The sequence below is a fragment of the Podospora anserina genome, chromosome 4 (assembly GCF_000226545.1).
Source record: "Podospora anserina S mat+ genomic DNA chromosome 4, supercontig 4".
Classification (NCBI taxonomy): domain Eukaryota; kingdom Fungi; phylum Ascomycota; class Sordariomycetes; order Sordariales; family Podosporaceae; genus Podospora; species Podospora anserina.
Window position 1 is genome coordinate 1,924,565 of NW_001914850.1, and position 457,690 is coordinate 2,382,254.

The 457,690-nt window shown below is 52.6% G+C and overlaps 148 protein-coding genes across 148 annotated transcripts, besides 14 other annotated features; 65 read left to right on the top strand and 83 right to left on the bottom strand.

Moving 5' to 3' along the window:
* Nucleotides 1-10,722: 10,722 nt before the first annotated feature.
* Nucleotides 10,723-11,982, bottom strand: PODANS_4_5670 (uncharacterized protein; the record flags this gene model as incomplete). The annotated part of the gene is made up of 1 exon (XM_001906249.1): nucleotides 10,723-11,982. The coding sequence occupies one exon, from the start codon at nucleotides 11,980-11,982 to the stop codon at nucleotides 10,723-10,725; it is 1,260 nt and encodes a 419-aa protein (XP_001906284.1).
* Nucleotides 11,983-13,421: 1,439 nt separating this feature from the next.
* Nucleotides 13,422-13,524, bottom strand: a tRNA (tRNA-Met).
* Nucleotides 13,525-13,768: 244 nt separating this feature from the next.
* PODANS_4_5660 (uncharacterized protein) lies at nucleotides 13,769-14,818 on the bottom strand (the record flags this gene model as incomplete). Its single annotated transcript, XM_001906250.1, has 1 exon — nucleotides 13,769-14,818. One exon carries the CDS (start codon nucleotides 14,816-14,818, stop codon nucleotides 13,769-13,771), a length of 1,050 nt encoding a protein of 349 aa, XP_001906285.1.
* Nucleotides 14,819-15,179: 361 nt separating this feature from the next.
* Nucleotides 15,180-16,139, bottom strand: PODANS_4_5650 (uncharacterized protein; the record flags this gene model as incomplete). The annotated part of the gene is made up of 1 exon (XM_001906251.1): nucleotides 15,180-16,139. One exon carries the CDS (start codon nucleotides 16,137-16,139, stop codon nucleotides 15,180-15,182), a length of 960 nt encoding a protein of 319 aa, XP_001906286.1.
* Nucleotides 16,140-17,102: 963 nt separating this feature from the next.
* Nucleotides 17,103-17,972, top strand: PODANS_4_5640 (uncharacterized protein; the record flags this gene model as incomplete). The annotated part of the gene is made up of 1 exon (XM_001906252.1): nucleotides 17,103-17,972. The coding sequence occupies one exon, from the start codon at nucleotides 17,103-17,105 to the stop codon at nucleotides 17,970-17,972; it is 870 nt and encodes a 289-aa protein (XP_001906287.1).
* Nucleotides 17,973-18,518: 546 nt separating this feature from the next.
* On the top strand, nucleotides 18,519-19,364 carry PODANS_4_5630 (uncharacterized protein; the record flags this gene model as incomplete). Its single annotated transcript, XM_001906253.1, has 1 exon — nucleotides 18,519-19,364. The coding sequence occupies one exon, from the start codon at nucleotides 18,519-18,521 to the stop codon at nucleotides 19,362-19,364; it is 846 nt and encodes a 281-aa protein (XP_001906288.1).
* A 393-nt stretch (nucleotides 19,365-19,757) lies between these two features.
* Nucleotides 19,758-19,846, bottom strand: a tRNA (tRNA-Tyr).
* Nucleotides 19,847-21,252: 1,406 nt separating this feature from the next.
* On the top strand, nucleotides 21,253-23,032 carry PODANS_4_5620 (uncharacterized protein; the record flags this gene model as incomplete). Its single annotated transcript, XM_001906254.1, has 3 exons — nucleotides 21,253-21,977; nucleotides 22,028-22,152; nucleotides 22,206-23,032. Coding segments are annotated over 3 exons (1,677 nt in total), but the record flags the coding sequence as incomplete, so codon positions are not given.
* A 4,075-nt stretch (nucleotides 23,033-27,107) lies between these two features.
* Nucleotides 27,108-28,216, top strand: PODANS_4_5610 (uncharacterized protein; the record flags this gene model as incomplete). The annotated part of the gene is made up of 3 exons (XM_001906255.1): nucleotides 27,108-27,396; nucleotides 27,500-27,777; nucleotides 27,869-28,216. Coding segments are annotated over 3 exons (915 nt in total), but the record flags the coding sequence as incomplete, so codon positions are not given.
* A 1,639-nt stretch (nucleotides 28,217-29,855) lies between these two features.
* Nucleotides 29,856-31,573, bottom strand: PODANS_4_5604 (uncharacterized protein; the record flags this gene model as incomplete). Its single annotated transcript, XM_001906256.1, has 2 exons — nucleotides 29,856-30,258; nucleotides 30,381-31,573. 2 exons carry the CDS (start codon nucleotides 31,571-31,573, stop codon nucleotides 29,856-29,858), a joined length of 1,596 nt encoding a protein of 531 aa, XP_001906291.1.
* A 250-nt stretch (nucleotides 31,574-31,823) lies between these two features.
* PODANS_4_5602 (uncharacterized protein) lies at nucleotides 31,824-32,654 on the bottom strand (the record flags this gene model as incomplete). The annotated part of the gene is made up of 2 exons (XM_001906257.1): nucleotides 31,824-32,466; nucleotides 32,530-32,654. 2 exons carry the CDS (start codon nucleotides 32,652-32,654, stop codon nucleotides 31,824-31,826), a joined length of 768 nt encoding a protein of 255 aa, XP_001906292.1.
* A 464-nt stretch (nucleotides 32,655-33,118) lies between these two features.
* On the bottom strand, nucleotides 33,119-33,612 carry PODANS_4_5600 (uncharacterized protein; the record flags this gene model as incomplete). The annotated part of the gene is made up of 2 exons (XM_001906258.1): nucleotides 33,119-33,488; nucleotides 33,554-33,612. 2 exons carry the CDS (start codon nucleotides 33,610-33,612, stop codon nucleotides 33,119-33,121), a joined length of 429 nt encoding a protein of 142 aa, XP_001906293.1.
* Nucleotides 33,613-35,624: 2,012 nt separating this feature from the next.
* PODANS_4_5590 (uncharacterized protein) lies at nucleotides 35,625-36,681 on the bottom strand (the record flags this gene model as incomplete). Its single annotated transcript, XM_001906259.1, has 2 exons — nucleotides 35,625-35,811; nucleotides 35,891-36,681. 2 exons carry the CDS (start codon nucleotides 36,679-36,681, stop codon nucleotides 35,625-35,627), a joined length of 978 nt encoding a protein of 325 aa, XP_001906294.1.
* A 395-nt stretch (nucleotides 36,682-37,076) lies between these two features.
* On the bottom strand, nucleotides 37,077-37,472 carry PODANS_4_5580 (uncharacterized protein; the record flags this gene model as incomplete). Its single annotated transcript, XM_001906260.1, has 1 exon — nucleotides 37,077-37,472. The coding sequence occupies one exon, from the start codon at nucleotides 37,470-37,472 to the stop codon at nucleotides 37,077-37,079; it is 396 nt and encodes a 131-aa protein (XP_001906295.1).
* Nucleotides 37,473-38,068: 596 nt separating this feature from the next.
* On the bottom strand, nucleotides 38,069-39,164 carry PODANS_4_5570 (uncharacterized protein; the record flags this gene model as incomplete). Its single annotated transcript, XM_001906261.1, has 2 exons — nucleotides 38,069-38,381; nucleotides 38,443-39,164. 2 exons carry the CDS (start codon nucleotides 39,162-39,164, stop codon nucleotides 38,069-38,071), a joined length of 1,035 nt encoding a protein of 344 aa, XP_001906296.1.
* A 1,012-nt stretch (nucleotides 39,165-40,176) lies between these two features.
* Nucleotides 40,177-40,248, bottom strand: a tRNA (tRNA-Met).
* Nucleotides 40,249-40,473: 225 nt separating this feature from the next.
* On the bottom strand, nucleotides 40,474-44,686 carry PODANS_4_5560 (uncharacterized protein; the record flags this gene model as incomplete). Its single annotated transcript, XM_001906262.1, has 3 exons — nucleotides 40,474-43,026; nucleotides 43,093-43,413; nucleotides 43,469-44,686. The coding sequence occupies 3 exons, from the start codon at nucleotides 44,684-44,686 to the stop codon at nucleotides 40,474-40,476; spliced, it is 4,092 nt and encodes a 1,363-aa protein (XP_001906297.1).
* A 1,142-nt stretch (nucleotides 44,687-45,828) lies between these two features.
* PODANS_4_5550 (uncharacterized protein) lies at nucleotides 45,829-46,722 on the top strand (the record flags this gene model as incomplete). Its single annotated transcript, XM_001906263.1, has 1 exon — nucleotides 45,829-46,722. The coding sequence occupies one exon, from the start codon at nucleotides 45,829-45,831 to the stop codon at nucleotides 46,720-46,722; it is 894 nt and encodes a 297-aa protein (XP_001906298.1).
* Nucleotides 46,723-46,981: 259 nt separating this feature from the next.
* On the bottom strand, nucleotides 46,982-47,716 carry PODANS_4_5540 (uncharacterized protein; the record flags this gene model as incomplete). The annotated part of the gene is made up of 1 exon (XM_001906264.1): nucleotides 46,982-47,716. The coding sequence occupies one exon, from the start codon at nucleotides 47,714-47,716 to the stop codon at nucleotides 46,982-46,984; it is 735 nt and encodes a 244-aa protein (XP_001906299.1).
* Nucleotides 47,717-48,727: 1,011 nt separating this feature from the next.
* Nucleotides 48,728-49,486, top strand: PODANS_4_5530 (uncharacterized protein; the record flags this gene model as incomplete). The annotated part of the gene is made up of 1 exon (XM_001906265.1): nucleotides 48,728-49,486. One exon carries the CDS (start codon nucleotides 48,728-48,730, stop codon nucleotides 49,484-49,486), a length of 759 nt encoding a protein of 252 aa, XP_001906300.1.
* A 1,810-nt stretch (nucleotides 49,487-51,296) lies between these two features.
* On the top strand, nucleotides 51,297-52,732 carry PODANS_4_5520 (uncharacterized protein; the record flags this gene model as incomplete). The annotated part of the gene is made up of 2 exons (XM_001906266.1): nucleotides 51,297-51,524; nucleotides 51,587-52,732. 2 exons carry the CDS (start codon nucleotides 51,297-51,299, stop codon nucleotides 52,730-52,732), a joined length of 1,374 nt encoding a protein of 457 aa, XP_001906301.1.
* A 1,693-nt stretch (nucleotides 52,733-54,425) lies between these two features.
* PODANS_4_5510 (uncharacterized protein) lies at nucleotides 54,426-54,579 on the top strand (the record flags this gene model as incomplete). Its single annotated transcript, XM_001906267.1, has 2 exons — nucleotides 54,426-54,457; nucleotides 54,516-54,579. The coding sequence occupies 2 exons, from the start codon at nucleotides 54,426-54,428 to the stop codon at nucleotides 54,577-54,579; spliced, it is 96 nt and encodes a 31-aa protein (XP_001906302.1).
* A 1,327-nt stretch (nucleotides 54,580-55,906) lies between these two features.
* Nucleotides 55,907-57,271, top strand: PODANS_4_5506 (uncharacterized protein; the record flags this gene model as incomplete). The annotated part of the gene is made up of 1 exon (XM_001906268.1): nucleotides 55,907-57,271. One exon carries the CDS (start codon nucleotides 55,907-55,909, stop codon nucleotides 57,269-57,271), a length of 1,365 nt encoding a protein of 454 aa, XP_001906303.1.
* Nucleotides 57,272-58,678: 1,407 nt separating this feature from the next.
* PODANS_4_5503 (uncharacterized protein) lies at nucleotides 58,679-59,131 on the top strand (the record flags this gene model as incomplete). Its single annotated transcript, XM_001906269.1, has 2 exons — nucleotides 58,679-58,809; nucleotides 58,873-59,131. 2 exons carry the CDS (start codon nucleotides 58,679-58,681, stop codon nucleotides 59,129-59,131), a joined length of 390 nt encoding a protein of 129 aa, XP_001906304.1.
* A 118-nt stretch (nucleotides 59,132-59,249) lies between these two features.
* PODANS_4_5500 (uncharacterized protein) lies at nucleotides 59,250-61,056 on the bottom strand (the record flags this gene model as incomplete). Its single annotated transcript, XM_001906270.1, has 4 exons — nucleotides 59,250-59,872; nucleotides 59,944-60,303; nucleotides 60,361-60,777; nucleotides 60,855-61,056. The coding sequence occupies 4 exons, from the start codon at nucleotides 61,054-61,056 to the stop codon at nucleotides 59,250-59,252; spliced, it is 1,602 nt and encodes a 533-aa protein (XP_001906305.1).
* Nucleotides 61,057-63,591: 2,535 nt separating this feature from the next.
* Nucleotides 63,592-65,059, top strand: PODANS_4_5490 (uncharacterized protein; the record flags this gene model as incomplete). Its single annotated transcript, XM_001906271.1, has 4 exons — nucleotides 63,592-63,741; nucleotides 63,802-64,171; nucleotides 64,236-64,353; nucleotides 64,414-65,059. 4 exons carry the CDS (start codon nucleotides 63,592-63,594, stop codon nucleotides 65,057-65,059), a joined length of 1,284 nt encoding a protein of 427 aa, XP_001906306.1.
* Nucleotides 65,060-68,871: 3,812 nt separating this feature from the next.
* PODANS_4_5480 (uncharacterized protein) lies at nucleotides 68,872-70,301 on the bottom strand (the record flags this gene model as incomplete). The annotated part of the gene is made up of 3 exons (XM_001906272.1): nucleotides 68,872-69,404; nucleotides 69,466-69,816; nucleotides 69,872-70,301. The coding sequence occupies 3 exons, from the start codon at nucleotides 70,299-70,301 to the stop codon at nucleotides 68,872-68,874; spliced, it is 1,314 nt and encodes a 437-aa protein (XP_001906307.1).
* Nucleotides 70,302-73,651: 3,350 nt separating this feature from the next.
* PODANS_4_5470 (uncharacterized protein) lies at nucleotides 73,652-74,745 on the top strand (the record flags this gene model as incomplete). The annotated part of the gene is made up of 3 exons (XM_001906273.1): nucleotides 73,652-73,795; nucleotides 73,848-74,139; nucleotides 74,210-74,745. The coding sequence occupies 3 exons, from the start codon at nucleotides 73,652-73,654 to the stop codon at nucleotides 74,743-74,745; spliced, it is 972 nt and encodes a 323-aa protein (XP_001906308.1).
* Nucleotides 74,746-79,643: 4,898 nt separating this feature from the next.
* Nucleotides 79,644-79,922, top strand: PODANS_4_5460 (uncharacterized protein; the record flags this gene model as incomplete). Its single annotated transcript, XM_001906274.1, has 2 exons — nucleotides 79,644-79,742; nucleotides 79,791-79,922. 2 exons carry the CDS (start codon nucleotides 79,644-79,646, stop codon nucleotides 79,920-79,922), a joined length of 231 nt encoding a protein of 76 aa, XP_001906309.1.
* Nucleotides 79,923-81,664: 1,742 nt separating this feature from the next.
* PODANS_4_5450 (uncharacterized protein) lies at nucleotides 81,665-82,972 on the bottom strand (the record flags this gene model as incomplete). Its single annotated transcript, XM_001906275.1, has 1 exon — nucleotides 81,665-82,972. The coding sequence occupies one exon, from the start codon at nucleotides 82,970-82,972 to the stop codon at nucleotides 81,665-81,667; it is 1,308 nt and encodes a 435-aa protein (XP_001906310.1).
* Nucleotides 82,973-84,018: 1,046 nt separating this feature from the next.
* Nucleotides 84,019-84,100, bottom strand: a tRNA (tRNA-Asp).
* A 339-nt stretch (nucleotides 84,101-84,439) lies between these two features.
* PODANS_4_5440 (uncharacterized protein) lies at nucleotides 84,440-84,970 on the bottom strand (the record flags this gene model as incomplete). Its single annotated transcript, XM_001906276.1, has 1 exon — nucleotides 84,440-84,970. One exon carries the CDS (start codon nucleotides 84,968-84,970, stop codon nucleotides 84,440-84,442), a length of 531 nt encoding a protein of 176 aa, XP_001906311.1.
* A 529-nt stretch (nucleotides 84,971-85,499) lies between these two features.
* On the bottom strand, nucleotides 85,500-86,691 carry PODANS_4_5430 (uncharacterized protein; the record flags this gene model as incomplete). The annotated part of the gene is made up of 4 exons (XM_001906277.1): nucleotides 85,500-85,698; nucleotides 85,755-85,970; nucleotides 86,032-86,222; nucleotides 86,278-86,691. 4 exons carry the CDS (start codon nucleotides 86,689-86,691, stop codon nucleotides 85,500-85,502), a joined length of 1,020 nt encoding a protein of 339 aa, XP_001906312.1.
* Nucleotides 86,692-87,510: 819 nt separating this feature from the next.
* Nucleotides 87,511-89,486, bottom strand: PODANS_4_5420 (uncharacterized protein; the record flags this gene model as incomplete). Its single annotated transcript, XM_001906278.1, has 9 exons — nucleotides 87,511-87,583; nucleotides 87,649-87,739; nucleotides 87,797-87,912; nucleotides 87,966-88,176; nucleotides 88,233-88,615; nucleotides 88,664-88,805; nucleotides 88,859-89,082; nucleotides 89,147-89,230; nucleotides 89,353-89,486. 9 exons carry the CDS (start codon nucleotides 89,484-89,486, stop codon nucleotides 87,511-87,513), a joined length of 1,458 nt encoding a protein of 485 aa, XP_001906313.1.
* A 449-nt stretch (nucleotides 89,487-89,935) lies between these two features.
* PODANS_4_5410 (uncharacterized protein) lies at nucleotides 89,936-91,467 on the bottom strand (the record flags this gene model as incomplete). The annotated part of the gene is made up of 2 exons (XM_001906279.1): nucleotides 89,936-91,189; nucleotides 91,249-91,467. The coding sequence occupies 2 exons, from the start codon at nucleotides 91,465-91,467 to the stop codon at nucleotides 89,936-89,938; spliced, it is 1,473 nt and encodes a 490-aa protein (XP_001906314.1).
* Nucleotides 91,468-92,103: 636 nt separating this feature from the next.
* On the bottom strand, nucleotides 92,104-93,726 carry PODANS_4_5400 (uncharacterized protein; the record flags this gene model as incomplete). Its single annotated transcript, XM_001906280.1, has 3 exons — nucleotides 92,104-92,503; nucleotides 92,564-93,106; nucleotides 93,245-93,726. Coding segments are annotated over 3 exons (1,425 nt in total), but the record flags the coding sequence as incomplete, so codon positions are not given.
* A 1,007-nt stretch (nucleotides 93,727-94,733) lies between these two features.
* On the top strand, nucleotides 94,734-95,405 carry PODANS_4_5390 (uncharacterized protein; the record flags this gene model as incomplete). The annotated part of the gene is made up of 4 exons (XM_001906281.1): nucleotides 94,734-95,025; nucleotides 95,080-95,120; nucleotides 95,179-95,226; nucleotides 95,283-95,405. The coding sequence occupies 4 exons, from the start codon at nucleotides 94,734-94,736 to the stop codon at nucleotides 95,403-95,405; spliced, it is 504 nt and encodes a 167-aa protein (XP_001906316.1).
* Nucleotides 95,406-96,896: 1,491 nt separating this feature from the next.
* PODANS_4_5380 (uncharacterized protein) lies at nucleotides 96,897-99,302 on the bottom strand (the record flags this gene model as incomplete). The annotated part of the gene is made up of 1 exon (XM_001906282.1): nucleotides 96,897-99,302. The coding sequence occupies one exon, from the start codon at nucleotides 99,300-99,302 to the stop codon at nucleotides 96,897-96,899; it is 2,406 nt and encodes an 801-aa protein (XP_001906317.1).
* Nucleotides 99,303-99,511: 209 nt separating this feature from the next.
* On the bottom strand, nucleotides 99,512-100,627 carry PODANS_4_5370 (uncharacterized protein; the record flags this gene model as incomplete). The annotated part of the gene is made up of 1 exon (XM_001906283.1): nucleotides 99,512-100,627. The coding sequence occupies one exon, from the start codon at nucleotides 100,625-100,627 to the stop codon at nucleotides 99,512-99,514; it is 1,116 nt and encodes a 371-aa protein (XP_001906318.1).
* A 970-nt stretch (nucleotides 100,628-101,597) lies between these two features.
* PODANS_4_5360 (uncharacterized protein) lies at nucleotides 101,598-102,320 on the bottom strand (the record flags this gene model as incomplete). The annotated part of the gene is made up of 2 exons (XM_001906284.1): nucleotides 101,598-102,065; nucleotides 102,129-102,320. 2 exons carry the CDS (start codon nucleotides 102,318-102,320, stop codon nucleotides 101,598-101,600), a joined length of 660 nt encoding a protein of 219 aa, XP_001906319.1.
* A 2,230-nt stretch (nucleotides 102,321-104,550) lies between these two features.
* PODANS_4_5350 (uncharacterized protein) lies at nucleotides 104,551-105,829 on the bottom strand (the record flags this gene model as incomplete). Its single annotated transcript, XM_001906285.1, has 3 exons — nucleotides 104,551-105,079; nucleotides 105,131-105,459; nucleotides 105,518-105,829. Coding segments are annotated over 3 exons (1,170 nt in total), but the record flags the coding sequence as incomplete, so codon positions are not given.
* Nucleotides 105,830-107,586: 1,757 nt separating this feature from the next.
* Nucleotides 107,587-107,808, top strand: PODANS_4_5340 (uncharacterized protein; the record flags this gene model as incomplete). The annotated part of the gene is made up of 1 exon (XM_001906286.1): nucleotides 107,587-107,808. The coding sequence occupies one exon, from the start codon at nucleotides 107,587-107,589 to the stop codon at nucleotides 107,806-107,808; it is 222 nt and encodes a 73-aa protein (XP_001906321.1).
* A 210-nt stretch (nucleotides 107,809-108,018) lies between these two features.
* PODANS_4_5330 (uncharacterized protein) lies at nucleotides 108,019-109,074 on the bottom strand (the record flags this gene model as incomplete). The annotated part of the gene is made up of 1 exon (XM_001906287.1): nucleotides 108,019-109,074. A coding segment is annotated over one exon (1,056 nt), but the record flags the coding sequence as incomplete, so codon positions are not given.
* Nucleotides 109,075-109,762: 688 nt separating this feature from the next.
* On the top strand, nucleotides 109,763-110,245 carry PODANS_4_5325 (uncharacterized protein; the record flags this gene model as incomplete). The annotated part of the gene is made up of 1 exon (XM_001906288.1): nucleotides 109,763-110,245. The coding sequence occupies one exon, from the start codon at nucleotides 109,763-109,765 to the stop codon at nucleotides 110,243-110,245; it is 483 nt and encodes a 160-aa protein (XP_001906323.1).
* Nucleotides 110,246-110,686: 441 nt separating this feature from the next.
* PODANS_4_5320 (uncharacterized protein) lies at nucleotides 110,687-111,358 on the bottom strand (the record flags this gene model as incomplete). Its single annotated transcript, XM_001906289.1, has 1 exon — nucleotides 110,687-111,358. One exon carries the CDS (start codon nucleotides 111,356-111,358, stop codon nucleotides 110,687-110,689), a length of 672 nt encoding a protein of 223 aa, XP_001906324.1.
* A 902-nt stretch (nucleotides 111,359-112,260) lies between these two features.
* PODANS_4_5310 (uncharacterized protein) lies at nucleotides 112,261-114,091 on the bottom strand (the record flags this gene model as incomplete). The annotated part of the gene is made up of 3 exons (XM_001906290.1): nucleotides 112,261-112,737; nucleotides 112,913-113,649; nucleotides 113,707-114,091. 3 exons carry the CDS (start codon nucleotides 114,089-114,091, stop codon nucleotides 112,261-112,263), a joined length of 1,599 nt encoding a protein of 532 aa, XP_001906325.1.
* Nucleotides 114,092-115,752: 1,661 nt separating this feature from the next.
* PODANS_4_5300 (uncharacterized protein) lies at nucleotides 115,753-117,348 on the top strand (the record flags this gene model as incomplete). Its single annotated transcript, XM_001906291.1, has 3 exons — nucleotides 115,753-115,924; nucleotides 115,984-116,542; nucleotides 116,598-117,348. The coding sequence occupies 3 exons, from the start codon at nucleotides 115,753-115,755 to the stop codon at nucleotides 117,346-117,348; spliced, it is 1,482 nt and encodes a 493-aa protein (XP_001906326.1).
* A 1,206-nt stretch (nucleotides 117,349-118,554) lies between these two features.
* On the bottom strand, nucleotides 118,555-119,499 carry PODANS_4_5290 (uncharacterized protein; the record flags this gene model as incomplete). The annotated part of the gene is made up of 2 exons (XM_001906292.1): nucleotides 118,555-119,081; nucleotides 119,139-119,499. 2 exons carry the CDS (start codon nucleotides 119,497-119,499, stop codon nucleotides 118,555-118,557), a joined length of 888 nt encoding a protein of 295 aa, XP_001906327.1.
* A 771-nt stretch (nucleotides 119,500-120,270) lies between these two features.
* On the bottom strand, nucleotides 120,271-122,319 carry PODANS_4_5280 (uncharacterized protein; the record flags this gene model as incomplete). The annotated part of the gene is made up of 3 exons (XM_001906293.1): nucleotides 120,271-120,863; nucleotides 120,951-121,195; nucleotides 121,232-122,319. The coding sequence occupies 3 exons, from the start codon at nucleotides 122,317-122,319 to the stop codon at nucleotides 120,271-120,273; spliced, it is 1,926 nt and encodes a 641-aa protein (XP_001906328.1).
* Nucleotides 122,320-126,736: 4,417 nt separating this feature from the next.
* On the bottom strand, nucleotides 126,737-128,079 carry PODANS_4_5270 (uncharacterized protein; the record flags this gene model as incomplete). The annotated part of the gene is made up of 2 exons (XM_001906294.1): nucleotides 126,737-126,763; nucleotides 126,832-128,079. Coding segments are annotated over 2 exons (1,275 nt in total), but the record flags the coding sequence as incomplete, so codon positions are not given.
* A 1,778-nt stretch (nucleotides 128,080-129,857) lies between these two features.
* Nucleotides 129,858-132,449, top strand: PODANS_4_5260 (uncharacterized protein; the record flags this gene model as incomplete). The annotated part of the gene is made up of 1 exon (XM_001906295.1): nucleotides 129,858-132,449. One exon carries the CDS (start codon nucleotides 129,858-129,860, stop codon nucleotides 132,447-132,449), a length of 2,592 nt encoding a protein of 863 aa, XP_001906330.1.
* Nucleotides 132,450-132,781: 332 nt separating this feature from the next.
* Nucleotides 132,782-133,343, bottom strand: PODANS_4_5250 (uncharacterized protein; the record flags this gene model as incomplete). The annotated part of the gene is made up of 2 exons (XM_001906296.1): nucleotides 132,782-133,206; nucleotides 133,286-133,343. The coding sequence occupies 2 exons, from the start codon at nucleotides 133,341-133,343 to the stop codon at nucleotides 132,782-132,784; spliced, it is 483 nt and encodes a 160-aa protein (XP_001906331.1).
* Nucleotides 133,344-135,837: 2,494 nt separating this feature from the next.
* Nucleotides 135,838-139,022, top strand: PODANS_4_5240 (uncharacterized protein; the record flags this gene model as incomplete). Its single annotated transcript, XM_001906297.1, has 2 exons — nucleotides 135,838-136,173; nucleotides 136,233-139,022. The coding sequence occupies 2 exons, from the start codon at nucleotides 135,838-135,840 to the stop codon at nucleotides 139,020-139,022; spliced, it is 3,126 nt and encodes a 1,041-aa protein (XP_001906332.1).
* A 2,565-nt stretch (nucleotides 139,023-141,587) lies between these two features.
* PODANS_4_5230 (uncharacterized protein) lies at nucleotides 141,588-142,627 on the top strand (the record flags this gene model as incomplete). Its single annotated transcript, XM_001906298.1, has 3 exons — nucleotides 141,588-141,643; nucleotides 141,731-141,834; nucleotides 141,900-142,627. Coding segments are annotated over 3 exons (888 nt in total), but the record flags the coding sequence as incomplete, so codon positions are not given.
* Nucleotides 142,628-142,970: 343 nt separating this feature from the next.
* On the bottom strand, nucleotides 142,971-143,955 carry PODANS_4_5220 (uncharacterized protein; the record flags this gene model as incomplete). Its single annotated transcript, XM_001906299.1, has 4 exons — nucleotides 142,971-143,095; nucleotides 143,147-143,565; nucleotides 143,634-143,818; nucleotides 143,932-143,955. The coding sequence occupies 4 exons, from the start codon at nucleotides 143,953-143,955 to the stop codon at nucleotides 142,971-142,973; spliced, it is 753 nt and encodes a 250-aa protein (XP_001906334.1).
* A 1,139-nt stretch (nucleotides 143,956-145,094) lies between these two features.
* PODANS_4_5210 (uncharacterized protein) lies at nucleotides 145,095-148,214 on the top strand (the record flags this gene model as incomplete). Its single annotated transcript, XM_001906300.1, has 2 exons — nucleotides 145,095-145,868; nucleotides 145,941-148,214. The coding sequence occupies 2 exons, from the start codon at nucleotides 145,095-145,097 to the stop codon at nucleotides 148,212-148,214; spliced, it is 3,048 nt and encodes a 1,015-aa protein (XP_001906335.1).
* Nucleotides 148,215-148,872: 658 nt separating this feature from the next.
* PODANS_4_5200 (uncharacterized protein) lies at nucleotides 148,873-149,685 on the bottom strand (the record flags this gene model as incomplete). The annotated part of the gene is made up of 1 exon (XM_001906301.1): nucleotides 148,873-149,685. The coding sequence occupies one exon, from the start codon at nucleotides 149,683-149,685 to the stop codon at nucleotides 148,873-148,875; it is 813 nt and encodes a 270-aa protein (XP_001906336.1).
* Nucleotides 149,686-150,219: 534 nt separating this feature from the next.
* Nucleotides 150,220-151,311, top strand: PODANS_4_5190 (uncharacterized protein; the record flags this gene model as incomplete). Its single annotated transcript, XM_001906302.1, has 1 exon — nucleotides 150,220-151,311. The coding sequence occupies one exon, from the start codon at nucleotides 150,220-150,222 to the stop codon at nucleotides 151,309-151,311; it is 1,092 nt and encodes a 363-aa protein (XP_001906337.1).
* Nucleotides 151,312-151,677: 366 nt separating this feature from the next.
* On the bottom strand, nucleotides 151,678-152,193 carry PODANS_4_5180 (uncharacterized protein; the record flags this gene model as incomplete). Its single annotated transcript, XM_001906303.1, has 1 exon — nucleotides 151,678-152,193. A coding segment is annotated over one exon (516 nt), but the record flags the coding sequence as incomplete, so codon positions are not given.
* Nucleotides 152,194-158,692: 6,499 nt separating this feature from the next.
* Nucleotides 158,693-159,022, top strand: PODANS_4_5170 (uncharacterized protein; the record flags this gene model as incomplete). The annotated part of the gene is made up of 1 exon (XM_001906304.1): nucleotides 158,693-159,022. One exon carries the CDS (start codon nucleotides 158,693-158,695, stop codon nucleotides 159,020-159,022), a length of 330 nt encoding a protein of 109 aa, XP_001906339.1.
* A 4,159-nt stretch (nucleotides 159,023-163,181) lies between these two features.
* PODANS_4_5160 (uncharacterized protein) lies at nucleotides 163,182-163,813 on the bottom strand (the record flags this gene model as incomplete). The annotated part of the gene is made up of 3 exons (XM_001906305.1): nucleotides 163,182-163,494; nucleotides 163,551-163,696; nucleotides 163,760-163,813. 3 exons carry the CDS (start codon nucleotides 163,811-163,813, stop codon nucleotides 163,182-163,184), a joined length of 513 nt encoding a protein of 170 aa, XP_001906340.1.
* An 874-nt stretch (nucleotides 163,814-164,687) lies between these two features.
* On the top strand, nucleotides 164,688-165,883 carry PODANS_4_5150 (uncharacterized protein; the record flags this gene model as incomplete). Its single annotated transcript, XM_001906306.1, has 2 exons — nucleotides 164,688-164,994; nucleotides 165,060-165,883. The coding sequence occupies 2 exons, from the start codon at nucleotides 164,688-164,690 to the stop codon at nucleotides 165,881-165,883; spliced, it is 1,131 nt and encodes a 376-aa protein (XP_001906341.1).
* Nucleotides 165,884-166,283: 400 nt separating this feature from the next.
* Nucleotides 166,284-167,301, top strand: PODANS_4_5148 (uncharacterized protein; the record flags this gene model as incomplete). Its single annotated transcript, XM_001906307.1, has 2 exons — nucleotides 166,284-166,402; nucleotides 166,443-167,301. The coding sequence occupies 2 exons, from the start codon at nucleotides 166,284-166,286 to the stop codon at nucleotides 167,299-167,301; spliced, it is 978 nt and encodes a 325-aa protein (XP_001906342.1).
* A 743-nt stretch (nucleotides 167,302-168,044) lies between these two features.
* On the top strand, nucleotides 168,045-168,861 carry PODANS_4_5145 (uncharacterized protein; the record flags this gene model as incomplete). Its single annotated transcript, XM_001906308.1, has 2 exons — nucleotides 168,045-168,300; nucleotides 168,368-168,861. 2 exons carry the CDS (start codon nucleotides 168,045-168,047, stop codon nucleotides 168,859-168,861), a joined length of 750 nt encoding a protein of 249 aa, XP_001906343.1.
* An 898-nt stretch (nucleotides 168,862-169,759) lies between these two features.
* PODANS_4_5140 (uncharacterized protein) lies at nucleotides 169,760-171,289 on the top strand (the record flags this gene model as incomplete). Its single annotated transcript, XM_001906309.1, has 2 exons — nucleotides 169,760-170,395; nucleotides 170,474-171,289. The coding sequence occupies 2 exons, from the start codon at nucleotides 169,760-169,762 to the stop codon at nucleotides 171,287-171,289; spliced, it is 1,452 nt and encodes a 483-aa protein (XP_001906344.1).
* Nucleotides 171,290-171,932: 643 nt separating this feature from the next.
* Nucleotides 171,933-174,029, top strand: PODANS_4_5130 (uncharacterized protein; the record flags this gene model as incomplete). The annotated part of the gene is made up of 3 exons (XM_001906310.1): nucleotides 171,933-172,152; nucleotides 172,218-173,072; nucleotides 173,140-174,029. The coding sequence occupies 3 exons, from the start codon at nucleotides 171,933-171,935 to the stop codon at nucleotides 174,027-174,029; spliced, it is 1,965 nt and encodes a 654-aa protein (XP_001906345.1).
* A 180-nt stretch (nucleotides 174,030-174,209) lies between these two features.
* On the bottom strand, nucleotides 174,210-175,377 carry PODANS_4_5120 (uncharacterized protein; the record flags this gene model as incomplete). The annotated part of the gene is made up of 2 exons (XM_001906311.1): nucleotides 174,210-174,382; nucleotides 174,453-175,377. 2 exons carry the CDS (start codon nucleotides 175,375-175,377, stop codon nucleotides 174,210-174,212), a joined length of 1,098 nt encoding a protein of 365 aa, XP_001906346.1.
* A 613-nt stretch (nucleotides 175,378-175,990) lies between these two features.
* Nucleotides 175,991-176,072, bottom strand: a tRNA (tRNA-Ser).
* Nucleotides 176,073-176,485: 413 nt separating this feature from the next.
* On the bottom strand, nucleotides 176,486-179,230 carry PODANS_4_5110 (uncharacterized protein; the record flags this gene model as incomplete). Its single annotated transcript, XM_001906312.1, has 1 exon — nucleotides 176,486-179,230. The coding sequence occupies one exon, from the start codon at nucleotides 179,228-179,230 to the stop codon at nucleotides 176,486-176,488; it is 2,745 nt and encodes a 914-aa protein (XP_001906347.1).
* A 1,125-nt stretch (nucleotides 179,231-180,355) lies between these two features.
* PODANS_4_5100 (uncharacterized protein) lies at nucleotides 180,356-181,474 on the top strand (the record flags this gene model as incomplete). The annotated part of the gene is made up of 1 exon (XM_001906313.1): nucleotides 180,356-181,474. One exon carries the CDS (start codon nucleotides 180,356-180,358, stop codon nucleotides 181,472-181,474), a length of 1,119 nt encoding a protein of 372 aa, XP_001906348.1.
* A 1,243-nt stretch (nucleotides 181,475-182,717) lies between these two features.
* Nucleotides 182,718-186,080, bottom strand: PODANS_4_5090 (uncharacterized protein; the record flags this gene model as incomplete). Its single annotated transcript, XM_001906314.1, has 1 exon — nucleotides 182,718-186,080. The coding sequence occupies one exon, from the start codon at nucleotides 186,078-186,080 to the stop codon at nucleotides 182,718-182,720; it is 3,363 nt and encodes a 1,120-aa protein (XP_001906349.1).
* Nucleotides 186,081-186,727: 647 nt separating this feature from the next.
* PODANS_4_5080 (uncharacterized protein) lies at nucleotides 186,728-188,095 on the bottom strand (the record flags this gene model as incomplete). Its single annotated transcript, XM_001906315.1, has 3 exons — nucleotides 186,728-187,295; nucleotides 187,363-187,841; nucleotides 187,898-188,095. The coding sequence occupies 3 exons, from the start codon at nucleotides 188,093-188,095 to the stop codon at nucleotides 186,728-186,730; spliced, it is 1,245 nt and encodes a 414-aa protein (XP_001906350.1).
* A 1,857-nt stretch (nucleotides 188,096-189,952) lies between these two features.
* PODANS_4_5070 (uncharacterized protein) lies at nucleotides 189,953-190,732 on the bottom strand (the record flags this gene model as incomplete). The annotated part of the gene is made up of 1 exon (XM_001906316.1): nucleotides 189,953-190,732. One exon carries the CDS (start codon nucleotides 190,730-190,732, stop codon nucleotides 189,953-189,955), a length of 780 nt encoding a protein of 259 aa, XP_001906351.1.
* A 1,106-nt stretch (nucleotides 190,733-191,838) lies between these two features.
* On the bottom strand, nucleotides 191,839-193,827 carry PODANS_4_5060 (uncharacterized protein; the record flags this gene model as incomplete). The annotated part of the gene is made up of 2 exons (XM_001906317.1): nucleotides 191,839-192,928; nucleotides 193,094-193,827. The coding sequence occupies 2 exons, from the start codon at nucleotides 193,825-193,827 to the stop codon at nucleotides 191,839-191,841; spliced, it is 1,824 nt and encodes a 607-aa protein (XP_001906352.1).
* Nucleotides 193,828-197,477: 3,650 nt separating this feature from the next.
* On the top strand, nucleotides 197,478-198,195 carry PODANS_4_5050 (uncharacterized protein; the record flags this gene model as incomplete). The annotated part of the gene is made up of 2 exons (XM_001906318.1): nucleotides 197,478-197,616; nucleotides 197,675-198,195. The coding sequence occupies 2 exons, from the start codon at nucleotides 197,478-197,480 to the stop codon at nucleotides 198,193-198,195; spliced, it is 660 nt and encodes a 219-aa protein (XP_001906353.1).
* Nucleotides 198,196-199,145: 950 nt separating this feature from the next.
* Nucleotides 199,146-202,359, top strand: PODANS_4_5040 (uncharacterized protein; the record flags this gene model as incomplete). Its single annotated transcript, XM_001906319.1, has 2 exons — nucleotides 199,146-201,235; nucleotides 201,423-202,359. 2 exons carry the CDS (start codon nucleotides 199,146-199,148, stop codon nucleotides 202,357-202,359), a joined length of 3,027 nt encoding a protein of 1,008 aa, XP_001906354.1.
* Nucleotides 202,360-202,814: 455 nt separating this feature from the next.
* Nucleotides 202,815-202,899, bottom strand: a tRNA (tRNA-Ala).
* Nucleotides 202,900-203,246: 347 nt separating this feature from the next.
* Nucleotides 203,247-206,448, bottom strand: PODANS_4_5030 (uncharacterized protein; the record flags this gene model as incomplete). Its single annotated transcript, XM_001906320.1, has 2 exons — nucleotides 203,247-203,764; nucleotides 203,826-206,448. 2 exons carry the CDS (start codon nucleotides 206,446-206,448, stop codon nucleotides 203,247-203,249), a joined length of 3,141 nt encoding a protein of 1,046 aa, XP_001906355.1.
* A 410-nt stretch (nucleotides 206,449-206,858) lies between these two features.
* PODANS_4_5020 (uncharacterized protein) lies at nucleotides 206,859-208,907 on the bottom strand (the record flags this gene model as incomplete). Its single annotated transcript, XM_001906321.1, has 1 exon — nucleotides 206,859-208,907. The coding sequence occupies one exon, from the start codon at nucleotides 208,905-208,907 to the stop codon at nucleotides 206,859-206,861; it is 2,049 nt and encodes a 682-aa protein (XP_001906356.1).
* Nucleotides 208,908-209,632: 725 nt separating this feature from the next.
* On the bottom strand, nucleotides 209,633-210,172 carry PODANS_4_5015 (uncharacterized protein; the record flags this gene model as incomplete). The annotated part of the gene is made up of 1 exon (XM_001906322.1): nucleotides 209,633-210,172. One exon carries the CDS (start codon nucleotides 210,170-210,172, stop codon nucleotides 209,633-209,635), a length of 540 nt encoding a protein of 179 aa, XP_001906357.1.
* A 912-nt stretch (nucleotides 210,173-211,084) lies between these two features.
* PODANS_4_5010 (uncharacterized protein) lies at nucleotides 211,085-212,197 on the bottom strand (the record flags this gene model as incomplete). The annotated part of the gene is made up of 1 exon (XM_001906323.1): nucleotides 211,085-212,197. The coding sequence occupies one exon, from the start codon at nucleotides 212,195-212,197 to the stop codon at nucleotides 211,085-211,087; it is 1,113 nt and encodes a 370-aa protein (XP_001906358.1).
* An 815-nt stretch (nucleotides 212,198-213,012) lies between these two features.
* On the bottom strand, nucleotides 213,013-213,650 carry PODANS_4_5000 (uncharacterized protein; the record flags this gene model as incomplete). Its single annotated transcript, XM_001906324.1, has 2 exons — nucleotides 213,013-213,172; nucleotides 213,232-213,650. 2 exons carry the CDS (start codon nucleotides 213,648-213,650, stop codon nucleotides 213,013-213,015), a joined length of 579 nt encoding a protein of 192 aa, XP_001906359.1.
* A 484-nt stretch (nucleotides 213,651-214,134) lies between these two features.
* Nucleotides 214,135-214,662, bottom strand: PODANS_4_4990 (uncharacterized protein; the record flags this gene model as incomplete). The annotated part of the gene is made up of 2 exons (XM_001906325.1): nucleotides 214,135-214,260; nucleotides 214,357-214,662. The coding sequence occupies 2 exons, from the start codon at nucleotides 214,660-214,662 to the stop codon at nucleotides 214,135-214,137; spliced, it is 432 nt and encodes a 143-aa protein (XP_001906360.1).
* Nucleotides 214,663-215,124: 462 nt separating this feature from the next.
* Nucleotides 215,125-216,407, bottom strand: PODANS_4_4980 (uncharacterized protein; the record flags this gene model as incomplete). Its single annotated transcript, XM_001906326.1, has 2 exons — nucleotides 215,125-216,147; nucleotides 216,312-216,407. The coding sequence occupies 2 exons, from the start codon at nucleotides 216,405-216,407 to the stop codon at nucleotides 215,125-215,127; spliced, it is 1,119 nt and encodes a 372-aa protein (XP_001906361.1).
* Nucleotides 216,408-216,933: 526 nt separating this feature from the next.
* On the bottom strand, nucleotides 216,934-219,246 carry PODANS_4_4970 (uncharacterized protein; the record flags this gene model as incomplete). The annotated part of the gene is made up of 1 exon (XM_001906327.1): nucleotides 216,934-219,246. One exon carries the CDS (start codon nucleotides 219,244-219,246, stop codon nucleotides 216,934-216,936), a length of 2,313 nt encoding a protein of 770 aa, XP_001906362.1.
* A 400-nt stretch (nucleotides 219,247-219,646) lies between these two features.
* Nucleotides 219,647-224,256, bottom strand: PODANS_4_4960 (uncharacterized protein; the record flags this gene model as incomplete). The annotated part of the gene is made up of 4 exons (XM_001906328.1): nucleotides 219,647-221,812; nucleotides 221,877-223,511; nucleotides 223,878-223,957; nucleotides 223,992-224,256. The coding sequence occupies 4 exons, from the start codon at nucleotides 224,254-224,256 to the stop codon at nucleotides 219,647-219,649; spliced, it is 4,146 nt and encodes a 1,381-aa protein (XP_001906363.1).
* A 582-nt stretch (nucleotides 224,257-224,838) lies between these two features.
* PODANS_4_4950 (uncharacterized protein) lies at nucleotides 224,839-226,562 on the bottom strand (the record flags this gene model as incomplete). The annotated part of the gene is made up of 5 exons (XM_001906329.1): nucleotides 224,839-225,105; nucleotides 225,168-225,884; nucleotides 225,966-226,274; nucleotides 226,365-226,394; nucleotides 226,485-226,562. The coding sequence occupies 5 exons, from the start codon at nucleotides 226,560-226,562 to the stop codon at nucleotides 224,839-224,841; spliced, it is 1,401 nt and encodes a 466-aa protein (XP_001906364.1).
* A 1,260-nt stretch (nucleotides 226,563-227,822) lies between these two features.
* Nucleotides 227,823-227,845: a sequence feature (Short protein (PODANS_4_4940, CAP67031.1) was converted to a misc_feature.).
* A 57-nt stretch (nucleotides 227,846-227,902) lies between these two features.
* Nucleotides 227,903-227,930: a sequence feature (Short protein (PODANS_4_4940, CAP67031.1) was converted to a misc_feature.).
* Nucleotides 227,931-228,524: 594 nt separating this feature from the next.
* On the bottom strand, nucleotides 228,525-228,758 carry PODANS_4_4930 (uncharacterized protein; the record flags this gene model as incomplete). Its single annotated transcript, XM_001906331.1, has 2 exons — nucleotides 228,525-228,638; nucleotides 228,702-228,758. The coding sequence occupies 2 exons, from the start codon at nucleotides 228,756-228,758 to the stop codon at nucleotides 228,525-228,527; spliced, it is 171 nt and encodes a 56-aa protein (XP_001906366.1).
* A 365-nt stretch (nucleotides 228,759-229,123) lies between these two features.
* PODANS_4_4920 (uncharacterized protein) lies at nucleotides 229,124-229,915 on the bottom strand (the record flags this gene model as incomplete). Its single annotated transcript, XM_001906332.1, has 2 exons — nucleotides 229,124-229,565; nucleotides 229,647-229,915. 2 exons carry the CDS (start codon nucleotides 229,913-229,915, stop codon nucleotides 229,124-229,126), a joined length of 711 nt encoding a protein of 236 aa, XP_001906367.1.
* An 815-nt stretch (nucleotides 229,916-230,730) lies between these two features.
* PODANS_4_4910 (uncharacterized protein) lies at nucleotides 230,731-231,843 on the bottom strand (the record flags this gene model as incomplete). Its single annotated transcript, XM_001906333.1, has 1 exon — nucleotides 230,731-231,843. One exon carries the CDS (start codon nucleotides 231,841-231,843, stop codon nucleotides 230,731-230,733), a length of 1,113 nt encoding a protein of 370 aa, XP_001906368.1.
* Nucleotides 231,844-232,227: 384 nt separating this feature from the next.
* Nucleotides 232,228-236,987, bottom strand: PODANS_4_4900 (uncharacterized protein; the record flags this gene model as incomplete). Its single annotated transcript, XM_001906334.1, has 3 exons — nucleotides 232,228-235,585; nucleotides 235,658-236,295; nucleotides 236,358-236,987. The coding sequence occupies 3 exons, from the start codon at nucleotides 236,985-236,987 to the stop codon at nucleotides 232,228-232,230; spliced, it is 4,626 nt and encodes a 1,541-aa protein (XP_001906369.1).
* Nucleotides 236,988-238,291: 1,304 nt separating this feature from the next.
* On the bottom strand, nucleotides 238,292-239,874 carry PODANS_4_4890 (uncharacterized protein; the record flags this gene model as incomplete). The annotated part of the gene is made up of 2 exons (XM_001906335.1): nucleotides 238,292-239,314; nucleotides 239,449-239,874. 2 exons carry the CDS (start codon nucleotides 239,872-239,874, stop codon nucleotides 238,292-238,294), a joined length of 1,449 nt encoding a protein of 482 aa, XP_001906370.1.
* Nucleotides 239,875-241,500: 1,626 nt separating this feature from the next.
* Nucleotides 241,501-243,987, top strand: PODANS_4_4880 (uncharacterized protein; the record flags this gene model as incomplete). Its single annotated transcript, XM_001906336.1, has 1 exon — nucleotides 241,501-243,987. One exon carries the CDS (start codon nucleotides 241,501-241,503, stop codon nucleotides 243,985-243,987), a length of 2,487 nt encoding a protein of 828 aa, XP_001906371.1.
* Nucleotides 243,988-246,932: 2,945 nt separating this feature from the next.
* On the top strand, nucleotides 246,933-247,575 carry PODANS_4_4870 (uncharacterized protein; the record flags this gene model as incomplete). Its single annotated transcript, XM_001906337.1, has 3 exons — nucleotides 246,933-247,166; nucleotides 247,230-247,409; nucleotides 247,489-247,575. 3 exons carry the CDS (start codon nucleotides 246,933-246,935, stop codon nucleotides 247,573-247,575), a joined length of 501 nt encoding a protein of 166 aa, XP_001906372.1.
* A 504-nt stretch (nucleotides 247,576-248,079) lies between these two features.
* On the top strand, nucleotides 248,080-249,049 carry PODANS_4_4860 (uncharacterized protein; the record flags this gene model as incomplete). The annotated part of the gene is made up of 2 exons (XM_001906338.1): nucleotides 248,080-248,420; nucleotides 248,479-249,049. 2 exons carry the CDS (start codon nucleotides 248,080-248,082, stop codon nucleotides 249,047-249,049), a joined length of 912 nt encoding a protein of 303 aa, XP_001906373.1.
* A 380-nt stretch (nucleotides 249,050-249,429) lies between these two features.
* Nucleotides 249,430-251,015, bottom strand: PODANS_4_4850 (uncharacterized protein; the record flags this gene model as incomplete). Its single annotated transcript, XM_001906339.1, has 3 exons — nucleotides 249,430-249,810; nucleotides 249,865-250,662; nucleotides 250,722-251,015. The coding sequence occupies 3 exons, from the start codon at nucleotides 251,013-251,015 to the stop codon at nucleotides 249,430-249,432; spliced, it is 1,473 nt and encodes a 490-aa protein (XP_001906374.1).
* An 848-nt stretch (nucleotides 251,016-251,863) lies between these two features.
* Nucleotides 251,864-252,376, top strand: PODANS_4_4840 (uncharacterized protein; the record flags this gene model as incomplete). Its single annotated transcript, XM_001906340.1, has 1 exon — nucleotides 251,864-252,376. The coding sequence occupies one exon, from the start codon at nucleotides 251,864-251,866 to the stop codon at nucleotides 252,374-252,376; it is 513 nt and encodes a 170-aa protein (XP_001906375.1).
* A 1,135-nt stretch (nucleotides 252,377-253,511) lies between these two features.
* On the bottom strand, nucleotides 253,512-256,265 carry PODANS_4_4830 (uncharacterized protein; the record flags this gene model as incomplete). The annotated part of the gene is made up of 1 exon (XM_001906341.1): nucleotides 253,512-256,265. The coding sequence occupies one exon, from the start codon at nucleotides 256,263-256,265 to the stop codon at nucleotides 253,512-253,514; it is 2,754 nt and encodes a 917-aa protein (XP_001906376.1).
* Nucleotides 256,266-259,565: 3,300 nt separating this feature from the next.
* On the top strand, nucleotides 259,566-261,555 carry PODANS_4_4820 (uncharacterized protein; the record flags this gene model as incomplete). Its single annotated transcript, XM_001906342.1, has 3 exons — nucleotides 259,566-260,244; nucleotides 260,309-261,153; nucleotides 261,220-261,555. 3 exons carry the CDS (start codon nucleotides 259,566-259,568, stop codon nucleotides 261,553-261,555), a joined length of 1,860 nt encoding a protein of 619 aa, XP_001906377.1.
* An 86-nt stretch (nucleotides 261,556-261,641) lies between these two features.
* PODANS_4_4815 (uncharacterized protein) lies at nucleotides 261,642-262,634 on the bottom strand (the record flags this gene model as incomplete). Its single annotated transcript, XM_001906343.1, has 2 exons — nucleotides 261,642-262,099; nucleotides 262,169-262,634. The coding sequence occupies 2 exons, from the start codon at nucleotides 262,632-262,634 to the stop codon at nucleotides 261,642-261,644; spliced, it is 924 nt and encodes a 307-aa protein (XP_001906378.1).
* Nucleotides 262,635-263,637: 1,003 nt separating this feature from the next.
* Nucleotides 263,638-264,919, top strand: PODANS_4_4810 (uncharacterized protein; the record flags this gene model as incomplete). Its single annotated transcript, XM_001906344.1, has 3 exons — nucleotides 263,638-263,683; nucleotides 263,841-264,344; nucleotides 264,411-264,919. 3 exons carry the CDS (start codon nucleotides 263,638-263,640, stop codon nucleotides 264,917-264,919), a joined length of 1,059 nt encoding a protein of 352 aa, XP_001906379.1.
* A 1,186-nt stretch (nucleotides 264,920-266,105) lies between these two features.
* PODANS_4_4800 (uncharacterized protein) lies at nucleotides 266,106-266,879 on the bottom strand (the record flags this gene model as incomplete). The annotated part of the gene is made up of 1 exon (XM_001906345.1): nucleotides 266,106-266,879. The coding sequence occupies one exon, from the start codon at nucleotides 266,877-266,879 to the stop codon at nucleotides 266,106-266,108; it is 774 nt and encodes a 257-aa protein (XP_001906380.1).
* Nucleotides 266,880-267,869: 990 nt separating this feature from the next.
* Nucleotides 267,870-269,087: a sequence feature (pseudogene).
* Nucleotides 269,088-269,569: 482 nt separating this feature from the next.
* Nucleotides 269,570-271,120, top strand: PODANS_4_4790 (uncharacterized protein; the record flags this gene model as incomplete). Its single annotated transcript, XM_001906346.1, has 1 exon — nucleotides 269,570-271,120. The coding sequence occupies one exon, from the start codon at nucleotides 269,570-269,572 to the stop codon at nucleotides 271,118-271,120; it is 1,551 nt and encodes a 516-aa protein (XP_001906381.1).
* A 223-nt stretch (nucleotides 271,121-271,343) lies between these two features.
* Nucleotides 271,344-272,501, bottom strand: PODANS_4_4780 (uncharacterized protein; the record flags this gene model as incomplete). Its single annotated transcript, XM_001906347.1, has 1 exon — nucleotides 271,344-272,501. One exon carries the CDS (start codon nucleotides 272,499-272,501, stop codon nucleotides 271,344-271,346), a length of 1,158 nt encoding a protein of 385 aa, XP_001906382.1.
* Nucleotides 272,502-275,581: 3,080 nt separating this feature from the next.
* PODANS_4_4770 (uncharacterized protein) lies at nucleotides 275,582-276,214 on the bottom strand (the record flags this gene model as incomplete). The annotated part of the gene is made up of 2 exons (XM_001906348.1): nucleotides 275,582-275,711; nucleotides 275,778-276,214. 2 exons carry the CDS (start codon nucleotides 276,212-276,214, stop codon nucleotides 275,582-275,584), a joined length of 567 nt encoding a protein of 188 aa, XP_001906383.1.
* A 1,307-nt stretch (nucleotides 276,215-277,521) lies between these two features.
* PODANS_4_4760 (uncharacterized protein) lies at nucleotides 277,522-278,661 on the top strand (the record flags this gene model as incomplete). Its single annotated transcript, XM_001906349.1, has 1 exon — nucleotides 277,522-278,661. One exon carries the CDS (start codon nucleotides 277,522-277,524, stop codon nucleotides 278,659-278,661), a length of 1,140 nt encoding a protein of 379 aa, XP_001906384.1.
* A 329-nt stretch (nucleotides 278,662-278,990) lies between these two features.
* PODANS_4_4750 (uncharacterized protein) lies at nucleotides 278,991-280,956 on the bottom strand (the record flags this gene model as incomplete). Its single annotated transcript, XM_001906350.1, has 3 exons — nucleotides 278,991-280,072; nucleotides 280,125-280,525; nucleotides 280,586-280,956. The coding sequence occupies 3 exons, from the start codon at nucleotides 280,954-280,956 to the stop codon at nucleotides 278,991-278,993; spliced, it is 1,854 nt and encodes a 617-aa protein (XP_001906385.1).
* Nucleotides 280,957-281,525: 569 nt separating this feature from the next.
* On the top strand, nucleotides 281,526-282,368 carry PODANS_4_4740 (uncharacterized protein; the record flags this gene model as incomplete). The annotated part of the gene is made up of 1 exon (XM_001906351.1): nucleotides 281,526-282,368. The coding sequence occupies one exon, from the start codon at nucleotides 281,526-281,528 to the stop codon at nucleotides 282,366-282,368; it is 843 nt and encodes a 280-aa protein (XP_001906386.1).
* Nucleotides 282,369-283,363: 995 nt separating this feature from the next.
* Nucleotides 283,364-284,848, top strand: PODANS_4_4730 (uncharacterized protein; the record flags this gene model as incomplete). The annotated part of the gene is made up of 1 exon (XM_001906352.1): nucleotides 283,364-284,848. One exon carries the CDS (start codon nucleotides 283,364-283,366, stop codon nucleotides 284,846-284,848), a length of 1,485 nt encoding a protein of 494 aa, XP_001906387.1.
* A 3,150-nt stretch (nucleotides 284,849-287,998) lies between these two features.
* PODANS_4_4720 (uncharacterized protein) lies at nucleotides 287,999-288,493 on the top strand (the record flags this gene model as incomplete). Its single annotated transcript, XM_001906353.1, has 1 exon — nucleotides 287,999-288,493. The coding sequence occupies one exon, from the start codon at nucleotides 287,999-288,001 to the stop codon at nucleotides 288,491-288,493; it is 495 nt and encodes a 164-aa protein (XP_001906388.1).
* A 355-nt stretch (nucleotides 288,494-288,848) lies between these two features.
* Nucleotides 288,849-291,493, top strand: PODANS_4_4710 (uncharacterized protein; the record flags this gene model as incomplete). The annotated part of the gene is made up of 3 exons (XM_001906354.1): nucleotides 288,849-289,104; nucleotides 289,163-289,255; nucleotides 289,311-291,493. 3 exons carry the CDS (start codon nucleotides 288,849-288,851, stop codon nucleotides 291,491-291,493), a joined length of 2,532 nt encoding a protein of 843 aa, XP_001906389.1.
* A 254-nt stretch (nucleotides 291,494-291,747) lies between these two features.
* PODANS_4_4700 (uncharacterized protein) lies at nucleotides 291,748-293,318 on the bottom strand (the record flags this gene model as incomplete). The annotated part of the gene is made up of 2 exons (XM_001906355.1): nucleotides 291,748-292,772; nucleotides 292,847-293,318. 2 exons carry the CDS (start codon nucleotides 293,316-293,318, stop codon nucleotides 291,748-291,750), a joined length of 1,497 nt encoding a protein of 498 aa, XP_001906390.1.
* Nucleotides 293,319-297,008: 3,690 nt separating this feature from the next.
* Nucleotides 297,009-298,175, top strand: PODANS_4_4690 (uncharacterized protein; the record flags this gene model as incomplete). Its single annotated transcript, XM_001906356.1, has 2 exons — nucleotides 297,009-297,748; nucleotides 297,803-298,175. 2 exons carry the CDS (start codon nucleotides 297,009-297,011, stop codon nucleotides 298,173-298,175), a joined length of 1,113 nt encoding a protein of 370 aa, XP_001906391.1.
* A 2,111-nt stretch (nucleotides 298,176-300,286) lies between these two features.
* On the top strand, nucleotides 300,287-303,426 carry PODANS_4_4680 (uncharacterized protein; the record flags this gene model as incomplete). The annotated part of the gene is made up of 2 exons (XM_001906357.1): nucleotides 300,287-301,451; nucleotides 301,643-303,426. The coding sequence occupies 2 exons, from the start codon at nucleotides 300,287-300,289 to the stop codon at nucleotides 303,424-303,426; spliced, it is 2,949 nt and encodes a 982-aa protein (XP_001906392.1).
* Nucleotides 303,427-303,534: 108 nt separating this feature from the next.
* PODANS_4_4670 (uncharacterized protein) lies at nucleotides 303,535-304,742 on the bottom strand (the record flags this gene model as incomplete). Its single annotated transcript, XM_001906358.1, has 2 exons — nucleotides 303,535-304,088; nucleotides 304,148-304,742. 2 exons carry the CDS (start codon nucleotides 304,740-304,742, stop codon nucleotides 303,535-303,537), a joined length of 1,149 nt encoding a protein of 382 aa, XP_001906393.1.
* A 750-nt stretch (nucleotides 304,743-305,492) lies between these two features.
* Nucleotides 305,493-306,209, bottom strand: PODANS_4_4660 (uncharacterized protein; the record flags this gene model as incomplete). The annotated part of the gene is made up of 1 exon (XM_001906359.1): nucleotides 305,493-306,209. The coding sequence occupies one exon, from the start codon at nucleotides 306,207-306,209 to the stop codon at nucleotides 305,493-305,495; it is 717 nt and encodes a 238-aa protein (XP_001906394.1).
* A 2,184-nt stretch (nucleotides 306,210-308,393) lies between these two features.
* PODANS_4_4650 (uncharacterized protein) lies at nucleotides 308,394-308,888 on the top strand (the record flags this gene model as incomplete). Its single annotated transcript, XM_001906360.1, has 1 exon — nucleotides 308,394-308,888. The coding sequence occupies one exon, from the start codon at nucleotides 308,394-308,396 to the stop codon at nucleotides 308,886-308,888; it is 495 nt and encodes a 164-aa protein (XP_001906395.1).
* Nucleotides 308,889-309,565: 677 nt separating this feature from the next.
* On the bottom strand, nucleotides 309,566-334,424 carry PODANS_4_4640 (uncharacterized protein; the record flags this gene model as incomplete). The annotated part of the gene is made up of 7 exons (XM_001906361.1): nucleotides 309,566-312,085; nucleotides 312,153-314,459; nucleotides 314,528-324,607; nucleotides 324,690-332,723; nucleotides 332,811-333,125; nucleotides 333,199-333,645; nucleotides 333,918-334,424. The coding sequence occupies 7 exons, from the start codon at nucleotides 334,422-334,424 to the stop codon at nucleotides 309,566-309,568; spliced, it is 24,210 nt and encodes an 8,069-aa protein (XP_001906396.1).
* A 2,198-nt stretch (nucleotides 334,425-336,622) lies between these two features.
* On the top strand, nucleotides 336,623-337,589 carry PODANS_4_4620 (uncharacterized protein; the record flags this gene model as incomplete). The annotated part of the gene is made up of 2 exons (XM_001906362.1): nucleotides 336,623-336,859; nucleotides 336,939-337,589. 2 exons carry the CDS (start codon nucleotides 336,623-336,625, stop codon nucleotides 337,587-337,589), a joined length of 888 nt encoding a protein of 295 aa, XP_001906397.1.
* Nucleotides 337,590-338,264: 675 nt separating this feature from the next.
* On the top strand, nucleotides 338,265-341,645 carry PODANS_4_4610 (uncharacterized protein; the record flags this gene model as incomplete). The annotated part of the gene is made up of 5 exons (XM_001906363.1): nucleotides 338,265-338,472; nucleotides 338,528-339,889; nucleotides 339,950-340,073; nucleotides 340,126-340,597; nucleotides 340,740-341,645. The coding sequence occupies 5 exons, from the start codon at nucleotides 338,265-338,267 to the stop codon at nucleotides 341,643-341,645; spliced, it is 3,072 nt and encodes a 1,023-aa protein (XP_001906398.1).
* A 453-nt stretch (nucleotides 341,646-342,098) lies between these two features.
* On the top strand, nucleotides 342,099-342,985 carry PODANS_4_4600 (uncharacterized protein; the record flags this gene model as incomplete). The annotated part of the gene is made up of 3 exons (XM_001906364.1): nucleotides 342,099-342,148; nucleotides 342,211-342,598; nucleotides 342,665-342,985. The coding sequence occupies 3 exons, from the start codon at nucleotides 342,099-342,101 to the stop codon at nucleotides 342,983-342,985; spliced, it is 759 nt and encodes a 252-aa protein (XP_001906399.1).
* A 3,483-nt stretch (nucleotides 342,986-346,468) lies between these two features.
* On the bottom strand, nucleotides 346,469-347,935 carry PODANS_4_4590 (uncharacterized protein; the record flags this gene model as incomplete). The annotated part of the gene is made up of 7 exons (XM_001906365.1): nucleotides 346,469-346,499; nucleotides 346,560-347,146; nucleotides 347,215-347,275; nucleotides 347,331-347,435; nucleotides 347,512-347,649; nucleotides 347,722-347,774; nucleotides 347,831-347,935. The coding sequence occupies 7 exons, from the start codon at nucleotides 347,933-347,935 to the stop codon at nucleotides 346,469-346,471; spliced, it is 1,080 nt and encodes a 359-aa protein (XP_001906400.1).
* A 1,052-nt stretch (nucleotides 347,936-348,987) lies between these two features.
* PODANS_4_4580 (uncharacterized protein) lies at nucleotides 348,988-350,582 on the bottom strand (the record flags this gene model as incomplete). The annotated part of the gene is made up of 3 exons (XM_001906366.1): nucleotides 348,988-349,156; nucleotides 349,218-349,399; nucleotides 349,467-350,582. The coding sequence occupies 3 exons, from the start codon at nucleotides 350,580-350,582 to the stop codon at nucleotides 348,988-348,990; spliced, it is 1,467 nt and encodes a 488-aa protein (XP_001906401.1).
* Nucleotides 350,583-352,193: 1,611 nt separating this feature from the next.
* PODANS_4_4570 (uncharacterized protein) lies at nucleotides 352,194-354,085 on the top strand (the record flags this gene model as incomplete). Its single annotated transcript, XM_001906367.1, has 3 exons — nucleotides 352,194-352,483; nucleotides 352,542-353,005; nucleotides 353,058-354,085. 3 exons carry the CDS (start codon nucleotides 352,194-352,196, stop codon nucleotides 354,083-354,085), a joined length of 1,782 nt encoding a protein of 593 aa, XP_001906402.1.
* A 1,081-nt stretch (nucleotides 354,086-355,166) lies between these two features.
* On the top strand, nucleotides 355,167-356,541 carry PODANS_4_4560 (uncharacterized protein; the record flags this gene model as incomplete). Its single annotated transcript, XM_001906368.1, has 2 exons — nucleotides 355,167-356,233; nucleotides 356,289-356,541. 2 exons carry the CDS (start codon nucleotides 355,167-355,169, stop codon nucleotides 356,539-356,541), a joined length of 1,320 nt encoding a protein of 439 aa, XP_001906403.1.
* Nucleotides 356,542-356,749: 208 nt separating this feature from the next.
* PODANS_4_4550 (uncharacterized protein) lies at nucleotides 356,750-358,293 on the bottom strand (the record flags this gene model as incomplete). The annotated part of the gene is made up of 3 exons (XM_001906369.1): nucleotides 356,750-358,092; nucleotides 358,152-358,221; nucleotides 358,276-358,293. The coding sequence occupies 3 exons, from the start codon at nucleotides 358,291-358,293 to the stop codon at nucleotides 356,750-356,752; spliced, it is 1,431 nt and encodes a 476-aa protein (XP_001906404.1).
* A 1,290-nt stretch (nucleotides 358,294-359,583) lies between these two features.
* On the top strand, nucleotides 359,584-360,856 carry PODANS_4_4540 (uncharacterized protein; the record flags this gene model as incomplete). Its single annotated transcript, XM_001906370.1, has 2 exons — nucleotides 359,584-360,479; nucleotides 360,535-360,856. 2 exons carry the CDS (start codon nucleotides 359,584-359,586, stop codon nucleotides 360,854-360,856), a joined length of 1,218 nt encoding a protein of 405 aa, XP_001906405.1.
* A 2,777-nt stretch (nucleotides 360,857-363,633) lies between these two features.
* Nucleotides 363,634-364,890, top strand: PODANS_4_4530 (uncharacterized protein; the record flags this gene model as incomplete). The annotated part of the gene is made up of 4 exons (XM_001906371.1): nucleotides 363,634-363,961; nucleotides 364,023-364,169; nucleotides 364,233-364,657; nucleotides 364,711-364,890. The coding sequence occupies 4 exons, from the start codon at nucleotides 363,634-363,636 to the stop codon at nucleotides 364,888-364,890; spliced, it is 1,080 nt and encodes a 359-aa protein (XP_001906406.1).
* Nucleotides 364,891-367,169: 2,279 nt separating this feature from the next.
* Nucleotides 367,170-367,652, top strand: PODANS_4_4520 (uncharacterized protein; the record flags this gene model as incomplete). Its single annotated transcript, XM_001906372.1, has 1 exon — nucleotides 367,170-367,652. The coding sequence occupies one exon, from the start codon at nucleotides 367,170-367,172 to the stop codon at nucleotides 367,650-367,652; it is 483 nt and encodes a 160-aa protein (XP_001906407.1).
* A 3,500-nt stretch (nucleotides 367,653-371,152) lies between these two features.
* Nucleotides 371,153-372,509, bottom strand: PODANS_4_4510 (uncharacterized protein; the record flags this gene model as incomplete). Its single annotated transcript, XM_001906373.1, has 2 exons — nucleotides 371,153-371,596; nucleotides 371,655-372,509. The coding sequence occupies 2 exons, from the start codon at nucleotides 372,507-372,509 to the stop codon at nucleotides 371,153-371,155; spliced, it is 1,299 nt and encodes a 432-aa protein (XP_001906408.1).
* A 602-nt stretch (nucleotides 372,510-373,111) lies between these two features.
* On the bottom strand, nucleotides 373,112-373,489 carry PODANS_4_4500 (uncharacterized protein; the record flags this gene model as incomplete). Its single annotated transcript, XM_001906374.1, has 2 exons — nucleotides 373,112-373,350; nucleotides 373,423-373,489. The coding sequence occupies 2 exons, from the start codon at nucleotides 373,487-373,489 to the stop codon at nucleotides 373,112-373,114; spliced, it is 306 nt and encodes a 101-aa protein (XP_001906409.1).
* A 6,109-nt stretch (nucleotides 373,490-379,598) lies between these two features.
* On the top strand, nucleotides 379,599-381,086 carry PODANS_4_4490 (uncharacterized protein; the record flags this gene model as incomplete). The annotated part of the gene is made up of 4 exons (XM_001906375.1): nucleotides 379,599-379,958; nucleotides 380,037-380,247; nucleotides 380,369-380,722; nucleotides 380,773-381,086. The coding sequence occupies 4 exons, from the start codon at nucleotides 379,599-379,601 to the stop codon at nucleotides 381,084-381,086; spliced, it is 1,239 nt and encodes a 412-aa protein (XP_001906410.1).
* A 66-nt stretch (nucleotides 381,087-381,152) lies between these two features.
* PODANS_4_4480 (uncharacterized protein) lies at nucleotides 381,153-381,863 on the bottom strand (the record flags this gene model as incomplete). The annotated part of the gene is made up of 1 exon (XM_001906376.1): nucleotides 381,153-381,863. The coding sequence occupies one exon, from the start codon at nucleotides 381,861-381,863 to the stop codon at nucleotides 381,153-381,155; it is 711 nt and encodes a 236-aa protein (XP_001906411.1).
* A 925-nt stretch (nucleotides 381,864-382,788) lies between these two features.
* PODANS_4_4470 (uncharacterized protein) lies at nucleotides 382,789-384,844 on the top strand (the record flags this gene model as incomplete). The annotated part of the gene is made up of 2 exons (XM_001906377.1): nucleotides 382,789-383,797; nucleotides 383,853-384,844. The coding sequence occupies 2 exons, from the start codon at nucleotides 382,789-382,791 to the stop codon at nucleotides 384,842-384,844; spliced, it is 2,001 nt and encodes a 666-aa protein (XP_001906412.1).
* Nucleotides 384,845-386,504: 1,660 nt separating this feature from the next.
* On the top strand, nucleotides 386,505-388,791 carry PODANS_4_4460 (uncharacterized protein; the record flags this gene model as incomplete). Its single annotated transcript, XM_001906378.1, has 2 exons — nucleotides 386,505-386,561; nucleotides 386,704-388,791. The coding sequence occupies 2 exons, from the start codon at nucleotides 386,505-386,507 to the stop codon at nucleotides 388,789-388,791; spliced, it is 2,145 nt and encodes a 714-aa protein (XP_001906413.1).
* A 2,301-nt stretch (nucleotides 388,792-391,092) lies between these two features.
* PODANS_4_4450 (uncharacterized protein) lies at nucleotides 391,093-393,069 on the bottom strand (the record flags this gene model as incomplete). The annotated part of the gene is made up of 1 exon (XM_001906379.1): nucleotides 391,093-393,069. The coding sequence occupies one exon, from the start codon at nucleotides 393,067-393,069 to the stop codon at nucleotides 391,093-391,095; it is 1,977 nt and encodes a 658-aa protein (XP_001906414.1).
* Nucleotides 393,070-393,455: 386 nt separating this feature from the next.
* On the bottom strand, nucleotides 393,456-408,713 carry PODANS_4_4440 (uncharacterized protein; the record flags this gene model as incomplete). Its single annotated transcript, XM_001906380.1, has 3 exons — nucleotides 393,456-402,282; nucleotides 402,350-402,420; nucleotides 402,474-408,713. The coding sequence occupies 3 exons, from the start codon at nucleotides 408,711-408,713 to the stop codon at nucleotides 393,456-393,458; spliced, it is 15,138 nt and encodes a 5,045-aa protein (XP_001906415.1).
* Nucleotides 408,714-410,393: 1,680 nt separating this feature from the next.
* Nucleotides 410,394-412,056, bottom strand: PODANS_4_4430 (uncharacterized protein; the record flags this gene model as incomplete). The annotated part of the gene is made up of 3 exons (XM_001906381.1): nucleotides 410,394-410,471; nucleotides 410,563-411,169; nucleotides 411,233-412,056. 3 exons carry the CDS (start codon nucleotides 412,054-412,056, stop codon nucleotides 410,394-410,396), a joined length of 1,509 nt encoding a protein of 502 aa, XP_001906416.1.
* A 3,463-nt stretch (nucleotides 412,057-415,519) lies between these two features.
* PODANS_4_4420 (uncharacterized protein) lies at nucleotides 415,520-416,005 on the top strand (the record flags this gene model as incomplete). Its single annotated transcript, XM_001906382.1, has 2 exons — nucleotides 415,520-415,577; nucleotides 415,647-416,005. The coding sequence occupies 2 exons, from the start codon at nucleotides 415,520-415,522 to the stop codon at nucleotides 416,003-416,005; spliced, it is 417 nt and encodes a 138-aa protein (XP_001906417.1).
* Nucleotides 416,006-416,608: 603 nt separating this feature from the next.
* PODANS_4_4415 (uncharacterized protein) lies at nucleotides 416,609-418,090 on the bottom strand (the record flags this gene model as incomplete). Its single annotated transcript, XM_001906383.1, has 3 exons — nucleotides 416,609-417,519; nucleotides 417,609-417,890; nucleotides 417,955-418,090. 3 exons carry the CDS (start codon nucleotides 418,088-418,090, stop codon nucleotides 416,609-416,611), a joined length of 1,329 nt encoding a protein of 442 aa, XP_001906418.1.
* A 715-nt stretch (nucleotides 418,091-418,805) lies between these two features.
* Nucleotides 418,806-420,488, top strand: PODANS_4_4410 (uncharacterized protein; the record flags this gene model as incomplete). The annotated part of the gene is made up of 1 exon (XM_001906384.1): nucleotides 418,806-420,488. The coding sequence occupies one exon, from the start codon at nucleotides 418,806-418,808 to the stop codon at nucleotides 420,486-420,488; it is 1,683 nt and encodes a 560-aa protein (XP_001906419.1).
* Nucleotides 420,489-420,568: 80 nt separating this feature from the next.
* PODANS_4_4400 (uncharacterized protein) lies at nucleotides 420,569-423,644 on the bottom strand (the record flags this gene model as incomplete). Its single annotated transcript, XM_001906385.1, has 2 exons — nucleotides 420,569-421,309; nucleotides 421,377-423,644. The coding sequence occupies 2 exons, from the start codon at nucleotides 423,642-423,644 to the stop codon at nucleotides 420,569-420,571; spliced, it is 3,009 nt and encodes a 1,002-aa protein (XP_001906420.1).
* A 1,179-nt stretch (nucleotides 423,645-424,823) lies between these two features.
* Nucleotides 424,824-425,903, top strand: PODANS_4_4390 (uncharacterized protein; the record flags this gene model as incomplete). Its single annotated transcript, XM_001906386.1, has 2 exons — nucleotides 424,824-425,440; nucleotides 425,525-425,903. The coding sequence occupies 2 exons, from the start codon at nucleotides 424,824-424,826 to the stop codon at nucleotides 425,901-425,903; spliced, it is 996 nt and encodes a 331-aa protein (XP_001906421.1).
* A 321-nt stretch (nucleotides 425,904-426,224) lies between these two features.
* Nucleotides 426,225-426,935, top strand: PODANS_4_4380 (uncharacterized protein; the record flags this gene model as incomplete). Its single annotated transcript, XM_001906387.1, has 2 exons — nucleotides 426,225-426,502; nucleotides 426,575-426,935. The coding sequence occupies 2 exons, from the start codon at nucleotides 426,225-426,227 to the stop codon at nucleotides 426,933-426,935; spliced, it is 639 nt and encodes a 212-aa protein (XP_001906422.1).
* A 107-nt stretch (nucleotides 426,936-427,042) lies between these two features.
* On the bottom strand, nucleotides 427,043-427,340 carry PODANS_4_4370 (uncharacterized protein; the record flags this gene model as incomplete). The annotated part of the gene is made up of 2 exons (XM_001906388.1): nucleotides 427,043-427,045; nucleotides 427,098-427,340. The coding sequence occupies 2 exons, from the start codon at nucleotides 427,338-427,340 to the stop codon at nucleotides 427,043-427,045; spliced, it is 246 nt and encodes an 81-aa protein (XP_001906423.1).
* Nucleotides 427,341-427,616: 276 nt separating this feature from the next.
* PODANS_4_4360 (uncharacterized protein) lies at nucleotides 427,617-427,999 on the bottom strand (the record flags this gene model as incomplete). Its single annotated transcript, XM_001906389.1, has 2 exons — nucleotides 427,617-427,818; nucleotides 427,893-427,999. 2 exons carry the CDS (start codon nucleotides 427,997-427,999, stop codon nucleotides 427,617-427,619), a joined length of 309 nt encoding a protein of 102 aa, XP_001906424.1.
* Nucleotides 428,000-428,614: 615 nt separating this feature from the next.
* Nucleotides 428,615-429,162, top strand: PODANS_4_4350 (uncharacterized protein; the record flags this gene model as incomplete). The annotated part of the gene is made up of 2 exons (XM_001906390.1): nucleotides 428,615-428,889; nucleotides 428,967-429,162. 2 exons carry the CDS (start codon nucleotides 428,615-428,617, stop codon nucleotides 429,160-429,162), a joined length of 471 nt encoding a protein of 156 aa, XP_001906425.1.
* A 989-nt stretch (nucleotides 429,163-430,151) lies between these two features.
* Nucleotides 430,152-430,469, bottom strand: PODANS_4_4340 (uncharacterized protein; the record flags this gene model as incomplete). Its single annotated transcript, XM_001906391.1, has 2 exons — nucleotides 430,152-430,253; nucleotides 430,305-430,469. 2 exons carry the CDS (start codon nucleotides 430,467-430,469, stop codon nucleotides 430,152-430,154), a joined length of 267 nt encoding a protein of 88 aa, XP_001906426.1.
* A 149-nt stretch (nucleotides 430,470-430,618) lies between these two features.
* On the bottom strand, nucleotides 430,619-431,119 carry PODANS_4_4330 (uncharacterized protein; the record flags this gene model as incomplete). Its single annotated transcript, XM_001906392.1, has 1 exon — nucleotides 430,619-431,119. The coding sequence occupies one exon, from the start codon at nucleotides 431,117-431,119 to the stop codon at nucleotides 430,619-430,621; it is 501 nt and encodes a 166-aa protein (XP_001906427.1).
* A 1,421-nt stretch (nucleotides 431,120-432,540) lies between these two features.
* On the top strand, nucleotides 432,541-437,025 carry PODANS_4_4320 (uncharacterized protein; the record flags this gene model as incomplete). The annotated part of the gene is made up of 5 exons (XM_001906393.1): nucleotides 432,541-433,015; nucleotides 433,080-434,604; nucleotides 434,675-434,864; nucleotides 434,924-435,903; nucleotides 435,960-437,025. 5 exons carry the CDS (start codon nucleotides 432,541-432,543, stop codon nucleotides 437,023-437,025), a joined length of 4,236 nt encoding a protein of 1,411 aa, XP_001906428.1.
* Nucleotides 437,026-437,417: 392 nt separating this feature from the next.
* On the bottom strand, nucleotides 437,418-438,306 carry PODANS_4_4315 (uncharacterized protein; the record flags this gene model as incomplete). The annotated part of the gene is made up of 2 exons (XM_001906394.1): nucleotides 437,418-438,017; nucleotides 438,082-438,306. 2 exons carry the CDS (start codon nucleotides 438,304-438,306, stop codon nucleotides 437,418-437,420), a joined length of 825 nt encoding a protein of 274 aa, XP_001906429.1.
* Nucleotides 438,307-439,619: 1,313 nt separating this feature from the next.
* PODANS_4_4310 (uncharacterized protein) lies at nucleotides 439,620-440,873 on the bottom strand (the record flags this gene model as incomplete). Its single annotated transcript, XM_001906395.1, has 2 exons — nucleotides 439,620-440,688; nucleotides 440,770-440,873. The coding sequence occupies 2 exons, from the start codon at nucleotides 440,871-440,873 to the stop codon at nucleotides 439,620-439,622; spliced, it is 1,173 nt and encodes a 390-aa protein (XP_001906430.1).
* Nucleotides 440,874-442,480: 1,607 nt separating this feature from the next.
* On the top strand, nucleotides 442,481-444,376 carry PODANS_4_4300 (uncharacterized protein; the record flags this gene model as incomplete). Its single annotated transcript, XM_001906396.1, has 4 exons — nucleotides 442,481-443,090; nucleotides 443,173-443,337; nucleotides 443,409-443,744; nucleotides 443,853-444,376. 4 exons carry the CDS (start codon nucleotides 442,481-442,483, stop codon nucleotides 444,374-444,376), a joined length of 1,635 nt encoding a protein of 544 aa, XP_001906431.1.
* Nucleotides 444,377-444,901: 525 nt separating this feature from the next.
* Nucleotides 444,902-447,930, top strand: PODANS_4_4290 (uncharacterized protein; the record flags this gene model as incomplete). The annotated part of the gene is made up of 5 exons (XM_001906397.1): nucleotides 444,902-445,032; nucleotides 445,124-446,623; nucleotides 446,686-446,763; nucleotides 446,819-447,131; nucleotides 447,184-447,930. The coding sequence occupies 5 exons, from the start codon at nucleotides 444,902-444,904 to the stop codon at nucleotides 447,928-447,930; spliced, it is 2,769 nt and encodes a 922-aa protein (XP_001906432.1).
* A 373-nt stretch (nucleotides 447,931-448,303) lies between these two features.
* Nucleotides 448,304-448,441: a sequence feature (pseudogene).
* A 166-nt stretch (nucleotides 448,442-448,607) lies between these two features.
* Nucleotides 448,608-448,812: a sequence feature (pseudogene).
* A 38-nt stretch (nucleotides 448,813-448,850) lies between these two features.
* Nucleotides 448,851-448,963: a sequence feature (pseudogene).
* An 88-nt stretch (nucleotides 448,964-449,051) lies between these two features.
* Nucleotides 449,052-449,095: a sequence feature (pseudogene).
* Nucleotides 449,096-449,218: 123 nt separating this feature from the next.
* Nucleotides 449,219-449,588: a sequence feature (pseudogene).
* Nucleotides 449,589-457,690: the final 8,102 nt, after the last annotated feature.

Sequence of the window (457,690 nt, forward strand, 5' to 3'; positions counted from 1 at the left end):
AGGAAATATAAGTCCCGTATAGCCGTCTTTTTTTTTATTATTAAAGTAATAGGATCCTTATATATATATACCTTTACGCTCTTTACGGCACTAATTTTATCGATCGTCGATACGGATTACTATTACGATATACTTATCGATAGTCTCCGGTCGCTCTATTTAATATAGTTTATTTTTAACTTTTTTCTTAAGTTTATTATAAAATAACTATATTAACCCTTTATCGTTAATTATATTATAAAGTATATTTATTTTAAATACTATAGCGTAATCAGTAGTAAATCGAGTCTACCTAAAGTTAGTTAGTTACTCCTAGATACGCCTACCCTCGTCGTACTTTCTAAATACCTCTTTAATTTTCTCTTTAAAGCTTTTATACGACTTAAAGTACTTTTTCGTAATATCTTCCCTTTTATTATACTTATTATTAAAGTAGTCTTCTAAAATCGGCTCGAACTAAGTAAATGTTTTATCTTTAAGCCGGGACGTAATATATATAACTTTAGATTCCTCGTTTAGGAAACGAAAAGGGTAATACCGAAAGTAAGCCTTAAGTTAAATTAAGAACCCTCCTAGCTTTCCCTTTACGCCTCTATAGCGATCGGGTACTTCGAGCTTAGTACGCTCTCCCTCCCTACGTAAGGTACTAATCTCCTAGTAAAGTATAGCGTTCTCTTACGTAAGGGTATCGTAGGAAAGGCGTAACTTATCCTTAAGCTCTTAAATACGAGCGAGAAGCTAATCGATAGTAAATTAGGTCGAAATCCCTTAAGTATTAACGTTTCTAACTATAGTATTATTTTAATACCTTTAATTTATCCGTAATAAAATTAAAGTAAGTATATAACGTATAACAAACCTCTATTTAAAACTTTTAAAATGGATACTAGTTAAAGGTAATTTCTAAATAATCTTAGTTCGGTATAGCTAAATAGTGTATAATAAAATATCTTAATATAAATATAAAATACCGTAAATATAAATTTAAATTATATATTACGGAACTATTTATTTATACTAGTTAGTTCCTTTATATATATAGACCGGTTTATTATTATTATTATTAATAATAATATCGATTATTACTCGTCGTTCATCGAAGGCTAGTAATAATCGTGATTATTACTTTTAGCACTAGTGATAATCCGACTTCCTTACTTTTCCGTTCCAGTGGTTGGACGGTCGCGCCCCGCGCTCCTTACTTATATTAGGTCCGTAATACTTATGTTACAACCCTAGTATAGGACGGTTATGGGGCTACGGGAATAAAGGGCTAATCGGGAAAACGTATAGGGGAGCTAATTACAGTGAAGGCAGAGTGATTAGTGTGATTAGGGCACTAAGCAAACTAAGTAGAGTGATCAGTGTGATCAGGGCACTGAGCAGACTAAGTAGAAGTAATTAGTGTAATTAGGGTACTAAGCAGATTAAGCCGAGGTAATTAGTGGCTTTAAGAGACTAATTACGGCTTAGCATAAGGACTATATATACGGAGGAACTGGTTAGTGTAGATAGATAGTTCCGCAGTATATAATTTAAGCTTATATTTACGGTATTTTATATTTACATCGAGATATCTTATTATATACTATTTAGCTGCACCAAACTAATTATTAAAAGTTACTTTTAACCCGTATCCCTTTTAATAGTTCTATATAGGGGTTCGTCACACGTTATATACTCACTTTAACTCTATTATAGATAAGTTAAAGGTATTAAAATAACGCTATAGCCGGAAACGTTAGTATTTAAGGAGGCTCGATCCAGCTTACTATCGATTAGCTTCTCGCTCGTATTTAAAAGCTTAAAAATAAGTTACGTCTTTCCTATAATACCTTTATATAAAAAAACGTTATACTCTACTAAAAGATTAATACTTTACGTAAGGAGGGAGAGTATATTAAGCTCGAGGTACCCGATCGCTATAGAGGTATAAAAGGTGTTAATGTGTAGGTACTACTAAGTGCCCTACTTATTGCCCTACAGATTGATATTACAGTGGGCAGTATTGCTATAAGCAGTAATGGAACTTCCCGGCTTGGATCCCTTTAGAATGTTCTTTATAAGGGACCCTTGAAGGCTTACAGGGCTACTGTGGCCTAAGGCTTAGTCAACAGGATACTGGAACTTTCTAAAGTAGTTACAGGCTTACGTAGTAAGTCGCTACAATGGCATAATTTATAGGGCACCTCTGCTGCCGAAGGTTCTATGGATTTCCGTGAGTCTACACTAGACCCACCTAAGCCCACTAAATACCCTAAGTAGTATAGGGGCTTCCAGGGCCTACAGGACCCACAGTAGGCCTACGAAGGCCTATATATAGACCTCTCCTCTCTCCTGTAGAATAGTTCCTTTCTTTCTTTCCTTAAGGGCAAAAGCTTAAGGCTAAGGCCAAAAGCCAAGGCCAAGGGTAATAAAGGTAATTCTTATTCCTTATACCTTACTGTATTATAGTGCTTTACTTTCTTTCGGTACTGCCGTCGTATCCTCTAGCTTCCGCTTGCGCACTGCTGTATTTTATAGTAACCCTGTATAGGTTCTATATTATAGGCTTATTAGGGCTTACCAGCTAACAATAGTGCTTTACCTTCTTTTAGCACTGCCGTCGTATCCTCCCGCTTCCGCTTGCGCACTGCTGTATTTTACAGCAACCCTGTATAGGTTCTATATTATAGGCCTATTAGGGCTTACCACCTAATAGTTAATACGGATTATTATTATGATATATTCGTTAATAGTTTTCGGTTGTTTTATTTAATATAGTTTATTTTTAATTTTTTCTTTAAGCCCGTTATAAAATAATTATATTAACCTTTTATTATTGATTATATTATAAAATATATTTATTTTAAATATTATAGTGTAGTCGGTAGTAAATTGAGTTTATTTAAGGTTAGTTAGTTGCTTTTAGGTACGCCTATCCTCGTCGTACTCTCTAAATACCTCCTTAATTTTCTTTTTAAAATTTTTATATAATTTAAAATACTTCTTTATAATATCCTTCCTTTCGTCGTATTTATTATCGAAATAGTTTTTTAAAATTAATTTAAATTAGGTAAGTACTTTATTTTTAAGCCGGGACGTAGTATATATAACCTTAAATTCCTCGTCTGGGAAATAAGAAAGGTAGTATCGAAAGTAAGCTTTAAGTTGGATTAGGAACCTTTTTAGTTTTCCTTTTGTTAGCTGGTAGGCCCTAATAGGCCTATAATATAGAACCTATACAGGGTTGCTGTAAAATACAGTAGTGCGTAAGCTGAGAAGCGGGAGGATACGACGGCAGTGCCGAAGGAAGGTAAAGCACTGTAATATAGTAAGGTATAAAAAATAAGAATTGCCTTTATTACCCTTGGCCTTGGCCTTTGGCTTTAGCCTTAAGCTTTTGCCCTTTAAGGAAAGAAAGAAAACTATTTTATAGGAGAGAGGAGAGGTCTATATATAGGCCTTCGTAAGCCTACTGTGGGTCCTGTAGGCCCTGGAAGCCCCTATACCACTTTGGGGTATTTGGTGGGCTTAGGTGGGTCTAGTGTAGACTCACGGAAATCTATAGAACCTTCGGCAGTAGAGGTGCCCTGTAAATCACACTATTGTAGCAACTTACTACGTAAGCCTGTAGCCACTTTGGAAGGTTCTAGTATCTATTGATTAAGCCTTAGGCCACAGTAGCCCTGTAAGCCTTTAAGGGTCCCTTATAAAGAATATTCTAAAGGGATCCAAGCCGGGAAGTTCCATTACTACTTATAGCAGTACTGCCCACTGTAATATTAATCTGTAGGGCAGTAAGTAAGGCACTTAGTAGTACCCATATATTAATAGAAGTTAAGCGGGTATAATTAAAAAACTTTATATTATTAAATAATTTAGAGTAAAAGAATGCTTTTAAACGATATAATTGTTTAGGAAACGACTTACGGTCCTTTGTGACGAACCCCTATATAGAACCTTTAAAAGGGATATTGGTTAAAGGTAACTTCTGACAATTAGTTCGGTGTAGCTAAATAGTGCACAATAAAATATTTTAATATAAATACTAGATACCGTAAATATAAGCTGAATTGCATACTACGGAACTATCTATTTATACTAGCTAGTTCCTCTATATATATAGACCGGTTTATTACTATTATCACTAGTAATAATGTCGATTATTACTCGTCGTTCATTAAAGGCTAATAATAATCGTAATTATTACCCTTGGCACTAGTGATAATCCGACTTCCCTACTTTTCCGTTCTAGTAGTTGGACCGTCGCGCCCCGCGCTCCCCACTTATGTTAGGTCCGTAATATAATTAAATTATTAATATAATAATTTTAAATTAAATTAAGTATTTCGATTATTATTTAGCATCCTATATAAAGGGTAAATACCGATTATTAATCCTCGACGGTTATAAAAATTATTATTCGACCAAATTTAAATATTATTTTTAATAAAATAATATTATTATACTTTATAAATTTTTATATTCTTTTTACTTCCTTTAATTATTTAATATTAATTACTTTAAATTATTAAAATAAATATATAATTATTAAATTAAAGATTTAATATATATATATATTAATTATATAAGTAAGCTCGAGTTCCTTTATACTTTCCGTAAAGCTTTTTTCGCTTTTATAATAGAAAAAAATATATTAAGTAGCTTTATAGGTACTAGCTTTATACCGTACGATTTAAAAAAGGTACTTTCTAAATTAAATATTAAGTTTTATACGCTAATACCTTTATACTTACGGCCCAATATTATATAACTTTAAGTCTCTTAAATATTATATAACCCTCGAAAAATTAATTTTTAATTAATGTTTATTAAAATTCGTATTATTAATTATTAAAATAATTTTCCGACTTTAATATTAATTACTATAAATTAATTTATTAAAAGTATAATAATTATAATATATTAAATAACTCTCTTTCGTATAAAAAATACTATACTCCGTAAAGCTAACGAGGTACTAAATAAGCGCCGGAGAGCTAAAAGAATACGTGTGCGGCTTAGAGGGTCACTTACTATACAAGAGGCACAGGATCTACTGGATTAAAAGGCTGTAAGTAAGCAGGTAATCCAGGAAGATCGATAAAGTAGTGGTGGTACAAGGGAGTCTCGTCCGAAGATTTAGTGCTGTGGCGTGTGCGGTAAGCCAGGCCATAATGCACGCACCTGCAAGGAGGCTGCAGAATCATTTGATTCATCTGTTTCTAGTTCAATTATTGTGGTTTCCTAGTATTGTGGTTGTGTAATTGAAGATAGTTGTAGTGGGGTGGTGGAAAGTGTTCGGCTCGCTTGTCTGTTCGGCTCGCTTGTCTGTTCGGCTCGCTTATCATGCACGTTAGCTGTACAACATCCACAGTTTGTTTGATAGGCTATCTGGCTGCAGTGCGAACGAAGCTCTGCCTTTACCCGTGAAAATCTCTACCAAAGGTGCGAGCATTGTCCAGCTCGGTGAAAACACTACGAGTGACAGGAAATCTCCCCAAAAGTTCTCTACTTCCCCCGACAACATGTTTGTCACAGGGCAGACAAGTACAACCATTCGAGGTGGCAATGATGACACTACTAGCAAGGTCAGAGTTGACTGGTCGACAGCTCATCCGCCCACTGACCACGGTTTACACCCCATCACACAATTGCAGATTTGGCTTTGTCGAATCTGGGAATAGCGATGCATCGACCACCACTCTTGACACCATCGGCTATGCCTATGGAAGCGATTGTCTCGGCATCAGGTCATGTCTGCCGAGCATGCCAACAGCAGTCCGGCGAGACTTCTACTCGCCCGGTCTCTACTGTCCGATGGGATGGGAAAGGGCGACAAAGATCACCCATGGGATGACCGACAGTGTTCGAGCAATCAACATCCTTCGAGCTCTTTCCACAGACGAAACAGCTGCGTTCTGCTGTCCATCGTGAGTCTCACGGTCCAGAAACTCCGCCAGCCGGGGTTCACCCGCTAACCATGATGACTCGAAATAGCGGATTTACCTTTAGCTACACCGTCTGGTCCTCAACCGACGCCCTCCCTTACTGCGCGTCAACCATGATACAGGGGACCTTTACCTATTGGACCTGCAACCCTCGAGGCTACAGTCTTGAACAAAGGTTACGAGTGGGCGGGACAGTTACCCTGTCGGCAATCACCTCCGAGCGCCCTGCCGTACAAGCAACTATCACGATGGAATCTCTTCCCAATGTCTGTGGGAGACAAAACATGGATGCGATCAACCCTAGCACTCAGGCTCCAACCTTGGTGGTTTCGTCAGCTATCACCCGCGCGCCTGCCATCCAGCTCGTCTGGCGCTCTATCGACCTCCCCGCGGCAGCAAATAACGGAACACCAAACGGCAATTCTCCCTCGGTCAACACCGCCGGGGTAGTGGTGGGCGCTACTCTTGGTGCTGTGGTTGCGATATCCCTCATTGTGTTTGTAATCTGGCTCTGGTGCAGGAAAAAGAAAGAAAAGTCTGGCACTGTGTACGAAATTACGGAGAACACTGGAAACGTCGATGAGAGCAAAGCTCAATCAGAATTGGCAACTGGAAGTGCTGTCGTAGAGCTGTCCACAGCTGGCAGTCCCGAATTACCTGCCAGTCCAATAACACTGCGCAATGCTGATGCTTCTGATGGTTTGTTTAGGGTGGTGGTGCCAACCGGTAGAGCGGGGACTGATAGCAGACCGTCAGTAGCGTATGAGCTGGACTCTGAGCTCGACCGGCGCGATGTCGGCGCCAAGTCTATGTCTGAAGGACATAATGTTCCAACCACGGGCAGACTAGAATAACTACACCCTTCATCTACAGAGAACTACACAACGTAGGTATATTTTCTTTCCACGTGAGTCTCTCTTGTGAATAGCCTATGACTGGTATTAAACGAAGGTAATATAATGTCTGACTATCTGCGGTACGAGATTCCAATTTGAACCATCATCTACACGTCTCTGAGCCTTGCTGGCTACACACAGTAAAGGTAGTCCTTGATGACCTTGCCTTTTTGAATTTTGCCCACCTGGAGCCACTTGTGTCTAAGGTACCTATGTAGCACTGCTTTGTTAAGGTCGTGAAGTGCTAATATCTGTGAGGGAACAGTAACATCAACGCCATTGCATGCGCCATACCTACCTATGTACCTGCTATTGTTACCTGGTGCGTTACGTTGTACCTGTGCAGCCAGCCAAAGTCAAGAGGCCGATGCTGCGGATAAAGATACCAACCTATTAACCCCCGCCACCGCCATCCCAGAAAAGCCCACCAATTTAATACAACAACGCACACTGCCTGTCTGCTCTGATAATTCTCTCCCTCCCATAGCTCCGCAGGCTATACGAGCTATTTGCCCGGACGAATCAATTGTTAGTAATCATCCTGCCGCTTCTGATCTAGTAATATCTAACCCCAAATATAAATATATATTTTGTTGTTTTTCTAGGGTCTTTCCTTACGGTACTTCTGGTCCATCTGGGCGTTTTTGTTTATAGAAATTCGATCGGGCTTTCTAAATATAAGATAAGCGAGCCTATGAAGACTCTTAAGGAGGTAAAGGCTATTAAGGAACCGTTTACGAATAAAGGAATCGCGAGTATAATCAACCTTGAAGACGTCGTTTAAGAACGTTTTGATAGAGAATTTTATAGAAAACGCTTTAATAAGTGGATCTATCTAAAGCAGGATATTATCCAGATAGTGTTAGAACTACTTCGTTCTGTGCGGGTAGAAGAGAAGTAATATATCGGTCTCTGGATCCCCGCTGTTATTCCGCTAGATTTATCCCTTTATAGTGATATTATAGTCGGAGGGAGGTTCGTCTTTTAGTAGAGCCCCGCCACAGTTAGACCAGAAAATCACTTCGATATACTACGGTTAATCACAATAGCGCTCCCTGTCGAGTACTATTTACCGCGCTATATATAGTAATCGCAGCCACTCGATATTACATGATTATACTCCTCATAGCTAACGGTCTTAGTATAGTAGTATATATTCCTTACCTAAAACAGCTTATATATTACTATGACGCTTGCCGGGCCCGCATACGTAAAATCTATCTTATATAGCTATAAAAACTCTCGGTATATTTAAAATATGTTTTAAAGAAATTGTTGCTTGTAGGAATAGATTTAGCGTTTATTTTTGAATATATATTTAATGAGGGATTGGTCTAGGATAGGTTAAACGACGGTCGTATAAGTTGGCTAGCGTAACCACGGACTAGTAGGTTAACGTAATTTAGATGCTTAATATCTTGATATATACCGAATCCGGTATAATAAACTCGATCCCGTTCGGTCGTCATGCTATCCTATTTAGTAGCCTCCTAAATATAGAAGGCATCTTAAGAGCGAGAGAGCTGGTGACAGTATGAAAAGAGTGTAAGAAGAAGTGGGTAAGAGAGAGGACATGTTGTCACAGTTAACCCAACGGCAGGTCGCGCCACATGTGGGGCGCAGGTCGCCCCTAGCCAATCATTCAGGAAGTCAGGGAACAAGCCGATCAGGGCTAGGCAAAAGTGCTATGGCGCCAAGGCTCACGAGCAGTCTGCAGGATGCAAGATGCTAGGGATGATCAGAGGCATAGCACGACGAGCACAATGCAGATGCAATGTGCTAGGAGTGATCGGGCCCATAGCAGGGCGAGCACCTCACGGCCCCAAGGTCTATATATACGGAGGAACTGGCTGGTGTAGATAGACAGTTCCGCAGTATGCAATTCAAGCTTGTATTCACGGTAGCTAGTGTTTACATTGAGACATCTTGTTGTGCACTGTTTAGCTGCACCGAACCAATTGTCAGAAGTTACCTTCAACCAGTATCCCTTTCAGAGGTTCTGTACAGGGGTTCGTCACATATGTTGATTTTAAGTAGGAACGAGCCCTGTACTTTAAATTACCGACATGTTAACTATATTTAGTTTTGGGAACAAAAGGTGTGAGGGATCAGCTACGCAATATTGCCGGACGTTATGTGTATGACAAAGTTGCCTTGGTTGAACTCGGATACCAGCCGGATTGATGTATATCGAGGGCTATATTCGTTATATTTATGGATAGTTTCAGTCTCTTAAGTTCGTCAATCTAATCAAAGACTTACTCACTAGTTTTAACGTTATCCCTATCTAATTTATAACGATTAAGCTTTGGGCCAAATGTTGATACGTTGACGGAACCACACGTGGAATAAAACGCAAACATCGCCAAAAGCGCGGCCGGTGCCATCACTATCCATGACCAATACCTTGTTGCTTTGCAGACCGTTTCATTGGGCTTAAATGCCGCTCAAATGGCGGTTCACACATTGTAGGCGTAGAAGGGAGCGGCCCCAAGCCTGGCAAAGTCAAATTTAATTCCTTGGGAAATTTGCCAGCATCCGACACTGACGAGAACAGCCTCACTCATTATCACTAAACAAAAGAATACCATCCCCCATTTTGGGCTCGTGAGTGTAAAATGTAGTTCGGTAATCCGCAGCCCTGTCATAAGCTACTGATAGGGTTTCACTGGCGGGTGGCTGAAAAATGGGTCAAAATGTGAAGCGGCTTGCAAGCAGCTTTACCTTATCATCGTAATAAAATAATATAAGTCTTTTTTTAAAAGAAAATCTTAGGGTTTTTTAACTATTCTAATTTTTTAAACTACATCAAGAAAATTGTATTAGGGATATTATTAGTAATATTAAAATATCGATTTTACAAGAAAGAAGTAAATCATGAAAAGAAAACTCAAGTATATTTCTTATAAAGCACAAAATCGTTTATTTAATTACATTTCTAATTTTAGCTTTAGGCAAGTTTAACCGTAGTAGCGGAATGGGCCCGAAACATCGCTACGATTAACACATCCCCGGCATAGGGTAGCACACCCCTGCACAGGCCAAAGCCGGTGCAGCACCGGTTCACTTACGAAGAAGGTGATTCTTAAAGTCGACATTCGGAACAGGAACTTATCTGTTATTTCAGCTCGTCTGGCGACAGGCTCATATTGATGGGCACGTGGCTAATACGGTGGATGACTCGGTCCTAAAGCTTCCAGCTGGAGCAATCGCGGGTCTTATCGTGAGATTACTGATCCTCTATTGCGTCAGTCATTGTGGGCTTGTGGTTATATATCAGCAAGCGGAGGGGGTTTCGACAACATGCTGTCCCCGCACCAGCTTTGGAGATACATGACGGAAGCCTGGACGTTACGACAGCATGCAACCAAGCAACGGACCAAGAGACCGTTACCCCTGATAGCAAACCCGAGCTTGACGCAATCACCACTGCTCGAGTCAGCGGACCCATCAGAACTCCCAGCTACGCCATTGGTGGCGCAAACTTCTGTCGAGCTCATGTCCAGTGATAGTCTTGTCATTAGACATGAACTTGATACGCAATTCGTACATGAGCCTGTTCATGATGCAACAACCTCTGAAAATGGCGGTACAATAGGTCAGATTGCATCGGTTGTGGACTTGATCAGCTCGCAGATGGTTTCGCCTCTTTCTACGATGAGCTCCGCACATCTCACTCCCACCTCTCCCAATCTCCAGCGCTCGTGTTGGATCTATGGAAGACCCTGAGCAGGAGAACAAAAGTAAGCCTGAGGAGCACTGATGGTATACGACGTAGACAGAATGAGCGAATATTGCGAATATGGGGTGATTCCAACTGGTGCAGTAATATGATTTAACTTTACAATACCTAAGCATCATTAACAGACATAATACCGCATACAACACCACCCTCACACATCAACCTTGACACCCTCTCCATCACTACTAAAAATCTTCTTCATATGACTCGTCGCATAAGGGTTACTCATCGGTATACTCACCCCCTGTTCCTCCCCCACATCCACCCCTCCCCTCCTCACCTCCCAAATCTCCCTTCTCCCACTCCTATACTCCCCCAACGGCCCCTCCAGCTCCCCCCAAGCCTTAACCGCATGCGCCTCCACAACAGGCGTCCAAACCCCCCTATCCACCATCGAACCCCTAAACCCCTCATAATCCCCCACCCCCCTATCCCCCAACATCTCCACCATAAACCGAAAGAAAAACTCCTCGCTCTCCGGATTCTGACTACTAGCAATCAACAGCACGAACCCCACCCACGTCTCAATCCCTATCCTCTTCAAGTTCGGTGACAGCTCAGCATCAGTAAAATGATGCCTCAAACGTGGCATGATCCCCGGTAGAGGAGAGCAAGCGGCGTGAGCACCGTTGCCAACGAAGAAGGTGAAGACAAAGAGGCATATAGCAATGACGTTTTCTGTCGCGGAGAGGGCTGTTTCCGCGCGGAGGATGAAGTGGATCAGCTCCCCTAAACCGATGGACATCAGGTTCTGGATGTCGAGGGCGTCCCATTGGCTTGTTGGGCGGGATATGTACCATGCTAATGCGTCACGGAGGAGACAGTCGAGGGTGGTGATGTGGTTGATTAGATCGCGTGATACCCCGAGAGTGGCGCATGCGGTTGCCATTGCTGAGCCAGCTTGGTAGAATGGGGAGGAATGTGGGTAGTTGTAGAGCTTTTTGAGGAGGCCGTGAGGTAAGAGGTGGGAGGCGGCGAAAGTGTGGTCGGAGAGATGGGCAGCAGAGAGCTCGTTTCTGTTTGTGGGTTGGTAGAGGTATTGGCCTGGATGGGATGGAGGAGGCAGGCTGAAGACGAGGCGGCAGGCTAGGGAGGTGCACACCCATCTGATGATGAAGGCCTGGAGACCCTTCATTCCGTCAAGACGGGCTATGCCTCCGCGCAAGAACAGCATTCTCTTCAGCCCCGCCAGATGGGCCTGGCGCTGGGAGACGTCTGGTTGGAGGTGCTTCCATGCTGGGTGGTCTCTCAGTGAGTCGCCAGCGTAGAGAAACAGGTTCTCCTCGATGCAGAGCATCTGGAAGACTGTGGCAATGTTCTCGTCGCTCAAGGCCCGCGATGGGTCAGCCAGGGCAGCCTGAATGTGGGAGATGGCTTGGATGCGGTGGTGCATGAACTGCTCCAGTAACATTGGGGACTTGTGAGGCTGGGCCACAGCCAGCTGCAGGGCTGAAAGGCACAAGATTCCATGCAGAAAGCCAGAGTTCCCAAAGGAGACTGTCACCCAGTACTTTTCCGCCTCGGGGGACTGGTCACCCGTCAAAGGTGTGAGAGTCTTGATGATCACCGTGTTGACTACAGGAAAGTCATAATGTCAGCTAGAGGTCGTCGCTAAAGTTTGAAGTCCGTCCCGACCCACACGCGCTGGCAGTCTGTTGGGCTCAAGACGACGCTAAGCACAGCAAGGTACCTCGACGCATGTATGAGCACGGGGTTACTTACAATACGCCAGCAAATCAGTATCCCGTTGGCCCATTCTTACTGACACAGTGCCAAAAGGATCCAACCGACCACTCAGTGTTTGTGCTTGGGACACCAGGGTGGCCCCAGCTTGACAGATGCATAGGCCAACGGTGTATCCGCAATGAACACACTCTACATGATCGGAAACGTTATTGGCATGGTGTTCTTGGAATTTCCCACCAAATCTGCCATTCGAACTCGTTGGTTTGGACTGCCCTGGCTTCACACCAGCAGTCGGACGTTGTCTTTTCGAGACACCACCCTTGCCTCGCTTCGGCTTCGGATTCCCGTCGTCCTGAATCCGCTGGGGAGCAACAGCTACGGGCACCTCCTCTGCGATCCCCGCACTGTGCTTACCATCAAACAGTGTGTTGGTAGCTGGAGCACCATCTGGGCTGTCAGAACCGCTACTGTTACTGCTGGCAGTCGCGTTTGGGGAGTCGTCAGAGCCGAAGGGAGCACGTTTTCGGCCGGCCTTGCTCTTGGTCGACCATGGCTGAGCAGCTCTAGCCTTCCTGATAACAAAGGCACGACCTGTGGTAGAGATCTTGTGTCCGGCACTGGACTTGTTGCCAGAATTGACGAACAAGAACTCCTTAACAACGGCCATGTTGTCGCTGTAGTGCTTTGGTGACTGTTTCTTCTCCCCCGTTACAGTTTGAGTACCGAAACGCAAATACAACGGGGTAAACCGCTTCCCGAAAAAGGCAAATGATAACGGTGTTTTTGAAGATATCGGAGATTGAGAGGCCGTGGTGGTTTTGGGGATGGACAAAGTTTCAGTTGTGGGTTCTAATGAGATGGAAAGGCTAGCGGTGAGATGCCAAGCATGCTCAGTCATGTCCATAATTATCATTCTCCTCTTTAGGCATGGTGTTGCTGGGCATAAGCTGTTGTGTAACAGCGGCTGATGGGGGCGTGATGCTGTGGGATAACCCTTACCCAGTTTTCTGTAAAGCACAGAACCCAGACCACCCTCTGCACCACGAACCCAGATTATTCAAGATCGGAACACCCAACACATCTGGATCAAAAAAGGACGATGTCCCGACTGGCTTGAAAAGAGCTCGGGTCATTAGACAGTGAGGTGAAAAAGGCAAAAGGTAATGGGAACTGTGAGGCTCGAACTCACGACCTCAGGATTACTCTGATGTTAAACCAGATCATACAGTGTATGAGACCTGCGCTCTTCCAACTGAGCCAAGCTCCCTGTCAACTTCTGCTTCACCGCGGCAGAATTACCTCCTAACACAAACCCAGCCAGACAAAGAAAAAATCTCCGCATATCGATGTTGGTAAGGCTGTTGATCAAGAGAGGTTCCTTTGTAAGTTTACACAAGCAATAGACCCTAGTGATGTTGTAGACGGTGAAAAAACTTTGTCATGGTGATGGGGAAAGACTTCATTACTGGTGTATTACTTCGTTCTGGGAATGTTGTCAAAGTGCGCCTAACCTATATCGCTTTGGACTGTATGCGCTGTTCCACTGTGGAGTCCTTATTCTGTAAAGCAGCTCCCCTCGTAGCGATGTTGACCCCCTCTTCCTCTTCGTCCAACCATACCAAATGAGCCCCGCCGCCGTTGTCATCTTCGTCCTCCGACTCAAGATCATGGGTGTCACTTTCACCATAAGCTCCTAGAGGTTGCTCAGTAGCTTGTGCCTTGACCGCCTCCTGGGTTTCTTCTGGGTCCTGAAGCGAGGGATCTGTGCTCGCCTTTCGGTTTGGTTCTTTCTCTGATGGAGGGTGCCCAGTGATAGCCACAAAACGCTCGTTGACTGGCGAGGCGCCTTTTTGACCGTCGTGGCTCATGGGAAAGCTGTTTTCGGCGGAGACCATTCGGAACTCGCTGGCGAGAGGATTGAGCGTAGACGTGCTACTGATGCTCAAGACACGGTGATGCTGTTCTTTGGGGGCTACAAAGTCCATTGTCGGACTGACCAAAACGGGTGACTCCGGTGGCGTAACTGGTTCCGGTGTCATGATGTCCCAGTCCAAATGTCCCAGACGTTGAAGCCGTTGTTGGTTTTGTTTTGCTTCTTCGTGCTGCTTCATCGCTACGTTGAATAGCACGTACAAGATTCGAAATACAAATATGAGTTGCTGTTCTTTGGAAAATGTGAGAAACGGATGAGGGTGATAAGAGTGTTGGTTTCGTGGTCTTTCTGTTGTGTAGTTGTCATTATTTCCGCTATGTGATTCGACTGGAGACAGAGGGATTGCTCCCGGTGGTGGTGTTCCCGGTGATGCTGTGGGCGATAGTGGTTCAGCGGGCCCGATTGTGGCAGCTGGAGGTTTGCGGGGCGCACTTGATGCGTCGCGCCTCGTAGAACCGGGTGGTGGATGGTCGCCAAAAACATGCCGCATCAACTTGTTGCGCGAATCGAAAGCTTGAGCGCAGCGGCGACACTTGTGGCGCGTCGGTGATCCATTTTTGTCCTGGGCTTGACCGTCGGTGGTTGATCTGGAGGCGGTGGACATGGATGCCCAACGCTTCGACTCCATTCTGGATTCTGGTGGAGCAGAGAAAGCAAAAATGGTCGGCGACTGGCCTAGTCAAAGGGTCGTCGATTGAGGGCGCGACTGTGCTCAAATCTGGAGAGCGGCCCCGTTCTTTGCAAGGCTGTGCCCAGAGGTCGAGAGCAGGAGAGGGGAAACTGTGGGTGAGTGAGTGGGTGAGTGGTGAGTTGATGTCGAGGCGAGAGTGGAAATTTGAGGTTGACGAACGAAAATTGTGGGGCTTGACACGCGGTGTTGCTTGAGTGGCAGAGTGGAACGGTGTGGGGCTTCCACAGCCCCCGCTTCAATGCAGCTTCATGTAAGTTGATTGGTTCTGTCTTTTCGTCCTCTCTCAAATAATATCATCTTACAGATACTTCTTGACCACTTCCTCAACCTCCTCCCGACTCAGCTCTTTGATCCCCAGCAACTCATTATCATTCTTCTCAAACAGACTGCCATATCCCTCTCCCGCGATCGCAGAAGTTATGAACTTGACAGCAAACTTCTCAGGGTCGGGGTTTTCCTTGTTGATCTCAGCCCATGCCGAAGTCAGCAAGTCATCCACCATCACCACCTCGTCAGTCCACTTCTCTCCTGGGGTAAGCTTCTTGGCAATCTCATACACGTCCTTGAAGCTCTGAACAGTGCTCTGGATAAACACCATCTTGTTTTTGGTTTCCTCAGCATGTCTAAAAACCCCCACAACAGCCTTTCCAACATCGGACAACAGCGAGAAACTGATCTTCCTGTCGCCGCCATCATAGAGGATTGCGTGTTTATCTTTGGCGTTGACCAGCCAGTTGATCTTGAGACCCCAGTCAAAGAACGCGCCATTGACAACAAGGGTGTATGTCAATGTGCCTTCTTTTGCTTTTTTCTCGAGAAGGTCCTGGGCGTCAAACTTGGTTTGAAAGATGGGAAGCTGTCGGACCTTGGCGTTACGAGTGTGGGAGCCGAACTCGGTGGGCAGGAATCGTTTGACACCTGCCTTGGCGGCAGCTTCAATAAGAAGGAGTTGCTTTTCGGGGGCGCTAATTGGGAGGGTGGAAACCACAGCGTCTTGACCAGACAATGCCGATGTCAACGAGTCGATGGAGTCGTAGTTGACCGTGACGGTTTTGACACCGGGGGGAAAAGTACGAGGTGACTCCTTGCGGACGAGGACGGTGACCGTAAAGTCACCGGCGAGCAGGAGCTGCTCAAGAATTGAGGGGCCCAAGTTACCGGTTGCCTGAAAGAATGTTAGTCTTCGAATGAGTTTGGGCAATGAGAAAAGATCACCACCTACACCGGCGAGTACAACGTTGGTAATAAAAGCGGACATGTTGATCAGGGAGGCAGATGTGATATGACTGAAAGCACAATTGATGAGATGTTTGAGGTAGGTGTCGAAGGCTTGAAACAGATGGGTACTTTGTAGGTAAGGTCAAGTCGATCGAGCTGGGAGAAAGGACTTGAACAGCAGGATACTGCGCCCTTTTATAGAAAGATTGCAATGGGCAGCTTTCAGCAAAGTGGTATCATCCCTCCGTCCCATACGCTCATCCAGATGAATTATGGCTTATTCAGCCCCAGCTAATTAGTTGAGGTAGGTACCTAGGATACCAATCCCGTAGGCTCGGTTGTTTTACAAGAAGAAACATACCGGCGATTACGTGACAGTGAGGAATTAACGGACCAACAGAATTTTGTATCCCACATGGCCGAGATAAAAAGGATCCCAGCGCAAGGTACCACTGAAGGAGCGCATCTTTGCAGCTGCGTCTGGTTTATTGATGCAGGCAAAAGCATAAGCGAAAACATCCCCCTGAAAGAAGAAGGCCGTCGAATCCCTCCGGGCTGTTGAGATTGTAATCGCGTGTGGATTCTGATAGTTGTAAGGGTAGCAAGGAACTTAAAGGCACAGCTAACCCTAACTCCAAGGACTCTCAATAGGCCATTTGACTATCTTTCAAGGCCTAGTAAATATTTTTTCGAGGCCTGGTTCAGTGTTCTAGAGTGACAGTCATTTGCATAACGTGGCTAGGTACCTAGCTAGTGCACTGTTATCATCAATCTGGCATGGAAACGCGAGTACGAATCCTTTTTAACGGAATCCCCACATTCCACATGCCACATGCCACATAGCCGGCATTCCGCTGCGGCTTTGTCATCACTGCATTGACCACATCTTAGATGAGGAAAGCTTCATTCAACTTTACTTGTCCTTCTCCTCCGTAGTGTTTTAAACTATCCCACCCGACTTGAAACTATCCCACCTTTCCGTTACTACAATCCATCACTGATCATGACCAACCAGGCGTCGGAGGCCCAGCCACCGGCATCACCGTTATCCAAAGCCACTCGGTTTGCCTGCAACGCCCCGGGATGCCGCAAGAGCTTTACCCGGAAAGAACATCTGACCCGACATGCGAAGTCACACAGCTCACAATTGCATTATCAGTGTCATATTTGCGGCCGGAGATATGCCAGGAGCGATGTCTTCAAACGTCATGTGGAATTTCACCCCAAAAACACCATCCCAAGCACCAAGATCGTCGCCTGCAATGAATGCCATGACAAAAAGCTCAAGTGTGACGATGGAACACCTTGCCGTCAATGCGACCGACATGGGCTGGAATGTGTACGCAAAGGGCGACCATCTCTCGAGCCGAGGACACCACCAGAACAATCATCACCAGCCCATGCCATTGACAACACTTCGTCCAATGGAACGTTCAATTACGGGAGTAATAATGTTGACGAACAATGGCATGACATGCATCTCGAGACGCCGGGCCTAAATGAAGCTGTGCATCAACCAGAGCACTCATCCTCGGCTCCTCTCACGCCCCCTACATCACTCTCAAGCGATGCTTCACAGTTCAACAGCACACCACTCCGGGTACTGCTCCAAAATATTGATGAAGCAACTACTTATTTTCTCCTAGAGGTCTTCTTCACCGAAGTACATCAATATTGGCCCATTCTTCATGTATCCACCTTCAACATTGGCACCGTGTCTGATCTGCTGTTAGGATCCATCCTAACCCTTGGCAGCTGGATTACTGGGAGAGAGGAACACAAGACTTTGATTCCGGCCGTCTATGAAGAGGCTCTGACAGCTACCCGGGTGGTATGGTCTCCCCATTTTAGTGTCTCCCTTGGGTTGAGCTAACAGCTATTCAAAGAACGTCACCCCTTCTTTACACACGCTTCAAGGACTGGTGTTGTTGGTGGTATATAGCATTTACAACATTGTATGTTCAGCTGCCGAGCATTTTCAGGTTTTGTTGCTGACTTGTGATAGAATAACGAAATCGGCAAGGCTGGTGGCCTTACTTCCCTTCTCATTCGAAGTTGTCGCTGCATTGGGATTTTCAATGGCAGCCATTCACTTCCCGAAAGGCTTCAAGATGATCCGTTTACCTTTTGGTTGGCCAAAGAGCAGCTTCATCGGTAACCAGTCTCGTCCTCAAAGTCCCTGTTATGTTCTGACAATGATTCCAGGCTGGCATTCACGGTGTTCCGTCTCGACACATACCAATCCGTCCTTCTAAACATTCCCCCCACAGTTCGCTACCAAGAGCTCTACATCCCCTTCCTCGCCTCCCCCTTCATATGGGAAGCCACAGACAATGACGACCTCGAGTATCGCCTCCAGCAACAGCCAAAACCCGGTGTCAAATCACCACCGCTGCTGAGCGGCTTCCACCGTGAGTTCATGTACTCGCCAACATCCTACACACCCAGCATCCCCCTCTCCCCAATGGACCACCACCTCACCCTCTGCGCCCTCCGAAATCCAATATGGGAAGCCTCGGCCTTCGCAACAGACATGGAGATATCCCTCCTCAGCATCCCCAACTCCCCCGTCTTTGCCGCACGCACGCATCTCGACCGGTGGCGTGCCCGGCTTGAAGCTCAAACCCAACAAGTCTTCCAATACGATGTCATCGAAGAAATCACCTGGACGTTATTCCACATGTCAAAGATCACCATGCACGCCCCCTTACCCCTTTTGAGAATCCACTCTGCCGCCCCCTCAGGCAAACATCGTGATGTCGACACGGAGAAGGTTGCCACTAAGCTGGGGATCTGGAGGGGGAGTCCCTGTCCGAGGATGGGTGTTATCTCCTGCGCGGAAGTATGCCAGTTGCTGAGCCGGAACCCTTTTGGGTTTGATTCCAATGCCAGGAGGGATAAGCTTAACCCGCTGGCTACGCCGGCCTTGCTGATGGCTGCCATTGCGGTGTGCTCGTATGCTGCGGGTGTTGGGCAGAAGCAGGGGGGTGGTTGTCCGGCGTGTTTACCTGGGCTGGAGCATGAGCAGGGCGGGTGCGTGGATATTTTCGCAGGGAAATGTCCTCAGTCTCAGGAAAGGGTCAAGGAGTGGGAAGCGACGGGGAGGGGGTGGCCGGTTTGGGGATCCTCGGGGATTGTGTTATGTCGATGCGGTCTTGATAGGCTTGGGGAGTGGTTCCAGCAGGAGGCGGTACTGGGGAGGGACGAGACTGCGAGGAGGGAGCTTGTGGCTTTTGTGGAGGGGTTGAAGTGCGGTTTTGAGTGATGGTTTGGTGTCAAGTGAATTACCTACTCGCCTATGGCGAGGGATGCGAGACGCTATACATGGCGAGATACATGAATGAACCGTTCAGCTTCGAGAATAGAGAATAGACGTAACAATTCCTGCTCTCTTTGTCCATAGCCACAGTTAGTAGCGTCGAGGTCGCTGCCATGCTGCATGATGCAAGTGTCTTTTTTTAAACCCCACCATCATCATCAAATTTGCAGCACAATTCTCGAATATCTAATTGGCCTTTAACATTTGTGCCGTGCATACAATTTTCACAAATCTGATTCTAGCACAATTGTGCACGGTGCGCGGCTTACCATCCAAATGTCGTTAAAACTGATGGAAAAAAGAAGACTGACCTTCCCAGGTATAAAGCAAAAGGATGTGTCCCCTCGACCGGAATCGAGCCGGTGACCTTTCGGTATCAATAAACAACATTTACAGCCGAACGTGATAGCCAACTACACCACAAGGGGTTTTCTTTTTGGTGTGCAGGCGCTGTGCGATTAGGGCTTGTCAACGGTACCCGGGCTGGGTTCGTTGTCCGGCATCGGATGTGGGCCTGAGCAGCCAGAACTTCGGAACTGTTCCTTGTGGCTGGGACGGACATCTCTCGCTTGGCGCGCTCCCTTCCCCGGTTCCAGTTGACAACTCAGACAATTGAGGAACAGAGAGACAGCCGCGATAGCCCTCACCGCTGAACCAATCGAAATATTCTTCCAACCTTTTCTTATTAATGGCCCACTGACCAGACTTATCGGTTTGCTGCCCAAGCTAAAAGTGTGGCAGCACAGGCTCCAGCAGACACTCCAGCAACGTCCACGGGGTCCAAAAACACCAAGATGCATATCTCGGAACAAAAAATCACAAGGCTTGATCTCGAATAGATTTTACCACTACCACAAGCCTCCCGCGCCCCCCCAAGCTGGGCCCTGTGCCGCTACCCCGCTCAACAGCTCAAGTTTAGGGGTGCCACTTGGTGCTTGTTGGAGTGTTTGACAACCTGCGCCCTGCAGATATTTCGACCACTCTAAATCCTCATTGGCTGCTCCCTTGGGTCAAGCTCCCTCTGTCTGCATGCAGAGTTGATCCCTTACCAAGCCAATCCCATTTTTGAAACCTTGCTGTGCCAGATGGTCCGCCACCAGAAGGCCGTGAGGAGCCATGAGGGAGGGGCGGAGTTGGTCCAAAGAGCCAATCGATTTTCTCATGGCAAACTGGCATCCAAGTTTGGCATCAAAAGACACCACTTTCTGCTGGATTACCTTATGCATTCCGCGCCGCTAGACACACAGACATGCCCAAGAAGGCTCTGGACCGCTTCAACATGGCCGCCATGTCTCGTCGGTAAACCATCTATAACCCGGCCCCTGGGACTTTGACACGCGATCCACAGGCTTTGCTCTTCAACTCTCACAAGTTGACGACACCACTGTGCCATGCAAATTCGTGACCATGGGCGCATATGTCTCTACCGGATCCTGCATTGCCCATTATGGCATCCAGCCCAACTGCACCTTCAATGTCACAGGCACGAACGATGCTTTCCACCACCTGGGAGGGAGCATGAAAGGCGAGATTGAGGGTGACCCTGACATTGCCGGAATTGGCGTAAGGCCTCTCTAACCCATTCAAGAAATCATGAAGCTCAACTGACATTGTCACAGGTACTTGGGGCCTTCCTCGCTGTGACAACGATATCCGTAGGCCTAGCCTCAGCGAGTACGTTCTGGTGGTTTTCCAAGAATGTTCTCCATTGGAAGTCACGAACAGCCAGAGAGTCAGTCAATCCACCTTGGCTCACACTCGCCAATAGGGTTATTGAGGAACCAGAAGCTGACAGTTTCGCAGAGAGAAATCACTCCGTAAACGCAAAGCCAGTATATCGCAAATCCTCGAAGCGCTCGTCATTAGCTGTAGCGATCAACAGATCTTTACTGGCGGAGCATATGCCATCACCCTCCGATATGCCAAGGCCTGCACCGTCTCAGCATACCACTACAATGTCGTCTCCAACATCCTCCTCGTCACCTGCGCCACCCATCTGATGGCTGTCACCGTGTCCAGCAACTACTGGGAACATCGCTTTGTTGGAGGACTCCGACTCATCGTCACCTCGCTCGTCTATGTCATCACTGGAATTCTTTTGTCCAACCGCGGTGAGCCCGACCTGGGCTTCCCAACCCAAGTTCCAGCAAACAATGAGACCCACAGCTTCATGCTCCTACCGGCCGCTTGCTTCCAGACAGATGGTATCAGGCTCGGCACAGAGCTTGACAAGTCCTTCAAGGTTAGCTCCGCGAACGAATTCTTCAACGGCCAGGTTCATGGATGGACGCAGTTCATCATCCTGTTCTTGTTCTACTTCCTGGCTGCCATGGTGAGCGTGGGCAGACTTGTACGTCGTGGGCAGGATCACAATGGCAGGAGAACAAGGTTTATTGCCTGGTTCAAGCTCAACCTCAGGCCCCTTTTCCGATGGAAGAGGTTCTTCTACATTCTCTTCGGCTTGTATCTGATTGCAGGTATTGCCGTTTCTTCCTGGACGGTTGTGACATCGGCTCTCTATGTGTTTGCTCTTCGCCGTTGGGTTCACGGCTCTGGCTGGTACGTTCATTACTCCTCCTTCGATCACTTTCTAGCTAACGCAAGTTCAGGATGGAACCCATCGATGAGGAGATTCCAGACCGGATTGCTGAGAACGATCCTTCCACCTTTGGCCAGCTTGTTCCTGTCCTTCTGATATCCTTGACTCTGTTCACCTTCATGCAAGTCATTAGCGGTAAGTTTGGTAACACCACTTCCGGCGCGGCCCTGGCTGACTGGTATCCTCAGATCGCGTCACGCTTCGGCGTCAACTGTCCAACCGGCGCAAGAAGAATATTGAAAAGCACAACACACCCACTGTGGTTCAGTACGATGGTGGTGGGTCTGACTACCCCGAAAACGGGCATGGATTCAAGCTTGAGAAGTCCGTCGTGGTAGGAGTGGCAATCAGTGAACCAGACTTGGACCCCCCAAAACCAATCGATATCGAAGCTGCCGGCGGAAGACGCAGCCAAAGCCGCAGCAGGGATGGAAGCAGCACCGGCACCACCACTCAGTCTATTCACCGACCTTCTCAACCGCAAGTCCACTCCCCTTCCCACACCCGCACCCACTCTCGCCAAAACAGATCATTCTCCAGTCCTCGTCCTCCTCAAGGCTTTGGAACACCTGAGCCTGGCCATCAGTCTCCCATGCCCGGGTTTCAAAGTCCCGCCTTTCAGCAGTCGCAGAGTCCTACACCTCCTATAAGCCAAGGTCCACTGTCGCAGCCAACGTCGGGTTATGTAGATCAACCTGACTTTCAGCTGCCAGCATTCGACTTCGGACCGGGTGTTAACCCCAATGGTTCGGCGCAAAGCTTGCCATTGAAAGGGGAGGTCCACTCTCACCAGCGAGGCCCCTCGGACGTCTCAAGTCTTTCACAAGCAAGCTACACACCTTCTCACAGCTCCCACCAAGTGTCCCAGCTGTCTCAAGGATCAGTCGCACCGCCTGTGCCGAAGAAGTCTAGGTCGAGAGAGCTGAGAGAGCAACAAGCGCAGCAGCAGGATCGACGGCCTGGCCCACAGGGGGAGTTTGGCCTCGGGGGAAGGGACGCTTCTCGCACGTTTTGAGACCTTTTTGTCGTGATGTAATGATGTGATTTATTGTTATGATACCACTTTCGTTTGGGAATACACAGCTTCGGTTAGTTTGTAGTAGTACACAATGATCTTTGGGCATGATTTCCTTGTCAGGCATTTGGCCCGGGCGGTATAAATGAACGGACAGATGGCCATGTTTATGATTGAGCTCTAGTATCATTTAATGAAGAAACATTCGTTGCCCTGTCGGACTCCGGTTAGGTATTGTCGGATATGGCCAAACAAAACCGAGGTTATTCCCCACTATTCAGAGATTGGGACTCCTTCCTCATTGTCACTGCCCATCACCCCTTCATGCCCACCAACACGTTCTTCATCCTGCCCAATGGAAAACGGCAAGCGTATCCGCCCAGTCCTCAGATCCTTCTTGGCTTCCCAAACAGCCAACATGGCCAGCAGCAACGAGCATACCCTGTTATTCGACTTGTCAGCCATTCCTCTTCAACCAAGAGCCAAATCCTTACATTGTTATCAGCCCCGTAGTAACCGCACTCTGCGTAACGATGCAGCTGTTGATCTCAGGGGGATAATGAGAACTGAACCGTGTGACCCCTGTCCCGTTACAAAATGGCCATGTTTGTCGCACTGTCGAAATGGAGGTGAGAATCCCTAATCCGATGGCGAGAATCATGACGCTCATCCAGGTAGAGCACAGCTGAGTGAAGACATCCGGCCTCTTTCCATTGGATAGGGTGAGAAGGGATGAGGAAGTGGTGTAGATCCATTCTAGGGCAATCAGGACGCACTGGTATCATGCCGGGTTAGGTACTGAAGTGAGAGGGGTGGGTAGTGGGACGCGTACAGATACGACATAGATGACTTCACCCAAAGGAACTGACGCCGCTTCCTGACCGGGGTCGCTGCATGACCAGTAGGCGCAGAAGTGGTGGCTGTGCATCCAGATGAGGTAGCAAACACTGAAGCATGATATGCTGAGGCTTGAGAACTGGGTGAGACGTAGGAGGTAGCAGGCTGCTGCGGTGAGTGCCTCGGCGGACGGTAGGTGTAGTGTCGTGGTTGCAGTAGGCATCTTCGCGGAAAGATTCAAATGGGGATTTTCTTTGGAAGAGAAAGAGACGTGGTGCAAAATTGCCGGTAAATTTCCAGGTTGCTGGCTTTTGAAGCTGTTGAGGGATGGGGGCTGCTTCGGATTCCGAATCAGCCGCAAGTCACACTAATGAGGGCGCCCAAGTTGATTTTCCGTGACAAACCTCTCATGTTGGGCGGTTGGCTCCGCCCATTGAGGATCACGTATGTAGATTCATGCTTTTCGCAAAGGCTCGGGAATACAAGGTGTAAAAGTCTTGGGATTTGTGGAGGGAACTTATCACAGCACCTACATAGGGATCTATACTCAGGCCAGTCTTTGTTTTCTCGCCATGTGTCGCCTCCGCTGGACCACCACATTGGTGCGCTTCGCTGGACTGTCCGTCTTCAACGAAGCTACCGCCTCGTCCCCAAGATCCCGAGTAGCCCGCTGGGAGTCAAATACATGGGACGGGGCCACAACCCGAACTTTTTCGGAGCCAAGAACCTTGACAGCCTCCACCAAAAAATTTGTTGTTGCGATTTTGTCTCGATCCATGACATGTTCCATAACGTCTGAGTCGACGACGATGTAAGCTGTGGGAAACCCCTGGAGAACTCGCTTCAGGAGAAGCAGCCACTCTTGCTGAGTAGATGCCTCTTTCAGCTGCGCGATAGTGATGGGATACTGTGTGCTCATGGCAGAGCTGTTGATCTCAAGAGCCTGGTAAAGTAACATCCGGATTACGTCGATGGAAGTGATGGTGGATTGTTGTAGATCTGGGTATCGAAGCACCCACAACACAGGGAACCCGCCCCGGCGGAGGGATTCGACTGATTGGAAGAGGATATCCTTGGCTTCAGCTCGGGTGCTCTTCTGGATCACCATGAAGTTCGAGCTGTTCTTACTCTGGATGGTTTGTAGAATATTGTCACTTCGTCCGGGTGGATGTGAGCCTTGTCTTTGGAGCCAGAAAGAGCGGGAATAGGCAAGACATTGCCCGCTGTTGGGTAGGCGCTCCATAAAAGACAAACTCAAAATTTGGCCCAGTTGGATATGGGAGATCATATGTTTTTCACCATCTCTTCGTGATTTAAGACTGACTGCCTTCGTGTAAGAACCTCTCCGAACGACGTGGAATCAGAAGAGAAAGGCTTACGACAAAAAGAAACTTGAATGCCCCCCGTACCAGAGAGACATACTCGAGATTGTGCTGCAAAAGGACGTCTGGCACAGTGCTGTAGTAAGCCACCCTGCCGGAAAGCCGCTCAAGCCAAACGTAGGCCTTGCTGTTTTTGCGAGACTCAGACTGACTGCGGGCGTGAGAGAGTCGAGACAAAGTCTTGCATTGAAATGAATGGGCCTTTAATACCGACTGCTGTTCTTGGGCTGTCAGTTCATCAGTAAGGTAAGATTTGGCAGTTCCGGTCGAAGTGCTAGGCAAGAGTTGCAAATCAAGCAGAGCCAGATTGGGTCTTCGACGGTCGAAGATATCCCAAAACGACACCTCAGGGAGTTCAGGAAAAGTCCGGGATACTGTACGAAATCACGACCGACCTACCTACTCAGGGAACAATGGAATGGATTCATTAGATTGCTAACATGATTCTGACCAGGCTGTTTCTACCCAACAGGAACATGAACCGTATAATGAAGAGCGCCGTTCACCCTTTAGCACTCAACAGAGCGACAAAGACAGTTACTATACCCCCCTTGATACCCCGAGTCGCAAAAGCTCTAAACTTCAGTCACCAGATGATCGAGGATATTGTGTTCTTTACCGCGTTGTGTGTTCTGATCGACACGATCGCTGTCATCGCCGAATCTACGTGGATGAACCCCGCCGGGTCTTGGCGAGCAGTACATATCATCTGCAAGGCGACGAGGTCATCTCTGACCTGGACGATTTTCTGAGAGATCTTCCAGAGACAGCCTTCGTGGTATACCGCGATTACTTTGCCAAAAGGGTAGCAGATCCTCGCTCGTTGGAGATTTTTCAAAACCGAGGAGCAAACTGTTCCGTGAGATAATTTCCGTCGTGTCTCCAGAACTGCAATCTATACTCCAACAGAACTCCATGTTTGCACCGGACCTTGAGGGCTATAAAGTCACACAATTCGAATACATGATGAAATACTACGAATCGTCCCCCGCTCTTTCCCGGCCCCTTCAGAATATTCCAACAGATTTCTTTTCTATCACCGGACGGTATTACGCGCAAGTGTGGTCGGTGCGGCCGAAGGAAGCTAAATCAAGACACTCGTATATGACATGGATACTCATCCCGACGCCATGTACAAGAAATGCGACGAGTTGTTTTCTCGCGAATGGCCACTCAGGAAACCTTGCCGTGGCTTTTCCGCCCAAACGACATTGTCATCACATCGGAGAGACCTGTGCCCAATGCTTATGTCTTGAGACGCGTTCCAATTGAGGGCTCAACTATCCGCTTGGAATGTTGGAGCTGGGGTTATGATGGCCAGAGTCTTCTCCGCAGAGACAAGCTCTTGACATTGGATATGGCATCCTATGATGAGATCAGAATCGAGAAGCTGGCAGTGTACCCGAGTCGCTTTGCATCCCAAACAACCCTGGATCAGATTTCAGCTATCGGAAAGAAGTTTTAGGATCTCCGACAGCCGGTACTCGTTTCGTATGAAGGGCCCAACTTTCAAGAAAGAACGAGTCTTTGTAAGATAACTCTCGTTGTGGTACTCGTGTACTATTGACTAACAAACACAGCCTCATGATTCGAGGTTCATGGTTGACTATCAAGTCTATTCGAAATTTCATGTGAATGCTGACGCCTTCCCGTTTTCAGATAAAGACATCGCCAACTTCGACAAGTGGCCTAAAACACAGTCCCACACAGAATCGCTATTGGATGAGAACATGATTTCTCTTCCCCAGAATATACATGGCTTTTACCTCAAGGAGAAGAAATGGAGTAAGCCTTAAACACACTGCGCAGGTACCTGGTATTCATGCGATGACCTTAGCTTATTATCCCCGTATTTAGTTCACCTATTTGTCGACAAAACCCAGCCGGTCAGCTGGAATAAGGCTGCTTTTGAGCAGCTCGTTCTTCCCAAACGAACGAAGAACATCATCAAGGCCTTGGTCATGGTCAGGAGACAGTCTTTCAAAGACTCAGGCTCAGGTGTTCAAATCGGGCTAAAAGGAGGACACGACGACATCATTGCAGGGAAAGGCAGTGGGCTTATCATGCTTCTACATGGTGGTCCTGGCACTGGAAAGACTCTAACAGCCGATGAGATCCTAAGGAACAAACCTCATGACATGAATGGTAACGCTAACCCCGGTCAATAGAGAGGTATTTATCGAATGATTTACCAACATTAAATTGCGTATTCTGACGTCGACTACCTCAAGGGTTGCCGAGTTGGCAGAGATGCCCCTTTACAGCGTTACTTGCGGCGACATTGGAACAAACCCAGATGCCGTCGAGAAGTACCTCAACTCCGTTTTACACCTTGGGAAGATATGGAACTGCGGTCAGTTGACTCCGCCTTTCTCTTCCTGGAGACTAGCAATCCACTCACACAGCACATACACAGTTCTCCTTCTCGACGAGGCCGATATCTTTTTAGAAGAGCGTACACTCCAGGATCTGCAGCGCAATAGTCTTGTATCGGGTGCGTCTAACAACTTGGAGTGGTATCCCGCAGTCCTAACACAACGCAGTCTTTCTCCGAACACTGGAATACTACGACGGAGTCCCCATTCTAACATCCAACCGCGTCGGCACCTTTGACGAGGCCTTCAAGTCCCGTATCCAGCTCGCCCTCCGCTACCTGCCTCTTGACGCCCCTAGTCGGCGCAAAATCTGGCTCAACTTTATCAACATGCTTGATGGCAACGACGAGAGAATCGATGTTGGCGACATGAAAGCCCACAAGGATCAACTGGCTGGGTATGAGCTAAACGGTCGTCAGATTCGCAACGCTCTCACCACCGCTCGTCAACTCGCAATCTTCGAACAGGAGATACTGGATTGGGACAGGGTCAAAAATACGATTGAGGTGTCGGCTGATTTCACGAGGTACATCAAGGAGGTTCATGGTCATACGGATGAGGAGTGGAGCCGGGATAACAATATTCGCTGAGAGCTTCTTTACCGACCAAAATGTTGGTCATGCTGTCATTTCTTCTCCAATTTCTGTGTCGAATTTCCACAACGCAAACGAATTCTGATCCAGGTATGCATACTCCAGCCCATGAATATGAAAAATCATTCAGCCAAGCACAAGAACCACACTGTTAAGACTGTTAATTATCCCCCCCCAAATCAATTCTACACAATTGTACAGGGAAAGAACCGTCCCATCCCTTAAAGTCTCACCCCTGAATCCTATCCTCCCAGTCCATCTCACCCCATCCAAGCCCAACGTTAAACCAACATCAACAAATACCCCTCTCAACCATTCCTTCCTCATTTCATACCCAGTCCGTTATCCACCACATAACAATCACGCGCTCATAACTTCTCTTTTCATCCCAAGACTAAAACTTTTCACCTAAAGATATTCCCACAACCACCTCCTGTCCCTCATCTGACCACCTCACCAAAACACCTCCTCAAAACTCCATCCCAACAATAACCGGCCACATCGTCCCCGGCTCACTCTCAGCGTGATTCCTTATCCACATGTTTTCGACCAACGACTTCTACGCACAAAACGTGAAGTTATTCACCATCACCCGCCCTTTTTCTTTGCACGCGTGCAAAAACTCCGCTAGCTTCCTACTATCTTCTTAATTCCCCGCCTGTGAGACACCCAGTTTCACATGCCGGGTGCTCAGCGCGGCGGAAGGGATCCGCCACCAAGCCTGGGTATCGAACCGGAAATAGGCTTTTCAAGAGTTGTTGTTCGCAGCCGTAAGAACAGGTGCGGGCGCGGGGGGGTTGCCGCCTTGAGGCGAAATAGCCTGCTGGAGCTGGGATGGTGGGTGTTGGTGCTGGGCGCCATTGTTGGGTTGGAAACCGTTGCTGGCTTGGGTCATGCCAACTCGAGAAGGGGTATGATTGCCCTGTGCAGGTTGGACGTTGGGGTTGAGGGCTGGATAAGAGGAGTCCGCTTTGGTTGCTGGGCTGTGACTCTGTAGCTGGGAATGCATTTGGTTTTGCACTTGACCGTGTCCCCGGGTCTGACTGTATCCCTGAGTCTGACTGTATCCCTGAGGTTGATGGTGACCGTAGCCTTGGGCTCGATTGTGGCCGTAGCCTTGAGGTTGAGTTTGACCGTAGCCTTGAGCTTTTACTGTTGCCGGAGCCCTGAGGTTGCGTATAGCCGTAGCCTGCTTACCGGAAAAAAGGGGGTCCAGGGAGCCGTTCGGCGTACGGCCTATATAAGATAAGGAAGGAAACTTTGGTTGGAAAAAGGCATTGGTTTATAGAGCCAGCCGCGCACGGCCAGGTCTGCGGTTTATTTTAACGAGCCGTTCATTCTACAACGAACAGCCCACAACCGGCTCGCAGGTGCCCAATCAGGGGGTAACTTCCAAATATCACCCGGCCGTCTTCTATAGATTATTTTACCAGCACGTATATCAATCAAACGGCCAACCATAGAGGCGTACAAGCAGGTCCAATCGACAGGAAATTAGCCATTTACAATATATCAGACCTTCAGTATGGCCAACGCTACCTATGGTGGCTCTCTTCGAGGGCCTTGATACCCTCTGTGTACCACCCCGTATGAGCCGCTCGTCAAAAAATGAGCCTTTGAAGTGGATCTTAGCCACTTAAATCCTTCGAGTGGCTTGAAGTTTCCATCCCGGAAAGTTTAGTCGGATGGTTTTAAACGGCTCCCTAGACCGGCCTTCCTCCGGGAAGTGAAGCTTGAGTTTGACCGCAGCCTTGAGCTTGACTCTGACCGTATCACTGAGGTTGACTATGGCCGTAGCCTCGAGTTTGATTGTGGCCGTAGCGTTGAGTTTGAGTATGGCTCTAGCCTTGAGCTTGAGGCTGTCCGTATACCCGAAGTTGAGTATGGCCGTAACCCTCCGGCTGAGACTGAGCGTGTCTCCAAAGCTGAGCTTGAACATAACTCTGAGGCTGAGCTTGACCATAAATCTGAGCGTGGCAAGAGCCTTGAACCTGACCGTATTCATAACGCTGGGTGTATCCCCGTGTCTGGCCATGTCCCTGCGCCGGCCCATATCCTTGAGCATGGGTATAGCCGTCAATGCTGGTTCGGACATATGTTCGGGCTGGTGTCATTATTGAAGGACGGGCCGGGCTGCTGATGCGCCTGGCTATCTGTAGACAGACGAGGTTCATTTGGAGCTTGTATCAGGCTGTTTCCTTGAGGCATCGCCTGCCTAACTGTCATTCTAGATTCGACAGGTTGCATCTGGCCGCGCTGGGTCTGTGCTCCGTTCTGAACAAATGCCTGCATCTGAGCATATGTTGCTGATCGCCTCGCTGGGCTCTGAACCTTGCCTTGTTGCCGACGGGTGGAGGCTGTGTTGTTGACATCCTGAAGAGTGGGCAATGCGGCGCCTAACTCGGTGAGGGTCTGTAGTCCAACTGAAGAGCCACGAGATGACATCCGAGGCATAGCCTGGGCCTGAGGTGGTGCAACTGCTGACGGTTGTGAGCCCGATCCAATGGGGTTATTGACCGACGCAGAAGAGGCGGGAGATGACATCAGAGTCGCTGCTCGCATCTGAGATTCTGCAACTGTGGACGATTGCGACATAGTAGCTCCAGAAGACTGGGCGCTTGGTCCGGAAATAGGAAATGGAAGGTCGTACTGCCAAGCTTTAAATTTCTTCATGGCCTGTGAATGCGTCTTGTGCATCTGAGTTGAGATCTTGCCGATTTCATGGACATTGTGTGGAGCGTTCAATGGTCCACGCTGCAAAAGAAGTGTCAACATGGTCCCTTGGACCCGGGCTTCACGCAAAGCGAGATCCATGAGGGATTGGATTGAACCCCAGGTAAACGCCCTCTCTTCGTTATCTAGATGCTGCTGGTTATCGAAGTTGGACACAACATGTTCGACGAGCTGTTGAGAGTATAACTCAACCGACTCCCTGTTGAAGTCCATCCCAGGCATGAGGGGCTGTCCAAACGCTGTATGTCGGCTAAGAGCTTCGTCGAGGACCAGCTTAGCGGCAACCTGGCCTCCGGCAACCTCCATTCCTCTGAAAGATGAATGAGGACCATCCTGTCGACTTCGCTTTGCGGGCTCGTTTTCAGGTAACGGACTCGGAGCTTTTCCGTTGGCGGATCGGGGTCTGGCATCGGCGTTGGCTCGGTTGGTCGATCCTCCAATGCGGGGTTTCGGAGCCTGTCCCTCGGCGCCGGCGTCGGTTTCCGCCTCATTACTTCGGTGTGGTAACCTTTGATGGCCCTGTTGAGAATCCAGGTTGCCCTGCCTCGCCGCATTCTGTTGCTGTCGCTCCTTCGGCGTTTGAAGAGCCACCCTATGGGGCCTCATTGATACCAACGTCATCTGCCGTCTCGTGGTTTGATGAGCTTTGATGAACCACTTGAGAATAATAGGTGGCCTGTCTCTCCCTTTGACGTTGCTGTTCCTCCTGTTGCGCTTGGAGGGCTACTTTCCTGCTCTCCTCGACGTTTCTTTGTCGGTCTTCGTCAGCTCGTATAGCTTCTTGCCGTCTTCTCTCAGTGTCCGCTGCCTCCTCCTCAGCGGCTTTCTGGTGTTTAGCAGCCGTCTCACGTTCTTTCGCGATGATGGCAGCTTAATTTCGCTTCCTTTGTGCCTCGGCAGCCAACTGCTGTTGTCTCATAGCCTCCTCTCGCTTCCTCTGGGCCCCAACAGCCTCATCCCGCTGCCTTTGGGCCTCAAGCGCCTCCTGTTGTTGCCTTTGGGCCTCAGCAGCCGCCTGATTCTGTCTCATAGCCTCCTCAGTCTCCCCTCGCTCTCTCTCGGCATCAAACATCTCCATAAATTTTCTCTCCGCTTCTGCAACCTCCTCCCTCCAAATAAGTTCCCTTGCGGCCTGGATCCTCTTATTCTCCAAAGCTTGGCGCTCCCGCTCCAACTCATCCCCCCTCTGACGCCTGTTGGGCTCATCCTCCTCATCACAAATGTTGTTGAGCTCCAGCGTTGACTTGATCCGATGACTCCAAAGCTCCTTCTGGTAGTCCAAGGCCCAACCTTGCGACCGGGTCTGCCACTCGTAGCATTTGAGCTTTTCCGCAATCTTGTCCATGAGAGAGGCCTCCGTCGCAATGGCCTGAGACAGCACATGGTGTGATTTGGGGAGCTCTCTCGCCTTCATTTGCCGCGTTTCCCAAGTGGTCGCGCAGCGCTCGTAAGCGAGCTTTCGCTCTTGCAAGACGGCCACGTCCACCCCTCCCAAGTCGTACAATGATTTCCAGCTGCTATGGGCAGACCGGAGCTGCTTGTAGTCTTCCAGTTCGTCTTGTCGGTTTTTCTAGAACCGATCTAGTGTCGCTTGGTAGGCTTCTGAACGTCGTGGCATGGTCGGCAGTGGAAGCTGCCGTAGACCGTCGATCCACCAGCCCTCCTTGTTCTTCTCAATGAGATGGGCGCCGAGCTGTACCATGTCGCTATCCGACAAACAGTGAAGGCTAGGGCATTCTGGGAGGCTGGCCTGGTGGCTGCTTGCGATGGTGCGGAGGAGAGAGAGAAGCAGACGCAAAAGTTTGCAGTGGGAAAATTATATAGCTTGGGAGAGAGAAGGGCAGCGTCGTCCGAGTGAACCTGAAAATTCTGGCAACGAGTGAATGCTCCAAGGGCTCTTGACCTTGATCTTGCCCAGTTAAATTGAGATGCTATTACTCTTATCTGGATTTCAATTGATTCCTTATCTCAATTCAATCCAATCTAGGTATTCTGTTGGTTGTTCCGGCACTCCTACACTTGGACGCAATACGCATACCCCAACCACACATTTCCGCAGTCACTACCCACTGTGTCGATTCCCAATGTTAGCTTCATAACCCCTTCGTCGCTTTACAAAAGATCTGTCCAAAATGCATCTCGCAGATACATTTGGCAGCCGTTGTCCTAGCAACGGCTAACCCTGCTAATGGAAGTAGACACAGAAAATAAGGGAGAGTCTAAATCGTTCCTGATTGGAGTCGGGTAGTCAGAGTATGTGCTGATATCTCCCACGGCAGCTACACAGTAGGCAATATCCAGAAGCAGATTAGTGCATTTGGTATTGAGCTTCGGATTAAGGTAGTAAAAGTCCTCCAGGGTTATGCCATTCGCCAGAGCCACCTTGCCACACTCGTCACCTGGGGAGATGCTGTGCCATTTCCCACACGGCTTAGACCCAGGTATGGCATTGGTAGGGACAGGAACAGGTGTCGTGTGTGAAGCGCCTGGGTCTAGGGTGGCTGTGGTGTTTGTCTCAAAGCTTCCGCCGGGGTCGCTGCCGTGAACAGATCAGCTCAGATCAGAAACAGATCATGAAAGAAAGAACGGAACTCCCCTTACCTGAAACAGATTTCATAGCCTACAAACCTTGCAGTATCCTTGCAAAATGGACTGAACATAGGATTCCATGCCAGACACTAGGTAATGGTGATGCCTGGCCGGTTGATTAGAAAACTCTCACAAGAGTCTTCACCTCTCCAGGCATATGTCTGGCACTTTGGGGGGACACAAATTGTGACATTGGCAGAAGACAATGCCCTGAAGTTCTGACAGTAAAGATCGATACCGTTCGCAACGATAGGGTCGTACATCGATACGCTCAACCTCTTCGCAACTGAATGACAGACAAAGTCCGTGGACTTGAGCGAGTACTTTGATGCACAGGTGGGTTTGGGGCTGGAGGGCGTGGTAGTTGTCGAGCCTGTGCCAACATTTGTTGCTGCTGAAGGGACGCTGAAGCTGTACTTGCCCTAGGCGCTGCAGCTCGATGTCAACGACTGGAACTGGTTCGCCAGTCCTTCGTCATAACCCAAGGCGTTGTTCAACTGGAGTGCCTGCCCGTATCAACTCTACCACATCACCAGGCGCATTGCACCCGGCGACAATCTTTTCCCGGGCATTATTGAGTGGGTCAGACAGCTCGATACACAAAGGGCCTTGACGGCCTCCGTGTCTAGAATACTGTTGCTGTTGAAATGCTCAACCTTTGAGGATGGCAATCACAGGATCTGGGAAGGACTGGGGTGCCTCAACGCCCGTCTGGCAAGAAACAGCGGGCAGGTCACGATGGTGTTCAAACCTGCTTACACCTTTGCGTCAGGCCTGGGTATTCGATGTTCATATTAAGTTCCGTTCAACTGCTGAGCCCATGCTACCATATGTAAGAGCATGGAACCAGGAGGATGAGAGTGGCCATGGCGTCTAGTCGTTTGCACCAGCTTGAAGTTTGACATTGACTCAAGCGGGCAAGAGGCTGCCAAATGTATTGTCATTTGAGGGGCCAATGATTCTCAATGGATATTCTAAGAAGTAGGTCAGCATATCAAGCGTCACGTCCCTTGCATACAGTGAATCTGCGCGCGTTTCCTGACCGAGTGTGTCACAGCAGCAAGGTCAAGCGTGGCACACTTTTTTGCAGAAGATCAGGGGAAGGATGGACGCGCACCGGTAGATTAGACATTGGTTGACAAAGTTGTCAGCCCTGTCTCACGCTGACCACCACGCTCGGACCACAATCATGGCTAAAGGTGCAGCGGGTTGAAATGAAGGACATTACAGTGTCATGTTCGAATTCAAGCGAGGCTTGCTGTATGTGAATCAGGTCTGTCCATCCATACGAGACATTCTAGCCGATAACCGGGCTGCTTGTGGCCAGATGGGACGACTACCTAACAAGTACAAGCACTGCATGGACGTCTCCGGGGTTGACATGGTGCGATTAGGAAAACGACAGGACAGACATGACACATTTGTTGTCAGGATTCCTCTCGAATACTTCGTCATAGGGGCCAAACACTGGGCCATCCTCATCGTCATCACTGCGTGCTGCATCTTATCTTACGGGACCACCTTCTACTCAATCCTCTTCCAGTCCGGCAATGACTCAAGTCTGCTGATTTGGAGGTCAGCCACCAAATACGTTGGATGTTGGCACAAACAAAACTTCGAGCTTAGGACGGCGGCAAACATGACTACACCTGCGGGCCTGGTCGCTGTTGGGAGAAATCGCAGCGGACCCTGCTAAGCGTCGAATGTTTGCAAACAATGTCATTCACTTCATGAAATACTACGGTGAGTCGATCCATTACCATCATTAATATCCCACGATGCTCACGGTCTGGCTGGATACGATGGCTTAGTCGTAGATTGGGAATATCCCGGTGCCCCCGGCGTCCTTGGGTTGTCGATTCATGAAAAGGTAAGTAGAATGGCGCACCATAATGGATAATAAACGGGCCTATTGTACCTAAGTAGGTACCCTTGCTTTGTTGGTTGTATTTGTGAAAGTCTTGTGGGCAGATACCTATGTGAGAAGGTGTAGGCGGCACACGACTCTGCGCACCATTGGTAAAGCCACACCAACTACAAGTTCAATCCCGATCTCTCCTCCACAAGGGGTAAATGCCCATCCTCACTCCCCCGAAGGCCCAAGCAACCTGGTCCCTGTCCTCTCTGCTCTTCCCAGATCAGGCGTCCCATCCGCCCTCCACTCAACCCTCTTCGCAGCCGTATACCGATTCCCATCACAATTCCCCGTCCTCACCGTCGTAGCATGGTAAACATTCCAGGTTTCCCTCCCATCCGGACTCGTAAAAAACCTGTCACCTGATCATGAGCACCCATTCCATCCCCAACCCAACCCGAATAACTCGCAAAAGGGCAAGGTAAGACACTCACGCATTATGCCCAGTTCCCCAATTCCCCTCACTTGAACTAAAAACTGGCTCCCTCCCCTTCTCCCAATTCCCCTTCTCCGTCGGGTCCCCCGTCCCCTTATACCTCAACAACCCCAGTTGGTAACTATCCGTCCAGCAATAGCTCCCACTGTAACCCACCCACACCCTCGTCCCGTTATACAACGCCGTAGCCCCCTCATTCACCGGACTACCCACCCTCTCCCACGCCAGCTCCGGCTCGGACAAGAGCTTCCACCCTGCCGGAATCTTAGTAGGCGACGTCATAGCCGCGATACATAAACTCTGCCATCGCGGGCGGGGTAGACACGACCAGATGAAATAATTTTTCCCTCCAATCGTCAACACCGTCCCGTCGATCCCCCAGTCAGGAGTGACCTGTCCAGCATAGGAATACTGACCATCCCACGGATGTGCACCCCCTCTCACAACATGAGACCGCTGCCCGTCGAGATTCTGCCGATTGCCAGCCGTGTAGTAGATATACCACACCCCATCAACCCTGTGCAGCTCCGGCGCCCAGACGTTGCAGCACCGTGCCGCGTTGGTGTCGGTCCAGACGACTTTTGTCTCTCCCGTCTTGAGGCCTTCGAGAGTTTTGGCGCGAGTGAGGCGGAGGTCAGTCCACGTTGTCGTCATGAGGTAGTAGAAGCCGTCATGGTGGACGATATGGGGGTCGGAACCGTCGCGGGCACGGAGCGGGTTGGTGAAAATTGCTGCGGAGGTTATCTGCAACAGGCTCAAGGCTGTGAGGAGAAGGCGGAGGAGGTGCATGGTTGCGGATGGGAGGTTGATGCCTTGAGTCCGACATGATGTCTTCGAGGCGGGTGGTATAAGGCTTCATTGCCATGGCCGAGCCAGCAATAGCCAGGTCACGGTAAATACACCGGACGGAGAAATTACGTCCGGATACCACACGTCAAAAAGCAGACGTTGAATGCTCTTCACATTTCCAACCACCAAGTTATGCCCTCCCATTGGCGCGGCTGTAACCTCCAAGTAGTATTGTATCCGGATGCTAGTATTGTGGACCGGCCGGCCTGTTGGAAACGCAATCTGCACCCCCTCGTTCCCCAAAAACACCAATCGTAAGCTATGATGTCTCCAAGAATTCTCCGAATTATTCCAGCTAAGATGCATACATGTGATTAGACCCACCTCGAACCTCCTCAAGACCCCCTGACGTAACTGAAATGCCTCTCTCTCAACACTCTCTGCTTAAAGCTCTGTGGAGAGTGCTCGGTATTACCACCCTCCGAAGCACAATCTTTCACTCTGTCGATTGGCGTGACTCGCCCTCCATCACTGCCACCTTTAGCTTGTACATCTGTTCCATCCAAGGCTTCCTTGCCTAGTGGCCAATAGTCTTGTTCCCGCTCTGGCTCTCGATTCTGCAAGTCTTTGGCCAGACCATTTATATGTCCAGTTCGGCGCAATGCCCTGACAGGTTGTCGCTTGACCTGTTGCTGTAGTTCCTGTCCTTCCTGTTCTTGTAATTCCTTCATCTTCCAATATCCAACACGGTCTTCTTCAAATCGAGTTGGTGAGGCATTGATACAAGACATGATGACCTCTCGGCAGCGGCAAGGATCTTGGTTGCAGAGATCACAGCAGGTGACACTCATCCCGATGGCAGAGTCCAGGCTCTCTCTCGAAGTTGGGTCGCGTGTGGTGGTGCCAAAGCTCTCCGTCATGGGGGTTACCTTGCTATCAACAACTCGGCCTTTCTCATCGGTACTAGCAAATGTCTTCCATGTCTTGATCCGAGCGGTGCTGCTCAGAGACTTGGGTGACAAAAGACTCAAACCCGCCGAGCGCCGTTTCGAGCTTCTTCTAGCACTGGAATAAGAACTCCCATCTGTCTCCGTGCTGGTTGTAGTGCAATCAGACGACGATGACGAAAGTGGTGGCGCTGCTGACTGTGAGGTCGAGCCACAATGCTCTAGACACTGTCTCATGACACTTGCTCTGTGTACTTGGAACACAAGATCGAGCTGGCCTGATAAAAAACCGCAGTATTGGTCGTCGATGCCAGCTTGTGGTAACAAAAGACGAAGTGTGTCGCGGAGATTCTTCTTCAGAGTTTGTTCTTCGGCGTCAAAAGCATGATCGATTTCAAAAAGCTCGACTATGGGATGAAAGTCTACCAGTTGTCAGCATTTCACGCAGGCAAACAGTGGTGAGGAAACAAACCTGAGTCAGGAATCTCGGTGTCACACGGGAATAACAGATTCCATATTGACTCCCACGTCCACGAATCACTGCTCTGTTTTGGGTCATGCAGCGCCTTCTCAACGTCTGGAGAGATGCCATCTTCCTGGTCATAGAGATTTTTGGATGAGTCGACATCACATATCCGGTCTTTGGGAAGCATGAGGTGCTCCAGCAAAGCCATGTCACTGTCAAATTGCACCTTGCAGCGATGGCATTGGCGAGGCCTAAATGTTTGCTTGTGGTGAGAAGCGAGGTGGTGTCTGCCCAGATGTCAGCACATGACAGAATCTAGGTAAAGAGTAAGTTTGCTTGAGTGCTGACCTTAATTCGGTGAACGAGAAGGGAGCCTTGGCACAACTCTCGTGCTCCCGGATGTTGAACCTCACTGGATTCCGCTTCCTAAATGGGCAGGGGTATCTGTGTCCGGCTGTGTCTTCAGCTGGCTCTGAAAGGTCTTGGTGTTCAGAGAGTAGGTCCCGAACGCTGGGTCTCGCCGGTGATGAGGGAGAGTGAAGTTCTGTAGGTACCTCACCATCCATGCCCTTGGTCGGGTCACACGTCAAGTGCCTTGTACTCGCATCCAGCGAAGATGATATCTCGTCTAGACACTTGATGACAGCATCCCATATCCTCATGGCGCGTGACGCTCTTTCGGGGTCCATGTTATGCTTTTCCTCCAGGATAGTAGCAAGCACATCCACGTCGAAGGACTGGTATCCTGCGTGCTGCGGTCGAATAGTCCAACTTGAGGTGTCCTGGCCGGGAAGCCTCCTTGGGGCGGCCGTATATCTTTGGGGGTGTTCCACGGTGAGGGCCCAGAACCCATCGGCAGTAGTCCTGCCAGGCGCTAGTTTGTGGGCAAGGCTCTCCCTCCTCGCTGCCCGGATGAGGAGTACGTCTTCTTCTCGCCTGGCTTCTTGTGCCCTTTCGAGCACAGATAGTCTGGGGCTTTTTGTACAGATACGGCCGTCCATGGTGGACGATGGCCGGGGTGATGTGGTGATGTATGACCTTGATGTCATGGCCGTGGACGGCCGAGTCATTCTAGATCCGGGCCGGCTCAGTTCCCACGACCGGCTGAGACCTGCTCTCGAAAGTACTTGCGGCTCTTCTTGGGGCGTCTGGCGGCCATACGTGCGATTGAATGATGTCGATGGCGTACTCGAGGTGCTATGACGTGAAAGAGGGGAAGAATGAAGCGGTGGCGTACGACTGAGCAAAAGTGTGTTTCTTAAGCTGCCGGGGGTGCTCCGCTGCGAAGGCGTGGCCGATCTCGAGTCGGGCAGAGGCATCAAAGGGCTTCAGAGCAAGCAAACACAAGAAAGGAAAATGAGGTCGGTCGTCAATCAGGACGCGGGGGTTTCCGTGTTATGGGGCTGGATTGGTACATCAGCAGGGTAGGTACCGTGGTGATGATGGGCCGCGGCCAAGGAGGGCAGAAGAACAGGAATTGAATGGAAGACTTGGAAGAAGCGCAGGAGGAAACGGTGATTGCTCACAACAAAACCACGCGGAATTCCCGGGCGTGATGCGCCACCCGTCCCATAGGCCAGCCACGGGCGAAGTTAAAGTGAGGTGTCGAGGCCACATCCCGAGCAACTGGATCACTGAAAAGAAAAAAACAATGGCCCTGTGTGTATCACCAGTGGTCCGATTGGGTTTGGTGAACGGTTCGGCCAAGAACGGACTGGGGGGGTCGAGAATTAAAGCCCCTGCTCAAGTGGTCGATCGGCCCTCTGATTGGCTGCCATCTGATTTCACGCCTGACCCATCAGCGTCTGCGCTCTCCAATCCGTGCGATGATTCGATGTTTATTGTCCTCAGCCCAATCTCTGGGGTGTCGCCAATTTGAGAACGATTTGCTGATAGGAACATTCTTTCTTCATGAGACGTAATTATGAGACGGCCCAGGCTGGGATCGAGCCCTCCCCGCGGTGGCTTGGAAGAATCTTGAAGTTGATGTCATTTGTTGACATTGGTGTTTGGTGGGGGAAATATAATAGCGGTCAACCACGGCAGAAAAGAAATAGAAAAATAACAAAAAAGAAAATGATCTAGCTGCGACTCGTTTCGATCGAGTGACCTCCGGGTTATGAGCCCGGCGCGCTTCCGCTGCGCCACGCAGCTTGTTTCTGTGGGTGGTTGGTTTGTGGCTTGGATTGTGTCTTCACATTTGCAGGACATCTGGCAGTCGTTGAGACAGTTGTGGTGTGTAATTGTCGCTTTTATTTATTTACAGTGTCTTCTCTTTCAGTTGTTCATACATAGGTAGGTAAGATGCACAGCGATGGCATCCATCCAACTCATTCACCCCCTTTTCTCACTCTCCCGCCAACTCACAGCTTTCCTCTCTCACAGAGCACACATGCCACCCCGAAGATTGCCAATTGTGTCAAGCTTGGGCTTGATGTTACCAAGGCTGTTGTACTCCGTCGAGCTCATCCCCCGCCTCGTGTTGGCCGCACCCCGAAAGCCGCCGCGGCTGAAGCCCATGCCCAACAGCGTGCCGACGACAGTGGTAAATGCGTTGTCCGGGTCCTTGACGACGCTGTACACAGCCACGCCGACTTCGCCGGCAACGCCAATGAGCGTCAGCAGCCCACGCACGCTCGTCGCAATGAGACCGCCTCCGGTAGGTCCGATGAAGGGAATGAAGAATAGGAAACCCATGATCATGTTCAGGATGAATTCTTCCCGCCTCCTCTTCTCGATCTCCTTGGCCTCTTCGACAATCTTGTCCATTTGCGCAACAGCCTCTTCCACGGCAAAGGCCGGCAGCGAGCCAGCGTCGGTAAGGTCAGACATTTCAATGTCGTGCTCAAACTCGGCAAACACCTTCATGTCGCGGTAGCGGTTGAGCAGGTCCTGCGCCCCGGGAAGGGCCTCGGTAATGACGTCCTTGGGGTTGCTGAGCTTCACTTTGCCGCTGTCCATGGTGGGGAAGTCGTGGAAATGTATACTGTTCCAGTTGATGCAGTCCCTGACCTTGTCCGCGTCCGAGAACTGGCACCCGTTGGCGAGCGACATCTGGCGTTTGGCAAACCTGATCCAGTCCTTCTCAATGCCCCATGTGTCAAAGATATCCTTGAAGAAGCCGTCCCGGTCCGTCAGCGTGAAAGTGGTGTTGGGGTGTTTACTGTTGAAGCCCGGCTCAGGATCAAATTCGACCCTGGGGCATTTGTCCCTGGGTACCATTTGCTTTCCATTCTTACACCCAGCAAATCTTTCACACGCGGCTCCACACCACGCATTGGTACATGTGTCACAGCAGGTAACTGTCTTCATCTCGCCGCACTTGAAGTACTTATCGACCTTGTCGGTGGCCATGAAATTCTTGATCTGCCCGGGGATCTGCTCCTTGACATAGCCCTCCCAAACCGAGAACTTCTTGTCGTAGCCATCATTGATGAGCTTCTGGTACTTCTTGAGCGCGCCGTCGAAAATGGCAACCTGGACATCGACGATGTATTGTTCCAGGCAGTGCGACGGAATAGACCCCTTACGGTCCTCGAGCTGCTTGAGTGTGGTGTACTGCCCTGTGCAAGCAGGGAGCTCCTCGTAGATCAGTTTGTCCTCGGTGTCGTCCGTGATGCTGCCAGACCCATCCATCCACTCTTGAAGGTCTACGGCCCAATCTGTCGTGCCCAAAAAGTTGTGCGAGTGGTAGAACTCTGTTCTCTTCGCCTTCATCTCGTCGTCCATCCAGGCCACCCATTCTGTGTCGTCGTACACCATGATGTTGGAGCCTTCTTTTGTGTATCGCTTGTTGACCCTGCCGGAAGCAATGATCTCGTCGAGTTCGGCATTGGCAATGTAGCCGGAAAATGCTGTGCACCGGCCTTTGGCGGCCTGGGAATTGCGGTTATCGCCCGTGAACAGACAGTTCTCACTATCACAGCCGGCCTGGGCCATCTTGAAAGACCGCCCATAGCTCGTCACACCGACCAAGATCTTGTTGGAGGGGGCACCAGCCTTGGTGATCATGGAAAGTGCGTCCTTGGTCTCGGTCTCGTTGACATGGGACCGCAGGCAGCTGCCACTCGGGCAACCGGGAGATGTCCACTTGTTACCAGCATCCCACTGGCCGTGCAAGTCATATGTCATGAAGACGATGTAATCCAGGGCTTCCGCCATTTGCTTGATGGGGAAGGCACGGAGGTACCAGAAGGACGCCGGGGCTGCGAACGAGACCGTCTTGGACGTGCCTACCTCCTGCTTGATGCTGGCCAGGAGTCGGTAGTAGTTGAGACCATTGACCGGATCGTCAGCGGGGATGTCAGGGATGTCAGGGGCTCCTGGGTATTCCCAGTCGAGATCGATGCCATCTAGATTGTGCTCGTTTATAAAGGAGATGATGTTCCGCTTGAACACGTCGCGATTGCGTGGTTGGGCAGCTTCGCGTAGAATATCGAACGTGCCGGGCAAAGCAGAGAAATCCCATCCGCCAAGCGATACAATCTTCTTGACACCCTGGAGCTGCTTGAAGGCCTCAAACTGCTCCTTCACCAGGGGGTCCGTGATCTCAATGCGAAAGTCGCCACGCGTGACGTTGGGGAAGGCAAAGTGAATGTGGGTGTATGTGTCGGTGTCGATCTGGCTGGCATCCATGGTCAAGCACTCGCGGTTGAAGTTCCAGCCCTCAAAGTAGCCAAGCTTGAACCTGGCCGGTGGCGTGGAACCCTTGATGATGTCTCTGCCGCAGTTGCTGACGCACCCTGATTTTCCCGGCGCCGAAGTACCCGGAGCACCCGTCTCCGACTTGGAAATGACACAAAAGTCATCCGTCATGCCGCACTGTCCCCAGATATTACAGCACACGTTGAGGGGACACGGGTTTAACGTGCTGATGTTGGTCCCTGCAGGGGGCCGGACGGTGCCGTTCATGGTCGGTCCGCACATTGCATTCTGAAGCAAAGAATATCAGTATCTGGAGTGGAGTGAGTGAGGGCTTTCCGGTCTGTGGGCACTTACGGGAACAATAGCAGGCATGGGGGCAGCTCCGTCGCTGACACACATTTTGAAATCGGGGTATAGCAGCTTGCAGCCGTTCCAGCCCCACGTGTTCTTGTTGAAGTTCTCGAGCTCAGTCACGGTGAGCATGTTGCTCGCTGCGATTTTGGCACAGTTGTCGTCCCTTTTGGTTTGGTACACAGCGCAGTAGCCGTCGGCGCCCTTCTTGGGCCTCAAGTCGGGCAACTTCCCCTGACTACAACACACATGTTGACCCTCGGCAAGGGTGGAGCATAGGCTGCTCTGAGGATTGGCCTTGGTAAAGTCATCTCCAGAGATTCCCTACAAGGTCGTTTCATTAGTCTTCGTTTGGCGGTCACAGAGGAAGTGGACTTACACATTTGTTGGCCAGTGAACCACAGTCGTCGCCCAACACAACCTGGCGCGTCTTGCACGTGCCGTCCGAGTTTCCGGGAGGAAGGGTACTGGGCAAAGTGCCGCTGCTGCAACAGACTCGCTCGCCTAAAATGAGCGATTGGCAAAGATCTTTTCGGTTGTAGGATACTAGCTGGGTCTGTGAAATCCCGCATCGTCCTGCCACAGCAAAGCAGCCCTCGCCTGCTTGCACAGTGGTGAACCTGCAGTCGGCCCGCGGGCTGAGTCTCGCAGAGCGGCCGACGAGATCACGAGGACTCGACTGGTGAGAGGTGCTGGTTCCGTTCGAAATGGTGCCGTTCCTGGACAGTTCCTCTACGGGACTCGGAACGCGTAGAGTGACCGTCATCCAGTCCACACCCACGCCCGCCTGGGAGACACATTTGCCGTCGGCCCATGTCTTGACCACCTCCTGGACAAGTTCGAGATTCTTGGCGCTGCTGGCCACGATGCCGATGCTGTAGTCGGCACCTCGGTTCTTGGCTCCACACAGCTGCACCACAGTAGTTCCCGAGATGGACTTGTCTTGGGCATGCTTGAGGAAAGCATCAAGCACATCTGATGTCACACCGTGCTGGTGCACCTCGGCGCCGGCGAAAAGACCGATGAGTGACGTTTGCGAGTAGCCAAAGGCAATGGCATTGTTGGTGCATGACGGCTTTTGGGACGCGAGGTAGCTCTTCACCTGGCGACCAGCGGATAACAGGTGGTTCACCGAGAAGTCGCCAGCCTTGCCGGGGTGGTGAATGTGGACAGAGGTTACTTCCAAGACCTTGTTGGCGGTTGTGCACAAAGACGCCCGGGTCTCGTCCGGCATGAAGGCAGCCTTCACAGAGCCTGAAGTGTCGTAGTCTGCTGTGCATGCCCTGATGACGGTGGGCGTCTCCTTGTCCTCGGCCATTTGGACGACCATGTTTAGCAGCATGGTCTCGTTGCAAGATGTCAGTTGAGACACATCTGGAAACAGATACCACGGGTCCTCGCCCGCCTTACGGCAGGAAATAGGACATGATTGCAGTGCCTCGATAGGCTGCGCTTGTACTGCGGAGAGCCACTTGTCGAGCTCATCCTCCACTCCCCGGCCGTTGACAACGGGATGGGAGAGAGCAGAGGAGGATACGTCGTTTGCCAAGGCCCCGGCTGCCCCTGTGGCTACGAGGGCGCATAGAAACGCCTTCATGATGATAGGCGAGACTGGAAACCGATGGGGAGGAGTGTCCCGCACCACCTAGAAGACGATGATGATGCAAGACAGGGTGATGAGTGTAATTGGAGTAGAAGAAGAGGGCAATATGGAGATGTTGAGAGATGCCGTGGAGGACAGACAGACAGGTCCAAGGTCTTGAGCAGCAGATAATGAAATATGAAGACAAGTGCAACGGTGAGTGACAACCTGGAAGCTGACCGCAGTCAACAACTTCGAGCTAGTAACAGCCCCGAGTTTGTGGACACTCGAGAAGTGCCCCAGTCCCATGTCAAGGAGGGTTGCGAGAACTCACACGAGCGATGGGTCGACTGTATCATTCCGATAACATCGCCACATTTACCCCAGCTCTTTAGGCATCGCTTGTTAAGTTGTTTCCCACGTTCGGTATGTACGTAGGTTGGACTTAGGATGCCAGTTGCTCGTAGGTACACACATGTAACTGTCCCACGTTTCATTCCTGGTGGATTTCGGCAAGGCGCAACTCGTTAAATGTCATATCCACCGATCATTTCATGCACCTGTGAAAAAGAAGCTATCAGCGCCAAGACGCGGCTATGCAGCAAGGTACTGGGTAAGGTCGCATTATGGGGACCCTTCGACTGTGTTGGTCTTTGTGTTGGTGCGCTGACCGTTACATTTCCGTGCTGTAGGGACAGATTCACCGATGGATATGCCTTCACGTATGTTGGCAAACCGTCTGTTGGTTGTTTTAATGACATACTGCAACATGAGGCGGGAAAGCCCAGGTTCATGATAGAGGGTGGGGTGCCTGGCTTAGGCTTTTTCCAGATGTGAGAGAACAACACCTGGACAGGGATGGAATCCAAGATGTCAAAGTTCGATGAGTATGGTACCTAGGTACGGTGTACTTCCAGATATTCAACCCGGTCAAAATTCCTGGTCATTCAGAGCTCGGCAAGGCAAGCCAGCCGTGAAGGGACCTGCGTACCTGGGTATCTATTAGAACCTGTCTCTGTCTGTCCCTGATCAAAACCTCGCGCACTTGCCCCTGAGGTTTTTCTTCGCCTTCCGGCTCTTGAGACCGTGCCAAAGTATCTCCATTTCGTCTTCTTCTATTCCCCCTTTCAACAACACCACCACGACAAGCCTACATCATGAAGATCCCTTTTGCCCTTACTCTTGCCTTCTTCATCACATCTGTGTGGGCAGGGGGGTACCAAAACTGCCTCGAGAGGGTTTGGCTGTTTCAGGCCTATCTCATCGATCAACAGAATCCCGAGGCAGACCGCCAGATTGGTTATCAGTGCAGCAACTGGAACAACTACCAATCCAAATGTATAGGCAATTGGGTGCCTTGCCGGGGGAGACAGGGACGCCGCCAGTGCAACTTTGACGATTTCCAGCTCTTTTTGGGCAACCTGCGGCCGGGAATGGCCGGCGTGACACAGGCTGTTACCAGGGCGGACGGCTCTCTGGACGTTGAGAGGACTGCGACCAACTGTCTCTGGACTTGGAGAGACCATGGGCGGCCCCCTTACAACTTCAGGGGATACAAGGCGGTCAAGCATGGACGCAATAATCACAACGACTTCATCTACCGGATCGGCCAGATCACCAACGACAACTACAACAAGCCGGCCGTGAGAGCGGCCGCCGGTGCGCAAGCCTTCCGCAACGTTGACGACACGCTGTCCAAGATCACCACAGCTCGTGTTGCAGACCACGGCCGTCACTTGATCCCCGCTGCCCGCAACGCTCTCCCCGGTGTTACGATCTGGGAAAAGAACTTTGGCCCGAGTCCGTACTATCGCGACGGTTATGTACCACCCGCCGGCGTCGATCCAGACGAGAGGCAGTGGAAGACGGTCGACTGGGAGGGTACCATCAACAGCCCCAATAACCCTTCTGACACCCGCACTCGCGTCCGGAACTGGCTTAATACTTATTATCGGGGTGATGCTGCCAATAATAATGCCCGAGACCACTGGCAAGTACTCAGATCGTACAAGAATATCAGCGACCGGACAAACCGTTGCCGAAGGCGTTAGGTGCTTTACCACTTCTTCAAGTCCATTCACCTGGTCCTATCATCGTTTTTATGGCAGGAGTTGGATTTGATACGGGGAAAAGATTTGGATGGGAGTCTTCTTCAAGACAGTTTGCTTTCGCTTCTCATTAGCATATGCATGTAAATAAAAACATCAGGTACTGATGGCCTAGAAGGGGATTCTTCGTCTCAAACTGTTGCCGTTTCATCAGTCAGGTATAACTCGTCATTTTACGTCTCATCTACATGGAACTCTCCCCTCACTCCGTCCTGTCAAATTCCTCGCACTCTCCGTCCATCATGGCATCCAAATCAACGCTGTTCATCACCTTGCCCCCCATCTCTTCAGGATCGACAAAGTATACATTCTCAGGCCCGCAAGGAAAGTAAATGTCATTCGTAACCCCATAACCCGCCAGCACACCGTCCAGACAGACCAGATGAACCTCGGCGAGGTTGCCAAACTTCCTGAACAATTTCGACTCGGTGTAGGAGAAATACTCGTTAGAGAGCTCCCTCTCCAGTCGCAGCCGTCGGACCTGGTGAGCAACAGCACGAAAGTCGTGGAGATCCGTCGCCCCAACCGACATCACGTCGATGCCAAAGTTGAACCAGACATAGCGGTTCCGCTCGCCCTGCGGGTCGTCCTCGGGCACGGGGTCGAACCCGTCGGTAGCCGTGGTCATGATCTCGGAGAAGGCTTTTTGGTATCCACCGTTGGGGTACTTGCTCAGGTGCTCACGGGCTGCACTGCAAGCGTGCAGCTGGGCCGGCGCCGGGGTGTGGGAACGAAGGTGGCGCACTGGTGGCAGACGTTTCTTCATCCATGCGTCCGTCCACGAGTCTGGATCGGTGACCTTGACGGGGCTCGGGTCATGGCGGACCACACGCACCTCGACGATGCGGGGTTCGACGCTCAGCTCCCAGATACGAGCCCGGAGCTCGGATGGCAGACGGGGGAAGGGGTGGAACGTCGCAGCGGTGGCGGTGGTCATGGTTGTGGTCGTCCAGTGTGTGGCAGCCGACGACATGGATTCCGTCGGTAAGCGTTGGGCTAGACCTCGAGCTGACTTAAATTAAATGACGGGAACAGGGGCCGACGGAGGAAGCGAACGAAAGTTGGTTGGAACTACTAAGTGAGAAAATAGGCCTGTTCTGTTGGTGATATCAGACTGAAGTCGACCGAGGAAGAAATCTATGTGCCTAGAACATCAACCACCTACCTGTCGGGGAAGGGCTACCTAGCTTGACAGTCAATGCCAAGCATGTAGACCCATGCGCCAATACAACGCAACGTGATGATGGAGGCTCTTGAGGATGCATTGGGGGAGTGTGGTCGTACTTGGTAGGCAGATTTAGCATCAAGCAGTTGGACAGAAAAGTCCTCAGTGTCGATGCAAAAGTCACCTTCCTAAATTGTGTCTCATTGGATCCATCAGACGAAAATCCAAGCCCTGCCCTTTTATACAAGGGACTGGAACTTTTTAGACTTAAATTTTTTCTTAGCTTGTTGGTTGTCCTGATGTTACATACCGTAGGGTTGCGCCCCTGCCAAGACCGCCCCTCCATTCGGTTGGTACCGGCTCGCTACCTCGCTAGAGTGGCAAGGCTCGGGGCTGTCTTTTTTCTTCCATTGCCTACTAGATGCTATGGATTCCTGGCTGAGACTATCGTTCCATTTGACAGTAAGGTAAGTGGTATCAGCGAGCCTGTTGGTAGCTTCACTGGGATACTTCGTCGTGACAATGATGCTGGCCCCGACTCGGTACCTGTGTGTACCTTAGGTTACCTAGTTCGGGAGCCGAGGCTAAGCTGGAGACATCAACAACCTACCAGCCCTCCACTCAATAGAGAGGTCTGCGTTCACATTGAACGTTGCTCAAGTTGTTTTAGACCGGCTCAGCTCTCCCTCCTGCCGTCAGGTTCTGGTGTTCTTGCGCCTGCACCACTCCATCTATCTTTTCGGTCAACTTCACTTCGTCATCTTCGTCATCTTCGTCAACATCATGAAGGCCTCTTGGTTGTTGTCTTTCGTTGGGCTGTCGCTTCTCGCACGCAGAGTGAGATGCACCGACTACCCTCTACTTCCATACGACCCAGAAACCACCTCTGACTGTGCCGACTGGTTCAACAATGACGATGGCCGGTCTTGCAAGTGGGTGCGCGACTACTTCGAGGCTACTCCAGAGGAGTTCAGTCGTTGGAATCCATCTGTCGGCCTCAACTGCGAGCCGTGGTACGAATGGAATTCGTACTGCGTCATCACATGGACCAAGATCAACAGCACCCTGCCGGCTACGAGCAAAACCACAACTACGAGCAGCTCGACCACCACCGCGCCCATTCTAGGGCCCTCGCCGACAGCCTGGACTGACATGGGCTGCTATGTCGAGGACCCAGAGCTTCCCATTCTTGACGTCAACTTCAACCCCAACGGAGACTCGTCTCTGAGCGTTCCCAAGTGCTGGCAGACGTGCTATCGCCGTTTTTACGATTATGCCGGCGTTCAAAACGGTAACCAGTGCTGGTGCGGCTCCTATGTCGGCGGTGAGTGGGCTGCCAACCAAACCAGCTGCAACTCGCCCTGCACAGGCAATCCCAGTACCTTTTGCGGCGGCCCTGGATTCATTCGGATCTACAAGGCCGAGCAAAACGTGCCTCCTGTCACCACAACTTCAACCGCCGGCACTGTCAGTTCGACGAGCACATCTACTTCTGGCGCGAAGCGTAACTTAGATGCTATCAAAAACATGGGTATATTCTAGACGCGAGGTACTCAGTTGATTGATATGGCTTCACGACGGATAATGGCAAAATGTTGAGGTTAGGGGTGATTTGTCCAGGTACTCTGCTACCATGTACCTTAGGTTTAGATATCTTAGCTAGCTCTTTTCTTGGGTACATAGCAATTCGAAGACCAAGATTGATATTACCAGGCATCATTTGTGAATCTGCCGCTTTGTGTCATGTTCGCCAGGTTGCTGGAAGACACTCATGGACCGACACAGGGAAAAGTCTCCACCCCTTGCCATTGATGTCTCCGGTTTGCGCGCCTATTGTGTCCCTTCACCGTTCTTCCCAACAGCACCTAATGGGACACCGAACATGTCTTGGCACCCGACAGGCTCCAACATAGGAAGTCTTTTGGTTATCCTGAACCTCGGTCGTCCGAGCCCTCCATAGACATAGTGTGGCACAGCCGATGGAATATAGCACTATACCTTTCCCCCGCCAGTGGAATGTAACATTAGACGTGATGCATTAGGCGGTGCGCTGCGCCACCTGAACATGCGGGACTCGTTTGGTAATCTCGGCCCGCAACAAGCAAGTATACACTTCCAAGTTCCAGCCATGTGATTGTAACTTCGGCCGGTATGTTGCCTACCGCTACCCTGGCTATAATTTTCGCCTTGATGGTTGTTGGGTCAGCGCAACACTGAGGACTAAGCCTCGCCTTCACATACCTTACACTTTATTGATGAGACTCGCTTCGAAGATTGCTACCTTATAGGCCCAAACCTCCTTGGCACCCTCTTCACAGAATAGTTGGCACCGCAAATAAAGAACCCCATCTTAAACGGTGAACTATGCCTCAAGGTCGAGTGCAAACTCTATTGCGGAGCACAACAGTGGTATTATAGAAGGCCAGTGCTATAAATACAGAAGGTCACCCACTATTACTCTGTTATACAGCGCTGTAAAGCGCTGGAGCCTATGCAGACCCAGAAGTGAGGTACAAGCACCGTGTCACGAGTTTCCGCTGCACCGTGAGCACCAAAGTGCATTACTACTACAAGGCCTTGAGGCTTGTATATGGGACCTTAACCTTTCAATATAAATTAAGTAAGGTAATTAACCAAATGATCGAGGATAAAAGATTAATAGAAATTTGAAAAATATTAAATAAATTAATTTTAAAAAAATGTAAATAACAATTTAAATGACTATCAAAATAATATTTAAAGTTAATCAACAATTATATAATATAGATTCAACCCTTTTTTGAGTGCCAATTATTTTGTGGTGAGAGTGCTTAGGTCCCTACATCGTGTAAGCTCGACAGCAGAGACGCAAGTCTCATGAATTAATAGCTAGCCAAGAAGCTAGGGTCATCGAATACTTTGTGAACGGCCGAGAAAAGCTACGAGGGTGGTACTGTTACTTCACTACAAAGTATCGTACCTATCTACCAGTGTTCCGTCCTGATACAACGATGCTGGCCCCATGTGAACCTGCATGGGTCTTGTGTCCAACTGCCCAACCTAAATGCAATGCAGGTACGGCTTCGCAAGGATCACACATCCACTGCTACGGTAAACAGATGTTGGCTTTTGGCGAGGCTCGAGGCCCAGGCAACCACCACGAATATTTTCACGTTCTTGTTGAGTTAACGTTGCAGCGGTCAGGCTGAGCAGGCTTACGCTGTAGTTAGTCTCTCGCCAATACAACCATTCCTGTTCCGCCAGCCTATATAGCAAGTCAGATCCCTCTGCAATCTGGACCCGAAGAGTGGTTCACCAGGCTTACGCTTTAATCCGAGTCCCTCCGGCCGCCATCCATCCATTGCAGATCACCATGTTGTCCTCGACATCCACCCTTGTCCTCCTTGGCGGTCTTTTCTCGGCTGTGGCCGCTGGAAAACCTGCCTCTGTGGTAAAGGCTCGCGACGGCCTCACGCCGTCGCTTCCCTATGACCCAAACACGACAAGCCAGTGTTTTTGGTGGGCTGATATCACCTCAGCCACCACCTGCGACACCATTGTCAGGGACAACTACATCACCCTGGAAGAACTGAGGCGCTGGGTAAGAAATCTGCAGTGCTAGCTAGACCAAATCTGACCGGAGTCACTTACCATATCCTTTAGAACCCATCGCTTGCTAGCACATCAGGCTGTACCTTGCAGGTCGGAAGGTCGTACTGCGTTGAGGCCATTGATGACTCGGAGCCTTCGCCAGGACCCTCGTCGACCTCAACCTCGAGCACGAGCGTGTCTTCTGCCTTAAGTTCCAGTTCCAGCACTGTCGTTGTGACCACCTCCACTTCCTCTTCATCTACTGTCGCTCCCCCAGTAACAACCACGAAGCCCGGAAATGGTATCACCACGCCTACCCCCACGCAGGCCACCATTGTTGACAACTGTGACGCTTTCCACTTTGTCACGGCCGGCCAGACCTGCGAGGTGGTTGCTTCGCTCTACCGGATCTCTCAGGATCAGTTCAAAGCGTGGAACCCCAGCGTGGGTGCTTCTTGCACCGGACTGTGGGCTAATGCTTACGCTTGTGTATCCATCATCGGCCATGAGCCGTCGCCCACCACACCCGGCAACGGCATCACCACCCCTACCCCAACTCAGGCCACCATTGCCAACAACTGCGATGAGTTCTATTTCGTCGCGAGCGGTGACACTTGCGAGAGTGTAGCAGCAAAGCACGGCATCACCCAGGCTCAGTTCCTCAGCTGGAACCCAAGCGTAGGCTCAACCTGCACTGGACTCTGGGCCAATGCCTACGCCTGCGTCTCCATCATCGGCCACACCCCTACCAAGCCTACCACCACCACTAGCGCCGGCAATGGCATCGCCACCCCTACCCCTATCCAACCCAACATGGTCAAGAACTGCGATCTTTTCTACAAGGTCAAGTCGGGAGACACCTGTGCCGCTATCGCCGCGTCAAAGGGAATCACCGTGGCCCAGTTTACCTCTTGGAATCCCTATGTTGGGTCTGGCTGCACTCTCTTGTGGTTGGATTATTATGTTTGCATCTCCATTGTTGGACACACCCCCACGCCTGTCAACCCGGGCAATGGTATTCAGACGCCTACCCCGTATCAGGATGGAATGACTAGCTCGTGCAAGACCTTCCACTTTGTCCAGTCTGGCCAGACTTGCCAGACCATCACTCAGCGCTACGGGATTACTCAGGCAAACTTTGTGAGGTGGAATCCGGCTGTTAGGAACGACTGCACTGGCATGTGGGCCAATGCCTATGTCTGTGTTGCTGTTTTGTAGATAGGGGGTCGACGTGTAGATGTGTTAGGGATAGGGTCTGGCTCAATCTGGGGAATAGATCTCTTGTAACGCAGTTAGGTAGATATCCAAAGGTCCTCATGTAATTAGTTTTGAACAATCGAACTGTGAAAGACAAGGGTCCAAAAGGAGCCAGCCAACGGCCATAATACTGAGAAGCACTGTGGTCAACGATGTGATTTGAGACCTGTTTGTGAGATATCTAGGACTTACATGAGGAGGGTGATGGCTGAATATATACAGGATGCCCCTGAATACCTCAGAGACACAGTATGACCTGGGGGCAACGACCCTGCTTTCAAATACACGCAAGCTTTCGGTACAGACTACTCCTACTATTTAGTATCGACTCCACCCTGTTTCGTTGCCTGCGACAGCCGTCTTTCAAATGACCTGCACGCTTTCCGAGCTGCATAAGACCCGTGTGACCCTCCCGGCCTTGCCCTTGTTAGCTGCTCTGATTCGACCGACGGAATAGTTGAGTTGTCATTGCGTGCAGTACTCTGCACTCCGCCACAGCAGGCAGCCCAGAGTCAGTGGCACTGGGAACCCCCGCTCTTTTCTTCCCGACAACCCCGTTAGATTCGAAGACTGTCTTCTGCATCTATCATCCCGCATCGACTCTTGCTAAAGATTTTCAAGCTACCCACTTTACCTTGCATCATCGCGCACTTTCTTTGGCATCATGGCCGACGCTGGCCGTTAGTGGCCTGGCCGCTAGTATTATTTCACTCGGTATTCAGGTTGGTGGCGGCATTATCAAGTATCTCGATGCGATTTAAAGCACGGGATGAAAATATCGGTACGCGAATTTTATGGACGCCATGGTTGATCGAAACATGAATTTCTAACCCAATTTGTTAGCCTGTATTCGGCGGCTTGTTGACAGTCTTACGGAGAACTTGCGAATTCTCGAAGGGTGCTCGACATCCCTTGAACCAAGCTACCCGGTTCCAACAACGGCCTTGATGCGTAATCTCACGAATGTTGCGGCAGAGCTGAAATCTTCAGAGGAGCTTCTTGCCCATTTCACTACGCATGGCCAATCATCGAAGCGACAGGACACGATCGAGCGTTCTATGACCTATCCTTTGGAGCGCTCAAAGCTCACGCAGCTGCTGGATCGTCTGCTTCCAGTCAGCCAAGCCTTGAATCTCGCGGCACAGACCTTGGGGCTGTAAGTAATCGACCGCTCATTCCTTAGTGCTTAGTATTTGAGGCACTGACATCAATTGTAATAGGCAAGTCTCCGGCTTCATTTCGAGCAAGCTGGCGGATGTCGAGTCCAACACCCATGCCAATTCCTCCAAACAAGATGCAATTCAATCTCAAGTTCTGGCTCTCAACGTTTCCATCAATGATGGGAAGGCTGCACTGAGCTCGGCGGTTTCATCGATTCGTGACAGCAACCATGATCTTGGCAATCGTATTCAGGATTCCCATTGTCAACAGGCCGCGAATCACCTCCAAGTCACAGACCAACTGCTTGCCATTCAGAATTCGCAACACGTTTATGCCGACACCTTCGATGCCCTCAAGTCTCAAGCGACATCGCATCACATCGAGCTCATCGAGAAGCGTCAAGCCACAGCGCAGAGGCAAATCGAACTCGGGATTCAACTTCTTAATGAAGTCAGTCAACTGAGAGAGATCACTCGGAATTTCATCAAGGACCATGACAGCGGTAGTGTTAAGAAGGGCAAGAATGTATAGTGATCTGCCTTGCATGCGTGACAGGGTGGAGAAAACTGACCTCAACACCTAGACTACACTCCATCTTGCAGCCGACACTACCATCCACCGACTTCTCTCGAAACCCAACGCCTTGAGAACCATCTGTGATTCGAGTTTGCCTTCTAGAAAAACACACAATCAAGTCTCAGACGGTGTGACTTCGCATGGATCAACGTCAAACAGCCCAGGGTTTGAAGAACTCGTAAGCTCACTGTTAGCCGCAAGCTTGCAGTGCCAGTGTCGCCCGCGTACGTGGCGCATGCGAAAGGACTGGCAGTTTAGCCACTTTGGCTCTTTGTTCAAAATCATCGACGTTGAAGAGTCGCACTTTCGAGGTTGTTCCTTTAACAAATCATCACGTCTTACAACACGGGAACGGCAAGTAGGTATCAGATTCACAGGCTTGAGACGACTTTGCCAAAAGGCCATACAGATGTCAGTTTCCTTGGCCTATGGAGCTGGTGGCTACAGTATGGGGAAGGCAGCCTCGACTTGGTTCCCCATGGTGGACGCCAGGATTGCACCAGCTTGGAGGATAGTGGGAGTATTGGCGTCTTTGGCAGCGCATTTGCTCGAACCTCGGATGTGGTCTGAAACAACTTTAATGCGGTGGAAAGATTTTGCCGCATTAGCATTCGCTAAGATATTGTGGTTGTTTCGCACAAACGCAGCATCACCTTTGGACGTGAATGAGAATAACCAGTCATTGATTTGTGAACTCCTCGATAGCGTAAGTTTATATTTTCTTTACGTACGTGCGGGCCACAATGCAGACACTTTGCAATACGGTGTTAGCTCACATTCGCTTTTGTTTACCTAGATCGCTTGGGAATTCGGAAGTGATTGGAATTCTCAAAAAGAAGGCGTCAATCTTGAAGTTGCCCCCTCTTTAATTTGCTTCATCAAATCGTTACTCGACTCTGGAATCCTCCTAACAATGTACCTATATTCACCAACTCTCAAAACCATAGGACCATCGATCAATCGCGTTTTGACTAACATACACCCAAAAAGGTCGCCGCTGGGTTCTTTCATCAACCATTTCAATTCTTCCTACACTCTTATATTCTCAGACATCATGGACCTGGTTATTTCCCAAATTCGGCCGAGGTAGTCACCAGTGATCAAATCGATGAATTTCCTTCCAAGCTGGTCGGTTTCCCGATCCGTGGCTCGGTGTTTAGAGCTGCCGTGGTGCTCACCCCATATGGGAGAAGGTGGGTACCTTATTTCCGTACCTCCGTGAGCAGACTAGGTGTCTTTGAGAAAATCTAAGCAAAAGAAGTGTTCAAGCAGCAGAAGAAATTTGATATGCCTAGGTACTGACTGACTGTTGTAGTCTTGGGTTGCAACGCACTGAGCGAAGCCATCATCACCGATAACGTACACCAGGTTGAACTTTTTGCGACCCAGTACCTTTATATGCTAAGGGAATATAACGTCTTGGGCCAAACTCCATTTCATCTCGCTGTTGGCAATCCGGAATGTTTACGTTTACTACTCGCTGCAACAAAAGAAACGTCGCTTTTCGATGAGATAGACAACCACGGTCAGACGCCACTAGCATGTGCCCTTTACCTTAGCGGTAGAAAGTGCAAAAATCGCACTGCACCATCTCAATGTACCGATTGCATTTGTTCCCAATCAGTACTTCTTCTCCTGGAAGCCGGGGCATCGCTTCATCTTTTCCGGGACGGTGGCACAAGCCGACTAGGCCAAACATATTATTTGCAAGGCTTCCTATCACAGACCTCTGAGCGAGGAAAATGGACTTATGCAGAATATGTCAAGCGGCAGAGAGAAGTCCTGAAGACTTTTGCGCTTCAGTCTCTTCCGCGCAGCAAGTGGGATGTTTTGGGCCTCACCAATCCTAATGTCCTGGACGTCAAGATTCCAGCTGTGGTCCAAGCCCTTAACGAACAGGGCACCGAGATACCTGATTTCGCGGAAAACTTCAAAACTGGCACCTACGAAGACCCGGGATACTACTTATCGTTGTATATGCTGCTAGGCAATCCTCACGACGCCGATATTTTCTGGGATCTCGGCTTTAGGGATACATGCTTGCCATTGTTTCCAGGCTACGGGCATGACGGCTACAATTCACTCGACTATCTGTGCTGGCTTCATAACCACGGGGTAAATTTTCATTCACCTATTATTGGTCCCTCTCTCGATGGCAGGATTTCTTTCCGTGCACATTTGGTGCTCTATGAGCTTGGATACTCACTCTCGTTTGACGATTCGCGGGTCGGATTTGGTAATAAGCACTGGTTTCACCACATTCTCACCAACGTACCATCTGAGTCGACTCTTTCCAGAGACAATTGCCAATGTCGCTGTACCCGCCAAGGCTGCACATCTCTGACCTTTCTGTTAAAGGGTTTTCACGCTCGTACGATCCGTCCACTTCCCGTTGGCTCCCCTCCCATCACTTTCCTGCGACATTCGGAAGGAATTTTTGAGAGGGCTCAGCACCAGGAGGTTCTCCGGTTTGTGACCTTCCAGGCCTTTCAACTACCACACACTTGCTGTTATCCACGCCATGATTGCCTTTGCCATGTACCATACCCATTAAACTCAAGCCCTTCGAGTTCTTGTCAGGACGGCAGATGCAAGTGGAAGCCACAATGCTCAGAAGAGTTATCTGAAATTGAAGCCGAACATCGTTTTGAATTCGCTTGCTTCGAGAAACTTCTTGGTGAGCTCGAAACGGAACTTGAAATGATACTTGAGAATCCCAAAAAGAGCAATGAGGATATCCTTAATTTTTGGCAAATGGTCTAAGAACCCAGAATTATCAACGCCTTGGAGCAGCTCAACGGGAATAACTTGACAGATGATGAAATCTCAAGGGGGGAAAGTCTTGGTGTAGTGTGGGGTCCAGAACCTAACACAGAGATGTATGGCTGGGACCGAGACACCAATCCTTACGAGCATGATCAGTTTTCTGAGACTATGGATTATTGGTTCTACAATCTAGATCGTTTAGTTCCAGAGGTTCCCTGGACAGGATATAGTCGGTCGCCTCAACATGATATTGAAGAGTGGAACAAGGATAGAAAGGCCAAGGAAGGGTTGAAGTAACTGTTGTTGTTGACGCGCAGAGTTAAAACATGTATCCAGCAAGAGCTAAAATTTTCAGGGTCATAACCTTGGGTATCACGAGAGACGCAAAACAGAATGTTAGAGCTTTCTATCTACTCACTTGACCAACGACGATCTACTGTGAATATGTGAGGCATGAAGAAGGTTACCAGTCCTCGCCGGGTTCGCAAAGCCCATGTTCAAGGGCCTCCGGATACCAAGAGGTACCTAAGTAGGTAACTCAGTGTAATACGCGGTAACTTTCCCGAACATTCCGCAGTACGTAATAGAGACTCTTCTAGTTTGTCTTGGGTTGTTTCCCTAGCATTCGCTTCCCAAAGATCCTGCAGCAGGCATTCCATTCTATGCAACATGACAGATCTTGGCCTTGAGAATTCTGCCCCACGCTCTGCCTCGAGCTCGAAACTAAACGTAACAAGTGCAAAAAACTCGCGATGATAGCCACGTGTAGAAAGCAATACTACAATACCCTCTAGCTTTAACCACAGTTCCGGTATACACTCCCAAAAATTCCTGGGTTGGCACTCGCGAACAATTCTCGAGCAATGCTAACAAGGCAAACTTGGAAATAATGATCGATGCTGCTCTGTGGCTTAATTCATGTATTTACTTGTCTTAAACAGTTTTGTGACCGGTTGGGTCACCCACCCGGCAACAACAATCAATGACTAGGAAACAACAGTCAAAAACTTGGATGTAACCCTAAGGTACCTTTGCCTTACCCTCTGTATGTATATATTCGGCTCTGGTACATTTTGGACACCATAAATGTATTCTTGGCTATCCATCTATACCTGACAGCCACCCGCCATGTAACTTGAGGAATTCGATAGCCTCACTTCCAGCTGTACACATGATGCCATCTTCTCTTTGGCCTCCTTGGCTTGTTACACAGCCAACTTCAACACCACATTATGTCTGGTTACGGGCATCTGAATTGTCCGGCTCAATACCGACTTCGGAGAAAGAACCAAGCGAAGATAAATACCTGGCAAATAGCCATCACCTTCAGCTGCCAAGTCATCCCTCAGTATCCTTCATCATCTCTCTCCATCCTGTCCCAAAAGGCAACCTTCAGCCACAACCATGAAGCTCACCACCCTCGTCCTCCTCGCTACCGGCGCTCTCGCCCTTCCCAACCCTATCCCTGCCCCTGAGGCCGCTTTTGAGGTCGTCAACATCACCGAGCGCGACATCGAGCCCCGCGCTGCATACTGGTAAGCGCCTTTTCCTATCCTCTCCTCTTTTCCACCCCAATCAACTAACCATACATCTTCAAGGACTTGGACCCCCTACAACGGCGCGTCCTCCTGCACCGGCACCCCCACAGCAGGCGGCGTGGTGGGCTACTCCAGCTCCCCCTGCCGCAACCAATACGGTGCCATCTCCCGCGTCAAGATCACGTCCGACTTCTGCACCGTCACCGCCTACAACAGCCCCAACTGCCCCAGCCGCGAGTTCGGTACCACCTACGGCTATGGCACCAACATTTGCGCTGGCGGAGTGGCATATCAGAGCTTCAAGGTCAACTGCGTTTGAGAGATAGACATATGGCAAACCATAATGATAGCACATGATAGATGGAACGTTCATATCCAACTCAAATACCCAACTATTTACCATTCGTATATGTATTGCTCGTGCCAACCTCCTCCCCTTAATCACTCCTAGGCCTCAACCTACAATTAACCCCCTTCGTCCTGTAAAACCACCGACTGCTATACCACCAAACCTCATTCGGGTCCTCCAGCTCAATGTCAAACGTCGACAGCAACGTAGGCACAAGCTTGTACACCTCCATCATACTCAAGTTCCTCCCAAGGCAGATCCTAGACCCACCACCAAATTGAAGCATGGCTTGATTCCACAGCTGCATCCTTTCCTTGTACTGCTCGTCATTCTCCCCATCCCGCTGCAGCCACCGGTCAGGGTAAAAGTCATCGGCGTTCTCACCAAAGACCTTCTTGTTACGACCGACAATGTAAGGGTTCATACCGACCATTTGGCCACCTGGGACGACAGAGCCATCAGGGAGGACGAGGCCACCTTCGGGGACGATGCGCTCCATGATCATGGAAACAGCAGGGTGGTAACGGAGTGTTTCGTTGACAACGGCATCCAAGTAGGGGAGGGCACGGGCTTTGCTGTGGGCCGCGGGTTCGAAGGCCTTGAAGACAGAGCGGACTTCGGATTCGAGCTTTTTCCACACACGCTGGTCCTTGAGGGTGTAGTAGAAGAGGGCGCGCAGCGTGATGGCTGTGGTGTCGGCACCGGCGATCACTGTGGGGTAGATCGTGTTAGCATCGAATTTCAAGGCAAGGTACATGACATGGGAGCGAGTGGAGACATACAGTTCAAAAGAAGATAACCAATAATCTTGCCCTCGTCAACGATCTCCGGGTGGGTCGACTTGGACTCGATAAAGTACTGCAGGAAATCGGGCTTCTCGGGGTTGAACACCTTGTCTTCGCCCTTGAGACGGGCCGTCATCTTCTGGATGGCAATGTTGGTCACGTTGGAGATGTTGGGTGGGCCGAGAGGGTAGATGGGGTTCTTGTCGAGGATGTAGTCGGTCCAGGGCATTTGGCCGCAGAGAGCCAGATAGTCGATGGACTGGTCGGCAACAGCGAGGGTGCCATCAAAGTCGTAGCCCTTTTCCATGTAGCCGAACTTGGTGCTGAAGGTGACGATACCGAGGAAATCCCAGGCATCTGAGCGTGTTAGAGTATGTTCATAGCCAGAAAGGCGATGGCGGGGTCCAGACTCACAGTATCCTAGCCAGTCGCCAAAGTTGCAGACCTTCCTGGGCTCAACAAAACGTTTCTTGAGGTGTTGGAGCAAGTCGGCCACCACCTTGTCCATGTGTGCCTCCATAGCCAGCACGGCCGGGACCGAGTAGTGGCGCACAACAGGTCTCTTCAGTCTGGCATGCTCGACATTGTTGGTCTCGCTAAACATGTGGTAGGTGATCTTGCCATCGATGATGGAGCTGCTGTTTTTGTAGAAGTCGGACTTGACCCATTTGCCATCGGTGTTGTAGATGGTGCGAGAAAGCTCAGGGAAGTCAAGGTCCAGGAGATTTGGTCCTATCCTGACAATGGGGCCGTATTTCTCATGTAACTTCTTCATTGTCTGGGCATACTCGGCCCCGTAGACCTTGGATAACCGCCACAGATTTGTCCATCCTGGTCAAGACATGTCAGCTGTCATTCTGACGGGAACAATGACGTGCATTTGCTTGTGCTTGAGGGAGCCGACAAACCTGCTAAAAATGGCCCGGGATACTTCTTCAACGGTGAGGTCTGGTAGGCGACAAAGAACCACAAAAAGCAAGCGATGGAAGGGGCAACCACCAGAAGGGTCAGCTTGCTGCTTTGAGCAGCGGTGAGGACAGTGTTCCAATCCCAGTCCAGCGTTGCGCCGGTTGGCACGGGGCCGCTGGCTGATGACGAAGCTGAAGCCATGGTTCCTCCCTGTTCGAAAATGTCTCGAGAGAAAAGGGTGAGGGAGAGACGGGGAGGCCGGTAGCGAGTTTTGTGACCGGGCAGCCGTGTGGGCTCGGGGATGTTATGAAGGTTCATCAGGGAGACAGCATTCGGATGCGGGGGTCCCAACAGGAACTGGCCATCTTCTTGGCCTGCCCCCAATTTGTGCTCTAGTGTATTAAAGTATTGGATGGGTGGATGGATGGATGGTGTTGCAATGCAGCCCGACTCCAGTTTGGAAAGGTCGACCTGGTGGAATCATTGATCGTCGTCGGGAAGTGTGGCCGCGGTGGATGGATATCATTTGCAGTTGGACGCACTGTGTGGCGTTGTGCAACCCTGCCCCGGTTAGTTGTTGATTTAAACTGTCAGCGGCTGCTAACCAACGGCCCCACAAGCCGACCGACGGCGGGATCCAATTCCCGGGCCTTGGTGGATAATAAACTTTCTTTTCCCAGCTGTGCCAGTATAATTCGGGCAAGGCTCCCCTCTCGCCGAGCCATGGGGGTGGCGGAAGCGAAAAGACCAGCCCAAAAGAGACTCCCCTTTCAGGGCTTAGTGTTCGATAGCGGATTGGCACTGTGGCCTGTATGGATAGCCATCTCATTATCTCGTGTTTCTGATGTGTCGAGGAAAATGCCGATCCGATGGTGCTTTTGTGTACAGATACCTCGTGAAGAAATGGAGACGATATGGCCCATATGTTATGATGAGATACTGTGAAACAGAAGGCCATAACATGACATTCATCATCCCACGTGGAAAGAACGTCAGAACCATAGATCCGGGTACTGCGGGGGAGATAACTTAAACAGCACACAGCAAATTGGGAACATGTGCTTCCCCTCGGAAATCCATTGGCCAAATCTGAAATGTCCCGGCCGGTTGTCGGAAAGAGGAAAGGGGCCCAAGAGGCTGGGAGAGGGTTTCAGTCTCGCTTTCATCTCCCAGCCGTGCCACCGGTTTTTTTTTCCGGCACGGCATTTTCACTCACCACCCATGTGCTGCGCCGCCTGACTGCTGCGGTACCGTAGCATCTGTCTCTTGCAGGTCGGCACTGTGCTTTATGCGTCCATATCTTCACCACCTATTGTCTCTGATGCGGGCTGGATCATGGATGTCATGTCGTTTGAGTCCCTCCCTCCGCCATCCGGTCTGGACCTCACAATCTCACTAGTCTCGTAATGTCTGTGGTCATCGTGCCAATAAAAACAGAGCAGATACGGAGTACTGCGCTATCAGCTCGGGGTGCACGGGTGGCTTTCGTGGGAGCTTACCGTTGGCCCGGACGATCCGTTCCTGGACCCAGCCGGGTGCTCTGCCGGGATGGGGCCTGTCGTGCAACCTGTCATGACAATGGAACGTCGTTGTCTGAGCGCAATCCCCAGACGGAAGAGGACGAGCAAGTCAGTATGAAATTGGAGACGATCAATGCACCGCTATTCACATGAAGATGCTCAGGTTTAGGTTTTTCATCGGGCATACAGGATCGATAGGTCTATTCGCAGGAAGGAGCATGAATTTCACTCACCGACATTTGATGGTTCTTCAGTGGCGGTTGGAGAAATGTCCGACATCCTGGCCTGCAGAAACGTAAACCAATGATTTAGTCAGTCACCATTCGTGCTTCTGCAACACCTTTCTTTTTCACCTGCACCAGAATAATGCCAGAAGACTCCAGGGGGTCAAGCCACGTACTGGTCACTCGTGGGGGGTCTGACTGGCCGCTGACAGTCTCTTCAAGCCACAGGCCAGCTTGGCGACCTCATGCGTTTGGCAGCATACAGAGAGCACCACGTTGACCTTCAGGCACGGGATTGATGGTCTGGACCCTGAAAATGGCGCCATCTTCAAAGGCTCAGCACCCTCTCCACTAGTTCCACTATGCCTGGGGCTGGTTGTCTTTGCGAGGTCGTCGACAGTAGGTACAGATGATGCTGAAGGTCGATTCTTCTACGGATATGATGAAGGCCGTAGTGGACCACAGCACTCTCCCCAGAACGACCAGGCGTCCCGCAAGTCAAGACAGGTTCGCTCGGAACCCAACCCCGGTGCCAAACCCTTGGTATTCGCATTTCACGCCCCCCTGCCAGTGCAACACGCCCAAGTTGATCGACACCGAATTCGAGAGCAAAAGCAACACAAGCAAGCCGGAGAAGACACGGCCTGCATGTTTCGAAACTCGCAAAGAGTTCCTCCGCCGCCCGCCTGCTTCTTGAACCTCTCTTCTGTGAGGCTGATCCCCCCCTTTCTGGCCGTTGAGCCATATGTAAACCCAACCTAATCTTCAGACATTGCGTGCCTGGGTTTGGGGGTCCAATGGTGGCGTTCGGTGTCTTATTTCTTTACCTTCGCATGCGACACTCGTGGGCGCTTGGATGAGGCTCTATTAACCCGGGCACTCCTCCCGCGTTTTGTCACAATTGGTCTCGACTCGTTAGAGACTTGTTACTCGTCTTTGTTCAGTTTCCTCGCTCCTTGAATCTGACATTGTCTCCCATTCCATTAGTTGCGATGACGCTCAAAGGTGACGCCGTGTGGGCGTTGGGGGTGATGTGGTTTTTGTGTACCCTGGTGTTCTTGCTGATGTGCCTCCGACTATACACCCGCATCGTCTGCTTGTCGTCTTATGGACTTGACGACCACATCTACATTGTGGCCTTTGTAAGTGGACTTTCTGATCGTGTGGAATGATAGACATAGACTAACGATTCCACTACTTAGATCTTTCTCCTCATCTTCACCATCTTTATCCACCTCTCGGGAACCGTGGGCTTTGGGCAGACGATGGAGGAAATCGGCGACATGGAACTAGTAGTGAAAGCCACTTTGTACGAGTGTATCGGTCAAGGCTTTGCCATCGTCGGTATGGCCATCGCCAAGGCGTCTCTGGGTACTTTCTTGCTCCGTCTCGTCACTGTGAGGTGGCACAGAATCGCCATTTGGTCAGCCCTGGGGCTCGTGAGCGGCGCCTCCATTGCCCAAGTTCTGTGCTTCTGGCTTTCATGCGTTCCCGTCAACTACGTCTACGACCGCCGCATCGAGGGGGGCTACTGCCCCATCGACACAAGGCCGACTTCTTATCTTCTCTGCAGTATGTCTTGACCACTTGAACTGATGTAGTGCAGAAAAATGTTGACCTGTGCACCTACCTTTAGCTTCCACCATCGTCGTCGACTTCTTTTTCGCTCTCTTTCCCTGGTTAATCGTTATGCCCTTACAAATGCCCAAACGCGAAAAGTTCACCATCGCCGGTAGCATGAGTCTCGGCTTGATGTAAGTTCACCCCTCACCCAGGGCACCTGGCTCGGAGTCCTCTGACCTTTCTGTTCTCAGTGCTGCCGCAGCTGGCATCGTTCGCACCTTCGAAGTCGAAGGCCTCTACACAGCCTCGTACCTCAAGGACTCCGTCGGTCTCATCGTCTGGTCCTCCGCCGAGATGGCCATCACCCTCATCTGCATCGGCATTCCCGTCTGTCGTCCCCTCTACAAGCGCGCCTTCCGACGTCTCCTCGGCGAGAGCACCAGCGGCTACCACAAGCAATCCGGCGGCAAGGACGGTCAAGGGTCCTCTCACGCTCTGCAAACCATCGGCGGTGGCGTTCTGGGCTCCGACGGCAAACCGATCTCAAAGAAGCTTGCGCAATCGCAGCAGGTATCTGCCAATAAGGATGGTCGCACCACGGTTACAGGGCAGAATGAGAGCACAGATGATATCAGCTTTACGGATGTCAAGTTGGGCGTTGATGGGCCCTTTACACGGACAACGGTGGGGAGGGGGCGCGACGGGAGTGCAGGCAACGGGAACAGCTCTGATGAGGAGATCCTCAATGAGTACAGGCGGAGTCAGATGGACGACCACAATGGGCGCGTGGTGAGGGTGGATGTTGAGAATGGAAGGGTGCAACATGGGGAGCACAGTCAGGCGCACAATCACAACGGTATCATGATTACAGAAACCTACCGAGTGGAAAGGTCCTGACTGGAGATGAAAATGTCAGGGGAGAGAGAAGCACGGTCGTGGGTTGACGTGTGAGGCAGTCCGTCAACCTGCAGTGGGATGGCACAGGGAAAAAGGGCATGGGATATTCGGTCGTTACTTGAGGCATTATAGAGAGTTTGGAGTTTGCTAATATCGGGCACATGATACATACCTCACCTGCATGGCTCTGGGGTTGTATGATTTAAACACACACGTAAACAGTACATATGGGAGACGCACCATTCCTCTCGTTGTCTCTTCCGTCTTCCTGATGCTTGTGGAAGGGCCCTCCAACACCGCATTCGTCGTAGCCCGTAGGTACGAGAATGGGGCGGTCGTGCCTGCATTTGACTTGCTCCAAAATCCTCAAGTGAACAAGAACGCTCCTTTTTGGAGTCAATAATTCAATTTCTCGATTCACCTGGACTTCCAACATTACAAAAAGCACGCCGTCCCTTTCTAGTCCATCCTCACGGGCGTCACGAACCAGAAAACCGCCCACACTCATCCTCATGTCAATCCCATCACACGAGCAACCATCACGACTCAAGACACAAGTTGAACCCCACCCTCAACACTCACTTTACCATTGTTTACTCGACAACATGGCGATACTTGACCTCATTTACCTCTTGGTATTCTACGCATCTTTTGTATGGGTCATCGTCTACATTCTCCGCCAAGCCATGAAGTCCGAAGTAGCTCACGATCGGGGAACCGAAGAGATTCGGAAGGGTTACGCCGAATGGGCTGCCAAACGTGAGCAAAGAATTCACGCATAACTGCCTGGTTGAGCCATGTCCTAACGTGAGCGCAGAAAAAAAAATATTCGAGGGATCGATGGAGTGACTGGATGGTCGCAGAGGTATTCATGGACCGATGAGGAGAACGGAGAGATCCTCACATAACAATTTCGTGGGATGATGAGTGCTAAGGATCCGCAGCAAGCTCGTTGGGTGATCGGGCACCTTTTTCTTGACAAACGGAAGACAGCAAATACCAAGGACAGCCTTTGTGAGACATAAGCCTATCGTCAGCAGACAAAATCGGGTACGAGTGGCCTTCATTTCGACATGATCCCCCTTGTCACACTTGCACCCCTCGGATGGTTGACTGCCGTTGCCATCGAGTACTCTTTTTCGGACCTTCCGTAAGGTTCATTAGCAAGAGAGACGGGTTAACTGCATGGCCCAAGCATCTGAAGTAAGAGGTGAGTGCGCTACAGAGTACGTAGAGCCTGAAGTAACCATCGTAGAGTTGGACTTTTTGTAGGTGGAATGATTGATGCTCGGGGCAGCACGGATAAAGTCTCCTTGTATGATCAAACACTTTCTGATTTGAATCAAGAAACAAGTCATGCTGTATAGGTACTTTCTTGGTGCATATCTGTGAGGTTGTGCATAGTTGTGAAGCTATGCATATCTATGAGCTTATGCGCATCTTGTGTATGGTGTGCACTACTATGTGGTGACATAAATAGATGCTGTCGAATTACATACTGTCATAGCTTTGTGTATACGCTGCTGCATAATACTTATGAATATCATCCACCACCTTTTCTTTTGCCCAACCATTCTCTCTTGTCCTTGCGTGAGGCTAACCCGTCTCTCATTCGATTGTAATGCGCTCATACCCTTGACCTCGAGATCTCTCTCGTGAGTTACCAGTCTCGACGGGAGCAGCACCCTTCCCCCGTCTCAGAAACCTCAGTACGCGAGATGCTTCTTCATCAGTCCTTGGGTCGGTCCACATGCGGCGTTTGCGACTCTTGCTTCTGCCGGTGGGTATTTCCTGCATAACCCCGGAAATCTCATCCGCAGCGATTGTCTTTCCATTTACCTTGCTTTTCTTTTCCGTAGTTTTTGAGGCACCGACCACTGTGTCCTGGTCAGAGTCATACTCCGGCCGGCCGCTGTTGTCAAACATATCTTCTAGGTTCTTCCCGCTAGGTTTATGTCGAGATGGCAGCGGTGTCGGCATCGACTCTTCAGCCATGGCTTCGAGGTCACTGGCAGGCATCACGCGCGGCTGGTCTTGTCTCTCAGCACCCCCACCAACCCGGAGCGCAGACACCGTTTGAACCATCTTATCCACCAAATTCTTCAAGTTCATCGCCCCCAGCGTCTTCCCCTCCCCCTCCCCAGCCACCCCCCCTTTTTCCACCCCCATATCCCTCCCCTTCACCGTCCTCGTCGACCCCACAGATGAACTCCTCCCCCTCCCCGTAGAGTCAAAGCTCCTCACACTCCCCGCCGGACTCACCCCCCTCCCCGGTCTACTTCTGCTCCTCCTCTTCCCCTCCCTCTCCTCCTCCCTACTCCTCCACCCATATCGACTCCTCCTCACAGTCTTGACCCCCGCAAACTCCATATTCTCCTCACATTTCCCGCTGATACAAGCATCACACAGCCGTGAGGAAATAAACGCCTCCCTTTCATACGTCACTTGGTGGCCAGCAGGACACAGCCCGCCCATGTCGAACACATCGCCGGGGTTGAAGCTTCGGAGTGGAGGTAGTCGTCGCAGAACTTGTAGGCGGCGCAGTGCTGGCTGTAGACGATGCTGTGGGAGCTTTTGGACAGGTGGGCTTTCAGAGGGTTGGTGGTGGGGCGGCGGGTGAAGGTGTAGTTGAAGTCGGGGGGGTGGATGTCGAATTGGAGGTAGAAGGAGGTTGAAGGGGCGTGGAAGATGCAGGGGCACCTGGGGAGGAAGTCAGCGGGCGATGGGGAGGAGAAGGAGAGTAAGTGGGGTGGGTGGCATCCATACCAAAAGTCGTAGATGGTTCCTTGACACATTTTGAGGGTAGTTGTGATGAATGGGTGATGGACGTCTCTAAGGAAATGGGAGTCGCTCGTGATGTGAATGGAAGGGTCGAAAAGGGTCGAGGATGCCGGCCACAACGTGAAGAGGTCGAGTGCAACTCGATTGTTGAAGGTCTAGAAGGTAAAGTGCCTAATTTTTGCGGCTCGTAAAGCATCAACGTTGGGACTGAGGATGTTGTTGAAGCTGTGAGATCCATCTGAGCGGCTTCAGGATGTGCGTAGAAGAAAAAAAGTCGCGGAAAGTCGCCATTCAAGTAAGATGTTGAGATTGTTGGTCGAAAGTTGCTGTTGACCAGAAGTACGAGTGGTAGGCTTTTCGCGTCGTTCGATTCCAGTCGCCAAAGCATCTGCGACGAAGGCACTCGACACTCTGCAGCTCAATGCCTGACGCGAAGGATAACTTGAGCAACTGATTCCAGTGTCGCTAGGCCAAGTGACGCGGGGTCTCTCCTGCGTAGGTCATCAGGGCAGCGCGCGCGTCACAGGTGAATTCACTGTTTTCGCCAGGTTCTGACGAATAAGGCAGCAATGGGATTAATTGCGGCTTTGCAATGCGACTTGAGTACTGCTTGTCCAAGAAGTGAAAACTCTGTCTTGATTTCTCTTGGATGCGGGTCTGTGATATCTGAGTTTGATGGTATGCTTTCAAATTGCGTTTGAGTTAACAGCCCTATGGGGATATGGCTGGCATGGGAGGCGTGGGAGGCTTTTGTAGAACGCCATGTGGCCGAGCCCTCGTAATCTTTTCCTGGACTCTAGTACGGTGTTCATGGTTTGATCAATACCTATCCACAAACCTCAGCAACGCAGTGAGTCACACGATGATTCACCTGCTGTTCAAACAAGATGCGGACAGTCTTGGTTATACACACACACAATACGCTTTCACGATAGCAGTACGGAGCTGGAAACTTTACTTCATCATATCATTATTGATTGTCTGATAAAAGCTAAGCGAAATGCAGTACCCATGTGCCCAAACTCAACCCTCTATTTCCTAAGAGCCTCCCTCCTGCTAGTGCTCTGAGGGTCGTAGTAAGGCTTCTCACCCAGACTGACAGCTCTGCTCCCCTTGCGCTCGCCCAGCCCGTCCTCAAAAACATAATCGGGGGTGGCCGCGTGGTAAACACTCCTGTTGTCCCAAATGGCAACATCATTCACATCCTTCCACTTGAAGCGGACTTGCAAATCATGGTTTTCGACGATGAGCTGGACGAACCAGTCAAGGAAGTGCTTGCTCTCCTCATCAGAGAGGCCATGGATGCGCTTGACGTGGTGTCCGACAGCAAACACTGACTTCCAGCCGGTGACTGGGTTGGTGCGGATCACGGGGTGGATGGCCTCGAGGACATCGCCGACATTCTCGGGGGCGCCACGCTCGCCGGAGTAGATGCTGAAGCCGTTTCGCTTGGCGGCATCGGTGAAGAGTGGCTGGGCATAGTAGGCTGTGAGGGTATCGAGGAAGCCGCGGAGCTTGGGGGAGATTCTGTCGTAGAGCTCATAGCCAGAGGCCCAGAGGGTGTCTGTATTCATCCAGTCAGCGACATCTTTTGTGGCATCTATGCAGTCCAGAGGTTTGCTTACCACCTCCGGTCTTGGGCAGCTGTGTCAGCTTGAGAAGAGCATAATCGCTGGGAATAGGCTCGAAGGTGATATCAGAGTGCCACTGGCCCTTTCCGGACTGACGATGTCTGCCACCGTTCCATGCGCTGGCGAAGCGATCGGCGTAGAGCTTCTTGGCTTGCTCTGAGGAGATGACGCTGATCTCGTCGTCCTTGCCACCATGCTCACGGGCGGCGTTGCTGATGGGATGGATGTGAAGACCGGAAGTCTCTGGCTTTCCAGAAAGCTGGCCGAGACGCTGGACCAACTCCTTTTGAAGATCGTCAGTCAAGCCCTCCTGTTTCCGAAAGAAGACAACACCACGTTGAGAGACTAATCTGGGTCAGCAACATGTTTCTCATCGGAGTCTCATGGATACGATACTCACTGGTAATGGCAAGATCACGAAGCAGCTCATCCGAGTTTGGAGCACGGAGGAGCTTGACGAGGTCGACGTTGGAATATTCCCTTCCGATCACAGGGGTAACATCGAAGGAGTCAAAGACCTCAAGCGCGCCACTGAGCTTCAAAGGCTCCTTGTGGTTCGTGTAGAGCTCTGGGAGTTCTTCCTCTTGAACTTGGACACCCTTGTCCTCGACAACCTCTGGCACTTGCTCCTTATTCTGGACTGGAATGACCTTCTCCTTGATCTCGTCCACAGTTTGTTGGACTGTATCGACTGCCGAGGGAGACATGATGAAGTGCGAGGTGCGTGGAGATTGATCAAGTTGAAACTTTGTGATGTGAAGCTTTGGGTTTGTTGGTGGATGGCAATCAGACGGATTAACTGCTGTCTTTATAGACGGACAGCATCCCATGGCCTCGAATACATCATAATGGCGTCAAAGAGACTCCTCTTCACGAGCCATCTTTATCTCCGAGATGGCACACTCGCAGAGCACGCCAGCCTGCGATATCACTCTGAAGATGTGCCTCTATCTGACACGGACCAATCGCATGTTGAGAAGGGCCTCGCCCACTACTTCCTGACTGTATTCCTGGCTCTTAGTGGTCGAGCTCCCCAAAAATGCATGGTGTAAGACGCTTGCTCTCTGACGTGCGGCGGAGTATGCTGGCACGGCGGCGACATGGTAATCGTGTGCGAATTTCCGTGCTGCTGGGACCGTACTGCGTATACTCCGTAGCATCAAGGCGTGCTTCCCCCCCCGTCCGTCTACCTTATATCGGCAGCATTGTTAGGGTTTGCCGAGGTGCCAATTGGCTGAACGTTGACTTTGGAGGTGTTGCGCAATGCTTGGAAATGATGGCGTCGTCCGGGCATGCTGCCAAGGCTGTTAACTCCGTCGCCTTCCCCAACTGCCGGAGTCGTTTTGTTGAACAAAGATGGCAACAGGCGGGCCGTGGTCGGTCCCGACTATGCGGGCGGCATGTTTTCGGTACTCGGCGGGCGGGTCTGGTCGATTACGGCAACGACGACGGGGCGCAGAGGCTCGAATCTGCCGCTCGGCAATAAGGGCTTTCGAGACGGCATCGAAAGACTTTGTTGCCAGCCATGTTCACCGTCTTGTAAGAGAGCGAGATAGGTCGAGGGTCTGGCGGATGGGAATGCTTGAAAGTCCAATGCTGGACCATAATCTCAGCGTCAGTCCATTAGAGTGGAAAGTCGGTGGTCTGCAGCTTGAGACTTACCAGCAATCATCAAGACTTCACAGAAACATAAAGTTGGCAAAGTTGGCCCTTCACCTCTCGGGATTGAGAAAACAGCTTGCCGGAATTGCTGCCTGGCTCTTGTCAACTGAGGAAAGAACACCCCACCTATTCTGCCTTTTCATCAGCCTGACAGCCATTCAGCCCGACACTCTCTGATCTAGGTAGGTATTTCCAATGTCCCCAAGACGGATGGATCGGCAGTATGCACTCGATAAATGAATTGATCTCTGACAGCTGCGCCATCCCCCACAGCTGCATCTTCCCCACCGAGCCCCCCTCGAACACTGCTAGCTCGTCCCGCTCCACCACCACGCAGTGATGCCAAGGATCATCACACAAACAACGCGGCATCAGTCCTCGCCAACCGATAAGTACCGTCATGGTCATTCTCCCACGTAAGATTTACAAACCTTAAAAGACCACCTGGTTCTTCTAGATTGGTTTACCCCAGACTGGCAACAGACCGTGTAGATCAGAAACCACCATATTTTTAGCACAGACATCTGATCTTCATCAACAACCACCCGCGCTGCAAAGCGTCGTGTAACTTACAGAAACGGGCCACGAGAGGCAACTGCTCACGCGAGACATTCCTCGTCCAAGCCCGCGGCGCAACGAGGTCTCGAGTCTCTTGACCGTCAAGACCACCAACTACCCCGTTTCAACGACATTGATATGTACACTGCAGCGATCCTAGACCAAGTGTCGAAGTTGCAGCAAATGTCACGCTCCTTTGCCGGCGGCACCTTAGATCCACTTGCCATGTCCCTTTTCTGACCGTCTCGTCGCAGTGAAACAAAGCACGGAGCCTCATCACCGCTCCCGTGGACGCGTACAAGACGGGCCTGGAAAACGGTTTGGGGTTTGTCGGTAATAAAACGGCCACACTCCGCTTCGACTTGCCTCGTCGGCTCCAGCTCCCCCTCGCTATATGCGCCGCAATTGGCGGGCTCGGGCCGCCAACGTCAACCTCTGGTGGATTCCAGGAACAAGCCGAAAGCAACTCTCCTGTTGGCGCTGCCTCTTTTTGGCTGGTGTTATCAGAAGTGCTGGACGCTAAACAGTCGGCTGGCACCTCCTCAAACACCCAGATCTTCACCAAAGTCACCGGCCAATATTCCACACTGCTCCTATTCATCTCTTGCTCCTTTTCCCAAGAGGCGACCGATTGCCAGCAGATTTGATTTGTTGATGGTTGGTGTCGGTGACAGACTGGGAACCCATGATGGTTGGCCCACGGACATTTGCTGCCGGCAACCAACCCCTGGTCAATTCTGCAACCTCACGGGGATTTTCTGTTTCACATTACAAAATGCCCCCCACGAACAAGCAATTCTGCCGAGGAAAATCCAGATACGTTTTGAGCTTGATGCTGTTTGGCAGTCGCGGCAGTCTTGGACTCTCCAATTTGCCCGTCACCAGAGGACTGTCTTGGCGCGTCATCCCACGACCTCCCGCCGTAAGGTCTGACAGCCCCGAGCAGATGTCGGATGAACAGGCAACGATTTGAGATGAACAGGTCTAGCCACGGCCAAGTTTCTCAAGTTTTTGGCCCCGAAATGAGTGGTGGCTGGCCAGTTATTCAGGCCTGTTGTTGATCGTAGTTGATGAGGCTCGTCGGCGCGGCAAGACGCCTCATCCCTTGGCCAGTGAGGTTCCCCAGACTTGGCCTGAGCGCCAAGGGGCCAGAACCCCAAACACGCTGGCAGGGTTCTTCGTCACTGCACCTCGACCCCTTTTCTTGGCGCAAAAGGTTGTCATCCGAACGCCCCCCACATGGGTTCCGTGAGGCCCCTTCTCCCTGTCGGTTGGTAAAACAATCATGATACTTCTTTGTCCATCGACAACCGGCGATAAACGAGGCAGCAGCAACAGACGCTACCCTGTGATCCAGCTCTGCTCCATCTGCCGCCCTGGCCCTGCTCCACCGACGGAGGAGCACCCGGACCGACTGCCACCACCTTTAAGACAAGGGTCTTATCATTTTTCACATCGGGGCCAAGGCTCAAACACTGGAGGTTGCGACTGCAGAATGATCGGCCCCTTTAACCGCATATAACGCCAACCACTTGGCAGCTACCTCGACAGAGGCAGTGAGGAAACAGAATGACACAGCAGGTTGTCTGCCCAGAGTTGGCGTTATATGCGGTTAAAGGGTCTACTACCCGCCGAGACCCCGTAACCTGGTCCCAAGAGCGAAAACTACAAAGATCCACCCGCCTCCCGCCTGGAAGCGTGGCTTGTCATCGTACGATCTACTATTCCCTTCTCTTGTCTTGTACATTTCCTGTTTTTTTTGGGTTTTTTTCTGGTTCCGCTATCGAGGTCTGCGACCCTGTTTTCTTCTCTTCACTTCTGTTGTGTAATACCTTTATACATTGTTATCCACTTTGTGTGTACCTTCTCTAGTCTTATATTCCCTTTCTGTCCTCCTCGACCTGTCTCTTCTCTCTTCACTTTTTCCTGTGTATCTCTCTGCCCTCACATATAATCCAACATGGGCAAGCTTTCTCAAATCCTCTTCCTTACGGCCTCGGCGGGGCGGGTCTTCGCCTCTTGCGCCTATGGAACACACCTGATGCCCAGAGCGGAGGAGGGTGAAGCTGTTCCAGTGGCTACCTTTGGGTATACTGGCATCACCGTAAGACACTCACATTTTGGAGGCGAGCAATCCGAGCTGACACACATATCAGGGCCCTCACAACTGGGCTGCCCTTGACAGCCCCGCGAACAATGTCTGTGCCACGGGCACCACACAATCGCCTATCGACATGGTGGACAGCGTCTTTGAGTTGATCGATGCCTCAGCCCTCTCAATAGAAGTCAACGACATGCCAGAGGGTGCCGACTTTGAGAACCTCGGGTCTACAGTCGAGGTCATCACCCAGGGTGGCACACTCTCTTTCGACAACAAGACCTTTGAGCTGCAGCAATTCCACTTCCATCTTCCCAGCGAGCATCTGGACAACGGCACAAGTCAAGCCAGTAGGTTTTTTTTTTTCCCTTCTTTGTACCGCGCAACACCCATGTAACCGTTGCTGACATGACGCGATAGTGGAAATGCACATGGTCTGGCAATCCGCCGAGGGAGAGATCGCCGTCGTTGGCGCCTACATCAACATCGCTACCGGGGCGGTCGCCTCGGCCTCGGTCAAGCGGGGCCTCAACACCCGCAGCCGCCTCTTCCAGAGACAAGCCGAAGCCAACGAGACTGCCCCCGTCGCCGGCACCGATGCCCCTACCGTCCTCCTCGAGACCATCTTCAGCGTCGTCGACCAGATCTCCACCCCCGGCACCAAGGTCAAGACTCCCCCTCTCGTCATGTCCGAGGTGGTTGACCTCCTCAAGGCCGGCCAGTTCCAGGCTTACAGCGGATCCCTCACCACCCCTCCGTGCAGCGAGGGCGTCAACTGGAGGGTGTCCACCTCCAAGCTGAGCATCTCGCCTTCCTCCTTCATCAAGGCTCGGGACGTCATCGGGTTCAACTCGCGCTTCCCTCAGAACACGCCCGGCCAGCCGAACATCCTCATGATCTCTGCTTTGGGGGCCGCCGCCGCCGCGGTCTCGGCTGTCGGTGCGGGTGCTGCTTAACGTTCATGACGGGTCACGATTTTGTTTTGGGTACAGGTTTTTGGGCGGTTTGGAGCGGCTATTGTTTTGCATCAAAGATGGGAGCACAGGGGTAGAGTGGAAAGGGTCGAAAATAGATGAGACGGTGTTATTTTTGGGAGTTTTTTTTTTTATCATGCCGTCCCAAATGTGTTTTGGTGAAATGTGATGCTGTGTAACCTATCCTGTGTCAATCTTCCAGGAGAGTTCACTCCGTGCGGATAATGTGTCAAAATCTCCGACACATGACACACGAACTACTTACCCGGCAGACAGCTTCTAGACCGACAGCGGTTGTTAAACGGTCGTCAAGAGAGAAGCAGTCACATGTCGAACTTCCCCATTCGATTACATGATGGCGCGCATGGCCCGCAATGCATGATTGTAACGTTTGGCAGCAGCAGCATGTGCACAAGACATTTTCGTTCTGCCGTGCCCATCTACTGGGAGAGCCATGTCATGACAAGCTGTCAGGGTGGCAGTTGGACGCCACCACGAGAACCATGTGACAAGGGTTGGCAGGCACACCCGGCTCGGCGGGCTGGGCACCGAGCACTGCCGAATGGTGGGGCGCCGTTGCCCCGAGCCAAGATCTTGTGTCCGATATTGCTTCAAGCCACCCTCGACCAGCGCCCCGGATGGCAGCAAAGAAGTCTGGACCTGCTGGGAAGGTGACGCCGAGGACGAGAAATAAGTTGATAGGTAAGTATAACAAGACTCCCGTCAACGGTATATGCAATATACTGAAAACACGATATTAATTTGGGCGCATGAAGATATATCACGCAAGCAAGCAGCGTTGCTGCCCAAAAGTTGGCTCGCTTGCCAGCACAATATGTACTCTTTCCTCACTGCGCGCCGTCCACCAGCCCCCTTCTTTCTCTGGTGGACCGGTCCTGCCTGTCGCATTCTCTACGAAATCCCCCCATCTCTACGTGTCAATCATCCATTCCCCTGACTTTTTCCTCTTCCCAAAATCCCATGTCCGCCGCCCCCCTTCCCCCTTCCCCCGCAACCCCGCCGACCAAAAGCGGAGCACGGAGGGCGGAACTTGCGGGGAGCCGCACTGCCGGACCCCACTAGGCGCTCCGCTTTCCACCGTCATCACCGCAACCGCCACGCCTGAAAAAGCCACGATCATCGCTGTTATCCTTTTCAACGCCTTTACTTTTTTTCTTTTCCGTCTGATGAAACGACCATGACCACGTATACCATGTCAAACTGTGGATAATATGCACATAACCAAGAGAGCAAACGATGGGAGTCGACGCAGTGGAACTGTGATCCGAACACGTAAAAAAAATCCGAACCGTAAAAATCCCAACCCGTAAAAAATCCGAACTCGAATTTTTCGGGAAGGTTTGTGGATGTCTGCATGGGTTATCGCTGGTTGATTCAACTCCTTCGGTAAGTACATATCGCGGAGGCGGATGTCTCTTCCGTTGCGATGGGTTGACCCCGCTCGGCTGGTTGGCAAGGATGAAGGGCGGCCGTGAGATCGGGCTGGGATTTGTGACGATTGTCGAGGAGCATGAGACTGGATTTTCTTTGGGTCGGCTCCGGGAATGTTGGGATCGGGATGTGGGAAAGTGAAGTTTGTATCAAAGGAAAGCCGAGCCGATGAGGGTTGGCCGGTGGTCGGGCCGGCCGTCGAACTCGGTGTGGTGGCTGGCGGGCCGCCGGTGCTGGCGGTGCGGCGTGGAAGAGGAAGAATCCTGACGCTGGGAAACTGGAACCGAAGATGGAAGAGGAAGCAAGAATCGTACGATGAAGGATTGGGATATGTGTGGTGGGTGGTTGCGGCCCGGACAGGCGTGAGTGTGGCGTAGACGGTCTCGAGTCACGCTCATCGAGTTTGAGAGAGAGACGTTCTACAAAGACAATTTTGAAGTATAAAGTTACCTCAGTGAATAGATGAAAGTAGAAGAATTGTTTTTGAGGATTTGTTGAACAAGAGATGTTTCTATTTGCTGAAGGAAAGTGCGGGACCTGACTTCCCTGAGGTAGCTGACCCATCACGACATCTAGAAGAAGTGCTACCCTAGAGCCCCTGAAGAATTTCCTTTCACCTTTTCACCTAACTCATTACTTGCTGGGGTAATATGATATCCTTAAAAGTACCGCTAACAAGAAACGTGCTTGCTTATTTATCTCTTATGTCACGGTAAATACCTAGGTCGGTTTCTTGTTTGTGGTTTCATGTTTGTATATTTTACATTCAAGTTCTTTCCTTTGTGCCATCGTACCTAACTGTTATCGATATCTTGAACTGTTTCTAAGAATCAGATAGGAGTTCCTGATAACTCTTGGGTCACGAACCAGCCATGCCTTATGCACTCAAGCAGCCTGCCGCTGCCGCTATAATCGGGGCCACTAAACTTTGGTTCTCAAACTCCTGTCCACAGACGCCAAGCAGTTTTGAGTTCTTTGTCAAGCCAAGAATGAGGAGTAAGGTTGCATCAGAGTTCCTAGGTCTCTATTTCTAGCATCCGAAGGATCGAGTTTCAATGGAAGAGGTCCGGAAATGCACAGAAACTGGGGAAGCAACGCCTCGGGCTTTGCCAAGAAGCCATTCCCAGAACAAGTATCCCGAGGCTCTCCGCCCAGGGACTAGACAAAGCCGTGGATGAGACATAGAGCTTTTTGAACAATGTGCTCCGGGCCCTTAGCCGAGACAGGTCCCAAGAGAAGCGCCAAGGGCGCCACACTTCTGACAGGTGTCACTGAACGGTAGTGGGTGCAGATCCAAGTATTTCATGATGTATGGGTGAAGAGGCACTTTGTCTTATATGTATGGGGAATGGAAATCCTGCCGAACATGGTGATAAGCCTGACTCACAACGACTTGACCCCGTGAGGCGGAAGCTCAGCTTTTCCATCATTCACAGTCTCGGATGTCTGTACCATCGTCCATCGTCTAGGGCGCTTGCCTACATGATGTAAGGGTAAAAAGGGCGTAGAGATAGTTACATGAACCGATCTAGCCGACCACAACTCTTGGGAGCCTCCCGCCACACTCTATATCATTGTTCCATGGCCGATGTTACCTCATTGCTGAACATGACATCACAGTGGTCGACATTCGAGGAGAATTCCCCGTCGGTTGGACCCGAGGTGTCCGTTTGCGCTTGGAGCCTCCTCAGGGGTACTAGAATAGACGCGTGCAGCAAAAGTGAAGCGATTCGTAGGGTAGTACGAGGTGGCTCCGAAGGATTGCCAAGTCAACGACGTGCGTTGATCTATCGATATATCAAGTCGGTGTAAAGATTGTGGTCAGTTATGATGGTGAAGTTTGGTACAGGCACAAGGGTAACCGCGGAACCTCGAAGTTGCCTGCCACGGCAATAATGTTTGGGCATCAAGACGTCGCCTGATGCTTTTCTTGGCGGCTAAGATGCCGTGTCTACACGCAGCGAAGCCCGGATGCCAGACCGGATATGATGCTCCATTGGGTATTGGCACACGTGGGATGAGACAGTTTTCTCAATGGTCTTGATCTGGAAAACGTTAGTAGCCAAATTTCAAGCTGTGGAGGGCGTCTACAGCCGCGAGAAGCGTCGAAAAGGCCTGCCCACAGACCGGATAAGTAATGTAGGTACCCTTGGCCAGCTTTTCTGTGGAAGCCCAACATATCACGATTTCTCATAAAACCGGTCTGTCTTGCTTGTCAAGTCGATCAGAAGCCCGGTCTGGGTTCAAGACGTCTCGGCAATGTCGGAAGGCAGCCTGTCACTAGCGGCACAGGTCACACCATGTCTGAGTCAATTTCTGGATGGTAGGCAATCTGTCTGACCACTGGCAGCTAGCTAGTTAATGAGCCCAATGCAAGCCATCGCGCGGCGGCCCGGCTCACTCCCGAAACCCTAGAAAGGCCTAAGGATCAGGGCCCGCATGGTGATAGCAGGCGCAGGGTTGGATCGCTTGTTGACGGTCTTGGCAGTCAAGTCTGCGATGCTGTATGGTGGGATGATGACGAACGGGAGGGGAAGAGAAGAGGGGCCCAGAGGGGTCTGGACGGTGTGTGAAAGGGCGGGAGTTGTGACGGGAAGTGGTGGAGGTGCCAAAAATGCCAAAAAATTGCCAGCCCTGACCTGGACAGACCCAAGTACCGGCGGCCCAATCGACCAGAGAAGAGCTGTGATGCTGCAGCACACTACCTACGTGCTGCGTGGCATCTCACCAGATGGGCAACCCGGACGCAACTCATTGGAGTCTACCATCTTCCACCCCCACCGGCCACCTCACGCTTTTCCTTTCTTTCTCATCGAGATGCAAGCTTTTCACACCGGTGCGGGACTGATGTGACTCTCTCGACGCACCTGGTCATTTATTACCGCAACAGGTCAAGAAACATCGTCAACCATCTTTAAGTTTTGGTGTGAGGATATGTCTTATCTCACACACTGCCGATGGCACAGACCTCATCCAGGCACGCAAGATGGCTTTGTCTAACCATGCCATGGCCCTGACTGGAGCTTGGCTGCTAGTCCTCGGTCTTGTCCACACACCCACAAAGCCCAACCCTCCAATGACAGACCCGGAGCTCCTTGAGCCCAACCAACAGAGATCTCACGATGGCTCTCGACTGACCCTGGGCTCCATGACTCGGTTGTCTCAACTTCTGGCAGTTTTGGAATACCCTTTCTTCTCTCGGGCCAAAGGCAGAGGAGAAAATCAGAAGCAGTGACCTGCCTGATCTTTCAGATGTCTATAAAAATGCACACAGAGCCCATCTCGACAAGTGCACATTTTGCTGTTCTTGTGTAACAAACACCAAACACTTGTTCCCACCACACGATCACCTACCACCTGCTTTCTCACGTCAGATCCCAAATCTCAAGCCAACCATTCACCAGCTACCAACAACTCCTTGGCTCATCATGTTGCCCCTCCAGTTCTCGCCTCTTCTCTCTGACCAAGACTTTGTGTTTGGTCCTGGCCCCCTCAGCTCCCAAGGGGAAGGCATCAGAACTTTACCGGTAAGTCTGGCAACGAAGGAACAACATCTAAAACTAACGCGACATCAGATTCCAGGAGTTCTTTGTCCAACATGCGCCGCCAACGGCAGCGAGGTCTGGGTCATCCCGGGGCGGCAGTGCGGCTACTGCCGCACCCCTGCCCCTGATGAAGATTCCTGCGATGGTGACCACGACCATTGATTAGCTCTCGAAACCTACGACAATATCGATACCCTTTTTTCAACATGGCGAAGAGGAGTTGGCGGTTCTTTATGCGTTTTCAGTTGGGGGTTTTACACACTCGTTGGGCTCGTCACGTTTTCACCTATTTCAATGACCATCGAATTTTCTCGCTCACTTTGGTTTATGTTCGGCTCGGATGCTCTTTACTGCAGGGCAACGTGGGGCTTTGTGAGGTGTCATACTCGACCGCCGTCTTCACCTTCCTTGTAGGCGAGCATCTCCTCGGCGGTACCTCAATAGACTGCAAAGTGCGGTTTTGTCTTGAGCACGAGTGCTGCCAACCATCGTTCCTGTTTCTGTAGCTCGGAGCTGCCGGTTGGTCCGGAACAGGGCCCCGCAGAAATGCATGCCACCGCATCTCTGCGGCACTGGCATGTCATCAATATCACGGGCTTCGTCCAAGTATTCCAAGTGCAGGGGGACTCGCTGCGGTGCTGCTGCTATTATTACCTAACCCTTCGGTGAACTACCTGTATGCTGTGAGACCACCATGTTATTCCTCTCACTTGTGAGCCAAATCCGATCAACATCACACCTTCGCAGACCTAGCTATCAGCATTCTACCCGGTAGGTACTCATACTTGATAGACAAATCACGAGTTTCCTATAACGATGTATCACAAAACCAACAGCTTTTCATCTTGGAAAAACGCTACAATACGTCAGAATGAGAGCACTTGGCCCAACAACACCATGAAACCGGGCTGAACGCCATGAGCTCCGATTTGATGTACCAAACAATCGAACGTTTACTCTGGCTTCTCTCTCTCCGGTCTCTGTCACAAGTAGCGGTCAGCATACCAGATTGCTTACCTCATGACGATTGGGATGACACTGCAACAAATCGACGGCCGCATTGTCCCCTGCATCGTAGCATTGGTGCTGCCGGCCGCGAGAACGTGGCGGGGATGATCGGAAGTTGAGCTCCGGCGCCGAGCCGCTCTTGATGCAGGGCTCATGTTCCATGACCTCTGGGACGGATCGGACTGTCTGGCTTTTACCTATACCACCAAAGTTCACACAAGCTAGGTTTCTTTCTGGAAACTCTTTCGACTTTCGCAAGATCTTTATACTGTCCCACCTAAGCACTTGACCACCCATCTCCTTCAAACACTCTCGCATACCATATATTGGCTTACTACCTCAGGGTAAAATACCTAGGTACAGTGTTGTTGTTTGCTGGAAACCTACTCACCAGCCCACAACTGCCCGCATGCTGCAAGTCAGCAGCATGCTTCCAAGCACGCGAGATTTCACCAGTTGAATGTGAACCGGATACAGCAACAAACGAATCTGAATTCTGACAAGAAGAATAAAGTAGGTATCATGATGTTCCACCCTGCTGTTCAAATGTCCCCCAAAACGCCCGAATATGCCTGTGGAGATCAAGCCTGATATGACAGCCCCAATGAAAAGTATTAGCCAAGTTTGTCTACCACAACCGTAAGATCAGCATGCAAAGCCAACCCCTTCTCAGTTCGGTGTGACCACAACCACCTCAACCCCCTTCTTCCCCCCCTCCTCAACCACCGCCGTCTCCCCGCTCAGCCCCGAAGACAACGAATTCCTCTCCGACCTTTCCCCATCACCAGCCAAACACACCTCCACCATAGCCCCAAACACCGGTCCCCACCCCCACTCCCCATCCAACCTCTCCAGCCGTTCTCTCACCCCCCTGCCTACCCCCCTCCCCCCCTCCCTCAAACCCGCCTGCCTAAGCACGCCCCAACTACAGCTACATGCCCCCTCCTCCCATGCCCGTTCTCCAAGTGTTTCACCACCCTCCCCAGCACATCCCCCACCACCTCCGCCTTCTCCCCCTCCTTCATATACCCCATCAGCAACTCCATCAAGCCAACATCATACCCGTACTCGGCCGCCCAATGAAGCGGCGTCTTGCCTTGCCGATCCCTCGCCAGCGGATCAGCGCCATACTCGAGCAACACAGTCGCGCAGGCGGTGTCAGTGTGGGCAGCCCAGTGTAGCGGGCTGACTGACGGACCGTTCTTGCCCGTCGACAAAGGGTTGGGATTTGCGTTGCCGTAGCCCAGCAGAAATGACAGGGCAGTTGGGTTGGAGCACAATGTGGCGATGTGAAGAGCTGTCTGTCTGGTTGTTTTCCCGGTGGATGTCCCCCCTAGGGGTGATGGGATGGGTAGGTCAGCGGCTGCTCCCTTGTCGAGGAGGAGCTTGAGGATGGCCTCGGTTTGCTCAGGTGATAGGGAGTTGAGAGAGCAAGCTACGCTTAGCGGGGTGGAGGGATCTGACGGCCCGGTGGAGGGGAGGTTAGGGTTGGCGCCGCTTTCGAGGAGGAACTTGACAAAGGCTAGGTGGGCTTTTGGCCGGGTCTTTGCTAATGGGGAGCGGAGGGCGCAGATCAGGGGGGTGAAGCCGAGGTGGTTGGGGCTGTTGATGGGGATTTTGTGGCCGTGGAGGTAGGTGAACACCCTGGGAGCGTCGAGCTCGGAGCAGCCGTTGCAGAGGTCGGCGAGGTGTTGGACGGAGATGATGTTGGGATGGTGGGCCTGTTTCCCACCGAGGTTGGATGGAGTTAGAGAGGAGAGGAGGCGGGTGAGAAGAATGGATGACCGGGAACGCTTGTGGGATGGCTTCTTGGCCTTGGTTGAGACCGTGGAGATGGATACCTCTGCTTCAAGCTTGAGACGAGCCCGATACGTGGTCGAGAGTGTGGTGATGGTGTTGGCGAGGGCCTCATCCTGACGCTCGCGCTCGACCTCGTCTTGGGTGCAACGGCAACGGGGGGTGTGCACCCATATTGATGGGGTCGCAAGTTTGTTGCTCCGACTTGGTTTGATGATCTCACGACAGTTATATTGACGAGGAACTCTGGTCTTTGGTTGCCATCCCATTCTCACAAATGGTTCTGGGATGGGCTTGGAGGTGTAGTAGTGGAGCCCCGTGGGGGACTGGGTCCTTGGTGAAGACCAAGGGGACTCGTCCCATGGCTGCTGTTGTTGCCTGACGGTGAGTGCTGATGGTTCTGGCATGGTTTTGTTCTGGTACCTTATCTGGCCTGTCCTTTCCGAACAGACACTGCCCTGGAAGAGGAGGGCAATCTCTCAGGTATATACCCCTCGATCAGCATCGTGCATCCCTTCCTTCTTGCCGGAGTATTAAATTCCGCCATTGTTCGACATGTCCAAAGCCACACACTACCCGCCAATAATTAGACTTGGCGCACAGCTACCAAAGCGCTGGGACACGTCGTTCGGCGGTTGGTTTTGGGCACCGATCACGCTCGCCGAGCCATTAACATGGCTCAGCTCTACCCTGCTGTAACACTCTCTCAGGCCCCAGCTGAGAGGCAGCCAGCCCTCCACTCCCCAAAAGAGGAAATGGCTGCGAAACCTGGCCGCCACATGTCGCTTTTGCACACCTGAGAACTTTTGAGAAGACAATAATTGCCCTTCTATTCCAGTGACAACTCATCTTACACCAAACTCAGCCTGAGCCAGCCCTTCTCTGAATGGCAATGTTGAACTGGCCGCAGTTGATGATTTTTCCTCAGGGTTCCCTTCATGCCTGCTAGCGCCCTGGGTAAGGGTTAAACTAACCACTTCCCACCCCCTCCATTCCTCCCGTCTCTCTGCCTCCCGCCCATGCCCAGCAACACAAGGAAAAAAAACTTTATCTTGATCGCTACCGCACAGTCCCGTAGTCCCTTGCCTCTCTCTGTCTCAACAGACACGCAAACTCTTTTCTTCTCCTTGCCAGCCCCGCGAGGCCATACCGCTCTTCTCCGAAACCCTTTGCGTGACGGAAATTGTGGTCGGGGTGACGCGGGACATCCGATGACGCACGCACTCCCGCAACAGCAACAGTGATCAAAGTCAGCTGAGCTGAGAGCAAGTCGGACGAAAAAAGAGATGTTGTGGTAAAGTCTCGGACCGGGCCGTCAGTGATCAACGACGTTTTCTTCTGCTTTTCGGTGAAACATTACCCAACGTTTAGCGCACACCGACGGCACCGACGGCACGCACCACACCGCTGCCAGCAAAAAGTCACTGTGCACCAAAAGTGATGCAAAAGTGTACTCTCCCGCCGGGAATTGAACCCGGGTCTCGAGCGTTGTTAGTAATGACAAGCTCACATACTGACCACTATACTACGGAAGATTTGCAGGTGTGGGCACCTGTCGTAGGCTGTGGATTGGTTGGAAGCAGCTGCGGGAAAACTCCTCATATGGGTGGCTTGAATGGGAAACGCAGCGGAGTTTATGATATCTTCGCTGTTTCCTTGTTAACGGCCTCTTGGCCCAGCAAGTGGAGTCCTCACCGTCGAAAAGGAGAATGGCAACACCCGCCCCTGAATCACCCGCCGCATGGGGGAAAACAGCATATGACGAACTGACGCTCCTCAATGACGACGCGCCCCATCACAAACACCTCTACAAACATCCACCGAGACAAGCCTCCAGCTGTTAACCCGAACACCCGAATCCAAAACCCGCAGGCTCAACTCCCACCCAACTCCCTCACCCTCCCAAATGCCTCCAGTATCCCCCTCGCCAACTCCCCATAAGCAAACTCAATCCCCCCCTCCCTCACCTCCTCCTCAGTTGCCCACCTCCAATCCCTATGCTCCCTCTCCTCCAGCCTCACCACCGGCAGCCCCTCTTCCCCCCCGACGATCCTCACCAAAAACACCACCTTCCTCCACCACAACCCCGTCTTTGGCTCCTCCCACTCCGTGAAACCACCCCCCACAGTCCCCAGGATGTCCTTTTCGGGATCAACATCAAGCCCGGTCTCTTCTTTTACTTCCCTCGCCGCAGCTGACAGGATCGACGCGTCAAAGTCTTCTATGCCGCCTCCGGGCGTCTCCCATTTGAGGGGGAAGCCATCTTTCAGCGCGCGCTGGATGATGAGTGTACGGGCGACGTTTGTGGGAGAGGTGTGGATGATGACTGCCGAGACGACGAGGCCGCCGGTGATGGAGGGGTGTTTGGGAAGGTAGGTTGAAAGGGGCTGGTGGTATTCTTCCATGGTGTTGCAGGTGTTGGCGGGTTGGGTTTCGAGCTATAAATTGGTAGCTGAGTTGACTTCACGTGGCGCTGATGGGTGCTTGACTTCTACGGCGAAATCTCGTATTATTTGTCCCCTCCTTTTGAGGCTCTTTGAGACCAAACCGATGAAAATGCCGCGTCATCAAAAGTGACGTAAGGTTGTACGTACTGAGGTTAGGCAGACGTCGCGGGGATGGGTAAACTGACAAGCCACCTTCATCGCTGCCTGGAGATGCCAAATAAGCGCGGAGGAATACAGTAACCCAACACGACGCAAGCTGGCTCAAAATTGGAAAAATAGTGATATTGACAAGCTCTGTGAGTAGATCTTCAGTCTTTAGATCTTTGCATCCTTCGTCGTCAGACAGCATCCACAAATGAACAGCCAGTCTCGCAACTCCTTCCCCTCCACAAACCACCCGTCCAAGGTTTACCTTACTTGTAAGTGACGGGCATGCCACCGGGAAGCTCCGAAAGCCCTAAGAAAAGACACGTCAGTACCCATGCTATTAACCCCTAGCAAGGTTAAACTTACAGCCCTCGGTCTCTTCCGCAATCGTCTGCTGCTTCAAGCAAGCAACGGCTTGCTCGGCACTCTGAGTCTTGAGCTGACTGCACCTATCGCCGCTGCACCTGGCATCAAGCGCACGTTGCAAGGAATCGCCCTTCCAGCCAAAGACGTAGTCACCGTGCTGGCCATAACCGGTACTGGAGTTTTTATTAGCTGGATGTGTGACACAGGAGACAGGAAAGGGGATGCCTACCCGTCACCCATCGAGTACACAAGAGGTTGCCCCTTCTCAGGCCAGATGCTCTTATCGTTGAATGGTCTGGTATCCCACATAACCTCGTACATCAACTGCGGTAAGCGGACAGGATGGCTAGCGGGGCATGGTCCGGTCGACTCGAAAGAACCCGTCTGGGGATAAGAGACGTGGGACTTGTGGTCCGGGCTGTCAACATTCTTGCCATCCCAGCAGCTATTTCCGCCTGTTAGCAAAGCTGCTCCCATAAAGAGATGTAACCAAGACCATCACTCACGTGGGGAATGTGATGGTAGTCCTGATACCGCCAGGGCAAATCTTGTTGGGGAAGGAGGCGGTGTCTTCGCCCGTGCAGGGCGCGCCACCGAAGGGGTTCTGCTCAATGTTGTGTTCGCAGCGGTGGCAGATCTGCTTTTGCATGCCGCGCTGGTTGCGGAGGCTGGGGTCACCGACAAGCATGCGGAAGCCCTGGCATGAACATTAGCACCGATCCACATATCCAGCAACCAAATAAAACACCTACTGGCTTGAAGGCTGTGACCTTCGTCTTGCCATCGTACGGTGGGATGTAGTAGACTGTCACGCCACCCTTGCCCCTGAGCCCCAGGTTGACCATCTGTGGCACACGCTTGAAGCTACCGTTCTTGGCCTTGAAGTATACGTTGGCCGTCCAGTAGTTGGAAAAGTCCTCCGAGAAGGAGCAGGTCGTGCATGTTGACTGCGTGGAAGGATCGTACTCTCCTGGAGGCATGCTGGCGTTGAACGAGTTACCTCCCACGATCTGGTGCAGATGAGGAGACTGCAACGCGCCAGGATTGACGAGAGGATCGAGACGCTCAATGACCAGTTGACTGCACTGGAAGCGCATCATGGCGGCCTGGCCGGAGACATGGCGCACCCAGAGGGCAGCCGCCGTAGCGAGAAGGGAGGACTTCATCCTGGTTCGAGATGGCGGTACTCGTCTCTGGCTGGAAAGAAAAAGCAGAACTTTGCAGACGTAAACCGAAGAGGGGTGTTATATGCCAAGTTGGCCGCGGCTGGCTGTTGACTTATATCTCATTTCACACACTCCCATCCATTCACATACCGTTGCCGAACTCCGTGAGAGATAGACTGAAGTACCGCCCCGGACCAAACTGCCGTATATTGGAGCCAATCTTGACTGGATATATCCCGTGTGGGTAAACTGCCTTTGTTGTCAATCTGCCGCGTCTCGCCGACTTTGCTGGCCGTGCCGCACCTATTGGAGAAGCAGGATGAGGAGCAATATAAACCCAAATGAACATTTGCGCGGACCCCACTTTCGACTTCATCTTTTTGACAGGACCATAACCAGCGATTGGTGCCTGTCAATGATCGTTCACTCTTTTCAGACAGCTTGGTGGCATTGCCACATGGACCTGGGTCCCTGTCTGGTATTTCCAAACCCTGAAGGCGAATTCACAGGACCTGGTAGTCCCACTCTCGGCAAGCCTCCCGGATGCTGGTGGCGTCTGTTGGTTCACGGTAGTTGGCGTGTCATCGCACAAGCAAAGAGCTTATCTCAACCTCAAGTTACAGCAGATGACACCGATTTGCTATTAATAAGTCGAGCATGGATATCTCGGCAGTCTTGTCATCTCGTGTGAATGCTGCCTCGTTCTGGGCGGGTTCGGATCGTGGGTTCGCTTCTGCATCTTGTATGCAGTTGTGTCTGAGAGGGGAAAGATCATCGGGTTTTCAAAGTCTGCGCTATCGCCGGGCTTGCGGCGTCATACTAGCTTTCTGGGATGTCCCTATAAGTGGCTGAGGTATCGTCCTCGCCGAGCAAAGCAGAATTGGCTCTTGGTCTGCAGCGAGCCTATTAATAAACGCTCATCGGCGAGTTCTTCTGATGCCTAGCTGGTGAGCTTACCTCTTGAGTTTCCTTTCCGCAATCCGCAAAGCAATACACATGACAATGACCAACAACCAAAAGACGATCGAGAGCTGCCAGGCATATGCATCTACGCCATTGCTGTTAGCACTGGGCTTGAGGTACCTAAGTCGGGGATCAACCATACAATACGGCGCCTGCGAAGCCGGCCAGATGAGAACCTGGGACCATGACAGCACAGCATAAACACCAGCAATCGAATACCCAATAATCAGTGTGCGAGCTTCGGAGTCCTGAGGAAGCCTGTTTGCTAGTCAGCACGTGACCCAGTCTCTTCCCAATTAGACAACACCAACAGCTCAGACAGCCAGGACATGACCAACGGTGCAGTTCCTAGACTTAGATAGGTCATCAGGTAACTAGCATAGGCTGATGATAATGGTGTTGTATCCGGATGTGAGGTCCACACACTCATAATCGTGCAAGGGATTAGTCCGATGATAGCTTGGGCGACGACAAGAGTCCATCTTGTTTGAAATACATCGGACAGGATTGCCCATATCCAGACTGATTAAAGTCAGCATGACGATGACAGCCCCGCACACAAGAATCGAGAGACTCACCGCACACGATATTGATAGCTCCTCCGGCGATGGGAATTGCATTTACCTCCTCTGTGGTCCATGTCGGTGTCCCGTCAGGGTTTTTCAAGCTCTTGAGAAACAGGTTGAAGTAGTTGTATCCGTACGGAGCCAAAACAGTGGCGATGTAAAGGGCAGGAATGAAGTAGGCAATCCACATAGAGAAGGTCCGTTTGGCACTGTCCCAGGTGATGCGCTTGGTGTCAGACCGGCCATGCCGATCGAGGCGCACAGTGGCCATGGCAGCATGGTCAGCGCTGAGCCAGAATGCTCCGGGGTTTGGCAGCTTTGGGTAGTCAGGGATCATGAAGAAGCCGGCGAGACCAATGGCCAAAGTCATGATGCCGTTGATAATAAAGAGCCAGCTGTTGTTGGTTAGTACGCGACATCTGTGAGAAAATAGTCAGACATACCGCCATCCCCGAAGGCCCCAGGTCCCCTCTAGTGTCTCGAGAATTGCTACCTGGAGGGCTCCAGACATCATCGATCCAAGGGCTTGGCATGAGTGGTAGAACCCCATGCGTTTTGCAAGCTCCATCGGTGTGTACCAGTACACTGCAGACGTGTTAGTAAAGCGCCCCATGGGGTAAGACTGAGTGCTCACGCACTGAAGAGGGTCATCATCCCCGGCCACGCACTGCTCTCAAAGAGACCAAGCAAGACTCTCAGTGCATAAACTTGACGGGCATTTTGAGTGAAGGCGATGAAGGCGGTGACAAAGCCCCAGCCAATTTCCAGTCCCGGCAACCAGTAACTTGGACGTACGTAGGTAATGATGACTTGGGATGGGATAAGCATGAGGCAATATGAGATGCTGAAGAAGGTGGTGAAGCTGTGGGCGGCCAGGACATTAGTTTTCCATCTTCCTGGACCGGAGATGGTGGAGCATGACGTACTAGTTGAGTTCATCACCATACAGCTCGAGATCTTCCTTCATGCCGGAGACATATGCCGAGCTGATGTTTGTTTGGTCAAGATATCTGTGTGATTGTCAACTTGAATCCTTGCATTGGTCATATTTCGGTTACCCCATTGCTCACTTTATTACTTGACGAAAGCCGGTCAGAACGATGCGGTATAGCTCTCATGGCATGGCACTCACCCTGAGATATGCACCCAAATGTCATCAAAAAGATATCCAGCCGCCGAACCAAGTCTTGCTCCAGTGGGGAGCTCTTGACGCTGGTCGTCGGTGGCGGCCAAAAAGCGACCCTCTGTGTAGCTTTTCCCAGCCATGACAGTTGCCCATTGCCGCCGACAGTCTCGCTGCTCTCGTTCAAGGAGACAGTGTCGTTGTGGTCACTGTCGTGGTGGGGGTCTTGTGGCGCATCGCGAGCTGATAAGGCGCGATAGCGCGCGGCTGATGATGACATATTCGGCAATCCAAAACAATAAGAGATACTCACTGAACAAGTATCATCTCGTAAGCGAAGTGAAATCACAGCTTTACTCCTTCCAACACAGAGTTAGTTGTTGAAACGACAAATTCGCGTTGTTTGATGGAATGAATGTCTTGAACTTATCGCTAGTCAGATGACAGATGATAGCGCCCCACCACCGCCAGCTGCGAGCGGCTATCCGCGGCTGGCAGCGCACGCCAAAAGCCCCTGAACGAATCCCTAAACGATTCACTTCCTCCATTTTTTATCTACCATCGGCACGACTAGGTAGATAATCCCCCCGTCTCACCCCCTCAAATCCCCCACCAACCTCTCCAGCACCGTATCAGTAAAAATCCACAAACTCGTACTCAAATGCACCCCCAAACTCGCCCCCGTATACCACGTCCCCCTCCTCCCCTGCAGCCCATTCAACCGTTGGATGAACCCGCCCTCCAGCTTCTCCTTCGTGACATACGCACTCACCAACCCATGCGGCTCAAACATGTGGAACGTCAACCTCTGCGCAGGACTCGTCTGGTTCACCACCCCGCCCTCCACCAGCTTGTCAAACGAGTCCTCAATCACCTTCTTGGCCTGGGCAGCAGTGAACGTCTGGTCGCCCACAGCAATGAGCCGGAAGTAGGACGAGTCGGCGTAGTTCTCGAAGCGGGTGTTGTAGGGGTAATCGGGAATCGCCTCGGGCCAGTTGGCTGGCTGGGCCGAGGCGGGAATATTGACGAGGGATTTGTTGAGGGGTAAAGAAGGGTGAGAGACAACTCCGACGTAGCTGGCGCTGTAGTTAAACTCGCCGAGCGTGGACCTTTCCTCACGGTCGAGGTCAAGAGGCGAGGTGTTTGCCTCGCTGGGGATGGCTGTGTAGAGCAGTCTTTTGGCGACGATCCTCGTCTTGACACCAGTGGCAGAGTTTCTCACGATCAAAGTCACGCCCTTGCGGGAGGAGCGCTCCTCGGTGGATATCACCGTGGTGGATGTCAAGGCGTCAGCGCCGAGGGAGGTGAGGATACGGTCGTAGAGGTCTTGGTTCTTGCGGGAGACGGGTACGATGCTGGTTTCGATGCCCAACAGGACCCGGACGAGGTTGACGTTGAAGGAGCGCATGAACCAGACCGTCAAGTGACCCATCATGTCATGGATACCAAAGCCGGTCGTGGCGTGGAACATGGGTACAGCAGCCGTCAGGTTGTATTTGGCAACAAAGTCGCGGAATGGCAGCAGCAGATCGGCTGGGATGTCTTGTGGCAGGGGGAATGTCCACCATCCAGGCTCCAATACTGGGAGGAAGGACTCGGCGACTTCGAGATACCTCTGCAGCGCAGCGGTTCTATCAGCTGCAGACGGCGGGCTGTAATTGGTCAACTTCTCGCCGTTGGTGAAGTCGATAGACACTGTCTCGGCTGTCGATCGAACATTGGGCTGCATTTCGACTCCGAATCTTTCAAAGAAAGCTCGTGCTCCACCAATCTCGATCCAGTTTTGGACTCCGCAATCAAAGCCACGCCCTGTTACAGGATCAATGAATGTGTTGACATGTCCTCCCTAAGGTATGGTAAACTTCTCGTCAGCGCCGTCAGTGAGTCGAGGACGATGAAACTTACAAGATTGGAGTTCTTCTCAATAACAACCACACTGACGTTGTAATCTTCCCTCAGCCTAACAGCTGAGTAAGAGCCTGAAGCACCACCCCCGATGATAGCAACATCTTTGTAGATGGTCCGGATACGATCATTGCCCTTGCCCTTGCCTTTGCCTTTCCCATCGGCCAAAGTGAGCACGAAACCACTCAAGGCCACAGTAGCAAGAACCGTGCTCCGCATTTTGACGACGAGATGACAGGAAACAATAAAAAGTCCCAGTCCCAGTCGGAGATTCATCAAGTACCTATTTATCCTGCAGAAACATGGGACTCCCCGCAGCGGGAGAATCCCACCACCCGACCACGTAACTCTCCAATGCAAGGGCCATCTTACTTTTCTCGGGCACCTGTCGTGTAACCATAAAGTAGAGTGAGCTACCACACCTGCTGGACAGCTCTGTCAAATTTGCTGACCAACATGCGATGAGTTTGTTGGTTCTGCCTTGGTGTAAGGTACCAAGCGTGCGAATGAGGGTCGGCAATCCAGTGCCCTAATGTAAGCCAAGGCGGTAACGAGGCAGACGTGGCGTGCAATAATGCAGTGCAAGCAGATTGTTGTTTTGACTCCAAGCTAAAGAGGCGGCTTTTCCACAACCATCGACAATGAGAGTGGAAAAAGGATGATCGATTAGATTGTAGGGAAAACAATATCTCAACTACGCTAATCAGTACGTCTGCAACCTCAATTGGCAATCCCCTCATCAAACTCAAGAGAAACAAGGAAGGACAACCGTGGACCAAGAATCCTGGTCACTGATTATGTCCTTTAGAGCCCTTGCAAAACTCGCCGTAACCGTCGCCTCTTCACAGTTTCCCTTCACATCATGGATTGTAGCCATCTCTCATGAGTCCTCTGGCCAACACTCTTAAGCCAGCCTGCTGTTTTTACGGCAGACAAAGCGGCCAAGGTGAGGTACTCCTCGCGGTCCGTCATCAGCTTTTCCAAAGCCTCCTCCCAAGGTCCAATATCTTGATCTGGAATGATGTAGTCCCCATTCTCATCTCGCTGATGACCGGTGACAGGGTTGATGGGAATGATGGGAGGGACGTTGACCTTGGCCTCAGGGAGCCCGCCAGAATTGGAAGCAATGACAGGTATACCACGAAGCTGCGCCTCCGTGACAATAAGCCCCCAGGCTTCGTGCCAGATAGATGGGGCGAGAAGAATCTTGATGCGGTCCCAAATGTCGTCGGTGTTCGGGGTAGTCGCCTCGATGCTGTCATCCATGGGTTAGTGTCATGCACTCCACCGCACAGTAGCTAAAGAAAAAACACACCGGATATTGGGATAAGCCTTTATTCTCTCAATGTGTCGAGGTTTGGACCCCCAGCTAGTCCATGTGACAAACTTCATGTGTGGGAACTTGGCAGCTAGGCCAAGCACAATATCCAAGCCTTTGATGGGGGCCGGGTTGACCATACCAATCTCCTCCTTGTCGACATTGTTTCGAATAGCCGGCATCCTACCAGTGTCAACATCGAGAAAAGTCCAAGGTGTGTGCGCCAGAAACTTGGTCTGAAGCCTGCCATGCTCCCATGCGTAACGTTGAATGGCCTTGGACACGGACCAGACCCCGTCCAACTTGCGCAGCATTTCATTTTCCACCTTGGCGGAGATACAGTGGCCCTCTACACCTGCACAGTAGGGACCAAAAGGAACTTGTTCCGCCGAGTGCACAATACACACCCGTTTGAACGTCTCCCGAAGAGCATGACCAGCTGTGAGCTTCATGGTGAGGGAATCGTTGAAAAGAACGTGGGTAGGTCTGAAGTCGGTTATAGCTCTGGAGTATACTCCAGTAAGGCCCTTGATGCGGCTGCTGAGATCATCGTTCTACAGTTGAGCACAAAGGGCAGTTAGCTTCAGGGTAGCAACAAGAGACAGTGAGAGGAGCCCTACTTCCAAATACGCCCGCGATTCCACCTAGAACTCGCCGGCTGGATAGGCAGCTTTGAACTCATGACGCGCAATGGTGGTGTTGAGTATCCCCCACTCGTCGGTAAACTCGTTGATATGGAGCTTGTGCTCCTGGTTCTTGCCATCGGTGACAATGACAGGTTCCAAGCCTATCACGCCAGGATAGACTCCCTTGGCCTTGGCTCTCCTAGCATATTTATCGAGCTCCTCGGGGAAGGCATAGCAGACCTGGGCAGTGGCATGGCCCAGCCTGCTCAGGTTGCGTAGGAGACAGACATTCGCCTTGTAGCCGCCCGAAGAAGGAGTCAGGCCATGAGCCGTCTGGACAAGCAGCAAGCGCATTCTCGGACCGCCCCCGGGGGTATATCCTTCAAGTTGAAGCTGAGGATAATGCATCTGGGCTGATGGGTGTCGTTGAGAATGCGTGGTATAGAAGGTATAAGACGAAACTGCCGCAAAGCGATGAGGTCGAAGACAGGGTTGTCGATCGAGAGAAGAGTTGATATCCAATGCTGAAATAGGTCAAAGACGGTCTTTTATATAGGAAAAGAGAAGAGGCGGGCTACATGACGTTCTGGTCACCGGTTGAGCGAGTTATTTTCCAAGAACTCGAATCCAGATGCTGGTGACCAGAAGGGAGCAAGACAGGGCTGCACGAGATCGTCGTGCAATGTCCTCGTTTGTCCGTTTTACGTGGAGTTTGATTTCGTGACACTTTTGGTAAATTGAATAACGATAACTAGTGCCAAGAAAAGCGCGCAAAAGGAAATTGAAGGACGATACCGTGATGCCGTCGTCAAAGCCGTCGGGGATTTGGTTGGGTGGTGGGTTGTATTTGGGTCAGGTGGGCAAGAAACTGATGGGGTCTGCAAACAGACAGCTTGACCCTCTGCCTTCCCCCTGTGCAAGAGGAAGGAACGAATGATGACCTCTCCGGGGACTCGGTCAGTGGAAACCGGAAATCATAAAGTTCCTGCTCCGATTCGCAAGCCGCCAGATAAGCCGTACCTTCCTCTGATTCAAGGTAGATCACGAGCCCATGTGAAACATGCGAGTATTTTATTTAAACACCACATAATGTAGAGATACCCTTTAATACGCCCAATGGTGTTTCATTTGAACCCGGGTTTCTCTCAAGGACGCAACAGACCCCACCGTAGATTTGGTAGAGTGCCACCTGCCATCCACTATGCAAACAAACTGGGCACGACATAATTCATCTCAAATACCTATTATCGTCCATGCTTTTCAATGGCATTTTGGCTCATCGGCCTTCATGAGGGCAGTTGAAACTGACAATCACTGCTGCAACAACACCGGAGAAACATTCACACCCGAAACTATTGGAGGGCCTGGCAGGTTCAGGGGCATGAACCTCTCGTATTAATGACGAACACCACCCTCGGACCCTCCCGCCGTCAATAGCCAGTGCACACCAACACCCATGACGTTGATTCTGTGGCTTGTGACCCTTCTCTGTGTGTTTTGTCCAACACGGACACATCTGTGCGCCCACCCATCCCCGGATCATGATGACATACCGGCCTCTGCAAACAAAACCACTGCCCTTTCCGCTCTTCCGCTCTCAACCTCTCATTTCCTTGCAACCTTACCTTACACTTTTGGTTTTTGACAACTTTCCCATGTCCTATACAGCATCAGCCAAGCAAATCGGCGACAAAGTAAACATGTCCTACGCCGGAAACTCCAAGGTTGGGTTCCCTAACATCTATGAGGACTCCAACCAGAAGAACATCAAGAAATCCGAGATTGACGAGATGACGAGGCACTCGGGGGAGAATGTCAAGGGTTTCATGCCAAGTATTCCCAACATTTCCGTCTTCTCCGCCATGCACACTGACATATATGCTCCAGAGGATCAACCTGGCGAGGTGAACAGATTGTACGAGGAGAAGGTATGACACGATCCATTGTTGCCCAGCCAGAGTTATACTGACAAGGTCTGCTCCACAGTTCAAGAGAGAGAGGGCCGACGCCCTAAAGAATGACCCAACCTTAGCGGTACCTTGACTTGCCCCTTATCACTCGACGCGGATTGGACTGACAACAGTTGCCAGGCGACCCTCAACAACAACAAGCCTTCGAAAGGTGCGATAATTGACAAGGAGATTGAGGAAGAAGAGCGGGCGATGCTTGAGAAGAAGAAGGGCAAGGGCATGACAGGGGAGAGCCACTACTAGCAAGCATCCCGACTCCAATCTAGAATAGCCATCTATCTAGTCGCCATCCAGCTCCCACAATTCATCCATGCTCTCTGACAGCTTCTCGGGGTTATTGTAGTCAAAGAACCAATCATTCATGATGTGCTCCCAGTCGAGGATCTCACTTCTTGGTGAGTCGTGTAAAATAGCCTCAAGTCGATGGTGGGGTAGCCGGTGGCCATCTCTGCAAATGGCCGCGGAATCTCTGCGACGGTTGACGGGGAATTCATTGCGCGTGGTGTAATTATCATCAAATGACCACTGATCGATCATCTGGGCCACCTGTATATTTCTTTGGTAAGTCTGATGTGGCCACTTCCTCCTGTTGCTGCCCAAGTTCTTGATCCTCCTTTTCTTCGAACTCGCACAACTCATCAGGTTGGTAACCCCGTTCCACCGCCCCCTGATAACCCTTGTCCTCCATCCATTCCTTGATCTTCTTCACTGGACCAACAAAAGGTAGCAGAAAGGCGCCCAGTAGATCATAATCGGACCAACTCTGCTTTTTAGCTGTGATCCCTGGTGGGTTGGTGGTAAGAAAGTGCGTGCATCCAACTCGCGCACATTGACACCGAGTCTGGCCCAAACCAGCCACCCCCGACGACAACATTCCCATCGTCATCAAAATGACTATGCCAATTTCCGTCACAAAGAGAATACTCCCAATCGTGTTCCCACCTGGCGTGCTCGAGTTCGTTGTAGACGTTGACAAATGTGCCGCCTCGGTAGGCACGATAGTCCCAACTTCCACCCGCGAACCCGTTCTTCAACACGACCGTTCTGTCCTCCCTCGACGACGCAACCGCCCATTGTTCCACCTTGAAAATAATCTTCTCCCTCCACTCCTGGATGGCAATTCCATGCTGCCTCCAGGAAGGATGTAAATACCTCCCATAATTATCCCGCGGAAAGAACAACACCGGCTGAATCTCCACAACCTTCTCCTCTGCAGTTCTCAGTCGTCTCAACGTCAAAACACCACCCAGATCCTCCCCGCTCAACCCCGCCCTGGTGAACTGCCCCCTCAACCCAGCCGCCACCCCCTCCCAGAACCCTTCAGAAGAAGATCATGACGGGGGATGAAGGTTTGGCTCGATGAGGTCAGGGGCAGGTCAAGTGTGTGTTAGATGGTCACAACATGTCTTTCGCGTGGAGAAGTGGCAATGAGCCCAGTGAATTGGTGGGTTGGACGTCGCAAGGCAAGCACTGGAACAGGCAGATAGCGGACCAAACATTATTCTCCTTCGACCGGTGACTCGGGCAAAATAAAGAGAACAGGTGAAGCTTGCAGTAACTGTGCCTTGTACAAAGCTCGCCTCAGACAAACCACATCCTGAGCAACATTGACTGGATTCTACACACAAACCTGACACTGACCGAAACCTACCTTGCCTAGCCAAACCTAAAACAAAAGAAACAAACCAAACACCAACCCTACGCATTTTAGCCCTCAGACGCAAACCACCTACCTCAATCCTCATCGTCATCACCATCCCGAATGTAGCACCTACCTACACACTGGACAGCCAGCTTCGGTGCTCGATCATAGTACATGCCGTCCCTGGAGAAAAGCTGCGCCCTTATCGCACTCGTCATGTTGTTGCGTGCAAGGTTGCGCAGCACCTGATCCGCATATTCATCGACGTTGGTCCTGATGAGCTCCGCCCAACCATTCAAATCTGGCGAGTTCCTACTAAAGGGGTTGAGCAACGAGAGCGTCTCATGTTCATAGAATATATTGGCAGCCCTAAGGTTGGCAATGTACGCGCTGTTCGATGGTGCATGTCGTGGCAGGGTCAAAAGCAGTGGAACCTGGGGCGTACAATACTCTTCATCACCACCATCGGCCGCAGCAGCAAAGCGCCTCAACTCGTTGACTCGTCTCGTCAGGCTGCTACCCCGTCGCGGATTCTGGCGGGAAGCGCGCCAATGTCCACTGCCGGACGAAGAAAGCCCGAGACATCTGCAAAAGAACATCTTGGCCCGTAGAGATTCGTATCCAGGAGGCCCAAACATGTCCCTCCGGCGAGCGCCTCGTTCTAGCAGAAGCCTTACCAGCCCGATATTTGCATTCTTGACAGCTAGTGCAATAGGTGCCCAGCCACCGATGGTCTGGGCGTGGATATCCGCACCGTTGTCGAGAAGAAGGCGTGCTGCCCTGACTTGCTCGTCGAGCTGGGTGGACAGACCAAAGAAACAGGCAAAGTGAAGCGGGGTCCAACCTACCACGTCACGGGCGTCGATTGCCAGGCCAGAAATCTCTGGACCGCCGAGAAACTCCACCAAAGGACGGACCCTGTCCCCCGAGGCAAACATGGACGCGAAGTGAAGTGGTGTCATGCCTTCCGAGTCTCTTCTGTCCATGTCTGCTCCCATTGCAAGCAGAGAAGTGACGAGGGTGGAAGAACCAAGGAAGCCAAACGGCAGACAGACCCAGCGGAGCGCGGTCAAATCACTGGTCCACCAGGTCGAATTGTAGTTGTTGGATAAGTCTCGGGTGTCAACGGCGGCGGAGGATCTGCCGAACAGAGTCTCGCCGTCCGTCTCGCATGCTTCGCCCATGCGTCTTAGCAGGCCAGAGGTGATTTGAAGGAAGTCTGTAGCCGTGTGACCAAGCCCGTAGACAGTGGAGCAGTGTGTTATCCAGCGGTCGGTCAACTGAGTAACAGCCAGAAAAGGAGAAATCTCGCGTTGGGCGAAACTCACCATATCTAAGCCATGCGGCTGGGACAAGCTTAGGGCGAATATCCGGAAGACCTCGGGGGTTCTATTCATGTTATACCATGGGCACTCCTGATCGCTCGCGAGCATAGCAACTATACGTTGAGCATCACGACCAGCCCCATACTGCAACAGCAACCGCACCTTTTCTTCGTCAAAAGACCAAGTGTCCCCGCCACTGGACGCTAGATATGCCATCAGGGGAGTAAGTTCACCATGCAGCCCGCTCGGATATGCATCCCTTGTTATGCCGGTCGTGATCACCGGGGCGGATACATCAGGGCGCGAGTTCAAGTGGAAAATCCTCTGGCACGTACCGTACTGTCCTTTGAGTAGCGGATCAGCCCCGTGTTGCAGGAGGAGTTGGACTGTTTCTGCCGGTACGGACGACTGCATTGCAAGTCCCAAAGGGAGCTCGTGCCGTGCGTTGTACGGGTACCGGCCATAAAAGCGCCAGGACCAGCCAGTGTACAGATTGGGGTCGGCGCCGGCCTCCAAAAGGGCCTGAACAATACGGGGGTTTCCGCGCTGAAGGCTGGGTGTGTCATCCATGGTGCGGTGGAGAGGGTATGAAGCTTTCAGTCGGTAGGCGTAGCAGTTGACCGAATAGCTGTCAGGAGAGTTGACGTCGGCGCCTCTCTGGCAAAGTGATCGCACCAGTAAGGCGTCGTCTATGCAGATGGCGAGCTTTAGTGGGGTGTTGAACATGCACTCGTGAAAATCGGGATCGCGGATGACCCAGGTACAGTCTACCGCGGTGCCGTGGTCGAATCGGTGGTTGACCGACGCGCCATGGGAAAGGGCCCGGTCGAGCGTTTCTAGGAAGCTGAAGGTGCAGGCCCATCGGAGGGAGAGGCAGTCGAACTCGGCAACGTCGCGGGAGTACAAGGCGGGAATGGCAAGGTCGGCCAAGTAGCGGCAAGTGAGGGCGAGGTGGAAGAGGTCGGCCTGGTACAGATAGCAGAATATGAGGAGGTGCAGTTCGTGGGGGAGGCGGTTGAGCATGGACTTTGCCGGAGGCCAATGCGGGGGAGGCAAGTCGTAAGGTTGGGCACCGTTGCACCATCGATCGTACAATGTTGTGTATTCCTGCTTTCTAAGCTCGAGATACTCGGCAAGCATCGGGTTGGGACGGCCCTCGCGGAAGACTCTCATGGTCGCAGTCTCGGAAAAGGAGGAGAAGGTGCCAGGTCTGAGGTTGTGTACCTGTAGAGGGGCCGTTGCCTTTTGAACCGAAGCTGTCACGCTGTGCAACCAAGTCGCCAAGACAGAGGATCGCCAAGAATGAGGACGGATGGGCGTCCTCACAGCGGGACCATTGGGTGGGTATCATTGATTCTTAGACATTCTACGTACCCATGGCCTTACTTTTGCCGTATGTTTTTAGGCTTGCGCTTTTTGAAAACAACCGCTGCAACAGCCGGCTCTTCGTTGCCGAGCTCCTGTTTGACCATGGCTGGAGGCGCCTCATCTTGGACAGCTTGGATGGCTTCCAGAGCAGGCCCGTCCTGGCTTTCCTCCTTCTTAACGACTGGAGCCTCGGGCACACCCTCCTCCCCCTTGACTTCGCCCTTAACCTCGGTGTCCTTCTCTTTCTTGGTCTTGACAATCGTCCCACTCAGCAGCTCCTCCAACTCTTTATCCTCTTCTTCTGGCATGCTTTTCGATCCAACCCCCCACCTCTTCCGTTTCTTGAACAGCCCATTCAGAGCCTCCTCTTGTTCCTTTTCTTCTTCTGTCCTTTCTCTTTCCCTCTTGACTCCCACCGCTCTGCCCTCATCTTTGGTATCATCAGCAGTCTTATTGCCAGAATCTCCATCGTCAACGACCCTCGTAGAAGTGACGCTCCACTCCCCCACCATAGCCATATCCTTCCTCAGTTCGGTCGGGATATTCACCCCCAACTCGGCCAGCTGCTCCAGTTGTCTCTGTCGTTCAGCCTGTGATAGCTGCCCTGTTGGCGCTGCTGGTGGTGGCGCGCTGCTAGTGCTGCTGCCATGTTTCTTCGCCCCGGCGCCTCCACTCCCACTCCCTGACGCGGAAACAACTCCATTCAGCCTTTCCACCTCCCTCTTGGCCCTGTCCTTCTCTCGTTGTTCTTGCTCGGCGGATCTGTGGAGGTCGCGAAGGGAGCGCTTGATGGCGCCCTGATGTTTGCCCGTAGACTCGTGGTTGGCGCGCTCGAGCTTGGTGTCGCGGACGTAGACGGAGCAGTGTTTGCACCAGTACTTGGGGGTTGATTTCCAGTATTCCGACATTGTGGGCGGTGTGTAGGCGTCAGATGTGTTGATGAGGATGGTCGTCGCAGAATGTTTGATGATGGCTGACAGCCAAGCAAATGGATAATGGATGCGGCAGGCCGGAAAAGTCCCGGAGTATGGGAGTCTTGGCAGCGAGCAAACAGTGCACGAACCATATGGCAGCCCCACCACACCACTGCAGGATCCCGTATGATTACCCAACACGACAGACGCCATCATCATCGCGACATGTCCGCGTCGACTTCATTCCACACCTCAGCTCTCATCGGTTTCATGTTTGACTCATCACTCAGACCGCCGATGGTGATGTCCTCGGAGTGGTGGGGTGAGATCATGTCATGCCCTACCACACGACAGTGCGCCCAGAGTTATCGAGATATCTTTCTCCCATTGTATAAAGCTTGCCCTCCTCTCTCGAGAGCCCATCTACTTACAAAAAAGACGAAGCGTCGAAAAAGAAGATCGCCGCAGTAATAGAGAGTTATGTAATTATCACCTCCCCCTGATTACGTCCCATGTATCTTGTCCCCCCATGTCATCATGAACTGCAAAAGAAATCCCGAGAACAAAGCTGGAAAGAAGAAAACGACCTCAAATTGCCACCCACCTCAAAAGTAAACACAAGTGAAATCTTCGTGTTAGCTTGCCTCCCCTAGCTTTCATCATTATCGTGCCCATGATTCCCCTTTCCCCCAGATCCCCCCGCTTTTTGATGACCCATTAAAAGGCGAGAAAACAACGCGCCTTGCCCGAAGAAAAGAAAAAGAATTAACAATGTAAAGGCGGTCAGGGTTCGTGAAAAAGATGGTCTGGTAGAGATGAGTTGCCGGTTAGGCTGGCGGTGGAAGGCGGTTAGAGAAGGCAGAAGATGCCGACGACTCCGACCAAAAGGGCGGAGGCCACTTGCAATCTGCCGGCAGAGTTGACGCCCGGAGCTCTAGTGGGGACGACGGCTGGCTCTGTGGGAACAACGCCGGGGGTTTGGAGGGTATCGTTGCTCGTTGGCGGGAGAGGGCCACCAGCCGCAGAAGGCGTGGGAGCGGGCTTCTGCGTAACTTGGATCTGTCCATCCGAGAACTGAGAGACAGGTGGGATGTTGACAGATGCGGCCGAAGAGGGAGGAACCGTCAGTGCCGCGCAGGGCGTGGTATGGCCCTGAATCTGGCCTGTTTGATGGGATTAGTGTTTGTCAACAGAGCAAAGAGTGGCGGAGCAACTTACCATCGCCGATTTGGCAAATCGGGATTGGCACAGTGGTCGTGACAACCTGAGGCTGCCCATCCGCCAAGGGGATCACCACGGTGGTGGTGGCCATCTCGGTGCCGACTGTGCGCTGGCCATTGTCGACAGCGCCGGCACCACCGCAGGGCAAAACCAGAATCTCAACTGGAGAGCATTGCTCGGCCCAGTAACGATCGTACAGGTTGTAAAAGTTGCCAGAGCGGCACTGGTACCAAACAGCGGAGTCACCCAAAGCCAAGGAGCCGTTGGGACAGTGGGAGAAACCAGCCGTGTAGATGGCACCTGCCTGGGGGGGGTCGTCAAACTGAAACTGATAGTTGCTGGCGATGTAGCCAGTGCGACCGGCGGAATCGGTAATGACTCCATCGTTGAGTTCGGCAAGCAGGACACCGTTGCCAGTGCAAGCGGTGCGCTTCTATTACAACGCAACAAGTAGGTTAGTTCTGTCACCCATTCATATGCCGACCCGACAACTAACCTTGTGCTCGATAAAGTCGCGCTTCTGGACACTACCCGCATCCACGACGGCGATCTCGAATTTACCATCGATGGTGGGCTCACAGCCAGCGGCACCAGTGGCGGTCGGCGCAATCTTCTCGGTAACGCCTTGGGCCGCCACCACGGCCGGACCCAAGATGGCTGCGAGCAGGGTGATCACGTGGAACTTCATCCTTGCGATGATTCGAGTTGGGACCAGGCGAATAGAATGATCAGAAAGATGCGTCGCCTCGTTGTAGAGATTTCCTGAATTTTGAAGTGGTGGTTTGACACTCGGCCCTTGCGGTGGTGGTGGTGGTGGAAACGAAGGTTGGCGGTTTGGGTGTGTGTGAGGGAGGGGAAAAAGTTTGTGGGATCGAGGGAGAGGCGGAACCCAGAAAGAAATACCTCCCAAGTGGAATGGACCTCTCGATATATTGTGCTAGGTATGCTCGGCGTCATCCCATGCCCCCGTACACCCCTCCGTACACCCCCGTACGTACCGTACCTCCCGGGGGGCCTCAGGTGAGGTACATTACCAGAGCTCTGTGTTGCCCTGGGATCAAAGCTGCGATGCGGGTCCTTCTGGTACCCGCATACACACAATCTGCAGCGCACATGGATGGCCGTCATGTTCCCGCCACTGGATCCCTACCGGGGTTCAGTCTGTGTCTCTACTGTGTGGCATCTGAAGAGCGGCTTGGGAACAGGTTGAGATACGAGGTTGGGACGCGTTCCGCTCATCGCTTGTCAAAGATGGCAGGGCGGGCAGGGCGGTGATGTCAGAGACATATCTGAACGGTCTCCCTAGCCGGCATTCTTAGGTCCGGGTGTCTTGGGCCACCTCCAAGCAGTGTCAGGCCCCCTTATCAGCGTGATTCGTGTGTGTTCTTGTTTTCGTTCATCATTGACCAGGAGATCAATCATCTTTTTTCTTCCGGCAAACATCCATTGATGGTGGAGACATGGAAGCCGGGTCCCTGCCGTGGAACCTTTTGTGCTGACTGGGAGTCAGGCACCTGCAGCTGCTCCGGGAAGCTGCCCAATCTCCGGATCGGACGCCCGCCCCGTTTCAGGGAGAGCCAGGCGAACTGCCCGCCCATTGATGGTTCATACCCTTTAAGGCCGGAGATATCTCCATCCATCCATCCCAGCTTGTCACTCTACACAAAGGTATCCAACGTTGCGTCTGAGAGAGGAGCGTCACATGCCCCCCGCCGGGTGTCCTCCGAACAGCCATCGCGTGAGCCTCCTCGTGGAATGTTTCCGTGGGCCGAGTGGCCGACTCTGGTTTAGAATGTCTCTGTCATTCTCTGACAGCAGGCGAGCAGCAGTTTGGCTGTGCAGTGGACCACCCCGCGGCAGTTGCGTCGATCATACCCCCACCATTCTCCACTTCTTAACGGCACTTGGAAAAATAAGCATTTCGGCAGTGGTGCAGTGGATTTGAGTGGTGGGGAATGGAAGCCTCTCAGTCTCGTTTTAGTCCGTCGCACATGACTTTGGCGCAGCTGCATATAGATTGCCCCGGGGATTAGCAGGGACATCTGTCTCCAAAGCATACGCATACGTCAAAACGCCATGCGGCCCGAGATAATTAGTTCGCCTGTCACGCCAGCAACCTTCTCGATCTTCTTCAGGCTCAGTCCTCAGATCTCGGAGCACATGGCCCAAGTCCATGAATGGAAACTGGTACCGCCGTTATGCCAAACTCGCAAGTAACGGTTACTCGGCAGCAGGAACCAGCTACGACGTTTCACCAAATCTTGCTGATCTCGGCTTTTTGAAAGGGTGGCTGCCGACGCCTGTTGGACATCCCTCGCACCGCAGCTTTCAAAACACAGCTCAATCTTGGGACCTTACACCATGGGGCACAGGGGTCCTCTTCTCAAGAAAAGCAAGAACAGCACGTCCATTTCCCCTGCTTTTGTCCTCTCACTACAGTGTTGACAGAGTGAGGAAGCAGTTCGAAGCCGAACTTTGACAGAGGCATTATCAAACCCATCGACCATGCCATATGATATAGGTGCGCAACACACTCTCAGCAACAGCCGCACCTTCGACATGATACTCTGCAATCGACCCCTGTTCCTGACTTCCATTTCTCACGGCCGAACCGGGCCTCGGCTGCCTGCTACTCTCCCAAAAGACGACAACCGGCTTCCAGCAACTGTCTCACGCCGGGAACACAGGTGTTTTGGTTCAATTTTGGTTCGCTTCCTATTCTTCCATTTCAGCCTGGACAGACATGGGATGCTTCGTGGAAATTTTGGAGGTGTCATTCAAATGTGATCTCTACCATGGACGCCCATAATTACAATAACGACCACCCCAAACGACGTATCACCCAACGTGTACCCAATATATATACCACATTACCCTCGCGTCTATTCATTCAACCATGGCAGTCCTCTTCACCATGTCTACTGCTGCGGTGGGTAATACGAATGTCCAGGAGCCTCCGCGGCCTGAGGGAACGAATGTCCAGGAGCCTCCGCGGCCTGAGGGTACGGATGTGGCTGCTGCTGCTGCTGCTGTTGCTGAGGATAGGCATAAGGCTGGGGGGTGCCCGTCGGCTGGGGCGTTTGATATTGCTGTTGATACGGGCTTGGGGTACCTACAGGGCTCGGTTGGAAGGGAGCCTGCGGTTGTTGATATTGCTGAGATGGCTGGGCAGTATATTGCTGTTGCTGCTGTGGTTGTTGCTGTGGTTGTTGTTGTTGTTGTTGTTGTTGCTGTTGCTGGGGGGGATACTGCTGGGGAAACTGGGTCTGGGGCTGGTACTGCTGCTGGGAGTTGTAGACTGGTCCAGGAGCAGGGGCGGCCTGTTGCTGTGTGGCAAGCATCGGGGCTCCTTGGGCATTCAGCTCGGCGTCAGCAGGCTTCTTGTTCGCCTGGTGCCAAAGCCGGAATGTATGGCCATGGTACACAAGCGTGGCGATAAAGAGGAGCCTTCTTGGGCGTTAATTGAGTATCATCAAGGAACTGGAGAGGGTTACTCACCACATGAGCGCGCTCAGACCTGCGGCGCCGCTTGTCAAGCCGAGCCCCGTCTGGGTCAAGACGGCAGCGCGTTTCTCGAGGGCTCGCTTCACCGGATATACATCGCAAGTCTTGCTGGAGACAGCGGAACCGTCATCGCGGCAATTTGCAGTACTGACAGGCACGACGAATCGTGCCCGTCTGGCAGCAATGGAACCCAAGGCGGCGAGCCACAAAACCGCCATCAAGAAATCAAGCGACAGCACAGCCCAAATATTATACGCTTCACGCGCCCCTGACACCTTCTCGGTGATGAGAACGTAACCGATAACAATCCACGTAAAGACAACCTAGGTAGCACAGGTCAGCGCATGTCGGCCAAGGCAAGCGGCTGGGTCGAGCACTCACGCAAGCGATCCCAAAGGCGAGCTCCTCAATCATCACGTCATGGATGACAGCGCCAGCCATGCCCAAGATTATGAGAGAAAAGAAAACCTGGGCGCCCCTGGTCACCACGATCCACACAGGCGTGTGCTGGACATAATGCTCCTGGCTTCCGGAGGGTGCAGCAACTGGCGCCGAAGCGTACTGAACTGGGGGCTTGACTTCGGACATGTTGAAGACGGGCGGGTGTCTTGAGCGATACCCAATGTGGTGTCGTTTGGACGTGGTCCAGTTGGAGATGAAGGACCCAACAGGTGTGAAATCAAGAAAGGTCAATCAACAGACAAGAAGGAAGGGGGCCAGAAGGCTCTCGGTGGGGGGCCGTGGCTTTAAGGCAGAGGGTTACCCTGAACATCTGATAGCAGAGCCGCCCCAGTGCCAACTGGAGCCAGACGAGTTCCCTTCGCGCTCCGCATTGTGCCCAAGCGCGTTCGGAAGCGTTTGCAAGGCAGACTCGAAATCAGACCAGGGTCTTTCACCGTGGGAAAGCTCCAGGCCCATGGTCGTGAGGCCCAATGGGGTAAGTTTCTGGCCGCTTTTCGTTCAGCCGCACTTTCTTCGGCGTGACACCTCCGATGGACACTTTGGTTCAGCTCCCTGCCCGGCTTGGTTGCCCACGACCAAGGGCAAGATGGGGGGAGTCCAGACCCTGCTATTGAAGACCATCCCGGGTTTTCAGGTTCAAGAAAAAAAACACAACAGTAACAAAACGACATTTCCATTTACTCGATGCTTTCCAGACCAGTCTCAGCGTCCCAAAAAGCTTTGGGCATCACTCTTGTGAGCGAGCTGGCGAGCGAGGGAAGCAATATTGGTCTTGGCGACAGGGGTCGCTGCAGACACCACATTAACCGCTATGCCGCATACGAGACCGCTCCTCGTGCCACGCTTGGCTATCTAATTGGTGGCAACCACTCACGAAGCTGTCGATAGGTTGGGTTGTTCTGCGGGAGTGGCTTTGAGATCCAGAAGTTGGACCCGAAGAAATCATCACCTGTATGGAAGATGGAATATCCATCTGCGTTTAGAGCACCCGTCTAGAAAGCAATTCACCACTAAAACTACAACCGAGCTTTTCCCCAGCCGCTAGCATCCCAAAAAAGCAAATTCGTCTTTCAATTGGAAGTCCGCCAAGCTTAGAGCCTCGTCTGGTCAGCCGCTCGGAGACATCCGATCTCAGGATGCGGGGAAGTCTTTTCTTTCTTTCCCGCGCTGTGGCCGCTGCGGTCCCGAAATATCCCATCTTGTACCACCGAACAAAAAGATCAAATTGGGTCGTCTCTGCGAATGGGGAATTTTTATGCAGCCTGTTGCTAGTCCACCAGGACCACCATTTCGCTTCAGGCTTCTTATCGTAGATTTCCACCCACGTTTGTGAGGTTTGTGAGGTGTGGTAGCGAGAAGTTTGAAGGGGATAAAGATCGGAGCTGCAGCTCCTATTGGCTTCATATCGAGCTCCTGAGGCTTTCTTGGTGGGGGGGGGGCCGGGAGGGCGGTTGCAGCGGATAGCTTAACGCCTTTTGTAACGGCTTCGGCAAGAGGTAGGAAATATGGGGTGGTGGTTAGGTATCATGTAGGCTTTGGGGTTTGGCGTCGGCTGTGAGTCTTCGGGGATAGTAACGCCGTTTTGCTCGTGATGATGGCAAGTGAGGGGCTCTGTTGATGATGACTCCACTGGGGCCACCAGTGAGGGGAGGCTTTCCTCCCTTTTTCTTCATGAATGACATCGTGGGGGTATTACCTGCTACTTGATAGGTGCATTCTCTTGTTGTGGGATAAACAGTACTCAAGAGCATCTTTGAGAGGTCAACTGGATACAAACCGTAGGCTTTAACCAGCAAACGCCCCACAAAGGGGCTGGTTCTTCAGAACGCCTCTCAGGAACCGGATAAATATTTTTTCGTGGTTGAAGGTTAAGAACTTATGATAACCTCAGCAAGCCTTGGCCTATTTCCAGCCTTAATTCCAAACTCAACACCTTGAGCGTTCACACCCACCGAACGCGGAGAAGTCTCAGCAAAAGGAGCCTCAACATGACTCGGATGATCTGGAGAGATAAAAGTCCGAATACTTCTGAAGTTGATCGGTGCTCTGTTGGTTTAATGGTCAACTATCTGTGTGGGCTACTGGTAGCAGGGAGGAGAGACGTGTTGTTTTGTGAAGATATATACCACCCGGCCTTCCCTGTGTGGAAGGACGACGTCCTTTCGGGAAGCTCGACCAGAATGCTTGTTTCAAATGAAATATCAAAATAATGATACTCCGTTTGCGCTTCCATGCATTACGATTCTGGAAGATGGTTGGAACGCCCAGACAAATAAAACATCACACCATGTCTGGTACTCAATTCCCAGCAAGACAAATCAAACAGTATCGTCTCCTAGGAAGGTAGCATACATATATATAATTCGACGAAAGCTAAGGTCATCCTCCGTAACAACCACTGCAAGACAGTCAAAACCACATCACTTTGACTGAGCCCATCCACTCTTCTTCTGCAACCACTGCTCCATCGTCATCAGACCCGGGTAATCTCTTCTCCTCGCCTCAATATCAGCTGCATACCCATCGCTCGCAAACCACGCAATCATGGTTCCCATCTCCTTCACCGCATACGTCAACGCACTGCCCAAAAACCAGTACGTGATCGGCGCAGGCTGTCCAGTAGCCTTGGTGAACGCCCTACCCAGCTGCTCAACAGTCAACTCATCACCCGCCAGCCCAACCGCCTTCCTGTTCCACTTCTCAGGATCCTCGAATGCCATGGCAGCAAAGACACCAATGTCTGCCGTGGCAATCCACTGCAACGGCTTCCCATTGTCACCCAGCCAGTTCCTCAACGCAGCCATGAAAACCTTGGTAGGGAAGCCAGGGGCAAGGTTGTCCATGAATGCCACTGGCCGCAAAATAGTCCACCCCATAGCAGCACCCGGCTTGCCCTCCTGGGCATCACGCAGGTGCGTCTCAATCTTCTGCTTGGACTGGAAATGGGGAATGGGGGTAGGGTTGTCCCACGACTTTTCATCACCGCCCCTTTCAACACTGGAGTAGACAAAGTGCTCGACTCCTGCCTCGAGGGCGCTGTCGATGAGAGCGGTGCCCTGCTTGACTTCACTTTCGACGGTGACACCGGGACCCATGGAGACCTGCACCGAGTAAACACCCCAGATGGGCTTGTTGTCGTTTGCCCTGAGGGCCTCTTCGAAGAGGGCAGGGACATCGTCAAGATCGCCTTTGACAAGCTTGATGTTGGGGCCGCGGGAGACCAGCCGCTTGGCAGAGGCGGAATCTGGATGGCGGGTGACGGCGAGGATGGTGAAAGGGGAGGAACCGGAGGCATTACGGTCGACGAGGGCGTCAATGACGGCTCCGCCTTGCTTGCCGGTTGCGCCGGTGATGAGGAGAGCTTTGGACATGTTGGCGGGTGGATGTTCAGACGACCAGGGGGAGAAAGGCTTTAGAGTGCAGTTGCAGACTGGCGGTAGGATATTTGAGGAGTGGTTATGCAGCGGTTGGGATGGCTATCTGAACCCCGCAGTCGAATGTTTTGGGTCGAAAGGGTTGAATGACGCGTGCAGACGTCACCGGCTGGATTTGAACGGGACTCGCTGCTGTCCCTATGTTGGAAGAGACGAGACGGGCAGATGCAAATACTTAACAAGATCCAGGGGCGAGAGACAATTAAAGTTGGGTCGAGTGCCTTGAAATACAAGCCATCGCAGCTTGCTTGCTCGCTAGGTGTGCATCGTCTTAGTTCTTGGTGCCGAGCCGGCTGGTGCTTTGTCACCCATCGCGGGAGTCGAAGCAGCCACGAAAGCAACTCTTTGCCTGCCGTTGCTCGCATTTGTCATCCCTTAGGCAGTCTACGCCGTCATCACCCATAGCCGCGAGAGGTCCGGACTGACTCGATCCAATTTTGGAACAACGGGTGCAGCTAGTGACGAAATGAACTCAGGATGGCATCGTTCTCGCGAACATGTCTCGTCGCGGTGGCAACGGGAACGCGTGTTTCAGGACTGGAAAGAAGTATCGCGCGCAGAAGCAAGAATAGTTAATAGAATAGCATTGTGATGGGGAAGGGAATGAAAGACTGATAATAGACGATATCCCCAACATCTGATTATCATCACAGTGCCATCTTCGACATCACCGCCATCCATACCACATACACACCATCAACAATAACGTGAATCGAAACAGTCAACCAAAATGTCTTCCTCCCGCCTCCACACCATTCACGCCCTCCTCGACGGCTACTCTTCCCTCTCCGTCGACAAGATGACCGAGCGTCTCTCCAACGACTTCACCCACCACGTCCTCCCCGCCAGCCTTGACATGCCCCTCCGAAACAGAGACGAGTTCGCCCACCACGCCGGCGAGATCTTTTCCATCTTTCACACTTTCCACATGGTCCCTCTCACCATGTTTGAGGACGACAGGCAAAACATGGTCGTCATCAACGCCAGAATGGAGGGCATCCTCAAGAACGGCGCCGAGTGGGTCAACGAGTGCGTCCTGATGGTGCGTCTGTCGAGGGACGGCCAGCAGGTCGTGGCCATCGAGGAGTTTGTCGACAGCTTCAAGGCCGTGGAGATGAAGAAGAGACATGCGCCCACGATGGATGTCCGCAGCACCGATATGGCTGGCAGCGCCAAGGAGGCCTTGTTTAGAAGTGTGGCTTTGTCTACTTGAGTTTCTTCCTGCAGCACATCTTCTTCCTTCAATTCAATCGTGGGGGACTTTGTTTGCCGGAGTTTGATGAGCTTATGATAGACATGATTTTCGCTTTGTACTTGCTTCTTTCCGCAGCATTTATCTTCTCCTTTTTCATTATTTCTTGAATTATACGTTGGTGGCATTTCTTCAGTGGGAACAAGAGCGGGTTTGATCGAAACATTAACCACAGAACTCTGGCTCTTTGATAATTTCGTCTTTGTGGTTTGTTACAACTTTTAAGCCCCAGTTTCTTGCGGGCTCATGGTTTCATCGTAGCATTTTTAATAGATTGGTGTCAGCAATTGATATAAACCCTTTGAATTTGTTCCACTTGACGACACAAACAATACCACTCCACCCCCAGACCCCTCTTTACCTTTGAATCTCTTGACCAATAATACCCTTTACACATCCAATCTACACAATGACCCCCTTCACCGGCACCTCCTTCGCCCCCAAACTCTGCCACAGCCCCAAACTCCCCGCCACAAGCGGCATCAACGCCCTCACCAAGTTCAACTTGATCCACCTCCTAGCATAATACTCTGCCAAACTCACATCCACTCCCCCCTTCCCCTTACTCCCCGCCCCCTCGACAACCCCATCAGTCCTCTTGTTCCCCCCATCCACCACCTCTACCGCACTCAGACCCTCCAACTTCGCATTCAGCGGCTGCATGTTCAAGGCGCTATGAACAACAGTAACCAAGTGACACAGCGCGCAAACCCCCCAAATCTTCCAATTCCCCCTCTCCACCTGCCCATGCGCAGGCACGAGCGCGGTATGCCACCCGTTCTCCGCCGCCATGGCCGAGGCATATCTCCAGGCCGAGAAGGCAGTGTAACCATACCCGAGGATGCCAAGGGTGGAGATGGGCCGGAAGAACACATTGCCTACCTGCCAGAAGACAGGCCACTGGCGACCCAAGAGGCGGGCGGCGCGGGGGTGTTCGGGGGAGGATGGGCGGGGGAAGTCAATCAGGAGGGCGGGCACGCCCATGAAGGACTGCGTGATTGCGTTGCCGAGGAGGATGAAGGAGAAGGCGATTGTTGTGCCGGCTATGGCGTCCGGGGTGGGGAGGCTGACCATTTTTGCGGTGTGTGTGTGTGTGTGTGTGTGTGTGTCTGTGTGTGTATGCGTTTGTGTGGATGAGGCGATGAGAAAGAAAGAGGAGGGGAAAACGAGGGCGTCGTGAAGTTGACAACTGAGATTTTGAGGGCAAAAAGGGGTAAATACTACACTAGGCTGAAGACGCAAAAACGAACCGACGACATCATTGACGTCAATCCCGGGAGGAGCCTGACACGTTGTTTACGCTGTCGGTCTCGGCTGTTTACCACGCAATGTCTTGGGAGTCAGTCACGGCTTCAATGTTTGTGGAAGTGTCTTGGCAGTGTTTCGGTGAAAAGTGATGTGCAATGGCGCTCATTATTACTGGTCTGGACCTCCGATGGGGAAGACATGTCTACTCTCGCCAAATCAAAAGTCATGAAGACGGGAGCAGCTCCCCTCTCCAAGCTGCCTACCTACCTTGCCTGCCGTGCTCCAGAGTCGGGAAAACTTAGCTCGATCCGGCGCCTGCCATGCTTCTGTCCAACATAACCTAGCGTCCGGCCCGAGTCGTACAGGATGGAAACAGCTTTGCCAGTAGGCCCAACCTTAACTCCAGGCCGGCCTTCATTGCCTTTCGCATCGCCAGTCTATCATCCCACGATACCTTTCTGTCACGTTGGCCTCCGGGCCATTCTCCTCTGTTCAGACTATTATATCGTCTTTCAATTGATAACCTAGAATATCGTCCGTCAAAACACTCGATCCCAGAATCCAAGTTACAAATGTCCAAAGAATCCTCCCAATCCTCCCTTCCAACAGCACCCAGCTGGGCAAGCAAGTATCCAGCTCGCCAGTTCGAACAAAACCTATGCCTACAAAGAGAAATTCTAATAACGCCTCATGATCCGACATTAACTGTCTATATCCAACGTGGCATGCTATACCTGCGGCCCGTAAGAGTTTACCCTTCTGATCTGTATTGAGGCTTCGTCCTTCTTCTCTGCAAGGACATCAAACAGACCATTGTCTGGCACAATTGCAGTCTGCTGTGCTAGCCTCGCTTCCTGGAAGAACTTGGCTCTGTCGGCACGATCTCGCGCATCTGACTCGGCCCAAAGACGGAGTGCTTCCTCTTTTCTCTTCTCGCTTCTGGGCTCAAATGACATCTGGAAAGGATCTGGCTTGATGATGAGCAGCGAGTTGGACTTGTCAAGCGGTACGGGATGGTTCATCCCAGTCGCTGGGTCATGCTTGGGCTTGAGGTTGAAGGTCCATGCCAAGGCACCGCAAGCAACGATCAACTCGTCTTGGGTGAGTGACATGCCGAGACATTGGCGCTGGCCCCATCCGAACGATGTCATGCCCTTGATGGTTGGGAACTGTGTCAGGGGCGCTTGGAAGGTTGGCCAGCCAGGCTCCAACCAGCGTTCGGGCCGGAAGTTGTCAGGGTCAGGATACTTCTTGGGGTTGCGGAGGAATGCCCTGAAGAGTCATTAGCTTGTGCCCACAGTTTTCAAGCGCCGAGTCAATGGCTTACCAGTCCAGGGGCAAGAGGCGGGTGCCCTTGGGAATGAAGTAGCCGTTATAAACATCGTCCGCCTCCGTCTCGTGGGCGACACCTGTCGGGACATTGGGCTTCCACCGCATGGTCTCCTTGATGCAAGCTCTCAAGATGGGTAGGTTAGGCGCATCCTCCAACGTAGGCATGCGCCCCTCGCACTTTTCGTCAATCTCTTTCTGCACGGCGGCTTGCCATTCCGGATAGTGAACCATGGTAACCAGCCAGTACGAAAGCGGTCCGGCGACGGTGAAGATGCCGACCAGCGCGAGCATTCCAATGACGCAAGAGGCTTCATAATCACCAGAGATGTTGGTTTTCAACGAGGTCTTCTCAATGTATTGTCGTGTCCAGCAATTGCGGACCCGACCACCCTGTGCCATCTTGTCACGGGTTGTGAGGTATCGCTCCTGCCACCATGCCGACTGCTCATCATGACGCTTGCGCTCCGCCTTCTTCCATGGGTTCATGAACATGGGCAGATGCCACAGCGGGGTGAGGACATTGGTGATAGGGCCAGCGGGGGACATCTGTCGGAGTAAACCCCAAGCACTCTTGGTGCAGTAAGTGCTCAGAGAGGGATCATCCCAGGTGAGCTGGCACATGACTTTGGCAGCCATATCCTCGAGCGAAGCTTGGAAATTGTCTGGGTTCTGGATCAAGTTGGCCATCCAGCGCTTCGCCTCGTGATACATCACACCGTTGTACTTGACGTTGGTGGCCTCGGTGATGTAGGCATGGGTGAGCTTTCTTTGGCGAGCCCAGTATTCTGCACGACCGTGTTAATCAGAGCAGGCTCGACGTGATAGAGCGAGGCAATGCTTACTGTTCCTGCCCATCAAGGGAAGGTATTCCATGGAGCCCTCGGAGCTCTTCGAGTCAAACAGCGACTGAATGTTTGGCCGATCCGAATTGTACTTGGCCCGCTTGACCAGCAAGTCCTCGGCAACCGTTTCGTCGGTAATGACCAGGACGTTGACGCCGAGCATCTGAGTTCGGTAGAAGCCGCCAGCTCCGTGCTTGTCCGCCCACTCTTTGAACTTGAGCCACATGAAGTTTATAGGCAAGTCATGGATTCTGCCAATATAAGGAAGCTGTGTTGGGCCGGGCGGTCCGTTGGGATCGTTAATCTTTTGAAATTCTTTGATAAGATGTACCACTGTTGCCACCAAAAGGACAAGGGCCAGGAGGCCCGCGGTAACGAGCTGCATGGTACGGTACGTCACGAGTAGCAGTGTTGAGTCGCGAAGTTGGTATGTTGTGTAAACGAATGACGAAAAAACGGTAAGCGGTGCAAACTAAGGCTTTGAAGAACGAGATGGAACGACTTGTGGGAGAGCCGATGGGAAGACCAGAGCCCTCTATGTAAGCTGGCGAAAGGACTTTGATTGTTTTGAAGTGTGCACAGCCATACAATAGACAGAAGCTCACCTCTGAGATGGCACTGACCACGAGCAGCAGTCTGTCGCTTGTGCCCTGACTAGCGTGTCGAGATGCGCATACACTTGCGCACAATCAACGTATCCGTGGGTAGCACTACCTAGTGGTCGGAACTATGGTGTGGCGGTTGCTGCTTTTGCCGGTGTCCTTGCGGAAGAACCACGGGGAACTGAAACCCGCGCATCTCGATACTTTCTCGGGAGAAGTTTGACTACTGTTGATCAAGGCGGCTAAGAGCGGAGGTCTCTCCAGGCGTTGTTCTGCTGTGTGTAGCAGTTCTATCGTCTAAGGGCTCTCTTGATGCGTGGAACAGCTCTCCAATTCACTCGGTGGGCTACCTATCACACAAGCATGTTGTTGCCTAGGTACCGCTGTCATAGGCCGTCTGCTGTGATGTTTGGTATCCACCGAGTGCCCTGTGTCCGGAGACGATGTCTGTTTTCCAGTGTGTCTATTTTTGCCGCTGCAAGCAGGGACTTTTCTCGCCACAGAACATAAACAAAGTGATGCTATTGCACGCAGCATGGTGGTGCGTGACACCACCGAGGACATGATGATGGGAGCATCAGGGCACGTCTCCTAGCTCTCCTGCATACAGGAGAACCCTGATCGCCCTTGGGGCGTTTTCTGACGTTCCTCGCTGACAGGTCATGCACTTTGATGTATGCTGCATGTTGCCAAACAGGACTGAAATGGCAATCGGTCGCTTGGCAACACCTTCTTGGTTGGCCTCGCAATGTGCGAGTCGACTCTTGGGACTTTGACACCTCCAGGTTGCGCGAAATAGCAGTGATGAGGGCCGAGGCAGCTAGAGAGGGTTGGGCTGGTCCGCCGAATGTTGGGAAACCTAGCCGCGCGCTGGCGCAGTGAATTTGGAATTCCAGCAATGAGCCTCGAACTGGTGCATGTGCTATCACACCCGATTCCATTTGGTAGGTGTAATCGTCCGATACCCGCCACCACCCTTCCGCCACCGATCTAACTCTTGCCATCTAATCATAACCCAGACTGGACGGTCGATTAGCTTTGACCGTGCTCATTAATCCCATGCCCAAGTTGCGCCGGCCATAGCAACCGCGTGAGGCAGTTCCATCCGAACTGTACGGCCCTGAAAAGGACAAGTCGATCCGTTACTCATCGAGAGTTTTCTAGGCCCACCTAGGAGCTCAGCCAGCCGTTTATCCATACACCAAGTTTCAAAGATCAGAATTTGCCGGTCATGTTGGCTCTTTTCGTTGGGGGCGCTCCTGACAATTAGTCTGCTCGGTCGCTAAAAGCGTGTAATCAGACGACGAGAAATCACAACTGTGACAACAGATGTAAATACTGCCATCATGCCCGTCACTGGGAGAAAGCCGTCTTGGTCTGCAGTCAATCGAACTGTTGGCTTGCTGAGAATTGCAACACTGGTTTCAGCTGCTAAGCTTCCATCATGCCTTTCATCGACGACGGCGAGTCCAGGCCCGTGGGCTCGTATCCGAACAGCGGCATCGATGTTCTGATCGTCGGCACCGGCCTTGCGGGCCTCACGGCGGCTATCGAGTGTGTGAGAAAGGGACACAATGTCCGGGTTCTGGAGAGAAATGACGACATCAACACTGCCGGTACGCTCCCTTGTATTCCCTCCCAACACTGGACCATTCTGCTGACATTTGTATTCCAGGCGACATGTACTTTATGGGCCTGTCAGCGACCAAGTTCTTCAGGCACTGGCCTGAGATGGCCAAGGAGTTTGACGAGATCTCTCTGCATAACTGCTGGATCGAGACTTTCAAGCACGATGGCGACCAGATGATCACACCTCTCAAAGTGTCCGACCGTCTTCGGGATGCAGGTCTGGATCCTGACACACCTCCTGGGACGTTTCAAATGCGCCCCCTTGTGTACAAGATGTATGTCCGCCAGGTCGAGAAGCTAGGCGTCAAAATTCAGTTTGGAAAGCGAGTGGTAGAGTACTGGGAGGACGAGTCTCGAGGCAAGGCTGGCGTGGTTACCGACAAGGGCGAGAGATATGAAGCCGATGTCGTGATTGCTGCAGATGGTGTTGGGTCGAAGAGCCAGAAGCTCGTGGGAGGCCAAGTGCGAGCCATGAAATCAGGCAGGGCCATGTGGCGAGCTGCATTCCCGATACACCATGTCGATAAGAATCCTGAGGTGAAGGAGTTCTTCAAAATGATCAAGGGAGAATCTGGGGAGGAGCCGATTGTGCGAACCTGGCTTGGGTAAGTGTCACTCGATGTTCTGTGCCACAGGCAAAAAATGCTCACCTGTACCAAGCCCAGGAACATATGCCATGACCCTCACGCGTCCGGACACCATGATTTGGGTCATGAACCACGATGTTACTGGCTCCGAGAAGGAATCGTGGAACCACACCATCGACGCCCAGGAGGTACTGGACAACATGGACAAGGGCGTCGGGCCAAAGCCATGGGCACCAATGTTCAAGGAGCTGATTAAACTGACACCTCCCAACACCATCGTTAATTTCGAGCTGTTTTGGAGAAATCCGCAACCCAAGTGGGCATCTCCCGGGGCTCGTGTCATCAACATTGGTGATGCAGCCCATTCCTTTCTCCCCGCGTCTGGAAACGGCGCTACTCAGGCCATTGAAGATGCTATCTCGCTGGCCTCCTGCCTTCAGATCGGCGGCAAAGAAAACATCCCGCAGTCTGTCAGAGCTCACGTCCGCATGCGCTTCATCCGGAATGCATGTGCGCAAAAGTTGGGTTTCAGCAACGCCGAGCTGCTGCAGGATACCGACTGGACCAAGGTCAAGCTGGACCCGCGCGTGGCCCAACCCAAGCTCCCCAGCTGGGTCTGGGGACACGATCCCGAGAAGTATGCCTACGAGGTGTACGATCGCGTGGTCGAGAGCATGAGGCGTGGTGTTCCGTTCGACGAGGATGACAGCATCCCACCAAACTACCCGGCCGGGTACAAGTACGAGCCGTGGAGCATCGAAGACATCATGGAGGACATGAAGAACGGCAAGTCGATCGAGCTTGGGTCGGGCAACTGGGACTAGGAGATGGATAGATATTCGTGTTCTTTTCCGGAGTGCGTCGCATGTTTGCTTGGTTTGAAGATTGGGCACCTATTTTTCCTGTGTTTAGATTCTGTACAATGCCATGAGCGAATGCCGTGATAATGCTACTCGAGTATCTAACCTGCGCATTGATACCATTGACACGGCCATTCCAGGTGTGATCACCAATCGGTAGAGAAAAAAAAGACAAAGGTATGATGTGCTTGGACAGCAGAATGGAATGGAGTTGAAATTTAGCAGCGCAAGAGCGCACCTTCCTCCTCAACGCTCCAGCCTAAACTGCGGCACCAGATAGGGCCTCTCCACGCCTTCCCACAGTCCAAACTGGCAAGTGCCACTGGCCGAGCACATTCCCCCGATATTTCTCTCTCCATCAAAATTGAACTTTTGTGTCGCCACATGAACCCCCGAGGTCCAGTCATGTCGCAGGTGCAGCATAAAGTTATTCAACAACGACGCCCCCTCTCCGCTCGCCGTCGGCTTGAGCAACTGGAAGCTCCATTCCCCCACTCTCTTTGACTTCGGCTTGATCAAACAGTCCGTGTTCTTCCTCGTCCAGGCAATGTCCTCCCCTTCGCCAAATGTCCACCGAGTGCCGCACTGGACAGTGGTGTTGTTGAACTCGACATCGGTGAAGCTGACATTGAAGAAGGAATAGATCGAGCTCCCTGGTCGACCTGAGGGAGCGAATGTCGACAGGCTGTCTATTACCAGAGGCTTGAGAGGAGGCTTCACCGGTCGATCCAGTTTCTGGGCCGAGGGAATGCCTGCAGCAACAGTGACAAGTGAGAGCAATACCTGGAATTTCATACTGCTGTTTGTCTCGGTAAGGGATTCAGTTTGGGCCTTTGGGGAACAAGATGCTAACAGCTTTGGTGCTGGATAGCCGATAGAATTTATATTCAGCCCACCGTCTCTGGAATGCATTGTCTCAATTCGATGCCACGCACCTATTCTATTTCTAGTTCTTCGTCTACCACCCACCTGACAGCGGTTAAACTTTCTAATGATTACTTTTCGCTTATTCCATCCTGTCCCAAGATTCCGTGCCGGAGACACCGAATCTGGAACTGCTGGAGCTCGACTTCATAATTTATGCATCTCGCATAGGTTGTGCCGACTGCATAGGTATACTTATGCAGTGAGCCCCTTATGTTTGTGCCACATCCAGCTACCACCTCCACCTCAATCAACATCCTCGTCCTCATCATGGAAGAACCTCAATATCGCCCCCGCTGCCACCTCTCCATCGTGCTCTAAATCCGCCGTATCCCCCGCCTGGTCCGCCGCCTCCTGATCATCAATACTTCCCGCCTCAACCCTCATCTCAATCTGCCTTTTGACCATCTCCTCATCAAACGCCAAGTGCGCCTGGGTAGTAAACATCTTTCCCTTGATGTACACCCCTTGTACCTCGGTATGGTCCGACTTGCCCCAGACATGCACCCTCGTCCCCTTAGGTAGCAGCCCCTGCGCGGACTCTACCGTGGGGGGAGCAACAACATGATCCTGATGCATCTGGTGCAAGTGCACATGGTCGTCATCCGTCCGGAAGAGCTTCTGGCCAATGGGCGTCAGCTCAATCTTGGAATGACCCAGCTCCCAGTCGCCTTTTGGCGAGGGCCGCACTTCGGCACCGAGAAGGCGGCAGAGGAGCTGATGACCAAAGCAGACGCCCGAGAAATGCATTTTGGGATGGCTTTGCCATAGCTCTGTTTTATATCATCAGCATCCATTCAATGGTTGGGGGACAACGCTTCAAGACCCACCTCTCAACAACTTCAACAGGTCCAGAATCCACGGATCATCACCATGCGCATCATACACGCTCCCCGTGATCAGCAGCGCGTCGCAACCCTCAAAATCCTCGTACTTGGGCATCGTTCCCCCCTTTTCCGGAATCACAAACCACCTGTCCGTCTCAATCCCCAACGGAGGGTCATGCGCCTTGCCGGCATTGGTGAAGTGGTTGTGCAGAATCTCGCCAAAGGTCGTCTTTCCAGGTATCTTTTTGGTCTCCTTATGGGGTTCGTCGGTCTCGAGGACCATCATCCTGACAATGGGGGCATCCTGACCCTTTGGGTGGGCCGTCACTTCGTCCCGGTGTTCTGGTTCGCTGTGGGGTGCCATGTTATGTTTTTGAATAATGGTGTGGTAAGATCGGTGATTTGGTGTCCCTTATGACAGGCTAAAACTGTTTTTTTAGTCAAGATTAATTCAGAATTGCTAAATGTCCAGGCTTCATCGTGGCTTTTTGACCCTCTTCCAAGAGCTGATGTGCCCTGTTTTGGAACAATGAACAAACATCTCCACAATGACGGCATTCACTTGGCGTACGGTTTTTGGACCCTTGACAGCGGCAAAATCTCCAAAAAAAAAAAAAAAGGAACTTGCTTCGGCTAACTATTCGATCCTAACCGTCGGAATGCAGATGACCCAATCGTAGGGAGCTAACGAGTCGAACTGCAATAGTGTGTGTGGAGGAAGGTGCGACCCCACCTGACTCAGCCTTCCGACCTCTGCCCTGGTGAGAGTGGGCAAGGACTTCGGCCTACGACCTCACCTTTGATACTACTTACGCGTGATGATGGCTTCAGTGGTGGGACTGAGTGCCTGAGAGCTCGGGACTCGGCCTTCGGCCTTGTTGTGGATATTCTGGTGCTCTTTGGATCTTGGGAGTATATATTGGTTTGATTTTCTACGCTCTTTTTCACTTGATATTTCCTTTGTCTGGTAGATGAATGTACTTCTTCACCTTGGCTCATTTCTGCCTGCACAGTGTGACATCAGCCAGCGCCGTGTTAACCGCGCCAAGAAGAGACTTCTCTACGGATTCCACACGGTCAGTCAAAGATGACTAAAACACCAAGAAAACACCAAGACTATCATCAACTCCAGATCTCAGGCCACACGTTTCCAAGCAAATGCGCTCTCATCCCCATCCTCATAAACCCCGTTCCGATCAAACACCCAAACAAATTCCTCAAACGGCCTGCCTGACCCTCTTCGGCCCCTAAACACCAGCTCGAAATCTCGAATATTCAACCTGTTGTTTCCGCCTACACCAAGAGGTACCAAGTCTCTCATCGGCATGGCAAACGTCATGGTCACCTCTGAAGAGACCGCGCAGCAATCATGTCTGGCTCTCAGTGGGTATTCAAACCCTTTTCCATACAGTTGAAATCTCAAAGACCCTCCAGCATGCCCCTGAATCTCAGCAAACACACCCGGGACCAATCGGAATCTCCCCACACAGCCCGCAAAGTCTTCCGCACATGCAAGTTGGGAATACTCCCGTTCAAGCCTTGTCTCGTAGAGAGCCAAATCCCGTATGTAACTGCCTTTAATGTGTCGGACCACAGTGTCAAGGTTTGCGCACAAGGTTTGAAGTGCGCGAGGCTCGGTCGCTTTCCGTGCCAAAGCATCAGCCAGAAACATGCAGGCGATGTTGGCTGCGTCAAGGTAAAAGCCACGGGTGTTGCAAAGAACCACGACTGCTTGTTTGAGCGATGGAACTGACGGCAAGGAGAGGTTAGAATTTCGAATTCACCCGAGTGAGGTGGACAAGTGCCAGCACATACTGAGAAAGCAGGACGAAGTGGCGCCCACCATATTCCCGCCGTGATAGAGCGCCAGCTTCTTGCCAACACCAACGCCTCCACCAATCGAAAGTTGTTGGAAAAAGTACCACAAGCGATTGGCTGTGAGAGCTCCATCACTGTGGCTGCTCCTAATGGCGCTCTGAAGACGACGCGCATTGTCGCCATCCGAGCCAGGCCAACGATGTTTCAAGTCGCAAGGGTTCCAAGATATGTTGGTGGTGTTCCTGTGTTCCAGTCAGAGCCTGATATCCAACATTTACTTGGAAAATATTGCCACTAACCAGCCGCCGGCATAGATGGAGTTTTCCGATTGCGTATGTGAAAGGATATGGCGCCACCAAGTGATCATGCCACGCTCGACCTCAGAGATCTTGTGGCCGAGGTCGTACCTTTGTCCCTGGAGGCTGCCGAAGACTTCAAGAAGATAGCCGAAAAACTTCAGCAAGTCCTTCGTTGAAGACATCATGCCGGCCGCCGCCCCCAGCGGAGATGGTTTAGAGCCGCGGTTGACACAGGAAACCTGGGAGGGTTCAATCAAAAGGGGTTCTGCCTTGGGACCTGTCATGCATTTCCTCTGCCAAAGTTGATGACCTCCCGCCATCAAACCATCTACTCTCACGCTGTGAGATGCAACATAGCTGTTCCTGTCCTGGAGATGGTCCTGCGGAACGTCGGTAAAGGTGCTGGTCAAATGCAATGGCTGCAGAATCCTCTCTGTGACAAACTCTCCCCACGGCATCCTCGCGGTCCTTTCTACAACCTCAGCAAGCAAGGCAAAGCATTCGTTGGAGTAGTTCCTAGAATTATCGAATGTCTTCTCTGTATACTGGCTGCTTCGGGGCATGTGACGGAGGAGCGACAGGACTGGATCAATGGTCGTCCATGGAATGTGGCCCTTGGGACTTTCCCAGAGGTTGGTGTACCTCAGGAACTCGGACCGGTGTGCCAAAAGATGGCCGATTGTCAGCTCAGGCTCCATCTGGTCCGACACCAGTGCGGTTCGTCCCTCAAGTTCTGGAAGGATATCCTTCACAGGTGTTTCAAAACAGATGCCATGTCTTCCGTCAGCGACAAGAATTGATATTGCAAGGCCCATAAAAGGCTTGGTCATGGATGATATGAGATATCTTGAATTCTTAGTAGGGGGCTGGTCGTCGTCAAGGGCACGGGTGCCAATATCATGGAAGGTGTAGTTCCCATCTTCCAAGAGGCCGATTGATGCACCGACGTTGCCGCTTTCCTGAAATATGGTTTCCAGAACCGTTGATGTAGATCGCAACAGGTACTCGGCTATGCTTCTCTTGCTGCATTCTTGTGAAGCTCGAGGAGCCACAGATGATTTGGGCATTCTTGATCACCTAGCTATATTGTCCTCCGATAACCGGTTAGCTGACGGTCAAGTTGGCAACCGAACGCGAATGGAAATGTGGCACTATCAAGCCACACACACTGTACCTCTTGACAGACTCTATAGGCGTAGCCGCGAGTGATCAAACGTTGGTCAAGTCCAGTTACTTGTTGATGCACAAGCGCCTAGAGAATGTAGTGGCAGATATAGGTCGCAATCTCACTGCTCAGGATTTATTAAGGTCCCATAGGAATGTGCTTGCTTCTCTGTATGGTTCCGTCTTTGCGACAAGATCGAACGTCGAACGTCCCGGGATCCATGGCCTGATATATGGAACGGAACCTGGAGGGCTCAACGCAATGGCCATCGGAACTTCCAGGGTACATAACCCATCAGTAGCCTAAGACTGAGCAAAGCGTAGGAGCCTTTCTTCCAGATGCAAAGCAGCGACCGCGGGCAGCCTGACCACTTCTGCGATGCAGTATCCTGAACAGGGAAGAAATCCTTCGGCTTTCCTCCTTGATACTCTTCAATCCGAAGCAGAGCAAGACGCCATTTTGGACCCGGTAGACTGGAAACTTATCAGAGCAGCAGCTCTCGTCCCCGGAACCCCCCTCGTATTTCTGGATGCCTGTCCGCCACACGCTTTAGCAGCAAGCTTGGAAAGCGACAGCATGAAGATTGAACCCGGCCGGATTGCCACTGTCGTTTAGCTGGCGGTAAAGAAAAAAAAAGAACGGAGATGTGATCCGGTGCAGCAGGCTGCCGGGATCGAATCCGTTACGTGAGTCCTCCCCCATCCCCCCTCAACCCCCCTCAAGCTTTGAGGAGCCCACAAGCTGCCCTGGCCATTTCGAAGCAATCAGAAGAATTAGCCCGCGAGCGGCGGGTTGAGACATTGCAGTAGAAGCTGAGGTCTGAAGATACGGATGTAGCTCGGTGTGGGTCTTCATCGGGCGACACCAACGTTGGCAGATTAGCATGGCCTCCCCTGCCACGTTGAGGAGAGGTTCCCATCTATGATCAAACTTCAGAAATCAGTTAGCCCCTTCTCAGCGTGCGTGTGGGTGTGTAGCAACCAGGACAACCAACGCCAAGCACCAATCCGGGACACTCTGACATTGGGCTCTCAGCTGCAGGTGGACGGACTATGAGCAGCAGGACGGACACTCGGGTTCGCGGGACGGGAGGCGGGTAGCAAGCCGCGGGGCTCCATCGACGGGAATGTTTGCTGCTGTCAGTGGGGGAGAGTGCTGTTGGCGATAGCTCCATATCAGCACTGAGGAAAATCGAAGATATGGGAGAGCCGCGGGATTCGATATTGAGGGGTTTTGGAAAATGGGAAAAGCACCTGAGCGGGAGGCTAACCCAAAGTATTTTGACTTCTAGTGAGAGAAGAGAGGAGGATTGAGCTGACACACACTCGGCTTTAGTTCCGCCGCAATCTGATTCGCTGAGAGCCCCATTTGAATAAGGCTCATGGCGATAGCTCTTTCCCAGCACTTGTACTTTCCAAACAAGCCCCCATAGAAGGTCGTGGGGTGATTCCAGCAGGATCGACAGTCTGCGTCATGGACTGGCCTAGCTTTCTGAGTGAGGTGCTGTTGTTGCAGTCTATACCTGCTGGGCTTGAGAAACCCAGACGCCTTCTTCTTCCCCCCTCCCATTCCCCGAGATTCACCCATCTCTCACCGCCCCTTGTTCCCGCCAAACAAACAGTGGGACACGATGAGATGGCCCTCGTCCCGTTATTCATAGGTACTGTTTTGTCCATTAATTAGAGGTCTATCGACCAATACCCAATCATCACGACATGTATCAGATGATGGCATTCCTTCCTGATCAACGGGCTGGGGGGATGAACCAGGGTCACCCACCTCGTGGGATTCCTCACAAATCATGTTGCTCATTGCAATAGATACCTCCTTCCCCCCCCCCCCCCCACCCCACCCCTTCAGACCTCCTGACGACACGCAAACAATGACTTGATCCCATGCATCTAGTCCGCATCCATATGTGATAGCCAGCATCGCGTGCAGACGGGACTTCCTTGGTCAGATAGGACTTCCTCGAGATTCACAGGGCTCGAGTGGCGCCAGGATTACCTGCCAAGTGCATCGAGACTGTCAGGCTCTTTTGTCCCCTTCCGATGAGGCCCGTCCATAACCATCACTTGCATTTGGTCCCGGTCTCGAGCGTCCAGGCCCCCCAGGGCTTCCCCCTGTCCGCCCTGTGCGTCAAGGGCTGCAACTAAGGCTCGAAAGGGTATCATTGTGATGCGGAGGACATCTTGGCCGGGAATCAGCTCAGCTTCTGGTGTCTTTCAGGCCAAGATGGCCTGCCCCTCCAAGAGGTGTGATCCCCAGTCCAAGACTCATTCCCTGCCACTAACCCGCCAACATGTTTTATGGCCCTTTTGGTATTTCAGAAGCACTCTTGTCCCGATTTCGCAGATGTAAAGCACGGCAGGAAGTGGTGAGTTGAGCAGGGCTTGGTGGCAAGGTCCAAATACGAACCTGTACAAGTTGAATCGTATCTGGCGAAGGCTCAGGGGCTAATCACGGTATTCACCTCACAAATCGGGTTGTCGAGCAACATGTCAGGCATAGGGCCGGGAGGGAGTGTGGATCAGGTTGAGGGAGCCAGGGCCGTCCCGAGGGCAGATCAACTTCAGCGCTACGTGTGCCGGAAAGCGGCTGCTCGGAAAGGCCCGAAACAAGATGGGATCCTTCCAGGCCGAGGAAGACATCCACAGGACAATACCATACTTCAAAGCAGAATCTGATTTATCAAAGATCTCAGCATCGGACTTTTGATGCCTAAACTGACAAGTTTTGGCAGATCCAGAGATGGAGTCAACACCAACAAGTCTTGGAAGTTCCCAGTGACGGACATTGATCATTCCGATTACTCAGTAAGCTCTGAGTGGACACTGAGTATCAGGTAGGTTTCACCTTTGGGCGGACACTGACGAGAAGGCTTGCGTTCCCTGTAGGCAGGTGTTGAATTCAGTGTCTGAGGAGGATCGAAAGATGGTTATCAGACATTGACAGCGACCTTCAAAGCAACTCAGTGATTCCAATTTGAACTCTAAGTATGGACAGAATGGTCGTGGTGTGATACCCGAGACAGGCAGGCCAGAGGTTGACCTCATGACACGGATGCCTCGCCGCTGCGCCGTGGCGCCTGCGGTGAATAATCCCATCACGGCAGAAGGATTCGCTGGACATAGGAGGCAGAGAACTGCAATGTCGATCATTTTGTATTTTTGCAGTGATTAAAGCATGTTTCCAGAGGACGTGTATAACCGCGATGCCAAATCGGTTGTAATCAGCATTTTGTTCCCTCTTTCTCGCCACAGCACTTGAGCTTCGGTTCTTCTAGAAGCAAAAAGAAGGAAATGGTAATTCACCATACACACACAACCCCTACGTTGATGACTGATCACAAAATAGAAGACTACAACACCCAAAAGGGACACTTGCGAGAATCCTCGAGGCTCCCCTGTTTAGAACGACACGTCATACTAGAAGAATATGCAAGACGCTTACTTTGCGTCATTTGAACAGATCATCTATACATCCAAGTACATAAGGTAACGATCTATCATCTATTTGCAGCGTAGGTTACCTACCTAGGTACTCATACCTTACCTGCTGTTATGGGCCAAGGGTCTGGGTAGCATGGAAGGTTAGGGCACGACGGAGTCTAACCGGTGGCTTTCCCGAAGGCCGGCCGGGTGTCCGGAAAGGTGCCATTTTCCACATGCATAAAAAAGAGTCCGGTCCCATTCAACGGGCCTGTTTTCTTTTCTTCTCCGTATCAGTTGATTCAACTATTTCTTACAGCTTGAATTTCCATCAATCGGACCAAACCCCGTATCACCTGCAGCAACTTAATATGACATATTAACACCTACCTACGTCAAGATGTTGTCTTTATTCAGGGGTTGTTCCTGATATTGTACTTCCCATGCACTCAAGCAGTAATACGAGCCTTTCAAGCCTTCCTGTTAGACATTTGAACGCTTCCAATATCAAGCCTATTACTGCAGATGTGAAAATCCAGAATGGGATCCTTTCCCTCTCGTCATATGATAGATGTTTCCCAAAATTCCCCTCCAATTCAACTTTCCCAAGAATCAAAACAAGACTTGAAAGATATCCATAATCAAAGGTGTCTGCGGACCTTCACCTAGATTCCACCTGTAGGCTTGTTACCGAGGTAGAAGCAGATTGCAAAACTTCAACGTCTATTATTACGATAAATCTTTTATGGCTCCTGACTCCGACTCTGCTTGCATCTATCTAAACATGCTAGAATGGTTTGATCAAATCCACTACCCAGTCCCATTCTCCATGACTGATCAACTTCAATTTTGGTATCTCATCTCTTCGTTTTGTCCTTCATCCCATCCTTACATAATGACCTCGTTGGAAACGTCCTAGAGTTACACAGGTTAGCTCAGTTCATGGAACCCACACATCACTACAACATCAAAAAGAATCTTACCCTCTTCAGATCCTTGAATGGCAGGCAGATGCAGTTCTGCACTCTGACCTCATCACCGACACCGCACTCCTTTCCAAGAATGGTGATAGCCTGAACCTTGACACCGTTCTTGATAATGCTCGTGTTGTGGCTTGTCACGGGGGTTGGTGTGCCCTCCACACGAGCCCAAGCACCGACGCGGCTGCCCCAACCAATAATTGAGTACAGAATGCACGCGTCGTGCTTGACCTCGGCGTCTTCCAACACGATAGACTCCTTGATGCGGACGCCAGGTCCAATCGTCACGCGAGGTCCAATAGAGACATTGGGGCCCAGAACAGCCGTGGGGTGTACGTTGGCCGTGGGGTGGATGAATACGGGGGCCTTGATGTTGGCTGAAGGAGCGGCAAGCTCGCTGGAGCCGCTTTGTTGGGCCTTCTGGAGGTACAGGGCGTTGGCTGGGATGGCAGAGCCGGCCGTCTTGATCTGCCTCCAGAAGTCTTTGGTCTCATAGACGAAGAAGAGGTTGGTATCAGCCATTTCACCGAGAATATCCTGCTCCAACCGAATGACTTCATTCTTCTGCGTGTCTTCCTCGTCAAACATGTACGAGCTGGCAAGATTCTCGGATGAACGGTACGAGCCCAGACGGGGTCTGTCGGCGCGGCGCTGGATGGCGGTGCGGATCGAAGGGAAGAGGACATCGGCGCGGAAGAGGTAGACTCCGCAGTTGATAAGATTGGAAATGTAACTTTCGGGCTTCTCGACGTAGTGCAGCACGCGGCGGGTGTGAGAATCGGAGACAATGCAACCAAAGTTCGAGGCGGCATCCTCGCTGACCCTGGTGCCCAGAATGACGGCCTCGGCGCGGCGCTCGTGTGTGAGCTGAAGCATCTCGTTTAGAGGGAAACTGCAACAGACGTCCGAGTTCAGAACAAAGATGTTCTCGGGGCGGCCCTTGAGGATGGCATCGCGGAAGTGGTACAAGCCGCCGGCGGTGCCCAGGGCTTGGTATTCGCGGAGGTACTTGATGGAGAGATCGGGGAACTCGGACGACGAATCCTTGATGAAGTCGCGGAAGACATGCTCCTCGTAGTAGCCGATCAGGTAGACTTCATGGATCGAAGGGACCTTGCTGATGGCGGTCAAGCAGTGCCAGATGATGGGGTGACCGGCAACATCGAAGAGAGGCTTGGGAACATCGAGAGAGAGCGGGCGGAAGCGAGTGCCACGAGAGGCACCACCAACCTTGAAAACAAGTAAGCAATCTGTCTAGTGTGTCCAGTGCCCCCCTACACTGGGCAACTCACGAGAATCACGGCTTTGGTGGCGCCAGTGTTGCCGTTGGCCTTTTGGTGGTGGGGGATTTGAAGCGACATCGCGTCTCTTGTTCAGAACACAAAGATCACCTCTGCAAAAAAACAAGGGGAAAAAGAAGCGATGAGGGCGTCTAGAAAGCTGTCAGGTCGTTGTCGTTGGACTGGAATGGTTGGGCTGAATGGCTTGGTGCTGCTTAATAGCGGGGTCAGAAGCTTGATGCAGCTCCAAATCCCCTGAATCCTGACTTCACTGCCAGGGGTCAGCTGGGCAGTCCTGGGAAATGTGGCATGTGCGCCAAGGGGCCTCTGGCAGTTGCAGGTGGAGCCACGTGACAGCCCGCCCTTCACCGTTTCTGAGCTTGGATTTGCGCTCTTCTCCAGTGTGACCTGGTCATACACGCATGCGGTAACAGAGTAGACTGACAAGAGCAGCAACAGTAGGTTTTAGAGAGCCATCATGAGCGACGTGGGTGTTGTTGGACGTTCATCGTCAAGCTCATTGAAGTCATTGAGAGAAGCATTGACCAGCTGTTGATGCTCTCCTCTCAAATGAGAGATGGAGAAGCTGTGAAAACTGACAAGGAGAACCATTCTACAAATAAATGAGATGCTTGCCACAATTTACCATCTAATTCATCACCAAAGTCAATTTCAGGCTTACGAGAGACGTCAGGGCTTGGTACCATAATAAACTATGCTAGTCCAGGTGATATAGATGGAGACGTCCCGAGGCAAAGCGGGATGGTCAGACTCCCCGTTCCTGCCAAGGCCCAATTAAGTTTCGCAGCAGAAACGCGTCCTTGCCCCTCGCGTCACGTCTTGTCGCGTCTCATCTCGCGTAAAGTGGCTAGATCCATTCTTTTTTCGCTCACATTTTCCAACCTGCAATTGCAGTGGTGTTGTGAAGTCGTTGTGTAGGCAACCACTAGCAAACACCCCTCCAACCCCACCTTTCGCAACTGCCCCTTTTACTGGCCAGGCCATCTCTCCAGCACCTCTCTTTCCTGCTAAGAAATATTAGCAACGTCGCGCATTGTTTGCCTGTTTCCTTAACGCGTGTCATCTTGGGTTGGAGCAAACCGCGAGATTCTCATTCCACCGCAAAAAAGCTGTACCCTCGAGCCCCCCTCGTGAAGTCGAAGTCGATCTTTCATCTCAACTGTTTCGACTATTCCGACTTTTCGGCTCTTCATTGGCAATCTCACGTCTTTTCGAAGGAGTTTTCTGTTTGGCACTGCTCTCTCTCGTCTCGTCTTCCACTTTCCTGAGCTCAGCCTTCCGTTTGGCCTCCTACTTCTACGACTTCTCCTCTCCACCTCCTCCAACAGCAGCCGCATGAGAAAAATACTGTCCTGTACATTTCAAGCAGCATTGGTAAGCTCGCCCATCATTTCGCCTCGTCCATGTGTGACTTGAGTCTGACAGCGACACAGTAGTGATGCCTCCCAGAGTGAAGCCCGAGCCCGGTGTGGCCGTGGCGAACACCACTGCCACTCGCAGTTTTGCTGCTACCAACTCGGCACAGTTTGGCTCACCTACGCGGCAAGCGCGGTCTACGGCTCGTAAGTTTTCCGCTCATTTTATGTTCCTCCGTACAGTGTGCTTACTCCTCCTGTAGCTAGTGTGACTGATACCCGTTTCATGGCGGAGGCGGAGGACCAGTACGAAGATGAGGATAACGAAATCATCTGGATGGAAACCCGTGCCAAGTCGATCACAAGCGCCGGCATGAAGCAAGAGCCTGGCCACGAGCCGATGGCCCTGATGTCTCTGGCATCTCAAAGCATGGGCGGGTCATTTGTCGGGATGGGGCCCAATCTTGCCCTCAAGGACTTCGGGCAAGGGTTCCTCAAGGACATCAACGATGCCCTGGGTGAGCTGCAGTCTCGTGGCATTCAGCACGTTGCCAGTCTGCCGGAGTTGGTGCTCGTCGGTGACCAGTCGTCGGGCAAATCGAGTTTGATGTCCGGCATCGCTGGGCTCAGTCTGCCTCGCAGCAGCGGCACCTGCACAAGGTGCCCGATCCATATCAGAATCTCGCGAGCTGATGAGTGGTCTTGTCGGGTTTTTCTGAACTTGGAGTATGGGTTCAAGCTGCCCGATCATGCCATTACTGAGCAGGATGTCACAGCAACAAACCCGTTCCCTCCCTGGGTCAAACTCGACCCCAGTCGCACACGACGCCACGAGTTCAAGACAGTCCGGGACAGATTTGACAGCGAAGAGATTGAAACCGTACTGCGCTGCGCCCAGGTCGCAATCTTGAACCCATCCACGCCCTACCAGGCCTTCATCCCCAAGCCTCGGGGTGGAGAAGGGCCTGACTCCCAACAGCTGACTCAGCACGAGCTGATTTCGCGCAAGGAGGAAGCCTCCGAGGCCCAGTTTTCGCCAAATACCGTCGCGCTCGAGATCAAAGGGCCTGATCTAGCCGACCTCAACTTCTATGATCTTCCGGGTGTGTTCAACACTGCTCGGCGGACCGAGGATGCTTACTTGGAGCGTGTCGTCCAGAATCTGACCAAGCTTTACATTAAGCGGGAGAAAGCCATCATTCTCTGGGCTGTGCCCATGAATCTTGACACGGAAAACTCGCTGGCGCTGCGCCTGATCCGGGAGAGTCGTGCTGAACACCGTTGCGTTGGGGTGATCACCAAGGCAGACCTGCTGCCGCGAGATGACCAAGCTACTGAGCGCTGGCTGGGAATTCTCAAGGGCCGTGGACATCGCATCGGCTTGGGTTATTTCATCACCTCTCGACAAGGTCAAGATTTGGAAGAACAGACGAAGCGGGAAGAGGCCTTCTTCAATCGAACAGCAGAAGGACACTGGCCCGATGTTTTTGATCGCTACCAGGAGAGGTGCGGTATAGAAAAGCTGAAGGCTTTCTTGTCTTTGAAGCTCGGCGAAGAGTTTTCCAAAGTTCTTCCAGAAGTGAAGCGCAAAGTTCTTGAGCGACTCAACTTCATCGCTGAGCAGCTCCAACTGTACCCGGGGCCACCAGCGAACCCGGATCTGGAAATTTACAAGGCACTGACCATGTTCAGCAGCCTGTTGAAGAAGCGAGTGATTGACCAGGAATTTATGAGCACCTGGGACACAGCCTGTTCCGCCCGGTTTACAAGAGCCATTCTTGAGCTGAAGCCCAAGTATAACGTACGGTTGTTCGCCAAGTCATCCGCCGCGAGTGCTCCGGTATTAATAGATCTCGACACGCCCACCAGGGAGGGCAGCCCCACGCCCACACCCAGTGGCAGAAAGCGTGCTGCCCCAGCCGAGACCCCCAGTCGCCGACAGCGCATCAAGGCTGAAGATGCCGAGGGACGGTCTTACCCCTCCACCCCTACGAACATGCGCACAACCATGACCCCGACCAAAGGCAGGCCGAGCAAGACACTCATGGAAATTCGGCGCATGATCCAGCGCAATGCCATACCCGGCCAGCCGGGCCTCGTTTCTTCCAATGTCTATGAACCGCTTTTTACAGAAGCGGCAAAGGCCTGGAAGGGTCCGCTCCAGACGTTCCTCAACCAGACCTTCAACTTCTTGAGCAAGGAAATCCAGGAGATCCTTGACTCGACTTTTGCGGCGTTGAAGAACCGGGCAATTTACAAGTTGTCGACCGAGCACATGCAGGCTTTTGTCGAGATGCACAAGAAGGAGTTGCAGGCCCAGCTCGCGCTGATTCACGAACTCGAGGGCACGCGTCTGTTCACCAGAAATGACGATGCCTTGCACCGGTACAAGGCTGAAGAGTTAAGGACCTTGACTAGGCACCGGAACCACTACCGCATTGCCGCGCACAAGGGTGATGAGCCAGCTAGCTCACTCCCTAAGATCGAGGAGCTCAGCGAGGAAGAACTCGCCCAGGAGACAGCCAAGATGGAGAAGGACCTCCGCCAGATGGGCCCCGAGCCCTTTCAGCAGGAGCTGGATGTGGCCGCCTACACCAGAGGCTATTACGTCCTTGCCGCTCATCGGTTCACAGACATTGTGTGCATGCATGCCATGTCTGGGCTGTTTCCCCGTGTGGCCTCGGTCATTGAGACATACCTTCAGGATAAGCTTGGCCTTACTGGCAACCGCACCACTCCTGAGATGCTGGATCAGCTCATGGAGGAAGAGGGTCGCATTGGCCAGATTCGCCGAGATCTCTGCGCGGAGAAGGAGACTCTCGACGGTGCCATGGCCATCATTGTCAACCTCGAGAACCGCGACAAGACTCCCTCGCAAGCCGAGAGCAACGTTACGATTCCCAATGACCTTACGTCTGGCCGGGCCGCGGGCTCGCCATCGGGGACAGTGTATGGAGATGCGTAAAGACACAATCACGTGGATTGAAGATCTGGATATATTTTATTGTCTGTGGGCGTTTTACCTATTTGTCTGTTCTGTTTTTTTCTTTCGGACCGAAGAATCACGATACCCATTTTAGTTAGAGTCATGTAGGGTCACGAATTGTCCAGAATACTGTCACGCACCTACTATACCTCTCCCCCTTCGCTCAATGTGTCTAACAACTATTTCACTCTTTGTATCGACTAATCAACAGAGACTACAAGGTACAACCAGGGCCTTGAAAGATGACGCACACACCTTCGACTACTAGCTTTGGGAGCGTAGGTATTGACTGTCCAGGAAAGCTCATCCTCTTAGAACCCCCAATAATCCTTCACCAAGAAGCCCGCATACCCGGCCAGGAATCCCATCACGCCCAGCGTTCCAAAGTAGCCCACCGGCCGACCAACACCCGTGCTCTCGGGTCTTCTCAAGCCCATCTCAACATGCAGCACCCGCGCGACAAACAGGGCCCCCAGAGCACTGGTCAGCACATTCTTCTTGGCGCCGTTGAGCTCGGCCACTCCGGCGAGCAGCAAGGCGAGGGGCACGTATTCAGCAAAGTTGCCCTGGGCGCGGGAGGCGACCTGGAGCTCGTGCTGCTTCGCGGCCGCGTTGGGCTCGGTCGAGGGGGGCGCGGAGCCGAGAAGGCAGTTGGAGGCGATGCGGGACATGGAGACGCGGGTGGAGAGGAGGGAGAAGTAGGCTGTGAAGGGGAGGAGGAAGGAGCCGGTTACCGCTGGAGGGAGGGGAATAACAGCAGGTTAGCCGTGGAACAAGAGGTGGTTTTCTTGGTGGAAGGGGGCAGAAGAGCTTACGCAAAAGGGGGCCGACAACATCGATGTGGTTTAGACCCACGCGGGAGGTGTAAGACATTATGACGATTTATTTCTCAAGAATAATTAGGGAAAAGGGGGTCTGGCTCTTTGCAAAGGGGGGAGTTTTGGTATCACGCAGCTTGTCCACAGCTGCTTCAAATTCTTTGGCTGGTCGAGATGGGGAAGAGAAGACAAGAAGAGTAAGAAAGGGGGGGGGTGAGGTGAGGTTAAAAGATGGGGGGAACGGTTTTGCCCCTTCCTCTTGCTGCACCGGACATGGCCCGGCAGATCACCATGACCAGAGGTTACATCATAGAGGACCCTAGTTTTGGTGTGCCCGGTAAGGTGCTTTGGTTTCGAAACGGTCAGGCTTTTGCGCTAGGTGATTATTTGGGGCAGAAGCACGGGAGGATGCTATGAGAGTTTAAAAGTTGCTGGGCCGATGGTATAATCCGAGTTGAATGTTTATCAACATCGCTTGGTTGTGCTAGAAGGCACCTCTAAATCTTACGTTGGCAAGAGGCAAAGAGGCAAAGATATCGTCCCCAAATAGGACTCCAAGAAACCCAATGAGGAGTATTCTTGTAAAACCTTCTGGACACTGTGCATACTTATGGGTAGTGCAGTGCACCTTTGTCAGTGTAATAAGGATTCGAATGATGAATGCAATAACAACAGGCATCATATGTTACCTATCCTTCGACTGAGATATAGATATATAAAAGGTACCATAAGGAATGCTAGTTTGAAGAGCTCAGAATATGATTACCTTACATAGACAGATACTACCTCCAGCAAGTATCAACAACCTTCGCACCTTTTACCATGGCGAGTGAGGTGAATGTAGAATTCTGAGAAACTGATTTGTTTGAAACTACCTATTATCTAATTATCCAAATATCCAACAGGCTTGGATATCTTGAAAATTTGGGACATCTGTGTTCATATTCACTCGATATCCCTTATTGATCTACCGGCCCGTAGTTGGCCGTAACCTGCAACTACTAACAACACCATGGGCTGCAGTAGGTGTTTTGTGGCTAGGAGATCGGGTCAACGTGCGGCGCTGTCGTGAACAAAGATCTGCACCTGCAAGGCGAGACCTCCAATCAAATATTAAAGTGCTTGCCTTCCAGCCTTCAGATGAGTTCAGGTGAGAAATCCCCAGTTTGTAGATGTGGTTTGACCTTGTTGCCCAGCATCAGTGTCGTCATCGTACCTACTGGATGGAGCTGCCTTGTGACGGCACCACAGGTTATGTATGTTCTGGAACTGTGGTGATCAAGCACTGGCAGAAGAGATGGTGATCGATGGCTAGGGAACAATGCGACAACTGGAGCTGGGGCTGCACTAGTAATTATATCTGATAAATATTTGCCCCTTTTTACAGATCGGTTGGGGTGGCTTTGAGTTTGAGGTGCTGGCACCTGAGGAGTGAGCTGAGTTGTCAAACGGCCTCCCAGAAAATTCGGAATTCCAAGACACCAAGAAAACCAAGGAACAAAAGTGAGACTGCGATTCTAGCCCGATCGGGTCTCCCGGCGTCCCCTTTGCCCCGCACGGCCGTGGCTGGATCTGAGTGCCCAAGCCACATCTCGAATTCTTCGCAGCGGCAGATACCACCAAAACAAGAGTAGAAACGAGAAGTTCCGGTTAGAATGAGTCTTTCATAATTGCCTAGTCGTTTGATTCGAGAAACCACGGTAGAAATAGACAGAAGTGCGGTGCCTCGGCCTTATGTTGGTCAGCAGTTTCCCTTGCCAAGATGTGGCTGGTGTCCCCCAAGGGGGTATCGCACTAGGCGGAACTGGGCGTGGAGAGACAAGACAGTGGCACAGGGACAGGCCACAGGCCACAGCACAGGCACGCACGCTGCCGCAAAGCGAATGGGATGGGTCTTGCCTCTCCGCTGACTCCCGTCCCTGATCACGACGACCACGACTTTGCCTCACTATTCCACCGAGCGAGGGCAAGAACAAACCCCGACCGATATACAGTCCCTCCCTTTTTTCCGCTCTGTGCAGCAGGACGCCCCCCCCCTTTGTTTGCGGGAGACAGAGAGCATCGACGCCGATTTTTGCCTCTTGCTTGGGATCACGCCTTTGAGCAGCACCCAGCAGCCTTGACCGCACCTCCATCCAATAGGTATAGCCCGCAGCGTCGCCGACCGCCATCCGATTTTCTCAATCTCCCGCCGACCGCCCCAACATCCCCGCCCCGCGACTCCAGCAAACAAACCTGGAACGGCAGCAACCCGAGTCTCGAGAGCCACATCATGATAGTCTACTTGTAGTGCTGTCACAAATTAGGTTTCTGGTGGGGTGGGACGCGTTGGAAACACCAACGGTCGTGGCTGGTACGCGTTGGAAACCGCCAGATTTCATCCCATTCACTCTCTCCAAATTTTCCTCTCACTTTACGAAGCCTGCCCCAAAGCTGCTCGGACTTGAAATACCCGCACGCTCTTCCTTGAGCATATTGCATATCGCATACCTTATCTTGTCTCTCCCTCTCCTTCCCATCGCCCACGCCGTCCCGCACACACAGCGACCATGAGCTCTCCAGCCGCCTCCAACGGCATGGATGTTCGACGACCTCGATCTAGCCATAAGGTGTCTATGACCTGGGAGGAGGATGAGGTCACTTCTCGCCGGAGGATGCAGTTTGCCGAGGAGTGCATCGAGACCAAGACTGTAACCACCACGACCACGACCAAGAGGTCCTATCCGTCCCTGTTTGTTCGTGAGCCACGGAGCTTGCAGTCGCTCGACTCAAAAGAATACCCCCTCGCCGCCAGACAAACCCCGCCTGAACTCCGAAAGTTGACGTTTGATGTTGACGACCACGATATCGAGGGCTGGGCTGAGGAGGACAGCATAAATACCCAGGTACGTGGTATTACCCCCTTGGCCACTCGGTTTCGCAATGCTAACAAGTTGGTGTGCAGGTGCGACGTTCACAAAGTATTGACTATGCCAACATCGTCAAATCTGAACCTGGCGTGGAGAGTCTCTTGGACATCTCCACTGTTCGCTCTCAGGATGTGACCGAGTCCAGCCCGCGCAGATCACGGAGATCGGCCGCCCACACAGCTTCACCCAGCAACACACCAGCCGCCGGAAGAAGCTCACAGAGGGCCCACAAGCACGCCGGCCTCCCTAACGCCGCATCAGATAAGCTTCGGCGCGCCGTAGCACATGGATCTCGTGCGAACAGGGGTCTTCGACACCCCTCCGCCTTTTTAGCCACCCCGGATACCAGCGAGCTTGCTGCCCTTGGCATGGACCGACCCTCGCGCCTGAGAGCCTTGAATACTGACAATATCGAGTCCAACACCAGCCAGTCAACTTCCATCTTCGATACCGGCAGTCCGGCTGGCAGTGAATCGCAAACCATTTTCAGCAATGTGGCCACCCCGCCCATCACCGATGCCGATCTCGAACCCTACGAGGATGCCATCAACCCCTTTCAGTCAAGAGGAAATATCAACAACGTTGCGGTCCAAGATGCCAGCCTCCCAAGTCCACGTCTGTCCCCCACGTTGGCCGCCGCCCAGCCTCAAACAGACGTTCCCGATGAAGACGCAGCCCCTGATGCCGATGCCTCCTTTTCTTCCGAGGTAACTCGCACTGATCGGAGACGGTGGATCGACGATACCCAGATCACGGAAGGTGACTCGATGACCATGTCACCCATGCAGTTCAGCTCTGGTGGACAATCACAGGTCATGGGCTCACAGGCTTCTCAGTTTGTCGACCCGCGCACCCTAATTGAAGGCTTCGAGGTGCTCCCCAACGAGTTCAAGACGTGGATTATGTATCAGTTTTTGCGAAGATGCAGCCGGAAGACGCTACGTGTGGTAGCTGATGTGGTGAACCCGGCCCTTAAGTGCGACTTTCTCCGACAACTACCCCTCGAGCTCAGCCTTCACATCCTCTCCTATCTCGATCACCGGGACCTTTGCCGTGTGGCCCAGGTATCCAAGCACTGGCGCCATATTGCCGACAGCAACGAGACAGGGTGGAAGGAGCTTTTTGACCATGATGGATTCACCCTATCACCAGGAGAGTTGGACCGCGCCATTAAGCAAGGCTGGGGTTGGCAGGATCCTGTCGGGTATGATGGTTGTGAGCTTGATTTGAGCCATCAAAACAGACTGACATTGAGTGAAAACGAACTCGTCCGGTCGGTGGTCAAAACAGAAAAGCAGGAGACGCCTGTTCAAAAGTCAACCAGGACGTCCAAGCGGAAGCGTGGGCTGAATCATATCGGCGCTGATAGAGCCAAGCGGCGTGCTGGGGCCCAAGAGTTTAGGGATGATAGGACTTCCCCGGTTCCCAAGACGCACAAATCCGAGGGGCCCATCTCAGCTGCCAACGCCGCCGCTATTGCCGTCCCGGATCCTCAGATCGGTCTTCCCAGCTTGCGGCACCTCCATTTGTTCAAGTCGCTTTACCGGAGGCACTACATGATCAAGAACAGCTGGATGAACGGCAAGGTCAGGCCCGAGCATGTCGCCTTTGCTGCCCACCCACGCCACGTCATCACTTGCCTCCAATTTGACGAAGACAAGATCATCACTGGGAGCGACGACACCTTGATTCACGTCTATGACACCAAGACGGGCGAGCTCCGCACCAAGCTCGAAGGTCACGAAGGTGGTGTCTGGGCGCTGCAGTACGAGGGCAACACACTGGTGTCGGGCAGCACGGACCGATCGGTTCGTGTTTGGGACATCAAGAAGGGCATCTGCACTCAGACCTTCTACGGCCACACCAGTACTGTGCGCTGTTTGCAAATTTTGATGCCTGCAGAGACGGGAGCGATGGAGAATGGAAAGCCGGTCATGATGCCCCAGAAGCCCTTGATAATCACAGGTTCCCGAGACAGCCAGCTGCGGATTTGGCGGTTGCCCGAGGCGGGCTCTCGACGATATATTCAGACGGGCCCTCCGGCTAGTGACGATCAGTGCCCGTATTTTATTCGTATCCTCGGCGGGCACACTCACTCGGTCCGCGCCATCTCAGCTCATGCTGACACCTTGGTCTCTGGGAGTTACGACAGCACTGTCAGGGTCTGGAAAATCAGCACGGGAGAGCAACTGCATGTCCTGCAGGGCCACAGTCAAAAAGTATACTCGGTAGTTCTCGATCACAAGCGCAACCGCTGCATTTCGGGCTCGATGGACTCCATGGTCAAGATCTGGGACCTTGCCACGGGGGCGTGCCTGCACACCTTGGAGGGCCACAGTTTGCTGGTGGGACTTCTCGACTTGCGGGACGACTGGTTGGTCTCGGCCGCAGCAGACAGCACTCTGAGAATCTGGGACCCCGAATCTGGCCGATGCAAGCGGACGCTCGTGGCACATACTGGAGCTATCACCTGCTTTCAACACGACGGCGCCAAGGTCATTTCAGGCAGTGAGAAGAACGTCAAGATGTGGTCTATTGATAATGGTGATTTGGTTCAAGATCTCTTGACAGATCTGAGCGGAGTGTGGCAGGTCAAGTTTGATGACCGGAGATGCGTGGCTGCCGTCCAGCGAGGAAATTTGACATATATCGAGGTGAGATTTCTCTTGTCCCCTGTCTATCATCGGTGCAAGACAGCTGCTAACCAGACACAGATTCTCGACTTTGGTGCAGTCCGCGATGGCAGGCCGCCAGAGGAGCTCGGCAGACGTAAGCTCCTGAACGAAGGAGAGGTTCAACGCCTGCTTGCCGAAGAAGCTGCGTAGGAGTCGCCATCATCGGAGGAAGCATAAAGAGACCGAAGGGCGGAGAAGGCATCATAAATCTTGGGACCCGCCAATGGGTCTATTAATGACACGACACGACAAATATTTGAGGGGCAAAAGTTTCGCAACGGGACAGCAAACAAAGCATTTTCTTCTTCATGATACCGCCATCCGCCAGCCAGCCTTTTTTTTTCTTTCCTATTTACAGCATCGTCAGCGTGGCAGCGGAAGCGGCAACAAACTGGGCAGGCAATATCAGAGTGTTTTTCTTCTTGTTCTCTTATCATCAGGGGTTAAAGTTGCTGTCTGGCTTTTTTCCCTTTTATCTGTCTCATTGGCGTTGTCTCTATCTTTTAAGTTTATTTGGGGAAGGAGGGAGCGATTTGGGAGTATTATAGTCTACCCCCTGATGGGATGGGCGTCATTGGTCTGCAGTGTGGGAACAAATAACAAGGGCATTGCTTTTTGAGTTTTTACAGTATCATTTTGCTTGTTGAAGGGGTGCGGGGGCTCTTAGCATCAGAACGGAAGGAAAGGGAGTGAGGAGGGGATGGGCCGGGGAACCAAAGGGGCAAAAAGAGGGAAGTCCCTGGTGGTGGGTGGTGAGAAGGTCATATTATTGCTGGGGCTGGTAAAGTAGTATAGCATGATTCCCTGTATCTACCGGTGGTTGTTTTTTGTGTTTTTGTGCGTCTCTTTGCAGAAATTTCCCGGCCTTGGAGGGCTGTGTTGGTAGTATTTTAATGATACCTCATGACCTGAACATTGGTTGGTTTGTGAAGTTGACGGTTTTCTGTGAGGAAATATCACTGATAGTGAGACAGTCGATAATGAATAGGTACACAGGAAGGTAAACAGTATTCAGGTAGTGATACTTTTGAATTTTATACATTACTTGTACATCATCCCCTAAACTCCGGAACCATTACATCAAGGAAAAACAACGACATGATAAAAATACATGATAACACCAACTAGGACGGCCGGCAGCCTATCCGTTGATACCCGTCACGGTGCTGCTGATGGTTTCAAGAGAGGAAAGAGGGTATACCGTCCTCGTGACGGTGTTGTAGACTGTCACTCTTGTGGTGGAGAGGATGGTGGATGTGCCGGTGGTGCAGCCTGCTGATTGGATGTCCTCCTCCTTCTCGTCCTCGCTGTCGCTGTCACTGTCACTGTCACTGTCGCTGTCACTGTCGCTGTCACTGTCGCTTTCATCTGACACTGGGAGTGTTGGCGGGGAAGATGGCAGGGTCGAGGTTGAGGTGTGGGTGCTGATGGAGGTCGAGGTTGATGGCTGGGGTGGGTTGTAGGGGGTGAAGATGAAGGTTTGGGGGATGCTGGTAGTTGAGGAGGAGGTGATTGGTTTAGAAGGATTGTAGGGAGTGAATGTGAAGGGGGGCAGGAGTTCCTCGGGTTCGGAAGTGGATGATGATGGTTGGGTGTTGGCGGTGATAGTTACAGTGACGTATTCCTGGGATGATGTTGACTCAATTGGGGGGGAAGATGTGGTTGTCGTCGGTTCAGGGGGGTATTGAGTCAGGGTGACTGTTGACGGGAGGCGGACCACAGGCGGGGGCGGGTTTGGTGATGAGAATGTCACGGTCTGGACAAGGGGAGGCACTGAATAGATTATGGGTGGTTCAGCGACCAAGCTTGGTCGTGGGATAACTGTAACTGTCTGGAGGATGGTTTCCTCGGTGGGTGGTGTTGAGAGAATGACAGTCACTGTTTGGGCTGGCGGAGGGGCCAGAGTGACGGTAATGGTCTCTCCTGGGATGGTAATAGTGATGGCTGATGTGGATGCTGGGCATGGGCAGCAAGCTTGGTCATGGTTTTGAAGATGAGGAATGGCTTGAACTGGGATTGCCAGCACAACCAAAGTTGTAAGTAGTAGTTTTGAAAAAGACATTGTGTGGTAGGCAGCTTGGTGAGAAGTGATTAGAAAACTGGAGAATTTTTCGATAGTTTGTCGAGAGACAGAAAACCTCATTTGAAGCCCATGGCCTCATCTTATATCTAGAGCCGACATCACCGTGACGAAGTCGAGGACTCGAGGGCATACAAGACCAAATTCGAAGGGATACAACATGTCGACGTATTGGCTATGTTCGCCCTCAGAGGGATTATTTGGAGTGTGGATTGAGACTCTGAAATTAGCAAAACTCGACTTTAAGCCCATGAAGACATAATAGCCCTTGCACTTGATCAAGAGAAAGGCATGAAGGGCAAGCCACAAGGGCGTTGAAGAGCAAGGAGAGTTGATAAGTTCAAGCAGGGATCCCCACATCCAACCGCCCCCTGCACACGCCAAGAACCGTCATCCCCAGACTCTAGCCCCCCTCCAAGCAAGGCCAAGTCGGCTTTTGGGCCTTTGCGACAGGGATATTGCAAGCTGACCTGGTCCTTGATCCTCCTCAACAGAAAGCTTACCTTGTCATCTTCTCTTTCCCTTTCCTGTCCTTTGCACCAGCTTCAATGCTCCGAAGCACCTTCAGATCCCTCCGACGGCGGTGACTTCTCGCCATGGCGCCCCCGAGGCCCAATTCGCCGGCAACCGGCAACGGTTTCCTGGCTTCCGTGATGCGATTCTGGAATGCAAGTCACTTACAGGTTGTAGTGTTTTGTTGGACTAGATGTTGATTGTGTTTCCGAATCTAGAGAACGTATGCCTCTGATTACATCGGCCTCGTCATTCTCCTCTCCAGCTACATCCTCATCCAATTCTTCGTCGAACCTTTCCACCGCATGTTCTCGCTCAACGACTTGCGCATCTCGTTCCCCTACGCCGAGGTCGAAAGAGTTCCCCTAAGTAAACCACCCCGTTCCCTTTTTGCGCCCCTCCACCTCATTACTGACCCTCGCGCCCTCCTCCAGCCCACGACTTCATATACGCCCTCTTCCTCCCCCTCATCCTCATCTGCCTCTCCAACCTCCTCTCCTCGGCCTCCTCCCACAAACACCACGTCACCCTCCTCGGCCTCGCCATCTCCCTCATCCTCACCTCCCTCCTAACCGACATCATCAAAAACGCCGTCGGCCGCCCCCGTCCCGACCTCCTCGCCCGATGCGCCCCCCTCCCCGACACCCCCCTCGACAAGCTGGTAGACATATCCGTCTGCACCGAAACAGGCCACCACAAGCTCCACGACGGCTGGCGGTCCTTCCCCTCGGGCCACTCTTCCTTCTCCTTCGCCGGGCTGGGCTACCTCTCCCTCTTTCTGGCCGGCCAAACCCGAATCTTTGCCCACGGTCCAGGGTCGATAGCAGAGCACACGGAAAAGGTGGTGAGGGGCGACCTCCTCAAGGCGCTGTTTTGTCTGGCGCCGCTGGTGGGCGCAACCATGATTGCTATCTCGAGGTGTCAGGACTACAGGCATGATGTCTATGATGTGACGATTGGCGGGTTGCTGGGCTGGACGGTGGCATACTGGAGTTACAGACGGTACTGGCCTAGGTTGAGCAGCGCCAAGTGCGATGAGCCCTATGCCGGCCCGCCGGGGGCGGCAGAGGATGGACCGGGGTATGGGAGGTTGAGAGATGAGGAGGAGGGTGCTGGTGGCAGGAATGTAGGCTACGAGTTGAGAGAGCTGAACAGCAGGTGAAGAGGAAAGCTGATTCGGGTGTATAGTGACCAACCACAACATTTGTCGACAATTGTCACACGGTATATAGTACCATTGGGTATCTATGTACTTGGCAACTTAAACATGGGGATCTGTAAATGATGTAATAAGAGACTGGGAACTTAACAGGTACATGCCTTCCCCTACAACCTGCATGAAGGACCCGGCAAACATTGGCTTCAGGAAAGATGGGATACACGGCGCAGAAGCAAGGAGTTCACGTCCAGTTCAGCATCTGGCACATCTTCTATTAGTACATGCGGCGCTGAAAAACCATTCCATATCGCGATTGTTCCCGTCCACCACCATGGACCCAGTCTATTTACTCCTCCTTGGTCTCGTCCTTGGCCAAGTCGTGCTTCTTGAGTAGCGCGTCGATCTCGTCGGCGCTCCATAATCTGTGGTAAATCTTGCCGTCCTTGGTCTGGCCAACCGTCGCAAATTCGACTGTCATTTGTTAGCCATGATCCCTCTTATAAATCCGCCTCCAAGACTCACTCTTCTCGCTGCCAAGCTTGGTGGAATCCATCGTCTTGCTCAGCACCTTGACGGCCATACCGCAGGCCTCTTCCAACGTGCAATCCTCCTTGTAATCTTGCTTCAAAAGACTCTGGGCGCTGGCGTGGTTGGCGCCCGAGCTTGTCGCCTTCCACCCGCCGTAGTTGCCTGACGGGTTGCTGAGGTAGAGCTGGAACTGGCGCTGGGGATCCCAACCGGCGTAGATGAAGGAAACGCCAAAGGGCCGGAGACCACCGTGTTGTGTATAACCTTGCTTGAGATCGCAGAGACGACGGACGAGCTGTTCGCAGGGAATGTCTTCGTTGTATGTAAGGAGATAGCGTTGGGCGGCTTGTCGGGCGTAGTTGATGAGGATGTTGGCGTCAGCGGTCATGCCGGCGACGGCGCAAATCATGTTGCTACAAACAAAAGCCAGGTTAGCACAACCATAGCCCATACTGAACGACCAGACATGACTGTATCGTACTCATTGAGAATGTAGAGCTTCTCAGCCGAAGTGTCCTGTTCGAGCAGCTTGGAGGTGACCTTGCGCTCAGCAGCGAGGACGATGCCATCCTTGGCCAGGATGCCAATGGCTGTGCCGGCGTGAGAAATAGCTTCGAGGGCATATTCGACCTGGTACAGGCGACCGTCGGGGGAGAAGATGGTTGTCTAGACATGGCAGTTAGCCTCGTGGTGTACCCTTGGCCGCGAAGGGAGCTCCCAGCGCAACACCATGCCCCCCCAATATCGGTGGAGCCAAAGACAGCGGGCAGCCAACATACTCGGGAATCGTATCTTCTGGACATGATGGCAGTTGTTTACTGTTGGAGTTGGAAGCGAGGAGGAGTGATGGCGGTGACGGCAACAATTGGCCTCTTTCAGGCGCTTGTCGGGAACAATCGTGTGGTTTGGGGTTTTATGGTAAGTCCAACGGTTGGAACTAAGGCTGATGGATGGATGGATGTTGCTGCACCTCGCCCTCACCTTCAGGTAGCCCCCCCAGCCTGGGAGCTCTAGGCAAGCGCCCTCACACGCGTAGCTCCTGTTGCTGCCTGACCTGCAAGGCACATGTCCCGCCATCGGGACTTGAACCTGCCAAGCTCCGACTCTCTGCCACTGCTACAAAACCCCACCTGCTGCTTGTCACGAAAAAAAGCGTTACATAACAAGCACAGGCCGATTTCCCGTCCTCCCCAAGCTTCCAAATCCAATCCCTCTCGGCTCTCCCGCTGGCCGTTCGCGCTTCTTCTTCGGCCATCTCTCCACCTTCGATCAATCTCCTCTTTCCAACCTCCGCAATTCGTCACCCAAAAATCGAGAAACGCGATTGAGTCAACAAAACGTGACAACGCCATTGTCGCATACTGACACCTTACAAAGAATTATCTTACTCCGTTACGCAGTACTTCCTTTTGCTGGAATCGACCCGTCGCGCCACGCCACTGCGCGCCCGCTCCATCCATCCATCTACTTACCTACCTACCTTCTGAAGCTTGGACTTGCTAGCTGTGAGGAAAGTTTGGGACCTCCCCCCTCCTTCGCCGCCAAAGAGAGGAAGAGGGAAATACTACCGTGGGCGCTTTGGTTTCTTTGCGGGATAGCTTCGGGCAGGGCTTATCCTCTTGAATTCTGTTTACTTGTTGCTTTTCAATTCTCTCGCGTCACGTCGGGCAGTCAGATGGCAATCTGGTGGTCATTTTAGTTCCCATGCAAGCGTAAAATACCTACCTACCTGATCGAGTGACCCGCATGCCATCTCATCGCATACCCATCTAGGTAGCCATCTATCTACCTAGCTTTTTGAGCAAACAGTAGCCCACCCACTCGGCAAGCGACAGGAGAGGAGAGCAAGCACGCCCCCATTGCCTGGCTGCTGCCACGCCTACCTACCTACTACCTACTGAACCTTCCACCCGTTTACCGTCCGTCTCCCTTTGACGCGACCATGTCTGGTAAGCAGCAACGTGCGCGGCGACTGAACCCTTCGCGCACACCCACCCCCACCCCCAACTCTTCTTCCAAGTCCAACAGGAGCAGCAGCAGCAGCAGTATGGCTCCGCGACGCCGGTCTGCGCGCACCACTCAGACCGCTCTCAAGAACCAGCAACTGACTCTCGACTTCACTTCAGACCCAGAACCCCGCCGCTCCGTCAGAGCGACAAAGGGCCAGCACAAGGCCCACGAACAGCTCGACCAGCTCGTCGAACCGCCAAAGAAGCGAACCGGCGGCTCCAAGAAGGGCAAGAAGGCTGCCCCCGAACCCGAAGAACCAGAGGAGGAGATCATCCGCTGCGTGTGCGGCGCCACCGAGCAAGATGAGGACTCCGGCGAAGCCTGGATCGCTTGCGACACCTGTACCGCCTGGCAACACAACATCTGCATGGGGGTGAGCCAGTTCGCCGAAGACATACCTAAGAATTATTTCTGCGAACAGTGCAAGCCAGAGAACCACAAGGAGCTGTTGGCCAGCATGGAGAGGGGCGAGAAGCTCTGGGAAACACGGCGCAAGAACTATGAAGAGGAAAAGACCAAGAAGAAGAAGGGCACCAAGAAGGGCAAGAAGCGAACAAGTGACCTCAAGGAGGAAGCATCGCGGACGCCACAGCAGTCACCGCCACCACCTCCTCCACCGGCACCCGAACCTAAGAAGGAAAAGGAAACCAAGACGTCGGGTCAGAAGCGGAAAACCGCCGACGGGGCTCAGGAGAAGGAGAACAAGGTAAGTTTTTCACAGCAACTCCATGCCTTGATCTATGTAAGTCACTAACTCCGGCGGCTCCCTTTCCCCCAGAAGCTTCGCAAAGTCACCGAGACACAGTCTGTTCCGGTATCTACACCGGCTTATACCCCTCCTGCTGACCTCCCTTCCAAAGCCACCGAGCTGCCAGACAGTCGGCAGGGTGTGGCTAAGGCGCTCGTGAAGTCTCTTGTGCACTCGCTTGGCGCGGCAGAAAAGAAGGGTGTTGTTCCCTCCGATGGGATGCCTGTCAGTGATCGTGCCGAAAGGTTTGCGCTCCAGATCGAGCGCGCCGTCTACGATACCCATCCCACCCAGGACTCCTACCGCAACCAGGGCAGGACTCTTGTCCACAACCTCAAGTCCAACCTCGAACTGGGATCCCGGCTGCTGGAAGGGACTCTGACACCGCCCATGCTGGCTGCCATGTCTACGGAAGAGCTGGCATCCAAGGAGCTCCAGGATCAGACAGCCGAGATGAAGGCCCGGGCCGAGAAGCAAGCCATCAAGATCACCGAGGATGTGCCCCGGATACGGAGAACGCACAAGGGCGACGAGGTGATTGGCGACGACAACTATGCCATGACCACGGAAGACATCCCGTCAGCTCCCGTACGTCGACCTAGCGCCCCCAAGTCGGAACCTAGAGAGTCATCGGAAGCGAGCCGTGCCAGGTCGGCATCTCGAGGGTTGGCTGTCGACACGCAGCAGTCACCCAGTCGCGCCGACTTTGATCTGAACAAGGTCTACTCCAGTGTCAAATCGCCAGCCGTTTCTCAGCGCCCGGCTGCTCCCCTGGCTGCCGCGCCCGCAACCGGTCCCGGTGTGGACCCAGATGTTGATCGCATGCTTGATGATGACGGGAGCCAGTCACCGCCATATTCGCCAAAAGAAGAGACGGATCCGGATGTGGCGTGGCGTGGGAATCTGGTCATGAACACCATTGCCGAGTTCCAAGTCACCGCGAAGCACATTGGCGGTGCGAACCCCGGAGAGAGCGTTGGTTTAACGTGGGATAAGGTCATCCCAAAGAACATTACCGTCTGCGGGCGCATAGATGAGCAAGCAGCCAATGTGTATCTTTGCGGAATGCGCTACAGCCAAGTCTCCGAGGTCATCGTGGTGAACCTGGAGCCAACATCCCCTCAAGGCAAGGCCGGCATGCAGAAGCTTGTCGAGTATTTTGTCAACAAGAAGAGATATGGTGTGGTGGACCGCAAGGGGCTGGCAAACGTCCGAGACAGCTATCTCGTGCCCGTCCTACCCGGTGCAGGTGGCCACCCTGAGTTTATGATGAATCTGGAGGACAACTTCATCCCGCAGTTAAGAACCGAGCCGATGTTGCTCGCCGTATTCGTCTATCGATGGGAAGACGGCAAAGTACAACCAAAGGCCCCCCCAGTGCTGACGCAGGCCCCGGTTCGACACGACTACGCACAGTCTCCTGACACACCGACTCCCACATCAGCAGGCTTCCCGCTGGCCAACCGCCAGTCCAGCACAGCGCCAGCCTACTCACCCACGGTGAATTCAGGGGCATTCCCGAACTATCCGACTCCTCCCCGGAACAGCGCCACTCCCCTCCAGCAGCAGGTGGTGGCGCCTCCCCCACAGCCCCAAGAGCCAGCCCTGAGTCCGGAGCAGGCTCGCAGGGCGGAGTCACAGCGGCGAGGAGAGGCCGAAGCCCGGGAGGTACTTGGCCAGTACATGAGAAGTCCGACGGTTGCGTTCCTTCTTCCTCAGGCCTTTGCCATGACGCGCTCGGAGTGGGAACTCATAAGGAGGGTATACGAGCGTGAACCCAAAGCCAGAGAAGATCTGCCGTACCTTAGTCAGGTTCTGGAACGAGAGGCTCCGGGGCCTCAAAGCCAGCCCTCAGGGCCTTCTCCACCGCCTCCACCGCCGTTGCAGCAACCACAGCAGCAGCCACAACAACCAAGGCCGCAACAGTTCCAGCCCCCTCTCCAGCAGCATCAGCAGCATCAGCAGCAACACTTTCACCCGCCCCCGCAGCAGCAACGCCAGCCTCCGTATTCACATCTGCAGCAAGTTCAGCCGCCTCAGCAGCATCAGCAGCATCAGCAGCACCAGCAGCAACAAGGAGCCCAGCGATCCCCAACACAGCCACATCACCCTCAGCTTCAGCCACAGCAGCAGCAGCAGCAGCAGCAGCAGTCACAGGCAGTCCCGGTCCGGCAGACGGCCGTGCCCCCTCCGCAGATCCCACCTGCAGGGCACGCCGCGGGACCTGCGAGACAGACGCCCATCCCACCCCCCCCCATCCCGCCACAGGCAACCGCTACGACCACGGCGGGATCGCAACCGTAGGAGGAAGTGGCGGCGGGGAGGATATTGGCGACGCTCAGCACTGCTCTTGAGAAGATGTTTGACGACGCTGACGCGAGCGAACATGATTGGGAAGGAATGGGGTTGGGGAGTTGATAAAAAAAATTGCGCGAAGTGGAAGGAAGCTAGGAAAATCATTGTTTATTTGCTTTCTTGGCTCGGCTCGGGAAGGAAAAATGTTCGGAGGAGTTGCTCACTCTTTTCCTGGAGTTGGTGGGCATCTTGTTGTTCGGCTTCTGCTCGTGTTTTGAGTGTTTTTGATTGGTTTCTAGTTGCACATTTTGGGACGGGCGTGGGTAGTTGTTTGGTTGGAACGAGGTGTGTCGTTGGAGTTTCATGTGACGTGGTTGGAGGGAGGGGGGGGAGCAAGGGATCGAGACTGGTAGATGGGATTTATATGTTTTATTTCATCAGGTTTTGGTGCTGACATGGGTGGTGGTGGTTGTTGTTGTGGTTAATATCACTTGCCTATTTAGTTGGTCTTCTTCTGTGTGTATCTTTCAAAAGGCAGCTTTTTATCTTTATCAAAGTGCTAGGTCGTTCGTTGTGTGATCTGATCATGGCTTTTGTGAAGCTAGCTATGTATGTGCAATTCGCCTCTGGCACATGCTGTAATATCATCCCAGGTATCTTTATTGTCTTAGGCAAACTCCAACTCCACACTCCCAACCGTGCACCTCTCGGCCGCCACCCTCCTCCTCTCCTCCGTCTCCCTGCCCCCTATTGAGCCCGTCGTGACCACCTCGTCGTCCAGCCTCGGCAGCTCCAGACTCCCCAACCCCTCAATCATCCTCCTGGCCTTGTCCACCACCCCCCTAATGGCGGCGGTCTCGGCCCTCTTGGTGTCGAGCTGGTCCTGCATGATCTGTATGAGCTGCTCCCGTGCCTGATGGGGCCGGTATTCGTTTAGGGTGTGGTGGAAGTTGAGGATGAGGGTCTTGAGGTCCTGGATCTTGGCGGCGCCGTGGGCGGGGTTGTGGGACATTACGCCGACGAGTTCGAGGTAGTTTAGGAGGATGGACTTTGCGAGCTTTTTGAGTTCGAAGGAGCGGTCGAGGTGTTTGGAGTCTTGGGAGGAGGGGTTGATGGAGGCGGGGAGGAGGGGTGTTACGCCCGCTTCGGTGAGGGATTGGAGGGTGTCGGTTAGCTGGGGGGATGGGAGTGTTAGTATAGGGAAGGGAAGCCGGGAGGAGGAAATACGGACTGCTTGGGCTTCGCTATATAACCTCCATTTTCCGTCTGTTGGTTCGGGTGGTGGTTGGAGATTGATGAGGTCTTCTGGGATGGAGGGGAGGCGGGTTATGGAATCTGGGTCGGGGGTGGAGTGTGCTGTCGCGTAGTCTGATTTAAGGGTGTCGTAGCGGGAGATGTTCTCGGGGGTGAAGTCTTTCCAGAATGGTGGAGGGTCAGGCCAGGTCGATGTTACGCGGTTTGTATCTTCCTCCTCGGCCATGTTGTCAGGGTGGGTGTCGCACGAGTGGGGATGGAGGTGGTGTTTGCAGAGAGGTGGTAGTGGCTGAGAGCCTTCTTAGATTGTTCTGGGGCGATAATAAAGCTGGTAATAACTCGTAGTCAGGCAGTAGTCAACTAGGCGCATTCAACGTTGAAAGATGATGATGTTTGGTGAAATGCGCACCTTTGCGACTGGCTGTGGCTGAAGCTTCCCCAGGTTACACCAAGTGGGGATCACTTCGGGAGCTTCCCTGTGGCTGCCCCGCTGTCAGGTGCCAAGGGTCCGACTTCAGCGCCCCAAGCGCCTTCGAATTTATTCCACTTTAGGGACAGTCGGGTCCATCATCACCCCCAACAACGACTACCTAATCCACCAAGTGAATGCCCATTGACGTCTACAATAGACCGCCATTTTCGTCCCCTTTTCGCTGTTTTACTCTACCCAACTAACCCATTGATTGCGACATTTTCCACCACCTCGAGATCCACCACCTTGCGCATCTCACTACTGCGCCTCGACTTGTACATGTTCATCATGACCGATGTTCGCGCTCTACTGAGGCAGCAACGCGCTGCTCGCCGAATTGAACACCCTCACGCCTCCTATTCCGACTCTGGGAAGCTCTCGTGCGCCATCTGCCTCGAGCCCATCAAGGCTGAATCCCTCTGGGAAGGTCATCTGCGCAGCGCCGGCCATCGCGAACGAGTCCAAGTGCTGTTCAACACCGACAAGAACAGCAATGGCCCCAGCTATGCCGGCTTCGTGGACCAAGCCTCTGCTGCCGCCGGCCTATCAACCAACAAGCGCAAGCACAGCGATTCAGACGATGAAATGGGTGACACTTTTGACGAGGACGCCGCGCGACGAAAAAAGAGCAGACCTGACGTGGTGACCACCTCGGACGAGAATCAACAGGCTGCGGCCGAGAGAAGCAAACCGTTGACACCACCACTGACCCGACGAACATCGGGCACCCCTACCTTTGGAGTTGAGATACAGATGCCCTCTAGACCAGCCACACCTGTCGCAGTCCGGGAGGATAGGGAGAAGAATAGCAGTGGAAGTGCCGGGACACCAATGTCGATCACGCCAAAACCAGCATCGCAAAACAGGTCACCGCTTATACCGCATGAGCCACAGCAAAAACAACCACTAAAGACATCTACGCCAGCGCCGGTGGCGGACGACCTGTGGGCAGAGTTTGAGGCGGACTTGTTGCAGGAGAAAAAGAAGCCTGCTGCTGTTGCTGCTTTGGAGGACGGCGATGCTGTCATTTCTGCGCCGGTTATGACCAATGAGGAGATTGCTGCCAAGTCAGAAGAGGAAGAAAGACAAAAGAGAAGGGCGCTGGCGGATATCGAGCTGGAGGATGAGAAAGAGGAGGCCACTCGGGCGTTGGAGACCGAGTTTGAAGTTATGGAAGAGCTGGAAGCGCGTGCGAGAAAGCTCAGGGAAAGGAGAGAGGCATTGAGGGTACAAGGAGGCGGGGGAAGTGCTGCTCCTGCTGCTGCTACGGCTAAGGGACCTGCGCTTGGAAAGGAGAATGCTGCCGTGGCGGAAGATGAAGACGATGAAGATGATGACGAGGATGAGGATGATTGGGATGGGTTCCGATTCCGGGCTTAGAGAGCCAGCCTTCGAGATGTTCAATGTACATTGTAGTGTATCTATCACCCGGTACGTCAAAACAGAGACGACAGCAGTTACCTAATGTCAAAAAGCAGCACAAACAAACCAAACAAACCTCTGTGCTATGTTGCCTTGATGAGAGAAAACCGGAACAAACAATGTCAGCAGAAAACAGAACGCCAGAAAACCCACCACGAAGTACAAACCATATCCCAATCCGCAATGTCCAAGAGGTATACAAGCCCAAATCCCAGTCGGTTCAGTGTCAGCAAGCAAACAAACCGATTCCAAGCCCTTCCCCCCCTTTTCCAACCAACCAACGCACGCAAACAAAGTAAAGAAGATATCAGCCTCTTACCTCACTCACCCCTGCTCCTTACTAACCCCCTCCCAAAACCTCCTCAACCTCCAAACCCTCCCCACCCCACTCCTCTCCTCCCACTTTTTGACACCCTCCTCCTTTTCCCTCACCTTGCCCCCCCAAACAGTCCCCACAAACCCCCTCAGCCTATCCTTCACCCTCTCCCTCTCCACCGCCCTCTTCCTCGCGACCAACGCGGGGGCAACGGCGGCCTTCTTACCGGGTAGGCACTCGGCCGGCAGGACGCACCGCTCCACCAGCACTTCTGGAGGCGGCCGGGCGGCGAGCTGGCGGGAGAGGCGGATGGAGACAAAGGAGCGGGCGAGGCGGCGGGAGACGATGGTGGTGTTGGTGAGGAAGATGGAGCGGCGGATGAGGTCGGTCAGGGTCGGGCGGGAGGGCGAGGCGAGCTGGGTCGGGAGGGTGGTGCGGGCGCGGCGGAGGCGGAGGCGGTGGAGGTGGGGTGAGAGGGAGAGGGTGCGGAGGTGGTGGGAGGTCTGTGAAAAGGGGGGACGGGGTTAGTAAAGTTGCGGTTGAGATGGGGCCCAGGGAGGTGGGAATGTGGGAATGTGTTATTGTGGTAAAAGGGGTAATGTGGGAATGTGGTAAATGGATGATTGGTGCAGATTGGGAGAAACTTTGACAGGAAGGAACGGTGATTGGAAGGAGCGGCAGACAGTTGTGGGAAGGAGCGGCAGGGAAAGAGCTGTGAGGGAAAGAGCTGTGGGGGGGGGAGAATCATGGCGGAAGGAGCTATGAAGGGAAGGAGCCACGAGGGAAAGCACACCAGGGAAGGAAGGAGCTAGGTGTACGGGGAAGGAGCAATGGGCGATAAGGGGCGGATAGCCACAACAACAGATGGTGAAGAAAGGGGTTTCAACCCACCCTGGAGGTTGCCAACAAGTCACAGACTTCGAGATAACTCAGGATATGGAGGAGCACCTCGTTTGGCAGCTGCGAGAATTCAACCATGGGACAGCAAGAAGAGGTATCATCATCCACCTGTCCATCCGGCAAGAAGCCGTTGCTCCCCATATTGCCATGGCCAAGGTGCGTCACGGAAGGATTGCCGTCTTTGGTTCCAGACCCCAATTCCTCGCTTCTAGGCGTCGATAGTGTCAATTGACTTGTCTTCTCGGCAAGCTGGCTGGTGGCAACAACAACAAAAGGGTCTAGACCACCCCCTTCACTCTGCGTATCCGGCTTCAGATAGTGATGGTGCTCGGGGAGCATGCCATCATGTGCGCCTCTCCCTAGGACATTTGCTGGCAATGACGCCATGGTGCCTTTTCCTCCTTTCTCAAAGCGGCGAGGTGCGTTGACGGTTCCCTTGGAACTAGATGATCTGGCGCTGGTGTGTTGTGTTGTGTTGTATCGTGTCGTGTCGTGTCCGGTATAGCAGTTGATGGACTCCTATATCTCCCAGTCGCCTATCGCGGATGTCTCTTCTGATTTTGCCGTACCATAGGCGCAAAGAGGGGGTCGCAAAAGCCAGGCAGCGCAGCAACAAGGCTCGATGGCCGTTCCCCTCCCTGAGCTGTGCGGCTAAACAAGATCGCGTCAAGCAAAAAGCGCGCGGGCTGCCCGGATAGGTCGGTGCCGATGCGACCAGCAAAAGAGAGCGGGCTCCTTCTGCTGCTGTGCTCAGTCGGCGGTCCAAGGGACGCGGGATCACGAACCCTGGAGGGGGTGAGGAGGAAGAAAGAAACCGCCACTCGGTGTCGGATGCGTGCCAGAAGCGGTAGCTAGGCGAGTTCAGTCAGTGTCGTCAAGTCGTGGCAAAGTTGAGCGAAAGCGAGGATGTCGTTGAAGTCGAGATTCCCAAGTTGTTGGGCTGTGACATGAGACGTGCGTCGTCACACTTGACACAGGCTGGTCATCTGTTGTTGGCATCCCGTTACGCAAAGGGGACGCAAGGGCGAGGCACGAGGCACGGACGTTGGACAATGCAGGGGTTGTCTTTCGATGTACAGTAAGGTACATCGTCTTCTTTGTACACATCATCAGAGCCAGTCCTCATCAGGCATCTCGTGGCCATCACAGGTCATTCAAGGCCATTCAAGGCCATTAAAGGCCATCTTAAGCCCTCTCGGCCTGCTCATGAGCGCTTTTCCGCCGTTGCCCTGCCCATGACTTTAGAGTCTGAAAGTCTAGAGAGTCGGAACATGATGCCATGTTGGGCCTCCCAGGGCGCTACGGCGCGGGGCATTGGCGGCTATCGATAAGCGATAAGAGCTAAGGTATCTAAGACATGGCGGGGTCGCAGTAGCAGTAGTAACAGCAGCAACAGTCAATGTCAACAGATGCTTCCAGGTTGCCCCTCATCTTTACACTCGGTAACTCGATTCAATCTCAAAATTTCTTCTTCAGCAGATTCTCTCCACGGCCCCGGATCCTCGATGATCGCGGATGCAACGTTGCGGCGGTGGGCATCCGGTCTACTGATCTTGGGATGATGTGCCTGAGCTCTCCTGCGTCTTCCACATACGCCAGCGCAGGGGAAAGCCACCGGACGTCTGGAGGTGCATTCCTACAGGGTCAGGGGTATCTTGCCCACGTCGACACGACACTGCAATGCGAGCCCAGCCTGGCATACTTGGACTGAGCTCCACCACCTCATGTCTGTTGTCTTTGCCCTGCAAGCGCCTTGCTTCTCGGGTCCAGGTCCGTCACATCTCACATTTTCGTTCTGATGAAAGAGGGAGCTAACGCTGATATCTAGCTCATCCTAAGGGGGGATAAGAAAACAACAACAATAACAACAGCTTCACTCCATCATCTCGGCCAGATCGCGGCCAGTGACGTGTAAAGTGCGCGGGGTTGGCCTCCCAGTCTGCGGCCACGGGCTGCTTATCACTTTCCATTGTTGCCTTTTCAGGAACGCGAATTATGACTCCGCAGACCCGGCCGGCATCAAGAGGGGAGAGAGAGCTTGATCGGCTGATGTCACTGCCAGCACTCATCCCATCCTCTGTCTTGGACCCTCAGTAACCCTCTCAAGGTCAAAGTTCGAACATCACTCTCAAGTCTTGACCAAATGCTCGGTCGTCTATCAACGGGGAAAGGATGCGGCCCGCTTTTCGGTTTCTCCAAACCCGCCAACCCCAAACCCCAGTTAGCCCCCAAATAGGGCCAGCCAATGGGATGCCACGACTTATCTCAATGAGGCTGTTCCAAAACAAAGTCTCTCCGTCACCCGTTGCTCCCGAGAAGTGACCCGCCGGATCCCTGTCGATGGATTTTACTCGATCGCTTCAGGCCGCTTTAGTGGGAGTTTACCATGTAAAAACCACACACAAACCTACAACCTCATATATCGTTTACCCGTAGTATCGTTTGGAGGACGCTTCTGCAACACCAGTTTGACACACGATTCGCGAGGACGAGGCCAGGGCCATGCAGAACACCACACATATATGCCACGCTTGCAGTCTGCTTCTACCTACATGATGAGCCGAGGTCATCTTGATAGCTCCTGGTCAACTTCTGTTCTTCTGTCGGAGCAAGGAACATCCACGCCGGCGGGGACCGGGGACGGCCCGCTCCCGGCTCAGCCCAAGCGATGACCGTCCGGCCTTAGAAATGTCTGCGCTGTAAAGAGCCCAGGTGTCTTGAATGTCTTGATGAGAAGTGATGGTAAATCATTGCAGATCTCTTTGCTCTCAACCGCTTGGAAAGTTCAGGGCCAGCCAGTCTTTGTCTCTCGCAAGCATTCCAACCTGATCGCCGAACCCCTGTCTCTCACCCTGGCGTTCCCCATCTCGGCCTGCCTGGCCGGCCCCAAGAGGACCACATAGCAGCTTTGATTCATCATGACGCCGGCCTTCACTTTAGCTCTCCGAATTTCAAACCCATTCTGGTTGACGCTCGGCGTAACGGCACCGGATCATCATCCAGCTTGCTTCACTGTCGAGCGGGGAGGCGGGTGTCAGCCAACCTGTTGTTGACTTGCTGTTGTTCAGTGCTGTCGGTATATTAAACTAGACGATCCAAGCTTCACCCACACTGTCTCTCAATGCGATCCCATCTTTCTTTGCAGGCCACGGCAGCAAGGCACGGGCGGCTGGTCCGGAAGGAGACCCGGATATTGTAATGTATATCCCTGGAGTGCGACGCCATCAGCAGTCTGCACTGCCCTGTGATGATCCTGCTTGATCACTCCACTGGAAGCAAGGTGAAGTGTAAGTCACCGCCCCCATCATGGAGACGGCCGGTCCTGGCGGCCACCCTCAGGAGCCTAATCACCAAATTCCGTCCCGTTCCGCCCAGGGTCGACAAAGTGCCATCAGCCTGAAGGATCTCAAGGCCTCCCACCAGGACATGTTTCCTGTATCCGGGGCCCTTTTCCATCTCGGCCTCGTATCTGGCCGTTTCGTTTTGATCTCCTGCTGATCGTGTCCCATCTTCCTTCCCGTCTGGTCGTCGTGCAGAACCGACTGGAGGAGCCGAGCGGCCGCCTTGCGTCATGTCACTTTGCCGTCGTCTTGTTTTTCCATCAGGAGCTTCCTCGGTCATCCGGATCACATCACGAGCAAGAGGCTAGTATGAACCTTGCAAGCGACATATAGTTCGGCGAGTATTTCAGAACCTTCGCCTCGTACCGCACCTGCTATGTGATAAGGCTAGATCAAAGCAAAAACAAAAAATACAACGCAGATCGTGATGGTTGGCTATTCAGGACTCGCCACGTCGCTTTGAGAAGCCTCCAACCACTCCACACATTCGAGTAGGCCGCGTCTGGAACAGTATTCTGCTGATATTTGTCATGGGGACTCAACAGCGTGGACTCGGCCCGGCAGTGGGTCGTCACCTCTTGGGAATGAGACTCTAGTTCATGTGAGGACATTGTCATGCGAGACTTCACTCAGGGGTAGCCATCGAGAGAGCGGAGTGTCGGTCACAGCCTCCGAGTCTACGTATAGCTGGGACTGACAAGAGCGCACGGAAGGCTCCATCAGAGACGGCTATCTCTCGGAGCTACATGATTGTTGCAGATGTGATTTAGGCCACAGATCACACGATCTTGTCCCCCAGGGTTTCATTCAGGCCTTAACCCCGGCACAATTCTTTGGCTCGGCACTTAATCCTCGTGGTGGGAGAGCCTGCTTGCTCTGGCAGTACTGTGACTGAAGTCAAATGCAAGCTGAACGGCGCCGTCAGCACTCTCACCACCACAATGCTCTGTTCCGAGCCGTCGGGCTTGATGGGTGAGACCATCAGGAAAGCCGGAATCCAATCAGCTTCCGGAATGGATGCAAGAGCTCTCGACAGGGGGTGTCCTCAAACACTGGTTCAAGTCCACCGTTTTGCTGTCTCAGCCACGGCATACGAACTGTGGCTTCACCCAATATATCGTGTGAGTATCTTTGAGAACACGTCCATGCCGAGGAAGAAATCTATCTGCAACATACTGGATATCAAGCGGCCCGACAATGGTTCTCTTGACACACCCCTCTCCTCATGAGCGAGAAGTTTCCGCACGCACACCCCCTGCCAGGTACGGAATATGATGACGCTGATAGAGGGAGGCTAAAAGACTTGTTGTTTCTGTTTTGGCGGTGGTCCCGGCCCTGGGCCATGGCCGTGGCCACTTCGACCCAGCCTAGCCCGACAATGGCTGCTAGGTGGGCCGATCCGGAAGGGGCCTGGACGGCGTCCGCAAGTTCACACGGGAAGATCCTCTTCTCGGCACACACACCATAGCGACCCAAGAACCGGCGCTAGTGATGCTGTTGTAAGTGCCAGAGACAAGAGGACAACACCTCTAGGGCCTCACAGGGGTCGTCGTGGACATTGGGTTCTGATCCCCCCCTGCTGCCAGGTCGCAAGACAATGAACCATCACTCGCAGGGGTTGGCCGTGCGTTATGCAGGGAGTACTGAGCGGAAGCTCTGTTGGAAAGGTGGAAAAGAAAAGAAAAAGAAGGAGGAAAAAATGGCCAGCGAGGCTGGGTATGTGGTGAAGCAACCAGAGAATGGCCAACCGGTCTCGGGCCAATACAAGAGTACAAGAACGCCAAGGGGCTGGCTTTTGGCCACCACGGCTTGCTCATGTCAAATTGTGAGTTCATGGCGCGGTGGGGAATCCATGGTGCTCAACCGTGGTTATTGAGCCATGAACAACGTGGCTCCTATGAAGGCCAGTCCGGCCACAGAGGGACCTGCGCGGGCCAGGAAACGGGCTAATTTGCCGGCAAGGGTACCACCACACACCCCCAGGGCAGACAGAGGGACACTCTCCCTTGATAGCTCAACGTGTGATCGCAAACGTGACTTGACGACGCGGGGGGATGGCAGACGGGGAGCCGGGGGCAACAACATGTACCAGGACAGTCCCCAGGAGATGAGATGGACGAAAAAGGACTCCATCGCCCTTACCACGCTCCATCAAGGAACCCCCGGGTACCTAACACCGCTTGATGCATGGCCTACTGTTGTGTAGTCGACGACAAGGGCCCTGCCACCATGGGAAAGGGTAACAGAAGAAGGAGATGATGGCTCTCACAAGTATAAGTAAGGTGCCGATATCCTTCACCGTCTCTACCTGAAGGGCGCTTTTCTCTTTCTCCAACTTTCAGGATATACCGTCAACAAGAACCCCATACATCGACATCTTGGTCAGCCTGCTACCCAGAACTCCAACAACATCATCATTGGCTCCTCGACAAAGGAAAAGAGTGGACGAGCTTTACAAGCATCTGCCTGCCCACAGCAGCCGGCCTCGACCATCAAGTCAGTAAGTGCATCCAGTCTTGCTCTCGGCCGCCCCCTTTTCTCAAAAACAGTAAGGACACCATGAACGATGTTGTGGGACCCAAGCCCTGCAGGTCGCTCCGGATGCTGCTGAGTGAGAAGGTTAAACGGTGGATATCTGTCGCTGACATGAAGCCCTGTCTGAATACAGTCTTCTGCCGTCTGGCCCAGCACACCAATCACAACACTGCCTCGGCCCACACGACAGACACACTGTCGTCGAGACCCTTACCGCACTGCCTACCTTACCCCTTTGCCCAACAAGATGTGCTACTTTGAACAAACCCGCTGGAACTGTGGCTACTGGAAGTGGGGTACCTTCCGCCAGCAATGCGAGAAGGAGTACCGCACCGGCGAGACGTGCGGACTGAAGCTCGTCTACAGCTGGCAGCCCGCCCAGGGCCCGTGCAAGATTTGTGAGCAAAAGTGCAAGAAGGAGAGGAGGATCGACAAGATGTTGAACGACATCCAGAGGTGGCAGCGCGAAGGCAACAGGAGGGCCACCATCGAGAAGACGATGCGGGATGTGAACGACATCCAACTCCAGATCAACGAACTGCTCGCAAACCATGTGGAGAGGGAGAGGACGTTGTGATATGACGATGGGAAGGAGGAACAAAGGAAGAAAAAAGGTTTGTGTCCTACCCTACCTTCTTCCTATGCTCATCTACCTTACCTTACCAAGATGGAGGAAGGAAACGAGACGAGGCGAGGAGGGTGAGCGCGAGCAGGAAACAGAATGCTGACAGCATATGCAGACGGGTCGTCCAATTTCGTTGGTTGCTTTTATCGAGACGAAAAGAGAAACATGAGAGGCAAAAACCATGTGCGTTTTGTGTGTTGTAGAAGGAGGGAAGAAGAAGGGCTGGCGGCGGACGGGTAGGCGGGTCAAGACAAAAAGAAATTTCCTGGGCTGAGGAACATCTCATTTTTGTTTACTTTTTTTTTTCGTCATTTCTTTTTCTTTTTATTCTTACCGATTTTCTTTTACTTTCTTTTTCTTACTGCATGAAGGGTTCTTTTTTTTTTTTTTTTTTTAGAGAGAAACGCTGTGGAGTCGGGGGGGAAATGGGGAACACGGAACAGCCCCCCATCAAGCCACAGATGCAAGCCCTTCCGGAGGCGCGAATCCCACAGCGTCGGCAAGGAAACAACATCAGGCAGCACAGGGTAGAGGAGAAGGAGGGGGAGACAAGAACCAAGAGGGAAAAAACGACCACCAGACAGAGTTGTGGGTGCGGGAATAGATGCATATCGGATACCGCCGGAGCCTGGCCATGACTGGTGGGACCGGAACCGATGATGGGAGGAGGAAATATTGGGCGAGAAGACTTGCCCTCTGCTGCCGTTTGTACATTTTTACTTGTTCACTTCTGTCTTTGTCACGTTTTCTCTTGTTAGGTACGGTTCGTCATCTTGTTGGAATATTGGCTCTTTGAAAACCAGGGCACTGGTCACCACTGGGTGACAGAGCATGCGCCAGCTTTTGTTGTTCTTTTTTTTTTCTCATCCTTCAGGCAGGGGAGTTTCAAGTTTTTTACGTCCGGCTTGGGTTTCACGACACACAATGGGACGTCCTGTGATTATTGGTCAAACTTGGGGAGGGAGGGGGAGCGGAAGGCTTGGAGAGTTATGTGGTGGTGGGAACTACCACATGGCTGGCAGGCCGAGAATCGGCATGGACGGCTCTTTCATTGTTAAATGTTAAAAGATGTCACAGAGAAGCAAGACGAAAAAGCGCTTTACGTATAACAGTAACGAAATATCACTTATTTTGTGTTTCTTTTCAGCCCCCCTTCCCTCTGGCACACTTGAAGATGACCCTGAGCATGGCAGGTGTAAGAGGGAAAGGGAGGGGAAGGAGGGGGGGGGGGGGACAACTACCGGATCCGCAACCCTTTCTTCAGTGTGCAAGATCTTCTGGTAAAGACCCGTTTACTCCTCTCTCTCACGCACCACACACACACACACACAGAGGTTGTGTGTGTTGGGTGGGTGGAGAAGGGGGCCACAGAACCAGTGGGATCACTCCCCGTTTTTGCTCTCCCACCCACTCACCCCTCGCTAGGAGGAGAGAAAGTTTAGCACACACAGGTACTATACATCACATTACATTTTGCTCAGGCAGGCAAAAGGCAAGGGACGAGGGCGGGGCGGGGGAGGGGATGAGGTGGGAAAGGGGGAGACTAGCATCGGCAGCCATCGGCAGTCTCGAAACAGATCACACACCCGTCAAGGTTTTTTTTTTCTGCTTCTTCTCTCACTCTTTACACCCACACCCCCCCTCTCCATCTAGGGCGGGGTCAAGATGAGATGTCAGATGCCGTAGCGAGGTGGAAGGGGTGGAGACTGTGTGGGTGACTGAGTTGACGCGGGGGGGGAGTGGACCTGTGGGAAAGGAAAATGTTCTGGAAGAAATCTAGCCCCTGGTCACGTAGGTAGTAGGTACTCTTGTAGCCGGGTGCGAAATATGGCAGGTGGACCTGGCGAGAACAAGAAGAATTTGAAGAATTGGGGGGGGAGGGGGGGGGGGGGATGAATAAGAGGCACATCTGCCGTTTCTCTTCTCCTCTCAACGGCAAGGTGAGGGGATCTAGATCTGGTGGCAGAGGACGGGGAAAGAACAGCTGCTTGTTTCACGGTGAGAAAACGGCCTGCTGGTGGGAGTTCTCGTCGTGGTGCCGAAAAGGGACGGCTCGGATAGGGGACGAATACTCGTTTTTATTTGCTTTTTCTCGGACAATTTTCTGGTGGTGGCGGCGGCGGTGGTGGAAGGTGTGTGTAATTTGCTTTTTCTCTTTTTCTTTTTACCTCTTTTCCTGCGAGCAACGGCCAACACACCCATTTGCCGTTCCGAAACAGCCTGGGAATTCTGGAAAGCAGAACCTGGGGAAGATGTGATGTGATGATGGATAACGGTGGTGAACATCGGGCTTGGGCATCAGGAATCGACAAGATGGAATGGTTGGGCGTGGCATGGCATGGCAGGTTTGAGACATCTTTGAACGTGGAACGGCACGCGCGGTTTAGTTCGGTAGGCACGTGGTAGGCTAGGTAGCTGAGAGCGAGAGATCGAGAGATCGAGAGATCAAGAGAGAGAGAGTGAGTGAGAGAGAACCGATGTGACGTGCTTTTCTCCTTCCCATACTTGCTTCCTGTGGGCTGAGGGCGTCTTGTTTCTTGTCCCTCTCGCTTCCGCTGCCCTCTTCTCCAATCGTTGCAACGGACCCTGGCCCCCCTTTTGCCCCGATAGCCATCTGCAGTTCTTGCAGAGGCGGCCCAATGAGTCGGCCATGCCACACCGTAAACACATGCCAGCCATGACCCCACTGCCATGCTTTTTCCTCGCTGGTTGTCCCTCTCGTCTTCCATGACATGACGACCGAATCACGCACAGACTCCCGCTTTTGGGGCGGGCGGTCGGAGTCGGGGTCGTGATGGTGGTGCTTATCATGCATACTCTTTCGTTTTCGATGTTGCGTTGTCGTCAGGGATCTGCCCTCTGTTGAACGTGTTGGATGCTTCCCATCCCCAGCAGGTATTCACGCAGGACGTCTGATGTACTTCCGCAATGAGCCTACATCGGTTAGCATTGTGGGTGTGGGCAGGGCGAGCCGCTCTCCGGAAGGGGCGGAGCTATAGAGAAGAAAAAGCCCTATGAATGACAGATAGTATCCGGCCGCCAAGCTGTGGCATGTCCACTTCCCACACTCACCCCCGCGCTCGGCAACGGTACGACAAGACAGCTTGGCTGACCGATGGATGGCGGAACGGTGGCTAGGGGTGTTGGTGACTTGGGATCCATGGTGGCAAAAAAGAAGAGAATAGACGTGCATGTTGGCGTTGCTTGCTGTGCTGGTGCTGGTTGTGGGTTCTTATATCTAGCAAGACTCCACCGTGAAGCAACATGACCAGCACAAAAAGCCCTAAGCATGTACGCACGTGGCCGCCGCTAAATGGATCATGAGGCTTCCTGTCGAGTCGGTCGTTTTCTTGGTGCGTGTGCCTGTCGATGGCGGGTGTGGTGGGGGTTGAGGAAACTAAACCGACAGCGTTTCCCACCCTCTCGCCGAATATCTGTCCGATTGGCTGCGTGTCATGGGGGCACCAGGGGAAAGGGTGAGCTGGACCAGTCACAAGGAGCCTGACAGAAAAGAAGCTTTGCTTATGATTGTAGAATTCAGTGTCTGGCGGCAATAGCGCGTCCTTTTGTTTTAAACGCCCATACCATGTTTTTTTCTCTCGCGTCGACCGTTTCTTGGGAGCTACTTTGTAGTCTCCGTCTCCAGCCCTACCGAGCGTGATCAATAATGAAACAAAGACAAATATGGAAAGCGCCATCTCCGGCCTCCATGGGTATCAAATCGTTACAAAAAACGGGCCGTCCCACGGTGCCACGTTTTACCTCCCATCCCACTCTCACATCCCCCTTGGCCCCATGACACACATCCACCCACACACCATTTCCAGCCTTGATGACAAGCGGCAACCCCACATGAAGTGAAAGGAGGGAGGTGGGGAAGGAGAAGGGAAGGGGGGAGGGAGAACAGCTGCACACCGGCGGGTTGGACGAGGCATGCCAGCAAGTGCAGGTCAGCAGGTGCGAGGCGCCCCCTCCAAAGTACGGCCCAAGGCCGGAGCAGATCAACCGGGATTCCTTCTCGGTTCCTTCCTGGACCACCGCATGGGAGATCTCGTAAGGGTGTAGTGGCGGTTACGGCGGAAGCTTCAAACTCATGTTGTATATGCCTCCCTCAGCGCATCGCAGCTGCAGCATCAGCAAAGTTGCCAACAAGAGGTTCCGTGGCTCCCTCGAGCTTGATGGGTATAGCGGTGTTTTGCTGCATCTCGATGGTGTCGTCGTCGGGGGTGCCCCAATCGACTCGTGCCACAGCAGCCAGGTCGTCGTGTGACGAGAGTTTGGAGAGGAGGTTGTGATAGCGGACCAGGTTGGCGTCGGGGGCAGCGGCGGGATATGCGTATGGCATCTCGGGACTGTCTGGAGCCGCAGAAGGCGACGCCGTCCGGTGGTTGCTTGGTGCAATGTCATAGATGTCGACCATGTTGCTGTTCATGCACATCTGTCAGCCGGTGGGTGGGTGGTAGGGGCCAGGGGTGCATACTCTGACGTGCGCGCAACCACCCTCTGCAGAGCCTCAATCTCTCTTTGAACCTCCTGTGGATCCTCGGGGCCCATCATCTGTTGCTGTTCAAAACTGCCGTATTGGAGGTTGTTCGGGTCGTCAAAGAGATGCTGCGCCTCGTCGTCCTGTTCGGCCATGGTTAGCACAAACCAGCAACGTCATCAAAGCCGCCCTGAGGAACCACCAACCTCATCATAATCATCTCGTCGCCTGCTCCCCAGGCAAGAAGCGCAATTGCCCATGGTGTTATATTAATTCGGTGGTGTATGTGCGTCGAAAAAAGAGTGTAACGGGGTCGAGAAAAGCAACGAAACTAAACGATCGGGAAACAGTGAACTGGGTTTTTTTCAACGGGTGCCCTTGGGCGACAGAAAGGGAGGCTCAATGTGGTCGGTTCATAAGTGAGAGAATGGCCGTGGCTGAACGGGTTACAAAAACAAAAGACGATGCTGGGATAGTCGCTCCGTCGAAAGAAATGGATCAAGAAGAGTTCGCGGTCGGGAGACGTCGTCGTCGTCGCATCGTGTTTGTCTTGTCCTTTTTTCCCCAAACTCCAGAAGTGACACCACGCGGCTAAATCTCGTCCTGGACCATCCCTGTCCCTCGGCTGATCCTCGCCAATAGACACCCGCTGGGTGGGTCAAAGCTGGTGCACGGGCCTTATTCAAACCCGTCACCCCGCTCCATCTTGTCATCGTTGCCGCAGTAAACACGCCCCTTTTACCCCTGAATGCAACTCGCCACAAAATCATTACTATTTCACAGACTATCCTCTGCAAAACCAAACAATATGCACCCGTTGAAGTTGAGCAATCTTGAGATTTCAGAAGACCACAGACCTTGGAATCCTGACAAAAACACAATTGCTTGGGATTGCTTGGCATTGCCGTCAAAGCTCTTCAGTAGAAACATCATCACAAAATCAAATCACCGATACTGCGAGACAAACAGTTCCCGTTCCCCTCTTCGCCAATCCTGCCATGTCTTTTTGGCGATCAGTTAGCCATCCCGCCTGCCGATCGACCACCAGGTCTCGGTAAAATCAGCCACGAACCCAGCTGCGGAGCACAGACCCCCAGGTATCATGATAGATCGGCCCAAGAGGTAAGGGACAGTATGGTGGACCGAACGATATATATCTTGCAGTATGTCCTTCAGATCTCGGAGGATGGAGCTCTGTTGCGTCTGGTACCTAGCCGCGAGATGTCTGATCAATCTCCTACATATCTTTTCCGCCCGGCCAGGCAGGCTTTGGTGCCATTATCTCCATCCCCATCATCTTCATCAATGTTCTCATCCAATCCTTCAGTAACCCGCACCACGGCTTCCATCGCAAGTAGCACTAGCCTTCAGCCCCAGCGACGACAAGCGGCAGGGATATGCCGGGCGGATGAGTCAACATGCCCCCAAGCAGGCTGGTGTTGTATGTTTTCTTTTATTCCCTTTATCGCCAACATGGCCGACCGCTGACTCTTTTCACCACCACAGGTAACAAAGATGAGACCTGTTTCCTTGAAGCCGGGGCCTTCTTTTGCTGCCCAACCGGCGCCGGCAAAGGAGGTTGCGTCAGGGTCTGCCACTCCGGCGACTTCCAATGTGTTGGCACCACCCCCGACACCACCGGCATCTGTTGCGCCAACGGCCAAACCTGCATCGGCGGCGATACACCCCTTCCCTTCTGTGCTGACACTGGCGCATCGAGCTCTACCAGGAAAACATCAACCTCACTCACAACAAGCCAAACCAGCACTTCTTCTCACAGTAGCGACTCACACACCTCCAGCACCACAACGTCTCTGCAGTTTCCTACCCCCAGCCCCAACAATTCCCCCTCCTTCTCGACCTATCCAACTCATACGATATCCAACATCCCGTCCCCGTCAGCCACTGAGCCCCCCTCCTCCAACTCCGGAATTTCCCTTGCAGCGCAAATCACAGCCATCATCGTGCCTCTCGTAATCATAACCCTCATCATCTCCTGCATCTTTCGCTGCCGCCGCAAGAAGCAGTGCGGCACCCGGATTCAATCCACCGATTTTACCGAACAGCAGAACACCAGCACCGGCACCACCGGCACGGGCATCAGCCATAACGCCGACGGGCTGTCCTTTTACAGCGCCTATTCTTCGTATCCCAAGACACCTCCTCCCCCGCCGCCCACATTTTCTGCTGGAAGGCTCTACGGGAGAGAAGCAAAAGAGGAAGATGGCGAGGTTATGAGCTCGCATGAGAGGTACATGATGGAGAGGAGGATGTTCAGGACACCAACACCTCAGTCGCCAGTTGGGCAAGGAGCGGGTAGGGGGCTGTGAAGAATGGAGATAATTACTTTAGTATCTGCCAACTGTAAAATGATATATAATACATCTGAACCATACCACTAGGGCTGCTCCGGAGCAAAGAGCGGCCAGTGCGCCGAGAGTTGGTCACAGGCGTTAATGGGAGCCATCGTCGACAACACCTTATTGTCCCGCCCCGCCTTCCAACAGCTTTTCAGAGGCGCGACTTTCCGCCTCTTCGCTTTCTTCCCAGCAAACCCTTTTTTCCTCTCTCGCTTCAGCCACAACCATCTTTACTTGACCGTCGACGGCTGACAAGAATCGCCACTTCACTTTGCGCCAAATCAAGAGTGAATCGCCCAACAATCATTTCCTCTCCCGTTGCCGTTTTCACCTTTTACTGACATGTCAAGAACCTGACCGGGACGACACGATGGGTGAGACCAAACGCAAAGCCACGGCCATGGCGGGCACCACCGGCGACGCTAAGCGCATGCGCACATCCGCGGCCCCCTCCCCACCGTTCTGCGCCTTTCGACGACGTTGGCGATGGTGCTGTCGACAAAGAACCGCTTCCACCCTTCCCTCCCAGTCCTCCTGCCACGGAGCCCGACAACACAACCAGCTCAGCCGCCGACAACTCGGTCGTGCCCAGCGCGCCGGCATCCCATTTCAAGCTTCTCCCAGGCGAAATTCGGAACATGATCTACCGTTATTGTCTTGTTTCCGACAGGACCATCGTCCCCCGAATCCCCGAGATCGAGATCCCATCACATAGCTTGCGTCAACCCAGAAACGGAACGAGCGGCGCCTTCTTGGGATTAGCCCTGGGCACCGACAAGGAAATATTCGGCGAGGTTCTCTCTTTATTTTACGGAGAGCACAAGTTTGGCCTGTCCAGCCCATACGACAAATGCTGGGTAAATCGTGTCGGCAAGCGGAGCGCCGGTTGCATCCGAGCCATCGTTATTCACTGCGAGGGCAATGCCAATCACGCCAAGAGCTACCTCACCGAGATGCAAACCGCCCTCGTCAAACGGTGTCCCAATCTCAAATCCATTGAGCACAACTGCGACTGGCCCATCCCCGCCAACTTTTTCTTTACGAGGATCACGGCAAGCCACATGGCCATGACTTGGCGTCGATTTAAGGATCTGGAGATGATCGGCCTGCAACATTACTACATGCCGGCGCGCGTTCAGGATAACTCGCCGTTATGGGAGCTTCTCGCCAAGCTCTGTAAGCAAAGCAAGACCAGGGCCGTGGCCATGCAACGAGCGGGTATTTTTGTGACCGACAGAGCGGTGGGCGAGTGGGTCGAGGATAAGATCGAGGATAAGATCGTGGATAAGGGCAAAGACAAGGGCAAACGCAAGGGAAAACGCAAGGGAAAACGCAAGGGAAAAGTCGTTAGGGCATCGCACTCGAACGTAGACAGACGGGACGAGTGATTTTCCACGGATCAAGGAGGCGATAGCATTGCAAGGAAGCAGGATACCCGGTACGGAGGAATTAGTGAGTAGTCAAAGCCATCATAACTAGCAATGTAAAACTACGTTGGCGCATATCGTATTCTCAACCATGCCCCAAAAGAAAGTTGGTAGACCTCCTGAATATCGTTTTATGTCTCTCAACTATCTTTTTAGGTCTCTCAACTATTTTGTGAGACATAAAGTACTTTTATTTTAGGTCAATTAGTTGTTTTCAAGGCCTATTAGCTGTTCTTTTCAAGGCGTATTAGGTATTTCTAAGGCCTACAACTATCTTCTGAGGCATGGCTTACTTTTGCCGTGCCAGCCATTTTGTCTACAGTGTGAACAATACTCTACAGGCGAGGTAAAATGCCACAAAGAGTGTGGGGAAATGTACCAACAAGGAAGCTCTAAAGAGCAACCAGAGGGTGGGTGGCTCATCCAACAAATCTCTGCCATGTTGTGACAAGAGCACATGGGTACTCTTTTAAATGGGAGCTTGCTGTGATATACCCCACAAAATTCAGGGTTTCCTCTCCATGATCTCAAGTCCACCGATACACAGGTACTTCTGAGGCTGCACAACTCCACCAGTGATACCAATCATATGAGGGAACTCATCTCCCGAATTCTGTCTCTCTCTGTTTCAACTCCATCTCCTACATCTCCCTCTCCATTCTAACCGGAACCTCAAGCCACACTCCTTCAGAGACGCCATCATCATGTTGAAAGCTGTGTTTTTTCAACTGGCCGCGGTTAGCCTTAGGGTTTTGGCTTCTGACTGCGAGCCTTACTCTGAAATTCCCATCTGGGGCACCGTCGAGTCTTCCACCGCGCCGCGCACTACTGCGTTGCCTACCACCACCAAGTCCTACTCCGTTGAGCCCCTCAATACCTGGACTGCCGAATCTACCTCTTCTCTCTGGGGATTTGGTGTCCATAAAACCACCTTGGAGACCAAGATTGCTGTTCGCGCCGGTAAGTTCATTTCTCTGTTTCCATGTCGCTTCAATCTGGAATGCTAAGATACCCCTTTTGACAGAAGACGCTGGTGTTGTCGGCAGCCATGTCTCCGAACGCGATCTATCAACCACGGACGCTACCCCGATCCAGTCCGGCCCTGGCAAGTGCAACGGCAAGACACGACGATTCAACTGCATCTCCCCCGGCGACAAGTGGCAGGAGTGCAGTTCGAACAAATGGTCAGATGTCATCCCTATGGGGAAGCTGGGGGGCGTCACCACGACTTGCACAAACTATGGAATTCATGCTTTCCTAAAGTTGACTCATCTTCCCGGCGTTGCGATGGACACACCCGTGATGACCGGTCCCTGCAACCCTCCTGATAAGCGTTCCACCTCCAACACCAAGCGCGACACACTTGCCGGCCTTTACAACTGCATCTGGCCCGGTCTTGAGTGGCAGACCTGCAGCGATGACAATACCTGGACCAACCCGGCGCCCATGTTGGGCGGCCTTCACTGCATCAGCTACGGCGTCAATGATTACATGGATACGGATGACATACCATTCATTTGAATGCCATGGTCTCCGGGGGTTACCCGGAGACCATGGCATTCAAGGAGAGGGGCGGTGTACCCGTGGACAAAAAGTTTGAGCACACAAGCACACGAAACACCCATTTGAAGCCTCAAATGAAAACACCCGACACCATATCCAGTGATGCTTTTGTCTGGATCAGTCAATGGTTTTCTCTCGAGACAGAGTGTAATAATTACCTCTCATAGACCCTAATACGAAGCTGAAGTTAGCCAAGCCCCTGAAATAGTGATGATGTGATGGCATCTGTCGTGATCCGGGATTGTGTTATCCGGTCATTGACCTTGAACCTGCACAGACTTTTGAAGCACACGTTACCTTGCCGGGTCTTTTGCCCTTGCACGGAACTCAACCGCGCAGTGCAGGTACCCCACTTACTAGTCGGCTTGTAAGTAGTAGGTAAGATTGCCCAAGGAAGTTCCGTGTTCTCCAAATGCCGAATGTCGCGATCCTGCTTCGAGGCCATAGCGAAGTTCAGGGGTCAATGATCGACCGCGGGTTCAGTGTGCCCAAACAACTCCGTCGCCCCTGGAGCAGTTGTGCCGGATTTTGCCTATACAAATTGCAACAAAACTCCAGGTGACAGATTATGTTGAGCATTCGTTCCGAAACCCTCTGATTTCCGCAGGCTAGCAAATCCGGGTATAACTACCTAGCCAAATCTGCGTTACGGATCGTGTAAATCAATCCGCGGGGGGAAGTCAAGATGTTTGAGGACGACACCAGGTTTGCATCGAATTTGCAGGTTCGCAAAAGATAGGCCCAGTAGCTCCCAATAAATAATCCGAGGACTCGCATGAAATTTCAAGCAGTCCCCCTGACAAGCAAAAATCCAACCCCATTGTTTACACCTATTGTGGAGCCTACCAAGTTCACCATGGCAACCCCCCTTTTCGCCCCTTTTTTCATCCTCCTCCTCTTCTCCCCTGCATCTGCCCACGCCCAACAAATTGGCACCCTAACACCCGAACTCCACCCTCGTTTCCCAACTCAGCAATGCACCTCCTCGGGCATCTGCACCACCAAGCAAACCTCCCTCGTGACGGACGCCTTATCCCGCCACTTCCACTCCGTCTCCGACCCCTCTGTCTCCTGCGCTTCTGTCGATTTCCTCTCGAACCCTTCGCTTTGTGACCCCGACGATCCAGCTTCGTGCGCAGCAAACTGCGCCCTCGAAGGGATTGAATACGGCGGAATTGGCGTGTCTGCTGTGGGCTCGGCAGTGACACTGAGGCAATACCTCTTTGACGGAGCTGAATACCGCGCTGTCAGCCCGAGGGTCTATCTCCTCGCTGAGGATGGAGAGAATTACGAACCTCTGACGCTGCTGGGCCAGGAGTTGGCTGTAGATGTCGATGTTTCGGGACTGCCCTGCGGGATGAACAGCGCCGTGTATCTGTCCGAGATGGACCTGAGCGGGAGCAGGTCGGAGAGCAACCCTGCTGGGGCGGGGTACGGGACGGGGTATTGTGATGCGCAGTGTTTTAGGACTGCGCCGTGGATCAACGGGCTGGTAAGTCTACGTGCTTGCGATAGGCAATCTGCTGTTGTGGAGAACTAATCCGAGGTTTTGTGATCTGTGATCAAAAAGCCCAACCTCAACTCCTCCGGCGCTTGCTGCAACGAAATGGATATCTGGGAGGCCAACTCCCGCGCCAACTCGTTTACTCCCCATACCTGTTCCTCTCCTGGGTCATTCCTCTGCTCCAGCGAGGCAGAGTGCGGCAAGGGAGCCCCAGGAGTCTGCGACAAAGACGGCTGCGGGCTCAACACCTTCAACCTCGGGAGCCCTTCTTTCTATGGCCTGGGACTGGACATCGACAGTTCAAACCCGTTCACCATCGTCACCCAATTTCTCACCAACGACGCGGGTGAGCTGAGTGAGATTAAAAGACTTTACATTCAGAACGGACAGGTTACCCCCAACACAGCCGAGACGACTGACTCGAGATTTGACGGGATTTCATACGAGGGCTCTATCACAGAGGATTTCTGCGCAGCCAAGAACTCATCTGACTACCTCCGACTTGGCGGCATGAAAGGGATGGGGGAGGCTCTGGCGCGGGGCATGGTCTTGGTTTTCAGCCTCTGGAACTCGGAAGGGGACTTCATGAGCTGGCTTGATGGGCTGCCAAGTAACGGGCCTTGTAATGCCACTGAGGGCGATCCGGCACTGATTAGGGCACAGGTCCCAGATGTCTCGGTTACGTTTTCGAATGTGAGATGGGGAGAGATCGGGAGCACTTTCTCCATGTCTGGCGGGGTGAAGGAAGAAGGAGTGGTGACGGGGCCAGATATTGTCACTGATGCTGCTGTCGCGGTTGAGAATAGAGGGACGAGGGTGAATGTGGTGACTGGGCCGGTTTTGGGGCTGGCTGTCATCTTTGGGTTCATGGCGAGCGCATGAGACTCTGTAGCAGTTTTTGTCACGAGATGGCGGTCCATAAACTCGAAGGTTTAACGCCAGAAAAGTCCAAGCCCACTTCTCCTCTACCCAGGTACCGTAAATACTTTGCGCACTTGACTTCGGCCGATGAGTGGACCAAGTCGTCCTCCCTACCTACGTCTGGCTGCGCGCAACCGACCGGGCTTCATGCTGGGACCTGCAGATCAGCACATTCCCGCTTCAACACCTTATCCTCCGCTTAATATCAGGTCCCCGCACACACTGACCAGTCGGTGTGTTTCCACGGACGCGGCTAAACACCAGACGAGAGGCACAACCGCCATGTCCCAGCTTCGATATTGCTTCGTCTGACACTTTGCACAGTTCATAAATCCGAGAATGCGCCTGTGGCCCGACCTGGCAACTTTTAACAGCGTTTCCCCCTTGCGGTGACATTTGCATATTTATCCAGCGCTGTTGCTAACAATGACCTGACAGTCCCAAGACTTCTTCAGCCTATACGATGCCTGTCGCTCGGAGCAGTGACCCTCTCGGCACTTGGCCGTCTAACCGATGCCATGCCAATCCCTTAAAAGTGCGCAGGCCTCCGCCGCCCAGCCCGGTGAGGAGGTCCTGAGGACCTTTGAGAGCTCCAACGACTAACATGGCTCGGCTGTCCAGTCTTTTTGTCGCCATTTTGACGTTGACGCCAACGGCGTACAGCAGACATCTTCGCGCTTCCAAGGTCTTCCTTGATGGCCGCCAAGTCCAGAATGAATACGACTACGTGATCATTGGGGGCGGTACAGCTGGTCTTACAGTGGCTGACAGGCTGACGGAGGATGGCAAGACCACGGTTCTCGTCATCGAGTACGGAGTTCTGAGTGCGTCAACCCACATTGAAGATGGTCCTACCGAATATAAAGCTGACGATGCACAGGCGAGGCAGCGTCGCTCACCACGGTCGCAGGCGGATTCTCTGGAATGTCCGACAGTCAGTTCATGTACGACATCCGATCTGTTCCTCAGGTCAACCTACGAAACCGTGTTATATCAGTCCTGGCTGGCAAGGTAGTGGGCGGTAGCTCTGCGGTCAACGCCATGATGACGATCCGTGGGACCGCAGAAGACTATGACCGCTGGGGGGCCTTCTTTGGCAAGAATTCCCACTGGACCTGGGAGGGCCTGCTGCCATACTTCAAGAAGGCTCTCAACTTTGTGCCGCCCAACGCGGACATCACAAGAACAGCCAACATTACGTACGACACCAGCTTCTGGGGCAACACTTCAGGGGTTTATGCCGGTTGGCCTTCGTACCAGTTCCCAGCCACGACGGCTCAGATGGAGGCGTTCAAGGGTCTACCGGGCGTTGAAATCGCCAGTGACAGCGGGTCTGGTGTGCCGGGTGTCTACTGGTATCCAACCTTTATGGATCCCAAGACGGTGCTGCGGTCTTTTGCCAAGACAGGCCACTATGACAACGTTAAGAGAGCCAACTACCACTTGGTCACCCAGTCCAAAGTCACCAAGATCGTACTTGACGGCACGACAGCCACTGGCGTCTCGTTCGTCCCGGCACCAGCAAGAGGCCAACCGGGGAACACCGCCGCTCCGGTGACCACAGTGACTGCCAGAAAAGAAGTCATCCTGGCGGCCGGTGGTGTCCACAGCCCCCAGGTACTGCAAGTGAGCGGGATAGGTCCTAAAAAGGTTCTCTCCTCAGCTGGCATAGACACCATCGTCGACCTCCCCGGCGTCGGCCAAAACTTCCAGGACCACGGCATGATCTCCGCCTCGTTCCAATGTAAGGCCCCTCTCCTCTTGTTCCCCCCTCCATCAAAACACAAACCTTAACCTTTCCCGTTCCTCAGTCGCCCGCATCCCCCAATCCGCCCGCCCCTCCTCCGACGACCTCCGCACAAACCGCACCCTCTCCACCTGGTCCTCCCAAATCTGGGCCGCCAACCGCACAGGCCCCAACTCCATCGCAACAGGCAACTCAGCCGCCTGGCTCTCCTTCCCCGTCATCTCCCCCCGCTCCGCCAAGCTCTCGGCCGACCTCGCGGCCCAAAACCACGCCGCCTACCTCCCCACGGGATCCGACCCGACAGTCGCAGCCGGCTACCGCGCCCAGATGCTCTCCTACGCCTCCGCCCTCAGCAACAACAACACAGCCTTCTACAACCTCGTCCTCCAAGGCGGCTCCGCCAGCGGCCTGCTCGTCGACCTCCACCCCTTGAGCAGGGGAACGGTCAATGTCAACCCGGCCAACCCGCACAACACCGAGCCGCAGGTGGACTACCGCGCCCTGGCCAACCCCCTGGACGCGACCATCATGGGTGACATTGTCCGCTTCACGAGGAAGTACTACCTTGATAACCCCAAGACCAAAGACTGGGGCGGAAGGGAGGTCTCCCCCGGCGCGAGCGTGACGACGGACGAGCAGCTGGCGACGTTTTTGAGCAGCTCCCTGAGCCCGAGCGTGTATCACCCCGCGGGGACGTGTGCGATGATGCCGTTGGAGCTAGGTGGTGTGGTGGACGAGGAGCTCAAGGTGTACGGCGTCAAGAACTTGAGGGTCGTGGATGCGAGTGTCATCCCGACACTGCCGGGGGCAAACACTTGCCAGACGGTGTATGCTGTTGCCGAAAAGGTATGTGTTATCCAAACAAAGATGGTAAACTCGCGACTGACATTTATCACAGGCGGCGGACCTCATCCGATATGGCGCACCAAAGGTCTAAGTAAGCGGCGGCAGTAGGTCGTATGAATATTTCGAATGCGACGAATAATATGCAAATTTGAAAAGCCTTTTCATGTTGTGATTGTACATATTATTTCTCTAATTCGCCGATGTATCAGTAAACCACTGGTGCCTGTCCCAAAAAGCAAATCAGACTCCTGAACTCCAGTCCATGCGTGTTCTACCTATACGTTGCCTTTACTTTGTCTCCTGTTGCTGTACTTCCGGCTCTGGTGGTTGCGTCTGTTGCATTTCGGCGCCCTGACCATGCTCTTCTTTCCATAGCCTCTTCTCCTCCCTCAAATCCCGTCTCACCCACTCAACCGAGATCCAAGTCCAGACGATGGTGAAGACCAGCGGGGTAGCCCATCCTATTACACATCGTTAGCACATTCCCCCTAAGGGGTATCTCAGACTCCCACCCCTTAGACAGAAACTTACCAATACCATAGGCAATATAATAATGCACACACCAGATCGTCACCAGTGTCCCAACCCCAAACACCAACGATCCCACGGCCCAAAACCAATTCTGAACCGCAATCATCCTCCTAAACCTCTTACTCGCCGCATACCTCGCAAAGACAGCCCGTCTATACTCCACCCCAGCCCCGCCATCGACCCCAACGATATCCTCAATAATCGTCAGCACCAACGGCGGCACCCTCTCCCCTTTGCTCACGCTCGAAATCTTGAACGGCGCCTTCCTTCCCGTGGCATTCATCCACCCCGCCCACGTAAGCTGAACCCCCATCTGGATCAAAAACAAACTAACCGGGATGGCCAGCACCTTCACCGGCGGGTTATGCGGAATCGAACCCCCTATCAAAATCCCAGACATGACTGTGTACCCAAAACTGAGCGTGTGATGTGTAAAATCAAAACTCCACTTTGTTGCCCCCGGTGGACGGTATTGATCGCCCTTCAGGATGAGCTTCAACATCCGGAGACCAAACTCGATGCCGGTAACAATGCCGAAAAACGACGTCACGATGGCGAAGACGAGGCCTGGACGGAGCGAGGTGCTCGCCGAGATTCCATAGTAGAGGATGATGGGTAACAAGGAGGACTCGATGACGAGGAGGGCGACGATGATGGAGAGCTTGAGCTTGTAGTCGAGGATGCGGTAGTTGAGCCGAGGCAGGCCGGGGTATTCCTCGAACGAGGCGACGGGGAGGCCGCGGGGGTCTTCGGGGTGGGCGCCGACGCCGTGGTGGGTTTCGGTCATGGCTGTTACCGCGCCCTCACAGACCGTGGTCGAGGTGGAGGATGAGTTTAGCCCTGTTGGCGGGTCATTCTTCAGGTTGCTCGTGGCTGTCGATGCGGTGGTGGTGGTTGGGTAGGGCAGATGGGTGTCTTCTGCCATGCTGGGTGTTTTGTGTTGGTTTTTTTTTTTCGTCGTGAGTATCAAATATGCTTCAAATCTGAAGAGTTGTAAAAAGCAGACAATAGAGAAGACAGTGGGAATAGATCAGGGGAAACCATGGCCATGATGATGGTAGGCCGGAGCAGGAGGAAGAAAAAAGGGACGACTCGCTGTGGTGACGCCGCAGGACGATCTGCAGGAAAGAAAGACCAGGCGGCTCATCATAGCCAGAGGCTTTTGGCATTGTTGGGTCTATGCAAACAGGCCGAATGACGTCCATTTGGCGGTGCAACGACCATTTGTTTTGGTAGGAACAGTCTCGGCAGACGTCGTGGACTTGCGTCAGGCTATGATGTCATTGTCAGCCCGCCGCCCCACCTGCCGAACTCAATCGGACCCTTGCATGTCGATCAATGCAGCTCTAACCCCAACCCTCAAACTGCACCATCGGGATTAGATGACCCCCAGACTCCCGCAGAGACAAGAAAGAAACTGACCACAGTCGACCACTCGGACAAAAAACGGCAACCCCGGGTGTTTTTGGAAGAAAATGAGTAATTGGTTTCCTATGATGAATGGCGAGCATCACGCATGGTCAAAAATGACAAAAGAACGACGCGAGCCGGATTTGAACCGACGCCTCCGAAGAGATGAGATTTCGAGTCTCACGCATTAGACCACTCTGCCATCGCGCCTTAACCTTGGTTGAATTTTCTTGACGATCTTGTGCTCATGACGCGATGTCGTCTGTTGACGAGCGAAACATCTAAGAAACCGAAGACTTCACCTCCTTCACTTCGTCTCATTCAGTGCCTCATTCCCAAGAAAATAACACTGGGTCTCAATCTGGCAGCATCAAGAATTGCAAAAAGGGTATAAACTGTTCGAGGATACAACATTCTGGTATCAAGAGCTATTAACCCATTTCCTCCACACGCAAAGGTCTACCCTCTATGTACTCCCCGCCATCTCGCAGTCCAAACAAAAGAAACTCGACCAAAAAACAGGGCTAAACAGAGTTGGTATCATGAAAAAAGATATGCTAGAATGAAACCCCTTTTCCACCCTCATCCAGTTCCCACAAGAACGGCTGTGCTAAAACACAGAATTACATCTCATCCTCAAAGAACTTGATCAAAGTTCTCGTCCCACTGACACCCAGCCCCATAAAGGGATAGCAAATATACACCAAGTCGTTCTTCGTACCAAACTTTTCTCTGAACTCGCTCTTCTGCACCAGTCTCAGCTGCTGCGCAACCGTCCTGTAAGTCTTGCTCAGGATCTTGGCCCGGATGCCATCCAGGTTTCCGCCCGTGACCATCTCGGGCAGGGCTCCCGCGCCAAACGTGACATGCTGAATGCCGGCCTTGGCCAACATTTGGATCGAGGCCGAGATGAGCGCCTCGATCGTGCCGTTGGGGGAGTCGGGGAAGTCCAGAGCAAACTTGATCTGGTACCCGTTCTGCGGCGACAGCTTATGGAGCACGCAGAAGGCTGCAATCTCCCCTTCTTTGGTCTCGGCCCAGAGATAGCGCCTGTGCTCCATGTCGACCCAGGGTCTGACCTCGGTGATGTGAACCTGTCTACCCGTACGGCCGGCCTTCCAGTCTTCAATCCTCTTGTCGATCCTCTTGCGCAGCTCCTCGGGGACGGGCTCGTCGATGGGCTGCTCCTTGATGATGACACCGGCGTCTTCTGCCTGGCGCTCCTTCTTGGCCACCTTCTTCGCATCGGCGATGGTGACACGCTCTTCGGCCACGCAGCTCAACGTGCGCCAGCCGAGCTTCGACCCAAGGATCTCTTCAATTTCCGCAGAAACCAATAGCCACAGGGGTCGAAGGTCCTTTTGCGAGCGCATGTGCTTCAAAAAGTCACGAATGACAATGTTGTACTGATGTGGGTCACACAGGGGATTACCCATCACGAGAGCGTAGCCGTTCTCTTCAGCGTAGCCAATTGCGGCTCCCGTGGGCTCGTGCCGCCAGACGTGGTACCGATCATCAAGCCAGGACGTGTTCGTGGCATCACCATAATTGGCAATAAGCTTCTCAACCGTGGGCATCTCGAGGTTGGGGTAGCCGTGCTCGAAGTCGTAAGCGTAGCGGATCGTGTCGGCTTCGGGGTGAGGAAGGCGCACAACTTCAGCCTTTTGCTCAGGAAGTGACTTGGGATCGCGGGGGAAGAGCGAGGCGTTGCGGATGTCGCCCAGGCTGAGCATCAGGAAGATGATGCGCTCAAGACCGATACCGCAGCCTGCGTGAGGGAGCACGCCATACTCGAAGCCCTGGAGGTACTCCTGCATGCCAAATGGCTCAATGCCCGCCTTCTTCATGCGCTCGACGAGGACATCCGGCTTGTGGATGCGCTGTCCACCGGTCGTAATCTCCTGACCGCGCAGGAATATGTCGAATGAGTTGGTGAACCGCGGGTCCTCTTCGTCGGGATGGGTGTAAAAGGGGCGGACAGAAGCAGGGAACTTGTCGATGATGTAATAGTCGGTATTATACTTCTTCTTGATGACCTCGCCAAGACGGATCTCAGCGCGCGTGCTGAGGTCTTCAAGCTCGGAAGCCGGCTTTCCATGGTCGTCGGTCCAGCCGGACTCGTTCAACAAAGCGATGGCCTCCTTGAAGGTAAAAACTGGGGTCTTCTCCAGCCAGACGAGATCCTCATGGGGGAACCTAGTCTTGATGATCTCGATCTCTCTGCGGAAACGCGTGTAGATACCCTTGAAGATGCTCTTCATCATGTCGTCGATAATGTTCAAGGCTTCGTGGTAGTCACTGTTGATGGCCATCTCCAAATCCAACCCAGTGTACTCCGTCAGATGGCGATGCGTGTTGCTGTCTTCGGCACGGAACACGGGGCCAATCTCAAACACGCGGCCAAAGTCTGCCGAGATGCTCAGCTGCTTGGAGAGCTGCGGGCTCTGGGCCAGGAAGGCAGTGCGTCCAAAATAGTTAACCTTGAAGACCTCAGCGCCCGACTCTGTGGCGGCAGGCATGAGCTTGGGTGTGTGAATCTCAATGAAGCCATGGCCCTCGAGCACCGAACGGAAGATGCTGCAGATGCCGCTGTTGATGCGGAAGATGGACTGGGCGGTAGGTGTTCTGAGGTAGGCGAGACGGTTGGCTACTCTGACTCTGGTGGAGGCCAAGGATTCGAGCTGGTGAGACTCCTCGTCCATCTCAACAAGGTCGATGGAGAAGACATCGACTGGCAAGTGTTCCTTCACAGGAACAACCAGGTGCATGCTCTCAACAAGCACCTCGAGGTCGTGAATGGAGCACCCCTTGACCTCCTCTGGTGGCCTCTGCAGTGTGCCCTTGACGTGGACATGACTCTCAGTCATCAGATGCTCGGCCCATCGAACAAAGTTTTCGGTGATGTGGCCCTCCTTGTAGGCTACCACACCTTGTATCGTCTCAATCTGTTCGCGGAACACAATGAAGGCTAGCTTGGAGCTGAGGGAACGTGTGTGGTGTATTCTCGCGATGAACTCGATCTGTTTGCCGGCATTATCGGGGTTGGCGGCAAGGCGCTGCACGGAGTCGGTTTCCACCAGAACATCGCTAGTCTTGGTGCCATATCGCGCCGCAATCTCAGGGGGGTCGGTAGAAAGGGCGCGTTCTTCCTCCTCTTTGCGGCGCTGTTGAAAAGACCGTCGCTCCTCCTCCTTTTCGTCTTGCTTGACGCGTTGCTCAAGGGCCTTCTTCAATTTCTTCTCCTCGCGTTCACTGTCGAGAGCAGCAATGTTGCCAATTTTGGGCTTGGTCATGTGATTCTTTGCCGACTGGTGGCCGATGATGCGATTCAGAGCCAAGAGAGGCTTTTTGAAGCTGCCTGGCGACATGTTGGACGGCCAAGGCGGGTGATTGTCGAGATCTTCAGACGCGCGCGGGGTAGATGCAGCTGGGTTGGGTATGCTCCGGAGAAGTGAGAAATGGGGGATGAGGTTGGGTTCCACAAGATGGGGATGTGATGTGCTTTTGTCAAGCCTAACAGCTTGACGTCAGCGGTGCAAGCTGCTCTTGATGGTCAAGCACTAGTATAGGTAGCGTACTTTTGTCAAGTAGGCAGTAGGTGGAGAAAGTCAAAACGAAAAGAGACCAACAATCGAGGATTAAATACGGATCGGGGTGGTTGTGGTTGTGGTGGTCGTGCGTGTTGTGTACCTGCTTTTAGGTACGAAGGTTCCTGAAGCTGCCAGGGCGGGAATACCTGTTTAAGCACTAAGAATAGGGATGGTTTATTCCCATCAAGCTTTTCGGACGGAGTTCGGCACGCTTTGTCTTTCCCAGTTCGTGCCTGGACCGCTGTTTGTTTCGCGAAAACAATCAGCATGCCTTTCTCTTGGGCACGACAGCCACTCTCCTTCCTTATTTCTGCGGGCTATGTGTCATCGATTCCCCGCCGACGCCAAACACCACGATTTGAGTGGGTGAGTGGCTTCCTGGGTACCACCAGCGGAGCAAGTTGCCCGGTGTTCATGCACTCTTCCATGTGAAGATGAGGCCCAGGGGCTAGCACCGATGACATCATCTATTCAGTGACGTCAGAGCGCAGTTTAGCATTTGTTTTTTGAGCTGAAACACAACAGCAATCCGAGTCACATGATTTGCCAAGGCTGGAGGCTGGGAGGTGTCAACGGTGCCCCGCCATTTGCACAGAAGGCCCAGCCAATTATGGATATGCATTTACATGGACCCCGGATTTCTGGAATGACATCAACAGCTCTTGGCTAGGCAGCTAGCTGTTGTCAGTGCTGTTTGAGGCTTGATAGCTGACGCCCTTCAGCGGCACTGCTTTTTGCTACTCCCATAATTTATCATCGAGCTGTCATTGACTGTTTTCTCCCATTGTTTCAGTAATTAGCAACTGATGAAACCCACACTTGTGCTATCCAGCGCGCCAAGAGCTGTCAAAGCTGTCCCGAACCATTGACCCCTGTCATCCATATCAACGACATCCATCCACCATGTCCAAGATCCCCACCGTCGACGGCATTCCCATCCCCAACATCAACCTCATCGGCACACCGGCCCAGACACCCCAACCGACCGAGGAGGACAAAAAACCGTTAGAAACCGCCAAAGATGCCGTTGGATCGCCCCCGTCCCGCACCTGGCTCAAAATATCGGCTAATTGGTGGAGGTCGCTGCAGTACATTGGCATGTCACTGCACTTCCTGGCCAACCCGAAGCCTCCAAGCCCGGCCTTTACACATACCATTCCCTCTACCATCTCCGACAAGAAGGGCAACTTGACCCTTCATTTTTACACCCCTGAAGGGTATGACAAGCGAAAAAAGACCAACCAGCTCTTCCCCGCCGTTATCAATTTCCACGGCGGAGGCTTCACCATCGGCGCCCCCACCGACGACGCCCGCTTCGCCCGCTTTGTCCTCGAAGAATGCAAGGCTGTCTATGTATCAGTCGAGTATCGTCTCAGCCCAGAGTACCCCTTCCCGGTAGCAGTCCAAGACGGCGCCGACGCCCTTCTCTACCTCATCCGTCACGGCCCAGAGCTATACATTGACCCTCACAAGCTCGCCACATCTGGCTTCTCGGCCGGTGGAAACATCGCCATAACATCTACCATTTGCTTGTCTGAGCACCTCAAGACTCTGTCCGCGCCAGTCCCGCCGCATAACATCCGCGCCATCGCGACCTGGTACCCCATCTGCGATTACACCGAGTCCCGCGAGGTCAAGCGCGCGAGATGTGTGCGGCCGGACCAAACCCTTCCTGCGAACCTCACGTCGCTGTTTGACGCCTCGTATCTCTACCCTTCTGGAGTTAGCCTCGCCAGTCCGATATTATCGCCTACCAAGGCTTCCGACACACTGTTGAAGGAGGCGATTCCCGAAACGGTTATTTTCTACACGTGCGAGTGGGATATGCTCCAGTATGAAGGGGAGGAATTGGCCAAGAGACTGGGGAGAGCGCCGATAAACAAGACGGTCAAGCACAAGATGATCCCTGGGGTGCCGCATGCGTGGGATAAATCGCCTGACCCGACCAAGCCGGCGGCGGGCTCGGAGGAATTGTACAAGGAGTGCTGTGTGTATCTGAAGGAGGTGTTCAAGGGGAACTGACTACGCTACACGAGGAGTTGTAGGATAATAGTACATACTAGATAGATGGCGTTAGGGGAGGGGGTTGGCATGACAGGTGATGAATTGATGAGGGAGGTCCCATTCTTTTTGTAACTATAAACGAGTCTAACAGTTTTACCAAACCATGTAATAACCACCATCCACCCAACCAAGCTCACTTAGTACGGATCAATCGTCCCACACCACTTTGCATTCACGTCATCGAACCCCCACGTCTTCTCGTACTGCTGCTCGTAGGTGAAGCCTGCCCTGCCGAATCCACAATTTACTCCGATGTCGACCCAGGCGTCATAGACTTGGTCCCAGAGGCAGCCCTGGGGGCGCCGCTGGTCTGAATCACAGATGTAAGCGCGGGTGTTGTTGTAGACCCACGACACTTTGGTCCAGGGGGTCACGATGCCGCGGCAGTAGCCTATTAGGGAGCGGGCGGCGACTATCATGGAGGGGATGTCGAGGATGGTGTCCTTGCAGCCGATTTCGTAGCGGAGGGGGCGGGGGATGGGCGTGGTGTTTGGGGTGGAGGTGGGAGTTGGGGGGAAGGTGCTGGCGGTGGAGAGGGCAACTGTCGCGGGGATGAGAAGGAGCAGGAGGAGGTTCATGGTTGGCGGTTTGTCTTGTCTGGTGGGACAAGGTAGAATGTCCGATGTTTGGTGGTTTTCAGAATTCGGGCGGAATTATTAATGTAGGTGCTAGGAGTTGAAGGTAACAGGATTGGGGAAAGATGTTGAATGCGGGCTCGCCACGATGTGCGAGGTTACCCATTGCCACGCCCGCATAGCTACTCAAGCCCGAAACGGGTGTACTTTCCTTCATGATGGACACAAGACTGCACAATGTGACTTTAGCGCCAGAAAAACAAGGGAGAGCGCAACAACTGCCTCAAATGATCGCTGTTTATACTTCCCAAGCTACTCGCTAACTGCTCCATACTGGATATCCTGCCTCCCTATTAGCCATGCTAGGGACAGTTTAGAGATATCAAACATTCATTATATACCTATCCTAAAGGATAAATTGGAAAGCCTTGAGATATAGTTTTAAGGGTTTGAAAGATAAGGTGGTTAGGACCCCTCAAATGATGGGTTTAGTGCATACCTTACCTATGATTTTATTTAAGACGCACCTGAGTATTGGTTGAATCAAAACAAGACATAAATTTTCAACGCTATCGGCTCAGTAAAGCATGCATCATACGGTACAAAAAAAGCGAAATACAAAACCCTCAAACTATGGCAACCGCTGCTACCCTCTCCACAACATCCTCCATAACCTCATCGTCTTCCTCATCGTCGTAATCCTCATATTCCCTTCCATTGTACCATCCGCCGTGCTCCTCCGACATGTGGTTGTAAATCTCATGGCGATCCACCTCCTCGCCACACTTGAAGCACCAATGCGTGTTGCAACCACTGACAATACACGTCATGTGATCACATCCAGAAGTCTTTTGTGTTCCTACACCACACCCTGGACATGGCTTGAAGTCAAACACTTCGGCTGTGAGTGTGCAGTCCTCGCACTTCCAGTTCTCGACGTCGACTGGTGCTCCGGCGGCACAAACCCTTTCCATGTACCTCTTGGCTGAGCTGCAGGAGGAACACCAGGCGAAGATCCAGCTGCCGGCCTCCTCGACTGCATTCTTTAGCCCCTCCAAGTATCTCACACCCTCCGGCAACTTGACCTTCGTCGAAGGCTGTCTGCGGCAGAACGGGCAGCTGAGAGCAGCGACGTTGATGATCTTGCCGACTCGATTGATGCCGTACCACGAGTCAGCACAATCGCCGCAGATCAGCTCGCCACATCCCTTCCGACCACAGGCCAAACGGAGATCCTTCTTCCTGTGGTCGCTGAAGCAGAGAGAGCAAGTTCCAGCCTGGACCCGGCGCGAGTCGACCCATCCCTTCACGGCCTTGACAAGCTCATCAACATTGTGCACCTTCTTGCCTCGGGCCTTCAAAGCCACCTTGTCAGAAGCGGGTAAGACCTGCACCTTGTCCGCAAAGTGCTCTCTTCCGTGGGCCAAATTGGAAACGATAAAGAACACCGACCTGCCGCCGAAGACGACGTTTGCCGGGATCATATCGTCGTCATTCTTGACGAGCCAATCCTTGCCGTTCTCGTTGGCGAGCGTCCGAATGCTGAGCTCCTCCTCCTCGATACGATTCTTCTTGCCACCTTCGCAGGGAGCGCAGATGAATGAGCTCTCATCGAAGCCTTCAGGCCGGTACTCGGCAGGCCATATCACCCTGTTGGCACAAATCGAACAGCTGACGCACGGCGCAGTGGTCAGTTGGTCGTACTTGGAATCTGACTTCGAGACAAAGCTCCTCTGCCGACAGAACCAGCATTTAGGCCGTACGTTGAGCTGGTTGGGGAAGTAGACCACATACTGAGCCCGGCAGTCGTTCATGGAACACTCCACCCAGCTGATCTCGGTGGCGCCATTGTCGTCCTTGGAGATGTTATCGTGTACCATTCGATGGGCGCGTCCCCTGTCGGTATCTTCCCTGGCGCTGTGGCACAGACCACAGATTCCCTCGTTGCCCATGATGGTGACGGAGCGAGGAAACTGGCAAGACTTGCAGACAGCCACAGGGCCCATGTGAGCGCGTGCCTTCTCGGGCGTCCATCCTATTTTGGTAGGAACGATGGTGTCGAGATTCATCTCCAGAAGCTTGTAGCTCACCAAACCCTCAAAGAGTTCGGCATCCTCCTTGCTGAGGACTGCACCTGGGCGCTTCTTGTTGGCCTCGAGCAAAAGGTTAAGACAGTTGGAGTTCCACGTCTCGGGAATATCAAGAGTGTTCCAGTTGTCCTTCATGAGGGAGAGCTCAGTAAATGCTGCGTCTTCCAGTGCCTTGATCCCCATCCTCAATGTGAGAGCAGCGACCAGGGCGGCCGGACGGAGGGCCAGCATGGTACCAGGCAGCACAGTATGCAGCAAAATTCTCCAAAACATCCTCTTGCGCTCCGCCTTGGCCAAAGCGAGCGGAATCCGGGGGAGCTCAGCTTCGCCCAGATCTTGAACATGGGCTGGGAGGTCGTCTTTGGAAGCCACAAACGTGAGCCGGGTCAGGACCTTTCCAAGTCGGCGCAGAATCCTGTAATCGCAAGATCGACCAATCTCGAGTAGCTCGTCCCGAGTAAAGACCATATCTCGGCTGTCGTCGTCGTTCTCGTTCTTGCCAGCGAACCTGAGCGTTGGATCGAGAAACACGCAGGGGTACTTTTCACCATCTCCAACTTCTCTGATGATGCTGACAATTTCGCCCTTCATGTCGTACGACTCCTCCAGCCAGTTCTTCATCCGCGACTTTTGCTCGGCGTCGGGTATCCTATCAACGTGGAACCCAAACTTGGTGATAAGTCCGTCTCTGACGGGGTTGGACCGGTCGTTGCAGACTGATCTCCATAGAGTGCCGAACACAGGATTGAGGGCCATGACGGTCACATCTGTCTCGATGATCTCCCGCAGCTGAGCACACACCAGGGTCCGGTATTCTTCGTCATCCATGTATCTCTTTGCAAAGTCCTGGACCGCTCCACCGTTCCGGACATCGACAATCTTGGCGATGTCGCTCTCATTGACCCAGGCATTCGTGAGATTGCACCTGAGAGCCTCGGTAACGTCCTTGTTCGCGGAAACAGGAAGCCACCTGTTTCCGTTGATATCCGTCTCAGACTCCACCGTCTCGATGCCCTTCAGCGTCCCATACTGGTTCAAGTAGGCCAGCTTCCGATCACCCCCCTGCCCCTTCTTCTCCGTGACAGCACCCAGCCAACCAAGCAAAATTCCCACCGTCAGCTGCGAGATATCTTCCGCCCTGGGCGACAAAGTGTCAAAACTGAAGCACCTCCCACCCGTGACCTGCGACAAGAACGAATACATGGCCGCCACCCCCAGCCCAGCCCGGCTCTGATCCACCCTGCACTTGTTCTTGAACGTCCTCGCCGTCACACAAAACACCTGCGCCCCGCTACGCCTGAGTTGCTCACAAGCCGAGACCCAATCCTTGAACTTCTCCCCGCCCTCCACCTTCCCCAACGCCGCCTGCTCCAGCTCCCAAGCCTTGTTATCCAATATCCTCAAGTGGGGCGACTCATCCGCATACCAAATCACCACCGTCTCCCTCTTGACCCCTTCCTTGGCATCTCTCCCCATGACTTCGCACGCCCAGTGCGCCCCCGTCTTGCCCGCCTCCGGCGTGGAGTAGCCCCCTTGGACCTTTAGACGTTGAACCCACCCGAGGAGGTCTTTCTTGTCCTGGTCTTGGCCGAACCACCCACTGAACTCGGTGACCCTCACGTGGTCGTTGACGTAGGCATGTTTCTCGGCCGACCACTCGACGCAGTCGTGGTCGCGGTAGGCGAGCACCCCGATGCGGGAGAAGGCGCCGGTGAGGGTGGAGATGCGGACGATGGACTGGAGGGAGGAGTGGAGGGAGACAAGGAAGGTGGTCATGGAGGCTGTGGCGTCGGTGATGATTAGGAGGTCATATTCGAGGCTGTTGGTGTTGTTGTTGTTGTTGTTGTCGGTGGCTGCCGCCGCCGCTGCAGGCGTGGCAGTGTTGTGGACGGTAGCCATTGTGGACGTTGGGATAAAACGAAGCAAGAGAAGAAAGAAGAAGGAGAGGAGGTGGGATTCTTATGATTTATCCATCTAGGACCTATCTACAGAGACGTGATGCGTGTGATGGGTGCCCCGACCCCGGGCCACCTCATTCGGCGAGGACAGTGAGGACGGCAGGCGCCAACAGGCCGGGTGAGTCAAAATAAGCGTTGCTCCCCGGCCACAGCAGCGCTGACAGTGCCGCCCGAGCACATCGCCAAGACCGCCGTGGTAGGGTGCTTCAGGGGCTTTAGCGCTTACACGCCAGGCTTGACACAAAGTCCATGAAGATCATAACCATGACTGGGCATCCAAGGTAGGTAGGCAATGTCGAGTGCACAGTGCGGCCATGGACGTAGAGGTTAGCAACGCAACAGATGCGTTGGAAATATCTTGAATTAAGCTAAGATCATGTAGTAGGTGGCATGCATTGCGTCCGAACGCCCAGAATATGCCCCGGATGCAGGTATGTACGTCTAGAAAGTAGTAAAATGGTATCTAAAGAGACAAAAGGAATGAAAAGAAAAAGAATCCAATGGAACTCGTTAACCAAAACTCGCTGAACAAAACACTAGGTACTCTCCCAAATTTGCGGAATGCCCCGTTGCACCATCATGACGTGGTTAGTCTGCTGACTGCTTGAAGTCCGTGTGCACCCTGATTCCCTTCAAGGGAACCTCGTCTCCACTCATGCTCTCACTGTCCCCCTGTTTCCCTGGTCGGCTCGTTACCGTATAAGCATAGCCATGATCCGGCCGCAACCCAGTATCGTCGCGGGTGAGCGTCGCCGTCCTTCCAGTATCGAGTGCCGTCTCGCTGATATTTGAGTCGTCGGGCAGACGGTAAAAGGCTCTGTCGCCGTCTTTTCGCAGCTCGCCACCAGACTCAGTCCGGTCGCTGACTGACCCCGTCGACTTCATGTTGCCTCCACCAGTGCCGCCGAAGTTGTTCTTGGAGGAAAAGCCGTTCTTGCTTCCGCTGCCGCTGCCGCCTGTGATGAGGGATCCCGAGATGCCCATCCTTGTCAAGATCAGGCTCATGATGGGGGCGAGGGTGGGCAGGTTTGCCGAGATGATGCCTGCAGACATTTCGATGGCGGTCCAGCCGACAGTCGGTGCGAGGGAGTACGATGGGTCGTCGTTGGTGTAGGTGAAAAGCACCGTGGTTCGGTACGCCGAGGCAAAAACGACGCTGGGTTTGAGATTGAGGTTAGGGAATGGCACGGGAAGCCTGGCAAGCGGAGGGCTGGAAAACTCACAAGAAACCCAAGCAGAAAGCCACCGTCACACCAATCTTTTCAGACTGCCGCAGCTGCAGCTTCCACACCTGAGGGATAGGCAGCACGAGAATGGCAATGTCAGACACGATGGTGGAGATGGCGTTGGCGATCCACGTCCCAACCTGGTTGATGCAGCGGCCTGGCAGGTGCGGATACCACAGCTTTTCGACAGGAACGCAGATGAAGATGAAGAGGAAGGTGATGGTGATGACCCAGGCAATAATGAAGGCGCTGATGCCCCAGGCCATCTTCTTGAAGAAAGGGAAGCGAAAGATGCGGTAGTACATGAAGAGAATGGCCATCTTGGTGAAGACGAGGTTGAAGGCGTATAAAATCTCGGCGACGACGAGGAACTTGGCCATGAGGACAATCTTTTCCATGGGCACTTTGTCGGCGTGAATGCCCATGCCGGCCGAATACATGGCAAAGATGAAGCCAACCGTGACAAAGTTCCATAACTGCCAGCCGGGCCTTGTTAGAAATTGTACAAGACATGAGCGGCGCTGGCACAAACCTGAGAAAATACAATCATCCAATCATCCCACCACAGCTTTTGGGCCTTGATATATCGAGCCCAGAGGCGCAGGAGGACTGAGACGGTGGAAAGAACCGTGACCGACACGACGGTAGCGAGAGTCCATGGCTGCAGGTTGTCAGGGTCGTAACCCGGGATGCCGGGCAGGACGGACTTGGAATCATCGGAATCTGCCATGACTGGGAAGTGGTGACGCGATTTCAGAAAACCTGGGGAAGAGAATAATGAGAGACTCCAGGTTTTGAGGATTCTGGGCGGCACAAAAACATGGTCGCGGCGTTTTTGAGTGTCAAGGGAAGTTTTGCTTTTTGGGGATGGGCAAGGGATTTGATGGGCATCGTGAGGTGCGCAGGTTGCATTGGACTCCTGTCGATCAACTGCATAAGAGGCTAGTTCCCATTCGTAACATATTTTCTTCTGCTTCAGTTTCCTCACCCCACGCTAATCCATTGTTCGCACCTTTTGATTTGATCATTCGTTTTTAGGGTGGACTCGACATCCCCAGGACCCTACCTAAAGCCGGGGGACGGGGCCGGGGGGGCAGCTCCCCGCAAGCCGGTTCGGTCTAGTCTCAGGTCTTGGTGTGGGAGGGAAGATAGGTGGAGAAACGCTAACAGAAATTCCTCTCAAGTTGTTCATTGCGCGCAGAAATGGGAGGATGGCTGTTATGCAACTTGCATTCGAGCTGGGTTCGGCCCATGCATATACCTAGGTAGGTATGGATGCATGTGCGGGAAATGCACCATGGCCACACTACCTTGCAATTCTCTCATAGCCACGGAGTATCTAGGTACCTTAGGTGCTTAGGTAAATATTTCGTATATTTTGATGTCAGAATACCAGCATCCATTGAAGAAGCCGTCGTTTGTTTCGTGGGGTACCCAGCTAAGGCTTCATTGGTGGGCCACTGATCGGCATCGGCCGACTGGTGGACTGAGGCGACTGGCGAAGGATTTGCTCACTTTACCTAGCCAGGCATAGTGTCAGTGTCAGAGAAAACAAAATCCGCATCAAAGGCGTGAAGATCTTGACACAATTGAAGATATTGTGTGACATAACAACATTGGGCCCTCGATATCCTTTTACTGAAGTGATACCAGTGGTTCAATCTTGCTGTCTTGATGGGTAAGGAAGGTAAAGGTGGACATAAGACTCCTGTGGCGAACTCGGTAATTGTGTGATTCTGGACCGCATCCGCGCCGAGCAAAAAACCGAACCAACTGCCGACGTAAGTAACGAGTTGAGCAGATGGCGAAGGGATCATGAATCAACGCCGTGACCCTGAATCTGCCATTATCGGAGATCTATCCGCAAGTAAGGGGGTGAATCTCTTCAAATGATACCTACTGACACCCATTTTCCTGCACCTTCACACTGCCCATCAAAGGTGTGCTGTATAATGTCCCTCTGCTGATATACCTTCTACCGTCTCAGCGCCTCGACCCCCAGCGACAGCTTTACCCCTATACCCAAGTTCGCCACTGGTAGGTGCCCTAGTGAAGGTATTAAGTGCGATTGCCACAGTCTCGGCAGGTACTCATTCTCGACCATGAGTTCGGCATCGAGCCGCCGAGCCTTCCAGACAGGCGTGCTAGGGAGAGTGATACAATAAGAAACATGCTTGATAAAACGCCAGTATCCAAGTGTTTGTTTGGACGACGTCTAGGGATCTACGGCCACATACTTGTCGAGAAGTTGCCTGGTAGCCGCGGCTGCCCCAATATTCCACGCCTCGTCGCTCTCCGAGACTGTGACCCAACACCCTGTCGTATCTCTTCCCGTAGCCACAATTTGTAACTTTCCATCAACACCGGCCAACCCAAAGGACTGCTCCGACATGGTGTATTTATCAAACTATCCCATCTGGTCGTAGTATGCCATGCTACTCAACACTGTAATCAGGCTCTGCAGGCAGAAGCTCTTTGATCCACCCCCCTTCAAAGTTTCCTGAACTGAAAGTTGATTCTCTGCATCCCTTCCTTCACGGGGAAATGTGCCAAGCAAGTAAAAGGGACAGGCTCGTGACATCGAACCTCATTGTCCCCCATTCTCCGTCGCCCTTCTTGTCCACGTCCCACCCGTATCAACAAGCCGCGATATGATCCTCTCCAATGTAGACGGATCAGCCACCACCCCGTTACACTTCACCCCTACTCCTGAGCCGATATTCGGTTCAAAATCTTCACAGTTCGCTCTCCGTATCGGATCCTGAAACTGAAACGAAGTGTCCATCTTCCTCATCAGCCCAAGTATCATGCACGAATTCGTATGCATCTCTATCGACATAGACAAACTTGGTGTCAATACCTTGTCGACTAGCCAAGCTCTTGAGCTCCCATCCCATCTGTGTTGACTCGGATCAAGCATCATCGAAGGGAAGATCTTCCGGTGTTTCGGAGTGCCCCAAATGGAGGAGAAGCTTTCGGAATTTTGGTTGGGTTTCTGACACTGTTGACAGCCAACGAATAATGATGCGCATGAGGGCTCTCTGGTCCCAGGACATCCCCGGCCAGTGATCGTATACACCGCCCTAGCCCACCAATAGATCACCCCCCCGGCGCCAACGTTTCGAGATTGAATGGGAGACAGGTACCCAAGATTTCGGCTCCTTTGGCAATCTCGGGTGCTTTCAACCCAAACCAAAAACGCGAGTGGAATGGCAAGAGTCTTGAGTTGGTCGAAGGCCCCAAGCGCCATTGCACCCACGACCTTGGTTGGGACCGGGCCAGTGCCAGGCCATCCGTCCACGCTACCGTTGGAAGCCCCAATGTTGAGCTCGGTCAATTTATCTCTGACTTGCAGTAGGGCATTCATCGCGATATTCAGGTCAAAAACAGGCGTGTTGTGCTCAGCCTCCCTTGGCCACTCATCATGAAGGTACGGGTCGAATTCCCATTCACACCAGAGTGTTTTCAGGCGAGGTGTGGCGGCAAGCAACTCGGGTAGGTGAAGCTCTCTGAATGACCGTATTTTGAGACAGGTGATCGGTGTTGATGGCGGTGCGACCGTGGGCCATACCAGATGCGGACTTGGGTTTGCTCCTCTGGTGGGGTTGTCCAGGTAAACCTCGAGGCTTGTCAGCGACGGGAGGTAAAAGAATGGGAGGACGTCCTCAGTGTGCCGCACGTGAGGTTCATCATGGACATGTAGGAGAGTAACGGTCTTGAGATGTTGCAATATCTTTTCGTCGGCTTGGACCAGTTCTGGACTGCAGAGCACAGTTTGCACAAGGCTTATGCATACGCTGTCCCTCTCAAAGTTATTGTAGAGGCTTAGATGCTCGAGGCGCGGTAGAAGCGTGAGAAGGAGGGCCAGATGGGCATCCGTCAACCCATCGGGCTCCTTTTGAATCCACTCCCTGTACCAAGGCATATGCCTCCAACGGCTTTGCACAAAATCGAGTATGACCTCAAGAGGTCCCTCACCGATCCACCCGTCGAAACGCTCATAGTCGAGGGAGCGTATGTAGAGGGCAAGATCCGGTCTTGACACCACAGTCCGTAAGAGTAAGACGGTGCGGGCGGCTTGTCTTCCCCAAACCTTGCTATCTTTTCCCTGTCATCAAGGCGTATTTTGGCGTACAGATAGGACTGTGCCAGACCAAGCAGGCGCGGATGTGTGAGGCAGACCGCATGCAAGTCACATCGGTCAAGATAGTCGAGAACCGGATGCAAAATGTCGTCGCAGCATGTGAGAAAAGGACTGAAAGGTGGTGGGTTATTCGACTCCATAGTAACTTTTCAAGCTTTTGGGACAGAAGATGATGGCTTGCAGAACTTAGTCGATACCTACGTGGGTGTTTTTGTCACATCAATAGTGGGGTCATCCCGATAAGACAAGGTATATTATATGTATGATCTGTCTTGAATTCATGGCGATGAACACGAGGATTCTACATCATATCAACACCCCTTCAGACCTCAGATAATATTCTTCAACTCCTGACCTCCCAAGAATTTCCTCAGGTTCTCCACAATCAACTCCTCAGCACCCTGTGGCCGCCCACCAGCAGCATGTGGCGACAGAATCAAATTCTTGGCACCATACAATTTGTTGCCCTCTGGTAACGGTTCAGTCTCAAACACATCCAACGCCGCTCCCCCAATCTGTTCCCCTTCCAAAGCCTCGAACAACGCATCCTCGTCAATCGACGTTCCTCTCCCCACATTCACCACCCACGCATGGTTTGGCAAGTACCCCAGCCTCTCCCTGTTCAAAGCATGTTTCGTCGAGGCATCCCCCGGCAGAATCATCACCAATGCATCCGTCTCTTTCAAGATGTCCTCCAACGAGTCCTCACCAAACACCTCAATCCCATCCCTCACTCCCTTGCTCCTCGCCAGCCCCTTGACAGTCGCGCCCAAAGCCACAAGATGCGGTGTCAGTGACTTGGCAATGTTGCCGAATCCCCAAATTGTTACTCTGGCATCTCTCAGTGTTCTGAAGGTACCCTTCTCCCGATCTGGCTGCGGACCACCAAGGTGACCAGGCCACTTCCCTTGCAGTTGGTAATCCCTCATCTCGTAGAACCTTCTCGCGGCATTGAGCAACAAGCCCAGGGCGTGTTCGGCAACCGTCTTGTCGTGCAGCCCAGAGCCGGTGGTGATCTTGACCTTGGAGGCGTCAAACCCGGCCGAGAGGACGTCATTGGGACCGGCGGCGAGGGACTGGATCCATTTCAGGTCCTTGAGGTTCTTGACCGCGTAGGTGAGATTGTCTTTGGAGTTGGCCCAGGTGACTAGGATCTCGGCGTCATGGTGCTCGGAGGGGAGAGTGGGGGATTTGACATCGTAGGGGTGGAGGGTGAGGGTGGGGAAGCCGGTTATTTTGGCGGGGTCGAGGACCAAGGAAGTTGGATAGAGGAGCTTCATGTTTGCTGGGGTTGAGGGAGAGAAGGCTCTGGTTTTGGTTATAGATGCAAGTGATGGTTGGGCAAAGGATTTGAAGATGTAGAAGCTGGCACGAAGAGGCAGCTGGAGCATTAGGTAGACTGAAACTGGAAGTCGATGACTGAGCTTCCCAAATGTCGTGAGTGAGGGGTCGATGTTGCCAAACAAATCATTGGCGGCCGTTGCCAGTGGGACGTGTGGAGCTTGCCGGCCGGTGTCGGAGCCGGAGCGGAGTCGGGATTTCGGCAGTGGAAGGGTTCTGGAATCCGGGGAAAGTGGCATCTACTGTTCGTCAGGAGGTCGGCCCATGCTTTGCTGAGCCTGCTCCGCGTTGCCCTCCAGCCCCGCCAAAATTGCCTTATCTCCTCCAGGAATGACCATCTCAAAAGTCTTGTCCAAGACCACATAGTCGTAATAACCACACCGCGCGATGGGTTTCGTCTTGCCAATATCCAGCTTCCCCTCCTTCGACAAGGCCCAGTCCGCAATGTGCACCCCTTCGACCTTTCCAATCACCAAGTCCACACCCCCCATCACCGACGCTCCCGGCAGTCGCAATGTTGAGTGATAACTGCACTCAAATTTGACCGGACTTTCCCTCACCATCGGAACCGGGTTCTGGACATCACCCGGCAGACAAGAACTAAACTCCTTTTCCAAACCTACGTGCTCAAACTCGTCCACTTCAAAAGGGAGCTGCTGAGCCGAAGCGTTGACCTTTTCCCTGAGATCCCATGTCGCCAGGTTCCACACAAACTTGGCCGTCGACTCCACGTTGCGCACAGTGTCTTTCTTGAAGCCTTCGGGCGTTTGGTTGGCAGAAAACATGACATATGGCGGGTCGAAGCTGAGGTTTGTGAACTGACTGAAGGGTGCCAGGTTATGAGTTGGCTGTGTGGACGGGGAAGCCGGCGTGAGAGGGGAGGTGGTTGATATCCATCCTATAGGTCGAGGCACAACACATGCCTTGAAGGGATCGAAAGGCAGGTTGTGGTGGGTTTTTCCTGGTTGGTAAAACATGTTGCTACGTAGTTGGGTGGTGCAAGAAAGACTCTGATGATAACTGAAGCTTGGAAATGTCCGGAGTTAGCTAGGTGCTACAGGAAGCTGCACAAAAAGGCATAGGGTGGGGAAGCGAAAACGATCAGTCCGGCGCACATTTTCCGGGCCATGTCCACGTTCTCCAATGGAGGGGGAATCATGCTTCAAAGCTGCCCCAAGGCACCCTCAACTGGAAAATGCAGTTTATTCATGCTATTTCAATACCAAGAACGCCAAATCTGTATACCTACTAGACGCAGTTAGGTAGGTACTGAACCAAAGCATCCCAGTCTAAGGTACGTAATCAAAACTTCTAGGCCTGGAAATTCTCTTCAAAGTTATCTGTGGACTCGAAAGAAGCCTTGATCCAAATGCAAGACTACTCGATAGAGCTTGGAATGACGACTGCAGAGGTAGTCGAGCTGATTTGCGATATGCTTGGGTATGGTTGTGGTGCGTCTGAAGAAGTAGAGGAAGACTGGTGAGACCAGTTGACAGATGATAGTTACAAAATAAGCCTGAAATCCATGGTGATGTGAACTTTTGGACTTCAGCTTCATTTATGTTCTTCTGAAATGGGGGTGCTTCTATCCCGGCCTACCCGTGAATAACGACTTCATACACTTTAAAAGATAATTAACACACCTTTAAGAAAGCCAGCATGCCTCGAAAGATTGTTAATAGGCCCTGAATACCTAATACCTAGTGAACTGACCTATTCTTGTTTGAAAAAATGTAAAATTCACGTTGGAGTGTTTTGTGTGCCTTACCAGGTAGTTAAGGTACCTACCCACCTAGGTATGATTATTTTGATCAGGGTGCGTTTAAACATACAGCTGTTAGACGGGCACCCATGAGTTATCTACCTTAGGTGCCCAGGTACCCAGATTGCTGCTACCGAATCCCTAGTGTCTGAAGTTATTTTCGGGTTGTTTCAGCATTCGTGAACTGTTGATCAGAGACGTAAATTCCACGGTGAACTGCGTAAAGGGGCCATTTGACACTGTACTGGCAGTAGGCCACGTCTTAGTATGTGCCTCTGATTGGACGTAGGCTTGAAGTGACTGCGGGGGCGGGAAGAGTGATAAATGGACCTGTGGCCTGTGTCGCCTTCTATTTCGGTTGTCTAGACTTTTGGCCTGAACACCTAACCCTGCCGGCCCACCCACCTCAGGGCAGCGCCGCTTTCTCAATGCCAACGATAGCCATACCTATCTTCAATCACGAGCATATTACTTTCACCTGCACTCCCGAGAAGCACTCTCAGCTCTTCTTGGCTGCAAGCAAGACAAACCCGCAATCCACAACCCAAACCTTTGGTCAGGGGCGGTTGCGCAAGCCAGATCAAACCCTCGTTCATCACCAATGTACGAAGACCAAGATACCTTGAACGGCACTTTTACAAATCATCACCACCGCAACAAATGCCCACCGATAGAGCTCTCCGAGTCAAGCTTGCTAAACGCACTGTGGAATCGAAGCATAACCGCGAACCTGAATGGGATCTCCATGGGGCGACGCATGGCGTAAATACTTGGAAGTTTCAGCCGCCGGCTGGAGAGCTCTAGAGATTCGAATTCCGCTTTTGATATCCGACGCTGGCCCAATCACTTCTGGTTGAGACATGAAAGCCCTCTTGGGTTTGGAATCACCACCTCCCATTATGAGCGGCACATTGAGCTCCATCGCGAATATATGGGAGGCTCAAGACGAAAGTGAGGATTCTGGTTGCAGTACGTGCGAGGTACAGCTATGCATGCTTCTTTTGGAAGATGTGCAGCTCCTGAAGGACCTCACAGAGCACAACAAAGGGGTCTTATGTTGTTTTAATGTTGCTTCAGACAACAGATTGCAGGCACATCCGAAACCCGAAGTAAAGCAAACACGCAGACTTCTCAAGGTCGAAAAGGTCTTGGACCAGCCGAATGGCAGCCATCCAGATGGTTCACCCCGCCCTCTTTCTGTCTGGCATGCTGGAAACCACGACACCAGGGCGGTGGGAGCCACCTCGACGCCATGTTCCTATTCTCATATCTGATGACGGTCCAATTATATCGGCTAAGCAGTTGCGGTCGTGGGTACGCGGGATGGAGTCAAAGGCCACTGCGGTCGAGGTAGTGAAGAAGCGGTACCATATTCAGGAGACTGGCGATGAAACTGAGCTTGATAGAGTACAAGTCTGTCTCGTCACTCAAAGAGACATGGATAAACTTGGCACCGTCGCTGTATGCAGAGAGACGGTGGACGAAGGCGTTTGGCTTGATGGCGCGATCTGCCCCTTGGTGATAGTGAAGGAAAGAAAGGAGGAGGTCGAATAAGTAGCACCAAGGTAAGAAGCGACCTTAAAGCCATGCAGCAGTTCCCGGGGAGTAGTTGTGGTTAATTTGGATGCGATCTGTGTCCTACCTCTGCGGAAAGATGTCTGAGTATACCTACCCGCACAAACGAGGTTGGCAGCGAGTATCAGACATGATGGAAATGTCGATTTCTAAGAGCAGTGAAAGGAAAACGGAGGAAGGCGGTTTGCTGCGACCCAGACAGAGCGCGATAGGGCTGACATATACTGACTGGAACGCCTTGGATACGGATACGCGTATAGCACTTCCGCGCGTCGAAGCATTCAATGGTGCAGGGGGCTGCGCCCCTTTTTATGCCCCTTGACCCACTCAGGTTGAGCACGACACCAAATGAGCTGCGTCCAAGCAAGCATTCACCATGCGGCTGCATCCGCAATCCAACGTCTGCAATGGAACTTTTTGCTAGATCCCGAGCTGTCGGTAAGCATCAAACCACCGGAAGGGGATCTCCTTTGATGGACCTACCCGATAAAGTGGTCCCGTACCATGGTAGCTTACCCACGTCCCTATACGCGTATAGCGGCGGAACATGCCGAGCAGCGACACCACTACTTGAGAGCCGCCCAACCTGGTAATGTCTTGTCGGCTATCAAATCTGCGCCTTGAGGGTGGATATGACGGAGGTTGTTTTGCATTGGATCTGGGAATACGTGGACACGTAATCCACAGGTTGGTTGGTTTCCTTCCTGCGAAGGCTGCCGAACCCTTGTACGAGTGAGGCATGGACGGAACCTGAGAATATATACGCTGGTCCACTCGACCTGTGTCGTTTCCCTTTTCCCCATATCCAAACAAACCGTTAGCTTTTCAAAGCATCCATCGCCCGTTGTTACCTAGATACCTACTCTTCTCAGGTGCCGGACTCGACTCCTCATAGTTCCCATCCAGCTCTCTCTCTCAGCCACTCTACCTGAAGCATGGCCGATGCAGGGGAACTTCCAGAGTACAGACTCTACGACTACGATCCCAACCTACCCGCCAATGTTGTGTTCACCGTCCTCTTTTCGATCGTCACCATCGGCCAGTTCTACTTTTTGATCCGCAAGCGAACATGGTACTTTCTCGCTTTTGCGATTGCCTGTCTGTGTAAGTGCTTCTTCATCGTACACTTACCAAGTTCTCCGGGACATGGTACCGTTGGTATATGCTAACATACCCAAAGTCGAAGCAGTAGGCTATGCCGCGCGTTGCGTTGCCGTTAAAGAAGCTCCGAACTTCACACTCACCCCGTTCCTGATACAAACCCTGCTCATCTTGCTCGCCCCAGCGCTGATGGCAGCGTCTATCTACATGGTGCTCGGGAGGTTGATCAGACTTCTAGACGCACACGAGTACGCAATTGTGCGGACAACCTGGCTGACCAAGATATTTGTTGTGGGGGACGTGTTGAGTTTCATGACGCAGAGCGCTGGTATGTTTTGTTGCTGTGTTTTGCTTCCCACCTGGACTAACGAGTGGGTGATGTGTAGGTGGAGGATTGATGGCCCAAGCCAAGACGCCGGATGCCATGAAGCAAGCTGAAGGGATTGTGCTCGGTGGCCTTGCGATTCAGATTGTGTTCTTCGGCATGTTCATCGTCACGACGATCATATTCCACAGACGAATTTTGAAGCGTCCAACCGAGAGAAGCCTCAGGGTGGAAGGGCCGTGGCGGCAGCTGATTCTAGCGCTGTACATCAGCTCGGTCTTGATCATGGTCAGGTCAATTTTCAGGATGATTGAGTTCGGGGCGGGAAAACAAAGCATCCTGATGCAAAAGGAAGTTTTCTTGTTGGCCCTGGATGGAGTGCTGATGTTCTTGGTCGGAGTGGTATTTCTGTGGAAGTTTCCGGGGGATGTTTTGGTGGGGTATAAGGAGGTGTGGCAGACGACAGATGAAGAGACGCTGGGGAGTCGCGGAGAGGGGATTCCCATGGTGGCTGGAGGTAAAACCGCATATCAAGGGGTACGGAGCGGAGAACACGGGAGGTACTCCACCTCAGTCCGGTAAAAAGACCGGAAGACACGTGTTGGCAGAGACATTTGTTCGGGCAACGGGACTAAAGGACAAGAAGCCTATGGCGTTAGAAGAGAGGTTGGGTTTATCAGTTTTGCATGTTTTTGGTAGAAGGCGTTATTGATGATTGATTTCCTCATCTCTAAATTGATGTCATGATACCCCGCGGGAGCATGTGAATCCACAGCTTCCTTCTGGAATAAGTTGCGACAAACTGCCTGAAGGAGAGTTGCGGAACGGGAAAGCGGTGAGGTGAAAAGGAGGGGCAGACACAGAAAAAAAGGTTTGGACCCCTCTTTTGCGCGTGCCTGGGTGCCCCGCACTGAAATGCGCCCCACGCTAAGCAATCTCTTATCAGTTCCACCTCCACACTGAAAATGGTAGAAAATCTGATTTTTTTTTTCTCATTCTCGTCGGTGGTGGCCCAGGACATTCCCTCCTCCTTCCCACAAACCCATCATCTCCCTCACTGCCCACCTTCCCAGGCGGAGACCGTCTCTTGACTTTTCTTTTTATTCCCCTTCCCCTTCGCCCTCCTTCTGTTTGTTGATACCCATTTCCATTGCATTTCTCTTTCTGTTTTTGTTTGTCATTGCCTGGCTGCACCATGGACAAGCAAACGTTGGTGGGCCTCCTCGTGGACTCACAAGTCCGTAAGTTTCCCTTTCCTGATAATCCCCATTCTTCATTTTTTATCTCCTGCTAACCTTTGTGCCCTGACAGCCGATACCCAGAGAGTCAAGGCCGTCACGGCTGAGCTCCAACAAAACTACTTCAAAGACCCCCAGTCGCTCCTCCTCCTGATCGAGATTGTTGCGACACACGAGGACCCCAATGTTCGGCAGCTCGCCTCGGTCCAGGCCGCCCGCCTGGCCGTCAAGCACTGGGAAAAGGTCGCCGTAGAACAGAAGGGCCAGGTCCGCGAGGCTCTCGTCCAGGCTGTTATGAGAGAGCAGCTCGCCAGAGCCCGCCATGCCGAGTCCCGTCTCGTCGCCGCCATCGCTGCCCTTGATCTGGAGGATGGCCAGTGGCCCGACCTGGTGCCTTCGCTGCTCAACTTGGGCGCCAATGCCGATGTCACACAGCGCGAGATTGGCTCCTTCATCATCATGAGTGTTCTCGAGGAAAACCCAGTCGCGTTTGCCGACGACATGATGAAGTTGCTCGAGCTTTTCAGCCATACCCTTCGTGACTCGGCCAGCGCAGAGGTTCGAATCAACAGCATGATGTCGGTTGGCGCCATGCTCATGCTCTTCGAGCCTCTCGAGGATGAGGAGAGCGTCGCCAAGCTCCAGACCCTCATCCCCGCCATGGTGGATGTGCTCAAGGATGCTGTCACGGCCCAGGACGATGAGAAGATAACCAACGCCTTCGAGGTCTTCCAGCAATTCCTGGCTTATGAGTCCGCGTTACTTGGCAATTATCTCAGGGACCTGGTCCAGTTCATGATCGATCTCGCGGCCAACAAGCAGGCGGACGATGACGTCCGCTCCCAGGCCATCTCCTTCCTGGTTCAGACTGTTCGCTACCGCCGCATGAAGATCCAAGGCATGAAGGGCATGGGCGAGCAGCTCACACAAAAGAGCTTGTTGATCCTCACCGAGATTGACGATGACGAGGATGAGGACGAGATGTCCCCTGCCCGCTCTGCTCTCTCCTTGTTGGACGCACTGTCGAGTGATCTCCCTCCTCGCCAGGTCATTGTCCCTCTGCTTGATGCGCTTCCACAGATGACCAGCCACGCCGAGCCAGGGTTCAGAAAGGCCGGTGTCCTTGCCCTCGGCAACGTGGTCGAGGGTTCCCCGGATTTCGTCGCCTCCCAGATCGAGTCCATCATGCCATCTGTCATCGCCCTCCTGAACGATAACGATGTCGGTGTTCGTCACACGGCCTTGATTGGTCTTGCCCACCTTGCCGACGAGATCGCCGAGGAGCTTATTCCCTTCAACGAGGCTATCATGACCGGTCTAGTCAAGAACCTCCAGGCTGCCACTGCCGAGACTCAGGACCAGTCTCTTGCCAAGAAGAATATCGAGATCATCCGCTCCGTTTGCGGTGCTCTTGACGCCATGTCTGACGCCCTCGAATCCGACTTCATGAAGCAATACTCTGGTGAGCTTATTGGCCTCATCGGCGGTCTTATCAACCACGACAATCACAAGGTCAAGATCGCTGCCTCTGGCGCCCTGGGTGCCATTGCCGAGTCTCTGGGCTCCGACTTCAAGCCTTCTTTCGAGACGATTGTCCGTGCTCTTGCCCCTTACCTCCAGATCAAGAGCTCCGAGGATGACTTGGCTGTGCGCAGTGGTGTTTTGGATGCCATGGCTCGCATGGCGGTATCCGTCGGTGCCGAGGCTTTCCAACCATATGTGGTGGACATCATGCAGTCAAGCCACGAGGGACTCCACCTCGATAACACCCGCCTCAGGGAGTCCAGCTTCATTCTCTGGAGCAGCTTGGCCAAGGTCTACGGAAAGGAGTTTGCGCCCTTCTTGCCTGACGTTTTCCAGGCCCTTTTCAACAGTTTACAGTTGGAGGAGGAGGAAATGGTCCTCAAGCTGAGTGAGGAAGAGAAGGGAATTGTCGGCACCGATGACGACATCATCGCCGCTGGTAAGAAGATTAAGATCAAGGATCTCGAGGATGAGGAGAGCTTCATGGAGGAAGACGATGATGACGATGAGTGGGACGAGATTGGTGTTTCTCTCGAGGCGCTGGAGAAGGAGGTTGCTCTTGAGATCCTCGGTGACCTGCTCACCCACGCTTGCGGCCCTGCCGAGATTGCCCAGTACCTCGAGAAGTCGATCGAGATGGTCGCCCCTCTCGCTGAGCACTCGTACGAGGGCTGCCGCAAGTGCGCTATTTCCACCTTGTGGCGTGCGTATGCGCGTGTCTGGCAGCTCATGGAGCAGGAGACTGGCAGCAGCTGGGAGCCCGGTCTTCCCCTCAAGCAGGCCCCCACCCAAACCATTGTCAAGCTTGGCGAGATTGTCACCAAGGCCACCAGCGCCATCTGGCAGCAAGAAGCCGACCGGTATGTACTTCCCAGCGTTCACCCTACTTTTCCCTTCCATGATGACCACACTACGTTTAACCCAGCTCACTCAGACGCATTTAATGCGGATGCTGAGATGGCGTATTATCTACTCCTGATTCCTTTTCATCACTTCGTCCGTTTGGCAGTTTTGGTTGCAATCAGAGGCTAACATGTATGAACCAAGGTCTGTTGTTACCGACATCAACCGTAATGTTGCGGCCACTCTCAAGACCTGTGGACCGGCTATTATTGCCGACAACGTCTTCCTGACCGAGACCATCACTGCCGTTGGTGCCATCATCACTCGCTCCCACCCCTGCCAGCAGGATCTTGGCGATGACGACGAGGAGCAGGAGGTGCTGGGTTCATCCGAGTACGACTGGCTTGTTATTGACACGGCCCTTGACGTCGTGATTGGCCTTGCTATTGCCCTCGGCCCTGACTTCAACGAGCTCTGGAAGATCTTCGAGAAGCCCATCCTCAAGTTCGCCGGTTCCGAGGCCGAAAACATTGAGAGGTCCACCGGCGTCGGCGTCATTGCTGAGTGCGCTGCCAACATGGGCGAGACTGTTACCCCCTACACCGAGAAGCTTCTGAAGCTGCTTCTCAAGCGCTTGTCGGATACGGACCAGGAGACCAAGAGTAATGCTGCGTATGCTGTTGGACAGCTCATCTTCAGTTCCACGGCTTCCAACATCTACCTTCCTCACTACCAGACCATCCTCCAAAAGCTTGAGCCCATGCTCCAGATCCCTGAGGCTCGCATCAAGGACAATGCTGCTGGCTGCCTCTGCCGCATGATCATGGCTCACGCTGACCAGGTTCCTCTTCCTCACGTCCTCCCTGCTCTTGTCGGTCTCCTGCCGCTGAAGGAGGACTTTGAGGAGAACACGCCTGTCTACCAGTGCATCAGCAAGTTGTTTGAGCTGAACGAGCCTACCATCCAAGGCCTCGCCCCCCAGCTTATTCCCGTGTTTGAGGCTGTCCTCAGCCCTCCCGCGGATCAGCTCGACGACGAGACCCGCGAGATTGTTCGCCACATCGTCCAAGGACTGTTCAAGCTCAACCAGGGACTGTTTAACAACCACCCAACCGTCTTGCAGTTGGCTGGTCTCGCTTGAGCTGGTGATGCTAGGCAGCTGAGGTGTCCGGGCGTTTGATGCATAGCGTGGAATGGGTGGATGTTTTTTTTGATGGTTTCCATCGTCAGCACTTTGTGCTATGAGTTTTCTGACTTGATGACATGGGACAAGGGAGGGTTATTAGGCGCACAGGTTCGGCGGAGGCTCTGGGTTTATATAAAAAGTTTTGGCCAAGCAGGCAATCCACTTGTTAGGAATCGATGTTATACTTTTGTACTCTGCTTTCAGACGAGGTTGTCTTGCCAGCCGAAGTTGGTAACGTAAAGCTGATCAGGCCTACTTCTTGATATTCCGTGTCTTTGAGTTCATGCTGGGGTTAGCTGGAGAGCAAAAGGAGGAACGCTCATGATGATGGCCAATCGTCCTCTTTCGACCCGAGACCTGTCAGCCAAAACAAAGAGCAAAAGACATACTTGGAACATATGCTCCATGTTTGGACGAGCTGGGAATCGAACCCAGGACCTTTCGCATACAGGTGAGTATGCTAAGCGAACGCTCTACCAACTGAGCCACACGCCCTATCGTTTGTTGTTAGAAGATGTACTTGGGCCCTGTCCCTTTGATGGGAAGGCGCTTTGATTTGAGGTCGGGCTGAATGTAGGTGGCGTAAGGAGAAGCGCGATGATAAACGTTGGTGCTGTGTCAAGAAAGCAACAAAGAAACATCTTTTAACTGCGGTTTTGGCTTGGAGGTATCTATTGTCCTGCTTCTTTGGGGGTTGGATAAGGGGCACCCACCCAAGCAACAATTCAGGGGGTGAACAAGCCGAGGAATGGTTAGGGTTCACCAAAAACAGTCCTATTTGTCATTGCGTGCCTTCCTTCCTCTCCTCGCGTTTTCCAGGTGACTCGATCTGAAATGTTCTTTTAAAATCCCCATTCTTCCATCCACTTCCTCATCATCCGACCGTTGATCACACCCATCCCCGCCATCGCCTTGCTCTTCGCCACGGCGTGTCCCGTCGCGAACCTCACGTCGACCTGCTTGCCCTCCTCTCCGCCTGTGCTGGCAGCAGGTGCCTTGTTTAGTCCCTCGAAGAAGTCGAGGAGTTTCAACGCGGGCATCTGCTCGATCTGCTCATCGGTGGCTGTGGCGCTAACGCGCTTCAGCTCGTCGACCCAGTCGGTGTAGGGGATTATTTTGATGTTGCGGGTGGGGGAGTAGAACTCTTGGATTCCGGGGACGAGGAAGGACCAGGAAACTGTGTGGGGGTTGACGAGGTTGAAGGTTTGGACGGTGGTGGTGGAGCGGTGGTAGGAGGAGAGGGAGAGGTCGACGACGGCGCGGGCGGCGAGGTCGGTGGGGACCCAGTCGATGGGGAAGGGGAGGAAGGAGGGGAGGTGGAGGGTTGCGGTGGAGGTTTTGAGGAGGGAGGGGAGCCATTCTTTTGGGCAAAGGTTAGGTGTCTACTCACGGAGGGGAGTAGGGGGAAAAGGGCGGCACACCTTGTCGGTTCCAGACACCGGACTTTTCGGCTGCTCCAGCGAGCTGGCCGACTCGGAGGACGGCGACCGAGTTGATGTGGCCTGCGTGGAGGGCGTTGGATAAGATGGATGCCGCGACGTGTTTTGACTCGCCATATCCCTGTTTGGCCGGGAGGCTGTTGTCCGGGTCCCAGTCTTCGCCGATGATGATCTCGCTGCCGTCTTCGGGGATGTGGCGAACGGCAGCCCAGTTGAGGATGCTTGCGACGGAGGAGATGAACACGATGTGAGGTTTGCGAGGGGAGCCTGAAGAAAAGTCGGCGCACTGCTTTGTGCCGGCGATGACGGGCTCAAAAGCCTCGAGTGGGCTGTTGAAGTTGACGGGCCAGGCATTGATGATGATCATGTCGGTTTGCTGCTGGAGAGAGGCGAAGTCATGAGGGAACTCGAGGCCAAAGTTGGGCGCCGAGGTTTCACCTGTGAAGTACTGGACTCGGGATGGGGAGATGGAACCAAGACCACGATCGTCAAAGGACTTTTGTTGACGCTCTCGGGCGCTCACAGAGCGATTGAGGCAGAAGATCTGGGATATGTCCGGTGTGTCTAGGAGCTCTTTGAGAATGTAACTTCCCAACGATCCGGTCGAGCCGATGAGGAGGACGTTGAAGGTTGCGGGCGGTGACTTGGGAGGTGAGGGGGGTGATACCAACTTCGGGAAGCGCGAGTGGCGGTAGATCATGGCTGACATGCGCTCTTCGCGGGAGACCGCATTCTCAGGGCTTTGGTCTTTTTTAGAAGCACTGACTGCCTTTGCTAACTGGACGACAGTCGGATTGTCATAGACTGTTTTGGCGTTGCATTTAAGGCGAGACGAAGTCAAGATACGGCTAAGCTGCAATGCCTGCAACGAGTCGGCGCCCAGTTGGAAAATATTGGCATCATCAGTCAGCCTTGCCGCCCGACTTCCGAGGACAGAGCGGACGGTTTTCCGAACAAGTTCTTGAACATCCTCATTGCTTTGGCCTGCTGCATCAGATTCCTCGACAGCCATTTCCTGCGTCTTGTAAAGCTGCTCGATCTCGGTTTCGTACAACTTACACGTCGCCTGTCTCATCATGGAGCCTTTGGAAGCTCGTTTGAACGGCTTCTCTGGCTTGGTCAACATAATTGTTGACCTCCACACTCTCGCATACGCAGGATACTCGGCGTTGGCCTCCTCGATCAACGGCCAGATCTTGTCGATAAACTCTTCCTTGTCATCACCCTGATGATCCTTTGATGGCTCAATCAGTATCCCAGCTTGGAAATGTCCCGCGCCAAGCATCAAAGCCCCCTGAACCCACGGATGGCCATCAACAATCTTCTCAAACGCCACCGGGTTGACCTTTTCTCCGTTACTCAAGACAATGATATCATCCAGCCTCCCGACGAACTTCCACAGCCCCTTCTTGGTGGGATGCTCCTCAAACAGGTCATGAGTCCGCCATTCTTGCAATTCCGGAAAGTTCCAAAAGGCAAACTGGTACTTGCCATCTGGACGCCGCTTGATTACCGCCTCTGCCAAGTTGGGGTTCTCCTCCGTCGGCTCCATCACCATGCCAGCCTCTAGGTTCCACTCGAAATACTGCCAGTCTTTGGGGTCTTTGAGCCGGAGCGTAGGCATGAAGAAGGCCTCGGTGGATCCGATGCCGTTGTAGAGGGAAGTCACCTCTGAGATTTGGTTCCCGCACGCTTCTGCCAGAGGGGCGCCACCGTAAAAGACAAAGTCCAGAGTGGAGAGGACGGAGAGGCCAGTCGGGAGGCGGCAGATGTCTTCTATCATAGAAGGGGCCGAGGCAAGGGCGCTGGGCTTGGTCTTGACGATACATTCCAGGATGAGCTCCGCTGTGGGTGGCTTGTCGGCTGGGAGGAGGACGATGGGCTTTTGGTAGTGGAGGGCACGGAGGAGGAAGTTTATGCCAAAGATGTGGAAAAAAGGAGTCACGGATAAGACGAGGCGGGTGAGGAGGAGAGAACAGTGGGTGCTGGTGCGGCCTGGCGGGGTGGGGATCGATGTGATCGTCTCAAAGGTGGAAAAGACGCCGGCCTTGATGTGGATGGGCTTGGGGAGGCCGGTTGTGCCGCTTGTGTGGAGGATTATGAGAGTCTCATGGTCTGAGTAGCTGGCCCGTCCCTTTGGAGTTGTCGAAGCGGGGGTGAACGGCATGAGAAGTTCGTCGACGGTTGGGATCTGGAGCATTTGGAGGCTCGGCATGGATGTCGACAGCTTGGCGATATGAGAAAAGAATTCCCCCGAGCAAAGAAACTTTGAGCATTTTGTTGTCTTGAGGAGCGCCAAGTTCCCCTCTTTTGAGTTACGGGGCGATGGTGAAAGGGTCCTGTAGCCTGCCTTGAGGGCGCCGAGAATGACAAAGGGGTACCGGATATCATTGATACCCATGTAAGCAAGCACCTCCTCAGTCTCTCCTGGCCCAAATTTCCGGACGATGAAATCAGACGTCGCGTCGACGGCATTTTTGAGGAGGGAAAAGGTGATGTCCTCCCAGCCGGCTTCTCCTTGGAATGAAGTCGCGGGGGTTTTGGCCCACACGTCGTTCGGTTTGTCTACGGCCAGACGGTCGACAAGGACGGTAGGGGACAACATGTTGAACGACGAGTTTCTTGAAGACTTCTTGTGAAGATATGGAATTGCCCAGGTTATGGGGGTGTTTTATCCCGCGCTTGGAGGTCCGTGGCGACCGTGTTCAGACATTCATGACGTGCATTCATGTCATGTCTCGGCCAGACCCTGAAGGCCGCTCACTCATCGATAGGTCAAAGTCATGCACGGCCCAAGGATGATCATCTGATATCGAACACATCATGATCCGAATCACGGTTTCGGGTAGTGGGCGTTCTCAGCTAGCACTTTCATGACAGACACGGCCTATGGCTGCTGCAGACAAGAGACATTTCATGCGGTGCTTACCGGCGTGGCGTTCTACCAACAAAACGTCTGTTGAGGTGGTTTGGAAACAAGCCTTTCTTCAGAGATATCTAGGTACACAGCAACACTCAAGGCTTTTTGCACAAGCGCCCGTTCTGAGTCGGCAGCCCCGGCAGCTGTCCTTCTACCTCCCAGTCCTCGCTTCCGACAGCTGTATGCGCGTAGAACAAGCCGGTCGGATCATACTTCTTCTTCAGCTGGAGCAGTCTTGGATAGTGCGAGCCGTAGAAAGACTGTTGCCAGTTCGGCTCATTGATATCACCCTCGGACAGGTAGCTTCCCGCCCCTGGGCTCACCTGTCTCCACCTCGCCATCCAGTCATTCGTTAAAATGTTGCTCTGCGCTTGGATGACGGCAGGGCTGGCATCGGCAGGCCAGGCAGCTGCGAGAATGAAGAAGCCGGTTGTCTCTCTCCAGGCGGGGTTGACACTGTTGGTCTGGTTCACGGCTGAGTTGGGGGCAGCACGGATGTTGTAGCCAATCAAGATACCGCCTGCCTCGACGGCATACCGCACAGCAGCCATCGTTTCGTTCCTCTTGGTTGGGTTGATGAAGTTGTCTTTTGGGAAGAGCCGAGATGCGGCGCGGTTGTCAGCCCCTCCCACGTTCTCTGGGGGGAAAGTGCCAGAGTGTGCTTGGTATAAGCTGGGGTATTCGTTCCAGACAGGATCAATAGAAATTCCGAGATTGGCGAGGTCGTCCAAGAAGGGCTGGATAAGAGGTTGGAATTGAGCGAGCGTCATGTTGCCTCCCCACAGGGGGTTCATGCTGAAGAAGAACTGGCCCGGGCCAATATTCACAATGAGCCAGTACCCGTAGGCGCCGACCGCAGTGAAGGTGTCGAAATAGGTTGTGTATGCTTCCACACCAGCCCAGAAAGTGTCCGCTGTGACATTGGAGGAGGTGCCAAAGACGAAGCCGAGAGTCGAAACGGGGATCTGAGGGTAGGCCTTGACAGTCACCGAGGTGACCACGCCATAGGTGCTGCCACCGCCTCCTCGGAGAGCCCAGAACAGATCGGGGTACGAGCTTTGGCTGGCGGTGACGAAACGACCGTTGGGAAGTACGACGTCAAGCGAGAGAACTTGGTCGGCACCCATACCTACAAGCGAAGACATGGGGGAGTGGCCACCTCCGGCGATATACCCGCCCGCCATGCCCACAGTTCTGCACTCACCGCCAACGACGGTGACGTTGTGTGCCTCGGCAGCTTGGTAGACTTCCTCTGTCTCTACCCCGGAACCGAGCTTGAGAGCTGGCCCCGAGTGTCCGTTGCAGGTGTAATCCGGAATGTACTGGATATCTTTGAGCTTGTGAGTCCAGACAGACAGCGAACCAGCACCCATAGACTTGTCGGCGAAATCATGACCCGTGTTCTTCACCACCAGCCGGATGTTGGTTGCGCGAGCAAAGTTGAGTGCCAGCTGAATCTGGGATACCTTGGTAACGGCGACGGAATAGGAAGCATACCCTCCCAAGGTGCAGTTGTCGTAGATCTGGCTGGGATGATCCAAGGGCATACAGGTTTGCCCTTGCCAGAGCGGGAACATGGCCGAAGTTGGGTCCTCGACATGGAGCTGCGGTCTGTTCCAGTTTGTTTTGACGTATTCACACTGAGCGGCGTCGTACTGAGGCCAGTCGCTGTAGCATGGAGCGGCGAGGGGAACTGTCTTGATGAGCGCGCCCCCGAGCGTCAGGTTGAGGAGGTTCCACACCGAGTTGGATGGCCAGAGGGGATCTCCGGGGAAAGTTTTGCATCTCGGTCTTGGGATGCCACCGATGATGTTGGAGCTCGCCGGCGTGCCCTCGACGGGACCAAAGTCAAAGAGCTCTGCGTTGTTGGTGCTGTTGACGGCCGCTTTGGTCAAGACATTGTTCTCCCAGGAGAAACGGGAGGGGCATGTTGCCGTCGTTTGGTCAGCTAGAACAGTTAGTACAGCTGCGACAGTTGTCGCCCGGAGGTTGACTGTGACCATGTTGAGGCCGCTGAGAGGATTATGAGTGAAGCTATTAGGGGGGGTTGAACTCACCGAACCAACGATGTCGGCCTTTATAGGAGTTGTCCCCCCTCCGCCCGAAGAATCCCAGCCAAAGCACAACCTGCAGCACAATGGCATGGTGTTGAAGAACCAACCATACCGAAAATACTACCCAAGACTGGACTAACGCTGCCACAAGGCCCCGGACTGGCTACCGGCCCAGACAGGGACCCCTTTCCCCGCAGGTCACCCCCTTGCCGTTAACAGGGGCAGTCCACTGGGAACCAATTGGGAACGATGTCCGCTGCAGTCGTTCACCGCACGGCGGTGGCCGGAATTTCAATAGAGCTGCTGACTTGCATTCGCAGGTACAGCACAAGGCCTATAACGGCATTGGGCCAAATTTCCACGTGAGATATCAGCCGGTGCCGGGTTACACGACAGAGCATTCTACGCCACTTTCCCGGGTCGCCGATAGGATGTTGGAGGGTGTAGGTTTTCCAAGCGAGGAAAATAATCACAAACCAACATCCCGTCTCGCCGGTCCTTTGTCAGCTGGAAAAGTGGTCCGAGTCGAATCTCCGGTTCTTGAGCGGCACCATGTGCATGCCTTATTGGATTCGCCCTCAATGGAATTAGAAGATAGGTGTATGACATATTCGAGGAAAGGTAAGAAAGAGTGTCTGATCGATTTACTAGAACGGAAACGAACATTGGAGACAGTACGGGCGGTGTACAGAAAATAGAAAATCTCCCTTTCCTCCGCAAAGCTTGGCCAAACTGCTCGTGTACTTGCTGACCCTCCAGATTGCCACACTTCCAATAGCTTCCTGCACTTCACCATGGCCTTTACATGACGGGAATCAAGGGGCATTGACAACCTTGAGCTCCAACCCAGCCCGATCACCACCCTCATCAGTGTTGTGCACCGTATTCTTGATCATCCCATCCGTGTTCTTGAAAACCCGACGCGAGCCCTCAATCTTCCCGTCGAGATCCTTGGTGCTGGTGCTGGTCCCCTCAAACAGCAGCATCTGGTAGTTGACAAGCACCGACAAGTCAGAAGGGCGAAGCGTCAGGGTCAAGTGCACCTCGACGCGGATCTCGCCGCCGACTCTGGCCTCGTAGGTGACTTTCTGGGTGTACCCGGTCTTGGTGCCGATGATGACGGGGGCGAGGGTGTGGGTGCGGGTGTATGTTCTGTGGTTGACCGGCCAGGGCTCGTCGTCGCGGATGACGAGGGTGGAGGAGAGGTTGATGGTGCGGGAGACGACCTTTTCTCGGGCGGAGAGGTCGGTGGGCGAGCGGAATTCGATGGCTGAGACCGGGGCCGGGACCGGGGCCGGAGCTGGGGAGGCTTGGATGGCCGTGAGGAGGCCGAGGAGAAGGAGTGAGAGCTTCATTTTGGGGTGAATAGATGGGGCGGTTCAACTATGAAGGTTGGCGATTCTGAAACTTGTGTTTAGTTCTTAGCTGTTGAGTTTGAGTTGATGGAGTGAGAGTCGACATGTCGTGAGGACGGGTGCTTGTACTTATAGACGAGAAAAGCTCCTGTCTTTGGGTCTTGTCCCTCCCAGGATGCCTCTTCTTTCAGTCATGAACCGCTCATGATCATCAGAGGCGTCTCATCATTTCAGCCAGGCAAAAATAATACTATCACGAGCAAGAAGTCAACAGCCTTCGGCATGCTTCGCAAACCCGACGGACGTCTTGGCGTACATCCGCGCAAGCATTGGTTCAACAACAGGCGTCTTGTTATGAGTTCGGCGTTGATGATATTCTATGTCTCTCCCCCCTGGCTTAACACCGCCCGACAAAAGCATGCGCATCTAGGATGAATACCATTTCCATCTCATTGAACGTTTTGGGCAAGCCATCTATCTGACGGTGGCTGTGGTGTGGCAGCTGTTGGTGGTGTAACAAACTCAGGGTGGTTTTCGAAAAGACAATTGGTGAACACCATCAGCCGCAAATCCGAAAATCATTTCCAGAAACACATGAGACTTCGAGGCTGATTCTTGTAGCTGCGGCTGGTTAGATAATGATGAAAGGGGCATAACACCGAGTTATCATTACAGATCCCAAAAGCAGGGAATCGATGCTGGGCAGTCAGCCGCAGCTCTCCTTAATCTTGGCGACACAATGGTTGATGATGAGGACTGTCTTCGACTGGCTGCATCCGTGAATTTATCTATGAACTAGAAATAAAAGCACTTGAATGTTCAGTCCGACAACCTTGATGTCTGCCCCAACTGAGCCTTATATACTATGGTTGGCAGCTGCTATCTCACAAGTGTGCTCAGGTTTCAACCCATTCAACGGGGAGTGAGCTTGAGAAGTCTTCCACCGGCACCATCCTCCAGCACCCACAATGCGCCATCAGACCCCTGTCGGACACAGCGAATGCGTCGTCCGAGTGAGATGCGCTGAGCCTCCCGCGCCGTGTTACCGGTAATCTCCACGCGCACCAAGCCCTGAGCTCCGAGGGCACTGATGATGGCATTGCCCCTCCAGTTGCGGAACAGGTCACCCTTGTAGATAATCACGCTGGATGGGGAGATGACGGGGTTCCAGAAGGCTTTGGGCGCAATGAACTCGGGGCGTGTATTGTGGTTCGGGATAGGCCGGCCGTCGTAGTGGTTGCCCTGGGACACAATCGGCCACCCATAGTTGCCGCCTCTCTCAATCAGGTTGAGCTCATCACCGCCCATCGGTCCCATCTCAACCTCCCAAAGACGGCCCTGTTCGTCGAAGTCGATGCCCAGGGGGTTGCGGACACCCAGTGCCCAGATTTGGCTACCGACTGTGCCAGTGAACGGGTTGCCGGCCGCGACCGTTCCGTCGTCGTTCAAGCGGATGATCTTGCCGAGGTTGGAAGTCATGGACTGAGCAGGGTCAAACTGCTGCCTCTCGCCGGATGAGATCCAGAGGGTAGAGTTGGAGTCGAAGAGGATGCGGTGGGCGAAGTGACCGTCGCCGTTGACCTTTTGCGACTGACGCCAGATGACCTCGACGTTTTGCAGAGCGCCGCCGCCGCTGGTGTTGAGCACCAGCCTGGCCCGCGCAACCGCAGCGCCAGACCCTCCGGTGCCGGCTTCGGCATAGCTGATGTATACCAGGTTGTTCTCAGAGAAGCGGGGGTGCAGGGCGACGTCTCCGAATCCACCCTGGCCTCCGTAGCGGACTGAAGGCACACCGGTGATGGTGCCCTTGGCCTTGGTGTTTGGATCAACAAGACGCAGCTGGCCCCTCTTCTCGGTCACGAGGATGCGGTTATCGGGCAGGAAAGCAAGAGCCCATGGTTCGGCAAAGTCGGTGATCGCTGCCGTGTTGAATGGGGAGTTCTGACGAGCTGTCACGGTCGATGGTGCTGCCCAAGCACCGGTTACCAACGCCAGGGCGTAGGCGGTAGAAAGTCCGAATCTCATGGTTGCTGGCTCTTTGCTATTCAGTGCCTGGCCAGAAAAGAGGTGACAGCCTCTTCAGAGTGGTTGGGCAGATGGGTCGAATTATATAGAAGCTGTTGTTACTCAGTGCTTGTTATGGGAATTAGGTCGGTTGGTGCTGCGGCAATAGCCTATTCAAGAAACCAAGGGATCAACAACTCCTAACCTTGTTCAGGCTCTTCGCACGTATTGGTGGACTTATAGCCGATAAACAAACAGGTAGAGAATACCACTCCGCAGTTCTTGTCCCGGGTCTTGGCTGGTCGGTGGTGTATGAAAGAGGCAAGTGACCTCTCACCTCCAGGGGCGCCGGGATTATCAACATATATATGCTATAGCTGTGACTTCTTGGCGGGTTGGCACCTTTCTTGGCAGGCTTTTGCCATGCGTAGACCGGCACTTGTGGCGATCGATCTCTTGTCCCAGGTCATACGGCCGGAAGGATTGTCGAATACGCCCAGTTGTGCTGCGTACCGTGGGACCTTGGGGAATGCAATGACGTCGTTGCAAGGAATGAAGAGGGTGGTGGTTAAGTGAGACAGAGCTGAAGGGATCTGGTATCAGGGGCTTGCTCCTATTATAGGTGTCTGACCGAACCGATGACGTTTGCTATAAAGTAGTAATCATGCCGGTGACAATGCGCATGGACTTGGAAGGCCAGGGTAGGCACTGGTTGACCTGCCTGTCTCGAACTTTCACTTTCTTCACTTTCTTCGATAAGAGTGCATGCAGTCTGATACCCAACCGTTGACAAATCTCCAATTCTTTCATCATAGATACACGCGCGCCGACAGTCTTTACAGTGCCGTCACACTCCCCGCTCCAATCGTAACATCAACTGGCGCGCATTTGATCTCGCGAGCGCTGTATATTTGTCCAGGCGTCCAGCTAGGATTCTCCGTTGTCACGTCGGTGCATGACAGGGTTAAGGTGGTCGCTCCGCTTACAGAAAACAGCCTGCTCATGTATGTCAGTGAGCTGGCTACCAGGTATACATAATGCATTGGGTAACCTACTTGTCACTGCAGTCAATAGTCTCACTGATCTCCAACGTGCCAGCAGGTCTGCTGAATTTGAATCCAACCTTCGCCCCAGCCGGCACACCAGTTCCCGCCGGTGTGCACGCATACTCGACGGTCCCATAGAAGAAGTCGGACAGCTGGCTGCTAGAGGCACTGCACGAAGCGGTGTAGGGCACGACATCGTTGGAAACGTTAAAGTTGACATAACCCCACGAGTTCTGGTGAGCCGGGTTGGTGAAGACGTAAGAGGCATGGAAGTCGAAGTCGTCGACTGTCCATTTCAAGGCCTCGAGCGTCTTTGTGCACGTTTTGATTGGATCTGGATGCCCCCCGCATTTGCCATCTCTTCGTTTGTGTGGGGTGGCGGTCGAGAAGCTCAGGAGCGTTATAAGGGTGACGACGGAGGCTTTCATTTTGATGTTGCGTAGAGTACGACGAGATGGGAACCTGGGAAGACTCTTGGGGGAACGTCAAAAGAGTGCCAAGGACTCCGCACCAGCTTTTTAATACCCGAGGATTGACGCGCCTGGGGAAGTTTGGTAATCTCCAAAAGAATCCGATTCGGCTTTCAGCTTCTCACCTCACGAGTCACGCCACCCACACCCCTGTTTACTTTCCTAGTGGCATTGCGGCCTATCAAAGCCCTAGTGGCTGCACACGTCTGCCAACAGTGTTCTCCGCCCTTACAACGTGGCATGATTGTGGTAACCTTCGGTGTGGCTGACTGAAGGCGTAACCTGTGCTCAAAGAACACGCTCTCTCGATATGTAAGCATCGAGACTGTCTACGAACACGAAATACATAGGTCCTATATGTTTCAAGCCCATTGCTCTGTCGCTTCCCACCTCAACATCCTACTGGCTTCAAGCCTCCTCACTCCCCCCCGGCATAAAACCCTCACAGCTTCTCATTAACCCACTCGCTCTCATACTTGACACCACTCAACTTGAACAACTGTGTAATCGGGCATCTCCTCTCCACCTCAGAAACAAACTTGTCAAACTTGTCCCCCTCCACATCCGTCTGCACCCGCACACTCAGCTTCAGACTCTCCCAGTTCGGGTTCCCCTGCTCCCCGTTGACCAGCACAGCCGTTGGAAGCTACGCTTCGACGCTCACGTCCCACTTTCCAAGCTTGATCCCATGATTACTCGCGACAACAGAGCCAGTGACTTGGTTGCATGCGCTCAGACTGGCAAGGGAATAGACAACCGGTGAGGGGGCCGAGTCAGCGCCGCCGAGAACGGGATATGTGTCCGCCGTGAAGGTGTATGGCTTCCCTGGAACGGAAACTTTTTGAAGGGTACCAGTGCCGGTGCCGGTGACTTTTACAGGGAGTATCTGGAGGCGGGCGGGGGTGGTTGAGAATCGGCGCCGGGCGGCTTGGCGTGCGGTTGTGGTGAGGCGGGTGGTGAACTTGAACATTGTGATGCCGGCAATGCTCAAGAGAAATATTTTGTAGTATGCAGGTGAGGTTACAGCGAGGTGTTGAAGTTCAGATGTCTACCAGCCTCTCTGTAATTGTATGTAAGTGAATAGGTGTTGCCATTTTGGCGTGATACAACTCCAGAATGACGAAAACGAACTATTACGTACTGTTTCTGGGCGTTTGTCCTAGTGTGTAACAGTTCGTGAGCCTCCATAGGGTTGAAATAAAGCTTTACAATTGTGATGATTGGTAAGGGACTTGTCTGGATACAGTGTGGAAACCAGCTGCGGGTTAACCTACCTTTAATCACGTTCACGTACCAGAAGATATCGCACAAGCTTGGGAGGGTTCGCAAGGAAACATGGAGGTGATGCGTCGCTTTGTTCTTGCTACCAGGGTCAAATACTTGGATGCCATCAACGATTGTCTCCACGCCTACCATTGCGGGAAAAAACATTTCAACTGTCCTTGGGCTTGATCAAGTGGCAGTCTGACCGAATGTCTGAGCCCGTGGTGCCACTGGACAGATACAGACCATTGCCACACTCCAGAATGTTCATCTTCCCCCGCCCTGACATGTACACTTCGTTGGTGACGGGGTTAATGCACGCCTTCACTCTCTCGTGTGTGCCGGCCGCGACAGCAGCCTCAACAACAGACTTTATCCTGACCACCACTTGCACCGAGGGGCCGGTAGGGCTCTTGCTGACATACGCCTCCAGGGTCTCCGTGTTTCCGGTGGTGTACTTGAGTCCCAAGTAACCGTTGCTATCAGTGGTCCAGAGGGCAGTGTATGATGTCGAACTTGGACGACCGCCGGCAAAGCTCTGCCAGGCCACGATGTTGCTGTTGACGACGTTCATCCACCGGGTCGATCCGTCCCAAAATGGCGAAACAGAGGCCAGGAATACCGTGCCCGTTGGCTTGCACGTGAGCGATACCACGCTCGTAGGGGTCGACGTTGTGAGGACAGTAGTCGTCTCGGAAGCAGTGACAGTGTCGGTAACGGTTGCCAATTCTGTGGCGGAGACGATGTCCGTGACAGTGGCCGAGATAGTCTCCGTGACAGTGATGACGTCGGTCTGGGTGCTAGAGAGCGTGGCCACAGTCGTGCTGATGGCGTCGCCAGCTGTCACGGTGACAGTCTCGGTCGCTGCGGCTGCCGTGACGGTGGTGGGTTCAATGCCGACGCAACTGCAGGCCTTGACATACTTCTCCCAGTCGGCACACACAGCCGTGACATACTCGGGGAGAGAAGACGCAACATCGCGAGCCGTCATCTGCTGTTGATAGACGAACGCAGTCGTGGTGACGGCCGAGGCCGATTCGACGACGGTGGTAGTAACGGGAACTGTGGTGGTTTCGAGGACGATACTCGTCTGTGTGGCAGCCGTGATTGTGGTCGTCTCAGTGAAGAGGACTGTTTCGGTCGATGCGGTTTCGGTTGACGTCTCAGTGAACAAAGCAGTTTCGACTGCGCTCTCGATCACCGTCAATGTCTCGGTCAAGGTGCTGCATTTGACTCGTCAGTACCTTTCGGTATAGTACACTCGCTGCGGTCCAGGGCAACTTACACAGCCGAGGGTGTCAAGGTAACGACCAGATTGGCCGAACAATCAGCAATTCCATCATCATTGGCCAAGACAACAGCTTTCAAACAGTTGTTGCTGCGACAGCAAGCAGCAGAAGCTACCTGCAGCAGGGCAGCACCAGTCAGAGCAACAGCCCCAAAGTTCTTCATGGCAAAAACGAGTGACAGAAATCAAAAGAGTGACACGGAGTTGGATTAGTGAAAGAACATGGGCAACCTTTTGTTTTGATCGAGGGCCCAGACCCTTTTATTCCATACCTACTCTCATGGTCATCTGGAGTTTGCGGGCGGCAGAAACAGTGGCTGTTCGATAGTGTTGTTTTGGCGATCCAGACTCTCGGGAACGTTGAACTATTGAGGCGCTTGAGATTGCTTACTGGAAGCTGACCAACCACAGACGAAGAGGAATGGCAAGATATTTGATATGATTGGTTGTGCTTGATAGAAAAGAAGAAACGGCCCAATTGGGCAATTATTTCATGCTTTCAACTCCCTACCTCGACCCAAATCAAGGTGTTCGCCTTGGGCCGCTGTCGAAGGCACAGACCATCATGCAGGGCGCATTTTTGGAACAAATCCTCCGGGGCTTGAAAAAAGAAAAAAAAAGGAGTCAAATGCTTCTAGAAGCAATCTTGACCGCAGAGTGACACTGACGTGGTCACCTTCCAAGAAGCGATCAGTCACCCAACCGCGAGCCCGGTCCTCCTGGGAGTGTCAGATCGATCAGGTCTCTTCCCGGCTTCAACCTGTTGCTCCCCGAGAACGTGGCCTCCAACAAGTGAAAGCCCCCAGATAGATTTCTGGGCAACTCAAACGTCACTCGTCCCTCGTCCTTTTCCGTCAACACATACTCCAGCTCAACTTGCTCTCCAACTAACCTCACCACACCTTCCACCACCTCTCCCGGTCCTGGTGTCACCGAGACCGATATAAACATCCCATCATCCGAACTCCCATTTCCTGGCGCAAACATGGCCCTCACCAACGTCGGTCCAGTAGGCGGCTCCTGCCATCCATGCTTCGTCATCCCCCACTCCGGTTTATGTTGATAGCAAGGCACACACCCGGGACAGTACGATCCGTTCTCCGGCACCCCTCCACTGACTGGATTTCTATACCCAAACCACATTCTCTGAATTTCTGGCCAAGAAACATACCTTTCCCTCCCTCCCATAAACCCAACTTCTCTTTCCCCTTCCATCTCATTCAGCCAGAGATCCGGCGGGTACTGCCTAACCAAGTCTCTGGGAGGAGGCTGATCCGGCGCGTCCTTGTCTCTCACCTCCACACCTCCCCAGCCTTCTTTCCAGCTATTCATTGTCCAGTAAAACTCATCAATCGTCAAACTCCACAGCTTCCAGCTCCCATTCTCATCTAGCACCATTTGGTCATGGTACATGCCCCCTCTGATCGTCCCTGCAGTCTTGTCGGTGGCTGGTTGCAATAGCCTCGCTCTCAAACTCGCTGAACGCCCGTCTTGGGAAACGTGAATCACCGGCTGCGGCCTCCAGTGAAAGGATATAGCAGATCGGGTGGGACGAGCGGACGTGCCGTATGCTTGTGTGCATGCCTCCAGGACTCTCTGACGGGTGTGGTAGAATCCGGCAAACGGTGACTCTTTGTTGGCATATGGGTGGTGGATGGCGGCCATGAGCGAGCAGGCGGCACCGTCGATAAAGTCGATATAGAAGCCATAGGCGTTGGAGATGGATTCTGTGCCTTCGTAGCCATATGACCTTGAAAGGCGACGGGATAGCTCTTCGAGGGAGTCTGCCGTCGCTGTCTGAGCGATAGGCTTGTTGGTACCCCTCGTGGTGTAATCCAGCAACACTGGATCAACAGTACTCGCTGGCATAACTCCCCCGTGCCCCCAACCATCAGAGTAATTCGCCACAACCAACGGTGCGATCGTGACATTGAGAAACTGCCAGATCCCATTCCGCCTGACAAATGAGCTTTGGAAGAAGCTAAACCGCCACGATGCCGTGCCCTTCTCCTGGTCCCCAACCAACCCAATCTCGATCCCTCTCGCATCCGCCATCCTCTCCGCATCCGGCACGTTTTCGTCAACCTCCTGCCGGATCTTGACCACCGTATCAAAAATGAGATGCTCGTTCAGAACCCCCTGCTTCAACCCCTCACCCCCCATCCACCTCTCCAACCCCTCCTTTATCCCCCCGGGCCCCTCAAAAACTCCCACATTATCCACCCTCAACACCCCCCAACTATGACTCCCAAACAGCTCCCCCACCTCCCCCCACAGCCTCCGATCGACATAATACCCCCAAGCATGCTGCAAGTTCCTCACCTCATCCTCATCGTTCAAATCCTCTATTCTCCTCCCCAACCCGACACCCTCCGGTCCCTCCCCAACCACACCCGCAACCCCCCTCGGAATCGGCACCCCCGCCTCCTCGGCACTATAATGAAACTCAGGCACCAACCCGAAATCCCTCCCCCCAACATTCCTCCACCCACCCTCATAACCCCCCTCGTAAAGCTCATGATACCTCATCACCCCTATCTCCCACCTGCCCTCCTGCGTGACAGAGTACTCATTCTCCCATATCCCCCCCCTCATCCTCGTGGCCCCCTTCCCGTCCCCCTGAAACCTCCACCCGTTCCACCTCCCTTCCGCCGTCTTGCCATCCACAGCTAGGTTCACCAGCGGTGTGGCGAGAACCATCGTGTCGAGTGATCCAGGCAGGCGGCCGTTCATGTCCCCCGCGTCCGCCTCAAGCCATGTCTTGATCGCCTCGGGACCCTGGATGGAGGTGTTGCCCCAGAGTAGAGTACCCTCAGGAGCGAACAGCGCCGCCATGTCAGCGTAGCGGCCGAACTGGGCTAGCTGCGCAAACGTTGAAGTTACATCCTTGATCTCGCGGAGGGACTCGATGCGAGAGACATTGTGGGCTAGTTCCTCGACTGTCACCGCGTCACACACGCCAGCCCCGGCGGCCGTCCACAAAAGCAGTCGTGATAGCCTCATGTTTTGGTGGGAATAGGATTGTTCGAGGCGCGGGGTACCCTGGAGGGCCCCCAAGGTGCTCTCGGTCACAATGTCATGTTAAATGGTCGTTCTCAACAACACCTTGATCAAACACTGGATTCATCTGCCGAGGACAACCCCGCTACCTGGGCCTCTTTATCCCAGAGGACGTCTAAAGCTATATTATGCCTGTATGCTTTTCTCCGCTTGTGCCTATTGGCTAAATAATGTCCTTGATTCCGACCACCCTCATATCCCCGTCCGCTTCCACCATGGAATCCGTGCAGGTAAGCTTCATGTTGAAATGCGCCTACTAAAGAGTAGCCATGTGTTTTATCAAAGCAATGTCGATCCTCCCCAAGCCGTTCCCATCTACTCTTCACATCGAAACCCCCTCATTTCATACATATGTTACACACGGCCCAAAGAAATCCACAATCTCCCTATTGGAGTCGACCTTCACCCAGTCGGGCAAGCCGTCCGGCCACGAGGGCCTGCCAGACCGAACCTCCTCCTTCATTTGCTTTTCGCGAGTGACCGCCATAGTTTCGTTCGTCGACATATTCGAGCTTGCTGGCGATTCTTGGTCCACAAACATTGGCGAACTGCTAGGGTAGGGTGTATCACCCTCATCAGAGTTCAAGTCCTTGCAGGTGTTTGAAATTTCAAACTTTTTGGCAATGCCTTCAAACAACACCACGTCAGAGGCGCCAGGTCTGAAGGCCGTTGGATTTGTGGAAGGCATTTGAAACCGCGGCCAGGCCGCACCGGGCGTTTTCCGTATGGCTGAAGTGTTCGCTGCACAAAGCTCGTCCAGACTGGGCAAGTCGGCCTCATCGTCCGTCTCTGAATGGTGAGGAGGTTGTGCGGCTGTACGGACTTCATTTGCTCGTTTGGGCTTGGACTTTGTTATTACATTCTGCTCCGACTTGGTGGTAGCCGGATCGCCTTCATCATCGGTATAGGATGAAAGATCGATACACTCCAGATCCTCCTCTGTGAACCCGTACGCATTCCAGTCTACTACGACAGACCGAACAGGCGGGCGGATGCCTGGTGCCTGTTGAGTGGCACCGGGCCGTGATACCGACTCAATCTTGGGCCGCTTCCTATCGCCCGAAGCTTGAGGGGAATTCTTAGAACCATCCCAGGCCTCCTCGGCCGTGCGCTTGACCTTTGGTTTGGGCGGTGCCCGCTTTCGTGGCTTGTCAAGTCCCTCTTTGCAACATCTGTGAGTGCATGGCTTGCCCGTCTTTGTGAGAGTCCCACCCGCACAGTTATGATTACACTGCCACTTTCCGCTTGGAAGCTGGACTGGGGGGGATGTATCGGACTCGGGTTGAGAGGAACCCTCTTCCTGTGCCATCTCGACCAACTCATGGATTCCTGGATACTGTTCCGCCTGAGCGTCTTTTTGGCCCTCCATCATAAACCTGGGTGCTTGGATAGATGGCGTGGTGAATGATGACTGTGGGCGCAGTGCTAACCGAGCGGCCGCCTGCTCAGCGGCGAGAATGAAGTCAGAGTCGTCAATACCACCATCGTCCAGCTCGTCCATTTTATCAGCATCATTGCTGCCATCAATCGTCCGTGGTTGAGTGAACTTGGCTGTCGCTGGCGGAGCCCAGCTCGGGGGCACGGTGGAGAAAGCGGCTTGCTTGGGAAATGCTGAGGCAGGAATGTTGTGTTTCAGTGTCTTGGATATCATCGTCCCAACAATCTCCTCGCAAGTAAAGTGACACACAATGTCGTCATCAACATTTTGGAGACCAACCCAGAACTTCAATTCGTACCCTGTCTCTTTGCTGACCTCCAGCTTCCTCATGCTGCCTCGCCAAAAGAACGAAAGAGTCCCGCTGGTAGTTTCGGCCAGGAAGTTGATGTCAGGTGTCTTCTTCTTCCAATACGGTGGACCGAGTCGATTCAAATACCGTAGGTTAGCCCTAATTTCCACCCCAACGGTGACGCCTGTTGGATTAGGTTGAGACTTGTGGCTGACTAGCTCCAGATCGAAGCTCAACCGGGGAAACTTTTCAAGAGAGCTCTTGATAGTCATTCCGAAGGGGGTCTGCCGAGCCATCAATCTCTCAATGTCGACGCTGTCCATGTCGGCGAGTTCCAACACTGTCCGGATGCCTTTGCTGGCAAGCTTACGCATCCCAACGGGCCCAATGCTGGGTACCTGGGTCAGTTGTGTCACCCGACCTTCCCATGACTCTGCAGCGAGGGCTCTCGCAAGCTCGAGGGCATTCTTCATGCCAATCGCATCATAGTCGTTTCCTTTGCAGTCAATCACGGCGTGGACAAGGCGGTTGAGTCGCTCAAACACGATTTTGCGCTCCAAGACCAGTTGACGTCGAGCCTTGGCTGCATCGGCCGAGTCGGGGTATTGAACGCTTCCCAAATGGGCCTGAACCATCAAGGAGATCTTGTGCCATGTTTGCGTGACCGCTTCCTTGATTGGATAGACGATGAGGGGGGACTGGTTCATCTCGCGAAACAAAGGCCTCTCGGCGGGCTTGAAACGAAACTCTTTGAACTCGCTGGCTTGTGAAAGGATGGTGAGCTGTGGCCATGGGGTCAGCGCGCCGTGGTCAACATAATTCTGTGAAGCCATGTGGGATCTATACCAGTGCGCCCATCTTGACAGCCTTGGGAATCTGCAACAGCATCTTCATTGTGGAAAACTCAACCATATACTTGGACATGGCGCGGCCGTAGTAGGTTGACTTGAATGTCTCGTTGTCGGTAACACACTGGGCATCTTGCAGTTGCTTAATGTCGCGCTCGCATATCTCTTCCAGCTTGGCGTCGATCTGGCTGGGATTGCAATTACTGCCAGTCAAGTGGTAAAAGCTTGGGTTGCGTCGAAGCCGGACGCTCAAGAACGTGCCGCTAAGCCACTTCTTTGCAGACGCGAGATCGTGGATGGTGCCCAGGCCTATCTCGGAGTTGAGGTGTTCGATCAGGTTGAGATGAAGCGTACTCTCGAGAATTTCTTGTCCGGACACCATCTTTTCGTACCGTGCCTTGTTGCCGGCCTTGGTCAGGATGATGGCAGTGGCGCTGTCATCAAATTGGGGGCGTCCCGCTCGACCTAGCATTTGCATCACCTCGAGATCAGAGTACTCCTGAAGCTTGTCATCCGCGTAGCCCATTGTTCCTTTCAACACAACCGTGTGGCATGGCAGGTTAATGCCAACGGCCAATGTCGACGTGCAACATATGACACCTAGTTCTCCCTTGAGAAATGACTGCTCAACAGCACCTCGATCTTGAACATCGAGACCGGCATGGTGAAATGCCACACCCAATTTGACAATCTCCTGCAGCTCTCGGCTGATGACGGGGATCCGGCCTTTGGGGGCAGGCCACAGCTTCGTATTTGGCCTGGCAGCAGCATATTCGGCCAGCAGACTGGCCGTTGACTCGCAGGATTTCCGTGTGAAGCAAAACACCAGTATGGGCTTCTGTTGAGAGTGCCTGGCAATCAGGTTGGGGAGTTTGGAGTCAAGCAGCTTATCAAGGATGAACTCGTTGCCGTTGCACTCGTATCCATAAACGAACTTTTGCAGTTTGACAGGCCTGAACTCTTCACCAAATGTCTCTCGCAGTGCCGGCAGGTGCTGGTTGGTATGGTCCCGGCCAAGCCATTGGGCAATATCATCCGAGTTGGGAACGGTGGCGCTCAAAGCGATAAATCGAACATTGGTTCCAATGGTCTTCATGCGGGAAACGACTGCTTCCAACGTGGCGCCGCGGACATCCTTGAGAATATGAACCTCGTCGATGAGGAATAGCTCGACCAGCTGCAGAAGCCTGCGATGGTCTTGCCATTTTCGTGTAATCGAATCCCACTTCTCTGGGGTGGTAACAATGATCGAAGCATCGCCAACGCGCCGCATCTCGGCCTGGGAAGTGTCCCCGGTGAGCTCAGCGCACTTGAGCTTCATGTGGCCAAACTTCTTTTCCCAATCGCGGGCCTTTTCGGCACACAAGGCCTTGGTGGGTGCTTGGTACACAATCTTGAAGTTTTCGTGGCCGCGATCGAGAGCAAGTTTGCAAATTGCCAACTCGAGGATGGCAGTCTTTCCACTACCGGTGGGTGCCGAGACCACCACATTGTTGTTGGTCTTGTACACTGCCTCGAAGCACTTGGACTGTACTGCGTTGAAAAATTCAAAGGGGAACAGGGCGCGGAACTTGTCTGGCAGGGCCTCTCGTAAGTTGACGAGGCGTATACCGTGAACAACAGGCGCAGTACCCTGTCGTTGAGAGGGAACGTGCTCTCGCGTAGTACTGGGAGTTGGAAGGGGTTGAAGGTGTGTAATGTCCGGTTGGGTAGCTGTTGTAGTTGCAAACGACGTGTGATACGGTTGCGTGTGGGTAGTTGACCCTGGGGGCGGGCTGTAGTTCGCATGCGACCAACTGCGGGCGGAAGGCTCGAGGACGGGAGAGACTGGACAGAATTAGCAGAGTTCCGTATTAACACCTCCACCATGCTGACCTGAATATGAAGCCAATGGTTGTCGTTGCGATAGGTGGTGGCGAGGCTGCGAGATGTTGTGGGCTGGGTGGTGTTGCGATTGAAAGGAGCCAGGAGTGTTTGCGTTTTGGTATGGAGGACTAACATGTCTCTCTGTCATGTGTGGGGCGGTGTGTCTCGATAAACCGGCAATGATTTGTTGGTATTCGGGGTCTTGTTCAATGGCTTTAAAAGATTAATTAATCAGGGGAGGTCAAACTCAACCGCGTCAAGTAACGGCTAGAACGACAAGAATAAGCTAGCTTACCGTAGGCGTCTCCCAGTCGATCATCAAATTGCGTCGGCTGGTTCAAGTAGCGGAACTGGTCCGGGGTCCGGGGATCCATCTCCGAGGCGCAGCGGTGGTTGTGTGAGTGACGGGTGTCTCGGGAAGCGTCCCGGGAACGTACACTGTCGTCAGGTACTGGCACGACACGATTGCGTTTCGCAACATGGGGTCGGTTGGGCCTCCATGGCCGCGACATGGTGTGCCAATTGCGCAAGGTACTGAAGTGCCCGGGTGGAAGGTATGACAGAGGCAGAAAGAATTGCAACACGTGTTGAGAGGCGTTTGCAGCTGGACTTGGGCTGTAGAATGCGGATGCGGGATGCCCGAGTATCAAACGATAAAATGGAGATGAACTGGGCTGCCCGGGGATGAGGTGGAAGGAGAACCCCCCCAAGCCAGTTCGTCTGGGGGTGCTTGCCCATCACGACGGCTCCTTCCCTCACTCCAGGTCCTGCCTCAAGCACGCCCACGCAGGCGGGGAATCGACTCCACCATCCTACACCTTCCGTCACCCGGGAAATCTGCCTGGCTGCCTGAAATGAAAAGTCATGTATGGAAAGAACCTGGAAGGTGCCATACCAGATACCTAAGGGATGAATTCATGTCTATTCGTGCTGATGAGGTTAGGTAAATGGTCTTTCCAACAATGCTTGCAGCTACCTGTGGGTATCCAAATCCTGCTGCCTCTTTTCCAATCTTCCAAATGTCACGTTTGCCAGATGTTACTCCGGCGTAGTGCTAGGCATCCCTCCTGCTGGGCCATCCTACCCCACACCATTCACTCTTCAGCCCGCTTCCCCCTCGAAGAAGGCGTGCGAGGGTGGAAATGCAGCGGCGAAGCGGGCCTGGACGAAGACAGAGCTGCACCGTGAGCAGAGTCCAAGGGGTTGACGCTCAGCCTGTCCTGATCCAGATATCGCGGGGTGCCCTCCACTGTTGTCTTCTCGTAGCTGGCGATGCTGATGGGTGGTGGCCGCGCGCGTTTTCCTTCCGGGAGGGCGTACAAGTATGTGGCTCCCAGCACAAGAGCTGTGCCAAACAAGAACTGTAGGTATGAAAATGTCAGCAACCATCACTAAACTCGTGTCTCGAGCTGTCTGCACGTACCGATACTGTAATCTCCAAGTCGAAGAAGAACACGCTGAAAAGGAAGCTGATGATGATGCTGATGCTGGTCGCAAAGTTCTTTGCAATGTTGTCTGCGTATTGAATGCAGATGCTCGACAAAATTCCGCCCACCGACTGAAGCACAATTGCTGTCCAGACAACCGCATTGTATCCGTCGAAGAAACCATGCCTGGCGATCTCCCGTCCGTCGCTGAAGACGACCCCAACAAACAGCGCGGGGAATAGCGAGTAAAATGACAACTGGATATTCCTCGTCCACACAGAGGCTGGTGTGGTAGAGTCCTTCAGCACCTTCTCGAAGTAAACCCCCGTCAGCCCCGAGACAAGTGCTGCGACCAAAACAGCCGTAACGCCCACCGAGTAGTTCATCGTCGACAACGTAGGTTCCTGGTCCTCTTTGATGCCTTCGTAGGTGGCCGATCGTCGAGTCAGCTCCCCAACCAGCCCAGTGACACCTCGTTTCGTCAATTCCCTCGCCGCCTCCACAACACCACCAGCAAATTGGCCGAGTTCGTGGACTGACCGTGGGAAAAAGTGGTCGCTGAAATCGTGGATGTCAACCGAAAGATCCGGGGAACTGGCCGACGGAAGCGATACAACTGACACCCCCATAGTCAGGATGACAAGGGATAGCCACCGCCTGGCCCCAAGCGTCCGGCCCAGCAGCACCACCATAAACACTGCTGTCGTGATGATCTAGCCATCCTTGTCAGCTTGCTATACTCTCCATGTTCCAACGGCCTCTGTGACCCAATCCCCCCCAGCGGTAGCACCGACCTTTAATTGGAACAAGACCTGGAAATGCACCGCATCCAGGTTCCCAAGCGCAACATATTGGAGCGTGTTCTCCAGCGTGTACAGCACAGCCGGAATGGCCAGCTTCCACCCATCGCCTGAAAATACCGAATGGTACACTTGCTCAAGCAGGACTGTTGCCGGGGTCTGGGGCGCCAGGCTTCGGGATACTTCGTAAATGGCAAAGGTGAGGGACATAGCGAGTTTGAGAAGCTCATTGAGGAGCACGGCAGTCGAAGCAAAGTATCGGTGGTCACCTGGAGGTGCCATCACTCGAGAGTAATGCATAATCTGGCATGGGAAGCGCCCGTCCGTTAGCATGAGATGAGGTTGTTGTGCCACACCAACGTCGGGGCTACCGGCGCGAGGAAGTTAACGTACAAGTATTAATGCGGAATTTTGGAATGTTAACTATCCCAACCATCATGTCAGCCATCTTTTCCCAGCAGTCTTTTGCCATTTTCCTGTTGTCGAGTGTTGTGTTTTGTGAAAGCTGCGTACTGTGATCAGGGAGGCCTGCTTCATTGGCAGGCCCAGCAAGCTTGGCCCGCTCTGGGGCGCTGCGGTGGGGAGAGCCATGATGTTTTTCTTCTGAAGCCGCTGACGACGTGGGAAGGCCGGAGGCTTGTGTCAAAACAAACGGCAGGTTAGAGGAGATATGGAGGAGGAATGCCCGGATCGCGATTCGCAATTGCTGTCCAGTTCTGGTGAATTCCGTGGGCAGTGCGCTCCGACGTCACTGTTGGAAAATCGAGGGTCTCAGGTCGCCAAAGGGGTTCGTGGGTGTTTCGCCCAACGCGCCAGCGGGCAGACAGAGACACAATGGAGCCCTCGTTCCAGTCCTCAATGCAACAAAGAAGAGGCTGTTGCGGGAGGAACGGGAGTAGCACAGCTCTGGCAGGGCCGGAAGCTTGGATTTATTTCAGAATTTTTATCCTCCTGTGCCGTTTTCAGACTGGCTGCAGACGTTGGCCTGCTTTGCTGGACCTCTCTGCACAGCTCCCAAGCTGCCCACCCTCACCCCTGCAGTCGCAGATCGCCAAGCGGTGGTACCTCAGAGGGACCTGAACCGTTGCACCAGAATGGCGGGGAAGCGGGGTACAGGGCTGGTACCGCCAAGTCGATCTCTGGGTGTCCAAGGCCTACGCCGCACCGATCATGATCTCAGCGATCGACTGGACGGAAGAGACGGGAACTTGAGCTCACTCCAGATCTCTGGCAATTATGACAACCTATGTAGAAGAGGCTCATTCATGAGAACCCAGGTGGCTGGGACGGATGACCCCGTCACTTTCCATCAAAATCCCATCAAACACCACCTCGAGGCTCCCAGCTTCTTGGGGCGTCACACGGTCCACCTCTTCCCCGCATTTTAGTTGCATTAGCAGGTGATCCAGTGACACCACCTCGAAGACACTGGGAGCACATGTCCCACCATGGGACTTTTTGACAATGTCAAAGAAATGGCGAGCATAACGGCGACGGGAGGGATGTCTCGAGTACTACTCTCCTACTACCCAGAAAGCCTAGAAAAAGAGTGCAACGTCAAGGGTTCATAAGCATGCAATGCGACAAGACAGTGAACTGGTACTGGTACTCTCTTTTGAACGGGAAGCCCGCATGATTTGGAAACGATAACAGCACGATTAACTCGATAGTAATAAAAACAATGCCAAACCTACTCATTCGGACGTCCACTTATTCCATTCCATAGCTTTTCATCCTACACTCCCGTCCCCCTTGTCAACCATCCCACTCAAGCAGCTCGGTCAGCCGCGGCCGCAGCCGAATTCCCGCTCTTCTTCTTGCCTCCAAACATGAAATATACGGCCCCGAGACCTAGCACGCCTGCTCCCAGATAACTGTCGCACCATCATCAGTATCAAGACCCTGAGGGCTCATCCTGGTCAAAAACTTACACGAAGTTCTTGTTGGGGTTCGTTCCATCCTTGTTGTACACCTTTGCTGTTCCTTTTTCACCCACATGGGGTCCCTGAGGCGGCAGATTGGAGTAGCATCTTTGTGTGAGCCTTCCCCGGGTCTGCTGCTGGACGGGACGAAGGAGGTTGCGCGTTCCGAAGCGGTTCATCTCGATGATATCGTGTTTTTTTTTCTTTTCGTCTTGTGAAGGGTGTCGACTATGATGCAGGCAATGTACCAAATAGACTTGAATATCCTCTGACAACGTTAAAGGGTCGGATGATGTTGAAGACGCAGTTCGAGGACGGATCCCTGAAGGAAAGGCTCGGTTGGTGGTAGTAGCGAAGTGATGACATCATGTTGACGAGTGGATATGTGCCCCGCCATCAACCGTTTGGATGAATGCTTTGTTTGCTCCCGCCGCGGCAGTCGGCTTTCAATTCCAGGAGGCTTCCAGACTTTAATCGGGCTGCTTGGCGCAGAGCCGCATTGCTTCCTTCAACATCAATTCCGACAAATGTCTCAATTATTAGGTAGCATCTACAATCATGGGTCCTCGTTGTCTTCATCTTCCATCCTTCGTCCTCCGTCTTCCATCCTCATCTCCCCCATTCTCTCTCACTAACAGCAGTGCTTATGGAATGAACACGATCCACCGCAACATGTAAACCCAATGTTCATACCGCCGCCACGCATCGAAATCTCGTTATCCGCCTGTGGGAGTGGCTCGGCTTTCTGAGGCTCGTGTTAGTCTCGCCGTTCCACTGTCGGTCGATTGTCAAGAGGGTTTTGGCTTACTGGCTGCTCACAAATGACCTTCTTCACTACACTGCCGTCCTGGGGGATGGCTTCCATCCGCTCCTGTTGTGTTGGCTCTTGAACGGTGGGCATTGTGCTTGGATGTTTCTTTAGGTGAGGTATGTCAAAAATGAGAATTGAGGATGATGTTGTCGTCGCACGCTGGTGGCGTCGTCGTTGCTCACCGCTGAGAATTTATCAGCTCCGACAACGACCGAGGCCTCCCTGGTGCTGGGGCCTGTGCGTAGCTGACTTCTGATTGGCCAGAAAGAGTCAACAAAAGCGACGCCAAGATCTCACGATAGCGTCGTTTTGGCGCCCTCAAATCACATCAACGGATTTATTTTGAGGTGTTTCTACTCCTAGCTTGGGTTCTGAAGCCACAGGAACTCATGTGATCTTATTTACACTATCTTCGGCGCTCACGCGCATCCCACACGGGTCGACGAGACGACGATATCATCATACCAGAAGGTGTTGGTGTCCCCGCCATAAGACTCCCAGCCGAAATTGATGGCCGTGACCTTTGGCTTGATTGAGCTTCTCTGCCACTGCGCGGCATTGGGGTTGGCAGTGCCCGGCTTGCTTGTCAGCCCAGTGATGACCTTGTCATTCAGCCACGTCTCGATCGTGCCGTCAGGTCCCAGATGGTATTCAAAGCACTGCCAGCTGCCTGTAGGGAGAGCGGCCGAGGTGGCCACACCCTGTGGAGAGAGATCAGGGAGGGTGGCGTCGTCCGACTCGCGGTTGAACATGAGGATGCTGTTCTGGCCGCCGATACGAAGGTGCTTCTTGTTGCCCTGCGCCGAGTCGGGCATTGTGATGAAGGTGACGTGCGCCGCCGTGAGCGCCTTGGATGCTTTGCTGTTGTCAGAGGGTTGTTAGCAGGCTGGTTTTGGCCTCGCCTTCCGATGGGGGCTGCTTCGTATGCTATTCTGGACTCACATCCATGCCCTGACGTATACATCTCCAGTGGGCACCTTGGAAGTGCCGAAGAAGATATGACCACAGTAACCACCGCCGCCATCGACTCGCATGGAGTTCTTCCCGCTGTGTGCGTTGGCGGTGTCAAGAGTGACTTTGCCCCCCTGGCTGCAGTCCGGCGCGTATGTTGGCCATGCCGACTGGTCCCATCCGTTTTCGAACCCTTCCGAGACCTGGGCCAGGGATCCGGGGACGAGAGCAAGTGAGAGAAGAGCGAGTTGGCGCAACATCTTTGGCGGTAAGTTGGTAATTTCCGGGAGGTCAATAGTGATTCCAACTCAAATACGTCGCAGAGATTTATGGTATTTAAATACCGAGGTCCCATCTACAAAGCCGCGCCGTCAGTGCCGTGGCCCGTGGTCGGATATTGAGTGCTTGTATTGCCTCTCCACTTACGGAGAAACATGCCCCGGATTCCCCAGCCGTCCTTGCGATCCCGAATTCATCGAAACTCGTCATGCCCTTGATTCCGTCCAGGCAGGTGTATCTTCATCTGCTTCAAACTCAACGCCATATTTTGGCTACGGACGGAGAGCACCAGTCCGTTATCAGCTCTCATGCCCCATGAAAAAAGAAGCGCCACCTATCCCCATACTACTTCTCTACTAGTTTTCTTTTGGGCCCTATCTCCTTGGTATTCCCATAACAACTGGCCATAGAGATACCGGGAAGCCGCCACCAACCATTATCTGAGTGACATTAGCCTGTATGAACAAAGCTTACCTGCCATGCATCTTCCCCGCGGAAGCCATAACTGCCACCAACCAAAGACATGATCGTCATTTATTCGTGCGCGTGATTTTCGGAACTTGAGCCTAAAGTTCCTGGCCGCGCTTTCCTGGCCGTGTTTGCCGAGCAGGTAGATCTGTAGATCTGGCTTGGGGGTTCTGCAATAAAGCTTGATTTTCTGGGGAGTTGCGTAGGTACGACCCTTTTCCCTGACGGCCTATCGTGTTCCTCGGCCCGGGGCGAATTTAGAGTAAAGATACAGAGGAAAGTAAAGAGAAGAGAGATCCAAAGACAACAACACCAACTCCAACCATCTTCAAGAACCCCACTGCTTCGATCTGGGGCCCTCCCCCAAAACATACCCTTCCTTCTTCAAAAACTCCTCCAAACTCACCAGCTCCCCCAACCCGCACTCCCTCACCAGCCTCTTCCCCTCCTCCACCAACGCCCCCGTCTCCTTCCCCGCGTGACCAAACTCCTCCAGCGCCGAATACCCCTCCACCAAAACATCCTTCAAACTCTCCGGAAACCCCTTCAATCCCGTCTCCCTAAACTCCTCCACCGTGACCTGCTCATACCTCACCCTCTGCCCCGTGTGCCGCGAGAAAACCTCGGCGATCCCATCCAAAGCGTACACCCCCTCCGCAGCCAGCACCGCCTCCCCGGTCCCATCCACCCCACGTTCCAAAATCGCCGCCACAAACTTCCCCGTGTCCCTCCCCGCGTCAACAAGCGGTATCCCCGTCCCCCCAGTAACATGCAGCCTCATAACCCAACTGTCCGTGTCTTCATCATACCTCGGCGCCAAGAACCCCTGCGTCAGCCAGTTGCTCATGAAGAACCCAAGCGACAGAAACGCTGATTTGATTTGCGGGTGCAGCGAGCGAATGTAGGCTTCTGCGCGGGCCTTGTCGTCAAAGGGTGTGACGTGGGTGTATTTACCCGACGAGAGCTCGGTGATGTTGGGGAGGGTGCTGAAGAGGACGGTGTCAACTTTTTGGGCGAGGGCGGCGGAGAGGATGTTTTGGACGGCGAGGAATTCTTTGCTGGAGTTGGGGTCGTCTGAGGTCACGGGGGTGAAGGAGGGCGTGGTCATGATGAAGGCTGTGTGGACGTCTTTGAGGGCGGGGAGGAGGGTGGAGGGGGTGTGGAAGTCGACTTGGGGGGTGACTTGGATGGTGTTGGTGGTGTTGTTGGTGGTGTTGTTGTCGGTATCGGTATCAGGGGAACTGCCGATGAGGCGGTACCATTGCTCGAGTGGGATAGAAGAAGCTGAGGAAATGGGTAAGGAGCGGCTGGTGAGGGCGCGGAGGTGGAACTGTGAGATGTTTGGGAGGGAGGCCGCGGGTTCAGAGACGAGCTGGTTGATGACGGAGCCGCCTTGTTGGCCTGTTGCGCCAAACACGGCGAGGATCTTCTTTTCTGTCATGATGAAGTCCGGATGTCAAAAGTCTGGGAGTTCTGGGTCTGTAGAGAAAAAATAGAATAGGATAACTGGCACTGACGGCCCTTTTATATGTAGATGGCAATGCCGCTCAACTTGTCCGCGGTGCACCGCGGGTGAACTTTTGTTGAGTTGGTGTCCTCGGACTTTTGGGATGACAAACCCGCGGCGATCCTTCACATTTGACTCTCACTGGCTCTTGAGCACAGAAATTGTACAGGTTATGAACAACATGCCAGAAACAGACAAAACAGTTGTGAATATCAAGGAAAAGTAGCTATCATTTAGAGGTAAGGTATGTAAATATGCCATATTGCTAGGCAAACAAGTGTATAAAAAGTATCCATATGTCTATGAAAAGAAAAGAAACTAAAATGTAGGCGCGACTCTGAGGGGCATCCTATCTCCTCCCTGACTTCCTAACCTGAATGACCGAAGCGAGGTCGTGGAGAGTCTGGGTGCGTGCGCTGGTGGCCGCGACTGCGAAACCGACCGCACGCTCATGCTGCGGCCAACGCGGGTTCCTGTGCTTCCTACCGAGCCCGCCGGCGAGGGCGGGACGGACCGACCACGAGACCGAACATTTAGTTTGCCCATCATGGCCGTCATGGCCGTTGCGGCGTCGAGCGGTGGAGTAGGGGGTGATCTTATGGGATGAGGCGCCATGATGCCAAAGGCACCGTGCACCATGTGGCCGGCGGCAGAACCAGACACTTGTGATGTTCTAGAGTTCAGTGGTCTGCCGTTGTAGGACGCCATCATGCGCTCCAGCGACGTGGCGCGAGACGTGTTCCTCATGGGAGGTGACCGTGTGGAAATCATGGATGACGGGGTGGGTGGTCGATGCTGTTGCTCCATGGCGGCTTGGATCTGCTCAAAGGTCAATGAGGATGGCAGCTTGCTCAGCCGGCGGATGGATCTCATGTTGGCATCGATGAAGCTGGACATGGCTTTGACTGCCGTGTTGTTTTCGTGCGTCGCCATGGCGCTCGTTTCTGGAGCCGTGCTCGCCCTGGCGAGGTGCATTGCGTTCAGTGTTTGTGGCGTCGGGCTGGCCTTCGGAGCGCCGCGGATGCTCGCCTGGATTCTGTTCATGACATTGTCAAAGTCAACGCCCAGCTTCTGCTGCTGGGCTGACACGTATGCCGGTGCAGCACCAAGCACAGTCTCTTGGGTCAGGACAAAGAAAGACCCATCCCGAATTCTCTGCCTCACCAGATTCCAGCGAGTTCTTGCCGGGTTACGCTCGAGCACGGGGTTGTACACGCTGTGCTTGGCGAGCTTTGCGTAAAACACCTCCAATCTCCTGGCCATGCGCTCCAGGGCCTGCATGAGAAAAGTCGCCAGCACCATCAAGCGCTGGTCGTCGTCTTCGGCCTCCATAGCCATGACGCTGTCAAAGGCGTCCATGCCGTGACATGCTTCCTCGCGAATATCTTCCAGCAACTCGATGTCAAGCTCAACGCTCTTGGCGGCGTAGTTGAAGATGCCACGCTCAGCAAACCTGATGTTGCCACTGCTCTGGCCGACAAACTGACCGACCAGAGCGACTTCCTGAGATGTTGCAATGGCGTCCGGAGATGTCTTTGCGCGCGCAATGATTCCCAGCACGTCGGGCAGCCGCACGTCGGATCCAGCACCAGCGCTATCAGCAAGGGTGAAGGACAGCTTGAGCACGAGTTCCTGAAGCTTGGGGCCAAACAGCGCAGAGAAACCTCCCTGCAGCAGACGAGATTGGTAGTCGTAAAACACCCTAACCATTCCCACGGCCTTGGGACGCGTCCAAACGTCCTCAGACTCCCGGAGGTACCCATCCCTAGCGCTATCCACATCACCAGCGCCGATAATGTCATACATCTCAAACTGGTGAGCAACCAGGGTCTCAACAGTTGTGCGCAGGTAAGCAGCCCAAAGATCATACAAATCTCCAAGCTCCAGGACCCCGTGGAAGTCTGGCTTTGGTGTGAGCTGGCCAACAAAGTACTTCGTTAACAGGCTGTTGACCTCGGGGTTGTTGGTGTGAGCAAGGTTGTCAAACGTCTTGGAGCAGTCAACTCCGGCGTTGGACTTGATGATCAAGGTGCCGCCAGGATGCATGGGGCAAAAGTCTGTCACGTCGTAGACACTGCCGTGCACCCCAATCCACATGCGGCTGTCGGGTCGATGGCCGGTGTGACGGGCCAGCTGCGAGAGAGGAATGGTGGGGAGGTTGCACGGCAAGGGCTTGGGGGTCATGAAGACATCCAACATGAAGCGCCGCTCGGCAAAAGCCTTGTTGATGATGGTGTCGGCAGCCTCCATGGTCGAGGTGCAGTAGTTGTAAAGAGCCTGGCGTATCCCCTTCATTACCGTGTCAAAAACAGCCACCGAGCCGCAGACGTAAAGATAGCCACCAAGGCCGCCCTGCTTTTTCGACATGACCAACTCCGAGATGGTGGCACCCTGCTGCACTATGAGGGCATCAATATACCGTGGTGGCATCTCCTTCTCGACCAACTCGCGCGAGTGTCGGTCGTAAACCAGGCCACGGCTATCCCGGGAGAATGCAAGATGGACTTCCATCAGGCCGGCCTCGACGTAGTCACGCAGCTCCTCTTCATACGCAAATTTCTCTCGAGACTGAACTCCCAGATACAAGAGGTCTCGACCAGCCGCGTTGCTGTGGGAGGCCAGGCGGGCCTGCCAAAAGCTTCGCATCGGCGCGATGCCGGAGCCACCAGCAAAGAGGCAAACCGGCGCCGCCCGGTCGATTGGCAACTGGAAGTTGAGCGGTCGGCTGACCCCAATGAGCACATCCTCCTCATCCTCGATGAGCTCATCACTGGCACCCACAAACGGATTAAGAAAGCCACTGCTAACACCTGCGCATGCAATCTTCTCTTCTCCCGCGAATGTCGAGCATAGGTTGTACTCAGCCCGGGAGATGGTCAACTCAACCACCGAAGGGAGAAGCTCCTGAGAGTAATTGGAGATGGAATATGTCCTGGGGACTTCCACTGCGATGAGATCACAGAGCCACGACAAGTCCCCGGTGAGGTCAAAAGCGCGATCCCAGATGTGCGGGTTGGTCTCACTCACAGCGGCCTGAAGCAGGTCGCCGAGAGAGCCCTTGACCGGCCACTCGGTTGTCGCCAGAACCTGAAGCACTGTGTTGGATGAGGCACGCAGCATGTCATGGACCTTGAGGGCAAGCTCCTTAGTGATGGGCGCTAGATGGCCACGCCTCAGGATATCCTTGACTGTGAGGTGTGATGTGGAGGTATGTGAAACGGCGCCCAGGTGCTGCGCGAACCGCTGCCACTGGGTGTTGGGCGTGATCCGGTATTCGAGGTAGTCCCCCAGCCCCAGGGCTGCAGCAACTTTGGCACACTCGGCCCAGCTATTCAGCGGCATGACAGCCAGGCGATCACCTGGTTGGAAGGTGATTCCAGTGTTGTGTAGATCGATGGTAACCATGGCGATGGACCGGTTGGGGTCGTTGTCAACAAAGGACCGGCTCAAGATCCGGGACTTGTACCGGCACTCCTCAAAAGTCCCGCGCATCTCATGGGGTTCGATGGTGATCTTGCCACGGAATGGCTCGAGGCGCTCTTTCATGGCCGCTGAGAATTGCTTGTGCGTCTCCTCCCATGGCTTGTCGTTGGAATCAGGGGCGCCCGACAGACCATTTGTCTCTGTCCTCCCTGTCTTGCTTGCAATCTCGAGAATGCCAAAGACTTTGTACCGGCTGTGATGGACACGTTAGGTACTCCTTTATCTACTGCCGACCTTGTCTTCCAGAAAGTGCAAAGTAACTCACTGTGTGCCCATGAACCCCCTTTCACCCACATACGCCTCGATGATACCATCAAGGACACCCATGAGTCTTGGATCGCCCGACTGTTTAACAAATTCGGGGATGCGGTAGTGGTATTCGATGGCGGCAATAAAGGCCCGAAGATTGGAGGGAAGCCATGCACGAAGATGCAGACCCTCCTTGCCGAGAAAAGAGTCGTAACTGGTGCGGCCCAAGAACGCATCCATGACGAGAAAAGGGGGGAACTGAAGACCGGATGAAGCAGGGCAACGTTTGCTCAGAGGCGCTGAGAACTTGCCCCAGCGAACCCATTGGTGGCCTGGAACGTAGTTTTCACCCGAGTTGGGATTCGTGTTGATGGTGTGAAAGGCATTGGGCATGCGTTCGAGGATTTCCTTGAGTCGTATCAGCTCTCGAAGGAGGCCCTCGACATTGCGGTTCATGACGTGCTCCTGGCAGGCTGCTATGGCATCGGGGCCATGTTGGAATGATGCCGACGTATCGGCACAGCCCTTCTGGAAGGCAATTTCTGTCCTCTCGCCAAAGACAGGCCATCGCATGTCCATGTTGTCGAATCTTCCCACGTATGGGTATGTGGCGGTCTTGTCACGCAACTTCATGTTGAACTGTGGACGGATGTGCTGTTAGCAAGACTCAAAGATCAAAACAGAAAGAAGAGAAAGATAACACCCGGCCCACTTACGGATGATTGGTCAAAGAAGGTGAGATGGGGGATGGATCGACCGAGGCGCCTTGAAACCTGCCAGTATGGTAGCGCAATGCTTCGCGGAATTCCAACCAGCTCTTCTCCCAGATCGTCTCCCATTTCGCACTTGGGCCGCCATTTCGTAGGATTGACCGTTACTCCCTCGTTGCCGTCGTTATTATCCTCGTATCGATAGATGGAGCACAGCATACCGAGAGCTACCACCGCTGCCCACAATGCCCTGTCTGGAATGACTTCTGGTGTTCCCTCAACGATGGGGAGGGCGGCAACGGATTCCCGGACACGACCCCTGGCCACACATCCCGGCATTCGTTCACACAAATCTGACCATATCCGTCCCGGTGAGTTGGCGAGAGCACCAGGAGACTCGTCGTAATCTGGTGGACAAAACCCGTGCTCGACGCTGAGGTACCCATCTTTCCAGCCAGTCCTTGGTCCAATCTCCTCAGCTCTGATCATTACTTGACGCGCAGGGGCCCCTAGTGCAACAGCCAAAAGATCCTGTTCGGCCACATTGAGTGTATCGATGTTCTTCATTCCGCTGATCTCGTTGACTGTTGGAATATTGGCGTACAGCACCTCGTTGATCGACTTGCGTTCCCTCATTCGCAGCCACTCTTCGGCATCCACCCCTCGGGGGATCTGTCTTGTGTCAGTCGACGTTATCCGACGATTATTTCCAGACTTCGGCTCACATCAAATGCTGCGTGAATGTCTCCCGGTTGGGTATAGCCAGAAAAGGAGCAGCCCCGAGGTCCCATGCGGCTGCTGGACCGGCTGCCAGCAACTGAACCAGCAGGACACTGGCCGCCGGCCACGCCAGACACCGGACATGATTGCATAGACATTATGTGGTATGTAAACAAAGGCTGGAACAAAACACGCCAAATAGCAAAAGCCACTGTTGAACAAGGTAGATATTAGACAAGAAGGGGTATCAAAAAAGGGGCCTCCAGGGCGATGAGAAGTAAACACAGCCAAACAGGCAAGCTGCAAAGCACAGCGGCTGGATCAACAACAGCAAGGAACGTGTCGGTAGAGTGACAGCATCACGGTGGGTGGATCAAAGAGAAAGTTCGGGAGGTCCGGCCAGAGGTTATACTGAGCGCCAAGCCCCGATGTTCCCTCTCAGAGAGACACCAAAGGAAACGGCGGGCGGGCAAATCCAGGATCAGCTGCGTCCAGGCGGCGGCAGACGAAGGGGGGGAGACTTGGATGAGCCCATCTCGAAACGGATCGACGCGTCTTGGCTGTCGTCCCATGTGCTGGAGATTGTATGTACGGGGTCGGGGGGGCCAAAATTAGACCTCTCTTTTTCCATCTGCCAGGCAAGATGGCGTGAACTGGGCGTGAAGTTGTCGTGGTGTTTCAGGTCCCAGCCCTGGTCGCTGGTTGTTTAAGCTTGTCTGTGTGCGACGGGGGATTATTAGGTAATATCCGCTCCTCCATCCAATCAACATCGGACCGTTCCTGAGAGTGGGACGCAAGACAGGGGCTGGCTGCGACGCTGGCCTGGTGCCAAGCTCTTGGACCTGCAGCCGAATGCCTCCAGATGCCGCCGAAAATTCCAGGGAGAGTCCCAGATGTGAAAACGCATCTCAAACCATCAGGAGGACGCCCACATCCCGAACTTGCAAGCTTTGGTCTTTGTGGAAAGGGGCCGCTTACATATCTGATTCTTACACAGTAACTGTCAAAAGACTTTCAGACTTCTGTGCCTCGCCAAGTCTTTGAAACGCCGTGTTTACCTTCACCTAACCATGACCGCAATGCTGCTGTGACACGATTCAGGCGCTATAAGAACAGCGTAGCAAGTCCCTGCAGAGGCTGGCAAGAGACATAAAGTCTAACTATTTCGTTCGTGTTTCCTTTCGTCGTATCTGATTCCACATACCTACCCTAGGCGCCTACTACCAGGGTGGCTCCCAAGCCAAGTGTCCCGGATCCACGTTTTCTTCAAGAAGACAATCAAATGACTTCAAGGGAGAAGCCTTGTCGAAGTCTAGGTCCCTCCCCAACCCCCATGCGTCTAATGGACCCACGGGGAGCAGCTGCATGTTCATGTCATAACGACTGGGCGAAAGGGCATCTTCGGCGATCTTGTTGGCGCTGATGATCTGGTTGATCTGGTCGTCGTTCCATGGTTGACCTGGGTCGAAATTGCATCTTGTGCGTGATGTTGGCTTATTGATGTCGGCCAGCAGCTGAGGGAACCTAACAACATGCCAGCAATTTTCCGCAGTTTCCATCCGCATCCAGAGAGTGCGCTTAGGATCGTTGAACCGACGTTCCTTTGCAACTTGCCAAGCAGCGTCTCGCTGAACGGCTTCGCGAAACACGTCGGCTGACCGGTCCTGTGTTGGGCCGCCGTCGAGAACCAAGTTGAAGGCGTCAGAAATACCAGGATGTGAGGCTTCTGCCATCCATAACGCTACTTGCCTCGTGACATGGTTCGCTGGCAAGGCATCATGGTCCGTCGCGCCCCAGTTGAGCAGGCCAACCGTGAACCCGCTGAAAGGATCTAGAAATTGCCCCCTAGCCTCGCCCCAAGCTCTTGCTTGGAAGAGATTGTTCCAAAGACTAGCACGTCGCTCTATCATGAGTCCTGAATTTTCCAGGTAAAAAGGCAAAAGACCGCGTATAGGGCACTCGGGATGGGCAACCGATACTCTGTCCTCGTCAAGATGAATCCGGCGTATATGCTTTCTTGTGGTGGTAGGGAGGGAATTTAGGAAATAAATTGCTGCGGTTGCTGCAGAAAATCTGAACCTGCCAGGGTGGTCCCGCCACATATCTCTGAGAGCTGCTGAAGCCTCTCGTTTGCGTATGGGTAGACGGGCACCGATCCTATCAAGCTCGTCGTCGGTTGGAATTCTCCACGGTTCCTTTATAACGTCAAGGTAGGCAGCCAGGCCGCCTCTCACATCCCATCGTCTCGTGTGATATTCGAAGTTTTCATGTTCGGTCGGCGTGCCAACATGGGTGCGACAGGCAGGTTCAGTGACAGCTTTGGCTATTAGCCGGGCCCTGAGGTCGCGCTGAACAGATGGAACCTGATCCCACCCACCCTATCAAAGTTCGGAAGACTGCTGTTTTTGTAATGGCAGAAGATGGCATGGATAAAGGATTGTGGACCAGCTACTTCTTGGACCTCCTCTGCGGGTACGATCTGGGTCACCTTGTACCACCCGACATGGCTTCTGAATCGCGAGACAAAATAAGCCCAACGTGCAGCTCTGGTGTGAAGTTGTCGTGAGTAGAGTGTTGAGAATGCGATGGAGTGGAGGCTCAGCGCCAGCCCTCGCATCTCTTGGGCAATGAGCTTGCAGGTGTACATCAAATCGAGCTCGATCGGCTGATTGTTTGCCTTTCTCAATTGGCCGGCTTCAAAGTCGTAAACATATCCATCTTCGGTGTCGTCGCAAAGATAGTCGCGGTAGATCTGATAGCAAAGCTCGCCTGGCAGCGAGAGCAGTTGTGCTGGAAATTGCATGTTGCTGGCAAAGATTTGATCCGGGGAAAAGATTGGCGTGAGAAGCGGAAAGGAAGCTCATATCCTATTATGACCAAGGAGCCCTTTTTGTGTGCTCTTGGAGATGTTGTGCGGCAGGACCTACGGAGAAGCTGGTGGGTTGTGGCATCGAGTTGTATTTCGACCAGTGACTCAACACGCCGTGCAAGCGCTAATAGAACACCTGCTGGCGGTACTCCGTATCGAACAGTACGCGTAGAAACATACTGACTATTCGATGCCCAGATGTTGCCGTTTAATATGATTTCCCGGTGCGAACTCTCAGTTTTTGAGAGACGGCAGAATTTTAGAGAAACAGTGCCACTGACGTCGGCATCACGTGTCTGTCACATGAGTAAGCTGGTACCTTCAGGAGACTCTCTGGGAAGACTCATACGGGCATCCGAAAGTGGACACACGCTGGTCAAACCTTTTCTTAATAAGCGCCTTTCTCGATTTGACATTGTTCATATTGCGGTATAAAACCCCTCCCACTTGTCAAGATCAATTCCAACATCTTGCTGTCCGGTCTCACAGATGCCAGACTCATCGCGGTCTGTACAACTACCTTCTTGGATGAATGTGGTTTGGTGTGTTGCATCCAAGTCTTGGTATTGGGTCGGTTCCGGTGGCACCTCGGCCATCGGTTCTCCATGTACCACCTATCTCACCTGGCCGGTTTCCCATCAGGTATCATTTGACACCCCTCTGCAGTTGAACTGAAGTGCAGATGCGGTAAAATAAAGTACGGTCTGTGCTCTGATCGTACCTGACATCCACCAACACCCCAGATCACTGGTACCCTTGGCGATACCCAGCTGCAACAGGTTGTAGGCACAAACAGCACCGTTCCACATCCGATCAGTGTGAAGCTGCTTCATCTGGATGACACGATCATTCATCCACAACTTGATGTCTCTTGTAGAGATTGCTCATGGAGAAGGCGCCGGAGCCTGGAATTCAAGCACATGCCAAGAGGCCCGGTAGTTTGGGGCGCTAATTGCGATGCTTTAGCTCCCCCATTCCCGCGATAAATTGCGATCCACGATTCCATGAGGTATCCCACAGTTGGCAAGACACGGAAGAATTCCCTCGACGGCGCAGTCTTGTCGTAAAGAAGCCATGCATGTGCCCATCTCAGACAAAACATCACGCCCCCGATGAATGCGGAATGCAGTGAGACGCGATGAAAAAGAAAAGAGAGCGCTGTGAGATTGCATCATTGGTCAACACAGGAGGAGGGCGGGGACATGGGCCTGGTTCTAATACTGATCCTCAGTTGTCGACACCTTTTGGGCTAGCACCGGCATTGCTTGGCACCCGCCACACCGTGGCCAGCCCTCTTGGTCGCCTTGGTTCCCTTGGTTCCCCTCCCGCGGGAAGAAGCCGCTCACTCGTAAAAATGTCTGCTGCAGGGGGGGCAGAAGAAAAGTGAAGCTGTATAAACCACTGCTGATCCCCCTCCCCCTCCTCGGTCTGGCTTCTGGGTCTGCAAAAGACAGGACCGGTCTCATCACATCCTCATTGATGCGGGACAAAGCATCATCATAGTCTCTCGTTTATTATTATTACATTTTTGTAATCCCTTAATTTTCAGCCCTTATCACGATGCGTTTCCCGTCGCTCTTGACGCTTTCCGTCCTCTTCCTTGGGGCAACGGCCTTGCCCCTGAATGACGCTCTCGACGCCGAGATTCATGAGCTGCTCAAGCGTGAAACGGCCGAGAAGAGCAACTGCCAGTTCAAGAGCCGACATGGACCGGGACCCAAGCCGCCACTGCCGCCACTGCCTCCGACTCCTCCGGTGACCTGCGATGACTTTTGGTTGGCGAGAATTGACCACGAAGGCGTGGCCCCGTATGCCCCAACGGCGGGCTATCAAGTCTGGCGCAATGTGAAGGACTTTGGTGCAGTTGGTGATGGTATTGCTGATGACACGGCTGCCATCAACGAGGCCATCAGTTCCCAAGGCCGGTGCGGTCCAGGTTGCACTGGCAGCACCATCACTCCTGGCCTCATCTACTTCCCTCCCGGCACGTATAGGGTGACCGCGCCCATCACCGACTTCTACTACACCCAGCTGATCGGAAATCCGGGATGCCCTCCCGTCATCAAGGCTGACTTCAACTTTGTTGGTCGCTGGGTTCTTGATACCAACCCATACCAGGATGGCGGTGTCCTCGCATGGGGCGCCACCAACGTGTTCTGGCGCCAGGTCGCTCACTTTGTTTTCGACTTGACAGATGTTGCCTTCGACACCGAGATTGCCGCCATTCACTGGCCCAGTTCGCAGGCCACCTCTCTTTCCAACGTCGAGTTCCGCCTTTCCGAGGCGCCAGGTACCCGTCACCAAGGTCTTTTTATCGAGGAGGGTTCTGGCGGCTATATTGGCGATCTCGTCTTCTACGGTGGTAACCAGGCCATGATTGTTGGTAACCAGCAATTTACTTTCAAGAACATCGCCATCTACAACGCTCGGACTGCTATCGAGCACTTTTGGTCTTGGGGCTGGACTTATGTTGGAATCAGTATCACCAACTGTTCGACAGGATGGGATTTGACTTCAAACAACGGCACCTTTGTCAATGTGGGCACCATCACCATCATTGACAGCAGCATCACCGACACGCCCATCGGCATCGCCTATGCCTGGCCCAATCCCAACCAGCCCAACGTTGGAAACACGTTGATTGTTGAGAACCTTGACTTGGAGAATGTTCCTGTGGCCGTCAGAGGCCCCTTTGGCACCGTTCTTCCTGGAACCACTTCCACCACCACCAGCCTTACCATTCCCGCTTGGGGCCGCGGAAACAGCTACGACGAGAACAGCGGTCCCGTTTTCTTCCAGGGCACCTTCACTCCACCAACTCGTCCTTCTGCGCTGACAGCCCCCGGAGGAAGATACTTCACCGCGTCCAAGCCGTACTACGAGGATCAGCCTCTGTCTGCCTTCCTCACTGCTCGCGAATTTGGCGCCAAGGGTGATGGTTCCACCGACGACACCCGGGCTCTCAACCGTCTGTTTGAGGCAGCCGCGAAGAGAAGAAAGATTGCGTACATCAACGCCGGTATGTACCGCGTGACCCGCACAGTGTTCATCCCACCTGGATCTCGCATCTTTGGTGACTCTTCTTTCCCTGTCATCCTGTCATCCGGCCGCTACTTTGAGAATCCAACACGTCCCCAGCCAGTGGTCCAAGTCGGCAACCGCCGTGGACCGGGATCTGAAGGCCGCATCCAGTGGTCCAACACCATCGTTTCCACTCGCGGCAAGCAGCCCGGCGCCATCCTGATCGAGTACAACCTCGCCACCACCCGCGCGGGTCAGTACTCGGGCATGTGGGACGTCCACACCCGCATCGGTGGCTTCGCAGGCTCCGACCTCCAGCTCACCCAGTGCCCCAAGACGCCCGAGACCCCCATCACCAGCGCCAACCTCGACGTCGACTGCGTGGCCGCCTTCATGTCCATGCACATTACCCGCAACGCGGCGAACCTCTACCAGGAGAACAACTGGATCTGGGTCGCCGACCACGACATTGAAGAGCCGGCCAACAACCAGCAGATCACCGTCTACGCCGGCCGCGGCCTCCTCGTCGAGGACACCCGCGGCCCGCTCTGGCTCGTCGCCTCGAGCGTGGAGCACCACCAGCTGTACGAATACCAGTTCTACAAAGCGTCCACCATCTTTGCTGGCCAGGTCCAGACCGAGACGGCCTACTACCAGCCCAACCCCGACGCCCGCCTCCCCTTCGCGCCTGACGCGCGCTACCACGACCCGGAGCTGCTCACCCCCGGTGATTCCGGGTGGGGCGTCCGGGCGGTCGACACGACCGATCTGTTCATCTACGGCGCGGGCTTGTACAGCTTCTTTGACAACTACGACGTCAACTGCTCGCAGGTGGGGACCGGGACGAGGTGCCAGCAGAGGATCTTGAGCCTGGAGCGGTCGAGGGCCACGATTTACAACCTCAACACTGTGGGGACGGAGAACATGGTGACGATTGATGGGGTGGATCAGGCCAGCTATTTGGATAACTTGAATGGGTTCATCAGCAGTGTTGCTTTGGTGGAGACGAGGGATTTGGTGGTTTAGGAGTGAGAGAGGAGTTTTTTTGATGAAGAAATGACCATGGCTTTTTCTTTTTTTGACTTTTTTGACTTTTTTCATCTATGTGTCTGTGATGGATTGTGGGAAGATTCGGTTTTGGTTTGGGATATTTACTTTTTGTGTATAATGAGTACAGGCTTGGTGAACAGGCAAACCGAGCGCTGTGGAAATTGAAAATTCATCGTCTTCCAGAAGTTGTTTGCCATAGTATTACTACTAAGTGCTGGTGTGTTGTTCTTGCCATAACTGGCTGTCATGTCCCAGCTCGACTACTTGGGCTCAGGTGATGGTGTGCAATATCCATATCCGTACTCCAGTGGCAATTATACCGGTCTCACCGATATCATGCATCAGCTGATATGGTCTCCTTTACACAATACATCATACAACGTAGCTCTTTCCTCCTCAACTCTCTCCCGTAGAACTGCTCTCATTTCGCTTACTCACATTCATCGCATCCTTCAGCCCGCCCAAAATGACGCGGTGTATTGCTTGAGTCCTAGTGTTGAGGTCCTGCTGCATTTCCTGCAGCTGTTCATAGGCCTCGATCAGCTTTTCAGGCGTCATGTTGCGGTATCTGTTCTCCCACAGCTGAACCAGGTTTGTCGTGATCGCCACCGAAGTAGCGAGTGAGGACAGAGCAGGCGATAATGCCGGTGGTTGGCCTTGTGACGGCGGTGCTTGCGTGGTGGGGTTGTTCCTTTCTAGAATAGTCGCGAAGCGAGGGTGAAGAACAGGTGTTTCGGTACCCTGTACGGCAGCGGCAAAGCTGGGGTGAAGCGGTGGGTTTGCTGCTGTGGCTGTCGATGCTGGAGGTGGTGGTGATGTTAGATGGGCACTGCCTGCTATCCCTGTTAAAAAGCCAACGTTCGAGATTGTGGGTCACAAACGGATAACATACTGTTAGTAACTCCGGTACGTAGCGTACACGATGACCCAAGCTTCCCATACCAACAATTGGCACAAGACCCGCCAGTGTATTTCCCGAACTCGGCATCGTTGATGACGACACATTCGTTGTAGGGCCCCTTCATCTCGGCGCACCGCTCGCAGGCCTGCTTGCGAGGCAAGACATCGCCACAAGCCTGCATCATGAAAGAGGGCATGTTTTGGGTTTTTTTGTTGTTCCAACGCAAGCTTACAGCCGGGATTCTTTTCACGGGTTGTCGGCATAGCCAGCGGAAGAACGGAAATGTTCTCATCTGTATGGGTCTGTGCTGGGGAAATGTCTTTTCCAACAGGTCGAAACATGCTGGCAGGTGTTAGCAACAGTACTGGACCCAGAAGTCATGGCGGGAGATACAATTTACTCACGGAACTGTGTGGGTTGTTCGATGAAAGGTGCCGCAAAGCTTTGGCGCGCATGCATGGAGCCATTGGTGTAGGCGCAAGGGGTTGAGGAAGACGAGACATTGTGAGCCGAAGTTAAAAGCCTCTTGGATCTTGATGGGAAGTCTCCATCCTGATCATATTCGGCTTTTCTTTTGGGGTTGTCAGGGAGCCTGCCCAGCACATGTGAGATGGCGCCGTTGGCTGAATCTGACAAGTCTTCGATTTTGAGAAGGTCATTGTCAATGCTATTATCGGAGGACTCGGACTCGGAGTCAGAAACACGGTCTGATTCTGATTCTGATTCTGATTCTGATTCTGATTCTGATTCTGATTCTGGATAAGACGGTGCTACTGGTGGAGGCATTTCTTTTGATCGATGGTTGTGTGATGTCCAAAGGGGCACGGCGCTTGAGGTCAACTGGGATTCTGAGAAGAGCGTGATGGAATTTCGGTTCAGCAGCCACGCGCGCCGCGTCTGAAGAAGTACAAGCACCTGGGAGTAAAGTATTGGATCGACTGGTATTCATAAGATAGCTACCATGAAGCGATGCAGCGTTACACCCTGTGGTTTCTGCGTCAAAAGAATCGCCTGGAATCTGGATGTTCATTTCATGTGAATGAGTTCGCGTTGAGAATCTGGTGGGGCAGCGACCACGGTCACCCACACACGTGATAGGCTAATGGCAGACCTCCAGGGTTAGGGCTATGTAGGTAGTCAGCCACGAGACAGGGCAGCTCAGGATTCCAAGGCATGTTGGTATCCACCTGTTTCTTGTATCGCTGGTTCCTGCTAGTTGTTGTTGGAATGTTTGTTATGATGTTCGACCGTTCTGGTTGGCCAAGATCAATACGTGTTTTACCCCTGAGAAGCCCATGAACAGCTCCACTCCGCTTACCACTATCAACAACCTGCCTACTACTGAAGGAGGTTGATTGACAGCACAAAAGAAGTCTTGTGAGTATTAGAATAAGAAGTTGAAGAGTCCAAGAAGATCAATGCATTCTTCCTTGCTAATCTCTTCGTGAATCACCGCACGAAAAGTACTCGACCAGGAATTTACCTCGAGGTAGCTGCTTGCCCCTGCCTCTACTTCTTTTCAAAGTGTAATACAGCTTAGGGTAGCCTTGTACAATGTTCCAAGACCCCGGCATTTGGGTCCCGCGTAATCCATTCGTGCGGCTCACCGGACATAGTCCCTCAAAGGGGTCCTGTCTAGATTTAATCCGGCCATATGCTCGAATGGCGTTTCTCTCAGAGATCAGCCCTGCCATTTCACCCCTCGTTTGACGATCAACCGACGAGCAGTCACCGGAATAGAGTGGGGCAGATTGCAGGTAGATTAAAATACAAGGTCTTTGCGGTCTTGGTATTCTCCATTTACCCGCACAGAGCAAACAGCAGCATCCGGCATTTCATCGAAGCAATAATAAGCTTTCTATATGCCCGTGCCACAGCGGTCTTGCAGTCCTTGCCTGGATCGAGGCCGTCACTATCATCGGCATGACTACCTTAGGTATATAGACACTCGGTCTTCCGCCCTTTGAATCTTGCCCCAGGGTTTGTCCCTTCACCGTCAACCAAACACAACATATCCAAGATGCGGTTCTCACTCGTCCTTCTCGCCCCGATCCTCGGCGCCGTCGCTGCCCCCACCACCGACCTCGACAAGCGAGAGAACCTCTGCCACTTGCGCACCCCTCCCCAGCTTTGCACCCCTAACCCAAACACCACCGTCGAAGAGACCGCCATCAGGGCCTACAAGTTCTACCGTGCCTTTGTCACTGACGGAGACCCGAGGACCATGTTTTCACTGATCGACAACGTGTACAAGGTAACTTATGTCTCTCCCGCCATTTAGCGAGAACGTGCACTGATGGCTTGCCGCGAACTTCAGCAAAACACCCCTGGATATCAGTCTGGACCCAACGTGATCTGGCCCCTGTTCTGCAGCGGCCGTCGTATTGGCACTGAGCAGGCCACGGCCTGGTGTTTCGATGCCAGCACCAACATGAGTTACGCGAGATACAGCGTTACGGACCGGTGGAGGTGGGTTGATGGGTGTGTGCATGAGCATGTGAGTTTGGCCCTTTCTTGACATGTATCCCACTCCAAACATAAAAAAATACCGGTGTTCTAACAACTTGGGAAAACAGTGGGACCAAGGCGAGCGTATCCCGGCGCAGGAGAAATGCTACCAGCTTCCAGCGGGCATTGTTGGCAAGCCGTTGGCGGAAATTTGAGGCGGTGGTTTGACAGCAAGACTATGCACTCACCTGGTTACATGTGGATAGAATCGGGTACATAGGTATGAATTGTGATGAATATTCCTTGAAAGAAAGAACCTGGAATACACAGCCAGAGATAATCCCGCTTCTGTTCTCGCCCGAGTCAGGGTACGAAGCTGTGACTCGAAAGCAGACTGGGCGAGTGTCCGAGTCCCAGTGGTCATGATTTGATGTTTTGTCGCGCTACTTGCCTGACGTCTGTCAAGTAGTGGATCACGACGAAAAAGGCAAATAAAACCCGAAAAATCCATGACGGTATGGTTGCATGCGAACTGTATGCCGATGTTGGCGAATCGTTCAGCTCGGCGATCATCGGATTCCGAGGCTGTGGAGAACATCACACCCTGGGCATGCTTACATATCAAGCGCTATCAGGCACCTTTTTGACTTCAACATTCTACAAGGTAGGTACGGTGCCCTGTCTCTTTTCAACCACCACAAGACGACAAACTCTTCAAAATGGCCACCTACACTCGCGACCAAATCTCTCACTATCTCCAGCACATTGGGTACACGCAAGATGTGAATCAACATTTTGCCGAGGACCCCCTGGGCTTACTCACCAGAATCCAAATTCTACATATGGCCCGCGTTCCATTTGAAAGCCTCTCATTGCACTACTCAAAATATCGAACTCTTTCATTGAATCCAGAGGATTTATTCGTCAAGATTGTGAACCGGGGACGGGGCGGCTACTGTATGGAAGTCAACGCTTTCTTCGCCGCCGTCCTGCGAAGTCTGGGATTCACGCTTTTCAGCACTGGTGGAAGGGTTAGAGGAGATGCAGGATATAAAGGATGGTAAGGGAGCTTGTTATGACTAGTAGTTTCACTTTGGGCTAACCCGAATTCTATCTAGGGATCACATGGTCAACATCGTCACGATTGACAACCAGCGATATCTTGTCGATGTTGGCTTTGGCACAAACGGCGCTACACGACCAGTTCCTCTTCAACATGAACACCGATTTTTGACTGTTTTCCCAACGGAAGGAATGCTCGAGTATCGTGGCATCGATGCCAACACAGATCCAAACCAGAAAGTCTGGGTGTATTGTGTCCGGCAAAAGGAAGACGACCCGTGGGGCGAGATGTACTGCTTCGGCGAACTCGAGTTTATTCCAGGCGACTTTGAGGTCATGAATATGCGTACATCTTCAGCTCCGCAAAGCTTCTTTGTGCAGAGTGTCATGTGCATGAAAACCCGTTTGGACGAGGGGAAACAAGACCCCGTTGGCAAAGTGATTCTGCACAGAGATTACATCAAGCAGCAGAATGGGAATGAGGCCCCAATTACGACAAGATTGCTGAGCGAGGCGGACAGAGTTGAGGCGTTGAAGAGATACTTTGACATTTCTCTCACTTTAGAGGAGCAGCAAGGCATTAAGGGGCTGGCGAGTGAGCTCAAGGACAGGTCCAAGCATGCATGATAGAAATGCAGAGAGATACCGGAGAAAGCAAAAGCTCGAGATGACGTTGAAACGAGTAGTCGGAGATTCAATTGATACCGGAAGATGAGCCCCCACAGCCTGCACCACAAGCTGCAGTCCCCCCTCCCCCCCACCCCCCTCAACACCACGCTATTGATTCACATAGTGTCTGGGCTCGTTCAACTCCGGGTCAATGCTACCCCAAGCCGTCCCGCCGATGACTTTTTGTTACAATGGTTGCCAGTTTTCCCTCATGAACTGTATAGCTTTCTCTTCCTTGACTGGAGGCATGTCACAGGATTGATCCGCTTGGATGTACAATGCTACGATTTCTTCATGGTATCAATTCGATGAAGACAGGCACCCCTTCTTTTCCCCATTTACACAGCCATCAACCACGCCCCCAGCCCAACAAGCGCGGTCCAACCCAGCACCCTTGTCTCCCACCCAAACACCGTGGACGCAGCTGAGTCTCCATTACCATTATTGGTGCCGCTCCCATCCCCGTTTTGTCCGCCTTCTGGCAAGACAAACTTTCCTTCTGAGTTCTCGCCTGTCCTCTGCAGAACGTAAATCTCGCCCGTAGAGTCGCTCGAAAACCAAATTCTCCCCTTGGAGTCAATGGCCAGCCCCACCGGCCTGAAGCACTTGTCTGGGCATTGCGTGTTGTCCACATTCGTGATGATATCCCTCAGGGCCCCCCTGCTATCAGCCGATGCCACTGGTTCTCCTGTCGCGGCATTGAAGGCGATGCTTGCCACCTTGTACCCCACGGGCGAGGACCGGTCAACAGTTATTTGTTACGGTCAGCATACAGGCACAAGCAGGATATTATGAAGGAAAGACCTACAGCTCCCCCCTAAACGTGATATACCCCGTCTCGCCCCCCAGTAGAGAACTTGAGATGCAATTCGCGCATAATGCGCGCGAAACGTCAACCTCGGCGCGAGATAATGAGTGTCGCACGTGTCATCCGTCAACGAGCTGTTCTCCTCCACGGCAAACTGCTTCCCCACCCCCAGCCCATCCCCATCCGGGATGTGACTCGGGTCCCAAACCGCGAAGCAGTGAGGGTAGCCGTAGTTGTTGTTGGCAGAAGCATTAACGTTGACAGTTTCATCAAGATAGCCAAAAAAGTTGAGCTCCTCTCCGGGGTTGTTCTCCCTGATGTCCTGCCCGTTTCTCGTCACCCCGTCCACGCTGTTTTCCACGGCGTATATCCCGCCCGTCCGGGGGTGTTCTGCCACGCCGACGCTATTCCTCAACCCCCAGCCGAGAACGTCACCGTCGGTGTTGAAGTTGTAAGGACTTTCCGAGTCAGAGCGGTTGGTGATGTCAAAGACTCTAATCTGGGAGAGGCCGGACGAGAGGACGGCAGCGCGGTCGCGGTTGGCTTCTGCGCTGCCGCGGGAGACGATGAGCTTGCCTTGGACTTTTTCCGAGATGAGGAGGGTGCGGGTGACGAGGTCGTTGTTGCTCATGTTGGCGACGAGGGTGCGAGGTTGCAAGGTGACGGCACCGCCGCGGGCGTTGTAGGACCAGGCAAGTACGGATTCGGCGGTGGAGGCGTAGAGGATGTCCCCTTCGTTGGACAGGGCGAGGCCATGGTTGAGCTGTTCGAAGCGTCAGAAGTCTGGTTTTGCAAAGAGGAGATGTGGGATTCAAAACATACACCCTGGAGCTCAACCAACATGTGGGAGTGGTTGGCGTGGAGGCATGTTCCGCCGTTGTCTGTGAATCTGTGACGACTGATTCCCTTGCCGCTCTCCACAACAAGCAGAGCACCGGCTTCATCAAACTGGATACTTCGTGGCTTGGTCAACCCGCCGGCGACAAGCTGTGCTTGCCAGCCATTGGCAACAACCGGAGCAGGGTTGCGGGGAACGAGAATGTCGCCGCAGGTCCCCTGTGCCAGAGCACCCGCAGTGTAGAGACACGCTCCGGCCAAGACGGCTTTCTTCACCATGTCGTCTTCTGTATAGCCTCACCTGATGCTGGCCCAAGAACCAAGATGAAGGAGACAAAAGGCGGGCCAAGATGTTGTTAATATCTACGCAGAATCCAAGAACCAGGAGCGCGGTAGCGAGAGGAGAACGGAGCGTGGAAGGGAAATCAATGATGCTCTCCTCAGCCTATCCCCAATATGTGATCTGCGGGGAGCAACGCAACGCTTCCAGCCCAAAAGCAAGGCTAGTGCTCATCTTGCCTCTACTTCTCAACCCCTCCAAGCATTTGCTTCACAAATAGAAACCAGAAGTGGATGATGCGATATGGGGTGGCACGGGAGACATGTGTGTGCCATGCAAATTCCCCGCATAAACCGCTCACAACTTGCCCTGATCAGCCAATCAACCTACACCATGATGGTGGGATTGGTTGGAGGGGCAGGACAGAAGCAGAGGATTGCGGGGGAAACTGGACGGACGGCTACGTCCCCCTCAACCACACGCACTCGAGACATCCCACCTGGGCCAGTCAAGTTTGACTGTCCCATGGATGCAGTGCCGAGAGTCAGAAAGAAACGGCAAGTAAGCAGCATCATGCAGGTTGGCTGTGAGGAGGGGCGGCTGGGATGTTGGAGAGGGGAAGCTACCTTGTCTTGGCTACCTGCTTCGACAGTATGCGAGGGTGGTGTGCGTCTCGCCTCGATCAAGTCGTGGGTTCTCGCGGTTTTCTGTGTCAAATAGACCCGTAGACCCAGAGGTGCGTGCATTTGGCATTTTGCGCATTCACCCGGCGATAACGGACCAGGTTGTCCTCCAACATCTCAAGCTGAGGTCTATCGTGATACCACAGACTGCCCGGCAGTTCAAGATGAGATACCTGCCCAAAGTCGCGCTTGCGACAATAGCCTCCTCCCTATTCCTGCCACCAGCTTTCTCCCTCCCACAAGCTGGATCAGTCCCCGACGCCGCCCCTCTCCCCTGGGTGACCATCAACCCCCAAGGCGACGCCGAAACCATCATCCCCAAAGTCATCACCACCGAAGGCCACCGCGCCACCCTCTCCAACCCGCCCGCCCACCTCATCTCCACCGCAACCTACACCCTATCCCCCGACGGCCGTCTCTCAACCTACACCGGCCTCGCCCCAGTAGCAACCGCCACAACCAACCCCGACAACAACAACAACAACAACAACAACAATGACGACGACGACGACGAATCCGCCGCCTTCCTCGCCTGCCAATCCGACAAAGGCCACGACGAGCCCTTCTGCCTCCCCCGCCGCGGCTCCTCCCTCATCGCCGGGCGCACATATTACAGTCTGTTCCCTCCTCTCCCCCCACCTCAGTTGGATACCCAAACCCCTAACTCACCACAGTAACCTGGTCCCCCTCCTACATCTCCCCCCAATCAACCCCCCTCACCCTCCACGTCTTCTTTTCCTCCTCTTCTTTGTCTCAACAAACAGGCATTAACCTCACCCCCATCCCCATCCCCGCCTCGGTTGGCTTCTACGCCTGGACCATCCCCCTCAATTTCCCCACCACCTCCCCCATCTCCTTCGCCCTCCAGCACAACGACACCACCACCGAGGAAGCGAACGACATCGTCACCGTTTCCGGCCCGACAGTCAACGTCTTTTCCTCCGATCCCAATCCTGAACCATCAGCCTCTGGGGGTGGCAACGGGACCAACCACCTGGCTATTGTCCTCCCTATTGTCATCATTGCCATCTTGATCGGGCTGGCAGGGTTTTGCTTCTTGTTCCGTCGTCGAAAGGGGAGGTGGCCTGTGATTGGCGAGAGGGCGAGGTCATCAGGGAGTGGGTATACCGGACAGGGAGGGAGGAGGGTGCAAGAGGACCAGGTTGGAGGGGGAGTGGTGACGGGGGATAACAAATCCGAGACCAACATTGGGGTGGAGCTCACCGATCGGGACAGCTGGTCGCCTACCTCGCCCAACTCGCCGAGCAGGGGGAGGAATGTGTTTAGGGAGGAGGTGGAGAGGCAGGAGAGATTGGCTAGGGGGGGTTGAGGTGGGTAAACACAAACACTGCACAAAAAGCCCAGCAGCAGTAAAGTAGGTCGAGATATGATTAGTTTTAGTTACATAATAGCTCTGTAGAGCATAGGTATTTTGTTCATCGTGGTGGGATCAGCAATTACAAAGATGCTAAGGTATGTCCAGGTGCCCGACCAGTCCGCTTTGACGGTTGGACCAAATATATGTGGCGTGTAAAAAGCGGCCAGAGATGGAGGGACCTGCCTCCTCCTCCAATGCCAAATGGTCTAGAATGCAGAAAGCTGAAGAACCCATTCCATCCGTCCGTCCGGTCATGCAAAATCGATGGATATGATGCTCCTTGTGCAGTATAATCCCCCTCCCCACCCAAAAGAACACCCTGCCCCCTTTGCCCCATGTTAGCAGACCGTGACCATCTATTACATCCAGCCTCGTAGGTATTCAAGAAAATGTGTGTTGTGGTGCGCCGCAAGAACGGACATGCCCAGATCAGCTCAGCCAGAATCGTCCCACCAGCCGGCCTCTACATTCGGCTTGTAGGTGCCAAACGCACTGAGCCTCAGGTGCTTCTTGTTGGCAATCTTGGTCGACGGATTTGTGGCCGACAGGGGAACGGGGAAATCCGAGGGCGAGATGGGCGAGTCTGGGCGCGGAATGCCTTCGTCTTCTTCGTCTTCAGCCGGATCCTCCAGGATCTGATTCGGGATCGAGTTGTTGGCCGGGTGGGTGGGTTGAACGCTGGTTTGATCGGATGATCCTTTGCGGGGAAGACTGCCGCTCCGAGGTGGCCTCCGCGCGCCGGTAGTGGGCATGGACATTGCCGACAAGGATGCACGCTGCTTGTGAGGTTGTCCCGATCTGGAGCTGGACCTGCTGCCCCGACGGTCAGACTCGGCCGGCGCGGGAAAGTCGTCCAGCTGCACCATTGGGCCAACATCTGAGCTGGACTCGTCCATCATGACGAGGATGTGACCGTGCTTTCCGCTTTGCTCAACCGCTGAGCTGCTCGCCCGTGACCGAACAGAGTCCTGGTGACGGGGTCGTGCCGACAGCGGGTTTGCCTCGGCGCGGACGGTGCTCATGCTGAAAGACGACTGCCTTGACATCATGCTCATGCCGCTGCTGTCGTTGGTCACCTCCCGCTTCAGGCCCGGGTGTTCCTCCTGGTCCGTGTTATCCTCATATTCGGCAAGAATATCCTCACGCATCCGGGCGCGCTTCTGACGCAAGGCAGCCAGCAGCATCTCTTCCTGCCGCGTCACTGCCATGAAGCGCCCGCTCTGGTTGTCCTGAATGCTGCTGGCGGCACTGCCACGGCGTCCGCTGCGGTTGCCACTGCCCTGGCTGCCTCTGCTAGCTATGGAACCATCGTCCTGCGTGGAAGACGACCGTTGACTCTGCAGATAAAAGTCCACGCTAGTGGGCGACAGTGGCGGTGTCTGCTCGGGGCGTGAAGCCTGCGGTGGTCGCTGAGTGGGATGGATGGGGGGCGCTGGAAAGTCCTCAAACTGGGTCTCCTCGGGCACAGTCCACACTGGCTGGTCCTGGGACTTGCTCTTGGGCACCATGCTGATCACCTTGGCTTCGTACGTCGTTGGGGTTTGAAGCGCCGAATACCCATGCGTTCGGGCCGTACCCGTCGTGCTGCTGGAGGAACGGTTTTGTGGGGGGTAGATCTGCAGTGAGTTGTTCATGCTGGAGCTGGGGGCCAATGAGCTGGACCGTGGGTTAGATTTTGGCGCTTTGGAAGCCGCAGCCTGTTGCTCCCGGGTCGGGAAATACTGCGGACTTTCGGCAAAGGTGGTTTGCTTGGGTGCCTTGCTTCGGCTCGAGTCTTCGGATCTGGTGAAAGATGGTTGAGACATGGCCGATCGTGGGCTGACGGGACTGGCGGGGCCATCACTGGGGGGCGGGGGAACGGCAAGCTGGTCGCTACAGGCATCGTAGTCGTCTTCTGAATCGGACGAGAGGGCCAAGACGCTGTTCTGAAGCAGGTCAATCTCCGTTAGGCTGCGGTCTGTGCGTTTTGACGCTTTGGACGTTCGCGTGTGCCGACTGGAAATGCTGGCACAGTCGGCCATGGGCGATACAAGACTGGGCGCGCTTGGGGGCCTGACCAGATGGACATCTGGAACCTTGACAGTCAGAGGTGGCGGATCTTGCCTCTGGCCTGTCCGCGATGCGCTGCGCGGAAAAGGTGAGAGGGAGGGTTTGCCCGTGTTGCTGGTGGGTGGTGTTGGATATGCTGGGAGCGCGCGGTCTGGCGGTGGCCCCCGACGCTCTGGAACTTGCTGGTAGTTATTCTCCAGCGCCTCGTCAAACGTTTTTTGCTCATAATGGTCATAAAGGTTGTGCAGTTCGGCGTTGGGCTTGATGGGAATTTGTTTTGGGCTATCCGAGCGCCCGGCCGAGCTGATGGGTGACGGCCGTGGATCGGGAGTGGCTGTTTGTTCTCGTAATGACTCCTTGGTCATCTTGTTCCGAAGTCTCCGGTCGATTCGCTGTGAAATCGGCGGGGGCGTTGATGCAGAGGAGCTGGACATGACGGACGGTGATGTGGTGAGCATATCAGAGCCCAGGACGTGGCCGCTGGTGGGTTCCGGTCTGAGATGTTTGTGACTCCTCTTGGACAGGAGCGAGGAGAGATCGAGCCTGGAGGGCTTCTTCTTCTTCAGCCCTTTCGGCTCGGTGTTGAAGTTGCCGTCAAAGTCGAGAATGGCATGCGCCTTGGATGGCAGTCCCTTGGCCATGGCCGAGTTTGCGGTCTGCTGGGAGATGGCCAATGGCACTTTCGCCTTGTCGTAGTAGGATCGGATGGTGGAGCTGGACTGCTGGCGACGCAGGCTGGAGGCATCAGTGGTGTCGTCGTGGCGTCCTGATGGCGCCATATTATCCTTGGGCAACACAGCCGACTCTTCCTCCCAGCGCCTGTCTCGGTTCCCCGAAGATCCATGGTGTGCATCATCACGACGCGCAGATCCCAATCGAGAGCCCGCATTGTCCCGCCCGGCCGGTGTTTCCGTGACATTGATGCTGATCCCCGCATTCGATTGGCCGTCCCACGGGCCCCATTTTGTGGTGTCTGATGTTGCGCCTGCGAGATCGAGGCTGATGGCGGTGGTGCCGAGGATCCTCTGGGCTTTTGTGAGTGGCTCTGAGATGGACAGCGGCGCGGCAGAGGCGGCGGGTTGCGATTGTTTGTGTTTTCGGCCCGGGAGCGAGAAGGGAAATTTGGACGAGTGGCCCATTGCACACTGGGCTCGGCTCGGGGCCGATGCCGAACCTGACCCGGTCGGATCTCGAGCAGCACAGGGCAGTCTCGTCTCTGGTGTGTGTCTTCTCTCCGGGTCACCTGGGGCAGCTCATGACAGTCGTGGCAGGAGGGAAGAGCGAGAATAATATTGAGCTGGAAACAAGAACAAGAGCAGAAAATAAGTGGTGGGGACAGGATCGGTTGGTCGGTGGTCGGCCGTGGTCGGTGTTCGCATCCAGCCAGGTGCAAATTTCGGGAGCCGGCAGCAGCACGTCAGTGGTTCCAGGGGGTTGCTGGCTTCGATGTTAGAGACGGGTGTCGGTGTCGAGCGTCGACGACGGATGAAGTCGATGGAAGTCAAGGCGCGCAACCCACACGAACGACGACGGGCTGTCGCGTTCTCATATGGCTCCCGGCAGACGGATCCTTTCTGGCACACGGCCCTCAGCGCAGCAGTCGTTCGGAGGCTCGTCGTTTCTTGGCCCACCCCTTGCTATCGGCAATCAGCGGAATCCCTGGTGTTTTGGACGGCCCCACCCACCTAATGCTGCTCACGACGGCGCAATTTTGGAGGTGAGGTGGTGATAACGACGGCGATAAGGATGTTATAAGTCTACACTGGAGGTAAATACTGCGTAGGTACTGTGTCTTGAAGAGGCACATGAGGACGGGAGGAGGAGAGAAGAAGAAGAAGAAGAAGAAGCAGAAGAAGAAGCAGAAGAAGAAGCAGAAGAAGAAGCAGAGGAACCTAAGAGAAGGAGAAGCGATGGGCGCACGCATCGGACCAAGAATGGGAGGCCCGTGAGAGAATACAACCCTTTCCTTTCCCCATTCTGCTTGGCCATCTCTGATAATATTTCCCGGTCGCGGTCACGGGTCGGGGGGGTCGTGTTTGTTCAGGTTCATGTCGATGTCGTTCCCCTGTGGATTTGCTGCATGGATGCTGAGATCCCTGCTGTGGCCCTGCTCCTCCCCTGCTGCAAGCCACTGTGGCCGTGGCGCAAAATTTGCAAAAAAGCAAGGGAACGGGAACCGTGGACCGACAGCACTGCAGATTCCATCATTTCCATCTTTTGTTCTTTACTCCGATGAACTGAGGAAGCCTCACCCTCTGTCTCTTGCAATTTAATCGGCGTCACCTCTGCATATCCAATATTATGGAGCAGTACCGGTGTCTCTTGTTCAAGGTCTGGCTGAGGTGAGAATGGCGACACAAAGACAAAACAGAGGCAGCGATACCCTGGTCTGGGTCCCCTGGGGGCTGCCAAGTGGTCGCATTCTGTGGAGAGGAAGAAAGGTACTGAAGACTTGCGCGATCGTCAGCAATCTCAGGCCAGGTCAGCGCCCCAGCTGAAAGAAGGCTTGGAAATCGTCAATCGCCAGCGATCATCCAGTGTAAAAAAAGAAACACGATGAATTAGACCCCGGAATTCCCATGGCCTGTCATTTCCAGCTCCTGTTCTTCTTCTGGTTCCGCCCGAGTCAGTACTCCAGGGCTCCGGTCCTGAAAGCAACACTCACCCGGTACCAGCATCTCCAGAGAGTGAGCCTGAGGTGTGTGAGAGGAGAGAGAGGGGAGACTGCAACGGTTACACACGCTAGGTGAAACTCACAACATCCCCTTCCACCTGTTTCACTCACTGTATGTAGCTCCAGCAGACGACCGTAAGAAGACCAGGCTTGCGAGGTGCTGCCACAACCAAGAAATTACCGACTGATCTGCGACCCCCATCGCCCGTCGATGCTCTGTCATTCTTCAAATCTGAGATGGTTGATCATGGTCACCGGCGACGACAGCGATATTAAAGGTAGCGAGTGCAACCCCACGCACACAGACCGCGTTTATTATCCCTTCACAATGCTCTCTCTCTCTCTTTTGGGCGACGGAACCTGCCCAAGAACCATCAGCACATCCCCCCGCTTTCCTGCCGATCTCTTGGATGGTCCCAACTTTGGTAGAAATTGGCTGAGAGGACGTGGCCGAGAAACTTCAAGCTTCACAGATCAGAGCTTGGCATCTCATAGAGTCTCCTCCCAACCTGCAGCCAGATCGATCCATCACACACACAGCAGCCTACCATGGCACCTGCAGCATATGCAATGCCGTGCCGGTGCCGTGAGATGCACAGAGTCTCTCTCTGTCCCGGCGTCTTGGTGGTGAGGGGGATTGGGGCCCAAGCACTGTCATGAAAATGCGGGGGATGCGGGGCTTTCATCTGTTTTCCTCATTTTTTTCTTCTTTCTTTTCGGTGTTTGCTGAAACATGTCTCAATCGCTGTTCCAACACTGCCGGGTTGTCTCGAGATGATCGAGATCTGCTCACCGTCAATCTTCGGGAATTTCATCGACTTACCTTTTTGTCGATGCCGGGCTCGGACCTCTCGGCCGGTGCAGATGTCATCGCGATAGCTCCAATGCGCACGGCTTCGGTTTGTGCATTAGCCCTTCCGTCCCGCTCCAGTCACTTCTTGGTTCGAGTCTGATCATTTGCCAACCTGGAAATATCATTTGATCATTGTCCCTTTTGAGTGGCTATTGGCTTGTGCTTGCCTCTTGGATGTGCCACGGAACCAATGACAAGGCTGACCACAGATATCTCGAGATACGGCACCACGATGGTGCTTTTGGCCTCAAGTCTGCACCCAAATCTCTTGCTCAGAAAGACCACCTCCGACATCGTTCCTTTGGCTACCTACTAGTACCCCAGATCGCAAGGGAGCCGATATCTTCCACGTCAGCCGAGGCCACCATCGGGATCAGTAGCATTGTCACTCTTGATCATCACTGGTCAAAGATGCTTAAATTGTTCCCAGGCAGTCTACCAGTATTCTAGACGTATCACCGCGATGGGTCCCTCGGCCCTTTCCGACGACGATTGGTGATAACCAATCCCCAGAGATCCGCCACGTGAAGTCACGGTAGGATGGAAAAGGCAGGCGGCCACTCAGCTGGGTTAGAAGCTGGAGGCATGCCTTGGCATCGTTAACCACCTGTCCATTCAGGCAGGTCGCCCGCCCAACGTGCTAGTACCCCCAGCCAATCAACACGCACAGCACCCTGAATAGCCCCTGAAGGGCTACGATAACATAACTGGTGTAACGGCGGCCAGGTCCGCCTTATGTGGTACTTGCCTTGCCTATCAAATCAACAAACTGCATATCCCACGTGCAATACAGGAGGAACATGCAGCATATAACTACGAGATGATCGCCTGCAACGGCTTGTCCTGTTTTCAACAGCTTGGACTCGCACAGGCCCGAGCCCGATCCCGACGACAGCCACGACGACGACGATCATGAAGGCCTCACCGACTGCGCTCGGCATCTTTGCCATCACGAGCCTTCAGTCTCTGGCGTCCGCCCTGACAATCGCCGAGATCAATGGCAACAAGTACATCTCGCCATACTCAGGGCAGACCGTGACCAACGTCACCGGTCTCCTGATCGCCAAGGGTCCCAACGGAGTATTCATTCGGTCGACAACCCCGGACAAGGACATTGCCACTTCTGAGGCCATCTATGTCTTTGACCGCAATGTGGGTGCCAACCTGACCGTGGGCGACATCATCTCTTTGGATGCCAAGGTGCTCGAGTATCGGTCAAGCAACGCCTACCTCTATCTGACCGAGTTGTCCACTCCCAAGAATGTCCAGGTGCTCTCCAGCGGGAACAAGGTGAAGGCCTTGGTGATTGGGAAGGACACAATCGACCCCCCCAACACTCAGTTCAGCTCGCTGGATGGCGGTGACATCTACAATGTGCCCAACGGAGTGGCCAACATCTCCGAAGTGAACCCTGTGCTGGAGCCCAAGAAGTTTGGATTGGATTTCTGGGAGAGCTTGAGCGGTGAACTGGTCACCGTTCGAAAGCCGAGTGTGATCAAGCAACCCAACAACTATGGTGATACCTGGGTCGTCGGTGACTGGAAGGTCACGGGGAAGAACAAGCAGGGAGGCATCACCATGACCGACAAAGGTGAGCAAACTTGCCAATTTGGTCTTGGGCTCTTGGTTTTTTTTATTAACATGTCAAACCATAGATTCCAACCCAGAGGCTATCGTCATTGGCTCCCCTCTTGATGGCACCAAGAACCCCAACACCAGCAAGATGGGCGATGAACTCGAGGAAATCACCGGTGTCGTGCAACATGCCTTTGGTTTCTACTCGATCCTCCCCCTCACCGCCGTCAAGGTGAGCAAGCCCGCCAAGGGTGTTGCTGCTCAGAAGCCCACCAGCCTCAAGAGCAAGGGCCAGTGCAAGGCCATCACTGTCGGCAGCTACAACGTCGAAAATCTGTCTCCTTCGTCTGAACACCTGCCCCTGATTGCCAGCCACGTCGTCACCTACCTCAAGTCCCCTGATTTCCTCTTCCTCCAGGAAGTCCAGGACAACTCGGGCCCCACCAACAACGACGGCATCACCTCTGCCAACCTGACCCTTTCCGCTCTCGCTGCCAGCATCAAGGCCGCTGGTGGTCCGACCTACGAGTTCGCCGAGGTTGCACCCGCCACCCCTAACCTTGACGGTGGCCAGCCAGGCGGCAACATCCGTCCCGCCTATCTCTACAACCCAGCCATCATCTCCCTTTACAAACCCAACCAGGGCCAAGGGGACGATGCCACCTCCGTTGTGAAGGGTTCGGGCAAGAACTCTCCTCCCTCCCTGACCTTCAACCCGGGCCGCATTGAGCCTGCCAACCCAGCCTGGACCGCCTCTCGCAAGCCCGTTGTCGGTGCCTGGGTCGCCAAGGGTGCCACCAAGCCTTTCTTCACCGTCAACGTCCACTTCGGCAGCAAGGGCGGCGGTTCCAGCCTCCACGGCGACCGTCGTCCTCCCATCAATGGTGGTGTGACTGACAGACTTGCCCAGGCTAACGTCACTGCTGTAGGTCTTCAAGTGTTTTCTTCCACTGTTCTTATCAAGATCCCGAGTCACTGACCCACCCGCCAGACCTTCATCTCCCAGATCCTCAACGCCGACCCCAAAGCTGCCGTCATCTCCGCCGGCGACTTCAACGAGTTCTCCTTTGTCCGGCCCATGAAGACTTTTGCCGAGATCAGCAAGATGAAGGACCTGGACGAGGTGGCCGGCATCAAGCCCACCGAGCGGTACACTTACGCCTTTGACATGAACGCCCAGGCGCTCGACCACATGTACGTCAGCCCTTCGCTTGCGGCCAGCAGCAAGAGCGACTTTGAGCACATTCACGTCAACACTTGGGGGTCGTACGCCGAGATGGTGTCGGACCATGATCCCAGCGTGGCTCTGTTTGATTTGTGCGGGTGAGATGGTGTTGTGGGGAAAGGTGTACGAGTATTGCCTTGTCAGAGGCTTGTAATATTAATTGAAGTTCAGTAACATGTGAAAGATGATTAGCTCAAGACGGACCAAGTTGGTGTCGAGGTGCCAGCAGAGCTCCCTGATATCGAATTCGAACTCCCATCGTCCTGACTCGACCTAGCCGTGACTGTTGCAGTTCCGACCCTGAATTCCTCTCTTGCAAAAGCTCGTGCAAAGACTGGGGGGTTGGGTGATGGGACTGGCACCGGCCTCATCTCCCCATCTGTGACCACCTGCCTGACGAGCGTCCCGTTGCTGTGGTGGACTAGTGTGACAGAGTCCGTCTCGAGGGAGGCAAAATCCATATGGCAGGCGGACATGCTGTCCTTGAGCCTCATGTCGGCGAGGTCGTAGGGGTTGAAGTTCCCCACGACCACGTAAAAGCCCTTGGATGGCGCGATCTGATACTCCTCGCTGGGCTGCGGGACGAAGGTGGCATAAGGGCCGATGCTCTGGCGTGTGGACGAGCAGAAGCCGACAACGAATTGGTCTGGGGTTCGGCGTTTAGCAGGATGTGCGGGGGTGAAAATAAAGTGTTATCAGTAGAAGGAACACCTACTCAGCTTCGCCTCCTTGACCGAAAAGTCGCCTCGGGTCTGAATGCAGAAGCACCCAACAGCACCGGACGGCGCGGGGTTGTTCTCGGTAAACGCCGGCGTGCCGCTCGAGCTGTCTATCATGAGCGTGGTCCCGGGTACGATATTGCCATGTTTGTCTGTCGACCCGAGTGTGACAAGTCGCTGGTCGATGACCTCAACGCCACTCCCGACGCGTTTTCGGTTCTGGTCGTCAGGTGACGGGTCGACTTCGACATCGTAGACCCCGCATCTTGCGTACAACTTTTTGGAGAGCGTGAAGTTGGCCTGGCCATGCGGGGATGCCACCCCCCGGGCGCTGCTGATGATGCGAGTGACCACTTTGATGGCCGAGCCGCCGTTGTGCTTGATGGTTGGAGGTTCAGCGAATAGGGCGTAAGACCGCTTGATGTCGGAGCGGTTGTCGATTGAGATTGCGTATGGAGCCATGGCAGTATGTGATGATGCAGTCCTTGGGACAGAGTTATATGGCGTTGAGAACGTTATCTACGTCAATTCGTTGGCGGGACTGATGGAGCGCAGTTTGATGAAGCAAGGAACAGAGACCGTGTCGAAAGTCTAGAACCGAATGACAGCTACAAAGTTTGTAACCTGTATGCAGGGGAGGTTCAGCTGGCCCTAATAATCGTGGCTTTTCATTATCGATATGCGTGATGGCCAAACGGGTATAGCTTGTGGCGTATTCCAGGATCACAAATCGCCTGAAGTGAAACTCTGGCTCTATCGATACATCGTGGAGCCGAAAATTGATGTTTTCGGAAACACTGTCCGCTCCATTCATGATCAGCACCCGTAAGATCCAACCTACCAACATACCTATTATAACACCCTGCTTGGCTGGCACTGCTGAATTGACAACTACCGATTGAATGAATGACATGGTGAGTGGTTCGAATTCGTATGGGATAGTCTACTTAGTGGCTGAAGATATTCCATACTTTCATCGATGTTATCTTATGTTCATAGTTGCAATTCAGGGGCGCCCCTTAATCATCATCTTCCACGTGATACACACGTGACATATACCCCTCATTCCAATCTTCCCTTCGTAAATGCATGGCAGATTCCATTCTGTTGTCTTGGTTTCTTCTCGTCTCCCGTCAGGCATGAATCAACACATTCCAACCGGCGCGCACGGCATCTCCCTCCCACCGCGAGACACCCGACAGCGCGGCAGCTGGAACTCGCCAAGGAAAAAGCCTTTCCCCGTTCTGTCTCGGCCGGCCCGATTCCCGACAGCTGCAGCATCTCCCATTCTCCACTCTCGACACATCGTCATCCACTCAGTGCCGGCCGGAGGCTCTATTCCTCAAAGTTCCTTCGTAGCAGGATTGATGAGTAATTGAATTCCAGAATAAAATAACCCCCCTCATTTGTCTTCCATTCCCATCACCAGAATTCTCTACCAACTCGACAAAAAGTATCAGGAAAAATGGCAGGAATCGCTCTCCTTGGTGCCGGCATCTTTGCCCGTCATGGTATGTTTTGGTCCTTTCTCATCAACAAATGCCCCACAAAAAATGAAAACAGCCCCTTTTCACACCCCTTACGTCATTGCCTCCATTCCCACCACCATTCACCATCACCAGAACCATCACCACCACCAGTACGCAGCAAGGCTAACACGAAATGTAGAACACCTCCCCGCCATCCTCGCCTCCCCAGACTTGCTCTCCCTCAAAGCAGTCTACTCCCGTTCTCAGACCTCCTCCGTTGCCCTAGCCGACGCCCTCCCCGCCGACGGCCCCAAGCCAGACATCTACTATGACTCCCCCTCCGAGCCCGGCCGCGGCCTGGCTGACCTCCTCAAGAGAGACGACATCGTCGCCGTGGACGTTGCGTTGCCTATTCTGGCCCAGCCCGAGGTGATCAAAGCTGCTCTCAAGGCCGGAAAGCACGTCCTTTCCGAGAAGCCCGTCGCGGCCGATGTCAAGGGGGCAAGGGAGTTGATCAAGTGGTACGAGACTGAATTGCCAGCCGAGAAGAAGCCGCTGTGGGGTGTGGCGGAGAACTTTCGGTACATGAAGAGTTTGGTGTTTGCTGGGGAGGAGGTCAAGAGGATTGGAGGCCGGGTGGTGAGCTTCAAGCTGGAGAAGTTTGGGTGGGTGGCGGAGGATAACAAGTATTTCAACACTCAGTGTGAGTTTGTTCTGGCTACCTACGTATGGGAAGGGAAAGTGAGATGCTAACATGGACACGGAATAGGGCGCAAGGTTCCTGACTACCAGGGTGGATTCTTGCTGGACGGTGGAGTGCATTTTGTGGCTGCGCTGCGATACTTGCTTGGGGCTTCTGGACAGGAGTTGAGCAAGGTGGCTGCGTATACCGCTCTTTTGGAAGAGAGATTACAGCCTCTGGATACCATCCACGGTGTTGCTTCGACCAAGCAGGGCGTGAATGGCTCGATTGTCCTTTCTTTTGGGACCGAGTTCAAGAACGGGACGGATTTGGAGATCATCACAACCAATGGAACTGTCAGCTGGAGCCCAACCGAGGTCAAGACTGTGACCAAGGAGGGGGAGAGCAAGAAAGAGTTTGAGTACAGCTCTGGTGTTGGCGAGGAGGTGGCTGTGTTTGCACGGGCTATCAAGGCCGGCACTGGAAAGGTCGACGGTCTGCAGACTCCCGAGGAAGCGTTCAGGGACTTGGAGGTTTTGGAAGGATTGCTAGAGTCTGGATCTGGGGGCGCCAAGGTGAAGGAGATGTCGGTTTAAATACTGATTGTCCATTTTTGAAAACTACCCTACTTACCTACCTACCTACCATGCGCCATCCCCAGCCTCTGCCGTGACGCAATGCCTTCCCTTCCTTCCTAGGTACTTTTCACTTCCCTGACACTTTATCGCCCAGCAAGATAGCACGTACAGGCGCTGCTAATCCTTGACGCGTTGTTCGTACACGCTGATGCGATGGCCGATGATACCGAGGCCGGCAGAATCTGGCGTCTCACGATGGTAGTGACGCCGGTTGCTCTGTGAGAACGGAGGTTAGCTAGCTGGTGGCATTGGTCGAACCTTGAAACCAAGAGATAAAACCTACGTAGCTGTGACGGTGCGCGTGCTCGGAATAGACGTGCTGACTCGTGTAGCAACTGCAGTAACCCTCAGCGTTTGGGTAGCAACGACGACAGGCGTGAGGTATGTGAAGCAGAATGCTCGGCCGGTCTGTGTGCCGTATTGGTTGATGCGGCTGCGACATATATCGGCTGTACAAGCTGTTTGGTGTTAGAGTCATATCATATCAGGTGTCATACAACGTGGGGATGTATGTACTTTGAGCTGCCGCGAAGGCAAGGAGCAAGGAGCTGATCAGGAACGAAAAGAGCTTCATTGTGGGCCAGACTCTTTGTTTGGATGTGGTCACTGAGGGTTTACTATTCAGCGCTTGTGGGAAACTCCACTCTAGATTCAGCGCATCAGGACAACGTGTGTCTATTTATCCTCCATTGCAACGAAAAGATAATATTTTGGGCGGATAGGCAGTGATGCTCACTCGGCCGAGTGCATTCCAAAGAAAATTGGATAACTGAAACACGTCGCTACGATGCCGCGGAGATTTTGACGATGAACGTTGGTCAGAGTGACACAGTTTGACGTAATTTTAGGAATCGATCGCCGTCTTGTAGACACAGTGCCGAGGAGTGGCGTCCCCAGAATTCCAACGGGCGAGCAACGTGGTATTCCGTCACTCTAAATATGAGGTATATACATCGACCATCTCACATTCATGTAAGCTGTGGCATCAATGTCTCGCAGCTCCAGAAACGCCGCGAGGATTAAGTACATCCTAGCGATCCCATACAGCAAAGCAACAAGCCCAATCGTCCAGAACCCCCATGCAAGTGGTAGAGTGGTAGGTTCACGTGCCGCTTTGGCCCTCAGCTTTTCTATCCTTGCTTGCTCAGAATCGGGAATAGCGGCCTTTGTTTGTTATCCAGAGATAGGTCCACTTCCATCTCCCAAGGCGTATCCAAGACGCTGCTGTTTCGAGAACCCAAAATGCTGCCGTGACACCAAACGGTATCGAGCTGGATACTCTCCACAACACCTTTTCCGTTGTAGTTGGAAAGGAAAAGTTCCATCCAGCCACATGAACAGCAGTAAACAAAAGTTTCGCAAAACACAAGAAGTATTCTTGCGCACCATATGGGTTCATCGGAAACCGGTCGTTGGGGATATGCTGAATCAGCTGGTCGGGCGGGATCACTGGCATTTTCATCAACGGTTGGACATTGAGTGTCCGGCCCGGACCGTTCTCATCGATGAAATCTAATGGTGTGGTTCTCCATGGCCGATCGCCCGTAATATCGCCGATCGCTGTTCTTGTCGCAAGCTTTATCGGTGTCCTGACATCGGCCGGCTTGTGAAGCCAAGCGTAAGCAGTCATCAGAGAGCATACCACGATGTCCATAGTGTTCAACTCGAGCGTCGTGATAGCCAGTAGCTGTCCGGCCCGACCAATCGCATGTATGATTGTGTAGCCAACCTGAAAGGATGTGATGAGGCGTGCAAACCGGTCCTGTTTTGACTTGTACCAGATCTCGCCGACATCGGTTTCGGGATCTTCGATATGATTGTTAACAACTAACCAGTGAAGTTGCTTGGCGTTCAGGGGAAAGGGGCCACTGGCTGCCGCTTCGAACACGAAGCCTCCCACATCGGCAAAGAAGGCCATTCACATGGTCCATTCCATTGGGTGTAGCCGGAGCTGTGGAAGTCGTGAACAGAGTGACGAGCTCTGCCCCACCGCCCCGCGGCATAGGTGAGAACAGTTTTCTGGCGCTGGAATAGCCAAGAGCGTCCATAGGACCCGACGGCGGAAGAGGATGTAAACGTGTCTGACTTGTGTGGGACATTCAAGCAGTGAAGAATGAAAGTGCAGATAAATATAATAACAAGTGACGTCCAAAGGATCCCCCAAGTTCCGCGTAAATCCGGCTCACCAACCCACCCTTGAACGCGGCCGTTATAAGCTTCCAAAGAGGCAGATGCTCTGACTTCAGGCTCGAGGGCTTTGGTATCCGCTTTGCTGCTCATTCTACCTCCTGTCTCGCGACCTGGTCGCCTGTCTCTTGCTGCTCAAAACGGAAATCGAGTCACACGCCTCCGGGATCAAAGAAAGCAGACAACCGCGATAGATTGAATCGGAAGGTGAGGTATCGTAAGGTGGGTAAACTTTCTGGTGTGGAACTCGAGTTCAACTTTGCTAAAGAATACCTATCGGTTATAGAGCAGTTACCGGGCTGGACCTCGCTTTACATACCTTTCCAACCTGGAGAACCAAAAGTGGCACCAGCTGGTTTCAGGACCAAGCCCAAGTACCTCGTGCAGCTGAATGCACATCGACAATAACAACAACGATTACTGTTGGCCAACATATAGCTGCAGTTGGAGTTTGGGTACCAGGTAGTTGGCCACAACCAGAAGCCCTTTGCCAGGTGGCCCGTGCAGTGACATGTGCCTCACACGGAGCAGTCTGCACATTTCATCATGGGCCTGGAGTTGAGTTATCTCGCACCGCGGAAAGTCTCAGGTTGTTCTAGACTTCCGGGTGCTGCAACCAAACATTCATATTCATATTCCTTGCTATATTATTCTTACACTTCGACTGCCCGTCGAGCTTTGTTGACGAAATAAGGTACCAACTATAGCTTGCAGATGCACCATGCCACCTCCCATGTCCCTCAATTCAGTCCTATACTCGGCGGTTTACATTTTTGGTGTTTTTGTTGTTGAATACTTTATTTTCCTCACTAGCCTCGCTATCCCATTTTTTCAAAATCAAGTCTTTTACTTGCACAGGGTGACTCTTACCTGGTTTCAAGACATCACTGTGCCTGAGCAATGGGGCTTCTTGCGCAACGAAGTGTCCCCATTCACTCTCCAGGCCCCGGACAGAGTCACGCTGCAGGCCTGGCATATGCTCCCGCTTTAACTCTATCGCCAGCATGGAGAGGAGCTCATCAAAGAATCAACGGCAAATTCCCAAGACATTACCAAGCGTCGTGGTTTCCAGCTGCTTCAGGATGATCCCGAGGCCCTCCTGGTCCTTTACCTCCACGGGGCCGCAGGCACACTGGGTTCCGGTTGGTGACCACCAAGCTACCGGGCCATGTCAGCGGGTGCCCCAGGCCGGATACATACCGTTGCGTTTGATTATCGTGGTTTTGGAATGAGCGGGGGCTCACCATCCGAAGAAGGTCTTCTCATTGACGCTCTCACCTTGGTTGACTGGGACATCAAGGAAGCCAGTATCCCCCCTTCACGAATCGTCGTTTTTGGGCAGTTCATAGGGACTGGCATCACCTGTGCGCCATCTAGCTGCGCAGCTAGACCCAATTCTCTTCGCGGCATCGTCTTTGTTGCACCTTTTGCAGATGTGGAGCGACTGACAGCAACCTACCGCGTGGCTGGTACTATTCCACTCCTGGGTCCTTTGGCTCCCTTCCCTCGACTTCTTGCGTTCTTCAGCAAGTTCATTGTCAGCAAATGGCCCAGCAAAGACAACATTCCGGCCTTTGTTCGCCATTGTGAGGAGATGTCGGGCGAAGATCAAAAGTATCACATCACCATTATTCATGCTCAAGATGATTACGACTTCCCTTGGTCTCATAGTGACCAGATGTGTTGGCATGCAATCAGTGCCACAAGGGTTGGAGGCATCACGTTCGAGGAACTCGAGGAAGAAAAGGAGCAAACCAAAAAATTATTGGGCCCAGCAGGCTGGGTCGTCGAACACCAAACAGCGAAGGGCTTGATTCGAGAGGAGATTGCCAAGTGGGGGGTTCATGACCGTATCATGTCGTATCCGTTTGTGAGCTTGGCTATACTGAGGGCATTTGAAAGTAAAGGAAGTCTTAGGCCGGAACTTACTGCCAGTCGGTGAACCTGCGCAAGAGAAGCCGCTGCAATGTCTTGTGATGGTTCGGAGTAAGCAAACCACCGGTATCTTGGACATGAGATAAGGGAGAGGTTCCTGATATTGCCAGAAACTACCAGGACAGTGGCATGAAACATTCAGTAGCTGCCCGCCGTGTGCCTTGATAATATCATCGTCGATGGTTCTTTGTTTAAATTGTCCTATTTCAAGAACAATCCTCTTTGTCACCACGTGGTGAATCTTGACAGTATTGTCCCCAAAGTATCTTCTCTTTATTTGTATGCTATTTCTGGACTACGGTTGTGGTAACCTTTGGTGTGGCTATTGCCTTCTAGACAAAGTCTAGACATGATTCATTGTCTTGGCAATATCCCTTGATACATATAGGACCAGAAGGTCGGGCATCATATAAGCAGGCAAGATTTGGGGTATATAGAAAATTTTCACCACATCATCTCTTACCTTACCTTATACGCATCATCATCATGCATACTGTGTCTTTCCTAGCTACAGCCCTGGCTGCTCAAGCGGCCAGAGCCCATCTCATTATGAACACTCCCATCCCTTACAACTACCACGGGACCAGCTCCCTCGTTCAAGTCGATCCTCTTAGGGCGCTTCCCTTCCCATGCCAGGGCAACACCGATGTTGTCGAGGTGACATCCATGCAGGCCGGTACCGAGCAGCTCGTAAAGTTCACCGGCGGTGCCCAGCATGGTGGCGGTTCTTGCCAGTTCAGTGTCACCTATGACTTCCCGCCTCCGGCTGACAAGTCAAAGTGGAAGACAATCTACACTTTGATTGGAGGGTATCCTGTCTCTGCAGCTGGCAACTTGCCCGCCGCCCAACCTGATCAAGACGGACGTGCTGACTCTCCCCAGTGCGGCAATGATTCTGGAGTCGAGTGCGTTAGACAGTTCAACGTTCCTATCCCGAAGGATATGCCAAACGGGAACGCTACCTTCGCCTGGACTTGGTACAACAAGATCGGCAATCATGAGGTCTACATGAACTGCGCCCCTGTTAAGATCAGCGGTGGCTCCGACGATACGACCTTTTTCAACTCGCTTCCTCAGATGTTCGTGGCCAACATTCGCGGTGAGTGTACCACCAACAATGGTGTTCTCAACATTCCCAATCCTGGTAAGTTCGGAAAGGTTCTTGAGCAACCTGCTCCCCGCAGCGAGGGGACTTGCGAGAAGGCTGCTGGCGTTCCTACTTTCGACGGAGACTCTGGGGCTGCTTCTGCTCCTGCTCCCACCCAAGGTCAGTCGTCTACTTTGATCACCTCTACCAGCTCTGCCACCGTCCCTCCCACTGCTACCTCCCCAGAGGAGGATATTACAACCATCACCCCTACTTCTTTGGAGACCTCAGTTGTGGTTATTCCCACTACAACCCCTGCCGTCGTCATTCCGGAGTTGGTCGGCGTTCCTTGCTCCCCAGAGCGTAGTCTCTTTTGCTTCTCGCCATCCGAGTTTGGAATCTGCAACGGAGGTATTGCTACACCTCAGGCAGTGGCTCCTGATACGACCTGTTTATTTGGGAACCCCTTGAGCAAGAGGAGCGTCAAGTATGTCTCCAAAGTTGTAGTCGTGGGACCTAGGCAAATCACTGCCATCACTCCTATCGAAGACAAGCCCACCAAGATTAGTGCTATCACTCCCATCGATGATCCCACCAAGATTAGCGCCATCACCCCTATTGACGAGCCTACCAAGATCAGTGCCATCACCCCTATTGATGAGCCTACCAAGATCAGTGCCATCACTCCTATTGAGGACCCCACCAAGCTCACCACCATCATCCCAATTGAGCCTACTAGCAGACTCACTACAATTATTCCCATTGACCCCACAACTGAGTTTCCTTCCAGAGGTGGTGCTCTGCCCACTCCTGCCCCGGCTCCTGTCCCGGCTCTCGCCCCTCCTCCTCTCAGGGGAACTCCCTGCAACAAGGTCGGCAGCTTCTGCTTCTGTAAGGTGGCAGGCAAGGTATTTCCTCAGCCTGTCCCTATGGGAGCTATCTGCACCTAACCGGTAAGCGCCTGGATCGTAGTCACCTACCTATTTTCTTTTCTTTTCTTGTACAAATTTGGATACCCATAGATTGATAAATTGAAAGAAAAAAGTTCAAGATTACCGAGATGTCTCATCGTTTAGGCCAATTCCATGTGACTTGCTGTTCAACTCTGACAACGCTTTGACTACTGACATCCAAGGCAGCGAGCGATATCTGAAGAATATGGGTTTAGGCACTCTACACGAGAACGACCACTTTGGCCGCCGACACACCCTTCTTACAGATGTCGAAACCCTCTTGGATCTTCTCTAGCCCTTTCCCTTCGACAACTTGTGGCTCAGGCGACGGCACAAACTCACCCTTCCCTAATGCCTGCGCCAAGTACACATTCCATATCGCTTTAGCCACATCTTTGTTCTTGTCATCACCAATATCACTTCCCCAGATGAACTTGTACCCCACGCCCTTGATCTTGGCCTTGGCCACTGTCGTGATGCCAGCCCACACCATATCAACCACAAGCTTCACCATCCCAAACGCCCCCAACCCAAGAAACTCGCCGGGATCCTTGGACCCGCTTACCTGCGAAACAAACTTTGGCTGACCCTCCACAGTCCTGGAGCCACCCAAGATGTTGATACATCTTGGCAATGCCCCTGCCCCAATCGCCACAGCCCCAGCACACACCTTGTTCTCACTCTTTAGCTTGCCAATGATGTCCCCCACCACACTCTCACTCTTGTAATCCCACACCTCCGCCGCCCCCAATCGCCGGACATGCTCCCAATTACCCGCCGAAGCAGTAGTGTAAACCTCATACCCCGCCGCTCTGGCAAGCTGTATCGCGTTACTCCCCACGCTCGTCGCCCCAGCCCACACAATAACCACCTGATTCTTGTCATCTCCCCTCGGCGAAGTCGGCAACGCCAACCCCAACCCGCCCTGATCCCGCCCCAAAAACAGCGCCGTGGCGGCAGTCGAAAACCCCAAAGGTAAAACAGCCGCCTGCTCGAAACGGACATGATCCGGTATCCTGGCGACGAGGTGCTCACGAACAAGGACGTACTCCTGAAACGCGCCCTCGGCCGAAGAGTTAGACCGGCGGTCTGTCCCGAAGGCGTGAGCGACGACCCTGTCGCCGGGGACGAACAGATGGGAGGAGGAGCGGACTACCGTGCCGGCGACGTCGGAACCGAGGATGACGGGGTAGCGGAGGTAGGAGAAGAGGGGGTTGCCGGGGGATTGGATGAACCAGTCTACTGGGTTTATGGCCACGGCTTGGGATTTGATGACGAGGAAGTTGGCTGGGGGCGGGGAGGGGGGTGATGGGGCGGGTTTGATGTCCAAGGGGGAGGAGTTTTTGGAGGTGAGCCAGGCGGCGGTGTTGGAGGACATTGTGATGGGTGTGGTTTGGGGTGTAGGTAGGTAAGTTGATGGTGGAGGGGGGCAAAAGAGGGGGGTTCATATCGGGTGAGATTGATGTTATCGTGGGCTGTGACACGATGTACAGTACGGAGTAATCGGTTGCGGGAGTTGGTACGGAATGTCCCAGCCAATGAAAGAGAGAGACGGCAGTGGATGTTGGTTTGGGGGTGCAGAGAGAGTTGACCGTCTGCCAATAAGATGGGAAGCGAGAAGATCAAGACAGGAACCTTGCATGTCAGACAAAGAATCGATTTTGGGCAGGCTATTGGTGACAATCACAGGTCAGTCCAGTCACTTACACTGGTCGCCGTCTGCATGACATCAAATCAGCATGAGTTTTAGGTGGAGAATGGCACTCGTCTAAAGTCAAAGGCTGGTAATAAGCGTGGTTCAAATCACAAAGTGTAGAGATATATGCCACCCGGCCTACCCTGTGGGTAGGATGTCCTTTTGGTTCCACACAAAGATTTGGGGATCTCACTATAGGGATCCTGATGGAAAGTTAAACCTTGGATTCTATAATCTCTTTGGATATCTATCTAATGCACTGGAAGCCTTTTGTGTTTTGTCCCCCTAGATCTTCTCTTCTTTTTGCGGTAATGAGATCTTGAAAGTCCTCAATCCTTCGTGGGCGATGTCTAGGTTGACAGGAATTTTGTTGTCTAACCCTTCCATTCCAAAGTGTTTCGGGACGAGCAGTGCATGATTTGTTGGAGGTTGTGTAGTGCGTATGGCAACCGTGAGCTTGTGTTGTGTTTTGTAGCATGGGGAAGGGGAGAGAGAAGCTGGGCGTTCTCTGATGGCAAATGGACCTCGATATTGGTGCTTTTATTCCATGGACGATCAATTCTAGTCAGGGGTATAACGTTAACGCAACAACAGCCGCAGCAGTTCGTGCCAGCGGGAGTTTGTGGTGCATGCTGCATCTAGGCACCAAACTACACGCTTCAGTTCATGGTCTGCCGTGATCCCCCAGGTGTCTGGGTCCCAACTTCGGAGCCATTCCCTAGAGCCCTAGAGGTAGGCGCCAGCCTTTGTTCCAAGGGTGTGGAGATTCTTCTCAGACACTTGAGATAGATACGATCGGAATCACCTTCCTGGATCCAACAGTACTGTGCGTCGCACTCGGAGCACTGATATGAGTGGCAAGACATCTTTGTTTGAGATGTGAAGGTCGCCGACCATTCCTTTTCATAAGGTAGAAAGTGCCCACGACGGTGAGGTTCTTTGATCGAACGACAGCGGCAGCACAGCTCCATCGAGACCCGGCTATGAAGACAGCCATGACTGAGGGGCTGCCAAGTTTCCCGGGGTTGCAAAGGGGTTTCGGGAGGGTCGAAGCATGCGCACTGATTGTGCTCGAACGGCAACAGTAATTGGCCGTCCGGAAATGTGACATGGGAACAGAGTCTATTTCCAGACGCAGCCTGGTTTTGGAGAAGTAAACAGCCGCGGAGATACTGTCTCGAAACTGGGACTGAGGTGTTGAGGTCGAAGGCCAAGTAGGTCCAACCAATGTGAACCGATACAGGACGAGGATCGATGAGTTGCATTTGGCCGTTGGTTAAAGGCCGAAAGACGAATGGAGCGTATGCAGCCGTGGTATATGTGGAGTTCGCACAGGAAGAGCAAAGGATGCCATGTAAGTGAATTGGCGTCCTTACCCTCTCAGTTGCGTGTCCAACGAGGTCTGCCCACCTGATCACTTTGTGGGCACACATTCTCACAGCACCCTGGGTCCTAAGACAGATGCGACGAAACTTTGACTCCTGGCGTTGGCTTAATGAGAACAGGAACCAGGGGTGGCTTCCTTGGCAGGCGTGGCACCACAGTGTCAGGTCTGCTGCCCAGCAGTCGCCATTTGACATATCCGACTAACATCGCGCCGCGGCAGCTGACACACTTTCCAACGCCATTATCTTCTCGGAGAAGATCTGCCACTTGAGGCTTTTGTCGGCGTCTGTCAGCCTTGCTTCCGTGCAATGGCCACACCGCCAGCTGCCAGTTTGTTTCATCCAGGGATACGTTCGGCGGCGGAGTGGTGTGCCACACTTATAGCCCCGAGATGATGCGGAGAAACAAACTACATGTATAGCGAAGTATTTGTTGGGTGATTTCGTCTGTCAGATCCTTGGCGATATAGAGGAGAAGCTCCTCAGGTAGTCGATATAATGGGCTCCTGATGTAGTTGATGAACTGTCGTCGATACTACGATGGATCGTACTCTGGAACAGTTGGTATCTTGGTGGGTTCCATCAGTTCACATGTCGTCGAAGTTGCCGTTTGAAATTGCAAGCTGGCGTGGTTATGGCTAGGCACAATTGCTGGTGTTACATGCAAACCAGCCATGATGTACAAGATATGAAAGATTGATAAGGTTGTTGTCGGCTGGTCAGCGGCAGGTTGTAGACCTTATAATGTGGTGGGAAAAGTGTCTGTTAGTCATCTGCGTAAAAAGGTTAACAAAGTTCAGCTACGAGCCATACACTACAATGACTCACAAAACTTGGTAGATAACTGTTTCAATTCACCCTGTCCACATACTGGCCAAAAAAGCCTCTTGCTGTAAGGTAGACTGGAAAGGCGCCCAAGTCCTGCGCCCACAGAAGGGCTGGAGTAGGACAACGTCAATGCAACAGTGAAGAGCGATTGAGAAGAGCAACCAACTGGCCACGGAGCGACCACTTATGCTCAGTGCAACTCAAAACTTTAACTATTGCTACCTAGGGTATTCTATTCACAAAAACCTTTCTGTTAGTCATCATCATTGGCAAGAGCAAAAAGTTAAGATAGAAACCTATAGGGGGAAGTAGTCTAACTAAGGTTGGCAATCTTGGTGGTATATTGATTGACACTGACATAAATTGGTATCACTGATACCAATCTATGATGAGAGGACACAATTTCTTTCCGTGATGCCTGTACAATCCAAAGAGCAATCCTCCCCTCAGCAAGGCAGGGGACCTTTTGATCAGACTGACATAAGGTACAAAATGGCAGAAGCCGGTTTCGGCGTCAATCAAAGAGGGAGTCTTTCCTTGGAGCTTTAGCTAACATTCATCCTCATCTTGGTGTCCGCCGTTGTTATCCTTGGCAGCGATGAACAGGAAGGTCCCAGCAAATACACCTATCAATACGGCAAGGAAGTATCCGACGTTCATCGTCATCACAGCCAACATTCTGGAAAGAATATACACAAGTCAGCCCCAAACTCAAGGATGGGCCAGTAGATATATGAGCACTTACACGAGATATGCATGACCTGCTATGGCCATATCGAAGCCTGCCCTCGCGAGTCTCAGTGAGAGTGGTGTGTCGAGCCAATAGCTTCGCAAACCCATTAGGATTATCCGGGCACAGCTGACAGGTTTGACAGGCTGTGCAAGTGTTGGTATTGCATTGCTGGAGCCGGAGCCATGTATGTGCTCGTCAGTCTCCTCGTCGCCGCCAACTTTGTGTCGGTGGTATGCTGGGTACGACGACTTCCTCCCCCAGCTTGCGCGCTCAAGAGTGTGCCGGATGGCCATCAACACACGTGTCCACGCAGCAAGAACCACGAGAAAGATGCACGTTGCCGCGTAGTCGCCTGCGTTTTGGGGTTGCCACGAGGCCCAGAACAGTGGCGTTGATGTCGACAGAACGAACGTCATAAGCATCGTTGACACGGGACCCTCGTGATGCATCTTTTTCGAGCTTGTGCTGGATAGAGTTGATCAAGATCGTAGCAGGTATTTCGATCGGGACGTGAAGGCGTGGAGGTGTCCCGTTGGGGCGCCTGGGCGCATCCCATATCATAATCAGTCTGGGACAGACGGGATGACTTGTTATCTGTTGAGACTTGAAACTCCCCGGTTGGCAGTCGGTCCCTGTCGAGAGGGTACCCGACTGCTTACGACCCACGCATCTTCGTTTACCTCTTCGTTGAGCAAGTTGTTTCCAGAGTCCCCTTTCAGGCCACCGGCATGCCATGCTCGCAGGGAACTACCTCACATGATATGATAGGTGCGAGGGCAGAGAAAGACGCAGGCCAGTGTCATTCGGGACGGAGTCTTAGGAAGGGGGGGCACAGTCAGCTCCTCTGCGTAGTATGTGCCTTCATCGGAAAGCTGTGTACCTTGCTGGCTGGCAAAGGCCTCGGTTAGAGCGCAATTGAGCACTTTATTATGCAGGGGTTTGCCCGATGGCCCCCCAATCCCCTTTCTCGTGGTGCAGGCAGGCTCCGAGTACAATCTCTAAGGAGTTATAAGCCACTGTTAGCCACAGAATGTCCGAAGATACGGTACCGAACACTGCTGGCCGAGTCTTTGAGACAGTTCGTGACAGCTTGATAGGTGTCAGCCAACGAGACGAGACTATATTCAGATCCAGCCATGTCTGGCACCAGGTTATTTCACTCAATCAACGTCCGCACGTCATCTGGCTTGAGTCCCTTGTTGAACAACTGTAGCAGACTGAATTGATGATAAGCCCTTGATTCATCTTCATCATTTCACGTGGCAGCCGAGAAGCCAGCCCTCTCAAGCTGCACAGTACAGGCCCAGAGGTATTGCTAGCAAGCCGAGCAGGCGGCTCACGTCCGTATCATTCAACCGAAGCTTCGACCCTAGGTGCCATCAGGCGGCAGTTCTCGGGTGCTGCTCATTATCAGGGGAAAGGCCTTCCATTTGACTGATTAATTTGGATGAGAGTTTTGAGCTCAGATGGCGAGTGAGAAAACAAGGCTGCGATGGAAACACCACACACACATCCACAGCTGCTGCCAGCTGGGGGATGTGTGCCAAGCCTTGTCTGATGCGGGCTGAACTCGAACCAAAGCCCTCCCTCGATTCCCCCACTTCAGGGTGCATCCAAACAACAACATCAACACCGTCGCATGTTTTGGTCCCCATTCTTCCCAAGTATCTTTGCCATCCCAACAACAGCTTTTATCCGGTCTGGGACCAGAGAATATAGATATCAAAATACATACCCAACTCTTTTCTTACTCACCATGGACCAAGATCAGTTCGGCGGCCGCACCGATGATGACCTCTTTGCCGACGATATCGAACCTGTCTCGTACGAGGGAGAGGCCGTTGTCCCCCCGCCGGCGACCACCTCCAAGCCAGAGTCCGCCGAGGTTCGTCAACAACCAGCGGCAGAGGTTATACCAGACCCTCCTGTTCGCGCACAACTCGGGGGGCTAGCCCAGTCAAGACATAACTACCCAGACAGATCCCGCGCATCCAAAAACAAGAGCAACGACAACAGGTCTTTTACCAAGGCACCACCTGCTTCGGCTCCCTCGAATACCACCAATACACCGGCGAACGCACCGTCGGGTCCGAAAAGCTATGTCCACAGGGGGAAATTGAAGCCAAACAACAACACCGCCGCGGCGAGCGATATCCGCACGCTGAGTGGCGGTATGCAACGCTCCAGGATGAGTCAGGCTGAGTCCGACAAGATGATGGAGGAGAAAAGACTTGCTTCTGTTGAGAAGGAGCGGAAGTTCCAACGGATCAAACAGGATGAGGAGGAACACGCCATTGCTGTTGCCAAGGGCGAAGAAGAGGCATTGAAGCGCAAACAGGAGGAGGCTGCTGGCCTGAGAAAACGCAAGCCGAGAGATGCGCCCAAGCCGAAGCCGGCCCCGGTGGAGAGAAACAAGTATGATGCAGACCGGATGCAAAACAAGGGTCGTAAAGGGACGAGAGCACCATGGGACCAAGACAAGGTGGATTTAGACCAAGCGGACGCCTTCAGAAAGGGGGCGAATCGCGAAGTAAAGGGATCAACAGGATCAGGGTTGGGAGCAAGCAGGTATGCTTCCCAGGAGCCGAGCCGTGAACATGTCGACCAGGAAAGCGATGCATTTGGAAAACACAGCTCTAGGCAGAACAAACAAGGGAGGACCTTGTTCGAAGCGGACGACGCATACAGACAAAAGCAGGAGGCGTTTAGACAAAACAAGGGCGGACATCACCCCTCGGCCGTGTCACAACCGCTCACAACCAAGTCAAGTCAAAATCCCAAGCCAACTGAGGACTTTCCAGTGCTACCGTCGTCAGGCCCTACCGCTACAAACACGGTGGTCAGTCCCAGTTGGGTGAAGCCGGTTGGAGATTGGGCTGAGGACGTTGAAGGGTAGGTAAACGTCGTCTATGAGGTTGGATACAGCGGCATTGGATATAACACTCTTTCTGGAAACAATCGACGGCGTCCATTTTATTTGCGGACATTCTACCTCCTAAATTCCTTCAAGGTGCTCTACGTGCTCTTCACACCGCTTGGAGTTTTCGCTGATGCTCATCTTGGGTGATTCTTGCCAAGCAGGACATGCGCCGGACTTGAGTGTTGTTCTGTATTGAACCGTGGTAAAGCTTGCGTGGTGGCAAGTGTGAACACCCGAGAATGGTTCAGGCAATTATTGGACCACCTGTTCTATTATTTGCATAGTGCCAAGGCCCCTCTACGTCTTCACTCCTTCAAAGCTCCCTCTATGCTTTGGGCCGTGTCAACGGTCTCAAGCTTGTCAGGTTTTGTGCCTGATTCATCTGAGGCGTTGCCAGTCTTGCCCTTCTTGAGCTTTTCCACCAACAAACCAACACGCTCCTGAATCCTCTTCTTGAGCGCAGCCAGACCCACCTCAGGCCCTTCATCCGCAGCCACGAACCTCCTCACCAGGATATTGAACATGCCTCCAAATGCCAGTGCGATAGCTGTAGAAGTAAAAATGATAACGTTATATGGCATGCTGAAATCCGGGGTCGGCAAACTGCACAACAAGGACGTGGTTCGGAGGTTGTAGGCAGCCGGGCTCAAAATGGTAATGACGGCAGCCGCAACATCAAACCCTCTGTTGGCATCCGGGGGGTATTCGGTATATCGGAGAATGGATTTCTCAAAGTCGTAAATCAAGAAGACGGTGGATGCTGGCGGGACGCGCATGCGCACTTCGAGCTGCGTGCCCCTTGCACGGTCGACAGCCGGGCGATAGTAGACCTCCTTGATCAAGGAGTCGTCCTTGGCGGTCTGCCCCTGAATACGAGCGGACATGGTGTGCAGGTAGATGCGCATGAACCACGGAAGAGACTCCATGTAGACAAACTCGACTTCCGTGTCGGGACTTGGGTTGTGTAGGATGGTTTGCACACCACCGCGTTCCTGGCCATGACCCGTGAAGCTGCGCTCGGCGTATAGCAAAGGAGTCTCTGGTTTGACGACAACAGCTGACTCATCTTCCGGGGCCGGTAGCACAATCTCGAAATCAACGTCTGGCTGGATCTCAAAGCAGCGCGAAACCCGGTCGAGATTCTTCTTTTCGAGGACGCCATCGGAGTGAAAAACGCTGCGCGAATCCGGAACATGGAGGCAAACCGGTGGAACGGCTGGGTCTGTCAAGGGGCATGTTCCCTTCATCGTTCTGCCAAAGATTTGGGACAGCGTCCAGTCTTGGTTGGCCTGGTGATCGGTCGGGAAGCACGTGTCGGGCGCGTGGTACGGTTTCGAGGTATTGCAGGGGAGCTCATGGCCGGGAGGGGGCCTAGGAATCGGGTTACCTGGACCATGTTAGCGAATGACAGTCCCTCGAAAATCAGGGAAAGCCCATACCCCTCGGCCGTTTGGACCGGTCAATATCAAGGACCATATCTATGGTCAGCTCGATCTGCAAGACGCACTCTGCACCGGCGGGGCAGATAGGCTTGACATCAATAGCCATGCTCTGCCATGAGGCATCAAACAGCTTGTGTCCATCGAGCAGGGTGGCAATGCCCGCCTTGCCCTTGCATGGTAGAAGCTTCAGGAAAGGGGTAAGGTTCTCGGTGCACACCACCTCATGGGGCAGAACGCCATAGAGCAAATGTGTGTCGGCGGCAGTCATATTCAGATGGTCGCCCTCGGGCTGGAAGGACATAACGGGTCGGGTGGTTCGGGTGCCATCGATGAAGTTGAGCGAGGCGCAAAAGAGGCCAGAGAGCGCATTCGTCAGCGTCAGCCATTTGTGATCGGCCCTGTAGCCCAAAGCTGTCAGTTCGTGGGAGCGGAACGGAAATCATTGTGAAGAGTCATACTCCTCGTCCGTCGCAGCTTGCAGCCAAGCCCACAGCTCGACGCCTGTTCCCCCTTCCCTGGCGCCGCCCCATGGTCTCGCGCCCCAGCTCTCGGAATCCCACCTCCCCAGGCTAAACCTCAGGTGCAGCTCTTGGGTGCCGGCATGTTGGAGAATTTGTCCGAGCGATCGAGGGAAGAATCGGAAGTTGTGCGCTTCAAACTCGGAGAGCGAAGTGTTGGATCGGAAATTGAAGCTTGCTAAAAGTGCCGACAGAGGCAGTGGTCGAAGGACGAGCTGTTCGTGGTAGTCTGCCGCGGCGGCGGATGCTGAAGAAAGAAGAGAGGAAAAGGAAACGAACGAGAGCAAAGCGAAGGAAAATAGTTGACGCATTTTCCCAACAATCACGGCGGTCCGTCCATTGGCGCCGGGCAACACATACGGTACAAGAGAAGACTAAAAGTTTGATGTATTTCAGGGATCAAGAAGCCAGTGCATCGTAGGTGTGTGTCTTAGCTGTCGCGACGCACGCACGAGATGACGGCCACTGTCAGACACCGAGCGGCGCCCAGGGGTCAATTAGAGCCCCATAGTAACGGGTGGACCCCACATCTCCCAGCGTGTTGCATTTTCCAGCAACGCCAGCCTTGCAACGCGGCTGAACTCAAACCATTAGTTTATTTTCCAAAAAGCATCCCAGCCACACCTTGACGTCGACATCAGCACAGCATACAAACCAGTAACCAGTTGTCAGCGCTTTTCATCGCTATTTTTCCGATACCTGAACCTCCCGTCACTTACAACATTCAATCTTTCCCATTAGATATTTGCCTGTCTGTTCCCAAAGCCGGCCGGAACCATGGCAGCTGAACAAAGAAAGCTTCTTGGTCAGTCCTCATCCCGTCCTATCGCTATTCTTCTTTGCCTCCCTCCATGTCACTAACTCTCCTTTAGAGCAGCTGATGGGCTCCAACCTCACCACCCGCGCCGCCCAGCTTCCCCTAACCGACCCAAAAGTCTGCCGATCCTATCTCGTCGGCACCTGTCCCCACGACCTCTTCACCAACACCAAGGCAGATCTTGGCCCCTGCCCTCGCGTCCACTCCGAGCCGCTCAAGCAAGAGTACGACTCCCTCCCAGACCCCGAAAAGAAGAAACTCGGCTTCGAGCACGACTACCTGCGCGACCTGTCTTCGCGAATCGATGCCTGCAACCGTAACATCGACACACTCCAGCGACGCTTAGAAAAGACGCCTGATGAAGTCCGGCAAACCAACGCGCTGTTGAAGGCTATCTCTGACCTCGGCTCAACAATCGCGAATGGCCTGCTGGAGGTGGAGATTCTGGCTGAAACGGGAGAAGTAGGAAGAGCTTACGACGAATACTACAAGGTTCGACACGCCCAAGCGGCCAAGGCAGACAAAGAGAAGGAGCTTAAGGCGCTGAGTGAGACGTCTGGGCCATCGGGACATCAGAAGCTACAGGTGTGCGATGTGTGTGGTGCCTATCTCAGCAGGCTGGACAATGACAGGCGTTTGGCCGATCACTTCTTTGGCAAAATGCACTTGGGCTTCGCCCAGATGAGAAAGGCGTACGAATCTTTCCCCAAGGAAATGAGAGGGAGGTACCAGGGCGGCGGCGGAGGTGGCGGCGGGCATGGAAGAGGAGTGCAGCAGATGGACGACGATATGGGCCATGTTCCCACGGGGCCGGGAGGAGGATTCGGTGATGGCTGGAATAAGGGGCCACGAGGCCCCCGTGCCGGCGGAGGATTCCGTCCGAGAGGGCCAAGAAGAGGGTGGTAGTTTATTTTTCAGGACGCCCGGTCGTATTTTCATTCTTTGGCTAAGACTGTTACTGCAGGTTGCATTGGCAAGGCGTTTTGGAGTTTTACAGATGCTGGGTTCTGGGCACAATTTGATTTCATTGGTTGGAATTGTCATGGCCACACACAAAGGCCTCGCCCCAATCAACATAAGACAGAATTACGTGTAGGAAAAACATGTTGGGCGCCTAAATATATCCAGCTGCTTCATCTCACATTTTTTCTTCTGGCGAGCAGCTTCCTTCCTAAGCTCAACGCGGATGGTTTTGTCGAAAGTCAGCATGAAACCCACATGGGATGTGATGGGCATGCATTATTAGTTCTTTCATTGTGTTTACGCACTGCTTGCTTTAGACTTGTACATGGCTTGTTCCACCGGATAAACTCCCCATGACCACGATAACTGTTGCACTGGCACCGGTGGTTGAGCAGGAGCAGCACTCTGGGCTAGAAGAGCCCTGTGAAGAGGAAAAGCAACGACAGGAAGAAGACTTTTATGAGGTGAACGAGGCTAATAAGCAGGAAAACCCCAATTAGAAAGAGGGGCCCTGTGATGAAGAGTCGTGTGAAGAGGAAGACCCAGAGAAGAAACAGAGAGAAAAGAGGGGACAGAGGGAAAAGAAGAGACAGGAGCCTGACTGGGGTCCCGTATTCGACCGTCGATATTACGGTTTATCAACACTATTTCAACACCCAACCGACGAACCTTCTGGCCTCTTGCCTGCACAGACAACCTTTCAATACAAACCTTTGGACCCATCCAAACAAGAATTCAGATGGATCTCTCTCCTACCGGCCGAGTTCGAAGACGACATCGTCATCTCGATAGTACACGAGGAGTTTGCTATTGCGCCTGAGGTAGATTACATCGCGTTATCCTACGTCTGGGGCTCTCAGGATAACCCACAGCCTGTCTTCGTCCAAGACTGCTGGGCACCAAACTATGAAGAGGTTGACCCTAACCACAACATCATCATGGTGACGCAAAATCTCGAGATCGCACTCCGGCACCTCAGGGACACAGAGGAATGGATATCCATGTGGATTGACGCCATATGCATTGACCAGCAAAATGTAGCGGAACGTAGCCATCAAGTGGCGCTTATGGGTGAAATCTACCGCAAAGCCGCCAAGACATATGTATGGGTTGGTCCATTCGCAGATGACAGCGACGAGGCGATGGAATGGGTCGACCTGATCGGTGGTAGCATAAATGTCGATTGGGGCGATGAGATGATGAAGACCACGGACTTGTTGGAGAAGACAAAGTACGCGCCCATGGCAGATGCATCGGTACCCTATGAATTCGAATGGCCCTGGCCGTTATTGAACCTGTGTCACTTCACCAACAGGGAGTACTTCACAAGGCTATGGGTACGGCAGGAAGTGAAACTGTCACAGAACAAAGTGCTTGTCTGCGGGTTTAAGCAGCTCGATTGGCACTTTTTCGCGACTTTTGCCCGCTGGATGGCAGTGAAACCCTACACCTGCGTGGATAAATATGGAGTATGGACCCAGGAGATGGAAAAGAAGTATAAGGCGGGCAGCGAGTTGGTCTCTAACATTTGTGCGAAATTGTATGATGGTGCCTTCTTGTCCTTTGACCGGCTTCGGTTCGATAACAGCAAGCTGAACTGGAAAGATCCCAGGGACGCTATCTACGCCAACCTGGGCCTGCTCCCACCCGAGTACCGCCAGTTGGGAATCAAGCCGGACTACGACAAAAACCCGGCGGCTATCTTCACCGATGTTGCGGTTCGTGTAGCCACCAAGCTTCGGAGTCTGGGGTTCCTCGAATCCTATGATCGCTCTGCCATTGAATTGGACGGCCTCCCTAGCTGGGTCCCTGACTGGTCATCGCCCATGAGGATGGCGGCGAATTCAGAAAATATCTGGAGCGCCTCTGCTTGGATATCGGCCCAGGTCGAATACGTGGGCGATGGCGTGTTGACGGCCAACGGTGTACCAATCTCAGAAGTTCAAAGGGTTGACCGCTGGGAGGATGAAAGATCTTACGATGGCCAGCCCTACATGGTATTCGACTGCATCCGGTCCTGGTGCAAGCATGTACCTGACAACTATGATGAACGAGAATGGTTCTTGCCAGGCACCGGTCTGACGTGGTTGGAGGCCTGGTGTAGGCTTTTCCTGTATGGCAATCTCAGCGAAGTTTTCGAGGCTGGGCAAGAGACAATGGTTCACAGACCTGACTTCTTCTCGTTACAAGAAGCCAAAGAACTCATGCTCATCATTTGGAAAGCACGGTCCTTCCACGAGATATGGTGTCTCTATGATCCGACATGGCAACGCATGGAGAGGTTCCTGTCCAAGATTGGCGACAGGATGAAAGGCAGATCTGTTTTTCGGACAGTAGATCGGGATATTGGAGTAGCATCTTCCTCGGTAAAGGCTGGCGATATGGTATGTATGCTTTTGGTTGTCAGGTGCCGGTTGTTTTGACACCTAAAGAAAGGGATGGTTCATCTCCCGACGAGCAAAATCAGTGGCAGGTATCAGGAAGCTGCTTCGTTGTTGGGTTGATGGATGGCGAAGCTATCACAGGAGCATTGCCAGAACACTACCGAACTGTCGACTGGAGATATCGCAAGGACGTGCTTCCCGAAAATAAAATCAATAAGTTTCGTTCTGGTCTGCGTAATGACGAATACAGAACACTGGAAACCGATCCGTCACAAGTTTTAGAGGAATGCGGTATCCCCTGTATTAGATACGAAAGGGAACCACACCTGCTCGAGGTCTCACCAGATGCGTTGCGGGATGTAGGGATAAATCTGCAGCAATTTACGCTCGTTTAAGGAGCCAGGTACCTTCGATCTGATCTTAACAACAATGGAACCGATGCGAATAAGCTTTTAGTTGTTATTGATGAACTATGTGGTATGTTAAGCAACATACCTTGCCTTAGTCAGAACGTCTAAATTAAAAATGGGCGAGGTATCGAAAACAACGCGCACAAATGGGTCTCATAATGCCCCTCTATCTCATCTCATCCTACGAACACTGGGGACGTTGGTATGAATGCCCCCAAACCGCCCCGGTCTCCTATCCAAAACCTATATCCCGCAACTCGTCACCTGCAACCTCACGTCAACATAGCATCTATTCATCACCGAGCATTGCCTTCCTGCTCCAACTACGAACACTCCCCCGGCTCCAATCACAAACTCCTCGCCGCCCTCCTCGCTGCTTTCCCCTTCTTTAAACAGCACCTTCAATTTCCCAGCCGCAAGCATGCACACCCGAGTCTTGGTTTTGTCTGCGGCAAAGACATGGCTCGTGCCGGAAGCAATATTCAAGACCTGAATCGACAAGTTCTCATGTCCCGGAATAGTAGCCTGCTTCGAGAGGTACGAGCTGGAAAAAGTGTGTTGAGCATGCAGGCCGCCGACCTCCCATTCTTCCATTTCAAGGTCGCTTTGAGGTATGGGCCTGGCACCGGGTATCACGATGGCGGAACTTTCTGCTTGCTGTTGCTGTGGGATCCTCAAGATTACAAGGCGGGAGCGCTTGGCCGCAGGTCCTTCCAGGTATGAATCCTCTTCCTCTTCTGTATCATCTCGGATTCTTTTGCCCTGGCCAACATCATCTTCAGGGATGTCATTCCTACTGCCGCCATTTTCGCTTGAATCGGACTGTCGCCCGGGCTGTTGTCGTCGAGCAGGTTCGGCATGCGACGGGACATTGAGTACCTCTTGACCATCGTCGTCCACGGGCACCCACACGCATGTTTTGAAGTACGGGTAAGGCGGGACCTTGCGAAGGCTCATTTCTTCGGGTTTGTTCCAGCAGCCGCGGGATACAACATACGGGGCCTCCAGCGTGTTGCCCTTCACCCCCCCCCCCCCCCCCACTCAATAACAGAAAACGTCACGTCGAGGTTATCGTTCAGCCCGATGCCACGGTGGATGCGGATTGGAAAACGCCGACCGAGGTCATGGCATGCTTTGAAAGGATAGCGGCAGGACTGAATGGGGCAGATCCATGGCCGGTCGGCAACCGCGCTGTCGAGTTGGTACCCCGTTGGAAGTAAGGCACCATTTATATGGACGAGTTGTCCGTTGTTGTCTGGCCACATGGTATAGGGCCGGTTATCCTCGGTTGTCGTCAGACCTTCAGCGGGAACGGCAGGAGCCGCAAGAGGTGTTACAGCTGTCTGTGAACGAGTAGAGGCGCGAGTTGAAGATGGGGGAGAGGATAGGCTGTCCAGCGTGGACTCCTCTTCATCACGGGGAGCTAGCAAGCCCTGCCTCTGTATCAACTTTTTCGCGACACGGTCTCTGGCCCTCTGCACGCTCAGCTCAACATGGGGTTGTCGGCGAGGCTGATGGGTTTCTTGGATACTAAAAGGGGTGGTTTCGCGTACCCGCCGTGAAGGATCTCGTCGCCTTTTGTAGCACTGTCATATTTGCCAAGCTCGGAAAGGGTTCCGTCCATATTGTCATTGAGACGAGATGCGCGGTGTGATATCTGGGTAGTTGGCATGGTTAGCCAGGGCCGACATGATTTCCAGTATCAGCCGCAAAGCCTACATTAAAATGCTTCCCTAGGCCAAAAAGAGCGTCAAATAGCTCTCTACAAGAGCGAATGGGACAAATCCAGGGGAACTCGGGATGGTTAAACTGCTGGTAGCCCGGAGGAAGCATGCAACCTTTGGTACCCACAGTCGCACCATTTTTACCTAGTATATGATTGTTAGCGAGGAATGCAGTACGGAGGTTTTAGGGCTGAAGGGTAGCTCTCGCTGTTGAGAGCGGTATCAAACTCTCGTTGAATTTCTGGCGGAGGGACGTTGGACAACCTCTTGGACGCCTTCTTGTCGCCCACGTGGATCGTTTCTTCAAGGTGCATGATCGAGGGCTCTTCACTGACGGGTGGCTGTGGGGTGGGGGTGGCATCAGAGTGTCGAGTCTCACTTTCGACAACTGGTGTGCGAGATGGAGGGGGGAAAAGCCCGCTGACTCCTGTTCGCCTCATCATGAAGGGTTTTCTCGGTGCCGGTGCAGGCGCCTCCTGAGACACAGCGCCACCTTTAGGCACTTCCATGGTTGGATCAGCTGGGTGGGGAAATTTGTTGTAACGAACAAAGCCACCTTGATGCTATTGGGATTAAAAAAAACTCGAAGAAAAGGCCGACTTTTACCTTGGGCCCTTAACGATGTGGAGGTGTTCGTTTAACAATTTGAGCAAACAGATTTCGACGTGTCGAGGTCGCGTTTGTCAGGGAATTGGCACGTTGTAGGAACTCACCGCCGTGGAAGCAGTGGGTCGCTGGTCCATGTGGTCCATGCTGGGGCAGATCTCGCCAAACCTTACTTGACCTCACCTCAACCTCCATCATGACTAAAGATGGCGACTATGCCTTGCCTGCAAGAGCATGAATGAAAATCTTGAACGAAACCACTGCCCTAGTGTGCCTTGTTAACAGACTTGGCTGCGCTGGGTGTAGGAGGCAAAGCCCCAGCCTCAATATAAATCCATCTGGCCAAATGCTGCCCTGAGTATATATCTCGGCTGGATCTCACAACTTAAACCATGGGCATTTCTCGCATCACATCTTCTTCGGGTGCAACGAACGTCGGATATCTTAGCATGGCAACCCCATCACAAGCTCAGCTCATACAAGCCCCATCACGCCCATCCGTGACAGGCAAGAAAACCGTCTTTTTGGCCGGCACAACCACTCGAACTAATGGGCCAGAGTGGCGAGGCACACTGTTCCAGTCCATCGCACACCTCCCCATTACCGTGTTCAACCCCCTTCGACCGGACTGGGACAGCTCATGGAAGGAAGACATCGACTTTGCGCCCTTCCGAGAACAGGTGGAATGGGAGTTTGACAGGTTGAACCAGGCCGATCTGGTGGTGGTGTATTTTGGGCCCCAGACAGACGCGCCCATCAGCCTGTTGGAGTTTGGGCTTTTTGCAAGGTCAGGCAAGTTGATTGTGTGCTGCCACAAGGATTACAGGAAGCGAGGGAATATCGAGATTGTGTCGCAGAAGTTGGGTCTAAAGGTTTTGGATGCAGTTGATGGTGATCTTGTTGATGAGGTGACGCGAAAGCTGCAAGAGATGTTACAAATATGAGAGAGCAGTACAAGAGGCAAATCCTTGTGTTTAAACTTCCTTCCTTCTGTTAATATGCCCTCAGTACTGCAAGTAGTAAACAATGTGTCATGTCCTGCGTTCTCAGTGCCCGGGCAGGGTGTGGCTGGTGTGAGCTTGCCAGCTGAGTAGCTGCGCCACATTGTGGTGGGGAACAATCCAATGGCAGGTGCCCCGCCAAAGCGGTTTGAGATGTCGCAACACCACGGCTTTGACTCATCTTCAACCGGCCACGGTGACCTTTATTTCTATTCTACATCCAGACACTTGCGACGCAGCTAGACTGATTTGACCCCTTAGAGGTCATTCCAGAAACTGCAACTCTCCCAGGTCCTGCATGCGCTCCATCGCCGGCACACGACCATTTTTTTCTTCATTGAAGAAGTTGACGCCAATCGCCAGGCAACCCCCGAGGTACTTCCGATTTTATTCACAGTCAAGGATGGCGTCTATCACAGTCCACAACTCTCTAAAGCCCGGTCCGCCGGTGCCCTTCGTACCCAAGACCGACGGCAAAATCTCGTGGTATGCTTGCGGGCCAACAACCTACGACCTCAGTCACTTGGGCCATGCCCGAAACTATCTATCCAACGGTATAGTTTGTTGCAAACATTTACCTTTATTAGCTTCGGAATCTAATCAAAATCTCAGACATCATTCGCCGTATATTCCAGGACTACTTCGGCTACGAAGTCAACTTTGTGATGAACTATACTGATGTCGACGACAAGATCATCATCAAAGGTACACTTGACCGTTATCCTTGTGTTTGAAACTAGAGCCTAATTTATCGATTTAGCCAGGAGACAGCGCTTGCTTGACTTGGAAAAGGAGAAGTCGTATACCCCCGAGCAGCTCCGAGAACTCGTCTCCAAGGCCTTCCAAGCGTATGCTCAAAGCAATCTTCCCCTCTTGGTAACCCAGGGTCAACCAGAGTTGGATGAGAACAACTACCAGGCGCGTAAAGATGCCGCGTACGGTCAGGTTCTTGCAGGAGGGACCCTCAGTGGAGAGGGTAGGCCAGGGGACGCCGAGGCCAAGATCAAGATGCACCTGAACAACATGGACTCGGCAGCCAAGTCCCTCCAGACTTCCTCTGGCTTTGACGGTGCTGAAGATATTCTGCTTCCCTATCTCGATTCTCTGTACAAAGAGACGATCGACACCAGCGATCAGACCATCTTCACTGACCTCACTCAGAGGATGGAAAAGGCCTTCAACGATGACATGGCAGCCTTGAATGTTCTGGAGCCTACCGCCGTCACGAGGGTGACTGAGTATGTGCCCCAGATTGTGTCCTTTGTCGAGCAAATCATTCAGAAGGGGTTTGCATATGAGGCCGACGGCTCAGTCTACTTTGATATTGGTGCCTTTGAGAAGGCTGGGAATACCTACGCAAGACTGCGCCCGGAGAGCAGAAACGACAAGGCCCTGCAGGAGGAAGGAGAGGGCTCTCTGTCCAAGAGTTCAGGCGGCCAGAAAAAACGCGACGCCGATTTTGCACTGTGGAAGCGGAGCAAGCCCGGTGAGCCATACTGGCCCAGCCCCTGGGGTCAGGGGAGACCTGGCTGGCACATTGAATGCTCCGTGATGGCCTCTGATAAGCTCGGCGACAACATGGATATCCATTCGGGTGGCATTGATCTTGCCTTCCCTCACCATGACAACGAGCTGGCTCAGAGCGAGGCCTTTTTCCACCAGTGCGGCAAGGGCGAGCACACATGGGTCAACTACTTTTTGCATATGGGTCACCTTTCAATTGCCGGCAGCAAGATGAGCAAAAGCTTGAAGAACTTTCAAACAATCCAAGACGCGCTGGCTACCACATACACAGCGCGAAACATGCGCATCGTCTTTTTGATGGGCCGATGGAACGATGGTGTGGAGATCTCGGGAGATATGCGCAAGCAGGCCGATAACTGGGAGAATACTGTCGACAACTTCTTCACCAATATCAAGGCCAAGCTTGCCGAGGTTGATGCGCCAACCGATGGTGTCAAGTACCTGTCTCTCACAGGCGCCGGAAACAGTCTCATTGAGGACCTTGAGCAAGCGAAGAAGGACCTCGATGCGGCACTTCGCAATTCCTTCGACACTCCTGGTGCCATGCAAGTGATCCTGCGCCTGGTCCGCAACGCCAACATCTACATGAACGACAAGGCAAAGTCATCCAATCTTCAGCCTGTCGAGGCGGTGGCCCGCTGGGTGACAAAGATCGTAGGTATCTTTGGCCTGGACGCTACCGCAAAGCCACCTTACGATGGCCTCGGCTGGGGGTCATCTTCTGCTACCGCTGCGGCTGACGTCGACCCCCAAACAGCGATCAAGCCCTACGCTGCTGCGTACGAGAAGGTTAAAGCCGATGTTCAATCGCTTCACCTCTCTGCCTCTTCGATTCAATCTGCTCTCGAGCACTCCCCAGACGCCGAGTTTGCCGAAGTAGAGAAGAGTGGCGAGAAGGACGTGGAGAAGCTGGCGTTGCCATATCTTCGTGCCACTTCCCGTCTCCGCGATGAGCTACGGGCCGTCGTCCCAACCCTTGCTTCAGAGCCTCAAATCAAGCAGGCTGTTCTCGCCCTCAGTGACCGTATCCGCGACTATGACTTGACCGACCTTGGCGTACAGCTCGATGATCAAACCGATAAGCCGAGTCTCATCAAGTTTGTGCCTGCTGCCAAACTTATCGCTGCGAGAGAGGAGAAAGCGTCCCAGCTTGCTGAGAAGGCTAAGCAAAAGGAGGAGGCCCGGAAGGCTAGAGAGAAGGCCGAGGAGGAGAAGTGGGCCAAGGCCAAGGTGGCCCCGCAAGACATGTTCAAGGACGACCCCAAATATACCGAGTGGGATGCTGACGGTCTGCCGACAAAGCTGGCCGAGGGGGGTGAGCCAGTGCCCAAGAGCCAGGCCAAAAAGTTGAAGAAGGACTGGGACAGGCAGAAGAAACTGCACGAAGAGTATCTTGCCAAGTTTGGAGGCAAGGCGTGAGTCAGCTATCAGCTGCAGTTAGACGACGGGGTATCTTGCCTACTTTTCGGGGTGAAATAGAAAACTCATGTTGTCGCTGTTAGCTGCCTTGAAATAGTGAATCGAGCCGACGCACAATCGAAATCAAAGTTGGAATACAAACTCGCCCCTAAGCCCTGAACGCCGCGCATGCTCTAAAGGAACCCAAACCCAGCCGTCTATCTCTCCTCGCCAAGTCTTATGTACACTGCTATATCAACGACGATAACCCGCAACTACATGATTAACCCCACCACCAAAGCTCCCACGACAGCTTTCCATACATCGATTTTGAGAGAATAAGCCTTGGACTGTCCGGTTGGGTTGATCCCCAGCGGGCCCGTCCCGCTCACCCTTGTGGCCACTGGGCCGGGCCCAATATCGATACCTGTGGGTCCCACACCGGTGAAGGTCGCCGTAGGGCCCCGTTCAGCAGTGACATCCAGATTATTGTTCCCAGACGTCGGTCTTGGAGGCGGTGCCGTGCACCGGCCTGTCGCACTGGGCACAGCATCTGGCCCCGTGCTGATGGCAATGATGTTGCTTCCACAATTCGCCGCCTGAGCCAGGTGCAAGTTTCTGTTGTCTTGATCAAACACCACGTAGGCCGCTCGCAGGAAGGTGTCTCCCAGCACCGGCTCCCCGTCGTCATCTGGGAGCACGCCCAGCACGCAGTACCCCTGAACGTGCCAGATGAAATCGTTGAAGGGCACGTTGATCACTTTATCCCCAAAGTAAAAGTCAATGGAGCCTTCCAGATCAGCAACATTGCAGTCGAGGAAATAGAAACCGGTTGAGGGGTCGTATTGGGTGTCTGCGAAGCTGGAGGCGAAGGCTTGGTAGATTCGTCGGGGAAGTCGGCTGAGTGTTCCGCCCGAATCGAGGAAAACAGGGACTTCAAGCTCTTGTGATCTTTCGACTAGACCGTCGGGGTATGTTAGTCCCACACCGCCCATGGTGACATAGTATCTGTCCGCTCCCCTTGGAGTTTGGTTCTGAGGCAGCATAGGGAGCTTGGCTAGAGATCCGATGTATTTTCCAGTGTCCACGCCGCCAAAGATGAGCGCTCCCTCGGGGGAGTCGACGGTTCTAAGATCCATGCTGAAGGCTCGCGAGTTGATCAACTTTTGGTCTTTCATCGTGTCGAGAATGTAAGGATACTCGTTGAATCCTCGAATAGGGGGTGAGAGGCCAAGGATTCCCAGGGGGATGTCGTGGGACTCGAAGGCTACGCCGATGACCTGGTTTCTAACCGTGGCCCCTGTCATGTGGAAGATCAACATAAGTCACAGCTCGGACGAGAGCATGGCGTTCCAGCAAGAGATTCAGACGCACCTCCAATTTTGACACTCTCTCTAACATATTGTATTGTCGCATTCCCTTTCCCATACACGAGGATGTCGGTCACGCGCGTTGCGTTCAGACTTGAGCTCTTCCTCCAGTCGTAGACCGGGAACGATCGACAGTCGTCAGGCACATTGGCAGTGTCACATGTTGGGTTCACCCAAGTGTCTGGCGAGCCAGTATCCAGGATCAGCGTCAGTTTTTGCCCGGGTGTCCCGACCTCTATGTCGACGCCGTAGCGGGTTCCGGTGAACTGGTTTTCAATGGTAACTTCATTTTGTCGGCCTCGGATCAGTTTTGGTGGCGCTGGGTTGGGCAGCACATTAAGCGGGGAGCGGAAGAATCCTTCGCCGCGTGTTACGAGCGAAGGGTTTTGCTGTCTGGAGCTGTCCGGCGGTGCGGAGAAATCATGTGCGGAGGCAAGGACAGGGGCGGCACTGAGGAGGAATCGAAGGGGTATCATGTTGAGAAATATAATTATGTACTCCAGGCTCAGATGAGAGCTTCTGACGGGAGAAGAAGAGATCTACACGGAGAAGGGTCACCCCAAAAAGATGGAAGACTGACATCGAGGGTCCATGTTTGGTGATCGGCTCGGCTGATTCGAGCAATATATGCGGTCTTCATGTTACCCTGGACATGCATCTTCCATGCCGGATTCGTCACACCCTCCCCGAGTTTCCTCGAAGCTGGAGATGGGCCATGGCTAACGGCTGGGAGGCAATAACGATGCATAGTATTGATCTCCGATTGGAAGGAAACAAGCCGGATGGAGAACGAGGGGGTCTGCGGAGCACACTGAATGGACAAAAGCGAGATGTGGCGTCTTGGTTGTGTTGCGCGAGGGCTTGCAGCTGAAAAGTTGGCAGAGCCTCGTCAGCCAGTGTCTGCATTGTTGACCGATCCTCGCGGAGGCCAGACCCAAGGACGACTGCGCCTCTCGATGCACTGCATCTCTGGCATGAGTGCAGAATTGAGCAGGAGTTGCGCGATGGTTTAACCGAGGGTAAAGAGCCCGAATACGTGATACTCAGGAAACCTCTTTCGCATAGAAGGGTGCTCTGTCGTTGACGATGCCCAGGAGAGAGAACCATGTTTGGCATCTTAACCCCGCAGGGGCTGAATAGGTACCCCAGTTGTTTGCCAAGAGCAAAGAGGGGATGAGTGGATCAACGGGAGAAAGGTAGTCCACATATTTACCATTTTGAACCCCAACTCCCCCGCTAGCAGAATAGCTCAAAACTTAGCTCCGGTAGAAAGTTCCAGCGACGAGCTTGTTTCAACCTCGTCTCCGCCGTCGCTACCGGACACTGGCACCAGCACAGTGGATGTTGCCGCAACGCTTTCATCAGCCACCCGAATCATCACAAGTTCCCCAGGCCGTTGATGTTCGGAGTACCGATGATCAACACATACCGAACTACAGAATATTAGTCTACTTCAGCACGAATTCCCAGACAGTAGGCCGTGCCGATTCATATCCGCCTGCGCCTTTGTAAATGGCCGTGACAGCGGCCCCGTGTGTTATGGACTTAGCGAAGTGGTTTATAATCATCAAGTCCCATGAATACTACGACTTGGGATGAAGCTTTCTCTTGAATATGCAAATCCACTCTGGTATTTATCCCAAGCCCATATTCTCACAGACGCAACTGGTGGGGATAAAGAGCAATCTCGAGACCGGCTGGAAGACAATGCCCCAACAAGTGCAATGGTGAAGGACAATTCCATTACAATTAACACACTATGCAACAAGCGTCTCATTTTAGGGACAGCTAGGGACTTGCAACCAGGTTCCGGGTTCTCAAAGCTCCGAATTAAATTCAAGCCAAATCCCGTCTGATGCAAGCGCGTCCTCGGCCAAAGCCGTCAGCGGACCCCCTGGCGCTATGGGTAGCACGTGTGGGAAGTGGCGAACTTTCTCCTTGCTGTCTATTTACTCCATAGTCCAGCACAGCTCATAGGAGTTGTCTTCCAAGTTCGAGAATATGGAACTTGAAGACCGGACCGTCGTGAAACATTGCGACCCATACCATCATCTTGAGACTTCTGTGCAAGCAGCTCCTGAGTCTATGACATGAGCAACACGATGCATATCTTTATAGATCTGGTGAGTTTTCTCATAATGCATGGTTTGTTTTGTTACCTACACTGAGACAGCTAACAGGCCATTTACAAGTCTGGGAATGGCAGTCCAGCAGCAAGTTCTTCCGCTTTGACACCAAAAGCCGAGGACACCCATTTGTCATCTACAACCCGTGCCGAAAATCCTGGCTTCCGACCTTCGAGGCATGTGCGCTGGCGTAGATCTCACCCTCGCTATTGGCAACGACGCAATGCGGTCGCTGGACTCGAACACATGCTCTCCTACACAGGCAATGCATATGGTGGAAGTCCGGAGCGGTTGAAGGGACAGGCGGATGTCGAGCAATCACCTCCCAATGACGCCGGGGTTGGAACGGAGACCCAAACCAATGAACCCCTGTCATTACAGACGGTCGACTCCCAAGACACACGTCCTGCTGTGTCCATGGGCAAAAGCAACCCATGTTCTTTCCCTGCCTTGGTATTGCGACCAATCTCAAAAAGAACAAGATCAGTCCGCCTTGACGATATCCTTCGTCGAAGATCCAGTCGCTCACTGCCCTGCCCTCATGGAGTCAGCAGTGGTCGGACCACAAGGATCATTTGATCTAGGGCCCTGCCAGGAGGAGGAGCCAAGCCAACCACCCCTCTGAGTGCACCGTGTCTCTGGATATTTGCCTTTCGTGAACGGAGACCTGTGTAGCCGTTGTCGTGGTGACGGAGGATTTGGTCACGTCAAGGGCTAGATGGAGAGCAGTTTCGGCAGTTGCGGTTCAATTACAAATCCTGGATTATCAAGGTCATCTGTTTGTTGTATTGTTGGGGGTATGTTGTACCGAATTTGTGTACTGTGATTTTTGTTATCGTTTGGGTGTTGTTTCATGTCCTCGATCCCTTTGGAACCCCTGATTATCGTCGTGACGGTTAAGGGCCTACGGCTGGGTACAGGCGTAGGCCACAGGTAAAATATTGAATTGTCGGATAAAGAAGAAAAGAAAAGGAAGGTAAAAGAGGTACAATGCCCACGACGTCCCCTTATACCTCTCAAACCCTCCAGACTCCCTGCCAAATGTATGGAATTTCCACCAGAATTGTCCGAATATCCTACGTCAAGTGCAAACCTCACACGTCAACCGTCCCCACATCAAAATAACCCTACCCCGGATATAATCCCATAACAGTGGCAACATGAACGGTGTAAAAACAACAACTCACGAAGTAACTCACCTTGACATAAGAGCGTCACATGACTTTGATGGATGGCAATACCGAAAATCTGAGGTTCATATGATCTCAATAGGAAAACATCCTTGGAGGTTTTCTTAAGTCCGTGAGGCTCGCAGAGGGATTTTATTTTGGCGAGGGTCAAAGTCCGTCCCTGGCAAACTCGAAGTCACGCCAACAAGGGAGCTCAGTTGCAACTATTCGTAGGTAGTGAACATCTCTTTGTTTCAGCGGCCGCAGCATCTTCATCTGCATGTTGGGCTCTAGCGGTTGTTAAAGAAAGAAACACCATCGCAACAGATCTCGAGCTTGTGATGCAGCACAGCCTCTTCTTATCCTCCAAGACGCAGGCACCAGCAAATCGCAAGAGCAGCGGGACTGCAGATCACGACAGCGCAGCACTAACCGTTAGGATCTCAGCCCCTGCAAAGATCACTAGGCATGGCCCGATTCAGGAAGGTTTCTTGCCTATAGCGTCCCGATAGAGCGGCGCAGCAGCATGCTCCCCTGTCCGCCAATTTCACCACGAGACTGCTTTGGGCAAAGAGCTCTCGTTTTCTGTGGAGAATCAGCGGGAAAGGGTTGCAGCGCAGCAATTCACGCCGCAGGCCTTCATTAGCTCCACCACGCTCGCCAATATCTTACAGTACACATGTCGAACGGCGATTCACCCACGATGTTGGGTTGGTGGCTTTTCTTTTGTTCTTAACTTCCGTCTTGCATCTTTCGTCTTTTGGCACATTCGTTTGTTGATTGTTGCCCCTTGGACGAGACACCAAGCAGTGCTTCAAGTCTTCAAGGTCAGTAACGAGCGATTGGGGACCCATTGGAACACCACACAAAGATGGAGAAAAACAACACACCACAAACCGGCCACGACGGGCTCATCCACATCCCCAACCACCCACCAAACGCCGCCGAGCGAAACTCGACAACCTACCCTGAAGTCATCTATGTTCCACAGTCCCAATCCTCCATCCTCTCCGGCCGTTTGTCACCATCACAACAGCAAGAAAACGAGAGCAACCTCCCCGAGGTCACCACCGAGCAGCCGCCGCTTCACCTCGAAAAGACCTACCCCGAGGTAGCCACACACGAACACCAACACCACCGCCCCCCACAGCAGTCGAGATCCCCACCGCCATCTACAGTCCAGTATTTCCAAGCACATCAGCAACAAAGCCCAAGTCCGGTCCCAACTCCAGCACCCACGCACACGACATACACCGCCGGGCAAGGGACGACAATACCCGAGCCGAGACCATCAGGCGTTCACTCGCTAGGAGACGCGTGGAGCATCAACAGCGCGGAGGATGTAGAGCGGGATCCACAAATAGGATACATTCCCGGTGCTGGCGGCGGCGGCGGCGGTGGGAGCGGGCCGAGGAACGGACACAGCCGGAACCTGTCGGATCCGGACAGGTCATTCTCCCGTGCGCGCAGCAGGAGTTTTGGGAAGAAGCCTCTGGTGAGGAGGTCGATATTCTGGGTGCTGGTGCTGCTTGTGGCTATTATCATTGCTTTGGCGGGTGTGCTGGGGGCGGTGGCAACGGGGAAGATAAAAACCTCTGGCACGGCAGAGAGGTATGTTGCTTTCTTCTGCAAGAGCTGCTCATTGGTGCTAACATATGTCAATAGCGACCCAGTGGTTCATCCTGATGATGGAGGGGGTTTCACACTGTCGACGGCCACCACCGCGTCGGGGAAGACAGTTTCGCTTTCTTGCCCTTCGGCGGATGGACTTGATTACACGGTTACCGTTGATAACCAACAAAAGGTGTTTAGACGGCAGTGCGGGGCTAACTATGCTGGCGGTGATGGCGTGTTGGGTTTGGTAAAGGGCGATGTGCTGAGTTTGGCGGATTGCTTGGATCGTTGCGCTAAGGAGGAGAAGTGTGCTGGTGCTGTGTTCATTCCGATGGCCAATCCGGATCCCCAGTGTTGGTTGAAGGAGTTTTTGGGTGTCAAGAGAGATGGCCAGGATATGGAGAGTGGAGTTCTGTGGCAGTAAGGTCTTGACCTTTCTGGATTGTTATAGTGGGAAGAGTGGGAGACCAAATAAAAGGAGCTTATTGCATACCCCAGGGGTCATTAGAGATACGTATTTTTGGTGGTTATGGAGTATAGTGAAAGGGGACCGGGAAGAGCGTTTGGATTGAAATAATTGGGTATGGTGGGAGGACGATCTGTGAATATTGTATTTACCATGTATATATAACCAATCTACTGCTTTTAAACTGCAGATTAAAGCTCCCATCTGGGTTTCTCAAGTCTATTGGGAACGATAGATTCCGGTACCAACGGCTGGACTTCGTCTTGGCATGCAGGCACAGCCTGGCTGCCTTGGGCCACACACCATCTACGTCCATTACCTACCCCCCGAGAGAGCAGCCCAACTTCTCACTTGACAACGTCGAATATAGAAACTTCAATCGAAAGACCCGAGCGATGGAGCCCGCCACTGCCGTTGGCCTCGTGGCGTCCATCATCCAGCTCATTGACATAACAATCAAGGTCAAAAACTACCTCAAAGATGTCAAAAACGCGGATGCCGAGCGGGCCAACTTTTCCAAGCATGCCTCCGCCATGGTCGCCATGTTCACAGACCCAAAATGTTTGATGGAGGAGGTGGAGCAAACAGACCCATGGTTCAGCGCGCTCAAGGGACTGGACGTGAAGGGTGGCGTTTTCAATCTTTTGAGAGAGGAAATGGAAGAGCTCGCGTTGAGGTTGGAAGTGGAAAGGGAGGGAGGATTGAAGGGAAAGCTGACCTGGAAATTAAACAAGAAAGAGATGGATGGCTTGATGAACCGGATCGAAAGGTGTAAAGGTGTTGTCTCGGTAGCACTTTTGGGCGATCACTCGTGAGTACAGGGCTTTACCAACATTGGCCCATTCCGCGTTGTCATTCATTGCTGATCTGAATCATGCATAGGAAGCTCCTGTTGGCCATCAGCACGGATTTGGTCTGTGTAAAAGAAGGTGTAGATGGCATCAAAGAGCGCATGAACAACCTCAAGGTGGACATGACCAATGTGAAGGATAGAGTAAAGGGCCTGACAGATAGTGCTGCAAGCCAACGATCAGGTAAGCTCTCATCCGGCGTCTTTGTTTTGTTGCTGAGTATTACAGAGTGCCATTGTTCTAACTACCTTTTATTTCCAAACACTACAAGACGAACAAATGCAAAAGATATGCGATTGGCTCTCCCCACTCGATTTGCATCCAAACATCAGGACGCCCTAAGGCGCCTCGAACCCGGCACTGGGGAGTGGTTTCTTTCCGACGCCACGTTTAAGCTATGACTTGACGGGAACGAAAGAGTGTTGTGGTGTCCTGGGATTCGTATGTAAATCTCCGGCTTGCATTGGCCACAAGTATATATTGACCCGAAATCCAGCCGGCGCCGGGAAAACAACACTTGCGTAAGTCATCTTCCAGCGAAACGCCGACCTTATATATATCAAATATCTGACCCATGTTTAGTTCTTTGCTTATTAGCTTCCTTGAAACTTCGACTAGCGGCACAAACACACCGATTCTATACTTGTACTGCAACTACAAGGAGCGAAGTCAGCAAAGCGTTCAAAATGTGATAGGAAGCCTGCCCAAGCAACTTATTCAACACACAGGCGTTATTGATGAAGACATATTGAAGTTTTCCAAGGACGAAAAACCTGTTCGACTTGAAACCATTACCAGGTTTCTACAAAACAAAGTAATGGGGTTTTCTTTAGTATACATCATCGTCGATGCGCTCGATGAGTGTGCTGATACCGAATATACCCAGAGCAGGTTAGCTTCAGACCTGCACAACTTGCCAAAGCATGTGAAGCTTCTCTTCACATCAAGATACACCATTGGAGTAGAAAGAAGACCTGGGCCCAGTTCTAAGACTCGAGATTCGGGCTAGTGACGAAGATATCAAACGATACATTGGAGGTCGCGTCGGAAGTGAGCATAGTCGCTTACAGAAGCATATTCGGACTGATCCAGATCTTTTGGAGGAAATCATCGATAAGGTGATGGGTAACTGCAAGGGAATGTACGCATGCACTCTCCTTTATCCGGCACATTTTGCGTAGCAAGGATGGACACTAACATGCGCGAGGCAGGTTTTTGATGGCTCAACTTCACATGAACGAGCTTACAAGGAAGCCAACCCGACGCGAGCTTCGCAAAACTCTGGATGTCTTGCCAGCAAAACTGGACGGAACCTATGATCAGGCTATGGAGCGGATCAAGAGCCAAGACGCCGGTGATGCCAGTCTTGCCCACCAAGTTCTGGGATGGATTTCAACGACACTCAGACCACTAACCATTGAGGAATTACAGCATGCTCTGGCTGTCATGCCTGGAGATCAGGATTTGGACCCCGAAGGCCTCCACGACCCGGAACTTTTCGTTGCAATTTGTGCCGGTTTGGTGACCCTGGAGGAAGAGAGCGGCTACGTTCGACTGGTTCACTTCACCACGCAAGAGTATTTTGAGCGCCTCCGTTCGCAACTCTTTCCCGATGCTCCTTCAATGATCGCAACGGCATGTTTGACGTACATGATGTTTGACCCATTTGTCCAAAGATACTGCGCGGACGGAGAGGAGCTGGACCTTCGTTTAGACACCTACCCTCTCTTGGCGTGTGCTGCAGACTACTGGAGAAACCACGTACAATACGAAATGGAAGCGCCAGTCAAGGAGCTGCTCTGGGAGTTTGTGGACAACATCTTGGCATTTATGACTGCCGAGCAAGCAGCGACATTGACAGGAAAGATGTCAGGCTATTCAGAGTTGGGTCATTCAACAGAGTACAGACTTTTGCCTCCAAACTGGGCCAGATTTCACGTAGTAGCTTCGATGGGACTGGTTGAGTTCGCGGCTGGCTTGCTTGAACAAGGTGCCGACGTCAACGTGCGGGGACCAGATGGCATAACGCCTCTGTTTTCGGCCGTAGAGTGGGACAGGGAAGAGATGGTGGTGTTCTTACTGAATTCAGATGCCACTGCTTCGGTTTTCGCAAAGTCTGGGGGCAAGGACCCAATGCCGCCATTGGAGATGGCGATAAAGCTGAACAGTGAGGCAGCGGCGGAGATGTTGTTCAACGCTGAAAGGACCTGGCATCAGCATCTCCTGAACAGCGGGCTTTTCGATGCCACCGTGGATGTCAACTTGAGGTTAATGCAGGCTTGCATCGAGAGAGGAGCAGACATCAACGCGTACGTTCGCGTGGCAGAGGGATCAGTTCTTTATCACGTTGTAGGCGAGAACCGTAAAACTTGGTGGTTTTGTTGTTGGACCTCGGAGCCACCGTTTCTCCATCAGATAATAACCACTCTGTGCTCCACGAGGCTTCAGCTAAGGGACATACAGAAATCTTGCAGATTCTGCTCGACCGAGGAGCCCTAGTCAACGTTGTTGATTGACGTGGGCACTCACCTCTTCACGACGCGGCCGCTCACGGACGGCTTGAAACATGTAAAGCTCTGGTTCAAAGCGGAATTGACATCAACTTCGCATGCCGGAGGGATCAGGGTCACTACGGATGTCTAGGAGGGCAGACTGCGCTCCAAGCCGCATGCAGCAATGGACTTGCTGCTATTTGCAGACTCCTACTCGACAATGGTGCCTGTCTGGGAAGCCATGCAAAGACAACCGTTGAACTGGCAGCGAAAGCAGGGGACGTTGCAATTATAGAGCTTCTACTTGAGAGCAGCGTCGACCCTTTGACAACGGACGACGCAGTGTGCGCAGTCTTGAAGTCAGCCGCGACTGCTGGGAATATCGTAATGATCAGGGCTATGCTAGCACGCCGAGATTCGATAACACCTGATGCAAGGGAGCAGGCGGCACGCGAGGCTGCCTCTCGAGCTGATCTCGAGATTTTGCGAGTACTATTTAGTGGCGATAACGCACAGGATAACGGAGAAAATGGCTTGCAACCGCGCATTTTGTTCAAGCACTTGGTTTGGGGCGATGAAGGCGAGATGCGGATCTGGTTGAACAGGGGAGCAGATCTCAACCATGAGGTCAAGCCAGTGTTACCACGAGATCCATATTTCCCCTCACCGAATTGTCTATTACCCGGTTGCCATGACAATGAGGAGGAGGGCGGCTACATCTCCACGATGCATTTGGCAGTTGGACATGGAAGTCCGCAAATACTGGACCTGTTACTCGAGAACGGGGGAGATATCAACGCACGCAATTACCTCGGAGAAACCCCACTGCATTGGGCTACATACCATGAATGCCATAGTGATATGGCTTGCATGATACTATATCGTGGTGCCCTTGTGGATCCTAGGTGCCAACGAGGATTGACACCACTGCACGTTGCAGTACTGCGTAGGAATTACCGGGGTATCGAACTACTTCTTGATGCTGGGGCAGACATCGAAGCCAAGGATCACGATGGCGATACCGCGTTCAAGATGCTGGCTTCTTTCCGCCCCTGGCCATATCTCAATTATTCCGTACTATACGAGGGTGGGCAGTTCAAGTGGGTTGAAGGGCACATCGATGAGCCGAACGGGCTAGCCAGCAACTCCGTGGAGCTCGATATTCTTCTGAAGAGAGGTGCGAAGACTGATGTCCTTCAACGTTTGGTATCATTGCTAGAATGGCCAAATGCTGCAAACTATCAAGCTATGGAGCAAGTTTGTCGTCGATTGGCGGATGAGGGCTTCGACTTTACCCTTCCCACAAAAAAGGGAATTCCTGCAGTGTACCATGCGGCGAAGAGTTGTCCCACAGAAGTTCTTCAAGTCATCCTACAGCAAGGTGCAAAAGTACACGAGAAGTTTAATGGACTCACGGCCCTTCATCTTGCAGCCAAAAGGTTTTCGCATGCAAAGGTTAATATCCTTCTCCAGTTTGGCGCATGTGCCGAGAGCAGAGACAGCAAGGGAAACACGGCCTTGTTCAAGGTGGTCACCAAGAGCGACCGACTTTCTTGGGGATGCAGTCCACCGAATACAGCGGAAGGAATCATTGACATGTTAGTAGCTCACGGAGCAGATTTACACACTCTCTGTGGTGCAAAGAAAGCGCCGGTGCTGCATTACGCCGCCTTCATGGGGGATTTGACCATCGTGCGCTATCTTACTTGCAAAGGCGCGCGAACTGATGTCACCGACAGAGATGGACGGACTGCTCTGGATTGGGCAAAGGATAATAAGCAGGAGGCCATGGTGTATCTTCTTACTCGTCTAAGCAGAGACCAGCAAATACAAGTAAACAGTGATGCACAGATGGGACGATACTAGAAGGTATCATCTGAGTTGGGGTCAAGCGGGAGTACTGATAACATGAATTCTGGGACTAAAAGCTAGGACCTAACTAGGATTGTAGCAAAATTACCGACTATCGCTACCTCACTGCTTCAAACCATTTGCCAAAATATCCTCCAACTGCTCGTGACGCTTCAGCGCATCGTCAAAGCTTACAAACGTCTTCTGTTTGCCATTCCTCTTCACCTCGTAGTAATCCTCATAAATAGCTCCAATGTTCCTTGCCTGGAGATTCAGTTCCTTCTGCCAATCTTCAAAGTCCCACTCCACCTCGTCAACCGTATCCGTCTCAAAGTCATGAACCTCGAACTTCTGAGGATCAGCGGCATTGCCAATGTGGATGAATGTCGAGCTCGGTGCCACAACCCTAATCTCACCCTTGGTTCCCGCAATGGTCCAAACCAGAGCAGGGTCAGAAGGGAAAGGCGGGTCAACGCGAAACTTGAAGTGCAAGCTGGCGCCCGAATCGACATAGCCGTGCACAAAGATGAGATCGGGCGTGTCGGAAGTGACAGTTTCCACCACAGTTTTGTCCTCGCCAATGACTTTGACTTGGGGCCGCTGGATCTGCAGGAAGCCCTGTGGTGCGTCGGGGCCGGTCTTGTAATCTCCAAGGACGGATTGAACAAGATCAAACTCTGTGACAAAGTGTTAGCTATTTTCGTTTGCATGTTTCAGCAGGGGCGGGAGAACTGACGGTGCGCAAATCCAATAGTGTAGACGTATCCCCCAACCTTTCTCTCGGTAAAGTACGACAGCGAAGCCGGAATAACACCCCGCCCATCAATCCCGCCGTTAGCCCTGAGCTCCGAGCTCAAGACCTCTCCGATCCTGCCACTAGAGATGACCTCTCTGAGCTTTTTTGGTAAGGGGCCCAGAGGCCCCTGCAAACCTACGATGCCTAAGCCACCATGCTGCTTCACCGCGTCGGCCAAAGTCCTAGCTTCGATGGTGTTAGCAGCAAGAGGCCACTCAATGTAGACATCCTTGCCAGCGATGACAGAGGGAAGAGCAGTCTCGAGGTGCTTGTCGACCCGGGTGTTGGTGATGACGAGCTCAACTTCCGGGTCAGCAGCCAGGTCCTCGGGCGTACCGTATGCCTTGGTAGAAGCGGGCAGGTTGTATGCTTTAATCGCCGCGCGGGCGGCCTCGGTTGACGAGTTGAGGAGGGCAACAACTTCAAACTTGGAGCGGCCCAATGGTGAGAAGAGATACGGAAGGTGTGCACGGGAAGCCCAAGCGGTTTTGGCAGAGGCGGAGAGGCCAATGATGGCAGCTTTGATGGGGGCCATTTGGAGTGCGGTGGTAGAATGGGGTATTTTGGATAGTAGGTAATCAGTAAGGTGCCCAGATTAGGAGATCAGAGAACTGTTCGTTGATGGCGTTTGAGAAGTGAGGGTTGGAGTAAAGAGAGAAGAAGTAAGATGGATACAATGGGGTCTTGGTGGCATATTTATGGTATTTTGTGATGAAATGATGCGAATATCGTTGCATCTTGTGTGATCTTCCTCGAAGAAGGTTCCCAGGTTAGGTAGGTAGGTGGTGCAGTAATGTGGGATGTGTGTTTGTAAGCTTCCACGAAGGTGAGATTTGTCAGCCTTTAACCACCCCTATATTACATCGCACCCCACGGAGATCAAGCAGGTTACCTACCTAGCAAGCAGTGCTACTATCAAGTTACAAATCCTAGGCCAATTCTATAAGCAACACGCATAATGCAAATTGGGTGCCCAATTACCTAACCCTAACAACACATGCTTGAGACTCGAACATTTTGAATGTCGGTTCACTCTGAACGTAACACACGGTGCATTGGACTTAATGGACAACCACTAGCATCAGTGACAGCTGTTCAGTGAGTGAAGATCAATTGTTCTCGTCATACTAAGACGAGGTTCTAGGGTATCTCCGCAGTGAAATCAGAAAGCCAAACACCAACGTCCAAATGATTGTATTTCCGCTCCTCCCTATACTGGTCCCTCCTGTTATAAGTCAATTCTATATCCAGTCCTCCATAGTTGAAGCAAAGGTGTAATCTGCGATTAGCACACTCCGGCGCCTGGGGCAGGAACAAGCTTGCCAGTACCGAACTCAACGTTAAAGACAGAATCCCCTCTGAAGGGGCCGGTCGTGCCCAGGGCGTTGGGGCAAACAGGCTGGTTTCCCTCGCTGGGAGGGGGAATGGTGCACACCTCATCAAAGCCGCAGTGGCAGGCGGAGTCTTTGATATTGACAGCAGCAAAGTTGCGGGCGACCCACGATCCGGGGTCAGACAGGCATGAGCTGAGAAAGTTCATGCTGTTGGGGGCCGAGAAAGCAAGCTTGCCGCCACTATCCTTGAGAAGGTGCTTGCATTGATCGGCATCGACGAACTCAACGTCCATATCAATGCCGCCGCCCGTTTGGGGATCATCAATGGCGCTCTTGCCAAAGCCAAGATAGTTCCAGGCATCATAGGAGATGTCGTTGGCGCCGCCGGATTGGTCGATGCGTAAGAGTTCAAGAGAGCGGCCCTGATGGCTTACGCGGACACAGATGTTATTGCAGTCGACAGCCTCGGGCCAATAGGCGACACGGTGGGTGTTGATCTTGCAACCAAGAACGCCGACCGAGGAGCTGTATTGCTCGTGAGGTGTGATGTTGCGAACTTCGGCAGCAGCGAGAGAGGCGAGCGCGAGGAAAATGGCAGAGAGAGTGAACATTCTGACGGATGAATGATCTGATACTTGCAGAAAGAAATAAGCGAGAGTGCTGAACATGAATGGTAAGGTATGTGGTTGATGCTGATGCTGTGGCTCAGGTAGTGTGGGTTGTCAAGGTATGAGAGACAGACTTGAGACGGACAGACGTCGCGAATATATAGCCTTGACAAGACCCTCAACTGATGCTGTCGTGGGATGCCCCATGGAACACAAAAGCAGCTGGAGTGAAGTGAATGGCGATGTGTGTGGGGCCATATCACCAATGTGAATCGCCTCAGGGGCCAGTGGTGGCCCTTGACGATATTGGGTGTACATATTGAGGCCGGGTCAGACTTCGGATGAAGCGCGATTTGGCATCATGAAGCTGAAATGGATCAAGCTGAAGTGGTGGGTCATGGTGAGTTCTACGAAGACCGCGAGGTTGTGGTCGTCCAAGTGGGATGAAAGTGGTGTTCAATATTGACCAGACTGCAGCCAAAGTGGCCAATGCAGAGACTTGGTGGCCATTTCCCCACACACTTTCCGCACTTGTGTGATCTGTCAATGAGAACATGAAACGGACTGGAATGCCAAGTAAGTGGGTCGCTCCCGTCACTTGAAGGCCATCGTGAAACAGATTTGGAGTGACAATATGGGGTCGTGGCTTTGGCCGTTGGAGATGCGGCACGACACCCATTAGCGCGCCCACTAATACCCGACCAGAGGGTACTGACATGAGGCTGTGAGATGATTAGTCGCTCTATAGGGCTGAAAGACGAGCGGGAGCATGCGACGTGCCGCGGGGGAAGCACCGAGCTCGGTATCCCGATGCTCGCCTGAAATACGTCGGACGACCCACTCGGCTCCCTCGCACCTAGATGGCCAGCATTGGCCAACGTCTATCCGTCCCTTCAACATCCACCTGGCGTCCGACTCCGTGTCTTGGGTTAGTTGCTCCTCGGTGGCTCTCGGATGTCTTTCGGACACTTGAATCCTTGATGTATAGAGAAATATTACCGTTCTTTTTGACCCAACACAATTACAGCTCTATACCTTACCCGCTGTCGACGAATTACATATCCCGAAAAAACATCTACACATAGAAGCTGAGATCACATAGTAGATACTCAACACTTGATGGTGAATGGAATATGAGGAAGTGGCTGTACCGTTTAGAGATCCCAGCTGAACAGCTGGCTCGACACAACTTCGGAGCTTTGACCATACGGCGACGCTGAATCATTGGGGGCAATGACATCGCAGTGCCATTTTTCTGCTTACACATGACTCGCCTGTTATTTCTATCCCTGCCTTTTTCTGCAAGCTCACCGTTCCTACTTGTTTCGCCTCATGATTCAGCTCCGCACCCCGCCGCCTGAATGGGACCACGGACCTACAGAGCCCAGGTGTCATTCCAGACAGGGATGTTCTGCGGAATTCCAGAAGACATCTCCAGGATCGAGGTCTCTTTTCAGCGGCTTCAGTCTTTCAAACAGTGGTTTCCCATAGTAGAGATGCCACACCTCGTCCCTATCCAGTTCAGGGTCGATGTAGTTGAGATAGGCGTTATACGACCGGTTCATGGCACTGGTCATGGCGTCGTTCAGTCCGTCTAGAAACTAAATACCGCGCTGGGGGAAACTCTGGTCAAGAGGTACATTGCCATCTAGCAGAATTAGATTTCTGACGTCAATGGAACACATAGATACCTTGTTGGCTATACTGCATTCCGCATTGGAACGTCTGGGTCACGAGAATATGTTCACAGACAATTACAGGTAACGTATAAATGCCGCCGATAGACCCTTTTTAACCTACAAAACCGGTCAACTATGATCACCTGACTTTGCAAACGCTACTCACACTACATATTCTCTTGCCAAGCGTCCACACACCTCGAAACACACTTGGACGGCTCGCCTCTTGGAGATATTCCCATTGACGGTTGTCAATCAGTATGCACTAGTCACATACACACGACTTGTGTACGGCTTTCGATTCCCCGACACCGACAAAATACCAGCTGCAGTGGACTATCTCCTGAAAGGCTTGCACAGGGTCTTCAAACGCTGGCCGTTCCTGGCCGGCCAAGTCGTGCACCCAGCCGATTCAACCACGGCTCAAGTCGTATACAGCGAGGATCTCAACAACTTCAATATCAATGTCTTTCCTCATGAGGTTTTCTGCCATGAATTCCTGACCAAGAAAAAGTTCCCTTACACATACGAGCAGCTCCTGGACCTCGGTATTCCGCCTGCGTTGATGGAGCAAGATATTTTTTCTCTATCTCTCTCTCTCTCACCAGGCGAGAGTTGCCACCCCCTGACGCTCAAGGCTAGCTTTATTGAAGGTGGTTTGCTTCTCTGTATTGCTTCACATCACACTGTTTGTGATGGAATCAGTCTACTTCAAGTGCTCGAAACCATTCCTGGTGACTCTAAGCTGCCCGTCACTTCCGAAACCGGAAGCTGCATCAATCTTAAGAAGGACTTCAACAGCAGAGCAATCCCACCTCCACAGTCAATTCCCAGTACATCTCACCCTCATGGCCTTCAACTTCCCCCGTCAAAGCCTGTTGCTCCCTCCTCACCCGACCATCAACCCCAAACCCCTTCCAATATTGCACAAATCGCCACCGCCGCCCTCCAAAATCCGCTACAGCATCCAATCCATCACCGCCAGCACCTCCACCGATCCCACCATCACCCCCTCACTATCCAAGCACCTAGCAACTCTGTCCTCCACTCCGCCACATGACCTCGCCATAGCCCACCAAAACACAGTCCAGCAGTCAACAACCGGACTCGACTCCTCCTCCTGGAGCTTCCTCGGCGCAGACGTCCGGTTCGGTATCCTCGGGACGGTCAACAGCCGGCCAGACTGGGCGAGGAAAACGTGGAGCGCCAACGACGGGAGCATGAACATCCTTCCGCGACGCCAGGGGAACGAACGACAGGCAGGGACAGAAGAACAAGAGGGTAAATGGGAGGTTTTGCTAGCGTTGAATGAGGGTGATATGACGTTTGTCTGCAATGAGCTGAGAGCCATCGGGCTGTTGAAAAGCTTAACATTTGGATGGCGGCACAAAGCCAAGTAGGTACCAGTACGAACGTTCACAAAGATTGAGAGTGATAAGTAGAGTAGTAGCACAAGTTTGGTTCTAGAAAATGAACTTATGAAAGGAGAATAAAACCACCTAGATATAAACACCACCCAACACCTCGTATTCTGTAAAAATTTGCAGAAATTCCAAGTAACAACTCCAAATACCAACTGAAATCAAGAGACTGTAAAAACAGTGGAAAAACAAAAACTGCCCGAATACCTGCCAACCTTGTCTCACCACAACGGCGTTGCCCCCTTTTCACTTGGTCAGTATCCCATCCCTTATCTTTCCCTCGTTAACATTTGCCCACGCCATCTTCAATACCTGCTCAAATAGTAGCGTGCACCCTCTGTCCTTTAGCCTTAGGCTTAACCATGAACTTCTTCGCCATCCTCACAATATTCACCACCTTGGCAAACGAGTTGTCGTCCTGATGGACACTAGGCACCGTCAAAATGCTAGCTCTGTCACTCTGGTGCCCAGCCGTAGTGGTTCTCCTGTCATCGGTAGTTGAGACCACGCCAGATAGAGAAGCAACGACAGCCATGTGACCCCTCAAGGTGGCATGGTCAATCAAATCCTCCAACCTGGGCTCCGGCAGACCTTTTTGTTCCAGTAGCAATGCTACCTGCGCAAGATCAACAATGTCTCCTCCGACGGCGAAGAAAGATGTGTCCATATTAATGGTATCGTCAGTCGCTGGCAGACTCAGTACCTGGAACCAAGCCTTCTTGACCAGTGTGGAGAGGTTGTCGATCTGGCTTTTCTTGACATGTCGCAAGCGGGATACAGCAAAAGTATCCTCGTCGTTGTCTTGTGTGGAAATATCGTTGAACGGCAACTGATGAGCGGCACCAGAAATCTCAGTGTCCGACGGCAGTGGTGTATCAGGGTTGGCGCAAAACAATTCTGCGGCGCTGCAGAGCATGTCCAATGCGCGCTCAGCAAACTCGCGGGGAACTGGGCCGTCTTCGGCAAAGCTGAGCATCATCTCGTACATATCAGCTCCATCACTTTCCGCTCGCTGTGAGAAGATAGAGAGATCAGAAAAGTCTTCGTCGGCACCTGCTGCGCACCCCACGCGGTAGTCAACATTGCCAAGTCTCACATGAGTGCTTTGGTCGACATTTTGGTGTTGGACTGTGGTGGTGAAGTAGGTCCAGCGAGGCCAGCTGGTGCAATGGCGAACAATCTCACGGAAGCCAAGAACCTCGTGTGGCATATTCGCAACTTGCTGCTCCTGAACCTGATTAAGAACCTTCCTCGCTGTGCTGCCGGCCGTGCCAAACTTGACACGAACTGGAAGCAGATTGAGACAAGGGCCAATCATGCTCTCAACGCCGGCGACTGATGCATTGCGGCCGCTGACAGTGTGGCCAAACACCACATCGTTGCTGGCCGAGACTTGCGCCAGGACATAGGCCCAGGCAGCCTTGACAACAGTTGCGGTGGTGACGCGTCCCGAGTCCACAAGGGGCAAATAAGCAACCTTTTTCAGACAGGCGGTTGCTCCAGTCCCGGCTCTCCGATAGTTTGGCCCCATGCGGCGGACAACCTCGGTCATGGATGAACCGTGAAGAAGCTTCTTCCAGTGTTGGTAATGTTCCGATGTCAAGGTGCCAGCAGATGCACGTAGATAATTTGCAAAAGATGGTGGACGCTCCACCGACTCGCCACGATACTCGGCAACAAGAACATCCAGGATCTTTGGGAAGCACACACCGTCATATTGGGCATGAGAAATCCGCAGGAGGACTCTGTGGCGAGTGCTTTGGCGACAGCGCAGAACCGTAAACTGCACGAACTGTTCGCCGAGACGTGGTGTTGTCTCCCCATCGACGTCGAGCTCTCCTTCAAATCCACCCCGTCTCTGCATCTCCTGTGTAGCAGTATCGAGCTGATCTTCGTTCTCCACCTCCATAACGTGGAAGGCTGGTCGAACTGTCCGCAAGACTACTTGGAGGAATCGCCCGCCCGAAGGCACGAAGACGGTCCGGAGAATATCCAGGGACTGCACCAGACGGAAGCATGCTCGTTTCAACCGGACCAAGTTGACAAGCCCATCGCCATCCAAGTAGAAGTAGTTGAGCATCCAGCGAGATCTGAGAAGCGAGCCGGCGACTGCCAACGATTGGAAGTCGGTGGCGGGAAGAACGTCAGACAACCCCCCTCTAAAGACACCCGTTTGAGGGACAATGTCCGTCTGAAGGAAAGCGTCAACATTGGATGCCGCCAGAAGGGAGAATCGCTCGTATTCGTGGGTATCCTGAAGCATGGAGGCTGTCATGTTGGTGAATCCATCGGCCCCGTTTGCCGTTGACTCATCTGAAGCGTACGTATCGGCGGCGCTTGCGCTCGCAGCCATGTCATCCAGGCATGGATTTCGGAAAACGTCAGCGACTGTGAGGGCAAGCCCATGGTCCTTGGCTTCACCAACCAGCTTCATGGCCGTGATACTATCACCGCCAAGTTCGAAAAAGCTGTCTGGCCCGCTGATGGAATCTTGTGGAAGGTCCAACAATGCACTCCACAACGTCAGAAGTGTGGTTTTGTGCGAAGTGCTCCGTGGTCCTTGCGACGGGACAGTCTGGAAAGAGTCGGCACTGGATGATGTCCGTCCGCTGCTAGGAATGTTCTCGGGCTCCAGGTCTCCGGCAGTGGAGCGGTGTGAGATGGCCAGGTCCAGAGCGGCAACAGACTTTGCTGTCTGGGAAATGAATGCGTTGAGAATGCTGGCCATGGTTTGTGCCATTTCTTCAGCCTGCTCAGCCGTGATGTGATTAGTCCAGTACCGAAAGACCACACCCTCGCTATTTCTCGATGTGTCAACATTGACAGTGACAGCATACTGTTGACCGTAGAGTTAGCGAAGCTCAAGATTACCAGAAGGGTTAGTAGGTGCAGCGTTGACTCACTTCACTGGGATCGTGTGCTTTTTCCATCTCGAGCCGAATTCCATCACCGCGTCCCCAATCGTTCCCGTTCCCATGGTTCTGTGTCGAGATAGAAGTGTTGTACAACGGCTTCCCGGCGAGGCCCAGCTCGTGCTGAACCCGGGCGAGAGAGCAACGCTGGAACGACACGCTCTGCAAATGCTGATCTTGAGTTGCACGGAACAAATCTTCAAGTGCTTGGGTTTCAGTGACTTGGATGCGGCAGCAGAGCATGTTGATCAGAGTCCCGACCGTTTTGTCAATCTCATCAACCGGGGCGTCGCGGTCTGCCGTCAGATACCCGAAGCAGACATCGTCGCTTCTGGTGTACTTTCGCAAAACAAAAGCCCATGCTGTGTGAATAATGTTTGCCAGGGTGACGTGGGCATGCTCTGACAGTTGACGCAGCTCCGAAAACCGATCGAATGGCAGGGTCAAAGAGCCGAGTCTCCTGTCGTTGGTGCTGTCTGTGGCAGTATCCTCAATGAGCTTGGGGAAATAGCAGGGCCGGATACCCTTCAGATATGTCATCCAATACTCGGTGTCGGCGCCGGCAGGTAGACTGCGGATGTACTGGACATATTTGCTGAACAGAGGGCCTGCACGGAGCTCGAGAGACCCACTGTATGCAGAAGCAAGCTCTTGAAGGATGATGGCAAGGGAACCGCCATCAACAGCCGCGTGGTTGAGTTCCAGTTTGATCACAACTCGGCCGCTTGGAGTCGTGCAGATGGTCAGTTGATGTGGGAGCTGAGGTTGACGCTTGGACTTTCGGAGTTTGGCAGACGCGTGAATCGTCACTTGGCTCAGGCGGCCAAAGACATCTTCGTCACTGCACCTCAACAGCACAGCACCCGAGTCTGCCCTGTTGAGCACCAGCTGATCGAAAACCGCTCCCCGTCTGCTACTCTCCACAAACACGGTTCTCAGAGCAGCGTGACGGTCGACCACTTTTTGCCATGCACGCAGGAGCTTGTTAGCATCCAACCGGTGACGACAGTCAGCGTGTTTGACATCGTAGATGCCATGGAAGAAATAGGCGTTCACATCGCGTAGCTGCCCAATCAACATGCCCTCCTGCACAGGGGTACAAGGATATATGTCTTCGACATGGGAAATAGAGTGCACTCCAAGACGTGGAAGCTCGGTCTGACTGAGCTTGTGGAGGTTACCATACGTCAGGGGGGTCAGGAGGGGATAATCGCTCAAGGTTGGCTCTGCCGGCTGTTGGACGAGAGAAGCGACCATCTTCTCGAGGCTCTGTTTGCAGAGACCAACCCAACGGCGAACATCATTGAGCTTCTGAAGGCCCTTGTCGTACACGAAGCTGAACTGAAGCTTGTTGTTTACCACAATGGCGGAAATTTCGAACAAAGCAAGCCTTGGTGTTTGGGGTCCCACATCGGCTACTAGCCCTTCATGGTCAGCGAGGTCGACTGCCCTCACAATCGAGTCGTCTGCATCGTCGACATTCCGGACACCACCTCCAAGGTAATTGAAAAGGACCTCCATGGGTGTCGACTTTTCTCTGTTGGCGGCAGGATCCAGCCATTTCCTGGCAAAGTACGAACGACCGTTCTCTGGGATGCTGCGTCGCATGTCCTTGGTCCTGCGCACCGTATCTACCTCATCAACCCCGCCCGGAACATGCAAGGGACAGATCGACGTGAACCACCCGACGGTCTGAGTCAAGTCCACTTCAGAATCCGACGCTTGATCACGCCCATGGTTTTCGGTGTAGATTGTGGGTGTGACCCGGTCTTGGAAGATCATAGAGAATGCGTGGCCAATAGCTGCCACGAACAGCTCAGATGGCTCCGTTCTGAACGTCTTGTGGCAATCAGTCAAAGCCATCTTTGTGTTTCTCTCGTCGAGTGAGAATGCTCTGGTCTCCGTTGTGCCGTATGTCAGAGGGTTGCTCACTCCCCAGTACAGGGGATCAGCTGGGACCTCTTTGAAGGGGAGGAGAGTGTCCTTGTCAAGTGATGCGGTGTTGGCAGCTTGGATGGTGCACCATTCCTTGAAGGAAAGGCGTTCGTCCTGTGGCAACGAACCCGTCTCCAAGAACTGACCAAGGTCCTGGACGATGATACGCCATGAGACCATGTCGACGCACAAATGGTGGGCAATCATGGAAATGATGGTCTCGTCTTCAGCCATGGCGTCAAAAACATCTACTCGGAACACAGGACCCCTCTCAATATCCAAGCTGTTCTGAGCCGTGGCCACGATGGCAGGAATATCACGGCGAGAATTGACCCGGTGTTGTACGAGGCAGTAGGCATTGGCCTGTATCTGATTACTTCGTTAGTATTCGAGGGCATCACGAGACATGAGGAGGCGATCAAGGGACATACCTTTTGGACTTGTTGCTGCCAGGTACCTCTGGCCGTCTTATTGAATCGCACGCGTAGCATGCTATGTCGTGCAACGATCGACTCGATCGCCTGCTTGATGGTGTCGGATGTGATATGCCGTGCAACATTGACAGAGAAGCTTTGGTTGAAGCGTGCGTCGCCTGAGTACTTGGTGGTAGAGCTCATGTATAAGGTCTGAATCGGTGACAGAGGGAATGGCTTGTCCTCACCGCTCTCAGCCTTGGGTCCTTGGTTGCTAGATGGCTCCGAGTGCGAGAACTTTGCGAGCTCCACAAGGTGGACGATAGATTTGGAGCGAAGAACATCCTGAATCGACAGTTTGATTTTGGCGACACGGGCACGCGAGACCACGCCCATGGCCGTAATACTGTCGCCACCAAGACTAAGGAATGCCTTGTTCAGTTTGATGCGATCTGCGGGGATGTTGAGCTCCTTGGCCCAGATGTCTCTCAGAGTCTTGATGGGACCGGTCACCTCGATCTCTTCTTCATCCTCCCCTGCAAGCCCAAAGTCGTGCGATATCCGTTCATACGCCGCGTCATCCAGGCTCTCAACCCATCTTCCCACCTTGACTCGATCCAACTTGCCCGACACTACCACAGGCATCCTCTCAAGAACAACCCACACAGAAGGAACCATGTAGTGCGGGAGCGAGTCTCCGAGGTTGCTCCGAATGTCGGCAATGGCAGTGCGAATTCGGGCAAGACAATCAGCGGAACCCGCAACTGGGCAGCAATCTTGAGTGATGGAGACCTCGTCCCCATTCTGATTGTCGCCAGTGTTGGGATGGCTGTGAGCATCACCACCAAGGGTGAGGACGCCTACCAGTTGTCGTTTGCAAGGCCCTGCCTTGGGTTGGACCACCAATGCCAGGCTTACACGATCATCAACAGACAGGCGACTTTCAATCTCACCCAGCTCAATCCGCTGGCCGTTGACCTTGACCTGGCCATCTCGGCGGCCGAAGAACTCCAGAGCACCGTCGTGTCGGTATCGAACGAGATCTCCGGTGCGATAGATACGAGTGGCGGGCATGGCTCCAGCAGCAGGGCCACGTCCCCACGCCGGACTGTCGATGAACACTTTGGCTGTCTTTTGAGGGTCATTGAGATACCCCCGAGCGAGGAGTGGACCGCTGATAGCAAGCTCACCCACAGCTCCAACTGGTGCCAGTTGATGATTGTAGTTCTCTCTAGGATCCACAACCCAGGCACGTGCTGCCCCTGTTGCGCGACCAATGATGCTTGAATCACGCTCCATTGAAACACGGGGGTTCACAACAGCCAACACTGACGCTTCGGTAGGACCGTAGCCGTTCATGAGCTCCAGACGATCAGCCCAGCGCTCGACAGTCTCGGCCAACATGGCCTCGCCGCCACACACAAGAGTCTTGAGCGTAGGGCAGACGATATCAGGGTCAAGCAAATGGGCCACTGACGGTGTGAGGAATGCCCATGTGGCGCGCAGTCTTACAATCGCCTCGCCAAGGTTATGCAGCCGCTCTTCTCCTGTAGGAACGCAGACACATCCTCCCAGCGTCAGGGGCGTAAGCACCTCCATCAGGGCGACATCAAAGGTGAGCGAGGCAAAGTGCAGAACGCGCGAGGACGACTTAATGTGGGTTGCACGGGCGTAGCCGCGAGAGCTGCAGCAGAAATCACCGTGAGCAACCGCGACACCCTTCGGACGCCCGGTGCTGCCCGATGTGAAGAGAACATAGGCCGTGTTGTCAGGGCGGGCGCCATTCTTATTGACAAGTCCTAAGCCACCCGAAGGGAGGCCGCGGATAATGTCGCTGTCCACAAACAGGCAAGTCTTGACGAGATGCTGGAACCGGGTGGCGTATGCAGGACTGCAGAGCAGCAACGGTGGGCTGACTGTCTCTATCATATCCTTGTGTCGAGCAGCAGGATGATCGGGATCCAGGGGCACAAATGCGCCACCACTCATAAGAATTGCCAGCAACGTGACCACGGCCCAAGCAGACCGCTCAACACAGACTGGGACCATGGTCTCTGGGCCGACTCCAAGCTGCCTCAGACGGAACGCCAACCGAGTCGCGTGCTCCTTGACTTCGCCGTACGTGAGTTCAGCATCCCATGCACTGATTCCAACGCGGTCTGGATGTGCGGAAGCCTCTCTCAAGAAGAGACTGTGAATACACGAGTCAACGACGTGCTCAATATCTCCTTGGGCGTTGATGCGGTTCCACTTGGCAATGAGCGCCTGGTCATCGGCACTGATGACTTGGATGCTGGCTAGAGTGGTGTTGACGCTCTTGGAGGCACTGGCAAGTGCTTGCAAAACAGACTCGAGCTGCTGCACAAGGCGCTTAGTCTGCCAGTCTGAAAGGACATCCTCGTCCGAGTGAATGGTCGCCTGGATGCCCGCATCAGAAACGGTGCATTCGAGCACAAGCGGATGTGTGAAGAAGCCTTCTGTGGAAGACCCCCCTTGAAAGTCCCAGGGGACGTCTGCAAACTCGGTGTTTTGTCGGGAAGATGGCGAGCTCTGAATCGTCAGTAGATTCTGGAAGTCACAAGCGCCCGCGCAGTCTTGGTTAAGCTTCTTGATATGCTGCAGTCCCAGATGTTGGTGAGGGGCCAACCGGCTTGTCAGCGCCTGGATGTTGCGTAGTAATTGGACTACGGGAATATCTCGTGATAGCCGAACTCTTGTGGGGACTGTTGTGAAGGTGGGTCCTGGCATCTCCATGACGCCGGGTAGGTCGATATTGCGACCAGACAACGTCTCACCAAAGATTACATCTTCAGTCCCAGTGTAAGCGCCGAGGGTGATGGCCCAAGCCGCCCGAATCAGGGTGGGGATTGTGATGTCTGCAAGAACCTGTGCTCGGCCGAGATTGAGCTTGCATGTCTCTGCCCGGAATTTCTTCGTCGTAGTATTCATAGATGCCACAGTTGCAGGGAGTTGCGGGAAATGTGTAACCGACGATGCGCCATCAAGGAGGTTGGTCCAGAACATCTCCGAGGCAGAAACATCGCGCTGACCCAAATACTGGATGAAACTGGCGTAGCGAGCATGGCTATTGGGTTCGTCGGGCAAGGAGAATTTGGCTCTTTCGGACATTTGAAGTTGGTGGTAAGTCTCTTGGACTCGTTGGGCAATGAGAGGGAGACTCCATCCATCGTAAAGAGCGTGGTGGATAGCCCAGATAAAGTGGCAAGCGTCGCCGTGCTTCACAAAAGAATACCTAGTGAGCTCGCCACCGTTTTGATGCCCCAATGCCTTGCCTCGCAAGTCAGCCTCGTCTAGGTGGCCATCTTGATGCCAGACGACAGGCTGAGGTGCGGTGACCACCTGCAGAAACCCGGAAGTGGCTGTGTGGACTATCCGAGTTCGTAGGAGATCCGTGTCGTCGATAACCTTCTGCCAAGCTGCCTTGAAGCAATCCATATCAACGTTGTGTGGAAGCTGTAGAGTATTGACGGCCACGTATGCACCCTCTTGTTTGTTGGCAAGAGCAACAAGTCCTTCTTGCAATGGACTGCATGGGTATATGTCTTGGATCATTTGGCGGTCCATATGGCAACGGGAAGACACCTCATGGAGAAGGGTATCGAGCTTCGTCTTGGGGCAGGGCACGAGGTCGAATGGCTGAAGTGCTTGCTGAACTGACGTTGTCGTGTTTTGTTCCCGAACACAAGCGAGTGCCATCTCGGCGAGGGTGGGCTTCTCAAATACATCCAAGATAGACAAAACCATTTTGTGGGCGCGTGAGCCCAAATTACGCATGGCAGTGAGGGAGTCGCCGCCAGAACCAAAGAAGCTATCGTCAAGGCTCACAGAACCACTCGGCAGCCCCAGCACGGTTTCCCACAAACCTTGCAACTTCTTCTCAACCTCGCTGGCTGGTTCGCGGCGCTTGCTGGTGGCAGCAGCGGCAGACAACCTGTAGCCGGCCAAAAGCTCTCTGCTGACATCTTCCTCGATGGCTCGACGCAGTTGTCTACGATCAAGCTTCCCTGCACTGGTCCAGGGCATTCCAGATACAGGCACAAAGAGCTGTGGGACCATATAGGCAGGAATGACGGCGATGAGGTGAGTCTTGAGGGCTTGGGCAACCTGACGGAGTGGGTCACTCATGGGGAGGAGGCAGAACCCAGCAGGTGTATCGGCAGCCTCTTCCACAACCTTGCAGCAGAAGAAGACAGCCAGTGACTTTGTTGCGGCCCGGCTGCTGGCAGGAGTGACGATATCGACAGCGAGCTGTGAGTCCGCTGGAAGGCCCGCCAAGCAGTTAGATTCGATCTCGCCAAGCTCAATGCGTCTTCCGTTCAACTTTATCTGTGTGTCCTTTCGAGACACGTAGGAGATGGATCCGTCCGAGTTGCATCGCACGAGATCGCCGGTCTTGTAGATACCAACAGTGAGACCTGGCGGATAGGTCTGTTCGATGCCTTCAAGGACCGGGTGGCTCATCCATTCGGGGGGTGATCGGATGAACGCCTTGTCTGTCTGCTCTTTGTTGTTGAGATAGCCTCGAGCGACCAGTCTTCCCTCAACCACAAGCTCACCAATGGCACCCACAGGCACCAGGCGGTGGATGTTTTGGGGGTCCACAACCCAGACACGACCACCTACCGCACTGCCAATACTGGACCGATCGGCATTGCATACGCGATGCGACTCATCGACTTTGGTGCTGGTAGTGGCCACCACTGAGCACTCTGTAGGACCGTAGGCGTTGACCAGTGCGCATTGGGTACCCCAGCGCTCAATATGACCCGCTGCCATCGCTTCGCCTCCCGTGACAAGTGTCCTTAGGCAAGGAACACTTTCTGGCTTGACGGTGCTCGCCACTGATGGCGTGAGCAAGGTCCAGGTGATGTTCATGTCACGGATCACAGCTGCAAGATCATTGATCCTGGCCTCATCTGACGGGACACACACGCAACCGCCAACGAGCAGGCAAGAAAGTGTTTCCATGACGCTTGCATCGAATGTGTAGGAAGCAAACTGAAGGACGCGCGAGTCTGAGTGCATGAACATGGCACGAGCATGAGCGAGAGCCCCCGTACAGAATGCTCCATGATCAATCACTGTGCCCTTTGGTTTGCCCGTCGTGCCGGATGTGAAGATGACATAGGCGGCGTTGGTTGGCCTCGCTGGGAAAGAAGTTGCCCCTGACCGCTCCTGAGAGAAAGTAGTGATGGAATCGGCATTGACGATGAGGGTCTTTGGTGCAATCTTGGCCATCTTCTCCTGATGCAGAGGGGAGCAGAGGACGATTTGAGCCCCGACATCCTGGATGAGCTGCTCGAGCCGGCCGCTTGGGTGACTGGGATCCAGATTCACAAACGCACCGCCAGCCTTGAGAACGGCAATTTGAGCCACAACAGTCCAGGCAGATTTCTCGAAACAGAGCGGCACGAAGGTGTCTGGGCCAACATGTCCCCATTCAACGAGATGGCGGGCCAAGGCTGATGCTGCAGCCTCGAGTTCGACATAGGTGAAGGATGTATCCCACCCACAAACAGCAGGGGTGTCTAAAGGACGTCGAAGAGCGTGCTCCGATATGATGTCGTGTACACACCGCTCCACACACGGTAGCTCATAGTTGTTCCACGACCAGATCTGGCTGAGCCCGGCTGGGCCGACCATGTCAATCTCAGCCACAGTGCAGTCATCCCCTTTATCTGTGACGATATCGCACAGAGTCTGCTGGAAGGCGTTGGCAACGTTTCTGATCTGAGCGTCCGAAATGATATTTCTCCAGTGGCTGAAGTGAACCTCGACCTTGTCGTCCGTGGCCTCGACGTTGACGGCCACAACATATTCGCTTGGGTCTTCCGAACTCACGACGCGGTACCGGAGATCGGACTGCGAAGAAGAAGACTGCGCACGGCCTCGCTTCTGGTAGGTAAAAGCCGTGTTGAAAAGGGCCGAGCCGGCGAGTCGCAGTTCATGCTGCATTTCGGCAAGGGAGCAGCTCTGGTGTGCCATGGCATCCGCGAGGTCACCCTTGATGGTGTCTAAAGCTTCAGCAATTTCGGCATCAGAGGGAATGTGGACACGACACACGAGCATATTGATGAAGGCGCCAACAGCATGCTCGATGTTGGCCACAGGGAGGTCTCTTCCAGATGCCAAGTAGCCAAAGAGGACATCATCCGAACCCGTGTAGGATCGCACAACCATGGCCCATACAAATTGAAGCAGTGTCGAGAGTGTGATTCCCGAGTCAGCACAGTATGTGTTGACTTCACCCATGACTTGGCGGTCAAAGCATATGATGTGAGACCCAAGTGATGGCTCTGTATGAGCGTGGCCGTCCGAGAGAGCGGGAAACAGACAAGGCTCAACGCCGTCGAGATAGTTCTTCCAGTAAGCAACGCTGTCGGCACGAGGTTGAGACTGGATGTAAGCCATGTAGTCGCGATAAAGCGGTGCAGACTTTTGGATCTTGATGGGTTTTGAATCGTCCCCATCACCGTAAGCATCCGCCAGGTCATCGAGCAGTATTGGTATCGAAGAACCGTCGCAGATCGCATGGCTGATCTCGAGTCTGCAAAAGGTCCGTCCATTAGCCGTGTTGCAGATTATGAGGCGGTGCGATGGCTTCTTTTCGTTGTAGTCGATGCCCTGAATCTGCTCCAGACAGAAAACAATGGCCTTGTCAGCGTCTTGACCAGCGTCCTCGCAGGTCATGGTATAAACCCTGCCGGGGAACTCGCGCAATACGACCTGGTCCATCAAACCCTCATCACCGACAGTATCCACAAACACCGTCCGGAGAGTTGCGTGGCGTTGGACAACAACTTGCCAAGCATCGTGCAGCCGTTCCGGGTTGACCTCTCCCGCGGAAGACTGAACCTCAAAAACGGCGCTGTAGGCATACTTTTCTGGGTCACGAAGCTGACTCAACAACAGGCCGCGCTGCATCGGCGAACAGGGGTAGACGTCCTCAACATTGCTGGGGTTGACCTCGATAGACCGCAGTCTCTCGTTGAGACTTTCCAGGCCGTAGTAGGTTAGGGGCAACAGTGGGAATGCGCTGAGAGTTTTCTCGGGTGCACGATCCATCAATCTTTCGGCGGCCTCTCGAAGAAGACCTTGGCAGTTCTTCGCCCACGTGTTGATGGCATCCCGGCGTTTCATGTGTTTGTTGATCGAGAACGACAGCCTCAAACGCCCTGCTGAGACAACTGCAGACACATCAATGAGTGCCAAACGGGGAACGTCTTTCCCGATATCAGATTCCGAGTTCACTGAGAGATGATCGCAGGATTGCAGGAAGTTGTCAGTACGGCTGAGCTGCTGCATCTGCCCGAGGTAGTTGAAGGCCACTTCTACGGGCCACTGGTGACCGTACTTTTCGCGGCCTTCCGAGGTGAGCATGCGGTAAGCAAAGTATGGGCGACCCTTCTCGGGCAAACGACGTCGATAGTCTTTGATCCAGCGAATCGCGTTGACGATATCTCCATCTATGAGAAATACAGTGAGATTAGTATGATGTCCCAAAACAGAACAGGCACATGTTGTCTTACCCAAGGAAGACTCTTCTGGCAGGTGCACTGGCGATAGAGTTGTGAACCATCCAACAGTTCTTGATAGATCAACTGTGTCATCCCCCGTCTCACGTCCGTGTCCTTCATTATAAATCGTGGGTGCACCTTGCCGGTCAGGTGTTGCGCTGCGGTATGAAACCAACAAGGCTGCAAGCAAAACGTCAACCAGCTCAGTTTGGAGGGGCTTGTGGCAATCCGGCCCAAGCAGCAGATTAGTTGTGTTTGCGTCCAACTCAACAATAGCACCCTCAACAACATCGCCTTGAACGTTCGAGGTACCAATCATTCCCCAGTACTGCAGGTCCTCGGCTGCAGGCTCGTGGTGCGGAAGCAACGAGGAGCCATTCTTTTGCGACTGGGCCTGCTCAGACTGCTTACGGCTCCATGTCTGGAAAGACAGTGACGCAGGGGCCATGATTTTCCCAGTGGCTAGGAAGTCTTCCAGGTCCTGGAGAATGATGCCCCACGAGACAACGTCGACCACGAGATGGTGGATCGTGATGAAGACGAACACATCTTTGTCGCTTTTGCCGACCGTGAGCCAGTCTGCTGCCAACAAGGGACCGTTTTGGATATCGAGCGCCTTTTGAGAATTCTGAACACGTTTCTCGATTCGACTTTGGTCGCTAATGGCGTGTGTCTTGAAGCGATATGAGCCCCTGACATCAGTTGTGATGCGCTGCCGCCAGTGTCCCGTGCCCCCGCGACGGAACCGAGCGCGGAGCATCGAATGTGTTGTGATCAAGGCCTGGATGGCACGCTCGAGATCATGAGCGGTAGCGTGTTTTGCGAGCCTCAGAAGAACACTTTGGTTGAACTGGTGGAAGTTCCGAGATCCAGCAGATGGGGCATTGCCACCCATCAGCTGTTCGAAGTACAGCTGTTGGATCGGCGATGGGTCAAAGTCGTGTTGGTCCTCGCCGTTGGCCTTCGGGCCTTGTCGTTGATGGCGAGGGGCGTCAACCTTCAGGGCGAGGTCATGGACCGATTTGCTGCTGATGATGTCCCGCACAGTGACAGTGAGGCCCAGTGATCTACAGCGAGCCATGACTTGCATTGCGGTGATGCTGTCACCTCCAAGGTGCAGGAAGGAGACATTGCGTCCAACTCTGTCTGGTGTGATATTGAGCACCTGGCTCCAGACAGACTTGAGCTTCTCTTCCACAGAAACAACATCATCCTGTGTGGCAGAGTGACCTTGGTGAACTGAGTCGACAGCAGACGAGACGGCGCGGTTGATTGTGTCCAGAGTCTCCTCGTCAATATTTTCCACAAACCGGACGACACTGGTGCGGTCAAGTTTTCCAGACGGCAGAAGCGGTATTTCTTGAAGGACAAGCCATGTTGAAGGCACCATGTACGGTGGCAGCTTCTGTCGTAATCGGTCTTCTGATTGCTTGACGGCGTCGCACGCCTGCCTGGACGTCACCATATGGAACTTGATAGTCGGGTCCACAGCCTCCGGGGGAGCTGATCGAAGAGAGACAACAGCAACAAGTCTGTTGGCACATGCACCTGTTTTGGGGATAGTGACCACAGCATGTCGGATGCCATCATCAGCAGCTAGATGGTGAACAATCTCGTCCAACTCCAGGCGCTGGCCGTTGAGCTTGGCTTGAGACGAGTCCTTGCGTCCCATGTAAAACATCTCGCCAGACACATCGTCGCACACGCGAACAAGGTCTCCGGTCTTGTACATGCGGCGCGGAGAAGATGGTGGCATGTCTGGGAAGCGCAGAGACTCCGCCTTGGCCCATTGAGGATCTTCGATAAACACCTCCTTGGTCTTGACCTCGTTTCTCAAATAACCGGTCGACAGTGTGGGACCCTCGATGAGCAGCTCACCAACGGATCCAAGTGGTGCGAGGCGATTATGGTTCTGGGGGTCAACAATCCAGCAACGACCAATTCCTCTTCCGAGATTGGACGGGATGGCTGCGCGGTGCATGAGGGGATTCACGGTAGCCACCACGGCACACTCGCTCGGGCCGTAGGCGTTGACCAAGTTGACCTTGTCAGCCCAGGTGTCAATATGGCTTTGCGTCATGGCCTCACCACCCAGGATCAGTGTCTTGAGGTGAGGAACATCACTGGGCTTCAGGACACGGGCAAAGGAGGGAGTGAGCAAGGTCATGGTCACTTCCATCTGTTCCATGACAGAAGCAATGTTGCCGTTGGTGCGGTCTTCCCCACGAGGAACGGCCACACTACCACCCATGATGAGAGTGGTGAAGATCTCAACCATCGAGGCATCGAAGGTGTAAGATGCAAACTGGAGGAAGCGGAAGGGAGGGTTCATGAGCATGGCTGGCCCATGGGCAGCGGCACCTGAGCAGAAGGCGGCATGGGAAACTAAGGATAACGGGAAGAGAGCAGCGGTCAGTACGAGAGACAGCAAAGATGAAGATGAAAAATGAAGAAAACATACTGAGGGTGCCCTTGGGCTTGCCCGTTGTGCCCGAGGTGAAGATGACATAGGCCGGGTCGGTTGGGACAGAGACATCGTGGAGCTGAAGCTGTCCTTGATCTGATCCATCATTTCATTGTTAGCAATAATGAACGGGAAGGTGGGTGGGTGGGTAGGCAGGCGGGGTCAACTCACCAGTAACACTTTCCGTGGTGGCCGCGAGCAGACTCTTGACACTAGCCAGATCGGCAGGAACGATGGTGTCGACAACCTGGAGGCAGGTGCTCTCAAACTGCGGGGAGCACAGAATAAGTTTGGCGTCGCAGTCTCTTGCAATCTCCCTCATGCGCTCGACTGGGTGGGCTGGGTCCAGTGGCACAAAGGCTGCTCCTGTCCTGAGGATGGCCAGCAGTGCAACCACGGCAAACACCGACTTCTCGAGACAGAAGGGAACGAAGCGAGTGCCATCACCACGCCCGACTCCCTTTGACGATAGCTCCCTTGCCAGCACCGCCGAGAGCGCGTCGAGATCTCCATTCGACAAGGTTCCATCCCATCCTACCACGGCTGTCGATCCGCTACCCCGCCGAATCAGTTCCTCGAGCACCATGTCATGCACGCGACGATCCACAACCGGACTCGGAGTCTGATTCCACTCCCGTACCCTTTCCTTATCTTCAGCACCCATCAGATCGATCTCCCCGATTCTTGTTGTCTGATTGTCTATCGAAGACAGTCGCTCCAGCACAGTTCCAAACTGGCCCAGCATCCGGACCACCTGCCACTCGGCCAAGATGCCAGCATCGAAATAAGCACACAACTCGATGGTGCTGTCGTTTGAGGCACCCCCAGAGCCGACAGTGCACGTCACGTTGAGCGGATAACTAAAGAAGTCCGCACCTTGCTTCGACCCTCCGCCGGCAAGGTTGTTCCAGAGGCTATCTTCCGCCACCTCTTCAGCTGTGTCGATAACAAGGAGGTTTTGGAAGTCGCATGCAGCAGCAGCAGTTGGACTGAGTGTTCGGATCCGCTGCAGTCCGGCAAACTGGTGGGGGATGGCACCGTTCAGTTGTCTTTGGACCTCAAGCAGCATTTCTTGCACGCTGAGCGATCGGTCGATGCGGATGCGCCTGGGAACTGATGTCAAGGTTGGGCCCACGAGGTCTTCAATGCCAGCCACAGGAACATCACGTCCGTTCAACACTTCACCGAATGTGACATCCTCTGACGAAGAGTAGATGGACACCACAACCGCCCATGCTGCTCGTAACAGAGACGCCATTGTCACTTCGGTCCCTTTTGGACGGGTGAACCGCACTGATCGCCGCGCTTGGCTGGTGGCTTTTACGTCGTAACCCGGGCGTGGCAGTGGAGGGAATTGCTGAGCTGTAGAACCGGAGAGAGCTTCGATCCAAAACGCATCCGAGGTGACTGTATCGCTGTTGGACAGGTATTCGACGAAGCGTGAATAGTTTGGCACTGGCGCCAGAGGGGCCTCGGGGTGGTGGTACTGATGCTCGACGCGGCCCAACAACGTTGGCAAGCTCCATCCATCATACAGAGCATGGTGAGCGGTCCATACAAAAGTCGGGGAATCGCTTTCCTCTCCCGCGATGGCGTAGCGAGACAGGATACCGCCATCGTGTGGTGGAAGGTGGCGGGAGGTTTTGGGGAGGTTATTGATGTCCTTCAGAGTGGTCCAGGAGATTGGGCTTTGAACAACAACCTGCAAGAAGCCGAGATCTTCTACAAAGACAACTCTTGTACGGAGGATGGACTCGGACGCAACGACCTTTGCCCACGCTTGCTTGAATCGCTCCAAGTTTGTCCCGGCCGGCAGCTTGTATGCATTGACAGCAACGTATGCTCCGGGCTGTCTTTGTGAAGCTGCGACAAGGCCTGCTTGGAGTGGCGTGCAGGGGTAGATATCCTCCACGACTTCAGGACTGACCCGACATAACGAGGCTACTTGTTGGCGCAAAGCCTCAATGTCCTGCGGAGCCTTTGAAGCAATGAGGCTGAACGCCTTGGTTGGCCCGGGCAGATAATCGACAGTGCTTTCGTTGTTGACTGCCTCGTTCAACGATCCGAACTTGTGAGACTCGCTTGTCTTCATATCCTTCGCCATTTCAGAGAGCTTTGGGGTTTGGAATATGGTGGCAACCGCGAGAACGAGACCCCTCTGTCGTGCAGCCGTTGCGAGACGCATAGCTCCGACCGAGTCACCACCGTGACGGAAGAAACTGTCGTCGGCGCCAATGGCTTCAAGATCAACATTAAGAACGGTCGACCACAGCTGCTGAAGTTCTTTTTCCATGGCGGTTTCAGGAGCCCGCCCACCACTCTTCTTCGCCCCGAGTCGGTAGGCCGTGATACCGTTGGGGTCGTCTTTGTCGAGTTTCTCGAACTGCGCCTGTGCCATGTTGCGTAGTCGTTTTCGGTCGAGTTTTCCAGAGGACGTCAGGGGCATCTTGGTGACGGGGATGAAAACAGATGGTACCATATAAGCGGCCATCTTGGTGGAGATGGAGTCGACAATGGTCTGGGCAAGGGATCGGAAAGTGGCGGTCATGGGAAAAATAGCAATCTTTTCATCTGACTGATCCTCCTGGGTCAGACAGATGAAGGCGCCAAGAGCCTTCTGAGATTGTCCGACTGAAATGAGCTCGACAGAGGATTGGGAGGTTTCTGGAAGGCACGCCTTCACGTGGTGTTCGATTTCGCCGAGTTCGATACGCTGCCCGTGCAGCTTGACCTGGGTATCCTTTCGACCTAAATAAATTAGCGAGCCATCCGAGTTATACCTGACCAAGTCTCCCGTCTTGTACATCCTCCTGGCGCCTCTCTCTGAGTGATACGGGTCCAGGGCAGCCCAGTGAGGCATCTCCACAAACACCCTCGCCGTTTCGGCGGGCATCTCGAGATAACCTCTGGCCAGGATGGGCCCCTCAATCAACAACTCGCCAGCGCAGCCAATGGGTACCAATCGATTGTGGTCGCGAGGGTCCACCACCCACGAAACGCTGCCAACGCTGGTGCCAATATTCGCAACATCACCATTGGCGTCAATGTGGAGACGGTGTGTCGAGTTGATGGAGCATTCACTGGGCCCGTACTGATTGTGCACAGGGATCGCGCCGCCCCAGATATTGAGAACCTCCTGTGTCAGAGCCTCCCCTCCAACAGCCATACCACGAATGCTCGGCACCTGCTCGGGCCGGAGCAATGCCGCCACGGTGGGCGTCAGATCCATAAAGTTGGCATCAAGCCTCCTGATGGCGCCCGGGAGGTCCCCGAGTCTGTCTTCTTCCGAAGGAACGCAAACGCAGCCACCATGGATGAGGTTGGTGAACATCTCTTCCAGACTGTTGTCGAAAGTGTGAGCTGCAAACTGCAGGAAACGTGTATGTGGCCCCAAACCTAGCGCTGATCCGTGTGCGAGGGCGCTGGAGACGAGCGCTTGATGACAAAGAATTACACCCTTCGGTTTTCCGGTGCTTCCGGAAGTAAACATAACAAATGCTGCATCTTCTGGTGAGGACTCGGTGTGGTCGTCTTCGACAACAAGATCCTCGAGACTCTGCATCATCTCTGCTCCTACTGCCACCACGTACGGTACCATCGTCTCAAACATGGAGGCACGTGTCTCTGAAGCAACGACGATGATGGCACCCGCGTCAAGGACCTTGCCCTCCAATGCATTGGCGGGGTGAGTAGCGTCGAGGGGAACAACGCCTCCGCCTGCTTTCAAGACGGCAAGCATGGCAATGACGGTCCACGATGACTTATCAAAGCAGACAGGCACCAAAACTTCTGGCCCGACACCAAAGGCTCGAAGATGCTCAGCAAGGCGATTGGCCAGAGTGTTCATTTCCTGATAGGTGAAGTCACCATCCCATCCGCGAACGGCTGGTGAATTGGGTCGAAGAGCAACTTGTTTCTCCACCATGCGGTGCACACATTCCGCTGTGTTCGGTGGCATGTTCTTGTTCCATGCCCAAATGAGCTCCTTGCTAGTGTCGTGGACGAAATCGAGCTGCGAGATGGGCTGTTCTGCGTGCTTGACGATGTTGGCCAAAACTTGGAGGAAGGTTGCAGCCACATTCTGCGCCTGAGCGTCGATGACCGAGTCTGTCCAGTAGTCAATGTCAATGGCAGCCCAGCCATCATCGTCAACCTCAACATTGACCGAAATTGGATACTCTGTAGGGTCATGGATAGCTTCGACATCCTCCCAAACAAGTGATCCTGGCTTGGTCTCGGCTGTGTGTTGGAGAAGTCGGCGATACGAGATGCACGTATTGAACAGTGCCATCCCACCGGGAAGATGCAGTGCATGCTGAACTTCAGCCAGAGATGCCTGAGAGTATGGCATACTTTCAAGCTGCTCCTTTTGCACTGCCTCAAGAAGGCTCATCAAAGACATAGGGGCATCGTCAGATGACTCGAGTTTCACCCTCTGAGTGGCCATGTTGATGAAAGGCCCGACTGCGTCTTCCGAGCCCTCGACGTGCTCGCCGTCACGGCCGGAAACAAGATAACCGAAACAAACATCATCGGTGCCGGTATAACGGGCCAGCGTAACTGCCCATGCGGCATGGAAAGCGTTTGGCAGAGTGACTCCAGTCTCTTGGCAAAATGATCGCAAGGAGCTGAGCTCAGGGAATGAGATGCGAAGCGAACGAAGCTCCTTCTGGTGGTCCGGGATGACGAGACCATCGGTTAAAACTGGAAAGTGACAGGGCTCGGCACCTTCGAGATGATGTTTCCAGAAAGCCATGTCTTCATCCAAATCACGCTGCTGAAGGCTGAAAACAAAAGGGCTGAAGAGTGGCTTCGGGAACCCATTCAGAGTCCCTTCGTAGCTACGGCCAAGGTCGCGGAGCAAAAGGTCCATGGATGCACCATCCATCACCGTGTGGCTCATCTCCAAAACACAGATGATGCCATTGCTGGGTTCGGCGGTATGGAAGACTGAGAAGCGGTGCTGGGTGGCATTATTATCCTGGTATTTCATGGGCTGCAGGCTTTTGGCCATTGCCAGCATCTCGTTGTCATTCAGACATTCCCGCAGCTGTATCGAAGGCTCGACATCCTTGAGCACCACCTGGTCATAGCCGCCAGCCCGCACAGAGCTGATCGCGTCAATGAAGACGGTTCGAAGCAGCGCATGATGTTGCACAACACCCTTCCAGGCTTGCACAAGCCTATCCGCGCTCAAGGGAAGGTCTGTATGCGGCTTGAAGCGGAGCACTCGCCGGACAGCATAGAAGTCTCCGTCTTTGGTTCGACTCATCAAGAGACCTTGCTGGATGGGTGAGGCCGGATAGATGTCCTCGACAGCTTCCCATCCTCGACCTCCTGTCAGTCCGGGGAGGCGACTTTCCTCAAAGGTAGCAAGGTCGGCGGGCTTCAGCTCGGGGATAAGCGCAAGATCGCTAGCCGTGAGGCGATATCTGAGCGAGGAAAGGGCCCTTGTGGCATCAATCAAGGTCTGGCGACAGGCAGCAACCCAATCGTGGATCAACGACTGGTGGAGCATATGGCGGTTCCAAGCAAAGCCGAATCGCAGAGCACCGCGCACTATGACGGCCGAGATTTCGAAGAGGGAGAATCGAAGAGCCATGTGGCCAAAGTCAGCTGTTGGGCTGCCCGGATGTGCTTCACCGGCCATGAGGGCACCCGAGGCAGGCTGGAACAAAGCACCAGCACGCTCGAGCTGCTGGTATCGACCCAGGAAGTTGAACGAGATTTCCATGTCCTTGTGATGAGTAGCCCATCGCTCACGTCCACCGTTGGTGTGGAATCGTGCCGCAAAATAGGGACGACCGTTGCCCGGCACCTTGCGCCGAGAGTCCTTGGTTTGGATAAGGGCATCCACGAAGCTGTTGGGCCGTGACAAGGCCACGGGAAATAGCGTGGTGAACCAGCCAACAGTACGAGAGATGTCAATCTCTGGTCGGGGAGGCTCACGGCCGTGTCCCTCATTAAAGATGGCTGGCATGGGGCGGTCTGTGAAGACTGTGCGGAAGGACCAGAGAAGGGCTGCCAGGAGAAGCTCCACTGTCTCTGTTCGAAGAGGTGCTTGACACTGATCTGACAGCAAAAGGCCCGTTGTATTTGGATCAAGCTCGAAGCCCTCACAGGCCACATCACCGTACAAGTTTGGGCGCTCTTGCATACCCCAATACTCGAAGCGTGCTGGAGGGACCTGATCGGATCCCGGGAGCAGCTTGTTAAGATCCTTGACTTGACAGTCGCTTGCTTGAAGAGCACTCCACTTTCTGAATGGGAGGGATCTGTGGATAACGGAGGCCTTGTTGTCCAAAATCTCCTCTACCTCCTCTAGTACCACTCTCCAAGACACCAGATCAATGACTAAGTGATGTGCTGTCATGAAGAGTACCTGGTGTCCATCATCGCGACCTTGAGCTACAAACAACTCGGCTGCGATGAGTGGACCTTGACGGACATTGAGGCAACCTTGGGCGCTAGCAATGCTTGCATCGGCTTCACCAGCAATTAAGATCCTGCTATGCATGCGAAGGCGGTAAGAGCCCTCCACATCGGCGGTGATGTACTGTTGCCACTCGCCAGTCTCCGGGCTTTGTTCGAAGCGCGCCCTCAGCATGTGATGCCGATGAACTACAGTTCTGAGGGCATTCCGTACCACAGCCTCATCGAGGGGCCGCGCAAGTCGGAGGCAGAAGCTCTGATTGAAGTGCTCATCGCCCTCGGCTTGCCGGCGAGCCTGAAAGTGGTACTGCTGAATGGGTGAGAGCGGAAACCGCTTGTTGAGAGCTAGTTCCTCTTCTTTGTCTTCAGCCTCATGTCCTTCCGGCTCTGCAAGGACTCTGACACATTCGGCCAGTCGTCTCAGAGACTTGGCACGGAGTATGTCTTGCACCAACAGTCCCATGTTTGCCTTCTTGGCCTGGCTTGCACACGCCATCGCAGTGATGGAATCGCCACCAAGGCTGAGGAAGCTCCGGTTGTCGACATCAATCTGATCAGCAGGAAGATTCAGCACCAAACTCCAGATACCACGGAGCTTGGACTCGGCGTCTGTGAGGTTGGCATCGCTAGGGGTATTGTCGGAACCCTTGCCGTCAGCATCGACAGAGTCGGTGTTGGACGCAACCTGTTGTCTGATGATAATTTGCTGGCACTGGTCGTTGGTGAGGGTTGATTCAACCCAGGTCGACACGGTCTTGCGGTCCATCTTTCGCGACGATAACATCGGAATTTCATCGACGCATAGCCAAGTGGAGGGCACCATGTAAGCTGGGAGGCGGGTGCCCAGTCGCTCACGGATGCCCTGAAGAATAGGCTCAGTCAGGGTAGAGTTCTCAGTCAGCCTCAACACTGAAGCACCAGTGGAGCTTGTGGTGGTAGACCCGACAGAGTCCGGAAGGGAAAGAATCGCAATCAGGCGCTTGGCCAATGGCCCCTGCTTGGGCAAGAGGACTAGGGCATGCTTCACGCTTTCATCGACGGCCAGGTGGTGTTCGATCTCTCCCAGTTCGATACGTTGGCCGTGGAACTTGATCTGTGTGTCTTTGCGACCGACATAGCTCAAAGAGCCCTTGGGCGAGTTGTATCTCGCAAGGTCGCCCGTCTTGTAGAAGCGTCGACCATGCATCCAGACAAAGCTGTCCTCAGTCTTGGTCGGCTCGTTGAGATAGCCTCGAGCCAAACTCGGGCCCTCCAAGAGCAGTTCACCGACACAGCCGACAGGCACCAAACGGGTGTGGTCGGTTGGGTCGACAAGCCAGCAACGAACACCGCAAGGCATGCCAATATCAGTGGCCTCGGTGGAAGGGCCGACGCGAGGGTTGACAACAGCAGCGACGGAGCTCTCGGCCGGACCGTAACCATTGACAAGCTCGATGTGAGACCACGTTGTGACGTGCGTAGGTGACATGGCCTCACCAGCAAGAACTAGCCTGCGAAGCTGAGGGACGGTAGCAGGGGTAAGGAAACCGACAAAGGATGGTGTCAAAACGGCATGATCAACTCGCAACCGGCTCATGGCCCCGGCGAGGTCGTTCAGCCGGTCTTGTTCGCTGGGAATGCAAACACATGCTCCAACCATGAGTGGTGTCAGGATCTCCACCAGGCTAGCATCAAATGTATGTGCTGCGAACTGCAACACTCGACAGGTGCCATCGATTCGAAGCGCCGGAGCATGAGATCTGGCACTGGAACAGAAGGATCGGTGCTCGATAACGGTACCCTGTGGACGACTCAGTCAGTTACCAGGTATTTGTGATGCAGCGAACATCAAGCAGCAAGATGGGAGAGGAGAGATGATGTTGCTTACCTTGGGCTTGCCGGTAGAGCCAGATGTGAAGATGACATAGGCAACATTGCTGCTAGACACATTGGTCATGACAGAATGACCAGGCTGATCAGACGGCAACTCGGGGCATTCCACAAGAGTCTGGTCATCCACAGGCAGTACTGTCTCCAGCCCCACCTGAGTAAGAGTTGGCACCAGCTGACGAGCGCAGAGGACCATGTCTGCTCCCACCGAATCACAGAGACTCCGAAGTCGCTCTACGGGATGAGAGGGGTCCAAAGGAACGAAGGCTGCACCGGCCTTCAGGACTGCAACCATGGCAATCACTGTCCATTTCTGATACACGCCAAATTAGCTACACACCTTCTCGCAAGGCTGCCGTACCGTGTCACGTAGGTATGCAACGTACCGATTTCTCGAAGCAAAGTGGGATCAGGACTTCGGGTCCTGCGCCCAACCCAACAAGGCGTGCAGCCAGCCGACCTGACACAGCGTCAAGTTCACGATAGGTGAGCGAGCCGTCCCACGCGCAGATGGCCTCTGCATCCGGACGATCCAGCACCTGGTCGGCAATGACATGATGCACACACCGGTCCACTGGGTCGATCACCACATCGTTGTTCCACGACTGTACTTGGTCTTCGTTGGCCCGGCTCAGAACGGGCAGCGTACCTAGTGTGGCATCCAAAGGGCTCGCTAGGAGAGCCGATAGGATCTTGGCATAGGTGCTGGCGATGAGGTTGCCCTGTGCCATGGGCATGCCCAAGAGCGTACTGTTCCACTCTAGGAACAGATTCAAGCTTGACTCCCCGCCTTTGACAAGGAGGCGGAGCTTGTGTTGTTGTGGTTGCTGCTGCTATAGATGAGGCTGTTAACATAATCACTAGGGCTAGGTATACAAAACGGTGTTATAGGACGGGAAGACAGGGATCATGGGTTAGGGTTAGTGCCCAAGTCCAGATCATTTTGAGCAGGGTCAGGGATCTTGGCCTCGCGCTACTGATCTGGGGTGTCTCACGAGAGAGATGTCTTGGGTGTAGTTTTGACGTGTCTCTCTAGCTTGACTTGCTATGCAGCCAAGGTCGCGATGAAGTGAGACTAGGAAAACTGACAAAGTATCTAACTTACCAGAGGCATAACACGACGCGGTGCCGAAGACCTGGGTAGGCCCCACAGCACTACGGAAGTGTCAAACAGCGGGTGATCGCCGGCACGGATCAGCTCGGCCGGGACCGGGGGCAGATGCTTGGCAAAGTCGGCCTTGGCACGTTCCACGGTCACGGAGACGGACGCGGCATCATCAAGGCAGAACCGTGCAACGACGGGATGAGGTGTGTCACCTTGAAATCCAAACGTCACGTCGTCCTGCCCTGTGTAGCAGCGCAGGAGCACAGCCCAGGCCGTTCGGAGCACAGCACCGAGCCCGTCCCGGTCTTCGGCTCTAGACAGCTCTAGCAGCTTCTCGCGATCCTCCTGCTCGACAGGCACCCGGGTTGTCGATGCAATTGGCTGGCGGTTGGGCGCAGTCTCGCTCTTTGCTGAGCGGCTAAAGGGCGGAAAGCGGCATGGTGCCACACCAGTCAGGTACGCGGCCCAGTCCATGTTCATGTCGGTGATGTTGCCGGTGGGGTTCATGATGATCGAAGAATTGCGTGGATGAAGAGGAGGGAAATTCAAAGGTAGAATGAGGTACTCGGTAAAGTATCACTGAATCTTGTGGGACAAACTGTTTGTTGCTGATCACTCAAGGCTTCAGGTATTGATTTCAGTTACCATGAGTTCAGACTGCAGGTCTCACTGAACATTGATCGATCATGTCTCGGAAGGCCAAGGTGGGACCTGAGTTGAAGAAAACTACATCAGTTATAGACTGGGTATCGATTGCCTCATTTCCTCTTTTTTTTTGCGACCACCTCGTTCTCTGGCCTCTTCCAGCTCCCGCCTGCCCCCTTCACCCATTTCTCCCGCTGCCCTGTTTTTTTCTCTCGCTCTTTTGTTCTTTTTTCGACCGCGGGTGGCCGGGATCCCAACAAACCTTGGCCATAGGTAACATCTGGAAAATCTCTGGACAGGTGCTAGCTTCGCTGGAGACGCTTTTACCATGCTTAGACCATATCCAGGAACGTCGATCAGGTTCTGTCTGTCATGGATTTGGCGGTGGTGGGCCCGGTGGAGCAAGAATGAGAAAAAAGATCCGATCATGGAGTCATCAGATCATGCAAAGAGGATCGACAACACCCTTTCGATTTTTGGCAGGAGGAAATGGAGATCGTTGAGATGAGACGGAAAAGAGGTGGCCCAGTGGACAAGAGTGGTTAGTGCTCCACTATATATGCACTATGACTCCACTGTATAGAGTGGTTCTCGGGGTTAACGGGCCACTGACAGCACCTTGGCACTGGACCAGGGGGCGGCACACGGCCCAACCGCTGGCGACCAGGGAGAGATTCAGCACTACTTGGTGTTTGGGTGGAGTGGTGGGACGGGACAACGGCTGACAAAGTACATGTGTAGATCTGTGGGGGAAGCGGGAGATGCCGGCCAATGATGAGGTGTGGTCCAGGATCTGGCGGGCTTGGGAGCAGCGATGACAGGTCGAGGATCGCCCCGGACACAACGTTGAATATAGCCAGCCAGTTGCCAGCCGCAGAAGCGTCCACCGTACCATGGACCGGAATTCTGAGGGAGTCAGCCCCAAAGCGGAAGCTGAGCTGGGACTGGGGAACGGTTCCAACATGTCGAAGCAAGGGAGCGCTCAGGTGCTGCTGGCTGCAGTTGAGGGCGGCTGAGTGCACACCGACCAACGCCGCTGACCTACGAGACCAGAAGCAGTGTCACCTTGAGCAAGATTGCCGGCCGTTCGCGCAATAGGGCCGGGGAGAAGGATGGGATGCAAAAGGGGGCTGCAGTGGCTGGCTAGTTGTCGTGTTTTTCCGTCTGTGCCAAGCTGCTTGGGCTCGCCTCACGGCTCAGGAGGGGGGAGCTGAGGGTTGGTTCTCAGTCTTGGGAAAAGCAGGATTTCTGCATGTAATTTGCCCTCCGGTCATCGCACGGCATAGGGGGGCGCATCCCCAGGCGGGAGCCGGCATCAACAAAACTCAGTGCCTGCATGCTCCAACCGTCCGCCAACGTCCACCGAGTAAGGGAGCCTTCTGTGCCGGCCCATGTTGCACCATGACGATGGCGTAGCATGACACTGACGCCTGGACTGGAGGGAGGCTCAGGCACAACCAACCTAGAGTGGACTGCTTCTTTTTCTGAACGGGACGGGGCTCCGCTGGATTCAGCAACTGGGCCGGCCTGTGGGGTGACGTCTGACTTCCTAAAGCTACCATAGAGTTTTTCTATTGGGCCGATTCGGCTTCCATGTGGCTTTTTACTATGAGGGTGTGTGGAGATGGGCTGGTGTAACAAGGGGAAGTCTGTGATGCGTTGTTGGCACTAGGGGCCATGAAATTTCTTTTCGGTAGGGAAAGGGGTTTGAAAACCAAGGACGGAGATGGCCACTACCTGCTATTTTCTCGACATGATCGACGATTCTCGATGGCCTGGTCCCGGGAACGAGGAAAAGATTTTCAACAAGATGCAAACAAAACTCGCCAAGTTCAAGCAACCATCGATGGCGGAATGGGCGAGAATTAATATGTAGCCGCTCATCTGCGAACCCAGGGCTCTGGGTGACCTCTTGTCCCCCCCGATTTTTTTTGATTCTTCTGGAACTTCGACTTCTTCTCTGTCTGGTTCCCTCATGTCGAGTTGCATGAGACACTGATCACCCGTCGGGACGACTCACTGAACACGCGTCTCCTCAAGTCTGAACACGCGGTGCAGTCATGGATCCGCCAGCTTCCTCTCCGGTCTCGGCAGCATGCGCTCATCTTGACAACTCGTTTGGCCCTCACGCCGGCGAGTGTCGAGGTGGATTCGACTTCACTCTATTTTTCGAAGAGACGATCCTCACAATCCTGCCCGCGGGACTCATCCTGCTCGTCTCACTTCCGAGAGTGTGGTTTATGTGGAGGAAAGCCAAGAAACTCACCAGTGGCAGTCACTTGGCAACTGTCAAAGTTGTATGTACTTTTCCCGGCCTGGCTCTCCTGTTTGTCAGCACCAGAGTACCTTTGATTCTAACAAATCATAATCTCACAGTCCACCTGGGTTGCGCTGGCTGTCCTTCAACTTGCAGCGCTGGTCCTCTGGTCAAGGCTCCCTTCCCCCGTCCGAACCCGGACCACCCTGGCCGCTGCTGCCCTCACCTTTGTTTCCTCTCTTGCCCTCTCGCTGCTGTCCTACGTTGAGCACACTCGCAACGTACGACCGTCCTCCATCATCGGTGCCTTTCTCTTTGCTACCCTCTTGTTTGACATTGCACGGGCACGAACCTTGTGGTTACGCGACCCGTATGTTGTTTCTCTGGACGAAGACGGTGACTCGTTTGACATCAACAAGGAGAATTCCCTGGCTTACCTCGCCGTCACTGCTGTCGTGGTGAAGGGGTTCTTGCTTGTCGTTGAAGCCTTGAGCAAACGAAGGGTGCTTCGACCCGAGTTCAGGGGCTATGGCTACGGCCCCGAAGCGACAAGCGGCCTCTACAACCGGTCCTTTTTCTGGTGGCTCAATCCATTGTTTTGGAAGGGCTTCCAGAAAGGCCGGGTGTTGGATGTCGACAAGCGACGTGACCTCCCTGAGCTGGACAAGCATCTTCAGGCCGGTTACAATTATCGGCGTTTGGGGAATGCATGGGCTGCCACTGTCTCTGGTAAGTCAGTCCCTCGACATGACCTTGCCCACAGCTGCTGACAGTGACACACAGGCGGTGCTAAGAAGACCAAGTCACCTTATGCTTTATTGCTGACAGCATTTGGTGTCCTGAAATGGGTTGTCTTGAGCACAGTTCCTCCACGGGCTGCCCTCACAGCCCTCATGTTCTGCCAGCCATTTCTCATCAATCGCACCATCAGACTGTCACAGGAGCCCATCACCGATGAGAGCACTCAGACTGGGTACGGCCTCATTGGGGCCTACTTCTTCGTCTATGTCGGCATTGCGGTATGTTCCTCTCATCACATCACCCCACATTGTGTACCGATGCTAACATCTCATCAATGCGTAGGTTACCATGGGACAGTACCAGCACAAGACATACCGTACCATCGCGATGGTTCGTGCAGGTCTCATCTCCATGATATATCACAAGACCAGCACTCTCAGTCTGAAGGACATTGATCCTGCTGCCTCCATGACGCTTATGAGTGCCGACATGGAGCGGATTGTGCAAGGATGGCAAACGATGCATGAGATTTGGTCCAACTCCATTGAAGTAGGCGTTGCCATCTTTCTGTTGGAGCGGCAACTGGGCATTGCATGTGTAGTTCCCGTAGCTTTGTCAATCTGTGAGTCAACACGTGAATTTATCATTCGCAACGGTCATGCTGACAGCATATTACAGTGTCATTGCTTGGCTCCATGGTGGCTATGAACTTCATCGTCTCCCGGCAAGCCATGTGGTTGGAGGCCATTGAACGGCGTATTTCTGCCACATCAGCCATGTTATCATCCATGAAGGGCGTCAAGATGTGTGGTCTCAAGGACACATTGATGGCCAGCATGCAGAAGCTCCGGGTGGACGAGCTTTGCATCTCCAAGCGGTTCCGTAAACTGATCATCTGGAACATGGTGTTTGGTGAGTCAACCCTGCCTTGAACCTCGCAATGCAACCAGTCGCTAACACATGACAGCCTATGTGACCCAGGTCTTTGCACCCGTTCTGACGTTTGCCATCTTTTCCGTCCGCGCACGGGATACTGGCGATAGGACGTTGGACACAGCGCGCGTCTTCACAGCGCTGTCACTGTTTGCCCTGCTCTCGGAGCCTTTGGCATCCCTTGTCATGTCCTTAGCGACGTTTCTGGGGTCCGTGGGTAGTTTCAGCCGCATTCAAAACTTCCTCCAGTCTGATGAGAGAGAAGATCCCCGAAAACAGGACCCTCACATGGTCTCGTCTGAGCACTCGCTCGATTTGGCTTTGCCAATCGTGGACATGGAGAAGCCTTCGCCCCATGCCATTTTTATCGAGAAAGGTGACTTTGGTTGGGATGCTGAAAAGTCTCCTATCCTCAGCGACATTACCTTGACTGTGCCATGGCGCCAGTTGACCATGGTGGTTGGGCCGGTTGGGTGTGGCAAGTCCACTCTGCTCCAGTCCATCTTGGGCGAGATTCCTTCACTGTCGGGCTCTGTTCACCTTGGCTCGACCAGTGTTGCCTACTGCTCTCAAGACCCTTGGCACATGAATGGCACCATTAGAGAAGCCATTCTCGGCACCGCCAAGTATGATCCCAAATGGTACGGAAGAGTTCTCCGCGCCTGTGCTCTTGGTCGTGATCTCAAAGAGCTTCCTCACGGTGACTCCTCTCGGATAGGATCCGGTGGAATCGCTCTCTCAGGTGGCCAGAGCCAACGCATCGCCTTGGCAAGAGCGGTCTATGCCCGCCGTGAGATTGTCATCTTGGATGATGTCCTCAGTGGTCTCGACACCTCAACCGAGAACCATGTTTTCCACAGTCTATTTGGTGTGAAAGGCATCTTCACAGAGACGAAAGCTACCGTCCTGCTTGTCTCCTCTTCGGTCAAAAGACTGCCTTACGCTGCGTATGTCGTTTGTCTTGATTCCAGCGGCACGATCAGTGCTCAAGGAACGTTTGACGAGCTCAACCACGCCGGCACTGGTTACGTGTCTACTTTCTCCCTGGCCTCTAGACCGGACTGGACTTTCAAGCCAGACGACGATCACTTCAGTGATGATGATGATACCACTGATGTTGATCGTCCAAAGGAGCTGCATGAGACCGACTGTGGGACTTCGGTCTCGGGCTCTTCCAGAGAGAGGATTTCCCATTCTCACAGTCCTGAAAGGGCTGCTTCTTCCTCGTCAGAGATCCAGACAGTGAATGAAGCTGACGCAATCAACACACTGGACTCGGGGAGACAGACTGGTGATGTGCAGATTTATACTTACTACATCAAGTCTGTGGGGCTGTGGCCGACCTTGATCTTTGTTTTGGGCATTGTTGCGTTTGTTTTTTGTATTTCGTTTCCGAGTGAGTTCCTACCTTGCTTGATCCTTTCTTGCTTTGAGGCAAACACTAACATTACCATAGCTGTCTGGGTTCAATGGTGGGCTGCAGAAAATGAGATTCGCCCCAACGATAACCTGGGATATTGGATTGGTCTTTATGCCATGTTTGGTGGTATCGCCATTGTTGGTCTCACCATTGGCTGTTGGTATGTTATCCTTGCTATCGTCAGATTTGTCATGTGTACTGACCGGCAACAGGCAAATGATCATCAAGATGGTACCTCTGTCCGGAGAAAAGTTCCACCTGGCGCTCCTGAAGACCGTTCTGAGTGCACCCATGTCCTTCTTTGTCAAGACAGACACAGGCGTCACCATGAACCGCTTCAGCCAGGACTTGCAACTCATTGACATGGAGCTCCCCATCGCTGCCCTCAACACATTCACCACGTTGATTCTTTGCATCGCGCAGATGGCGCTCATCGGTGTTGGCTCCATCTATGCGGCCATCTCCTTCCCCATCGTTCTCATCACACTCTATCTCGTCCAGAAGTTTTACCTTCGCACATCCCGCCAGATCCGATTGATCGATATTGAAACCAAGGCGCCATTGTACTCCTTATTTGAGGAGTCTCCGCGGAATTGCCACCATCCGCGCTTTCGGCTGGCAAGACGCCCTCGAGAAAAAGAATCACACCCTCCTCAACCGCTCCATGAAACCGTTCTACCTCATGTATGCCGTCCAACGCTGGCTTACTCTTGTCCTGGACCTTCTTGTTGCAGCCATCGCTGTTCTTCTCATTATCCTCGTTGTCAATCTCCGCGGTACTGTTGCCGCAGGTGGTGTTGGGCTCGCACTGCTGAATGTCATCCAGTTCAGCCAGAGCGTCAAACTTCTCGTCACATTTTGGACAACCCTTGAGACGCAAATTGGTTCGGTAGCTCGCATCAAGAGCTTCACCAGCACCGCTGTCCCATCTGAGGACCTTCCCGGCGAAGATCAAACTCCACCACCAAACTGGCCTCAGAAGGGTGCCATTGAGATCAAGAATTTCACGGCCGCGTACAACGAGGGTGACTCAGACCCTGTACTCAAGAACATCTCTCTTTCCATCGCTGCCGGAGAAAAGGTTGCTATCTGCGGCCGAACAGGAAGCGGCAAGACCTGTCTTGTGTCTTCGCTCTTCCGCATGACCGCTACTCACGCTGGCTCCATCTGCATTGACGGGGTGGACACGTCCACGATTCCCCGTGAGGATGTCCGCCGCCGGTTGGTCGGTGTCCCGCAGCATCCTTTCCTCCTGAAAGGGTCTGTAAGACTCAACGCCGACCCTCTTGGTCAAGCCACGGATGCACAAATACAGACTGCACTCCAAGAGGTCAAAGTCTGGGATATTGTCAGCAGATTTGGCGGACTGGATGCCGACATTGACAGCCTCAATCTTTCGCAGGGGCAGAGGCAGCTGTTCTGTCTTGCTCGTGCAATAGTGCGGCCGGGGAATATCCTTGTCTTGGACGAGGCCACCAGTACCTTGGACGGGAAGACAGAGGAGATGGTTCAAAGGTTGATTAGGAGGAAGTTTTGCGACTACACCATCCTTGCTGTGGCGCACAGGCTGGATACCATTATGGATTTTGACAAGGTGGTTGTGCTAGATAAGGGTAAGGTGGTCGAGTTTGATCGTCCTTGGAAGCTGGTGGAGGAGGAAGGGGAAGGGGGCATGTTTAAGAAGCTGTGGTTGAAGAGCGTGGAGGAGGATATTGAGGATGTTCCGGAATGAAGGACACCTCGGTGACTTTGGGATGAAAAGGGGATCATTAGTTGGTGATGTTTTTCATTGGTGCAGATATTGTCTCTAGCTGTAGATACCTCGATTTGAGTTTATGAGTTTATGTAACAATGAATTTCAGTCAACATGTTACTAGACCGAGACAGCGGATAGAGGTGGGGTCGTGTCTTGGGCTTGCCGAGACAATTCGGGAACCTGGAACAGGGGCCGGGGCCGGAGATATGGCAAATTTGGCGGGGTAATGACGGATTAAAGTGGGGGGCGGGGAGCTGGAGGGGCTGCTTATTTCGTGCTCAGCAGTGCTTGTCGAAAATAAATAGAAAGCAAGAGATCGTGATCGACGCCTGTTCAGAAACACTTGAAGCAGACACGCTCAGCCCTCCATCTCTCCTCCTGTTCCTTCGCTGCAAAAGCATCAGCTCGAATCCCCAGAACCCCTGTACAATGGCGTCCAATCCTCCCGCGAAATGCTGCACCATTGGTGTCAAGCACGAGTAAGCATCAACCCGACACAGCACAGTGCGCCATCGCTGACCACGCGCCTATTCTTTTCAAGAGGTGAAACCACAGGCCAATCCATCAAAGTAGCCAACAAGCATGACGCCTACCTCGCGACGCCCACCGCCGACAAGGCCCACAAGGGTGCTGGCATCCTCCTTATCCCCGACGTCATCGGTATTTGGAAAAACAGCAAGTTGATCGCCGACCAGTTTGCTGCCAATGGATACTTGACCTTGTTGATCGACGTGTTCAATGGCGACGCGCTGCCCCTGAACCGCTCAGGGCCCTTCGACTTCAACGCGTGGTTGACCAAGGGCTCTGATGGAAACAACCCTCACACAAAGGAGGCTGTCGATCCTATTGTTGAAGATGCGATCAAGGCACTCAAGGAAGAATACGGGGTGGAGAAGCTGGGGGCTGTTGGGTATTGCTTCGGTGCCAAGGTAGACCCGCTCACTTTGTTCGAAATCATGCCAGCTGCGTGCGGAGTGCTAACACGTGGAATGCAGTATGTCGTCAGACATTACAAGGATGGCATCAAGGTCGGTTATGCTGCCCACCCCTCGTTTGTCGAGGAGGACGAGTTGGCTGCTATTCAGGGCCCTTTCAGCATTGCTGCGGCCGAAACTGACTCCATCTTCCCTGCCGAGAAGCGCCACAGGAGCGAGGAGATTCTGCAAAAGACCGGTCAACCGTACCAGATCAACCTCTACTCTGGCGTTGAACATGGCTTTGCTGTCAGAGGGGACCCGAACAAGAAGGTGACGAGGTATGCCAAGGAGCAGGCCTTCTTGCAGGCGGTCACCTGGTTTGACAACTACTTGCTCTAGATGAAGTCAGATTATGTTATAGCCAAAGCCTGTATGATGACCTGTCACAATACACCTTTAAGTTGTCAGCGTAAACACATCTCGGAACTAAACCGCAACTTTTGATGTATTGATAAAGTGTGATGTGGATATGTTGAAATATGTTCGATTGCTGATTGACTATTGGTTCTTTTCTTTTGCAACAGTATGGGCGGGCTGGCCTGGGACCAATTTCGGTCGGAGTATTTACCTTAGGTACCAGGTAATCCAACCCCTCAACGTAGTCGACCGCGGGTGTGTCGGGCAAGAATGAGAGCCAACAGAGAGACGGAATACAGAAACGAAACCAAAGCCGCAGTTATCACAGTCCCACCCGCCTTCCCACCATCCTCTCTTCGCAGTCCCACCATCATCAGATTATCTGGAAGACGCATATCATAGTCTAAAAGTCCCAGAGATGTTTGTATCATGCTGATAGGAAAGGCCGCGGAGACCGAAAAGCATATAACCCAGTATTTATGGCTTCTAGTCCAACGCCAGAGTCCCCGCCAAACACCAACACTCCTACACAGGATGACGTCCACAAAAGATATTTGACCACCTTTCAAACCGTTGTTTGTAGCATGGTTGAGTTGGCCGTTGGCCATTTGTAACGGTGATTCAATCTCCATGATCTGAAGTTCGCGTGTGGTGGTCTCAGCAAGAAAAAGGACCGACTTCCACTTCCTGGGCACCTTTGCCTCTGCGTTGGAAAGCAAGTTCCAGTAGGCATTAGCCCACAGTAAACAGACACTCAGAGTCCAAATCAGGAGGGTGGGCGACTACTAGGCACAATTGAACGTAGGAGAAGCCCCATCGGTACCGCTATTTGGAATTTCGATCAGCTACATGCTGTGTAAAACAGTAAAGGACAAGGTTGACAGAATTTAGTTTCTACGTGTACTCTTCTTTTATGAAAGGTTGACATACCCCTGTAGTTGGTTGACAAGAGCCGTACTGAGCGATATAGTCCAAATTGTATATCCGCCCGGAGACTGTAAGCTGAACCTTTTGCTTGTCCTTGAAGGAGGTTAAGTTAGTGTCGAAACTTCCCGGAAGGAGACACTGATTCCCGAAATAATAGGCCGAGATATTTAGCGGAGTTCCTTCTAAGACCTTGTCACCCCAAAATGTTGTGGAAGGCGGCGACCGCAGTACGGAATGCCCAAAAAGCGACCCATGGAAGCCATACCTTCCGACATACTCAGCGGCCGGGTCTCTGACTCTGCCTTCTTCAAAGCCTGCTTCCCCGATCATGGGACAGGCCGTTCTAAGCTGGTAGAACATGTGGTCTAACAGGGGATCGCCTTGAACCATTTCAACCACAATAGGGGAAATAAATAATGAACGCCCGTAAAGGAATCGATGGCTCTCTTACCTACCTTTGCTGGATAACATGGTGAGAGTTCGTTGGTCTCCACTGAACATCCATGGGCACCACAAACGTTTGGTCCGATTGATCCGCTCGCCGTCATGAATAACGTATGCAATGGGGCGAAATTCGGCAAATCGTATATAATTGCCTGTCTCTTACTCAACGACGAACGATTCGGTGCTAGCAGCGTAGCCGGTCATGGCGCTGGTAAGAGTGGGGAATGCCAAAATGAGTGTCAGTGACATGACGATGAAGGCAATAGCCACCCTTGATTGAACTATACGGTAGAAGGTCCTGTTACTGAGAAGACGGTAGATTGCATCAATGGATGACTCCTGGCGTAAATAAATCATCCAGAATGTGGAATAGGAGACAGATCCGGTTTCAAGTGTTGATGCTATATAGTCGGATAAAACGCGCCATAAGAGGCACGAAATCAAGAGCTGACCTAGACGCCCGACTAACCACACACGCAGTTAGGAGGCCTCACATTGCTAAATCAGCCGGTTTCGGGGGAATATTTACCAGGTCCCATGCAATATCAAGACCTTTGGCCTGAGAGAACGTAAAACTTCCTCCTCCGTATGTGATTTGAAAAAGGCCGGACTGAGACCACCAATTGTAACCTGTGCTCACAGGACTGAACGTGTCATCAGGGCGACAAGCAGTCGGGTTGGCAATCCAAGAGGCCCATAGCGGAAGGCCAATCGTGAGTGAGACTAACAACGAAAACCAGAGAAGAAACGAAAACCAGAGAAGGAACGAAAACCAGAGAAGGAACGAAGACCAGAGAAGGAACGAAGACCATAGAGCTAGACGAAGCCAGTGGCATTTAATAGTGACCTCATCAGCCTCCGGTGTTTTTGCTGAGATGCTCGACGGTGATGACACGTAAGAATTTCCAGCGATTGCCGCCGTAGAGCAGGACCCTGCATTTGTACTCATACTCTCATGGGATAAACCACGGGGTCAACCTTTCAAAGAGGAGACATAGATAGGTATGTGAAAATGAACCGAGCGGCGAACGGGGAACCCTTTTCCCTTTCCATGTTCGAGTCGGGGGCCGGCGTAAGACTGGCACACGTTGCCTGAGTGCAAGATGTAACATCAATAATTATCTCACCTGGAACATCGCAAGCAAAATTGCTTCTCGCATTGTTGAATCAGCGGTAACGGTATGCCCAACGTTGGACAGAGGAAAGCCACAAATTGATGCCTGCAATGTTGTTTCAAGATTAAGGCACAGCTGAGAAGAGAAGGCAGTGTTGAAAGCGTCGATGCCTACCCTATCTACCTACCTTATTTACGTGCGGACAGCACCGATCAGCATACATGTAGGGAAGGCAGCTACGGCAGGCACCGCCACTTTTGAGATGTCGGTAGATAACACATTACATGTAAGATAGGTAGGCAAGTCACTGACCTTTGTAAGCACCAGATGTAACCTGATAACTAACCTGGAAATTGCCTGCATTGTTCGAGGCTTCGAGCCAGAGATTCAGGGTGTTGGGGCGGAAGGGACTCGACTATAGCGGCTGCAACAGACCATCGAGAGGACTTTCCCACCTTGGATCGGTGTACCATATCGGACCCTGGATCTAGTCATCACCCACAATCATGAGCCACTGGAACTTCACGTGGAACCATTTCGCACTGATTCCTGGGATTGCGACCAGTTGGCAAACTACCTAGGGTCTTTGGCATGCAGGTGATGCCAGACCAAATTGGGAAAAACGCGAACACTTCGCACATGAGTAAGTTCAAGAACGATTGTTGTCTCTATCTCATGATAGGTAAGGTAAGGTAACCATGACTTGATTATTTACATCGCGTCCATTTTATGCATGGAGTAGACACTAACGCGTGCCATATGCTAGAACAAAGTATGTGTCAAGTCCCATTCACAAGCTCGGCTATCGCCAAAACCGTTTCCTCTTGTGATACATCATATGTACTAGGTAGGTCCCTTGTTTTCTGGCCGACCCAAATTTCCCGCCTTCACTGTAGCCATCGTTGATTCCTCCGTACATGACCAAAGCATAAAAGAATGTGCATCATTCTAGGCTTCCGCGTCGCCAACAGCTTGCTCATCAAGCGGCTTTTGTGTCCATACCGTTGAGCTAAGCCGAGTCAAACGTTAGCAAATCTGCAGCCAAAAGTAGAAAGTGGGTTCAAACTTACCACCCATAATAGGCATGATAGTTGGGGTTGGCCAACGCGCTCCTCATCTTGCTGCACAAAACCTGCACCTCCTCAAACTCCCACCCCAAGATCTTCACCGCAAGGTAAAGAACATACCCCTCCAGCCCTTCCAAGCAGCTCTGCTTGTTAAAGGCTCCGACCTCTTTCCACTTCTTGTCCTTTGGCCATGTCCCCAAGGGCAACTTGTAATGCTCGACGTTGAACGGCCCAGGAAAGCCTGCTTCTTTCATCCACTCGGCATTCTTGCCCTTGTCGGACACCAAAAAGGTGCGGCCGATTTTCTCACCAGCTTCGGCAAAAATCCTGTTCCAGATGGCGTAAGGATGTTTTGGATCCTCGATGGGGATGGAGCCGTCGTCGGAGGCGATGCGGATGGTGAAGTCGGTGTGCTCGAGCCAGCCGCCCGGCTTGAGGCAGCGGTAGGCTTGGCGGTAGAGTTTGGGCCAGTCTTCGATGGAGCCGATGAGGAAGCGGAGGTGAACGAGGTCGAACTTGTCAGCGGAGAAGGTCCAGTCCAAGGAGGCGTCATCAAGCTCGAAACGGCAGTTGGGGGGCGTCCATGTTGGCTGTATATTTTTTTTGGTAAGTATTTTGGTCATGAAACATGGGATATCGCATAAAGTGGTGGACACACCTGAATGGGAGAAAGATCAGTGCCGATGACTTCGGCGGCGGGAAATTGGTCCGCGCAGTCCCTTTTCATCATGTCAATATTGTGGTTCCCGAGTAGGAGGTGCAAGATAAACTTACAAGGCCCAAATACCGGTTCCGGTGCCCACGTCAAGAATAGCATCTGGGTCTTCAACTGGTGACCGGAAAAGCGAGTTGTTGTGGATCAGATACATCATGTGGTGGCTGCATGTGCGTCAGTAATAAGCCCCATTCCCTAGCGATCAGATCTGATTAACAAGAAAAGCAGGTATAAACATACTGCAAATCCAACCCATCATTTTGCTTGTCATCATTAGGTGCCCAGTACTCGGCCTCCTTGAAATTCTGATATGTGCGTCCATGAATCTCACGGTACTGCAAGATGGAAGAGCTGAGAGACGCGGTGGAAGATTCGGCACTGAAGCAGTAAATTTTAGCAACTGGCGAATATTACCACTCGTTGACAATTGTGGGTGGTCGTTGGACATACTATCCAAGGGCAGAGTCACCATCACCTTGAACCTCGGTTTCAAACTCGGGATCCTGGACAATTGGTCAGCTTTTAGGGAGCGAGACATTGGTAAACTCGTCACACTCACCACAATGATGGGCGCGGCCTCCTCTCCGTGCGTGCCCGCTTCGGCGGCTGCCGCCGGTGGGCTCGAAGGAGCAGCGGGCGAAGATGGCGGCTTAGAAGACCCCATCTCGGCGGTAATGGCACTCCGAATCGGTTGGGAGCACAGAGGCGTATTTGTGTAATGTGAGGTGCCGGTCGGACTTTTTAGACGAGATGCGGCGATGTGGTTGTACGGCGTTGGTGTGGAGTGGGCCGGGGGACGATCAAGCCTGCGGAAGAGGCGGCGGCGCGGGCGGGAATGGCTCGGAAACGCGAACGGGACGACAGGTTGTGTAACGTGAGAAGTCGACGACGAGATGGATTGAACAGACGGCCTTTTCTCTCGCCAGCAGCGGGGTTTCGGAGCGACAGTGGGTGTGCCACAGCTTCCAGAAGGGAGGAATGATCCGTTCCGATTTCCGATAGTGTGAAGACCCCTGCCGTGACCCCCGCTGGAGTTGGTTTGTGATGTGGTGAACAATCCTTGCAGCAAGTCCGACAGGATGCGATTTGTCAGGAGGTTTCCTTTGTTCGGGACGCAAGACAAGCAGATGCAGACTACTCATGTATTGCCCAAGTCTTGTCCAATAGGATGCTTTCGCGGCCTCGACTTGCAGGTGCAGCAAACTGGTATGCGCGCAGGTAGGTATTCCTTTTGGTCCACGTGCATAATGCTACCCTGCTCAGCATGCGAAATATGTCCTGTTCTGTCGTGTCAAGACGCTTGAAGACGGGGCTCAGAACTGGCATTAAGGCTGGCTCTATTAGCAACGTTAGACTTATCATTTTCTTGCCAACACAACTGCCCTGCACCTTCTTGATGAACCTGGAACTCGAGAGCGAAAGCGGTTCTGTTGATTATCTAGACCCTGACCAATCAGAAGGCAGCGGAACGGTTCAGGGGCTCAGGGGTGGGCTTCAAGGGGCTCATGAGCGGTTGGTGTCCCCCCCCTGTGCCCATCTCCAAATGCCATTGGCCAAAATCACCAAAATGCCTGCTTTTTTTCCAGCTTTTTGGAATTGTCCACATCAAAATGGAGAATAAAATACATCCTTGTCATCATAAAGAGCTACCGTGCAACTCCCCACGCTCCCACGCTCCTCGAACCACTGATCCGCTTCGCCAACTTTCGACTGCCATCATTTGGACACATGTCTAACAGGAATGAGCCGAATATTCAGCGGCTTCTTGACCCAGAGACCAAATGACTTTGCCTTCGGAAACATTTGTGACTTTTCGTCGGCCAGAGCCAAGTCAAAGTTCCAGATGAACCTTGCTAGGATGACCCGCATTTCGACGTATGCCAAACTATTGCATCGTAGTCAGAATAAGTCCCCAGGCTAGGTAAAGCTATGTAGGCGATACTTACTTTTTGCCAATGCAGTTTCGTGGGCCAACTGAAAATGGCTGCAGTGCACTGTGTCTACTCTTGTCGAACACTATGCCTTCAAAGCTATCTCCTCCAAGCCAACGCTCGGGGATGAACTTGTCGGGCTCAGTGAAGTTGCGGGAAAGGTGGTTCACAGCCCACGGCCAGATCTCGAGGCCGGTCTTGAATCAGTTCTTGGTTAGCTGGCTATGCGTCATATTTGTTTGCGAGCGTAGGACATGAGCTTACATTCTCTGGAATTTGCCATCCCAGAATCACGTCCCCACCTTTGGCCGCCTTGCGTGGAAGATTGGCCGGTACAGGCGGGAATAATCTCATTGCTTCGTCCAAAACGGCAAGCATATATGTCAATCTGTTGACACTGAAGAAGTTGATCTCATCTTCGCTTTTGAACTGACCTCTGACCTCCTCTGCCAGCCTTGTCTGCACGCGGTGGTATGTCGCCAGGTAATATGTTGTTGCCGACAGCGCAGTAGCCGTGGTTTCGCTTCCTGCCAGAATCAACAGCCTTGCGTTCATTGCCATCTCTTCTATTGTCAAGGGTCTTCCGTTGTTGGCCTTGGATCCGTTGGTCAGGGCCTGAACGAAGTCCGGTCTTTCAACACCAGAGTTGAGTCGCTTGACCACCTGGACGCGGGCGAATTCAGCCTGTTCATTGGTATGCTTTGCTGGGTGGTGCCAAGGGGTCAGAACCTTGACGACTCTGGAAAAACTGGGGAAAAACCAGTTCATAACCAGCAACATGGCGAATTCCTTGACGCCCTTGAGGATGGCCGTGACCCAGGGGTGGTATGAACTGCTCTCCAAGCAACCAAATGGAGCACCGAACGACAGGTCACCAATGATATCAAAGGTTGTAAAGTTGAACCAGGCGCCCATGTCCGTAACGGCCTCTTCTCGTCCTCCCTTAGTCAATTCCTGCAGACGATCCATCAGCAGGTCGATGTACTGCGTGATAAGGGGTTGCTGGTCCTGCATCGCTTTTGCTGAGAATCCGTGGCTCAGGATCTTACGGAAGCGGCTGTGATCCTCACGGTTCGCGCCCAAGATGTTGTGCATCGACATCTTGTAGAAAACAGGGTCCTTTCCGTGTTCTGGTTGACCAGCCTTGCGGTGGCCTCGAATGGCATTGTAAGCGTCGGGATGTGCAAAGGAGACACGATTTGGTGCAACGCGGATGACGTCGCCGTATCTCTCGTGCAATCGGTGAATGTTACTCGACATTCGTCCTGAAAGCCATGCTCGGGTGTATGGTATCGGCGTCGCCGCCCAAAGCTTTGGACCGGGAAGAGATCGAAGAGGATGGAGGAGCAGGTTGTAGAGGACTGTAGATAATAGTATCATGATAGTCTATACCGAAAAGCATTGATCGAGTCAGAAATAGGCGCTCAGGTCAATATAAAGCAACGCGAAGTGTTGGAGAATGGAGATTTCCTACCGCCCCAGCAAGCCATGTTGGCCAAGCAATGAATGGATACGTCCCGAGAGAAATTCTGTCAAGAATTGTCATGGTGCAGCTCGTAAAGGATGGGGTTTATTGTCAAGGTAAGTATTGGGGGAGAAAGGTGGCTCTGAGGTTCAATAAGTAAGGTAGGTGTCGCCATCACTCGCTGTAATCACCCGTTGCATAACGTGTAATGTGTTCGGGCATAGGACGGCAGTGTTGGCATGCCACATTGTTCCTGCGGTCGGAGGAAAAGGGATTCGAAGAAGGTACAACAGACACCATCATCAGGGAACGTCAAAGTCGGCGTTAACACATTTAGTCATCAGCCTCGGTGCAAGGAATTGACCGTCGAATCGATACGCCCCGTCGTATCGCCATGTTGTACACCTCCACTAGGTGTTGCTCATTGAGAGTGTGACTAGGTGCTCATTTCGACAGTTCCACAGTCATTGCGACGTGAGATGTGGGCAACATGAACATAATTCATCATCATTCACTCAACGTTGTACTCGCGCTCAACGGTTCCATTCAGCACCGAATGATCGTCAGCGCGTCGTTAAGTTTACCACTGTCGGCAATTCGTAATACAGTAATCATCTCAGGCTCGTCTTGCCCCTACGTTGACAACCTCCAACATCGATTTCGAGCCGCGTCTGCTCGGCAACCGCTAATGTCAGGTCGCACACAAACAATATCATATGTCTGCTAGAATTATGGTCATATAAGGTAATTCTGGAAACATACTCGAATAGCGAGGTAGGTACTTGAAGTTCAGGCAGGACACCACCAAATGATTCCAATATTTCACCTTTCGGCCTCTTCAGAGGCAACCGCAACATTCCACCGGGCAGGCTGGTAAATCATTGGAAAGTGAAAAAGGACCGCAGGTAGTGCCAAATTCAGCAGCCCAGAACCATTGCTGGTCCATCTCGATGCTTTCGGCGGGCCCTCCGAACTACACATAGATTTGTTTTCAGACACACTTCACGGTGAGCAAACCCTCCTACTATCGGGGGTGGGTTTTGCTGGAGCGTCGTACAACTAAGTAACACGTCACAGAAACTGCGCGCAATATTTGGCCTAGTACAATGATTCGCTTCATTGCTTCCGACTGCAACCCCTCGTAGACACGTGCCATGCCAGACCTCCGAGCTGTCTCCAACAATCGATAGCTACCTACTTCAGACGACACCCATCAGCTCCCCCACCAAGCTCACCTCGCACTAAGCTGTCCTTAGTGGCGGCAAGCAAATCTGCTGCCGAGACGGGACCATGCGGGGCCTTTACCCGCTCAACTTCATCCGGGAAATCGACCTGGCCATGTTATGGTCTCGACATCCTTTGTCAGCTGGTGGGCAGCGACATGGCTGCTGGTTGTGCGAACTTCGTTATATCCTGATTGCATTTGTCCGCTGAGACACTCACCACCCACACACGACACTACCTGCCATTGGACTACCTAGTTACCACACCTCCAGTTCGCCATCGTGGGTGGGAAACTGCAAGCCATGCTCGCAGACAGGCTTTTGGACAATATCATATTGGCCAAGTGCCAGTTGGCCATTGCCGACGTCGGTATTGACAATGTCGTCCTCGGGTTGTTGACCGTCGCAGTCATTGCTGTTGCAGTCGACTACGCGCACATGCTCTATCTGAGATCAAAGATGCCACCTGGGCCCTTCCCGCTACCCATTGTTGGCAACACATTCTCGCTCCCAGACAACAAGCCATGGATCTACTTTGAGGAGCTGTCCAAGAGATACAACACACCACTTATCACATACTGGATTGGGCGGCAAGTACCTAGGTAGCTTTCACAAACCAACAATCGAGTTGCTAACGCCCTGTTCACGCAGGAATCCCACACTTTGGATCAACGAAGCTTGGTGTGCCCATGAGATATTTGAGAAGAAGGCTCAAATCTACACTTCAAGGCCTCGGATGATTGTTTTTGGAGAGCTAGGTTCGGGTCAGTCAAACCTGGTGACGATGCAAATTCGTAACCAAGAGGAGCGCGAGCGATGGCGAATTCACCGCAAGCTGATGCACATTGGAGTTGGCGTGCAGTCGGTCCGGGGGTATCGCGCTATCCAGAACAATGAAAGTAAAATCATTGCCTTGGACTTTCTGAGGGAGCCCAAGGAGTACGTCAAGCACCTGGAGAGGTATGCCACGAGCGTCGTGTCTATCATTGCGTTTGGGCGAAGGGTTGCCAGCTACAATGACCCCATCATCACGGAGGTTATTGCCTTGATGCAGCTGGCAGCTGATCTCAACGTTCCCGGCAAGTCTTTCCCCATGCTGCTCGAGACGTTTCCTAGTGAGTATCCCTGTCCTGTTCAGACATGCGGAAAGCCGACTGACCAAATCAGTCCTTGCCAAGTTTCCGCGATTCATGCCGTGGTTCAAGGGACTCGGAAGCCGTAACTCAAAAGGCGGTCACTACTTCTTCTACACGCTGGCCGAGGAGGCTATCGAGCAGTACAACCAAAAGTCCCCTTCGGAACAAGCCAGCATGCCTACGCCCTATGTCAAGACTCTGTTCGAAGAAGCTGATAAGTACAAGTTGCCAGTCGCCGAGCTCTCCGGTTTGACCGGAAACCTCTTTGGTGCCGGGGCCGACACATCCTCAAGCACACTTGTCAGCTTTATCTTGGCATGCTGCGCATTTCCAGAGACTGTGAAGAAGGCCCAGGAAGAGCTCGACCGGGTGATCGGGCCGAATCGCTCACCACACTGGGACGACTCACCAAACCTGTCTTACATCAACGCCTTTGTACGAGAAGTGCTTCGCTGGAGAAGCGTAGCTATCATTGGTGGCCAACCTCATTCGCCCACCCAAGATGACACCTACAATGGCTGGCTCATACCCAAGGGTTCCTGGATCCAAGGCAACGTCTGGGCCATTCACCATCATGAGAGAGAGTTTCCAGACCCGGACCGTTTCTACCCAGACCGATATCTGGAGGGCAATGATTACAAGCGCCCGTTCCCTAATGACAAAGGCTACATGACCTTTGGCTGGGGGAGGCGTGTGTGCAGCGGACAAGCACTCGCGGAACAGGGAACATGGATCAGTGTTGCTCGACTGTTATGGGGGTTCAACATCCGTAAAGCTCGTGACCCCACGACAGGCAAGGAGATCGATGTGGACATCTTTGCCTTCACCAACGGTCTGAACATGCGGCCCCAGCCGTTCCCCTGCGAGATCGTGCCAAGGAGCCAGGAGATCAAGGAAGCTATCGAGCGGGAGGGGCGGCAAGCGTTGCAAGATCTCAAAATCCATGACGGGGAGAGTCAATACAGGATGAGCACGTTCTACCAGCAACAAAAGAAAAAGGTGGCTCAGGAGCCCATCATCGATGAGAAGGGCAACGTCAGGTTTGTCAAGGTCGGGTAGTGACCTCATGCAAGAAAGCACAAGGGATAATAGGGAGAGTCTAGTGAAAGAGGCAAAACTGAAACTTTATTGATACAACGCCCTTGCACACAAGTAACCACGCCAATGCCGTTGTTTGGATGTCATGACATGGTTTAAACCTTCGAACAGTTTTAGTTATCTCGAGGTACCCCCGAGACTTCTGACCACAGACTAAAACATGGTCAAAATGGCGGTTTTACGTTATAAAAAATATCACGGGATATGACCGTCGCAGCGATACATGAAATGAAGAGCATTCAAGTCGAAGCAATCGAAGGCGGTTGTGGTAGGCGAGTAACCCTAACCCTGTAATGCCCCTGAACCCCTGAGAACCGGAAAACAACACCCAGTGTACCTACTCCAACAAAGGACATGGCTTGTCAAAAAACGGCCCTGCATGTTCTGTGTTAGCGTAGGCGACGTCACGCGGGCAGTTCTCCATTCAACGCAAGCTTTTCTTTCCCTTTTTCTTTCAGCTTCAGTTTGGAGAAATCGCGGCACTGGCGACGATCGTATGGGCATGTGGCAATCCCCAAGACCTGGTCACCTGGGATGCGGGGGTGTATTCCCCGCATTCACAGTGAGCGCGTTCTCCACGGTCATGGGAAAACGCGTGACGCCCACGCCGAGAACGACTTCATACGCTTGGTTGCTGTTCAGCTGTTGGGGGCACCTATTCGGCATCTGATGTGAGGGGCACACTACCAACATGTCGGATCATGGTGTCAGCGTGGAGGCGAGGAAATCCCGATCCGGAAATCCAACAGTTCTTCGGAGGCAGACAAGGAGAGAGGGAAACGCTGACCGGGGCCGGCACGTCAATAGCCTGATTGCCAAATTCGGGGACAACTTTATGATGAGGGTCGTGCGGTACCAGCAAATTGCCATGCATAAGAGACTGGTCCCCATCATGTAGCAGTTGACGTTGCAGTACATCCAAGTTACAGATATAAGCCGTTGATAGACGCAACAAACCACCCACGCACCCGTTTCATAGCCAGACTTATCACCATACCTACCTTCTCCAACCGCCAGACCAACACCACAGAGACTCACAATCATGGCCCCCACGCCCACCGGCATCAACGTGATAATTGTCGGCGCCGGCTTCGGTGGCCTTACAGCAGCAATCGAGTGCCACCGACAAGGCCACAACGTCACCATCTACGAGAACTTCCCCGCTCTCAAGACACTCGGCGACATCATCTCCTTTGGTGCCAACGGCGGGCGTATCTTTGCCCGCTGGGCCGACGGCGCCATTGCCAGAAAGCTCCGTTCCCTCTGCATCGACCTCACAGACTACGGCTTCCGCATTCACAAGTACGACACGGGTGAGGTAGTCTACCACCAACCCACCCCACCCCAGCGCGAGGAGGCGCCCGTCTTCAATGGCCACCGCGGTGAGCTGCATGAGGTGGTGTTCAACTACGCCAGGGACGAACTCGGCATCCCGATCCACCTCGGCCAACACGTCGATGAGTACTTTGAAACAGAGGACAAGGCCGGAATCGTACTCAAGTCTGGAGAGCGGGTCGAGGCCGACATTGTCATTGGGGCTGATGGCGTCAGATCAAAGGCGAGGGAGCTTGTTCTTGGGTACGTGGACAAGCCCAAGAGCAGCGGCTATGCTGTCTGGCGGGCGTGGTTCTCTAACAAGGACATGATTGCCGACCCACGCACCAAGGAGTTTTGTGAGAATGGGGATACCTTCAACGGCTGGATCGGGCCCGACGTGCACTTCCTCTTCAGCACAATCAAGGGCGGCAAGGATTGCTGTTGGGTGCTCACCCACAAAGATGAGCACGACATCGATGAGTCGTGGTCTTTCCCGGGCAAGCTGGAAGACGTGTACAAGGTTTTGGAGGGGTGGGATCCCGTTTGCAAGGCCATCGTGGAGAAGACCCCGAGCTTGGTGGACTGGAAGTTGGTCTACCGAGACCCCCTGCCCACCTGGGTGAGCAAGCACGCGCGGATTCTGCTCTTGGGTGACGCTGCCCACCCATTCTTGCCTACCAGTGCCCAGGGAGCCACTCAAGCGATGGAGGATGGTGTCACGATTGCCGTGGCCTTGAAGCGCGGGGGGAAGGATGGTGTCCCAGCTGCAGTGAGGGCTCACCAAGAGCTCAGGTATGTTCAGCAACGTTTCGAGTCTGGATTGGGTGTTCCGCTAACATGACAACAGATATGAACGCGTTAGAGCTGTGCAAAAGACTGGCGAGTCCACTCGCGACAGATGGCACAAGACGGACTGGGAAACTGTTAAACAAAACCCGAAGAGCATTGAGTTCCCACGAGAGGACTGGATCCATGGCTTTGACGCTGAAAAGTACGCAGCGGATAATTACGACGAGGCGATCAAGAAGCTGGCAATTAAGCAGGAGCCAGAGGAGGAAACCGCTCCGTTGGCAGCTGTGCCTCCTGCTGTAGTGGTTTAGAATTTCGTTACCTTGGGTACCTAGTCATGAAGTCCAGTCGTGGCGCTTGGGAGCATGTTTTGCTTGAGCTGTAGAGGTAGTTTCCAATATCATCCGTGTTGAACAGGATGCCTTTGTTTTATGTGAAAACCCTAGTTGAAAACGGATATGCTCCTGGCCAACCCTCTAGCTACCTGTCAGTAATTGCATAGAGATATCTACGTACAATTCACTCTTCTTCCAAGGCCATGATAACGCTCTTCACCTCCAGAAAGTTGTCCATGCTGCACAATGCACCCTCGCGCCCCTGTCCACTTCCCTTGTACCCACCAAAAGGTAGGTCATATGCAGTATTCGGGCTGGTGGTGTTGATGCCCACATATCCGCTCTCCAGCGCTTGTACGACTCTCATGGCTCTGCTGATGTCCTTGGTGAAGACCGAGGCATACAACCCAAACTCGGTATCATTCGCCTTGGCAATGGCCTCCTTCTCGGTCTCAAAGGTGTTGATGATAACCACTGGCCCAAACACCTCTTCCTTGGTTATTTTAGCCTCCTCTGGGGTATTCAGGAAGATGGTCGGTTCGATAAAGTATCCATTCGAGGTCTCCAACTTTCCAGACCCCCCAAGAGCGAGAGTGGCGCCCGAGTCTTTCGCCGAGTTGATGTAAGAAAGCACATGCTTGTACTGAAGCTCATCTGCCTGGGGGCCATGATTCGTCTCTTTGTCCAAAGGGTTGCCTGACTTGACGCTCGAGCTGTAGCTAACTTTGAACTGCTCGACGAATTTCTCGGCGATGGTTGACTGTACGTAGATGCGGGAATTGGCCATGCAAACCTGCCCAGAGTTGAACTGCATGCTCCAGCGGGTCTGGGCAACCGCCTTCTCGAGGTTTGCGTCGTCGAAGATGATGGCGGGTGACTTGCCTCCAAGCTCGAGAATGACCTTCTTGAGATTTGTTCGCGCCGCCTCCTCCTGGATGAGCTTTCCCGTACGGCTCGAGCCTGTAAAGCTCAGTGCCCTGACGTCCATGTGGCGGGACAGGATCTGACCAGAGGGGATGCCATGACCGGAGAGAACATTGAAGACCCCCGGCGGGAAGCCTGCTTCTTTGACGAGCTTGGCGATTCGAGCAACTGCCAGAGGCGCCTTCTCCGAAGTTTTGAGAACAATAGTGTTTCCCGTTATCAGCGCTGGCGCTGACTTGGACGCAAAAAAGTGCACTGGCACATTCCACGGAATGATGAGAGCTACCACCCCGAATGGCTGGCGAAGCGTCATGGTGACATGACCAGGGGTGTTGACACTGGCCTGGCCCTGAATATGGGGCCAGGCCTCGGCGTAGTGGTCATATTGCCCGGCTGCGGATTCGGCGAAGAAGTGGGTAGAAACGGGCATCCCCATCGCCACAGCGTCCAGCTTGGCAATTTCATCTCTGTGCTCCCGGATAAGAGCGGCGAGCTTCTTTAGGTAAACAGCACGTTTTGCTGGACCCAGCGCTGACCAAGCGGGGAAGGCTGCTTTGGCTGCAGCCACCGCTCTATTGGTGTCATCTGCGGTAGCTTCAGGAACTGCGCACCGTCATCAGCTGATGTTCTCGTTAAATTGGAAAAAGTGGGCGGTTATTTACCTTCTCCTGACACTTCTCTAGTGGCGGGATTGTAAACAGAAAATGTCTTGCCATCCGAGGCTTCAACGAGCTAAAGGTATGTCAGTGGGTGCTTCTAGGTACTTGGCAACGATGGGAATCACACCTCTCCATCTATCAACATCCGTGGCCGGATGGGACTGGTGCTAAATGCCATCCTGGCTTGATTCTGAGGTTATGTCACTGATACAGTGTAAAGGGGGCGGAATTCACACCAAATTGCCGTGAGTCGTGGTAGGCAGGTAGGTACCTTAGGCAATGGTGAAAGAAAGTTTCCACAGGAATTGGCCAGAACATGAAAGTAAACTTGCGATGAAGTCTTCTTTCGGCGTTAAGTTCCACCGGCATCCATAAGCTAGTTTGATCCACGTCCCTATATCAAGATATGTTAACCCCGCAGTAACATTGTCGCCATTTTGGGAAGCTGGAACCGGGTAGCTTTATCCGGCTGATTGCAACGAAACAATAGGAAGTGTGAGAGGCGGATGGCGAGGTGACTAAGCGTTGCTGTGACATAATACGTGATCACAAGTAGGTAGACATCTAGAGGTTATTCATTCACTACGAGGTTACGCTGTGCATTCACAAGGGTTCTCCACAGAACACTCCCTGTCGGCGGACCGCTGCTTGGAATCAGATGGTGGACAGGGAGCGTCCCGTCAGGTTGGGAAGCATTTGCGGGAATGAGGCTCCATCGGCAGGGCACCTGCCCCTGGGGCTGTGGATACCTACTTGGACTCGACATCACGACAATCTCTACCATGTTGCAATTACAGTGATTCACGCCCGACTCCCTCAAACTCGACAAAAGCATACGCGGCTTACTTTCTCTTTTTGGACCACCAAATCTCGGTCATACTCGTATACGACAGGCAGTGCGTTTAACTGGCGAGTAGAAATCATCACAACGACATCATAAACGTATGATAGTAGGATCATACGATAAGGTTGTCAACTCGACGAACCAACATTTCGTCTGATGCAGGGATATTTCATGAACCCAAGATGAGCCTTGCCTGTATTCAACGACCGATCGCTGTTGACGCCACGTGGGATTCCATCCAGCTGGGTTGCTATCTCCACTCTAGGCCAGGGTCCAAAGACGAGGCCATCCCCAAAATCCCTATCATGGACGAGCGGGCCTTGCGGGGACACTAAGAGTTGGGTCAAACGCTGGATCTTTGTGAGGCTCCATTTTTGACTGCCCAAATTCCCACCCATGGGTCCATATCTCCGGGCTCGTCACCTTCATCCTGTCGGGCTCGAGGATGCCATTTGCCGTTGGGGATTGGGGGTCCATTCGGGGGGTCGGGGCCCATTTACCGCAGACAGCGGGCCGGAACCATTGGCCTTGGCAACAGCCCATGGGTTCATCTCCCGGGATTTGACCCCCCACCCCAGGTGCCAGTTGGGCATGCTTGTTTTTGGTCATCCTCAAGTCTTTAAAACCTTCAACTGTGCTGCTTGTTTCCACCCTCGAGGTTATATCATTGCCTGCCGTTCGCTCTGTCGCTCAAGCCAAACTGCACATCGCAACATGACCTTCCAGAAAGCTCCCAAAGGCACCATCGCCATCGAAGAGGCTGTCCTCGACCCCGCCGGCCTCAGTTGGATCTCTGCCTCGGCGCCTCTCTTCAACCCAGGACATCGCCAAACACCTCCGCACTCGCCTTCCGGCTCTCCTCCCGGTTCTCCTACCCGTCACTCTCACCTTACATCTCTTCTCCAAGATGTCCACACTACCCGCCTTCACCAGATGGACACACATGGCGTGGAATACATGCTTCTGTCTTTAACCTCCCCCGGACCCCAAGGCGAATCAGACCCTGCCAAAGCCGCGATCATCGCCCGTGAGGCCAATAACTGGCTTTCAGAGCAAGTGAAACTCAACCCAGCGCGTTTCGGGGGTCTCGCGTCAGTTTCCATGCACAACTCTGCTGATGCTTCAGCTGAAGCAGTTCGGGCAGTGAAGGAACTGGGATTTTTCGGTCTGATCATCAACGACTACCAGGACTCCTCACCTGGTGCTCCCAACGCGGACAAGGAAGGCAAGATCTACTACGACGGTGAAGGATTTCACGAGTTTTGGAAGACTGTTGAAGAACTGGACGTGCCAGTGTACTTGCACCCTCGATACCCGGCGGCACTGGACCTCGAGCCTGGGACCAAATGGGGAGATAGGAAGCAGATTCTCGGGGCTGCGGTTCAGTTCCATTTGGATCTGAGCACGCATGTGTACGCACTGTGTTCATCGGGCGTATTCGATCTCTTTCCACGAGTCAAGGTCGTTATTGGACACTTGGGAGAAGGGCGAGTCGTCAATATGTGTCATCTACGTGATTTCAACTGCTAACGTGACGTCCAGGATTCCCTTCAATCTTTGGAGGGCAGACCACTGGTATAACAAACCCGTGAAGAAGGCCACCCGACCGTCCAAGGAGGACTACACCTACTATTTCACCCACAACATTTCCATCACCACGTCGGGAAACTTTAACGAGCCAGGCCTCAAGTTTTGCATAGATCAAATTGGAGTGGAACGGTGTCTATTCTCAATTGATTATCCATACGACACCATTGCAGAGGCACAATACTGGTGGCACGGCGTGGACTTGCCAGCCGATCAGAAAGAGCTGGTAGCAAGGGGAAACGCCATCCGTTTGTTCAAACTGCCATTGGATCCTTGATTCCTAGGTACCTGGTCGCTTGGCGGAACTCGGCTTTGGGGGTTTTCGACAACGGCTTTTGTCTTTATATTCACGATACGTCTGGTTTCTTTTCGGTTGTGTACCTTATAGGGCGATAGGATTTTGGCTTGTATTTGGTCTTTGCCATAGTACCTATGCCTTGCTTGTTTGTCTAGGTATTCTACCTTTCGGTGGTGTACGTCTGTTGGAATCTTAACCTTTTCGCTGCGAAGTGAACAACCCCACGAAGTGGAAACTGCCGGTTACCTTATCATGCCAGGCTGTCCATTTGCGGATGGGTAAAAGCAAGTTGTTAATTACCGCCTACCACGGCTCATCTCCCGGCCCTTCACAATCAAGGTAGTAGTGCTCAATATCATGAGATTCTATCTCAGTGTCACCCTGTGCTGTAACTTGACGTCAGATTCAACATAGCGTCAAATTTATAAACCACCTTCAATATGTACCAGACTTCCTTTTGCCGCGTTCAGCTGTTTGAGTATATAGGGATGCCGTGTGTTGTGATACTGCAGATCATTGTCGTTTCTGCCACGGTAATCCTCCTACCGATCAAGGACGATGATTGCCTCATTTCTTGTCCTGTGGTTAGCCTTGTCCGGGCAAGCGTTATGTCTCACTTCAGGCCAGAGTGATGACACCTGCATTTGCACTGGTGTCGATTATCTTGACCACGAAATATATCTCGTTGATGGGACAAGAAACGGAAACTTCAGTTTTGCCTCAACATTTGAAGGTAATAGCGCCTCCAAACTTCTTTGAACTTGAAAGAACTGTCCCTAACTACCTTACCAACATGAACAGGCGCCTGTGAAAATGTAGATATCACACCAATTCTGCAGGACTACGACAGCAATCAGTTTCCCTGCTCCCAGATCACTCCAGGCCCTCCTGAGTCCATTCAAATATCAACATGGTACAATCTTTTGTAGATTCATGCCCAAGTAACGAAGGTATGCTGACCGCAGTTTCAGCTCGATCTCTTATTTCGACTTGTACTCAGGCAATTGGATCATTGTTCTCCCTCACTCAGACACAGGCTTTGTGGAAACCCGTCCATTTGAAATAATCGTCTCTCGTCCGTTAACAACTCTAACGAGTGTGAGGTCAACCTCAACACCTTCACGGATAGCAAGTAAGCAGAACTACATATATCTCGCTGCTCGAGACCCGTGATATACTAATTCGTTTCTTGTTTTGACTTCAAGCTGTGACTACAACACTCACCGCAACATCAACCTCGCAAACCACTACTCGCATTACCATCCCTAACCAGTCCGTTGGGATTGTGACTGTCCCTTGCAATACTGCTTCAACGGTCACGACAACAGATCGATTGCCTCCCTCTACCATTACTGAATGGCGAACCATCATCCGGACGACGGCCTCAGGTCGAGTAACAAGTTCCACCTTTGTTACCAGCACACTCACGCCCGTGTGTCGGATTCCATCCTCGACGATGCCAGTGCGAGTTACTACTGCAGTTCTTACGCTTACAAGACCGCCTTCAACAACCTCTACAACAAGCCCCTTGACAGGTGCTTTCACGTTTACAGCTTCCGGATCTATCTGTGCTGGAAATCCTCCCTGGGGTCCAGGGAACGGTGGTGGCGGGGGCAGTTGGGGGCCAGGAAGAGGCGGTGGATGGGGACCGGGAGGTGGAGGGAACTGGGGTGGTCCAGGTGGTGGCTGGGGTGGAGGAAATGACCTGCCTCCCTGGGTGACTTGTAGACCCCCTGGTGCAGCTCCTACCGCTAGTGGTAAATGGGGGGGTTGGGGAAGAAGGCAGGCCGTAGAGACGCGGACGGAAACAGTGACTGTCACTCGAGTTGGTGAGTTGTTGTTGCAATCTTTCCTCTTGATGAAGGTTAAGTATAGTTGGACTAACAGTTCTATTCGACAGTGGTGAGCACAGTTACACAGACAATGTGAGTGTCCATTCTTTGTCGTGGCGTAGTACCTTGACTAGGTAAACTAATGTTGTGTGGTCTGCAGTACTCCACCAGCAAGGACAGTGTGCGTTTGGCAGAGGGATGCTACCCAAGTTGTGACCGTAACAGGCCCAGCTTTAACGGTGTTGAGCCCTGTTACTGCTGTTACTGGTGTGGTTGAGACAATCTTTGTTACGTGAGTGTTTACATGCAGACTCATCTTGAAAATGAAGTACTATATAGCTAACGCAATATAGGCAAACCATTCTCGGTGTATCAACCAATTCCGCATCCGCGACTGCTTGTTCACGAGCGGGTGGGGTGTATGGGGTCAGTCAGGGGTAGATGTGATTGGAAAGGGGGTTACGGGGTTAGGGTTACCCCCTGAGTTCAGGGGCTTGTTTTGCGTTCAGCTGCTGAAGGCTGTCCGACGTCAACATGACCTTTTTCCTCCCAAACTGGGTGGTTAGATTCAGATGAACCATGATTCTAGCCAAGAACCTTGCAATATCTCCCAATATACCCAGCTTCTCACCTCTTTAGCCTGTACTCGTTCACTCATAACCGCATCGACACCATCAACCCAATTAGCCGCCTGGATTTCTCCATTGTCCGATCATATCTCCACGAATAATAGATTTCCAAATAAGAAACGGGAATGCAAATGCATCCCCCACGTGGCATTCCAGATTCTTGGGTTGCAGCATGGGTCCACACAGGTGTAAATCTCTGGTCAGGTTTATCAACTGAATCTTCCTGCGATTCCAACAGAGAATTCAGAAGAACCACTGCAGTCATTCCTGAGTTGTCTTGTTTTGCTGGCTTACAATGAATTTCCACCTTTTCCTTTTGTCTTCTGCGTTTGTGGCGGTCTCTGGCCAGCTCGACAAGGTTGCGAAAGAAGCCGGACTCCTGTACTTTGGCACCGCAGTCGATAACCCCAGTCTCAACAACCAAAATTATCTCCGTATCGCTCGTGATCCCGCTGAGTTTGGCTCGCTCACTCCGGCCAACGGACAGAAGTGGTCCAACACCCAGGCGAGCCAGGGGCGCTTCACTTACGGGAGTGGTGATGCGATAGCTAATATTGCACGACAGACAGGCCAGCAGTTGAGATGCCATACCTTGGTGTGGTATAACCAGTTGCCTGGATGGGGTCAGTCCAGTCAAACCAAAGAAGCGTCCGCGATGTGTGTGTGTTAACTGGGTAAACACAGTCAGCAGCGTCTACAGTCGCGATCAGATGCAACAAATCATTACCGCACATATCCAGAATGTGGCTGGACACTATAAGGGACGGTGCTATGCCTGGGACGTGGTCAATGAAGCTATGGAGGATGACGGAAGATACCGCAACAATCCTAGTATGCCCATTGTCCCCTGCCCCTTATGATTACCATGGGATGTTGACAATGACCAAAAAATAGTGTACCGAGCCATGGGAGTTGACTACATCACACACTCCTTCAAGGTAGCCCAGCAAACTGACCCCGCCGCGAAGCTCTATTACAACGATTTCAACATTGAGCGATGCTGCAACGCCAAGATCAATGCCACCATCGCCATGATTCGCACTGTTAAGACCGCGGGGGCTCCCGTTCACGGAATCGGCATGCAGGGTCACTCCCGGGTGGGCATGTCACCCTCCAAGCGAGAGATGAAGGAGACCATGGCTCGGTTCTCTGAGCTTGTCGACGAAGTTGCCTTCACCGAGGTTGATATTCGCCACACCAAGCTACCGATCGGGGCGGCCGAGAGGGAACAGCAAGGGAAAGATTACATGGAAGTTGTAGGGGCATGCTTGGAGATGCCAAAGTGCGTCGGGATCACTGTATGGGATTTCACTGACCAGGTTTGTGACATCGTTTCTCCGCAAGGAAGTTTGCTGACAAGATGCGATGCAAGTATTCGTGGATCCCTCAACAGTATCCTGGGGAGGGAGAGGCGTGTCTATGGGATAGGAATTATAACAAGAAGCCAGCCTATCACAGCATCGTTGGACTACTGCAGAGTGCTGCGAGTTCTGGTCTTAGAACGTCCGCGACACCCGCACCAGCGGCTGCTGTTGCTGTTACTGCGGCTTGACAGCGGCCGATAGATCGAAAAGAAATGTCCTGCTGAGGCTACATCATGAACTTTTTGCCTCAATGCGGGCCAATATGCTCCCTTGTAGGATGTGATAACGACTGTTAGCGTTACCTCTGTCACAATCCTTTATCGATCAACACAAGGAAAGGTCTGCAGAAGGATCAAATTGTGGAATCTAAACCAGCAGTGTTGAGGCAAAAATGACAGTCACACGCACATGGTTCTCAACGCAAGTCGGGCACACTCATCACACCGAGTAATACCCCACCCCAAGTTGACATAAAAGCAAACAGAACCCGAGTTACTAAGATGGGCAAGGAAGCGTCATCGTCGGAACATGCGGCAAGTTGGTAGCTGCCGTCAACTTCGCCCCGGGCAGCTGCCATGCGACGGAGAATGTAATTTGCGTTGAAAAACAGGTATATCGCCCACCTGCGCCCTTTTGTGAAGAAGCCGTGGGATCATATGCACAAAAGGGAATGTCCAACAGTGGGAAAAGCGTGCCGACAAATGCAAGATGGCTGAAGTTCAGTGTCACCTGGATATGGGCATGTCTTGCGAGCATAGCGCAGCTGAGGCGGGTAGTCCGGCAAGAGAAATCCTGACAAGGAAAAGTTCTGGCTGCCAGGTCTGACTGTTCAATAGGTACCTGAATAGGTGGGTGTGGTGTAGACCAGCGAGACTGCATTTCAGGTAGGCGAGTGGTAACACGGTGTATGAGGACCATTTCTACCCAGCCTGGAATCAGAAGATAAAATCTGATTGGTAGGAGCTGTACGAACTCTTGATAAAGCGGCAGTGAGTCGTGTTTCTCTGCTCGGCCTTTTCAAAAACAGACCAGAAAGTAAGACAGGCCAAGCAAAGCAAGGCAGCTTGGAAACCGGTGTTGCTTGGTACCTAACATCGAAGGTAGGTCCAGTTCCGATCCCACCACACCGAAGTCCTTTTGCTACTTTTCACACAGCCATTCGTCAAAAACAAAAGACCGTCGGTTTTTGAGACTCCCGAGTCGCCTATCTGCTGCAAACATTCGTTAGTTGACATCCACGCCGCCCGCGTGGCATTGTCAGGGATCAGTGCCGTGGGAAGGATTATGGGTCTCATCCTGTTGGTGATACAACCGCCGTTGGGCGGTGTAGTGATGGTGGTGTGGGCTGTTCTGACGATGGGGGCCGGCTTACCGCTGCATTTAGTTCACGTGAACTTCATTCGGAGTCCCCTTGTGTGACGCTTCCATGACCACACAGCTCTGCTTGATTGGTCTTGCAAGAGGTCGAATGCTTTCATTCGTCAGCCCTATGGTGCAAGACTGCGGCACCAAGCCGGATCCTGTGAGCACACACCCACACCATTCAAGGGGGGTTTTGTGGCTTGTAGGTATTTCGACGTGGCTTCCATACCTATCTGAGTCCTCCAATGCATGATTGCCTGATCTTCCTCGCATCTGCATTCCCGATTGAAGCCGCATATCTGAGGAGTGCGGTAGGTACTTAGTCACATGGAGTCAATGCATCCGGTCTGATAGATACTCTGTTGGAGCAGATTCACCGACCTCTGGCTAAGTGGTACACCCTTCCTACCTGCCGGCTACCGTAGCTATGATATGTGTGTAGAATAAAGACACCGTGGCGTCTCTCGACAGATGTAGTAGCCGCGTTCACCTCCAACAGGGGCAGTGCCCCTCCTTTATGCTGCCTGACAGAGTGTGTGGAGCAAAGACATCGTTGACCCAGACCAATTGCCGCTTGTTATTTCCATTTGGATGCAGAGGTCAAGGGCATGTACCATGATTGGAGCTGAAGTGTCTATTTCGTGATGGTGGCCGTCTCCAGATCCTTCTATAAAACGAGGACCTGATGCCGCATCCCTTACATGTTCTCTTCAAATAATTTCACAACTTCTCAGACCAGTACCTAGAAACATTATGTCAGTCATGACACACACACCAGAGACACCAGTGGCACGAATCGCTGCCCTAATACATGGTCAATCCCTCCGCCTCCCAAGCCTTCAGCCTGTGCTTTCGAACTGGCCGACACTGTTGAGCCCTCACTATGCTGAACTCAAAAGGAAGGTCGGCATGAAAATCGACGAGTGGATTTCTGACGAGCGCGTTCGACGAAAGGCACAAATCATTGACTTGCCATTGTTTTCTTCAATGTGTGTGATCACCCCTTCTCTTCTCTGGAAAGCAAGATGGTGCTTTTTCATCATGAACTCACTAACCATCTCTATTTCGTAGCTGGTACCCTCACGCCACTCTGGACCGTCTTGAAATGATAACTTGGTACTCAATGTGGATCTTCCTTTGGGACGATGTTATTGAAGATAGTGCGACTCCTGCCTCCGGGATTACCGACAAGGTTTCATGGATACACCACCAAGCACTGAAGTACATGGAGTACCATCTCGGCCTTTCATCCTCCCTCGAAGAACCAATACCCCCCACCAAATACTGCACATTGTTCAGATATGCCGCCGAGCCGTTCCGGAAAGCATCAAGCCTCTTACAGAGAATCAGATTCTATGAAGAGCTCAAGGTATACATGGATGGCTGTGAAGTCGAACAGGAGTTTGTGCGTGCTGGCGAGCTTCCGAGTTGGCGAGAGTATTGGTCGCACAGACTGGGCACCTCATCTGTGCATACCTACAGCGCTCTGGGCGAATATATGAGTGGCGGAAACATACCACCAGAAATGTTGGATACCCCTGAGCTAAAGGAGCTTTGGGTGGGAATCAACAGGCACATTGTCACGTAAGTCTTCCCGAACTGATTCAAGATGACAGAAAGCACAACATTAATCGTTATTCACACCCAGTGTCAATGATCTAATATCATTCAAAAAGGAGGTTGACAAGTCAAGCTTCCATAGCCTCGTCCCAATTGTAATGAATGAGACCGGCGCAAACTTGGACACGGTCGTCGACAGCTTAGTTGATACGCTGCGCAACATTGGAGACAGCATGAACCGAGCGGGGGATAGCCTGATTGCTCTCGCAGAGAACAGTCATGGAGCGCAAGGGAGGCAAAATATGGAACAGTATGTCCGGTGTTTTCAAACCAGCGCAACCGGGAATTACTGGTGGTCGTAAGTTCTGTTACTCAACCTGCACGGGAAACACACTGGTTTGAAAAGGGCCATACTGATTGATTCTGTAGACTCTTTTGTCGCCGTTACGGTGTAGAGCAATATTTGCAAGCCGATGGGTCTCTTGTTGTACCTCTCTAGTCAAGCATGGTTGACTCTCGAGTCATGGGCGGTTTGGAAGAGATATCCTACATGAGAGGGGGTTCTTTGCATTTTTAGCATGGTCTTTGGCGTTTTTGAGGGTCGAGGTGCAGGGGAAGATAAGGTACTCAAGGTTGCCAGTTTTAGGTATGTAGAGAACGTATTGAATATACTTACTTAGCTGTGTCTCTCATCTGGATGGTCCAGCAGATAACATGCCCACAATTGACAGATGCAAGCTGAGCGTTGTTCCTAATTACCTGTCTGTCTCCTCCATACTGGCGTGACGCGACTCAGACAAGGACCAAAAGGCTGCCTGGAAGGGCCTCCTGCGCCACGAAAACACAGTGTAGTGATAAGCAAATCAGTTACTGTGAGGCCCTATCGTTTCGGACCGAGTTGCACTTCACGGCTCACAACTTGAGTTGGGGGTCGGGAGTCAGCACGGAATCTCGGAATCTAACCACCCTTGTGTGGGGGTTAACAACCGTGAATGGCAGGCGCACACACGCTAATCTGCTAAGCGGGCTTACTGCAACACACCCAATTTGGCTTCATACAGGTATCCGGGTTGTTGTGCGATCAGCAAGGTATTTTATCTGCTTTATTCAGGCACCACACGGCATCAAGCCTTCTTGTATCTATAAGCCCCTCCATGCCGCCTCTGGCTACCTAGCCCAATATCGTCGCTTCATGAACCAAGCTCCTCAAAGTACCTAGCTAATATGCACGCCAGAAAACCCAACGAATAATCATGAGTAGACACGACGAGGAAAGCCGACACCATGTTGACCCCACAAAGTTCGACTGGTCACGATTCGCATTGTTGACTACTGTGGGAATCTGGTTTACTGTATTATCAACAATATCGATCGCATTGGGTGTGTGGGGTGCACTACCAGCCTCCGCATCAGCATGCAAACCAGACGGATCCTTCAGTCCTTTTTCAGACGACTACATTTGGTGGTCTCGGCCGAGCTTTTTCGATATCACTTTTAAGGCTCAACCGATGTCTTTTGCCCAAGTAAAAGTAATTAATTTGGCGTGGGATTCTGGTATTTTCTCTATGCAGAAGCCTTGAAGCCTTCTTAGACTACCTATACTGATCCGTTTATCTTTCAAGGTTATCGGCAGAGCTGGACAAGCGCTTTTAGCCCGGGTCTTGTGGAAGGTCTTCGCCGCATACGTCGCGGTCATGTTTCAAAAACAACGAACAAAGTATGCAGCATACTACATAATCTCATCAAACAAGAGACCTCGTCTACGACCATCTCTAGGCTAATAACTGAGCTGGGACCACGAAACATGCTCAGGTCCAGAGCTGTCATGGCCTTTGTGGTCCTTACATTCAACTTCATTTTGGCATTCCCAACAATTACAAGTGCGATGACAGGTTATTCAACCAGCACGGAAGCATTTGTACAAAATATAAATAGGTAATGGGGACTACATCAAATAATCTACCTTTGAGCTGGTTCAGTATATCATACATGATGGGGACCGGGTAGGCTTATCCAGAGACTATCATCTGTCTTACAGGGCCCCTGGAGACATCGGTGAGTTCATTAATGCCACAAGACAAAACATCCATGTATACTGACCCTTACTCATCAGGTGGAGAACCTCTCATAAGTCGGACGGACTATCGTCCGAGTTGTAACCACCTCCATGATCTCCCTGGTGAGAAGCGGCAGCTTCAAATGCACATCTGGAACTGTAGGTTCGTCGTGAATACTACACCCAAGCTTCGATACTGATCTGGCGAGACCAGATGTCCGGCGGTACGGGTTTTTTGGTCGCCTAAACATCAACACCACATGGGGAGATTGGGACAAGCATCTATCCGCGCCAGCCCTTGACATCTCAGCCTTCTACCTTCCACCAGTGGCCGATGTGCAGCCGGCGAGTCCAATGTTTCCGTGACGTGTGGCCACAACTGGCAGGATTCGTTGACAAAGAACTACCCGTTCCGCAACACATCCAAGACGACATTCGCATCTGGCAATAGAACCTTTACGTTGGATTACATTCTGGCGAATGGCATCTGTCAGCCCATATCTGATTTTAGTTCGATATTTATGTGTCTGTCTGTTTGTCTGTCGAGAAGACGAGCTAATGAAACATAGAAATACCAGTGGGGATTCTCCTACCTTCAGCTGTACATAGTTATCAATGTTGTCTTGCTTTGGTCAACGGGCATCTTCCTTTTGTGGCTCAAAGCACAGTTCAACTTGCCGCTGGCACAGTACGACCGAGTTCCACGGGAATGGGAGTGCATGCCGCACATGTCGCGCGAATTGCAAAAGCATCTCAAAAAGTCTGGCGTCGAGTCTTGACAGGATGCCGGACTACCAGCTCAAAGAGAGTGTCATGGACCATCTGGATGGAGGACAAATATCGTTCGGCGCTGAAATCGAGACTGACATGGTCATTTCTTTGGTAATGGGAATATTGAAATGGCTTCGGATCAACATATTCTGGGTTTTTGTGTTTCTTCTTCAGGCTTCCAGTGCAATTACAAGTATTTGTTTGCACCTGCTCTGGAGAGGATCAAGGCGTCTTCTAGCTCTGACCCACCTGAGCTGGTTCATTACGTATCTACTTTGTTGATCAGAAGGACCAGATTTCTGATTGTTATTCTACCACTGGCATGGCTGGGGATAGGTCGTGAACTCTCTAGGCTTATGTCTCTTGTATCATAGATCAACTATCATAACAATGTTCCAACACAAGCGGTCATCGGGTGGTTTTGGCATCTCTGCTGGTTGCATCTTTTCTGACGTTGCTTATAATCTTGGCACCAAGATCCAGTTCTGTACTTTTCCAGGCTCGGGTGCGGATGAACGGAATATTAGCTCTCTTGAACATGGGGTCAAGTCACTAGTCAGAACGAACAAGACAGGTTTGCTGCGGTGGAAGATGAACATTCAGAAGTCTCAGAGAACTGCAGGGCTAAAGTCAAGCCGACATGTACAAGCTCGACTGACTCGGAATGTCAACTGTTTTAGCTATCCCTACACATTTGGCGATCATGAAGTTTGATGAGCTTCGTTCAAGGCTGCGTGCAATTCGCGCAGGGCATCATCGCGGTGCCGCTCAACGTCCAGGTCCAATATAAACTCCCACCTATGAAGAAATGAACCTGGCTCCCGCAAATATGCGTCAACCGCGTCGCCACCAAGCAGAATCTCTCCTGTTTCGCGACTGGACTGGACGATGCGTTGCGTCCTGGCACGCCTAACATGATCATACACCCCCAGTGCGACTTTCGCCTCAGCCGCTGTCTTGACTTCACCAAGAAGAGACGACAATATCATGCTGTCCTCGAGGGACATTCCACCTCCCGATCCCTGCCACGGAGTAGTAGCATGCGCGGCATCGCCCATGATGCAAACCGGCCCAGAGACATAACGGCGCGCTGGAGCATGGTCCCAGAGATACATGGCTGGTTGTGTGGGTTGGGCACAGAGCAGCTGTGCAACTTTTCAGTATATTGACTTCATTTCAGACGGGGTACCGGAGACAACTTACGGCATCAATTGCCTTGACCAAATGGTCAGGCCATCCTTGAACTGCACTCTTGATTTCTTCCGAGCTCACCAGACGGTGCCACTCATCAGCTTTTCCTTCAGTTCTATCTCTGGCGGCAATGACGAACTGGACCAGTTGTCCTTTGCTGAGCAAGTTGTGCATCACAAATGACCCCTTGCCTATCCATGAATGTTCAAATGGACTGTCCAAATCGACCGCCTCCGTCCCGATATTTGCCCGCGCTTGAGCATACGGTTGCAGAGTCATGGCGGTCCAAACACCAGTGTTTCGAGGTGCAGAAGCTGGGTCGTCTTCACCGAGTATGAATTTACGGACTGTGCTGTGAATGCCGTCCGCACCTATCAAAATGTCGGTCTTGTGAACTGTCCCATCTGTAAAGTGCATTGTGACCTCATCGCTATCCGCGTCAGTGGTGATGTTGCTGAGCTTTTTGGACGGATGCATTCGGTCTTGCGGAACGCTGCTCAGTAGTTCGCGGAGAAAATCGGCCCGGTGAACAATACTTGTAAGACGTTTGTTCCCCGAACTGTCGTAGTCGACTTCATCCAACACAGTCCCCGGTTTGTCCCCCTGGGCAAGGAGGAACCGGACCCCGCGCATGGGCACTGCTCTAGCATTCTCGAGGGCTTTGACGGCGGCTGAACCGAGGAGATCGAGTGCTGTGAGTGCGTTGCGGGTAACTCCTATGGCCATCCCAGCTTCTTTGAACATTGGGGCCGATTCAAAGATATGCGCGTCCAACTGTGGATGTTTGAGGAGAGCTTGGATGAGTGAAGCACCTGCTAGGCCCCCTCCCGATATGGCGACGCGGATGCGTGGAGGTTGGGATTCCATGGTAGTTGTCTAGGTATCTTCGCAAATATGGAAATACAAAGGGAAAAGGCTGGTCGAACCCAGCCGATCAGGGAGGGTTGTGAACAAGTTAAAGTGAATGAGGCAGTCTCTGATGCCCGGGTCTTGCTGTGTGCATGTCTCGAAGATAACCGCTGTCCATGTTTTACCCCGCAGACATTAACATGAACTTAATACCCATGCCCCAACAACTTGGGCGGTGTGGCTGTGTAGGTGTGCAATCGATACAGTGACTGCAAACAACAGCTGGAATCGAAAGAGGAGACACCAAAGCCGTGCATGATTTCGAGCTCGGCACTGTGTAAGCACCAGACCGACAAGATCACGCTCGATGGTTACACACAGGCATTCTTCCCAGTCACGTAGGTGACAAGGAGGATCCTCTCGCAAAATTTCCTGGTGGGTGTCGGACTCTCGATTCATTGGCCTTGTTGCCATTGTCACAAATTGGCATGTTGGAAGTAGTAATATCGAACCATGTTTAAGTGATAAGTAGAGGTATCTAGGGTTGTTGAGAACCAAGACCTAACCTGCAGGTGCCCATTCACAAGTACCTTCTCTCCCTATGAGCCCTGCCATAGATTCTAAAATGCCAAGTCTGGATCAAACTCTGTAGTACCATCACGCTTTTTGCTTCTCTTGAAGGCAAGGTCCGGGTCAAATTCGGTAGTCCCATCACGGCGATTCTTCTTGAAGGCAAGGTCTGGGTCAAACTCCGTTGTCCCATCGCGCTTTTCCTTTCTGAACGCTAGGTCAGGATCGAACTCGGTAGTCCCATCACGACGATCAATTTCGACAGGCGGAGTGAGCATCACGGCTCGGCCTGATGCAGAGATGCCTCTGTCAACAACTGCAACCTCAGGAAAGCGACATTCCCTTTGGGGCAAGTACTTACGTGGAACCATTGGTGATGCTGCTGCCACCGAGATGAGCAACGCGGCGAGGAGATTTGATGATTTCATGTCGAATAGGTAAAACCGTGGATGTAAGTAAGTATGCGCTGGAGTATCGGTAGTTGCAGAGTCTTCAGCAGCTCAACATGAAGACGGGAATACGGATGGTGGAGTCTATATACCGGTCGACCTGGACAGTTAGCATAGCCGCCTCTCAAACGCAGTCATGAGGCCTGAGTCATGGAGGCTGTGCGATACTCGCCGAGTTGCCGACTGGTTGCTCCTGTGTAGGTTTCTTGCCCAGTTCCCGGCTTTCCCACGTACGTTAGGCTCCCAATTACATACATCACACCTATAGTACCCGTATGGTACTCGGGGACTGTCATCATCGGCGCGGCACAGCGCACAGGATGTAACGAATATGGCCATGAATCGGAGCAAACGAGACACCACGAAGGGAAGGAGAAAACTTGTGCCTCACTTGATATCGAGGTAGCATCGACAGTGGCGGGTAAGATGCCTCACTATTGGCTACCAGGACCACCACGATAGGGCTCGTAAGTTGCCCCCGACACAACAGATCCTACATGTGAAACCTAGGCAGTTCCAACAACACAAATTGTCAACCATTGACAAGCAGATCCAACGGGCCGATTGCTGCTTGGCAGTTAGAAATGAGACAATTCCTCAGAGGTTGGTCATGATGTTGCAGGCGGGTTCCATTCGCCAGTCTTCACTCCCCTTCAACCTCATTCTCATAACCTGTGAAAGTTGTAGGCTCTACCATTCTCCAGCTATCAAACCCAAACAATGTCCACCGACAAGCACGAACAACGCCCTTTTCTCGCTGACGACAGTGAAGAGATCCGGAGTGCCGGGTATTCACGTCACCCGATTATTAGCCAAAGAACTCTACTTTTGGCATCCGCGATCAGTAATGTGGTTCTTCTCGTGATCTCTGCTCTTCTTAGCGGGACAGTCTTTTCTGTCCTCGGTCACGCCCAGAAGAAAGCTCAGTTACCCGACCCATACTGTACGTTTTGCTTCTCTTTCTATTGTTCCCCTTGCACTTGACATTGACGATTGGTTACTCTCCCCCTCGCAGCTCCCGCGAACTCCATCGTTGAATTCGAGTATCGAGGCGTTATTCGCAATGACTCCCGCTTTATCGGGCGCCCAACGCAGGAATGGGACAAGTCGATGCACGACCTCATGGCTGGGACTTTGATCAGAATCTCACATGAGGAACTCCAGTTGGCCGGGACGGACTCAATTCCACTTAGAGATGGCGGCTATGCTGCTGGCTTGGGTGTGGCACACAACCTCCACTGTGTCAAGAAGATAAAACAGTTCCTATATCGAGAACACCTTTACCCAGACCTGGATACAGGTAGTCAAAGGTTTGAAGACCTTCAAACGCATGCGGGTATGTTGCTGTACTTTCTTTCCTACCTACATGAATGGAGGCGAGTAGTGACTTATTGCGATAGATCATTGTCTTGATTTCATCCGTCAAGGCATCATGTGCCATCTAGATTACTCGCTGTACACAGTGTACTGGGGAGAGCGAAAAGACATCCCAACACATCATGATCCGCCAGTGCAAAAGTGTGTGAACTGGGAGAAACTTCATAATTGGATGCAAGAAAGATCGGCCAACACAGATATGCTGGTACGGCCTTGGACAGAATAGACTTAGATCTGGGGAATCACATACAAAACAAATCTATCTGCAGACTATTCTTTTTACCTGCAAATTGTCAAACTTTTGGGTGTTGCTAGTGTCCCAGGTAGCTCAGGGGTTTGAAGACAGCACTTCCGCAGCCATTGTTTGATGACCAGATGACGCGTCTCAGTTCTGTCTGCCGGATGAACCGCGAATTGGGGGCTGTGACATGTACTGATATAGTGGTCATGCAAAACACTTGGACTGTGCCCGACCACGGCGTTAAGGATCGATGTTGGTTGCCTGGTTTAGATAGCGAGAAAGCCAATCACACCACGGGAGTCAGGGCGGGAAGGGACCGCTCGGCGAGGGCCGGAAAGGGGAAGGAGTAAGATGTTGCAGATCGCTCATCTGTTGCTGGTTACATCAGGACGTGTTGGTGATGGGTGACTTGCTCAGATGCGATTGGAAAGGCGGCCCCATTATGCAGATAAATAAACTTTTCTTGTCTCGTTGACTAAGGTAGGTACTCGAGCTGTTTCCGACACACATTATCAACCTACTTACAACCAGTCGACCACCTGAAGATGGCTTCACAAGATGAGCAAGATCTATTTATTGCCAAAGGCTTTGATTCGGAAGACGACCTGAAATATGCATCACGGCCAAAACAACATCCCAAAACCCATCTCATCATATTCATTTTCCAAATTTTGTTTTTTCTGCTCAATATCACCCTGTTCATGACTACCAAGGCATCCAATACAGACTGCACATCCTGTGGTGCGTTGAATCAGAACGTTTATCACAGCCCTTATTGTGAGTTGCTACCTTATCTACCCATCCGCGAGAAGAGCCCTTCAGAGAGCTAACCTGATGGGAAATTTGGAAGCCCCTGCACACTCAGCAATACGGTATAAGGTCTCCCAAGACAAGTATGAAGAGGGCCCAAGCCCATTTTCAGGAGTGCCTCGCCTCGAGCTGGATGAAGCCTGGTCAAAGTTGCTACGCTGTACGTTGGACGTCCCCACCTTGATTGCTTCCACTGATGTGTGTGTCAAGCCTCGATGATTCGATTATCGGCGGACGAAATGAGAAAGATGAACAAAACCTCTGTGACGCTCAAAGATGGATCTGGATATGTTGGATACCTTGAGGCAATTCACATGCTACATTGCGTGGTAAGTCGCTTTCCTCGGATTCATGTGCCGTTGTTTTAGGTATCATCATGCTGAAAGTCTTAGAAACGAATGCACCAAGCCCAATATCCCGAACACTACCCCAAGCTCCAGGCAGAAGATGCCTTTTCGACCCATCATTGGGGTAGGTTTCCGTTTCAAGCTGGCCGGAAACATACACTTATCATACTAACTTCGTCGACTCCTGTTTCAAGATCATTGCCTCGAAGTATTGCGTAAGGGAATCATGTGCAACGCCGATACCACAATAAACACGTATTTGTGGCAAAGGGACTCGCATGGTAAGTTGATGATAAAAGGGAATAGGACAGGACCAAGAAAATGCACCGACTGGGACAAACTGCAAGAGTGGGCGGAAGACAGGACAATATATGGGAGTGACAGGGATCGGTTTCTTGAGAGTCTAGTAAGCCCCTCTGAGCACGGAGGGGGTTTAGGGCCCCTTGAACTTGGTACGTAGCTGCATATCTGTCTGTTATTTTGAGGGGTTTAGGCTTCAATTCACGCCATCCGGCAATTCGTACCCAGCTCTTTCACCAGGAAGCGTAGAATGCTACCCTCATATCAAATACCGGTTTTACCTGCGTTTGCCAGTCGGATGAGCACCCGTCCGCAGTCAAGCGGCGCAGACACGGGACCGAGTTTGCTGAACCTGCGACGACAGGAATCCTTCCAATTCATGATATTGTCCGATGGACGTGACACAAGAGACGCCTTGACGAGATTCTTACCTAAACAGTAAGGTGCCACGGCTCCTTTCACGGCTCTTTCGCATAAATCCTAGTCCATGAACCTGCGGCGGCATATTGAAAGGATTCTGGAGCCACACCCAACCGGCCCGTTCCTCTTCTTTAGGGTCGGCTCGTTGGGTCATATTTCCGAGTTTACTGGCATACTGTGTTACACGATTCCCTTGGACGGTTGTTCATGGTCCTCGCGATTATGCGCTGCTGGGGGAGAGCGAGGCATGATATTGATAAGCGGGTCGACTTCCCCAAAGGGAATGGATCTGCAACTTTCGCCATAGGGCTGTACGGGTACGGCGTAGAAATGTGTTGAGTGAGAGCCAGCTCGCTGGTCATTGTCAGTGCTGTCTGAGCAGGCAGTACCTTAGCTACCTGCCGCCCCCGAGAATCGCTTTTTGTCTTCTCCATGATTTTCATCAGTTCCTCTTGCCTTTCATGCTTTCCTTCAACTCTGGTAGTTGTTATACCATCTTACCACTTTCCTAGCTATGGCCACCTATGTCACCGAGCAGAGTACAACTGCGATTGGGGTTCTTTTCCCCACGTTAGCGATAATATTGCTAGGTATTCGTACCTATGGGCTTTTTCGGCATTACTCTCGACGTGATATCGGTATCGATGATGTCCTGATTGTACCGGCGGCGGTATGTTGTGACCCCTTGGAGACTTCTATAGACTTGCGATAAGCTAAACGACAGCTCCCATAGTTTCTCACGGTTACATCTGGCGTTGCGATGGCGATAGGGGCACAAATGCACATCATCGGTGGCCATTCCCTTGACGGTTCATGGGGGCCTGAAGATAACGTCAAGCTTGGAAAGGTCGGTTCGCTACAGCTCGACCATAGCATCACCGCGCGGAAAGGCTGACTAGGTTCAAGTTCGAGTACGCCTTCTGGATGGGCCATATCCTCGCCATCGGCTTCATCAAACTTACCCTGCTCTTCTTCTTCCGGGGTTTGTTTAAGGGTACCTACCGAGACGAACTTTCATGCCGGACCCAAGATCGTTGACTAACGCAAACTTGCACAGGCCGGGCCGAACGAACAGCATTCGACTACTCAAACTGGACACTCATTGTCCTTGTGATACTCTGGACAATCTTGTTTCTCTTTCTCGAGATATTTGCCTGCGGGCTAAGGCCAGAGTCCGGATGGGAAAGCTTCGAGTCTTTGAGAACCAAGTGCATGGACACCTTCGGCATGCTAACCGGTTGTTCCGTCTTTAGCTGGGTTCTGGACCTGGCTATCTTTATCGAGCCGTTGATCATGGTACGGCTTTGTCCCAACCTTTCCAACCCATGTTGACGCGGAGACTGACAAGGTCCAGATCCGGACGCTGAACATGAGTCTAAAGCGGAAAGTGCAGGCGTCGATTGTTTTTCTTTTCAGTGGCTTGTACGTGACCCCCTACCCACCAACATTTACTCAGTCAATCCTAACCAAATTCTAGTGCCGTGATTGCTGGACTCTTGCGGATGATTCCCTGGATTCAGATCTACATGCAAGATGTCAGGAATCCCACCATCAGAATCCTTGCTGACGATTTGCCGGTGACTGATCAAGAAGGTGAGTCCCTCCCTACCTTCTAAACATCTGGGAGACTACCTGATCTGATTTTGTGCAAAAAGGGGTCGTATCAATTGTACTGTTTTGGACATACATGGAAATTGGCGTCGGATTCATTGTCTCCTGCGTACCCCGAAGCGCTTGGATCTGGGACAAGCTCCCATCTCTCACGCCCTTGCTATCCAAGATGTCGCGATCTTTTACTTCAGTCGCATCCCGCTCATCGACTACCAAGACAGGCACGGCTGACCATGATAGCGAACGGAAAGCTCAAGGGATGCATTCCGAGCTTCACTCACAGAGATCACTCGTCAATATGAAGGGCACTTCAATCGGTAGCCGGAGATCATCCGAGAACCTTGAATTGGGAATCATGCCATAGGGAAAATAGCGCGATGCTGATGGCGTTACCCACCTCATGTTTTGGAATTGCCAGTCTGGGGTTCAGGGGTTCAGGGGTTCAGGGGTACTTGACTTGATGTAAGCAAACACCCCAAAAGGCTTGGGGCCATGCCAAAGTTATCGCAATCTACAACATGCCCAATCTACTGCAAGGCCACTATGACTCCAGCATGTTATTGGCCCAAGAAATGCAAATTGCCAGGAAACGTGGTGGCTTGCAAATCCCGATGCTCATCCTTTAGGCTGAACGTCGGACCCGGCGCCCAATGACCCCATGCCCCGGCACCTAAGCCATACAGCATGCAGGGTCAGCAGGGCGTGAGCCTCGTATAAAAGCACTATCAGTCCCAAATATCCTCAATAACGGCAAATGGGATCTGCTATTGTGGAGGAATTCCCATCTGCCCACTCTCGAGTTTGCCCATCATGCTCGGCACACTTTCTGTCCCGCGAGAATCTGGCCCCCTCAAGCCGGGCTAGATTGTACGAACTCCGAAATGTACATTATGCTGCTAGCACCGTGGCCAGAAACCAACCTTTCAGACGGTGGTTCTTTGGAGGCCTTGTGCAAGTTTCCCAGCATTGCAACTTCGACGCCATGAAATCCTCTCTTCTCGCATTCCTCGCAGTGGGCGTCGCGCACTCGGCCGGCCGGCTGCTCCACGCTACTCGACATGGACTTGTACCAGATACTGTCACGTCCAATGTCATCCCCATGCGCAAGCACATTGTGCCTTCTTCCGAACACCGCTCCAGTGTCGTGAAACCCGTCTACCGCAGGACAGCAGACGTGAACCACCCGGCCAACTTGACCAACGTGCACGATGTCTATTACATCGTCGATATCGTTGTTGGGAACCAGACTCTCGCTGTCAGTGTTGACACAGGATCAAGCGACACATGGTTTGTGTCGGACTATTTTGAGTGCGTCAGGTTCTGGTGGCAGGGTCCAGAATATGTATGTATACTCCCTAGTTTGCCAAGTAGTGGCTTGTAGGTATTGGCCGTACAGCTAATCTTTGTTATTTACTTGCAGAAACCAAACTGTGGACTAGCAGACGGCTTTACGGGCAACCTGTCGGGCGGAGTCCTGGACAACCCACCATTTGTCCGATCCTACATGGATACCACGTTTGTGTCGGGCTATTACGGGTTCGAAGATGTCACTGTTGGATCAATCACAGCCAAAAACCAACGCGTTGGAGTCGTCAATTACACGTTTTGGGCGGGCGATGGCCTTACCTCGGGTCTTTTGGGGCTGGGGTATCCCTTCATGACGAGCCTGGACGGGGCAGAGCAAAACCAGGCACCATATGACCCCGTTTTCACGACCATGTGGAAGAACAAGCTGATTGATCCTCTGTTCAGCATTGCGCTCTCCAGGGAGAGTGGGAACCAGGGCGAGGCCGGATGGGGAGGTCAGGACGCCAGAAGGGTCCTACTTGGCACTAGGTGGTCTGCCACCCGTGGAGGTGGATGAGGAGAGCTGGGCGAGGACAAAGATTCACGGTGTTGACGCTATCCCCGAGTGGATGTTTGAGCAATCAGACCTGGGTTTATACATTATTAAGCCCGACTCGTGGGTGTACGGACGCGAAACGGAGGATGTCACGCCGGCTGAGGCAGATCAGGGCGCTGTCACGACACATGGGCTGACGACAAACACTACCCAGTTTCCCGTTCTGATTGACGTGGGGGCTACACTCAGCTTGCTTCCTAAGGGTGAGTCTGCATATTGTAAAAGCAAGACAAGCTAACTGACAAGTTTATAGGTCTGGTTCAGAAGCTGTACGCGGCGTTCGATCCTCCCGCCAAATACCTGAGCACCAACGGCCTGTTCTTTGCCCTGTGCAATGCCACCATCCCCAAATTCGGTGTCAACATTGGCGAAAACACTTTCTACTTTGCGCCTGAGGACCTGCTGCGTCAGACGGCTCGTGATCCATCTGGGGAATATTGTCGAATTGGGGTCACGGACGTGAATGGGGGCCCCTATGTCTTGGGCGTGTCATTCTTGTCAAGCGTGGTCGCCGTTTTTGACATTGAAAATACCGAGATGAGGTTTGCTTCAAGGACAAAGTATTGAGCAAGTAGAAGTGCAGATTTGTTTTTAAGTAGTTGTAAACCTCCGCAGCCTTCCTGGCTGTCACTGTTATTCCTTCCTCTTTACTTGATAATCTGCGTCCGGATGAACAGTTGGTTCCACAAGGTCCTTCCTGATTTCTCTCTTCCGTCTCCAGTCCACGGCCTGGCCAACAAACTTTTGATCTCTCTCATCCATCTTCTTCTCCAAATCGGGCACCTGGTCGAAAGAGGTAATACTTGTCATCAGCTGCGGTGCCCCCATGGGCAACCTGTCCCCTCTGTCAACCTGCCAAAGATGATAGACCTTGCCATAAAGCTCGATTACTTCCTTCATCTCTTCGGTCTCAGCCTTTTCCCAGGCGGCTGTAGGAACGGCGGAGTTGGGCTGTGGCATGACAAGCATGCCGGACTTGACTTCAAAGACGTGCGAGTGCCAAAGTCGGCGCTCCTCCTGCGGTAGGGTTTCGTATAAATGAGGCTTGATCATGTACTCGACTCCAATGAGACGGGCGCCTGGATCGGGTGAGTCGTAGAGCAGGCACTGGCGAACATCCTCTGTTAGGTGACCGCAGTAGTGGTTTGCCTCTACTACCCGTGTTGGGTCAGAGGCATAGACGTGGAAGGCGTTGAGGTGGGCGCAGATGTTCTTGGTGGGAGTGAAATCTTGGGTCAGGGCGGCGCCGGTTTCGAGGATGGTGGACTTGGTGCTTCTCTCCTGGCCAGGAACATGATGGCATTCCTTGGCAGAGCGATCTTTAGTGTGGAAAAGAGCTGACATTGTGATGGTAGATCTGTATGTTTTCTTTTGGTGTATCTTATGAAGTATCACGATGTTCGTGGGCAGAAAAAGGTTGGACGAACCTGTAAGAGAAGAGATGGTCCAATCAGATGCGGTGACGTCACCGTGATGCCGACACTCTTAGTGAAGCCTCAGCTCTTGTGTTTTGCGGAGTACACTACCTATTTTCCGCTATTTCCTTCTGGCCAACAGACAGCTTGCCCGTGGGACAAAAAGCGGAGGGTCACCCCGACCACCACCCGGCAGAGCAAACTTGGGAAGATATCTTCTCAGAACAGCCACCGACAGTAGCGGGAGCATCGAATATCTTCTTTCCCTTTGCACCGCCATTGCGCACGCGACACGACAGCAGTGGAGAGACGCGGCACGGCCACCAGCTCGCCAATGGAAGCCGCAGCAGCTCGCGAATGCATGCGGGCTTCAAACAGCTTTGCATCAAGAAGCCACAGTTCGAAGCACAGCGACTGGCGGCTGTGTCGTCAGGCTCTCTGGGAGCGGCGCAGCGTTGACAGCTTGGCGTGTCCATCGTCGCACTAGCCCATTCTCCCAGCCACGACCGCTCCCATTGGCTGCCTTGCTCTGAACCGGGGCGGCCCATTGCATCGAGGCCTGTCCCATCGCGGACAGCAGGTCGGCGCCTCAATTCGTTCTCTGCACAACTATTTTTCAGTCCACGCCATCAACTTCTTCTTCGAAATCCACCCTGCCATGTCTTGACACCTCCCTCTCCACAAGTCGAACCCGGCCCCCGACGATTGCTTCTCATCACGGGGCACGTGCTGCTGACGAGATCCCTTTCCTCCCCGAACCCCCCGGGCCTCATCGCCACGAGACCGCCAACATGGATCCCAACAATGACTTCCCCAACAGCACCGTTTTTGTCAAGGTCGACGACGACCAAGAGATGAAGGTCAACATGACGGCCCTCATATTTGCGATTGTTGCCCTGATTGGCACCTTTGCACAGGTGCTTCAACAGTACATCGCCTCGGCCGCTGGCTACTCCAACTGCGGCGAGAGCGTCATGGGCGAATGGCACAAAAGCAAAAAGCGAGCGTTCCGAGCGACCGAGCTGCGATTCGAGGTTCAGTTTGAGACGCCTGTTATCTTCATCTGCCCGCCGACCAACACCAAAGGTCCCATCCCGGCGAAGCCCATCTACTTTGTCGACGGCTCTGACCAGAGCTTGAAGGATACACGCGCCTTGCTACCCAAGGATGAGAAGTCGCGGGAGGAGAGGCTTGCGTCGAGCAAGGTGCACACGGCAGACAACGAAAGAGCGACCTGGGTGAACTTGCTTTCCCAGCTTCAGTCCATGGAGCGGGAGAGTCAAGAATGGCAGAAGGACTTTTACGGCCAGAACCCGCCTCTGAACCCCAGATCCCACATCGGATTTAGAGATCACACCCTTGCCATCGCCATGCAGGTCAAGAAGCGCAGCTGGGACAACATGCCGACCGACATCAAGAAGCCGTATGCCACGACAGCCATTTGCCATTTGCTCGAGCTTGCCGCCATCATGGGCATCTACTGGCAAGAGTTTGACCGATCACGTGACAGGTACCGCGCCGAAGGAAACGGATACATGCTTACGGGAACCAACGTCAACGACCTTGGCCTCGTCTTCACCTTTCAGATCTGTGGCAAGAGCCGGTTTAAAGAGAACCGTGTGATCCCGGTCGATGAGGTGAAAGACTTGTGCTGCGGCTTCGTGCCCACCCTCTTCCAGAAGAGCGACAAGGACAAGCGCAGGGTCGAGTTTCCAAATGAGGATGCCAAAGACCTGAGCGTCTTGCAGTTTGGGAGCATGAACGAGATTGCAGAGACCATGGTGCTTATTGACTGCAATACCAACACGGCCAACTATTTCCGATCCAAGAACACCACTGCCCGGCACAGCCATCTCTTTCCCGGTAAGTCACGTCTGCCGTCCAGAAGACGAGGCTTCCTCCTGCTAACACAATGCAGTGCCATTTGAGTTGCTTGGTATGCTTGGCAAAACACTGCATATCCGCAACAGCGCCTACCGCATGCTGCCGAACCCGACGCCGTATCATTGGGACAAGAACTTCTTCAACCTCCGCAGGTTGATCAAGGAGTACAAGAAGAAGATTGACGATACAGACTCGGAAATCGCACCGACTCCGCGAATTCAAGACCTCAAGGCGGATGTCGCTGAGCTGGTTTTCGACTTGAACCTCGACAAGAAGTCGGCAACTCCAGGCTACTCGCTACCGCTGCTCAACAACCTACACGGGGTGCTTGACAGGTGTGACGTTTATCTCAAGGAAGTAGCCGACATGGATCTGGTGCGTATGGTGGTCCGGGAGCACTTCCAAAGGATTCTCAAGATGATCAACGACCCACAAGACAAGCCCGGGGCCAACACCAAGGACGACGGCAAGCACGCCACCGGGGAAGAGCGCCAGCGGGCAGAACGCTTCTCGGAACTCAGCGCAGCAAGTCCCGAGGTCCGCCAGGAGGCTTTCATGGAACTGTACTTTTACAGCGTGCTCCCCGAAGTTAGATACCGCGCTGTCACGTCGTATAAGCGACAGCAAACCACTGGATACGCACCCTCGATCCGTTCACGCTCCGGTTCGCTCGAGACATTGCCAGACATGAAGTCCTTTTCCGAGCCAGTCACCCCTACCGTTGTCTCAACGCCCAACAGGCCACTCTCGCCGGCTCTTGCGCCGCCAGTCCCGTCCCCAGGCCCGCCCCCGCCCGCATTGGAAAAGCATCGAAGCACCCAATCAGTGCCACTGTTGCGAGTCTCGACACCCACTCCTCCCACGGTGGACAAGACGACAAGCCTGGACACAGATGCCACAGATATCTGGTGTACCCTCGTGCTTCGTATGCTCTGTTGGCTGCTGCTGCATGACTTCAACAAGAAGGATGTGCAGATCCCCAAGAGCGAGCTGCTGGGAAACCGGTTGCCTGTGTACATCGCCTAGTTGGCATGTAACAGTGCAGTTTTTACGTTTTACTACATGATCTCTCTCGCTCTTTTTTTCCTCAAAACTAACGTCATAGTTATTTTGGCGCTTACACGGGCATTTTCGGAGCATGGTATCTGGGGCTATAAAATGGACTCATGACGACACTTACGACTTGGTTCTTGCAGTAGAATACCCTTATTTCTTGTTCTTGTTTTTTGGCTTGTATATAGAATCAGCGAGCGAGCAAGCGAGCGTGTCTTTTATCACTTCTGGAAATATGACGATTCGCGATTTGTTTTGCTTCCTAGGCGTGTGGGTGCGTGGATGTGCGTTTTGGCTAGCACAGCGATCCACGACAGAGGGCTGGCAGGCTCCACGCAGTCGCCCATTCTTCTGCAGAGGTCGTCATGACCTGCATTGGCTGACCATCCAAACATCCCCCAAGCACAGCAAAGGCGGAGCTGGTTCGCCACTACCGACTGCTGCGCTGGCGGCATAACTGCACAGAAGGACGGGGAACTTGGATTGGAACAGAGATTGGCGGCCCAAATCAACCCAATCGTTACCCGAACATCATCTTCACATCGATATCCTCGCCGGCCGGACCAAGAGCATGCGACTGCGCCAACCCGGTACGGCAAAGACTGAATGTCGGCACACACGAGATAAAGCCTGAAGTGGGTCCTGCCAAGGCCCTGTTGCGTTACCTTTTTGATGGAGCTGATGAACTGGCAAAATCGTACCCCACTCTCGATGCTTTCCTTGGATGTTTGGAACGGGTCTAGCAGTCGGCAGCTGGTCCCCGCTTTGTAAGGAAAGTCAGAGCAAGCGAGTTCATCGTCAGTTTCTCGAGGCGGAGGGGGAAGAGGGGCCCCCTCGAGGGAAAAAGGAGAAGTTGATGCTGGCCAACCACACCCACCCAGCCCCCCCGTCAGCGCCTGGGGGCCGAGAGTTGGCGGGGTCCCGGGTCGGTCGGTCAAAGTGGCGGAGGGATCCAATGGCGAGCGGTGTCAGACCGCCTGCGAGTTGCTGGGACTGACTGCGGGGGCATTCCCCCGCTTCGCCGTGACCGGGGCGGGAGGTGCAGCGGTGAACCAAGCAGCAGCAGCAGGAAATCGAAGAGGTGGAAGCTCGTACAAGCACAAAGGCCCGCGGAAGCATCCGCCCCATTCTCATCACAGTGCTCAGCAAGGACATAGTGCTGCCCGATGCGATGTGCCAGCTGTTCCCACTGGGCCTGTCGGTCCAATCACCTCGCCAGCCCCAGATCACTGCGATCCAATGCAACCAGGAATGTTTGCTGGCGCCGTCGCTCGCCCTCTCCTGAGTGGTCTGGCGGTGGACTTGGAAGCTTGAGGGCTGGAATGAAACATTTTCCACCCCCCATTTTCCCAGGACTGCTTGACGTCTCCTGCTAATGCGTTGGACCGAATGATATTGGCTCGAGCGAACCAATATCTGCTTCTCTGCATTCTTGTTTCCTCTGCTTTTTCTTCCTCCCACAAACTTTCACTCACTCTCTGCTCTGCCCCTCTGCGTTGACCACAGAAAACACCCCAGCCCCCAAAGTAGAGCACTTGCTGGATCAAGGCGCTTACGACAGTACATACCCTCGCTCACCAACACCCCCCCAAAGTCTCGACCGACGTACCCATAGGTACACAAACAAGATAAAATGCCTGCCGGCGAGATCGTCACCATCATCAACAACTCGGGCAAGGTGATCAGCACGGTATGTCTTTGCTCTTTTGTTTCTTCCCCTGAGCACCTGGCCGGCAGCTGGAGAGGGGCACATCCCACCTGGCGCATCGCATTTTCTCGTGTCGCATTGCATCGCTTTGCATGACGGCTACTGACAGTCAGTTACACAACAGGGCAAGCAACTGGTCAACATCTTCAAGGACGCCCAGGCTGCCTACCGAGAACGCAAAGAAGCCGTCAAGGCCGAAAAAGCACAGCGCGCCGGCATTCGTCGCGCTCAGACCTTCGATGTCAATCTGACCCGCGGCGGTCCCTACTCGGAGGACTTCAACTACACCCATGGCCCGGGAAAGGGAGGGTTCATCATCGAGGAGATTGACGACGAGAAAGAGAAGGAATATGAACGGCGGATGATTGGGGCGCCGCCCGGACGGCGGAGATCACACGAGGACGACGACGACGGCCGAAGCCATGCATCATCGAGGTTCACCACCCGCTCCAAGCGGACCTCGTGCCGCCAACAGGCTCTGCCGGCCCCCGCAGGTCCAGTCTCTGCCGCGGCACCGAGGACGGTTGTTTCCCTGACAGAATCCGCGCTCAAGGCCCACTCCGAGATATCCGCCGCCGCACCCTCCAAGGCGCCGTCCAAAGCCCCGTCCGCCGCCCCCGGCCCGGGCGCCCTTGTTCACCGGTCCCGAACCGAGCCTGTCGTAAACACGGTCAAAAAGAAGAAGTCCATCGATATGGACCTTGCCTACGGCAGCATTCCTCCCGATCTTGCCCAGCGCCACGACCTCGCCCCCAAGAACGTGCCCATCTCCCGCTCTATCGGCCCGACCGCCATTACCATGACAGACCGAGAGACAGAAGTAGACCCGCAGGTAGATATTGACCCACAGGAGGCCGAAGCGCTTGGCTTGATGGACAAGATCGAGGAGTTCCTGCAAGAGGCCGACTGTGTGCACGCCTCGGCCACAAACATGATTGAGTCACTTCAGCAAAAGCCCGAAGCTGCTGCCGCCGTCGCTCTGTCCCTTGCCGAGCTCAGCGCCCTCGTGGGAAAGATGAGCCCAGCCTTCTTGGCTTTTTTGAAAGGAGGGTCCCCAGCCGTATTTGCCTTGTTGGCTAGCCCGCAATTCTTGATTGGGGCGGGAGTGGCAGCGGGGATTACGGTGGTCATGTTTGGTGGGTGGAAGATTGTCAAGAAGATGACCGGCAACGCTCCGCCCTTGAAGGAGCAGCCCATTGCAATGAGGGCGCTGCCGATGGCGTCGGGTGCCCAGCAACATCAACAAAGGTTACAGGAACTCGAGGGCCAGGCCGAACAGCAAAGCGAGGCAAGTTATCAGGAACCGTTGGTCGTGGATGACGTGCAGGAGTTGAGCTCGATCGAAATGTGGAGGAGGGGTATCGAGCCCGCTTTTGTCGAGGGAACCACGGTGGCAGGTGATGATGCGGCTGAGATTGAGATGATGAGCAGGGAGGCCGAAAAATACGCCCGAGAGAACTTCCGCAGCAACAAGTACGACATCGAGGTCGAACCCTCAGACTCGGTTAGTCAGATCGGTTGGTCACCGTCAAAGAGTATGCGAACCTACAAGACGTACAAGTCCCGATCTAGCCGACATCACTCCACATCGAAGAGGAACAGGGAGGATAGGATGACCGAGGTTTCGGTTGATGATGTCCCTGAGCGAAGGAGCTCAAGAAAGGACGACGGGGAGAGCGTGGCCGGCAGCGAAAGGAGCCACCGAGGCTCCAGGAAAACCAGAGATTCCAAAGACAGAGATGGGGCTGAGTCTGCCGTGAGTGACCGGAGCCACCGTAGCAGCACCAGCAGGAGGGATCACCGGGAGAAGGAGAGGGATAGGGACCACTCCAGGCTGGAGGGGATCAACGAAAAGGACGAGGGGTCGAGTGTTGCCGGTAACGAGAGGAGTCACCGCAGCAAGCGCGAGAGGGAGAGGGAGAGAGAACATAAAAGTGAGAAGAAGAACGACAAGGATGACGATGGCAGTGTCGCCAGCTTCCGAAGTGCTCGAAGCACCAGAAGCCATCGTGAAAAAGAGAGAGACAGAGACGACAACAGTTCCAGTGTCTCGAGATCCTCGAAGCACATCAGCAGCAAGGTCACCCCCGTCAAGGAGGAAGGTGCTGACGAGAAGGATGACAGAATCAAGAAGCCGAACATGTTGAAGCAATTGTTCAAAAAGCTGAAGGACAAGGAGGACCGGGACTCGGTTGTCTCCGTGATGGCCTGAGCTGAACGATTTTCTTTCCGTCTCTTTTACCCGTTTTCTTTTGCTTTATTTGCATCAGTTAAACCGCCTGCCTGCCTACGCATCCGTCGGTGGGAAATCTTTTTTTTTTTGAGTCAAGGCTTGACATTACAAGCCGATACCATACCTTATGATACGACACATAGTTTGCATGGAATACCACCACATAACAACCATCTTGCCTAGATCCAGGTACATAGAAATACTACCTTACTTTATTAGATTCGCATGCCGCGTCTCTTTCTTATCTATTACATTCCCTTCAAACTAATCTGCGGTGCAGCGAAGAGTATTTTGTCTAACTGGATGGGTGCCTTTGTCACACGTTATCAAATAATCGGCCATATTACGGCCCAACAGTACGTCGAGAGTTGGTGGTTAAAAGTAAGGCAGGTAATTAAGTATTTCGCGGTTATTAAAGGGATGGTATCAGCTATAGAGTATATGAAACGATTTATTAGTAATTTAAGGCTATTAGGATACGGCCAATTAGAATACGGGCTATTTGTTAATAAATATATATATATATCTAAAAGAGTTTGCTGAAAGAGTGCTGTTAATGCCTGTTAAATATAGGCTTGAACAGCTATCGGCGCAGTATACTGAGAGCGAAGAAGACTTTAACTGCAGTATTCGACAGGAGCGGAGGCACTAAAGGAAGATAGATTGCAGAGACGGCGCCCTACCATACATAGAAGGTATTCACTATTGTGTAGGCTTGTAAAGCACAGAAAATATATAGTAAACCTGTATATTAATGAAACTTAGACTAAGAAATATCATAGTGAATAGCGTCTAAGGTAAAGGTTTTATACAAGCCTTCGGTTTATCGATCTGTGACGAACCCCCATCCAGAACCTCTGAAAGGGATACTAGTCGAAGGCACTTCTGAACAATCCTGGTTCGGTACAGCTAAACAGTGTACAACAAATGGCTTGTCTCAATCACAATAGTCTAGATACCAACAACTGTTACTTGAATTGCATACTGCGGAACTGTCTATCTATACCAGCCAGTTCCCCCGTACATATAGACCAGTGGATCACCTGAATCACCATGCCAAGCGTGATTCTGGATCACTTCTCCCAGCGTTGGATCACCGTGGATCGTGGTGCCAAGAGTGATCCTGGATCACTCCCGTCACCTTAGGATCACTTGGATCACCACGCTCCCGGCGCTCCCAGGCGCTCCACTTCCTATTGGTTCCCTTAACGATTAGCTGGGCGCCCTCGTGCTCCACATACTGCTCAACCTGCCTGTTGGCTTAACTGTGACAAGATCGCTTCCCGAAACTCTCTCTAACCTCGAGTCCGAACGTCCGCAAGGTGCGTGGTTTAAGATAAGGTTATAGGCTACGTTGCACTATCGTTTTACATTTATAGGGTGCTAGCCTTAGTGCCTGGCCTGCTGGGACTTCGGATTGCCTCAACGGAGCTGAGTTCTACTCCGGTTGCCGTAATCTCTGGACTTTAGTGAGCACTATTGTTCTAAGCTATTGTATTGCTTCTGAGGCCCTATATTCCACAAGGCTCTGTCACAGTTAAGCCAAACAGGCAGGACGGACCGTGTGCGGGGCACAAGACGCACAGCCAATCGCTAGCAGGACCAATCAGGACAAGGATACGCGATCATGGACAGCAGACTGGGAAGACACAGTGATCGCGGCAACACAACCAATAGGGAGCCACGGAGGATCATAGCGATCATTGTGATCATTGGGAACGAGCGGAATGATCACTATGATCAGGGCTTGGCACGAGGTCTATATATACGGAGGAACTGGCTGGTGTAGATAGACAGTTCCGCAGTATGCAATTCAAGCTTGTATTCACGGCATCTTGTGTTTACATCGAGACATCTTGTTGTGCACTGTTTAGCTGCACCGAACCAATTGTCAGAAGTTACCTTCAACCCGTATCCCTTTCAGAGGTTCTGTACAGGGGTTCGTCACAAATATTAATTATATCTAAGTAGGCTCAGTAGTGGTAAAAAGCCTGATATTCCTGGGTCACGCTCAGTGAAAAATTGTAAAATGGACTTAGACTTGCTAACGCTATTGGATTTAGTGGGTTCTGATTGGCCGGCTCAGGGGGGTGTGGGCCTGTAGAGCAAAGAGCACATCCAACAGCAAGCTGGTCTGAGCTCTGAGACTACTCGATGCACCATGGGCTTGTTACGCATGCGACATTCTGGACCGCGTTTATAGAAGACCGCGTGTCCTCAAATGCATAAGGTAGCGGTGAACAGTCGACCGGTCAGTGCAGACATTCCTTATGTACCTCCTTACACCAAATTTGCAACGATCTCCTCCCCTTGATCATCCCACTGCCCCTGTCTAGAGCCCGCTAGTCCAATTCTCTCATACAAACCCAACGTCTTGTCAACACAACGCAGCACAAGCCCAATCTCCTCCAGCGGTCTGTTCGACGGATTACTCCCCTCGACAGGATTCCTCCCAAGATGCAGCCACCACACCATTTCCCCATCGGAAATGACAATGCTGTCCCCGCTTTCAGAAGGGGGAGGGTAGTCCGAGGCAAAATTGAACGTTCCAGACGCGGCTCCAAAGCTAGCCTCGAACCAAGCGTTGTAAAACTTCTTTCTGTCGCGTGCCACGGCAGGGTCTTTGCTCTTGGTTGATATGCCCTTGAGTGCTTTCCCTTTGAGGGTGATACAATGTCGCGTCGATTCTAGATCAAGTGCCGCTGAAGTCATCGTGGAGGGGACTGCAAACGCAGGTGGTGGGATAATGTCTAGAACTTCAGTTGTTGCACTATCCACCCAGTGAAGTGGCCACATGCAGATCGCGTCTGCGACGGTTGTCCAAGACCATGTCGGCCCTGGGAGTCGCGGTTCTGCAGTAGTGCCTGGTCTGACTGGACCGGCCACCACTACCGCTGTTACTTCCCAGGCCAAGTCCCCCACAAGAGAATCCGACCAAAGTCCAGAGAGGTAAACGGAATTTTTGGGACGCGTGAGTGTCATGTGCTCCTTTGCCAGGCCTAGTATAGCTGGGCCACGGTCGGTGGAAAACGTCAGTTGTTGCTGAGTGTACCAGTATATCATCCTTCGCCACATGTCGTGATGGGCTGAGGTTGGAAAATTTGGGGCCAGTGCAGAGGTGGGATTGCGACTCCGGGAAGACTTCAAATGCGGCAGGGTGGCGTAGATAGTGTTTGGGTCACACTCACACCACGCCTTCTCCATGCACTCCCAGTTGAGCTCGTCGTATCCAAAGTGGAGGATCCGCCTCGAGAGAAGCCGTTCCTGGAAGACCCAGGCGCGTTGAAGTAGGGGATAATGAGTCGACGAAGAGACATGAGGGCCCTCGGCACGGACTGCCACAGTGATGCTTGGATCTCCGTCTACCGTGACGCTATGCTGAAAGTCAGGAAATAGGGTGTCCGTGCACCCCTCATCGCAGCGCGTGGCAGATATGGTGAGAAGAGCGTTGCTGTAGATGGAACACATTTCTGGTGCTTGTTTTGACCAGTCATCGTGGTCATCCTGGATGATACAGAGGCTATCAATCCAGAGGTATCGAGTTTCAAGCTCACGGGTGACAGTGATGGCGTCTCGAAAGGCTTGAGGAACGTGCTTCCACGGGATCGTCTGCTTCCAATTGCCGATCGTTCCCTTGGTAGTGGTGAGAGGCTGTGTCTGTCCCCAACGATGGCTCAGGGCAATGTACCTCCCTTTTGCCCCCTCTGGCGTCTCATATAGACGCAACTGTCCATGTCCATCCGGCGGTGAAACGTCAAGAACCCTTTTTGGCAACTTTGTCGTATCTTCATCGACCCCTTCTGAATAGGAGTTGCAGTCAGAGTGATTGTCACGACATGCTGTCAACCAGGATGTGGCAATGGTAACTTTTCCATCAAGGCTAAGATCCCGTTTGTTCTGGGGTAATGGCGGCAGTGGCCAGTCACAAAAGCTGCCATCATCCGGCTTGAATAGCTTGATGATGTTTTGGTAGACGATGCTCAAATGGAATGCACCAGTGAATGTGCATTGGCCATTTTCACCCCAAACCTTGGCTGGCTGGCACAAAAAAGAGACATAAAAAGGTTGCGGAGGAAAGCAACTTGCTGCCTTCAAAAACACTCGACAAGTCCTGCATCCTGACTCTGCAGCAGTGACCATGTCATCCCAGGCAGCGTCATGTTGCCACCCAGGATGGCTCACACTCCACGACTCTGGAGAGTGTAATAGATCGACGAATCCATCACATATTCCGCCGGGGCATTGGGACGTTGCCATGGTGACGGATAGGGGTGAAAACAGGTATAGAAAGGAGGCCGCAGTGGAATTTTCAAGAACTGCACGAGCAGTCATCAAACATATAGATTCTTCACTGACCGCAGTGCGACTGAGGGGTTGCATAAGTTGCTGCCCTGGCTCTTGGCAGCGCCTGACGAGAAATGTGGGGCAGACTCAGGGGCTTACTCAGGGGCTGGTGTGGGGCTTTATCTCCTGGCTTAACCCTAAGCCTTTCGCACGCAGTGGTACCTTGATAAATACAGACAAACAAAACGTCAAAGGATGGCCATTACGGATACAATAACCGTCCGACAACTTCATTTTCAGATCTCATTGGTAGCAACACCTTCGAACCAAATGTAGAAATATCACACAGCAATCCCTCCTCAGTTCCGGACCAAGCCCTTTAATATCTCAACAATCTCATCCACCGCAGTACTGGCCCCCTTTGGCCCAACCTTTTCTCCTGGTCCAAAGACACCGATCATCATCATCTCTCCTGTGACAGAAACCTCGACATCGATCGCAGCCTGTTCGCGAATCAGTTGCCGTGTGATGAACTCGAACACAGAAAAAGGACTTACCGGATATGATCCTCTCGCTGGATTCGCACCTATATCTTCCATCCCATCTCCACCACGTCTTTTGACCGTCCTTTGTCCTACCAATGGACTCGCAATCAACTTGACTTTTCCTTTGGGCGACGACACGGCATTTCCATCAGAAGGGTTGGAAATAAAATTAACAAATGAATCCACAATGACCCCCGTCCAGTCCTCGACCTCCCACAGCCCAACAGTGGCATTGGCACCTGAGGATACGGCATGGATATCATCTTGTATTCTGCTTGCAATATCAAACAGATCGGCATCGTCGTTTGCAAAGTTAACTCTCAGCGGGACCAATCGAAGCGTTGGATACGGCGGATCCAAAAGCTCATCTTCTTCCGACTGATTGGCAAGGTAGATCCCGAACACCACGTCTTTCTTCTCAACTTTTGACGAAAGGAACTTTGCATAAGAGGCCAAAAAGAGTGATTGGAGACTGATCCCTCTGGACATGCAAAGCTGTACAAGCGGTTTGACATCTTGGATTGCCTCGTGTTCGACAAAACTTGTCCATGACTGTGGCTCTGCCGGCTGGTTGGACCGGGTAGCAGATATGTTGGGGATATCATGAAGCCTCCGACGCCTTGGGGAGCTTGACTGAGACTGCTGGGCTGTTTTTGGCTCAAGCGTGAGCGATGACGCTTTCGCACCAGCCAAATATTCCTTCCAGAATTGCATCTTGACTGTCTTGCTTTTGGGAGAGTACTCCACCCCAAGAGCCTTTTCCCATGCCGTCGTGGCAACTTGAGGCTTCCTCTCTACCCCTGACAGATGTGCACAAAACCTGACGAGAATGGCGGGAAGGCTGACTGCATCATACATGGCATGATGAATCCGAAACACAAGTGCCCATTTCTTGCCGTGTCGCTTGACCTCAAGACCTGCAAATGGCTGCCGCTTATGTTGCTCAGGGGCGAAACTCGTCCAAGCAGTCTGGTCCGGCGACAGCTTCTCTTTCAACTTTGTAAACCAACTTCTAGCCTTGGGCCCTGGAGATGGTGGCGGTGTCATATCAGCGTGGTTATTCTCAATAACAACCTGCAGTACCGGAACGTCTCGAGTCCTCGTAGGAAGGAAGAGAGTTCTCAGAATCGGGGTTTCCGCCCTGAGGGTGTTCCAGGCCACAATGATTGACTTGAGATCGACAGCTCCATCCAACTCGTATCGGAATTCAGGATAGAAAATGGCACCTTGTGTGTTCTGCCAGACGGAAAGCATGTGTACTTGCATCGACGTGGCCGGAAGGACCGTCTCAACGGTGGATTCCTGCACTCCAGCGGCCGAAAGGAGGCCAGGAACGCCAAGACCATCAATAACAGAAGACTCTTCCACAGGGTCAATCCCCCTCATTGCAACTGGTGATGGGTGGTTTTGTAGGAGAGTGGCCATCTCAGAGATGGACTTTGCTCTGAGCAAGTCTCGGAACCGAATCTTGATACCCTGCTTTTGGAGAGCGGAACTAGCCTTGACTGCACTGACCGAATCAAGCCCAAGGTGGTAGATGCTGTGACTTTTCAAGATGCTCTCCGTCGGTATTCCCGACACTTCTGCGAGAACATTTCGAATTCTTGACTCTGTTGAACTCCACGCGGAAACTTTGTCGTTTTCCACAATTCCATCCTCCTGTGGCTTTGTGTGGTTTTGATGGTCAAGTTCAGCTGGTGGAAGTCCACAAATGGAAACCTTCTGATCCGCAAAGAGTAGGACACTCTCCTCCGCCGAGGTAATGATATGCTGAAGGACTGCATCCAGTTGATTGACAATCTCCTTGGCGTCCTGGCGTGAGAGGCAAGTTCCATCGCAGGCTGCCCTCCACACGAGCCCAGGGCCAGACATCTCCATCTCTACGCAGATCGGATACTCAACAGCCGACTCCCCACCTATTGATGTCCATAAAGTATCACCGTCCGCTGTCGAATAGTCAAAAGGAGTATGCTGCTGAATGAACAAAGAGTTGAACAGTGGTCCGTTGGATCTGGCAAGCTTCTGTGCTTGACGGAGCCCAAAATGCTGAAATGGACGAATGCCGATCATGTTATCCTGCATATACCGTAACCACGACGACACTGTGCCGTGTAGCACACTCCTGATCGCGACCGTGTTCATGGTTGGGAACATGACCTTTTCCAACTCTTCGCTGTCGCGGCCTGAGAGAACTACACCAAATGTGACATCAAGCGACCCCGTTCGAGATGCCAGTAGAGCCGCCCAGCAGGCTTGACCAAGGACCTGGAGGGTAATACCAATGGACTTGCAGAACTGTGTGATATTAAATCTTGTGGATGCAGATGCATACTCGACTCGATGTATACCCTGCTGATGGGGCAAGGGCTTCAGTGGGAATATAGTAGACGAGGCACCCTCCAGAAAGCCGGACCAAAATGTCGAGGCGTCTGGCTGGTTTGAAAGCAACAGTTGATCAACCAAAGTGCTGTGATCAATTTTCGTCGATACTCCTGAGACCCCCTGATAGGCCGCACGAACATCCTGGTGAAGCAGTCCCAAAGACCAGCCGTCATAAAGCGCATGGGAGATGGAAAGAATGGCAAATACTTCGTCCGATTTGTTGATGGTGGCAAAGGTAATCTGTAAGAGTTCTTTCTGGCCAGCACCGCCAACAGCTCGTAGACGGGCAGCTTCACAGAGGCCCCCAAGCTTATCGACACTCGTCAAGTTCGCCTCAAAGATGAGATTACCCTGGAATTCAGGCTTTGTGACTTGGCAGTATGCAAAGTCAAACTGTTTCGCTTCAACGGGCACGAAGACTGTTCGTAAGATCTCCGAATGCTGAACCACCGCTTTCCAAGCGGACTTGAGTCGAGTGACATCTACACCAGGGGATAGCTTCCAGATATCGTGATTGAAATACAGCTGAAAATCTGATTCGATCATGTCGGCAACCATAGCTTCTTGCAGAGGGGTTGGGGGCAGTGCGTCACGCCCAACGATTTCCACAAGACTTGACATTGTCTGGTCCTTCTCCGAGATTTGAATCTCCTCTGGTACGTCATAAGACTCGGCTCTGTCTTGAAGTAACTGGACCATGCTCTGAATAGTTTGTGCCTTCATGAGGTCGCTGGTACCAAGCAGCAGACCATGCTTTCTCTTGAGTCTCGCGGACAGCTTGATCATGTCGATACTGTCAAGACCCAGTTCAAAAACCGGCACCGTCTCAGTAACAAGATCCACAGGTGTCTCCGCCAGCTCTGCTATCTCGCGTCGAATTTTGGATGCATCCTCCGTCCAGATGAACTTGGATACCGCATGGGCCCCAATTTGAGAGGACGAAGTTTGGCTGTCGATACCTGTGTTTTGCTGGGCCCGGACTGATGCGAGGTCGCCGCCGCCGCCACCCTCAACGACGGACTCGTCTAGTCGCTGTGGCATGGATGCCAAAACTTCGACTATCTCTTCCATAATGCCTGACAAGCTTTTGTGGTCAAATGCATGCTCCTGCGATACAAGCAAGAGGCTCAGATTGCCGTCAGAGTTCAGCGTCACATCCAGTGCGAGCGGGTAGTCTGGAGTATGGTCTACCTCCACTTCCTTCCACAGCGAAGAACAGTGCTCGCTCATGGTTTCATCTTGAAGTTGAAACGAGAACAAGGTGTCAAACAGTGGCCTGCCACCAGAGCACCATTTCTGAATATCTCGGAGAGCAACGTGCTGAAATTCGAGCACAGCAGTGTTGAAGTTGTGGCATTGCTGAATCAGAGAGGACCAAGTAGTCCACCTACCCCCCTCGGTGCTTGTAATTCGAGCGTAAAATGGAAGTGTGTTGAATAGGGGACCGACGATTCGATCAGCGGCTTCCAAATCCATGGCTCTTCCGGAAACAATCATGCCGATTGTGGGGTTAATCGCGAGCCTTTTCGCAAGAACGCCAACCCACACGGCTAGCACAATCGCCTGATGCGTCACTCGGAGTATAGACTTAAGCTCTTCCAACTTTCTAAACGAAAGGCCTGACCGGACCCTGACGGCATTTTTGCTCGAATGGGCTTTATCGGGCTCAGACAGAGGCGTCGAACCTTGTAGATGTTGGGTCCAGAATTGCCTGCTGCTTGTGAAGTTGCGGAGCGGCCCATAGCACAGCGCCTGCAGGAATGACGGGGCAGAATCTGTGAAAGTGTCGGTCAAGCCATTGGCTAAGGCCTGATATTCCGAAGCTATCCGGTTCAAGATGAGCTTCAAGCTGTTGCCGTCGTAAAGGCCATGGAAAATGTGAAGGACAAGATGCCGAGGGCTGTCTAGGTACGCAACCTCGAATGGTTGAATCAAGCGCTGTCTGTTCCGAGCGATCCACGACGTTCTCCATCTCGCAACTGCCTCTGTGACCAGTTCATCTGAATGGAGGGCCGACCCGCTTTGTTTCAATGGCGCACTCTCCTTGTCCGGGAGGCATCCCCACACGGGCAAAATAGAGCTATCGATGTATTGAAGAGGCATTTCGCCGTCGAGCGAGGTAGGGACAATCTCTAGAGTTGGGTTGGAAATGTCCAATGAAGGTGTATCTATGGACCCCAGCTGTGGCGTCCAGGCTTGATGTGACTGCCTTTCGTTGTCCAGAGACATGGTTACCCATGGGAGTTTGACTCTTTTGAGTGCAACCTGAATAAAGCCATCTGTCGTTTCAACGAACTTGGTTCTCAAGATGGGGAATGCCACCATGGTGCTCTCCAGAGCCCTGCGAAGCAGCCCGGGTTCAACATCGGCTGCTAGATCGAAACGAAATGTGTTGAAATAAGCGTTGTCGGCGGACCGGGAAAGCATGCCTTGTTGCAGTGGCGAGCAAGGAGCGATGTATTGAATATCGTCAAGGGAAACGAGTAGCTCTCCACACACATGAGACCGAAATCTGTGAGCACAAGCCTGTACAAGTTGCCGAGCAGATGCCACTGATTCCGTCCCAGGAGAGCTCTCCTTGCTCTTCAGAGCCTGGGACAGGTCCCCAATCAAGGGATTCCTGAGGATGGTGGCAGGGCTGGCGTGGAGTTGCTCGCTGTCCTTGAGGGCGCGCGATAGCCGGAGGACTGAGATTGAATCAATACCCAACTCGAAAATACTTGACCCTGGAGTGATACTAGCGATGTCGATCCGCTGCATGGCGGCAATGACTCTGGCTATTTGCATGCCCGTTGGGCTCAGCTCTCCAGAAGACCTGTCGGCAGCCGACGCCCAAGAAATCAGTCTTTCATGTTCGATGGTAGCAAAGAATTGTCTAAGCTTTTTGATTTCAGCCTTATTGTTGGCCGAAAGGGGGATGAATGGCAGTTGGAGCACATATGTTGGAACCATGTACCCGGGGAGCCTCGAACGACACGCATCTCGAGCTCTTCGGCATAGCTCAGCAGCTTCCGTTCCCTCGATGAGGCTCAAAGCTTGGTCGGGGCTTTTCTTGCTCCCCTCGTCGTTCATGATGAAGGATACCAACAGGTCTTTTTGCTGGGTCTCGTTGCGAACCACGAGGGTAGCTACATCCCGGATCTCAGACACACCTTTTCGGATTGCGTGATTAATCTCGCCAATTTCTAACCGCTGCCCGCGAAGTTTGACCTGGTCATCTGCTCTGCCCAAGAAGTCAAAGCAACCATCGTGAAGAAGCCGAACCAAATCTCCGGTCCGATACACACGCTCTCCAAACGGTTGCAGCAACGGAAATCGCTCCCTAGTCAGGTCTTGTCGCCCAAGATAGCCCTTGCCTACGAGGCGGCCAGACACACAAAGTTCGCCCACGCCGCCGCGTAAAACAGGCGTATCTGTTCCGGGCTTCAGTACGAATGATCCGACGTTGATGAACTGCTTCCCAATGTTGGAAGCCCTGCCGTTGATGGGTACTTGAGGATAAACCGTGACACCAATGGTTGCTTCTGTGGGGCCGTAGAAATTGTATATGACTCTCTTGTCGCCCCAAATATCGAGAATCTCTTGCTTGAGCGATTCTCCACCTGTGATGAAGACACCTTTGCACAAACTGGGAACATCATCCGGATGCACCAGTCGAGCCAGACTCGGTGTAAGATCAATGTGTGTGATTCCCAAGCGGGAGATGGTGCCAGACAGATCCTCCAAAATGATATCTCGTGGAGCAGCAACAAGAGTGATGCCGACTGACCAGCTCCAGTACTGCTCAAGGACCGAAACGTCAAAGTGAAGCGAGGCAAACTGCAACCAGCGTGACTCGGGCTCCCATTTGCCCTCGAAGATGTGCCGAAAAGCAAGCATGCACTGAACCGCGTTGTCGTGTGTGATTTCGCAACCCTTTGGTGTTCCGGTAGTACCCGAAGTGTACAAACAGTAGCAGGCATTGCTTGGCTCAAGAGATGGACTGAGCACGACAGGTTCAGTGGAGAGCAGCCGGAGTGTCTCTTGGTTGATGGCCATGACCGGAATAGAGACTTCAAACCCAAGGGACCTCTTCCTGGCATCTGCTGTCAGAAGTGCCGAGGCACCCGAGTCCTTCAAGATGAACTCATTGCGTGATGCCGGTGCCCCAGGGTCCAAGGCAACGAACGCGCAACCAGCTTTGAGGATGCCGAGGATGGAAAAGTATGCCTCGGGACACTTGTCGAAGTACACCGCGACGATGTCTCCGACCTTTGCATGCTGAGTCAACAACTTGGCAACCCGATTTCCGTTCTTGTCGAGCTCCTTGTACGTCCACCTCTGATCAATCGGCACGTCTCCGTCGAACGACTCCACAAACTGCAAAGCACTAGCCTCCGGCGTCTCAAGACTTTGGCGCTCGACGAACTGGTGCAAGAACCTTACTCCTGTTGGGAGCTCGGGCTTTTTTGGTGGTAGAACCGAGAAAAGGTTGGGCGCACCCAAGAAGAGTTCCGTTTCGAGGTGGTCCGGACTGAACGCCAAATGACATACTGTCGCATCGAACTGGCGAAGGAGTAGTTCGCTCTGCTCGCTGGGGAGCACATCAGTGAAGAACGTGATCTGATATTTGAGCCGATCTTCTGCCAAAGGTTCAACCTCTATAGAGATGGGATAGTCGATGTTGGCCTGATCCTCAATCACTCGCCAGGGCCTCGTTTCAGCGTTGTCAACATCAAGCTTTTGATACACCAGCAAGGTATCAAACAACTTTGCGTCGGCATATCCAAGCCATTTCTGGATCCTTGTTAAGGGCTGATGTTGCTGGGAATAGATCTCGGCGTTGTACTGCATCATCTGTGCCAAGAGCTTACGGTTGGACTCGGTGTGTGTTGCAATAATCGGCAGGGTACCAATGCAGGGAAAGGCTGCTTTGCGTGTTGCTTCAGAGTTGCGCCCAGACAACACCACGCCAAAGACGACAGACTGTTCACCGAGATATGATGACAAGACGCGCGTCCAGGCAGCTTGAAGAACAGCTTGCATGGAATAACCCGAGCTTCTGACAGCCTCTTCCAGGCTGATCATGGGCACCTGGCTGATGAGGGACTGCGTCATAATCTCACGCGATTCCTGACGGAGCGGTGTCATGGTGGGAAAACCATTCACCACCACCTGCTGGCCCCTTTGCTTCCAGAAGCTTTCAATCTTGTCAGAGGAGGTCGATACCTCATCCAAGATCTCACCCAAAGCATTCTCATCATTGTCGCGTTGGATGATATTGAGCTCATGCAATGCCTTGGAGAAATCCGACAAAATTAGTTGAAGAGACTGTGCGTCGTAGAGAGCGTGATGTATGGCCAAGTGCATGGTCAGATGGCTGACCTCTTGCACAAAGGCAATAGCGAAGAGTCTCTTGTGTGGTGCTTCAACAATTTGGTGGCGGGTTCCGAGGCGCCATTGGTCCAAGTCGAAGGCAACTTCAGGGCTAGTAAAGGTGTTGAGTAAGGGGACAAAGGAGGGTGTGTAGTATTGAATCATGGCAAAATCACAGTCTTGGTGCTCGACAGGCGCAAGGCCCGTCCGTAGGATAGGATACGTTGCACAAACTGCTTGCCATGCCTCGTGCATCTTGGCAACGGGAATAGGAGTGTCAAACTCAAAAGCCAGGTAGTTGAGATAGTCCCTGCCACCAGATGTAACAAACTGCGCCATCATACTGGATTGTAAAGGCGTGCAGGGCAAAACCTTTTCCACCATGCTGGGTTCCACCACACCCCGTGCAAGAATCTGTGGGCGAACTTGGGAATCAAAGCTGGCAAAGTCGTACTGCGGCGTGCGTATTTTGACTCCCTTGCCGGAAGTAATATGGTGAGCCAATCCCTGGCAAGTGGGATTTGAAACCACGTCACTAGCAAGAACGTGGTACCCGGACTGACGAAGCATAGAAGCCACTTGGACAGCGCTGATACTGTCTAGGCCGAGCCGATAAATGGTCGTGGATCTTCGCACGTCCCTGGGGTCGCATGACGATAAGGTAGCAAAAACCTGACGAACTGCGATTTCCGTGGCAGTCCATGCTTCCTCTGAGTGGTCTTCAGGTGGAATCAGATTTTGGCTGCCGGGTAATGGCCGGGAATGGGAAATGAGCGAGAGTCTGTCTTGCAACGATTGTGGAAGGCTGTCCAGGGTAAGAAGACGACCAGCCGGATACTGAAGGTGCATCTCAACAGCATATACAAAAAGATCCAATACGACCTGATGAGTATCGGTCGAGAGCCTATCGAATCAGGTGTTAATTGGTGGCTATCATCAGCGCCCTCTGAAGGAAAGGTGTGGATGTTTACCTTTGCCCGTGGAGCTTTACGGTCACTGCATCTGTCGCTGTATCGGGGATGACCTCACAAACAAGCGGGATCTGCGATGTATAAGCAAGGGTGAAAGAAACAACTGGGGGATTCAGCGACTTACGTCCATCTCGCCATCGTCTTGTTCCAATTTCCAGACTCGGCTATCTAGGCACCGAGGGGATTGTTGTAGTAACAAAAGGGTATCGAATAAACGCAGGTTTGCATGTTGCGAAGCTAGAGATTTAATACGTCGAAGCGGGGTAAACTGATAGTCCAAAGATGCTGTGCTGGTCTTTTGAACTTTTTTGATCAAGTCGAGTCGCTGGTGGACCTCGGAGAGGTTGACTCTCACAGGGAGGGTATTAAAACAAGGGGCAACCAGCTCGCCGATACCTTCCATAGGAACGGATCGTCCGTTGACCACATTTCCAAAGCATACATCATCAGTGTCTAAAAGACACCCTAGTGTGGTTGCCCAACAAGACTGAACCAGTGCAAGAAGAGGAACCCCTATTTCCTTGATCTTTGCTCTGACTTCTGAGAGAGGAAGCTGAAGTCGTCGAGTTTTGATGGCTATGTTTGCCTTTTCATCGCCTTTTATCAGCTCCGTGACCAGCTTCGGTTGCATTCCAGACAGATGGGTAGCCCAGAAACTATCTGTTTGCTCCGGCAAAGTCGAAGATTCTTGGAGAAAGGCGGCATATGATGGCGTCGGTGGCAGCGAAAGCCCATGATAAGTCTTCTCAATCTCATAAAGAAGGCGCTCAACAGCGACACCATCATAAAGAGCATGATGACAGACAAAGGATAAGTATCTCTGAGTCTTGTTCTTGATCCAGGCAAGTGAGATCATAGGTCGAAGAGAGTCAACGCCATCGCCCAGCAGATTGATTTGCTCAGCCACACAGGAAGGGATTTGTTCTTTTGAAGCGTCAAACTCACGCCAGTCCGGCTGCCAGCTATCGAGCACAATTTGAACTATGGGGTGCTGGCTACTGGAAGTGGTCATAAAGCAGGTCCGAAGAATGCCATGCCGTAATACCATCGCGTTCCAGGCTGTCTCTAGCTGCGCAGGATCTCCACTGACGAGAAACAGCATGCGATTGATATAAGCTTCCTTGCTCGCCGTGGCTGCCAACATTCCCTCTTGCAACGGGGTACATGGTAGAATCTCTTGAGCCGATGTTCCTTGCTGTCGAAGTATTTCCTTCAGCGACGCCAAGAGGGTCTTCGGTAACAGGTCCTGGGCTTTTGGTGGCTCGGATGTTGTCTTTTCGAGATCGAGAAGGATCTTAGCAAGCCGGGAAACATTTGGATTTTGCAGGATGGTCGAGATCGGAATGCGTTGACCAAGTTGTGAGTAGAATGACCTCGCCAATTGAATGGCAGAGATGGAGTCCAGACCAAGCGTAACCAGAGATGTCCATCGTTGGACCTCGTGCCTTGAAATCTTGAGGGCCTCTGTAACCACACGAGCTACTTTCTGCTCGGCTGTTGTCCATTCCTCATGGTCCTCGTCGTTGTCGGCGACGTGATCGGTCACCGATGCGAGGTACTCTTGGCTGAGCATTCGGTAGGAGGCGGTAAGCCGTTCCCTGTCCAACTTTCCAGACGCTGTGGTCGGCAAGACGGAAATGGGGAGTATCGCCGATGGCACCATGTACTGCGGTAATTTTGAAGTGAGCACTCGAAACAGCGACTGCACCTTTTGTCGGAGATCATTGTTGAGTTCCAACAGAGAATATTCGTTTGCTTGGATGCCGCTGGGGACAAAGTAAGAGACTATTTGATCCCGGGAGTCTTCCGGTCCCGCTCGCAAGAACAGACTTGCACAATCCTCGACCGCACTCGAGAGCCGCAACGTCGCTGTGATCTCCCCGAGCTCCACCCGCTGTCCGCGGAGCTTAACCTGGTCGTCCACGCGACCAAGAATGACCATTGATCCATCCGGGAGCATACGTCCAATATCTCCGGATCGATAGAGCCTACCATAGGTGGGGTGATCGATGAATTTTGATGAAGTTAGGGCGGGCATGGCGAGATATCCCTGAGCAACCTGATCACCGCCAAAGCAAAATTCGCCGAGGCAGCCCAGTGGAACAACGTGTTCACTATCCTTGAATAAAACAACAGTCGAAGTGTTTTCAAAAGACCAACCAAGATGCTGGATTGCCTGGTTCGGCCCCATCTTCTTCACACTGCAGATGTTTGTAGTCTCTGACGGGCCGTACCCCTGGAACAGCTTCCTCCCCCATTTCTTGGCGACTGCCTCCGTCATGGCTTCGCCGGCCGTCACCAGAAACTCCACCGCTGGAACCTTGTCCGGATCGACCAGAGATGCCACTGTTGGGGTCATGCTTAAGTGGGTGACCTCAAGCATCCTGATTGATCTCTCGAGATCCTCAAAAAGGGTGTCGTTTTTGCCAGAGCAGAGGCACATGCCTTGGGTCCAGGCGAAAAATACCTCAAAGACTGAGACATCAAATGCCTGAGAACAAGACTGAAGCAGTCTGGAGCAGCCCTTTACAGGGTAGATTCTGGACAAAACATCGAGATTGCTCATGATGTTTAACTGGGTCACGCAAACCCCCTTCGGTACACCGGTGCTGCCAGATGTGTAGATGACATAGGCTAGCCTCGAGGGGTCAGGATTTGGTGTAATAGCCTTAACTGGAAGCGACATGTATTCGAGCCCGTCGAGGTCCATGATAGTGGGGCAAAGCTGAGGGGATAGTTTGTCTCGAGTGATCCTGTCCGTGAGGCAGAAACTGACTCCGGCCTGCTGCAGAATGGTGCCGATACGCGTCTCCGGGGTAGTGGGCAGAAGGGGTAGATAGCCACAGCCAGCTTTGAGGATGGCAAGGATACCAGCGTAGAGGATGACGGACTTCTCCATGATAATGGCCACGACTGCCCCCTCCTTCAGCCCATGTTTTTGAAGGTGCCATGCAATTTGATTGGCGGTTTGGTTGAGCTGGGCAAATGATAACGTGGTTGTTTTGACAAGATCATCCGAAATACGATGTGCAAAGCACAGAGCTTCCTTGTCAGGGTGGTTTGCGGCCACCACGTCAATGGCGTGAGCTAGATCAGGAATTCCAGCAAAGGTCACCGGCTTGGGGTTGAATACGGAGAGGAGCGACTGGGAGAAGGCTGCTTGTATCCCTGTAATCTTGGAGTCGAGATTCCTGAGCATCCATGAAGCCATCTCGGCGATACAACAGCCCAGGGCTATGGCTTGCTGATCAGGGAACGTGTTCTCGTGCGATGTAATACGGAGAACAAAGTCATGAGCTCTTGGCTCCACCTCGACAACAAGCTGCGTTTCCAAGAAATCCTGATGGTCAACCTCTTCGAATCCCCTGACACAGTCTGGTTTGCTGGTTTGAAGTGACTGCTGATAAACGAACAAAACATCATAAAAGGGCTGCCCTGGCCGGACTCCCGCTGCCCGCCTGATCTCTGAAAGAGGCAAGGTACTGTATTCGAGAATGGCTCTACTGGTCGCTTGAGTGCTGACAAGGAGATCGGCAATACTGCTGACTTGTGAGAAGTCGGTACGAAGTGGCACTGTGGCGATGCAAGGCCCCATCACATCCTCGATCATCGAGATTGGCAGTGTCCTGCCAGATGTCACGGTACCGACCACAACATCGTCACTCCCAACCATAGCACTCCAGATCCAGGCGACCGAAGCCTGGAAGATGGTCTGAATCCCGCACTGGATGTCATCTAGTGATCTCCTTAGCTCGTTTGGGTTGATGTCCACAATGACACTGGAGGTAGAGGTAGGAGACACCTTTGCTGTGCCAGCTCGTAAGATCGGAAGCGCCGCTGGTTGGAACCCTCGAAGATTTGCCGCCCAAAATTCTTTAGCAGCATCCGAAATGTGACGAAAACACGGGGAGGCATAGTAGCAGGCGATCTTGCTGAACTGTGGGCGCTCACCAAGCTGTTCTCCTTGCATAAGCGCCGCAAGGTCAGCCATAGCCAAGTCCCATGACCAGCCATCATATATCGCATGATGAAGGTGTACCACAGCCTCAACATCAGCGGGTTCACCGATGGTTTGAGCATCCGAGATTTGCACTTTGAAAGGCGTGAGAAAGTCCTGGTCATCTCGCAGTTCAAACTCACAAACTGGCGAGTCTGAGAATGAGATGCATGATTCGCAGGCGCGTTCAAAGACGACTTGAAAAAAGTCACCATCGTGGTGGACAAAGCCGGTACGCAGTATCTCATTTCTCTCAACAAGCCTCAAGAACCAAGAGCGGACGGAGTCTGGCGAGCAAGGGATCGGGAATCGAAGTTTGATCCAGTTGCAATATGCACGAGGATTGGCTGCAGTTTCGGCGAGCATCGAGATCTGGAGGGGTGTGCAGGGGTAAACCGACTGAACCGGCCTGTTGTCTCTAAACAGCTCAGACCTCTGCGCGAGTACTGCCGGGACGTCTGGTTGCCATGCGCGGGGGTGAAAGGTATCCAGAATGGAGGCTGGTCGATGGCCTTGCTTTTCGGACACGCATGCATGCAGCGCTGAGATTGTGCGGGACCTCAAGATCTCGATCGCATCACTATCAATACCGGCCTGGCGTAATAAGGAGGCAAGTCGTATAGCAGCCAGTGAATCAAGACCCATTTGAAGCAAGTTCTGACCCGGTTTCACCTCGGTGCCGAGAACGGTCGCGGCCAAAGAGCACAGTTTTCGTTCAAAATCATCTCTGAAAATGCCTTGTTGAATGACCTCAGACCCCGCTTGTGAGTTGTTGTACTCGGTAACAAGTCTCTTCCGATCGATTTTGCCCGAGGGGAGTCGAGGAAAGGCGTCCATGACGATAACGTCACCAGGCAACATGAACCCCGGGAGCCAAGCGCGACAGGAAGCTTCCACGGCGTTGCCCATGCCATCCGTATGATCCACTGCACAGAAGAGAACCAAGATCGAGTTGATGACTGCGGCGACAGCGCTATGACAACCTGTCGTTCTCAGCGCGGCATGTTCCACCTCTCCAAGCTCCATTCGCTGCCCACGGAGCTTGACCTGGCCGCCTCCTATGCGTCCCAAACACTCAAGCGTGCCGTCGGGCAGTATGCGTGCCTTGTCTCCTGTTCGGTACAAACGGCCGTATGGCGTTTCGACAAAGGCCTTTGCCGTCATCTCGGGCCGGTTGACGTAGCAGTCTGCAACTTGAGGTCCACCGACAGCAAGCTCTCCGACTTCCCCAAGCGAGAGAACCCTAAAGTTTGGAGGCTCGGACTCGTCCTCGGGAATGTTAAGTACAAATGCAGACACCGTGTCGAACGGGATGCCAATGTTGGCTGTGGACATGCTGCAAGCAAAAGAGGGCTGAACGGTGCAGTGAATGGCGGCCTCGGTTGGCCCATACATACCCCAAAGCATGCTTTCCTTCTCCTCGCTGCCGCCGAATTCCTCAACCACAGGCTTTGTGAGCATCTCTCCAATGGTGAGAAGAAGCTGCAGACAGGGAGCACTATCGCGTTTTCGAAGCAAGCTGCCCGCCACACTTGGGGTCAGCTCACAAGCATCGACCGACATTCGCCTGATGATACCCGGCAGGTCGTTAAGCATTGCACCTCGCGTGCAACTCACCAAGGTCTTGCCTCTGAAAAGTGGAAAGAATATCTCAAACACGGACACGTCAAAGGTTGGAGCTGCGAACTGAAGAAATCTCGAGAAGGGCGGGACGTGTCGATCATGGGCGAGCAAACTTTGAGTTGCTGCGTCATGCGAGACACCAACTCCTTTTGGTGTGCCGGTTGAGCCTGAAGTGTACATCACGTAGGCCAGATCCTGAGGCTTCGGCTCATAATGCTGTGGATCACCTGTTGATTGCCTGGCAGCCCTGGCTGGTGTGTTCTCTCCAACGAGGAGCACAATCCGCCCGGTTTGGCCGACTGGTGGAAGCTTGTTGGCCAGCTCGTGGGTCGTGATGACTACTTTGGCTTCCACGTCGTCGAGGATGAACTGGCCTCTCTCGAGGGGAACGTCCAAGTTGAGCGGGCAAAAGGCACCGCCGGCTTTTAGAATGGCTAGCAGTGCAATGTACAGGTTTGGGCCTTGCGGGACAAGGACAGGAACGACAAACTGTCTGTTGTTATCCCGGGACCCAACCTGTGCTTGAATTGCGGATGCAAGAGCGCTGGACGCATGGTGTAGTTGGGGGTATGAGATGGAGATTTGGCGGCCCTCATCGTCCAAGAAATCAATAGCCGGCTCTGCAGACGTTTGGTGAACGAGAAGATGCAACAGACTTGGCCCATTCAAGCGTTTTGGTGGGTGATTGAGAACGGAGAGCCTTTCGTCCACTTGGTGGGATTTTTGTGATACGGAGGGGTCCATCATAGGATGGTTTCTATCTCGTTTGTTGGCTGCAGAGTGATGTTAATATCTTGTACCGTAAAATGTAGCAAGTGAAACAACTCAACTGAAATGAAGTCTGAAAACCAGAGCAGGTAGGTGAGGATCAAGGAAACATGAATGGGTGACGATGGCACACCGGGTACAAGCTCTCTTCGCGGTACCCTCCAAGGTCACTACTCTCAACGCGCCTTGTGCTGCAGCCACTAAGAGGAAAGATTCACACCAGATTCCTTCCTAGCTCGGCAATCTGCCAGAGGTAGACAAGACATGGGCGGTACGTACCTATCTAACGGGCAGCCCTGTGTCCCGGCGTCCTGGTGCCAAGTTAACAGTGAAAATGGCGTGGCGATGATTGGCTGGAAAGAAAGCCGAGGTGAGCGACTGGCGGAGGTTTGATTTGATATGAACGGGCGGTTATTGGCCAGATCTGGCTTGCTCCAGCACTGCAGGTTTGTATTTGTCGACGACGAGGTTCCAGGTTTAGGGTTACCAGGAACACCGGCGCTGGCGGGTGGATGGGGAGATGGGGCGGTGGTGACCAGAGTGAGCGGACGATGGATGGGGGTTGTTGGCCCACAAAATCAAACCAGGAAAAGAGGGTTGGCAGCGGGATGGGCAAGGGTTGTCATGGAAGGGGTTCTTGCCGCGTGCCGCCGTCCACGGAACGGTACAGTTCTGTTTTGTCAGCCTCCACCACATGGACCTCAGACCATGGCTCGAATCGACGTATGTAACATGCCCCCCGCCGTCCTGAAAAAAATATTTGCCTGCTAGCTCGTTCTCATCTGCATCACAAGTGGACGCGATTGGATGGGTGTGTGGAAGGAGCGGCATTTCACCTTACATCTACCCTCCATCTGTTCTGTACAAGAAAGAGGCAACAGCTACGTACCTAGTTACGGGAAGGGCAATATCTCCAGCAGCCAACAGCGTACTCGAACCCAAGCCAGATTCGAAACGTTACTCGTCCAACTTTGTTGGGTAGGTGTTGCAAGTCTGTGAACAAGTACAGTTGGGTAAGAGCCTGGCGAATGCCAACGTAAACAGCCTGGAAAGGGGGTCCTGTTCTGTACTCCTGGGTTCCTGCCAGAGTTCATAAGTGGTCCAATGTTTGATCTTAAGCTTAAAAGAACCCCTCTTTTGAACCGCCTCGTTCTTAGTCATAGCGGGCTTTTCAACTTGTCATTGCGTCATGAAGACTGTGGGCGAGAGTCGTGGGCCCCCAACTCCACGTCTTCGGGCTCGGTCATGATCGGTGTTGCAAAGGCCGCGCTCGGGAGAGACGCCGAAAGTGGGCTTCTTGTCCGTTTGTCACTGCTGCCCGCAGTTTGATCCGATCTTCGGTCTTCCATGTTTGGTCACCCGCATCGTGATATGCCTGCTCAAATATGCGTACATGATGCATGGATTCATCCCACCTCCATCCTCCGTGTCTGCTCGGAAGATGTCCCGCTGCTTCGAACATAGACAGCACGGCGAAGTGCTACCGGAGAAATACGGAAAGCTTTCAAATTGCCCTGAAACCCATTTTTGAGCACCTGGAAAATGCTAAAAACTCCAAAACCCATGAAATGAAATTATATACAAGAAAAGAGAACCGAGATAGAACAGCCAGAAAAATCATATCACCCATTCATGCATAGACATTGAGTTCCACAATCACCTGGAAACTCCGAAAATAGACTCAACAATCTCGCCGGACCGTGTTGACAGAACAGAAAGTAGGGTATCACTCAACTGGGGTGGGGGTTAGCCAAATGATACAAAACACAACGCGGAGCGCGGCAAAGAGAGGGTGTGTAGAGGAGGGGGAGAATGGGGCACTTACACCATGGGTGCCTTCACAGCAACCTTGCAACCAAACACCGGAGCCTTGAGCCACGGCACCGCTAGCAAAACGAACACCGTAATCACGGCCAACCTCAATCACGCGCTTTGATGACTCTTGGGCCTTGTTGGCGCTCTCCACCACCCACCGGTCCTTTCTGGGCACGCCAATCTGCTCCTGCTCCTGCTCACCAGCAACGTCGAACTCGGGAAGGAGATCATAGGCGCCCTTGAGGATGTCCACATGGGCCGTTCTCTTGTAGCCAGTGGCGCAGATGACGAGATCCACATCCAGGTCCTCCTCGTTGAGGAGGGGGCCATCTGACACACCAGTGGTGGAGAGTCTGGCCACCTTGATGCGCAGTCCATCGCCCTTGTCCTCCACCTTGATAAGCTCTCTGCCAGCCAGAATCCTGTGGGGCCACTTCTTCTCATCTGCGCCCAACGTCCGCTTCTGGTGGTACATGGTCTCAAAGAGGTGCTCAATCAGCTCAAGGCGGACGACGCTGTAGTTGGTAGCGCGGGCTTCATGGAGAAACTTGGCCTTGTAGGCGGCGGACTTGGGGAAGATCTGGTCAATGTACTCGGGGTTGAAGATGGAGTTGATGCTGCAGTCACACGGTTAGCGAGGGGGCTTGCATGACGTCCCTGGGTCGGGATTGGGTGCTCACAAGGGGGAATCGTCACTTGGCCGGAGGAACTCGGATCTCATGACCATGTAGGTCTTGCTGTTGGGGTAGAGACTCTGGACGTTGCTGAAGATCTCGGCGGCGCTCTGGCCGGCACCAACCACGGCAACGCGAACGGGGGCCGACCTGTCGCCAAGAATTTGAGGCGCCCGTTGGGCATACTGAGACGAGTGAATAACACGCGGGTGGTGAGCGGGGAAGATGTCGGGGAGGGAGGCCTGGCCACCAGCAGCCACAAGAACGTTGCGTGTGCGGTAGGTGCTGGTCACACCGGTCTTGATGTTGCGTGATGTCACCTCAAAGATCTTGGCGGGGCCGTCCTCCTGGACAGGAGCGACCGAGACCACCTCGTTCTGATAGCAGACAACGTCCTCAAAGTGGTTGGCGCACCAGCGGAGATAGTCCTCAAACTCGGCGCGGGCGGGGGTGAAGGTGTCCAGGTTGATGAAGTCAACCAGTCTCTCGTTCTTGTGGAGGTAGTTGAGGAAGGTGAAATGAGAGCGGGGGTCTCTGAGAGAGGCGAGGTCCTTGACGAAGGAAATCTGCATCTTCGCGCCGGGCAGGAGCATGCCGGCGTGCCAAGCGAACTGGGGCTGCTTCTCCAGAAAGAGGACTTTGGGGCACTGCTTGAGCTTGCCGGCCTCCATGGCGTCGTGCATAGCAATGGCAATGGCGACGCTGGCGGGGCCGAAGCCAATGCACACCAGGTCGTGCACGGCATCAACCTCTGTGGGAGTAACATATTGGCTCTTGGGGAACTGGCTGGCGCCGTTGACAAGCTGGGGGACGGCCTCGGTCTCATCCATTGTGCTGATGCTGTGTGGGGACATGATAACCTAATGCTACTGTCGGGTTTCGGTGCCGCTATAAGCTGGTCTCCAGGAGATGGGCAGTCTCGGGGCGCACAAGGGCAAGCAAATAGTACCGGGGAAGGAGTAAGGATGTGGGTCTGGTCGGTAAGCTGTGGCGCACAAGGTGTGTGTGTGTCGTGTCGTCGTGTCGTGCCGATGCAGTGGCCTCCTTGGTGGATGCCGGTGCTGGTGTGTTGGGCCTGGAGATCGTCCACAACAAGATTGACGTAAGTGCCGCCGGGACGGGATGAACACCAGAAAAGGGGGGAGGGAAGGGCTCCAAGAGAAAAGATGGTTTTGGTACTGGGAGGAATAAGGAGAAAACGAGGAGAGAGTCGCGGCTGGCATGAGGGCGGCCACGGCTCCCGTTTTGATACGCAGTCGTCCTGACGGCGGAGCACTGCTCATGGGGAAGGGACGAAGAAACAGGAACCTAGCGTAACCGCCTAGACCTTGCAATGAGACCACGCGATGCCCCATTTTGCCTCATGGTCGATGGGCGTTGAGGGGTGCAAAACAGAGTGTTGGCAGCCATTGCAGCTAGCTTGGGTCGATGTGATGCAGGGAACGTCCTGCGCCATTGCGGAGACCCTTCTTCTTCGAGCAAGCGGTGACATGATCTAATACTTCGCTGGTGGGGGGGTTGGGGGGGGGGGGGGGAGGCAATGAGAAATTTTTGATCGATTTCGGGTTGCGATTGACGGAAACGACCCCTCGCCGGTTTTCTGGGGATCGGCTTTTAGGCGATGGGGGTAACTTGATGCTCAACTTGTGTTTCTTTCCACCTGGTGCTCACTGGCTCCCCGTGAACCGTGAAACCGTGTTGCAACCGACGGGGCACACGGCAAACAGATCTCGTCGTGGGGTGGTGGTGTGCTGGTGTTCACGGCGGTGGTGGGTGTCCCTTTGTGAAAGGCCTGCTGCCGGTGTGGGTGTCTGGGGATGGGGACGGGCTCGTGTACTGACGCAATCTGCAAATCTTGCCAGTTCCTCAGCGTTATCTTCGGATCAGATAAGATGAAATCAGTGGAGAAGATTGGCAGTTTGTATGGGGACGGACGGGGACAGACGGGATGCCATGAGCCTATTTGCTGGCTCCAACAATGCCCAGTCATCTCCTCCGGCGGCTAGTCCCCCTCTGGCTCCGAAGGCGGAGTCGACTTCGCATTCTTGGCTGCCAGTCCCGGGACGAGGGAAAAAAAATTGTTTATCTGATCGTATGACAACGGACGGCAGAGCCCCGGTTCCAGAAGCCGTGATGGTGGTGGTGCCATTCAAGGTATCCGAGCCGACAGCCAACCATGGCAACGGGGGGCATCGTGGGCATGTGTTGGATCAATTCCGGATCAATTGGATCGCCCAACATCAGGCTCTCATCCGCTCGATCGACAAAATCCCTTCCACCTCAAAGGTGCGGCCGGCCATGTGTGAAACAACGGGCTCCGGGGTAAAGGAAGGCGAGACGGTCCTGATGGCTGATGACATGACCTTCCAGGTTGGGACCATCTATCTGGCAGTCGACAATGGAATGGAATTGCGCAAAATTTGACTCAATTGAGCTGGTTGTCCTTGCCCTGTCTCCGAGCCGGGTTCCACTGTGTGCTGCCGAGGAGGTGCAGAGATGAAAAGTGTGGGGCTCGGTGGAGCCGCGGCAGCCTATCTGATAATCTGATAAGATCAATCAGCCCCACCCCATGCCCACCTGCATCTTGGCAGCTGCTGGCGAGTGGGTGCGTCGTGGCAGGATCGGACGACTGGGATGCCAGAATTGCCGTGTATTTGCCCTCATCCCCATCACCAGCTTTCACATGCGCCCATCTGCTGTACCGTGTCTGCTTCTGGCAAGCCGACGTCGGCCTCGTCTCTTGCGTTCCCTGCAGTCGACCTACCTAAGGTACCGGCACACAGGCAAACCTGAGTCGGTTCCTGTACCAACCCTCATCCCTGCCGCCGCGACAGCACCTCTACTGTGTAGGTACACTACGAACCTACCCCGCACCGAAAAATTATCTGATGCAGAAAAAGACACCCCCAGTCACTTCCCGAACACGGTTTGCGTCGGTTTCGCATCGTATCGCCGGTCGGTGTCGAATCTCAACAACCCACAAGATGGTTTGGGATGTATTTCTTCCACTATATTCATCTTGGTTTCGCGGTTGCTAGAAACTGGCACTTCATTGGCGCTTTCTAAACAAGCTTCTCAGGGGGTGCCAAGGAAAGCCGTTGCGGGCAGCCGCTTGGTGGCCCGATCGTTCCAAGATTGGCGCATACATCAACAGCTATATATATCAAGCACCAGAGCCTCTCTTGCTTCTCTTGTGAGAAACCGATCAGTCAATATCTCGGCATCTTATACCCCCTTCCTTGTTCGCACCCTGAAGGCTGTGTCTTTTAGCGCGGCCTACAGACACAAGCGAATGTTGGTCGCGGTTTGGGATCTCCCATGAGCCCAAACTTGGACCTCAACTCCCCAATGGTACGACACCGGTAACTTTATGCCACACTGGCTGGTCTTTTCCACAGCCCGCAAGGCGATGTGACACGGCGTCAAGTAGACTCGCGATACCCCAGACGGTCATTGCGGCACAAGAAGGGTGAGACCTTTCAGCTTCGGCCACGAACAAATCAGCATGCGTTTACCCTCTCTTCCACTGAAACAAAAAGAGGCGCAAGTGTAGCCCCAGCCCTCAGCCCGGGTCACCGCTTTTAAAGTCGGCAGGCTGGCCGTGAAACTGTGACGTGCAAAAACTGCTTGTAATTCTTCCGTCTTACGCCAAGGGGGCATCTTTATTAGAGCTGTCTCTAGAAATTTTGGGGGCCCTTGGTAGTCACCCCCTGGCGAGCCTCATATGCATTTTGGAATACAAAACAACAGGTCCCGGTTTTGCCAGGGTCTTCAAGACACCAAGCAAGTCCCAGAAATTGTCGTAGAAAAACACCACCGACATGGGGCGCCCCGAAGACCTCCCAGAGGTTGTCCCCAAACCGCCGACACCCTTGCCCGAGGTCATTGCTGATTCCGGGCCTCAGGTCATCTCTAATTACTATGTCGGTGATCCCCAACGTGTTTATGCACAGTACAAATACCCCGCCGATTATGACGATGCCCCCAAACTGCCATTCGAGCCCCCAACCCCCACAGCAGACGTTTACAGGCAAAATCAAGATCGGCAGCCATTATGGCCGCAAAGTGCAAGTGGAATGCCCATGGGCGCCCTCAGCCCAAACAGCTCAGTGCCCTGGGAGCCCGTATCGCCGGTTGGAAAGGAAGAGTTGTATGTTGGGCCTCATCTGAAGGATGAAAAGAAGAAGACATGCGGTCTCGGCAAACGGACATTCACCATGGTGCTGGTTGCCGTCATTGTCCTAATCGGAGCGGCAGTGGGAGGTGGTGTGGCGGGCGTGATGAGAGCAAAGCATGGCGAGAGTTCGCCGCCAAAGACTACAACACCCGCGACCAACAGGACATCATCCGAGTGCGTGGCCTCCCCTTTTACTTTTTGTCTGTTGTCGTTTCCCCGGACTTTTGCTAACTCATCACAGCAGACCAGCAGCTTCGTCTCTCGATGATGAAACCCCAAACGTGGGATTCATGCTTCAAGCGTGGGAAGAGCCCCAATACACCGGTGACAAGACACGCGTGTACACTGAAGAAGGCTTTTACGATTTTCCATTCATGGCGTGGAGCTACGTCTGGTTTCCAAACAAGACAGACTGCTGCCTCACATTTTGTGCCAGCCCGACCAACCACACGCCAACCGGGTGGTGGTGCGACCATCGGCGGAGGCCAAAAACGGACAAGTCGTTTGGGAGGGTGAATATCTGGTGCGGCAGAGGAAGCAACACAAGCAACCAGAGAAAGTGCAATGAGACTCAGGCTGGAGGGGAATGGGACAAATCGTGATGGGAGCAGTGGACGGGCAGTGCTGAGCTGAACAGGAGAACGTGATGATTGATGACGGCTAATGAACTACGGTACCTATGGCTTGGCGAAGGTGGATTGACTGATGAAAGGGAGGTCAAACCACTAATCCTAGTTATGGACTAGGGACTCGTAATGTAATGATATTATCACGTCCAAACAGTTTATAGCAATGGTGCCCGATTGGGGCTCGAAGAAATGGAACTTTGGCAAAGAACCTTGAGCTAAATATCTCTATTCAGCGCCATCTGATGCTGACAAAAGAAACTATGATATGCGGTGCATGCCCCCCTACTCCATAGAGGAAGACAATACAGCCTGTCCAAAGCACAACCTTACATATCCCCCACTATAAAATCAACCAAGTAAAACGCCACCCCATGCTGTCATAAGTCATCGATATGCAGTCATTCCCCATCATAATTCATAAACGTGTCTCATCGCCTTCTGCCATTGTGGGCCGTATTACCATCAACCCTGAACTCCAACGACCCCCATAAACCCAGATTGATCCCATTCAAACAAAGGAAATCGTGCTGTTGTCTAAGCAAAGGAAAGCTCTCTCCCCTCGAGGAACAGGTATGCTCAAGCCACTTGCCGAGCATTGGCATTGGCACCCATGGTGCTAGTGTTGTTGTTCTGAGTCTCGATGCTCCTGATGCACAAGACCCTGGCCGCATAGTCCAGAAGCAGCCTCAAGTTCATGATGACGGAAAGGTGTTCGGCGGTGATCTCCACCCGCCCCTTTTCTTGGACCTCGGCGTCGACAGAGGAAGGTTTCATGAGGACTTTGGCGGTGAGCTGGGAGATAACCTCCATGATCTGGAGGAAGTGGTCTGTGCTGGGGAAAGGGGAGCCATCGTCATCCTTGGGGGGTGCGGTGAAAAATGATTTGGCCGAGGACGATTGGACCGACAAGTGACTGAAGATATCGGGCTGAAGGAGCCAGTTGAGTATGGTGGCCAGGTCCGCCTCGTCAAGGGGGGTGGACTGATGGAGGGGGTGAAGAATGTTGAGGAGTGATTGGGGAGGGGTGGTGGGTTTGGCCGTTGAAGCTTCCGTTTGCTCTTGCATGATACAGGCTTGCTCGCTCGCTGGTTCTTCTTCAGTATCTGGCTCGACCTGCTCAGCTTTGACCTCTGCTTCCGTCTCGGCCTCCCGACTTGGCCCGTCCTTTGCTGTCTCACCCTGAGAGTCAACTTCGGGCGTTGTTACCGGTGATGACGAGGCCGAAGAAGTAGCCGAGGAAGAGATGGATGCTGGCTCGGAGGAGGATTCAGGCGGAGGTGTAGCCTCCCGTTGGAACACGGCTGGAATTTCGTCCTGCATATCGATTTCGACACATGGGAGTGAAAGGGCTTCAAATTGCTGTTCTTGCTGCATCGCCTCCTCTTCACACAGAGACATCTTGACCAAGAGTTCGTAGAGATCCGTCATTTCCAAATCTTCACCGTCTGAAAGGGGGAACGAGACGCTGAGGGGGAGATCGCCATTTTCTGATAGATAATGCTAAGTACACTGTTGTTCTGAACCGCAGTGGAGACAGAGGCAAAAGGAAGCAATGAACAAGAAAAGAAAAGCTCACTCTGACGGTAACAAGACTTGTCCCCCCTGACCAGGCGGGCAAGGGAAAGACCCCGTGGCAAGGAGAGGATGAAGCTGTGTTTCTTTACGGGGTGGTGGCCGGCTCGCTTGTTGGCAAGATCGACTTTTCTGGACCGGACCGAGAGAATGCCACGCTGGTGGCCGCCGCGGGCCACAAGGCGGCCGTCATTACCACGATGCCATGATCCCATGGCGAATTCCTGGCCCTGGCGGCGACAGTTTGGACAAGCCGGAAGTGTTCTGCCACATCCTCTTCGCCGGGCTGGGAGCGACGGTGAGACGGTGAACATGGCCATGGCCGATGAGGTTGAGGGGTTTTCACTTACAACGACAAGTGCAGGTTGACGGACCCGAACTCCTCTTCCCCCTGACGCCGGCTCGACTGCTGTAGTATGGTGGATTCATGGCTCTATCAAATTGATGGTGTTGGAGATGGAGATATGGGGACGATGGGGCAAACATGGTGAATATTGACTACTGCTGAATGGATATGTTTTGTGGGCAGGGAGGAGTCCATGGTATTTTATCATGGAAGCGGTGACGATCAAAGGGAAAAAAAAACCCTCGGACGTTGGCTACCGAGAACTAACGCATGAGGTGGCCCGTTGATTCCCAAAGCATCGCGGCAGCCCCTCAGTGGTCGATGATGCACATCAAGTCCCAACACGACGGGTGCTGATTGGTCCAGCACAGAATTCCAGCGCAATCCAAGGCGCCAACTGCCAGGGGTTTCTGCTGAGCGCTGTCACCACTTGCACAAATGGACAGCGCCCTGACTCTGAGGCTGCCCAGATGGGCGATGTGGGATCCAATGTGTTGCATCAGGTCGAAATTGTTCAGTTCGTCTGGGGAAGATAGGGCAGTGACTGGCCCAGTGACATGAGACACGGGCAAACAATGCGACGAGCCCAACGCAAAATGACGGCACCCGGATTGTTACATTTTGGGCTAAAATTGGTGATGGCTTCAGGAATCAGAGCTGCTGACGGCTGGCCCGTTGAGAACCTAGAATCTGGGGAACTGACAGACAGACAACTGGAATGCCCGTGGCCAATCAGCATGCAGGAAAAACGACCCACTTAATTTTGGCATCTGGGCGCCAGAGCATCATCATCACTGGTGGCGCAACAACTGCACCAACGGCAGCACCGCGACAATAGCATCCATCACCACGACAATGCAGCCGCAGCCAGCGCTCAAGTCGACCTACAAGGCGCCTCCTCTTCCGCCAGGCTGGACTGAGCACAAAGCCCCGACGGGGCACACGTACTATTACAATGCCGAAACCAAAGAGTCCACCTACAAGCGGCCTGTCACGGCAGCAGCCCCTCCAACCGCGCCGTCCGCTAACCCGGCATCGAGCTTTTGGCAACACCAAGCCGTACCCCAGATAAACCTCTCCGATCCCAATGTCGCCAATGCCTTCATGTCACAGTATGGCCAGCCACAGCACCAGCCAGGGCAACAGCGTGGTGGGCGTGGGCCGGGAGGCCGAGGCGGTTCCCACGCGCGACCAAAACCACAGCCCATCGACAAGCCGCGATCAAAGGTGGCTATTCCCGGCCATGAACCATGGATCCTCGTGTACACCAAATACGGCCGCCGATTTGCCTACAACTCGGCCAAGAATGCCAGTTACTGGCGAATTCCCGAGAAGCTCATGCCCGCCATTCTTGAGCTCGACAAGGCGCGCATTCGCCAAAAGGCAGAGGGCAAAGCTTTGGATACGCTTCAAGGCTCTGAAGGCCCGCCGGAAAAAACAGACGGTCCTGAAGAACAAGAGAAGGACTACGACAGTTCTGAATACGAAGAAGTCGAAGTGACCGACGACGAGGATGGCGGCGATGGCCACGCCACGAAGCGCCAACGAACCGAGGATCCCGACCAAAGCGAAAACAACGGGCCGGTCGAGTTTACCGAGGAAGACATCGCTGCGCAGTTGGCCGCCATGGGTGCTGACTATGGAGAAGACTACGAGATGGGCCAAGACTACGACGATTATGACCATGGCGAGGCGGCCCCCCAGCTATCCGACGACGACGCCCGCGAGCTTTTCAAAGACATGCTGTCCGACTTCAACATAAACCCCTACAGCCCTTGGGATACCTTGATAGAGCAGGGCAGGATCGTAGACGACCCCCGGTACACAGTCTTGCCCACTACAAAAGCCCGCAAGGAGGTCTGGGAGGAGTGGTCCAGAATCACGATTCAGGAGCTCAAGGAGCTGCGACAAAAGCAAGAGAAAAAGGACCCCCGTATCGCCTACTTCGCCCTGCTGCAGGACAAGGCCACGCCAAAGCTCTACTGGGCCGAGTTCAAACGAAAATATAAGCGGGAGGACGCCATGAAGGATATCAAAGTGGCTGACAAGGACAGGGAAAAGTGGTACCGGGAATACATCTCGCGGCTCAAACTTCCCCAGTCCACGCTGAAATCCGACCTCAAGAAACTGCTCGAATCGGTTCCCCTGTCGCAGCTCAACAACCGGTCTTCCGCCTCCTCCTTACCACCCGCCGTCTTGACGGATCTTCGGTACTGGTCCCTCGATACAAAGTCCAGAGATGAATTTGTGGAGGGTTACATTGCTGGGCTGGGGCCTCCCCCTGACTCGGGCGCAGAGCAAGGGGCGGGAGAGGATGAGGCGACGAAAAAGGCCAAGGAAGAAAGACGCAAGCGGGAAAGGGCGCTTCAGGACAGGGAGCGGGCGGTGCAGGAAGAAAAGCACAGGCAGGAAAAGAAGCTCCAGTTTGAGCGTGCCAGGCTGAGGGAAGAAGAACGGGAGCTTGAAAGGGCCATGCAGGTGGGCAAAAAGGGGCTACAGAGCCAGCTTACGCCACAAGAGGGGGAGCGGTTCATTTGAACGTCGAAGGAGATAATAATAATAGCAATCAACTATCATCAGCCATACCGTTGAAACGCCATTTTTATGCATGCATGCTTCTACCATATCCTCCGAGCGACCATCTCATACCTCACGACGCCGCTGAAATCCTTTTCCTTTTCCCTCTCTTCCTTGTCCCGATTTCTCTTGTCTCGCTCCTGCACTTTGCGCAGCCCTTCTGGGTCGTCAGCAAAGATCCACCTCCTCCTGTCATCCCCGACTTCCACGTTTCCATAGCCGCCAACCCGTCTGCCCTTGGCGTCAAAGCTCTCGCGTTCTTGTTTGCCAATGGCGATGGCATGCTCCTTCATCTTCATCTTGGCGTACCGGTCTCTCGAGTACCGCAGCAGCACCATGCCCAGCAGCATCTTGATAATCAACAGCAACAAAAAGACGAGCAGGAAAACAACAACCATGGTCAAGCCGGCGATGATGTCATCCGAGGTGAACTGCCACCTCATCCAAAGCTTGGTGCCCATTCCCGCCTGCGCCGCAGCGGCTACCTGTTCCGATGTGGCATTGTCTGGGGAGGAAACGAGATCGGGGTAGGGCGAACCGTAAACCGCCCGGCCGAGGGCGTTGCGGATGAGATTGTCCAGCCTGTCCAGGGCAGCCACCATGGCTGGGGATGGGGCGGCCGAGTCCACCGACAAGGCCGTCTGTGTTGATGGCGGCAAAGGCGTCGGCAGGTGCGTGGCTAGGAACATGTTATAGATCTGCACAGATGCCCTAATAAAGAGGCAGGATAAGGGCATAACAGGAAGGCCAAGGCGGCGAGTTAGTGAGGGGGTTACGAAGGCCTGGGGGTGACAGGTTAGCGACGGAACAATGACAGGGACTTTGAGAAAGGGTGGGGGCTGTGCCTACATTAGTGTAGTAATCCTTGCAGAGAATATCAAGAATCCGGCTGTAAAACGTCGGTTTGATGTTGTTGAATTTGTTCACGAAAGCGTGCTTGACCCAGTCCACAACCATTTCACTGCCAATCACGACAAAAAAGGGAGACAAAACCTCGCCAGACCAGAGCCACGACGGCATGATGGTGAAGCTAGCCGGGAGTATCGATGAGGTGTGAAGCGGAAAACTGCTCGGGCCGCCATCGTCGCCGCCCGCGCCCGGAACCCAGAATCCTCCCACTTCCACAATGTTGCGCATGGCGATAATGACGAGCATGATCCAGAGCTGAAAACGCTCCACAATGTCGGCGCAGGCTAGCTGAAACGTGTTCTCCTTTTCGAAGCGTTTAAAGACGGAGCTCTTGATCTCCACGAACTGATTCGACAAGAGCAGCGTCATCAGCGCATTCGAGTACGAGTTGACAGCAACATTGAGCGCAATGACCTGGTAGAACAGGATGACAGAGTGTAAAATGTTGTACACAAGAGCACCTAGAAACATGCCCAGCGGAAGCATAACCTTGGAGCGGCCAGAGCTATTCCTAGACAGCGTCTCGGCACTAAACAAGCACTCCAAAACGTCCTGACCAAGAGCCGACATGAGCCGGTCTCCTACTTCGAGCAGGTTGTAGATGGCGTATAGTTTGATGGCGGACTGTGCACGGATGAAATGGTACATCCGGCTGGCGTCTAGGTTCATCAGGGCAACGGAGCTGCAAATAATGATGGCACCTTGCAAAAGATCGGCCTTGTTGTACGACGTCAGATTCGATGGGCTTGACTTGGTTCGTCGATGTCGAAAGGTCCTCGGCGGCCGGTTGCTTGGTCGCTTAGACAACGGAACCGAACCGCCGCTGTGTGTACGAGAGGTCTCACGGCGACGAGAGGTTGGCTCGCCGGCAGCAGCAGAGACCCCAGAGGACTGGCCCCCGACGCCATCCCCTACATCGCGTGCCCTGCTACGGCTCCTAGACTCATCCATTTGGCCCAAATCATGGTGGTTGATCTTGGACGTAGACCTGCCACGCCGTCCTCTCTCCCACATGCGTCCAAGCCCGTACCAGACAAAACCGACCAGCCACCTTGCTTCTTTTTGTAGGACATGGCACCACCACTGAACCAAGATAGAAAGCGAAAGACAAAATCGCATTGGCAGAATTGTAAATGTCCAAAGCCAAGCATCCAAGCAAGCCAGCGCCCCAAAGATGATGGTTCTTTCCAGAAACCACGGGAGCATCATGACGTTTTTGAGACGCTCAAACTTGACCGCACTAGATTCGTAGGGTATATCGGTGGTATAGGAGTGGTGAATGTACAACGGACTGGGCCGCTGACCTGCCAATTCCAGCTGAAGAAGCGTAGGGACCGACATTGGCGGCAGCGGTACCGATGGCGGTACAGGTGAAGGAGGGATGTCTTCCGCGGCGTCACCCCTCCTAGGTGACGGCTGTTTAGACGTTTCCGAAGCGTGATTTCCCTTGCCTTCTAGATCAAGAGGGGCGGGCCGAGGAGGCGGTTGAAAAGAATTGCGCCGATTCGAGGAGGGCGACTGCGCAGGAGGTTGACTCGTCGACTTTCGTCTGCTCATTGGCGGCGTAGACAACGTCCTTCCACCCAGATTCGGGCGTGCCTGAAAGGTTGGTCGTGCGTTTCCCGCATCCTGTCGAGTATCCAAGCCGTCCACCCGTGGAAACTCGTGACGATCGGCCACAGCGGTCCGGCTGATGGTCTCGGCGATTCCCGCGCTCAACGGTTGATCTGCTAGCCTGCGCTCTGGCACGGCAGCCACTGGGAGGGATTCGGGGGCTGCAGTCAGCTCTTGCATTTTGGAGGCTGACAGTCTCCTCACGCCGCCGCCCGGGTTGCTTGTTTTTGTGTTTGACCGACTTCGTGTCTTGGGGACGGCGACGGTCGTCTGGTTCAGAATTTCGGGCTTTGCATCGTGGCTGTTCCCTTCAGAGGAGGATAGCTCCGCTGAGGGCTCGACATCGCTTTGGCTTTCTTCCGAGGGTTCTGGTGTCGGGACACCTCTCGTTGGGCTTGTAGTCGCGCGCTCGTAAACAAGTTGTTCTTCGGTTGTCGGGTCTGGACGTGGATCGCTCGGTGTCAGTATTGGTGATGGGAGATGGCTGATAGATTGAGACAGCTTGCGGTGGGCAAGCTTGACAGCGCTGGGGCCGTTGGTCGTAGAAGGGGTGAAGGAGTCCTCGTCAGGCCCCTCGCCGACTATGGTCGCCATGATTAGTCGGTGGTTCACACCATCTCAGCGCGTTCTCTTGACATATGAAGGAATACTAGGTACTCCGTATGGCGGTTTGCGCTCTGCACCAAAGAATGGGTGAAGTGTTGTCTTTGCTGGCCAGGTGGTTGCACAGCGACAATGCACAATCCCGGCTTGGCAGCCACAAACCCCAGATGACGTTTGATCCATCTATCTAGGCTTGGCATACTGAAGTGGCAGGAGACCCTAACCCTAGCCAGCACCGCAATCTCCGCCGTGGGCAACCTGGCTTGCTTGGTCAGCACCGAGCGGCTCTTCCCGTATCACGGACTTTCGTCACAACTCGCAACAATTTGGCCTCAAGCTGACATGCTAAGCCCATTGAACTCGATTCGATTTCGGAGCGATATGCGGACTGATTGGAAGCCGCGCGCAACTGGCTTTGTCGGACTCGTGCACAACCCTACTATCAGCTCCTGGAAGGATTTTTGACCGCCGGGATTCGGTCTTGATGTTGTTAATTATATTCCACAGCTTTCGAGACTGTAGTATCGCTGCTGACTTGCATTGACTGCCTTGCGCCAAGACAAGATTGCTATCCGTATTAGGTGGTAACCCACGCGGCTGGGTGTCCAACAACCAACAACATGCGGAAATACTGTAAGCCGAGTGGTTGGTGGTTGCGGCCGCGACGTTGTGTATTTGCGAAGGCACCGAAAGTGGCTCCTTTAAGACACAACAGGCCCATCGGTTGGAGGTAACACCATTGGCCTCCTCTGTTAACAGGGAACCGACCGTATGGGATACAATGTCGTTAGCCCAGTACCCTGCTCTGGTAAAGCAGTGGTACGATAAGCCGTGCTAGTCACTTTCTAGCTCAGGTAGCCACCATGTAGATACCTGCCTGGTACCTACTTGATGGATCCCATGGACAAAGTGAACGATGGCAGGGGGTTCCGCTAAGACCGAGCTGCCCATGCGGACATGATGTAGTTCCGGGCAGCACACCGCAAGATCTTTTGTATCGTTGATTTATAATACCAAAGCCATTTGGCACTGGAAAAGCCTATAAGAAGGAGGGCATCTGCGACCCTTCACCGATCTAGTGAAGCCAGATCTATCATCACAACTACCTCAGACACACAGGCTCATCCCTCAACAAACCAAAGACACAACCTCAGCCTTCACACATTCACCATGCCTGAAACCAACGGCACACAGCTTACCGAGGAGGAGATCAAGAGCTTTGGCCCGCTGGCCAAGTCGCTCGAAGAGCGCCGAGCTGCTGGTCCCAAGGTGACAACTGCTTACCCGTCCGGCCCTCCTCAAGGCATGCAAGCCTACCTCGGACCTTCCATGTTCCAGCCACATCGGGCCCGTCAAGCCATACGAGATGCCCACGAGAAGAAGATCCCACCTCTTATCGGCTTCTACGCAGGCCTATCTTCGATTCCGCTCATGCGTTACATGGCTCCCTTCGGGTTTGATGTGGTGTGGATTGACTGGGAGCACACTTCCTGCAACGTCGAGACCATGACGTCTCTTGTCCACGACGCCATCTTCATGAGCCAGGGCAAAACCATCCCATTCGTTCGGGTTCCCGGCCACGACCACGCTGCCATTGGCTTTGCCCTCGATGCCGGCGCCAGCATTGTCATCCCTCAGTTGGAGACGGTCGAAGAGGCAAAGCATGTCATGAGCAGCTCCAAGTTCGGAACCAAGAACAGGGGCACAAGATCAGCGCCACCCTTTCGATTGATTCCTACCCTCACCGATCAGGGTTACGACGGTGCGAGAGATGTTTGGCAGAATTGGTAAGCCTTCTTTTCCCTCTCTGCTTCTTTTCGAAACCCACGAGGTATGGAAGGCAGACGAGAGACTGACTTGAACGGCTGTAGGAACGACCAAGCGGCGGTCATGGTTCAAATTGAATCCCTTGCCGGCATCAACAACCTTGACGCCATCCTCACCGAGTGCCCCGATATTGATGTCGTGTGGCTCGGAGCGCTCGACTGCCGCATCAGTATGAATCTGCCTGCAAACTTTGGAATGGGCAGTGAGCCCGAATGGTTGGAGGCAAAGGAGAAATTCTACACAACATTGAAGAAGCACAACAAGCCCCTCGCGGGCTTCTGCTTTGCACCTGGCGATGCGCTGACCGAAGCAGCTCAGGAGCATAGCATGATTCTTCACGGCGCAGATGTCACGAAGCTTCTTGAACTTCAGCAGGAGTTGGCGAACGCCAGGGAGGCTGTAAAGGGGGTTGTAAAGCAGTAGGGTGTTTGTAACTCGTCTTACTCTACACAGACCAACATGTCTCATTTTATATGTATGAACTACCTACCCTACTATAGATTCCAATTGTCAACCATGTGGCCAAGACTTACACCTGCACCAGCCACATCCTCTTGGTTTAATTTCATGCAAGTAGCCGCAAGTGTCCCGGACGTCCGACAATCTACTCGCGCTCCTTGTCCGCACTCGGATTCCATTCCATCTTCTTTCCTTTCTCGCTGCATTATATTACCGAGACTTTTGGGTTAAGATAGTTTTGCCCGAAATCATACCGGTAGACTTGTTTATTTACTAACAATAGTCATGTGGTCCATTCTTCATCTGGCCGTTATATCAGCTGCTTTCCGGTGCATCAGTGCATCTACTGACACGGCCACCAAACCAGCCCATCCTCCTCTGAACATCACGGCATTGTCATCCCATGACGGGTATTCGGTCCTGGAATGCTGGCAACTGGCCTCACTTCCAGTCGACGCAATGCAGGCGGCCAATTACGTTGTTGGGGGGCAAACGACAAAGGCAGTTTGGTCACGCATTGAACCTCGTACTCACATTGGTGAGGCATGGGCACCACACGCACAGTTTGTTGTCCCCATGAGTCTTCTCTGGCGTCTCATTTTGAGCAATCTGCTGAAGAATCATTATTCATGCAGACTCTCCATAATACTGAACGGACTTATCAGAATCACCTCGCCGGCTCCGAGACCGACTGATGGAAATGGAAAAGGTCCGCTGAACGATTCCGTCATGATGTCAATTGGCCACGGTGAAGTCGACATGGGAGTAGTGAGAGAAGATCAGGAATACAAAAAACCAGAAACCAAAACCGCCTACATCCTCCCAGGAACTCTCAGGTCGTCTATGCTCATCGCAGCAGATTTGAAGAGCATCAGTACCCTAGCGGGCCATTATACAGAATTCCCGAGCGATGAGCCTACTCTGCTAGTGCAGATCCCCTTTGATGGGGATGTAGTACCCGAGCACATCGTCTTGTATGAGGGCGGTTGTCACTAGATGGAATAGAGTTTGTAGAATAGGTTCCAGTTGTGCCACAAGCGCTAATCATACAGTTTGTTTGCTGCCCGTAATGCCCAGAACGTTCCGCGGGTCGTCACTCTCGTTTACTGTCAAAGTTAGACTCTTTGACATACTGTGGACTGGGGCATGGGAGCTTACCTTTGTCTCTTTCTCTTTAGCGCCCGTCTCACTCAAATCAGCCTGTTCCTTCCGCGCTGGGTCTGCTTTCTCCAAGGCAGGCTGGGATGCTTCAGGAGCCGCAAGAGACCCCGGATTGTTGTCGGTTGTGGGCTTGTGGTCAGGATATGGCCCGCGGGTGTGAGGATCATATGACTCGGTGGTTGCCTGTTCACGCCGAGAAGGATCGACGACGTCTTTAAGGGACTCGATGATGTCGGACATTTTGGCTTCTGTGGTGTGTTGATGTTGAGTTCTGGGTATCGAGAAATGGTGATGGCCATAAGGTGATTAGGCAAATTGAACTGTTTTGAAGGCGACCTGATTGCTGGCTTGTTACACAAAGGCTGGGGACGATGGGTGCAATGATGTCATTGCTGGTCCCAGAGCATCGGAGTGGGGCAAACAACTGGGAGATTTATTGGTGCCTGCCAAGACTCTCTCTTCTAAGATACAATGATGTCACCAAGCTACAGATATCTGTAACTATCAGGTATTGCTCTAAGCTGTGGTGCTCGAGTGATACCTCTGAGTCTGACCTCCAGGTTCGTAGACCACTAGGCCGGATCCCGTTCTCTCAGACTCCTGGCACGCCACCTTGGAATGGCAGTCAGCACAGAAGAAGTCAACATAGTCCCAGCAGTACACAAGACTGTAGAAGCAGAAAGGAGCTGACAATATGCAGCATAGGTTCCTCCATAGCCTGTGAACCGCCATTCCAAGCTCAGTTAGCTCTGCCATAGACACGCTGTCAATGGGGTGGTGATTGAAACTCACTCGGTGCCTTTACGGACTTCCTCCCGTTCAACCGTGGTGACCCGGCGGCAGAATGGACATTTAACCTTTGGGGGGCTTGAGGGATCAAATTGCACATTTCCCAACATCTGGAGGGGGGTGGTCAACGGCTCAGCATTTAGTGCTGTTTGACCCACGATGGTAGTGTTGCTCGAGTTTGATGTAGATCGATGAATGTCTGCTCCAACAAATTGACGGGAGTACAGAGTGATTGAGCATAGGACTTAGGCATATATACCAACACTCCTGGTTTTGCCTTATCTGAAACAGGAACAAGCCATTCACAGCGGCATTACGGCGGCGCCACGAAAGCCACTGTCCGCAACGTGGGCTAGTTCTGTGTACAGTATGCTTGGACCATTGTCACTCAACCTGCCCACGGTTACTAATTGAAACTAAAAGTCAAGGTAGGTATGAATCCGTTGAAGCGACAAACGCGCCGGTCCGCCGTGACAACTCTGTCTTGCATTCGGCATTATAAACCCAGAGGCCGGAAGTTAGGAAGGTTTACCTATCAGCTCTCACTTATATTTGCTTAATCGTATACACCATCTGACGCCACCGCCCAAGTCACATGGCGTTTTCCTTTTTGTGGCTTGCTGCTGCCACAAAACCCGACAATTACCCCGCTCTGGCTGGCTTTTGATCTCGCTTTCTCCCGGCGATAATCAGCGTTTTGTCAAGGAGACTGTCTCTCTTGCACCATGGAGCCTAGTAATCTCGAACCTCCATCATATACCTCTGCAGTCACCAATAATTCTTGCCAGCTTCAGGTCGGTGCTGGCGGATTACCGCCACCTCCTTATGCTGCAACGTTGCCAACCCTTTTCTCTCCGACAGCAGAACGAGAGGATATCATCCAAACAATACCTCTTCACCTTTTACACGAATATGACCACGGCCCATATATCCGGTGGATCGACTGCCCATTCTGCTTAAAAGGCACTCCTGTAAGAAGGGCCGTAACCAGGGGTTTTCAGTAAGTCAAAAACAGTCAACTCTATGGCGTCTGGACCAATTCAACGTGCTAAACTGGTCCCCGCGCGCTCCACGCAGCAACGGTGTATTGAAGATGTGGCTCGGCTGGTCCATCATCACAGGAGGCATCGGGATGTTTTACCGACCAACTCATAACGACACGGTCGATTACTTTTGCGGTGACTGCCAAAACAAGGTGGCAACGAGCCATCCAGACAAGGGCCCGATGGAGACGTTTGGACCAGGGGGTCATAGTCGAACGTTTGATAGGTAGATAAGGTAGACTCTAATTCAGCGAGTGTTTTTTATCCAAAATTCACTGAATTACCTGCAATTTAGCATGATACATTTGGGTAGGCTTTGACAGCTGCACAAGAAAAGGAGGCATGGGAATGTTGGAGTGTCATCCTCCATGGGGAACAACTGGACCAGATCCGGAGCCCGAGCCGAACTGGCTCCACATCCGGCCTGTTGGGTTGGATGATTTGGCAAGTCTTGGAAGTGTCTATCTACCTATTTACCTAGGAGGAGGCTTGTAAATGCAGTAGCGTAAATTCTCATGGCAAGATTCACCAAACCTGATGCCACCCTGGAGGATTTTGCCTCGCCGATTTTCGCTTCGGCAGAGCCAAGTTCGACTAAATCCAACCATCAATTCTATACGGTGCCCTACTTCTGGGCATTCAGACTTGGCTTTTACCAGCTTTATGGGTTGCTCTCGGCAAACAGGCAGTGTGCCAGTAGCTAACCATCCAAATCCGAACTAGCCAAAGAATAGCAGCTCGTACACCAACTGCGCCTCTTTATTGATATTTCACCTGGCAGGCAAGGCAGAAAACCCGTGCTTGGTGTGGAGCATATGCGAGGTTCTTATGTCCTTTTAGTTTATGCTCGGAAAACAAATGTCGAGTCACTGCCAAGCTTGTGTTCATGTGTGCGAGAGCGCGTGGTATAAAGGAACCGCGTTCGCCTGCTGCCACATTCCTGAAGAAAGGCCTCCCTACAAACACCTCTCGTCGCACCCCAGCTAGAGAATCAACACTATCCCTTCACCATGTCGCAAAAAGTTGAGCAATCACCTACAGAGCTCCCTCTGGCCAATCTCCCTAGTCCAGCCGTCGATGGTGTATCGCCACCTGAGTACAGTGCTGGTCCTGGTAGTCCAGGGGCCCTACAAACGCCGACCCCTGCCGTCACCGCCCAACCAAAGGCGACAGCACCACCTACAGCCACGCCTGGTCAGATCATTATAACACCTCTCAATCAGATTGGTGAGCGGACGCAATGGATCCAGTGTCCATTTTGTTTGCAGACGTCCAAGATACAAGTCCGAAAGGAAGGGTCGACCATGCAGGTGTATGTTTCCTCTCCTCATCGCGGTATCTCGGACAACTATCCACCATGTTTTGCTGACACTATATATCTGCTAATAGGGTTGCGGGAGTTCTCTGCTGTTTGCTCTGCGTCTGCCTTGCCTGCGTCCCATGCCTCGCCCATTGGTTTGAAGACACCGAGTACCGTTGCGCTACTTGTCATAAGATCGTGGCAACTGAAAACTATGATGGGATATACAAGACACATGGACCTGGCGGGTCTGTGCAAAGGCTGAATTGAGACAGACAAAGCAGCAGCAGGTGAAGCAAGGCGGCTGGAACGGTGGTCAGAATTGCAGTAATGATAATACCCATTTGTTTGACGATAGGAGTTAATGGAGAGCAACGATGTTCCAATCACTGCAGTGCGTGCGGTCTCAGATCTTCTCTCACAAAAACAATCACAAATCTTTCACAGAGAACCTCGCTTTCGTCCCCAAACTCCTCAGGCGGCTTCCCATCCCGTAGACGCTGTTCAGTATAGAACTCGCGGTGCCCTTGTTTATATTCATCGACTGAACCCTCGGCCTCGGCCAGCGCAAAGTCATCGGCGACATCTCGGAATTTGCAGACTTTTAGTTCGACGGTCTGCATCAGCGCTCCAGGTTTGCCGTTCCCATCCAGAATGACGGAGTAATCGCCCACACCCCAGCGCAGAGGGTTAGGAACCGGCCAGGAGGTGGTGGCTGTTTTCTTGCCTTGAATGGCCAGGGACAGACGGCTATCGGCAAGCTGAGAAGATGTGCCCCCAAAGTGAAAGATGTCCCTGGGCTGAGAGGAATCAAGAATGATGTGACGACTGGCGAGATTGGCAGACGCCGAAGCCATGAATTCAACAATATCAGGTGAGAGGGCCATTTTTGAAGCGTGTATAAAGTGATGGTGGTGGTGTTCCCTCTCCCGGGGCTCTGGCTGACAACCCCCACAACACCGTAGCCCGTGCACACCCTGTCCTCCTTAAGGTAGCTTCGGCAGGCACAATTCCTGCAGGTGGCAGCTTTCCCATACAAAACCGAGCTGCTTTCCATGTTTGAACAACACCCAGTCTGGCCATGTCAAAGTGTAGCGTCGAATGAAGACAGCCACAGCCTCCCACGCCGGCAACGGGATCGAAAGCAGAAACCAAGCCGAGGCTTCTTGAACTCTACCGCATCCAAAATCGCAGCGGATGGCAGGTGAATCTGACAGCAGGTAGAGAGGAGATCTACAGGTGGACAAATTGGGATGGTAAAGTTGCGTGCACCCGGCTTTCGGCTCGGCATATCTAGATTAGGAAGCTGCTGAACCCTCCTGATGCTCATGCTCGCAAAGAGTGCGGAGCTACGTTTCCCGTCGAGCGTGTGTTTGTGAGGTTGATGAGATAAGGTAGGTAGCCCACGATACGTATGGACCGTGCGTCTGGCGTCGGTTGCGGGGGGAAATGCATGGCCAAGTGGTCAACAGCCTGGCTTGCTCCCCCCCCGGCTCTGTCCTGCCACCCGGGCACTCCTTCCGGGTGGTCGTCTTCGCTTGCTCCGTGAATCACCTGCTGCATCTGGCAGGCTGGGATGACTGCACGGTCCGTCTGGCTCTGTGGCTCTCCACTCTGTGCCACCCGGATGGCATGATGTCAAAACTGGTTTGACACATTGCAAATATCCAGACCGCCCTGGAAACATGAAAGCTTTTTCTGGCGGAAGGGCAAAATAGCGATGTCGGCATGTCTACCTAGGCCCCCCCCCCCGGGTCCCAAGCATCCCCGCAGAAAGAGGGCTGCAGAATGGCTCGAGCAACCCCTGAAATCCCGTTGCACCTCTCTGGCCCAACCCAACGAGCTTCTGCTTGCGGATGAACACCCGCTCTGTTGAGCAGTTTTGGCCAGCTTCCTGAACCGTCGTCCCTTTTTTCCCACGCGACAGAACAGTTGCACTATGCTGCTTGGAAACCTATAGCGACAGAAATCCCAACCCTCGTCACCACGACACCGAGCGCCGAGATCGGAACATGCCGACGGCCTCAGCGTGTTAAAGGGCCAAAGATCGTCCCGATTGGCCATAAGCATGCGCCCTTTCGCGCCCTTTGGATCTCGCAAGCAGGACCTGGAGTTTGCGCAGCGCCCGATGGGTGCGGCTCCCCCCAACGGCGCAGGGTTGTTTTTTCCGTCTGCCGCCGCAGACAGCCCACCCAGTTCTTCGTCACTTATATCACACCTGCATAGGTGACCCCGGCGTACCAAGGTGGTGTTCTTCCCTTCTTTTTGGGGCAACTCGGCGTGTTGGGAGCTGAGCTCTGCCGCTGAGATGGCGTTGCCGGCTGTGTCCGTCCTGTCTGGAACCATGGCGTCGTTATCGTTGTCATCAGAATCAGAACCGCCAAGTCGGACCAGATTGGGGCTGGAGCATCTTCCCAACGAGCTCTTGATCCCCATCGCACAGATCCTCGTCCCAGCCCCTCCCCAGACGACCCGATTCGCCCTCCGTCCCACTGGCACTTGGGAATTCCGCGATGCCGAACATCAGTGGGCACACTGGCTGGCTAGCCACCGCAACCTGCTGGCTCTCGCCCAGACATCTCGACGCATGGTTGCCATCGCCAAGCCCTTGCTGTACCACACCATCATCATCCCTAACCCCAAATCCCTGGTCGTCCTATATCACCGTCTATACACTCGACCTGAAATTCGACCTTGGGTTCGAGAGCTTAGCTGCCTTGTCAGCCTGGCTGAGGAGAACACCATTCTAGGAACATATAGAGAGTGGGCCAACATTCGCGGTGGTATGTCGGTCTCTCATCACCACGGCACAATGCACAGTTCTGCTCACAAGTATTGCATGCACAGACACCTGGGCTATACCACCAGTCAGCCATGACACTTCTATCGCTTCTGAACTGCTCAAGCGCGTTCTTCTTCACTCGGTCAACTTGCGCGACTTTCTTGTCGCATTCCCCGATCATGCCTTGACCGCAACCAGCTTGACTGAGCCGCAACAAGACGAACCTGACCCACCACAGTCACATCATGATCAGTATCAACAAACCCAAGACCAGCAGCAGCAGCCGCAGCAACCACGGCTGGGTGCTTTTGTTCTACCTGTTTCCATCCCTGCACGGAGGGTTCTCCATCGGTATATTCATCCAGTCGGAGGTCAGGTCGCGTGGAGATGGTTTGACATTTCCTTCTTCTTTCCACTGGATCGGCTGAGGAACTTGACTTCGCTGCGCATCTACTGTAACCGCGAAGACGGAGCCAGAGACCGATCCTTGTCCCGCATACTTGCTGACTATGCCGTTACGATCTTACCCCAGCTGAGACAACTCAAGACATTAGAACTCTGCTGCGATCAAGCGACAGTAACGTCATCCGTGGACAGCAAGACTCTTTCTTTGCCAGCCCTGCCTCAGCTCGAGACTATTCGGTTTTACGGCAGCTCCATACGGGAGCCAAACCTGGTGGCCTTTTGCCTTGCCTGCACCAACCTCCAGACGCTGGTTGTGCATTTTGAGGCTAGCTCGACAGATGAGGACCGGGAGGACTTGCCAGAAGGGAAAACGCTCAGCGAAGCCCTCAGAGAGAGGGCAGCCACTCTCAGGGCACTGGAACTGGTCGCATTCTCCGAGGGCCACTATCTTACTCGGGGCAGGGAGAGGCCGAGGAAACCCGAGAACCACCGGCTGATTTGCATCCCCGACCTGATCCACCTCGAGAGCCTCACGTTGGACTACCGCGGGGTATTTGGAACTCTGGGCATTTTGGAGGAGGACGATGGGGAGCGGCTGTGTCAGCTCCTGCCCGAGTCGTTACAGGATTTCACACTGGTGTGTGAGTGGGGCACGGAAAATGACTGGAAACAAAGTTATATGGCCAACCTGGACATGGTGCTGCACGGTGTGCAGTGCCTCTGCCAATCAAGAACCCGATCGCCCAACTTGGCCACCATCAGTTTGGCCATTCACTCTTGGCCAGCCGAGGGCAAGTTTCACCGCAGGTTCCGCAGGGAGGTGGAGGCTGTTAGACGGCGGTGTGCCTGGGCTGGCATTCAGTTTCGAACATTTGATTTGCTGCCTTCCTATCGAGACGAGGACGAGCCCGAATTTCAGGATGGTGATGAGGAAGCCGGGCCGGCAGGGCAAGATGAAGGTCACAGTGACGAGTGGGAATCAGGAGAGGAAACAGGCCCAGGGCCATCGAGGGCAGCTGCACCAGCAACCGGAGGAGGGAGCTTACTCATCCCTCCAGATGACTACGATTATCCAGAACTCGAAGAAGAGGATGAGGCGTCCGAATACTACAATTCGGGTGATGAGGAGCCAGATCCGGAGAGGGCGGCAAGGCGACCACCCACGTTTGAGGCATTCGTGGAGGAGTTGGGCGAAGACCATGGGCACAGCTTGGACGAGCTATTCTTTGCTTACCATGAGGACCGATGGGACCAGTATTTGTTCTGAGGTTTCGTTCCGAGTCGCATTGATACCCCGGCTTTATGTAGGCCAAATATGCACAGAATACCTAGCATGTTTACCTATTTTGCCTCGGTTCCAGCCATGTTTGGCAATGAACACGAGGTCTACAGAACTTCCATATGCAGTTGGTCATGATATTGACGTGAATGAAATTGGCTTGTTGGTGATGTTGGGAAGTCTGTTGGTTCAATTTGGGTGAGAAAGCGGGGTGTAGAATGGTAGGTAGGGAGCCAACTGATGGATCTGGGAGCTGCTCCCACACTTGGCTCAACCAACTTACCAGGTACCTTATCTTTGGCCTCGACACACCCTTTACATACGCACGGAGAACCTCTTCTCTACAACTATACACAGTCTCAAGTATACCAAGCTGTCACAATGCCCTTGCCATCCACCTCGCCGCCACATCTACCGCCCAAAGAACATGATTACATCATCATTGGCGGAGGAACGGCCGGCTGTGTGCTTGCCTCTACACTCGCTTCGGATCGCAACGTCAGCATTCTCCTCCTCGAAAAAGGCCACGAGCGCGACAATCTCCTCTCGCGCAACCCGCTCTTCTCTCAGAACTTCGAGTTGCCTGGACTCCAATCAGTATGCCGACTTTCAGAGCCTGTGCTTGGTACTCAACAGCAGCGGGCCAAGATATGGGCTGCTGAGGCAATGGGGGGCACGAGCAGGATCAATGGATCGTTGTGGACGAGGGGCATACCTGCCGGCTACGATTTCTGGGCAAAGGAATTTGGTTTGACAGAATGGAGCTGGGGGAAGGTTGAGCCATTCTTTGAAATGATTGAAGAGAAGGTACCGCGAAGGGAGCCGAATGAGGTTCTAGAGATGGTTGCCTTCGTGGACAAGACCGCCGGGGCTGTTGGACTGCCTCTGGAGGACAATGTCAACTCGCCGAGGGCAAAGGCACAGGCGTGTTTCAGGATGCACCAGACAGTTGATGAGAGGGGGACGAAGGCCTCACAGAACAGGATTTGGTTGGATTCGGAAACAGTGAAAAAGACACCAAATCTGATCATCGCCACGGGGTATACAGCGACAGGTTTGCAGCTCAACTCAACAGGCGCCAGGGTCGAAGGTGTATGGGTGAAAGATGCTACAGGGAAATACCCCGGCATGAATCTGTTCAAGGTCAAAAAGGAGATCATTGTCTGCAGCGGGGTTGTTGGTACACCAGAGCTCCTGATGAAGAGGTATGAGTTCTCGCTCTGACTCTCCCGCACATGGTTATTAACTTTCCCTTTTCCAGCGGCATTGGCCCTCGAGATCAACTCACTCCTCTTGGTATTCCTGTTGTCCGAGAACTGAACCACGTTGGCCGCAACTTGACAGACCACACTTCGTTTCCTATCATGTCTGAAATACCGCAAAATCACACCATACATTCTCTCCAGAACCCTTTTGTACTCGTCTGGCAGCTTCTGAAGTGGCTTATATGGGGCAAAGGTCTTCTGGCGGCCTCCAGCACCCCAAGAACGCTCTTCGTCCAGAGCAGCGCTATTGATGACACGTCCATGTCGATTCTCACCCGCAACCCAGACACGGGGCAATGCACAATGGACCCCAATGACACAGCCAACATTCCCAACATTGAGATCATGGTCACTCCCGTCAACACCTTCATGGAAGCTGTCATTCCAAACAAGTCTCTTACGTCTTGGTACGCAACCCTCGTCCAGCCATTCTCGCGCGGCCAAGTCCAGCTTTCGCCTTCTCCATCCGGGCGAAGTGAGGACGACCCGGCCATCAAAATCATTTACCCCATGATGACGGACGAGAGAGATTGGGCGGTCATGAGAAAAGCAATGCGATTTGGCATGAGATTTGCGGAGGAGTTTGCCAACCAGTATCCCCACTCCGCTGTCTTGAGCTTCGCGCCAGGGATGGACCTCATGTATCTAGATTCTGTCATTGAGGCCAAAAGGGCCAAGGGGAAGACCAACAAGGCAGAATCTTCAGCGGGGGTTCCATATATCACTGATCCTCACACCCAAATGTCTTCTTCATCGTCGCAGCAGGTACCTCAGGGGTACAGAGGAAAGACTTGGCAAACTGTGACGGATTTAGAGATTGACGAGTATGCAAAACGGGTGTGGGCTTCTGCTCTGCATGCCACTTCGACGTGTCGCATGTCCCTTTCACCAGAGGGCGGCGTGGTGGATCAGCGGTTGAGGGTGCACGGGATTGAGAATCTGAGAATTGCGGATGCAAGCGTCTTTCCTGCCATTCCCAGTGCGCATACCATGGCGCCTACTGTTATGGTGGGGAGAAGGCTCGGGGAGATGATTTTGGAGGAGGCCGGCCGAAGTGGGTAAGGTTGACCTTACCACCAAGTCATTTCTGTCACGCTACTTTGCGGTACAGTTATTCTGTTTGGGGGGTTCTATGAGTATCTATTCCGTATTCAGATATTTATTTATTCATTTATTTCTATACGAAGTCGTGAGAGGCTTGGCTGGATAAACAAGCTAGTACATGTTGTGGAAAACAAACCGACTTTCCCCTAAACCCAGCTCTTCACATCTTTAGCTTGAACATTGCGAGTGATCCAAGACAGCCGAGCCTTGGCCGTTCCCAGCTCCGTCTCCCTTTGCTGCTCAGGTCTCGTATTCAGTGCGTTGACAGACAACACGCGAGCTTAGCATCTTCATAATCACTTGCTGGAAAAGCGCAGTGCGAATAGGTAGTCTGAGGGAAAAGACTCGATCTACCTGAGTGTGCTTAGCAAGAAGTAGCAGGCTAGGTACTTGGATGAAGAATCTAGTCTTTTATGAACCACCGGCCCTGGACATCCTCCCCAAATCAATTGGGCTCTTTCGGTAACCCGGAGCCCATGATGATCCGGCCTTAACTTGGAATGCCTATGGACATTCCATACATGGACATTTGAGCCCCAATAAGCCAGCGCCTGTCTTCCTGAGCTCTGCTGCCCAGCAGTATTGGCATGACACCCATCCGCCACCTCGCCTGGCTTCAGCACAAACTGCCCTGGATACTTGACATTCAACTCGGGATCCTCTGCCGCTCGCTTGGCCAAACTCTCGGTCAGCTCAGGACCCTTGCTACCGGCCAAGAAGCACGTGTTGCCACCTTCGTAGACGGGTTGACCCGTGATGTAGACCTCTGCTCCAGGGGCGGCGTGCTGTCTTGCATTGGCAATGAGACGCTTAACCTCGTCGTAGGTTACCCCCTGCTGAGCAAAGATGCAAATCTGTACCCATACAGCAGTGGGCTTGCCGTAACGGGCGGCCTGTTGGTCAAAGAGACGCCACGAGTTGGAGTTGCTGTTTGTCCACGATTGGACAACCTGAGAGGCAGGTAGATGGAAGGTCAGTCTCCAAGATCAAAAAAGGGCCAAAACAACGACATACCATGCCAGAGGTTCCGTAGGGCTCCCATAGGCGCTTCCCCCCGACAGACACATAGCCTTGAGCTACGTTCTCGGCCATGGAACACCCTATAAAGCCCAGAGTTCGAGTGGATTGACGGGCTTGCATGGCCATGGCGTGGTCACTGAAGACGGGCGAGGCGGTGGCGGTACCACTGAGCAAAAAGTGCTCAATGTACCAATCAATGACTGCGAGCGGAAACTGCATGTTGACACAGATGGCGGAGGAGAGCTTGTATGACTCGAATAGCGAAAGAAGGCCTGTGTGGGACGAATGGCTTGTGTGGGTTGATGGTGGGAGGAGAGCGAGCTGAAGGAGTAGGTATTGGCCTCGTATTTATAGAAGGGTGTTTGGCTGTTGGTGATCTAGGCTCCTGAGTCAACAACACCTTGAGGCGTCGCTTCACCCACTTCATCTTCCATCTTGCCAGCAAGATGGCACATGCTCGGCTGTACATCACCGACGCTGTCTCTCAAAACCAAAGGTATTCAAAGTCGATGGGTGAGAATGGTTGCCGAACTCGAAGCCGACTCGCTCTACGGGTTTGTTTTGGGCCGAATGATACAGGTGGGAGTGTAGCTGGGTAGCACACGAGGGTATCCCCAGTTGCCTGGCCCGCACAGCAAAGCCTTGAATCCGCGTATAGAACCATGCTTGTAACTTGGAAGCCTGTGAATTCGTGCTAGAATCTGACGGTTAAGGCTCCGATGCCATGGGACCCATGTGGCTTTTTGCTGCGGCTATTATATATACAACTGTCACTGCTTGGCGTCGTTTGGTTGCCACGTTTTCTAGATGAAGACACAAAACGACAGCCGACGTCGAGAGCCGGGATGGGGGATGATACCGTAACCGGACAAAACACATCGCGATGCATTTTCCGGGTTGATGGAGAAGTGACAGCCCCTTTGCCCGAGACGATGGGTTAAATTAGACAGCCTGCTCTGGCACCTTGCCTCTGCAAGCACACACATGAGGGGCAGAGAGGTCCAGTGCTGCCTCACCTCGTCGTGATGCAAGCCGAGCCAGGTGAACCGCCATCACCACGCAAAAGCCGACCATGTCTGCCGAAAATGATGCTGATGGTTCGCGAGATTTATGTGAACATCTTGCACCTGAGATTCATTGTGTCTTTTGGATATCCTCATATTAAGTATTTTATTCCACGCGTTCAAGCGAGGCTTCTCCAGCAAAGCCACCTAAGTTGTTGTACAGGTGTTGTAAATGGCTACAAATTCCGTCCAAACTGCGCTGCTGTTGCTGTAAATGTGACAACAAAACCCAATGACACCAAACACCTTGGACAAATAAGAAGAATCGCCAGCCATCCATGACGCAGAAAAGTTCACTCGCCAAAAACGCCCAGCATCCGCCTTGGCCCCCACGCGACCTCAATTCCTCCTCACGTCTACCTTTTACCGCCATGCCCGTGTTCTTTTATTTCACGCTTTGGTATCGTACCCTGAAACATGCCAACAGTTGCAGGGAAAAAACAAAACAAATCACGCCCCAACCCCGCGTCACCTCGCTGGGGGCTTATCCAACACCTCGGCGCCCTTGAGCACTTTGCTCCGGAGATCCTCCACATGGCCGGGTTCTTTGTAGGCGGCCTGCACGAGCAGAGGTGTGAGGGCAGCCATCACGTTGTGGCCAAACTCCCGGTTCGTCAGGCCTTTCCTCCCCCAATAGTGGCGCACGAGGTGTCCGACACAACCGGACCCGGATACTTCGGGAATTCCGTTGGCCTCCTGGCACGGCAGCATGCGGATGTATTGCGGGTGGGTTTCAATGCTGTAGCCATCCAAAAAGTCGTAGCGGACGTGGGTGCTGAAGGCAGCTTGCTCGTGGAACAAGGTCTGGGCCCATTTGGCGCATCCCTTGTAGCGCACCTCGGAGGGGCATTCGGCCCAGTCTTTGAACAGGCGCTGTGATTTCTCCCCGGCCTGCGCAATGATGAAGCCAGAGTTGATGTTGACCTTGTGCTTCTCCGAGTCGTCGAAGTTGGGCTCACCGGCGGGATCTTCTGCCATGGCCACAATGACGTCCCTGTCGATCTTCCAGTAGTTGAGCATCCACTCGAGCGGCACCTCGGGGGAGGGGAACATGGCATCGTAGTCCATCATGACGACAATGTCGTACTCCTTGAGGAGCTCTTTGGTGAAGATGACTTTGGACCAGTGGGGGGCGCGGTCGGCATACTGTGGCGCCCGGATGAACTTGTACGAGTAGCCGTGAATTTGGGCGTAGAGATAGTGGCTGAGGAAGCCTGCCGACGGACTGCCCAGCTTGTCCCAGGGTGGAACGCCTTCGCTGTAGAAAATGCTTCCCTCGCCCGCCAGGTCGCGCGTATCCACGTCGAGGATGCAGATCCTCTTCCCCATGGGCTTCGTGTGAACGAGCTCATTCTGGGGAGGCAGCAGCTTTTCGGTTCCGTCGAGGGTCACGAATCGGGGCGCCGTGATGGGCAGAATGAGCGGTTGCCAGAGCGCGCGAATGATGTCCGGGAGGCTGTCGAGGTTCGGGGGAGTATGGTTCGCCTGGCAGTCGGAATGGAATGGGCCATGGCTGTCGTCAAACACCACCTTGGGCCTGCGATTGTAGCACCCGTGATGGTTAGCAAAATGCCAGGTGTGGTGACGGGAGTTGGCGTGTGGGTGGTGGACAGCTTACATGCGCGGCTTGGGCAGCGACCCAGTGTACAAGCCCGACGCGAGGATGAGGGTGATGATGAGAACGGGGATCAGAAAGATGAGGCGACGCCATGCCTGGGGCATATTTTGGAAGGCGGCCATGGGTGCGCAGCGAAAGAGCGACAACAAAGTCGCAGACACGGTCGAATTGGTGAGCTGGCTGGCTGCGCTGCGCTCAGAGCGTGGCGCCCTGTGAGATTCGGGGCAGGCCTGCTTGGTGTGTGGACGTAGGTAGGGGATGGAGAATCACGCCGATCGGGTTGCTGTTGATCGCATTGGAGGGGCGGTTTGCGGTCAGGGCGGTGAGAGGGAGCACCAGCGGGGATTGGACTGATCTGATGGGAATATGGCGACGTTGATGCTGAAAGAAAACAAGGACGAAAAAGGAAAGCAAAAGAAAAAAAAGGCAAAAAAGAGGAATGATTTGACAGCAGCGAGCGATCGATTGAACGACTCGATGGGGCCTGGGGAACGTGTGTGTTGGTTGGTTGGCTACCTTCCTTCCTTAAGGTACACGAAGGAACCCAACTCCCCTTCCCTCAGGGCAGTGTTCACGATGCGATGCGCGACTCGGATACGACCCCGCCGTAATCATTATTTTTGCTGTGGCCAAGCCAGGGGTCCAAACTGCCAAACGCAGTAAAAAGGGATGGCAAAACCCCCCATGTCTCCTGCCAAATCCACTCAAATCCAGACCAGCCCAGGCCACCTGCACCTCTCCCGTCATCTCGCACTTCTTCTTCACTAGGTGCCTCGGGGCAGTTGCTGGGGCCATTGCTGCTGAGGCATAATTTTAATTGCCATCAACGATACGGCCGAACAGGCGGGCGGAAGTCTCGGCTTGGCTCTGGCGACAAGATCCCTGTCGTCTGATGTTTGTGCCTCACAACCGACCTCACGACACAGGCCGCCTGCATCACTGGGAAAACATGAAACAATGCCTTTGTTGTGCCCGTCAAAGAACATGGCAAGGCACCGTTGACTCGGTCGGTCGCAGAGCTGCCTGAGTGGCCGCCCAGGGTCCAGGCTCAACGCCCTCAACGGGGTGCCCATTGATAAGCACGATAAGGTAGCCGATGGATAAGGCTGCTGAGGCGGGCGCCACGCCCATGGCAGATCGCATCAAAGTGGAACCTGGAACTCTGACGCGACCAGCACGGGCCCTATCACTTCTTATCAGTGATGGGATGAACGAGAAGGCCATCCTGATCAGTGTGACACCGCATACTGACTGCATTCACATGATGTGTGCGACAGTGAGAGTCAGCTGTCTGTCTCTTGTCCCCGAGCGCAGACGACAGTCCAAGGTCGACACCTGCTGGGGAAAGCGAGCTTGGAAGGCTGGTGCTGGGGCATTCGGCTCGGGATATGGAAACCATCCCGAACTTCGGTTGGGTGTTTGACAACCAACAAAGAAGACCGAAGCACGTCAGTCATTCTGCCGCGGGAGTTGGGTGTGTAGTTGGTCAACCTCTTAAAAGAAGTAGGGGTAATGGCCCTGGCTTTGCCACTCCCGAGGTCATCCTTCCAGGTTGATGATTCTTGCTTTTACCATCGGTTGGATTCTTCGCGTCTTGCTTCTGGCTTTCTCTGCTCGTGGTCGTTGCTGCAACACAGGCAGTTTGATTGTATCACTTGTGGAGCTGCATGCAGGCTGTACCTTTGGTTGATAACGTACCTCTGCAGGAAGAATGAGCGTCGGCCACCAGGATGGATCACCGCCGCCATCCTCATCTCCATGCTCTTCCAGAGCCCTGATTTCGAACTATTACCCGATAGGACATGACCTGAAGCACCCTGATGACAGATACCGCCTTGAACATGATCGGAACTCTTTCGAAAGTCAAGGGGTGCTTTCGCCGTTGCTTCCTGGCTCTCCACACGCCACCGCGCTTCGCAGCAACAGCATTGAGATGCAAGATTCGGGGATATCAAGTCTTGAAAACGAAAGAGAGGCGCAACGTATCAACCGAAAGATGGATTTGTACCTGCTCCCCCTCCTATCGCTGCTGTATCTGTTCAACGGCCTCGACAGGGGGAATATTGGCAATGCGCAAACCCAAGGCTTCACGCATGACATCGGTGCCCTGCCGGATGATCTCAACCTTGCAGTGTCGCTCCTTTTCGTCACCTTTGTCCTGTTCCAGGTGCCCTCGGCCGCAGTGGGACAATGGCTGGGGCCGAGCACGTGGCTGCCCATCATGATGGTACCCAGTCCTCTCCAAGTTCCGTTGTTATATGTATACCGCCAAGGACTAACCACTCGATCAGCTCTGCTGGGGCCTCATAACCACGATTCAGGCATTTATCTGGGGAAAAGGTACGGGGTAAAAAGAAATACGAGAACCATGGCGCTGACATTGGCATTGATCACGTACTCAAGCGGCTTTGATAACGACTCGTCTCCTCATCGGTGTCTTTGAAGCTGGCTTTTACCCCACATGCATCGTTTATCTTGGCTCTTTCTATTCCCGGTTCGACCTGGCCACGCGGATTGGACTGTTTTATGGACAGTATGCCATTGCATCTGCCTTCTCGGGGGCCCTGTGTACGTTCGCCCTCAACCCACTCCCTCGACACCGAAGCAGGACGGGGCTGACATGGACTGACTGCCACCAGCATATGCCATCTTTCAGGTCTCCCATGCCTGGCTCAAGCCATGGCAGCTTCTCTTCCTCATCGAGGGGGTTCTCACCTGTGTGCTGGGAGCGGTAGCATGGTTGTGGCTACCGACGGGACCTAGAGGCGCGTGGTTCCTGAGCCACAGCGAAAGGCAGTTTGTGGTGGACCGAGTCGGTGGCGTGGAACCCAATGCTGCCAAATACTCCAGCCTTACCCGGCGAGATCTGGTCGAGACGCTGAGGGACTGGAAGCTGTGGTTTGTGCTGGTGTTCAACATCTGCGCCAGCGTGCCCGTCACGGCTTTCTCCGTCTTCCTCCCGCTGGTTGTGCAGGGTATGGGGTACGAATCGGTCGAGGCAAACTTGGTATGTGACAAGAGCAAAGGCAAGAAGCAAGAAACAAGAAGCCTAACTCCTTCTACATAGATGTCGGTGCCGCCAGCGGTGTGCGGGGCGGTCGGGCTCTACCTGTTCGCATCCAGCTCGGATCGGCACAGGGAGCGGGGATGGCACATTGTCGGAGCACTGGTGGTGGCGCTTGGGGGACTCGTCGGGGTGGTCGGATCGGTCAGCAACGCAGCCAAGTATGCGTCGCTGTGTGTGTTTCTTTTTGGCAGCTACGTGCCGCCCCCGCTCACCGTGGCCTGGCTCAGCGGCAACACACCGACGGCTGGGAAGAGGGCGCTGGTGGTGGGCGCGAATGGGCTGGGAAACCTGGCGGGCGCCATCGGGTCGCAGCTCTACCGAGCCGAGTATGCACCCGGGTACAAACTGCCGCTGGTGGTGACGTTGGGATTCGTCGGTGTTGCCCTCACCGGTTATGTAGCGTATCGTTACACACTGTGGGCGGTGAACGCGCGCAGGGCGGCCATTAGGAAATCGAAAAGCGCCGAGCAGATAGAGGCCGAGCGTGTCGACTCTGTCAGACATGCAGACCGCAAATGGGTGTTTGTATACGACCTGTAAGGTAACTGGAAGACCTGTACAGTCAGTACATACAACACAGGTGGTGGTAGGTAGCAGAATTGAACACGCCCCCCCGCCCCTCTACCCCCACCCCCCAACATCAGGCCGGGGACATGTTGGTCAGTTCCGCGGGGTGCTGCAGTGAGGTGTCACTGCGTTATCATTTATCACACTGGCAGCTCTCACCTGTTTGTGCCACTGGCCGTAAGCAGGGTCTGATTGGTCCAGGACTGGCATCGTCGCAGACTACCCCACCCCCCTCAACCGCAAGTACCGCCCGGGTTGGGGCGTAACCCACGCATCCCGCACGTCCTGATGGTCCCCAAGCCAAGAAGAGTGTCGTCTCCGCAGCCCGCCTGGGAAAAGCTCCACCCTGGGCGCCCAAGCCCCCAGGAAACACTCAAGTCCACCTCTCCTCCTCCACACTGCGGGTACGTTAACCTGGAAACTCTCTCTCCTCCATCGCAGCTCCCATCTCATCTATCGGTGATCCAGTCAGTGATCCATGGTCATTTTATAACCACCATGCCGCGGCAATCGAAACCGCCTTCCACTTCGACTGGAAAGAAGAAGCCCGAGCTGGTCGACGGCCGCCTGCCCGTCAATCCCCGCAGAAAAAAGGTTTTGCCTGAGGAGAGGAAGCGGGTCTCCTCGGCGTGAGTTTGTTCACTTCTTTCTCTCTCCTCTCCTCTCCTCTTCTCTCCTCGCGCATTTGTCTAACATTGGCCCCGTGCCACCGCTCCAAAGTTGTAACAACTGCAATGTGCGACGGGTTAAGTGCACTGGGGAGACACCGTGCCATCAGTGCCGGAACACAAACCGCCCGTGCAAATATCCCGAGGTCGTCCCCAAGGTCACCGTTCCAAAGCTGCAATGGACAGCCTTGACAGCCCTCCAAGCATGGGCCCCGCATGCAATCGAGCTGAAGCGTCAGCTCGAGGCCGGCGAGCTTGTCCGGAAGATCACTCATGAGGATGGTCGGGTAGAGTACCAGCCCGCGAGTGAGCTGCCGCCGCTGCCCGAGCTTTCACATTTCCAAGACGAGGTGCCGCCTGAAGACGTTGTCAATGCTGAGTCGTCACGGCCGGCGTTACCACCAGCCCCGGCACCGCAAACAGCGGCACCACTGCCGCAACCACCAACACCCCGTCAGCAGCAGCAGCAGGAGCAGCAGCAGCACCACCACCTCCTCCAACAACAACAACAACAACAACAACAACGACAGCAGCAGCAGCAGCAGCAGCAGCACCAGCACCAGCACCAGCAGCACCAGCAGCAGCACCAGCAGGAGCACCAGCAACATCATATAGCGGAGCACCAACACCGGGAGAGGCCGCCGCTGGGTGAATCACCGCAAACTGGGGACAAGCTGGACAAGATTCGCTCGGCATCACCCTCAACTTCATCCATCTTGAGTAAACGGTCGGATTTTTATCTCAGCACCAGCACTGGCTTTGATCCTCGAAGTGATGAAGGACGCATGCTGGCCGACTCAACTGGCACAAGTCGATATTTGGGGGCGTCATCCGGAGCAACATTCCTTGACAACATCAAGAACATGATCACCCTGACCACCCCCTTAGCAGCCCTGATCTCCAAGGGACCCGAGCACATGTTTTCACAAACTACTGGAAGGTACCAAACCGACGATTCCCGTGCCTTGCTTGGGCCCCCGTTGATGGACCCAGTCCGACACCTACCTCCAGCCCCCGACATGGCCAAGCTGCTGGACGAGGTCCGCTACTTCATCCAAGACGGGACCACTGACGACTTGTTCCCAAGTGGCGGCATCATGTTCTGGTCGTTCCCGACCTTCACTGATCTCTCGGCCCTGGGCACCGCTCGTCGAGACCGAATCGTGACCGCTCATGGAGAGCAATATCTCCAAGTGCCCCGGGATGACGAACAGCGAACCCCGCTCGCACTGACCTTTGCCGCGTTTGCTTTCAACAGCCTTCTCGGCCTTGCAGGCAAAGACTCTCGCGTCAATGGCCGTCTGGGTGAAGACTTCTATGCCACCTCGCGCCATCTGCTGGGAGACCCCTGGGACTTTGGCACCTCCACCATCAAGGAAGCCGCCGTCATGGGCCTATTGGCGCTCTACCTTGTTGAGATCAACAGACGTGACAATGCGCATCTCTGGGTGAAACACGCCATGCACGTTTGCGAAGTTCGTGGAATCCATCGCGGCTACACCGACGATGAGGCCGAAGTCAGAACGTTTTGGACACTCTACATTATTGACTCGTATGCTCCACGGCTCCTTTTTCTCGCATGACGCTGGAGCACTTCCACTGACACTCTTCCAGGTGGCTGAGCTGCTTACTGGGACGCACGCCATCGATCCCGGATGATGGCATCTCACTTCGGCCCCCCCGAGAATGCCCGTAAGCGCTCCCATGTTCTCTTGCATTGTGATGTCCTCTCACATCTGTCTTGTAGCCATTTTCCATCTCCCGTCGGCCTGAAGGCCCATCTGGAACTGTCCCGCATCACTCACAAGATCATTTATAATGGCTTGCGCAGACAGTCAGATGGCAAGAAGCCCGAAGATCGAAGGGCCAGGGCGGAATCACACGTCAAACGATCCCTCGAAAGTCTGAAAAAATGGCTGAAGGCCCTCCCTCCTGCTCTTCAACTCCCCCCGGATGCCCACACAAAACTGCATCTTCCCAATAGCTTGACGACCGAGGAAGTTCCCTCCGGATTCGGTCGCGATCGTGCATGTTGGTCACTGCACATGTCATACAATCAGGTAAGTTCTCATTGACGACAAGACTTCGCAGTTACTGACACTCTGCCATCAGCTCATCATCCTCACCGTTCGTCCTGTGATTCTAACAGCAGTGCGGAAAGCCATTGCTAGCCTCGTCAGTACAGGACAGATGTTTAATATCTACGACAACGCCCTGGTGGAAGAGATTCGCTGGTGTACCGATGCGGCGCAATCCAATCTGCGCCTCGGATGGCTGATGCGCCAAAACAGCCCGCATGGCAGGTTGCTGGTGCAGGATTTGCACCACATTTTCAATGCTGCCGTCTTCCTCACCATGTACCAGCTCGTCTTTGTTAATGTTCGGACGCAGCTGGTGGCTGATGTGGACTGGGCCATTGATGTCTTCAAACAGGAGCAGGAGACAGGCTGTGCATATGCCAAGGATTGCTTCGAGGTCCTGCGCGACCTCAGGTTCCTTGTCAGCGAGCTACGGGACTGGATTCATAACCAGACCGAGAAGGAGAAGCTCTGGGACGACGACGGGGCGTTGAAGAATTATCTGGGCGCCATGACGGCGCCTCGCAACAACAACACTTCCAAGACAGACCTTGGTGCAGATGTGCCGATGCATGACGTCCAATTCGAGGGCCGCCCCATCAAGCAAGCCCACGGCTTCAAGAAGGGGTACGCAAGGAGGATCTGGGACACGCTAACGTCCTGGCTCCTGTTGGAGGACAACTCCAACGAGGGTGACGGTGGTGGAGAATGTTTTGTGTTTCTTTCCAGTTCCAGTTCAGATACCAACTCAAACTGTTCGTTCCCCCCCGGAGGATACTAGTACAGAGGTCAAGCGATTCAAGCCTTCTTTTTCTGTCTTTTCAGCGTTTTCTTTTTGGACTTTTTATATACACCTCTATATATACGGTGGTTTGAGTCACCGTGGTTCGTTCCTCTACCGGACGCCATGCAGAGAAAAAGGGGGCCGTGACGGGCACATTGTTTTGTTTCTTTACCTTACGAGTAATGAACGATTGACGAATATTTCCGCAGCCTTTTAGGGCGAGCCATGAATATGTACCCGAGTATGTCGCACAGATATTATTCTTTCTTTTGCGTAACAGGGCGAGAGTGCGTCAGCAACTGAGTCGCAACTTGGGTAGATAGCAGAGTTCTTTTTTTAATTCTACCGCATCAAGGTTATGTCAACTATGTTACAAGTCCCCAAAAATGTTGCTCTCTTCCTTCACCAGATCTTGCACCTGCTTTGCAATGTTTGTCACGGTCCACTCGCCTTTTTCGGCAATGTATGCGTCGACCAAGTCACCAGAAACCCATTTGAAAAGAATGTTCTTGGTGGTCACCACAACCTGTCCTTTGTTGAAACTGTTACCCCCGGAGTGGCTTGAAGCAAGTCTTCTGCCCCGTTGCTCACTCTCTCGGTGTTGAAGGCGGCCCGCCAAGCTCATGTAACCTGGAACGGGTCGCTACCTTCCTCGTATGAGTCTTGCGATTGACGCTATCCTCCAACAGTAGTTTTCGAAGCAACTTATTGTGGGAGATCTTGGCCGTGTCCGTTAACACCACAATCTTGGTGGTTGATGACAGGCACTTTGCCGTTAGAACAGCAGATAAGGGCCTGGTCTTGTTTACCACGGCGCCAGAGGGCGAGAGACGATCTGAGCCGATAAGGACCATATCTACCGCTGTCTTTGGCCCAGACCTGGACAGAGAGGCAATTGAGGCCGAGGTATCGGGTACAGTGTATTTTTGTGGGGTCTTCCAGAGGATTGAAAAGGCGCTAAGAGAGAAGAGGAGAGCGAGACGCCTTCGAAGAGCGGTCGGGTTTCCAAGACGTTGGGGTCAATGGTGTACTGGGTAGAGATGGAGGATAAAACGGCCAGGATGGTGGAAGAAGACGAGAGGGTGAGGATCGAGAGGCCGTCTCTGCCGAAAAAGGACGAGCGAATGTATGACACAAACGAGGTTGTGATATCACCCAAGAGCTGAGTCGTAGAAAGAGAAGGGTGTTGTATGGTAGACAAGACCGCCATTATCAGATCATGCGCAGAAGTGTTGGAGTCCGCATCAAATTAGGCTTTGCTCTCTGATAATCTGGCCAGGAGAACGCTTGTTATGGTTGCTCCCATGCTTGGCCGCCCATTTTTGGAGAGATGCCAGCCTGCGGATGAGGTTCCAGTCCAAAATCTCGAGCGAGGCTGCAACATCATGCAGGGTTTTGACTGCCATGGTGGCAAGCTCTCTAGCTCCGCTCTCGTGATCAGTGGCCAACTTGGTCAACCCACCGGCCAAAACTCCAGCTGCCTGCGGCCCAAAGTCGGCTTCAAAGTACACCCGTCGGAGACTTTCTGCAAGCTTTGAAACGCCGTTGAGAGACGGGTTGGTAATGACTTCGTCAGCATCATACCAACCCCACCCCTCGTGTTCCCAGGTCAGTCTTAATGGATTGTTCGTCACAAGATTGCGTAGGCAGAACATGAACGGAAAGATAGTCCACTCCCGCTTGACTGTGGAGTCACGGAAGGTGTAGCTCTTACCACGACGAAGGAGTATCAGGTTGGAGGGTGTAAAGATTGTCCCTTCCGAGATCTAGCGCCATGCTGCATGAGCGGCGATGGGTCATTGGGTTCGATAATGTGACAAGGGCTGGATATCAGGGTTTAGAACAGTAGTTAAATTTAGTTAATAATCTTTAATGGCCTCGAAGTCCTGAACGAAAAAAAAAGTTCTAAAAATATAAATATATGTAGAAGATATATATTTATTTATTATCGAATGGTTTGTACTTTATAGCTTATTAAAATACAGCTTTTGTTTGTAGATTTTACAGTGTATCTAAGCCCTGTATATTACAGAGCTTTAGAGGCAATACAATAGCTTGAATCAGCAGTGCTTAAGGACTACGGTTGCCGGAACAGAACTCGGCCCCCTAAAGCAATCCGAAGTCCCGGAAAGCCGAACGCTAAAGCCAGTGCCGTGCAGCGGTTAAACAGTAGCGCAATGTGGCCTGTAATGTAGCCTGTAACTTTATTTTAGTTAGCGCACTTAGCGGGCATTTGGGCCTGGGAACGGAGTTACTATCGGGGAGCGAGTGGAAGGCCGACGGCCTATAAGACCTCTGCCTTATATCTTATTCACTGTAATATTTTTTAGTCTATAAGGTTTAATTAATATATTAGTTCACCACACTTATTAGTGCCTCACAAATCTATATTACAGTAATTCTCTTCTATATATTACAGGGCGCCGCTCCTGTAATCCACCTTCCTTCAGTGCCCCGGCAACTGTCGAATGCTGCAGTCAAAGTCTTTTTCGCTCTCAATATACTACGCCGATAGCTATTTAAGCCTATATTTTACAGGCCTTAATAGCACTTATTTTAATAATAAAGTTAAATATAATAATTTTAAACTCTCAAACGAAATATAAAATAGATTTTATATAATTATTAAGTTCACCAATATTATATTCGGATATATTAAAAGAGGAGATAAATATTTTATTAAGTTTTTATAAAAGTTTTAAATGGTTATATATATAAAATATAGTAATTAAGTTATTAAAAGTAAAATATAAGTAAAATAGCTAAAAGTAAAGAAAGAAAAATAAATAAAAGGTTTAAAAATATTTTTTTATAAAAAATTTAAAAGTTTATAATTATTAATATTAGTTTAGGGTGCGGCTATAAGCCTGAGGGTATAAGTAAGGAAGTGGGGCTCTCGGAGGATTCGGGGGTTTAAGAGTTATATATTGTGATAAACCTTTGTATAGAACCTCTGAAAGGGATACGGGTTAAAGGTAACTTCTAATAATTAGTTCGGTGTAGCTAAATAGTGTATAATAAGATATCTCGATGTAAATATAAAATGCCGTAAATATAAGCTTGAATTGCATACTGCGGAACTATCTATTTATATTAGCTAGTTCCTCCGTATATATAAACTTTAGGACCGTGGACCGTTAACTTATAGACGGTCCTCGGTCCACCCCTAATTAGCCGATACTGGACCGTAGACCGTAAGCTCCGCCGCGGTCCCCGGTCCCTATCTAATTGGTCCGTTTGCCCACCTAGACCGTAAGCCCCGCTCGATTGCGCGGTCCAGTCCTAATTAGTCCGTCGTGGCCCTACTGTTTTTTAGAACCGTAATATAAAGTAATTAAAATATATAATATTACTTATACTTAGGTCCCTTTATACTTTTTAACTTCGTAGTATAGTATATAGTACGTTAGCTATTACGTCGAAAATATAAGTTCGATTCCCGTTAAAGTTCTTTAGTATCGAGGTTTATATTTATAAACCTCGATACTAATTTTTTTATTTGTTTAAGTTTAGGTCGGTCCGGGTATTACCGGTAAAATTCTTTTTATTTATTTAAGTAATTAAAATTTATTTTTAATTTCTATAAATTATTTATAGTTAAATACCTTAATTAATTAATTAAATACTTTAATTAATCTTTATTAAATCGTAAATTTAAAAATTCTTTTATATTATACTTTTCTTCTTCGTCCTCCGTTACTACCTATATATGTGACGAACCCCTATATAGAACCTCTGAAAGGGATACTGGTTAAAGGTAACTTCTAACAATTAGTTCGGTATAGCTAAACAGTACACAACAAAATATCTTAATGTAAACACTAGCTACCGTAAATACAAGCTTAAATTGCATACTGCGGAACTATTTATCTACACTAGCCAGTTCCTCCGTATATATAGACCTTAGGGCCGTAAGGTGCTCGCCTTGCTATAGGCCCGATCACTCCTAGTACATTGCATCCTGCATTATGCTCGTCGTGCTATACCTTTAATCACTTCTAGCACATTGCATCTGCATTGTGCTCGTCGTGCTATGCTTCTGATTATCCCTAGTATCTTGCATCCTGCAGACTGCTCGTGAGCTTTAGCGCTATAGTACTTTTGCTTAGCCCTGATCGGCTTGTTCCCTAACTTCCTAAATGATTAGCTAGGGGCGACCTGCGCCCCACATGTGGCGCGACCTGCCATTGGGTTAACTGTAACAATATATTAACTTTATTTACTAGTAATATAGGTTTTAGAAGTAAGATATAAAAAGTATATAATTTTAAATGTATTATATTAAGTAATTCTAATTCGAATACCGTTTTCGATATTTTTTTTTTAACTTTAAATAGGCTTACTTTCCTATAGTCTAGCTTTTTACTAGGTCTTTTAATACGTAAATTATATATAAAAAGAAATACTATATCTCTCTTTTTAAAGCGAGGTCCCTCGAGCCTTTTAATATTATAGTATTTCCGTATTCTTTCCTTTATAAACTTTAGTTTTTACTTAAGCTTACCGCAAAATATATATATTTTATTTACTTTAATTTTAACTTTAGGTACCTCGACCGTAGGTCCCTGCCGTAGGTCTGCCTCGTAGCCGAAATTCGCGAAGAAAGGTATAACTTTCGTAGTCTCCGTTAGCGATATATTATATACTAATTATACTATAAATAATAGTTTAACCTAATCGTTTTACTTAAAATTAATATAATTCCGTAAATATTATTTTATAATTTAATTCAGCCGCTTCGTTTAACCGTCCGTTTAAAGGTAGTAAACCGAAAATACTTTACTTATTATCTTTAGCTTCGTTATTAATACTTTTTAAAATTTTAATATAAATTTAGTATCGCGATCCGTAATAAATTCCTTTAACTATATATATATTACTACAATATACCGTAATATTACGTCCGCTAATTATTTTACTAATTAAGTTTCTTTATATAGTAAAAAATATACTTACTTAATAAGCTTATCGACTACCGTTAATATACTTGTTAATATGTAGGTACTACTAAGTGCCTTACTTACTGCCCTACAGATTGATATTACAGTGGGCAGTACTGCTATAAGCAGTAATAGAACTTCCCGGCTTAGATCCCTTTAGAATATTCTTTACAAGGGACCCTTAAAGGCTTACAGGGCTACTGTAGCCTGAGGCTTAGTTAATAGATACTAGAACCTTCCAAAGTGGCTATAGGCTTACGTAGTAAGTTTGCTACAATAGTGTGATTTACAGGGCACTTCTGCTACCGAAAGTTCTATAGATTTCCGTAAGTCTACACTAGACCCACCTAAGCCCACCAAATACCCCAAAGTAGTATAATAAAATAGTAAGAAAAACACACAAAACAACCACAACACCACAAATATACCCTTAACAGGTCTCAGAATAAATATATTTACGTAACAGTAATTCGCTCGTAGGCCGCACTTTACGTAGGATAAAGAAAAGACACTATAGGCTCGCAGGCCATATAATAAGCACCGGATTGGCCTAATTAGAGGGCTAGAATTGCCTACACGCGTGTAAGGCACAAAATACGAAAAAAAAAATAAAAGTCGATAATCTATTTAAAATAGAATGTCCGAAGCAAACCGCTTATATATATAACCCCTAAACCCCTAAGTCCTTTAAGAGCCCTACTTCCTTATTTATACTCTTAGGCCTGTAGCCGCACCCTAAACTAATAGGGGCTTCTAAGGCCTACAGGACCCATAGTAAGCTTACGAAGGCCTATATATAGACCTCTCCTCTCTCCTATAAAATAATTCTCCTTCTTTCTTTAAGGGCAAAAAGCTTAAAGCTAAGGCCAAAGGCCAAAGCCAAGGGTAATAAAGGCAATTCTTATTCCTTATACCTCACTATATTACAGTGCTTTACCCTTCCTTCGGCACTGCCGTCGTATCCTCCCGCTTCCGCTTACACACTACTGTATTTTACAGCAACCCTATATAGGTTCTATATTATAGGCCTATCAGGGCTTACCAGCTAACAACTATATTACAGTGCTTTACCTTTCTTCGGCACTGCCGTCGTATCCTCCCGCTTCCGGCTTACGCACTACTGTATCTTACAGCAACCCTGTATAGGTTCTATATTATAGGCCTATCAGGGCTTACTAGCTAACACATACTCTAAAGAAATAAAAATAATATATACGAAAAATACTTAACGTATTATATAGAACCGGACTTTTAATTAATAAGGAAAAGAGCGAGTTTTACGTATAAAAAACAATATATTTAGGAGATTTAATATTATTAAAAGAGGTTCGTATAAAACTTAAGAAAATTACGGTAGTTAAAAACTAACTTACGCCGTAGTTATAAATATACGTTAGGGAATTTTTAGGGTTTATAAATACGATATAAAAAAAGTTATAAGTAGCGTAAGTAGAATAAAGAGTAAGTATTTTAAAAGAATAATGTAAGATTTTAGTTTTAAGGTCGAAACGGATTAACGTCGGCGAGTATTTAGATTTATTTACGCGGTTAAATATCGTAGCGGTAAAGAAAAAATAAAAAGAGGAAGACTTACGGTAAATAAGGTTAGTTATTAATAAAGGTTTTAAATAGAGTCGTCGGGACGTTAACCTAAGAGGGGAGGTATTATATTACAAATATAATATAAATACCTATAAAGAATAATTAATAGGAAAAAGGAGGTACGGTAGTTAATTAAAAGAAAAGAGGATAGATTAGTAAAAAGTAAATTATCCGGGCATATAAAAAAATTATAAACGATTCCCAGAAAGTTACTTATAATCTTTAAAAAGTCCGGTTATAATCCCGGGGAGGAAATAAAATAATTTAGGCTTAGCCATTAAATTTATATATACGGGAGGAACTAAATAGGCTTATAAATAGGTTCCGTAATATATAATTTACAATTCCTATCTTATAGTATTTTATATTTATATTAAAATATTTTATTATTATACTATTTAGCTACACCGAACTAATTATTAATCACCTCCAATTAACCAGCGATATTCCTTTTAGAGGTTTTGTATAGTGTTACGGTTCTGGAAGATAGTGGGGCCACGACGGACCAATCAGGACTGGACCGCGCAATCGAGCGGGGCTTACGGTCTAGGTAGGCAAACGGACTAATTAGATAGGGACTAGTGACCGCGGCGGAGCTCACGGTCCACGGTCCAGTATCGGCTAATTAGGAGAGGACCGAGGACCGTTTATAAGTTAACGGTTTACGGTCCTAAAGTCTATATATATAGAGGAACTAGCTAGTATAGATAGATAGTTCCGTAGTATGTAATTTAGTTTATATTTACGGTATTTAATATTTATATTAAAATATTTTATTATATATTATTTAACTATACTGAATTAATTATTAAAACTTACTTTTAACTAGTATTCCTTTTAGAGGTTCTATATAGAGGTTCGTTATACGTTATATATTTACTTTAATTTTATTACGGATAAGTTAAAGATATTAAAATAACGCTATAGCTAAAAACGTTAGTACTTAAGGGAGCTCGACCTAACCCACTATCGACTAACTTCTTACTCATATTTAAGAGCTTAAAAATAAATTATATTTTTCCTATAATACTTTTACGTAAAAAAATACTATACTTTACTAGGAGATTAGTACTTTACGTAGGGAGGGAAAGCGTATTAAGCTCGAGGTACTTAATCGCTATAAAGGTATAAAAGGAGAGCTAAAAGGATTTTTAATTTAATTTAAAGTTTATTTTCGGTATTACTTTTTTTATTTTTTAGACGAGGAAATTAAAGTAATATACGTTACGTTTAGGTTTAAAGATAAAATACTTATTTAGTTCGAATCGATTTTAGGAAACTACTTTAATAATAAATACGACGAGAGGGAGGATATTATAAAGAAATATTTTAAGTCGTATAAAGGTTTTAAAAAGAAAATTAAAGAGGTATTTAAAAAGTATAACGAAAGTAAATGTACTTAGGAGCGATTAATTAATTTTAAATAAACTCGATTTACTACCGACTACGCTATAGTATTTAGGATAAATATATTCCGTAATATAATTAACGATAAAGGGTTAATATAATTATTTTCTAATGGGCTTAGGGAAGAAGTTAAGGATAAGCTATATCGAATAGAGCGACCGGAGATTATTAATAAGTATATTATAATAATAATTTGTATTAACGATTAATAATATTAGTACCGTAAAAAACGTAAAGGTATACATATATAAAGACTTTATTACTTTAACGATAAAAAAAAAGACGGTTATACGAGACTTACGTTTCGGGGACTATATATATAAGGCTTATAGAAATTAATATTATTTAATAATAAAAGTTATAAAACTAAAGTAAAAATAATTTTAAATATTTTAATTATAGTAAAGTAAAATACTTTAAAAGGGACTATAAAATATTTAAGCGATTCGGATAGAAGAAAGAGATTATAGTAATTACTATATTAAAAAAACCGAGAGTTATAAAGGTCGTAACTATTAAGTATTAATAAAGTAAAGTAAACAACCGCTATTAGATATATATATACAAGAATATTAAATATATTAAAGACGGGAAATAAGAGGAAGCTAGGCGGATATAATTAAAAAACTTTATATTATTAAATAATTTAAAATAAAAAAACGTTTTTAAACAATATAACTGTTTAAAAAACGATTTACGGCCCTTTATGGAAGCTAATAATCTTTAACGGACTATAAATAGTATTTTCGTAAATATTAATATAAAGTAAAGGTATAGAATAACGATCCGGTATTTATTAATAAGGTCGTTACCGTATAAAGAAGAAGTAAAAAAGATAAATATTTTTAAATTATAATATATTAAAAAGATATTTAGGTAATAGTATTAATAAACGGAAATATAAAAATAAATTTAATTTCGTTATAGTTTATATATTAGGCTAGGATATTATAGAAAAAAAAAAGGAATGGATCGTTATATAAAAATTATTTCCGATATAAAAAGTTTATAGAAAAATATTATTTTTAAATATTATAATCGAAAGAAAAATAATTTTAATTATATTTAATATTATAGATATAGGACCTTCGAAGAATATAATTTTAAAGTAACTATAGTATAAAAATTATAATTTAGATATCGATTAGAGGGATAGTAGCTATTTATAACTAAAAGAGCTTTAAAAGTATTTAATTAACGATAGGAGATTAGGCGTACGTATAGAGTAGAGTATGGGACAAATATCCTCCACGGTACTACCGCAAGGAGCCTAAAAAGTAATAATATACTTTATTAATATAAATAGTAAGATCGAAGAAATAAGGTTAATAACGTTAGTAGAGATATCGGAAATTAATAAATATATTTACTATAATAATATAGAGAAAGGCGAGAAAAAAGTAATATTAATAGAATATTAAGGATACTTAACTTTTATAGTTAAATATTTAAAGGGACTTCTAGAGCGAGGATTATAGGACTATAAAATTAAATTAAAGGAAGGAACTAAATTATAGCTATTTAAGGTTTATTATATTAATAATAAGTAAAATAAAAAATTATAAAAGTATTTAAATAAAAATTTAAAAAAAAAGATATATTAAAGAGTCTATATCGCTAATAAAATACTCTATATTTTTCGTACTAAAAAAGGACGGAGGTTAATAATTATATATAGATTATTATTAATTAAATAACGAAACGGTAAAACATAATTATTTATTATTATTAATATTTAAGTTACGGGAATTATTAACTAAAGTAATATATTTTATACGCTTAAATATACCTATCGGGGAAACCTATAA